At 34.9% G+C, this 518,958-nt stretch overlaps 1 protein-coding gene and 1 non-coding gene across 2 annotated transcripts; one reads left to right on the forward strand and one right to left on the reverse strand.

The window, feature by feature from the left end:
- The first annotated feature begins 33,098 nt into the window (after positions 1–33,098).
- Nf1 (neurofibromin 1) lies at positions 33,099–427,320 on the forward strand. The gene is made up of 26 exons (XM_089597624.1): positions 33,099–33,188; positions 33,918–34,408; positions 55,332–55,650; positions 91,721–91,933; positions 92,017–92,704; positions 144,387–144,630; positions 144,796–145,170; positions 145,247–145,427; positions 161,116–161,189; positions 161,274–161,564; positions 161,632–162,092; positions 220,579–220,880; positions 306,435–306,996; positions 307,337–307,888; positions 312,926–313,117; positions 313,196–313,819; positions 313,886–314,403; positions 314,524–315,058; positions 315,121–315,502; positions 320,901–321,306; positions 321,383–321,498; positions 426,089–426,276; positions 426,354–426,540; positions 426,658–426,830; positions 426,918–427,067; positions 427,151–427,320. The coding sequence occupies exons 2-25, from the start codon at positions 34,319–34,321 to the stop codon at positions 426,979–426,981; spliced, it is 7,737 nt and encodes a 2,578-aa protein (XP_089453750.1). The 5' UTR covers positions 33,099–33,188; positions 33,918–34,318; the 3' UTR covers positions 426,982–427,067; positions 427,151–427,320.
- TRNAT-AGU (transfer RNA threonine (anticodon AGU)) lies at positions 129,160–129,232 on the reverse strand. Its single transcript has one exon. It is a non-coding gene; the product is annotated as a tRNA-Thr (tRNA).
- Positions 427,321–518,958: the final 91,638 nt, after the last annotated feature.

The raw sequence follows: 518,958 nt of genomic DNA on the forward strand, positions 1-518,958 counted from the left end.
AACAATTACAATAATCGAAATAACGAAAACAACAATTACAATAATAGAAATAACAATTATAATGATAGGAATGATTACAATAACAGGTACAATAACTACTATCCTGCAGGCAGTAATTATTACTCCAATTGCGGCTACGGTGACCCGTAAAACAGCAACAACGGGGAAACATTTAACCGTCATGGAAAAAATAATAAGAATCAAGACAGCAGGAACGGCTATAACAGGGACTTAGTTAGGAACAGGCCACCACAGGATGGGGGCCCACAGCAGCGAGAAAACGGCGGATACAATCCTGACAATAGGAGAAACGCACCCGCAGCTTTAAACTCGCAAGATGTTCGGCGTGCTCCTCAAACGTCGAACATGAATTAGAGAAAGAAACGGAGAAAAGCGTGTCCGGCGAGAGAGAAGGTGCGAGAGAGAGGCCGCAAGAGGCGGAGCAAAAAATAGTAGAGTCAGAATCGCACATGAACAGCCCGAGTACTTACGCAGTGCAGGAAAGTATAGAATGCAATACTGCAGAGTGCGAAGACACTCTTACACAACAGGGGGGCAGACGCACGAGAAAAGGCAGGAGGGCCCGCAGAAAGAGTAATCGGATGAAGGCGCCAGACACATATATAGAAAATGACGAACCCAAGCTTTCAGACTGTGACGAAGAAACAGAGCAGCTTCCCAAAATAACTATAAAACTTTCAGGAACAGGGCATATGCCACCATCGGTCCAGTTATGGGGACCACAGTTAAAGAATGGAAAGGCGACTTTTTATGCGGATACAGGCGCAGAGATTTCGATTATAAAAGAAAATTTTCTTAGCACAGACATGCTAATAGACAATAGGTATCGAGTGGCTATTATCGGCGTGACTCACGGAGCACGCAAAACATTGGGCACAGTACAGGCTCAGTTGAGATGAAGAGATAAAATATATGCCTGTTTCGGAAGTAGAGCTGCTAGATTACGAAGAAATTTACCGGGATCACTCAAAAGACGTTGAAGGGGACAATGTTAAAAGCTTGGGGGAAGCAGTGATAAGGTTATTTAGTGGAGAAATAAACGATGATAAAGAAAAAACAAAAAAGTTTACGAAAGATAAAGAGGAGCTAGGGAAACAGGAACGGGTGAACAGAATAATGCAACTCGTAGACACAGCTGGTTGCAATGATGAAGAAATAGAACATCTGAGAAGACTGACCGAGTCAATTCCTTACGTATTTGGCCTCGATGGGGTACCTCTCAAGGCAACACACCTATTAAAACATCGAATTATAACGACGTCGGACAAACTCAATCGTGGCGCAAAGATTTAGATATCCACCGGCGATATAGGATCAGATAAAAATCGAAATAAAGAAAATGCTTTAACAAGTGATGATTGAACCCTCAACCTCACCATATAGTTTAACCTGCTATATTTCAAACACAGACACTTATATTACGTCTATTTCTTTCCTCCATCTGTTTCTCTTCTTGCACCCATCATTTTTGTGACTTTTTCGCTTCCTTTTCTTGAATCTTCTTCCTATTTTCTGTGAATTTACCGCTCCACTGGTTATATCTGAACCATTGCTTATTGATCATTAATTTCATGTAACCCATTTTTGTAATTTTTTTTGCTTCTCTCCTCTTTGGATTTATCCAGTATCAATTTCTGAATTCCCTTTTCTTTTCCAGTCAGATTATTTTCAATATACATTCCCTTCTCTAGTTTCTTCTTGTTCACCCTAACGCTATCCTTTATTACCTTGTTTTCTAGTTCTACTATCACTAATTTCCTCTCTGCTCATCCATTATTAATAACTATCTTATTAGCCTTCTCTACTTTAACCTTTAAATTAATTTTCTGTCCAAAATATTCTTCCACTTTCTTTTCTACATTGACTTTTTCAATAGATGCCCCTTTAATAAAAATATTCTTTCTTCTTTTCTCTCTTTCACTTTTTTTTTTTTTTTACCATTTTAGTCTACTGACTCTCTCTTCTAGATATTTCCTCTGTCCCACCCACCCCTGTATCTCTTTATCCCATTTGGTTCTCTCTTCCCTCCATGCTTCTTTTCTTTTTTCTAATCTAACTAACACTTCCAGTGTGCTTTCTAATCTTTTTTCCATTCTGCTCATCCTGTCATCATTCTCTTTACTTTTGTCATCTTTCTGGAAATTCAGGGTAGTCTGAGCGTTACTCCTCATGTTCATACTTATTCCCACCTTTGTTGACACTTTAGATATTTTCTGCTCTATCGGTAATACATATACATATATATATATATATATATATATATATATATATATATATATATATATATATATATATACATACCGTTCTTTTATGTACTAAAAATACATGTGTATAGATGCAGTCATAAGCCTTATGACTGTACGCTCAGCAGCCTTGACTGAGTCGACTCGACTCATGTACGTGTGTGAACAATGACGTGACGGTCATCATTAAGTCTAAAGATGGTCAACACCTTAGAGAATATATACATGGAGGAAGCATTGTATGCTCCAGCCGCGAGACGAGATGAGAGAGACAAAAGACAAATAGCAGTACAACCTTTCTCTTTCTTACACGCCTCTGATTGGTTTGCCCCCTTCCGTATATATAGGTATAGTCGTATCCACGAGTGGCGGTCGTGGGGGAACAGAGCAGATATATGTAACCTAAGATCTGATGAAAAAGAACTTATACATTACCAGAGAATATATAATATATCCTCTTTAGGTATAGAAGGCCAAAGCGGAATTCCGAGCAATACACACTAAAACAATAATCTTCCATTACAACATAATTAAAACAACAAAATTCAAATGAAAATTTCCAATTTTAATTAAAGCCCTCATACCTGGTTAAACAGTTCATGTATGGCTAATGACTCAGTTAGAATGTTTGTCTTCGATAGCTGAGCGGTCAAGAATGATCGATTAGCTTTTGCGCTCTGGGCTTCGAATCTGACCTATGCTTTTTTTTTTTTTTTTTTTTTTTAGGTATACATTTTCATAATACTTGTTTTATTACGTTTTGTTTGTTTATAATTTTTATAAATTCTTATAAAGAAATTTATTTTATAAGATTTCACACTTTAATAATAAGATTTAAAAAACTACTCTTGGCTAATGCCAGTAAAATACTTATGCAAAAATGTGTAAATACTTTTTGTATATTATTGTTATAAATATTGTTTGTTTAATTATTTACTGCATTGATCGATACGGATTTATTGGGGTTCTAATATCTAATATGCCCTTTATCCTGCATGTATCCTATCCTAATGAAAAATACTGCCACCTTTCCGTCAGTTTCTATTGAGTAATGCCAATAAAAAATAAATTATACGACGTATTGTAATAGTATAATATTGAATTTATGCTCGCATTAGTATTTTGTTGGCATTAGCCAAGAGTAGTTTTTTAAATCTTAATATTAAAGTTTGAAATCTTATAAAATAAATTTATTTATAAAAATGTATAAAAATTATAAACAAACGAAACGTAATAAAACAAGTATTATGAAAATGTATACCTGAAAAAAAAAAAAAAAAAAGCATAGGTCAGATTCGAAGCCCAGAGCGCAAAAGCTAATCGATCATTCTTGACCGCTCAGCTATCGAAGACAAACATTCTAACTGAGTCATTAGCCATACATGAGCTTTTGCGCTCTGGGCAAAAAAAAAAAAAAAAGCGTAGGTCAGATTTGAAGCCCAGAGCGCAAAAGCTAATCGATCATTCTTGACCGCTCAGCTATCGAAGACAAACATTCTAACTGAGTCATTAGCCATACATGAACTGTTTAACCAGGTATGAGGGCTTTAATTAAAATTGGAAATTTTCATTTAAATTTTGTTGTTTTAATTATGTTGTAATGGAAGATTATTGTTTTAGTGTGTATTGCTCGGAATTCCGCTTTGGCCTTCTATACCTAAAGAGGATATATTATATATTCTCTGGTAATGTATAAGTTCTTTTTCATCAGATCTTAGGTTACATATATCTGCTCTGTTCCCCTACGACCGCCACTCGTGGATACGACTATACCTATATATACGGAAGGGGGCCAACCAATCAGAGGCGTGTAAGAAAGAGAAAAATTGTACTGCTATTTGTATTTTGTCTCTCTCATCTCGTCTCGCGGCTGGAGCATACAATGCTTCCTCCATGTATATATTCTCTAAGGTGTTGACCATCTTTAGACTTAATGATGACCGTCACGTCATTGTTCACACACGTACATGAGTCGAGTCGACTCAGTCAAGGCTGCTGAGCGTACAGTCATAAGGCTTATGACTGCATCTGTACACATGTATTTTTAGTACATAAAAGAACGGTATGTATATATATATATATATGTATATGTATTACCGATAGAGCAGAAAATATCTAAAGTGTCAACAAAGGTGGGAATAAGTATGAACATGAGGAGTAACGCTCAGACTACCCTGAATTTCCAGAAAGATGACAAAAGTAAAGAGAATGATGACAGGATGAGCAGAATGGAAAAAAGATTAGAAAGCACACTGGAAGTGTTAGTTAGATTAGAAAAAAGAAAAGAAGCATGGAGGGAAGAGAGAACCAAATGGGATAAAGAGATACAGGGGTGGGTGGGACAGAGGAAATATCTAGAAGAGAGAGTCAGTAGACTAGAATGGTAAAAAAAAAAAAAAGTGAAAGAGAGAAAAGAAGAAAGAATATTTTTATTAAAGGGGCATCTATTGAAAAAGTCAATGTAGAAAAGAAAGTGGAAGAATATATTGCACAGAAAATTAATTTAAAGGTTAAAGTAGAGAAGGCTAATAAGATAGTTATTAATAATGGATGAGCAGAGAGGAAATTAGTGATAGTAGAACTAGAAAACAAGGTAATGAAGGATAGCGTTAGGGTGAACAAGAAGAAACTGGAGAAGGGAATGTATATTGAAAATAATCTGACTGGAAAAGAAAAGGGAATTCAGAAATTGATACTGGATAAATCCAAAGAGGAGAGAAGCAAAAAAAATTACAAAAATGGGTTACATGAAATTAATGATCAATAAGCAATGGTTCAGATATAACCAGTGGAGCGGTAAATTCACAGAAAATAGGAAGAAGATCCAAGAAAAGGAAGCGAAAAAGTCACAAAAATGATGGGTGCAAGAAGAGAAACAGATGAAGGAAAAAAATAGACGTAATATAAGTGTCTGTGTTTGGAATATAGCAGGTGTATTAAATAAGGACAGTGAGGTGTGGAAATATCTAAGTGATTTTGATATGATAGTGTTAGTGGTGGAAAAAAAAACGTGATTGGAAAAGGATCAATGGACGGATCTAGAAAGTAAGATGTGGAGAAAGTTCGAATGGAATTTCGTTTCAGTGGTAAGAGAACATAAGAAAGGGAGAGCAAAAGGAGGAATAATTACAGGACTTAACAAAAAGGTGGAGAGCAAGAAATTCGAAGTATGGAATGAAAACATAATAATGCAAGAGATTAAACATGGAGAACAGAAGTGGAAAATTATTGGAGTATATAGTCAAAAGGTAACAGAAACGATGAAAATTATAAAAAAGAATGTAGAAGAGCGAAAAGCTGGAAGTGTATTTTTATTAGGGGACTGGAAAGCGAAAACAGGAAGAAAAGGAGGCTGGATTATGGAAATAGACTATGAAAGTAAAGAAGTAGAAATAAGGAAATCCAAGGATGAAACAATAAATGAGACGGGAAAAAGGTTGATTTAAGAAATTACAGAAAAAAGGTGAGGAATACTGAATAGACAAAAAAGGGGAAGAAGGAGATTTTACATATGTTGGCAGCAGAGGTGAAACTGTAATTGATTATAATATAGGAAATCCAGAGGCTTTTGATCAAATTAAACTGATGAAAATCGGACAAAGAACGGAGTCAGATTATCTACTGATGGAAGTTTATTTAGAGGGAGAAATAGAAACGACAAAAGAGGAAAAGGATGACGAAAGAGAAGCACCGAGAGAATGATCTCAAGAACTGATTGATCAGTTTCAAGAAAGATGCAAGGGTTGGAAGATAAACGGAAAAGAAGTAAATGAAAGATGGAGTGAAATAAAAGAAATGGTGAAAAGATCAGTGCCTAAGGTTAAAAAACAGATAAAAACATGGAAATTGGGAGAAAGAAGATGGTATGACTAAGAATGGAATGCTAAGAAAAAAAAATTATGGAAGACAATGAAACTATGGAGGAAACAGAAAGTGAAAAGGTTATACTTCATAAGCAAAAAAAAGAATACAGAAATTAGTGCATAGCAAAAAGGATAAGGTTGCAAACAAATGAAGAGGAAAAATTGAGGAAAGCAACATTGGAAGGAGAAGTGTAAAAGTATATAAACAGATTTAGAAAAATGAAAGAAGAAACAAATAAGAAGATAAAAATGCAGGATTGGAGATAATATTTTATAGAAAAGTTGGATGAGAAAAATAAAGGAGTAATGGTACTAGAAGAATCAAGAAAAGAAGAGAGGATTTCAAGTGGAAGCACAGAAGAGTAAGAAAAATTTAGTCAAGAAGATTTTAGAATACAGATCAACAAGCTGAAATTGAGGGAAGCACTAGGAGAAGATAAACTGTAAAATGAGGTCTGGAAAAACATGCCAAAAGAGTTAGAGACAGCCATATGGGAGTTGATGAAAAAAATATGGGAAAAAGGAGAAATGTCGGAACAATGGAGAACTAGAGTAATTTGTCCAATATATAAGAAAGAAGATAAGGATAAGCCGGGAAATTACAGAGCAGTAACACTAACTTGCACGGCATATAAGATATACGCTAGTATGCCAAACGTATTGTTGAGGAAAGAAATTGAAAAGAAGTTACTAGAGAATCAATTCGAATTTAGGGAAGGGAGAGGAATAATAGAAGCAATTAACACGCTAAATTATATAGTAGAGGAAAGGCTGAGCAAACCAAAAAGAAAGGTTTTTGCATGCTTTATAGATCTTAAAAAAGCTTTTGACTAGATGGATAGGGATGTACTAGTAGAGATGGAGGTGAGTGAAAAATTAAGAATAGCATTATGAATATTTATTAAGGAACAAGAAATATAACTAAAGCAGAGGAAGGAATATCAGAGGAATTTTGGACTGAAAAAGGAGTGAGACAGGGATATCCCTTGAGCCCAACCTTGTTCAACGTATACCTGGCAGATCTGGAGAAAGAGCTAAAAAAAGGGCAAGTAGGAGGATGTAGTATAAGAAATGAAAAAGTGTGATCCCTCTCGTATGCAGAAGACATTGTGCTAATAGCTGACATGGAAGAGGAATTAAACGAAATGTTAAAAAGATTTAAAAAAGTATATTGTAAAGAAGAAAATGATCTTAAGTAATACAAAAACAAAAATCTTAGTGTTTAAAAAAAGAAAGAAGAAAAACAGAGAATGGAAGTGGGGAGAAAAAGATGTAGAAGAAGTAGACGAAATACGATATCTTGGATAAATTTTACAGAAAAATGGCACCAGTGAAAGACACATGGAAGAGAGGAAGATAAAAGCAATAATTGCTATGAAGAGTGCATGGAGTATAGGTGAGAGAATATTCAGGAATAGTTATAACAGGAGGAAGAAACTTTTTACAGTACTTTTGGAAAGTGTAGCATCATTTGGAGTAGAGATATGGGAGTGGGAAGAATATGAGAGGCTAAAAAGTGTGCAAACAAGTTACCTGAAGTGGATACTAAGATGAGATAGTAACACTCCAAATTACATAGTGGAAGAAGAGTGCAAAATGGAGAAGTTTAAAATAAAAGCATTCAGAAGAGCACTGAAGTTTGAAGAAAAAATCAGGAACTCAAGTATAAAATTAGTGAAGGAAGGTATAAGATAGAAAGACGAAGACAAAGTAAGAATGAATATAGAAAGAGGATCACAGAAGAGACTAAAAATTCTAATAGAAGAAAATGTAAAAGAAACAAGATACATGAAAGGAGTAAAATTTAAGGAAGAAATAAAAAAAAAATTATGGCCAGCAAAGAACAGAAAGAAAAAGAAAAAAAAATAAAGAACATAGAAAATTTAAGATACAGCAAGATATATAGATACATCAAAACAGAGGAAGAACCAGAGTACCTAAAAAGGAATGTGACAAGTAAAGATAGGAGGCTCATAGCAAGATTTAGATGCGGAAGTGAGCGTAAAAGGAAAGAATACTGGAAAAAAGAGAAAGAAGAGATGTGTAGATTGTGTCAGGAGGAAAAAGAGGACCATAGACATATACTGAGGATATGTGAAAAAACAAGGAGTAGAAAAGAGATAGGAGAAGTTCTTAGCCAAGATGCAAAGGAAATCGAAGTTTTAAGAAGCGTGGTTAGGCTAAGAAAAGAGATCCTAAAGGTGGGTGATTAAAGCTGTCAGTGCGAATACCAAAGATGATTGAGATAAATTATGAAATAAACTGAAAGAAGACGCCAGGAAATTATTGAGACAATGAGAAGAAGAAGCAACAAAGGAAGAGAGAAGAGAGAAGAAAGTGAAAAGTGGTAAAAAGTGATAAGAGGGAAAAGGTGATGAGTAAAGTTGACTGTAACAGACAATATAAATAGTGGTATTAAATATAGTCTTGTTCTTATAAGAAAATTAAAAAAAAATTTATTTTTAGTTTTTTTTATGATAATCTATAAATTTTGATTGCTTGAATTAATTTAATTTTATTTATAAGAATATCGCTCATTGGTTGACCTAATTCAACCAAAGGCCTTTTTTACTCGCTCTGATAATATAAAAACATACTATCAAAACGAAAAACCGCTCTTTTTACGTCTGTCACCTGTCCTCTAAGGTTTTAGCCTACTCTTGATTTCCGTGACTCGCAAGTACCTAATACACGTAAGGCATAACGTGTTGGCTGAGGCAACTCGGGTTCATTTCGAGAACATCAGTAGTATTAGACTACGCTAAGAAGTGAGGTACAAGTGGTACAACGAAGGAGGCCCTCTGAAAGTAGTTCCGGCGATAGTAGAGAAAGAAGAACCCGCAACATCTTTCCAGCCATGAATTTATTCGCGTATTTAAGGAACCACTGAAAATGACTGCACCAAACATAAGGAAACTCCGAAGCAGCAGTAACATCAATTAGTTATAAATGTAAGTTAATTATATTATCAGTAATATAATTAACACGAAACCTTGTTAAAGTGACCCGAGTAAATTGTATTTAAAAGAATAAATTATGTTAAATTGTTTTAATAAAAAAATACAATTATTAAAATTCTTCGTATTATTTTAATAAAGATTTTTAACCAATTAAAAAAAACAAATAAAGCTCACGAGCTGAACCCTAAGAGACCTACAAATGACATTAAAATAAAACAGTTAAGACCATACTCTAAATAAATCCGGTCATAACAATAAAATAAAAAAAATGTACTGCTGATAGGAGATACATGGAAAGAAATCTGTATAGCAGATATTCAGTAAAGTAATGTCCCTATCATGACCACAAATTTCATAATACTTGTTCCTTTGATTTCGTTTTCTAGTTGTGTGCTTTAATGGTGGAAATTCCGATTTTTACTGGTGCGCCATAAATTTACCATTATTATTCTAATTTTTTAATATGGTTTTTAATTGTTGAATTACTTTGTTTATAAAAAGGTTATAAGACAAAAATGTACATAATCATAAAAAATGATACCAACTGTTTCTTAATTATATTAAAAATTTATGAAACTTTTTTAAAGACATGAATTAAGTATAATATTTCAAGAAAATTCAAGTGTTTTGACTTGTTTAACACTATTGTATTTAACAGAAATAATTTCAACGTTTATTTGTTCATTAGAATTGTATACATTACTCGTTGAAGTTTGGCACTAGAATATGTATAGTTCTAAGTATAGGTTATGTTTGACTATGACCGTATTATCTTTAAAATTGGTCATTTATCATATGTACGATGAAATTTTTCTTGTGAATTCATAAAGATAAATAAACCAATACCAAAACTATTTAATAAAAAATTTTGCATAACATATACATTTTTATGTTCCATGAATAAGGGTATTTACCTTATGTGCAGTGAGGAGCAACCGCTGTAGATATATATTGTAGTATAGCTGAGTTGAGCTCTGTCTGCTCCCGCGCGGTCGAGTAGACGCTGTACGGTAACACATACTATTATGGTACTATTGTGTATATACATTTACATGAGATTGTCCGTGCATACACGCGTTTAACAACGCATCAGGATACTTTATTTCAGTATTTCTGCTACGGATTTCTCTCCGTGTAGATATAAGAACGTTTAGCCTCAATCTTTGCCACCTATACAGCGCTGCTGCAGAAGAGACATCTTGGCGTCTTTAACGTGTATATATATATATATATATATATATATATATATATATATATATACATAAGCTAATTGTACAACAAAATTTTTTTTCTCAATAATTTACCTGTGATTCTGCGAGGACGAAATGGTAGACACTCAACAGCGCGAAATTCGCGGCACGCACGGAACGAATTCAGCACTGTTAATGACGACACCGACTGCAGGGTATTGGAGGCACACTTAACGGCGCAAAACTCTCGGCACGCACGTAGCGAACTCTGCAGTATCGGTACGTTTGGGTGTGGGTGTGCGTGACGTCAGTGACAGCAAAATCTGTGGTACACATAATTATTCCTAATTTGCAAAATCTGTGGCATGCGCTCAGCTCCACCCTCCTGACAAATCTCACCCGAGATCTCATCTGATATCTCATGTGATTTCTCACCTGAGATCTCACTAAGTGGTAAGATGCTTGCCTGATAAACTGGGGGCTCGAGTTCGTGTCCCATATTAGCCGAATTTTTTTTTTTTTTTTTCCAGTAAATGTTTATATTTAAGGTAATCATTCTATTGATGTATAAATTATAATCGTTGCACAAAATTTTTTTATTTATTTTTCTTTCAGAAATCTCACCTGAGATCTCAGATGAGAATTTGGCATGAGATCTCGGGTGAGATTTGTCAGGAGGGCAGAGCACGCAGTATTTGCGGCACGCAAAGGACTGATGCGGGAGCAAGGTGTCCGGCACACCCTTTATTCTGCGCTGCGATCATATCTAAGTATATTGGCAGCACACTTAACAGGTGCAATAAAACTCGCGTTACGTACAAAACTCTGCAAACCTTGCGGCATGCATACATCATAATTATAGTAAAAACTTTGTTGTTTGTGATACACACACTATTTAAATAAAATTACTTTACTCTTAACATCACATGAGTATGCTGAAGGAGCTTACATTACCTACAAGCTTTTTCATTAGTTTATTCCCTTAATATTTTGAAATTTAAATTTTCTACCAGATTGGTAGGTAGACTAAGATAGGCTTATACTACACTTTGAATTGTAGGGGCTTACCCCCACTCTTATACAAGTCGTGCGGTGTAACCGCTTACTGACGACTTCAGTCCTTGCTGAGCTCGAGTCCGAGCCACACGTGTAATCACTGTAAATAAAGCACACACTCATGTACGAAGTCTCTCTGCTCATTCCAGCACCTTCTCCCACGACGATATATGTATATATATATGCCTTAAACTTAACATTGGTGACGCCCGACATGATTTTGTTGATCGTCTTCGTCGTCGTCGACTGGGCACTGGCATTGGTCGCCCGATATGCTCATCCTCGTCAACCTGGAGATTTCTTTGCTGGGGCATTTATTGTTGGAGCCTCTCCTTTTGTTGTTACCGCTTTATCAGCTAGGCCAGAGCTTATCATCGCCCCCACGTGGGTCATATTGGCGCTTGATACGATGTCGTCGCCTGATGCGACGCCTCGTTGCCTGACCTGGCTGGTGCTCGTGCTCGTGGTGGTGCTGTTTCTGCCTTTTCTTCATCGCCAGAATCTGCATTCTTGACCATACTATGTGTGTTGCTGTTTTGTGCGCGCCCATTTCGAGCCTGTACATCGGCCACATGCTCCACCTTCATCATCTCCCAGGTGATACTTTACCAGGTGCAATTCCGCTGCGCTCGTCTTTGAGGTTTTTGTCTTCGCCCTTCTGCACATGTTAGGCAGAGTCGTTGACACCTTGGCAGCCGTTTGGCCTCATTTTGTGCTTGGCCTCGTGCTGTGTGCCAAACGGCTGGCCATTTTTTTTGGAGCCACGTGCTGGTCGTCACAACATCGGTCATTTTGGAAGCCACGTGCTGTGTGCTTCATGAAGTAACATCGACCATGTTGCTGCCATGTCTTCTTGCCACCCTTGCATGTTCAAGACCAACTTGTGTATATTGCGTTACGTATGTGCAATTTAATTGTTTTACGTTAAAGTTAGCACGTCTAATTAATTGATTTAATTGAGTGGCGTCACAAGGACCATAGTTTAATAATCAGTATTATTTTGAACATAAATTGTGTCTTGTCTTAAATTTTATTTTTATTGTTCGGAGCGCTGTGTCATTTTAAAATAATTTGTTGACATCTGATAAGTTAGTTTTTGATTTTTGTGCATAATATTTAGCCAAATTAATGTGATAGCTTTATTTCTAGTCCGATTTTTATATTGTATAAAAGACTGATGTCCGTATAACCCAATTATAACAGCTCTTATTGTTATGGCTAAGCGTTGTAATTCCCTTTTATCGTTTTGGTTATACGATAAAATATTGACCCGCGCGTAAACCAATGGCAAGCTTATAATTCGAGCCTAATTGCTTTAATCATTGTTACAAAAGCTCGATATTTTACCCCATAATGGGAGGCGCTGTCGCTCATTATTTTAATTTTTTCTAATGTTCATATATGTATTCTGTTTTAAAGGAAAAAATATAACGGCGGCGCACAATAATTTTTGTATCATTAAATTGACATTGTTTTGTAACTGATGTGTGTGCCGCAGTGCAAGCTGATATTAAAAGTGTTCAGTTAATGTATTAATACTAAACTGTTTGTTTTAAAAATGATCTGAAGAGTTGTAAAACAGATCAGATATCTTATTAAAATCTATTTGTCTGCGACATGCAATGTATTTACCCTCGTAAAAAATTTTTTTGTATACGTTTAAAAAAATTGTAAATATTTTTGGTACAAGACTTTTTGTAAGTTTTAACTACGTTCAAACTCGAGGGGAGTACTGTAGGGGCTTACCCCCACTCTTATACTAGTCGTGCGGTGTAACCGCTTACTGACGACTTCAGTCCTTGCTGAGCTCGAGTCCGAGACACACATGTAATTACTGTAAATAAAGCACACACTCATGTACGAAGTCTCTCTGCTCATTCCAGCACCTTCTCCCACGACGATATATATATAGGCCTTAAACCCTACAGAATTGTGATGTAAAAGCCCTCTTGCGAACACTCAAGCTGTCTGGTTTCTCATGCGAATCTGCCGTAACGCCTGTCTGGCACTTTGACCGGGACTTTTTAATCTTTAAATTTAAATATATTTATTGGCAATAACCTTAGGTTACATAACCATTTATACAAAGTGTCTTACAAATAATGACTAACATGTTCTTCACAAGAGTGTGCATAAATATGGAAAGATATTATTATCGAGTTACATGTTTTAAACTTATGTCTAACAAGGTATCTTTCATGGACAGTATAAAAGTCACAATTAAATTTAATTATTTGACAAATTATGTAGTGAGCTGGCAAAATATATCTATTAGTTTTACTACTTGTGGGTGTTATATGTTTTTCCCTATTTTACATACATGGGGTGATAATATATAAATTATGTTCTTACCTAAGTTTGATAAAAAATTGATAATAGAGTATGGTCCAAGTTTAATTATTTTACGTAGATTTACTAGCATTTTGAGTCTTTGTGTTTCGAAGATTTTACATTGTCAAAATATGTGTTCTATGTCATCATTAGATTCGTTTCATTCACAAATGCTGCTATTTACAATGTTAAATCTAGCAAGATCGCAGTCAAGAGAGGTGTGGCCACTTCTTATTCTGTTAAATATTGCAGTGGATCTTGTGGGAAGTTTAAAATCATAAGACCAAGATTTTTTCTTGTAATTGTGATAAAACTTGTAATAAATTTTACCTTTTGATTCGAATGATTTAGACAGTAAGGTATTGTTTTCACTGAAACAGCTATCACGGAACTGAGGGATGAAATCAGAGAATGGTAACTGTATGTTTAAGAACATTCCAAATTCTGAAGCACTCTTGGCTAGTAGACCAGCTTCATCGTTGCCTCGAATACCTATGTGAGATGGTACCCACTTCAAATTAAAGTTCTTGTACAAAGAAATAGCTCTTAAGATAGCCTGTTTAAGTTGTGTGATGAGAGGAGATACATAATAAAGCCCTTGTACATTTTTCAGAGAGTTAAGTATGCTAAGAGAGACTTTGAAGATTTGAAAATTGTTTTCACTGGAAGATGCAAAAGGTTTGGAAAGAAGATGATTTGGGTTTTCTTCTCAATTATTGAAAAGAGAGATATTAAGTAATGCAGTATCCATTTTGGGAGTGCATAGCGAATCAAGGCAATTAACGGTTTCATTGAGGAATATTTTATTTCCAGAATTATTGGGAGGATGATTGAAGCCATTTTTAAAGTACTTAATTTTATGCCAGATATTAGTAATGTTAATATTACTATTGACAGATTCACAAAAGGATCTGAAGAAGTTCCAGTTTTCTTCTTTTAGAATTCTCATGGTTTCTACCAGAATTTTTTTATGATTGATAAAGGACGGTAGATTGCATGTATATTGAATGGATTTCAAACTAGCCTTTCTAACGCGAATGGCTATATCGCATTTATCATTCCACCAGATGGGTTGTTGTCTATTTTTATATTTTTTTTAAGAGGGAGAAGAATCTAGGTTGAAGTCTGGATTTGTATAATTATAATTGAGTGAGTTGACAATACAGTTGTGGAGGCAGTCAGTAAAAATGTTTTATCTGTAGAGCATATCACTATTAATCTAGTCCATCGAAAAAAAGATTGATTTGTTTAGTTCCAGTAGTGAGTAATATTTATCCCAGTTAATTTTTTTCAAGTTGTACCTATAGTCAAATTTTGGTAAATATTCAGTGATGTTTATCGAAATTTTTATAGGGTAATGGTCACCCCCCCAAGGTTCCTCTAAAACAGCCCATTCAGTTGTAAGTGCGAGGTTCATAGACACGAAAGAGAGATCAATATGAGAAAACGTGATACCGTGTTTGTTTGGAGTGAAATGGGTAGGTTTCCCATCATTGAGTAAGAAAAATTGGTTGTAGTCTCAATTGTCAAAAATCAGATTGCCATTAGAGCAGTTACTGGTACTACTCCATAGGGAGTGGTGAGAATTGAAGTCACCTACTAGGAGGTAAGAATTTACATTATTAAATATATCTAATAGCTGATACCAGGCATCTAAGGATAGGTTGTATTTATGTTCTGGGCGTCTGTAACAGGTAACGATGGTAACAGGACCGGTGTTCGTTTCGTTTGAGATAGTCCCTATTTCAAGGCAACTATGATGACAGTCTATGGCCAAAACCGTGTAAACAAACCTGTCTTTGATGAAAAAGGCGATACCGCCGTGTTCTCCCGATTCTCGATCAAATCTCACTGAGTTCAAACCGTTGATCGATAATTGTCACCGGGTTTAAGCCAGGTTTCTATAAGAATGATTACATCAAATTCCTGGGCATATTTATGAAAGTCAACCTTGTTGGATATACTTCTACAGTTCCACTGTAATATTTTAAGGTTTTTAAGCATTTCTAGCTACAAATTTAAAAGAGAACACTTAGAAAATTACAAAAATAAAAACGAGACAAAGAAAAATTAAAAGTAAGTAAAAGAGGGGTAACAATAAAAATTCTTTGAATAAATTAAGTATTGGAGGGTAATAAGTAACTTATTAATTATAAAAAATCTATCTACTTACTATTTTGTTTTTGGTTTTTAATATCGGGAGCTTTAACGTATATCGTCTTAATAACTGGTTTTGGAGTGTTCTCTTTTAATTTTGTAGATACTTTGTCTGTGAGACTCTCAATATTTAACCTAGTAAATTTTTTATTTCTTATCAAACTTGAAGTGGAAGAGTAAAACTTAACGTTTTCTTCTTGTGGTGCAGGTAGGGGATAGGTTTGGAGAACTTGTTGATTTCTTCGCTGCAGATCCTTTTCTTGGGTATATCGCGGGAGAGAAAGTTGTACTTGTTCATGTGAAGTTTGTACAGGAGGAATTTGGTGTTCAAGATTGTCTTGTTGAGTCAAGTTATCTTGAGAAGATAGCGGAAGCGATGAATGACCTTGGTCTTGAATTTTTTGTAGCGGTCGCATATGTTCTTGAGAGAAGTTTGGGTAAAAAGTAGAACTTCTATTTCCTGGTCTGCTCTTTTGGATTTTTCCGACGTTATTGTGGGAGTTTACTTCATCTTGGTTAGGTTTTTCTTTGTTTTGTTTGACTACATAGCTACATCTTTTCAAAAAATTTTCTTTTCTTTTTTAGAGGTTAGGAAGGTTTTCTTTAGATTTCCTGAGATTCATTTCTATATAGATGACATAGGCCTTCCAGGTTCAATGAAAATTTGTTTTTTTGCTTCGATAAATGGGATATTATCCAAAGCCATGATGACGTTAATTGTTGCATAGCTCTTGTGCAAGTTGCAGCGTGAATCAATACTTTTGTGGTTTTCACCACAGTTAGCACATCTGGGCAAGTAGGGAGAATTAATACTTGAGAATCCTTCGTGTATTTCTTGTCCACAAACCATGAATTTAGGTTTTGATCGACATTTTTTACTGGTGTGGCTGAAGCTAAAGCAAGAATAGCATTGCAAAGGTCTGGATATGTATAGTTCAACTAGAGTTTTGCAAGACTACAGGTATGTGAATTTTGGTAAGTCTTGACCGACGAAGGAAGTCAATACTGATTTACTCGGTATCCACTTGTCGTTGTCATTCTTGGCATCTTTGTTCTTCCTGTTGAGTCGCTGGACTTCTTGCACGTTAACGCTTGATTGGATTCCCTCTAGGATGGAGTCCTCTGATAAGTAAACCAGGACATTTTTAATGATACCTTTCCTCACTTTGCGATGTAGGTATATATGCTTCCAAGTTGCGAGAGGTCAGGTGAGGGTCTAGTAAAAACCTATTGGCTTCGTCTTTGTTTTTAAATAAAACTTCTACCAAGTACCTGCTCTTTTTCTTTATGTCTTCGATGGATTTATAAGTCTTAAAAGTAAAACTGCCAACCATAAAAGGGGTTAAGTTCTTCTTGTTCTTTTTGTTAAATAAATTTGACACATACTCCGTATGGACCAAGATTAGAGCTGTGAAATTGATCTTTTTTCGATGGTGCCAAAGGAGTGTTTACTCCTGAGGCATACTTCATTTGATCGTTTTCTGGTAGTACAACAGAAGAATGGTCATGTGTGTCGTTAACTATTTTTTTGTGTATTTTGCGGTCACATGCTGCCAGTTTTCTTTTGAGAAGTGATGAGTCTCGTGATTCTCGGGTGGAATAGTTATTGGTACCTTTGTATGCGTTGTTATCTATAGCTGACAAATTAGAGATTAAGTCGGCGTTGACGTCTTCCTCCATTTCGATGTTGTCAAGCCACCCGGAGGCGGAGGATCGGCAGGATGCGCCAAGAGACAAAGAGACTAATTTAGACACTGCTGTTGACAAAATTTAAGGGGAGAAAGATGGTCAAAAAGTTTGATTGAAGCTCAAATTCGAATCGACAATTGTCTCAGTCGGCAGAACAAGCTTAATTAAGCTTGTTTAAGCAACCTTCCTCTTCCGAGGCTCACCAGCTAACCTTGACCAGGACTCTGAGAGATGGACTAGGGGCGCCATCTTTGGTGGATTGCAGTTGTATCGTTGTATGATATTTGTGCCATTTGTGGACGCTTGGCTTGGCACTCGAACGCGGTCGCAGGATAGATCTCGTCTGTGCGTCGAAACATGCAATCACCACACAACCCGGGGCGCTTACTGGTCGCTTCATTTATTTAAAATGAATTAAATAGCACAAGCGCCAATCACCAGGCAACCCGGGGCGCTTACTGGTGGCTTTATTTATAAAAAATAAATTAAGTAATAACACAAACGCCAATCCCCACACAACCCGGAGCACTTACTGGTCCCTTTATTCATTTATAATGAATGAAATAATACAAGCGCCAATTACTATGCAACCTAAGGCGCATTCAGGATGCTTTCTAAATCAGTGGAGCTATACACCACGGCTAAAGCATTCGTTGTTTTATGGTAAATATTGCATGTGTTATTAGGTAATGCTTTCTTAATTAATAAAAAAGCAAGTTAGTGCCTTGAGTACCTTAATAATCAGCCCTCATATTATTTCCGAATGCTTACCTAATTTACAAAGCCACCAGTATGCGCACTGGGTTGTGTGGTGATTAGCGCTTGCGTTATTATTTAATTCATTTTAAATAAATAAAGCGACTAGTAAGCGCCCTGAATTGTGTGAAGATTGGCGCTCGTGCTATTAAATTTATTTTAAATAAATAAAGCGACCAGTAAGCACCCTGGGCTGCCTGGTGATTGTCGCTTGCGCTATTTTATTTATTATAAATAAATAAAGGGACCAGTAAACGCCCCGGATTGTGTGGGGAATGGCGCTTGCGTTATTATTAAATTTATTTTAAATAAATAAAGCGACCAGTAAGCGCCCGGGGTTGCCTGGTGATTGCCGCTTATGCTATTCAATTTATTTTAAATAAATAAAGCGACCAGTAAGTGCCCTGGGCTGCCTGGTGATTGGTGCTCGTGCTATTTAATTTATTTTGGATAAATAAAGCGACCAGTAAGCGCCGTGGGTTGTGTGGTGATTGGCGCTTATGCTATTTAATTTATTTTAAATAAATAAAGCGACCAGTAAGCGCCCCGGGTTGCCTGGTGATTGCCGCTTGTGCTATTTAATTTATTTTAAATAAATAATGGGACCGGTAAGCGCCCTGGGTTGCCTGGTGATTGTCGCTTGTGCTATTTTATTTATTACAAATAAATAAAGGGAGCAGTAAGCGCCCCGGGTTGTGTGGGGATTGGCGCTTGCATTATTATTCAATTTATTTTAAAGAAATAAAGCGACCAGTAAGCGCCCGGGGTTGCCTGGTGATTGCCGCTTATGCTATTCAATTTATTTTAAATGAATAAAGCGACCAGTAAGCGCCCTGGGCTGCCTGGTGATTGTCGCTTGTGCTATTTTATTTACGATTTTTGCGTCATGCTCCATACAGTCAATTTGAATGTCACGCTACTTTAGATGCCACAACTGGCTTCACTGGTTGGCTGTAATGTGTATCGTTTTTTTAATTATATTCTTACTTTATTTAATCTTATTAACTGTGAAAAGGAGGGTTTGCTCTTTTTTCGATCCTCGGAATAAATCCTTCAATGTATTGTCAGTAAAAATGGTGAAATTAATGACATTAAACAAAAAATTAAAGTTTAGGCGAAAGCCTACTTTCTCTGGCCCAGTCGCTTTTATCTTGAAGAAGGAGAGTAGTGAATAAGTCGGATTTAAAGTTTATAGTAACGGAGGGTCATAAACGATGGCAGTTTTAATTGCAATAAGTTGAAGGGGTGCGAGAGAGTCGAAAACTGCTAGAAGAGCCTTAGAAAAACTGCTTACTAGACCGTCAACAGAATAGAAAAAGTAATCTGAGCCGTCAGCCTCCCCTATTTTTACTATTGGTGTAGAAAGCAAAAAGTAGAAAAAGTAGAAAAAAGTTTATTCTGTAGCTCTGTAAGATTAATATCATTTATTTTCCGTGATAAGAAACGATATGTGTATAAGTCAGAGGTTAGTAAAGGTTATTTATAAATATCATTTCAATAAAATCATGACCGGCTACGAAGGGTGTAGGTGTTTTGAAGTATTCACTAAGTGCATCCGAACTATTAATAATGAATAAATCCAACCAGTAATCAGAGTGAATAGTATGGTGGGTAGCATCAGAGGGCACGAGGAACAGGACATATGAAGATAAGAGTCATCTAAATGAGCGTGAGTAATCTGAATTGGAAAGCATATCAGTATTAAAATCACCGGTTATTACAATATTGTCATAGGCAGGTAGAAAATTGGATAAAGTAGAGAAGAAAGAACGGGGGAAAATGCTGTTAGGACGTCTGTATACGATAGCAAAAAGCAGCCTTTGTGAATCGATTGAGATTTCAGTGATCAAGAATTCAGGGCTATTGTCGAATAACGAATCGGATGCAGAAAGATTAGTCTTCGAGTGTTTCATGCGCACATACAGACGCACTCCACTCCCCTCTTTATTCGTTCCATCATTACGAAAATTATTGTAGTTGTCAAGGTTAACGGTAGGGTCGTCGACAATTGGTGAAAGGAAGGTTTCAGAAATCGCAAGTATATCATAATCGGCTAGGTTACTATGGACCTAAATTTTGTTAAAATGGGTTCTCAAGCTATTTACGTTTACATCTCCAATTTTGACTGCAAGCTAATTCGCAGGGTTAGTAGTTGGACTATATAGTTTTGAGATCATGGTGCTTGATTGGCGTCATTGCATGGAGGAAAAAGCCGACAAAAGAGCTAGCAGATCAGTATCAGTATGGATAGGAATTAAGTTTGAGTTGATTGCTCTATGCATGCACACTGTTTTATTTTACGTTATTGGAAACGCATAGCCACGATCTACTTATGCATCCTGACCGCCCTCCTCCAAAGCGAATAAACCTTAGGAGGTAGCACCGGGCTCACATAGATCGGAGCTCCCTGTATGAACCAAAGATGTCGATTGATTTTTTTTTAGCAAGCCTCCATGAATGTTCAACTTTTTTGTAGAGAATTTTATTTGAATTATTTTTAACACGCTTTTATTAGCTTCACTTGTAACTATGTATGTAAGAAAATCTTGGAATATTAATTTGACCCACTTTCCAGTCTTCGATTAGGATGAAATTTTGCACACGCTCTGAATTCTGATGACAATATATGACTAGCTAAGAAACGTCATTAAAAATCCAATATGGCGGCCTCCACAAGATGGCGGACAGGCTATTTGAAATGCGACCCGCTGATATGGGTATCAAATAAAAAGGTTTGATGCCAGGAATATGAAGAAATAGTCACGTGGCTTAAATCCACAAATGTTACGTTTGATTATAGTCAACTACAACCCAACACATTATCTTACGATTCGTTACATTTTATTATAATTCTAAAAAGACACTTGAATTTCGTGAAAAAGCAACTGTAGTAAACTGTAATAATCTGTGAGGAAGTGTTGTCATCTGTAAAATTTTACAACAGCTTACAGTTTTTTGCAGTTTATTACACTTTTTTATATTTTATTATCATTAATAACTTTAAGACACATTTCCTTACATTTTCGAATAAAATTTGCCTTGAATGAAAAAAAATTGAGTAACTATTATAAAAAAGTATAAGTCTAACAGCATGTGGTAAATCATATCAAAACGTAAAGAAAATGTAAGAAAATGTAACACAACAAAATAAAGTGTAAGAAACGTCCGAAATCCATGAGACTATTACAGTTCCTTATATTTTCTTACATTTTCTTGCGGGTTACGGCATATTATTACACATGTTCACTTTTTCTAACATTTTGTTACGTTTTTAAATTTCCGCTGGGGCAGTAAGAACTGTACACTAAAGCCTTAATTCCTTCACTTTAACTTATTGAACACTGGTGGTGAAAGGCAGTCCTGCACCGGTAGAAATCAATAGCACTCGATAGTCGATGGATGGTAGACAATCAGCAATAACAACGTCTTTGAAGCCTGTCGAAGATATTAGCGCAATGAGCCCGAAGATACCGGTGAACAGCTTTTAACGGTAGACAAACAGCTTTTAAAAGCAGACAAAACGGGCTCCTAGGCTCAAAAGAAGAGTGACCGTAAATTGTGCTCTCAGAAAACAGGAGCCATCCAGAGCCCGAGTGCCTGCAACAATTAGAGATACCTCGAAGAGGTACACACAGACGTTTGAGTAAATTGAAACATAGTGGAAAAGGTAACGTATTTTAGACATTTAAGTTAACACGTCTAGTCGATCTCTTACGTCTATATTGATACTCTAAGGGTGTGTGGAATCATTAACAAAAAAAGCTTACAAATATTATCAAAAATGGCTCCTTTGCTAGCTTCGCTTGCTCGCTCGTGTTTCAGCAAATAACCAAATCCTACGAAGTACTGACAGTAGAGTAGCCAACTACATATGTATAAAATTAATTTTAAAAAAAGTTTATAAATATTATTGGTAATGGCTCCTTTTCGAGCTTCACTCGCTCGCTCGCGTTGATAGCTTGCATAACAGTTATTATATTTAAGTAATCTTTCTTAATATTTTTTACGATTTAAATCACACTTTCTGCATCCAAATAAAAACCTCGAGTTATCGTACTTTCGAGTTTGATATCTCGAAAACGCGTCAAGATAGAATTTTTTTTTTTCATGATCCTTGAGATGTTTTTTATCGAAAACCACACTTACCTTTTGTTGCTACAGGAATCGTAGAATCCTCGTTTGCCTCTATTATTCGATAATTACCGTACTTACTTTATTTATTTTATCTCTAGAAGGTATTTTTTCTTGTCAGAGCAAGTTTTATTAGAATTTTGGACATTCATCATCTTTCCACTGATCTATGTTTATCAATTATTAAACTTTTACAAGTTCAACAAAATTATTAGGAATGTTGCTTTTGGCATTCTTTTTTTTCTCTTTAGTTTAAGCTAAATAATAAAAAAAAGTGTTTATCAAACAAACAAGAATAAATTTCAAATCTGTTACGTATTTCACTTGTATTATTCATAAATACAATCCTTGTTGTTAATACAGGTGTATCTAGAAAATACACATAAATTAAACTTGAAAAATAATTTAATTATAAAATCACTTACACTACAATGAAGCAATTGATTCTTAGTGTACAGGTTGGTAACCTCTTTTTTAAAAAGTATTACTATTATAAGTTTCAGATATGTAATCACAAAGATTTTTAATGAATACTGTTATTTACATTATCTTACTACCTCATAAAAAACAATGATGATTTGACAAGAAAAAGGCAAACATATCTAATCAAATATTAATCAGTTGTATAAATAAAATATGGATGGCATAAAAATATTTGGCGGACGTGTAGTTTATCCCACCCTTTGAGAAGTTGGCTGAGAGTTGATACAATGCTGCCAACTTGTACGTTTCAACATACTCTTTGTCTAGAGGCGGGAAATTCAAATAAGTATTGCACAGATCACATGTCCCTCGGCCTGTGTTACGCACATATATGCTGTGTATATATATGCATGGCATATATATGTTCGTTTATATCGTGGTGGGTGGGTGGGTCGGTGTAGGCGAAGGGGGGGACAAAGGGGCGAAGCCCCCCTCCTAATGTATTAAGAGTCGTTTTTTTTTTTTTTTATTTGAAATTTGAATAAACCACCTTTTTGCAACCCTCGCGCATATAAATTGTGGTCTTATATTTCAACTTCGAATTTGTTTATTGCTGTATAGTTTTAATAGCGTTAACCTCGTTTCCTTCGTGTCTTTGGTTTTTCAAATAATTTCTCGTGATAATGGTAATTTTACTTGATTTGTTTGTAAAGGAAGTGACGCAAACACCTTAACGAACTATCGTTGATTGTCAGACCCGTGGTTTATTGCCTTTATTCGCGATGTGTTTTAAGTGTGACATCGAAATGTGCTTAGCTGAAAAAAACACCTCAGACAAATACACCTATAGCGATGCCGCAAGTGAAAGTCTACGAAGTCCGTGCGAACTGGTAAGTGGTTTGAAGGCTCCCACCTCTCGATCCATAAAATATTACAACTGATGTAAAAGTGGTGTAATAAGTTCTCTCAACAACACCTAATGAAAGAATATATATGCAATAAACCATCTATTGATTGGTGTAATTTTTGTCGGAAGGTATGCGTTGATATTGTTTTTAAACTGTCTTCGTCAGAACAAATCGGGGGTGAAGGTAAAATCATCGAGATCGATGTGTCTAAGTTTGCATGGTAAACGAAAATATAATCGAGGCAAGCGTGTTAAAGGTCAGTGGGTGTTTGGTGGAGTGGAAAGTGGCAGCAATAAATGCTTTCTCTTGACTGTTGCTAATAGATTTGCTGATATATTGGTACCTTTTATCAAAAAGTGTATTCGACCTGGAACGACAATCAGGAGCGACTATTGGAAGTTGCATGATCAATTGAAAAAAGAGGGGTATCAACATTTATCAGTGAATCATTCGGTAACATTCAAAGATAAAGAGACGAACGCTTGTACGAATACGATCGAAGATTTGTGGACTGCTGTCAAGAGGATATTTCCTGCAGCTGATAGGAGCAAAAATCATTTTGATTCTTACTTAGCGCAATTTATGTATATCTTCGTATAAGAGCAGATGAACCATGTATCTTTGAGGCATAAAAATTCACTTCCATCACACTTTTTCTCAAGGCCAAAATCTGAAGTCGTTGATTTACTCTCACGATTAACACACCTATTCGCTACGTGCACAATTTTGAAGCAGCACCAACCAGGGAAAAACGAGAATTTTTGTCTTTGCATTGCAGAAGGCAATATTCGCGATACGTGCTTCATATACAATGTTTGTTTTCGTTTTTGAAGTCAGAGCTTCTGCATCTTTTCGGGTTACGCCAGCTAACAGCTGTAAAAGATACACAGTATAAGATAGATATATTTCATTGCATTTCAATCAAGATGTTTCAATAAACATGCAAGAGTAAAATGTGTACAAATTACTCATAATTTTAGTAAAAATTTAATCTTTAGAAATATTGTAGATGTATATAAAAACACAAGTTCCTCATGTTAGTCATGCTTGGCAGTCTACTAGCAGAAGGCAAACATATCGTTTAGTTTCACATATTAGCACAGGTATATTGCTGCGATCGCATTTTCTGATTGTGCACGCAGCGAATAGAAGTATAACTTCAATAAATAAAGCGACCATTAAGTACCCCACGTTATGTAGTAGAAGGCGCTTGCGTTATTATTTTATGCCTTATCAATAAATGTAGCGACTAGTAAGCACCTCGAGTTGTGTGATGATTGGAGTTCGCATTATTATTTAATATGTTTTAATAAATATTGAAGCTTGTGAGGCTGCTGATGGGTGCGTTGGGTTATTGGGTTACATAGCTTAGGGTTAATTTATTACATATGTAATGCTGTCAAGTTATTTGGGTTTTGCGTCATGCTCCATATAGCCAGTTTGAATTTCGCGATGGATCATGTGCCACTTTCGAGAGCGCTGGCCCTGCTTGTGCCCATAGCCTCCAGTCCTTTCCGACAAGAATATATATATGATCCAAAGGCTAAGATTAGAGCTTGGCCAGGCAAGCCTTACGTCAATACCACGGCTTGGGCAGGCTTAAATGTAAAGTTTATTACACGGTGTAATGAGTTTGTGTTTGACCGCAGGCTATGATCAGGGCCTGGCCAGGGTATATGTATAATAACGTATATCTACTATACAGTACTACAGTACCCGATCAGAAATCTTAGTGCATGGGGCGCTCATGAGTACCTCGCGAGATTGCTCCATTAACCACTGGAGGGCCTAGTGAGGCTGTATCACGGGGGGGACGTGGGGCCCTCGTGAGGTATCCTTCATAAGAGCTGTATCTCTATGTAAGCATAACGAAAAAAAAACGCTTAAGATTATTTTTAAAACTTGGAAAGTGTTTCAGCCCTAACGTAATATTAATTAGAAAGTAAATAAAGTAAAGAAATCGAGATTTTTTAAATATTTGAAGGTAATAATGAGCATGATCCACATATTTTATAGTACTCCCCCATTACAGTACATCGCTCGCATGAGGAATACCCTGTACGACCTTTGATAGATTTGACAAACGATCGAGCAGGTTGATCGCAAATGAAAGAGTGAGTTTTTACTTGGAATTGAATGTTGTCAATGGTAATACCATTTTTCAATAAATTTTTTTACTCAAGAACAAAGTCTTGCAAAAATTTTAGCGCTGATTTTGGCTTTCCTGTACCAAAATATACAGCGATACTAAGGGGTTTGTAATAACATATTTTTAACATAAATTTTACTTAGAATAGGCCAAAACTCCTTAGAACTAGATTTAAATAATGATAGTCCATCAACATGGAATTGTAAATTGATAACTTTTTCAGAATGCAAAGACACATTAATATTTCTTTTTACCTAATCTGTAATCCCGAAATATACATACTCTGACAAGTCATTTTCATCATCTTTCTTGAATTTTTTTATTTTATCTTTTAATTTATAATTTTTTTTTAATAAGGTAAGTGGCAGCTCCGGATGAAATTTTTTCAGTCGCTTCAACAACGAATCAATATTTGAATGAGTGTAATATTACATTCTACAGCCCAATTCTTCAGCTCTTCTGTTACTGAAGATTCTTGTTTAGGTTCATCAACAATTGTATGAGGATTTTCACTATTTTTTCCGTCACTATCGGCAAATAAATTTTGTTGTTCGCTTCCAAATTGATCAACATTTATAAAATAATTTGGTGGAGGATAAGCTGCTCTGTTGTCATCTTGTATGGAAACATCCATCAAGTCTGAGCTATCTGATGTAATCACACTATTATTATCTACTTGAATACGCTTCGCATCACGATATTTTTTAACTCTTTCATTATTTAATAATGGTGACCGTTTTGTTTTGTCACTCATTTTTAGGATAACTTTTTAGTCACTACTAATTTATATAGAAATAATTCAGTTTCAATATTTTTTCTGTTTGACAGCTCCAAAAAATCTGTTTATATGAGATAAAATTAGGTTATTGGGGTGACCTCACGAGGGCCTCGACCTCGACTGCGCCCTGTGATGCACCTCTTGAGGTTTTACTGAGGCAGCCTCGTGAGGCCCTCATGAACTATTGAGGTAGCCTCTTTAGATTTCTGATCGGGTAGGGTTTATGGTAAATATATGTATATTCAACGCTTTTGGATCAAAACAACACGATAAATAATTTTAGCAAGTATTGAAAGGAAACATCATTGCATGGATTATCGCTGCTTTTAAACTTTTTTTAGTGACATGCAATGCTTAATTTTTTATCATACAAGAAAATGATGATTGAATTTTTACAAATCTAAGTTCTTTGATTTTTACATCATTATCACTGTAGCCACAAACTCAGAAATACTGTCTTGCTCATCGCATTGATCATAATTCACTTGAAAATTGGTCTAACGTTGGTTATTTGTTTCACTCATATTTGTAGCAATCATGCTATATCAAGCTTAATTTTTTTTCTCAAAATTTGCGCTGTCTCAGAATTTTTCTTTTAGTCGTTAAATTTTCTCACTTGTCACGTCTAGTGACGTCTACCCACACACCCACAGTCAATAGCAAATACCACATGATGTTCATCACCCAGCGGCCATACCCACAAATCGATATCAACGCACACTCGGTTGATCGCGTGCTCACTAGCCATTTCTGCTCCCTCACTCCACCCCACCTAATTCAACATCTGGCTTATGCCTGCAGCTGCACCTTTTTTCCAAGAATATGTTAATCAAATTTACCTCCACTTTTTGACTCACCACCGGTCCTACCCCTGATTATCGATCCGATTTAGGGTTTTGCGCCCTGCGAGCTCGTCCTCTTTGCTGGAGAAACCGCCGATCAACAAGCAAGTAGCCGGTATTGACTAAAGCAAATTGTATTATTAGATGTTTATATAATTGTTTAAATTGTTGTTATAATATTTGTGAATCAATAAATCAAGTTTTGTTAACTATTCAATTGAGCTTTTCATTTCTGATCGTGTATTACCGACTTCCCACGCAATGTACTTCACTGGCCAACCCACGAGAGCTGTTAGCTGCTAATTGCCCATTACTCGTTAATGAGGTACTGGTAAATTACTTTTAGTATTTTAACTAACTCTTGAAAACTCTGCTGATAAACACTGCGCGCTGCACGCTGCATTTAAATACTCGCACGTCAAAGTTATGTTGAAGATCCACAACGTAACAACTATATTTTGTTTAATGTAAATTTAAGAAACAAATGAACAAGCATAAGCAAACAGAAGATAAATAGAAGTGTGTGTATATGTACATACACATGTGGATGTACACGTATGTGTTACGTAACACATACGTACGTGACGAAAGTCGAAGGTTATACAGTAAACCTATCTATGTAGTACAACATTAGGGCCTGGCCATACCCTTTCGATAACCTCATTACAATTCTGGCCAGGCCCTGGTATTCAGCTACGGCCGTCTAGGCGTATAGTTGTCATTTTTTAGCAGGGATAGCCATTAGCCAGGTAGAAAAACGGTTGTAGAAAAGCTAAGTTTTCTACGTGTAGAAAACACGTAAGATATTGTAAGGGATTTCAAGGTTTTTCTACATAGTATTCAACATGGAGTTTTCGACACTGACATAACCTTAATTTACCTTCATTTCAAGTAAAAGCACGTAAATTCCGTCTACTCAGTACGTATACATATACAAATAGACTGCACGGCTCAACGAGCTGGCTGACATCAAGACTGAAGAGAGAGCACCTCGTGCGGAGAGAGAGGCATCGGGTGTTCTCCTCCTCTCGTAGTCTCCCCACTACTCTCATGGTTAGAAAGAAAAAGAGGTACGGTATGTGTTGCGCTCTCTCTCTGGTCTTGGTGTCACCCAGCTTGTTGGGCTGCGCAGTCTATTTGTATATGTCTAAGACTCAGTAATGACTACCAAATTTGCGGGAATTTTAAATTAGCCATATGGAACAAGACGCAAAACTCCAGATAACTCGACAAAATTTCACACACCATAACTTAATAAATAATTCCCAAGCGATTCAATCCAGTAACCTAACCCACCTATCAGCAGTCTCACGAGCTTTAATAATTAATAAAATACATTAAATAACGCAAGTGCCAATTACCACAACCCAGGGTGCTTACTGGTCGCTGTAATAATTAATCAATTACAATAAATAATAACGCAAGGGCTAATCACCGCACAACCCGGGGCGCTTCTGGTCACTTTGTTAATTAATAAAATAACACAAGTGCCCATCACTGCATAACCCAGTGCGCCTACTGGTTGCTTTGTTAATTAATAAAATAAATAAAACAACGCAAGAAATCATCAAAACACAATTTAGGGCGCTTTCTGGTTGCCTCATTTATTATTAAAATAAATAAAACAACGCAAGCGCCAATTACCACAAAACTCAGGGTGATTACTGGTTGCTTTATTTATTAATAAAATGAATAAAATAACGCAAGTGCCAATCACCACAAATCTTAGGGCTCTTCCTGGTCACTTTGTTAACTAATAAAATAAATTAAATAACGGAAGTGCCAATTACTGCAAAACCCGGGGGCTTACTGATCATTTTGAAAATTAATAAAATTTATTAGGTAATTACGCGAATACTCATCACCAGATCATCCAGGGCACTCACTGGTCACTAGTGGTTGCGCTTAATTGGTGCTGGGTTTAGTATTTGGTGCTTTTTAATAATGAATAATGCAACCAGTTAGCACTCCGGGTTGTCAAATGATTGACGCTTGCGTTATTTTATTTAATTTATTAATAAATAAAGCGACCAGTAAGCGCTCTGGGTTGTGCGGTGATCATAGCTCCTGCGTTTTTCTGGTAATTAACAAAGCAACCAGTAAGTCCCCCGGGTTGTGTTGTAATTGGCGCTTGCGTTTTCTTATTAATTACCAAAGCGACTAAAAAGCGCCTCGTGTTATGCGGTGATTGGCGCTTGCGTTACTGTGTATTATAATACATCAATTATTATAGCAATCAGAAAGCACGCTGGGTTGTGGTAATTGGCACTTGCGTTATTTAATGTATTTTATTAATTATTAAAGCTCGTGAGACTGCTGATGGGTGGGTTGGGTTATTGGGTTGAATAGTTTGGGATTAATTTATTAAGTTATCGTGTATGAATTTTTCTCGAGTTATCTAAGTTTTTGCGTCTTGCTCCATATAGCCAATTTGTTGGCTTGATAGCCACTTATGGGAGGGCTATACTGTGTATGATACATATTAGGCGTTGAATTAAATCTTGTGAATCCAAAAATTCATTTTGATGTTTGATTGTTCTAATTATAGCAACAACGTTTTTCGTGTTAGCCACAGAGTTTTTCTAATCATCCAGAAGAAGTATACCTTCTCCAGTTTTTTCTTTCTAACAGATTCATGGAATTGACGATATTTTTTATTTAAAATTGACCCAGCTAAAGTTTTCCTGGACAGAGGGTCGTTATTAGGATTGAGACTTCTCACAAAATCTGTAAAATATACTGAATCTACAGTGATTAAAGGTAAAGTGCAACTAAAGAAAAATGCCGCTTATTTACATCGATTTCAATTTTCCTAAAAATAAATAAAATCATTTAAGTACACAAATTTTTTTTTAAGTCATGTCCTTATTATCTGTATTTAGTTTACCTTCCTCGATTCATTTTTTTTTGTATCTTAACAATGCACAGTTGATAAGCTTATAAGCATGTACACAGTTTAAAAGATAAAAGCTTTATATTCATTTCTATACCGTTTTGAGGTTTACAAAAAGTTCAATTCATTTTTTTACGTTCTCTACAGTTTTATATGTTTTTAACAGTTTCTTACGAATCTACAGTAGAATATTGAAAATTTCGTAGAAAACCCATCCCTGCAGGTCAGGACGCGGGCACATTGAGAGCGTAACGCGTACCGCGTAACCGTTTGAGCCGTTAAGAGTGAGAGGGGTGAAATACGCGAGCCTCTCTCTCACTCTCATGGACTTGAACAATTACAGGGTGTGCTTTAATTACGCTCTCCATGTGACCGCAGCCTTTCGACCTACGAGCTACGAGCTACGAGCCTACTCCGTAAGTGTGCAAGAGAGAAAGACTCACTCTTTCTACGCGAGCCCCACTGCCCGACTGCCCCAGCTCCAGGCTCCAGCTGCTAATAAGCGGTCTATTCTTTATATGTCCATGATTATGGATTGAGTGAATTTGGGTCAAGGACTCAAGGTTTGTGCATAGAGATATGAGAATTGGGTGATTGAATAAAATTTTTATTGGCAGTTTGAGTCCATTATTGCCATAACACAAATGAGAATTGGGATTGGCAACATAGTGGTCGCGCCATCTGTTGGTGAGTTTGCAAGCAGCGAGAGGAGGCTTTTTTGTAGGCTCAAAACTCAATTAGTGCTCGCAAGTGTAATTAGTTTATTCTTTATGAATATTTTATGAATATCAATTAATTGTTGTGACAGTGTGTGTAATAGGTAGATTAATTAGAAGTGTATCTGTGATTAGCGCTGTAACATTGTTGACAAAGTAAGTGGCTTGCAATTTTTTATTTATATTAAATTTTGTAATGTTAACATTTGTGCAGTGTACACTCAATAGGGACTATGTAGTTAATTTTAAAAAATACATACATTTTTTAGTGAACAAAAATGTATTTAACAATCTATGTAATATGACAGTCTCGCAATATTAAAAATGAGCCTTTAAAAATTGTTGGAGGAATCAATGAGAGTGGTGATTTTACATGACATGTACATACTTGCAAGGCTGAATTAAGTAAAAAATGCTAGCATACTTTGGCAACTTTGTTATTTGGCAACAGGTAAAAGTAAATTACATTTAATTGTTTTATTTTAAACTATTAATATTATTCCTATGTATAAACACAAAATCTTACTGCTTCCATTAATAGACTTGATAAAACAATGAAATGTAATTTACTTACCTGTTGCAAAATAACAAAGTTGTCAAAATATGCTTGCATTTTTTACTTAATTCAGACTTGCAAGTATGTATATGTCATGTAAAATTGACCACTCTCATTGATTCCTCCAACAATTTTTAAAGGCTCATTTTTAATATTGCGAGACTCTCATATTACATAGATTATTGTTCAATACATTTTTGTTCACTAAAAAATGTATGTATTTTTTAAAATTAACCACACAGTCCCTATTGAGTGTACACTGCACAAATGTTAACATTACAAAATTTAATATAAATAAAAATTTGCAAGCCACTTACTTTGTCAACAATGTTACAGGGCTAATCCCAGATATACTTCTAAGTAATCTACCTATTACACACACTGTCACAACAATTAATTAATATTCATAAAGAATAAACTAATTACACGTGGGAGCACTGATTAAGTTTTGAGCCTGCAAAAAAAGCTTTTTCTCGCTGCTTGCAAATTCACCAACAGATGGCGCGACCGGTATGTTGCCAATCCCAATGGAGTGTCGGTCCAAACCATGGTTTCATGGTCATTGTATTTCGCGTAAAACAATTGTATCGATAAATAGAAGTAGAAGTGATCATACCGCTCTTAACTGTGACTTACATAGATTTAATATTGTAAACTCTGATAGATGCGAATGTGACAAAGATTCCGATAACTTAGAACATATTTTTTGGCAATGTGATATATACAAAAATGAAAGGACCAAAATGTTAAATAAGTTTTATAAAATCGGTAAAAATGGTCCATTTTCCATAAAAAATTTACTAGCCAATTTAGACGAACAAACAATCCCAATACTAGCTAATTTTATCGATAGTATAGATAAAAATATTTAATTTAATACCCTCCTAAATAGCAAATAAGACATTTGGCTAAGCTTTATAAATTATTTTCTATACCAATAATATAATTATTGTAATTCAATCGATATCTTATCTCATATAACTGGATATGTATATATACTAGTGTATAATACCTAAATGGATCTCATTATGTAATATTCTCATGTATACTACCTGCTCCATTTCGATAGAAATGACTATGTAACTATAAGTTCAAAAGCCAATAAAAAACTATTCAATCAATCAATCCCAATGGAGTGCGCTATAAGCTAAGCCCCCAGCCCCCAGCCCCAGCCCTTACAATCCTGAACTAAGCTGTGTCCCACGGTTTGGGAGAACGCTGCAAAATTTTTTTGCGTGTTTCTAACTCTTGTGATTGAAAAGAGACACACAGAGAATCCTTACACCGATCTTTCTCGCCACCAATGCAAACATTGACGGACAGAGTTATGTGGGTCTAGCGCTCTCTATTTTTTTATCTCTGTGGGTTTGCGCTTTGCGCTATGACTGCATAGAGGTATTAGAATATAATATTCTTATGTCTCTATATATTGCAAATGTATGTGTGCGGAAGCGGCGGACTGTCGCCTTTTCGGCTGTCGCGTAATTTTGGATTTTTTAAACACAACAGTTATGTAAGTACTAAATGTAAGTATCGTTATTTCTTATTTTGTGTCTTTCAGTTGCATTTGCAAACTTGGGACGATGAAATGAAGTATTAATAAGAATTTAAGGATTATCTTTGATTATTATTGTAACTGTTAGTACAGTCCGTTGGAAACTCTATTTGCAAGTTGGCAATATGGCAAGGATCAGAGCATCCATGTTAAAAAGTGTGTGCTACTGTGGTGATTAAACAGTGTGTATCTATCTATGATGATACATTTAAATAATCTGATCATGAAACTAGGAATGTTATGTTCCAAGATCTTTAAAGAAATGGTAGTACATACAAACAGTGCTCTTAAATATGGTATTGTAATAGTCCTATATGAAATTTAAACCAATTGACTATTTACATCCCCTATTAAAAATCCACAGATGTGTCAGGAGATAGTTTAGACTGACTTCATAAACTCAAGAGTACAATTCCAAATGCCAAGTTACTATTTTGTATTAAAAAAACATCTGATTCTATGTATAGTTCTTTTCATAAGAACAATTTTCCTAATTCTTAAATTTGTTGTGCTCTTAAAGAGTCAATCATGAATTAAATTGAAATTTGAAGACTTATTCATAAAACAAAGTTAAATTCGATATAATGAGCATAATCATGGGAGTGCCACTAGACAAGTCTGTAGACCTATAGTCGCGTTAAATCTACCGTTCCTTTATAAAAAAAAAAATAAGTGATAATTTCTCTTTTATTCTTTACAGCTGCTGACCATGTACATGAAACAAATTTATCCTTCAAGACAGTATGCCTCTATTTTTTGCAACATCATCTACTATCTGATATTTTCAATCTAATATCGTGTCTCTCATAAGTATACAATTAAGTACATAATTTATAACAAAAATATTGTACCCCCTATCCTCCACAAAGGTGGGGCAGGCACCTACGACTTGGACAATGATGGTTTCATACAGAGAATACCATGACGCATCATAAGTATAAGATCAACTTTGACTTCAACTCCATTGGCAACAAGGAAACAGGGTTTAAAATGATAGAGGAGTCCATGAGCGTAAGAGTACTGTAACAGGAGGTAGCTTATTAGTGTGTATAAGTTTGCAACCCTTTGAAAAGTTCAGTTGGTGCCAGGGGTGGTGGCAGAATGAGTGTGCAGCAGACAGCAAGAGCCGCGGCGGAATCGCATAAGGCTCGTGACTGGGCCACATCACTCATCAATAGATTTGAAGAACAGGTAGGTAACGACCTTTTGGATGCTCTCGTTCATACTTACAAGCATGCTTGATTAATAGTACCTATATCTTACTCCACTGTTTGTCTTACTGCTTTCTGGCTTAAATACACCGTTTACCTGACCGTTTGCTTACCTGCATTTATGTATGAAAAAACGTGTTACTGATTATCGATTGAACATTTATAAAAAAAACCAGGTTTGGGTCTTGGGATTCACGACAGATTTGAAACATTAAAGAACATGTTATTAAACTTGGAAGCATTTGATGATCTATGATGAAAATAGTTGTTTTTGTCGGATAAGTGCCATCGTCTCCAAGGCTATTTTGCGGCTCGAGGAACCTGCGAAACAAGACCCAAGGAACGAGAGGCAGCCACGGAGAAATGGCGCTTATGTGGCGAATCCTATTATTTTTTCTACCGAGCGCACACCAGTCTCTCAAAAACGCGGGAGGCAGGAAAAGTATTTATTTTTTTGACTCTAAATAATGTTGATTTCTTATTTTTATGTTTAAAAAAACAGTTTATTTATGAATATGTATTTTTATCAGTGAATATTACAGATTAGGAAAAAGCAAATTCTGTTTATATTTTTTTGTTTATTAACATAATTCTATACTACCTACCTTCACATAGGTACCCTGCTATAAAAGGTCGTTTCAAGTCGATTCAAAAAATTCCAATCCGTTCCAATAGTGAATCTTAATACCACAAAATCCCATTGGAACCGATTGATTATATGAACGCCAATTCAAGTCGATTGGAATGTGTTGATTCAAGTCGATTCAACCCAATTAGAGTGAATGATAAAAAAAATATTGAAAAAAATTTTTTTTCATCTCCGAATGATTGTACCACTATTTTGGACTCATATAAATTTTTTAAAATCCGGAATTTGTTATTATGAATTTACTATAAAAGTTTAAATGTTACAGTGGCGGGGATTGGAACCCGGATCCTTTGGGTCGGGAGGCTAACACTAAGTCGACTGAGCTAAAAGAGACTTCGACAAATAATGTAATTTTATCGTACATATACTGTACTTAAATTTCAATTGATATTCATGGAATTTAAGTTGATTTCTATTCATCAGAAACATATTTAATTCAATTTTCATTTATATTTTAGAAAAAAAAATTTTTTTTTCAATATGTACCACTATGTGGTTTGTAAAAGAATCGACTTTAATAGTCAAAAGTAGCATTGAAGTCAATCGACTTAAATCGACATTTTGGATCTGGGCAAGTCAATCGGCTTCAATAGGTACTTAAAAGTGGCATTGAAAATCGACTTGAATCGGCATTTTAGACGGGAGCAATTCAATAACCCTAATAGAAAATTTTTCAGTCTATGTTAATCGACTTTATATGTGACTATTAATAATTTTAAGGTAATAATCTATGTTATTGATTTTATTTTTTCTTTTTTTTTTTTATTTTCTGACGAACTAGAATAAAACTCGCTAGTAAATTATATTTAAGTTAACGGTGACATCCTATGTCATATACTTGATATTCATTACTTTGAAATACACAGCTCCGTTAAAAACTTATAAAAAGCGAATGCTCAGCGATTGCTAAACATTGAGCTATATAGCTGCTTTTGCAATCTTGTGACATATAACTTACTTCCTTTGAAAAAAGCTGCCATCTCTAACTACGCGTACAATTTCCAAATAATCTTACATAGCGCTCATCTTACAACAATCAATTTGCACTAAATGTCCGCAAGAATGAAAACAATCAGCAGTTTCAACATTTATTACTGAGAATAATCCACTGCGAATGTCGTGAACAGTTTCAACATCAACTGCACCAAATGCAACAACCGAGAGATCAGCGATTTTTACCATTGTTCGCGGTATAGTTGTTGCACCACGTTTATGCTTGTGTAAATTGAGAGTAATTGGGTTAAGCTCTGATTGGTCGTTCGGATCCCCAACTTGACGTGTCCTCTTTAATTGCAAGAGTATAAAAACTCCTTGCACATACCAATAATCGCCTTTTCTCTTTCATCAAGTGCTCCAAAGTAACTATAAAGGTTGGAGAGTGAGTTCTGTTGCGTCTTTTAAGCGGATGTAAGACTTAGTTCATTGATTAAGTTACGTATTCAAAGCGTGCATTTCAAGTAAATGTAAGACTTAGTTCGGTGACTAAGCTGTGTGAGAAAAGCTCGAGCAAACCAAGCCACTGTAAACTCGCCTAAAGAGTGAATCAAGGAGGAACAAGAAAAAAAGGACCGTCGACTTGGGTTCCGACGTTAAAAGCAGCAGCCTAATTATTTCCATCGCCACGAGTACTCTCGTGTAGGATTAAGATCATCGTTGCGGTCAACTTTGTAAGATCTTGCGACTGCGTGCGCGCAAGCAGCGGTTAACCAACGACCACAGAAGTAAGTTAAGTTAAGAAAAATAAGAACTTGTTAAAATATTGTAAACGCGAATCTGAACCTTCATAATTTATATTATTTGTAAAATTAATTATTTTCGGCATCACTGAATTATTAAATCATCAGATAAGACATAACTTGGTTGTTGATCATATTTCTTTTCTTAAATAAAATACTCCAATTACTAAATTATATAAAATATTCCAAGAATCAAAATTTTGATTGATAGAAATATAAATTTTACTTTGATGAATAAATTATATACCAAGGAAAAATTAAATACATAACGGATGATAAAGACCTTACAAGGACGTAAGATAAAGAGATGGATAAAATACGCTACGACCATATTACATCAGATAAATTCAAACAGTAGGTCAACGCCAGCTCGGCATACGATATACCAACACTTCTCTACACATACCAATCGTTGAAACCTAACACCACAACGCCGAGTCAACGATTTAAAAGAAAAGCATACTGTAAGAGCAAATAAGGCCTTTGGGCCGACGGCTGGTTCCTGCCAAATAAAAATTAAATTTATTTGTTTGTAGAACGAATCTACGAGTTCCGCCCTTCACTTAGAAGTTCGGACGTAACATAACAAACGTTATTAAACTTAATCGAAATACAAACACAATGAATAATCTAATAATAAAATATACAAAGTTACTAAAAATTTAATTTGAAAAAATTGGGTAACAGACTTCAATTAGTGAAAATTTCTACTAAAGCTGATTAAAATAAATAGTGCATTGAAAATTTTTTATTCGTGTCAATGAAATAAAAGAAGGAAAATTGCTCCAAAATGCCGATTCAAGTCAATTGACTTCAATGCCACTTTTGCCTATTGAAGCCGATTGACTTGCCCAGATCCAAAATGCCGATTCAAGTCGATTGACTTTAATGACACTTTTGACCATTAAAGTCGATTGAAAATCAAAATATCCATAAGTCCCATTAAAGTCGATTCATTTCAATCGACTAAATAGTGTGATCCGATTAGACCTATTCAAGTCGATTCAAGCCGATTAATTTTGAATCGACTTGAATCCGTCTTTTATAGCAGGGTACATACATTAGATTAACAAAAACGTTCGTGTGTATTACTTTCTCTGTCTCTTTTTGGATATACGGAAAACGATTTGGCACTACAACAGCTTAGCTGGTGATTAAAGTTCTTATTTGAGTTCAACCACATCTTTGAGGTATAACAGTCCTGAGCTCGACTTTACACAGAAAGAGGATTGCACTGTGTGCGTTCAATATAGCATTGAACGGCGACGTGTCAATCGTTGGCACCACCAAGCTCTTACGGTAGGCTCTTTACAGTTCAGTGGTAGCACTGAACGTTCAGAAGCCAAAGATGGGGAGTGCCCGAGCTCGAGTCATGGGACCATTTCGGCACATTGGAAGGGCTCAGCTTCGTTGTGTACATATAGGTATACTTTGATCATTAAATCTTCCAAAAGTATACCTATATATACAAAGAAGCCGAGCCCTTCCAATGTGCCGATTTGGTCTCATGACTCGAGCTCGGGCGCTCCCCCTCTTTGGCTTCTGAACATTCAGTGCTACCATTGAACTGTAGAGAGCCTACCGTAAGAGTTTGGTGGTGCCAACGATTGACACGTCGCCGTTCGATGCTATATTAAACGCATATAGTGCAATCTTCTGCCTGTATAAAGTCGAGCCCAGGACTGTTATACCTCAAAGATGTGGTTGAACTCAAATATTTCAATCACATGGGCTGTTTCAGTGCCAAATCGTTTTCCGCGTACCTGTGTATTGTGCGTAGTTGAGAACGCGCGCGAATTTCGTTGGCTCTTTACTAAAGATGGGTTAAGATGGAGTTTGAATAAACAGAACTGAAAGAAATTTGAAAATAATCCTGTTCATAGAAGAAATTTTTTAAAAATGATGAAAAAATGGTACTAATTCTGATATAAAGTCATCATTTTCTACATGAGCAAAATATTAAAAAAAGCAATGAAAAAGGCCTACTTATATAAGTACAATAGAGAGAAGGTTTGAAGGTTTTTATTCATGACCTTAGGGTAAAACCCCATCTGGCCTATCAAATATGTATAAATTTTTACAATGAGCTTGCTGAAATACAAAATGGCTCTCTCGCCATGCAATACAGTCACTATATTTGAAATGAATCAAGATCAGTACAAGTTAGGCAAATCAAACAAAGGTGAAATCAAAAATCAAAGAAAGAAAAAGAAGATATAATAGGCCAAACTGTATGAATTCCCTAGATTTCAATCGATTTCACTAAAGCAGCTCACAGGTACCAACCCGGAATCGTCGAGGGAAGACTAGGGAAGGCAGAAGAGGGAGGAAATGGAACAATATAAATAATATCATGTACATTTCAAGTTCGCCACGGGAGAGGATACATAGTGAGGGGAGGGAAAAACAGGATGACTATTGATCAGTAAGCAGGCCCTCCTCCACGACTCTGGACTCCATCAATTTATTAAAGAGCAGGGTCCTGAAGGCGGCAAGCGACAAATCAAAAGAATAGGATGCTAGCGAATTCAGCAGGTAAGATGCCTGAACATGAAATGAATCCCTAAGTGCCTGAGTGCGCTGGTTTGGAATTTGCAAGGGGGGCACAAGTCGACGGGTAGGCGCTCTAGTCAGCGGACGATCAGCCCTTAGCGAAAAAAGTGAGAACAAGTAATCAGGGCAATGATGCTTGATAGTTTTGAACGCGAGTAATCCAGTAAAAAGTTGACGTCTTCTAGCTACCGATAGCCATTGAAGTTTGAGCCTATGAGGGGTGACGTGCGCTCTTCTAGGGAGACCACCAACAACAAAACGTACACAGGCGTTGAGCACTATCTAGAGTTTTAAGTTCCTAGTTGTGTCCAAAACCGTGTACACTGCACAGGCATAATCAAGAAGAGGAAACACCAGATTTTCAACTAACAACTTCCGAACCGGAATGGTCAACGCGAGCTTACAGAATTTAAGGGACCTAAGGGCAAAGTAAACACATTGTACAACTCCATTCACGTGAGCGGTCCAGTTCAGTGTAGGGGAGGAGCATCCAAAGATTCTTAGCACTATCAGAAAACGGGACAAATGAGGAGCCAATTCTCACCTGTGGGAGGTTAGCCAAGTCAAATCGCGACGTCTAAATTTGGCTACCCAGCAGCATCACCTTAGTTTTGCCAGTGTTTAGGGCAAGGCCATTTTCCGCCGCTCAGTTGACAATCGCCGCCACGTCCTCCGACAGCAGCGCCAAAGCCCTCTCCAGGTCAGCCGGGAGACAGTGCAAGTAAATCTGGGTGTCGTCCGCGTAAATCATGTGAGAGCAGTGTGAGAGCACTCTTGGAAGGTCATTAATGAAGAGAGAGAATAGCAGCGGTCCCAACACGCTGCCCTGCGGAACACCAGTCTTCACCGGTCTCAATTCGGAGAGAGCACGACCCTCGGCACCCACCGCCTGAACTCGGCATGACAAATAAGATTTAATAAGCGCAATCGCCAAATCGTCGAAGCCCATCCTATGAAGCTTTTGCAGCAACTTGTCATGCGGTACGAGTTCAAAGGCCTTCAAGAAGTCGAACAGGACTAACAAAGTCACCTTGCGTTAATCAATAGCTATTCTTATGTCATCCGTGACCCTGAGCAAAGCCGTTTGTGTACTGTGATCACTTCTAAACCCAGCTTGTCGGGGGTCCAAAAGCTCATGTCTGTGCAGGTAATGGACAATCTGTTGGTGGAGGATCCGTTCAAAAACTTTTGATAACGCTTGAAGAAGGGCTATCGGCCTGGTATCCGTCGGCGAAAGAGGAGTTTTAACCTTGGCTAACGGTGACAGCAATGCGCATCTCCAGGGCAACGGGAAATGGTCAGAGTCAATGCACGCATTGAAGAATCTAGCAAGAGTAACCGAGAGCACAGGAGCAGCAAGCTTAACCATCCCAGGTGACAAACCATAAAGATCGAGAGCCGAAGATGAAGAGCGCAACAGCACAGTACGCACCTCAAGAGCAGTCGTATGCCTAAATGAAAAAGTATTCCTTGGAAGCTGGGGCACCGGAAGAAGAGACAGCGGTGTGATGAACCTATCTGACTCAGGAGTGATGATCGCTCTGAAGCGAGCAGCGTAGGCATCGTTAAGCTCATCTGGATTAAACAGGTTAAGTGGGGACGGCAGATGCTGAGACGAGAGGCCAAGCCCACGAAATGTACGCCACTTTGCCCTCACGTCTGGCGCCCGATCAATTACCAGCGCAATGTGCTTATTCTTGGCTGTGCAAATTGCATTGGACGCTTGGGCACGCAACCTCCTAAATTTCGCCACATCTTCAAGGTGCCCCATCTGGCGAACTCTTCTGTAAGTTCGGTCCAAGATCATCCACGGAACCAAGATCACCAAGCGAACGTTCGAGAGCACCACACAGCACAGATAGGTCAATGCGACTCAGGTCCCTGATTTTATTTGTCTTTGTAGCCCTTATACCACCAACTTTGAGCACCAGCTTAATCCAATTATGACCGGTAATGACTGGCAAAATGGACTTGTCATACGAGACTATGCTTGAAGAACAAGTAACTGCGAATATGTCAAGCCATGTGTGGGACGGTGGGTCTCTCCAGAGAACATGGTGTGTGGGCGCCGAAGGTACAAGGCACAGTGAGAGCTCAGATAGTCTGTCTCGAAAGAATTTGGACGCGTCAGTAACAGTGCAGAAGTCGATGTTGAAATCTCCGATTATGATCACCTGGTCAAAAAATGGGGCATGCTCCGCAAGAGTATCGAAAAAAAGCAGCGGAAAAGAGGCTGTAGGTCTGCGGTAGACTATAACAAGAAGTAAAGAATAATTCTGTATCTGAAGCGAGAGCAAAATAAATTCTGGTGTATTATCAAAGATGGGATCGGATTGTGCAATCAATGTAAACTTATATTCTTTTTTAATATATGCCCCGACCCCACCCCCGCCACCCCCATCCTTGATGCGGTCCAACCTAATGAAGTTGTATCCTTGTAACGCGATAATAGAGTCGGCATCAGAAGGTAGGAGAAATGTCTCAGTCACTGCTAGCACATCAACATTTGCATCGGCTGCAAGGGCTTCTACCAGATGAAAGTGAGTTTTGAGACGTTCGACGTTAGAGTGTAAAATAACAACGTTGGTGGTGCCAGCAGAGACCAAAGGGGCAAGCGAGGGGGAGGGGCATGTTTGATGACTCGCCAAATGGGGTAAGATTCCCTATAGAGGCAGCGTGACGTTCCGGTTTAAGGTAGATAGCTCCTGAAGAGAGTGCACCGGCACCGGTGCAGCGTCCCAAGTAGGTCTCAGATAAACCGTGTAGTTCTTGATGTATGGTGGCCGCAGTCTGAGAGCGCGCTGTTCAGCTCTTGCACGAGAAAGCAGTTGGAAGATTTCCTTGGGCCAAAAAACACGACAGTACAATTTAGTGGACCCGCCGGTACCGAAAACATTTTGTGCAGTAAGGTCCTTCAGCTTAAATGAATACTGCATAACCATGTCACGATCTGAGGCTGAACTAAGTCTCAAAACTAAGCCCTTGAACACAACAGAAGATGCCGGTTGCTTGGGCCGAGTACCCTCAGGTGAGGTCCATGGGCGCACAAAGAACAAACCTACTTATTTTTTTTTGCACATCAAACCGTTAAAAGATATAAGCAAAACGAACTTTAAAACACTATTTTACACAATTTTGACATTATTAGACCACTCAAAAATAATCATAACCATTTTTTTTGAAATCGGTAGGCTCAATTATATGTAATATGAAAAACGCCCAATTATAGATCAATTTTCTAATTCACAACTTTCACGGTTGCTATCCATGAATTATAAGAACAAAGATTGGATTGGCATGCATCGATCAATAAGGTCCTGGCACAATCGATAAGGACCCGGATTATCAATCCAAAGGGTGTGGTTTGATTCTTGGAGTCAGTAAAATTTAAAAATTTTATTTACTTATGTAATATATATGCGTACGTATGTATATGCTATACATACATTACATATGTTATATTTAATCATTATATACTCTTCTACATAGCTAAATATACGGGTAGTACGCTTTAAAAACGAGAGAGGGGCAGCAGTAAGCGCGCGGAGAACGAGATAGAGAGCCGAGCCAAGTTTAACCGCACGCAAAAAAAAATCAAGCAAGTATGACATGAACACCATTTATACTTTGATTGTATGAGTTGAATCTTGCATAAAATGAATGGGTTCATAGAGTAACACTGTGAATTTCAAACGTTTACAGTATAAGATAAGTCGAAGCGAGTACACTATGTAATGCTAGCTTACATAGTATGAGCATCATAGGCTTAGCGCGTTAAGCCCATGCGTAGAGTATTTCGTGTGTACTCACACTGATTTTTGGTTCAAGCCATGAATGACAGAACAGACTCTTAAGGAATTCTACATGACTCATCACGTTGTTGGAAATTGTAAACAGTTGTATCATAATGAGGAAGTTATTATATACATTTAGAATCTATTCTCAAATTATTTAACGACACCACAACCTCAAAAAAATGAAAAACGCTGTATCTAAAAGGGGAAGCAAGATAGACCAAAAATAACAATTCGTTAATTGATAAGATTTTCTTAAAACAAATATATATATATGTATACAATGTAAATTTTATAAGTATAGTTATTTATTGGACTAATAAATAAAATTAAAAATAAGGGTGGGTAGAGAGAATGAGGGCCTGGTACATTCATGATTAATTATGCCAACCCTGCGTATGAAAGGCGACATTTCTTTTTTTTTTTTTTTTTTTTTTTTTTTTTTTTTTTTTTCTTTTCCTATAGCGCTATAAGTCCGGCTCTTGTAAAAGTACTTATAACGATGAAATATAATTCTTCGTATATAAAAATATGAAAATCATGTAATAAGTACTAATAAATTAAACAATTAATCTCTCTTTTTGCAAATTATTTTATTGTACATAATATTGTGTTGTATTGTTAAGAGTCAGATATACGGAATTTTTTCTTAAGAAATAAGTGAAATCGATAAATAAAGTTGTCGGGCAAAAAGTAAAGGCGGAAATCATTTTTTTTAACCCTTTACAAGCATCTCGCATACCTGATACCCATTCGATAGCTCGTGAAAAGGAGAAGTTTTTGTAATCAAATCGAGTAACTGGAATATCTCAATAAATTTTATAGTCGCGATTAAACTTATTGTGTGAATTCAAACTTTGTCTTTAAGCCCTCACCATTTTGCATGATGACGTCAGAAGTGAAAATCAAAATACCTTAAAAGCTACAAGTTTCACACTTAGTATATTTGACTTTTACAAAAAATCAGCGTGAGTACAGACGAAACACTTTGCGCATGGGCTCCACGCGCTATTTCCGTGTGTGGGAGCTATAGCAGATCATACTATATTCGTCTCGGTGCCTCTCATGCACTGTACACTTGAAATCCAAGCGTTGCACGCGTAACTTGAGAGTCATACTAACGTAGTATAGATTCTCATGCTTGAACTGTTAAATTTTTTTTTGTGTGCGGAGATCGTGCCATCGCATGGGTCGCTTCATAGCGTCGGTCGAACCCCCAAGCGTGCCAATAGATGTTTTACATCAATAATATCAAACTCAAAGGGTAACTCAAGGGAAATTAATCAAAGTTTGTTTTACTGAGGCTAACAACTTGGGGCTCGCTACCGTGCACCGTGTATTCGCTCCGAGCCGACGCAAAGATTGCACCCTCTCTAGTCAAAATTAAGCAAGAATTCTTGTATGTAAAGAAACGGCTTAGAGCATATATACATGCGCATAGCTGCTTGTGATTAGCTGAACAAAACAGCAGGAGGGGATCGTCGTTCTCTTTCTAGCCTACCAATGTGCTAAGTATGCCAATCACAAGTAGCTGTGCGCGTCTATATAATATGCTCTAAGCCTTTTGTTTACATGCAAGAATTTATGCCTGATTTTGGCTAGAGAGGGTACAACCTCTGCATCGGCTTGGAGCGAATAGTATACCGTGCACGGTATACAGTGTGATTTACCCTGTGTCCTTTGGTCGAGTGTACGGTGCACGATGCACGGTACACGTGATTATTACCGTCAAATATAATAAAACGGTCAAACGAACTTATCTGTACGTGAAGTTTGACCGTAATGATAGTTTAGTCGCCTCGTTCTCGATATCACGATGAACACGATGTAGTACCCCTTTTCTACAGTACGTAAGCCATAAATTTTAGTGAGTATGTATGTATCTATAATATTTGAAAAAAAAAACGGGGGGCGGGGCGCCAGCGCTCTCACTGGCCTTTCCTGCTCACTCGCTTTTCTCCTCATTATTTTCTGAGTGTTAGCAGGGGAATAATTTTTTTTGGATTTTAATAGTTAATAGGGGAACATAGGGTCAAATGGACATCCTGGCTCGGATAAGGGTAGGATGGATCTCAGAAACAAAAATATATTTTAAGCTGATTTTTTTTTGCTGATTATTTTTTAATACGCATAAATAGCATCTGTACTTTCATCCTCTATACAAATGTATGAGAGAAATAGCCCTTCTTTTTATTAATAAATCTTTTAATTCTGAGTTAAAAAATCCCCAACAGATTAAATTTTCAAGTTCTTGTCAAATTAACTTAAGTTTGATTAGCACGGTTTTTTATGAAATCATTTGAAAGCTGGGGTGTTAAGCTTTAATTTCTACTTTTTTGCATTGTCTACGATGAATATTAAGAAACATAGTGTTAATTCAAAAGCCTGTCTTTAAAGGGCACGCGTGGACACCCATGTGGGGTACGGATGAGCCCAGGCAGTTTGAGCGACGGTAGCGACGAGTGCGCCACATTTATATATATATATATATATATATATATATATATATATATATATATAAGTATATGTATGTATGTATATATAAACGACACGATGGCTCACTATGGCTCAGCTAAAGAGTTGCAGTACCGTCAATTATAGAAGTTAGGCAGTATTTGTCGCGGTTAGTACTTGGATGGGTGACCGTTCAAGTCTCGCCGTTTCGCCTCTGCTGTTCACTTCGTGGGTTGATTGACTGTTTTTCTGTCCCTTTGACATCGTAAGCGGGAGGTGTGCCCAATTTCTGCCCCGTTGTCTAAGACGGCAGCTCTGCAGGTTACACCAGGTCAGAAATGAGGCAGATACACCGGGCTGTTTCGGATCAAGTTTTTCCTTCGGGAGATTTCCCGGGGTTTTCCTAATCCACACAACGATTGTCATGGGCGAATGTGGAGCAGTTGTTAAGGCCCTCCCCCCGTCCAATCCCACCCCAATTCTTTCCCAATCCCAAGTGCTAGTAAAGTACCTCTACGAGAGAGCCGGACGTAAAGCACTGTAATATATATAGATCATTCTACGAAAACTGGCATATTTAAAGAGCTGGAATAGAAAAATGCTTATAATGGATTTTTTATTTTTGAAAACTCTGCTAGATCTGCATGACAAAAACTTTTACCATGACTTTCTTCTTTTATTAAAAAAAATTGAAGCATTACAGTCTCTCATGAAATCTTATTGAAAACCAAGATAAAGGCTCTCTTAATGAAAATTTGACTTCAGTATTACATGAATACCAATTACTTACCACTAATATTTGTACAAGTTACTTTGTGAGTTGATAGTTTAATTTTAATCGAAGATACACAGCGTTACGAGCTCTGACGAAATCGTTGAAAACTTGTGAGGGACTAGGTATACGGACAGGTGTCTATCGCCAATTTGAATTCAATCTGATACCCCTTAACACCGTCTATCCGGTTTACTAGAATGTAAATACATAAAATAAATGTAATAGCGCCCGTAATATGACGATACGGAATACTTATGTGTATACCGAAACACAATAGTTGTGAATTGCTGCGAAATGCCACCTAATCAAAGCTGTCGATGCCGCTACTTCTGTGAGGGTATAAAAGGCCCATGCAAGACCATGTTGATCACTTTTGCCATCAGCAACGAGTCCGGTGCTTTGACTAGGGAGCTCAGCTCTTCAAAGCGCTGTTGTAATTTCATCCATCGCAATAAATAGCGAATTCATACATATATATTTGTCTACTTCTTCTTACATTACACTATTCACTTTGAATACTTTTCTGGCTACACGGGCAACGAAGAGGCTATTACAGTCTTTAAGTTTTCCCCGTACACGAGTGAATCCTCCCTTGTGTTCCTCGGGTAAGGAGCGGATCTCCGGGGTAGTACGAACCGGAGCTATCCTCTAGGTAAAGGAGTTAATGTACCTGTGAATCTCCAGGGCCATACGAACTCGAGTGATTCCGGGGCATCGGCGACTTATCGCACTCAACAGGATCAAAAGAGAGTCAATAAATTCTTGTTAAGTAGTATCGTAAGACCACGGGGCGTTGTGTATCACGGATCAGGGGCATTACGAACCTGATTACGTTCCTGCACACCCCCTCTGAGGTATCTCGTAATACGTGTTGGGGGCAATACGAATCCAACTTCGTACCTACGGGTCCTCATTGCTTCCTATCCCTCTTAAAGGTGAATCCATAAATACTATCATACATGAATATATGACGTCACGTGCAAGAACTGGAAAGTAATATTTATTCGATTAACACTAAAAATATCTATTTAATCACGACCCTCACAAAATCCAAATTGTGACCGTACCAAATGAAACTTTAACTTCGTCCTTATATGTATATCATGTAAAAAATAGCTATATTTTAACTCATCACCATCCGAGTTGGTAACCAAATGCTTCGCGAAGTAACATGACATTCTTTAGCATTACGGGCTCTTTGCTTTTATTTTGAGGAGATATTGACTGTGAGCACATCTCAGGTGACGCCGCCAATGTTGGAGTTCAGTACCAAATTTTCAAGCATGAAAGCATTGAATCTTATGGGAACGATTCTATTTTAATTAACTGCAATTCTATTTTCATGTGATACTTTATAGAATTAATACTTCTTACATGATATTGGTATACTATATCAAATTCAAATTACTTTAGAGTGATTACTACTCTCTTTTTGTAATATAGTTGAAATTAATTCCATACTATCCAGGCAAGGTGAGTCAGCTTATCAGATGTGCCATCTGAAGAGCCCCGTGACCCTTTTGTTTCTTGTTATTTTGCTAATTTTTGAAGTGAAAACTTCTTATGGCGCGTTGGGCACTTTTGTGGGTGAGCATTTTCAGCCGTTCTCGCGACAGACGATATTTTACACAGATATACTCCGCGTGTATTCTTATAATATATGTATACTGTACGCGCTCTTTGCATGGGCATTCGTTCGTGCTCTCGCGACAGACGAGATTACATACCTATATGTATACTCAGAGTGTATAGGTATGCGAGAGCGCTGCATGCTATACGCAGCAGTGTTGGTCAGAGCATTATTCCACGCTCACAGTTTATGCTTTATACATAGCGCCGCTGCCTGGATCTCACCGCGAACTACTTGGCGCGAGAATTCAAATTCAAAATTGTATGATTTTTTCAGCAGACAGTAGTCGCAGAAATTTAAATTCGAAAGAAATCTTTGTATGTTTTGGCTAATTAATGCCTAAAAATATTGGATAATGTTGTATGATTATAGAGATCAAGAGGTCGTCTATAAAAGAGATAAAAGGTGTTTCGTCCCGAGAGCACGCCAGGACTCATCAGTAAGGCTGATGACGTGCTCCCTGCCTTAGACACAGAAGAGGTGTGGGCTTAGAGTGACTCGATCGCGCTTATATATGAATCGTGTGAGAATTTCGCCGCTTGACGGGAGCGAATATCAGGGGCTTGGCCACCTGGCGAGTAGAGCCTGAAGCGCGAGAGATGTGAAACGCCACATGGTTACATACATAAATAGTATACAAAGAATTCTTTCGAATTTGAATTTCCGCGCCTACTGTCTGTTGAAAAAATCATACGATTTTGAATTCGAATTCTCGCGCGAAGTAGTTCTCGGTGGGATCCAGTCAGCGGCGCTATGCGCGATCAAGCATGTACTGTGAGCGTGGAATAATGCTCAGACCATCGCTGATCCGCAGCCTTTGCATGGGCATTCGTTCGTGCCCTCGCGGCAGACGAGATTGAGAGTTTTTTATATTTATTTTAAAAATGAATATTTAACGGAAAATTTATTTATTTAAATATTTCATTTGACTTGTGTTGCTGTTATGTTATTGTGTTAAAAAAATTGATAAATTTTGTATTTACTATTTACTAATATTTACTCATTTAAATAAAACCACTTCCTTCGAATATAGTTTCTATATTATTATACCTTATGTCCATTCAAAAAGTGCCCACATTGCTTTGATAACCTTGATTTTTTATGTACAATTTCTCATGTGGCGAGCGCACCTAAAAATGCTCACCCAAAAAAGTGCCCAACGCGCCATAAGTTCAAGTTTTCACTTCTGCCTGCACTCCCGGAGTGCTACTTGTACTTGGTTTTTTTCTTGAATAATTTTTTTTCTATAAACTACTCCAATATCTTGTAGTAAGCACTAGTTCCATAAAGTACCTCATGAAAATAGAATCGTAGTTAATTAAAATAGAACCGTACCGTACCCACAAGATCCAATGCTTTCATGCTGAAAATATGGTACTGAACTCTGACATTGGTGCCGCTACCTGAAATGTGCTCGTAGTCAATAATTTATAAATTCACGTGCCTGCAGCACTGGCTTACCGTTATATTATGAAAATGAGAAAAAATTCATGCAACATTCTCAACCTCAATAGAATACAAAACGTCCTAATTAAAAAACTTTAATTGCATGCATTTGCAATAGCATTTTCCGTAGAAAATTTAAATTTTTTAGATTTGAATCCCGCAACTCAAACAGCATCTAAGTCTTGGATACAATTTTTTTTTAGTTTTCTTGAATGCATGAAAATATTGTTAGCGTTAATAACTTTAGGATTCTGTGTCGTAGAAAAATTTAAAAATCCGCATTTTGCTATAAGGAGTCGTCAATATCTACGTTTTGAGTGAGACTCAAGCTGGTAATGCTTATTAAGCCCTTTTTTGCATCGATTACTAAAAGAATTGTTTCTTATGATCTGAATTCTGTTGTACGTTTAGCAGAAGAGATTCCCTAATTATTTAAAAAAGTTTTTTTGACTCAATAACATAATAACCTCCAAAACCGAGGATACCACTTGAATGTGATTTACCGTTGCTAAATTTACTAAAAGTTGCTTAAAACTCATTGTTTTTATACGATGGACTTCACATTTTAAATGTCAACAAGCTTACATACATTCAATAATGATTATAATCAGTTTAAAATGAAATTGTTTATACGTAACTACGATAATTTCATCTGCAATACATGTAGTTCACTGTGATATTTTTTTAGACAAAATATTTAATTATTGACAATTACTATTCGTCATTTTACTTAAAGTGGCAGTAATTGCATCACTGTCCGTATACCTACATTTACATCTTGTCGTTTGACTATTGTACAAAGAGAAAGTATTTGCATGTTCGCAAAAATCTCAACAACAATGTCAATGGTTTTTTAATTTTGACAAATTTATTTACAAGTTCTCGTGTGTCTTAGATTTTAATAATTAGCAATAACAATAACTTTTGTAGAGAATTTTTTATGCTACTCATAAAATTAACTACAAAATGGCTCTGCAGAGTCGGTTAGCCTTTCTACCCCTTAAAGGCGAGTGATTAGGATTTCCAATAATTTTTTTTTAACTGAGTAAACAACTCCCATAATCAATCATTAAGTTTGATTTGTAAATAAAATTTAGTTAACTGACCCTTTGTTATAATCGTTGTGTGAGTGTTCACCGAGTGCGTAGGTATCTTCAGTTAAGCCAGTATGCTGTCTTTTTGGCAACTTGTGGACATGGGCTTAACGTGAGTTCAGAAAGTCACTAATCGTCCCATCTCGCTCATCACCCAATCTTTGACTCCAAAAGGTTTTGCTAAAAAATTATCCAAGACGGGAAATACAAAAGCATCTCCGCTCGTCCAACAGCCCAGCTTAGGATTTCATAATACCACAGCTGCTTAGCAGGAAGCTTTCCCAGTTAACCTTGAAAACCTGGGAAAAACCTCTAACATGAACAAAAGTGAAAAGTTGTATCCCTGATAGTGTCAATCACTAAAAAAAGCTTTAGTGACATGCTGATATAGGAAGCCTATTCAACCTTCGAGTCAACTGGCGTATGCAATTATGAAACTATAAAGCCGTGATTTCTGAATTCATGTCACTACGACAGGTTTTCAAGAGCAACTGTGTCCTTCAAACACCGTAATTTCTGAATTACGTGCAACCACTTTCGTGCAAAACTACATCTTTGTAAAAATCGCAGGAACACACTGCTACTTCTAAACAACTGGACTTGCTGAATCTGACATAAAACAATAACTTCAAATGCAAGACCCTTATTGCTATTCAAATGTCCTACTTATATAGGTCTTTTTGAAGACTTCTTCTGACTCTAAATCTGCCAAAAACATTTTAGATAAAGAATGTGAAACGAACAAAAACTGAACTCCAGTACCTCTTTTGATTTTTGTCTGCGAGTCAAAACTCTAGACTAAAATAAACTTACTGCTAAGGTATGAAGGCATTAAACTCCGCAAGGTAGTTAAATTTTCTAATGGAGTTGAAATCGGTATCATGTTGGTTCACGACTTACGGCTCATAACATTGTATATTGAGATGAGTAGGATCAAATATCCTACTCCATGGCTGACGCAAGACGTAAATTCAAGTTCGTTGTTTGGGGACTCCTCCAAAATCTTACGGAACCCGAAGTTCTTGAATAATTAAATAGTGCAACCTCACGTATAGTTTTAAATGATTTTTTTAACGCTTGATACCTTTTCTTTTTTTTTTATATTGAGTGAAAAATGTGAAACATAATTAAGGACATATTATGTATTTACTGTATTTATAATTAAAAAAACAGTTACAATTGAAAATTAAGTGATTGAAACTTGTACGACACAACCTTAACTTTGTCGTAGACAAAAATTATTGAAAAATGCAAAAATACTTAAAAAAAACTTACCTACCAACAAACTATGGTTTTAAAATTAAATGAATGAAATTTAAAGTTATGTTATAGTACATTTTAAATAGTAGCAACGTTGAATGCAAACAAAATATTAAGATTGTAGGGTGTAAGAAGAAGTATGCAATTAATAGGCCAAGTGGTGCGGTATTTCGTTGAATGACACTCCTAAACCTCCTTCAGCTTGCTAAACTAAACCAAGCAAACCATTGAGACTAAAATAACATTAGCTGAGTCGAGTGAGCTTTGCATGAGGCATTAAAGCCAGGAGAAACTACTATTGCTCAGATAGCGATTAGGCCTGACTAAACCAGCCGCAACTGCGTGTTAGGTGCGATGAAGGTGGATTGACGAATGACACGTTTCTCCCTGCTTAAATCCGTTGACACTGCGAGTAAAGTCTACTCACAAGTAACAGCACAGTGACGCTACGAGATTGGCACGTTCAGTGGCACTAATTTCGAACAGGGGGGTACATTCATTGTATTTCATGCTTTTTATACATATTTAAATTTGACGCTAAGCATGCATCTACTTTAGCAACACTACGTTCTGTCAACTATAAAATTAGAATACATCTGTTGCTAATATCAGCACACTATTGGTAGCACTGTTTCATTTTAATAACACGCTAATTGCAACCATACAGAAAAAATTTTCTCCCACCTAATTTCATAATAGAACCACATTTCGTAAAAGTTAAGCCTGAAAAAATCTTGAGCATTTTGAGATACACATGTCTCACTTTTGTTGTTCTATCGATTTTCTGGCCCATTTTTGTTGGTGAAGCTGCAGAATAAGATGGAAAAGGTTTAGTTACCGGGGCTTCGTATGTTTCTCAAACTTACCTCGTAGCGCTTCTAGGCTGTTCGATATTTTAAAAATCAATGCACAGAGAGATACTTAAAATAAGATTAATTTTTTTTTTTTTTTTTTTCTTTTTAACTCTGAGAAAACGATTACAGTCGATCTAACGTGTGTCCCAGTATACATAATGAAAGTTTTTTGTAGTTTCCATGAAATGATACATATTACAAGTTTAAATGTTCTATCATCTTAATAATGTTATAAAAATTAGGATCCATATTTTAAATTTTTCCATGAAATACTTCTTAAAACAAAACTTAATTTAATAATCTAGTATATTCAACTAGCAATAAAACTTAGTTTAAGTAAATAAAAAGTTTTTATTAAGGAATACGAAACCTTTAACACACTATGCATTTTAAATAGCGTATCCCACTATTAGTCTCATTGTGTTCCAGTGTTAGATTTTTTCTATAAATCTAAGCAAGTGGTGTTGTGCTACTACACAAAATTAATTTATCTTTAAGACTAAATAAATCAACGCTTTAAAAAACTAACGTAATTAATATGTTTTTTAATTGTTACATTTTAAAACAATCTTTTGTTCATTATACGTCAGATTGTTGTAAATTGAAAATAAAGTTTGTCTTGTTTGATTTTGTTATTTTACCTTAAGTAACATAAAGACTTTTTTTTAAACTATTTGATGGACTTGCCCAATGCTTCGAAAAATTTATAATTGTACTCATAAGAACTTGAAAGTAAAACAGAAATTTGTTAGTATTATACGCGTAGCCATTTTAAGGTTCCGAACATTGTTCATATCATTACTTGATTGTAAGGCAACTTCTCCAACTTTATATTTAGAACACAGTGTTATTTTAAATATACAGTCGTAATAGTATGACTATCTTTCATGGAAACATACATGTTATATCATAGTTAATCATACACCACATTAAGATGAAAAATCATTAAAATATTGTGCTAGAATAATAATCTACTGTCACTATTTTTTCTTGCGACTTTTTACTTTGCGCAATTTCCTGGACAGTAATTTTGATAGTACAAACACTAAAAATCACTTACATTACTATAACAATTACTGTTCTGAACTATAAAAATTATTGTTCAAACTAAAACATTTTTAGTAACGGAATTTTCCGATTGTATTGTATTAAAACCTTTTACAAAACCTATACATTTAAAATCATTGTATACACATAGAATTACTTATACGTATTATATTTGACATCATGTGATTGTAGCAGAATAGGCGGCTCAATAAGCAAAGCGAAGCGTCGAGAAGAATTAGCGTAGAGCGGCAGTTCCAGCAAGGAGTCGATAGCGAGTGGTAGGCTCGTACCCTATAGCTCACTGTCCATCTTCTGTAACTCTACCAAAACCAAGCGAATAGATTTACATCGCATAAGACTTGCTTTGTCCATTATCGTAGGAGATAAGCTCCTTTTGTAATATTTTAAGATTGTCAAAATTTATTAAACAACAAATTTAATTCTAATTTTAGAGTAAATTTATCTCATGTTTGCTTTTGGTGTGTGTATATGTATGAATGTAGTAGAAACAACTTTTGGGCTCGTACCCTGACCTTTCTTTTACTTCTTTCTTCCGCGATTATATAGGTTACTATCTTGTGATTAAGATAATCATCGTTGAATCAACGAAAAGACAACAGTGGAAACAACTAGTCCTCGTGAAAAGGAATCGCCTTGAAGAGCATAAGATAAGTACACTTTTCGTGGGCACCCAAAAACCTTTCCGAAATAGTTCACGTTCAAGCACTAGCATTGCTGACACCAAGAGCATTTCTATTCTGTCCTTAGTCCTGCTTAATTACCTCCTGGAAGGTTATAAAATGTATAAATCCATAGTATTATCCATGCTCCAAGTTTGATGGAATCTACATAACGTTCACCTATTCAATCCTATATTGTAATGAAATAATGTAAGCATGTCAGATTTAAATAAATACACACTAAATATAAATTTCTCACCTGCTACGTACATACATATGCATTGATACATATTTCGGAAAGTAGTAAACAAGGCCAAGGCCGTTCAAATTCAAAGGAGTTCATGCGCAAGGAAGGCCATTAAACCGAGTCAATACGATGATAAACATACATTCAAGGTGCGCAAAGAACTTGAAAAAGCTATAGAAGCTTATACTCTTGATGGCAGAACAGCACCATTTTATCATTCTAGCATAGTAATTTTTTTTGGTTTTTTTTCTTTTAGTGACTTAATATGACAAGACAAATCAGGATACGTTTAAAATTACGATATAATCTCTCCCCATTTAGTTGATGATTAAAACATCCATTAATTTTTTTTATCATTTCATCAAAAAGACTTATTAGTAAAGGAAATTTTTTAACTAAATTATTTTCTTAATGTTGAAAAATGCAATTATTTGTCGCTATTCTAATTAATCTTAGAGTTTTTCAATATTCCGATCCATCTGAATCCTCCTCGCATTAACAAAAGATTACTTTAGTCAAAATTATTGATTTTAAAGTGAATTTATTTTATGAATCATAACTCACGCCGATGATATGTGTATTAAACCTATTTTCTTGTGCAAAATAGCTATTACTTCTTTCAATACACTTTAATAAGAACAAATAAGTATCACTATTATTTAATCTTGCTTATTTCTACCGCAGCTGCCATACAAAGCTGGATTGAAACCAGTACACACGCGACTGAACGCTGAAGATCTTAAGCTCAATCTGGTGCAAATATCACGGCACCGCTTTTCGGAAGTTGTGCTGAAGTTGGTCGAATTTTTAAAACGTACTCGTGACGGCTCGACTGACTCGAGCGGCAGAGTAGTGTTTCAACAGCGACAGTACTACGAGTCAGCGATAATGCTACTTGAAGCAATGTGGCGTTGTCTCGACCAGCATGAGCCCGAGAACATAGGCAGGCACGACACAACTGTCGTCAAGGACAAACTACTGCCTGAAATCTGCCAGATTCTTCGTAAGCATAGTTTTTTTTAAAATCGATGAAAGTTATTTTATCTTGTTTGTTGCTTTTACTGTGTAAGAACGTCTTTATACGTATCAGACTGTTGTATATGTGTACACGCACGCACGCACGCACGCACACACATATTCCTATATTATACAGTTGTTGTATTACATAGTAAAAAATATGCTAGCCCCACATTTTTTCCACAGCCTCCACAGGTTTTTTCTGCCCCCCACAGACTCCCCACACTATTCTAACTTTCCAAGCATAAGAATAAAATGTATGCGCCTAATTGTTCTTAACGTATTTACTCTCTCCATAGTCCGGACATTTTTATGATAATTCTCAAATAAACTTATTACATCGATACTAAAGGCTGCGGTTACATGGGTAGATAAAAGTCAGCAGAACGTTACAACGTCAGAGAGAAAAGTTGATTATCCTACTACAGTTTTCACTAGTTGTGTAACCTTATTTAATAATGTAATTTAACTTGTATCACTTAACCAGGATTGCTTGCATGTCAATGCAATCTGCAAGATTTAATTACACTTATACCTTTATTGAGAGAGGTGTACAGTATCAAATGTACCCATCTGTAGGTTAGGTGTAATTGTTTGATCCGTATATATATTTATATATAAAGTATACTTAGTATTATTAAAGGTGTCTATTTATTACCCATTAAAACCAAAGACTTGTTAACACAATAGTATACCTTACAAATTTAATATTATGTAAATAAACTTATAATAGAATTCCTTAAGAGGTTCGAAGAATAACAAATAAATTATCTGTTAAGAACGATGTTTGAACAACTTCACCACTAGATTTTTTATCTAATGAATAAATAATTCTAATCAGAGTCATCGATTGTACTTAAAAAATAAACATAAATCACGATGTGTGTGTATAAATTAATTAATATCATACACGAACCCCCACAGCCCCCCTCAGAAAAAGTTGTTTACAAATACCCCCCACCACAAAATACGATGAAATTTGTTCGTTTTTTTCGTGATTTTGACATAGCGGAAAAATATGGTAGCCCCACATTTTGTCCCTCCATGCCCCCACACTATTATAACGTACCACGCATCGTTATCAGTCTATTTTTCCAGGCCGCCCATGAGGCAAGTAGTCACACTTTACACTTAAAAAATTTTTGTGCAACACATTCTATCAGTTATTAATCAAACGTAGAAGATATCTTAACTTTTCAAATTAAATTCATATACGTCGAATATATACAAATATATTTACGCTTATGAACTGCAAAACTCAACAGTTTGTACTATTTTAGTACTATACGATTTGTATTATTTTAGTACTACGTAATTTTCAATGATCGAAACACACATTATTATAACATAATAGAAACAAATGCATCATCTAAAAACTTACATAATAATATTAATAATCTAAACCATGGAAGTTTTCCAAAAGTTCGACTAAAATTTTTATAAAATGATACATTTTTGAACGTTGAAAGTTTTCATCTGAATTTCTTAAAAATTTAGTTATACTTTTGATTTTTTTTTTTAAACACAAATACTTTATAATTTATAGCAGACTTTCTACATTTTTTACAAAAATTCAAGCAGTGTTCTAATTTAAATATTAAAAATTTTGTTAAAAAAGCTTTCGGCATTAGCCCTATCTAACCATGAAAAGACAGAACTCCCCTCTGTCAACTTTTTCAGAAATTAACAGTAATAAACATCAATAAAAATGTTATTGTTATTTTTCAAAAAATAACCTGTCTTTTACTAATTCCTTGGATTAATATGTAGTAAAAACAATTGAAAAGGATACTGAATGAAAAAAAATATGCCCATATCTTTTACAACACTATAACTAAAGTACTTCGAAATTTTTCTAAATAATATTAGACTAACACATAATTTAAGTAAAAATACATTCGTAAATAATTGTTTTTAATACTTATAATAAAAATGCATATAAAATCGAGATTTTCTTAAAAGTAAACAACTTAATGCACAATTTTTGTCATAAACAAAAATTATAATATTTTTCATTTTCTAACAAGAAAAATTAATTTACGTTTACAAATTAAACTTTTTCAATTCTAAACCATTAGATAAATTATTATTTTTGAAGAAGATGCACTAAATTAATTTACTCAACAAAATGGTGCTATTTTAAAATTATAATATATCATGTCATGTATTAAAATTAAAAAAGATTACATTTGTTTACGTAAAAACTTATTCTTTAAAAACTTGGTATCTACAATATTTGATTTCTTTCAACTGTTCCAATTTATAAATGTTAGAAAATTTATATTAAAAAATTTTGTCCCATACTACATTATTTGATTCTTAACCATTTTCACAGTCTATTTGTATAAAAATACCATTTTTATTTTTACATCTTGATAAAGCTGTATATAATTGACCATGAGAGAACAAAGTCTTCTGTAAGTATTTACAATCATTATCGAAACTTTGACCTTGACATTTATTTATAGTCATAGTAAATGCCAAAAATAAAGGAACATGTTTTCTGTATAAATTAAATAATAAAGGAAATTTGTTTCCTGTGTTTAGTGTCATTTTCGGTATAAATACTTAATGTCCAATTCTTTATCCAGTTATAAGTTCACTCTGAATTAAATTTTCATATTTTTGTTATTTTTAATCTTGTTCCATTACATAAGCTATCTGCTATGCTTAAATTTCTTATCAACATAACTATTGCTTCAACTTTTAAATTTATTTCACGAAGTGGTAACTCTTCACGAATATCATTCAAAATTTCTATTGGAAAATCTATATGAATGTTATTGTCTGATTTATCAACATATTTCTACGTAGCATGATCTACACAATAATAATTTACTAATTTCTCATTCATATTATTCAAAATTTTATTGTTCAATAAAAATGTATACTCATTATGAGAAGTAAGTATTACGCTTTTTGTTAAAAAACTAATATTCTTGCCAAAAATTTTTAAACATATGTCATTAGCTTTCCATTTTTCTGGTACAATAAATGTTTCGATGTTTCCTTCCCGTATGTCTAACAATAATTTAGAAAACTCTTTATCAGTTGAACGAATGTTTATGTTTAGTTTTTCAATTTTAAACGACAACCAAAGGAATGGAGATTTTATTGTTTCAAAAATTACTTTGTTTCTATTACTTTTTCTAATATTGGTAGAATTTGTCGAAAATATCCTCCTAATACTATAAGTTTATCCCCAAAATAAGTTTTTGTATTACATAAATCTTGTAAAGTTCTGTCAACTATTTCGAGTGCTTTTTTGGGAACCATAGATGCTTCATCCCAAATTATTAAATCAACTTGAATTTTTTTTTTTTTTCAGATTCAATTTCTAAAAACGAGCATTCACTGTTGTTTAAATCCAGTGGTAAGTGAAAAGTTCTATGACTGGTCACACCATGAGGAAGTAAAACTGAGCCCATACCAGTCCAAGCCATTGATAAAATTTTTTTTCCTTTTGAAATAAAATAGTAAAATAACGTTTTATATAAAAAATTGCATTTTGTACAAAAATGTTTAAATATATTTACGGTACATTGAATGCAGATCAAATAAGATTTCGAAAATGACATATGAAGGAAAAAGTAGAATAATCTTTCTATGGTCCTTGTGGTTCAGAAAAAAATTCCAATATAAAACCTTAAAATATTGCATTATTTTTCTTGTTATACAAATTTTAACTATGGCATGGACTCGTGTTGCCTCAATATTACTTTTTAAACGAATGACTCGTCACAGATTTTTTTGTTTACCATTAGATTTGAATAATGTTGACCGTTCATACCTCGAATCAAAGTCGAAAAGAAAAAAATTAAAAGAAGATTTGATAATTTAGGATAAGGCTTTAATGGTCCCAAAAAAAGCATTAGAAATAGTCGACAGCACAAGGAACAAACGTGTTCAGAATTTTGAAGCAACAGTTTTCATTCCAATTCCGCGCAATTTTCCACAGTAGATGTGATGGCAGCACTGTACGGCTCACGAATTACAAGCGTGACTAACTTTCAATGTTTTCTAGTTGCGCGCCTTCTTTTCTGACACGCTGGCGTATGTGATTGGTCTGCTTTTCCTGTTCGCGCGTTTTTCCATCACAAACCGTTATATATACTCATAATTTTTAGTTGGCAACTAGTTCTCAGACAGTTAATGCTCAGACTCACTTCAGTTAGTATTTCAAGCTAGTTAATCATCATGCACTGTTAGTTGTAGTTAAACTCAGTATATTAAATTATTAATCATATGTACCATATCAGTATCAATAACATACTGTGCAAGTTGATATGCTCATAGAGTAAATTTTATAGAAAAACCGCTCATGTAACACACGTGTTGTGCGGGTAATATAATCCATCCATCACGGAAGAGCTCAAAATACAGTGGATAAGGCTCAATGCAACCATTTATATTTCATTTGTGCCTTTGTTGTAACAATGTTGTTATCAATTGTTGTATTGTTCATGAAGATTAAATTCAGTGAAACTCTTACTTAGTTCAAACTCTCTCACACAGATACACTCTCTACAGTTACATGCACACCGACAAGTGTACACATACACTTTCACTGTTATATCTGCTCAAGTGAATAAAGATATACTTAGTACTTGTAAAATGAATAGTGTTACTCAGTGACAATTGACTTTTTGTTACTATGTTGTTATTTTTCATAGACTTAGTGTTATCATTCACTTTAAGTTCAGTATATATTATTGTTTTACACAAGTTTAGAGATTATTCAGAATATAATTATTTTCAGTGGAAATATTAATTACAAAATTAAGACTCTTAATATTTGTGATATACCAGTCGTAATTAAAGTTTACTATTATTGTATTCATTTTCTAATTAATGAGTTTTGCATGCTCACACCTACCTGATCTGGCACCTCAGAACTGCATTAACATGAGCACTGAATAATTAAACAATATGAATCTGACGAAAATATACAGTTAATTTTTCAAGTTAAGGTTTTAAAAGCGATTTACGGAGGCTTACCACCTCATGAAATAAAACTAAACATAAATGTAGTATTGTTGATAAGAAATTAAAGTATAATAGACAATTTATGTAATGCGTGGGAAAGTATTTTACAGTAAAATTAAGCTAAAAAAATAGAAGAAAAATATCGTAATTTGTGGGGAAGGGTGAGGCAGCGTGGGGCTGGGTAGGCAAGCGAATATTAAGGTATAGTGAAATTAACTGTGCAACATAGGAAGATATATATAGATGAGTATATATATATCCCTATATCACATAGTAATTTGTGTGGGTCATTCCACAAAAAATGGTCAATTTTCTGAATTCATAGATCTACAAACGCCTATTTTTCACTTTACCCTGCACTATTTAAACACGTTTTTACCTAAGAAATTTTTTTATCTATTTTTTTATACTACCTAGATCGTAAACAATTGAAATTTATGTATACTGGTTCTTTTATATTAACTCATATTTATATAATACTAAGATAATAACATGTACAAAAATATTGCATTTATGCTTAAAAAATTTTAATTTGTCAGTAACTATAAAGTAGTCAATGCATTAAAACTTTCTTTTTTGTTAGTATTATTATATGACAATTTAAAGTTCATAATTAATTACATGTATTTATATGACATGATATAAACACAAATATGAATAAAATCGGTACATACTTATCAATTAATAGAAACTGTAGAAGTGAGAGTTTTTAAAATTTTTTTCTAGGGCTTTTTCGATGAAATGAGTACCCAAGGTGCCAAAACACCACTTATCCAATTTTTAAAAACAAATAGTTGATTTTACTTTTTGAAGGAAAATTAAGACCTGGCCAGCTCATTGGGTAAAGTCACTGTCGGTTATAAAAAGGTCAGTATAGCGAGTTAGATGGCTTGTTCGAGGTGAGCCGTGACCACTAGCGCCGAAGTGCCCGTATAAAAGTGAAACTAAAATCTTAAGCACTTCCCGTGTTTAAAAAAAAAAAACGAAAAAATTAAGCGCCAATAGTAGCAACAACTGGAACTAAAACCTCTAGCCACGGGGCCCACCTCAAATTAGAAAATATCTTTCTAGTGTGCTTAAGACAAACGCTGTGCTCTGTAAATAGTACTTAGTATGATGGATGACTGAGTTGTCTGAGTAGAACTTTGCAAGGAGCCCACATCAAAGACTCGCATACGAGGCGTTTCACGAGAAACGTCCCAGGCCCGCCGCGCGAGCTAAAAGTCACTGTTTTCGGCTCATTTTCTCGGCCTTATTCCTATGCTAAAAACATGTTGCAAATAGCATTTTTGATGTACTTTTCTGTCAGTTTTCCGATGGTGTAGTTAGTTTTCCGAAAAAATTTCATTTTAACTGAAAAACCAACATAAAATATGCTATATCTCGAAAAAGGCATTTTTTTTTTTTTTTTTTGATAAGCTAGATGGAAAGCTGAGGTTTTTTTCATTGAAAACGTCTTTTTGCACAGTGTGCTCTCACAGAAAAATTCGAGTAAAACAATACCAAAGAGTAGACGTTCGGCCATCTAAACGCGCGCCAAAGGCCGGCGCAGCGCCGCGCTCCGCTCAAGTTAAGTAATATTATTAGTTTTGTAACATTTAATTATTTATTTAACAATGAAGTATGCTTACACGTTAATACTTAATATAGTATTGCATAATTAAAAAAGAATCTTTGATTTTTTATGTGATTTTTAGGTAGAATTAAAAGAACCGTCTGAACACAAAGCATATTTTAGTTCTAAATTCATTATAATTGCCTTGCATATTTTAATTTATTCAACTTTGAAAATTTTAAACTATTTCTTGAAGCTATAGATCTGGAACATTTAACGCAGAATACTGAACTGCCTCTTAAAAACTACCACGACTGTATAAAAGCAGTAGTGTGCAGTAACTCTATTGAAAAATGTTTCTTAGGTGCAGAATGTCTAGACTGTCCCAATATGTCAACGTTACGTCCACATCTTCTTGAATGTTTTGAAAAACATAATATTTTTGAAATCAAATATGAATCGTGGTTTCAAACAGACAGTACTATTGCTACACAAACTTTGGATTCTCATGATTTCGTTGACTTACTAGTAGAAAAATTATCAAAACTCAAAACTCATGATTATTTTGCTACAAAACAATCACTTTTTATTAACCAACTGAAAAAAGATCTTAAACGGGGAGAATTTATTGTAGCTTGTAATTTTTCGCAAAATTATGCGTTTGTTATACAGAATTCAACCCAATCTTTTCATTGGATCAATAACCAAGCTTTGATTTTTATAGTTGTTTATTATAAAGAAAAAGATAAGCTTCAACACATGAGTATTGCTGTTATTTCCGATAACCTAAATCATGATACAATTTCTGTACATGAGTATCAAAAAGTTATAATAAATTGACTGAAATCCAAGTTTGTAGTAAAGAAAATTTTTTACATAACTAATGAGTCCAGTCAACATTTCAAAAGTAAGAGCAATTTTAGAAACATACTTTTCCACAAAAAAGACTTTTAAATTGATTGTGAATGACATTTTTTTGCTACTTCTCATGGAAAGAGAGCGTGTGATAGTATTGGAGCCAACTTGAAGAGAGGTGCAAGACGTGCAAGTCTTTGAGTTTCCTCTAATAACCGAATTTTGACAGCAGAAAACTTGTACGACTGGGCAAAGAATTACTGCAAAGAAACAAAAGTCTTTTATTTGAGTAAAAAGTTGTATGAAAAATGTAAAATTAAGCTCAAATTTCGATGTTATGACGCAAAATTAATACCAGGTACTTTGCAATTCCATGCTGTCATTCCAATCGATGATAAAACATTGAAATTCAAAAAAACATCTATGAGCTTTGAGTATCAACTTTTTCCAAAACAAAATAATAAAATCAAAAAGCCTATATCTCGAAATTCATCTAAAACTAAAAAATAATAGAAAATATTTGTTAAGAAAGTATTTCTAAATTAATAATTTTCACAGTTAACTTGAACGCGGTGCGGCGCCGCGCCGGGCCTCGGCGTGCGTTCAGACGGCCGAACGTCTACTCTTTGGTATTGTTTTACTTGAATTTTTTTAGTGAGAGAACACTGTGCAAAAAGACGTTTCCAATGTAAAAAAACCTCAGCTTTCCATCTAGCCTATCAAAAAAAAATTTTAAAATGCCTTTTTCGAGGTATAGCATATTTTGTATTTTTTTTTTCAGTAAAGATGAAATTTTTTTGGAAAACTAACCATACCATCGGAAAGCTGACTGAAAAATACATTGAAAATACTATTTGCAACATGTTTTTAGGATAGAAATAAGGCCGAGAAAATGAGCTGAAAACAGTGTCTTTTAGCGCTCGCGCGGTGGGCCTGTGACGTTTCGCGTGAAACGCCCCATACTTGGGAAAAAGGATGGTAATTATAGAAAAAAAAGAAGGGAGGTAAATATGAAGGACATAGGATACGTAAAAACCCAAGCAAGTACTAGCCCCAGCGAATAGGTCACAGCTCCACCAGGACCAAGAGGGTTGTCACCACTTGCGTCCGTGAGTACCGGTCCCCAGGTGACCATTCTTTTGTGAAGGGCAGCGGCCCTCCGGTAGCCCGCGTAGTCTGCCCGTACCGCGATTTTGCACTGCGAGCTTGTCGAGCATTCGTGCTCGACAAGTGTGTACACACACACAAGCACACATGCGTACATTCACGAGTAATCTTCGGTATTTCATTTCATATTCTTTTTGAATATATAGGTATTATTTTAAAATTACTCGCGAGTGCTCTTTACTTCGTGTGTATTATTTCCTCCTCCCTTGTTTTGTGTTACTACGAGATGGTCGTGAGAAGCAACAATAACTAAGGTCACCGTGGTACTTGGCCACAGCGGTGTCTCGATGGACAAGATCCGTGTATAAACGTTACCGTGAGTGTTACCGAGAGTATCTGAGCAACACAGGCCCGGTCAAGGTCAAAGTTTCCGCTTCGTTATTCCTCCTTGGTTGTATCTCATAACAATATATTTTATAATATTGTATTTAAATTCCAATATCTTAATTGTATTTTACAATTTTAGCATTTTTATGAAAATTGACACTACAAACTTACATTCTGGCATAAACTTTGGCATTAAAAATTCACAAATAAAAAACAATTCTTTTTTATTAACATTTTTATTGACAAGTTAATAACTTTTTACTTACAATTGTGAAAAAAAAAAATTGAAAAAAAAATAGTTGGTCCGAACAATTGTATGCTTTTTTTCGAAATTTATATCAAATTCAGTTTAAGGAGCAACATTATTTGAAAGTTAGAGAAAGCATAACATTATAACTTACAAAACCTTTAAAAAATGCTAAAATGGTTGGTTTTGTAGAAACAATTCTTCAATCTAATATTTTTAGAGAGACTAGTGCAACAATGCTTTGTATTTAGTTTATAACGTTTCTCTTTATTTTTATTTTAAAAAATAATAAAAGTTAATGTATAGAAGATGTTGGTATGAATAAAAAAAAATTGAAAAAAAATTAAAAGAAACAAACCAGGGGGTATAAATGAATCATGGGACCACGGTAAGAACAAAGTTCTTTAAACATGAGATGAGTGCCAAAAAATAATTAAACATGAGATGTGTCTCGAAAAACATCATAAAATGAAGAAACACAATTTCTCAGATAACAAGGAGGTTGCGAGATCTATAGGAAAAATGGAGTTCTGTAAGAATGAGTACTGCATTTATGTAGTTCAGTAAAACAAAAACTTGAAAAATATATAAAAAGTAAAAATAAGAAAATAAAAATTAGTTCAACCATCATGAGTACTGAACTAATTTATTTTTTTTATTTTTACTTTTTATATATTTTTCAAGTTTTTGTTTTACTGAACTACATAAATGCAGTACTCATTCTTACAGAACTCCATTTTTCCTATAGATCTCGCAACCTCCTTGTTATCTGAGAAATTGTGTTTCTTCATTTTATGATGTTTTTCGAGACACATCTCATGTTTAATTATTTTTTGGCACTCATCTCATGTTTAAAGAACTTTGTTCTTACCGTGGTCCCATGATTCATTTATACCCCCTGGTTTGTTTCTTTTAATTTTTGTCATTTTTTAAATTTTCTTCATTTGAATTCTTTTTTTATTTTTATTTAATTCTCTTTTTTTCGTTTTTTTTTATTTCATACAATTTTTTTTTTTTTCATTCCGTGTGTATTTTTTTATGTGTGTTTTGATTTGATTTCATTTTATTTTTTTATTTTTTTTCTTCAATCTTCCTTTTTTGATTTCACATTTTTCATTCCATTATATTTTTTCATGTCTTGTTTGATTTCATTTCATTTTTTTTTTTTCATTTTTCATTTTATTACTTTTTTCTTTAAATTAAAAAAAAATTCATTTCCTTTTTTTCATTTCGTTTCTTTTTTCTCTTTTTTTTTAAATTTTATTTCCTTCATTTTTATTTAAATTCCTTTTTTTTTTTATTTCATTTCATTTTTCAATGTCTTTTTTGATTTCAATCCCTTTTTTTGATTTCATTTTTTAAATTATTTGTCATTATTTTCCATTCCATTTTTGTTATCATTTCATATTTATTTATTTCTTTTTTTTTATTTAATTTTTTTATTTTGATTCCATACCTTGCTTTTTATTTTCATTTTTTAATGTTAACCCTTGCATTTTGTTTAATTCGTCAATTCCTTTGACTTTTTCGATTTTGATTTTTGCCGTTTGCCACAGACTGTTATAGAAGTATAACATCATTCTTGGGTGCCCAAGCACCCACTGTCCCACTGGTTTAGTTTACCCATTACTTACTGTGATACGCGCTTTTACAGTTTCGGCTGTTTTTCATCCCAAAAATTTTGAATTTTTGCTAATGCCATGGCTTTGTAGTCGTCTGTAGAGATGTATACATAGTGGACGGTCTTAATGTTTGTTGTAGTTAAAACGATTTTCTAAAAGTATTTTTTTTCAATTTTCGTTTACTAGGCCCTAGCTAAGCATAATAATTTTTTTTACAATTACAATTACCGTCTAAGCAGTCCACTGTATCACTACCAACGACTTCAAAGCCATAGCATCAATTTAATGTCGAAATATTTAGCTAAGAAAAAAGCCAAAACTTAAAACTGGAAATTGCAACTGAAAGAAGAGTTGTAAATAGAAGTTGCCACTGGAAGAAAGAAGAGTTACAACTTTCAGTTGCAACTTTCAGTTTTAAGTTTTAGCTTTTTTTTTTAGCTAAATATTTCGAAATTAAATTAATGCTATGGCTTTAAAGTCGTTGATGGTGATACAGTGGACTGCCAAAAAGGTAATTTAAGTTGCAAATTAATTCAGTTAAAATGGGTTCAAGTCCTTTAAAATCAAAATCAAAAAAGTCAAAGGAATTGACGAATTAAACAAAATGGAAGGGTTAACATTAAAAAATAAAAAAAAAGGTATTAAATCAAAATAAAAAAATTAAATAAAAAAAAAAAATAATAAATAAATATAAAATGATAAGAAAAATGGAATGGAAAATAATGACAAGTAATTTAAAAAATGAAATCTGATCAGTAATGAGAGGAGAATAGCGCAGCATGGTTGGAAGAGACAGGGTGAGGGGAAGAGTGTAGGGTACTGACGGTGAGGGTGATGGGGTAAAGGGGGAAATTAAATGAATTAGGAGGAAGAGACTTCTAGTACGTGACTTCTGTTTCCTGAAAATCTGTTGTTTTTCAAATTCCAGCCCCCCAAGCACGCGACATAAAGAACTTCGTTCTACAAATAGTAAACTTTTTCATGTAAATAAAATTCTTGAATTAGAAGATAACTTTTATCACTCGTTAAACGTATTAACGCTAACAATGTATGCTTTACAGTAACAAAAAAATACTGAAAAATAACATTCTATAAATACATTATTCATGAATTGCTTACTTAATTGAATAGTAACTTAAAAGATACTTTCAAAGTTATTTGCTAAAAGAATAACAAAATTCTTATCATAGACGATCCTGGATAATCACGAAAAAATCTTTTTGGGTGAAACATAAACTTATTTTATCATTAGGGGAAAAAATATATCCATGGCTTGGACCAGCATTGCCTCAGTCTGTTAGTTCAGTAGGATCTGCTAGGTGGTCTAGACGTAAAATTGAAGCTACCTGTAATAGAACTAAATAAGTGTGGTTGTAATAGGCCCGAGCAACATATCAATTACGCAGTCGTTCACTGACAGTGCATGAAGCTTAGAGCTGGAAATCATGCAGCTAAGTACCCCGGCTACTGATGACACTGTTCTCTAATGGACAAGATACTTATGTCGAACTTCATCCTGAACCACCGTGATGAAGAGTAGCCATCAATACTAAGACGTTATGCACGCTAACGTCTCCGGTGAAATACTAGGAGACGTCTAGCTAGAGCACACTCTACCCTAGTAATTTGCGATTTTATGGCCATTTTTCTAACCGACCTGGTGTTGCTATCAGAGCAGATTATATTATAACAAACAAGCCAGGAAGAATAACCCTGAGTTCAAGCAGCCACAACAGCCACCTCAGTCTTTCGTTGGAACGACATGTCCACAGTAAAGGTATACTCCAGGCCCACTTTCCTGACTAACGAGGAGCAGTTGATTATCCAGGGAACGACTCGAAGACGAGATATTCTTTAGGTCAGTGACGTTCCTTCCTCCAGCATGGTCTCCATTCACAGAGACTCAAAGAATTGACGTCAAGCTACCAACACAGCCAGCTTTTCGTTATGAAGAATAATAATAAGTAGTGGCTAGAAGTATTACTACTGAGCCATTTTAAGGTCATCACAAGTATTTACGATCCCTACTTGACCATTAATCTCATCGGTTCTTTTCAAGGCCACCTAACGTTAAACTACCTTGCAAATAAATAGATGTTTACTAACATTTCAAGCAACGATTCGTCGACTAAAAGATCAAATAAAGCTGGCCACTATTAAACCAAGTCAGTCATTCACTGGCAGATGTCATGAGTAGAGTTGTTCGTCGCAAGGCTGGGAACCCCAGCGATCGATGACCCTACATTACATTACTCTCTTGACTCTACACTCCACCAGGAGCCACCAATGCTCTCTGAGGTCTGCGCTGGGCAAATTTAACAGCTATAAAGGAGAAATAACCTCAAGCAAACGAGACAGTCTCCAACGGGCAAGCATCACGAACCAATCTCCCGATCTTAGATTACCAAAACGACTGAGCTCTGCAAAAAAAAGGTGCTGTAGATACTAACGTCGCCGGTGTAACATCAGAAGACGTTGGTAAAGATCTCAAGAGCTTGACAACTAGCTCTAAAGCTTTAGACGTTGAGTTTTCCTCACGATCAGTCTGATGCCACAACAGTAGGCCAGAGAACATCACCCTGAAGAATCCAAGCAGTTACGTTTGCTTGAAACTTCAGTCGAAAAAAAGATTAGTTTACCAGACAGTAATCAGTTAAATTTTTCAGATTTTTAATTAGGTAGAAAAGTGTGTATTTGTATTCATTGTGGCAATAAAAAATGAAGAGATGAGATTTCAGGACTTGGCTGCTTTTGTAACGAAGTTGTAAGAATAGGAAAAGTAATTTTTCAATAATATATATTTTTTGTCAGTTTTAAATGTTGATGGTTTAAAGAAATAGCCCTTTTCATTTATTATAACGTGAAAAAGTGCAAATCAACAGCCCTGTAGGGCCAGCAATTAATTTATGGCATCAGGAACATACGGTACTTCTCAGCACAATTATATTTTTTCAGTTTTTACAGCTTATTATTTGACAAAATGAACTGCATGGATTCCGAATAAATATGTTTTTCATAAGATGATTCTTATTTTGGGAGGGCTGCAGGGCTGTCTTCCCTGGCTTGCATTTGAAGTAGCAAATTCTCTGACGGCACCAGGTCAAATGGTTAAACGGCCACAAAACAGCCAAAGTGTTGAAGCAGGTTGTGCTCTGGCTATATACGTCTCTTGGTATTACACCGGAGACGTTGACGTTCTGGATGCATACTTTTCTTAGGCCTCGGTTATTTTGGCGATTCGGAGTGTGTGCGCGCCGATGCCACTTTTGATTGTGATTGTTTAGTCGCGGTAGCTAGGGCTGAGCCCGCTGTGGTCCAGGCAGGTGAGATAAGGAAAAGGAGGACGCAAGAGGTCACCTCAATGAACACGAGCTGCTTGTTAGATTTAGGTATGAATATGTTTATTTATTAAAATACTCCCTAACTGCTCTAAAATCAAGAAAAGGGCCACGTTGGCGAGGGGCACGTATAACTCTATATGTGTTGCTGGCTCGCGCGTGACACGTCCGTACTTTTCGGCTTCCGAACTGAGAAGAAACTGAGAAGGGCAGCAGCAGCGGCGTGGCTCTCCTCGCTGAAGAGAGTCGCGCGATAGCTCGACCTTCTATTGGCTCTACTGCGCAGCTAGTAGTCAGCAGAGCAGTAAGACTACTATGGGGCCATAGGCCTTAAACAAAGAACGGCTGCAACATGACGCCCGCTGAACGTGGCTTACAGCGCGTTTACTTAATAAAGTACTACGGTTCCAGTAGAAGCTATTGAAAATTAAAGTAAGAACTGAATGAACATTTTGAATCGTGGCTTACAATCATTGCTAGTAAAGAAAAGAAATGCCTCAACTGGCCTAAACTAAGTTACCATTACAAACGTGGTTAGAAAATGATGAGCTTATGGCCAATAAATGAATAATGTTTAATCTTCAGTGATGGCACTGGGCGTACCGCCCGCCGTGGAAGGACACCCTAGGTTCTCTGGAAGTGAGGTTGTTGACGAAGCGGTGAGTGGTACCAGCTTGCTGACAGGCCGACGAAGTTCAGACTTGGCCGTGCGGACCATTGCCACCCGACATAGGCCATCTTCTCCTGGGAAGGTTCGCACGATGCGGCCCATGAGCCACTTTGTGGCAGGTTGAAGCTCGTTTTTGATTAGGACTACTTCTCCCACTTGAAGGTTGGGCTGAGCACGCGTCCACTTGGTGCGTTGCTGCAGCTGAGTGAGATATTCCTGACTCCATCTAGACCAGAAGTGATCGTGGATTTGCTGCACGTGCCTCCATCTGGAACTGAGACAAGTTTTGGAATCCAGTTCTGTAGGGTCAGGAGGAGAAATAAGGGCGGCTCCTATCAGAAAGTGTCCAGGGGTTAAGACGACTGAGTCTTCATCGTTTGAGCTAAGATACCCAAGAGGCCTTGAATTTAAGCAAGCTTTAATTTGACTCATGAGCGTAGTGAGCTCCTCATAGGTAAGGAGAGCCTTTCCAATCACGCGCTTGAGATGATGTTTGCACGCCTTGACAGTAGACTCCCAGAGTCCGCCGAAGTTTGGTGCGTAAGGTGGCGTGAAGTGCCAACTGACTCCTTCACTGGCCAGGGAGGAAGCAGCTTGCTGACCTACTGCAGAGGTTTCTTTAACTAAGTGGCTAAGTTTGGCGTCAACGCCTTGAAAAGTGGTGCCGTTGTCACTGCACATGTGTAAACAAAGTCCTCGGCAAGACACGAAGCGGCAAAATGCTGCTAAAAACGCCGGTGTGGAATAGTCAGAGACTACTTTAATGTGCGTTGCTTTAGTAGCAAGACACACGAAGACCGCGATGTAGCCTTTCATGACCTTTCGACCACGATCGGGGGAAGCCTTAAACCACAAGGGTCCGGCATAATCAACGCCCGTGTGTGTGAAAGGTCGCGATGGTTGTGTCCGAGGAGCAGGAAGGGCGCCCATCATTTGAGAGATGGTTCGCGCCTTAAACCGAGCACATGTGGTGCACGCTCGTACTATCCCTCTAACGAGATTCCTCGCACGTAGGATCCAAAATTGACGGTTCAAGGTACTATGTGTAAGCAAGGGGCCTCCATGAAGTGTGAGGAGGTGTGTATCTCGAACGAGCAAGTGGACTACATGATGCTTTGCGGGTAGCACGATGGGGTGTTTCTTGGTTTCTGTCAAGGCAGCCTTGTTTAGACGACCACCGACTCTAATCAAATCAAGTATGTCAAGGAAGGGGTTGAGCCTTTTTAAGCAACTTGATGACCTTACCTCTTCAGAATTTGACAGAGATTGAATCTCGTCATGTAAGGTAAGTCCTTAAACTAAACGCCACAAGCAGACCCGGCCAGCACGGATCTCTCGGACTGAAAGCCAAGTTAGCCGTCGTTCTAGGGGTTTGAGGGTGTTGGTTTTAAATCGAAGCACGTATGACAGGATTCGAATTAACTTTTGAATCGAGAAAAATCGGCTGAGCCACTCTTTCCAGTCGATTTCATCCTAAGCGTTAATTATTAGAAACGCTGTGGTGCTTTTTTTTTTCTAATTCCGTGGAAGGATCGAGTGGCATGGTTGGCCAGATATCTGGCGACCCGGTAATCCAGCAAGGCCCGTGCCACCAAAGCGTTGAAGTTTCTGAGGTATCGATTGAAACTCCTCTCGAGGCACAATTGGCCGGGTTTTTCCTAGATGCTACGTGGTGCCAGATTGCCTGAGGTAATAGCGTATGAATTTCGCTAGTGCGATTAACGACATATGTTTTCCAACGTGATGGATGACCGCGTAGCCATGCCAAGACAATTTGCGAATCGGACCAGCAATGTACGGTCGAGGAAGCTCTTGGGGTGCTTTTGTTTACAAAATTGATGAGACGTGCGAGAAGATGAGCCGCACACAGCTCGAGACGCGGTACGCTCAAGGTTTTGAGGGGAGCTACTCGTGACTTTGCAATTATAAGGCTTGAGTGAGAGGAAGACTCGCTGTGCACAACTGCATAAACCGCAGCTGCGTAAGCCTTTTCAGATGCGTCACAAAATCCGTGCAGTTCCCACTGAGACGAAGAGTCAGCTCGGATCCATCGCGAGATGCGAAGTTGGCTGACTCTCGGGAGTTCCGATGAAAATTCTTGCCAGAGCCGTATAATTGATGGGGGTAGAGCCTGGTCCCAGTCTAACCCGTGGAGCCACGGACTCTGTAGTAGAATTTTTGCCCCGATAACAAATGGAGCTAGAAAACCAAGGGGGTCGTAGAGTCTAGCCACGTTTCATAATATCTGACGCTTGGTGACAAGCCCTTGGCTTTCCAAAGCTGTGACCTTAAAGAGCATGGTGTCCGACGCGGGAGCCCAGAGCATGCCTAGAACTGATGCAAGTGAATCCGCATGTATCGGGAGCTCGACAGATAGGAGAGTCTTGGGGCTCAATCTGCTCAACAGCGTGTATAAGTTAGACGCCGATTTGTCTAATTCCATGCCTGCTGATGACAAAATACTCTTGAGCTCTCAAGCCCTTTCGCAAAGCGCGGATTCCGTCTCGGCTCCTACGAAGAAATCGTCTGCGTATGGATTCGTTTGGATAATCGAAGATCCGAGAGGAAAACGGATGGACTCTTGCACAGCAAGCTCAAGCATACACGCGTTTGCGAGAAATAGGGCTGAAACAGTGCCGTAAGTGACAGTGTTTAGCTGAAAAGCGGTTGGTGGACCGTCTGGTGACTCACGCCACAAGATTCGTTGCCAGTCGCAATCGCGACAATCCACTAGAAATTGGCGAAACATCCTTACGATGTCGCATGAAAACGCGAAACAATCAAATCTCCATCTCATCAGGATTGCGCGGATGTCCTCGAGAAGGTTAGGGCCTGGGAGCATGAAGCTATTCAGCGAGCGACCACGGCAATCCTTACTTGATGCATTGAAGACTATGCGTATTCTATTGTAAAAATCGTCCCGAACTACTGGGTGGTGTGGAATGTAGGCTACCTGCTCCGGCTCGGGTTGACCGACGGAGACTGGTGACATGTGGCCAAGACTCTCGTAGTCTTTCATGAAGGTATTATATGCCTGTTGAAGTGCAGGGCATGCCGCCAGCCGGCGTTCCATGCTCCGTAGCAAGCCCAGAGCTGCTTCTCGAGTATCTAAAAGGGAGGGCGCGTCGGAAAACGGAAGGCGGATGACAAAACGACCCGAGAAATCTCGTCGCACGTTCTCCTGGAAATGCCCAAAGCAATTTTTATCGTCTCAAGAACCATGATCGATATTAAATGGCTCTTCAACCTCCCAGAATTTCCGTAATGTGACAGACAAATCTTGGTCGACGGTCAGAGTAAATGATTGAGTGGACTTTACCTCGAGGCCGGGGGATGGCTTAGACCCTCCAAGAAGAACCCAACCAAATACCGTACAGATTGCTGAAGGCGTGTCTGGTGGCCCTGTGATGAGGCCAGGGCGCAAGGCAGCGGCGAAGACTTCAGAACCCAGTAGGCAATCAATATGACTTGGGGTGCCACAGAATGGATCGGCAACGTCCAAGTCCTTGGGGTGGTTCCAACTCCTGAAGTTAACGTTGCTAGATGGAAGCTTTGAGGTGAGCTTGCCTATCGTCAAAGCCTTTATCTGAAAATCAAAACCATCATCAGAGGGGGACTTAACTGATAGAGTAACCCAACCCCTGGCTATCGAGGTTGAATTTCCCAGGCTGTTGACTGCCAAGCAGGTCTCTTTAACCTTGAGGCCCAGTGCTCTGGCCACATGGTCTGACAAGTAAGACTCCTCTGAACAAGAGTCCAAGAGGGATCTGACTTGGTAGACTAAGCCAGAGTCTGAAACCAGCGACACGATCGCTGTGGACAACAGTTTCGTGCTCCTGGTAAATGTAGCGAGCACTGAAGTCTGCTGAGTGGAATCAGATGTCTGATACTTATCTTTCTTTTGTGGAGGTCTTGAACCGATGGTTGGCTGCTCGGCTTGATCCATATGCAGAGCGGTGTGATGATTGCTCTGACAGGTGTAGCATGTGTTTTTGGAGGGGCAGTCGCCCACTTGATGAGAAGGTCCCATGCAGTTGAAACAGAGCTTGCTGCTTCATACGAAGACTCGGCGCTCTGGCACCGACTTCCCTAGGAACTGCTTGCAGGAGTCCATGTAATGCGTCTCTGAACAATAGAGACAGGTGGGCTTGGGGCTCTTGGACGTTAAAGGCTGTTCTGATGTTGATGTGGACAGAAGGGCCGATGTAGACTGCTTCTCTTTTGGCTTGCCTTTATCTTTTGCTTTGTTGCCCTTGGCAGTCGGAGCAGGACCAGCTTCTCGCTTGCTGGAGCCTAGACGATCTAGGGTGCGGATCCTCGTTTCCAGGAAGGTCCGAAGAACTTGATACGTGGTGAAAGTTATCCTTTGGGCCTCACACTCTTTTGCCCAATCAAGCTGTGTATCCGGTGCCAACTTGCTGGTGATACAATATACCAGTAGAGCATCACAGTTGGACAATGTAGGCGCGAGAGCGTTAAAGACGTTCAAGCTCTCGTTCATGGTTGACAACAGCTGATTGAGGTGTGTTACAGATTCTTCGCTTGCCGCCGGAATCTCTAATATGGCCTTTATGTATGTGTTACAGCGCAGCAGCTTATCATCATAGCGCTTGACCAGGGCTTGCCAGACTGTATCGAAGTTGTCGCCTTCTACCTTAATGCCACGTAGAAGGCTCGCCGACTCACCACTCAGTGAATTAATCAGATGCTGAAACTTGATCACTGGCATGACGGACGTGTCATTGATTACCAACGCTGTAAACTTATCGGAAAACCCTTGCCAGTCTCTCTGCTCTCCGTTGAAAGTTGGCAGTTTGACCTTTTCCAGCTGTGAATGAACAGCTGTTCTATTTTCTGATTGGTTTCCTCTAGGTGGTGCAGGGTTTTCAAAGCGCACGAAGCACTCTTGAAGAAGTCCCAGGCTTTGCATGAAGGCTTCGAGAGTTGCGTCATGCACAGCTTCTGTAATATAAGTTTGATTTTGTATGTCGTCTGCCTATGAGCAGAGCTCCATGTCGTTGTTTTCAAACTTATCCCAATAGCCTTGTAAGAGCTTTATCCTCTTTTTCAAATCAAAAGTCGTGCTCTAGCGCTTTGATTTTCCTCGTGTTGACGATAAAGTTTTTGATGTAAGTAGCGAGAGACTTTTGTTGAAGGAGAAACTTCTCGCACTCATCATCGAGTGACTCGACATCGTCATTGTCGTTCGGCATGTTGATGCGCTGAGAAGACTTTGCTATATAGCTGCGCTACGTGAGGGTCCTAGGCAGCTGTATGTATGTAATGAGTACGTGAGCTCGAGCGCTGTATGTCGTGGTGCTTGGCACCGGTGCAGTGGCACGAGAATACTCACGACTCTTTATTTACTTCCAAGCTTAGGGGTTGAAGACGTCCGTACTGCGTGTGTGTTAATGTGCGTGGACTCTACCTGAACGCACCAACGATCAGACTGTACCTCTCCGGGTGTGCTGTCGACAGGCACGTGAGCGTATGTGTAATCTAGAGGCACGGCTTCAAGCACCGCTACACATGAACGCTGTTCGACGGGCAAGAATGATGTAGCAAAATTAGTAATGTATAGACACTCACGTGTGCGTATTAGCAACAGCACAGCAGCGTTAGAATGCGTGCGTTGATTTATGAGCAGCAGTACACAGCACTGTAGCAGCAACAACTCCTAATTGGGTGTGAGCGTGTGTGTACGAATGAGTGACAACACACAGCACTACAGCAGCAGCAACTTCGAATTGGGTGTGAGCGTGTGTGTACGAATGAGCGACAACACACAGCACTACAGCAGCAGCAACTTCGAATTGTGTGTGCGCGTGTATATGTGTCTATACATACGATGGCACAGCAGTACGCGTTCGGGGGCGAATGTGCGAGCGTGTAAGTGTGTATGTATATGAGCGACAGCACTACGTGCAGCTGAGGAGCCAAGATGGCGCACTTGACTCACCGTGGGTCTCGATGCCTTGTTGTGCCCTGTTCTTAAAATGGCCGCCGTATTGATGAGCCTCGTGGCGGCTGCTACGATGAGTACGTAGCCGCTGCAAGCGATGAGCCTCGTGGCCGCTGCAATTTTCCTATGGTGCTGCCCAGATCCGGCTCGAAGGACCAAAAAATATGCGCGCCAATGCCACTTTTGATTGCAATTGTTTAGTCGCGGTAGCTAGGGCTGAGCACGCTAGGTCCAGGCAGGTGAGATAAGGAAAAGGAGGACGCGAGAGGTCACCTCAACATACACGAGCTGCTTGTTAGGTTCAGGTATGAATATGTTTATTCATCAAAATACTCCCTAACTGCTCTAAAATCAAGAAAAAGGCCACGTTGGCGAGGGGCACGTATAACTCTATATGTGTTGCTGGCTCGCGCGCGACACGTCCGTACTTTTCGGCTTCCGAACTGAAAAGAAACCGAGAAGGGCAGCAGCAGCGGCGTGGCTCTCCTCGCTGAAGAGAGTCGCGTGGTGGCTCGACCTTCTATTGGCTCTACTGCGCAGCTACTAGGCAGCAGAGCAGTAAGACTACTATGGGGCCATAGGCCTTAAACAAAGAACGGCTGCAATAGAGTAAGAACCGATTTATGTTGCTTGCCCATAAAGTAAGAGTGTCATTGGTAGCTGGGATGCCCAGCTGCACGAATAACAACTCTGTTCTTGGTGTACTTACAATGAACGAATACGATAATTGTGAACTTGATGGGACATCTTCTAACTATTCTTCACTATCTTCGATTGCGGGTAGATTCAATTTTACTTTGACGCCACCTAATGGATCGTACTAAAGTAAAGCACAAAGCTAGCTCATTTTAGTAAAACCTTAATCTTATTTATGGCTATTGTGATTAACTTTTTCAAGAAAAGAACTAAAACCATCTCCGAATCATCAAGAATCAGTATGCAAAATTTCAGCAAAATCGGTTCAGTAGTTCTCACGGTTAGCGATTATAACGATTTTCGAGACTTTGCTTTATATAGCATGATATGTTACGGTAGCATTTCCCGAGAACCGCGTGTTGAGTGATTTTTTCTAACGCGAAACCCGTTGGAATTAATTTTTTAGGGCAAATAGCTTTTAAATGGGAGCCGATTGAAAATACGTTCCAAACTACCCCTAAATGGGATTGGAAAGCTATAGCGCGCCCGCATGAACTCGCGACGTTGCCGCATTGTTATTGGAGCTTAGTCGGTAAGCAGTGAGAACTATATCCATGTGCGCACGCAAGAGCGTCAGCTACTGCTGGTAACTTGAAGGTTGGATGTAAAAATTTTTACCTTAAGGTAAATATTTTCTGCTCCTTATGTTGTCAGTTGTTTATCCATCACGCGCTTACTGTCTTTCTCACTCTCATGTTGGACAAAAACATCTTTAAGTTTTTATACTTAAGTAATGTTACCTCGAATTAAAGTAAAATACCATATCAGTAGGGATTTTTCCACTCTACACGATAGTATTTTTGCAAAAATAGTCAAGCTCTCGGTCAAAAATATTGTTGTTAGGTATGTCTTACTTACGTTCCCGGGTATGTCGTCTGTACACGATTTAGAACGAGTCCATTCATAAATTGCAACAATCAAGTACCCGGGAAGTACCCGCCAAGTGCCCGGGAAGTACCCGGCAAGTGCCTGGGAAGTACCTGCCAAGTACCCAAGGAAGTGCCCGGGAAGTACCCGGCAAGTGCCCGGGAAGTACCTGCCAAGTGCCCCGGAAGTCCCCGCCTAGTACAATACAGTCGGGTACTTCCCGGGCACTTCCTTGGGTACTCCCCGGGCACTTTCCAGGTACTTGGCGGGTACTTCCCGGGCACTTGGCGGGTACGTCCCGGGCACTTCCTCGGTTACTTCCCGGGTACTTGGCGGGTACTTCCCGGGCACTTGGCGGGCACTTCCCAGGTACTTGGTAGGTACTTCCCGGGCACTTCCTCGGGTACTTCCCGGGTACTTGCCGGGTACTTCCCGGGCACTTCCTTGGGTACTTGGCAGGTACTTCCCAGGCACTTGCCGGGTACTTTCCGGGCACTTGGCGGGTACTTCCCGGGTACTTGATTATTGCAATTTATGAATGGACTCGTTCTAAATCGTGTACAGACGACATACCCGGGAACGTAAGCAAGACATACCTAACAACAATATTTTTGACCGAGAGCTTGACTATTTTTGCAAAAATACTATCGTGTAGAGTGGAAAAATCCCTACTGATATGGTATTTTACTTTAATTCGAGGTAACATTACTTAAGTATAAAAACTTAAAGATGTTTTTGTCCAACATGAGAGTGAGAAAGACAGTAAGCGCGTGATGGATAAACAACTGACAACATAAGGAGCAGAAAATATTTACCTTAAGGTAAAAATTTTTACATCCAACCTTCAAGTTACCAGCAGTAGCTGACGCTCTTGCGTGCGCACATGGATATAGTTCTCACTGCTTACCGACTAAGCTCCAATAACAATGCGGCAACGTCGCAAGTTCATGCGGGCGCGCTATAGCTTTCCAATCCCATTTAGGGGTAGTTTGGAACGTATTTTCAATCGGCTCCCATTTAAAAGCTATTTGCCCTAAAAAATTAATTCCAACGGGTTTCGCGTCAGAAAAAATCGCTCTACACGCGGTTCTTGGGAAATGCCACCGTTACATATCATGCTGTATATTAGTAAGATACCCATATGCTTTGGGATTACGGGGACGATTCCACACATTATGTACACCTTGGACAAGAGGCAACGGTAAAACTTTAATAGCATGCAAAGAAACGGGATCACGGAATTTATTACATAGATAACACACATGAACGATAGCAATAATTTAGTACTCTAGGCTTTTATGTATATAGAACAAATATATGTGTTTTATAACATCTACAAGGACAAAACTAAATATACGTGGGTGTATAATAATGCCAAAATAATTACAAACCCGGAGTGCTTTACTAGACCAAACCGCTGTATCTCTCGCACCTTTATTTCCTACACGACGGGCAGACTTTCTGAATCGCAACAAAAGATACGCTCCACAACGCTCTCGTCGACTTACTTGACTGCACGTAGTTACCAAGGCCTTTGATTGATATAAAAAGCAAAAGCTAAGCGATCTCGAACCATCAAGCAGTATGCCTGCTTCTGCAATCACGTGACATGTAACTTACTTCTTTTGAAACAGTCCACCGTTGCAAAACTTGAACTACGCGTGCAACCTCAAACAATCTTATAAAACGCTCATCTTACAAAATACATTCGCACAAGTACACCAAATAATGTGACTAATCAACAATTTCAACAGTCTTTACTGCGTATGTCCATAAGAAATATCATACACGATTTTGACAGTAACTTGTACTTAATGTAAAATCTGAGAAATTAGCAGTTTTAAATATTAATTACTACGTAATTATTAAACCATTACTGTACTCGTGTCAATCGAGAGTAATTAAGTTAAGCTCTGATTGGTCGTTGGCATCCCCAACCTGACGCATCCTCCGTAAGTGCAAAAGTATAAAAACTTGCGCATAACAATATTTGCCTTATTTCTTTCATGAAGTGCTCTAAAGTAACAATAAAGGTTAGAGAGTGAGTTCCGTTGCGTCTTTAAAGTGCATATAGTATTGAGTTCGGTGATTAAGCTAATTTTAAGACAGGTGCATTTCAAGCAAATGTAAGACTTAGTTCGGTGACTTAGCTGTGTGAGAAAAGCTTGAGCAAATCAGGTCATTGTAAACTCGCCTTAAAAGTGAATCAAGAAGGAACAAGAAAGAAAGGACCGTCGACTTGGGTTTCGACGTTAAAAGCAGTAGCCTAATTATTGTCATCGCCACGAGTACTCTCGTGTAGAATTAGGATCATCGTTGCGGTCAAACTTGTAAGATCTTGCGACTGCGTGATCGCAAGCAGTGGCTAACCAACGATTATAGAAGTAAGTTAAGTTGAAAAAACTATAAATTGTATAAACATTGTAAATGCGAACCTGAAACTTAATAATTTATATTATTTGTAAAATCAACTATTTCCGACTTTTCCAAACTAATTAAACCACTAGATAAGACATAACTTGGTTGTTGATTAAATATAGCTTCTTAATTCAAAAATATTACAATTACTAAATTATATGGAACATTCTAAGATTCAAAATTCCAATTGATTGACACACAATTCTTACTTTGATTAATAAAATATCAAGGAACATTTAAATAGACAACGTATAACAAAGACTTTTACAAGAACGTGAGATAAAAAAACGAATAAGATACGTTACTATTGTATTACAAAAGATATAAATTTAAACAGTAGGTCAACGCCAGCTCGCGTATGACGCACTTACACCACTGCACACATATCAGTCCGTGAAACCTAACATCACAACGCCGAGTTAACGATTTAAAAGAAAAGTATACTGTAAGTAAAAGCAAATAAGGCCTTTGGGCCGATGCCTGGTTCCTGATGAACAAAAATTATATTTATTTGTTTGTAGAACGAATCTATGAGTTCCGTCCTTCACTTATAAAAGTTAGAACGTAACACCTCCTATAACCCCCAGCCCCCTAAAAATGAGGTGAAATTCATTTTACTTCACTGTAAAATTGACCCAATTAAATTTTGAGTAGCATTTCCCTAATCCCTACTCATCGTCCCTTGACCCCCTTACATTTTGAGTGTCATCTTCTTAAAGAAACCTAATTCTGTTCATTCGTTTTGCCCCTCCCCTCATATGTTTCGTGCCCCCTGCCCCCCCCCTCAAAAATACTTTTGATTTGCCACCCTCACATTATTTATTTTAGTGCAGCAAGTCATCACTTTTGCTCGTAAAAAAGAGGCAAAATTTCTTTTATTTCTATGTAAAATTTACGAATCAAACTTTGTGTGTATTTTTATCTATTTTTTCGTGCCCTATTTAGAAAATAGATAGGCACGTTAATCTTTTTTTGTTGTTATTATGATGTTAGTCTATTAAATAATTTAAATGTATTTATATATATGACATGATTTACATGTGTGTGGTAACAAATTTTATATTATGGTCAAGTAATAACTATAAATGTCATCGCTAATCATTCTTTCAATGAAACTATGCAACTGTGAACAAACTAAAATACTTAAATGTTCTTTAGTGAGGGCACATATTGTCATAGTAACGTAAAAATCCAATCAGCCCTAAAAACCACTAACAGAGAGAGTTTAAAAGATATTATAACATTATGCCATGTATTAATATCAAATAACGTAAAATTTGTATAAAATAAATTTTTTCTTATGTTTTGTAAAATGAAACTGTACATGAAGAACAAAGTAAACTTATTTGTAATTAAAGCATTTTTTTCCACACAATATTTTTACTTCTGTATCATTTTTATGATCATTTTTCACGAAAACCTCATCTTTACTTTTGCATCTTGATGAAGCAACATATAATTGTCCATGTGAAAACAATGGTTTTTTGAAATATGGACCTATCATATCAAAAGTTTAACTTTGTAATTTACTTACAATCATTGCAAAAGCTAAAACTGAGGGAAATTGCTTTCTGTATAAAGTAAATCGTAATGACGGTGTATTTCTAGGATACAATGTAATTTTTCGTATAAAAACTCTTTGTCCAATTTTTTGACTAGTTATTACTTCTGCTTCAATGTTGTATTGCCATCAAATATTCAAATCAAATGATAAAAGAAGAAAACTACGGAGTGGGAGTGCAAAGGAGCACTTTTGCAGACGATTGGTCGAGAGCTGGTTTTTTTGAGACGAAAAGTTTTTTTTTACACCAACGAGAAACTGATTCTCATATGATTATCGTCATCATTAGAAAGATTCAATTGTTTTTCTTTTTAAAAAAGATTAATAGGTGAACACACAAGATCGAACGCGTAAGAGTTTGTTGTCATTACAATAAAACAATAAAAAAAACCAAGCGTGAGGGGTCTCGGGACTCCAGACCCCTGACAGAAGCGAAGCTGCCTCATATATGTGGCAGCCAAACATTATTCGTCATTAATTGTACCAATTATGTCTATAGAAACACACATACATATGGGTGAATCTGCCGTAAGTGGTTTAAAATCACTTGAAGAATTGCTAAAAAAAAAGTTGGTTAAAAAATTTTTTTTTCTTAGTAGTTCTACCTCAAATCTCTACCCACAACAAATACCCAAAGCGATTCTACTACAAAGTTTTGAGGTCAAAAGATATACGGTATTTTTTATAAGTCAATTTTAGTCAATTTTCTAAAAAAATAACTCTGCTTCTAATGCGTGTAGTTAAGCTGTTTGCACAATTCAAGTTTTTTTACCCAAATAAAATGAAAGCTAGGATCAAACCCTATCAATTAAAAAACTTTTGTTCATGCCAACATGCTCCAAGACCACCTTTGCATGAACAAACTGCATTTTGAACAATTCTGTCATCCATCAACTAAAATATAGTTAAAGGTTAGGTTTATTTACAAGAAAAATACAGAATACCATTTTTTATCAATACTTCCAATCTAACTTTGTAAAGAACAATATGGATTCTTGTTTGGGGTATACATTTTGCATCTATATGTAGCCCAGAACTTCTTTTCCGTTCTATCACATCGTGTACATGAGTACTCTCACACAAAGCTTTCCCCTTCTTTTTATTGCTCAAACGTAATATATTTTCAGTGATGGGCAAAAACCCAAAAGTTGTAAATCTATCCATTTTTTTGTATTCAGCTTAATATAACAAATAATTCTGACACATTGATGTTAAGATCATTAAAAAAGACTAGTATCAGATGAGAAACAGTTTTGCCGACTTGCAGCTGAGGTGAAAAATGATTTTTTGGGGCTTATAGAAGCATTCTTTTGCGCTGAAAAAAATTTACGTGAAAATAGTACTAAGGTAGATTCGAGGATTAATTATAAACCTTTAAAAATATTACATTAAAATACAAAAAAAATAATTCATTCTGGTCAATCAGCTTTGTTAGTGTAATTTTTTGAATTTTTTTCGAACTGTTAAATGATTACGATTATCATTTAACTCTGCTTTCAATTTAGAAAGGAAGGTTGTGGACTATAGTCTCACGCTCCTTTATAGGCTTAGGAACCAGCAGATAGCCCAACTATTTATTTGTTTACAGGAAAGAAAAGAGAGAAAGTTTTACAAAATAGGCGTCTTAACGAACCTTTTTTTATTCTAGCAGCTTTGGGTGAATTGAGTTACTAGTTTAAATAGCTTTCAGTTTCTTCAACTTGTTTTAAATTGATTTATTTCAAATTACTCGTACAAAAAGACAAAGGAAAAAAAACCAGTGGGCAGTCGTAGAACTGCCTACAGAAGTGAAAACTTAAAACTATGAATCATATTTTTACTTAAGTTTTGAAATGAATTAGTAGCTATCAAAATTATTTACTGTTTTTTAAATAAGTAATCTAAAATTATGGCATTTATACAATTATGTGGGTCGTGATAATACATATGATAACATTCATATCTCTTTATTATATATATATATTTTGAATAATGAATTATAAAGTTTGGTACACAATAATGCAGGTATCCTTTAAGCGGAAAATTCTGAAAATTATGTGATGTCATGAAAATATTCGTTTTAAATTTTACTACAAGAGATACTGAAGAGTGAGAAAAAATTCATTAAAGATCTTAGACAATTTACGTCCGATGTAGGCTTATCATTTTTTAATAAATTCATTTAGAGTCCTCGACATGCAATTGTTAAATAATCGAATTGATTTTCCAGCAGGAACCCTAAATACTTACGTAAAAGAAGGTGTTGTTTCATTTTTTTTTTTTTTTTTTTTTTTTTTTTTTTATATATATATAAATAATTAAGTTTTCTGAAAAGGCTATATTAAATAATTTGTAGAATAATTGTTGATCACTACTAACAAATTTGTTTAAGATAGAGCGGAAAGTAATTAAACTTGCAATTAAATATTAAATTATACCTTTATAAGTTAAAATAATTTTAGTATAATGTAAGATATAAAGCATAATTTAATTAAAAATTGTTAACAGTAGTCTCGTCATCACATTTGTCAGTGTTACAAAGACAAGAAAAAAATTTTGCGTGGACAATGATCCACGCGAATAAATAAGTAGGCACTGTTTACAATATACATGTGTCCAGAAAGTCTGGTAACGAAGAGTGACGACGTGACGACAGTTAATTGCAAATATATATGTGTGTGCGTATGCGTACGGTAATACAACTTATAGGAGCTTAGTAACCACTAGTGACTTACTAGTCACGTATATACATCACAAATCGCCACGCACGTGTACAACTACGCAGTTGAACTTGCATGGGTAATTAGTACTATTGGAAATACACTGTACACTTATACAGTAATACTGTAACTTGGACTGTATACGGTTTACAGTATACACATTGACACAGCTATATACCAATATAGTACGTAGTTACTCTAGTTAAGTTACCTCGGTACCTGAATCGATAGTTACGCAGTACTATACGTACACCATTAACCCACACATATGCGGTCTGATTCGAAATTCAAATGCGCACTTTACGCATTGCGCAGCAGTTGCCGTTTGACAAGGAGAGAGTACTTAGCTTTTATGGGCGCGGTGAAGTGCGGCGGAGTATGGTAGTGTGGCGCCCCAGGCTAACGCGCCAACAACACATCCTCGCCGCAAGCAGAAGCTCAAGCCAAGAGAGCTCTTTTAACTAGGCAGTTCAGAACTTCCGCTCCCCCTTCTGCTCGCGGCCCGAGCCGCAGCAGCTGAGGCGCCAGCAACAGCATCGTTGGATCTCTCTCGCCTTCGTGCAGCTCATCGAGACGCACGTAAATTCCTCTGGCTCACGTCGTGCTCAGGAGCTTGAGAAGCTACACTATACAAGTTACTCTGTATGTGATTTCACTCTTTTTGTACTGAAAGAAATAAAGCTAAGCATCTTGTTCATTCCCTCGCGAGTGTCATCTCAACAGCCTGTGTTCCGCCTCCTGACTCCTCGTCACCGAGGCACCCGTTATTCTCCTCGCCTCCAAGAGAGATCAACATAGTAACCCAAATTGGTGACCCCGACGTGCGCGAAGTGTATTCTTCACGAGTGAACACAAACCATTAATACCAGGAGCAAAACTGAGTCGCGTGGCCGCGGCGTGCGTGCTCGCACAAACTCAAACAGCTCAAGCGGAACGCCATCTTGTACACCGACAGAGGCACCTTCCTCACCGGACTTCCACGGCTTTTCGGACCTGCAGCCTATCCCGGAGACACCCCAGTGTCATCTACAAGCCAGCACAGCAGACAGCGACATCGTCGTCACGCTCTCTTCCCACCGTTGCGCAACCTACACAAAAGCAGCCCAAAAGCCACCAAGTTGGCGCCCACGTTCTCGCAGAGCGGCTCAAGAACATGCATTACTTTTTAACCCTGCGCCGCCCAGCAGACGAGGTTTACCCTAAATTTCACGCAAGACGTGCACTTTTTGCCACGCTTAATAGCCTATCAACGCTCCCGCTCGCCGAAGTCGAGGAGCCTTAAGAAGAGAACATGGCCGTCGCGGCATGGTGCGCTCTGCCGCCATTTTGGCCCCCTTCAGCAAAACTTTGGTTCAATCGTGTCGATAGCATTTTTCGCACAAACTATGTTGTAAGTGATGACGACAAATTCGACCTCGCAGCCAACCATCTCGACATGGCAACGCTTGAATTAGTTTCGGATGTCGTCTTCACGCTGCCTGCCACCAATAAATACACGGCTCTAAAGGAAGACGTAATCTCAAGAACATCCGACTCAGAAGAAAAACAGCTACACCAAGTGCTCATGGGTATGCAGCTAGGTAATGATAAACCCTCTAACCTCTGGAGAAAAATGAAATCCTCAACAGGAAACAAGCTTACGGAAGAAGCCCTCAAAGTCATCTGGCTTGACCGTCTGCCACACCAAGCTGCGATGCTCCTCCGCGTGCTTAACCTACCTGCCATCAACGACTTCATGGCACCAGCAGACCAGCTAGTAGAACAGGGAGGTTCTGTAATGGCTGTCAATCACTCAAGGACATTTTCACCAGCACCACCTACAAGCTACACACCACCACCTGCTTTGTCTATTATGCAACAGGAGATTGATGCTCTCAGAGCCGCAGTGACGCAGTTAACCATAAACTCGCGTCAGATGATGCAGGCATATAACCAACCCAACAAACAGCAGCCGCACGGACGCCCACGATGTAGGTCAGAATCCCGTCAGCGCGGACGCTCACCTTCCGCAGACCCTAACTGGTGCTGGTACCACCGTCGACACGGCGAAAATGCCCTGCGCTGCGTCCAGCCTTGCACTTTCCACCCTGCGGCCAACCAAAGCCAGGGAAACGCCTAGAACAACCTCTGAGTCAGGCGGTGGAGGTAAGCTCCATTACCAACGAAAACCACCTTTTTCTCTACGATCGCCGCACACACTTGCGCTTCCTCGTCGATTCTGGATCAGTGGTCTCCCTTATTCCAAGAGCAGCTCTCCAAAGCAATCTTCAAGCCCAACGGTACGCCCTACACGCGGCCAACCAGTCTCCAATCTCCACCTATGAATCCAAGGAACTAACACTCAACCTAGGACTGCGCAGAGATTTCAGCTGCACTTTCATCATCGTGGACGTCCCGTATGGAATACTGGGAGAAGACTTCCTGATAAAGTACAACCTACTGCTTGACCTCAAGAGCCATCGTCTTGTCGACGATCTCACGGGCCTAACCGCAACGGGCACTGCTTCCAAGGCGCACCTACACTTAATTTCCACCATCGACCCAGCAAAGCAGCCGAACAACATCGCCACAAGGTATGCTGCCCTAGTCAAAGAGTTTGAGGACATCTTCAAGGCAGGTAGCAGTCCAGTCCAACCACCGGGTCTCCCTGTGAAGCACACGATCCTTACAACAGGACCCCCAGTTTTCGAACGTCCTCGCAGGCTTACAGGTGAGCGCTTAGCAGCTGCTGAAAAAGTCTTAACAGACCTACTGGAACAGGGAATCATCAGGCCGTCCAACAGCCGATGGGCCAGTCCTCTGCATATGGTCCCCAAGAGGGACGGCTCTTGGCGCGTCACCGGCGATTACCGCTGCCTGAACGCATGCACTCTACCGGACCGATACCCACTTCCAATTATCGAGGACCTGCTCCAAGAAAGCAAAGGCAGCATTTTTTCCACGGTTAATCTACAAAACGCTTTCTACCAGATCCCGATAGCGGTGGAGGACATCGGTAAGACCGCCGTAACTACGCCTTTTGGCCTTTTAGAGTTCATCGGCACGTCTCTCGGTTTGCGCAACGCAGCATAAACAATGCAGCGCACAATCGACCATGTACTGCGTACGCTGCCTTTTGCCAAGGCATACGTAGATGATATCTTCGTGGCTAGCAAGGATCAAGAGGAACACTTCATCCACCTCCGCCAGCTGTTCGAGACTCTCCGGCAAGCTAAGCTCAAAGCCAACTATGGAAAATGCACCTTCGGCAAACCTCAAGCTCTGTATTTGGGTTATCAAGTCTCAGCAGACGGCTTTCAACCACCTCCAGCAAAGACCGAAGCCATACAAAATTTTCCAAAGCCAACCACTGCAAACGAGCTTCGGAGATTTTTAGGAGTTCTCAACTACTATCGGCGCTGCATTCCGCACGCAGCCGATCTACAGGCTCCACTCCACGAGCTCCTTAAAGGCTAACCGAAGAAAGGCTTAGTTTCCTGGACGGAAGAGGCACTACAGGCATTCCAACTTTGCAAGCAAAGCATCGCTGATGCGGCCTGTACCACCTTCCTCGAACCGGACTCGCAGCTAGCGCTAAAATCAGACGCCTCTGACAAGGTTATCGGAGCGGTTCTGGAGCAACAGCAGCCAGACGGCTCTTGGCGACCCTTGGGATTTTTTTCACACAAGTTAACCGACACGGAAAAGAAATACAGCGCGTATGACCGCGAACTGTTGGCTATTTTCGCTGCCGTAAAGCACTTTGAAAGAATCCTCAAAGGCCGTCAATTTACAACCTAAACGGACCATAAGCCTCTCATACACGCAGTCAGTCAACGGTCTGATAAGGCCTCTCCTCGATGCGCACGACAACTCGAGTACTTGCTACGCTTCAACACTCAGCTTACTCACACCCGAGGCCAGGACAACATCACCGCTGACGTGCTATCGAGAATCGACCCACATGGCTCGTTCGTAACTCCAACTCAACGCCCAGCACCGCCCTGTCCTACCACAGCAGCAGTCTCAGAAGACCCAAGCCACGTAAAGCCAGCCAGCTTGGACACTGCAACCATCACGATGCCTTCATCTTTAAACGCCGAAACAATCGCTGACGCACAAGCTGCAGACGACGAGCTCCAGGAACTCATTTCTGATTTCAGCCTCCAGCTCCAGCTTTTAAACCTCGACGGCCATGCAGTCTACTGCGATGTCGCCAACAACGTTTTAAGGCCTTTCCTGCTCACCCAGCTCCACCGCACAGCTTTCTACATCATCCACGGACTTGCCCACCCAAGCGGAAAATCAACGGCCCGCACGCTGGCACAAAAGTTTGTCTGGCCCAACATCAAGAAGGACGCACTTGCTTGGTCCCGCCACTGCGAAGCATGCCAACGGTCTAAAGTCAGCCGACACAATCGCGCTGCCCTTGGTTGTTTCACCGAGCCCGACAACCGTTTCGAGTACCTGCACATCAACATTATCGAGATGCCCTTAGTGCAGGGCATGCAATACTGCCTAACTATTGTTGACAGGTTCACGCGATGGCCAATGGCAATCCCTCTGCTGAACATCCAAACAAACACCATCGTCAAGGCACTTATGGATCACTGGAAACCTCAGTTCGGCACGCCTCTCTTCATAACTTCTGACAGAGGGGCCCAGTTTGAGTCTGAACTCTTCGCAGAGCTCGCACGAGTGATCGGCGCCAAGCTCCTTCGCACCACAGCCTATCACCCGCAAGCGAATGAGATGGTGAAAAGGTTTCACAGGATCTTAAAAGTGGCGTTACGATGCTGTCCTCAGTCATGGCTTGACGCCCTGCCTACAGTTTTACTGGGTATACGCATGGCCTACAAGGACGACCTCCAAGCATCGCCTACTAAAATGCTGTTTGGCACATCAGTTCGAATTCCAGGCGAATTTTTTATCACAGCATCTCTACAGGCCCACCAAACCGCTTTCGTCCGCAGCCTACGCCAACTTTTCAGAGCCATCCGCCCAGTACCCGTGTCTAGGCACACTGAACATCATCCATTTTTTTTCAAGGACCTTCGCCACTGCTCGCATGTTTTCAGACACATTGACAGCGTGAAAAAGCCTCTTGAACCACCCTACACTGGCCCACTCAGAGTCATACGCCGCATCGACGACCGCACCTATGTGGTTGAAGTCAACGGTGATAAAAGGGTAATTTCAACCGATCAGCTCAAGCCCGCTTATCTGGAAGCAGAGCCCACATCACCAGAGCAGCCAGCTCCTGCAGAGCCCACATCACCAGAGCAGCCAGCTCCTACAGAGCCAACTTCGCCTCAACCTTCTGCCAGCTCACCCACAAACCCTCAGCCGGCCCAACCCAAGAAACAGCCCGCCTCAACAGCTCTCGGCGCTCGACCAGTATCTTGCCCTAAGCGACAAGTCACGTTCCCAGCCGAGCCGAGGCTGGTCTCTGGAGGGAGAGTGGATGTGGCGCCCCAGGCTAACGCGCCAACAACACATCCTCGCCGCAAGCAGAAGCTCAAGCCAAGAGAGCTCTTTTAACTAGGCAGTTCAGAACTTCCGCTCCCCCTTCTGCTTGCGGCCCGAGCTGCTGCAGCTGAGGCGCCAGCAACAGCATCCGTTGGATCTCTCTCGCCTTCGTGCAGTCCATCGAAACGCACGTAAATTCCTCTGGCTCACGTCGTGCTCAGAAGCTTGAGAAGCTACACTATATAAGTTACTCTGTATGTGATTTCACTCTTTTTGTACTGAAAGAAATAAAGCTAAGCATCTTGTTCATTCCCTCGCGAGTGCTATCTCAACAGCCTGTGTTTTGCCTCCTGACTCCTCGTCACCGAGGCACCCGTTATTCTCCTCGCCTCTAAGAGAGATCAACATAGTAACCCAAAGTAGTATGGGTATGCATACGGCCATACCCCGCCGCGCCGCCAAGCTGCTCTCTCCTTCTCTACTGCCAGCCAATATGAAGCAAGCTCCCCCTCTTCTTCCGCCCCCTCGCTACCATTTTATTCTCTCGTGCTTACTCGCGACTCTCTGCAGGGATTGCCCTGATTTTAAATGAAAGCGATCTGACGCGAAACCTAGAGTTTTTACTCATACAAAATCGTCCAACGCGCCTCAAGCAGTTTTAACTTCAAAAAGAGTAATAAGTCACTCTTTAGCAAGTTACTTTAGCAATTAAGTACTGCACTCGATGAGCAGCAGCTTATACTGATTAAAACGCTACGCAAAGAAATTCAACTTGCGCAAAGTTTTAGTATGACATTTTGGCATGATTTAAATAACCTCATATTCACCTGATTTTCTTATAATTATCATCTGATTTTTAGCTGATCATCACTCGATGTGTAATGACTGATAATCAACTGATTATCAGGTAAAAATTAGCTGAATATCAAGTACATATCATGTGAATATTGGATGAAACTTCGTTTAGTAAGATTCAAGCTAATTATTTTCCGACGTTTAGCAACCAGGATAAGACGAAACATAAGTCTTACATGTGAATTGGTTTCTTTATAAAGGGATAAAATAGTACATTACAACACTAGTGCGCGGGAAAGGCGATTGACGCACACGTGGTGTATGAAACTTTTTGACACAACGTGCGCGGGGAATGAGATTTAGAGCCATCTAATGTGGCTCTGCAAAGACCTTGACGTACACACGCACTCGCGCAAGTACGCAGCACGAGCTGTGAGTCGCGTGTGTAAATCGAGGTCTTTAGAGCCACAACAGGTGGCTCATAATTGAGTCTCCGCACATGGCGTGTTGAAAATGAATTGAAACCTAGTTTAGTAGTCAGAGGGTTTTAACAAAAAGGAATAATTGGAGATATTTATGTATTTTCTAAGATATCTAAGATATAAATTAACTATATGATTCTGTTGTGGGGCTCACAATTAGATGTGTTGGCTTAATATACGTATTTGCAAATGTTAACTAGCGAATTCTATAAGGAAGTCGTAGAAACGTATCATTCTAAAAATAGTATAATCGTTGATGACACATACACAAACAACTACAGGCTGGTTTTGAAAGCTTACACATAGTTATGGTTATAATAATTGCCAACGTTATTAATTGAGCAATTATTATATTTTCTAGGAATTACAACTGATTACCCCCCGAATATGGAAGTGAGAAATCTAGCGATAAAGGTCACTTATTCTCTAAGTTCAAATTTTTTCGCCTCTATTTATGGTCGCATCAGCAGTCGACTCACCGATCTGTGCAAAGATGACAATCAGGAATATACTGACATTGAACTTGTTCAATACCTCAATTTAAAAGTTGATTTTCTCATCAAGTTTTTAAAAAGTGAGTATTTAGATCAATGTAATAGTAAAATAATGCTGACATGTTTGCATTCATTAATAAAAATTACTAATATTGATTAACAGTCACGATCGATAAAGTACAGCAAATTGATAAGACCCAAAAAGACGCGTTTTTAAAGAGGTCGGCGCTTTCAGTTTGGCTCAGCTGTCTTGAAAAGGCGATTAACAACTGGATGGAGATGTACCCCCAAGAACTTGCGCAAATTCAGAAGATACCTAACGATGAGCTTGACGTCACGTGTAGCCAACTTTTTGACATCATTGAGCCTTGGACGAATCAGAAGAAAGGCCAGACAGTAAGCTACCTCTCTCTCCTCGCTCTTCTTTTAGGCCTATCTCCGCTGAGCTGCACCCAGCTAACCGAGTCCCAGTGCCGAACTCATCCCGCTCTTGAGCGCAAGTGGAACTTCTTCAGCCGGTTGTTGTGCGATCTCGGTGATTCAAGCCGGATCTACACCATAGCAGGTATAAAGCTATGCAAGGCTATTACGTACATCGAGCCAGGACACCACTCCGCTTTTCACAAGCAGGTTGAAAACAAGCAGCAACTCATCTCGGGTCAGCTTTTTGGGCCCGAAGCGCGCAGCTTTTTCTCCTCCAAGAGCCCAAGCATCCTTGATCTTGACATCATGACTGACTGCTACCTTATCTGTATGCGGCTCAAAGCCAACGTTGATGGGATTTTCCATACTTGCATGAGCGAGCGCTCACCTGTCATCTACCAATTCGTTCTTGTCAGCTCGCTATACAAGTGAGTCCCTTCTCTCTCTCTCTCTCTCTCTCTCTCTCTCTCTCTTTCTCTCTTTCACCATGGACACTACAAAAAATATGTATACAGGAAAAAGATGATTCTAATGACTTAATTTTTTTGGTAGACAAGCTCTATCATTTTTAAGCTCCCTGCTTACTATTGTGGGAACATACTTAGGTAACGTATTATGTACAACTTTGAGCTTCTTTACTTCGAGGTAGAAGACTTTGGGCTGACTCTAAGAAATATTGAGCAAATAGCTTTAGTCCCGAGGTATCACGTCGAATCTTTGAATTGGTAAGCTGAGGTTACCAGTACTGAGTGCTCATACTCTCTCAAGTTAGCAACCTCAAATTTTTGACTAGAAGGTTCGATACCTCAAGACTCGAGTTTTCATTGCTAAAATTTTTTGATGGCCTGAAGTTTTTAGAGCGTCTCGACGATTGTCAAACCATATTACCACATTCGAGTTAGTATGCTGTTGCGTTGATAGCATTCGAGTTAGTTACGTTGGTAGCATTTAAGTTAGTATGTTGAATTCGGAAATATGGAAACTATTTGTCCATCAGAAAGTTGGAGACATCTTGGAACCAATTTTTTTTTATGTACTCGTATACCTTTATAAAAGCTTGAGAAACATAATGCCAGTGTAAGCGTTATAAATTATTATTTTTCTTATTTGATCACGGTTTAAAATGTAGTGAGATGCACAATAATTCTTTGCCAAGTTTTAATATGTTTAAGCTATTGTTTGAATGAATAAAAAATATTAGTTTACTTTGACATACAATTTTTTGAGAATTTGAGCATATTCAAGCTTGACAAATAACTATTGTTGATGAAACCACTTTTTGAGAAAAGAATTATGAAGAAAAAAAATAATTTAAAAGACTCAAAAGGGCATTAAAGTTAAATTTTTTTTTTTAAAGTAGTACTTATTTAGGATTTAACTATTTTATGAAGTAATTTTAATTCAATCTTATCGCTTTTTTTTTCTTTTAACATTACTATTTATAAATTAGATTTTATTGCTTAATATTTCTTCACATTTTGTATCTGACTTCGTCTCACTGGTTCCCACCTAGTTAATTTTTGTTGCTGGTAATTTTTGAAGAATACGTACTTTAAAACTCTCATCGCATACTTAAAATGTGTTTTATCATAACAATTTTAATATCTGCTTAAATAATTTAAACTACAACTTATGTCAGGTCTCGTTCCTTAACTAATATCCAAAAGTTCACCATTTCAATTTCCGTACTACAAATCCTTTTTTACTTCTTTTACTAATTTTAACTTTCAATTAATTTCCTCCAAGCTCCAGGGCTTTCTCTTGAATCTTACAATGCTTTTTACAGTAAGCCCATCTCTCTTACATCAGTACAATCTATACATAGTCTCCAGTATAAATGTATTACATTCTCAATAGTTCCCTCCACTCAATTATATTAACCACTACAAATACCATCTACTACTGATTAAAAAGTAATTTGGTCAATTAGAAAGACTTTCGATATTCAGGGATTTAAACTTCAATCGACTGATTATAAGCTGAACGCTTAGATCACGAAAGCAGATATTGAGAGACAGATTAATGAATTAGTAAAAGTTAATTCATGCCAAAGATAAAATATCTAAATGGTAACTGCTTCATACAATTTCGTAAATTGTAATAAATATAATGGTAAACAATGATAAATACGGCGAAGCTAGATGTCTAGCCCAGTGATTTTCACCTACTACGCAACACAGTGTCGAATTTTGGTTTTTTCCTTCAAAAGTTATTAACTTTTGAAGGATGTAACATATCCCAATAATTTGTTTTTTCTAATTAGAGATAATTGTACGTATAATGTAGTAAAATATAGAAAATTTGATTAAAAAGTATTTCAGGCTGGAAAATTTGTGGAAACTCCGATTTTTTAAAATCTAGTATTTTAGCAGTGCAGTTTTGTAATCCAACAAGTTTTTTCTTTGGAAAAAAATATCTACTGTACATTGACATACACGTTCATCAAAAGCAATATCAAACCCGTCCATTAGCATTCCAATCAACAGGGTTATGTTAACATAAACTTAAAATATAGCCTAAAATCGAGTATTTTCTTAAAAGTTTGACAATTTTATTATTAGAGAAATTATGTAATCGCTAACGATCAAAAGTATATCAAAATTACCCTAATTTTTAATTTTACTGCAGTAGTGCTTTGAGGATATGGTTAAGTTGTATAACTTTTCTTTATACATTTAAGAAACTAAACCCTTACTAATGATCAAAAAGATTAAATTGTTATTTAAATAATAGATGAAATTTTTTATCTTTTAATTACTTGCGTATTATTATAATAACACTGAAATTTAGCGACCCTGAGGTTATTAATGCGTTTTTTTAAGTAGTTAGAATTGAAAATCATCTAGTATGAAGAAAACAAAGTATCAAAAATGTTTTTTTTATCACAATAAATTTTCAAATGCTTCGAGCATGTATTCGATTTTAGGCTATATTTTGAGGTTATGTTAAAACAATCACTTAGCTTGGAATGCTAATGGACGGTTTTAATGTTGCTTTTGATGAACCTGTATTTCAACATTTAGAAATTTTGTTTCAAAAAAAATCTTGTAAGATTACAAAACTGCACTGCTCAAACACTAGATTTTCAAAAAATCAAAGTTTTAACAAATTTTCCAGCCTGGGAAGTTTTTCAATCAGATTTTCTACATTTCCTACTATTGTACAAACAATGATCTTAAAAAAAAAAAAAAAAAAAAAATTATTACGATATGTTATTACCTTCGAAAGTTATTGATTTTTGATGGAAAAAACCTAAAATGCAACACTGTGCAACATAATAAAAGCTTCCGTACAATTTTAATTCCCATCGACGACCAGTCATAACAGCACTTTAAATAATTAAAGGGTTTAGATTCACTTAACTTAGAAATTCGATTGCTCATAACGTAGTTTGGTGGTATCGATTTCAGTGACAAAAATGTAAAATGGCATTAAGGGGTGATTATATCAATGTACACAGGATTATTCGTACGTAAAAAATTCGATACCTATCATCTTATGCTATTTTGTACTAAGAAGGTTCTATCCTACGTAATTCGTCTGGTAGTTGATTTCGAAAATTTACTGCTCTAACTGTGAAATACTTCGAGTACGCTTCCGTTTAGGTGATTAACCTAGAAATTCTTGATGTAACATTTTTCGCTGAGCAACATAATTTACCAATATCCAGAAATATACAAGTCAAATATCTAAAGACACCAGTTTGTAAAATTCAATATAAAAAAAGATCTAGATATTTATTTCTATGCACAGGTACAGTAAGCCAATCCAGTCGATCATAATAAGGTTGAAGAGATACATCGCACTTAAACAAAAAATGTAACGCACAACAAAGCTTATAGGCCTAGTTCATTTTAAATCAAAAAAGCCCAAGAGATTGATGTAAACTAAACAGCAAAACTCAAAGTGGGGCAACACAAAGGCACTAGCCAACAACTTGCGTAATTGAACCGACAGCAGACCACTCCTGTAACAAAAACGATTTAGAACTCCATGCACCTTAAGTATACAGGTAATCTTTTTCAAGACACATTCATATATATCAAATGGCTGGCGCCGCAGTGGTGGTCAGGAATCCTGTTTTTCCGCCTTCTAACCTCACCTTCGGCTCGTGCCGTAAACCTCTCGGTTCGTAAATCGAAGCCTTTGCAAACTCGTACGTATTATACTATTTCATCATACCCTGACGAGAAGTTTGCATTCCCGTCCTGATTTCAGGCTGGAAAGTTGCGCATTCCTGACCAGGATGGGAATTTTTTTGTTGCGCACTAACGTACTGTGCAGCTCTTTCCAAGTTATTTTCTTATGTCAGTCATCAGCGACTTATGTGTATATAGATATAGTCGATGATTATGTTCAGCTGCGAAAACCAAAACACTCGATCAGATCATAAGCTTAATACTTATGCAATGCGGATATGCAGGTTGCAGAGTGTAACAATTATGATTTTAGCCAGTGAGTAGTGATATACTCAACTATTAAAAATACTTAGTCTCTGTACGTCTGAGTACTAAAAGCGATTCTGTAAACATATGTGTGAAGCTAATGTATTTGGTGGCATACCTGTATGTCTGTTTTGTTTCCAAGTATATTTTTCACATCACTGAAATACCATCGCAGGAGTATAACATATTAATATGATTCCCATAGTGCCCTTATAAAAGATTTTAATATAAATTTTGTGTGTAATGGAATTTCATATGTAATTGAACGACTTATACGAGCGTAGCTGCTGCATACAGTACCGGAGTCGCTATATATTGTTTTTTATCTCGCTTGCTCTTTATTTCCCTAGAGTCACTAGATCAACAAACGCATGAGCATTCGCAATGAACGACGGAACGACTTCGTATTGATTTTATATAAAATTAAGCAACAAATAACCTTTTTTGGGTTGCGAATTTCCTGCCAGGTATGGAGGAAAATAAAGCCTAAATTCTATCTGTGAACGCACTAATCCTTAAGGTGGCTTGGGCGATTTTTATTTTCCAAGTATAAATCATTGGTGTATGCGCTTTCAATCTCGACATAAGGAAATAAAATAAACTGTGCGCTTCACTGCTTCCTCGAAAAACTTACAATTAAGTATTACTAAAAAAGAACATTTAAAAATATGTTATATGATGCACTGTAATAATAATAACGACGAAGATATTTAAAAGATATAAATTAAGATAAAATAAATTATATGGATAAGATAAACGTTTGTTATATAACTTGTTGCGTAGGATTCTATGGTCTTGGGGTGCGCACGAAGTAAATAGTCGAGGAACTACCTAGTATCAACGTCTTTATTTATGCAAAAACGAGAGAAGAGCGCGTTGCGTGTGTGCAACCTTCGTCCTTGCCGGTTCCAGCCAGAGAGCTCCCTTCAGCATCCTATCTGCTTATCCCTTTGCTCTCTCCCACTACAATCATCTGTAGTCGGCCCCAAAAAGAGGGGCATCGTACGTGACAGACTTATAAAAAAGAGACGTATGTATAGTTAATTTAGATGACTCGGTAATATAGTTTCGAGGTACACTTAAGCTAAAGGTAGAAAATTAAAAAACTTTGTTTCACCTCAAAGTGTACAAAAAATAACGGTTAACGAGTATTTTCATGCATATTTAAGTTCTATTAATCACTCCAGAAAAGTATGGCTAGCACAAAAAGTTTGCAAACAAGCGAACCCTGCATGTTTATCATAAAGAGAAAAAAATGGAAATCATTACATTTACACTAATAATGTTTCGCAATCTTCACTGCAGTGTACGTTTCATAAATTTTGGTTTTTTTTTAAACCTTTTTATACTTGAATAAAAATATCACAGATGAATTGACTTTCATTATCCATTTCATGATATCCAATAAACTTTAAATATAAAGTGTGCTCCTCCTGCTTCTATGGGGACGGTGGCCTAGCAAGTTTGACTGAGATGGCGCCAGGGAGGCAGGTCCACAGCCAATAAGATTGAAGAACATGAATTGTACATTCTGTATATCTGTATATGTGATATTTACCTTTTGCTGACAGTGCTGACCACTCACTGTCGGCTACGTGCCAAAATAACCTTTGTAAAGTAACGCAACATTAAACAGAAAAATGCCTCGAAATTGTTCAGGGTCTGGATGTTTTTCTAAAGAAGGATTTCAAATTTTAACTGACTCTGTAATTAGAAACAAACGGGTAGTGGCGTTAAATGAAAAAAAAATTAATTTTGGAGTTGAAGGTTTCTTTTTTGTATGCAAAAAATATTTCAAAAACGATGATTTTCATGCCCAAGAGTTTAACACTACTACAGGTAAGTCAAATAAACTGTTTATAAACAATTTATGTCTGCTGCATTAAAGTTTATCTACCAAATTCCAACTAGGGTTACCCGTTGAAAGTGTGAGTTTAACAATAAATGCTGCCCCGTCTCTTTATTTGAACGCAACAAACAATAATGCTTCAACAGTGTGCGTTTCCCCAAGCAAAGGTAGTGCTGGAGGTAAAACACTTTGTAAAACTTGTACAACTATTCTCATACAAATAAGCACCGAAATAACTTTGTACGTAAAAATTTATATTTGATTTACAAATTACTATTTTTTTTTTTTCAATCCCTAAAATCAAGCTAAGGTTTTGAAAATAGCGCTATTTCTTCTTATTGGCTAGAGTCTTGGCTCCCCGTTGCTATCTGAGCCAAGCTTGCTAGGTTACCATCCCCATATTTTGTAAATAAGCGTTCCCACAACCATGGTGGGAATTCCTGCAGCGTGAGGGGCTCGTGCCGTTTGAAAAGAAGCTTTACAAGCAGTAGTAAATATAATTGACGGTGTGGTAAAATCTAATATACTGTTTACAGACACATTCAAAAACCAGATGAACGAATCTGGTAAAAAGTTAAAACATACAGCTACAGAAAAAATTGTGAAGCTAACGGAAAGATCAGAATGTAATGCCTTACTATATAATAGAAGGGCACAGTTTTGTCGTCGGAGTGGTGGTGTAAACAAGTCATTAAACAGTGCAAAAAAAAGTCATTCGATAATGGTCAAGCAAAAAATAGGTACCCGTAAAAAAAAATGAAATATGTAAAAGACAAAAACCAAATAGAAAAGTAAAAAAACGGGTTGCGTCACACGTTACGCACAGCAGAAGTGAAAACTTCGAAAATAATCAAAACATACGTGACTTAATAGAGGGAGCAAAAATTTGTGATTTAAAAAGTGAGGGGTTTGAAGTATCGATGTATTGGTATAATAATAAAAATAAATCGAAACAAAAAATGGAATAATAATTTTATAAACATGTTTATTGATGTGTGTTTTTGAAAGTGTAAAAAACTTTTACTGTGGCCGTAAAGGTCCAGTATTGTAATAAGCTTATTGACATTACAATTGCTTATAAAATTGCAACAGTTAGAAAGGCAGCACTCTTTTGTAATGTACAAGGCTACTACAGCTGGCCTCCTCATGCTGCAGAAATTTCCACCATGTTTGCGGGAACGCTTTGTTACAAAATATAGAAGAGGATCACACTTTATATTTGAAGTTTATTGAAAATCATAAAATAAATAATAAAAGTCGATTTATCTTATTACTTTTATTAAAGTATAAAAAAAGTATATTAAACAAACGCCAAAATTAATGAAACCCACACTGTAGTGAAGATTACGAAATATAGCCCAGGAGCCAGGATACTTTTCGTAGCCGATGGAGGTCCATGGCTGCACCAAAGTTTTTTTTATGTATTTTGATGCGCTGAATCCGATTTTCGAAGGTTTTTGCGTGGTCTCCAGTACATACTTACCGCGTAAGCGCGCAATAGACCTAACGATGAGGCATTGCTAGATAAAAATTCAATTTAAATCATACATTGCTCATTCCATATTATTGTAGTACTATATTATACGAAAGTTTTAAGCCGTGTTGGATTAGAAAATGTGCATTAATGAATGTGCAACGTATGGTCGAAATTCGTGAAAAACCCTGTTTTTCAAAATTTCGTGAATTATTTACTCGTAAACGAAGGGTTCAACGAAAAAATGACAAGCATACTTTTTGTCTCAAAATTGGCCAAAGAATCTAAAAAAAAATTATGTCAAAAAAATAAAAATTTCTTATTTGTTTATAAAAAATATTTATAACAATTAATTGGCCAACTTTACAGCCAAGCACCTTCGAAAATCGGATTCAGCGCATCAAAATACATAAAAAAAACTTTGGTGCAGCCATGGACCTCCATCGGCTACGAAAAGTATCCTGGCTCCTGGGCTATATTTCGTAATCTTCACTACAGTGTGGGTTTCATTAATTTTGGCGTTTGTTTAATATACTTTTTTTATACTTTAATAAAAGTAATAAGATAAATCGACTTTTATTATTTATTTTATGATTTTCAATAAACTTCAAATATAAAGTGTGATCCTCTTCTATATTTTGTAACAAAGCGTTCCCGCAAACATGGTGGAAATTTCTGCAGCATGAGGAGGCCAGCTGTAGTAGCCTTGTACATTACAAAAGAGTGCTGCCTTTCTAACTGTTGCAATTTTATAAGCAATTGTAATGTCAATAAGCTTATTACAATACTGGACCTTTACGGCCACAGTAAAAGTTTTTTACACTTTCAAAAACACACATCAATAAACATGTTTATAAAATTATTATTCCATTTTTTGTTTCGATTTATTTTTATTATTATACCAATACATCGATACTTCAAACCCCTCACTTTTTAAATCACAAATTTTTGCTCCCTCTATTAAGTCACGTATGTTTTGATTATTTTCGAAGTTTTCACTTCTGCTGTGCGTAACGTGTGACGCAACCCGTTTTTTTACTTTTCTATTTGGTTTTTGTCTTTTACATATTTCATTTTTTTTTACGGGTACCTATTTTTTGCTTGACCATTATCGAATGACTTTTTTTTGCACTGTTTAATGACTTGTTTACACCACCACTCCGACGACAAAACTGTGCCCTTCTATTATATAGTAAGGCATTACATTCTGATCTTTCCGTTAGCTTCACAATTTTTTCTGTAGCTGTATGTTTTAACTTTTTACCAGATTCGTTCATCTGGTTTTTGAATGTGTCTGTAAACAGTATATTAGATTTTACCACACCGTCAATTATATTTACTACTGCTTGTAAAGCTTCTTTTCAAACGGCACGAGCCCCTCACGCTGCAGGAATTCCCACCATGGTTGTGGGAACGCTTATTTACAAAATATGGGGATGGTAACCTAGCAAGCTTGGCTCAGATAGCAACGGGGAGCCAAGACTCTAGCCAATAAGAAGAAATAGCGCTATTTTCAAAACCTTAGCTTGATTTTAGGGATTGAAAAAAAAAAAATAGTAATTTGTAAATCAAATATAAATTTTTACGTACAAAGTTATTTCGGTGCTTATTTGTATGAGAATAGTTGTACAAGTTTTACAAAGTGTTTTACCTCCAGCACTACCTTTGCTTGGGGAAACGCACACTGTTGAAGCATTATTGTTTGTTGCGTTCAAATAAAGAGACGGGGCAGCATTTATTGTTAAACTCACACTTTCAACGGGTAACCCTAGTTGGAATTTGGTAGATAAACTTTAATGCAGCAGACATAAATTGTTTATAAACAGTTTATTTGACTTACCTGTAGTAGTGTTAAACTCTTGGGCATGAAAATCATCGTTTTTGAAATATTTTTTGCATACAAAAAAGAAACCTTCAACTCCAAAATTAATTTTTTTTTCATTTAACGCCACTACCCGTTTGTTTCTAATTACAGAGTCAGTTAAAATTTGAAATCCTTCTTTAGAAAAACATCCAGACCCTGAACAATTTCGAGGCATTTTTCTGTTTAATGTTGCGTTACTTTACAAAGGTTATTTTGGCACGTAGCCGACAGTGAGTGGTCAGCACTGTCAGCAAAAGGTAAATATCACATATACAGATATACAGAATGTACAATTCATGTTCTTCAATCTTATTGGCTGTGGACCTGCCTCCCTGGCGCCATCTCAGTCAAACTTGCTAGGCCACCGTCCCCATAGAAGCAGGAGGAGCACACTTTATATTTAAAGTTTATTGGATATCATGAAATGGATAATGAAAGTCAATTCATCTGTGATATTTTTATTCAAGTATAAAAAGGTTTAAAAAAAAACCAAAATTTATGAAACGTACACTGCAGTGAAGATTGCGAAACATTATTAGTGTAAATGTAATGATTTCCATTTTTTTCTCTTTATGATAAACATGCAGGGTTCGCTTGTTTGCAAACTTTTTGTGCTAGCCATACTTTTCTGGAGTGATTAATAGAACTTAAATATGCATGAAAATACTCGTTAACCGTTATTTTTTGTACACTTTGAGGTGAAACAAAGTTTTTTAATTTTCTACCTTTAGCTTAAGTGTACCTCGAAACTATATTACCGAGTCATCTAAATTAACTATACATACGTCTCTTTTTTATAAGTCTGTCACGTACGATGCCCCTCTTTTTGGGGCCGACTACAGATGATTGTAGTGGGAGAGAGCAAAGGGATAAGCAGATAGGATGCTGAACGGAGCTCTCTGGCTGGAACCGGCAAGGACGAAGGTTGCACACACGCAACGCGCTCTTCTCTCGTTTTGTTTTTTTCTATTTAATATGTATGTGTGTATAAATTATATTTTTAATTGTTTTCAATTTAAAAGCCCTACAACCATCTACTCCTCATGATCGTACTTACTAAGCACGGATGCCAATATTTTTTTTTGAAAAATAATTTCAACACCGTGCTTTAGAGTTAACGACAAACTACTTAGATGCATATATATGTATATATGAATTTATGTTTCTTACTACCTCACCCGAAAATCTGAGTTCCGCGGCAGTGTATAGGGATGAAAGCCAATGTACCTTCTCTAACGACGCTGCATCTATATTTCGTAGAGGGGTCGGGAATAGTATATTTCCACCTTCTAACCTCAAAATAGCACCTTCGCCGCTTGATTTTGGATTCTCAGGTGGAAAAATAGTATACAAAACTCGTTCGGAAAGGCTTCTTTACGTACCTCGTTACGGCACGAGCCGAAGGTGAACGCCGCAAATTGAAGCTTTTGCAAACTCGTACGTAATATACTATTACGACACGAGACAGGGAAGTAGTACAATCCCGTCCGCGTGTATATGTATTGCCACCCGAGGCGAAGCCGAGCGGACGTTGATGTGCTATTTCCCTGCCGAGTGGCGTATACAATTTTTATTCATACCCGGTGGGAAGTTTGCGACCCAAAAAAAGTAATTTGTTGCTTAATTTTGTATAAAATTAATACGCAGTCATTCCGTGATTCATTGTGTACGCTCATGCGTTTGTTGATCTAGGGATTCTAGGGAAATGAAGAGCAAGCAAGGTAGAAAACAATAATATGTACATCGACTCCGGTACTGTATTCAGCAGCCATGCTCGTAGAAGTCGTTCTATCACATATAAAATTCAATTTTACACAAAACTTATGTTAAAATCTATTATACCAGCACTGTGAAAATTATATTAGTATGTTATACTCTTGTGACGGTCGTTCACTTACGTAAAAAATCTACTTGGAAAAAAAACGGACATGTAGGTATGCCAGCAAATATATAAGCTTCTTCATATACTTACAGAATCGTTTTTAGTACTCAGACGTACAGAGACTAAATACTTTATTATTTTTTTCGCCTTCTAACCTCAAAATAGCACCTTCGCCGCTTGATTACGTGTTCTCAGGCAGAAAAATAGTATACAAAAATCGTTTGAAAAGGCTACTTTATGAACCTCGTTACGGCACGCGCTTTTGGCTCGTGCCGTAAACCTCTCGGTTCGTTAATCGAAGCATTTGAAAACTCGTACGCAATATACTATAAATTGTTGAGTATGTCACTACTCATTGGCTAAGATCATTAACTTTACGCTCTGCAATCTGCATATCCGCACTGCACAAGTATTGAGGTGATGATCGGAGTGTTTTGGTTTTCGTCAGCTGAGTATAGTACATTGTAGACTATAGTCACATACACTTGAGTAGCTGGCGACTGACATGAGGAAATAACTAGGAGAGAGCTGCGCATTACGTTAGTGTGCAACAAAAAGATTCCCGTCCTAGTCAGGAATACATAACTTCCTAGTCTGAAATGCGAACTTTCCGTCAGGGTATGATGAAAAAGAAATTCCCTGCTCCCCACGTCTTCTTGCTTGAAAAAGAGAGAGAGAGAGAGAGAGAGAGAGAGAAAGAGAAAGCGAGAGCAGCAGTACAAAACTGAATAAGAATAGTGCTGACCCAAGCTGCGTTTATTTATTTGTTTCAATCTGTAAGAAAACCTCTACATGGAACATACGTCCAACTTAAATATGACTATAAATTTGTCGCGTAATACATGTAATATTTTTCGGTAGTATGCAAAATACTTATTAAATAATGAAATTTATAAGATCTCATTGAATATGTAATAAAATTTAAATCATTTTTCATAAAATTAAGTTGTTCTGACTGACTTCTGTTGCTTTTCGGGCCTGTTAACATACGCTAACCAACAACCCTTGCTCGGCTCGGGTCGTAAATGTTAGCGGATGACTCAGTTAAAAATTTATAGCTATAATTATACCTATAAATTATAGCTATAATTATAGCTATAAATACCTATAAAACAACTATAATAATGTATAAAATTCAGCTATAAATATAGCTATAAATTATAGCTGGAATTTTTTCACAAATTTTGAATAAAAATTAGTTTACAATCAGATTTTTTCAACATATATCAATCAGTAGGGACGGTATAATCCGTGTGATAACAGTAAAACTGAGGGCCTAAAGTATTTTTAAACAATTTTTAAAAAACTTGAAATTGTGTATGATTTCTTGTTTTTTTTTCTACTTATTCAAAAATACTTCAGGCCCCCAGTTTTACTGTTATCATACAAATGATACCACCTGTACAGAGCGATATACGTTAAAAAAATCTGATTTTAAACTAATTTTTATTCATTATATGTGAAAAAATTACAGATGTAGTTTATAGCTATATTTATAGCTGAATTTTATACATTATTATGGCTGTTTTATAGGTAGTTATAGCTATAATTATAGCTATAAATTATAGGCATGATAATAGCTATATATTTTTGACTGAGAATACAATCCCTTCACTTTTGCCCTAAACTTAACCTATCAGTGGGCTTCGCCTCGAGGGGCAACTTCACCGCAGGGACAGAATTATCAAGTTTCGTCCTTTGTAATGTAATACACTAGAAATGTCATACGTTTAAAATTTAATAGAATAAATAATACTGTGTGATACTGGAATATTATGTTAGCTGTTTGATTTTGAAATATCATCTGTGTTACAATGTATTTTGATGAAAAATGAACGTCCTTAAACTATTTTTTTAATTTTCAAAATTTTCACACCACATCTAATACATTTGAATATTATTAAGGAGCGTAAGTTAAATACCTCCTCAACTTGCACCAATGCTTGACTTCTAGCTGACACATCTTTTTAATCCATGTAAACTTGTGAATTGTAAAGTGCTTCCTTAAAATTTGTGATTATTTAATCGCTGTTTAGTTTCTCTAGCAATGCTTCCTCTACACCAGAGATTAGTAGAGAGATTGCTGACTGCAATACTACGGCGCGAGTTCACTTTTGGCCACTGTTTCGAGCGCCCCGTCGCGGCCAAGCAGTCGAACCAGGCACACATATTTTTTTTTTTTATTTGAGAAGCATGGAGGGGATATACCGAGTGTGTGCCTACGGATTCGCGTGGAAATGGGCATGTAGGCACATACTTTGGAGACGCGTGGAAGGGGTATACTGAATATGTGCCTACGGAGAGAGGAGTGGTGCATGGAAATGCCGACTACAGCTATATAACTATATACCCGCGTATATCATAGCGAAAGAAAGCGACGAGTCTTTCTCGCTGTATACTAACTTCTTAAATAAGGTCTTAGAAATTAAGGGGAAATAGAGAAAAAAAAGATTTCACATCTCATATTTATAAAATAAAAAACCTATTCTTTCATTTAACAATTCTCTATAACATATGAAAACTTAAGAGAGGCTAGCCATATTATTTTTCGAAAATTAAGTCATACAAATAAATGATTACGTAATTGGAAGCTCAGACTTTCAAGGCATTTATTTTTTAGTTCTTCTTATACTTTGGATTTTCGTTTAGTACTGCGTATCCAAGTACGTTGAAAAAATATTTAGCTTGAAATATTTTTTGAGGTTGATAGTATGGCTATAAGCACCTTAAATGTAAATTATTATTTTTACTTATCATAATCGCTATGAACTTTAGGCCAAGCTCCGGAGGGTATCAATGAACATATGTAACTTTAGGTTGTATGAGGTCCGAAGTTTGAAAAGGCTGAGATGGCTAGAGCTTATGCTTTCGACGGCATATTTTGGCGATTTGGGGTTCAATTCTGATTGCCATTAGATTTTTTTTTTTTTTTAATATAATTCAGTATTCTACTTAAATTTCTTATTGCAACTTAAATTTTAAGTTATGAATATTGTCAACCCTTTTTTTTCGGGCACGTTAAAAAAATTTTATTTTTAATACTGTGTCACGTACATAGAATCCTACGCAACAACTGACTACTAAATAATTTATTACGTTAATAGTTATAGCTGGCAAGGCTAATTCATAATTTTAAAGGTAATAATTTGAATAATAGTAACATTGATAACTAACTAAATACTTGGTAGATCATATAAATCTTAATGTGCGTATTCGTATGCTTGCATGTGTGTGATCTCAGACTTTTTGACCGATGTCAATGATTCAGAACTCAGAAGAATTACTTTTTCATATTGTTACGATGGCTTGGGAAAAACAATCGTCATAGCTTTTTAAGGTTGTCATACCTCTTGACGATTTCATAATTTTTTCAAGCAGATTGTTGTATTATTTAGGTGAAAAAAATATTCTTATACATATTTTAGTTTTACTTAGGGAAAATTCAAACAATTTCATTTTTTTAAATCTCTCCATACGTTATACAGTTTCATTTTTAACAACAAAACAATTTTTTTCTTTTGATTCATGCATTCAAGATTAGTATTTCAATAAGATTGATAGGACAATTCCCTAATTTGTGATTTTAATTAAATTCTTAACAAGATCTTATTTTATACAGTACGAAAAAACCACATTTTCTATTTTCGCACACTCCATAAGAGTTTTTTTTATAGGATAATTTTACTTTAATGTGATAAATATTATGATTTCATTGACAGGTTTTACACATCTGAGCTTGTAATTTATATATGTACATTTTAATACATACTGTAGCTAAAAAAAATAAATGTAGTTTGGATTGTTCTTAAATATCTTATACGATTGTTTCATTACAAAAAAATTTAGATTGCAATAAATAACTAAAACTTTTAATTTGCTACTCAACATAATTTAATATTGTTAAATAAATTTCTATCTGCAAAGAAAATACTGAAACATTTAACGATAGCAAGGCTCATTCATAATTTTACCATACTAAACAAATGATTTTTAAGGTTATGGATAAAATTTAAATAGTTTCAAACTTCCTAAAAATTATAAACATCCAGTTTACAAGAGAAAATAGCCAAAAGCCCAAAAAATTTACTTCCGGTTTAATAATTTCCTCAACAGTTATTACCAGAAAATTTCTACAATAGTATTTTTTTCAATTAAAAAAAATGGGTGCCTAATATTTTTATGCTGTTAGCACATAGATATTAAAATTTTATCAAATCCTACAATCTAAATTGCACCAGTGGCTTTAATAAATCCATGCAAACTTTACATACTATTAAAATTAATGCAACAATTTTGTAATTTGTAATATCAATTTAATTTTCGAAATAATTTTATTTTATAGAGCCCGAATTGCTAAATTTTTATTTTTTTTCTTTCCATAAACTTTTCAGATCTTTTATTTTTTCTTTCATCAAATAGTAATTTTATTTTAATAAAATAAATACTATGCTTTCCTTCACAAATTTGACTAGTCTAACGTTTTAATTAATATGTACTTTTAAACGCTTATTTAAATATTTTTTCAATTTTTTTATTGCTGAGAAAGCAGTAATGTGTTTCTCGGTAGCGATTTAAAGTCTTAGATAGTTGTGATCTACCTAGTATTTAGTTAGTTATCAATGTTACTATTATTCAAATCATTACCTTTAAAATTATGAATTAGCCTTGCCAGCTATAACTATTAACGTAATAAATTATTTAATAATCAGTTGTTGCGTAGGATTCTATGTTCGTGATACAGTATTAAAAATAAAATTTTTTTAACGTGCCCGAAAAAAAAGTGTTGACAATATTCATAACTTAAAATGAAAGTTGCAATAAGAAATTTAAGTAGAATACTGAATTATATTAAAAAAAAAAAAAATCTAATGGCAATCAGAATTGAACCCCAAATCGCCAAAATATGCCGTCGAAGGCATAATCTCTAGCCATCTCAGCCTTTTCAAACTTCGGACCTCATACAACCTAAAGTTACATATGTTCATTGATACCCTCCGGAGCTTGGCCTAAAGTTCATAGCGATTATGATAAGTAAAAATAATAATTTACATTTAAGGTGCTTATAGCCATACTATCAACCTCAAAAAATATTTCAAGCTAAATATTTTTTCAACGTACTTGGATACGCAGTACTAAACGAAAATCCAAAGTATAAGAAGAACTAAAAAATAAATGCCTTGAAAGTCTGAGCTTCCAATTACGTAATCATTTATTTGTATGACTTAATTTTCGAAAAATAATATGGCTAGCCTCTCTTAAGTTTTCATATGTTATAGAGAATTGTTAAATGAAAGAATAGGTTTTTTATTTTATAAATATTAGGTGTGAAATCTTTTTTTTCTCTATTTCCCCTTAATTTCTAAGACCTTATTTAAGAAGTTAGTATATAGCGAGAAAGACTCGTCGCTTTCTTTCGCTATGATATACGCGGGTATATAGTTATATAGCTGTAGTCGGCATTTCCATGCACCACTCCTCTCTCCGTAGGCACATATTCAGTATACCCCTTCCACGCGTCTCCAAAGTATGTGCCTACAAGCCCATTTCCACGCGAATCCGTAGGCACACACTCGGTATATCCCCTCCATGCTTCTCAAATAAAAAAAAAAATATGTGTGCCTGGTTCGACTGCTTGGCCGCGACGGGGCGCTCGAAACAGTGGCCAAAAGTGAACTCGCGCCGTAGCATTGCAGTCAGCAATCTCTCTACTAATCTCTGTCTACACTGAATTTCAGTCCGTTTTTAAAACCACTAGATACTAGTCGGTCAATCATGCAAAAATGTGTTGTGATACATACTTTCTGTTAAAAATCACAATATTTTGCAATTATAAATTAGATAAATATTTTATGTAAATGATTACGATTGACGCCAGAGTATGTGAGATGAAGAGAGAGGATAAAAGCGATGAAATAGTTACGCTGCAAAATAACTCAAGTTTCGGAAATTGTATTTGTGTGAGGTTTTGAATGCTTTGCCTACATCCAGTGCCATAGTGCAACAATTAAAGATATCACTACACGTCATAGTGTCCTTAACATAAGGCGATGAAAAGATAATTACTTGCAGGCTAAGTAATGCCGAAAAAGCAGGATTGTTTAAGAATCTTGAAGGCTGTATTGCAGCATTTCTTTAATTGTTACTGTAAAGGCAGTATTCCTATATGTATAATCCTGACAAAGGACACGCAATGTAGTAAGCTGATTAAAAGTTTTACAGCTGCCACTACTATATCTACAAGACGGAGTCATAAAAGAAATTTATTGTGATTAACATGACTGAGATATTGTGTCATTTGGTCCAAGGATTTCTTACTACAAATGGTGTTAAAGTAATGTATAAAAGAGCGTCGTATTACGTGTGATCTATGACTTTTTTTTCGAGTAAAATTTTTTAAAATGGCTCATGTTAATAAGGAACCCTAAAATTAATAATACTTAATGTTTAAAGTTCCAAAATTTATACTTCTTTAATATTTGTATTTGTGTTAAGTTAAGTATTTACTTCAACTTGTGAAAAAGTTATATGTGTAATAAATAGAAAAAGTTATAAATGTAACATGTGTGAGTATTTTGAAAATATATGTATTAAGTTTTGTCTTCGCCAAGCTCTTGACTGCAGTAGAAAACTGATGATGTGACCGTCATACTACCACCGTCTCAACCATGGTGATGGGGATAACTATAGGTGTGTTTTTTTCGACCACATTTATCAGCAACTCAAGGCATAGAAACAAGTAGTGCACCCTCATGAGCTCTAGAAATAAGCAGCCTGCCACGTGAAATTTTCTACCAATCATCATCAAGCCCGCGAGAAATACAAATAAAAATAATGTATTCAAGAAACTACGAATGTTGAAAAAAATATTTTTACTAAATTCAGAATAACAATCATGAAGAGCACCTTATCTATATTTATAAAAAAATCAACACTGTGTACTTATTTGCGCGAATTTCATAGAAATTTTGAAATAAAAAAAATGAAGTTAAAACTTTTTAAGCTTCTTATGATATTTGAAAATTAGTCCACAGTATTGATTTGCTTATAAATATAGATTACGTGCTGCTTATTATTATTCTTATGATTATGAATCAACTACAAATAGTTTATTTCAACATTTGCAATTTTTTTACTTTTTGTTTTTCTCGTACGCATCATAATAACTAGTAGAAAATTCAATATGACAGGCTGCTTGTTCTAAAGTTGTTATTAACTGATCATTTCGGTCGAGAAGAACATACCTGTAGTTATCCCTTCTACCATGGTTTTAACTGACCCTGTAGTACGAGTTAACGTGCGTTAAGTGGTAAATTCAAACATACTGAAACTAAATAACTTAATTATTAACATTTTCAATTTACGTTCAATTTATAAATAAACAAATTAAAAATAATCATCAGATTGCGGAACCTTTTAAATAAAAATGCGAATTACTTGTATAATAACAAAAGCAACAATAACCTAGCGTCCCAAAAAGCTTCATGGCCAATTTATTTATTGATATAAAAAATTAATTATAAATCACACTAGTGCCTTTTACTACGCAACTAGGGGAAACCGCTACGCTGGCCACTTTATTGATTAATAACACATTGATTAATAACGCGAACCCTTATCACGAGATAACTTTATGTGCTTATCAGCAACTTTATGAATTAAGTGAATGAAAATTGACATCACAATCGCCTATTTATCAGTGACCCAGGGCTCTTACTGGCCACTCAATGAAAAAATTGAATAAGTATTAACAACACAAATGCCTGTCCCTACATGACCCATGGCGCTTACTGTTCACTTTATCAATTGATTAAATAAAAATTAACAACACAAGTGCCTGTCTGCAGATAATCTGAGGTGCTGACTGCCCACATTGTTCATTAATAAATCATTTGGTAATAACACAAGCGCCTATCCCGAGAAAACCCGGGGTGATTAAGGTAAATGACCCAATTATGAAACAACGTCCCAATGTATAAAACACTCGTTAAAATAGTTCATTAAATAAAAAACTATTGATCCTAATGCTAAACAAAAATAATTTCTGAAACTTTAACATTTATGCTAATAGATAAAAGCAAAAAATATAATTTTGCATAATTAATATAAACGAAAATAAAATTTTTCTTTATGCACGTCGCATGGATTTGATGGGATATCCATCAATCACATCCAATGGCCGATGACAATGCTTCTTTAAAGAAATTGACATAACTACAGAAAAATGAGGTTTATTTATGTATGAAATTGATTAACATAGAGCCAAAAGCTCATTAATTTTTATCGATGGAGTTTTTTAAATAATGATACCTTACTTTATTACAAAGATGTATGTTTCACTCATTAGGACATAAGTTTCAAGTATGTCCGTATGTATTAAACGAAAAACTATGTGTTTCATGTTCCATGGACGTGTACATAATACACACAGTCCCTCGCTCATAGAGATATTAGAATAGAGTGCGCAAGATATACTGCTGCCAGTAAGTTAGCCCGTCAGACGGTGCGAGAGAGACAGATGCGAGAATCTCTCTCCGTCTCTCTCTAGCCGATCGCTGTGATTGGCTCTACTCCCTCTCCAAGTGCTGAATGGCTGGAAAACAGAGAGAGACGGAGGGAAATTCTCGCACCCTCTGACGCAGTTTTCAGGCATTAGCGCACTCTATTCTAATATCTCTATGCCCTCGCTATAAGACAGTAACCGAATAGCTTTGTTTATACTTTATAATACTAAGTTTAGAAAATTAACAACATATAAATACTGATAGTAAATTTGCTGTCATAGGAGAATCTAGTGTAAAATTAGATTTTATTTATTGCTAAGAAGGTAAGTGTACTAAAGCGTATCAGTAGTATAAACAAATTACTAACCTATGAGTTTTTCTTATATGGGTATTGACATCATAATTGCTGTTATATTTCTTTTTTAAATAATAGCTTAACTAAATTTTCAAATACATTTTTATAAGTCATGAAAACTGTAGACAAGAAAAAGCAACAATCATGCAAAAAAAAGTCACCAAACAAATCCCCATTCTGTGCAACTAAAAGTTGTAAAATTTTGAAAAAATCACTTAATGTGGAAAAAAGCAATGGAAAAAAGAAAAACAAAGTGAAAAAAGTTCAATACACTGAAGATAGTATTGGTAATGCTCTGAAATTAGTTGATTCTGGTGTCTTTCAGAAACGCAGCTAATGCTTATGGAGTGCCAGCAGCAACTGTATGAAGAAAAAACCAGAATCCTAATGCTGCAAAAAGAAAAAATGGGTCCTAAGACTGTTCTATCACATGCTGAAGAACAGAAAATTATTGACTGGATTATGTACAAGGGTGATCAAGGTTCTCTAGTAACAAAAACAGAGCTTCTTGACTATGTAGAAAAGTATGTGAAATCATTGAAAAAATCAACGCCTTTCATCGACGATCGCCCAAGTCGTCACTAGTATGAGAGTTTTATGAAGCGTCATCCTGAAGTATCACTCAGAAAACCACAACATCTTAGTATGAGCAGAGCAAGTGTTACACAAGAGGACTTAAAATAATGGTTCCAAGAGCAAGAAGGTTACTTGAGGTCCAAGAACTTGATGGGTATTACTCCAGACAGAATATTCAATTGCGATGAAATCAATATTGTACTGTGTCCAGACTCAGATAGAGTTTTAACAAGAAAGGGGTCACGTTCAGTTTATGAACTTGTTGATGGAGAGAAGGAGAGTCTCACTGCTCTATTCATGTATGCTGCAGATGACAGCCGAGCTCCACCTATGCGTATGTTTAAGCATAAAGAGAAAGTTCCAGAAATTATTGTTAAAAATACTCCTCCAGGTTGGAGCATTGGCGTATCAGAGTCTGGATGGATGACAACTGAAACTTTTTTTGAGTATATTACCAACGTCTTTCACCAGTGGCTGCTTAAAATAGAGATAATGTTTCCAGTTGTCATCTATATGGACAATCACTCATCGCATATCTCAATACCCTTAGTAGTTTTTTGTCGTGCTAATAATATTGAATTGATTGGACTCCTTCCAAATGCGACCCACATTCTCCAGCCTCTGGACATCATTTTTCCATCCCTTTAAAGAAGCCTGGAGGAAAATGGTTCCAAAGTAGAGAAATGAGAAACAAACAAAACGATTGAGGAAAGAAGACTTTCCAGTTGTTTTAAAAATCACACTGGAGAGTACGACCGAGGAAAAAAGTATAATTGTTAGTGGATTTAGAGCAAATGAACTCTACCCTTTTCAATTTAAAGCTGTTAATTATAACATTTTCAATAAAAGGAAGAAATCCAATAAAACTATAGAGCAAGTTCAAGACTCATCCAACTTCAATCTACTAGAAGCATTTCAGAAGAGCTTACCTAATAAAACTCTTGTTGAGTTTCAAAATGCAGTTAAAGCTGAATCTTGTACGGGTGACATTGAAAAAAAAGCTATGTTCGAGTACTGGGCAAAGCTAATTGAAAAATCCTTCGGTATATGTAATAATACAAAAATATTGCTCCATTATACTTTTTAGATATCTAAAAATCATGATTTGAAATATTTACAATTTAAAAATATTAAAAATTTTTTAAAAGTTTTAGTAATAGATTTATTTGCTTTAAGTTTTTTTTTTTTAATTATTAATTCTTAATGATTCATTGATTTTTATACTTGGGTGGAATTTATAATGACAACTTTGTTAACAATTATTTGAATCTACCTGACACTAATGAAATACCTCAAGATCCATCTTTAACCATTAGCAGTCCCAATCACTTAACATCTAATACTCATCTAATACCTGTAAATGTTGAACAACAATTTCATCCTTAAAGTTTACTTCTACCGTTAATAAACAATGACTCAAATGTTGTTGTGACACATCTTTTACTAGATAGTAATTATTCGAAATCGCAACAGCTGAATGACGTTCAAATTAATTCAAACGATATTTTAAATGCAGATATTATAAGTTGTGATATGCCAATTTGTAATAGCCAGGAAGAATTGCAAAATATGGGTATGGAAACGATAGACTATCTTACAAAAAAATTTCTTGGATTAATAGGTGTTGTATGTAAAGTTTACACAGAGCGCCATCTATATAATTCTAGTAGTACTTAGGTATATGACCGATGCTGCGCATCGGTCTACAAGTTAGTTGAATACAACCTACCAGCCTGTACAGACGACAGATATAAACGATGGTAAGGGTTTTTGTATGTAGAGGACAGCAAGGCTGTACAACATTAAATTAAGTTTAACTTTATAAATATAACCGACAGTGTGTTTTTCTCCTTTTACCTTATTTCCTGTACCCTAGCACATAATAGTAAAGAAGCAGTCTCGCGCAGCGGACACGGCTATGCTGACAGGTTATGGGCCCAGCACGCTTCCACTGCGCAGGACTGTCTTTTTTTCTCCTTCGCGAGTGGTTTTGTGCCGGGGATCTCGTGCTTCCGTCTTCTTTGTGTGAGCCCTGAAGTGAAAGGCTTTTATTTGTTATAGTGAGCTCCTTTCTTTTTCATTCTTTGCTAAACATGAGTGCAAATGAGCAAAGCAAAAATCTCGAGTCCGAGGCCGAGGTTGTGGTCGACGACCCAACAGACGACGGTGAGGTGGTACCACCAGCGACGGAAGCTGCGGCCAAGGAGGGCCAGGAGGAGCAGGCAGAGCAAAGGCAGGAACGACGGACGACCGAGAGGAAGGAAAGGCCAATGAGAGACGTGGCGTGCCAGGTGAAAAGTAAGTCGTTTTTCCCTCTGTAACTGCGAGTGGTGGCGGATGTGTTTGTGTGGTCGCATGTGGCCTCTGTCGTCCGGGAACTTCCAGATTAGGACTTACCCCGGGAGAGGAGGTGAGCGGGCGTAAGGACGGTTTGGCGGTGTTGTGCCGTGGTTGCTGTCGCGGGCGGCCGGGGCGCCGGTTTGGTGACGGGGACGTCTGGCCTCACCCACGTGCCGGGACGCTATCACTGCGGCGCAATCATGGCGATCGGCCCGCTTCCGCTCTCTAAAGTCTCGGAGTGCGCGCGCATGTGCTGTGTCTGCATGTGTGCGAGCACGCATGGGCAGCCAAGACGCCATCTTATCTCTCCTTAACTTTATCCTGGTGCGCCGGGACGTATGTGTTCTACGTTTTCCTGTGCGTGCCGGGAGGGGGGGTGGAGAGCGGCCTGGCCTGGCGACTGGTTGCGCGCGTAATGGTTACATGCATTGTATGCGCAAAGACGGGGATACACATGTTACGACGGTTTAATTTTAGATGAGGTAGTAATCGACGCATATATGCGACTCTTCCAACTGAGGGCGAACACTTGTGGAGAAGATCTCGTGAGGGACTTATCCGTGAGAATAGACGACGAATTGATTATATATGCAAATAAGAAAGAGTCGATCACAGCAATCTCAAAGAGTAACTTTGAGCCATCAGAGTTTGACAAAATATCACGTGCGATTAAAAATTCTGGCGGTATTATATTTCTGTCTGCGAAAAACACTGAAAGTCTAAGAACTCCAAAAGGCATAGATGCACTTGATTTCTTGCCCGGGAATTTAAAGAGAGCAACATTTAAAACGACAGAATTGAAAAGGACTGATTTTCTGACTGATAAAAAGACAGACGATGAGGTTGACGACGAAATGCATTTCGGTAAATACAACGACAGAGCACCAAAAGAGAAATCAGCGAAATCAGATTTTCTGAGACGGCTGAAGATCATAAAAGACAAAAAGGATGTTTTTTAATACGACAGCATAAAGGACAGACTTGTCACTCAAACACAAGTCATTAATAACTACTCAAGACAGACGACTAATGAAAATGAATTTCTAGTTACAAGGAGAACGGCTGCAGAGAAAAGGGTGATCGTGCGACGCCAAATAGGTTGGCTGGAGGAAAGACAGAGGGTGGAGCATCAGAGTACACTAAGGACCACGACAGAGACAGCAGATCGGCTGAGGGCTGTAGGAAAGGCAGTGTCGGCTATCTCCAGACTGACCGAACGACTGGAAAACTTCATGACAGCACAAAAAGTAGGTCAATTAGATGCCTTAACCTCAACGGTTCTATTCTCGTCAAAACAGAACCACAAGCATAGAATTGATCCTCTTTCGGAAAAGGTCTTTAACTCTACATTGCATGACAGTACGACTGATTTTGATCGGAGTGAAAGGTTTCAACTCAAATTGTTGAACAAAGACTTACCTTCTCGTTACAATTATAAATTAACCCCTAAAACGAAGATAGAATTATTTCTCGATAAATTATTTTCAGAGTTAAAAATTAAAAGACTGCTGCATGTATTAGATGACACTATTCAATTTTCTACCTTTTCGTCACCCATAAAATTAGATGATCACAAAGAAAGAGTACGACATATAATAATTAATTACATTGATGATTTCTATCACTTAAAGACTGCTCATTATTCTAACCCCAAAGAACTGTTGAATAAACTGAAAAAAATTAAAAGAAATGAGACTAACTTGTCGTCGAACGAGATCAGACGAAAACTGTACACCTTTCGGTATTTCCCCAATAAAATGACATGGTCAGACTTTGTTGATAAATTTGAAGAGCTCCTCAGAAGCTACAAAAATTTACGGGGGAAACAATCCTTGTCCGAAGAAAAGATACGTGACGCATTCTATAATGCCGTCGTTAACAACGTATCACAGATTGAAACCCCTTACGCCATGAACGAAGATGTGCAAGGAAAGAGAATGACCTATGACCGCTTAAAATCTTTCTTTCTAAAGACTGAGTCGAGACGACAGAGAGCTAAAGCAACAGGAGCAACTGCCTTAACAACGGCGCTGCGGGTACACCAGCCAAATTCAACACACCCGGTGCTATCGGTGGGACGACTTTGGGCACTACTCCTACAACTGCCCGGTCGACGCATGGTTGAGGAACTGCTACTCCTGCGAAAGGCTCCAAAGGCACCTGATGGAGCACAAAAGAACCTGCAGGGGCGCCTCATCAGGTGAGGAGAATAATGTTAATTGAGATTTTAAAAGACGGGAAAATAAAGACGGTCGGGGATCAAAGAACTCTACACCTGAAAGGGGAAAAAGAGAGCATGACAGTGAACAAAATACCCAAAACAAAAGACAGTAAAGAGACGATGACAAAGGTCATGAGAATGAAAGTAAAGCCAAAGGACAAGGTGGAAACGCAAACGAAAAAAAAGATGAGACTGTACTTAGGCGAAGCAACGTTGCTTCCTCCCTGTTTTCAAGGTCTGTCAGTGACACAAAGACTGATAATTACAACCTAATTAAATTCATAGCTGACTCTGGAGCAACCGATCTCTTAGTCAACTCCAGACTAGTATTTAAGAGCTTAAATTGCAGTAAGACAGGCAAAGTAAAATGTGCAAATAGTAATCCTTTGGCAGACTTGAAAACGGAGGGAGAAGGTACGGTTGTTGGCAAAAACAACAATAACGACTTAACACTGAATAATGTGATCTGCTCTGAATCTTTGTCAGAGAATTTACTCTGTTTGAGAAAATTTGTAGATTTAGGCCTAGCCATATAACTTGACAATAATAAAATCGATACATTTGATCCGACTTCGAACGAGTCTTTTGTCACAGGAGCTTACCAACAGCCATACTGGCTTGTTGAACTGAACAGTAGATAACAAAGATAAAAATAAGACTGACAGAAGGCTAGCATACCTGGTGACGAATGGCTTGGGCGAACATTGGTACAATACACGAAGCCGAGCGATAATAAAAGACAGAAACTGTAGTAAAAATGTCGAGCAAGAGGAACCGACTGAAAATTTATCAATGCCACACTCCATAGACTCTTGCGTCGAAAACTCAATCAAAGACCGTAAGCTTTTGAATCCAGATAAAATAAGAGTGGAAAATGCATCCATTAATGACAGTTATAAGACCCTTGAGAAGACAAACCTTATAAATGAAGCGGTCTTGTGGCACGTTAGATTAGGGCATGCTTTTCTCGCCTACCTTAAAGCTTTTCAGAAAAAATTTCCTAATAACAAGAATTTAAAGAAAGTGACGTTTAATGACAGTATATCCAGTTGTGACGTGTGCTCGATGGCAAAATTCAGCAAACTTTTCGCTAAGACAGTAAGAGTAAGAGCTTCAGCTCCCCTCCAGATCATTCATTCGGACACCATGAGTCCAATAAGTCCGATTTCACATCTCAAACGCTACAGGTATTTGTCGGTGTTTGTGGACGACTACTCGAGGATGGCCATGGCATTTCCAATGAAAGCTAAAAGTGATACAGAATTTGCTTGGAGAACTTTGTTCAAAGTTCCAGAAACATATTAGGGTATGACGCCAAATTCTGCTACCTTAGGTCTGACCAAGGCACAGAGTTCACCGGAGGATACACCCGAGAAGTGTTACAAAGACTGGGGGCTGAACTGCAGCTGGCTAGCCCGGATACACCAGAGCATAATGGAACAGCTGAACGTTTCAACTAAACAATTTCAAAGAAAACGAGAGTCTACATGTTTGACTCCGATCTCCCAGAGAACATGTGGGACTTGGGCCTGAGCGTGGCAGTCTAAGCATACAACCGGACACCTCACAGATCAAATGGAATGGACATCCCGTTGGCGAAATTTGCACCTCATAAAAACCTCAACATCGAGCAGTTGAAACGGTTCGGATGCCTGGGCTACATGAAAATACAAAGGAATACCGGTCCAAAATTCGGCTCGTTAGCTCAGTGAATTGTTCTAGTTGGGTACATTGCCACAGGGTTTGTCCTGATGAAACCTGAAGACGGAAAATTTTATGAGAGTAAAGACGTGAGATTCAATGAACGACTGGTGTACAAGGAGAGATATCTAAAGAACGATATATTGAATTGGGAATTGGTCACAAAAGAAATTAATAATGACAGCTGGCTCCTGAAGTTTGACGAAGAAATGGAAGAGAGTACAAAAACGAAGGGAGAGACCGTTAAACGAAAGAAAGGACGACTGCCGAAGAAATCTTAAACAGGTAAGACTGAAGAGACTGCACCAGCAAAACGACAGAAGCCGATACATGACACTAGCTCCAAAGGACTGCAGATAGCCCATGACCCAAACAACCAAATCAGCTTTGGGCAAGAAAACTTGGACTAAGAAGATTGTTCTGAAAATCAAAATCAGGATGAAGTGTACCATGCGTTATTGGCAGAAATCCACAAAGATCCAACTAACTACCAAGACGCCCTGAGGAGTAAAAGTAGCGCAGAATGGTTGAAAGCAATAGATAAACAGTTAAAAGCAATGAACGACAACAACGTCTGGAAGATTGTGAAGAAACCAATGACTGATGGCAAAGGCAGAAAACCAAATGTAATTGATTCTCGATGGAATTTAAAAAGAAAAGAAGACAACTTCGGAAACATAAAATACAAGGCCAGATTAGTCATCCGTGGATTTAAAGACAAAAATCAGTATGATTTGTTAGAAACCTACGCTCCAGTCTCTCGACTGTCTGTAATCCGAGCCTTGTTGGCGGTTATTAACAAATATGATCTGGAAACACGACAGCTTGATGTAAAGACAGCGTTCCTGAATGGTACATTAAATGACGAGAAATACATGGAAGTACCAGACGGTATTCCTGGTGCTCAAGAGTTAAGAAAGACCAAAGTTTGCAAATTGAAAAGATCTCTGTACGGACTTAAGATTAGTCCCAAACGTTGGTATGATAGATTCTCAGAGACAGCTGCGAAAATAGGACTTCTGGAACACCCAAGTGAGCCTTGCCTATTCATATGGAAATGTGAAGACAAATTCTCGATTTTGATCCTGTATGTGGACGATATGTTAATAGCCAGCAACGATGTTAGAAAACTTACGGAAGTATGTGATAAGCTTAAAGCTGAATTCAAAGAACCGACCTGGGGGAAACGAATAACTTCCTGGGAATACAAATTGACAGAGACATAGCGAATCGAACTATTCGATTAACACAGGAAACCTACACAAATAAAATACTGCAGAGATTTGGCTTAGATAATATACGACAGTGCAAAACACCTATGGTGACTAGACAAGTCGTAAACTTACAGCGAAGAGAAAGAGAAGAATCTGGGAACGAAGAAGACCGAAAAACGGACAAACTGAAAGTTTTTCCATATCGGGAAGTGGTTGGCAGTTTGCTGTATCTGGCAAACACTGTTCGACCTGATATCTCCTATGCAGTGAATGTATTAAGTAGACCAGATTAATCCTACTGAAGAAGACAGACAAATGGTTAAGAGAGTTTACCGTTACCTCAAAGGTACTAGCAAGAAACGACTGACACTTAAAGGAAACACAGAAATCATGACTGCTTATTCTGACGCAAGCTTCGCGGACTGCAAAGATTCGCACACGACAAGCGGATACGTCATAAAACTATTTGGTGACTCTGTGTCTTGGAGAACACACAAACAAACATATGTCTCGTTATCGACTTGCCAGGCTGAGTACATTGCAATGAGCAAGGCATGTCAAGAACTGATGGCTCTAAGAAACACTTCGACAGCGGTGTTAAATACTACATTTTATCCAGTGACTGTATGGTGCGACAATAAAGTGGCCGAAGCAAGCGCTAAGTCTCATGATGGAACTAAACTCAGATACATAGCGTCTGTACGAGAACATTATGTGAAAGAATGCGCTAAATACGGGTTTATGAAAATTAAATGGATCGCCTCTAAAGAACAGATTGCCGACATTTTTACCAAAGCTTTACCGATTGAACTGCATCAGAAATTGACTGAAAAACTGCTGAATGACTGATAACATGATACGACAGTAAATTCAGGTATATCTTTCAAATCTAACCATTATTGTTTAAATCTGTTTTAGGCAACAATCAGTAAAGGATTTCCAGAAGACAGCAAGAAGACCGTCAGCTCACTTGCAGGGGAATGACAAGACAATCAGTCATAGACAACTTGAGATTGGCGTTCTGTGAAACTGAAGGGAGTGTTGTATGTAAATCTTACACAGAGCGCCATCTACATAATTCTAGTAGTACTTAAGTATATGACCGATGCCGCGCATCGGTCTACAAGTTAGTTGAATACAACCTACCAGCCTGTACAGACGACAGATATAAACAATGGTAAGGGTTTTTGTATGTAGAGGACAGCAAGGCTGTACAATAATAAATTCAGTTTAACTTTATAAATATAACCGACAGTGTGTTTTTCTCCTTGTACCTTATTTCCTGTACCCTAGTACATAATAGTAAAGAAGCAGTCTCGCGCAGTGAACACGGCTATGCTGACAATAAGCATAACATTACCTTATTAATAATTTATATTTGGTTTTTAGGGCTATTTAACGAAATCCAAATTAATCACATCTTGCAACTAATCAAAATTTGAAATGCACAAAATCATACAGTAAGTGATAATAATGAAAACGCTCCAGTACTAACTGAAACTCTGGAGAAAAACAATAACAAACAACTCAGTCTGGTGAGTACATCTTGTATCAACAGAGGTGAAATATACTTATAAGTTTAACAACGTGTTCAAATCTTTAAGAGCAAATTTTAGTTTTATACGTATTCTTATTTTCAATTAATGCTACTAATGAAAATATTGATTTTGACTCAGCCTTTACTCTTCCATTGCAATATTTGTCAAAAAAGAAAAGAGGTAAAGTCAGTGCGTCTGGAAAACCCAAGTTGCCAGCTGCAGGGACATTTGATCAGTGGTGGAATCAAAAAATGAAAAAACAGCAAGAAATCAAAATTAAAGAGGAGGAAATGGAATACAAAAAAAAAAGTACAAGAAGAACAGAAGAAAGTACTGCAGGAAAAGAAGAAATTGAACGATAAACTAAAGGAATCGCAAAAAAAGCTAAGCAAGAAACTCTGTAACTAATAAGATAATTTGACTAATTTTCAGTATTATTAATAATACATGTGCATCATTAAATTATTTGTAAATGTAATACGTCTTCAATATGTTTTTAATTTTAAGAGTTTTAATACAATAAACTTATATTTTCATATACGTAGTGGCTTTTTTGAAACTATTTATGTTTTATCCTTTGGGACATTTATTGTCAAACACTGGGACGTGATCTAAAAGTACTGTTTCATAGACTAGATCACTACTTTTATCATGCTCTTTCCATGACTCATAAAAAGAATTAAATATTTATCACCGAAAAAAATTTTCATTTATTTTTGAAAATCGTGGCAAAGGCATTAAAAAAAAAAAAAGAAGCATTTCAAGCATTTGTTTGCTTTAAATAAATTATTATATCAAAAATATATTTATCAAGTGTTTTATAATTGGGTCATTTACCTTACCTGCCACTTCGTTTATTTATTAATAACACAATTCCCTACACCCCGATAATTTAGGGTGCTTACTGGACACAGTATAAATTAAATAAATAAAAACAACCAACACAAGCCCCTATCCCCAGATAATCCGGGGTGATTACTACCTACCTTATATATTAAATAAATAAAAATTAACAACTCAAGCGTCTATCAACGAAGGACCTGGGGCGCTTACTGGCCTCTTAATGAATAACTTGAAGAAAAATTAACAACACAAGTGCCTATCCCCAGATGACCCAGGGTGCTTACTGATTACCTCACAAATTTAATCAATAAAAATTAATAGCACAACTGCCCATCCCTTGATGTCCCAGGGCGCGCACTGTTGAAAAAATCTCCATGAACTTTAATGAAAATGACTGGAAGCACCTTTCCCGATTGGATATTAAACGTATTTTCTCCCTCCCTTATACGAAAGTATGTACCTCCTGGTCAGTCTGCTTGGCAAGAAAGAGTCTCTTTTGTTTACAGTAGAGACACAACTTTTTTCGTTTCGAGCCGAGACCAGCCTAAGCTTAGTGTCACTGCAGTATATAGAGTTGTGTGTTTACGAATTACGAGTCAGTTGAAGATATCGTATAGTGGAAAACTAAAAAAAAGCAAAAAAAAAACAACGGCGATCCTCCGTAATTTCCTTGTATCTTACATGTGCTAGTGCAGGTCAGCATTTTTACAATAGTTTTGCTCTGCCCTCGTTAAGTGTCTTGTATGCGATTTGATCTATTTCTGTGATTTCATATTGTTAACTTGTACATGTGTTTTTGATGCCCGCCCCCGACCTGCAAGGCCTCGCCTTTGGCTCGGCTGTCGCAGGGTTGGCGAGCGTCAGCACACACATGCACGGCAGCATAGCAGACAAGTATACCATACGACGAGCTGTCATGCTCGTCAGTTGACACTGGCTGTACTGTCCTTAATACCTGTACATATCACTGTATGCTGTGTGTATAGTTATTATTAATTAAAAACGTACTTTTGACTGGGGGAGGGAGAAAAGTACTATACAACACTCGGCCGGACAGTTTGAGTCGATGGCGTGCGACTTATGACGACCTCGGCTTCTCCTTGGCTGTCATAACCTCGCAGCCATAAACTCCAACTTTCTGGCCTAGTGTCGTAATCTACTATTTCATTAAAAATTACTGCTACTACTACTATTTATTCTCGTCAAGATTGAAATCACTTGAAAACGATTCTAATGTTTTTTCAAGCTTATATACTTTTGCGTAATACTCATTAGTCACTTTCTTTTCGCGAATCTTTAATTTTGCCCCGTTTAGGGTTTATCTTTATTAGAGCCCTGAAAAATAATATTACTTAATAACTGCAGCCCTTCGGTCATGCAATATTAAGAACTGAAAATGCAGTACACCTTTGGAAGAATTCTAATGTTTTTTCCATTTCTGGATTGTAGACAATGCCGAATATTAAGTAACTTAAGAAGAAAACTTTAATTAGTTGTAAAAAATCATTACAAGTAATGTTCATATCACCATTTATCACGACAAAATACTTAGCATTTTCATTGTAAAGTGTAGAGTCTAGGTAAAGATAATAGTTTTATTCATCAAAGAACAAAAGTGACCAATGATACAACTTAATTTTATTTACCGTTAACGATGATGGTGGGATACATTGAATGTGCGAGACTTGGTACATCGGTCCTCTCTACCATGCCCTGTGATATGAAAAGTGTGATCGATGAGGTCTTTTTCAAAATAATTTATGAATTTATTGAACTAAAATAAATAAAACTTACATCGATGGCTTTGTCGAAATGATTTATTTTCCCATCAAAATAATGTATAATCATCATAAATGTTACATTTTTATAAACTTGCATATTTTTTTAAATATTTTTTAATCAAATCTTCAAGCATAGATTTTTTAAACATTTTTTTCTATCTTAAAATATCTTCTGATAATAGGAACTTTCATCTTGATAGATTCATCCCACATTTTATGTACGTCTTTACCAAGAAGCCGTTTGCTATGATTAATCAAGTGCTGAGGTGAGTTCATATGCGGCCAATCCATAACTATTTGATTTAATATTAATTTTTTTTTATCAATCAAAGATCTAACAGTTGGATAAGTTTTATTTATCAATTGAAGAATTTCAACATGGTCCTTATCGTTTGCAGAGTTGAGTAAAACAACTGACCGCTGTCTTTTATTCTTTAGAGTATCCTGAGATTCGATAGGTGGCCATACTGGAACGTACTCTACACATCCATACTGGTCTTGGATTTGCACTAGTTTATTTGACTTGACGCGCTTAGCATTAAATTCATCATCGCTGTCATTTTCAATAGAGTTATCGACAGTATTTTTTCGACGTTTTACACTCTTAGAACCTTTTTTTCGAGTTTCTGTACGAAGCAGCATGGTAGTTAGAAAGTTGTACGGTACTAACTCCATCACCCTATTTATTAACTCCCATCTTTACAGTAAAGCTAGATTTATTTTTGTTATAAGAATACTTTCCAGTTTCTAATGTCCTAGACCTTTTGGTAGACTTCTGTACTTTAATCAAGTAGTTAGTAATTTTTCCAGTTAATATTTTATGGTCGCTGGAAGATAATTGATCACCTTTATTACAACTCAAATTCAATTCTGGAGGAAGTCGACTCCAAACTCCATTATCCACATTAATGTCAGATGGTTTTTGTGAGTCAGAAATTTGTCTATGAAAATAAGTATTTGCTGAAAAATAAAATCATATTGTACACGAATGTCGAAAGAAAATGAGTAAACAAATAAACATTGTTCAATATTTTAATACTTATGATTATCGTTCGAAATTGACTCACAAATACCTTTTCGAGAGTCAGCTTTCTTGATTTAAAGAACCAATACTTAATTTTTTTGTTTGCAATACTCGGTCAAAACTTCATCATAATCTATGATTGTTTTGTCATCCAAAATTTAAATCTTTTAAAAGATAAAGTTAAGTAAGTATACATCCGATTTAGTACAGGTTTTTTATATTTTACTAGCGGCCCCCCGTCTCAGCTTCGCCCGAGACTCACAAAATGGAACATCGTAGTGTGCTGACATGTAATGTGAAACGATTGCAGTTAAAAATTTTACATCCATTCCTGACACTTCTCAAAACACAAATCTTCTTATTTGAAACATATTTGTTCGGAATCCATACAGTTCATTTGTTCAAAACTGAAAAAAATATAATCATGCTAAAGAGTACCGTGCGTTCTTTCTGCCATAAAATAATCGTTGGCCCGTAAGGGCTGTTGATTTGCAATTTCTGCCGTATAATCTACGAAAAAGGCTATTTTCTAAAGCTGTAAAGATTTAAAACTCACAAAAAATATTGTTATGTAGGAAAGAGATTGGTAAGGAGGTGCGTCGCGAAAATGATCAGTATATATATTTTCTTAAACACTTTTATTAAAAATACCACGTCTATAAGACAAAGTCGCGCGTGTGGTTTCTTTCTAGGCTCGTTGTGTCCTTCCGTAGTTACTGATCGGCTTCTTGATTCGGCAACGCTCGAGCCCCTTGGTAATGCCCGACCCTCTTGATAGCGATCGACTGCCGAAGGCTGAGAGCACGAATCAATTTTCGACTGCGCGAATGCCTGACTGTCGTGATTTGAGGTTCGCTGGGTCTTATATTATCTTGTTCCCCACTTGCCCATACCTTCTTGCTAAAGTAGCCTCGCTGTTACTAGGAAGAGTCAGTATAATATGCCTTGCATATCGTACGTTACAATATATAATTTAAAAAAAAATTTTCCTCTTATCTCAAAACTTTATTACCAGAGCAACAAAGTCCTGGAGCTTAATCTCTACATTTTTTATCGACACAAAAAATGAATACATATTCTAATTATTTTAAAATCTGTAAAATTTAAGAGATGACTGTGAGGGTTAAATGAAAAGCTGATCTATCACGTAATAAATTCTTTATTCATCGATTTTGACGCTGCTGTTTCAATCTCGATAAATTTTCTGCGTCAGTTTCTTGACGTTTAAAATTGTATTCATTAGATGCATTTAAAGTTTTCCTTTAAATTTGGCCTCTTACGACTTTTGGCATGGTTAAGACGTTTGTGAGCCCTAATGGCTGTTTTTATCAACTTCGATAAGTTCTGATACATTTGTTGTCAAGGTAGTTCGATGTCCGAAGGCCCTAAAAAAGACCGGTGAGCTAAACACTTTCTGGACTGAAGTTTCCAGCACACGTAACTGCGTGGATACCTCAGGGTGATCTTCGCTGGCCTGCTGTTGTAGCACCAGACTGATCGGGAGGAAAACTACAAAGTCTGAAGCTTTGGAGCTAGTTAGAGATGCTCTTTCTCAACGTCCCGTGGTATTACGCCGAAGACGTTGGTGTCAAAAGCACCTTCTTTTTTTGCAGACTTAGTTGTTTTGGTGATCTAAGGTGGGGAAATTCGTTCGTGATGCTTGCCCGTTCAAGGCTGTAACGTTTACTCAAGTTTATTTTTCCTTTATAGCTGTTAGGTACTCCCAGTATGGATCTTAAAAAGGATCGGTTATTCCTGGTTGAATGCTTAGAGTTAAGAGGGTAATATAGAGTCGTCAGTCACCGGAGTTCCCAGCCTTGCGACGAACAACTCCGCTCGTGACGTCTACCAGTGAAAAACTGACTTGGTTTAATAGTGGCCGGCTTTATATAGTCTTTTATTTGACGATTCGTTGCCGGAAATGGTAGTAAAAATGTATTCGTTGGCAAGGTAGTCTAAATTTAGGTATCCCTTTTGAAGAACCGATAATATTGATGGTCAGGAAAGGAACGTAAATACTTATAATGGCCCTGAAAAGGACTAGTAGTGATACTCTAGCCATTCCTTATTATTATTATATATGACTGCTAAGTTCTGCTGGCTATGCAGGTAGCTTGACTCTTACCCTCGAAGTCTCTATGTACGGAGACCGTACTGAAGGGAGGTACGCTGCTGACGAAATAATATCTCGTCTTTGGATCGTTCCCCGGATAACCAACCGCTCAACGTTTTCAGTCGGGAAAGTAAGCGTGGAGATTACCTTTTCTGTGGGGATGCCGTTGGGGCGACCACTGAGAAGGAAGTCGTTGTGGCTGCCCGTACTCCTCAGAGCTGTCTTCCCTCGCTTGCATTTGTAGTAAAAAATTTTGACGGCACCAGGCTGAATGGTTGAACAACCACGAAACTCTAAAATGTTGGAGTGGATTGTGCTCTGGCTAGACACGTCTCCTGGTATTCCACCGAAGACGTCATCGTATAGACAATTTTTTTATTGGTGGCACTCGTCATTCCTGGTGGTTCAGGGTGGAATTAAACGTAGGTCGCTTATCCATTGGAGAACAGTGTCGTCGGTAGCCGGGTCTAACAACTGTATTATTGAAGTACTGCCAATAAACGACTATGGAAATATCTGAGAGGCTTTGGCGTATTATAGCCATACTTATTTTATTCTATTGCAGGTACCTTTCTTTTTATGTATACGCCAGCTAGTGGATCCTACGGAATTAACATAAAAAACCAGCTCATTTTTGCAAAACTTTGAGCTTATTTCTTGCTATTGCTATTAATTTTTTAAAGATAAAATCTATACTAAAACCATCTAGGAAGTTTCAATAATCAGTGTGCGAAATTTCAGCCAGATCGGTTGAGTAGTTTTCGCGGTTAGCGATTACAACGGTTTTAGCGACTTTGCTTTACATATTAGTAAGATGGTTTTAAAAAAATGTTGAAACAGCTTGAGTCACTTTATGTAAATTCGAATTTATGAAGTCATTATTTGTATAACCCCTATCGCTAAAGTCCGTAGTTCCAGGGTTAATTAGACTAGAAAAATTACGCACCCTACTGAGTAATAGAACAAAACTACAAACTTTTGCCTAAAAGATGGAAAAATATTGAAAAAAAAAGAATAAAACTATTTAACTAATAATTTGTACAAAAATTCTTTCAAACATTAATACGACCCATAGTATACAAGCGAAAAGTTGATACATCTAAATCATAGTTTCTTTTTCAAGAAAATTTCTGAAGAAATAAATAAGAATGAGAAAAGTATCCTCCCCGGGTGTGAATCGAACACACAACCTCCTGTTTACTAGACAGTTGCTCTACCAAGTGAGCTACCAAGGAGCTGTACCGTAAGTTTCGTAACCAGTAAGTTTAGGTAATACATAACTACTATATCGAGCTTAGGTGAAAGACAGCTCTGAAAATTAAGAATGAGAAACTCATCTAAATAAAACTAATATTTACAAGTTAATAAATATTTCATATTTACAAATTTCAATTCAATTACTTCAAATACAATATAAACTTTCGTATTTAAACACAAAAACAAACAGATTTTGCCAAATACATTTTCATCTGCAAAGTATGAATGGTCTAAAATCATAGCATCTCCTTTTCAATATTTTGTACCTTTGAAAATAATTTTATTGCATTAACATCTTTTATTTTATAATCAGACTGTAATTTAGCATTTCTATCATTAAATGAAGCATCTAAATCTAACATTTTTAATATCTTAGTAGATAATGTGACAGAAATATCCTTTTTTTTAAAATAAAACATTCGATTTTTTTTTAGCATCTTCGACTTCACGGTTAAATGAGTTACTTAATTCAGATACTATATACGTATTGTCGATGCTAGAATAAAATATTTACACTCTTATTTGAGGTAAAATAAAACTAACTTCATAATAAATTCATCCAGTATGTCGTCTCATTTTATTGGTAAATTTAGTGACTCGGTATGGAAAACATCAACATTATCGGGATTCTTTGTTCTTTGACTTCGTTAATTTTTTTGTCTTCTATTGCAAATAAACTTCAGCATAAGGATATACATCCATCTCTTCTGTAGGTTCTAATTCAGGTACATTACTAGTTTTACTGCGTACTTTCGTCCAGTGAATAGTAAATGGTGATACAATATTATATTCATGTCCACAGGAAATAATAGGACACTAAATTGTAATTTTTTGTCTAGTATGGGTTTTTAAATGCTTGATCAAGTTAAACAATTCATAAAACTCATGATTACAATCTAGCACTTAACAAACAAACTTGCGTTGTTCATTGTGGCAGCTTTAAAAGGTGTTTTTTTTTTACTCATGTACCTAAGGTGGATTCCTCAGTACTTGCTCACTTATGCAGACGAAATGTCCCAATAGTCGGTCACTTTTTTTCTTTTATGGGCCTTCGTTATATTTTCAATTGGGTTTACACATTAACTTGTATTGAAAGAGTAATTGCTTAGTGTCTGAATAGCTACCCGATGTATATATGTTTTGAAAATTTATAGTGAAAAAATCAGCCAGATTACCGACTATTGGGACATGACCGAGCACTGGGACATCGACCTTATGTATTTCATTCAAATGGTATGATAGATTATCTCTACTACTAAAAACTGATGTACAATGATTATAACCACAATGTCATGTTCTGATAATATTTCTATGATTTAGTCTTGTATGATTAATATAATTTTTATAATCCTTGTTTAATTTTACCTAAAATTTAACTAATGAAAAATAATTACTGGCAAATAACATTGTAGCAAAAAATTTATTTACTATATATTTTACCGTTATTATGAAATGTCAAAGTTATAATTGAACTTGAAATATGTGGCCAATTATACAGCGTTCACGTACACTCATTTACTGATAAATGAATGAGCACAATTACTTGAAAACTCACATCTCTAAAATACAATAGTTTTAAAGAGTAAGAAATATTTTTAATAATTTATAAAAAAAATTATGATAATATAAAATTCGCTAAATGATTTTTCTTCAAAAAATTATAGACTAAAAAAGCAGTATGATTAATTACAAGATTAATATAATTAATTGATTGGTTTCAAGTATGAAATATTCTATAGAAGTTAAATTCACAAATTTTTTTCTAGTAATTATGTCAATTATAATTTTCTTAAACTTTGTCATATAATATGTGTTTAAAATATTCTGTAAATCAAAGAAAACTCGAGGAATTTATGATTTTAGTTATTGCAACTATATAAAAATATTGATTATTAAATAATTTAAATTCTGTATAGCATGGTTGTGCATGAAAAAATATGATTTTGTGCATAAATCTAATTTTGTATTTTTGTATCGGACCTTACTAAGGCTATGTCAGATAACAAAAATTTGAAGCGTGTATGTACACGTGTAGTAAAATATATATGTGCGTTTAATTTAATTTTTTCATTCCAATTATTATCGTTCATTAAAAATTAACAGAAAACTGTCAAAATTATGCAAAATATAGAAATATATAAAATAGGTTTTAATATTTACATTCGTAAATGCATTATTAACGTTTGGATTGAATATACAATTATAAAAGTAATAGCCTATAATGACGATATCAATAAAATCATATCATACAATTGGAAAGAAATTCACTTTTTTTGAGTTAATGGTATGTAGGATAAACTGAACATCTATGCCAACATACATTTGATACGTATGAAAATAAAACTGAAGGCGCTTAAGACTTCATTCTAAGAAAGGAAACAGATATGAAAATAATTAAATTTAAAGATTTTCCATGAAATTACATTCATGAAGTAACTATTTAATATTTGAAGTGGAATTTAATTTATTTACATTAAAGATATTTTAATAATCAGATGTGTGTTCCGTGTGTACATTACAGGGAAACGTGAGAGTGACTATTAAACTGCAGACTAAGAAAGTAGCGTTTATTGAAGTCACGAACTCTTATTGAAGTTATTAAGCGAGTGAGGGATTCAAGTCGTCTAATGCAATATAAACCTGTTTCAGGCTTTAATAAGTTTTGCACACGTCATCTTACTTTATGTATTTACATTTACAGCCTAATAATGCAAGTGTGGTGCGTGGTGAAATATTTTTTAAATATTTGTGCCTGCAGATCATCAAAAACTTATCTGATAATATGCTCACAAAAATTACGATAGAAGAGCCAAAAAAAAGATAAGCAAGAATTTTCATACAAGAAAACGAAGACTTACAAATAAATATTCATTTCACCTACATAGAAATACAGTTTTAACTAGCAACCGATGCAGTGCGCGATACTTTTGTAGATCCAAATAAGATCTGTTAATTTAATTGTAGTTGAAGTAGAAAAAGCTACTATTTTTTAAAAAGTAAATATTTATTAAATTTTTTGTTTTCTTGGCAAAGCTTAGTATTTAAACACCACGAAATATTAATACCCTCATATCTTGCCATTACTTTTTAAAATTTTATTATAAATATATATTTTTGAAATCACTTACAATTTTTACAGTATTCTGGTAGTTTCTATGATGTCCGATTTGCACTGACCAGTATACGATTGAGAATGTCTATAATCCAGCACGTTGCATGCTTGCTTTTGTGAGCTGTGGCTGTTGTTACGAATTTTCTATTGTTGAAGTTCAAAATATTCACTAATTGCAGGCACACAAATTATAGATGCATATGATAAAACTTCGTTGTAAATAGTACATCGTGTTTATTGCGTGATTTTCTTTGCTGACTGAAATGAATTCTGGCAAAGACTATTTCGCTCAGCACTTAGTCCGCGAGTAACACGTAAAATTTTGGCTTTTTGTCGTTAAGCTGCGAGTCGTTTGAACCAGTTCTCTCACTTTTATAGAGCACTATACAGGAAGTCTCAGACCTATCAAAAAGACAAAGACGCGCAAAAGCAGTGAGCGGGGGGTGGCAAGCTCACCTGCGCACGTAGGCTTGTTTTTGATTGGATAAGCGTCTGCCCACCATTCGTACTCGCGCGCTCGAGTTTCAATGGACTTCCAGCATCCACAACCGATAACCATAACGCAAATGCGGTAAATCGACCGCCTCTTGCAGCTATTGCCAATCGATATTATGCACTTGTATTCATGTATTTTCCCATGTAAACTGTATTAAAATACGTAAATAATAAAGCCATTAGGTGTTGCATGATTTCTACCTCAGCCACTGCTTTTTCATCCACTTTAATATTATATAATTTTAGATCTTGCAATAATCACCCACGTTTTAACTTTAACTGTTTCCAAAAAAAAAAAAATAAATAAAATAACGCATTTATTAAACAAAGTTTGTATACAAAATAACTAGAATACTGAAAAAACGATGGGTTTAAAGTAATGACTGTGAGATGAAAATCTAAAAATTTTAAAAAATCTCGTATTGTCTAGTATATGTGTGTCGACTTCGGTATCGACATCGCATAAGGTGGTCACTAATCACCCATTATAATTCATGAACTTTTTCTAAGTACTGCTTTCTTAGACGTTTAAATTTTCATAAAAAAGTTTATAACTTATATGATAAATTGAGACAGTGCCTCGATTATATATTAAGTCATAATTGAATGCATATTCAATTTATAAAGATTTCGTAAAATTTCAGTAAGTTATCTATGTATTCATGTAAAACTTCATATTTTGTTCATTGTAGTATTTTTATGTATTGAAAAATAAAGTACTTAATATCCAGTCTCACGATCTTATTACATTTTTTGGAACAAGGGCTTGAAATATAAGGTAGTTGAATAAACTGTTAGCAATTTTATAATCCATTTATCAATGCATCATCAGCATTTCTATAAACTATTTTGTATTTAATAAATATATTGTGATATTGATGATGAATTGAAATAAATTGTCAGTTAGAGAAACATAATTTATTTAGTACATTAAGTGAGGAACACCAGCTAAGGTGCATCGTGACATTAAATAATTCAGAGCAATGACGCATAATTTTAGTGTTAAGAAAGAAACCGTTTTTTGTCATTGCACCATAATCTCAAAATGGGAGGGATTGGAGGCAGAGGGGGGGGGTGTTAAAACATTAAAAAAATCGTCAAGTAACTGAATGAAAATACAGCAGCATTTAAGTACACCCACTAACTAATGTTCCAAAAAATCGTCATTCGTAATCTAAGTGTTTTTTTTGTTTTTTATGTGTCGCATACTGAGGGGGGGGGGGCTGGAATTTTAAAACGACAGATCTGATGAAACGGAAGTGGCTTACTGGAAGTCTCTTCCTCCTAAGTTTCCCCCCTTACCCCGTCGCTCTCACCATCAGTCCCCTACACGGAAGATTGTTGTTACCAGAATAAGCTATACCAAAAGTGATGAGCATAGAAAAATAACGTACAGGTTTTGAGATTTCTGCAACCAGTCTCACATTTTTACATACTTATCTGGATTGGTACAGGATTTTTCTGTACCATGAATAGTCTATTAAATTTGTATACTGCGCATGGCTTTCTACTGTACCGTCTACCGCGCATAGTACGTGCGCTTATATATAGTGGATATATGTATGTATATATATGCATACTTGCATACATGTATGGGATTGTCATTGTTATTTTGGATCCATATGTAAATTGTTCTTTGCGAGTAAAAACCAATTATTATACGCAACACTCGCAACAGGAAAGTGACTACAAGTGCCTACTGCACTTATGATTATATCTTGTTAGATTCGTATCAATGTATTGAACTTTATATTGTGTTGTGGTGGATATACTGAAATCCTAACCCCTTTAACTTTTACTACGTATATATATATATACTGACATTCTTAATGCTCCCACTGGCCGACTAACTTTCTGTACTGGTACAGGAAAAACCCGTACCACGTATCGGATTTTGACGTACTAAGCATAAGGTTTAGCTATACTCAATAAGGTACTCTAAAGTATACTACCGTACCAAATATACCTGTACCAGTACACATTTTTCTTGTACAGAGTATCGAAAATACTTGTACTAACATATAGTACCTGTTTTTCTGGTAACAACAATCTTCCGTGTACACACACCCCCTTACCCCACCATATATATATATATATATAGAAGATATATATCTTCCAACCTTGCCACCCTACTCTCCTGCACACCTTTGCCCACCATTCCCCTTCACGCTCCCAAGCAATTAATTTTTAAACGAATTTTAATTTTATTTTTCCACAATAATTCCATTTTCCCACAATAACACTTTCCAACAAAGAGATTTGAACCCTCGACCTCCTACATATGAGTCGAGTACCTTACCCACTCTGCTACGAGCGCTGCCGACTACAGAGATTCGGTTTCTTGTACTTATCGTCTGGTTTGTAACTATAATATTTCATTTTCAAATGCATTCACTGATAATACATTCAATTAATGATAAATTATTTATTTGATTATTTATTAATAACAAGGTTCTTTATGTCGCGTGCTTGGGGGGGCTGGAATTTAAAAAACGACAGATTTTCGTACAACGGAAGTCACTTACTAGAAGTCTCTTCGTCCTAAAAAAAAAATATTTTCTAAATAATAAATTAAAAAAAAAAAAAATTTAATTAGCATAAATAGGGTTATGTAGATTAAATCGAATAAGGCGCATTATTTCGCATGAAATATTAGTATTTTATGCATTTGATGCATAAAATACCAACCGATTTTTTTGAAACCTGATGTTTTTTTGGCATCGAAATAATGCTAATAATTACTGTTATTAATAAATTATTTGATAAATAAATGAATTATTAAAATAAACATATAAAATAGAGTTGCAGAACGTATCAATGGTTTTTAAGGGCGCTTATTTCGAATTCGATAAACAAATCATGTTACAATGTCACATAATTATATAAATATAGTAACTTATTAAATCAATAATAAATAAATTATGTAAGATCATTATATGTGTGTATTTCGAGTTACATATCATTTTAATGGTTTTTAAGGGTGCTTATTTTGAATTTGATGAACAAGTAATGGCAAAATGTCAGTAAATAATTATATGAAAGTAAAACAAAAATTATATTAATTGGCTATACAATTGCAAAAAAATAAGTAAAAAAAAAAATAATTAAAAAAAAATTTGTATACAGAAATTAAATAAAATAAAAAAAAAAGTAATAAAATGAAATATGAAAAAAAATAAAACAAGAAGTGAAAAGAAAAATAAAACAAGAAATGAAAAAAAAAAAAAAATTAAAAGGAACAAACCAGAGGGTATAAATAGGTCATGGGACTCACGGTAAAAACGAAGTTCTTTAAAGATAACATGAGTATAAAGACACTCAATTTTTTAGGTAACAAGAGGGTCGCCAGACCATAGAAAGAATGAAGCTCTATAAAAATAAGTACTGCATTCATATAGTTAACTTAAAAAAAAACTTGAAAAACGAATAAAAAAAAAAAAATTTCGTTCAGTACTCACGATAGTTGAACTAAATTTTTTTTGTTTTGTTCGTTTTCCAAGTTTTTGTTCTAGTGAACTATATGAATGCAGTACTTATTTTTATAGAGCTTCGTTCTTCCTATGGGTCTGGTGACCCCCTTGTTACCTGAGAAATTGTGTGTCTTGATTCTCATGTTATGTTTAAAGAACTTCGTTTTTACTGTGGGCCCCATGACCCATTTATACCCATTTATGACCCTTGTTTGTTTCTTTTAATTTTTTTTTTTTTTTTTTTTTATTTCTTGTTTTTCTTAAGATAACAAAAATAATAATGTCATCCGTTTTTGATGCGCAGTTTCTAAGAAATTTGAGCTTAAAGTTCGATTTTTCACGTCATCATCGTTAAGAATCGTAAAAAAAATTTGTTAACAACGGATGACGTTTTTTATACATGTTCTTGGAAGGACCAGCTGAAAAATGTATCAATGTCATCCGTTTTAATCATGTTCAACCCCATTTTTCAACCCCTATGGGATGTGACATTATTGAACGTCTTTTGCATCCTTACAGAACCGCTTTTTACCTTGTTCTTACGCTTAATATCACACGAAAATAGGTAATTTATAGTAAAATTGTCAGTTTACATGTATTGGTAGATATTTGAGGCCAATTGCAACATTCAGTTTTATGTGCAGTCCTTCATGTACAAGGCTTATATTCAGAATGTTTCAGAATGCTTCACTCTATTACTACCATTCTTGTTCTGCATTACATTATATAAAAACGGATGACATTGATAAATGTTTCAGTTGGACCTTCCAAGAACATGTATAAAAAACGTCATCCGTTGTTAACAATTTTTTTTACGGTTTTTAACGATAATGATGTGAAAATTCGAACTTTAAGCTCAAATTTCTTATAAACTGCCCATCAGAAACGGATGACAGTATTGTTTGTGTTATCTACAAAAAAAAAACTAGAGAATTTTTCATCATGTTCCATAAGGTTTCGTCGCAATTTTTTTTCGATTTTAAAAAAATCGGTAGGTGCAAACCACCCGTAGATTACGAATGACGATTTTTTGGAACATTAGTTAGCAGGTGTAATAAAATGCAACCATGTTTTCATTCAGTTACGTGACAGTTTTCTTACGTTCTAACACCCCTCCCCTCTGTCGCCAATCCCACCCATTTTGAGGTTATGATGCAATGACAAAAAAGTTTTCAAACTCCCTCTAGAACTCAAATACCAAGCGTCATCCGGTTTCTTCCTCGACACTAAAATTACGCGTCATTGCCTTAACTACAATAATAGAATGTAACATGAAGTTTCAGGAACATTGTTAAAAAATTGTTAAAAACGAGTTCAAAAAAATCCGTTATTTGTATTGTAGTAAAAAATAATTGAATTTTACATTTTTTTTTAATGAAAATAAATGAAAATATCGTAAAATTAAAAATTTTGTATTCACATTCATTGATTATAATGAAAATGTTGTTGATATTTATGCTAAAATATCGTAAATTTTACATGAATTAAAATATTAATTTTGCAATTGAATCATAAAATTTTGTATAAAGTTAGAAATTTTTAAATTTTTAATAAAATTTAAGACATTTTAATTGACATTCAGTTAAATGACCAATTAAATAAATCATGAATAATTTAATGCAACATCGCATTAAAATTACATAAGTTTTTATTAATGTTTTAATAGTGATGTTTAAATAACATTTTCATGATGATGAATTAATGAGTCTATTGAATTTGAATTGTTAATATAAAATTTTTTTTGGGTTTTCCAACTAAATGTACTGTATATTTTTGTATTAATTCTATTAGTTTTTATGAAAATTAATGTAAAATCATGTAACATTTTACCTATTAATAAAAAAATTGTTTAGTTTTTTCAATTGAATTTTATACGAAGGATACAAAACTTTATTTAACTTTAACTTTCCTTTGAAATCTTATGATTTTATTGTAGAATTTAAGTTTTTATTGATGAGCTATACTTAAAATTGACAGCATTTTAGCATGAATGTAACTATTATTTAGATTAGAATCAATAAACGTAAATCTACAACTTTAACTTTTAATAAAAAAAAATTTTGTTATCTTACACTACATTCAGTGTAGAGTTACATGATATTTTTATGTATTTTTACTAATGTCAATGTGAAATACAATTACATAATTGCATAAAATATATTTTTGTAGTCATTCATACAATTTTTAACAATTTTCCTGAAATTTCGTGTGAAAGACTGTACTGGCTCCATTAAATTTTATGAAATTTGCATTTAAATACTTTTAATGACCGATAAATTTAATTATTTTGTTAAATATACTTAAGATACACATTAAATTAAAGGTTTTTTTAACAGTACGCTTACTGGCCACTTTATTAACTAAATGTAAAAAAATTCAAAACACAAGGGCCTATCACCAGATTATCTGGGTTGCTTACTAGCCACTTATAAATTAAATTTTACAAAATTGATAACACGTGCGCCTATCTCTAGATGGGATTGGCTGCTTACTGTCTCCTTTATAAATTAAATTAATAAAAATAAGCGTAACTGGCACTAGAGTTATTTAGTGTTTTGAGGTTTAAATTTTCAGTTGACAGTAAAAGCCGCAAGTTACCTAAAAATTTGCACTAGCGTTGAAAATTTACTCTTTATTCATTATAATGAAGCTATAAAGAATCTCGTATTTTTTAGTGATAAGCACTTGAGTATTATTTAACACTTTAGAAATTTAGTAAAAAGTTATTGAGTATACCACATAACCACTCAATTGAAGATTCAGTCTAGTATTATTTTATTTATTAACTAATCAGTTAGCTACAAAGCACGTGGTAATAGGAACTTTTGATAATTATCAATATGTCAATAATTTATAAATTTGTCAGTAAGAGCCCCAAGTCATCTGGTAAAAGATTTTAATGATCAACAGATATTTTATTAATGATCAGAGTATCCAGTTTGTACCCTCGATCATCTAGTTATAGGCACTAGTGTTATTAATAGATGTTTCATTATCAATCAAGGTGGCAAGTCCGCGCCCCGGATTATCTGGTGATAGGCGATTGTGGTATTAATGAATGTTTTGTTAATAAACAAAGTAGCAGGTGAGCATCGCGGGTCATCTGGTAATGGGCGCTTGTGTTGTTAATTCTTTATTTTAGTAATTTATAAAGTGGCCAGTAAGCACCCTAAGACATATGGGGATAAGCGCTTGTATTATTAGTAGATGTTTAAATAACTAACAGAGTGGACAGAGAGCGCCTCAGATCATCTGGTGATGGGCACTTGTGCTGTGAACTTTTATATATTTAATTTATGAAGTAGCCATGTTATAGTAAGCACCCCAAGTCATCTGGGTATAAGCGCTTGCGTCATTAATCAATATATGCGCTTCTGTTATAAATAAATGTTCTATTAATAAGAAAAGTGGTCAGTAAGCGCTTTGGTTTACCTGGTGATATGCACTAGTACGTATTATTAAATTTTGTTAATGAAGAAAGTGCACAGTAAGCGCCTCCAGTTATCCGGGGACAAGTGCTTATGTTGTTAATTTTCATTGATCTAATTTATAAGGTGGTCAGTAAACGTTCTGGGTCATTCGTTGATAGGTGCGTGTGTTAATAATTTTAAAATAATTGTTTTTTAAACTAATAAAGAGGCTAGTAACGGCCTCTGGTCACCTGGCAATATGCGGTTGTGTTATTGAAAAATTGTTTAGTTAACTGACGACCTGGTCTGTAAGTGCCTTGGGTCATCTGGAGATAGGTGCTTGTATTGTTAATTTGTATGTAATTAATTTATAAAGTGGCCAGAAAATAACTGATTGTCTGGTGATATTTGTGCTTGTGTTATTGATAAATTTTAAATTAATGAATAAAAAGTCTAGTTAACGCCCCGAATTTTCTGGTCTTAGGTGCTTTTATTATTAATTTTATATTATCTAATTTATAAAGTGGCCACTTAGTGCCTCAGGTCATTTGTGGATAAGCGAGTACATTGTTAATTTTTATTTATTCAATTTATAAAGTGACCAGGAAGTTTCCAAAGTTACTTGGTGATAGGGGTTTATGTTATTTACTAATATTTTGTTAATTTATTAAGTGGACAGTAATTTTCCTGAGTTGTGCAGTGATAACTACTTATTCTTTAATAAATAAGTTCGTTATTAAATAAGTTGTTTGGTTATTGTTGCTTTCATTATCAACGTTATGCAGGTAATTTGCTTCTTTTTTTTAAGATTTTGCAACTCCGTGATTATTGTTAGTTTGTTTCTGTATAAATTGAACGTTGATTCAAAATATTATTAGGTTAAACATGTTTAGAGGATAGGATTATGTGGTTTTAGTTGTTTAGGGTACAGAGTTATTGAGTTAAATAACTTGGCATGTCAGTTTAGATGGCGATACTATGACGGTCAAGTCATCGATTTTCCGCCACAGTCGAGAGCACTGGTCTGTGCGCTCATACATAAAATCAATTATATAATGCGTGTACTTAAAAAATATATGTATCAATTTTTTTGTGTGCTCATTTATAAAATTGGTTCTATAATTTGTGTTGTTATAAAATATATGTATAAAGTTTTGTTTGCGCGCTTACGTATAAAAATTGTTCTATAATATATGTTTTTAATAATATTGGTATCAAGTTTTGTTTGTGCCCTTACGTAAAGAGTTAATTCTATTATGTGTGTTTGTAAAAAAAAAAAAAAACATGTACAAAAATGCGTGTCCTCTCACACTCGCTGGCGCTCGTGTTAAAAACAATTTTTTTTGTAACTCGAAGGAGAAAAATTTAATTGCAGTCCAATTACTGACTGCTCAGTCAGTAAGCACGCAAAATTTTGAATTATTATAAAGGTGATGGAAGTAAATAGTAGATGGGCTTTTAAACAAAAAACAATTTAAGTAGCACATTACGATACTAGTGCGTGAGGAAGACAATTAACGCACGAGCGCCAGCGAACAAAATTAAAAATTTTGCATACTTACTGACTGAGCAGAGTCGGTGATTGGGGCGCAATTAGATTTTCCTCCACCGAATGGATTAAAAAATTGTTTTTACGGACCAGGCAATGTCTGTAACCGAATTCAAATGACATTCGAAACCTCGTGCCATTATTTACAAATTTTCGGTAAGGGTTATCGGGCAATTTTTTCTGCGTGTCGCTGAGTAAGTTATTGGTTCAAATCCCCTGCCGTGCCGGGTCACTTGACATCTGCCGAAAAACAGGATCTCTGGCCACCCCTTTGGTGTGAATAGCATGGCATACACAATTTATATAAGTATGCCTAGAAAAAAGTACTATTACTACTTTTCTAGAGCAAACGCCGAAAATATATGCGTTTCAGAAGGGGGAAGAAAGAGAAAGATTTGATTTGATTTTAACAGAATTTGTTGATGCTAAAGGTTGCATGTTCTCGTATTGCAGAGGCTTTTAAAATATGAATTCAAATTATATTATCAATCACAAAAGTATAAGAAAATCATATGTAACAATTCCGCAAAATAAGTCAATAACATTCGCAGTACTATATAATATCCATGTGAGCAATATAAGTTCAACAACACATTTATTAATTGATGATACATGACAATGTCTGAGCATAGGAACATACATATAGACAAGACACTATATTTTCCGAATTGTCAAACCCGTTAATAGTTAATATTAGTGGCATGCTGCTTTATAAGACTCTAGTAAATCTTTTAGCCTGATGCGTGTAAGGATTGGGCCCCAAAGACGCATCGCACACTGAGAAAAAAATACAGCATAACAATTTAAAAATGCACGTGGCATGTTAAAATCAAACTGAAGGAGACGCTCTAAAGAGAACAGCTCGCCAGTCGCTGGTGGGAAGAGATCATATAAGGTAAATCCAGATAAATCGGGACACAAAAAATTTGTAAGGTGATTTGGGATAAGGTCAAAAACAGTGTTAAACGAATTATCTTATGAAACAAAAAATTTTTCTTTCTTCTACAAGACATTTTGTATGGAAAACATAAAAAAAAATGTATGAGTTAAAGTAAATAATTAACAAAAACAATATTTCTTTTGTGATGTTCAAATAATGTGTATTCCTCATTACCATAAAAGTTGAATTGCTTGAGCTTTATCGGAATAAAATTAGGTACATACTTTTTTTCAAATAATTAAAAAAAAAAAAAAAACGTTTCTCGTACTTTCTAATGTTGCTGAAGTAAGAGATGTCACAAATAAAGTTAAGCAAGATTGTTCATCTATCTTTAATACAGATAATTTAAATCTTTTAGATATAGAAGTATGGGTGTATGAACGTGCAAATGAAAGGTTCGACAGTCATTCAGATTGTAACATAAAAACACGTTGATTTAAACAATCTTAAGTCCGTACCATCCTAACTATTTGTATCTTCTTGATACAATCAAAGCAAAAATTAAAAGAAAGCAAAATCGAATTATTGGACAGATAGAACGAATACGAGAGTGTATGTTGACTGACTGAATGCATGGGAATAAATCTAACTGTACAATTTCAATGCTGCAGTGCAACGCTGCAGTGACTCAACTCCTTGCTACTGCACATGTACTAAAATTTAGCTACGAGTGCTACATACATATCTCACAAAATCATAACCTCAAATTTCTTGCACGATGTTCGTCTATTCAATGGCAGATAATATTTGGATTTGTAACATAAAAACTATTTAAAAAGTTGAATTTTACATTCTTTGACAGCGTATCACTATAATTTGGATTCAGATCGTGATTATGCTTAATGTACGTATTTGCAACCACCATTACCAGTTTTTAGGCTTAAATAAGCTTCATTTCTTATTGTGATATCTATATGAAGTTACTGTATCTATTAATAGTCACTGTAATAGCAATATAGAATCGATTATATGTAATTAAGATATAAATTGGGCGTTTTTCTAGAATTTGCTTAAGCAATATCACGAATTACCTCAATACAAATTAAGTGTGTCATGTTATGGCTAAATTAGACATATGTTTGAAAATTTGGTTTTTGACACTAACAAAAGAAAAATAAGTAATTTTTTGTTAATTGATAAAAAAACTATGCACCAACTGTTAAAATCAATTGTGCGTACTATTGTGATATAATTTTCGAAAAACCGAGGATAATAATTTCGCACCTTCAAAAGTGTCCCGAATCACCTGAATTTACCTGAAGTACTCTGGCTCTCGCACGCTCAGGGTTTTGTAAATCGTTACCACTAAAAAGTAGTTTCGTCTAACACTTAGGTGCAGCTATCCTAGTCTCGTATAGAATTGGCCCATTGATGTATCTCGTCTGAGATGAAAAATAAATCAAATTAATCCAACGACTGTATTACATAGCCTATTCAATTTGATAGAAAGAGAGAGAGAGAGAGAAAGTCATAATTTCTACTGCACTACATTAATTTAGCAAGTACACATCCATAGTTCAAGTAGCACATTAGCAGTTAACTCTACATTTGATTTGCCTTTCACTCTGTATATGATTAGACTATTTAGACTTACAGAACTAACAATGGGAACTTTCTGGACTCAAAGAAAGACTAAAAATTGAAAAAAAAAATTTAACATAATTCATATATTTATTTTTCAATAGCCTTGTTTCAAGGCCGCTCTTGTCTTGATTCTTGTTGCTAATTATTATAACATTACACATGCTGAGTCACTGCAGAATATCAGTTTTATAGCGATGTTGAGTTTTTTTTTTATAAATTTAGGAATTCGGAATCATAATTAAGATATTATTAAGGAGTAGTGTGCACTTAAAAAAATTTGGCCAGTCTACAGTGCAAACAACTTTTAATGTATTCAGCACAAGCTAAGCTGGCAGAAGCAAGAGTTAAGTCAATCTGGCGCTTTGCGTGAGCTGCTTATATGGAGCGGGATAGCTTCTTAAGGTAAGAGCAAGGAGCAAGCATGTGCCCTGATTAGGTACAACTCTTACTTTGACGGGCTTAGCTACAGTGCTAAAGTTTAAGCCGTGCCAAATTTTTCCAGCGCACAAGCTGTCTGCTACTTAAACTAACATGTGCTGATGCTGCACTACTTGATTTTGTATAATTTACAGAATGGTAAGCAAACCTCAACTGTCCTGGTGGCCAAAGATTAACTCTGTTTATTTGAGGAGCTATCAGCTGCGTAATTTATTTTCTAATATAGTAAGGAAACTTGGCTACACTCTCTTTCCAATGAAAGTTGGTTCAGGTACAAAGAGCAAAGGAAAAGATCGCAGTGAGGAGATGTCGATCTATAACAATATAATGGTACACTTGGTACGACTGATTCGGGAAGAGCCAATGCTTGTGTTATACGTAAGTGTGTTTTTGATTTTCTTAATGCTAAAAAATTTCCCATCCAATACTGCTTGTTGTGATACATTAAATAACATTTTTGCAAGCGCTTAAACGTAATAAATTTTTCACTACAGTTTATTTAATTAATATTTCGATTTTTTTTCATGAAATAATGGTGAACAGAACGACGGTAACGAAAAATGCAAGTCAACAATGAGTTTGTTTAAGAGTTTGACTGCAGTCGCTTTGACCTCACCTGCTATTGATGTATCGCGTGAAGCTCAACAGGCCCTTCTCGTGCTTCACAAAATCGATAAAATACGGGAATGGTATCCGGAGGATTCGATTAACATGTTTTGGGACGTGAGCTACGAAATTCTCATGGCAATATCAAGAAACTTAGCTGTTCGCAGGACTGGTCGAGACAGAGACTTACTTAAATGGCTTCGCAACCTGTTTAGCTGTCGTAATGTCTTTATGGCAAAACATACGAATTACTGCAGTGTACGTCTCCAAAAAGAGCCGAAAAGGTTAATCGAGATGACTACCAAAATCGAGGTTTGTATGACACTATGTTTATTGTACTTTAAGAGTTAAAGAATAAAAAAATTTCATAACATATATAAAATTTTAGGAAGCATTGTTTATACAGTTGTGGAACATTGATATGGAGTCTGTGCTAATGGCGATATCATGTTTCCTGATGCTCTGCGAGGAGGCTGAAATATGCTGTAGTAGCGACGAAGTCACTACAATACTGCCCAATTATTACTTTTACTTGGAACTGTCAAAAACTTTAACATTATTTACCACTGGTAAGATATTACTTTAGAAATTAACATTTTTTCGTGCAATAAAATGTGAATGTTTCATTGTCTTACGGCCAAGAAAAAAAACAAATCGTCTTTGTACGAAAATTCCATAGGTAATTTGTTCCAAATAAGAAATTCGTTTTTACATTTTGTATACATTATTTTGTACGTATTACTTGACAATTAAAAAAAAATCTAATTAGACAGTTTTTGCTAAATAAGGACTAAATCAACATCCTTCATTCTTTTAACTACTAAGAGATCGTACTTTCTGAATACTTAAAGTGTCAACCCCTAGACTTTGATCAAACATTAATTTTCTTATGTTTTTCAAGTGTGACTAGAATAATCAGATTTACATGAAATGATTTTCCTTTGTATTTCACTTGAAAATTCAAATTTTGTTTTTATTATTGCGCTAACCCCACTTTTGTAATTTTTCATTGTTCATTTTTCTTTATTTTGGACTAGCTGAGCATAATCTGAGTGCTTTTATCCATTTGCTGTGTGTAAGTTGGTAGCGGAAGGCTGCCGCCATGCCACTTGTTACTTTTATGTGTAGTCTTATGGACTCGTCCACCGGCAAATCCGCCAGTGGTGGCCGTGTCAACTAACTTTTTCTGAGATATCGAGGATTTTTAGTTAATAAATAAGGGGCTTCCTCATACTTATTACTTTTCAGTTTTTGTTTGAAATGTGTCAAATAATGTGATAGAATTTTTTTCAATCACAAATTTATTTTTTATTTTTTTAAATAAAAATTTTAAATAATCGATTCGTAACAAATTACAAAAAACACTAGTGTGAATTGTTATTAAGATGTTAAAATATATCAAATGAAAAAAGGTGTATGCATGAGCATGAACATCAATCAGCAAAATCATACGAAATTTTAGCTCATGCGGATCATCAGTTATGGTGCGGCAAATTATCTTAATTTTAAAAGGAATATATTATATTAATATATTTATTTCCTTGTGCTTCTTTGCGTCATCTAAGTATCATGTGTAATGTGACTGTGTAAGATTTTTTGTGTTATTAGTGAGTGTCCTAATCGTACAAGTGAAAAGGGGGTCTCAAAATTGGACTTGATTCTTCTTTACATTAACTGTTTAACTGTGTTTAATTTCGTGTAAACAATATTTGTTTTTTTTTGCTTTCTTTTTTAAAATAATGATACATCACAAACAAAATAAAATAAAGTAAGCTGTTACCTCTTAATTATATTTACAAAAAAAAACTTTCTATAAATTGCTAAGTTACGTTATGCACTCTCAACCGATGCTTAAACTCGTATTAGCTGGCGAAATTGCCCTCTGTATTTGCCGTAAAACTATTCGTTATAGTTTTACTGCATCTGATAGTATGTCATTGTTTTCTACAAAATAAGAGTAAACTTACAAAAAAAAAGTCTTATCTCTACTGTCATAATCTCTGACGTGAAGCACATAAATCATGTGACATCATTTGCATATCCAATTTCACCTTAATACTGCCTTTTTCTATTCTATACATTTCCATTTTTGCATATACATGTCTCTACTTACAGTAAATAGTTGTTTGTGTCAGGCTTTCCACACAGTCCCACCAATCATACCCCACCGCTTTCCCACAAATTGAGAGAAAATTCAGTTATTTTCTCCGTTATTTCGATCTATAACATTTGTTGTCTAGATCCCATCACAGCGCTTTTAAGAAAGCTAACAGCAAGGAAAATTATTTTTTGTATGGAATAAATGGTAATAAAGATGAATTACCGGTAATAAAATTAATTTTTGAAATAAATACTCTGTTACTAATTTTTCACTAGTTATAATGTCAGTCTCAATATTGTATTTGTATAACTTCATTATTCTTAGCCTTGTTCCATTACATGATCCTTCTGAAATACATAAATTTTGAGTTACCGTTACGATGGCATTTATTTTTAAATTGAGTTCGTAAGGTGGATGACTCTCCCGAATAGAGTCAAGATATTCCGTTCATAAATAAATGTATATATTTTCATCAAATGTATCGATTCCCTTGTGGCTTGCATAATCTATACTATAATAATCATAATAATAATATTTTTGTTTTTGAAATCTTTTAAGAACCGCAGTAGAGAGAGTGAGGGCCGAGAAAAGAGAGCGGTTGGCCATATGGCTATGCATTGTCATTGTTAACGTTGTATGTTTCTCTTTTTCTATATCTACGCTCATGCACATATATGTACCTGGAAGGTTATTTACTGAAATATGACGCGACACAATGCATTATACCATTCACAAACCATGTGCTTATTTTTAGCTGTGAGTGTGGCACTTTCTTTACAGATGTCTATTTTCCATCTTATGTTGTTGCATACGCTATACAGTACACATATATCTATTCCTCGCTATCCTACTACGGTTACGCTTCCTTGTTGCCACATGCTTAATTTTCTTTTCTTACTTTGTCGTTATTATTTTTTTCAATTCATTGCTTTTTCCCTAATTTGTTTTCTTTTTCTTTTATATTTTTTCATTCTTTTCGGTAATTGAATAATTACATTTTATCAAAATATTTAATTATTTTTATACTTCAACAGAGGCGACTCTGGAAAGATTCTCAATTTTGTGCCAGAGGCTCAATTGTCTTATATTAGTCTAGTCCGATCTTCTGTTCGTAAAATTCTCCCGCTCCCTTCCCTCCGTTCTTGTGTGTCATGCATGGAAAGGGAGTTATGATGGAGCCTTATTGATTTCGATAATCCGATGGTGCTTATGCCCATTCACTGTAATTGTTGTTTTCCACTTTCCTCTCTCCCTTATCACTAGCTTCTATTGCGGCTTTTCGTTGATTCGTACGCTTTATTTTCCGTGCCGTAGCCACTATGTTTGCCTGGGTGGGTGAGTACTTAACCACCTTTCCCATTTTTTTGTTTTTATTAGTTTCTTTGTTCTTGTTTTTGTTTGTTTTTTTTTAATTTAATTTTATTTTTTTATTATTTTTTTTTGCTGCATTACCCTGGTGGTTTGTCGCTACTGTAATATCTCCGGGTCTTTGGTGTGTTCCACGCCCTGAGGTGCTGGGCAAGCTCATTTAACAGAAATTGTTGGTGTTGTTTTCAGAAGCATTACTGGTTATTTCTCTAACGCCACCCTTGCGTCCAGGTAATCCGTTACTTTGATTTTTTTTGTGTATTTTAATGCGTTGCTTGTTTTGTATTCTCACGGATACTAGCGTCATCTAAGGGAGTTCATTGCACAGCCCGTGCATGGAGGGAAAAATCATGGAGCAAACGCATAGTGGCGATGGAAATGCCCCCTCTTTTTTGACCTTATGTGATCGGCTCATGACGTCTACGTTTTCAACGCATGTGAGTCTATAGCTCTTAAGCATAAGTGTTAGCCATGGAGCAAACGCAAGAAGGCTGCTGGCTTTTTTCCATCATGCCTATGCATTTCCGGGACAGAGGGGATACCGTCCTATAGTCAGTTATAGTGTGTAGTAAGCTAGTAGTGTATGAGTATCTATACTGACTGCTATAAGACGGTATCCCCTCTCTCCTGAAAACGCATTGATACGATGGAAAAAAACCAGCGGCCTTCTTGCGTTTGCTCCATGGCTAACGCTTATGCTTAAGGGCTATTGACTCACATGCATTGGAAGCATAGACGTCGTGAACCAATCGCAAAGGATCAAAAATGGGGGCATTTCCATCGCCGCTGTGCGCTTGCTCCATGATTCTTCTCTCTGTGTGGGCTACCGTCAAGTTACAAGAATTTCTTTCGATTGCTCCAGGTCCGTGCTGAAAGGATCTTTGTGGAATTGTTGGGGGGTGGTGGGGTGTTTTTAGGTTATCTTCGAGGAAAGAAGGGGTGGTCCTTAAACGCCGTGGATGTGATTGCTTTAAGGGATCACGGTGTCCAGTGATAACGACAATAAGTTTGTGTTACCTAAAGTCTAATCGATTTTTTTTTCGGACTCCTCTCTGCCTTTCGATTTCTTTTTTTTGTCTATTCGACTCTGCATGTTCCATGCTTTTAGCGTAATTTTTGTCATGTTTATACGTGTTATATAATTTTTTCGTTGATTGCAGCGTCTCGATTTTGTTTTGCTAACGCTACCTGTTTATTATCTGATTGTTATTGTTATCATTATTGTTACATATTCTTATAATTATTATTCTTATTATAAATATTTTTTTATATTTTTCGATAGAGAATGCCACGCGCGCATCTTGTATGCTTTATGTTTTGTTCCGATATCGTTCGTATGTTATTGTTATAATTCTCTACATTTACCAGTGTGCATATAAGTGTTTTCGTTTTTCTTCAGTCCTAACGTTATTTTTTATTTACCTCCTTCCATCAATGTACATTTTTTTTATGGCACGTCTGGAGGCCGCAAAAAATTAAGAAAAAAAATCTTGTATGCATTTTATCAATATTATTTCTTAAGAAGGGGGGGATTAATTGTCTAAATATCTGTTCTTTTCGTACAATTTGTTATTTACTCGCGGCTCGTCTAAAGGCTATGAATTAATAAAAAATAACGCTTTTTCCTATACATTTATGTATGTTTTGTATATCCTATCTTTCTATATAATACTATATTCGTACCCTAGCTTAATTGTTCGTATACTTTGTATTGCTTCTGTTATTATCATTATTAATATTATTATCATTATTAATATTAATATTATTATTACTATTGTTATTATCATTATGATTATTATTATTGTTGTTATTATCATTATTATTATTATTATTGTTATTATTATTATTACAACTATTGTCGTTGCATTGTCATCAGTTAATGGCTTGCAGTCGCTTTAAGGGTCTGGTGGTAGTGGTTGTGGTTAAGATGGGGGCCTTATGCGCTTTTTGTTATATGAATCACTTTTCGATTCGGTGCTAGAATTTTGTATTATGGGCATGTAATCGGCATTTTTGCCGTTACCTTCTAGATGTTAGTGGCCGACTTCTTCTTTGTCTGTTGCAATGTAGTGCATACATAGATAATTTCCCCGGTTTAATTTGAGGTTTACAAACACGTTTTTCTTGAATTCTTGCGATAGTGTATACATATATATATATATATATATATATATATATATATATATATATATATATACATATATGTATATATATACACTCTTACGTCTGCGTAACGTGTAGGGTTTTAGCTAAGCTTTCGCTTATTGCTCAGGATTCCCTTTACTTAAGTCTCCTGCTCGGGAGGTTGGATGAACGAAAATAGGCCGCGATGCGAGGTGGTAAGGTACGTGAGGGATGTGCAGTCCCAAGCGAGCCACTCTCGCGAGACAGTGCAAAGGTGCCGTGAGCAGATCAACTCGCTTGCTCCTTCGCACAAAGACAAGCAGCCTGAGGGGTTCAGGAGGGCTGCTCGTGAGGATGGGTGCGTGGGTAGAAATTAAAAAGATAGCTTTATGTTAAAATTTTGCTTACTGTTTTTCTTTATTGGTTGCAAATACTTGCGGCAACCTGAATCAACCGATAATTTTGACGGCGGGAACTAGGATGAATTGAAAGAGTACCGCCAATTGAGAGCAGCAGTATTTGGAACTTGACCAAGATGAGTCAAGCAGAGGACCTTGACCAAAGAAGAGTCGAGGATAGTAAGACTGATTGAATAGGGCTGCTCAGTGTAGGAGGCTTCGGGCTTTTTATACGATTTCGCATGGGTCAATTCGGGGGTGCCATTTTTGCGTACATGCATAGTTTGGGTATTGGGAAGAAGTCCTGAGTGCGAATTGGGAAAGCGATCATCGAATGAGAAAGCTTGGTTCTTAGGTCACGCCCTTGTATAATTTGGGGCTGCCACTCAGGTTCAAGAACGTGATGGTTTGCAAGTTTAGAAAATCCTCTTCTCAATCCAACACACTAGAGAGAGGGGAGACAATATTCCTCCTTCTACCGTCTCTCCTCACACCTGGAATTTCTTATAACTCATGTTATTACTCAAGTAGCATTAATTATTAAAAGAGTGAGCGGTGAACACAATAATAGTTAGCAGTAGCAGTGATAAAAAAAAAATTAAAAATAATAATAGCAAATATAGTAGTAACAATTCCAACAGTGGCAATAGTAGTAATGATAACAACATTAAACGTAATAGTAATAGTAATCTAAGTATAAATGTTGCCAATAATTATCATATTGTTTCTTAATATTTTTAGCAGTGGCAATATCCTTGAGAGGGGGAAGGAAAGGGGAAAAAGGGCTGTTTGGTTGTACACGGTAGTGGTGGCATGGGGTTGCTTGTTACAGTGCGGGAGTAAGGAGGGTACCAATGGCCAACAAGGTGTGTGGCTTCGTTTTATTTGAGTAAAAATCACATTTGTTGTTTGACACCTCTAGGAATTTTCCACAAATTGGCATGTTTTTAGCGTCTGAGTTTTTACGGAAAATTTTATTTAGAGCAATAAAGGAGCGCTGCATGCGAGTGTGTTTTATTTGAAACGGTTTTTTTTCGAAGGTGATTAGAAGCGTCAAATACCTTTCCCTTTCGATACTGTTTGTGCGGATGGATAGGAGTACTAGAGAGCGAGGACAGTGCAGAGGAGTGGGTGCATCTGGTAATTAAAATTTTTTTAGGATTTAGCTGCAGACGTTACAATACAGCTCCCATTTCCATATTCTGTTTACTCTTTATACTTTTGCAGGTATTCTGAATTTTTTAATATCATTCTCAGCTCGTCAGTCGAGAGGTTAAAATTAAATAAAAATATTGGGCCATGAAATAGTCCTAGCACTTTAAAAAGTATTTTATAGGGTTGAAGGCATTCATTTGTTTCTCTTCGTGTATAATCGTTAAGATAAGCCAGCCACTTGTCTGTCAGCGTTATGCTCCTTTACTGTTTGATCCCCAGGTTCTTTAAACTGGACTCGCTTATCAATTTTACGCAACGTTGGGTCTGTTTTTTCCTTTTTTCCCTGTGATGCTTTTTCCTCAGATATGTTTTCGTTGGGCTCCCACACGTCAATCCTCATTCCCGGCCTTCCCTCTACATTTCACTTCCTTGCGTCGATCGTAACTTGCGCCCGCAGCTCGTCTGATCTTCCCTCAAACAAATCATGTATGTCCGGTTCCTTGTCCGCCTCTGTTGTTAGAGCGAAGTTTGTTTCTGTGCTCCCTGAAGGCTTTGATGAGCTACGTTATTTTTTCTCCTCGTTTTGTGCCCTAGTACTATTTGACGTTTGTGGCTTGCCACAATTAGCTATTACTATTTCCTTCTAAGGGCTCTTTATTAGCGGCGTAATTGAAAAATTCGGCTTTTGTATGTTCAATGTATCGAGCTATCTTTTGCACAACTTTCACTTTCTTTCCTCGATCAATACTGCTGCTGGTGTACTCATCATTTTTACTTCCCTTTGAAATCTTAGTTTTTTCATAATATAACCTAATTTTTCGTATGTCATTCCTCGGAAAAAAAGTTCATCCCTTGCAGTAGCGATCGGACTTGCAATTTTTTCTTGACACTTTTTCGCTTCATCATCTGATGTATCCGAACCTGTGTATTCTATTTTCATTTCACGCTTATTTTCATTCTGTCCGTTAAATCATTGTTTCTTCCCTTGCACCCTTTCATTATATTTATTAGTACCGTCAGTGAGCAGCTTATTCGCTGTATGCTCGTACTGTGTTGACTCTCCTTCACTCTTTTTGTCCTTCGATCTCTGTCGTGCTTGATCCGCTCTCTCCGATATTTCGCCACCTCTGTCTTTAAAATCACCTTTTTAAGAGGTCTTGGTATCTCCCGCTACTTCGTCTGCTTTCGTTTACTCTTGGATATCTTTTGTTTCTTCATTACGTTTCACTTTCTTCGCCTCTTTATCTGCCAAGCTTGCTTGTATCAGCTGCCAGCCCCAGTTATCAAGTCCCGTACCATGATTTCCTGATTTATTATTCATTACTACTGGTGTTCCGCAACTTGCAACAATAATTTCCTTTGACGGGCTCTCGTTGAGTTCTGCAATAGAGAACGGTGCTTGCTTTCTTGTAAGTGTATCTAACTGACGCATACGAGTTTTCCGTCCTTTTGGTACAACCTCATTTTTGTCGATCGCTGGTGTGCTTGTTAATTTTATCCTATGTTGCATTCGGTCCTCCTTTCGTATATAGGCTAATCTATCGTTCACCGGCCCTGTAAAATGATTTCATCCGTTGCTTCCGTGTCTGTCTCCGTTTTTAAATTGCTAACTATAATATTTTTCTTTGGGTGACCTCATTTTCTCACTGTTTTCCTTATTTTTTTGCCTAATTTTTTATTTATTTCTACCTACGACTTCCCTTTCTTTGAGTATAACCCCGGTTAATTTGTGGTGGTAACAATCGGCTAAGAATATTATCTGTACCGAGGAAACTCTAGGATTAGGAACCAACACACAAACAATGATAGTGTTTATATGTCGGAGGGCGGGTTCGTTGCCCTGTGTAAAAGAGCGAAATTGCTTAGATTGCCGATTATAAACAATACTTAAAAATAATTATTATCAAGTTTCAAAATTTATCTGTTGAATAATCAATTAATTTCTGCACCATATACAGCAATTGTTTATTGATTATTACTTTATTGAATTCTCCTGAATATTCCCTTAATTTAATTAATTTAATAATTTAATATCTTTTTTAACTTATTCAATATTTTTCTAATCTAATATCTCTTTTATTTTATTCCTGTCCCTTTTTGGCGTCCAGATAATATTCTCAGTTGATATAAACGACTTCAAATCTTAACAGCTATTTTTCTAGTTTTTATCTTAAACTATAAAAAGGAACTCGCAATCTTACGTGGAGGGGAAGGCTTGCTTAATTAAGTACAATCAATTTATTTTTAATTATCTTACATTTATTCAATCATATGATTCTAAGGAAATTATATCTTCAATTTTTACATGTATTAATTGTATTTAAGTAATCGCAATTATTTACGTTAATAATAAAAAAAAGTATATAATATACTCGATAATTTACTTAAAATTCATCCGCCCTTTTAATAGAGAATGACAATTTAAATTTTCCCTCCTTAATATCTCTGCTTAAACACGTTAGCTTAGACTAATACGAATTTTTATTACAACCGCGGAAAGTTAGCGTTAGGTAACTACCTATTCAACCAAGTCACGTAAGGTTAGGTCGTTCTCAGGGCCCTTGGGTGTCTTGAGCACTGCTCAAGTTGTCGACCCAGGAACTTCGCCTAAGAACGTGATCGCTAACCCCAGTGCCTCGACTACTTGGGGATGCGTCGTCTCCACGCTTAAAGCGGTCGAGCACCGAAAGTCCAAGTAGATACCGGTTAGTGGAAGTGTTACCTGCTGGTGGTGTAAACACTTACTTTTCAGCTATCGAAGTATTTCACTACTTCGTCTCTTTCTCTCCCTTCGTGCTCGTCGCGGTATTGTACCGGTGCACGGGAAAGTTCCAGGTCTGGGTGAGCAACGGATATACCGCGTCCCAGGCTCGCTGGAAGAGGAACTCTCTTTTCATTGCGCACTGGTGCCTTTTATGCTAACGTTATTTCCTTTTGAGTAGCAGGTTTTCCCTTCTTTGAGTGAACGCGCTCTAGCGTTTTCTTAACGTACTAGACGCACATTCCCCGCGCGCGGCGTTCAAATTTGAATTTTCAAATAGGAATTTTTTATAAAATGAAATATATGCATATATAAAAAAATGTGTACTATTGAATTGTCTGTTGGACGGATTTTTTATTACAAGAAAATAAATATAAACGTTAAGCGTATATTATAAATTCTAGGTGATAAAAGTGCCCCCTTGCATACCTTTTTCTCGGATTTGGAGTTTCCTTCACCACCAGTTTGATCATCTATTCTCATATCACGTTTATTTCCTTTCCATCCACCAAAATTTTGTTTTTTCTTCTGTACTTTCTTATCTGAATCCTCTGAATCAGAGTAAATAATTTTTCCTTTTTTTGTATTTCCCTGTATACGCTGTTTACGGGTCGCTCGTACTTTAAAATTGCACGCTGGGGGGCCCATCGCTATTGGCTAGTCCTTCTTTCTCCTCTTCATCCGCTAGCTGATACAGTTCTTGGCGTAGCCGCTCAATGTTTATTTCTCTCTCTCCTATTACTGGATTTCAAGAGAGTGTATCAAGTGCTTTGTTTGAAATGCCTGGGCGATATACTATGTCAAACTCGTAGCCTTGTAGGTTCGCTTTCAGCCTGTTAAATCTTATATTGGGCTTCTTTGACGTATGATAATGTTTTAGTGGTTCATGATCTGTGACCACTGTAAATTTTCGCCATAATAAGTACGGCCAAAACTGTTCTTTTGCGAACACTATGGCCAACAGTTTCTTATCATACGTCGGGTAGCGTAATTCACTCCCTCGGAGGCATCGTGAAGCATATTTACACGATCTATCTTTCCCCAGCTCGCCTTGGCTTAATATTGCCCCTATTGTGTAATCCGACGCATCCATTGTAACTATAAAGGGCTCGTCCACATTAGATGCATTGAGTACCGGCTCACTACATAATGCGTCGACAAGTATCTTAAAGGCGTGCTCCTGCTGCTCTTCCTATTTAAACTCTGAGCTGAAATATTTTTCCGAGCACATATGCGGCCATTATACATTTTAAAAATATCCCAACCAATTATACCTTCCACATACGTCGGGAAGTCGAGTGGGATCACATGCAATGTGCAAACAAGACTATTTAGTGGTATTTCTATTATACTTAACGAGCTTCACTCGCCGTGCGTAACCCTGATAATTTTAACTTGGGTCCCTTTGTCAACGAAAGTATCTGGACAAAGGCTATCTTTTTTTACGATTGATATCTCTGCTGCTGTATCGGCGCTGGTTCCTATATCGGCGTAAAATTTTACTTTACCATTTCGTAGCCGAGAGCTTTCATATATATTAAGGGGGGATCTTACCTGCTCTAATTATATTTATGGTTCTACAAGAGATTTCGTATCTGCTTTCTCCTTGTTCTTTCTCTTCCGTTTGTGGGCTATTTTAAAGCGAACTATTTTTGCTCGTCATCCTATCGACGTACGCGCTCGTAGTCAGTGGTTCTCTTACCTAAACATTGACTTCACACGACTCACTAATAACTTTTCTTAAGGGCTGTGCTAAGCTCGGTGTAATATTATTGAGCTCCTCTGTCTCTACCTACCATGTACATGCACCTTCGAGCGTTTCGTTGTCTGCATGTGTCCCTGCAGTGAGGCATCCCCTTTACCACTGAGCGCGTTTATTACCTTATTGCTTATTGCTGAATGCTCGATGTTTGGGGACCGCATCAATCATTGTTGGAGTTGAAATTCCCCGCGTTTATTCTTGCGTCTTGCGACTCCTTCCTGAAATTCGTGGTGGCCTCGTTTTCTCGTTATTGGCCCTGATTATTATAACCCGTTTAATATTAATAGTGTCCTCTATAACCATTACCTCCATTTCTATAATTGTATCTGTTTCTATCATTACCATTTTGTCTCACTCCATTTGGCCTATTATAATTACCTGCATAACCATTTTGTGGCCGTTGGCTGATGTACGTGTGGTTATTATTGTTGCTATTATAGTTACTATTATAAAAGTTATTGTTATTATTATAGTTATTGTTATTGGGGCCCCGTAATTACCACCCTCAGATTTTTGTTGGTGTTGATAATAATTATTATTACCATTGAAGTTGAGACCATTTTTGCTGCGTAACATAAAATGAGTGTTTATACGCAGTTCCGCTCTTGTTCTCCCCTACGGTAGATTCTTCGCACGGTACGTCGGGTGGTTTATCGATAGTATCCTCTACAATATGAACACCATTTATCATCTTCGTCAAACCCACTCACTACGTACTCTGTATCTGTGCTTTCCATTGGTGCGTTATGGATTTCTAATGCACCTATATTTGAATACCTTTTATCTCTGTGGTAACTTTCCTGTGTTACATAGGAGTTGTACGGTCCTTGTCCCGTGTTAAGCAAGCCCATTTCGTTGTCTACGCTTGTAGCGGCTTCTATAGCTTCCTCTATCGTTGCCGGTTTAAGTCCAGCTACATTTCGACTCCATGGTGCCCTGAGGCCGTACACAAATTGTTGAGCCGCTTCCCTATCTGAATTTTTTTTCAGTATCGTCTTCTCTACTTCCCCCAGGTGTGGATTTTGATCATGGGTCATCATGATTCTATTACATGATTTATTACACCCTTTGTAAGGGGCCTGTGTGAAAGATTCGTATACTTGGTAAAAAGAAGGATCATTACGGGAAAAGAACGAGAGAGGTAGAGATTAGGGAAGCAGGATACGTAAAAACCCTACAGTGGGTAAACGTAGAATCTTAATCGGTGTTTCCTTACACGTGTGTTGCAAGGCACTAGCTCCAGTGCTTGGCATTTGTGTCTGTATATAGTGTTTAGGTTGATACGAAAATGTGGACTGGAAAAGAGAAAAAAAAAAAAGAAATAAAAGGTGCGTCGAGCGCAGCCTTGATGTAACATAATTCTATTTCTTACTGTTATAACTTTAAATTTATAATCTTATTCTTAAAAATAAATAATGAAATGGATTTAGGGTGCATTTAATTATTTTACAACATTATTAAAAAAAAGTAATAATTGACGTAGAAACCTTGTTTTAGCATGATTTAAATATATGCAAAAGTTGTAAATTAAAATATGCGACTTGAAAAAACTTTGTTGACGAGAAAATACACAGAAAGTTTTTGTACACATGTGATATCTGTAAAGTTAATATTTTAAAACCTTAAAATTATAATCAATCTTTAAAAGAACACAAAATTAGCGTTTCGCCTACCAACTTCCTAACATAATATGTGTTCAGTTTAAATTTCGCGCTTTATGGCCCGACTATTGTCACTGTCTTTACGGTTGGTGGCGGCAGCATGCATACACTGTGTAGGTAGTGCTCTTCCAGTGGTCAAGAAAAAAAAGGTACTCTCTAATCTGACGTCAAGAAAGATAGAAACTCTCTGTTCGTGTTTTTCAATCTTATGTATTTTCAGCTCTGTGTGATTTAATAATATATACACTTCATTTAACAATATGAGTGTTTCTTGTTTGCAACAGTTAAACTCGATATAATTAATATCATTCTAACTATATGCATGAGACTTACCTATACATGTGTAACTGAGATGATGATATAACAAACAAAATACTTGTTACATTAAATTACAACAACTTCGATACATAACGATACCTCTGACAAAGAGTAGCGTAACTTATAATTTTAAGCATTATTTTCAATGGAAAAACCTGAGTCATGCTTTTCTTCCATAGTGCCTGTTACCTATAAAATGAATGATTTTTCGAAACTTCAATAGTTGTAAAGATTTTTTTAAAAATTTTATTTTGAAATTTTTTAAATAGCTAAAGTCAATAGTTTATAACTTAGCTGATGTCTCCGAGGTAGCACACACATATCAGTACGCAACGCCCCCGTTTTACCCAGCTACTACAGTCAGACACTCCTGCAAACACCAGTTAACATCATTGCGACAACGCACTTATATTTACCTGCAGCGCTCCCTATATTATCCATCTACTACATTTACTTGGACACCTCTGGACATACCAGTCGTTGTTGTTCGTATCTACCTGCAGCTCCCCCTGTGCTACCTAGCACTGCTCTATGATACTCTTGAATACACCAGTTAATGTCCCCAAGACAGCACACTAATATCTACCCGCAGCTCCCCTTGTGTTGCTCAACGTCTAAACTCGTATATTCCTGGACACGCCAGTCGGTAGTGTACTCATAACCGCTACATAACATTTTATTAAATGACATACGCACTTAAAATAAATCTAATGAAATCTCGAGTTCATAGATTCAATGAAATAATTATTTAATTAATTGTAAGCAATCGCATGTGGTATCTTACACATGCAGTATAGTTACATTCATTGTCAAAGATGATTACCGATATTTAAATAAGCATCAAAAAATTTAGAAAAACTTTGATTGAAATATAAGTGGTGCAACATCACATACTAACAAAAACAAATTATTGTATGCAAAATTATTAAAAGCTGCAAGTTTTTGCAAAGCGAATAAAAAAATAGAGGCTATCTTAGTTCCTTAGGGTAGGTTAGGTACAATGCAAAAAAATATAAGTTGTTGAGAGGGGCTTATCAAAACCTCAAAAATTTTGAAGTCCTTGAGGGGTGCGGTTTGGGGGGGGGCTTGGTTAAACGCAAAAAATACAAGTTGTTAAAGGGGACTGATCAAAACCTGAAAAAACTTTGTCTCTAAGGAAGGTTGAGGGTAGCTGAGGTGGGGTAACAGAAATTAGAAGGGGGGGGCACTGAAATGTTTGAAAAATATCTTTTTACGTAAGATATAGGAGAAATTGATCGAATTTTTAAGGGGTGGTGAAGGAATGCTTGGGGGGGGGGGGATGCGAAGAGGTCTGACAAACAAATGACGATGAGACAAAACACTGAATATTACATTAGAATACTAGTGTGTCAATTGCATTTTCCTGCGCACATGTAGCGTCTATTACTTTAAAAGAAGAATGTCGCGAGGCTCTACCAAATCAATAAATATGAAAATGGAAACTCATTATTATCGTTTGATTATACAATTTGTTAGTTTATTTGAAGTTTCCCCTTTCCATGTTGGCTCAAAAAAAACCAATTTTGTTCACGTTGGGAAGACCTGTGACACGCTCGCTTGCTAATTGTGATACGTATGTCTGCTTCCCTTTACGCTTCTCGACTTGAAACCTCGATCGCTCACGTTAGCTATTAGTAAATTATTCCAGGTAACTACTGTACTCCGCACACTTCAGAAAGTGTTGAAAGCAGAGAGTACTAGAGATTATCAGTCAAGTATAAGACGAGTAAGCGATTCACACGTATACTATGCGGACACATATTTGCGACTGTTTCACAGACCTATACAGACTGTTATACCGATGGTTAAAAATTTCCGCGCGCACCACCAATTTTTCTGTGCACGCTACTAGAAACGTGTGTAAATCGAGGTCTTATAGCCACAACAGATGGCTCGCAATCGAGTCATCCCCGCACACGGTTGTGGTGGGTCGAAAAACTACAATTAATTCATCTCTTGATTGAAGGGGTGAAGGGGAATAAGGGCGGCCAATAGATGTCGTTGCACGTGTGTGTGTGTGTGCATGCGTGTAATATAGGAATATACATGTATGTATGTATGTATGTATGTATACTAGTGGAGCTCCGCCGAGCCACAAGCGCCAACCCCCTGATAACAGGCTATGCTATTACTATAAACTTTTTTAAAAACGTTTTGTATTTTTATTTTCCTAAGCCCTAAAAAATAATGTAATTAATTGTTAGGTAAACAAAAAATACGTACAATTCAAATTATGTTTCGATGAAATAACGTAAATGCTGCCTCATTGTATGTAGTACATGGAAATAAAATTTTGTAAAGCGTATCTGTTTATATATCATTACTTATTTTTACACTGCATTGAACATCTTTGATATTTTAAAATAAGAATGATCTTATAAAGTTTTAATTGTACCATGTTCATTTTTTTATATTATTCATTCATCATAAAGCTTTATCTATGAGGAAGCAACGTGGGCGATAAAAATACTTGTCATTGTAACTTAGTGAACTACATGACACTATGATTTGACAAAGTAAAATATAATAACCCAATACTTTTGGACGACAGGTAACTAATGCTCTCCTCTTAATTTTATTTCCTCTAGGCCAGAAGGACTTACAGGACCGAATATTGTCTTTGCTTGGAAAAATAGAGCACTGTAGCTCTTGTTTACAACAAGTAAGGCTATAATTTTTATGAGTAACCTTTTTTTAAATCAAGTTTTTTAATTTTTAAGTACATTTTTTTGATGACAACCATTAGGCTTGGGAACAGACATTTAAGTACTGGCTAGCAGCCATAGATAAAATTGGAGAGGATGGACAGACCGAAATGACGCGCAGTGCAGCAAAGCGACGCACCTCTCAGCAGAGCTTAGAAAATGAGGTCGAAGACCGTATCAATGAGTGGGCCCATATGACAGGCTTTTTGTGTGCCCTTGGTGGCATTTACCTCTTAAAAAGCAGCCTTGATACGCAACAGTACCAGTATGTCAAAGAATTTATATCCAAATTGCTACAGCAGCTTATGAACACTGAGAAGAGCAACGAGCAGGTAAGTATCTTTTAGCTTCATCCTCTAAGTCCATCACGATCAATTTTCTTATTCGCATCTTTCACAGATAAACAGGCACATACCTGAATTCATAGAATTCCAAATGAGTTGCTCTCTTTATCCAGTTCTCTTCAACTCGATCCAAACGTACGTCAGTAAGTTCTTTGACGATCAGAATCAAGTTCAGTTGTCGGATGCCAATACGCAGTTTATCGAACACGCAATCTTTATTATGAAATGTATCCTTGACAAAAGCGAACAGCAATCCGAGTGCCAGGACATTATTAATATTGAGATCACGACGCTCCTGACGGTACGCTACGTGCGATACATCGAAACTTCTCCGGGCATTATTATCAAGATAAAGCTGTGCCAATTTGTGGAAGTAATGATCAAGCGCCGCGATTATCTGAGGTTTAGGCAGGAGATTAAGTTTCGAAATAAACTGATTGAGTACCTATCTGAATGGGTTATGGGCACGAAAAATATATTAATGCCACTGGCTGACATCGAAGTCTACGATGCCAAGTAATTTATAAATTTTACTTATCTGTTTATCCGTCATGATATTTTAATTCCTTTTTTTTTCATCGAGTATTTGACATCACTAGCATATACATAAATAGTTATGTAAATTCACCTAGTTTTTGATTTTTCGTTCCCAAAATATTATATTAACACCGCATTATCCAGAAACAGCGCTGTTCCAGTGAACTTGAACTTGCGTGTGCTACAGCTGCTTTCGAGCCAATGGTATAGTAGCTGTAGGGTAGTTCACTAAGGGTGCTGAATAATATAGAATTGGTTGTGAATACATATCTTGCTTAGTTTTTGAGATACTGATATCTAAAATAGTTTGGGCTTCTAGTGGCTAAATATACTTCCTAATACTTACGGTCTTTCACGAGTTCCGTTAAAAGTTAGTATAATTATGTTTCTCAAGGTACTCGTTACGTATCTGACTAACAAAATGACCGCAAGTGACCACAAGTGATTTAAAATCAATTAAATCTTATAAGGACTTGAAAATACGTATATTCAATGGTTCTGCTCTCGGGGCACTTATGAGCAATGTAACTTGAATTTGTCAGAAAAAGTGTCATGTGAAATATACAATTAAAAGACTCGTCACTCAATCAGTCACTATAGTTTTACTACCTTGTGCTCAATTTCAGTAAATTTGGCCTACGTTTATAGGAACTGTTATTATTTTTAGTGGGGTTGATGGGAGGCAGCATCTATAGGAGTGGAAGATCAGAGCCATGACCAGAGTATTTAGGAGAGCTAAGTGGCCCCTGGGCCTGTAACATGTCAGCAAAACAGAGATACAAACTATATCTATTAGTATTCCAGTACTCCAAAAAAATATTTAAAATTGTGTGCACTCATTTTTTGGTCAGATTTATAATCATCACCTCAAAAAAAATATATTTTCAACGTTATCAGTGTCAGATCCTATTTAGAAGTTTATCCTGTCTTCTTGAGTCCAACCACTTTGGATATTTATATCCTAAGAAGTAAATAAAATATTTATTTATAACAAAATTCGGCTAATCTATATCACCTTAAAATTACTCTTCAACTACTATAATATTAACTCGAAAGGACCTGTAGTATTCACCATAGACTCGTACTAATAAACTTGTAAGCATTCTGATGAGTCGGCTGTCAACACCACATGAGAGAAAAAGTATGAGTGGTCAAAGTTTTATCTCTTTGTCATATGCTAACAGACGAGAGACACTTTTGTTTCCTGCTATACTTGATCTATAAGTGAGCTTTTCTCCTCTAACTTATAATATATTAAAAAGTGATAGAGATTCAACCGTTCATGATTTCTCACATGTTTTAGACATCTAACACAAAAAGATTCTCAGTATAAGTCTATGGTATTCATATCGCCGTGTACACCGGAACAGCATTTGAGCCTATTATCTGACAATAGAAAATGATAAATTTTTTTCCTAGCCAAAACAATGACTTTGGTCAAAATTTATTGTAATTAGTAGTGCTTTGTAAGAGAACAATCGTAGGTAATTTTCAGTCCTCTAAGGTTACATAAATAGCGTCAGTAATACTAAAAAAACTGTAACTTTTTATTTTAATTTTTAACGTTGTATCTGACTATCTTGGTACACGCGTACAACTATACCGAGCATAACGGTACAAACAGCTATGCAGCTCTGGCCCCTCTGGTACGAGGGCCGTGCACTGGCACCGTAGCGCAAAGTGCCCAGCACAGATCTTAATTTTTCCTCTAGCACTGACTCACTGACGACGAGCCACTATAACTTCCCCAACGAGCCACTACCCACAAACCTTGGAGCTACTAACCGAATTAGCTATGCTAATTTAGTAGTTATGTCACTAGCAGTTGCTACGCTGCCAAAATAGCAGGGCACAAAGCTGTTTTAGCTGTGCTTGTCTGCCTAAATCACACTGCCGTGATATACAGATCACTGCACTGTCAGAAGGATACTGGGAAGCCAAACCAATTGCGATGTGGACACGATGCAAAACTTGGTATTTTTTAGGTCACAAAATATGAGTCCATAAATAATAAATCCTGTGAAAAATGTTTTACTTTAAAAGTATTATGTAGCTGTTGTGCATTAGACACTATTTTAGTTAGTTTTAACTGAGATGAATTAATATTGGTAGTTAAATAACTAAGTTATTAAAAGAGTCTTGTGAAATCCCTGAACTTCTGGCGTGCTGCTAACTATACGTTTCGGCAGTGTGATTTTAGCAGATGAGCCCATTGTGTCCTACTGTTATGGTAGTTTAACAACTGCTACTGGTGATACCACTGAATTATCACAGGTGTGCTCAGTCTTAACGATAGTTTTTTTTTGGTACTTGTGACTCGTGCCACGTCTCCCATAACCCCCTATCAGTCAGCCCCAAGAAACCATTAAGCTGGAGTGAGAGGCACGGAAACGCGTTGCCCTCACTATCTTGCGCACCTAATACACACTATAGCCACTGTATAATCAATGAACCATAATCACTACTTCCTCGGAACCTTCGTGCGCCTTGGAATTCTTGGTCCTGGGTGTCGGCTTAGGCCCCGGTCTTCTCACGATTCACGTAGCCACTATTCTCACATCACACTCAGCCAGCCAAGATCATGCAGCTCTCTTCCTGGTCAACGAGTCCCTCAGAGGAAAACCTGAGCAAAGGGTGAACCACAATAAATCCAATGCTTCCAACGATGGGCAGAATCTCTCAATTGCTTTAGCCATGGAAAATCCAGAGCCACACAAAAAAAGGAACTCAACTCAACTGTTCGAGGCCAACTATTTCTCCTTGCTCGATACCTTAGAAAATCCCTACCAACAACCCTTGATTGATATTGGCATTTTAACTTGACCTGAAAAACGTACCGGTAGTGGTGCCTCCACCAGCCTGGTCTCTACGTTTTAGTCCATTACAGTGTCTCAAGAATGTTCGCACCGTCACGAGTAAGCTACCCAACAACGCCCAATAAACCACACCTTTCATTCTATAGTCATTTCATGTCAGCGTCTCTCAACGAGTGCGCGTGCATGTCTCAGGAATTACACGCAAGATAGTATACATATTGAAATCCGATATCGATAGTGGCGACATCGAGAATCTCGAAGTATCCACTGCATACATCGAGAATCTTGATGTAGCACCACTGTACTTCTTGATTCTAGATGTAAGAAAATTTTACGTCCCAAATCCCGAAGTAAGTATTTTGGATATGCGCTGATCGGGTGCGCAGTTGACCGTATAGCCCATATGCTATCAACTGCGCATCCGATCAGCGCATATCCAAAATATTTACTTCGGGATTTGAAATGTAAAATTTTCTTACATCTAGAATCAAGAAGTACAGTGGTGCTACATCAAGATTTTCGATGTATGCAGTGGATACTTCGAGATTCTCGATGTCTTCATTATCGATATCGGATTTCAGTATGTGTACAATCTTGCGTGTACTCTAGCGCGCCGAGCACACACACAGGCACATACACCTAAAGCTTAGTAATTTACCTCAGATAAGCGCCTGCGTGTGTGTGCTCGACGCTGTGACTCCGTCGCAAATAGTACTTGTACGAATTTTCAACAGATGTGAAAAGAATTATGTTTATTTATGAATTTGCTGTCCTTTTCTCTCCTATAACATCTCCATAAAATGTAGGTAAAGTGTCAGAGCCAGGTGATACGGAAAAAAAAAATTTGTTTCTTAAAGTGAAAATTTTACAGCCTCGTATTTGAAATCTAGTGGTGAGTAAAACCGGCTGCTGAAGCTCAAAAGTGTCTATCCGGTTCTTGGTGGCGAGAGGAGAGCGGGAAGCGGGGCACGGAAGTAGCGCGAGAAAAAAAGAGAGAGAAAGAGCAAGCGCACGCTTCTACAGAAATAGGTATATACTTATTTATAAACCAATAAATTATATAGCAAAAAGCTGGAGCGTGTGTATGTGTGTGTGTATGCACGTACAAACTCTCTATGCATAAGAGACTTGTGAAGCTGGCGCCTGTAAATATTGAATATTAATCTTTTGCAACCATTCGAGGCTTCAACGATTCCTCCTTCCTTGCGGATTTATTCTTTACTTGAATTTTCATTGGCGGATCAATAGTTTGCAAGATATTTGCAGAATAAAAAGTTAAAAAAGAAAGTTGTGGCGCTGAAACATAAAAACCTTAGTTTTAAGTACTAATTAAGATTAAAATTGAATTCTGGCTGTACGATTCGATTCCTCCTCACTTGTAGATTACGGAATTGCATAAGTTAATGTAATTAAATGTCACAAAGTTTGTAAATAATGAATTTAATTATTTAGTAAGAAAATCTAGTGAAGAAGAAAGTAATACATTTACGTTTTTTCCTTTATTCTTTTTTACTTTTTTTATTCGTTACGAAAGCAGTGGCTTAAGAGTTAAGGTATTTCCAAGGTGACTTTTAATTAAATTTTTGGAAATAAAAGTACGAACGTAAAAACATATGAGTTCCAAAATACCGGGTTAAAGCATAGCTCTTGTCATCGTAAATAAAACTACATGTAATAAATGGGAATAAAATCAACAGAAATAATAATTAATAACTATAAGAATAAAAAGTTCGAAGCAGCTCTTGGAAAAATAGATACGTTGAAATCCACGATAGAAAATTATTCCTTGTCTTGTTTGTGACAAATCCAATGGCTTTGGAATTAAGGCATTTTTTAAGTATCATTTAATTTAATTTTTATTAAAAAATATGTATACAAAGCTAAAAATACGTAAATTTGGAAATACCTGAAAAAAGTATAGTTTTTGTCATTAAAAATCCAATTGTATGTAATAAGTATAAATAAAATACGAATCTACGATAAAAAATTATATTAAAAATATTATCATTTAAGAAATACGTAAAGTGTATTTCAGATAACCTTTCGAAATCTTTGTCAATTTTCATTGGCAGAGACTCAGAGCGTGGCACAATCAATCATTCAATATGTTTTTTTTTTTTTTTTTTTTTTTTTTTTCTTATAATGGCAATTCATACTAAAAAGATGTCAAGGTACGCACGCCTTAGCTTCATTTGTGAACCGCAAAATTTAAATTTATGTAATTTTATAACATCAAAATCCAAGTAAAAATTACATAATGATAAAGTAAATTGATGGACCACGGTATGTTTACATTTCGAATTTGAATTTTGCGCCATCATCCCCTAACAACTGTAATTATGATAGCGTGGCTACATATAAAATAAATTAAATGAATGACAGTAATCCACTTTTCAGGCTTTTTTAAAGTATATACTATTTAAATTATAAAATGTATAAAAAGTGTACCTAACACGATATGATTTCCAAAATACCGAGTTCAACAACTCACTAGTTGAAAGTTTCACTTCGGCTAGGGGTTCCGAGACCACACCTGTTTTTTTTTTTTTTTTTTTTTTTTTTTTTTTTTTTTTTTTTTTTTTTTTTTTTTTTTTTTTTCAATAAGTGAATCTTATTTTTAAATAAATTTATTTTACAGTTGCAAAGCTTAAGTTAAGTGCTAGAGTTCATTACCCGAAGGATTAATCAATTTTATGTCGTCCAGTAAAGAAAAAGTTGTTCATTCACTCACAAAATTTCCCCAGAAATACGAATACAGAAGAAAACAGTTCTGTCCAAATCAGAAGTCGGCTTTGTTTATTTATTTAACAATTTATGATAAAATTCCAATTTTTTATTTAGTTTTTTGCTTATATTCCAGCTTCTATTGCTGTTAGAGAAATTTTTCGACCACCAATCACTTCGTTATCAAATTTTCTATTAAAAAGAAACCTTAGCAAGTCCGTTATTTATTGTTAATAAGATGTTAATGGCAAAAAAGTATGGAAACAATTTTTTTTTCTATTGACCAACTTACGATCGACGTAAAAAAAAATATCATGTTAATTTGAAGATAACCGTAAGGAAATATAGATGTTAAGTTGCACAACGAATAACTATTTGTAAAATTGCTAAATGATTGTTGGTTTTTGTTGTTTAATTTTTTAAAGTGTTATTGCAACTTCACGGTCGGTTTGTCGGCATTTTGCTAGAATAAAAACATTGTATTTAATGTTGGTAATGATAATAAATAAAAAAAATTAATTTTTGTACATTTTTACGTGGTGCCAAAAATTTTATTTTGCAACTTAAGCAATTACAAATATCTCAGTCTGTTTAGAATTCAAGTTAATTTTAGTCACATTTAATCATTTTCCGATACACTTTAAAATTCTTATCACTGATCTCCACATTCTTATTTTTGTGTCTTTGTTTCAGTTACGTGTTCTGTGAATAATACTAAGCAAAATGTAAACAAAGACTTTCTTCAACGTTAAAGACAATGGTTGTCTTTTCTTAAGTTCCTTTTGTAATTCTTGTATTAAATTCACACATATATATATTTTCGTCTTCTATATCATATTCATATACATGGCTCGACGCCTTTCATATTCCGCTGCACTTCAACATTTGTATTATAGTCTGTAAATAAATAGTTTGTTACTTTCTTATACAGTTAAAGGTTCGTGTCCTTTTTTATTACCGCTGCTTTGTGTACTTTCGTGTGTACGAAGGGCAGTTATTCACTGACCATATCCAAAATCACTGTCCCAAGCTGTTGAAGCTCAGCCACGCAAACCGCAATACAGTCCACTACAGTCAATTTTCATACTTTCTTTCCCAACAAACTTCATTGCATTTATCATAAGAAAACATGAATGTTAAAAAAAAAGAATGTTCTAGCTCACTCTTAAGCCGAGATACAAGAAACTGTCTTTTTTGCAATAATGGACTAGTGAAATTTTTCATTCCGAAAAAATTTATGTCACATCTTCATCTATTTCTGCATCACACTGCCGGGGCACCTTATCAATTTAATTAAAAAGGAAGGAAAAAAAATCAAGAAATTCGCATTGTAATAATCGGGGCAGCTCAGTGCTCCCTTCTGTACCCCTCTTTTCCGACTAGGTGGCCGACCAGTTGCAGTGCGCATATATCAAAACACTGGCTACGGCTGGCGTTTGAATCCAAATTTTTTTACGTAATCGTACAGTTAGAAACGTATTATTCAACATTAAACATGCTTAATTAACAAATTATATACAAAAAGTAATTGCAATAAGAAATGTACATTTATTCAAATTTTTGTGTACACTAAATTTTAGCTTTTTTGGATACATTATAATTTTTTTTTTTTTTTTTTTTTATGAAATTTTGCAACAACTATCGTCTGTCTACAAACGTTTGCGTTACATCGATATCAGTTGAGTCGTCCATTTTATCGGGTATTTTGTGCGAGGTTACAGGTATTTTCGAGAAATCGTCGTAAATGCAGTCTCCTTCATCAATTGAAACTTTAACGTGTTCGATGTTAGAGCAATTTTTTCTTGAACAGTATTTATACATTTCTGTGCAAGTTAAACTATTTTGGACTCTATTAAATTGTAATAAAATGAATTTTTTTTAAATGTATGAAAAAAATGCCAACTCTACTTTTAAGTGCCCTCTGCGTTAGAAAAATAAAAATCATTATTTTTAGTGTATAAGTTTTTTTTCTGTTATTCAATGAAAATATACTTGGCAAGGATTTGGTAATTAGGCGTGTCCAACTGTATGATTATTTAAAACAATTTATTGAAATTCAAACGCCAGCCACAGCCCCTGTTTTGACCAATGCGGACTGCAGCTGGTCAGCCACCTAGTCGCAAAAGAGGGGTACAGATGGGAACGCTGAGCTGCCCCGGCTGTTACAATGCAGCTTTCTTGATTTTTTTTAAAACTTTTCTTTCAATTAAATTGATAAAATGCTTCGACAGACTGATGCAAAATTATATAAATTTTTGTACACAAATTTTTTTTATACAAAATTGACTGAGATATTTGCAGTTATATAAGTTGCGAAGTAAAATTTTTGGGGGCCAAAAGTAAAAACTCACAAAAATCAATTTTTTTTATTTATTATTATTACTAATAATAAGTATAATGTTTTAATTAAAGCAAAATGTCGATAAACTGACAATAAATTTTCTTATAATACTGTAGGGGAATGACCAATTTTTTCTCTACTGGAAAACATCAGATTAAATCGTTTTTTTTTTTTTTTTAATTTTTTTTTTTCGTGCGATGGACTACTAAGTAACACGAAAATTTGACACTTCTAACTTATTTTTTAAGATTGTAACAGCGGGTTCAGAGCTTATTTAAATTAGATATTCAGTAGTTAAGATTGCCAATAACAAATTCAAAATTGAAATATTAAAATCTAAAATGATTATCGAATGTGGCGACCAGCATTTTAAAATTATTATATCGTGAAATGAAAAAAGTATGATTGCTAATCACTGATAATTTTGAGTTAAAAATGTTTCTTGAATAAATTTTCTGGATAGTGACAGTTCTTAGAAAAAATTCATAAAATTCAGAACCTCATAACTTCTCTACTATTGCTATGTAACATGATATCAAGAATAGTTAGACGTCTTATACTACATTAGTTTTGCTCATTGGTTTATTATCACAAAATGATCTTTAATTATTAGTATTTAGCATCCTATAGATGTATTTTCTAATCACACAGTACGACAATATAAAAGTCACATGATGGCAGTGTAGGTAGCATGTCTGTCATCTGATCTTGCAGTTCAGGATTCAAATCTCACTTCTAACAAAAATTTTTATTGTAAAATATAAAAATTTTTTCTGAGTGAAATTTAGGCTCTTCAGTAACCCAGTGTTAAGTCCTACTGTCCAACCCTGCTGATTTAGTTTCTCACAAATTACTGTACCATTTGATCAAGTATACTATGTGTGTCAAAGTAGCTATGTCTGAGGCTTAAGGTGATGATGAACCATTAAAAAAAAAAGGATGACAATAATTGAACATTCTAAAAAATGGTTCGTTGCATTCAACATATTGTTTACCCTGTTGCTATTAGAATGATACTTCATTTAAGGAAGTTCGGCAGTGTTATCGGGAAGAAATCTTAAAGAGACAAGGGGAGAGAATATCTGAAAACGCTGTAAATTTTTTCTGCTGCCAATACGTCGTCGCCTACAACTTACATAGTAGTTCTTGACTCTGTTAAAATTATTATAACTAATAGAAAACTCAAAGCTAGACTTTAAAAATAATTTATTTGTTAAATGTAAACGAATATATTTGTCAAAATCGTTTGACTAAAATGGTTAAAGTAACAAAAAAAGGAGTAACCTTTAAATTACTACGGATATTGCTAGTAAACAAAGAATTGGTTTTAACGGGAAGTTTTTTTTAAATTAAAAGTATATAGACACTGACAAGGCAAAACGTTATGAAAAAAGAGAAAAAAAAGCTCAGAGTCTTGAAAATCCCTCATTAAGAATAAGAAAAATTGACGTTCCTGCTGATGGTGAAAGTTTTTGATATCAGTTGTATTGCCAAGGACATGTTCTGCAGTAAATGTAATCATAAACCACATTTGACTGATATTGTTGACAAATGTGTTCAGGGATTAGGATCTATTTCTCGTGTGAAATTTGACTTTCAGTAATATATTTTAAATTACAAAAAAGTTCTTTCTACTATTTGTTGAATTTTAAAGAGCCCGGTAAAAACAGTTTTGTGAAGTCGTCTGCTGCAACCACATTTTGAACTACTTTTTTTAAATAAGGCAGAAAGCTCTGTTGCATATGCTTAAAAGTAAATTACTGAGATAGAAGAGGATGGGAATCCTAGTAGGAAGCTCAGTACGCCGATCACGGCACTTTCGTCAAGTAGCCTTTAACGGCTGCTTAATTCAGATCCAAGGCTATTGAGGATAAGCTTAAACCTATAAATCATAAAATTTCTAATTGCGTCCCCCCGACGTTATAATGGATTTGGAGTATTGTATCACAATTGCAGTAATTGTTGTTTAATAGCAACAGATATGCCGTTTTTTTTAATTTGCAACTTAACTGTTTGTCATAATAAAATTTTGTTTCTTTCACATTGTAGATAATTATATTAGCTATAACTTTAACGTTTAATTTTTGACTTTGTTTGTTACTTTTTGTATATGTTATGTAAAACAATATTTCAAAACGATGAAAGAAAAACGAGGAGTTAGGGAGTTTGAACGGTAAATCAGCTTCTGGACGTCATTCTACTTGTGTACAATATTATACTTGATTTATAGTCATTGATCTAAGACAAATGTTAACAAATGATTTTATAACAAATTTATTAATACGTAAATTGAATAGACTTTGAAGATGCTATTAGAGTTGAATTTGTAAATTTTAAAGTAATGTATTTTTTTCTATCGAAACAATCTCCAAAAATTTTACCAAAAATACTTTTAATTTAAAATTCAAAAAAGATAAGGATTATATTTTTATTTGTGAGATACTTTGATTTAAAAAGTGTGTGGAAATTTGTAGCTTTAGTTCAGAGTCGGTTACTGAGAGCCCTACTTTTGCCATATTCAAAAAAAGGACGAGGACGAGGATGAATTCATTGCATCGACAGACGAATTAGTGCTGCCCGGTAGTCCAAGCCAGCTTTTTTTTACCAAGTGTATCACGCACATAGTCTTTAACCAAAGAGCCTCGTAACGGCAGTGTCAGTGTTAGCGTGAAAAAATTTATTAGTTACTACTGTAATGATAACGTAATTAGAAACTTGTGATAAAAATAGCTTAATAGTTACATCTATGTAAAAATAAATATATCCACTTTTTTATAAAATAATTACTTACAGTGCTTTCATAGTAACGTATCTTCAAATAATTAAAAAATAATCTTATGAGCTCAACAAGTCTACAATCTTAAGATGAACAAATATGTAACCATTTACTGTGTTTCATAAAAGTAATCGTTGCAAAAATGATATATTTAAGAAAATTATTCTCTGTTCGTACTGGTGAAATTCATATTACTAATGTACTGAGCCATGAAGTATGTTGATAAAACTAAAGTTTAAATTGGCTCCTCACTATAAACCCACAAGAAAAGTCAATATACTGCAACACAGCTTTTAATTAGCTGTGGAGGTTCTTGACTAAAAATGGACTATCGTTTACCTGTGCAGCAGACGCCCCACACTCACCGTCCATTCTGTGACTTGCACAGATATTTACTATTTTCACAAAATATCATGTAAAAACCCATAGCAATGTCCAAGTACCTGAATATCTTTGGCAAGATTATGATTTCTTCGATCTGCTCCACAGGTCAGTATCTTTGCTGAGATATCATACAACTTACGCCGTCAATTTTCCGATCCTCTACGAGGGGCTAAGTTCCAAAGTCTACTTTTAAGTTTTTTTTTTTCAACAATTTTGGTGGTGACGGGGTCTAAAATTTTGGGAAGAGACTCTTTGCACCTTTATAAATCATCCTTCAAAATATCATTCAATACTTCAGTGTTTTAATTTAGTGAGAAGCCACCTTAAGTGTATTATATGCTAATGTCAGACTCGTTGTATGTTATTACTCCTTCTGGCTTAACGAGTAGCACTGTATACATCATCGTATTACTTTTTCTATTTCTAACTTTTATTTTGCCATGAAAGTAAAATGCATAGATTTTCATAAAAATGAATCAGATTATAGACTTTTTTTGGTGTTCTATCTTGTCATATTGATTTTCAACACACCTAGAGATAACATTCAAGTAGTTGTATAGTTTGACGATTTCAAAGCATTTGCAATAAAATATGATAATATTGTTTAGCAATATATTAAATCTTTCACCTCTGACAAACAATAATCTTCGAGTTATTGGAGCGTTAAGGACATGCGTGTAGAATTTTTGCTATAAAGATATTTTCATTGACAATGTAAGATACGATGAACATCTCTATCAATACTGTTATCCCTTTAATTTAATCGTACTCACGTACGAATGGTAAATTAAAAAGTATACATTGTGGTCAACGGTTTTTTTTTTTTTTTTTTTTTTTTTCTTGATATTTTCTATTTCAATTTAATATATTCATTTGTACTGCAGTACATTCCTTACTAGTTTAGTATCGCTTACATACGCAGATTAAATTTCACTATTCCATTACGTGAAAATCAAATAAATTTTTATACTTCGACTTGTGTAGTTTCCCAAATGTCTCCATCCACTGATAAGTGTAGGCATTTAATGCAATACATACCTTTTAATCCGATACATTATATTAATATAACTACCATGTTTGACACCTTTAGGACTATTCATAAGTATTTTGATACCAGAGACGTTTATTATTGTTCATAAATCTTCTCTCCTTTTGTATCATCATAGTAATCCAAGTTTTATACATGCACTCTATGCTCTCATTTAAGTATAACTTGAAGATTCTCGTTTGGTGGCGCTATTGCCTTTGTTGCCAATTGTGCAACCTATTTTCCAGTAAATCAGCCTGTTACATTAGCTGAAATAATATTGCGTGATATTACATTTATGCACTTATTCACATTGGTGAATCAGAGTAGCATCACTACTTAATAAACGTTGTATCATTATAATTGGCAAGATAAAATGAGTTGGCAAAATGTATCTGGTTCCATCGAGTTGATAAAGTGCTCGCCTGATGTATTGTTACTTTGGGCTCGTGGCACAAAGTTCAGTTTTGTGTGTATGTGTGTTTGAAAAAAAAATTTTTTCCAAGGCCTCTTTAAATACGATTTATACATGGCTTTTCAAGAAATTAATTTTTTTTTTTAAATCTTCGATTATTACACGGACTGCTATAACCGTTAAATCAACCCACACGTAACACATAATCAAAAGGGCTGACAGCAATTGTTTTCAGTTTTCTTATTCCTATACATTCAGTGTATGTTTAGTAATTATTGTGTACTGATTTTTAAATGTATTTAGTTGTAATACGTGCCAAAATATCACTTAATTCATATTTGTAATGTTTGTCTGTCTATATACCAGTGAGGCTTCACCTCGCTGCACGCTTTGCGCACCCACCCCGACAATTGCTTGCAATTTATTATCAATATTGATTGCGTTCAAATAAATTGTATTCGTATCACAATTATATTTGTCAAGACAAGACAATATTTATTAAATCATTCTGCCTAAAGTAAAGATGTCTTCCAGCACGTTATTAGTGACGTCACTAAAGATATTTTTAAAGACGTTTCAGAGATGTCTCAGAGATGTTTTAAAAGATGTATCAGATGACGCCACCAAAGATGTTTTTACTTTTAATAGGATATACTCTTCTTGGAATACGAATAACCACATAAATTACAAAAACATCTTACAAAAATGTATAAATCTAACGTATTAATAAAAATTTATCAAACTAATTTATATAATATAATATTTGCTTCTTATAAAAATTGTTCTTGCATACGCCTACACCTATGTATTATGTATAGAACCGTTGATGAGAGTCCCCTCTCCCTGCTTCTCATATTTTCCGCGATGATACGGTACTGCCAGAACTTTAATCTCCATATATTTACAATGCATCATTTTGTGGATAGCAATAACTTCTTTGATATAGGCTACGTAAAGGAACGAAGTGGCATAACGCCACTATGTTATCTCATTTTTTCCTAAAAATAGTTTAAAGGTACAGTTCTATGGAACAAAATATAGTTACACAATCACAAAGATATAGATACAGGAGGCTATTATCTATACATCACGTTGTAGAGCGCGTGGTGGCTCAGTTGGCTAGGTTGTGGATCGGCACGCGGGAGACCGTGGTTCGATTCCCGGCCAGTGCAACATTTTCGGGCAAGTACCTCTGTGAGTTCTCATATGTGCTTTTTTACCACGCAATGCTCCTCGTGAAGGGATGGGGCGACCTTATCGCAGCAAAATTGCCTATTTCCCCTACCCACCTCCTGTAAAGGGAGGCTTTCCTATCCCTCTTCCCTTCCCTCTCCGAAGTGTCGAGTGCCCAGAGTAGTGCCCTAATTAGGAGCCGGACGAATGACACTATAATATAAAAAGAAAAAAATATTCTATATATCACGTAGCCTGCATACATCAATCTTGCATCTATTTCTAGGCAGGCTACGGGAGCTCGCTTACATGAGAAATGCTCTATGTCCACAATGGACTGTCTGCAATAGAAAGAACCATAGGCTTATAAGATACATAGACTGCTCGTTCGGATCCACGGCACCTAAGCACAAGTCGAAATCGTAGACATATACGAAATATAGACTGCACTATACTTGACGTGTACTACGAGTCGGTGAGTTTCACAGATGTAAACAAATACTGAATCTTTACCGATATCTCGGAGTTCGTGGCATACACCCTATCATCATAATTATGATTGCAAATTAGGTAATAGTAGATCCGTAATATTTTGTGAAATTTTTTATAATTTTATATTTTTGTGTAGAACAGCAGCGGAAATAAGTGCGATAGAGACAATAACGTATTGACACAATATAATTTTTTTAAATCATCAATCAGTTTGTCCACCTTTATTATCGTTTTTATTTTCTTAAGTAGATTAAGTGTGTAGTCTACTGCATAGAGATATTATAGATAGAGTAGGTAAGCCTGTAAGTGGAAGCGTTAACACGTTAAAAAGAGATGCAACATCGAGCCACCTTCCTATGTCTTTCTGTGCTCGCTGCTGGTTGGCTACGGATGTTTTACGTTTATGTAAGCGTAGGCAATCAGTAGCGACCACAGAGAGAGATAGAAAGGTAGCTCGATGTTGCATCTCTTTTCAACGTGTTAACGCTTTTACTTACAGAAGAATAAGTTGCTTGCCTACTCTATCTACAATATCTCTATGGTCTACTGGTGTACGAAACACTTGGAGCTTTATCATATATTGTCTGCAACAGCAACAACCATAAACGTATTAGAAATATATAGACTATTTGTCTCTATGTGTGGTCTGAAGCACGATTAGAAAGCATAAATACATAGAAAATATAGACTACAATACACTTGACCTATACTAGTTGTCGGTGAGTTCCACAGGGATCGTATTCCGTAATTTCCACACCATGCCAGAGGCCGATGGTACGTTATTATTTACGTATGCATTGTATATTGACGATTTCGAAGTTTCTGGCACACACTTTGGTAATATGATTATAGATAAGATAATAGAAAAAAAATAGTTTAACTCACAAAAAACTTTATATTTACAAATACATTGGAATACAGTTGATATAAATTGATTTTTGATTCAACCCTTAGTTGTACGAGTGCCATAATCATTGATTATTCTTATATGTAACATTCATCTATTTGCCTCATACGGATAAATAAACGTTTAACTAAAATTATGCAATGGTATAACATATGATATGATTGATTATATTTATTTTGTTTTTTTATTTTCAAATTTCGTACCTAAATTAAATATAGTGTGTATAAATAAAACCTATACATACGACACGCACATATATGTAAGCACATGTGTGTGTATCGGTGTCCGTAAAGGTCGATAGGGTATCAGTCAAGTTCCCCATGTGTTTGGATGGCGGTGGGAGGTAAGTGGGGGCAGGAGGGCAAGAAAAATTCGTGGGGGATATTGTGGCTTATGGGTTATAGTCCGGGAGCCCACTGCAAAATTACTTATCCTACTTCGGGCACGCTAAAACTTTGTCAGAATGCAGTACTAAGTGAGTCAATAACAATGCACCATGGCAACCCAATGAGACCGGCGCCATATGAGAGGGGGAGGGGGTTTTGCAATGCAAATTTGAGTCACTTGCTTGTCTTACTTCGGGCAGCTTGAAACTTTGCCAACTTATAGTATTGACCATGCTGATTATGGAAAAAAATAGGTTGCCTGGCAAACCAGTGCCAGGGGGTAGACAACTCTCCTTCTTTGAGTGAGTGTCCGGAGCGCTCAGGGTTACGTATTCGTTGAAGTTAGGGTCAGTGAAATGCATATAAATACAATTTATGAAGACTTTTATTTTTTATATATTTATTAATAGAACAAGCAGTAATGATACAATGCAATTTCAAATAGAAAATGTATCTCATAATAATAATAATAATATTTATTTGGTAAATCTCCAGAAGTGGGGCTCCACCTAAAAATGAGTCCAAAAAATTTTTTATGGCTTTGGTCACATTTTTATCAATAAATCTAACAATTGCAAGGTGGGTAAAGACATTTTTCAGCCAATTTTATCATTTTTTACTATCAAAACCACAAAAACTACAAAAAGGTAATTGTACAGAATTGGGTCTTCACCAAAAAAAGCGTCTTACAATTTTTGGATAACTTTGAGCCATTTTATATAATCATAACTAATGATTCTACATTGGAATAAGACATTTTGTACCATAAAAAAATTTTTTTAAATATTTTTTTCATTATTATTAGTAACATATGAATGAGGATGTCGATATAAGTTTTCTATATTAATTTTGTTCACAATTGTTTTATGCTTGTGTACAGGAGAATTTTTTATCAATTTATCTAATTGCCCTGTGTCATTACTGCTTCTTCTATTGATAAATATATAAAATATAAAATTCTTCATAAATTGTATTTATTTACATCGAGGTGTTTTTCTGTACCCTGTTCACCATACTGGAGAAGAGACTTTGTCTTCAAAGACTTTGAAAGTACGATGCATTTAGGACGAATCGTGAACTTCACGTGTCAGGATTGAACTTATGAACTTAGCTTCATCACTTCCGTAAGTATAAATTCTTTTCAGGTTCTTGGCAATAGTTATTAGATGATACTTTAAGTCATTTAAAGTAACATCACCCTCAAACCATTCGATTCCGTGGACTTCTACCGTCTGGTGATTATTATGCTTTTTTATTTCAGACGGTAAATCATTAAAATTGCAAGGTGGCTTGATTATCTAATGGCCAACAACGTTTCCTTGCAAGGAAACCACTGAAAATTCTTTCGGTATGAAGTGTCTGTCAGCATTATAAAAGCCGTGGATACTAATGATGAAATCTCTGATGTGTTTCGAAATTGTGAATACTAAAGTTGAAAATCATTTTTCTAATATATTTTTTATTTGACAAGGCTCTCTTTTTCACTGTTGCTGTTACTACTTGTGTCACATGGGTAAAACTGAGTGAATAATAATATACAACCTGTATTTATAACTTTTCTTTATCAGAGTTAGTGACATCTGTCCACCCACAGCTCTGCGTAAGATTGCGCAATCTCTCTCCATGAGCAAGTATGAGATGTAGCTTTCTTTCTCTCCGAGTGCCTGAGCCGCTCTTGTGATTATAATCGGTCAGTTGAATAGCTTAGAAGCACAACTTTACTTTTAAAAATTATTTTTACATCTTATTCTTGAATTATAATTTACATATTCTAACAGTTCTTTATTGTTATTGGCAAAGAAATTTTTAGTGAGGAAAAACTACTTTATATATTGAACTAAGAACATTTTTTTAATTTAATTTAAAATATATCCAATCCCTCATTGCAGAAGCATTTCTGATAGCACATGAAAAGTTAATGTTAAAGACATGGTATTTGCATGGCAAATATGCTTCGTTAAGTTTAACAAGCGCTGGGCATCCATACTCCTCAATATTAACGACTCTAAAAGTGTAGAAAACATGAATGACTTGCACCTTTATTATATTTTATCATGTGTGCATACATACATACTTACATATAAGTATTTCTTCCACGTAATTTTTTTTTCAAGACCCTTGACAAAAACCGTTTCCGTGTCAACAAGTTCAGTTTTAAATATATTAAGCGCTCTTTCATTGGAAATGTTTCCGACATTCCAGCTTATACCATGAAAATTGGTTATCAACCAACGATTTTGTTTCTTGTCCGCATGTGATAAATTTTTCCACGTGAAAGGCGGCTTAAGCACTATTAAAACTGCCATAGAATCTCTATTTTTTCCAAGTTTGACGTATAAAATTTCTTTAAAAAGAAATTTATTAGTTGTAGTCTTAAAACCCTGAATATCTACAATATGCTCTATCACTAAAAGAGAAATATACCTTATTTAGTCGAGGGTGTATGTTAGCAGTATGGCAGTGAACAGGTGACTTGGCGTATAAAATACACTCGAAATATAGAGTTGAACTTAAACACGTTTATTTACACTATCTCAAGGTTTGACTATCTTGACACTTTACTATCTTAAATACAGTAGTTAAACGAACAGAAAAGGTAGGCTAAACTGTAAAGGAAATGCGAAGACAGAGAATGCGTGTGTGAACAGACTGGCTGACTGCGCGAGAGTGAACGAAACCGTATAGTTACTTGACGCTGAAGTGCAGCGTCACAGCGTCTCGTCTTCTTGCTAATGCGCATGCGTAAAAATTCAGTTACGAGCGCCAACAATACATCTAACACTCCCTCCTGTTCGTATCTGAATTTAATAAAATGAAAGAAAAGGATATATTTGAACAAAAACACTGAATATAAATGAGTTTTAATCAGCCAATGATGTGGAGCACGTGGGCTTCTGGGTCACTCATTGTGGTTGATTCCGACGAGCTAAAACATACACAGAAAATACATTAATCAGCATGTCTACCATCATTATCTATCTATTATTAATTTACTAATTTTACTATCTCAAGTTCAAATTAAATTATCATGCATTTTACGCTAATTAACATTCAAAATTTTTTTCGTTAGTCTTTCATGCAGTTCAAACGGCAGGGGTTTTGTAAAGATATCTGCTAGTTGTTCCTTGGATGGAATCCATTTAACAATTATTTTTCCTCTGGATACACATTCCTTAACGTAGTGAGCCTTTATCTCGGTCATGTGTCTCAGTCTTTTGCCACCATCTATCTTAGCACTTGCTCCGGCAGCTTTGTTATCACACCATAAATCCGCGGGCAATAAAGTGCGAGACAATATAATACTTAAAGAGTGTTCCAGTCCAATCAATTTTTGACTTGCGTCGCACATTGCCACATATTCTGCTTCGCAGGTTGAAATAGCAACATAATTCTGCTTTCTTGTTTTCCAAGCAACTGTATCCCCATACAGCCTTAGGAGATATCCGTCTGTTGTTATTGAGCCTTTACAGTCTGCCAAACTCGCATCTGAATAGGCTTCTAATCCATCTTTACGGCCTCTGTAAGTTAATCCTAGGGTCCTTGTGTATTGTAAATATCGAAATACCCGTTTGACCATTTTCCAATCATCTTCAGTTGGGCCGATTTGATGTCTACTCAGAACATTCAGCGGATATGAAATGTCTGATCTAATTGTGTTGGCTGAATACAGCAGGCTACCGACTGCTTCTCTGTACGGCACATTTACTCTCGTTATCGTTGTGCTTAACTCTCCAGCATCTTCAGAATCTTCTCTATCTTTTCTTTGCCGATTCAAAACTTAATTTGTCACCATTGGTGTTCTTTGGGATTTTGACTCGTTGAATCCAAATTTCTCTTACATTTTATCTATGTATGGTGTTTGTGTCAGTGAAATTGTGTGAAGTTTTCTATCTCTTTCCACTTTGATGCCTATAAATGTGCCAACCTTGCCAAGATCTGACATCTCAAACTCAGATTGCAGACCAGTCTTAATTTTATTCATTTTGCCTGCACAATTGCTGGCTATCATCATATCATCCACGTATAGGATCAGGACTAGAAAGTTATCGGCTTCTCTCCATGTATATAGACTGGGCTCGCTCGTATGTAACCGTAGTCCCAATTTAGATGCAGTCTCGCGAAACCACTTATTCCATCTTTTTGGGCTGATCTTAAGTCCATGAAGGGCTTTTTCCAATTTACAAACCTGAGCTTTCTTGAAACTGTCACCATCAAGCAGGCCTTCAGGAATCTCCATATATATCTCTTCTTTGATAGATCCATTTAAGAAAGCTGTCTTGACATCAAGTTGGCAAGTCTCTAGATTGTATCTATTTATTCTTAATATGACTGATCTTACCAGGGCCAGCCCAGACACCGGGGCATAGGTTTCTTGCAGATCGTACTTGTTCCTATCTTTTAAACCACGAATCACCAACCCCGCTTTGAACTTCGTGTTTCCATCTTTATCTTTTTTTTTCTTCAAAACCCACCTAGAGTTGATGATATTGGGCTTGCCATTTTTAGCGTTCACGGTTGGTCTTTTTACAAGTTTCCACACTTGGTTTTTCCGCATTGATTCCAGTTCTTTATCCATTGCTCTAAGCCATTTATCGCGATCTGGAGATGCGACAGCTTCTTTCTAGTTTGCGGGACCTTTGTTCAGTCCAGCTATCAGAGCATGTGACATTTCATCTTCGACTTCTGCGATTAAACAGTCAACATCGCCCTTCGATTGGAGCAATTTATTCAACTTGTTTGTCTCGATGGCTCCTGCAAAACTCGTATCATTTATTCTAGTGAGTTGCTTAGGGCTTTCTTGACCAAGATCTTTAACTTTTTTGGGCCAACCGCGCTTTCTCTTGACTACTGGTTCTCCCTCCGTTTCCAATGACTCTTTAGGGCTAGTCTTATTAAACTTAATGAACCATTCATTTTGTTTACTATCTGTCTTGTGGTTTTTCCAGTTTGCTATTTTGTTCTATCCCCAGATATCTCTGAACACCAGTCTTTCTTGAAATTTTACGTCTCGACTCTCATAAAGTTTTCCATCTTCAGATCTTAAGAAAGAATAGCCAGTGGGGGTACAACCAACCAGCATGACTCGTATCTCTTGTGGACCGAATTTGGTTCCAGTATTCCTTTGTATCTTGATAAAAGCGTCGCAGCCAAATCTTCTGATTTGGGTTATGTCTATCTTCAGATTGGGCGCAAACTTTCCTAAAGGGGCTATCATATCGTTAGACCGGTGAGGTGTCTGATTGTAGGCATATACTGCACTGCCCAGGGCTAAGTCCCACATGTCCTCCCTGAGCCTGGAATCGTACATGTAGGCTCTCACCTTGTTTTGCAAGGTACGATTAACCCGTTCCGAGACTCCATTGTGCTGAGGGGTGTCTGGACAGGCCAACTGAAGTTATGCCCCCAACCTCTGGAGAACTCCTACCGTTTGGCCTCCTGTAAACTCCGTGCCTTGATCGGTTCGAAGATAGCATGTCTTTGCATCAAAACCTAATAGATTTTGTGCGCTTGTCACAAAATTGTCCAAACAACGTCCTGCTTTACATTTTGTCTTCACTCAGTATGCCATAATCAATCTTGAGTAGTCATCCGTGTAGACGATTATAAATTTATATCCTTTAGGATGAGTAGCTGGGCTAATCGGTCCCATTGTATCAGCGTAAACTATCTCTAGTGGTTTGGTTGCCCTATCTCTTTTAGTACTGAAAGGCAATCTCTTGATTTTAGCAACTTTGCACACCTCGCATGTTGTAATGAAGCTGTCGAAGACGGCCTTATTCAAATCTTTATTGTCCGGATATTTTCTTTGTAGCGCCTTGAGATATTCTGCTGAGGCATGTCAGAATCTTACATGCCAGAATCTTACATGCCAGAGCATGACTTTGTTATTTTTTTCAAATGTTCTGTACTTTTCTGTAAACGGGCTTTGAGCTTCTGGAATCTCACCAATCATGAGGTCATCACAATTATTGGTTTTTCTATCTTTAACTGTTTTCTTAAACTCACTTTGATGAGAGCTGTGTGAACCAGCTCTTCCCAATTCATTATTTAAGATTCCAAGGCAGCTCCTATCATTAGTGCTGACTTGCTGAACCTTCTCAGTCTTTGCTTTCAGTTGATTTTCTACCATTAAGCAGTCTATAATTTTTTTGCACTTCTTATTATTACTTGTGCTCTGGCTATCTTGCAGTAGTTCTACTATCCAGTAAGGGCTCTTGTAGACACCAGAAATTATATTTTCATTAGAACGTGGATCAAATATTTCTAAATTTGTGTTATCAAGGTATATACTCATGCCCCTTTCATTAAAACGGCGAAGCGACAGCAAGTTTCCAGCGAGTGCTTTAGCGCATACAACCTTATCTAGGATTATCTTCTTTTGGTTATTTTTACCCGAAACGCACCCTTCTCCCTCCGCCCTCAAGTCCGCGGAGGAATCTTTGTTCGCGCATTTAATTAATTTATTTTTACATTCATTAAAATTTTTGAAATAGAGTTTAGAATTAGCAAAATGTTCTGCGGTGCCTGAATCTGCTACGAAATAGCATAGAGTGCTGGCAGTGGCTGCGTTAGCAGCAGTTACGGTGGTGGCTGGTCGAGAGCCTGCCTCACCTCAGCTTGGCCCAGCACCGGTCCCGGTCCCACCTCGACTCGGTCCAGCATTCGCCCCACCTCGGCTTGCTCCACCACCCGTTGTTGGTCGTGGAAGTGACCCTTCTGCTTCCTGTTTCAGGATATATTGTCTTAAGTACTTAAAAGATAAGCCATCCTCGCTTTCAAACAGCCTGTTAAAATTGGCTATTTTTACGTCCGGTACTCCATCGATAATCGCATGATAGAAACTGTCTCTTTTCTCATCTTCGGGGAAACTGTTAGTTTTACTAATTGATTTTAAATCTCTTACCAATCCATCAAAAAATTGACAAAATGTAGTAGCACTTTGCTTTTTGGGGTCAAATCTAACGGAATGTATTTTGTTACGTATTTGATGTGCGCTCATTTTTATGTCACCCCTTTTCATATCTTTAATTTTTTGTATCTCTGTTGATGGATCAGTAATGTGATATACTTTGTTTTGGTAATCTAGGGACAACCTTACTAGTATTACGTTCAGGGCCTGTTCTTCATCTTCTTCCATTTTTTCTTGAGTAATATTCATAGTGGCTTTCACTTTTGAATCAATTGTGTGAAACAATTTTTTACTTTTTAGTTCTGACTGCAATTGTTTTAAGAAAAATTCTAGTTTTGTTGCGTTAGTGAGGAAATAATTAAAACACCCTCGGCTATCTTTATTAATGACTTCTATCTTTATACTATCATTAGGCGCAGCGCGTTCAAATGTCAGCGAATTATCAATGGAGTCGGAGTTTAGATTAATCAGTTGTTTACATAATTTAGGTCCTGGAGTAGATGTAGTAAATTTATTTACCTCTTGTATTTGACTTCTGGCCAATTCTCGCTCAAGAGCCTCCATCTTTCTTTATTGAGTGGCTAGACACTGTTCAAACTCAGCTCGAATCATCTCTTGAGCCCTCCTATTTTCTTCTCTTTCCTTTTTCAGGGCCTTCTTATGTTGTGAGGCAACAACCTCAAACCTCATCGACATCCAGGAGCTCTTCTGATGCCTCTCTTGTTGTATCAGCTTTCTGATCTCCTTGAAGTCTTTTTTTAAGGCTTCTGTAATTTCGTTTCGTGAGTTTATAATTTCTTTAGGTTTGATATTTTGACTGGTTCTTTTTATTAGTTCTTTCTTAAGTTCATGATTTGCATGCGCCATTTCTTTATGTAAGCTATGTCTCGCAGTGCTCGCTACCCGACACAGAGCTCCCGGTTGCTTCCGCCATTACGTTTCCACGTAAAAAAGGTAAAAAGAAAGCACACAGGGATCACGCGATGAGCTCAAGCGCGGAGCGGAAAAAGGAAGAAAAAGAGAAACAAAGACGCGATCGAGCAAATTCTACACCCACACTACCATTTAGGGCCCATAACCTGTTAGCAGTATGGGAGTGAGCAGGTTACTTGGCGAACAAAATACATTCGAAATATAGAATTGAACTTAAACACGTTTATTTACACTATCTTAAGGTTTGACTATCTTGACACTTTACTATCTTGAATACGAGAGTGAACAAAACCCTAGTTACTTGACGCTGAAGTGCAGCGTCACAGCGTCTCGTCTTCTGGCTGTTGCGCATGCGCAATAATTCAGTTAGGAGCACCAACAATACATCTAACAGTATACAAACAAATGAATATAGCGTTAAAGTACATTACATTAAATACCCAATAAAGTATCCCGATCCTTTTATGTGAATTGAGCATAACTCTTTACCTCAATACGTCTAAAATAGATTTTCACTGTGTACATTTTATGGACGTGCGCATTATACCTAAAAATAGAGCAAGTTGAAAGCGACCTATTAAAGAAAATTATTAAATAAATAATCAGTGAACTCAAATGGTTACACTGCTAACTTCTGTTTATTATTGAACGACGTTTCGGCCCGTACAGAAACAAGTTTCAAGGCCCTCATGAGGTTCAAATAAAATCTACACAAGAATTACAATTAACTATTAGTATTAATCAAATATACAATAAAATTTCACTTCGGCGCTAAATTAAAACTTACAATTGACCGCTCAAACGGGTCGCGTCAGGCAACGCGCTAGATGTTATTATTGCGAATACAAATATGTAAAATTCGCAAGCGCTTATATAGCTTAAATTGTCTATGTATTAGAATGTAAATATACATTGTGATAGTTAATACAAATGCTGTTCCTATCTATAAGTCAATAAGTGTGGCTACTAAGATATTAAAATACTAAACGCGAGAAGTACAAGCATAAGTCAATAATTTTAAATTATTATCAATGAAAAGTTTATAATAATTTTTTAAATTATTAGTATCGAACATTCTATTAACATTATTATTATTCATCTGTAAGTGTAACATTTCTGAGAATAATCTTTTGAATCTATTATTCTCAACGTCCAAAATTTTAACATTATCAAAATCAAAGGATTGCGATGTTTCTTTCATATATTCTACCAGTGCCGATTTGTCTCATAGGTATTTGCAATCACTTTTATATTCATTAACTCTTAATTTGAGACGTCTGGAAGACTGCCCCACATAACAAGCCTCACCATTACTTGAATTTATTTTATATACAATACTACTTTTCTCGCCTACTACTTAATTGGTATAGAAAACCTACACATTCAGGACGTTATTTGAATTATCATTCCCACCACCCCTTATCTCAAAAAATTGCAATAGTATACACATTAGTTGATTATAGTATAAAACTGTCTGACTCTATATTCCATCAACAAAATCTTGAAATCTCAAAAGTTTCTCCTAATAAATAATTACCCTATCAATTTTATTAACAAATACTTTAATAAAAGATTGGCTAAAATAAAAAATTCTACGAATAAAATAGTTTTAAATCAAGAAAATATTAATAACAACAAGTTAATAGTTCTTCCTTTTTACAATAAATTTACTCCTATACTTAAAAAAATTTTCCATAAAAATAAAACTACAGTAATTTTTAAATGCACCGATAAACTTTCTAAATTCATAAAATTAGGCAACGACCAAGTTGATGTCAGCGAGAAAAGTAGAATTGTATATAAAATAAATTCAAGTAATGGTGAGGCTTGTTATGTGGGGCAGTCTTCCAGACGTCTCAAATTAAGAGTTAATGAACATAGAAGTGATTGCAAATACCTAAGAGACAAATCGGCACTGGTAGAATATATGAAAGAAACATCGCAATCCTTTGATTTTGATAATGTTAAAATTTTGGACGTTGAGAATAATAGATTCAAAAGATTATTCTCAGAAATGTTACACTTACAGATTAATAATAATAATGTTAATAGAATGTTCGATACTAATAATGTAAAAAATTATTATAAACTTTTCATTGATAATAATTTAAAATTATTGACTTATGCTTGTACTTCTCGCGTTTAGTATTTTAATATCTTAGTAGCCACACTTATTGACTTATAGATAGGAACAGCATTTGTATTAACTATCACAATGTATATTTACATTCTAATACATAGACAATTTAAGCTATATAAGCGCTTGCGAATTTTACATATTTGTATTCGCAATAATAACATCTAGCGCGTTGCCTGACGCGACCCGTTTGAGCGGTCAATTGTAAGTTTTAATTTAGCGCCGAAGTGAAATTTTATTGTATATTTGATTAATACTAATAGTTAATTGTAATTCTTGTGTAGATTTTATTTGAACCTCATGAGGGCCTTGAAACTTGTTTCTGTACGGGCCGAAACGTCGTTCAATAATAAACAGAAGTTAGCAGTGTAACCATTTGAGTTCACTGATTATTTATTAATCCATCCACTGCTATTAGAGTACGCCTAATGCTAAATTTACAGAAAATTATGTACATGATTTTTGTGAAAAAAAAAAAAAATAAAAAATAGAAAATAAAAAATAAAATGAATTTATTCTAAAATGTTGTGATGAGTTTTGTATGAACAACTGTATATCCCACCCCCCCTCCATATGCTTACTATTTTCTAAAATTTATTTTATAATAAGATTAGAGCTGCTTCAACAGCTCATTTTCATGTAATCTGTAAGCAAGTAAACTTGCAGTTTCAAGTTAGCTATGGCAACAGTTCAAGATTTTAAAGATGTGGCTTACCAGCTATGAAAAACATATCAGCAAACTATAAATAGATATGATGCTGCTCATATCCAAATTTAATTAGATAGCAGTCTTACAGTTCTAAAGGGTAGTAATTTTTTTTTTTTTAGTTAAAAAAAATGACTTATCAACTTCTGAATTGCAAAAACTTTAATCAGCAATAGCTTTACAAAAACTTTAATACAACTACTTTATGATCGCTTAGAAATAGTGGAAGCAGCAAAAATATTTATTCATGAGTCTGAAGTTTTTGTATCAGACAGTGATCGTGAAGTTGAGGCAGCAGTTGCAGCATTTGAAAATGAACCCGAAGTGTTTGAACCAGAAAATAATATAAAAATCGCGTCAACTGGCAAATTTAAAAATAACTTCACAAAATACGTTCAAAGTAAAGGTGTAGGTGCATGGGCATGTACATCAGCAGTAATATCGTCAACAACAACACTTCCAGTTGCTGAGAACAATAAAACAGTAAGTCTCGAAGATGTTAATAGTGCTTTTGAAAAACGAATCATGACAGCATTGATTGTTAATTTAAAACATTTCGATTTGAGAAATTTTTTTAAAGATGCAAAGAAGCACTTTTTAACCGAATATAACAGTCTCTGAGCAAACATAAAGTACATAAAGTTAACACAGTGTTGTAATCTGAATATTTTATAGTAAAAGATAACATTGAAAGTGCCGATATAAAATTCTTTAACACAAAGTCACAATCTATTTATCAAACAACTGATTTAGACGATTGGTTTAATAAGAATGTGCAACAACCAATTGAGCAAAGTATGGATGACTTTGAAGATGCTGGTTCTGGCTGATTTTTACATTCAATATTAAATTTAGTCATCAACATCAATAAATTAAATCCTATGCGAGGTAGTTCATTTATAGATTTACCAGATTACATTTAAAAAAAAATGCTTGTGTAAATATTGTTAACACGGACAATCAATGCTTTAAATGGGCTATTTTATCAGCATTGCATACAGTAAATAAAAATGCAAATCGTGTCTCAAATTATAAAAGATACGAAAATAAGTTGAATTTTAATGATATTGAGTTCCCGGTTACCCCTAAAAAAATTTATAAATTTGAAAAACAAAATAATGTTTCGGTTAATTTATATTTTTAAAAAAAGGTAATACTTATAAAGTTTTTCCGAGTCATTTATCAGGAAACAAAAAAGAAAATAATGTTAACCTTTTAATTGTTGAAAGTTTTTATATTGATGATGAGGAGGATGATAATACAATCAATATTCAGAACGATTCAAATACCGAGTATAAATATCATTATGTTTGGATTAAAAATTTGTCGCGTCTAATACGCAAACAGTTGTCTGAGCATCAACATGCCGCAAACACATGTGACCGATGCCTTCATTACTTTTGGTCTAAAGACAAATTGAAAGCCCATAAAGAAGATTGCAAAAATATGAATAGTTGCAAAATTATTCTACCTAAAAAAGAGAAGAATGAGCACATACTTAAATTTAAGAATTTTACAAACAAGAACCGACTACCTTTTGTTGTTTATGCGGACTTTGAATGTTTATTGGAATCTGTTGAAAATAAACGTGCGTATCAACATCATGTAGCATATAGTATTGGATGTTATATCAAATGCAGTTATGATGATAGTCAATTAGAGTATAAAAGTTATAGACAAAATTATGTAAATAATAATGAGACACCTGCTAAATGGTTTGTCAATATTCTTCACCTTCTTGCTTTAAAACTGTAAGAATTGTATAAAAATCCTATCAAGATGATTGATTTGACAACAGCAGAAAAGGTCATGTATGATCAAGCTTGTTTATGTCGTATATGTAACCATCCCTGTAGTTTAGTTGATAAAAAAGTACGAGTTCATTGTCATCTGACTGGAAAGTACGCATTTTTATTTTTTTTATTTTACTGTAACAATTATTATTATTTCATGCGCCAAACAAAAAAATTTTTTTTTTCTATTGCAGGTTTCGAGGTTCTGCGCATAGCAAGTGTAATATTAATTTTCATGATTCACGAAATATACCGATAATTTTTCATAACTTAAGCGGTTATGATTCTCATTTGTTTGTAAAAGAACTCGTGATTAACTTCCGAGGAAGAGTTTAACTTTTACCTCAGACAAAAGAAAAGTATATTTCTTTTACAAAATATGTTGAAAGAACTGATATTAATCTACGATTTATAGATACCTTCAAATTTATGCCTTTATCTCTTGACAAACTGTCATCGTGTTTAGATGAAATGAAAATTATCGAAAGTATCTTCTCAAATGATGAGAACTACGATATGAATCAAACAAATTTATTAAAAAGGAAAGGCATATTCCCGTATGATTATATATCCTCATTTGAAAAACTAGAGGTAAAAAAGATACCAACAAAACAAGATTTTTATAGTAGCTTATACGAAGCTCATATTACTGATGAAGAGTATGAGCATGCTAAAAGTATCTGGAATACTTTTAACATTCAAACACTTGGGCAGTATTCAGATTTATACTTGAAGACTGATGTGCTACTATTTGCCGAAGTTTTCAATTTTCGAAAAAATTGTCTCGAAGCATATGAATTAGACCCGGCTCATTATTATACAACACCTGAATTATTAACTGATGTTGACATGCTTAAGTTTATTGAGCGCGGCATACGAGGTGGCATCAGCCAATGTTGTAATCGCTATGCTAAAGCAAATAATGCATACATGAAAGAAGGCAAACGCGATGATATGGATGAAAAATATATAATGTATTATGACGTCAATAACACAGGACCACAAAAAAAAAATAAGTGGAAGGGTCCCTTTCAGCAACAATGCATTTCTTATGTATTTTGAGGCGCTGACTTCATTCCCATTGTCTAAATTACTCTATCACATCACAATTTTTTACACTAGTTAACATGGGGACTACTTTAATTACTGAAATAAAAGCATTGCCGCTTATAGACACGTTTTTCGTTAATGAAAAAGAATTGTGATGTGATAGAGCACTTTAGACAATGGGAATAAAGTCAGCGCCTTAAAATACATAAGAAATGCATTGTTGCTGAAAGGGACCCTTCCATTTATTTTTTTTGTGGTCCTGTGTAATTTTTATGGTTGGGGCCATGACGCAATCATTGCCTTGCGCTGGTTTCAAACGGATTGAAAATATGAACCCAACAGGTATTTTGAATGTAGAAGATGATGCTGAACTCGGATATACACTCGAAGTAGATCTTGCTTACCCCGAAACTCTCCATAACGCACACGAGGATTTGCCATTTTGTGCTGAGCATGTGACACCTCCAGGATTAAAACAAAAAAATTATGAACTACTCTGTATGACAAAAAACGATATGTAATACACTATCGGGCACTCAAGCAAGCTGTGAGTCATGGTCTCCGTATTACAAAAATCTATAGAGCCATACAGTTTAATCAAAGTTCCTGGTTAAAAACATACACTGACATAAACAGTCAAAAACGTAAAAAAAAAAAAAAATGACTTTGAGAAGATGTTGTACAAATTATTGAATAATACAGTATATGGAAAAACAATGGAAAATAAGCGCAAGCGAATTGATGTTAAGCTTATCAACAAGTGAGCAGGAAGATTTGGGGCTGAAGCATATATTTCACGTCCCAATTTTCATAGTTGTGACATATTTGACTAGCAGCTTGTTGCTATACAATTAATGCGCACTGATATTTTTATTAAAAAACCAATAAACATAGGATTAAGTGTCTTGGACCTGTCCAAAATACTTGTGTATCAATTTCATTATGATTTTACGAGAAATAAAATTGGGGATCAGTGCAAACTGTTTTATACCGACACTTATAGTTTTATGTATAAAATAACGAATAAAAATATCTATAATATGATGCACGAGAATATCAGAGAATTTGACACGTGGGACTATCCTATCAACAATGACTTTAATATGCCTCGTGAAAACAAAAAAAATTGTTGGTCTTATGAAAGATGAATGCAATGGTAATATTATGTTGAAATTTGTAGGATTGCGAAGTAAAATTTATAGCGCGGAAATTCAAAATCAAAAACTATTGAAAAAAGCTAAAGGTGTAAAAAGCTTCATTGTAGGAGCTACGATAACCTTTGAAGATTACATCAAGTGTCTGACTGAAAGTTCTAGCATTACTCAAAAGCAGAAAATTATTAGATCGCGTCGTCATCAACTATTCACTGAAAAAAAATCGAAAATTGTTTTGAGTGCACACGATGACAAACGATTTTTGCAACCAGGTTGTACCGATACTCTACCATGGGGTCATTATAGCATAGTGGGAGATAAATCATCCAATAAGAGAAAAGGATCGATAGAAAGGGTAGCCAATCAGGTAGGAGAAGCTGCAAGGACTGGGGTCTGATCGGGGCATTCGATATCTCGCTTAAGTAGTTTTTTCGATAATCCCTACAAAATAACCAAAAAATACCGATAATGCGCATGCGTAGTTTAGAGATTATCGAAAAAACTGCTTACTTGAGCGAGATATCAAATGCCCCGATCAGACCCCTGTTCCTGTATTGGATCCTTCAAAAATAGACTGAACACTAGCAGATGAGCCTACAGTGGGGGTTGGTACCATATAAGTGGTCGTCTCGACCAGGCAAGCTTATTTTATACTCCAGCAGAGGTCCAAGTAAGGTTAAACTCAATTAACAGAAGCTGACATCACCTTTAAGTGAACCACCTTGTAAAAAACCTAAATACAGTCAAGGTAACATATATTTTATTTTTTTATTTTATTTTATTTTTTTATTTTTAAATAGAGAATATTTTTGCATATTCACACAGCATATGTAATGTATAAATAATTTATGCTAACTTTCATGTTTTTTTTTTGTTTTGTTAAAGATGGATCTTGCAACACTCAACAAAATCGCTGACAGTGATTTTCTGCCAACGAAAAAACTTTCCGAATTGATTCCCGACCAAAACTACATGGTGTCAAAACTAAGAAAAGTTTATACTAAATTCGGACCCAAGATAGTTGCAGAACTTGACGATGACTTTCAAATTTTTCTGCAGACTAGAATAAGTGCAGCTCTGTTTAAAAACGAAGAATTCTATAATGAATTATTGGATGCTGTAAATAAATTCAATCTTCTCTAAAATTCGAGTATTTATTTAAAACATTCTTCCTATGTAACATTTTTATTATTACTTGATACATATTACAATCTTATAATTTTTTAACTTAAAGTAATTCAAATATCTTAGTTATTTATTCGCCCAACTATTGTGAGTACTGTCAAAACCCAACCATTTAACAAAAACTCGATTGCCACGCCTATGAAGGATCTTCTCTATGAGGTATATATCAGGATGTTTTGTTTTCTGCAGTTCTTGCTCGTAGAAACCTCCAGAAATAGGTTGATCTTGATAATCTTTTAGATGATACGTCGTTGGATTTGTTGCTGCTACTTGCGTGATTGTAAATATTTCTGTCGACCAATTCGGTGTATAACCTTTTTAGAATGCTTGTTTTGTCTTGCTCACGCGTACTTTATCGCCAATTTTAAAATTTGGCACACTGCTATTTTTACATTTTTTAAAAATTTTTTCAAAACTTGAAATTTATTTTTAGCAGTAACGTCTTTCGGTTTCAAACCAATTGTTCGATGCTTCCTATTGTTATATAATTTACTTTACGTTTGTATTAAATTCAACCACTAATAATTGCCTTGCAAACTAAATTTTTTTCACATCTAATCTTTTAAAGTACGATCGAATCGCTCGCACATTGAAGCTTTAAGATTGCTGTTAGTTGAGTATAAATTTATTTTATATTTTTGCATGAGATTTTGGAAGTTTACATTATAGAATTCTTTGCCACGATCAGTTTGCATGTTTACTGGTACCCGTCCTTTTTTTTAATATCGAATGCATTGCTGCAGTTACTTCTTAACCAGATTTTTTCTTGATGGGTACAGCCCATGCGTACTTGGAGAAAATATCTATTACAGTGAGCACATACCGATATCCTTTGTTTTCGGAAGCGTAAGGCTGCATCTCTACAAGCTCTGCTTGCCAAGTCTCATCTTAACCACAAATGTTAAATTTTCGGCGAGGATAATTACGCCATGCTGCCCTATGCAGTTCCTCAACGATTTGCTCCATGTATTAATTGTCTAGGTTTAAATTTTCCGAATCAGCTTGAATAAATCGGAATTTTTTTTGTAAGTTGAATATAAAAATTCGAAAGCTATCTATTTCTTTTTCAAGCTTTTTAATTACTCCAATTAAGTAAGCATAATTTACTGCATCTTGAGTCTGATTCGATGTTCCAACATTACACAGTCTTTTGTTATTCAAGTCATACTGCCCATCTGTTGTAAGTTTATATCCAATGCCAGGAGGACCTCGGCTACCGCCTTCGGTTTTACGTAGTTTTCGACCGAATACATCGACACTCATTTTGATACTAAAGCAAAAATTGTGCACATCAATATAGATATCCTCCTTCACGAAGCTCTTCGATGATAGATAAAATTTCATTGTCAAGACTTGTATTTCCTGCTGACTTTTCAGCTGTTAATAAGCGTAAACGATCTACTAACTCATTAGGATCATCCCAATGTATATAATCTACTTGTTGCGTTATTTGAGCAGTTTTATAATAAGGTATCAACGAGCCGCCTTTTTGCCGGCCATGATATCGAACATTGGAGCGATAATTTTTTTGAACTTATTACTATTATGGGTTCGTATAGCTCCGGTTTTTTATAACCCTTTCCTATGAACATTTGAAGTTTTTAATATTATTTAGTATTTTTCAAAATCCTTCCGTGTCAACAGAGATTCATTAGGATAATGTTTGATAAGTAGCTCCATTATTACAGGAGTCATTGGAAAATTTAAATCATTCATTTTGATACGATTGTTTTCAAACTCTATTCGCGAATCACCAAGCTTATACATCGCATTTTCTTTTCGTTCTCCATACTTCAAATCTAATCAATCTTTCTGATTTTCATCAAGTATTTGTAAATAAAAATTATTTGATAAATTCTTACTAATTTGCACTAAATCAACTGATTCATTCTGAATACTATTATTTAAATCAGTATCATCATCACTTTCACTAATGGCAGACTCGAATGCTATATCCCTTTCACAAAACTTTTTTCTGTTTTTTTTTTTTTTATGCTTTTCTTTATTAACTTCATTATTTTCTTCATCGTTTATATTATAAAAATAATCATGAGTAACAGAATTATTACTATTATTTTTTTGTTTTTTTGTTTCGGCAACAATTTCCATTAGAGAGTCGTAATTGGTTTAAAAGTTTCACCAATCACTTTTTCAGCCTCATTTTTCCCAAACTTCAATAGTCTGTACTTTTTTCTAACAGCCTCACGTGCCTTCACTAACTGATGTAGAACGTCTTTCTCTTGTTCATACATAATGATAATGATGCTGACGATGATAATGATGATGATGCTTCAATGTCTTACGACTGACTGTAATAATTGCACTAGGTATGTCCTAAATGCACAGCAAAATTATCAAAGCCTTTTCTGTAGCGGCTATTATTCATTTGTTGATCTTTATTTATATCAACAAATCCATGTTTATCGTCATTCCAGCAATTAGAGCATAAATTTTTAAATTGAATGTATGGCATGTCGGGTTTACATGATCATTATACACATGCTTCAAATTAACTTCATCTTGACGTAATAAAACTAAAAAATTAACGTTATCCCTAACAAGATGCTTTGGTACTTGAGCATATATTTTGGTGGTGAAGTCATAACTATAAGATTGCATATAAAACCCTCTTCATAATGGGTATCATTTATAATTGAACAAATCATATAGGTAGCTCAATATGCACTCCAGCACTCAGTCAAGGACGAGCTCTCAAACCGTTAAGACGTCAGAAAAACAGTCCATAAAAGCATCAAGACATCTAAGAAGACAGCCAACATGTCAAAAATTAACTCATCCAAACAGACAGTTTATAAAAAGTCTCGGTTTAAAAATAAGAAACTCTGGTGGAAAATGAGTTGGATACTTTTTTGTTGTATAAAAAATGGACGAGATTCTAAGTATTCAGTTTCCAGTCGCATTTGATAAATTTATTGCGCACTATGAGATTTATGTTTATCAGCCGTATGCATCTTTAACATATGGTAACAGCGATAAAATTCGAATTTCAATTTAACATCAAGATTTGTGTCTTTTACCATCCAGAAGTTCTTAACATGTTTATGGAAAATTGGTTAAAGCAGATGGAAATACAGCAGTAACAAATACTGCTTTGATAAACAACGCAATCTGCCACTTATTTGAAAAAATAAGATATGAGGTAAATGCCATAGAGGTCGACAAGTGCAAAAATGTTGGATTAACAACTCTTATGAAAAATTGGTTATCACTTCGTTCTGATAAAAAATTTATGATAAATGCCGGTTGGCTTGGTGTTGGTGAAGAAACTGATGATCTTACTAATGATAACGGCTACTTTGATATCATGCTTCCATTGAATATGATTTTGGGTTTTGCTGAAGACTATCGTAAGATAGTTGTTAATGTAAAACATGAGCTTATACTTACAAGAGCATGAAACGATATAAATGCCGTGTTGCAAACTCCAGTTAATGCTAATGCTGCTGATCCCGCGACCGTAGCAACTTGAGAAGACTTTAAAATAGTAATATTGAAGCTCGAGTGGCTTATGCCATACGTGGTAATGTCAGATTCTCATAAAATTCGTTTATTAAATTATCTGCAAAAAGACAAGTTTATACCTATGAGTTTTTGAACTTGAGAATTATATGAGTATCCCCTGTTACCTAGCACATCCAAACATATATGGACAGTTAAAACATCAAATCAGGTGGAAAAGCCACGTTAGTATGTTTGATCACTGCAACATAAGAAATGTGAAACTCTACTAAAATTCACAATATTATCCTGATGGTGATCTGAATCCTAATATAACGCGTAATCAGTATGCATTGCTATATCATAAGTATGCTAATTTTCAAAATTCATACTATGGCAAAGATCGTACACCTTCACTGGGCAAACAGCACTTTCTCAATCGAATACCTTCAATCGTTATCGATTGTTCTAAACAAAACGAGTCATTGAAAAATGCTCCAGTAGATGTGAGGCTAGAATTTAAGTCGCATACAAATTTTCCTGCCAATACGTCAGCTTATTGCTTAATTTTGCACAATCGTATAGTTAAATACAGTCCAATGAGTGGTAATGTCAAGAAACTTGTGTAGATATAAGGTTGATTCAGAGCTTTGCTAGCATCAGTTTATTTTTAACCAAAATGGATAAAGGTCGAAGCAACAGCTGGAGTAAAGAAGAAGCAGAAAACAAACGATGACAAGAAGAGTGGGACAAATTTATGAGAAGAAACGAGAAGAAAGACATAAAGGTTGATAAAACAATAGCTGCGAAAAAATCGAAAGATAAAGACTGTAAAATTGTTTGAAAATGAATATGTTTCATAAGCTTCACTTTAATCAATATGTCACATAAACCGTGTACGAGTAATTTTACAACTAATGTTAAGTATCAAAAAATCTCAACTAAAGATGATGATAATAGAAATAAGAAATCTGGTCTAAAAAACTTCGTCGATAAATATTTAACCAACAAAGGATCTTGTCCTAAAAATCAAGGTTACGAAAAAATAAAAAAGCAATAAAATTAATTATTACAATTGCGAAAAATAGAGTTTTTTGTAGACATGCAAGGTTTCAAGAATCCGGGTAATGATTATGTGCTCAAAGAATTGGCTATCCACCCACTCAATACTAACGACGCAGAAGCCCAAGTATTCCTTATCAAAGCACCCTTCAGCTGGCGAAAATTAGCCTAGAAGTATAAACATGAAAATTTATACCTTGAACTTTGCTATCATGGACTAACCTGGGACTCGGAAAAAATTGAGTATACAGAGATAGGAAATATTTTACAGGAGAATCTTAAAAATGCTACAAAGATACATGTCATTGGAGATTTAAAAAAAAAGTGGCTTGAAAGATTAGGCTTTAAAATCACTGATATGACAGACTATCCACCGTTCGAACTCCTAAGATTGGTTACTACTTGCACACATCACAACGGAGCCTACAAATCCATGTGTGCTCTTTATAATGTGAATCGAATAAAAAAATTTTACTTCAATATGGAATGGGTTGATGTTGATGATAATGATGATAAAAATAATATAGAGCTGTGAGAATGTATTGTACTGTATTTTAAGAACAACATGTTTAACAAAATCGTTTTGTAAGTCATGTACAATTTTCATTTAATATAAACTGTTTTAAAAAATAAAACAAAAAATGTTAAACAATTATTTTCCTTCAACTCCACATCCTTCATTATCATGCAACGCACTCGCTAACAGAAAAAAAAGTTTTTGTATGCATATAACTACCACGTGCACAAGCTGCACACGATTTCATACATTCAAACAGCGCGCGCAAATCAGCGCTGCAGACGACTTATGCACATTGCATCGTGCGCAAACTCAAACTGCGTTGCACGTCACCAGCTGGCGCACGCGGCGCTACAGGCACTAATGCACATTGCGCATAAACTCAAAAAGCTTGCAAACTCCAGCTGCGCTGCAGGTGGCGCACACAACCTCAAGCAGCGCACGCACAAGGAATGTGAGGAAGCCACAGCTCCTGCTCGCCCATTGGCTGCAGCAGGGACCACTCCACCCGAAAAGAGGGGCCGCTCGCCGCGGAGAGGGAGTTGGCCGAAATCGCCTGGCGACTCGAGCCCACCTGAGCTGGAATCGCCATAACTTATTTACTCCGAGCTTTATTGCAAAAGATTAAGCAGACCAACTTGCTCTTACTAAATAGTTAAAAGCATTTATAATGGATATTATGTCTGCAAAAGACAATAAAGTAAAAGAATTTCCGCAGTACATCCAACTTTTGATGAAGATTTTTTCAAAATACTTCTACAGTTAGTATATCTATGTACATACAGTCACTTACACATACATGTTTATTAAACAGTACGCAAAACCTTTAACAACAGTCGTGCCAGTTGTGAGACTATATATCGTTTAACATCTTTGCTACACCATGTTTTCAACCACTTCCATGTATTTTAATAAATTATTTAACGACTCAAATATCTACAGCACCCTGAGTAGAAATTCACTTCCTCCCTGACTAAAAATTTAATTCGAATCCGGAATGATGAGATGCGGATGAAAGTTTGCGTAATTTCTAATGCTAATATGGGAGTACAAAAAAAAAGTCACCAGAAGTCAGCATGGCGCTCGAATTGCCTTTGCATCGGTATACTTATTATTATTACCCACTTATTTCTGTAATTGTTTTCAAAATTTCCACAAGGAACAAGTTAAGTGGCACCACGGTCTATCATGCCACTATTATGCCAGAAAGGTCTAATGGGCGTGTTTCTAGCATCCGGTGGCTTTAGTGTGCCCAGGTAAGGTTTTCATAGGAGTACATATTTCATTTAATGTATAAGTATACTCTTATCGAAATCCTACCTGGGCACACTAGTGCCACCTGATGCTAGCAAAAAGCCAATTTTTATCATAAGTTGCAACGAAAAAATATCAACCTATACCCTAACAAATAAAAAAAAAAAAAAAAAAAAAAACATCGTTTCATGAAGACATGAAGTGCCAATGGGGCTCCAGGAACTTCGCGAACGACTTTCGGATTGGGACATGAATAAAATACCTAAAATTGCGGAATCGTTAGCAACGTTAGCAATCAATTTGCAAAAAGTTGTCAAATCTTCTGGTTCTCTATTAAAAAATTAACAACTAAATGATCCTGTGAGAGTCCGAATAAGTACATTATTGTTAAACTAAGATAAAAACAATGTGAAATAATTGTTTTAGTCATTGCGATCGTAAGTACTTCAAGAGCGGAAATCGGCGTGAAGAGCAGCTTTTTCTGAGTCAAAATCCGTTTACAGAATAAATTTTTTGACGATTATTCTTTAAGTTAATGGATTTAAAAAAGTGCTCAATTTCGGCGTGTTTAGAACGTAAATTTGAATGACGCAGGATGCCATGAAGTGCGGTGTCACTGATTGTGACAACATAGTAAACAAAGTCTGAAGAGATACCCTAGTGGGCAAGAGATGGCCCTCAAATATGATTAAATTAGTAGAAACGTGCAGCTATGAAGTTATTAGGAGAAGGAAATCAGGAACGTAAGACAGATAAATAAGAGTAAGCAAAGGTTATTTGGTTTATCCAAGATATTTTTGTTGAATCATTCTAATTATAAGCATCGCATAAAATGAAATTGATAATGATCATGATAATAACGATATTAAACATGATTAAAATAATTAAAGTAATAAAAATACAAGTACAAACAATAATAACAATAATAATAATAACAATAAATTATCATAGTAATAATAGTAACAATGATAAATACTTAGAGTAAAGATAATTAATTAATAAACTTGAGCGGCTATCAGGTGGTACTTGGGCCGCACTTGAGTGACAATTGTTCAGCGGTACATCGGCGGCATTTGGGCGGCATGTAAGCAGCTGTACTTGAAAGGCAGGACTTTAACGGCACTTGGGTAGATCATAGGCAGTACTTAAGGAGCGGTACTTCTGCGATACTTGGCTTGCAATTAGTACTGGTACTTGGGCAGTACTTTAGCGATACTTCAGTAGTACTTTGGTGGGACTTTATAGATACTCGGGCATCACTTACGCATCAGTATTGAGGTGGCACGATTTTGGCGGCACTACGGCGGTATTTAGGCGGCGCTTACGCACCGATACTTCAGTGGCCCTAAGGTAGTACTTAAATATCACTTAAATAGCGATACTTGGGTATTGCTTTGGTAGGACTTTTGGGTAGCACTTAAGCAGCGGTACTTGGGCAACACTTAAGCAGTGGCAGTTCAGCAGTACTCTGGCGGCACTTGGGCAGCACTCAAGCAGTGATACTTGGGCATTACTTTGGCAGCACTGGAGCGGTATTTAGGTGGCGCTTAAACAGCAGTACTTTAGCAGCACTTGGTATGTATTTATGTCTTTCATGAAAAATTGCAGTGGTGCAGTGCTGATGTCGAAACAAACAACACATGAAAGCCACCCAAAAACCACATTAAAGCTCTATCTTGCTTATTTCCGCTGATGTTCTACACAAAAATATGAAATAAAAAAAAATTTCACAAAATAGTACGGATCTACTGTTACCTAATTTGCAATCATAATTATTATGATAGGGTGTATGCCACGAACTCCGAGATATCGGTAAAGATTTAGTATTTGTTTACATCTGTGAAACTCACCGACTCGTAGTACACGTCAAGTATAGTGCAGTCTATATTTCGTATGTGTCTACGATTTCTACTTGTGCTTAGGTGCCGTGGATCCGAACGAGCAGTCTATGTATCTTATAAGCCTATGGTTCTTCCTATTGCGGACAGTCCATTGTGGGCATGAAGCATTTCTCATGTAAGCGAGCTCCCGTAGCCTGCCTAGAAAGAGATGCAAAATTGATGTATGCAGGCTACGTGATATATAGAATTTTTTTTTCTTTTTATATTATAGTATCATACGTCCGGCTCTTAATGAGGGCACTACTCTGGGCACTCGACACTTGGGAGAGGGAAGGGAAGAGGGATAGAGAGGCCTCCATTTACAGGCGGTGGGTAGAGGAAATAGGCAATTTTGCTGCGATAAGGTCGCCCCATCCCTTCACGAGGAGCATTGCGTGGTAAAAAAGCACATATGAGAACTCACAGAGGTACTTGCCCGAAAATGTTGCACTGGCCGGGAATCGAACCACGGTCTCCCGCGTGCCGATCCACAACCTAGCCGACTGAGCCACCGCGCGCTCTACAACGTGATGTATAGATAATAGCCTCCTGTATCTATATCTTTGTGATTGTGTAGCTATATTTTGTTCCATAGAACTGTACCTTTAAACTATTTTTAGAAAAAAATGAGATAACATAGTGGCATTATGTCACTTTGTTCCTTTACGTAGCCTATATCGAAGAAGTTATTGCTATTCACGAAATGATGCATTGTAAATATGTGGAGATTAAAGTTCTGGCAGTACCGTATCATCGCGGAAAATATGAAGGGAGAGGAGACTCTCATCACCGGTTCCATGCATAATACATAGTTGTAGGTGTATGCAAGAACAATTTTTATATGAAGCAAATATTATATTATATAAATTAGTTTGATAAATTTTTATTGTTACGTTAGATTTATACATTTTTGTAAGATGTTTTTGTAATTTATGTGATTATTCGCATTCCAAGGAGAGTATATCCTATTAAAAGTAAAAACATCTTTGGTGGCGTCATCTGATAAATCCTTCAAAACATCTCTGAGACATCTCTGAATCTTCAAGTTATACTTAAATGAGGGCATGGAGTGCATGTATAAAACTTGGATTACTATGATGATACAAAAGGAGAGAAGATTTATGAACAATAATAAATGTCTCTGGTATCGAAATACTTATGAATAGTCATGAAGGTGTCAAACATAGTAGTTATATTAATATAATGCATTGGATTAAAAGGTATGTATTGCATTAAATGCCTACACTTATCAGTGGATGAAAACATTTGGGAAACTACACGAGTCGAAGCATAAAAGTTTATTTGATTTTCACGTAATGAAATAATGAAATTTAATCTGCGTATGTAAGCGATACTAAACTAGAGTAAAATACAAAATGTTATCTTAGTTTATAGGTGGACATTTACCTTCAAATTTATCACGCTACGTTTTTTTACTTATACGAACCCCTAGGTAGCAGGGTTAATTCTTAATCAAATATACTACAGTACCTACATTTACGCAATGAAACACTGTGGAGTACTCATAAGCATTACTTTTAGCACACATTAAATAAAAGCTTCTGAGTACAACTGCTTGATAATACCGAATGTACTGCAGTACAAATGAATTTGTTAAATTGAAATTGAAAATATTAAGAAAAAAAAAAAAAAAAAAAAAAAAAAACACCATTGACCACAATGTATACTTTTAAATTTACCATTCGTACGTGAGTACGATCAAATTAAAGGGATAACAGTGTTGATAGAGATCTTAATCGTATCTTACATTGTCAATGAAAATATCTTTATAGGAAAAGTTTAACACGCATGTCCTTAACGCTCGAATAACTCGAAGATTATTGTTCGTCAGAGGTGAAAGATTTAATATACTGCTAAACAATATCATCATATTTTATTGCAAATGCTTTGAAATCGTCAAACTATATAACCACTTGAATGTTATCTCTAGATATATTGAAAATCAATATGACTAGATAGAACACGAAAAAAAGTCTATAATCTGATTCATTTTTATGCAAATCTATGCATTTTACTTTCATGGCAAAATAAAAGTTAGAAATAGAACAAGTAATACGATGATGTATACAGTGCTACTTGTTAAGCCAGAAGGAGTAATAACATACGACGAGTCTGACTTTAGCATATAATACACTTAAGGTGGCTTCTCACTAAATTAAAACACTGAAGTATTGAATGATATTTTGAAGGATGTTTCATGAAGGTGCAAAGAGTCTCTTTCCAAAATTTTAGACCCCGTCACCACCAGAATTGTTGAAAAAGAAAACTTAAAAATAGACTTTGGAACTTAGCCCCTCGTAGAGGATCGGAAAAATGATGGCGTAAGTTGTATGATATCTCAGCAAAGATACTGAACTGTGGAGCAGATCGAAGAAATTATAATCTTGCCAAAGATATTCAGGTACTTGGACATTGCTATGGGTTTTTGTATGACATTTTGTGAAAACAGTAAATATCTGTGCAAGTCTCGGAATGGACGGTGAGTGTGGGGCGTCTGCTGCACAGGTAAACGATAGTCCATTTTTAGTCAAGAACCTCCACAGCCAATTAAAAGCTGTGTTGCAGTATATTGACTTTTCTTGTGGGTTTATAGTGAGGAGCCAATTTAAACTTTAGTTTCATCAACATACTTCATGGCTCAGTACATTAGTAATACGAATTTCCCCAGTACGAACAGAGAATAATTTTCTTAAATATATCATTCTTGCAACGATTACTTTTATGAAACACAGTAAATGGTTACAAGTTTGTTTATCTTAAGATTGTAGACTTGTTGAGCTACTAAGATTATTTTTTAATTATTTGAAGACACTTCACTATGAAAGCACTATTTTTTATTCTTTAATCTCATTATTGTTATCGTCATATTAAAAGAAACAAGAAATACTGCCAATAATAAGTAATTGCAATGAAGATAATATTATTGCAAGATATCAAAAAATCCATGTGTTATTTCACTAACTTTTAAGTCATATACCTTTTAAAATTACTTGGATAATTTAATGTAGTAATTCATACTTATCGCTATTTTTCCTTCTGCTAAAACGTATAGTAAATAAAGATCAAAGACTTCTCATTTTCTTTTTTATCGAACTCGTATTAGTATCGTATAAAGAAAATATTTCAAGGAATATTAGATTGAATTGAGTGAGCTTTTAATTATAATTTAAAGCCTAATTTTTTAATTACTAGAGTGAACTTATCTTTAAAGCTGGTAAGTTTTTTGCATTTTAAATGTATTATTTAAGAATGTAAATGCGAATTGTAATTTTTAGAGATTATTATCATGAAAAATAGGGACGGGGGTGTAGACGATAATCGTCAAACTTTTGTTGCACGGATTTCTTGATAATACAGATATCGACATAAATGGGAGGAAGACGACAAATCTCGCGATTTGCTTCGATCTGTGTTAGGCGATGTCTTTCATGCGAGATGCACTATATGTGATCGTAAATTTTCTGGAAATATGCATTCGATACGAATTCGCGTAGAAAATATGTTACACGTGAGAGCTATGGTACTGTTTAATAATACAAGAAGAAAAAGTGAAAGCTGAATGACTGAAAAAGTTCAATCTGTCACAATTAAATAATACGCTGTTTTTGCTGAGCATAACTTAGCTTTCCTCTTAGCCTATCACTTAATACCCGTAATAAAAAAAATAAGTAGAGATTAGGACTGCGAGGAAATTTTGGGAAAGGCTTGCATTTAGTTGGTTAACGGTTCCAAATGTAATTAAAAACGTAGTAATACACGCATACAAAAGCGATCTTGCGAATAAAATGTCGAATAGAACATTCGAACTACAATTTGACGAAATTACTGCTGTTTTTCAGATACATAACACATGTGTGGTTGTTTCGTACGTTGATTTTGAATAAAACAAAATTGTAGCGACGCTTTGAGAGATTATGAGTACTCTTGACGAATTTGGTAACGATCACTGGCTAAGTGCAACGCGTCTTCATGAATTAATAAATAATTTAATTTTAGATCAAAATGTTTTGCGTAGTAATATATCATCTTTTGGCTCGGATGGCACGAATACAATGATAGGCGAAAATGATTCCATTCGGTCAAATTTTAAGCAAACTATCACGTGACTGTCAACAGAATACGTCGTGATCTAACTGGTCATAAGTGACGAAAGGTGGAACATTTAAACGTACATATGATATTGAGTAGACAAGCACTGGCTACATCTAGCGCCCTTAAAGTCGTTTTATCGCTTGGATTTATTTTTAAAATTTAATTATTCTATTTAGATAAAACAATCATTAGAAATATGTTTGATTTAAAAATGAAGGGTTTTGGGTGAGGAAAATGAGGAGACGACTTTGTTGATTTATTTTATAAAATGATTTATTTAACTGACTTGACAAAAACTAACTGACGACTGACTATAACTGACTTTTTATATGCACAGACTTATAAAATACAAAGGAGAGCTAAATGTACGTATGCACTTGACTACAATCAAATCAGAACTGGCTCACACCAAACTGGCGCTGTACGTGCCTCTCCTCTAACACAAACACACATACGCTCGCGCAGACGTGCATGCCTACAGCCTATCGATACAGTCGTGCACTTCAACACTCCCTCCTGACTTGAGATAGCTAAAGAGTTATAAAAATACAAAAATAGATAAATATTTAAGTCACACAGTATTAATATTTGAATATCGATTTTCCATGACGCTGGTAACAAGGGTCAAACAGGCCAGGGATCATGGTCGTCTGATGAGCACCTTACTTCTTGTCTGAAACAGAGTGTGTCATATTAATCATTTATTTTAGTTACAGTTTTCATTAAAGATATGATTTCTGAATTTTTCGTGGAGCTCGATTAGCAAGGGTTTTGTAAAAATGTCTGCCGTTTGTTCTTTGGTACTTAACCACCTTACATTTACTCTGCCATAAGTCACACATTCTTTGACATAATGTTCGTGAATTTCTGTCATATGTCTCAATTTTCCGCTTCCACTAATTTTTGAATTTAATTCCGCAGCTTATTGTCGCACCAAAAATCAGCTGGACAATAAGTCTTGTTTAGGATGATTTTGAGGAAATTGTCTACTGCCATCAATTCTCTACATGCTTCACTTAGTGCCACGTATTCAGCCTGACATGTTGACAATGCTATGTAAGTCTGCTTGTGAGTTCTCCAGGCTACAGAATCTCCGAAGAGTTTAATGACGTACCCACTCGTAGTCAGAGAGCCCTTGCAATCACCAAAACTGGCATCCGAAAAGGCTTCTAAGTTGTCCTGCCTTCCTAAGAACTTTAGACCAAGAGACTTAGTACCTGCCAAGTACCGGAATACTCTTTTGACCATGTTCCAATCTTTATCAGTTGGATTTATCTGATGTCAACTGAGTACATGAACAGCATAGCTAATGTCTGGTCGTACAGTGTTGGCTACGTATAATAGACAGCCCACAGCCTCTCGATAAGGAACATTTTCTGTCGATTTTGTCTCATTTAAATCATCCAGCCTTTCAGATTGTTCTCTTTGTTTTCTTTGCTGATTCAACACATGTCCAGTGACCATGGGAGTTTTCACGGGTTTTGAATTTTTGAATCCAAATTTAGCCAAACTTTTATCTATATAATCAGTCTGAGTCAAGGTTAAGACCTGCCTCTCCTTGTCTCTTCTGACTTCGATACCTAGAAAAAATTCTACTTCACTGAGATCCGTCATTTCAAATTCGCTTAGCAGACTTTCTTTAACAGACTTTAACCAATTTGGATCATTACTTGCAATAATCATATCATCAACATATTGAACTAAAATTAGAATTTTGTCTGCCTCGTGCCAAGTAAACAGGCATGGTTCCAAAATGTGTGACTTCGAACCTATTTTAATAGCTGCTTCCAAAAATCTTTCATGCCATTTTTTAGGACTGACCTTTAGCCCATACAAGGCCTTTTGCAGCTTACAGACTTTATTCTGACGTTCTTGGTCTGTGCAGTTTAAACCTTCTGGTATCTCCATATATATTTCATCATCAAGAGTACCATTCAAGAAAGCTGTTTTTACGTCTAGCTGACATGTATTCAGATTTAATTTATTTACCAGAGCGAGAACCTTTCTGATCAAGGTCAATCTCGACACCGGAGCTTAGATTTCTGTCAAATCGTATTCATTTTTGCCTTTGAATCCCCGAATTACCAGCCGTGCCTTGTATTTTTTCTGTCCTCGAGAGTCGACCTTTTTCTTAAGCACCCAGCGAGAGTCAATTATATTTGGGCGTCTGCCGTTTACAAGACCCACAGGTCTGTCTGTAAGAATCCATACATCATTTTTGGCCATTGAATCAAGCTCATCTTGTATCGCTCGAATCCAGCCTTCCTGATCTGCTGCCTTTATTGCTTCTTTGTATGAAGACGGGTCTTCATTTGTTTGAGCCAGAAGCAGGTAGTGAGTCAGATCTTTTGCAGACGTATCTTTATCTGCCATATCTGTATCGTATTTTTTAAAAGTTAGATTTTTTATGAGGTCGTCAGCAATAGCCAAACCCGCAAAACTGACATCTGTAACTGGGATCTTACACTTTAGGTTCATGTCTGCCATGTTTGCTTCTAACGCTGTTGACTTTTTCGGCCTTCCTGGTTTTCTTCGTACGACTGGAGGCTCTCCCTCCGATGTTATCATATCTTCCCTCTCTTTCTCAAAGATCAAAAACCTCTCATCTTGTTTTATATCTACTGTCACGTTCTCCCAGTTTTTAATCGAACTTTTGCCATGTATGTCTCTACATACAAAACGTTCGTTGAATCTGACGTCCCTACTCTCGTAGAATTTTCCTTCGTCAGGGCAAAGCAGCTGATACCCTGTGGGTGTGTAACCCACCTTAATTGCTCTTTCCCCTTTGGCCTGGAATTTGGTGTCTGTATTTCTTTGAACTCTCATATAGGAGACACAACCAAATCTTTTCATCTGACTTATATCTATCCTTTTGTTTGGAACAAGCTTCGCCAAAGGGATTTCCATATTATTTGAACGATGTGGAGTGCGATTATACGCAAAAACTGCCGCGTTCAAGGCGAAGTCCCACATATTCTCCGAAAGTCCCGAATTATACATGAGAGCTCTGACTTTCAGTTGAACAGTTTTATTCAGCCTTTCCGACGTGCCGTTTAACTCGGGGGTATCCGGACAGCTCACCTGGAGTTCCGCTCCAAGACCATCTAACACCTTACGGGTGGATCCTCCCGTGAATTCTGTACCCTGGTCTGACCTTAGATAAAACACTTTAGTATCATATCCTAACAAATTTTTACAGCCTTTGACGAAGTTTTCTAAGCATTCACCCGTATCACTTTTGTTTTTCATCGGTTACGCCATGGCAAATTTCGAGAAGTCATCAATAAATACAGAAATAAATCTGTACCTTTTCGGAAAAGATGACGGACTTATTACTCCCATTGTATCTGAATGGATGATCTGAAGTGGTCTGGCTGCTCTTTCTCGCACGGAGGGGAAAGGCAATTTTTGAGACTTTGTTCTCAGACACACGTTACACGTCCTTATTGTATCACTAAAGACAGCCTCCTTCAGACTTTTAATATCCGGGTATGCTTTCTGCCCATCTCTGAGATATTCTAGTGACGCATATCCCAACCTGACATGCCACAGCATAGCCCCGTTATTGTCTTTAAATATTTTATATTTTTCAAAGAATGGACTCTGCACTTTGTTTATTAACTTAGTCTCGACTGTCCCGACATCATAAAATTTTCTATCTTGTATCAGAAACACGTCGTCAAAGAAACTATCATCTAGATCTACCCTTCCGATCAAGCTCTTCAAGTTATTTGTTTATTTCATGCTTTCCGGAGTTGAATTTTCAGGACTAGTTTGTGCTTCTGACTCCGCCGTCAGTATTTTTATTCTTTTACCACTTTCAATCTGTCTTTGACCCGGCTTTCTAATGTTATCCGACTTTATGAATTCGACTGTCCAGTACGGTTTTTGATATATTCCTGATATCCAGACATTTTCTGTTTCAGGGTCGAAGATGCTAATCTCTTTATTATCTTAATAGATGGACAGACCCATGTCAGCAAATTTACGTAAAGAGAGTAAATTCCCGCTTAAGTCCCGAGCACAAACTACTCCGTTCAACTCAACCTCGTTATAACTATTTTTAAGTACCATCCTTCCCACTCCCTCCGTTTTCAAATCTGCAGATGAGTCTGAATTTGCACATTTAATTTTTCCAATTTTCCTTCTGTCGAGGTTTTTAAAAAAATTTTCCGACTTAGTAAAATGGTCGGTCGCTCCCCAATTGGCGATAAATTTAATTTTATCAGTCTCATCTAATTCTAAATTATTTACTCAATCTGCAGAGTTCGAAAACAGAGTTTTGAGAGGCTCGATCAACGTCAGAGACTCACCTTTATTTGAAACCGACGCGTTTTGTTTTCCCTTAGTATTTCGGTTCTGGTCAGAAAGTTTCTGTCTTTTGGAGTCTCTTTCATCTCTGACGTTGCAAGAGTCTCTTTTCTGCCCAAAAATCCGGGAATTTGAGCGGCCCCGGCCACCGCCACAGGCGGGGCCACCTCAATTTCCTCGGCTTCCTTGCCCCTGCCTTTTAAAATCCCATGAATCTGACCTATATTGCTCACCACATCTTGGGCTGCACTTCTTGTGGGCTGGTATGTCATTCACAAAAGTGCCACAGGTGTAGCACTTTTTGAGCCCGGTTTCAGCCTTCGGGCATTGGTCGGCCATATGATCCCAGTCGTCACAGTTAAAACACCGAAGTCGATCCTGGGGCCAAGATGCTGCCAACGCCGCCCTCGTAGGTCGGCCTCCGGTTGCTTCTGCCAGGCCTTTAGACTCAACCTTTAAGATGTACGACATAAGATTTTCGTACGTTATACTCTTTCCGTTTTTGCTTTACATTTTAAGGGTGAAATCTGTCACCTGCACGATAGTTACCGCTCTAACCACATCGGTATAAAAAGCATCTCTCTTTTCTTCTTCAGAAAAGGGACCAGACGTACTTATAATGTCGTCTTGCAATTGCAATATTTTGACATGATATCTTTCAGCTACTCTGTTTAATAGTAGATATCGGACTTTTACCTTATCATCACGAACCACGTCGTCACTTATTGACTCTAAGTTTTGAATCGAAGGATCAATAACATGCAGTAGTCCCTTTGACTGGAGTTTTGACTTTAATTTATCGTAAAAGACTTCAAATTTTAACTTCTTTAGTTAGACTATAGTTAAAGAAATTTAGAGATTCACGCCCAAGTCTGGTATTTATTGAGTTTGAAATGGTTGTAGCAATAAGTTTCGTGCCACTTTTGGATATGCTATCTGCCTTTGTTTCGTCAAAGAAATTTTTAAGTTTTTCTTTTATGCTTATCTAGTTTCTTTCAGGTCTTGGCGTGGAGTGCGAGGGAGATCCGGGGTTGGCCAGTGCCTCGAGTCTCACCAGCCTTTCATTCTACCTATTCAGCCTTTGATAAAAATTTTGCAGGACCGAGTAGAACTCCTTCGTTGCCCGCTCTGCTTCCTGCCTTTCCTCTTCAGCCTGCCTCCTTTCCTCTACCGCCTCCCTCCTTTCCTCTGCCGCCTTCCTCCTTTCCTCTGCCGTCTTCCTATTTTCTTCCTCTTGCCTTTTCAATATACGGTCGAATTCGGCCATCAGGTTTTTCAGCCTTTGCGTTGGACTGTTTTCTGCAATTTTTGAGAATTTATTTTTATCTGACGTTGACTGCCGTTCAAGTACTGTCTTTGACCATTTTTATTTATTTAGCACCGTTTCTATTTTCTTTATATTTATTCACGGAGTTTCGCCTGTGCTTAGTTTGAAAACGATTTCTGCTCGTTTTTCCGACGTATTCTCAATGCCTGCCTTTCTGTCTAATTTAAATTTCTCATCATGTTTTCTGCCATTACCGATGGCATTTAGAGCATTAGTATCGGACGTTTTATAAACTGACTTAATCTCATCAACTGTCTTATTCACATCGATCGACTTTACAAATAACCCGGGTTAATTCTGAGCAGAATTTCCATTTTCGAAATCTTCCTTAAAAAGATCTCCTGGTAGTCTTAGTTTTCCGCCCTTAAGGTCGAGAAAATTCAGCAAGTACAAAATGTTGTTTTCAATCAGGAATTCTAAAACACAACAAATATCAGGAGTCTTTAGAGAGTTAACCTAGACGGACCGAACGCAAGTCGTTTCTAGTCACTTGGCCCGGTGCACACAAACGTGCTCGAACACAAAGCACTATTGTGTGGTGGGCATCTACACAGTCCTGCGTAGCCGAACACAAGCCTCACGTGACTGTGCAGGTCACAGCGAAAAATTTAAGAATATATATTACACACCTTTGACGTTTATAATATCACTTCCGACACGGGCCCTGATGCAGCTTTCGTTCGCCGATAACACGACTTCCGAATCTCGTACATTTGGCCCTACGCGCAGACAAATGCCGTGACAAGCTCTTGACAGAGAATCGAAAGTCCGCTCATCTAAAAGAAATTTGCTGCCTTTTATACAGAAAATATTACCAGACTATCTCTCATCTTTCATTAATCTGAGGTATCTGCCTTTGTTGTATCAATCCCAGAGTGTTTCTGTATCACCCTTACTGCCTTCGTTTAAGTCAAAAACAAAACACCGACCGAGCACGCACACGGTTACTACGCCGGAAACAGAGAGACAGAATTATTTTTGTTTAGAAATCACGCATCGCTGTTCAATGCGCACCAGGGCATGTGGTCTTCTGTTAGAAAGGCAGAGACCGAACGCTTTCTCTCTGCTCGTTACCTCCCCCTTCCTTTTTCCCGCACATTCAAAAACAACCGAGCACGCGCACGCGGCGCTTTTGTTATCGCGTGTGAGTAGACAGTCTTATTTTTTTCGAGTTCTTCTAGGAACTCGCTGACCTTTTCTTGTTTTTGACTGTCTCTTGCCGTAGCACTGTCTCCGAGATTCGATACAAATCACTTAGTTATATTGCTCTCACTTACCGACATTTTGCACTTCAAACCGAGCTGTGTTTGTCGCCTCAGGAGATCCTGGTGGTAACACCATCGCCGCGGCCTCATCCTCAGTCCCGGTCACCGTGAGCTCCTCCTTGACTGAAGACGCGATCTCCTTGCTCTTCTCCTCTACCAGATCTGGTTTCCTGTTCACCATTTTCCTTCCGGGGACACGAAAAATTAAAACGCACAAAAGAGAAAAACCGTGGTGAAGCGTGCTGGGGCCCGTAACCTGAAGGGTTTTGGGTGAGGAAAATGAGGAGACGACTTTATTGATTTATTTCATAAAATGATTTATTTAACTGACTTGACAAAAACTAACTGACGACTGACTATAACTGACTTTTTATATGCACAGACTTATAAAATACAAAGGAGAGCTAAATGTTACGTGTTCACTTGACTACGGTCAAATCAGAACTGGCTCACACCTGACTGGCGCTGTACGTGCCTCTCCTCTAACACAAACACACATACGCTCGCGCAGACGCGCATGCCTACAGCCTATTGATACAGTCGTGCACTTCAACAAAAAAGTTTGGGAGGTTGGCGCGCGCTCCGCCAGTCATTGATTGCTCTTATGTGGCAAATATGCTATGAAACAACTACTGGGAGATATCGTAACCATGTGCTCTTTAATACATTCCTATCTTAGTCGATCTTCTCTTTGACAGCATACGCTAGCAGAATTTTAAAATTTTTTAGACGTGAATTTAATAAACTTTAAGACTGTTTGTAACGCTTTGGCAGTCTCTCGAAGTCTGTATTATCAGATTGCTTGAATAATAGGATCCTTTAATGTTGTTGTTCATCGATGCTTATCACATTCAAAAGACATCTAGTACCGGTGCTATTTTATTTGTTTTCAATTTAAACCCATGAAAGAAAGTTGATATAGCCCAATATTGCGTAACATTGGCATTAGTAGCTGCCAACGTTGCTTGCCAGTGATAATTCGATAAGATATTGGTACAAAAATGGTTAAATCGGATAAATACTTATTTCATGGTATTGTCACGATACCGTTTACCGTGTAACTCCTAAAATCATCGAGTAACTGCTAAAATCATCAGTAAACTAAGTATCATCCGTCACGCATATGACAATTGTTTGCTCGTCATACGTTTTATAACTGTCTTTAGTGAAATCAGAACCAGTGCTTCCATTATGTTCTGATTGTAATTGTTTCTTTTCTTAAATGAAGTTTATCGATAGGTTCGAACAGTGGGCACTTAGTGTGCTTAACAATGCAAAACGAAAAAACGAGGCAATTGACCACGATAATATTAAGGATGCTCTTTCGTCTATTTCTCGTCCTCGACTTCCCAAAAATCCCGTCTCTCTTGCCTTGACGCCAAAATCCTCTTCAGAGGGCGCGTGCACATGGTGCTGATAGGGACAAGCGGGAGAGATGCAATCTCAACAGTAATAAATACCTACTTTATTTAAATAAATGAACGTAAATAGTAGAGTTAGTAAAAAATTTTCCGTTTCCTTCTCGCATTGTAATTTGTTCGCAACTTTCGACTAATTTAGTGACGATGAAAACGTTGATGATAGTGTCAATGTCGACGATAATGACAAGTATGACCTCAACTGTTTTAATAATCTGTTCTCTTATTGTAAGCGTATAATGATTTTAAATACATTTATTGTGTTGTGTATAAAAACACTACGGGGTTAACTATATGTTTATTATGACGTGTAGGTTATAATTGTGTATAATAATGCTGGAATAAAATTGGCACCGCGACTTCAGCCAATACGAAAAAAATAACTTGTCTTGTAAAATAGGCTAACTGTAATTTGCCAGTATGGTTACAATTATTCGGCCCAATAGTAATCATATCTGTACCGGCGCGTATGACAGCCAATAATTGTTACTCAACTATTAGCTGACCAGTACTCGTCTGTGAGTAGGCCGCATAAGCAGCATCGACAGTACTTTAATGTGAACTCCTATAAATGTTACCTGTTATTTTAAAAGTATATTCTAAACAAAATTAATATCGCGAATAAATTTTTTCAGAAAGAAGGTACAATTTTACACAAAATAAAAATGGTCTTAAACATGTTCTTCAAGCAAACTGCGGTACTTTTTATTGACGAAGCTAACGTAGCCGAAAACTCCTCGATGTTTGGAAATGTCCCAATTAAAGATAATTTTTTTGGCGTTGAAAACGTTATTGTGTATTACTTATAAGCGTTTTATTTTTTTTAATTTAAACGTTAATTTAGATAATACTGCTAATAATTTTATAAGTGGACCCGATATAACGGAATTTGATGCCAGAGCCAAACTGATGTTTCAAAATCTTTAATTTCTTCGAATATTATTTACGCAATTAAAAAATCGTTTTAATAAGTTTGAAAATAATTTTCATGACGTACTAGCATGTATCGATTCGTAAAATACATTATCACTAAATTATCGTCGAACCAATCCTGATTGCATAAGTCATGTTGTATCAATTTCGAAATTTCATAAATAACGAAAATTATAAAAATAGTATCGCCGATAGGTTGAATGAATTAATTATTCTTGAGGATGTAGATAATAACTTAGAGATTCTGTCACCGAAATTATTCGGTTTTATTTTTGAATTTATGAATATGTAAATCCAGAAGGACAGTATTCACTGCGTAATTTATCAATTTTCATTTTTAATGTAGTAAGGCGCATCTCTTGTAGGAAATGTAGTCATCTACTTGAGAGAGAAAAGATTATTTGATGTTTCGTCCCGGGAGCACGCCAGGACTCATCAGTAAGGCTGATGATGTGCTCCCTGCCTTAGACACCTATATCGGTGGAGATACCCTAGCTCAATCTTAAACACCCTTATATATTAACCAACATGAAATCCGGGCACTTGCGAGTAGGTCAACTTCAATGGTTGGACACCTAGCGGATGATTGGAGAAAGACGGAGAGCAGTAGTGAACATGTGGTAGTGAGGGTCACCACACACTCCCCCTCCAGTTACGACGTCGGAATGGCCGGATGAAGGAGTGGTGACGATATGTGAGAAGTGCGCAGTGACGTGTATGACGTGCATGACGTGGTGTATTAACAGAAGGCAAGATAGGGGAGAAAGAAGTCGATAGTTGATAAAGTAGATCTCTGAATCCTCCACGCTCTTGTAGAGTCCTAGAGAGAGGCGAGCAGATGCTCTAGCCACGACCGAGACCAGAGGTCAAATCGGAGAAAGAGAGGGAAGCTAGTTGCTGTACCCGAGGCGTAGAGAATATGGAGATGCTATTAAAAGAAGGTTGCGCAAGTTCAAATTTACGGGATCACCACCAATATGGCTATTGAGTGGTACCATGAAAAGAGAGAAGCGGAGATGCTTTTTGAGAAGAAGGTTGCATGTTCAAATTTTACGGGGTCACCAGTGTAGGAAATGTAGTCATCTACTTGAGAGAGGAAAGATTATTTGATGTTTCGTCCCGGGAGCACGCCAGGACTCATCAGTAAGGCTGATGACGTGCTCCCTGCCTTAGACACCTACATCGGTGGGGATACCCTAGCTCAATCTTAAACGCCCTTATATATTAACCAACATGAAGTCCGGGTACTTGCGAGTAGGTCAACTTCAATGGTTGGACATTTAGCGGATGATTGGAGAAAGACGGAGAGCAGTGGTGAACATGTGGTAGTGAGGGTCCCCATACTCTCGAGAGAGGTACGCCATATAGCGTTAGTTGTATGAAGGTGACTATGTCGGTAAGTGAGTTGGCAAATCATTTAGAGTGCAAGGTTCGCAATCATGTACTTATTTCGTGGAAAAATTATCGCACAAGGAATGCCGTATAATTATTCACGTGAAAAATTCGTTACTTTAGAAAAAATTCTTGTTTGAAGAGTTTGTCAAAGGAGAATGTAGATGTCTAGTACGTATTACACATAATGCTTCATTTGTGCAAAATTTAATTAATCATTTATCTACTTAAAAGTTGTGTAATGTATGTATTTATTACAAGATAACTGTGATTAATAATAGTAAGTTTAAACAAGCATCAATTCAAATATACAAATAGCAATAAAAATCTATTAATTTATAATTTGTTCAATAATCGTTATTATTATTTACTTTATCTAACTCCTTATTATTGGTAAAAAAAATTTGTGCAAGTATTCTGCATACCTATGTACGTAAAATTCAATTTGACTTTAGTGCAGAAGATACATGTTGCCAACTGCGTTTCACTAAATTGTTTCATGACAAAAAACGTCTGTTTTTCGTTGCTTGCTACTTCCAAACTCTAATTACCAATAGATGTAAACGTACGAAGTTTTTCTTCAATTGACTAAAACATTTTTGAAACTTACAACTGTGCGGTGACGGTTTTTAATCCAAGACAAATAATTTATTTTCCGAGTAATCTACAAAACAGAGCAGTGAGTCGACAACCGTTGCCATAAGGTACCGTGTGTTAGAAAAAGAGACGCATGCGAGTTTGTCGAACTTTGAAATTGTTTTACGTAAAAACTAAACGTACATTTTGCTCAAATTTTCAGAAAATGTGTATTAATTTGTCATTTATCAATAAACAAACTGTAAAGAAAAATATAATAGCTATTTTCTTAGGAGAAGTGCCTTAACTATATCTCACAGTAATATTGAAGTACGGTTAACGAATTGGTGCAAGATAAGTAGTCAATGCACCAAGAACACGAGAAATTGCACAAATTTCGAATTCACTCTAACAGTGTTAAATTTACTTGTGCCAAGAAATAATAATAATATCAACTAAATTTATGGATGGATAAATAACTATTTAACAAACATTTTGTTTATTGACTATTACAAGGATATAAATATCTAACGATTTTTATCATACATTCCTAATAACGTTATCACTACTGTTCGAAATCGATCTCACTAAGATAGTGGACTGTATAATTTGTATCGCACGCTGGATTTGGGAAAGCGTGACAAAGGATGTAAATAAAAAGGACACAATAATAAATGCACAACACACTTTTAAACACTTTAGCCGTTTATTATAAAAAAACAATCTCTCTATTTAATTTTACTTTAACAAGTCATAATACTTGCTTACTTGCAAGATAAAAAAAGGAAAAACTAATTTTTGAGTCAGACGGAGAAATTACGTGTCAATCGAAAATGTGAATCGTTTTCGTTACAGAAATCTTACATAAAAACGATACACGTGAAAATTATAAACACAAGCGCAAAGCGACTTACCGAAAAGGGCGTTTGAGGCTGACTAACGATAACCGCAGCAGCAGCAAGCTGCTGGACAAAGGTAAGTACAAACAGAGTCTATTGGTATATTAATAGACGCGTGCACGCTTATGATTGGCCCTTATAGGTAAGAGAATATTCTAAAGCGCGAGATTTCAAATCTCATAAACTAAATTTTCTATTTACAACATCTCAAAACTATACGCAATAGGCTTAAGTATAATGCCAAAAGTTTACATTTTTCATCACTCTGCAAATTTCTGTTAAATAATGATTATAATTGCGGCACTAAAGTAGTCGTAATTTCTTTAATTATTGTACAGCACGTAAAAGTCATTTGAACAAGTATACATTTTTTGCACCAATCTATTTTTTATTCTATAATAAAACACCTATAGGTATAATAGTGTATTTCATTATGATTCTATCTCACTCTCTCACATTGAATTTATACAAATATTCTAACTCTAGAGACTCTTCAAGTTTGGTTAGGTACACAGTTCTTTAGGATACGTAAAGAGGACCAACTGTACGCCGCGTTTCTTTGCCTCAGAAGGTCCTCCATAGGCTATTTAGGTATCCTCTAGAGGGCCTCTCGTTCGCCTCAACAAGATTTATTTTCGGAAAACTTGCTTAGCATGAAGAAAGTTCGTATGCATGTGTAGGTGCAAAATATAGTTTCACCCACACATGCGCGCGCGCGCGTGCACATAAATAATTATGCTTAAATAATCAAGTGAAAGAGTTAAAGTTTTATTAATTTTACAGTCGGTGATTTGCTCAATAAAAAACAACAAAAATGAATGAGTATAAACAATGAAAATTGTAATATTTAAAATTATGTCATAAAAGAGCTCCAAAATTAAAAAAAAAGTTTCGTAACAAAAATAATTTTGTGACAAAAGATCAAAAAAAGATACTAAAACAAAAAATAATAATAGATTGAAAAAAAAATTATCTATGGATTATGGTAACAGTACCAATATTATCAGTCTGAAAAAAGCTGCGATAGATCTTCGTAAGTTAAGATGGCACTTTTAAGAAATTGGGTTGAAAACCCGTTATATTTCAACGAGGCTTCTTTACCCTTAAGTCAAAAGAGAGAATACCATTTTTTATGGATAGAAGTCCGCTTAATCCATGCAGTCCTTACTTGTAACTCTGGTGTATTAGTAACTTGAGAACTTTAAGCTCACTGTTAGCATGTATTTTAATGAAACATTGAGAAAAACGAATTGCTTCCGCTTACAATAAAGCAATTTTAACTTCTACAGCAGAAATCATTTACACGTTTTACAGATGAAGTCTTCTTTTGTAATATGCTCCATTAAAAGAAAAGGGCAATGAGATATAACAGTGAGATATTTGGGATAGAAATCCAGATAAAAATAAATATTAGTAGTGTCTAAAAATTCAGGTCATGTGGTTAGTAAAAATCTTCGTTTACTTAATCACGCCGAATTTTAGACAGTTTGAACTTGAGTGGCTTGAAGTTTACGCTTATTGTTATATTTATTTAATGAGAAATATGAAATGAAACAAATAGTGCTTTAGTTACTTTTGAATCTTTTAGCTTCATACCATCTTGTGCATGTATCAAATAATCTTCAACGTGACGTGTATGCAAACAAGAAGACATACATACCGACACACTCTGGTGTGTCATATCAACAAGTTCGCAAGCATTAGACTGATCAAAACAATGATTCATTTTTCTTACAAAGTACAACATAAAAATTAACATGATTTTTTAACTTTATATTTGAATGAATGCAGCACACTGAATTTTAGACACATATGTTTCTTGGAAAACGAAACTTGATTGTTTGTTTGTCTTTAACCTAAGCAGTACTCGTAAGAGACTTCGTAAAATGTAAAGTTCTATTTTATAAGAGCAAATCATGACAAATATAAACATTAACAGCAAAGTTATAAGGAAAAATTTAGTATATTAGATGTGTTTGACAAAGAAAGTTCTATCCCACAAAATTTGACCTTTCAATAAAGTTTAAGAATGCAATATCAACTTGACTATCAACTTTTTCCAAAAAGAAGTCAAATCTTATCCAAATTTACTTTCACGACGGTTTAAAGATACCAGCTGACGTGCTATAAACCTATTTCTTCCAATTTTTTATTACAAAAGTAGTGAGATCCGAAATAATCCTTTCTCAAGCTTAAAAATGCCCAAATTGTTGTAGAAGCTCATAATAATTTTAGTTTTGTTTTAATAATTATTTTTTCAACGACTATTTGAGTATACTTCAGCTTGGTAAATAATAACTGTGGATCTCACTACTTTTTCAACTTTTCAAAAGCGAATTCTATAGAAAATACTTGACAGCTGTGACATTACATTTTTAATTTTTTTAAAAGGTCAATTCGTGTAAGCCTATTTTGAGTCAAAAAATCAAATCTGTGTACTTTTTTTTATTACATCTATTGGCTGGAAATTTTGTAATAGTACTGTTTAAATAAAAAGTTTAATTTTTGCACTGCTACTGATACTATTACAATTACTCTAGAGGGCTCCAAAATTTATTAAGTTGTATTCGTACAAAGCACTACTACCGATTTCTATAGGTTTGGCAAAAAACATTTTGAACTGAACTACTTAAGGTGAAATGCCATTTATATTTATGTATATAAATTAATTTTCTGCTAACTTTATATAACTTCATTCTTAAAAAATAACTATATCCTCCCACAACATTTTCTCTTACATCTGACTTTAGAAAACTTGACATGGCATGCATGCGAACGATAAGCTTATTGCTCTACAATTTACCGCTACACCTGGAAGACTCAGATGGTGGTGACGTGGTCCAAGCAAAAACACATTTCTACTTGAAGTATTTTACGCTCTTCATAAATCTGTTAACTGACTGCAACGAAGCGCTGTCTGAGCAAAAAGAACAACTGACTAAACAGCACTTCGAGGCTGCTGACGAACTCAACACTTTAAGGGACTATACCATACAGGCCATGAGCAATTTATTAAGCGCGAACATCGACTGTGGTCTCTTGAATTCAATTGGTAAGTTCTTAGAATTTTGATTCGGGTATAGTATACTTCCTAAACTTTAATATGTTTAGCAGAAAATTTAAATATTTAATTCTTAGTAAGTGATTACATATCATAATCTTTGTTATAAGTACAATCAAAGATAAAAAAGTCAATTTGTAATTTTTCGCGTAATTAGTACTTGAATTTGCTTCATCGGGTATCGCACTCCTGTGTGACTTGATTTTTCAGTATAACCGATTAACTTATTGAAGGTACGCATTGAAATAATGAGGGTCAATTGCAAGTACACCTACTTCATCAAGAAATTATTTAATGATTAAAAGTGAATCAGCAGACAGTATACCATGATATAATCGCTCATAATAACAGCACTCAAAATGTTACAATCTTTAAGCTGTTTTTAGACTAAAAACTCAGTGACCTTTATGCTTTTAGCTTTAGAACTCCAAAACACAGTAACTTGGTCTTCTAACCTCTTACTACCATAAAAAACAGTTACCTTCATGTTTCAAACCTTTACAACGATAAAACTTAGTTACTAGTGGCCTGCCTCAAGCTTTTATAAAAGCGTGAAGCATAATTTTTCTGAGGGAAAATCACAAGTCCTCAAAGCATATAATCATAAGTCTTACAAGTTTAATGTGGTACATTTATTGAGTACAAATAATTTACCTACTTCATCAAAGTACGTGCGGTCAAGATTATTTTAGTTAATCTCTTAGGGAACTTGTAATTCTTTCGTTAACGTATGGTGTACCATCTTAATGTACTAGAAAGTAATACGTTTGCAATGCATATTTACATGTTTGTATATAATAGTTTCTAATCATATTTGGAAGGAGAAAAAAACAGTGGTTAGTGGGTGCATGAGTATCCACCCTGTTGATTGTGTCCAATAGAAACCAATAAAAATATACTTTCTTCTGTTCGAATCTAAAAATTTGCGATAAAAATCCGTATTTGTTTTGTAAAAGTAATGTACTGGAGCACGATCCTGCATAATTTTATTGTTTTTATCAAATAAAAAAATTTCAGAAAGAGTTCTATGTAGTTGTATATAGTGGACTCTATATACGCGCTATAATTTGTTGTATAAGCAATGTAATGTGATATATTACATGCTCTTATACTATCGTTTATTAAAGTTATACTTATACATAGGTGGGATCTACACTACAGACTGAATCAACGAATTCAGATTGGTAATCTTGAGAAAATATGTAACGGAAGGAAATTTTCCATTTTATCTTCCCCCTGACCCCGTCATGCATCACCACTGCACCAGTCTCTTTGACACCACCCCGTTTCACCGTATTGCGCCAGTAGTCCTCTCTAGACCTCTCCGCAATGCTCCTTGTCCCGCCATCCTGCGCCAGTCCCCGCTCTTCTACACCACACCACATATTTTAAATTTTATTCATTTTTTTATTATTTTCGTTGTTGAACATGTAGTTCTGCTCTCAGTTGTTTACATTATGACTTGTAGGTCAGTGCATAAGCATACGACCAGTTAAGAGCTAATCAAGGAGCAAGAATAAAAACTCCAAAATGTCAGAAGTTTGTTTGAGCAACGTTTTGATGGTATTAACGCCAACTTCATACGGCTACTTTATTAACAGAAAAACGCTACAATTTTTTAAAGTACATTGTAGGGCTACTGCTTACAAATATTTTTTAACAAGATATATATCTCCCTATATTTTACAATTATTTGTGTAGGGCATTCCACATAAACTTTCCACAGCCCCCCCCCCCTCCCACACATAAGGTAAAATTTGACCGTTTTTAACGTTAATTCGACATTAATATTGTTTTTTTTAAACCCTCACAACCCCTCGACAGCTTCCCCAAGTTATTTTTCTTGTCCCTCCACAACCCCTTCACAAACTCCCTATGTACTAAGTATCAATTATTTGTACTTAATTTAAAAAATAATTTTTTTCATCTATTTTTCCACACTGGTCAAGAGGCAAATAGATAAGCTTTATCGTATGTATATATACATGCTTTTTTGAAACTATTATACTTTATTAAATATATTTGCTTTTTTAGAATTATTGAAGCCTCATCACAAAAATTAAATCGACTCCCCTAAATTTTTTTTATGTGACTTGAGACTCTCTCTTTATTATTGAGACCTTAAGGAAGTCTGAAAGTTCTACGTCTTACCATCCTTTTTGGAAGCTAATTCAATGTTATGCCATAGCAAAAATTATTTTATTTCAAGAAATTAAGTTATAAATTAACGTATTACATAAATAAGGTCTTCTCGAGCTTCCCAGACCATCTATAAAAAAATATTATTCAAATTAATGTACATTATGTTGAACGTTTCTAACTAAAACGTATTCCTTTAACTAGATTATTTTTTTCTCTTTTTTTGTGTAGATATATATAATTACTTACACGATTTATCTTCCGATTTAAAAAATTGGTTCATATACGAAAAAGCGAAATTTATTTTTAACATCACGATATTTTTTTTTTTTCTTTTTTTTCTACCGGGTTACCACGACAGCCTACTGGCCTAGTCGCGGAGGCAACCCACTCACCACCTATGTGTGGGGGTGTATTGCCAACACCCATTTCCAAACCTTTTTCCTCATATTCTACCTGAATTCATAGGCTCAATGCGAGTATCTCCGGTGGAATACCTTGCCAGTTAAGCTGACACTCTCTGCACCAATGGTGCATCGGATCCACTCGCCACTGTGTAGCCTTTCTCCGGAGAAGACTCCATATTCCAGGACGTCCACTCCTCGCCGGTTAAGCTGGCGCTCTCTGCCGAAGCATCGGATCCAGGCTAATTAGCATCCCCATATTTCAGGGACCACTCCTCGCCGGGTAGGGCGGCGCTCCCTACCCGGGGCCTGTGGCATCGGATCCGCTTATCCCTACCTATAGCTCTAATACTGTTTCGCATTCACCCAGGCGCGAAAACCTGTGGGGCAAGGAAAAAACCCTAGAATTACTCTGAAGGAAAATTCCACGGAAAAACCCGCCCCGAAACAGCCGGGGTTACATAGGAACTTTTCCCGATGAAAACAGTTTTTGAAAAAATCTGCATTCACCGGGAGTCGAACCCACGACCCCTAAAACTGCGTTGTATCAGTAACAAGCACGCTTACCACTGAGCCAACGCCACTCCTAACATCAGGATTATTATTAAGTAAACATTTTTAAATAATGACATTATATAAAATTTCACTAATATTTAAAGTAAAGTCCCAAAAACCGTTGTCATCACTGACCGCGAAAACTACTCAACCGATTTTAATGAAATTTCGAATACTAATACTTGACACTTCCTAGAAAGTTTTCGTATAATTTTTTTCATGTAAAAATTGACAACGATAGCAATAAATAATTTTAAAGTTTTGCAAAAATACGCTAGCTTTTCATTTTAGTTCATCAGGATCCGCTAGGTGACGTGGAAGTAAAATCGAAGCTATCTGCAATAGACGTAAGTGGGTCTGGTTATAATATCCCCGAGAAAATTTCCCAATACCATAGTCGTTTACTGGCAGTGCACCAAGAATAGAGTTGTAAGTCGTGCAGCTGGGTATTCTGGTTAACGACGACACTCTTTTTCAATAGAACAGCGACTTCAGTCGGATTCCATCCCAAACTTCCAAGATTGAAGAGTGCCACGACTAAGAGGGGTTTTGAATGCCAATATCTCCAGCGTAATACCAGGATACGTCTAGCTAGAACACAATCTGCTCTAACTATTAAGATTTTTGTGTCTGTTCTTTCAACCGACCTGGTGCCACCCGAGCAGATTTTTCTACAGTAGAAAGACAGGGAAAACAACTCTGAGAAGTTCGGGCAGCCACGTCGTTTGGAAATTTCATCAGTATCCTTCTCAGGTGTTCACGCCAATCGTGAACTTTTAATTTTCTTTCTTACTTTCTAATTTTCCTTGTCATAATTCGTTTAATGTAACAGGTAGATTCCCTAGAACTGATAAAAATCACTTTATATTTGTACATATTTTAATTTCAGAACTTATATCGTCTTATCTTATCTCTGTATTCTACTGTTACCCTTAACGTTTAATCCAGTATAAATATTTGCCAATGTAATGTAAATAATTTTGATACTGATAATGACTACTTGTGTTTATTTGTAAATAGTTAACTTTAGTTATTCTCTCCACTATTAGTGTAATAAATTCAGACACGTCTTAACTAGCAAAGAACTAACATCAATTGGGCTCTGAGCTCCGCTAACCGCTATTACAGCACATACGTACGCTATTAAATAAACGCTATTCAAACGACTAAGAACAATCAAAAGTTTTATTGATACTCGGTAATTCCCGAACAATTAATATTAAAAGATCCCTGCGTTCGTCAAATAATGAAGCTTGACCGTACGACGAGGTATTCTTTAGGCCCACTTTTTCTAGCAAAGGTGAACGGTTAGTTATCTGACGAACGACTAGAAGAAAAAATATTCTTCGACCAGCGGTGTACCTCCCTTCAGCACGGTTTCCGTACGCAGAGAGTGACCAGAAATCACTGATCCTACGAGGTCTGCGAGAAGCTAACCTAACAGTGAAGCTTTAAAGGGAAAATAAACTTAATCAAACCAGGCAGTCTTCAACAGACAAGCGTCATGAACTAATCTTCCCACTTTAAATCACCAAAACGACTGAGCTTTGCAAAAAAGAAGGTGCTTTAGATACCAACGTCTCCGGAGTAACGCCAGAAGACGTTGGGAAAGAACTCTACAACTAGCTCCAACGCTTCTCCTTTCCTCCTGATTAGTCTGGTGCTACAAACGCTGGCCAGAGAAGATAAGATTTTTCTGAGGTATCCAGGCAGTCACGTCTGCTGGAAACTTCAGTCAAGAAAGAGTTAAGCTGACCGGTCCGTTTTAGGGCAATTGAAAATAGTACTGCGTTACTAACAAATATATTACAACTACACAAAGTTGACAAAAACAGCCTTTAGGGCTCACAAAAAATTCAACCATGCATGGTTATAGGCATGCCTATAGTCGCAAGTGGGCAAATTGGAAGAAAAACTTTAAATACTTAAAAAGTATAAGATTTTAGGCGCCAAGAAACTGATGCAGAACATTTAACAAGATTGAAATGGCAGCATCAAAATCGATGAATAAGGAATCCATTAAGTCATACATCAGCTTCCATCATGATCCTGACGGTAATTACTTTAATCTTCCAAATTTTCGCTTTTTTAAGGTAAATTATTATGCAGTTCAAGTATTTTACACGAACTATCCGAAACTTGCTGCTTTAAAGTATGTACTGTAATTTTTTCATAACATTTAATGGTTTGACTTTTGAGCACTGACGAGTTAAACACAGTTAAATTAATCATGATACAGTGGGCGGACGTTTTCATACACGGTTAGTACAACTCACTTCAATTTATTTTTATATTGAGAGAATGAACAAATACTCAGTATTCCGTTATATTTTTTACAATGGATTTACCAGGTAAGTACTCTCAGCGCATATGGTTAAAACGTATTTTTTATGAAAATTATTTGTTCTACTTGAATCATTCCTGATGATTCTTTTATTTGAAATTTTTTAAAGACAATACAAAAGAAAACAATATAGTCATTAAACGAATGAAAGAGTATGCCATTTGAGGTGAATTGATAGTAAACGGAGACACTGGTAAATCATTTCTCAAAAACTTTAAATACAAATGGATAGCAATAAACAAAATATGCAGATCATAGAGACTAAACATGAAGAACTAGCAACCCCCTGTCTCGGCTTCGCCCACGACTCACTGAATGGAATTCCGTAGTGTGTTGACATGTAATCTGAAATGATTTAAATAAAAAATTTTACATTTATTCCTAACACTTCTCAGAATAAAAGTCTTCTTTTAAAAAACATATTTGTTCGGTATCCATACAGTCTATTCAATCGAGTAAGGAGCTGTAAAAAGTGAAAAAAATATAATTATGCTGAAAAGTACCGTGCATTGTTTATCCCATAAAATAATCGTGGGCCAGAAGGGGCCGTTAATTTGCAGTTTCTCCCGTATAATCTATGACCAGAGCTATTTTTTAAAGCTGTAAAGATTTGAAACTCACAAGAAATATGTAATTAAAAAAATTTTGTTTCTCTCATCTCACAACTTGATTACTACAGTAACAAAGTACTGGAGATAAATCTCTACATTTTTTGTCACCACAGAAATATAAATACATATTCTACCTTTTTTAAAATCTGGAAAATTCCACAAATCACTATGAGGGTTACAGTGAAAAGCTGATCTCTCACTTAATAAATTCTTTATTCATTGATTTTGTTGCTGCTTTAATCTCAATAAATGTTTTGCATCAGTTTCTTGACGCTTAAAATTGTACTCATTAGATACATTTGAAGTTTTCCTTCTAATTCACCCTCTTGCGACTTTTGGCATGCTTAAGACTTTTGTGACCCCTAAAGGCTGTTTTCTGTCAACTTTGTCAAGTTCTAATGTATTTTTTGGCAAGGTAGTTTGACGCCCGATGGTCCCAAAAAAGACCGGTGAGCTTCTTAAGTAAACTCTTTCTTGACTGAAGCATACATCAATTGTGACTGCCTCTATACCTCAGGGTGATCTTTTCTGGCTTGTTGTTGTAGCTCCACACTTATCGGGAGAAATACTACAACGTTTTTAGATTTGGAGCTAGTTGCAGAGCTCTTTCCCAACGACTCCTGGTATAACGTCAAACACGTTGGTGTCTAAAACACTTTCGTTTTTTTGCAGACTCCGTTGTTTTGCCGATGTAAGATGGGGAGATCCGTTCATGATGCTTGCCCGTTGGAGACTGCCCCGTTGGCAGCGCAGACCTTAGAGAGGATCGGTGATTCCTGGTTAAATGCTTAGAGCCGAGAGGGTAATGGAGGGTCATCGGTCACCGGGGTTCCCAGCCTTGCGACGAATAACTCTGCTTGTGACGTCTGCCAGTGAATGACTGACTTGGTTTAATAGTGGCTGGCTTCACGTTGTCTTTTAGTCGACGAATCGTTTCCGAAAATGGTAATTAAAATGTATTTGTTGACAAGGTAGTTTAAACTTAGGTGGCCCTTAAAAGAACACATGAGATTGATGGTTAAGTAAGGAACATAAATGCTTATAATGGCCCTGAAAAGGGCCAGTGGAGAAATTTTCAGGTTTTCTTTATTATTTTTCTTAATGATGGAGAGCCAGCTGCGGATAGCTTGACTCTCATCCTTGGAGTCTCTGTATATGTAGACCGTGCTGGAGGGAGGTAGGCTGCTAAACAAAGAATATCTCGTCTTCAGGTCGTTTCCCGGATTACTAACCACTTATCGTTAGTCGGGAAAGTGAGCCTGGAGAATACTTTCTCTGTGGATATGTTGTTGAAGCGACCACTCAGAAGGAGGCCGTTGTGACTGCCCGTACTTTTTAGGGCTGTTTTTTCTGGCTTAGATTTGTAGTAAAAAGTTTCCTTACGGCACCAGGCCGGATGGTTAAACGGCCACAAAACTTTGAAGTATTGGAGCAGATTGTGCTCTGGCTAGACATGTCTCCTGGTATTTCACCAGAGACGTTATTGTTTAGATCATTTTTTTTTTGGTGGCACTCGTCAATTTTGGTGGTTTAGGGTAGGATTAGACGTAGGTCACTTGCCCATTGGAGAAGAGTTTCGTCGGTTGCTGAGATACTTAGCTGCAAGACTAACAGATCTTTTTTTGACGTGCTGCTGGTAAACGACCGAGGAAATCGTAGAGACGCTCGGGCCTTCTATAACCACACTTATTTGATTCCATTTCAGGTAGCTTCGATTTTACGTCCACGCCACCTAGCGCATCTTACTGAAGTAACGTGAAAACGTAGTGTATTTTTGCAAAACTTTGAGCTTATTTATTGCTATTTTTATTTATTTTGTAAAGATAAAAACCATACTAAAACCATTTAGAAAGTGTCAATAATTAGTATGCAAAATTTCTGCGACTTTGCTTTACATGTTAGTAAGAAGGTTGAATACGAATCTTTATGAGAAATGGAAATACCTACTTAGTCTAGTAAATAAGCCGGGAGAAACCGTAAAGTGTGGAAAAATGGTAAATCGCAAGCGATTTAAATGGGACCTTTTGCATTGTGTTCCCAGAACCTTCAGGAACATTCAAGACCCTTCACCTATCTTGGCAAATGAAAAATTAAAAAACTAGTGTAGCTTCAACCCTCTGTAGGCACCCTAAAAAAGTGACGTGATAAAAAATTTCGTTAAATTGACATTTACGTTTAAAAATGGTCTCGTGAGCTTTTTTTGTGGGTCGTTGAACACGAATAAGATTACGGCGATTTTTTTCGAGGTACCTAGTGCTTAGGGAAGGCAACATTAACGTTGATCTGGCTAAAATGATTTATTTTCAATAGTTAGAATTTTAAGCTAAAGCAAGTGCATGCTCAAGAAAGCATACTAAATTATAATCTGCACATCAAATCATATAGATGCTTGAGTGATAAACACATGATGTACTTTAAAAAAATAATCAAACTTATTGTGAATAATAATTTATATGAAGACTTAACTTTTTCATGCACTTTTCGTGAAAAGTGGTATTATTCACTAAACGTAGAACAATATAAGCCCATTACCCATTACCCTTGAATTTGTCAGAACTTTTTTAAATTTAAAAATTTGACGATGTGTGATTGGTTAAAAATCGTTTGATTCATGGGTTTTCTCTAATGACAACTCGCGAAATTAAAAAATTTAAAAACATCTCAACAAATTTAAAGGGCAATGAGTTTACACGATAGGCCTTCAAAATTTTGACCTCACGTCCGTGATCAGTGACCCAACGAATCCTTGAGTAACAAGTTTCAACTGTTTACGTTGAAACTTTTCATAAAAATCTAAGAGATGGCGGTGATACTGTCTACCTGCAGGGACTAAAGCCCCATATATATATATATATATATATATATATATATATATCGTCTTGGGATAAGGTGCTGGAATGAGCAGAGAGACTTCTTATATGTGTGTGTGTGTGTGCTTTATTGATAGTGGTGCAAGTGTGGCTCGGACTCGAGCTCAGAAAGGACTGAAGTCGTCAGTAAGCGGTTACACCGCACGACTACTATAAGAGTGGGGGTAAGCCCCTACAGTACTCCCCTCAAGTTTGAACGTAGTTAAAACTTACAAAAGGTCTTGTACCAAAAACATTTACAATTTTTTAAACGTGTACAATAAAATTTTTTACGAGGGTAAATACATTGCATGTCGCAGACAAATAGATTTTTATAAGATATCTGATCGGTTTTACAACTCTTCCGATCATTTTTAAAACAAACAGTTTCGTATTAATACATAAACTGATCACTTTTAATATCAGCTTGCACTGCAGCACACACATTAGTTATAAAACAATGTCTATTTAATGATACAAACATTTTTGAGCGCATGCCGTTATATTTTTTCCTTTAAAATAGAATACATATATAAACATTAGAAAAAATTAAAATAATAAGCGACAGCGCCTCCCATTTTGAGGTTAAATATCAAGCTTTTGTAACAACGCTTAAAATAATTAGGCTCGAATTATAAGCTTGCCATTGGTTCACGCGCGTGTCAATATTTTATCGTATAACCAAAACCATAAAAAGGAATTACAACGCTTAGCCATAACAATAAGAGCAGTTATAATTGGGTTATACGGCATCAGTTTTTTATACAGTATAAAAATCAGACTAGAAATAGAGCTATCACATTAATTTGGCTAAAAATTATTCACAAACATTAAAAATTTAGTTTATCAGATGTCAACAAATTATCTTAAAATGACACAGCGCTCTGAACAATATAAATAAAATTCCAGACAAAACACAATTTATGTTCATAATAATATTAATTATTAACCTAAGGTCCTTGTGACGCCACTTAATTAAATCAATTAGTTAGACATGTTAAACTTCACCTTCCCAGCACATGGCTTCAAAAAAAAAAAAAAAAATGGCCAGCCCATCAGCACGCAGCACAAAGCCAAGCACAAAATGAGGCTAAACGGCTGCCGAGGTATCAACGACTCTGCCTAACATGTGCAGATGGGCGAAGACAAAAATCTCGAAGACAAGCGCAGCGCAATTGCACCTGGTAAAGTCTCACCTGGGGGATGATGAAGGTGGAGCATGTGGCCGATGTACAGGCTCGAAATGGGCGCACACGTGGTATCAACACATGTGATATGGTCAACAATGCAGATCCTGGCGACGGAGAAAGTACACAAGCAGCACCACGAGCACGAGCACTAGCTGGGTCAGGCAACGAGGCATCGCGTTAGGCGACGACATCGTATCAAGCACCATATGACCCACGTAGCAATGGTGATGAAAAGCTCTGGCTAAGCTGATAAAGCAGTGGCAACAAAATCAAAACGACTCACCGATGTTGACACTCCGTAGAAAACGCCGCAGCACAACAATCTCCAGATCAACAAAGACGAACACGTCGAGCACTGAAGCAGGTTGCAAAGTCAACGACGACGAAGACAATCACGTCGGGGTCACCAATTGTAGGGACTAAAGCCCTATATATATATATATATATATATATATCCTCGTAGGATAAGGTGCTGGAATAAACAGAAAAACTTCTTATATATATATATATATGTGTGTGTGTGTGTGTGTGTGCGTGTGTGTGTGTGTGTGTGTGTGTGTGTGTGTGTGTGTGTGTGTGTGTGTGTGTGCTTTACACGTGTGGCTCGGACTCGAGCTCAGCAAGGACTGAAGTCGTCAGTAAGTGGGTACACCGCTTGACTAGTATAAAAGTGGAGGTAAGCTCCTACACATCCTAGGCACCAGGTACCTTGGAGATTGTTGCCATCACCATATTCGTATTTATCGACCCACAAAATCCTCGAGAGACTATTTTTGAGGCTGAATATTAATATTACGAAATTTTTCAATACGTCACTTTTTTGGGGTGCCTACAGGGGGTTGAAACTACCCTAGTTTTTTAATTTTTCATTTGCCAAGATAGGTGAAGGGTCTTGAATGTTCCTGAAGGTTCTGGGAACACAATGCAAAAGGTCCCATTTAAATCGCTTGTGATTTACCATTTTTCTACATTTTTCGGCTTATTTACTGGACTAACTGATGAATGATAAAAAACCAGGCTGTCCACAAGTTTCTTTCAATACTTTGAGTGAATCGCAAAAACCGAAGCGCACTGCATGTAAGTAATTCGATTTAAATCATCAGAAGCTAGTGTTTTGCAGACTCGCATACAACATTTGTATGCAATTCTTACGTATGAAGATGATTCTCAATAAAGACAGTATTCACGGAGGAGAGAGATAAAGGATGAGAGTTAAGAGTTTAGAGTTTATCTATTGATATGGCTAAGGATTCATAGAGCAGGGCTTAGTGTTCCTGTGTAGCCTTAATAGTAAACAAGTAATATTACAATTTACAGTCAGCATACCTGTAACAGGGTTACACGTTGCGCACCCTCTAGCGATCGAAAATTTAAAATAACATATAATAGAGAAAACAATAGACATAAAAAATATAGAAAGGAGTAAAAAATAATAATCATTATGAATTAAATCATTTGCAGTTGAACTAACAACTACTTACAGCTTCGCAACTTATTTGTATAGTGGACATATAGTGCCCGCCTGAAACAGGCCGCTGTTACATCTTCCGCACATACAAGGGTAAGTTATTCCATAACTTTACACTAGCGTAGTAAAAAGCACTTTACAGGTAGTCGAGTTTGTCAGTCGGTAGCCACAGATCGAGGCCTGAGGCACGCCTGGTACCAGGCTTATCGCAAGGTCTAAATTGAAACCTGGGCCAAGGTAGCCAGGTTCTCCAGATCTCAAAATAGACTTGAGAAAAGAAAGAGTTAGATACTCGATCCTGAGTGAGTAAGGTAACATATTAAGTCTCACGTAGTCAGGAGTAATATGGTTGCGCTTACGTGACGGTGTAGCAATAAATCTTCAAGTCATTTTTTTCGACAGTTACACTCTGCAGCTCACGACACTTCAAGCTGATTTATTCCTCAGTTTTTTATGTGCACATAATTTATTACTTGTATTTATGAGACATCAATTTTTCCTTTTGTTTTAGTTTTCCGATTTGTCCAATGAAAAGTAGTATTAATTAATTTTCAAGTTTTGCAGAACAAAAATCAATGGTTGGAGTATTACCTTTTTTTATGTTACCGCAACGTTAATTATTGTTAAAGTTATTATTTATTTAGTTGGAAAGCGCACTCAGTACTAATAGTATATTTTCTTAGCCGAGAGTATGTGCGTACTTTTTATCTGATGTTGATGTTTGACTAAATTTTATATATATGACTAATGTTCTTTAAGTTCATGTGTGAATCTAAAAATTTTTTATAAAAGTAAGACTGAAATAATATAAGAAAACAAAAATTGTGCTACGAAATAAAGGAACAGTAAAAGAAGTTAATACAATATTTAATCATCGTTTTAAACGACAAAGCATTGTAAATAAACATAGTTGATATTTAAATGCGTGTTTAAATTAGACTTAAGCGAAAATTGGTATATTTTTGACAATATTGAATTAATTGTATTTGACTCTCTCTCCAAATGTAAAAATTTTCAGATATATTTCTTTGTTTTTATAAGTTTTAATCACATTAAAACTTGAGGGGAGTAGTGTAGGGAGTCACCCTCACTGCACATAAGCGAGAACAAGGAGAGAGAAAATGAGCTGAAAGCTATATGTATACCAGTACACCTGTAACCACTGACCAAGTCGGTCAGACTATAGCACAATAAATGAGTTCACACAACTAAGGTATATCTCTCTTGCTCCAGGTCATTCCTGCCTTCCTTCAGGACAATAGTATCCTTCAGGTGCCACATATACATATATATAGTAGGCATCACCCTACATGATTCTATCTTATTCGCTCTTACGACGGCTTGTCTTAACTTTCGTTAGGTACTTATGGAGGTTGCCTACGTAGGGCCTACCGTTTGTGCCCTCACGCTGCCTCCGTAGGCCCTCAATAACTAAGTAGGCAACTTACACAGTACCTACCGTGCGCCACCGTACGATTTCTGCTTGGGTGATACATGTATATTTACCACAACACAAGTAAAATACATGTTTAATATTAGTAAATAAGCACAACACTAGTTGCACAAAAAAACAAAAATTATTAAAAAAAATTTTTTATAAAGTTTTTTTATTATTAGCCAGCCAAACTTTAAAAATGCACCCATTGTTATCATTTCCACATGTTATCTCACATTAAAAAAAACATCGAAATTAAACGGTAAATAATCAAGATATGAAGAATTTTTTTTCTTTGCCTTAATTACAAAGTTGTTTGATCAAAAAATCTCTTTTTACTTGATCCAAACAAATTTGAGTCGTTCATAATTTACTAATCGTTAATAATATTTTAACAAAAAAAAGGAGCTTTTTTAAGCGGTACTCAATGGCATTACAAACTTTAAGTTATCAGAAAGATGCATGCAAAACTTGAGTACAACATGTTTATGAATAAACAATTAAATAAATTTAAAAAATATCTCGGCTTCTTTATGTTCTGGAGCTACATTTTTTTTATTTCGAATTCGAAGAAAATTACCAGCAATCGAAATAACAACATTGTGTGATGATACGTTTGTTTTTTTTAAGGTGTTGTCAAAAAATGCTTACCGAAAAAGTAGTATATTGTTAACGCCATTTTGAACGTTAGTTTTATAATAATTGATACAGCAATTACAGGTTCATAAAATTGAGGTTTTGGCGTAAAAAAATGACTGGGATGTACCATTTTTTTATTACGGTAAGAGGTAAGTTTTTAAAGGCCATTTTAATAAACAAAATATCTTGAAAAGTAATGAATATTTTTAAACCAAAATTTTTTTCTGTAATTTGAAGGTAAAAAGATACATTACACAAAATATTCATTACTCTAGAATTTTTCCTGTCAAAGTAATAAATTATTGAAATTTTCGGAAATTTCTTCGGTTTTTTGCGCTTATTTAAATACATAATTAACGAAACTCAATTCATCATGACTCGAATTAGCCAGTTTGGACTTATCCATCCATATTTTCAATAGCGTTTTCCAAAAAAATTAATTCACTACAGCCTTTCAGTTATTTTTGAAAGACTTCTTTCGTGATTTTTTTGCATAAAAGCGGTTATTTAACAATCTTCTGTTCATTTAAAATTGGAACCAGTTCTAAGACATATTCCTCTGTGGTAAATGCACCTATTTTTATCTTTGGTTATCTGTCTTTAATTTGTTCTCCATATCCAGGTTTCGTGATCTTATTCCACAGACTTACTTGCTGTGTTTAAGTTGAGCCCGATTTCAAGGTTGTGCCTAAAAAAAAATTTTTTATTGAATGAGGGGACACAAATGAAATAATTTTGGTACATTTTCTCATATACGAGAGCCTAATACCACTGCTACAAGAATTTTTCCACACATATTTTGTGCCCATTTACTGGTAGAGACACTAAAGCTGCCTGTTGGGTCAGTCGTGTGGTTCGATCTCTTTTTTCCCCTATACATGCTTATTCACTTTTGGCAGTGTTACCTGCGCCATTAAAGTGCGTACTTGTTTGCTTTTTCTTTCTCCAGTAATTTAATGTTATGTTACGACGTGATATAAATTAGTGTGTTTTATAAGTTATTACCTGACGCAAAATTAAGTTGTGAAGTTTTAAGGTTATTCTTTTTGATTTACAATTTTAATGGTATCTGCTCTCGAAAAATCTAGACCACCCATACCATCACGTTGTAAAGCGTTGGTACAAAAACTGCAACATGATTTATTACCATGTGACAGTTCTTTAATGTCTAAATTACAAGAAATATGGTGATTTTTTTTTTAAATAATCAAAATAAGGCAACTCTACTACTTCTTCTGCTATAAAAAAAGACATGCTTCCAGAAAATTTACAACAACATTATGAACAGTAATGAGTACCGAATGAAACCATAAAAAAAATCTTAAAAAACTGGAGTACTACGAATTGCGGAATACAGAGGATGGCAGAAGTTTAAAAGTGAAATTATGGTCAACCCAGACGTGATTTGTAATGAATAAATCAATAGATTTCTCAGTAGACAACAATTTACTAAACAGTCACATTATTTTCATTGAAATAACACTATCAGTAAACTTTTGTCGAGTCAAGTAACTGCATTAACGACAGCTAAGAAGTTAAAGGTGTAACAAAATAATTTTCGTAAGAAAATAGCTGATAAGGAAGCAACTGTCCAGGTCACAATATGTCCAGGTTTTTTTTTATAAATTTAAAATAATTTTTATTTACATGATTTTTTTTTCTTCTATATTTCAAATTTTTTGAATGACATTTGGTATTCACTCTCTAACTTTCTCTCTCTCTCTCTCTTTTTCTCATTTAAATATAATACCTCGAATCTTTTAGTTGCTCCTGTTAATATCGTGCCAATCCATGCCATGTACATATTTAGTCTAGGTTAGTTTACACTAGTCTTACAGAGAAAAGTCGATTTTTTATTTTTGTTATGTAAATGGTAAGGAAAGGAAATGAAAAATATTCAATTTTAATCAAACGTAATTGTAAGGAATCACTACATCTCAACTATTTTTCACTATCACATTTTTTAGTATTACAAAAAATATGTATTAACTTGAATAACATGGTAGTTTTTGAATCTCCAACATTGGAAAAACATGTTTACAATTGCCAGACAGCTCTTTCATACACCATTTATAATTATATAAATAAAAATATCACAGACATCTTCCACAAGATGATGATGAAGATGATTTACTACCTTTGGATAAAAATTCCATCGATTGAAGAAATACAGTAGTACAGCAATACAACAATTTAATAATAATTTTACTAACAACCCTTTAGGTTTTGCATGTTCAGTTTGTGATCACTTATGGTTTCAACAAAATTTAAAAATTGCTGTAGCTTATCTTACTGAAGTGTTACAAACTATAGTGAAGGTACATTTGATTTTTAAATTATTCATTTTTTCATTTGTTTGTAGTATACAAATTAATAATTTTTCAGGATTTTATTACGGTTAAATACACAAACATATGTTATGCCTGCAAATCTTCTCTTAATAAGAATAAAATATAGCTTTTCAAAAATATTAACACACTTTAACGTGCAACAAAAAAGTCATTTTAAAAGTCATCAGTTAAAAACCCCAAAGACACCATTCATGATTTAAGACACCATTCATGCCTTCTCGACAAACAGTTATATTAATTTCAATAAAAAAAAAAGAATCAAAATTGAAAAAATATGCTACTTGATATTTTTTTAAAAGGATAAATTAACAAAATTTTAACTATGATTGTATGGATAATTTTCATAAAAAAAATTGCATTTTATCTTATAATGATCAAAAAATATTGACCGTAGAAGACCAAAGTTTACAAACGATTGCCATCTGCAAAATTGCATAATACATTTAATCTATTTGCTTTCAATATCATGAGATCTAACATGGATTTTCAAATTATTTTTTAAGAATATTCTTGTGCTGCTTACGTTGTTGAATATGCCAATAAAATAAATAAAGGTTTTCGTCATTCGCAAAGAAAGATTACAGAAATTATGAATGAACAAATAGAGTTCGATATTGTTGAAATTACTCGAAAAATGAGCGTTGACATGTTAAACGGCGTTGAAATGGCAAGTCAAGAACCAGCTTGGTATTTACTAAGAAAGCCTATGTCGCAATGTTCTGTTGCTGTTGTTTACATCAAGACAGTATGACCCATCAATCGTGAAAAAGTTAGAAAAACGCTCAAAAACATTAATGAACTAGACGCTGATTCTACTGACATTTGGAAAAAAGATTGTTTTAATAAAAATGAAAAACGACCTCATGAATTGGATAATGTTACACTTGCACAATTTGTTTCAAAATTCAACAAAAATAAACGAGAACAATACGCTGAGAAAAAAAATCAAAAGTTATCAGATATAGAAATTACGACATGGGTAATGATCTCAATGATTACAAAAGAGAAATGGTCTTCTGCATATACCGTTTAGAAATGAGGAAAATGATATTTTGCATGGACTTTAATTTATTCACATTTATTATAAAAATGAAAACCTTATTCTAAATAGACACAAAGAATTAAAATCAAATTAAGATGTTGCTAAAAACAATACAGATATGTCGCCAGATGTGCCGAGAAAAATGAGCATCGTGACAGACATGGCCGAAAACATTCTGGCACCTGATCTATTTCAAAAATTGTACAATAATCCTAATGCAGAGTTAAGTTTAGATTTGCGTATTGCTGTATTCGATAAATTAGGTAGTATCGGAAAAAAAGAGATAATAGTATGATACTTGATACATTCTATGAATTCATAAGACGTGCTAACAAAAAACAGACAGATGTGTTAATGCACGTTACAAATCATAGTATAACAGCTAATAACTGACCTTAACAAATATTTTTTATTGAATCGGCTGGCTAGGAAAAGACTTTTGTTATTAAATTGATCATGGAAATATATAATCGATTCGATGGCACATATGGCTACTGTAATGCAAATATCACGCGTGCACCAACAGGAAAAGCTGCTGTTGCCATAGATGGTACAACTGTTAATATAATATTAAACATTCCTTTATCAAAACTACTTCCGCAAATAATAGAAGTTGTCCAACAATACGAAACAATTTTAAAATATGTTTAAGTACTTATTACACAGCCACACAAAAAAAAGATTTAGGGTTAGGTAGTCAAACCATGTTAACTATATTTTCTTGAAGTCGCTGAATCCGAATTTGGGGTCAGAATAACTCCATCGAGCTAGGGTTTCCCATAACCTCAAAAAACCGCTTTTTGAACTGTATAACTATAAATCATTCATATAAAACCCCTTAACCCCTTCAAACCATGACACATTAACCCCATATCAACTTGAAACCATAACTCTATAATAATACAACCCCAAAATCATTAAACCCCATAACCCATTAACCCCTTTTACCCCGAATAGAAAATAATTGATTCCAGGCAATTTGTACTGTTGCGAATTTTCACTGACATTTCGAATACGTTTAAATTGTGAAATAAAACTTTATAACCCCAAAACTCTATAACCCTGTTATAATACAAACCCATAACCCCGAGACACCATAACCCTGAAAACTCCATAACCCCATATCAAAGGAAACCTGTTTATTTTTGGCATTTTGTTTCAATCCATTCTGTCACGGTTATTCAGAATATTTATGAGCAGCAGAATAAGGTTTATCAACTCATTACACCATTTAATAATGATATAACCATGGGCATTAGCTTTACTCGATGTACACCGCGGAAAGGTTACATGATCGGATTTTGTACATCATACAGCCCTTTTTATAAGACCTTTTTTTTTTTCTGACATGACTAGAATAAAAAAAGGAATACTAGAATAAAATACGATTGACTAAAATAAAAAGCGAATGATTGGAATGAAAAATAAATGACTAAAATAAAAAGTGAATGACTAGAATGGACAATGAATAACTGGTATAAAAAATAAATGACTAGAATAAAAAAAGAATGACTAGATTAAAAAACGAGTGACTTGAATAAAAAACAAATTGAAATTCATAAATATAAAATATATCACTCTTTTTTGCTACTGTATCGAGTTTTTTCTTCATAAAACGATCTACGTAATCGTTTTCGCTTGCGATCACTGTTTGGTGTATCTCGTTTTATACTCCAACAGAAGTCAGCCATCAAATTAACATCTCACCGTCCCTGATAACGATTTCCCATAACTTTTGTATCTTGATAAAAGCGTTCTTCGTGCTCTTCACTAAAATCTCCAAGATTCTCTGGGAATTCATTAAGATGTGCATCTAAGAGGTGTAATTTTACATTCATCAAGCATCCCAAATTTCTGAAGTCTTCAACCATTTTGGCAACAATTTGTTAATACTTTGGACTCTGGTTATTACCTAAAAAGTTGTAACTCACACCTTTAAAACTCAACCAAGCTGCTGTCTCAAGTTTATTCATTTTTTTAACAAAATCTTTGTCTTTGAACATTTTACGAATCTGTGGTCCATCAAATACTCCTGCTTTCACCTTGGCATCAGAAAGTTTAGGGAATTTCGAAGATAAATATTTAAACGTTCCCCCTGTTTTTTCCAAGGCTTTCATGAATGGTTTCATAAGAACAAGTTTTATATGCAAAGGAGGAATGAGAATCTTTTATGGATTCACGAGAGATTCATTGATAATGTTGTTTGAACCAGGTTTAAAGGATGATCTCTCGGGCCACTGTTTCAATTTGCTATAATGATTTTCTCTGTTTCTGCTATCCCACAAACCCAAGTAGCAAGGATATTTTGTGAAGCCCGAATGCTGTCCAAGAAGCAACGTTATTCTTTTCAAATCACCACAAATCTGCCATAAGTGTTTATGGTACTCAATTTTTTGTAAAAGTATTTCCATACTTTCGTACTTTTTGTCCACAACGGTTGAGTGAGTGATTAATATTGGTGCAAAAACGTTTGTATTATGCAGCAGAACAGTTTTAATACTTAGTTTTGAAGAGTCGATGAAAAGTCACCATTGTGAAGCTTGGTAAGCATTTGGTTGGAACATATTCATCAAACCTTCAATATCCTTACAATACACTAAAGATGACTTTTCATTCTTGACGAAATACTTTCGGAATTTAAAATTACGATTGCTATAAAATGAAACTTTCGTTGTAGGTTCCAAAAGATTCTTTTTTTTTTTTTTTTTAATGAAGCCAAAATTCAGAACCATCTTTCGGTAAGCCCAGATCTCTAACAAGATCGTTCAACTCCGTTTGCGACACTAACGAGGGAATCTTTAATTTCTTCGTATCTACTGCGTACTCTGATTCACTACTGCTGTTGTCGTCGTTAATGCCGCTTAAAGTTTCTAATTCTTCAAATTCCATAGTGTTTTCACTGCATTGGATATCAGAATAATCAGTTTGTTGGTACGGTACGGGTGCTGTAACAAATTCAACAGAATTATATACAATATTACTCTTAGTTTTTATAGTAAAACTTTTAATGTCATTCATGCAAAAGTAGCATTCTTTCGAAGTATGAGGATATCTCCAAATTGTTGGAGTGGAGAATTTAATGACATCTCTAGTTTTCTGCACCTTCCATTTTAAAAACATCTTCTTACAAGCATTGCAAATAACAGATGGAAACCAACCGTTATTCTTATCAATTTGCAAATCAAAAAGTTCTTCATACAATTTACAAATAGACTCGTCAATTGTTTTCCGCAAAGATTTAAATTCAAATTTTAAACAAATATAACAAAATTGATCATGATCTACTTGACAATCATGAGATTGCACGAACTTTTCGGGTTGTTTTCTTGTAGCATCATATTCCGCATTAGCCAAGTCACCAACCAATGTGGAACTACGGTCGCTTGATGACGACGACCGGGGGCCCACTTTCACACTCTTACCAACTGCCGATACTGAGGCTCTAAGATTCCTCTGCATCGTAAGACACTTCCATGTGCCTGCCATGACGGTATCTAAGCCTCAATCCAGGGACTCAGCCAGATAAGGGGCTAACTCCGTTTCCCGCCGTCACCGCAAGGAGGTGCCCTGGATGCAGACACACGGAGTTTTTGGAATCCCCTTTGTAGTCGTATTACGGGGTTATAACCTTTTACTTCAATGTTCAAATGTATATTTAATGTCAGTTAAAATATTAATAAATTCAAATAGCCCTACATATACTGTTATCGTTTGATTAAAAGGCAATGAGGTTATACGGTTCTGGGGTTATAATGTCATGGACTTATGGGGTTATAGAGTTATTACGTTTTATGTTATCGTTCGAACGTATCCTGCGATTATATTGTTATAGAGTTATGGTTTTAAGGTGACATGGGGTTAATGTGTTGTGGTTTTAAGGGGTTAAGGGGTTTTATATGAATGATTTATAGTTGTGTAGTTAAAAAAGCGGTTTTCTTGAGGTTATGGGAAACCCTAGCCCGATGGAATTATTCTGACCCCAAATTCGGATTCAGCGACCTCAAAATCATGTAGTTAACATGATCTGACCACCTAATCCTAAATTGTTTTTTTTGTGTGGCTGTGTTATCAGCGGAATCAGTATAATTTGTGCCGAACTATTAAATCAAATTGAGAATAGATTAAAGCAAATTATAGGTAACTTTCACACTAGTTTTGGTGGACTAGACACTATTTTGATGGATGACTTACATTAGTTACCTCTAGTTCGAGCTACCCCTATATACAAACAGCCAAAGCAACATATGGTCAGCCCTGTTCTATGGCGTGGATTAAAATATTATGAATAAACCTAAGTAATGAGGCAATCAAATGAACGATTTTCTTCGTTACTCACTAAAATTTGCAACGGTGACGTTCTCAGTAATAATAACATTTCACTTATTGAAACAAGATTTTTTACAAAAGAAAATGCTAATAGGCTTTATCCTTATGAAATACGTTGATTTTATAACAATAATTCTGTTTATAGTAATCATGTCTTGCAAATGTGTGAACACAAAATAATATAAACAGCCTGTGACGTACTCACTAGATGTCACAACAGTGAGCAAGAAACTTTTCTTAGGCAGAAACTTAATAAAATGTCTACATATGATACTGGAAGAACGCCATGTGAAATAACGTTCGTATTAAATAAACCTTAGAAATCTCATATGATACAATTACTATATGTTTCACTCTCGCAAGTGATAGATATACAAGGACTTTTCACTGTCAATAAAAAAAGAAGACTTGAAGTTTTACCATGGTCGAAGGCATGATCCGGACACCAGAGACACGGATTGACATTAATGATACTATTGACATTTCGAATTTGAATATTATAGCATAATTCAAGTGACCAAATGTCAGAGCAGCGGGAGTTGCTATTTACCAACACAAAGCAGATAATTATAAGATTCGTGCCTCAAATATGAACATTGTAACGGTGTATTGATGTCTCGGACGAATTCGTCGAGCTGTCATAGCGCAATTGAAAATATTGTGGGAGAACGCCATCGCTGGCCGCTGGTTAGAGAGGGCTAAGGCTGTAAAAGGAAAAGGCAGAGTAGTTAGTTGAGAATAGGTATTTGCCCATGTTGCACAGCTACGCAGGCGAACGACTAAAGAATAACGAAGGCAAGTAGCTCGGCGACGTTGCATAGAAACAGAGAAGGAAGTGGACAAAGTGCCGATACTGATTTCCTGTCCACGGTGAAAGGTGGTCCAAGGTAAACAAAAGCCATAGAGGCTGCAAAACCATCGTATATCGTATAAAACAGATCACCAGCCGATCAAAGGCTCTCGAAGAGAGGAACGGGGGCCGCGAAACACGCGTCGCCAAAACACATAGAGTACGTTATATATATATATATATATATATATATATATATATATATATATATACATGCGCAGCTATGTTGTAAATAAGCGAATAAGGCATATGGGATCCAACGTTAAATAATATTTAATCTTTATTTATCTGTCAATCCTATACATCTGATCGACATTCCCCTTTTATTCATTTGAGCCGGGTTTTTTTCTTTACTTGTAATCTTTTCATTCTTTTCTTGCATAATATCAAGATCGTGACAACATTCAAATAAGGAATGCGAGGTTGACGTAGGAACTATGAGTGTTGGTGATATCTGCTAAGCACACTGTGTTTTAAAACATGCACAAGACATCGTCATTATTGTGGTATATATATATCACCAAATCAAAATATACAGAATATAATAAAATTTTTGCACAGGCAGAGATAGGCAGTATTTGACAGAGTTAAAATACTCTGAAATACTTTATTTCAGCCTTAGTTCAAGCTATCCCAACACTTAATTACTTTATTCAAATTGAATATCTTAACTAAATATTGTGTTTATTATTATATTTAAACTGGTAGTTCAAACAAGGTGCCTAAAGAAATATTTTATTTGAAATAAAATATTTAAATCATTAAAAATTGTTTGAAAGGATTTTTATCATTTTTATTTGAAATACAATAGTTACACTATTCTATTTCATATAAAAACATCATATACGTTTATATTTTAAAAGTATTTGTATTAAAATACGCTAAATATTAAATACAATAACTGAATAGAAAGAAGTTCAAATACTTTATTTCAAATAAATTGTATGGAATACATATTTACTTAAAATACATTGTCTTACTAATATATAAAGCAAAGTCGCTAAAACCGTTGTAATTGCTAACCGCGGAAACTACTGAACCAATTTTGCTGAAATTTTGCGTACTGATTCTTGATACTTCATAAATGGTTTTAGTATAACTTTTTATCTTGAACAATTTAATAACAGTAGCAATAAATAAGCTCAAAGTTTTGCAAAAAACGCCAGCTTTTCACTTTAGTTCAGTAGGATCCGCTAAGTGGCGTTGACATAAAATTGAAGCTACCTACAACATAATTGAATGAGAGTGGTTATAATAGGCTTGAGCGTCTCAAAAATTTATGTAGTCGTCTACCGGCAGTTCATCGAGCTGTATCTAGAATGTAGGTGATAGTAGTGCAGCTGGGTGCCACGGTGAAGGGTGGTCCAAGGTAAACAAAAGCCATAGGGGCTTATTGGGGTATCACGGTTACCGACGACACTCTTCTCCAATGGGCAAGTGACTTAGATCTACTTCCACCCTAAACCTCCAGGATTGACGAGTGCCACCAATAAAATATTATTCTAACCGATAACGTCTCCGGCAGAATACCAGGAGACGTGTCTAGCCAGAGCACAACCTGCTCCAGCATCTCAGAGTTACGTGGCCATTCCATCATACTGCCTGGTGCCGTCAAATAAAGTTTTACTACAAATGTAAGCTAGGGAAGACAGCCCTAAGGAGGACGGGCAGCCACAACGGCTTCCTTCTCAGTGGTCGTCCCAACGGCGCGGCGGCGTACCCACAGAGAAGGTATTCTCTAGGCTCACTTTCCCGACTAACGATGAGAGATTGGTTATCCGGGGAACGACCCAAAGATGAGATGTTCTTTGGTCTGCAGCGTACCTCCCTCCGTCACGGTCTCCCTACACAGAGACTTCGAGGGTAAGAGTCAAGCAAACCGCAGCCAGCTCTTCATCATTAATAATAATAATAAAGAATAGCTGTACGCTCCGCCACTAGCTCTTTTCAGGGCCACTATAAGTATGTACGCTCTTTACTTGACCAGCAATTTCATCGGTTCTTTTCAGGACCACCGAAGTTTAAACTACCTTGCCAATAAATACATTTTTACTGCCATTTCTGGAAGCGATTCGTCGATTAAAAGACTATGTTAACTAAAGACGGCCACTACTAAACCAAGTCAGTCATTCACTGGCAGTTGTCACGAGCGTAGTTGTTCTTCGCAAGGCTTGGAACCTCGGTGACCGTCTCGACTCTAAGCATTCAACCAAAAATCACCGATCCTTTCCAAAGTCTGCGCTGGGAGAACCTAACAGCTATAAAGGGAAAAAAAAACTTGAACCAACGGTACATTCTCCAACGGGCAAGCATCACGAACGGATCTCCCTATCTTAGATCGGCAAAACAATGGAGTCTGCAAAAAAAAGAAGGTGCTTTAGACACCAACGACATTATACCGAGAGTCGTTGGGAAAGAGCTCTCCAACTAGCTCCAAAGCTTCAAACGTTGTAGTATTTCTTCCGATCAGTGTGGTGCTACAACAACAGGCCAGAAAAGATCATCCTGAGGTATAGAGGCAGTCACAATTGATGTATGCTTCAGTCAAGAAAGAGTTTACTTAAGAAGCTCACCGGTCTTTTTTAGGGCCATCGGACGTCGAACTACTTTGCCAACAAATATATCAGAACTTGACAAAGTTGACAGAAAACATCCTTTAGGTGTCACAAAAGTCTTAAGCATGCCAAAAGTCGCAAGAAGGTGAATTGGAAGGAAAACTTCAAATGTATCTAATGAGTACAATTTTAAGCGTCAAGAAACTGATGCAGAAAATTTATTGAGATTGGAACAGCAGCGTCAAAATCCGCAAATGAAGAATCTATTACGTGAGAGATCAGCTGTTCATTGTACTCTCACAGTAATCTCTTAAAACTTTCAGATTGATTTTTAAATAAGTAGAAAATGTATTTGTATTTTTGTGGCGATAAAAAATGTAGAGACTAAGCTTCAGGACTTTGTTGCTCTTGTAATTAAGTTGTGAGATGAGAGAAAAAAAATTTGTTTTTTAATAAACATTTTTTGGAAGTTGTAATTTTGACAGCTTTAAAAAATAGCCCTGTTCGTAAATTATACGGGAGAAACTGCAAGTCAACAGCCCCTTATGGCCAACGATTATTTTATGGCATAAGAAACGCACGGTACTTTTCAGCATAATTATATTTTTTTTAATTTTTACAGCTTATTATTTTACCAAATAAACGGTATGGATTATGAATAAATATGTTTTTAATAAGAAGATTCTTGTTCTGAGAAGTCTCAGGAATAGATGTAAAATTTATAACTGAAAACGTTTTACATTACATGTTAACACACTACGGTGTTCCATTCAATAAGTCTCGGGCGAAGCCGAGATGGGGGGCCGCTAGTTTTAAATATAATTGTATTTGATGAAGTATTTACAGTAATTTGCTTAAATACATTTGTAGTTTACTTAATTATTTGAAATACCCTTGTAAAATACAATTGTACTTTAAAATCCATTTAAATATTGTATTTCAAATACAAATTTATGAAATTAAAGGGTTTTGGGACCACTTAAGTATTTATTGTTCCTGAGTGATTTCAGTTTAAAAGCGTTCTACAACGGTTTCAATACAAAAATTGAATGTAAAAATAAAAAAATCTGAATATTCATCCTCATGACTTTAAGCCTATAATTAATGTAAAGATGTACATGTATGTGTTTTAATATTTTATAAGAGTTAATCTTAGATGCAAAGATTGTGAGTATGACGAGTACAGAAAAACGGAGCCCACATACAACAAATATCTTACAACAGCTGTTTTCTAAGCGAGGAATTCTCCTTTGGTTGCTTCACGAAAATTTCATACAGTAGGATTTGGGTAACACTAATAGACATGATGTGATAGTGCTGATTTTGCTTTAAAATAGTATATATTAAGTTTAGATATTGCCATAGAATAAGACAAAAAATTTAAATTCTGAATTTCATGGGAACGCACTTTGTCGTGAACAATTATAATTTTAATTCAAACACGTTGAAAAATTATACTTGTATTTGACGTCAGTTATTTTAATTACTTTATGAAATACAAATGTATTTGGTCAACTACTTAATTAAAAAATTTGAAAGACAATTAATTGATGAAGTTTGTCAAGTAAAAAATTTTAAATACAATTGTATTGGTAGTGACTTGTTAAAAATACATACGTTTTTAATTAAACAAATTTAAAGTCTTTTATCAAGTACATTTGTATTTCAAATACATTATTTTAAATATAATTGTATTTCACGTTTTTGTATTAAAACATTTTATTTGAAATGTTGTAGTTGAAATAAAGTATTTAGATTTTTTAATTTTGTTTAATGTATTTCAAATATTTTTATTGAAACACTATCAGTATTCCTTAAAATTATTTCAAATAATGCAACTAAAATTTTAAGTGTTACTTTTTTTAAAAAAAATTTTATTTAATTAATAAAATAGTTATTTTATTTCCAAATAAAATATTATCTTTTTTTCAAATAATAAACACGACTTCACCCAAGTCAGTGTACATGCGATTACTTTCTTATAAAAAAGTTGCTTGCAAAGAATTAGGGGAACATTTACATACCTTGCCACTGTAATGAAATAGTGATTTTAACGTTAATTTTGTTTTGGAAAGTTCGCAACCTTTAATAAATTTTCTTGTCGATAAATTTGATGCATACCAAAATAGTGATCCCAAAAAAACAACTACAAGATACGGCACAACAAATAATACAATTTTGTCTAGATTTCTTGATTCGTGTTAGTTTTAGAATATAATCCAAATGTATCTTATAACAAGATTGAAAACTGTGCAGAGTTAACAAAAACCATTTTTGTACATCTCCATTTTTTAATTTACAATTATCAATTATGCATGTAATATCATTACGGTTGTAACTTATTTTATTGACAATGGTTAATCAGCCATTTCATAAAATTTAAAATTGAATTAATATTTATTAATAAAACTGGTTTTTCAACATTTTATAAGCCTTCTTTTAAATTAATATTTTCGGTGTCGTATACGTGACTATCTGTAAAAGTGAGTGTGCCCGTGTAAGTAGATAATGGAAGATGCGTGCGTGATGTTAAGGATGTTATCAGAGTAGGTGGTTGTTTTGAAATAATCGGGAGATTCGATGAAAGCGAGTACTCTCATACGCATACTCATTTCATTCCAACTTCAAACGATATTTGCACCACCTTCGTACACAATATCGTTTTAAAGAAGGTATATTTATATTTGTCTACTGTCCGCCATAAAAAGTCATAGAAGTATAACTTCCTTCTCGGGTGTTTAAGCACCTACTATCCACTAGTTTTTATAAGAATAAATTTGGATTTTCTAATTGCCTACTAAGTGTGGTTTTGTTTGAAAACATCGTGCAATTTTTATTGGAGCAGAAATTATTAGACCGTCTCTAATTTTATAAGATTCTCCTGTCAAACCTTGTATTGGTTTATACCTGCAAAAAAAATTCCTAACATTATTTTTTGCCAACAAACCTGTGCATGATTCTATTAAAAATATTATCTTCTAAAATACAGTTTGAAAAATTTGCCACTTTTTCTGCCATTATCTTCGTAACTAAAAGTTCTTAGCACTGTCGTTATGAGCATATTATAAAGCCAACGCCTCAAAGAGTTAGCTTAACTACACATTCTCTCAAGTATGTACAATAACGTTAAAATAATGAGGGTACATTAAGTACGTATTTTTTCTTAGTGATTTAAAAATTCAAATTTTATAATAAAAACTGTATAATTGCACGGCCGCTGCATTGCGGAGAGTAGGAAACATGCCGTAAAACTTCCGCGCTACCTAATTCGGCCAATCTAATGTAAACAAACATTTTTTATTATTTTATGCGTATAGAACATAATCAAAATCTGACCACGTCAGCATTAACGATTTCGACTATCTTGTGTTCTACTCTCTAACTTGCTCCTATTACGTTTTCATCCTTATCTTCAGTAACAGATATCGATATTTTTTTTAGGCACGACTAATGTGTGGGAGTATCCTATAATTTTGTCAGAAGAAAGAATGTAACAACTTAGAAATCGTCTATTTTAAACATGAAACTGTATTTTATTTGATTATCACAAGTAATACGTAACCTAAAAATTCGTACACATCGTGTTAGTTTATCTTTAAGACAGAATTTTTATAAAAACCATGAGAAGATTTGCTTTCGTTTTATTATTTTAGAAATCTTTTCTAAATTTCAGGTTATTCAATTCATACCTTATAAAAAAAAGTTACGTCTTATATGATAAGAAATCTATACTTGTACTCCTTTAAAACCAGGTGTGAGTCTCGGGACCCCAGCAGAAATGAAACTTCCAACTCAAATTTTATTAAACTCGGTATAATAGAAACTGAGAAAATTAGAGTATACCTAATTTCCATAGATCTTTCAGAATCCCATATTAAAGTAGTGAAAATTTTAATGTTATTACGTATTTGAGCACACGCGTGTATAGAATACATATACCTTAATATACTACTTATTTTATGATTCGTGCATTTTAAGTACTTCCATGTTTGCTATGATATATGTAATGCATGTACGAATTGCTGGTCATGTAATACAGAATAAAACATAAATTTTCACCATACTGCGCCAGAAAAAGGTACTTTCGTCCCATTACGCGGGACAAAAATTCCTGTTATTGATGAGATCATATGTAGAAAATAAATTCTTGTTAGAATCTTTGTATCCGACACATAAAAATTTTTTTTAATTTTGGTTACCATAAAAGTAAAATAATCCGCTACATCTTATTGAGATTAAGGAAAACAAGACGTATAGCTATTTTCCATTGTAAAATTGTAACATTCCATTCGTTTTCCACAATAACTTATAATTCAATATTAAAATTCACGCGTGCTTAACTAATTTCTACTGACCTCATAACTAATGAAAAAGAGTGTAGGTTTTGGTCACGTAACAATTTTTCTTATAACGCATTGTAAAGAACAGAAAATAAATCAATTTATAAGTAGGATATAAAGGTTGTAGCTTTGCTTTTGGGATATGACTTATTATTTTCAGAATTATTACGATTATTTGTATGAATCCGCGTAACATGTTTTTGCACCTCAACAATTATTTTCTTGACGTGGAATTATTTTTAGCCTATCTGGCTTCATTTCCGAGATACGACTGTTTTTCTAATTTTGAGTGATTATTTTGTAACAAAAATTTTTCTAAGATTTTGTCAACGTCCGTATTAATTTTCCAAATATGCCATACTAAATTTAAAAATTTTTTGACTTGTTCTTTTCAAAATACAGTCGAAAAACCATAAAATTGAGGTTATGTTTGTGCACAGTCCAACCCCTCTCTATTTGTGCACGTCGATCGTGTGGTACCCCTTCATAGAACGCGTAAAAATAGTTAGTTTGGGTCTATCTAGCTTCCTTTTCAAACTATGACTGTTTTTTGAGTTTTGAGAGGTTATATTGTGACAAAAATTATTCGAAGATTTTGTAAATGTTACATATTAATTTTTCATACACGGTATACTAAAGAAAATTTTTTTTACTCATTCTTTTCAAGATACTGTCAAAAAAAAGAAATAATTGAGGTTGTGTTTGTGCATAGTCCAACCCCTCTATATTTGTACACTTCGATCATGTAGATCCCTTTTAGGAAGCCCGTAAAAATTGTTTTTTTAAGTCAATTTTGCTTCTCTTTCGAGACACAGCGTTTTTTCTTGTTTTCAAAAGTTAAGTTCGAGTATTATACATATTTAATATTTTACTTACATTTTTTACATACATATATGTATACATATAACAAGGTAAATAGGAAAATAGAACGATTTTTACTATATTTTTCGAAGACTTTAAAGAGATCAAGCGATGTTAAGTGTCAGACATTATTTACCTGACAGTATCTTAGCTGTAAGAGAGGCCCAGTTTAGCCTGTATTACAGCCACGTTATGATTTCCACCATGCATCGTGAGCTTAAAGGAAGTGAGCAGCAGAACCGCCGCTATTTTTTGCAAAATCTACAAGGCGTATGTATCTATACATATACTTTGCAACAAACAACTGGTGAAACCCTGAGTTATTCTTACGGGTCGTGACAGCCGATCAGCTACTATCCCACGTTCTGCTACTCACTCCCTTGCAGCTCACTAATTATACAGCAGTAGTGTAACGAGGCAAATTGAGCCTCCCGGCTCATGTCGCACTCGCTGCCGCAACGCGTATGACATCACCGGCAAAGACTTACCTTCCCGGAATTCTTCTTTTGTTTTGGCTCCCGGAAAAGAAGAAGAAGAGGACGATGCGACGACGGGACACAGTAGCAACAGCGGCGAAAAGAATACACGTGAGCGCGCGCACGACTGTTCGGGTCGCGGCGGTGGCCCTCGGGTATGAGAGAGAGAAAGAAGGAAAGAAAAAGTCGAGAGGTACGCGCTGTAGTTGCAAGGGAACGGAGAGTTAGTCTCGAGTTGAGAGCCTTCGCGCGCGTATTAGCCAGATTTGTGAGCGAGAGAGAGAGAGAGAGAGAGAGAAAGTGCGAGAGAAAGTTGTGGCAGATCAAGAGATAGAGAGAGAGAAGAGGAAGCTGCTGTGTCCCCGTCGTCGGAGATCATCACCGCGAGGAGAAGACCCAGGACAAGAAGCAGAGCGACTGCAGGACGAGAGAGAGAGAGAAGACGAGAAGCAGAGCGGCTACAGGACGAGATAGAGGGAGTAGGACCGCCACCGTTAGCTTCACAGACTCACCAGCAGCCCGAGGCCCAGCCGGACGCCATACGCCGTTGTCGCGAGTCAGAGAGCCGAAAGGTAGCGTGTTTTTCCTCCGTTCTTTTTGTGCGTCGTGCTAGGGCTCGCGAGCGCCGGTAGACCTCCGGGACTAAGTCCCGGAGTGTACAGAGGACTGAGAGAGAGAGAGAGAGAGAGAGCCAGGTTACGGGAAGTCGCGGGTGCATGCTCGGGAGTGCCGAATCTTGGGGGTGTTCGTGCGTTTTCCGCTCTAGGTGTGCAGAAAGGACGAGAGAGAGAGAGAGAGAGAGAGAGAGGACCGGGACTAGGGACTGAGGGGGATAAGGAGCAGGTTAACGAGGGACAGTGATAGTGTGAGAGAGAGAGAGAAAGACAGGGTGAGAAAGGTTGCCAAGGGACGAGAAGAAACGGGCGCGATAGTAGAGAGCAGGTGTGTAGTGGGCGGGAAAAAGGACAGGGACGATAGGTTACGTGTGAGGGTGCGCGTGTGTAGGCGTGCGTGACGTGGCTAGGAGCGTTAGGGCAGCGGCCCCTCCTGGTCTCAGGACCCCAAACGTGCGCTCGCGGTTCGCGCGGCGAGGCGGAACCGCTGTAGCGCCGTCGAGGAGTTGTGTAGAGCCGTGTGGAGAGTGCAATAAACAATTTCCTTACTTGACACGGTAGCATTTCCCAAAATTATTTCCTCTCGGTAGAACGAGAGGAGAAATCCCGTACAAACTCCCCTTTTCAGGAGCAGAATCCAAGAAGACGAGGGACCCGGAGGACGTACGAGACGAGGCAATCCACTTCCTGCGTACCCCCCCCTTTTTATTTCCAGGTACAAAGGCAGTGTGACAGTAGGTATACCTACTATACATATAAAGTATATAGAGTACTATTAATAGAGAAGCTATATCACCTATACTGATAGAGAAACTGCGGCGCACTATTGTGCGCATGCGAGAGGGAGGGAGATAGAGGAAGAGAAACAGACAGACTGATCCCCTGCCTGCGGCGCAGTCAGCTTAGGCTGGTATACATACAGATTATATATATATAGAACTTATGTGCACGGCAGCGTTCGCTCGCTTGTTTCACGGCTTAACTCCCCATATAAGACGCGCCTAAAGAAGTTTCTATTGAAGTTTCTATATTGATTCCATGTTGAATCGATGCTGATACAGCGTTACATTAATGGTAATATATTATAAACTTTTCAGTATTGAAGTTACAATGTTTAAAAGAGTTTATTTAAAAAGGTAGTAAACGAACTGTGTCTGACAGGCTTTCTGAAAGCCAGGTCTTAGATACTTTGAAAAATGCCCAGCTGTTGAGATAAGTTGATTTGTCTGATGGAAGGTTTATTAAGTTCAAGAAGCCTTGCAGGTTCCAGAAAATGAAGGAGACAGTTCCATCTACTTCTGTCCTCGGGCATAAATTCGGGCTTCAAAACACTGATTCGGGCTCTCTTCTTTTTTTAATTACCTACTTCGATATAGCAAGGGAGTGGGTGACTCACGATTAGGTGGAACATCAACAAGGCCTATTCCTTCCTTCCAAGTTTTGATACCATCATCTAGGAATAACTTGAGATGACCCTTTTTTGCTGTGTGGCCATTTTTTTTCTTTTCTATATCTATTTTAGTTAATTGCTGCTAAATGACACGTTCATGTTTGGTTAGATCACTTGAAATTGATAGCTTGCTGCCTGAAAGGGCTCTTTTCTTTGATAATACGAGGTGCTTATCTTCTAATTTATTAAATTTGACGATGAAGAGGTTATCCCTCTTCCGTCTGACGGTGGTGACATCCGCTATGTCCATTTCGACATTTAGCTTGTTCAGTAGGAGATTACGGATTTCTTCTTTTATGGAACTGAAGACTGGCTTAAAACCTTTAAGAATCAGATTATATTTGGTTTGCTGCTTGGTTCTTAAGTCCTGATTTTTTTTCAGCTCCAAAATACAATCTAGCATGCTTGCTCTTTCTATCTGCCACTGATCGTCACACTTGGTGAGTTCTTCTTTTACTGTTTCCGTTACCGTGCCCTTTATGTTAGCTAGGCCTTTTTTTATTTTGTGTACATCGGCCGTCAGATTTTCCAGTTTACTGAGGATTTGTTGTAGTGCCCCTTCTTCTGTGTTTGGCATTGTTGACTGACTGTTTTTGTTGTTTTGGGAGCGAATAAACATGTCTTGGATGGTTTTTGGATTAACTTCGTTATCAGCCGCGCCCGCTTTTTACCTGTATGTGGGTGTTTTTTTTTTCACTGGTGAAACTATAGCGTGGGTGGTGATATTTAGATAACGTTGTAATATGTGTGTTGAGGGATGACTTGTTTACCAATTCTTACTCTCTGTGCTGGCACTTAGACAATTAAAAATAAGGTTTACGTTCCCCTATACCACTGCTTAGAAAACCCGAAGACACAGTTCGCAACCCTCAATGCCGACACCTGGAATGTGTTAGTACAGAAGCTTTTGTCCTAAGATACGTCGCTCAAAAGAGCCGGATACATAAGTTCTTGTTCTTCGATGTCGTTGCTCTCTCGAACTGGAAAATTATAGTCCGTGTCCCACGATGCCGTCGCTCAGTAGAGCCGGGTGCGTAAGTTGTCGTCCCACGATGCCGTCGCTCAAAAGAGCCGGTACAGAAGCTCACGTCCTTCGGTAACGTTAGCCTTTAAGTGGCGAGTTGCCACAGCATGACATATTGAAATAGCCGATCCCGTGACGGACAGAGCTAGTTACTGGGCCGATAAAGTTGAAAGTATAGCCAGTTGGTTAAGTGGTGTTGTGACATCAGTGGCTGCCGATAAGTTTGTGGCTAGCTGTAGTCGGCAAATCCTTGAATTCTAGCTACTCACCACGTCACACCCAGGGGAAGATGTCCCTAGCACTTCGGGACAAGCAAACAGGTCTCGTGTGATGTTAGGAGAGCAGTGAATACGATCGCCCAGATAAATCACGACGATATACCTCAACTCCCAAGTGACGAGGCAGTAGGGCACAGCACTCCACGGCAGTGTGCTCGTGTGCACGATTGAGGTTAGATTCGGGCTTTCTGAATAAATATGACCTTACCGGGTTCCAGGGGTTTCCGACTGTTTGGCTAGCGTGACGTAGGGCTACTTGACTTCTGTGAGAGGCTCTCCGATAACATGGACTCGGCCAAGAGGCTACAGCAGGACTTAGATTCCGAGAAGGACAGGAGCACCAAGAAAACACGTCCGCTCCGCCTAACAGAGGCCCACATACTCCGATACTCCAAAATTTATCTGTGCCAAAAATCCTGTCACTCTCAAGTTATAAAATGCCACACTGAGAGACGATTTTTAGGAATAGATGTGTAATCCTTGTTGGATAGGTTCGTAAGTGAGCGACCAACTAACAAATGCTCAGGAGAATGTGCGACTGAATCATTTGGATCACATGACAATGAAATAAGTGGATTTAGGATCGCCTCAATTTCAGTATTAAGAGTTGTAAACTTCTTGAAAGTAAAAATTATGTTCCCTACTACGCAATTGAGGTGGTGCTTGAACAGCCTTATCGCCGATTCCTAGATACCGCCAAAGTTTGGCAACAGAAGTAGATTTAAGTACCACATGATTTTAGGGGCTGAAGCGTACTCCGTACTCTTTAAAGCGTTACAGAATGGATCGGTTCTGTGTCTTGAATGACTTCATTGTGAGCTCTTTCATGTGTTTCGTGAATGATGAGATCGGTTATACAATAACGTGATGGCATAATTATGGGGTGCCTCTCATTTTCCGTAAAGCTAGCCTTTTTAAGCCACCCACCGACTCTAAGTAACCCATGCTCATCTTGAATAGGACTTAATGCCATTAATTTTTGGTGATTTTAATGTGCCTGTCTCCTTCACCTATCTTATTTTGTTACCACACTGCTCTGCTTTTGTCAATTTCAGCAACGTTTAGCTCAAAGCTTCTCCGTTACATTAGAGACCGTATGGGGATCAACGCATGGGTATTTCACTCTCAAACAGTATGTCAAAACGCAAAGAATTTTTCGATATGACAAGAACCGAGTGTAGATTTGGATATGATTAAGAGGAGACACGTAGATTGGCGCAATTCTAGCAATTCAACGTCAAGTACGAGACGTGAATCAGGCCAAGTTGTCTCTGACTCCCGCAGCCAAGGAGAGCCACGTTCGTTTGCTTACGAGCTCTGAGAGAGTTTGATGCCTTGAAACGAGTCTGCTGAATTACTGAGTGTCTGTACATGACGCCACTCGACCGGTATAGATAAACCTTTACTCAATTCCCTACAAATACTTTAAGTATTTGGAAAGGTTTTTATATCCATCCAAGTACAATTTGCTAGTTGCACCAAAAAAATGTCTTGTTCACCGGAAATTGAAAAACTGGGGTAAGCTCGTTGTACAACCGATTTCGCAGGATCGCCGCACAAACTTCGAGTTTGGGAATTGATAATTGCTACACTAAATCGACATACAATTCAATGGGAGCCACTCGTGACTCAGAATAAACTAACCGGCTGGCAACTTCACCTTAAGTGTCGATTGATGTCAGATACACGCACGCCCTGTAATCTTTACTAGCATCGCAAAACCCGTGGACTTAGGCCTGTGTTAGTTCAGACAATAACTCATAACTAGGGATAGAAAGGTTCGATATTAAATTTAATTTCTAGGCGAACTTGAGCCTTTTTAAATACACGTCTTGTGATACTGATTCGTTCCACCTGAGTTTGTTATTAACTGAAGCTTAATTGATGAAGGAATCTTCCAGTAAGTGCCCCGGATAACTTGGTTTTTCACTAATAATTAAATTGACTATCAAGCGCTCTGGGTTACTTGGTTATTGTTGCTTATGTTATTAACGTTACACAAGTAATTTGCATTTTGTTCTCAAAAGTTTTTTAACTCTATGTTTTATCATTAATTAATTTATTCATAAACTGAATTTACATTTAAAATGTTACTTAAATACATTCTTTTAGAGTAAAGAGTTACACAGTTTAAGATGTTAAGTGTACAGAGTTATTAGGTTAAATATCGTAGGATTTAGTTACTTGATTTAGGTAACTTTGAATTGGCCGCTAGGCGCGCGTTATCTCCGACCGGCATTAGTTCTGATGGTGGTACTGTGACGGTCTCGTCTTTGGTTTTTATTTACCCATTTAAGAGGGAAAATCCGTTGCTACTAACAGATCAAACTTTTCTTGGTTTTAAAATGTGTTACTCATTGAATTTTTTTGTTATCGATAATTTTTTTAAAGTAACGTATCGGTAATAGATTTTAAAAATTCAAGTTTAAAATATGTTTTTTCACATGGGCTGTAATAAGGTAGAGTGAAAGTAGCTTTAGAGATATACTTAAAAAATCAAACTATTTTCATAAAAACAACTGTACAAATCTTCGAAATTCTTACTTTACTTTAGTCCTTTCAAATCATAGTGTGTTGGCACAAAAAAAAATCAGTTTATTAATAAATACCTTTCTTATTACAAATAAATACAGCAGTAACATATGATATTATCATGATGCGGTAAATGACGCTCATCACTCGTTTAAACAACTCTGTTCACGAATTTTCTATCTTTATGGATTTGTTCGAGTTAATTTATGAGGAGACTCGGAAAGACTTTGGGAGTCTCCGAAAATAAAATAAACAATTGTTTTTTCCGAGAATCTTCTGAGATTCCTCACTTAAAAATTTAGACGTCCTAAAAAACATCTTTAAAGGTGCCCTCAATGATGTTATGTAGGACATCCTAAGAAACGTAATTAGTATGTAATTATGGACGTCGTAAATTATTTATTGTTTAATAAAAAGTAATAATTAGATATTAAATTAGAAAAGTTATATATTCCGTGCTTAAAAAAACGCAAAGTTATTAAAAAAATAAAATAAAATAAAATCAGCATAATTAGTTTCACTGCACGAAACTGCTTATTTATAAATTTGTGCTAGGGTACAAGAAGTTACACAAAAGAACACTGACAGTTATATATATAAGATTAAACACAATTTATTACTATACAGCCTTGCTGTCTTTTACATAAAGCCTTACCGTCGTTTGTAACCGTCGTGTGTACAGGCTGGTAGCTCGTATTCAACTAACTAAAACTGTAGAACGATGCGCAGCATCGGTCATGCACTTAAGTACTACTAAAATAACATAGATGGCGCTCTGTGTAAACTTTACATCCAACACTCCCTTCAGTTTCACAGAACGCCAATCTCAAGTTGTCTATGACTGATTGTCTTGTCATTCCCCTGCAAGTGAGCTGACGGTCTTCTTGCTGTCTTCTGGAAATCCTTTACTGATTGTTGCCTAAAACAGATTTAAACAATAATGGTTAGATTTGAAAGATATACCTGAATTTACTGTCGTATCATATTATCAGTCATTCAGCAGTTTTTCAGTCAATTTCTCATGCAGTTTAATCGGTAAAGCTTTGGTAAAAATGTCGGCAATCTGTTCTTTAGAGGCGATCCATTTAATTTTCATAAACCCGTATTTAGCGCATTCTTTCACATAATGTTCTCGTACAGACGCTATGTATCTGAGTTAAGTTCCATCATGAGACTTAGCGCTTGCTTCGGCCACTTTATTGTCGCACCGTACAGTCACTGGATAAAATGTAGTATTTAACACCGCTGTCGAAGTGTTTCTTAGAGCCATCAGTTCTTGACATGCCTCGCTCATTGCAATGTACTCAGCCTGGCAAGTCGATAACGAGACATATGTTTGTTTGTGTTTTCTCCAAGACACAGAGTCGCCAAATAGTTTTATGACGTATCCGCTTGTCGTGTGCGAATCTTTGCAGTCCACGAAGCTTGCGTCAGAATAAGCAGTCATGATTTCTGTGTTTCCTTTAAGTGTCAGTCGTTTCTTGCTAGTACCTTTGAGGTAATGGTAAACTCTCTTAACCATTTGTCTGTCTTCTTCTGTAGGATTAATCTGATGTCTACTTAATAAATTCACTGCATATAAGATATCTGGTCGAACAGTGTTTGCCAGATACAGCAAACTGCCAACTGCTTCCCGATATGAAAAATCCTCTGGTTTGTCCATTTTTCGGTCTTCTTCGTTCCCAGATTCTTCTCTTTCTCTCTTTAGTCGTTTTGCTGGTGGAGTCTCTTCTGTCTTCCCTGTATCAGATTTCTTTGGCGGTCATCCTCTTTTTCGTTTAACGGTCTCTCCCTTCATTTTTGCACTCTCTTTCATTTTTTCATCAAACTTCAGGAGCCAGCTGTCATTATTAATTTTTTTTGTGACTAATTTCCAATTTAATACATCGTTGTTTGGATATCTGTCTTTGTACATCAGTCATTCATTAAATCTCACGTCTTTACTCTCATCAAATTTTCCGTCTTCTGGTTTCATCAGGATAAATCCTGTGGCAGTGTATCCTACTAGAAAAATTCGCTGAGCTAATCAGACGAATTTTGGACCGGAATTTCTTTGTATTTTCATATAGCTCAAGAATCCAAACCGTTGTAACTGCTCGATGTTGAGGTTTTTATGTGGTACAAATTTTTCCAACAGGATTTCCATTTCATTTGATCTGTGAGGTGTCTAGTTGTATGCATAGACTGTTGCGGTCAGGGCCAAGTCCCACATGTTCTCTGGGAGACTATAATCAAACATGTAGACTCTTGTTTGTTTTGCAATTGTTTGGTTGAAACGTTCAGCCGTTCCATTATGCTTTGGTGTATCTAAGCTAGCCAGCTGCAGTTCGGCCCTCAGTCTTTGTAACACTTTTCGGGTGTATGCAAGGTGAACTCTGTGCCTTGGTTAAACCTAAGGTAGCAGAACTTGGCGTCATACCCTAAGATGTTTCTGGAGCTTTGAACAAAGTTTTCTAAGAAAATTCCTGTATCACTTTTAACTTTCATTGGATATGCCATGGGCATCCTGAAGTAGTCGTCCACAAATACCGACACATACCTGTAGCGTTTGGGATGTGAGATCGGACTTATTGGACCTATGTTGTCCGAATAAATGATCTGGAGGGGAGCTGTAGCTCTTACTCTTACTGTCTTAGCGAGGAGTTTGCTGAATTTCGCCATCGAATATACGTCACAACTGGATATACTGTCATTAAACGTCACTTTCTTTAAATCCTTGTTATTAGGAAATTTTTTCTGAAAAGCTTTGAGGTAGGCAAGAGAAGCATGTCCTAATCTAACTTGCCACAGGACCGCTTCGTTTATGGGGTTTGTCTTCTCAAGCGTCTTATAACTGTCATTAATGGATGCATTTTCTACTCTCATTTTATCTGGATTCAAAAGCTTACGGTCTTTGATTGAGTTTTTGACACAAGAGTCTATGGAGTGTGGCATTGATAAATTTTCAGTCGATTCCTCTTGCTCGACATTTTTACTACAGTTTCTGTCTTTTATTATCGCTCGGCTTCGTGTATTGTACCAAGGTTCGCCCGAGCCATTCGTCACCAGGTATGCTAGCCTTCTGTCAGTCTTATTTTTATCTTTGTTATCTACTGTTCAGTTCAACAAGCCAGTATGGCTGTTGGTAAGCTCCTGTGACAAAAGACTCGTTCGAAATCAAATGTATCGATTTTATTATTGTCAAGTTATATGGCTAGGCCTAAATCTACAAATTTTCTCAAACAGAGTAAATTCTCTGACAAAAATTCGGAGCAGATCACATTATTCAGTGATAAGTCGTTATTGTTGTTTTTGCCAACAACCGTACCTTCTCCCTCCGTTTTCAAGTCTGCCAAAGGATTACTATTTGCACATTTTACTTTGCCTGTCTTACTGCAATTTAAGCTCTTAAATACTAGTCTTGAGTTGACTAAGAGATCGGTTGCTCCAGAGTCGGCTATGAATTTAATAAGGTTGTAATTATCAGTCTTTGTGTCACTGACAGACCTTGAAAACAGGGAGGAAGTAACGTTGCTTCGCCTAAGTACAGTCTCACCTTTTTTTTCGTTTACGTTTCCACCTTTTCCTTTGGCTTTACTTTCATTCTTATGACCTTTGTCATCGTCTCTTTACTGTCTTTTGTTTGTGGTATTTTGTTTACTGTCATGCTCTCTTTTTCCCCTTTTAGGTGTAGAGTTCTTTGATCCCCGACCGTCTTTATTTTCCCGTCTTTTAAAATTTGAATTAACATTTTTCTTCTCACCTGATGAGGCGCCCCTGCAGGTTCTTTTGTGCTCCATGAGGTGCCTTTGGAGCCTTCCGCAGGAGAAGCAGTTCCTCAACCCTGCGACGACCGGGCAGTTGTAGGAGTAGTGCCCAAAGTCGTCCCACCGATAGCACCGGGTGTTGTCGTGCGTTGAATTCGGCTGGTGCACCCGCAGCGCCGTTGTTGAGGCAGTTCCTCCTGTTGCTTTAGCTCTCTGTCGTCTTGACTCCGTCTTTGAAAGAAAGATTTTAAGCGGTCATAGGTCATTCTCTTTCCTTGCGCATCTTCGATCATGGCGTAAAGGGTTTCAATCTGTGATACGTTGTTAACGACGGCATTATAGACTGCGTCACGTATCTCTTCTTCGGACAAAGACAGATCGTTGGGGTTGGAATAATGAGCAGTCTTTAAGTGATAGAAATTATCAATGTGATTTATTATTATATGTCGTACTCTTTCTTTGTGATCATCTAATTTTTTGGCTGATAGAAAGGTGGGAAATTTAATGGTGTCATCTAAAACATGCAGCAGTCTTCTAATATTTAACTCTGAAAATAATTTATCGAGAAATAATTCTATCTTTGTTTTAGGGATTAATTTATCATCGTAACGAGAAGGTGAGTCCTTATTTAACAGTTCGAGTTGAAACCTTTCCCTTCGATCAAGATTAGTCGTTCCGTCATGCAGTGTAGGATTAAAAACCCTTTTCTAAAGGGGATCAATTCTATGCTCGCGATTTTGTTTTGACGAAGATAGAGCCGTTCAGTTTAAGGCATCTGATTGACCCACCTCTTGTGATGTCATACATTTTTCCAGTCATTCGGTCAGTCTGGATATGGCCAACACCGCCTCTTCTGAGGCCCTTAGTCGATCAGCTGCCTCTGTCATGGTCCTCAGCGTACTCTGATAATCCGCCTTCTGTCGTTCCTCCAGCCAACCTATTTGGTGTCGCAAGCTCGCCCTTCCCTCTGCAGCCGTTTTCTTTGTAGCTAGAAGTTCATTTTTATCAGTCGTTTGTCTTGAGTAGTTATTAATGACTTGTGTTTGAGTGACAAGTCTGTCTTTTTCTGTGTCGTATTTAAAAACAATATTTTCGTCTTTTATAATTTTAAGCCGTCTCAGAAAATCTGATTTCGCTGATTTCTCTTTTGATGTTCTGTCGTTGTATTTACCGAAATGCATTTCGTCGTCAAGCTTATCGTCTGTCTTTCTATCAGTCAGAAAATTAGTCCTTTTCAATTCCGTCGTTCTAAATGTTGCTCTCTTCAAACACCCGGGCGAGAAATCAAGCGCGTCCAAGCCTTTTGGAGTTATCAGACTTTCAGTATTTTTCGCAGACAGAGATATAACACTGCCAGAATCTCTAATCGCACGTGTTGTTTTGTCAAACTCTGATGGCTCAAAGTTACGCTTTGAGATGGCTGCGATCGACTCTTTCTTATTTGCATATATAATCAATTCGTCGTCTATTCTCACGGATAAGTCCTTCACGAGATCTTCTCCACAAATGCCCGCCCCCAGTTGAAAAATTCGCATATATGCGTCGATTACTTCCTCGTCTAAAATAAAGCCGTCGTTACGTGTGTATCCCTGTCTTCGCGCACACAATGCATATAACCATTACGCGCGCAACCAGCCGCCAGGCCAGGCCACCCCCCCCCCCGGAGCGCACAGTAGAACACATACGTTCCAGCGCGCAGGGATAAAGTTAAGGAGAGATAAGATAGCGTATTAGCTGCCCATGGCTGCACGCACAGATGCGGACGCAGCACTGCCCGCCTACTCTGGGACTGTAAAGAGCAGAAGTGAGCCGATCGCCATGATTATGCCGTGGTGATGGCGTCCTGGCTTGCAGGTGAAGCCAGGCGTACCCGGCATCAAACCTGCGCCCCGGCCGCCCGCGACAGCAACCACGGCGCAACACCGCCAAACCGTCTTCACGCTCGCTCACCTCCTCTCCTGGGGCAAGTCCCAACCCGGAAGTACGCGGTCAACGGAGGTCACATGCAACTACACAAACACATCCGCTGCAACTCGCAACTACAGAGAGAAAACAACTTACTATTCACTTGGCACGCTACGTCTCTCATCAGCCTTTCCTCCCTCTCTCTCGGCAGTCCTTTCTGCCTTGGCTCGGCTTGCGCCTCCTGGCCCTCCTCGGCCGCACTTCCCGTCGCTGGTGGAACCACCTCGCCGTCGTCTGTCGAGCCCTGGACCTCAACCTCGGCCTCGGACTCGGGATGTTCACCTTGCTCACTTGTGCTCATATTTTAGCAAATGGAAGCGAGAAAGAAGCTCACTACAACAGATCAACACCTATCACTTCAGGGCTCACACAAAGAAAACGGAAGCACGAGATCCTCGGCACAAAGTCACTCACGAAGAAAAAAAGACAGTCCCGCGCAGTGGAAGCGTGCTGGGCCCATAACCAATCAGCATAATTAATTCCACTGCGCGAGACTGCTTATTTATAAATTTGTGCTAGGGTACAAGAAGTTACACAAAAGAACACTGACAGTTATATATATAAGATTAAACACAATTTATTATTATACAGCCTAGCTGTTTTTTTCATAAAGCCTTACTGTCGTTTATAACCGTCGTGTGTACAAGCTGGTAGCTCGTATTCAACTAACTGAAACTGTAGAACGATGCGCAGCATCGGTCATGCACTTAAGTACTACTAAAATAACATAGATGGCGCTCTGTGTAAACTTTACATCCAGCATAAATAACACAAAAATAAAGATAAATAAAAAGATGTATACAAATAACAAATAAAACTATAACCGTTGAATAAGACAAAAATACTTCGATTGTGGGAAACAAAATCTGAACCCCAAAATTATGAAGCAAACACCTTGGCGACTAAGCTAAAATGTATAAGGTACCTGACAGGCAATTTATTTGCTTCGTGCAGCAATTTGAAACAATGCTACCTGCAGCAGAAAAGTTGTCGATGCTAACTAACAAGAATACACAGAATCTTATGGACAATTATCTGTTACAAGCGTTTATTCTAACAGTAATATGTATTTAACAACTGACGTAATTTTTTTGAGTGTTAAATATACTTTCAAGCTAAAAAATATCTATTTAATAGTACCTTGATAAAAAAACTTTTTTTTCTCCTCTCACGGTTGTATTTTGTTAGTAATTATCGCAATTTTTCTTGAACATCAGTATATTTCGTGAAGTAATTTTAAATCAGCACATTAAAAAGTAATATCCATTATGCTCACTCATACATTATATTCATGTCATACTAGAAATTTACTTTTTTTCTATGAAATTAAAAAAAAAGTATTATTTGCAATTAACATGCTACTTGGAACTGAAAAAACTTATTTTAGTTGTTAAATATTTATTATTGTTAAAATAAACACTTGTAATCTATCATTGTCTATCAGATGCTGTGTATTCTTGTTAGTTAGCATCGACATCTTTCCCTCTGCAGGTGGCGTTTTTCCAAATTGTTGCACGAATCGAATATTTGAGTCCATATTAAACACACGTACCTAATGCCATAGTACCATGGTAGTAAGTAAGAGAAACGACAGTATTTGCAATGCGTCTGTTATTTGGCGCTACTTGTCACTTTTACATGTCATTTATGAGAACGTAAAGAACTTTTGTCGATAACGGCCGCTTCAACTATTTTGTTCCATAAGATTTAATACAGAAAATTAATGACAATGAGGGCAGCACCGTAGAAAGGCATAGCGAATGTGGCAGTTGTACTTTATCGGCGGTCCCTGCGAAGAAACACACTATTCAAAATTTCCTATGTTAATTCGAATGAGAAATTTTGAATAGCGTGCTTCTTCGTAGGGGCCGTCGTTATATGGTCTTCAATTGCATAGACTATCAATTGCTTAAAAACTCGTTGTCAGTATGTAAATTAAATGAAGTTTAATTTGACTAGTAAGTCTTGATAAACTTTCTAGAAGTTTTAAATCTCATCCAACATTAAGTAAATTATCAAGTATATGCATGTTGATAAACTAATTAGAGTAGTTATACCTTATTACTTTTTAGTAATAAGAATAAGTTATCGAGCTATCAATGAAATATCGCATATGCCGAATGCCACGATTAAACCCCAACCCCAGGTACCTTATTCACGATGGCCAAGTAAGTAAGGTGCTTGTACCGTATTCTTAATGTTAGTACAAGTATGGTAACCCACAACTAAAGTTTTTGAAGGGAAAACTTCTTATGGCGCGTTGGGCACTTTTGTGGGTGAGCATTTTCAGCCGTTCTCGCGATAGATGAGATTTTACACAGATATACTCCGCGTGTATTCTTATAATATATGTATAGTATACGCGCTCTTTGCATGGGCTTGGGCATTCGTTCGTGCTCTCGCGACAGACGAGATTACATACCTATATGTATACTCAGAGTGTATAGGTATGCGAGAGCGCTGCATGCTATACGCAGCAGCGTTGGTCTGAGCATTATTCCACGCTCACAGTTCATGCTTAATCGCACATAGCGCCGCTGCCTGGATCTCACCGCGAACTACTTGGTGCGAGAATTCAAATTCAAAATCGTATGATTTTTTCAGTAGACAGTAGGCGCAGAAATTCAAATTCGAAAGAAATCTTTGTATGTAGTGGCTAATTAAGGCCTAAAAATATTGGATAATGTTGTATGATTACATACATAAATAGTATACCAAGAATTCTTTCGAATTTAAATTTCCGCGCCTACTGTCTGTTGAAAAAATCATATGATTTTGAATTCGAATTCTCGCGCGAAGTAGTTCTCGGTGGGATCCAGTCAGCGGCGCTATGTGCGATCAAGCATGAACTGTGAGCGTGGAATAATGCTCAGACCAACGCTGATATGCAGTCTTTGCATGGGCATTCGTTCGGGCCCTCGCGACAGACGAGATTGAAAGTTTTTTATATTTATTTTTTTATGTACAATTTCTCATGTCGCGAGCGCACCTAAAAATGCTCACCCAAAAAAGTGCCCAACGCGCCATAAGTTCAAGTTTTCACTTCTGCCTGCACTCCCGGAGTGCTTATTTTATTTTTATCTTATTTACTATTATTGCTTTTTTAAAATAAATCTTCTTACTTCTTAACACAAAGTAAGTAATTATTTACAGTTTAATAAATGGTTAATGTTTTTTATCAAAGAAAAAATAGTCAAATTATTTAGGCGGTCTCTGAAGCTGAAACTTCTAGGGCTACTACGCTAAAGTAGCTTCACCGAACGAATCAGGCCTGGAGGGCCCCAAAGCTTAAAACTTTTTTTTGGCTGAATTCCACTAAAAAACAATGTATATGAATTGAATTCAATACTCCAAATACTTGATTATGTTTTTAGGGCAAACAAAGTTTGCGAGACCTGGAAAATACCGAGTTTTCCGTGGATACGTATATTCGCCGTATACTAATAAAGTTGAAAAAAATTTCACAATTTTTTTTGAGTTTCCGTGCCACGTTGAAAATGAATGAAATATACTCTTTCATTACATCCACATAATTTCTATAGTTTTTTCAAGGCTGAAAGGCTGTTAGGCTTGGAAAATAAATAAGTTTCCGTGCATACGTACATACGCATTTATGGAAAAAATAAAAAAAAAAATTGATAACTCTTTTTTCAGCTTTTGTACTACTTTGAAAATGAATAAAATACATTTCCATTACACTTACATACCGTTCTAACGGATTTTTTAAGCTGTGAAAGACCACCAGGCGTGGAAAATCGAAAGTTTTCCACAGATACGCATGTACGTAATAAGCTAGAAAAAAAATTCATAAGTTTGTTTTGAGTTCTGTGCCATGTTGGAAACGAATAGAATACATTTTTGTCATATCAGCATATAATCGGCTTGGAAAAGAAAGAGTTTTCCGCAAATACGTGGCCTTTCACGGCTCAGAAAATTTATAGGAATTGTATCCCGTAAATAATTGTTACGTTTGGCCAAACTTTTGTGCAAGTTCATGTTTGGCCAAACGTTAGTTTAACATGGGCAATGAGAAAATTTCAAAACTTGAATTTTTGCTAAACTGTTTGAATTAGGTTTAGCTAATGTTTGTTCAAACTTTGTGACACAAATAGCAAACGTTTTACTTTAATAATACAATTTTAAAAAATGTTTGAAAACTCCTATTTTCCCAAGCCTGGTGATCATTTACAGAATTGAAAATCCATAGGTATTGTGTGTGGATATAATAGAATTATATGGTATTCATTTTCAACGTGGCACAAGGGCTCAAAAACCAGCGTGTGGGACTCGAGGTCACTTATATGTATTTTTTTTCACGGGTTACGGCGTTATATTCATGTCTTCCCTGTATATTTGTCATGTATAAAAAGCTATAATTTTTCCAAAAATTTTCCACCTTGACTTTATAAAAAAATATTTAAAATACTAAAATTTAAGGTTATGTCTTCACATAATTCAACACCTCTTTTTTTGTGTGCCACGATATTTGTTTCATCTTTTGAAAACCTGGAAAACTTGTTATTTTTGCTATATCTTGCTTCCTTTTAAAGATATAGCGTATTTTGTAACATTTGCAGGTTATACAATATTATAAAAACGCGTTTAATCAATACTGGCTATCTACATCGATCTGCCATTTATGCAAAAATTAGTAATAAATTTTGTCTATACATATAAAAATATTTAAATTATGTTGTTATTATTAGATACAAAATTTCTTTCCAAAATATATTTTCAATATCTAAAATATTTTCTCTATCGATTCAAACAAAAATTCCATTTTTATTTTTGCATCTCGATAAATCCACGTACATATGACCGTAAGAAAATGAAGGTTTTTTTAAGTATAATTCCACATCATCAAAACTTTGACCTTGAGACTTGTTTATAGTCATAGCAAATGCTACACTGATACAAATTGTTTTCTTTATAAAATAAAAGGTAATGATAAAGTACTTCCAGTATTTAATGTAATTCTTGGAATAAAAACTTGATTACAAATTTTTTTTTCCGTAACTATTTCGCCTTCTACGTTATATTTCAACAATTTAGTGATTCGCAATCGTGTACCGTTACATAATTCGTCTGATATACTTAAATTTCGAACTAACATAACTATTGTACCTATGTTTTATTTAAGTTCATTTCAGAATAGTATATGTCATAGATGGTCCTGAAGGATCCGGAAAAACCTACTTATATAACACACCCATTTATTACTTTCTTTCTAGAGGTAAAAATATTTTGTCAATGACTTGGACAGAAATTGCATCTGTATTACTACCAAAAGGTATGACCAGTCATAGAACTTTCCGTTTACCTCTAGACTTAGATAATATTGAGAGTGTATTTTTAGAATTTGGAACTGAAAAAAAAAAAAAATTAAGGGATGTTGATTTAATAGTATGGGGTGAGGCTTCTATGATTCCGAAAAAGGCTCTAGAAATCATTGATAGTACGTTGAGAGACTTGTGTAATACAAAACTTTGCTTTGCTAATAAATTAATAGTATTAAGAGGAGATTTTCGACAAATCCTTTCAGTTATAAAAAAACAGTAATAGAACTATGATAATAGAAGAAACTATTGAGTCATCATTTTTATGGAACTGCTTTAAAATTTTAAAATTAGAAAATGATATTCGTTCTAGTGATAAATAATTTAAAAATTATTATTGATTAGAGAAGGGTACATAGAAACATTTAACATTTCTAAATCCTGGATAACAGATGATGTCTGTACCACAATATATGGTAATTACAGCAACTGTTTTAATAATACCGCGATACTAACGTCACATAATAAATATACTTTTTTTTAAACGATAAGATTTTAAATAAATTAAATGGAGAAACTAAAATTTATTACAGCATCGATACTGCAACCTATAAAGGTGTTGATGAATCAAATGATAAATAATATTCATATAAATTATCCCATCGAAATGTTAAACAATATTCGTGAAGCCTTACCATCTCATGAACCTAAATTAAAAATAGGTACAATAGTGATGTTAATTTGAAATTTGAGTCTATAAGATGGATTAGGTAACTTTATACGATTGCGAATTACTAAATTGTTAAAGTATAACGTAGAAGACAAAAAGTTACGGGAGAAAAAACTGGTAATAATGTTTTTATTCCAAGAATTACATTAAATACTGGAAATACTTCATGATCACCTTTTATTTTATATAGAAAACTATTTTTATTAGTTGTAGCATTTGCTATGACTATGAACAAGTCTCAAGGTCAAAGTTATGATAATGTGTGATTATACTTGAAGAAACCCTCATTTTCTCACGGTCAATTGTACGTGGCTTTATCAAGATACAGAAATAAAAATGGAATTTTTGTTTAAATCGATAGAGAAAACATTTTAGATATTGAAAATATAGTTTGGAAAGAAATTTTTGATTAGAAGTAATAATGTATCTAATAATAACAACGTGATTTAAATATTCTCACATGTATAGACAAAATTTATTACTTAATAATACATCCCATGAATGTATATTGTGTTCATCTATTGCACCAATTTCAATATTAATTTAAAGCAGAATAGGATTAGACCTAAGTCTTCGTGGTTTAATAGGGATTTATAAGTTGACTCATAAAATGAGTCATCTTGATGTAAAACTCCCACGGTTTGTATTAATGATAAACTAAATGTAATTTGAATTCATATATGTATTGGTATTATTAACTCTTATACAAAATAATGTAATACATACACATAAAAATTATACACATAGTTTATCATCAATGCTAACAAAAAAAAAGCTTAGCGCACCAAGAACTTTATGCATACCAATAAATTGAAAAACAATTAATATAAATTAGTTTCTGGTCGTACTTAGTTGTATAAATAAAATGGTTATTAATTATTCGTATATATAAAGTCCATCTATTTGCCTCCTGGGTGGTGTGAAAAAATAGATGAAAAAAAAATTTGTTCGAGTAATTGAATTTCTCGATATTTCCCATCCAGTTTGAGATTGCCAAGACAACTCGATTTTTTCAGTTAAAATTACAGATTTGTAAGTCACAGATTTGTAAACTACAAATCTGTAGTTTTAACTGAAAAAATCGAGTTGCCTTGGCAATCTCGAACTGGATGGGAAATGTCGATCAATTAAATTACTGGCATTTCTACCCATCGATAAAATAAGATTAATTTTTAATATTCTTATATACGAAAAAAATTTGTTGTAAGAAAAAGAACATATTTTTATAACTTAACATTTTTCACGCATGAACATTTTTACAGTACAAAAATATGTATGGCATATTCTCTTTTTGATGTACTAAATTATATTTTCGTTGAAAGACTTTGAGTAAGACATGAATAAATAAATAATCTTTTGACTACCAATATAAATGGTTTTATATGGTGGAACGTTGCTTGGAATCCCCCATACAGTTAACTGTATAATTTAACAGTTAACTTTATAATATAACAGTTAACTTTATAATTTAATATATAATAATATGGACGCTTTGCGCAACGACCTTCTATAAATCTATCATGACTTTAAATTTCTTCTTGACGATGAGATAAATCATGGTGATAAGACAGTTTTGTTTTAAAGTAATTTAATAATGAAGCAGATTAAAAATAATAGATTAATCCATATACGACACGTACACGTCTGTATACACATTAAGGTCCAAGAAAGACGATCAGGTTCCCCAATAGTAGTGTGGGGGTGGTGGGGGAGTAATAAAAAAATTTGTGGGGGGCTGTGACAGGTTTTGGAAAAAACTGCAGTGTGCTTAAATAAGGGAGAGAATGTCGGGTTTTTATCTTATTTTGTGGGGGGGAGGCAGTGGGGAGGGGCGGTGGAAGATGAAAGGGGAAATGTGGTGGAATGTGGGGGGGGGTTGTGTGGAATGCCCCACCGAGATAACTATTTAATATGGGAAGATATATGTATCGGAATCCGAAGGCGAACGATGAGACTCGAGCGCCACCGAGCTGCAGTATATATGTGTATGTACGTACGTACGTTTCTACCGTTTTCGGGTTGTTCAATTACATTGGTATACATTGTTTTTAAGCTGAATTCAGCCAAAAAAAAATTTTACGCTCCGTGGCCTTTGAGGACCGATACATCCCTAGTGGGGCTACTTTGGCGTGGGGCTAGCAGCTCTGTAGGACGTGCAATAGAAAGTTTTAAATGACATTTATAATTTACATTATAATATTCTGGTGGAAAATAGAACGTCTTTTAAAACATCCTAAAGGGCAAACTAGAGGACATCCTTTAGCTTGTACTTCAAAACGTCTAAATTTTCAAGGTGGTCCGACTGTCCTCGAGAACGCAATTGTGCGACCGTTGTACGTTACTTACCCCACAGTCTGAGCACTGTGTAGTATTGCAAAATGGGTTTTGCGTCCATATGGTAGGACTGATATGAGGCTTTTTTAACTTGAAATTGGGTCAGATAGAACGAAATTGCAGTGGAAGTGTGAAAAAAATTATTTTTCCTGTATTACGAAAACTTTTTTTTAAATCTTACATTGGATACGTTACATGCAACTCGTGTATAGGCCTATACAACAAGTTTCCATACCGCATAATGCACAAAAATAACATGGACTCGTAAATTTATATCGTCGAAAACGTAAAGCACACTGCCCGATCAGAAATTGAAGCTAGGCTGTAAATAGGTCCCACGTTGGCACACTAGTCTTAGCTCGCTTACATTGGTCCTAGTCCTAGTGTAGCAAATGCATTGCGTTGGACGGTGTGATGTTACGGGGGAAGGGCCCTACCTAGCCATCCTAGTTTGTCTACTTATATATGTAGTAATTGTATAGACCTGTACAGGTGGTGTTTACCGTGTACAGAATATTTTTTCATAGAATTTTTAGAACTCTATTATTTTCTCCGAAAAGTAATCTCCAGTACACCCATCCCTCACTTAACTTTGACACTTATTTTCCTCAAATTATGAGCGAGTTTTATATGTTTATAAAGAGATAAGACTATATTATAAAAACATGCACTGCTCTGACTCCCTCACTTGTATACGTATATGAATATAAGACAAGAACTCAACGAGTGCATCTAAAATAAGAGAGCGTGATGTATAGAAAATATCTAGTTAGGCACTAACTCAAGACAGATACAAAATCTGCTGAGCCTAAAAATTAATATTCAAGAGGTCCTTTTTCATATTATACATAAGTAAGCGCGTAGATTACAAAAAAATATTTCAAAAATTAAAAGCTCTCTTGAATAGCGTAAAAAAAGTTTTTAAAACTTGTTTTGCTAATATCTCATCAACAATAAAAAAAAATAAGACTAAATGGTAGTTTTCGTACTTGGTAGTGTGTGTAGCCAGGGCAAGCACCAGGCTCCTTGTGATGTCCATGGTTGGATGCGCACCAGGTGCAAACCCTATTTTTCCTACCGAGGGCACACCTGACCCTCAAAAAGGCCAAGGTAGGAAAATAAAATTACCAATTTGTAGAGCAGAAACTTTCCTATTAATTAGGCCCCTTCCTTTTTTTCTGACCTAGCTAAAAATTTCGAAGTAAAAATTAAAACAAGTATTTTTGGTGTTATGATTTTACCATCTATATTATGAAAGATAATATACTCAGAACGTTCTGTCAGAATGATAACAAATAAATAATTGGAATAACAGCTTCTGTAGAACTTTTCTATTCCTCACCAATTAAGATTGCAGTTATCGTACGTTATCGTCATTATTTATTAATTAAGATTACTGATGATTGTAGTGTTTTTACTTGCTTAACAATATGGAATTTATTCCATTGTGTGAGAAGGATAGCAAATAAATATTTATGAAATTTCAGCAGCGATAACTTGCAAAATTATCCAGAATTTCGCCAATGTAGGTCATTTATAGTGCACTTCGACATTATTTATCAACAAATTACTTTCGTGGCTCGATGATCACCAGCCGTTTGCACAATTTACAATGTAGATATTAAAATCGGTATAAGATAGATGTAGTTGTTTCACAAATTTAAAAAAAGAATAGTTTTCAAATCGAAGTTTTTTGAAAGGTATACTAGTTGTTATAGGTGTAATCATCCGTATTATACAACAAAATTTGAGGGCTCTCTACAGTTGGGTATGGTGTCTTTCTATCTTTCTTGCTCTCCTATGTAAACATAAGCTTCTGTAGTTTTTACCACACTTATTAATTAACTTATTCTTTCACAAGGACTCTCGAGGTGTTGAATAAAACTAAATACAATTATTAGAGATTTTTTTTATTATTGATAAAATTGTTATCTTAGATTAATTGTTAATAAGCGAGGTAAATGTAATAGAAGTGCTTCAAAAGACGACAGCCCATAAGCCTACATGTAAAAATAAGGTCAATATGAATATTAATTACTCGGCTCCTAGGAACCCTCGTGCCTTCAAATTTTGACAGCGCCATTTTTATGACTTAATTCATTTGTAAACAAATTTTCATCAATTTCTCATTGTTAATTCTGTAACCAATAGAACTCCCTTAAAGCCTTCAGCTTACTAACAATCAGTATATCTATATTGTGGGAGAGTCGTGAATAAAATTATTATTTCTTCATTCCTTTAATATTTTTTTAACAATGAGTCAACTTCTGCGTTTTATTATAAAATTATTAACATATTTCTTAAAAAATAATAGCGCAAAACATAAATTTATAAAACTACAGTTACTTACGACTAATACATTGCGATACAACCCCCTTTACAGTAATATTTTTACAAATTTATTAACATAATGTTGGTAGATTCCTCAACCCCTCCGCTCATGCCTCGGGACCATTAATCGGACAACTTTAAGTAGTGAACAAGGTGGGAGAAAAGGAGAGATGGTTGGAAAAATCGACGGCTTGTGATCTGAGGTTCAGTCTTTTTTCGCTTCTGGCCCTCGTCCGAACGTGTGTGCGCCATTAAACTCAGCATTGTACTATTTGACAATAAATACCTTGTTACAAAACCTACATTGGTCCTTCGAGCCAGATCTTCAAATTTAACATGTAAGTATACCGCCGACTAAATAATTATAGAGATACAGGGGCTGGTCCTGGACACACAGTAAGGTTAAAACGCCATCGCACCCACGTGGACCGAGGAATATGAGCGCGGTTGTGTGGCTGTGCACTCAACTACTCTTGCTGCGAGCGAGGCTTTCTCCTTGCGTACGTATAGTGACGTGCACGACTATGCCCCAGGGGCATTCCTCTGGTACCCGGGTATGGTCGCCGCCTAGCCCACGCCCTGGGAGGCAGATGCATGACGCGCCCTTGGACAGACGCCGCAGACATGACGCCGCGCAGCGCCAGGTGCACGTGCTTGCACTCCCTGTATTTCCTTTATTTCGCCAGCACATGTAAGGCTACGGATGCGATCAAACCGTACCCGCGCCACTATTAGACGTTGACACAGGTGCCCGAGCTCATGAATTATGATCCCCCGCTGATCAAACATTCAAGTTCCGCTTATAGGTTAGGCTTCAAACTAAGTCCCTGCTCTGTTACAGGACAAAGGGAAATGAAACCACCTCGCTCGGAATCCAGAACGCCCTTGCTGAGGTACTAACCGGCTTCGCAGCCGAGGTAACGGGTATACCGACGAGTCAATGGACACACTGATCAGTGGAGGCGCACCTCGAGCTTTTGAACAGCCACTGGTATCGTTTTCAATTCATCCACGTCAAGCTGATTGAAACTACACCAGAGAACATGATGGCCACTTTGGGTGAACTTTACACTGCAGCTCAGTCCAATTACGTGAAGGCAAAATCGTGCCTTTACGACGCCAGGAACCGCCTCACCCGAGACCCATCTATGGACGGCAGCACGCAAGTATCGATCGGGAGTTATCGTGGGCCACGACTGCCACGAATCAATATCCCAACCTTCTCAGGCAAGTGGGAAGACTGGGAGCCGTTTCGAAATATGTTCAGAGCGCTCATCCATGAGGACAAACAACTGACCGATGTCGAACGCTTGTTCTACCTTAAATCTTTGGTACAGGGCGAGGCAAAGGTGACTCTGGATACCGTGCACACGGTGGGATCCAATTATACCACTGCCTGGAACCTACTCGAGGCTCGTTTTCAACACCGCCGTCTCCTTATTCAAGACCATCTGTCGGCACTCCGTAATCTAAAACAACTCCAGGATGAATCAGATGCTGGATTACAAAGACTGCTAGATACACTCGAACGCCACCGCGACCAGCTACGAGTCTTAAAATGTCCGGTCGACCACTGGGATCACTGGCTTGTGGACTCTGCCACCACTGGTCTGGATCCTACAACGAGGCGCTATTGGGAAGATGAGTTGGAACAGTTGGAGGTAGCTCAATCAGAGCCTGATGCTGAGGTGGCAATGTTCGCTGCTCTCACCAAATTCCTTAGACGCCGATGTCGTGCACTTAGCTCAATTGAGGCGTCACGTCCACCAAGGTTGACAAGTGGGTCGAGTAACCGCACTCCGGCTCCACCATCAGCAGGCCGCAACCATCGTAGCTTTGTAACTCGCACAAGCCCCCCCTGCCCAGCCTGCCGTGACGCCCACTACGTTGGTCACTGCAGCCGGTTTCAGGACTTGGATCTCGCCACACGGAGGGAGCTTGTTTTTAGAGCGAGGCTGTGTTTCAACTGCTTAAAGATAGGGCACTCAGCTCAGACATGCCCTTCCAGGATCTCTTGCCAGCGCTGCCAGGCCACGCACCACACCCTACTGCACGACGGGAGTCGTAAGCGTGACTCGGACTCAACTAATGACGACGCGAATTCACCCAAGAAGACGAAGCTTAACGCTGATGAGCTCCACGAGACTAAGAGCTCATCACAGTGCTGACTATCTGTGCTTCCGACTGCCGTTGTCAGTCTGCGTGGTCGGAAGGGTGAGCTGGTGAAAGTCTGAGCGCTGCTTGACCTATGCTCTGAAATTACGACTGTTTCAATTAATCTTACTCGACGACTGGGGGCTCAGCTAGAGACCACAGATGCGACAATCCTTGGGCTTAGAGGCGACAGCGCGGCTCGGTCTCTCTTCTGGGCATGCCTGTACTTAAAGCCCTCTATTGACCAGGCCTCGCTTCCACTTCATGTCCACTGTCTGCCACGCCTCGGAATCTTTTCTCCCGCCGCCCCGCTGCATCCAGAAGTGGGTCAACAATGGGCAGAACTCAATCACCTTGCTGATCCCAACTTCGACATCCCGGAATAGGTGGATATCCTCATGGGGGCAGACACATACGCGAACTTGCTTCGACCCGGGCACGTTCAGCGTGGTGAGATCGTAGGGCAGCACACCATATTTGGCTGGGTACTCACTGGTCGCGCCCCCCCCCCCTGTGGTTACGGCTTCGTAACCCCCGCTTCATATGCAACCCAGCAGGAAGATCCGAGCCCACCCTGGCACCGGCAACTCGTGTCATTGGTACAGCGCTTCTGGGAGCTGGAAGATATACCCCAAGTACAACGGCGATCTCCAGCGGACGTCGACTGCGAACACATATTCTCTAAACACCAACGTGACGGGGACGATCGCTACATCCTGCGTCTTCCTCTGAAGCAAGATAGCTTGCAGTTTCTGGGAGACAGCTTGCGAGTCGCCCTGGCCTCGCTTTACGCCTTGCAGTGCTGCACAGTGGGGTATTTTTTTTTTTTTTTTTTTTTCAAAATCAAATATCTGAAGAACGAATTAAGATATAATGATAATTTTTGTTGGAGCATACTCGTAAGTTGATGCGGAATACGAGAAAAAGCTTTATAATAGAATTCTTTTTTTCTCACCTCCAAATTTCATAAAAAACACGATTTTTTTCAGAAAAACGTATAAAACTGTTTTAAATTTAACCAACTTCTCATTTCAGTCTGCATAAAGCTGTTTCATATGAAACCATAGGATGTAAGTGGCTATATTATCTAAATACGACTACCTTTAAATGTTCAACATAACCTCAAAACAACAAAGAGCGATGTATTTCGGTTTTTTTTTTAAAATCAAATATCTGAAGAACGGATTAAGATAAAATGATAAGTTTTGTTGGAGTATACTCGTAAGTTGATGTGGAATACGAGAAAAACATTTATAAAACAATTTTTTTTTTTCTAACCACCAAATTTTACAAAAAAACTCGATTTTTTTCAGAAAACGTATAAAACTGTTTCAAATTGAACCTAATTCTCACTTCAGTCTGCATAAAGCTGTTTGATATGAGACCATAGGATGTAAGTGGCTATATTATCTAAAAGATGACTATATTTAAATGTTCAACATAATCTCAAAACAACAAAGAGCGATGTATTTCGGTTTTTTTTTTTTCAAAATCAAATATCTGAAGAACGGATTAAGATAGAATGATAATTTTTGTTGGAGTATACTTGTAAGTTGATGTGAAATACGAGAAAAAAATTTATAAAAGATTTTTTTTCTAACCTCCAAATTTTACAAAAAAACACGATTATAAAAAGTATTATTTTTTATGACAGAGCAAAAAAACTTAATATATTTAAAATCTTGCATAATAACTAATTGCAGATAAATAGGTATTATTTATTCATTATTTAATTAAAAAACTTTTTTTTTCAAGTCCATAAAATACTAACATTATATAGTATTACGTTTATTTAGTACTTTAATAAAACGTGTGTATAAAAATAAAAGTTTAAAAAAAGTTTTGAACCATATACCTAAACTGACACCACGATAATAGCGTTTAATTTAATTTCAAACCTATATGATTATACTTGTATACATAGTTACATGAGTTGAGAAAAATTGTAACTTCGTAAGAATTTAAGCAACTGAGGACAAAAGTTATTGTAAATTAATCAACCGAGTAATGTTAAAACTCACCAATTTATTAAGGTATGTATGTCTCACTGAAATAGTTGTTTATTGTATTTATAATGTATTTTAAAATCTACCATAAAACTCTACTTTTAGTTATACTTTGATCAATTTAATTATGTAGTATCATTTTTATAAAGGTTTATAATTAACTGTTATAATTAACTTTTATTTAATTCATTTAATTGGCAATCGGACTAACGTACACTGAAAAGTTTTATTTTCATTTTAAAATAACGTAAACTTTTGGGATTTCTTATATTGATACGTGTTTGTATTATGATAGATTTTTCAAGTTATTCTAAAATGCCAAATAGTAATAAACATAAGAAAAGACTACAAGGCCGTCCAAAAAAGGTAGTGAGAGGTCTTCATAATTCTGGGAGAAAAAGTATTGATGTTGATAAAGCGTCCTATAGTACAAAATATCGTCGTGCTTTAGATATTTTAAATGATGCAAGTAATGATGCAGAAGTAACAGAAATTGCTGCTCGATTGGCAAAAAAAAAGAATCTTAACAAGGAGATAATCCAAGTAAAATGAAAACTGACGATCAGTCCGAAATACGTCACACAAAAGAATCAGCCTTAGCTTTCTATTTGGATGGAGACTATTCCAAAGATTCTTATAGTAAACTCGTTTCCACAGTTACGCACGAAATTGTCGTATATATCCTAACTACAAGGAGATTTTAACCGCAAAAATGGATTGTAAGCCTATGAATTACATAATATCCGAAATTAACGTAAAAGTCTGTCTTCAAGATCTTCTTGGTAAAACAGCTGAGCGCTTGTGCGAAGCCGTAGCATTGAGTTGGGAAGATATGCACCTTGTCGACTTAGGTATCATTCTCATTTTCAATATGCATCAAAAATATATTCGTTTAGCTCAGTCGTACCCTACGCGGGTATACATTTACGAGACAAATATTGTTATTAGGTGTGTAGGGACATTTTTTTGTTGCGTAATTAGTCCTGATGCTGGAGATGTCTTTGTAGCCATTGAGCACTTAAAAAGGAAACTTAACCTTATTTTATGTAATGTTGTGTGTATGATCTGAAATATTTGGGTTCCAAGCCCAATTATTTGTTTTATGTAATTATTTAAATGAAATAACCAAAAATTATAAATCTAGTGAGAATTTTATGAATGTTTTAATCGAAGCTGGACAGATTTCTTTTTGTTTTGGAAAACCTACAGTTCTTCTGTTATATGTTCACGAAATTTTAAATAGTGCCTTTTAAAAAAAATTCAATCGCTTGTTAAACAATTGTAATACTATTTCTTTCCATCCTGTGATTGCCTAATATTTTTTTTTTATTTTTCACTTTTAAGAGACATTATCATATATCTGATAAACATACAACATATTAATCAAGTTAGAGTCATATATTGATTAAGTAAAGCTTACACATGGATCAAAGACCCCCCTTTAGCGTCAGGGCTACATTACAGTAGGCTAAGTATTAAATTTATTAAACATTTCAATTAAAGTTAGTTTATAAACGTCCACATATTCTATAAACAGGTGAGAATGCTCTCGGTGATGTATTGATTTTATTTCAAATCCACTTTTTTTTTTTCTTGGTTACCACAGTCAGTACTATTATTTTAAAAAATTTTAATGTGCGGTCCTGAAGTCATGAAACTATAATGATGACATACATTAATTATTATCAATTTTCAAAAACATATTCATGGACTAACTTGAAATGTTTATATTTGTTATGAGCTACATAATGGAATAAGTTCCAGCCATTTCCGAAATGTTAATTTAAAGAGTTTTTTAGACATTATTATAATTTGGATGGTAATTGAAAATTTTTTTTTACAACAGAATTATTAGTAATTATTGGTTTTGATAGTTCCTCCGGGCACGTTAATCCACAGCAACATTATGAGAACAAACACAATATTAGCTATGATCCACATCAATCGTTATTTGTTTCTCATTGTACAGTTATAAAGTTGGAAAGTTCAGTTGACAGCAGAGAATATTGGATTAATCTTACTCCTGCAAGCATACGCTTTTGTAGACCTATAAGAATATCGTTTGAGAAAGAAGATTCTACGTCTCTATCAATCAAGAGATTAAGAGCCTTCGGGATCAGATACAAAATCTTACAAAACATAAATTTAGAATGTCTAATGATAAGATGGTTAATGTGAAATTCAGTGTTAAACAGACAATTTTTGACGGAAAAGCCCTTAATTTTATAGTTAATAATAACTCTAGTCAACGTTGTCCAATGTGCTATATGACAACTCACGAATTTAGTAACATGAAAAATAATTTCACTCCAAAGGAAGGAAAACCTTTCATATGGAATGAATTTGCTTCACTGTGAAACAAAATGTTTTGAATATTGCACAAAACTTGCTCACAGAATTCCAGTTAAACAATGGGATGTAACAGCTAATGTTAAAGGTATTTGATGTGAATTGCTATATAGTCTAAGGTAGTAGTGGGGCAATTTATATACTCTCTAAATTGAATCAATAAAATTTTACTGATTCACCAATGAACATAGTCACTGCTGATTAAGTAAAACTACTGACAAGACTTTAATTGGAAATTGATTCCTGATCAGTAAGATGAATTCAAAAATTCAAATACCAGTTATCATTTTTGTAAGCTATAAAACTGAATCACGAAAAAACTGAAGCTCAAGAATCTTATAACCCAATAGACTAAGATACAATACCCCTTAACACGGCAAGTTTGTAGTCGTTTTTGTAATTAACAAATCTAGCGAAATATCAATTCAAAATTCTTTTAACCCTACTTCTACCTTAAAAATTAAACACAATTAAGCATGTAGTAATAAAAGTAAAATAATTTATTTTAAATGTTAAAAATAGAAACTGTTGCAAAGCAAAAAAAGATAGTGCAAAAAAAATTATATGAAGCTTTGCATATACGAACTGATCAAATAATCCAAGGCCACGGAACAACGAATACAGGTAATGTAGCTCGTACGTGTTTTGAAGATCCAAGAATTTTTGCTGAAGCTATAGGGATAGATAGTACCCTCGTATGCAATATTGCTACCATAATTACTGCTTTTAAATGCAAGAAACCTTTAGATCTTAATAAATTAGAAGAGTTTTGCTTGAAATATAAATTAAACTACAAATTGTATAAATAATCAAGACGAAGCCCTTCGGTACACAAATTACTTATGCATGGGTGCCCAATAGCAAGAAAATTCCCAATGCCTATGGTCTACTTCTCAGAAGATGCATGTGCATCATGGCACAAATATTATAGGTAATGTATTTCTAAAGTATCCAAACTTTAAGCTGTAATAGTATGCAGATGACAATTATTATGAGATTTAATATCAAAATTATTTTAGATATTTTTTCTCAAATCGTGCCAGACAAGACAGCAGAAGTCATCGTATCGAAGACATGTTTTTCTTTGGGCCATGTATCCATCCGATCCTCTTATCTCAATGATAAATATTGACAAAAGGAGAAATGAATGCAATGTGAAACCTCTTTCAAAATAGGTCGAAAAATTTGTAGTGTGATAAAATGGAACACAAAAAAAAATAAACCCTTTACATGTTATTGTTATGGTTGATCCAAATTCACGTTTTGAACTTTTATTGGTTGGAAAAATATAGGATTTTTTATCGAAATACATCGCTCTTTGCTGTTTTGAGATTATGTTGAACATTTAAATATAGTCATATTTAGATAATATAGCCACTTACATCCTATGGTCTCATATCAAACAGCTTTATGCAGACTGAAGTGAGAATTTGGTACAATTTGAAACAGTTTTATACGTTTTCTGAAAAAAATCGAGTTTTTTTGTAAAATTTGGTGGTTAGAAAAAAAAAAAAATTCTTTTATAAATGTTTTTCTCGTATTCCACATCAACTTAAGAGTATACTCCAACAAAACTTATCATTCTATCTTAATCCGTTCTTCAGATATTTGATTTTGAAAAAAAAACCGAAATACATCGCTCTTTGTTGTTTTGAGGTTATGTTGAACATTTAAAGGTAGTCGTATTTAGATAATATAGCCACTTACATCCTATGGTCTCATATGAAACAGCTTTATGCAGACTGAAGTGAGAAGTTGGTTAAATTTTAAACAGTTTTATACGTTTTTCTGAAAAAATCGTGTTTTTTGTAAAATTTGGAGGTAAGAAAAAAAAATTCTTTTATAAATGTTTTTCTAGTATTCCACATCAACTTACGAGTATGCTCCAACAAAAATTATCGTTCTATCTTAATTCATTCTTCAGATATTTGATTTTGAAAAAAAAAAAATCCCTTACTGTGCGCCTGTTCGAACGGACCCCAAAGATGGCTATCGAGTACACCCGATTCATGGAGGAATACTTTACCCTTGGCCATATGCGACCATTGACCACCGTCCAACTGGCTGCCCACAAGGGCCCCGTTCACTACATTCAACATCACGGCATTTGGCAGAGTGGAGATCTAAAAGAAAAGCTTCGTGTCGTCTTTAACGCATCACAGCCAACCTCGAGCGGGTATAGTCTGAACGATGTACTTCATGCCGGCCCCCGACTCCAGACAGTGCTACCGATCGTTCTTTTGCGCTGGCGAAGACATCGTGTGGCCTTTTGCAGCGACGTAAAAATAATGTTCCGCCAAATCAGAATCGACGAGAATGAAGTTGACTTGCAGCGCATTGTATGGAGCCCCACACCACATACACCCCCCACGCACTATCAGCTGCTGACCGTCACCTACGGAGCTTGTTGCTCGCCGTATCTGTCGCTACGTACAATAGAGCAGCGGTACAGCGCCGAAGGATCCAACTGGCCTGACGCCTTTCCCATCGTTCGGAACGACCGCTACGTGGACGACATCCTCTCAGGCGCGGATTCCATAGAGACTGCCCGTCATCTCCGTGACCAGGTGATCGGGCTTCTACAAGCCGGCTAAGAAAGTGGGTAGCCAAAGTGCCAGAGCTGTTGGACGACCTTCCTGAAGAAACCCGCTTGAGGCGCTCGTGGCGCCAATTGGGCGAAGATGGATCCGTCAGCGAGCTGGGAGTCAGCTGGGATCCAATCTCGGATAGCTTCACGCTCACGCGTCCAGACGTTCAGCCACAAAGGACGAAACGTGGCATGCTCGCGACTCTCGCTCGCCTATTCGACCCGTGTGGCTGGTTAGCACTTATCACCCTAAATGCCAAGCTCTTGGTATAAGATCTCTGGCGCGCACGACTTGATTGGGATGAAGCTGTCCCTCCATCGATGGTTAAGAGATGGGCCACTTTTATTCGTCAGCTCCGAAGCATATCAGGATTCACCCTGCCACGCTGGATTGGCCACGGTCCCCATCTTGAGCTGCAGCTCCACGCTTTCTCTGATGCCAGTCGACGAGCCATGTCCGCCGTAGTGTACTCCCGAGTCCAGGAATCTGATGGCCGCATACGATGTTGCATTCTTCTCGCTCGAACAAAGCTATCGCCAATTCGTAGCTTCAAGCCAATGTCTTCGACTTCAACTCGCATGACCATCCCATGATTGGAGCTCAGAGCGACACTTCTGGCCACCAAACTACTGCGATCGGCCGCAAATGTACTCGGAGTCACATCCGACTGCTGTCACGCCTGGTGTGACTCTCAAGTAGTCCTCAGCTGGCTTCGCTCAGACGAGCCCACAAAAAACTCTCTCATTGACAATCACGTGGCCCATATTCAAGAGACGCTGCCAACCCGAATCTGGCACTATGTCCCGACCGAATCCAACCCCACGGACGTTGCCACCCGAAGCTCAGACATGAGCGAACTCCATATTTACCCTCTGTGGTGGGAAGGGCCCAGTTGGCTCGCGGAGGAGCAGAATTCCTGGCCCAAAGAAAGTATCAGGCACTCTGCTCCGACGCTGCATGCTTATTGCGTTATACAGAACCTTGAGTTTGACATCTTCAAGCAGTTCTCGACTCTCGATGTCCTCTTACGTTTCCTCGCACGCCTACGTCGAGGACTCAGACGATACCTCGGGCGAGATCCGATCCCACCGCTATCCTCTCGGCTTACGACAATAAAGCTCGATGCCACACTAGAAGCTTGCGTCCGCCGAAGCCAGACCTCAACCTTCAAAGATGAACTCCAGATCCTAAAGCGAGGGGGAACACTGCCCAAGGCTTCGTTATTAACACGTCTCGCAGCCTTCTTCGGCACGGACGGGATCATCCGCGTCGGTGGGCGGCTTCAAAACTCATCGCTACCTTACAATGAGCAGCACCCTCCCATCATCAGTGGATCATGTCACCTGTCCTGGCTGGTGATTTCGTGGGCACACTCTCGGGCACTTCATGGTGGTTACCGCCTTACGAGCGCCTACACAGCTAAACGTGCTGGGATTGTTGGAGGCCCGAGAATAATTAAGACGTTCATCCGCCAGTGCGTGGTATGCACCCGACTTCAAGCGCGCCCCGCTTCCCAGATGATGGCCCCCCTTCCAGCCTCAAGGGTCACTCCCTCCCGCGCTTTCTGTCAGACTGGAGTAGATTATGCAGGACCTTTTCTAGTCCTTTCCGCAAGGGGCCGCGGGATCCGCACTACAAAGGGCTACATCGTCATATTCGTGTGCATGACTACAAAGACTCTTCACTTTGAGCTGGTAGGTGATCTCTCAACAGCGTCTTTTATGGGCGCCCTTGCACGATTCATAGGACGACGAGGACGACCGTCGGAGCTCTGGAGTGAAAACGCCACTTACTTCCACCGTGCCGATGTGGAGATGCGTGACACCTTACGCCAAGCTGAGATTAACTGGAACCTCGTCGCTGGGACCTTGGCAGACCAGGGCATCTCCTGGCAGTTCATCCCACCGGGCGCACCTTACTTCGGCGGACTCTGGGAGGCAGCCGTCAAGTCAGTCAAGGGTCATCTACGCCGTGTTACGGGTTCACGCCACTTTACATACGAAGAATTCTCAACCGTTCTCGTTGGGATCGAGATGGTGCTAAATAGTCGCCCATTGTGCCCTCTAACTGGTGACCGCGATGATCTCGAAGTTCTCACTCTGGGTCATTTTCTCATCGGTGCTCCTCTCCAATCACTCATCGAGGCTTCCCCATCGGCGGACCGATTAGACCAACTAGCTCGTTGGGACCTCGTACGTGGGATCCGTGCTCAATTATGGCTCCGTTAGAGCCGCAAGTACCTTAATACACTTCAGCAGAGGCCGAAGTGGGCAACCCCTCGTCGCAATTTTATCGTTGGAGACGTGGTCGTGCTGCTTGACCCAACCCTGCTTCAATACAACGGTCGCTGGCCCCTGGGACGAGTCATCCGGGTTCATCCCGGCGCTGACGGGCTTGTGCGGGCTGCCACTGTCAAGAAGGCGTTCGGGCAATGCGACCGCCCGGTCACCAAATTAGCGCTACTCCCAGTCACCTCTTTGGTCCCTCCTTCGGCAGAAGCTCCTCCCTAATCGTTAACGAGATCTGGGACGGCGGGCGGGCGTCGATCTTTGTTAAAGGAACAAGGCGGACGGGAATGTTGGTAGATTCCTCAACCCCTCCACTCATGCTTCGGGACCATTAATCGGACAACTGTGAGTAGTCAACAAGGTGGGAGAAGAGGAGTGATGGTTGGACAAATCGACGGCTTGTGATCTGAGGTTCAGTCTTGTTTGGCTTCTGGCCCTCGTGCGAACGTGTGTGCACCATTAAACTTAGCATTGTACTACTCAACAATAAACACCTTGTTACAAAACCTACACATAATATGCATTCTTATATTGATAAGTATGTGGAATAATCCATGAATAAGATACAAGAATACTTTTGAAAATAATGTCAAAATATTATTTCGTTGCAGTACCTTAAACTTTTTTTTAAGGATTATTAAATAATTTTTTTGCGTTGTACTGTTACATCGAGACTGCGCTTAACGTACCCTTTTTTTCCTCTCCTCCTCTTCTTATCCTCCTCGTAAAGCCGCGTTTTTGTATCAAGCTAAATGACATACACTCACACATACACCAAGTACCAAAGCTAATGCTTCGTGACACACATATAAGGAGAGACCGAGTAAGACAAAGAAGAACTAGCCTACATCTCCCTCCCTCCTTATGCGTTGACATCGCCTGATGAAACAATAATTATTTTCTATCCTTTTCCTCTTCTGTGTCTTAACCATTCGTAAATAAGCCGACGCTCGAGCCATTATGTTTATCCACACATCGGCCAGCGTTCATGCAACGAGACTTGACAACAGCATGCTACACTTCTACCACTTTCTTTCTCTAACACTTACAATACCCAGAGACGCCAAGCCGAAAAATAACGTGAACTGTAATACGACCTAATTTTGATAAGCAAGCACTGGAACCAGTATCGTTACTATACTATATTCTTTAGCAAGTAAGCGACACCCCAAAACCAAAACAGCATAAATAAAGGAAGATGAAAAGAATATAGGAAATCTTTCCCTCTCCCTGCCACGAGATGATGCAGACTTATTCTAAGAACCTATGTGCGTCTCGTCGTCTCTGGCCGTAGTGGCAATGGTAAGGAGGCAAGATTTTCGGCTATATAAGCCCATGGCCTCCTGCACGAGCAGCTCAGTCTCAAAAAAATTCGTTCAATGGTCAGGCCAGCTTGGGTGTATACCTAGAGCAGTAGCCAGACTAAAGGCATACGACCTGGAGAACCTGGTCCATGCATTAAATGGTCAGGCCAGCTTCGTAAAACACCGAGAGCAGTAGCCAGACTAGAATACATGATCTGGAGAATCCGGTCGAAGTCTATTCGTGACCTGGAGAATCCGATCCGCAACTTCAATTTGAATTATATCCGGCCACCCGGATCTTGCCTCGAAAGCCACTTGTACCCCCTTTTTTTTCTTTTAATAAAAGTAAGTAATATTATTGTTAAACTTAATTCTTATATATCCCCCACTAGTTTTTCTCTTCGCGTAAAACCCACTACTGCGTGCCGTTCAATCCGGATATTAATGGCCAAGCAGGTGGTGAAAGGAAAATCTTAATTCGCCAAATATTTTGAAGGAAACAACGTTAAGTTGTGTGCTGATTGGTGCAAATGCCGATGGCCAAACAACTAGCCTCTATTTAAAAAAATCAAGTAACGCTAAGTTGTGTGCCAGTTGGTGCAAATGCCGATGGCCAAACAACTAGCCTCTATCAAGCAACGCTAAGTTGAGTGCCGGTTGGTGCAAATGCCGATGACCAAACAACTAGCCTTTATTTAAAGAAAATCAACCAACGCTAAGTTGTGTGCCGGTTGGTGCAAATGCCGATGGCCAAGCAACTAGCCCCTAAGTAAAAATCAAGTTGTGTGCCGGTTGGTGTAAATGCCGACGGCCAAACAGCCAGCTCCTAGTTAGCCAACCCAATTTTCAAAACTATACGTCGTGCGTCGCTAGTAAAATACCGGCAAACAACGACTATAGACCCTTAAAAAGGAACCAACTTACCAATTTCAAATAAATGGCCAGTTACGTGCCGTGGGTACAAATACCGATGGCCAAGTAGCTAGCTAACCCTTCTATAATCATCTACCCTGTTCCTACCCTAGTGCTCCGTCCTCAACCCTTGATGTTGTGTCCCTAGGCTATTGAGCGTAAGCTTAGGCCTAAATACAAAATTACTTCTACGCCGTCTTCGACGTAAAAATACAAACAACTGTACATATACTTACACTACAGACTTTGAGTACTTGTAAATATAATTTTGTTTTAGAATGTGGATTATTATACCTGTTACGGTTGGTTTACCTTATAAATAAGTCAGATTTAAAAACTATTCTTTTTTGAAATTTGTGAAACAATTACATCTGTTTTTAACCGATTCTAATATTTACATTGTAAATCGTGCAAACGGCTGGTGATCATCGATTCACGCAAGTAATTTTTTGATACCTACGAAATCTTTTTGTAATATGCAGGATTTATTTGGGCGCAGTTGATAAAAATAGGTTAGTGCGATAAAAAATAATTTTGAAGAGCACTATAAATGACCTAAATTGGTGAAAACTTGGATAATTTTGTAAGTTATCGCTGTTGAAATTTTATACATTATTATTTACTACCAAGTTTACACAACAGATTAAATTTTTTATTGTTAAGTAAGTAAAAAAACTGACTAAAAATAATGACGATAACGTACGATGAACGTAATCTTAATTGGTGGAGAATAGAAAAGTTCTGCAGAGGCTGTTGTTCCAATCATTTATTTGTTATCATTCTGACAGAACATCTTGAGTTTTAGTGTCTTTCATAACGTAGATATTGAAATGATAACATTGATTTACACAAAATATACTTATTTTGAAGAAAATTTTGGAGTTTTTTTTATTTTCTGCGGTACATTTACGATAAATGACTGTGTACTAGTATTTCAATACTATTGTTAAAAGAGGCCTTTGGGGGTGGGCGACTTCGAACAAGGGGGGTGTAGTTGGAAGAGATTGGGGTCACTCTCAAGGGTCTCAAGCCTTTCCTTTAGGTTAAACAACGATGGTGGTATTACGTCCGATGTTGTTGGTGTAGTGGCTCCGTTTGATTCCTCGGAATCCAACTCTTTGGAGAGATGTGGCGTTTGAGCAGTGATGCGTAGAGGCCTCGATGGGTTGGTTGCCAGGTTGAACGGTGGATGTTTGTTGTTTTTTTTTTTTTTTTTTTTTTTTTTTGAGGGGAAAAAAAAGAGTGTAGACAAGTGTTGTGTATTGGTATAGTGATATTTGTTGAATATGTCCTTTAAGTAATTGAGTGACTTTAGAGGTATGCATTACACATATTTGCATAACTTTGATCGATACCAATCAGTCGTCACACAGTCCTTCTTATATACTTTACGTCGCTTTCTTACTTGCGATTTTCGTTAAAGAATAGTGGTCGCCACCTGGCGAGCGATAGGTGGTACTATCAAGTACTAGTTGGAAGTCGGTGCTGCGCGCGAAGTTTCAAAATTCAAATTTATGTAGAAACGATTCAATTTAAGAAAAACGATTATTTTAATATACAATAATTAATAAAATAATGCCCCGGATGGTAACACTATATTATAGTATTGTGCTAATTGAAAACTATGGTTTCATCTTTTGTAGTTCACTATAACGCGCGATAACGCGTGAGATCCAACTAATCCACAAGATCCTAATAATAGAATAAAATCACCCTTACTTGAGACTATGTCCAATCAATAAAAAATACTGACTTTTTTATTTTTTTATTTTTTTTTGGACTTAAAAAAATTATGAGCGCTGCCCGTAAACTAAAAAAAAATTCGATCCTGTTTGCTTGTCTGCTGTCTCTCCTCTTGCCTCTCACTCCATACCGCTATACATATATTGTGCTCTAACTACATGCTCTGTCTCTCTCACTCTCGTGGGATCTTACGAAAAATGCTTGTTTTAATTTTTATTTCGAAATTTTTAGTGAGGTTAAAAAAAGAAAGGGGCCTAATCGATAAGAAATTTTCTGCTCTGCACGCTGGTAATTTTATTTTTATCATATTTTTTACTGTTTATAAGATATTATCAAAACAAGTTTTGAAAGCTATTTTTGCGCTATTTAAGAGAGTTTTCAATTTTTTAAATATTGTTTTGTAATCTGCGCAGTAAATTACGTGAAAAAATATAAAAAAGGACCCCTTGCATATTAGTTGTTACGTTTAGCGGATATTCTATTCGTCTACTGGCACCAACCTCACGCCCCATAACACGTCTACGTTGGCGCCTGATTCGGTCTCCATCCTGTGGTGTTACGGCAACTTGCTATATAGACCCTGTCATGTTTATGTGAATAGCTCCTTTGTAAGGAAGTTCTGACCAATCAGAGGACTGACTCAGAGCATATACTTCAGAAAGGTGCAAGGCAATGCTTAACGGCGTGACGAGGCAGATCAAGTTTTAGTAGTAACTATCTTTTTTTATTTGGAACGTGATTTACGCGATTAGTTGACGCTTAGTAGCCATCTAAATCTGGTCGAAAAGCAATAAAATTCAACGTCTTAACCGATCGCGTTCCAGTTAGAGAGAGATAGGATGTCAAAATATTGGCATTTTTAGTTTTTTGTTGTAATACAGTCATGATCTATATTCATATTTAAAGTAGTATTTATTTATTTTTCGATAAAGAAGCAAATGTTAGAGAGATTTTCTCTTTAAGACCTATACTTTGTTCTCTAATGACAAGATAAGATACTTTTTTTTGTAATCGGTCGATCGGTCGGTCGTTCCGATTCCTCTGGCTTGTATATCTATATACGTAGTAAATACAAATAAACTTTCTAAGAAAACGACTGATCAACTACAAAAAAAAAACAAATCCATAGTTTTGTATGAAACCATAGTACAAAAAAACAAGGTAGGTCCACAAGCATGTTTACGTAGTTCAACGAATCACAGCAGGAGCCCGTAAAACATGATAAGATGGTGCTGAATTTAAGTTAAAAAAAATTTTTTTTAATCTATGAGATAGTAAAACGGTAAAAATTGCATTATTAATATTTTTGATCGAAATAATAGCAAGAATTTTCATCGTGATAATACTTAAAAAATATTTATCACTTATATAATTGCATTAGCGCCCCCCCCCCTCTTGTCTTCGCCCGAGACTCACTAAATGGAACACCGTAGTGTGTTGACACGTAATGTGAAACGTTTTTAGTTAAAAATTTTACATTTATTTCTGATACCTCTTAGAACAAAAATCTGCAGTCGACAACCACACATGGAGAGACACACACGTACATACACATGTATATGCCCATAACCTTTTTGCGTCATTCGCATTATTGCCCTTCATATTTGTTGGTGATATACACAGCACTGTGATAGGTTAAAAAATTTTTTATGGATAACTCATTACACAAACTTTTACATATCAGAAGTGCAGAGTACCACGAGCTATCAATTAATTGCAATGAATATTTATCACGGTAATGAGTATACATCACGGTATAACAATCTGCTCCCGACACGTTCAGGTCTTGGGAAAAATCCGCTGGAGCATTGCTGGTTTTCATCCTCACAGCGAATTATAGCACCACACTGATCAGGAGGAAAACTACAACGTTTGAAGCGTTGGAGCTAGTTGTAGAGCTCTTTCCCGACGTCTCCTGGTAGAACGTCAAAAACGTTGGTGTCTAAAGCACCTTTTTTTTTGCAGACTCAGTTGTTTTGGTGATCCAAGGTGGAGAGATTGGTTCGTGATGCTTGCTCGTTGGAGACTGCCCCGTTTGCTCAAGTTTATTTTTACTAGCTTCATATAGCTGTTAGATTCTCCCAGCGCAGACCTTAGAGAGGATCGATGATTCCTAGTTAAATACTTAGAGTCGAGAGGGTAATATGGGGTCATCGGTCACCAGGGTTCCCAGCCTTGCGACGAACAACTGCGCTCGTGACGTCTGCCAGGGAATAACTGACTTGGTTTAATAGTGGCCGGCTTTACATATAGTGATCGGCGATACTATTCGATACCGCGATACCATGTTGATACTTTTGTCCAAGTATTGGTACCAATACCGATACTTTTAAGTATCAAAAAATAGCGATACTTTGATAATTGATACCCACAGTATTGAAGTATCGGTATTTTCTGCCAAGTGTGACCGTGCGTCGGTATATTATTACACCTTTTGAGAGCTTTTCTTCTAATCTAAGGCTCCAGTCACATAAAGAGCGTAACGCGTACCGTGTAACCATTTGAGCCCATGAGAGTAAGAGAGAGGTTCGCGTATTTAACCTTGCGAAGTATATATATATATATATATATATATATATATATATATATATATATATACACTTCGATTTGAGGAAAGTATCGGAGTATCGATACCGATACTTTTACAAGTATCAGTCTTCCGATACTTAAAGTATCGATACTTTTTTCCAGTACCGCCGATCACTATTTACATAGCCTTTTAATTGACGAATCGTTTCCAGAAATGGTAGTAAAAATGTATTTGTTGGCAAGGTAGTTTAAACTTAGGTGGTCCTTAAAGGAACAGATGAGATTTATGATTAAGTAAGGAACGTAAATGCTTATAATGGCCCTGAAAAAGGCCAGTGGTAAAATTTTCAGTTATTCTTTATTATTATTTTTGATGATCGAGAGCCAGCTGCGGGTAGCTTGACTCTCATCATTGGAGTCTCTGTATATGTAGACCGTGCTGGAGGGAGGTACGCTGCTGACCAAAGAATATCTCGTCTTCAGGTCGTTTCCCGGATAACTAACCGCTTATCATTAGTCGGGACAGTGGGCCTGGAGAATACTTTCTCTGTAGGTATACCGTTGGGATGACGACTAAGAAGGAGGCTGTTGTGGTTGCCCGTACTCTTCAGGGCTGTTTTCTGTAGCTTGCATTTAAAGTAGAAAATTTTCTGTTGGTACCAGGCTGGATGGTTAAATAGCCACAAAACTCGAAAGTGTTTGAGCAGGTTGTGCTTTGGCTAAACACGTCTCCTGATATTCCCCGGAGATGTTTACGTTCCGAACGCCTATTTTTCCGTGGCACTAGATTATCTTGGCGATACAGAGTAAAAGAAGAGTGTCATCGGTAGTTGGAATGCTTAGCCGCACGACTAACAACTCTGTTCTTGGTGTACTGATGATGAACGACTATGATAATTGACAACTTGATGGGGCATCTTATAACCATTTTTTACTATTTTTGATTGCGGGTGGCTTCAATTTCACTTCGACGCCTTCTAACGGATCCTACTGAACTAAAGCGCAAAGCTACCTTACTTTATCAAAACTTTGAGCTCATTTATCGTTATCGTTATTAACTTTTTTAACAAAAAAACTATGCGAAAATAATCTTGGAATTATCAACAATCAGTATGCAAAATTTTAGGAAATCAAGTTAAGTATTTTTCACGGTTAGCGATTATAACGGTTTTAGCGACTTTGCGTTATATATTAGTAAGATAAGATAAAATGCCGCTGCAAAATTTTCATTAATGAAACGATAGCGTTTAATAATACAAAACGCTTTAAGCAGATTTCAATAATGAATTACAAATATTGACTTTCAAGAAAGATTAAAGAAGGTGGAGATTAAAAAAAAAATAAAATATTGGTGGATGTGTGGTTTAGCCCACCCTTTGAGAAGTGGGCTTCATAACATGCTTGTTACGACAGTGCTATTAACTTTTAATCACGAAGATTATGGCTTAAATAGTGGCAGGTTATTCAAGTTTTCTTCTAAAAAATGTTTTAAAATTAAAAAAAGATAAGTGTTTGCCTACTTTATTGTCGGTACTTCGTAGGATTTTGTTATTGTTTAAAACGCGAGCGAGCGAAGCTCGCGAGGGAGCCATTACTGATCATATTTATAAGCTTTTACTTTAATAATTTCACACATATGTTGTTAGCTACACTACTGTCGATACTTAGGATTTGGTTATCTTCACAACTTGAGCAAGCGAGTGAAACTCGCGAGGGGGCCATTACTGATTATATTTATACAATTTTTTTCTTATTTATTCCGATCAAATTGATAGGATTTGGTTTTTCTTACGACTTTCCGCTCTTAAGTAACTTACACTTATGAATTCGGTGCCTTACGTTGTGATGGTAGCACTGTCTTTTTTAAAGTTAACTTCTCAGAGGGTGAACTAATTTACACTTTCACTAAAATATCTATCTCCGTATATTACAAGCGAGTATTGATCTAGTGACTTGGAAATTTGAAGAATTTTATGTTTGGCAATTTTTTTGTGCTATTTTTACACATCTCTACACCGCACTAAGGCATGCTCTTAAAATAAGTCAGTGCTACTCACTCAAAATAAATATCAATTCAAAATTTGCTAACACAATATCAGTAAAATGTCTTACATCCATCGCAGTCCATCGAAATCTAACTAAACCATTGAATCATTGTATATATGTTGATACAAGCTTGCTCAAAAATCTGTCAAGATTACAGGTTTTTTTTGCGACAAAAATAATTTTTTTATTTTCCAAATAATTTGATCGTTTAAAGAACTCTATTTTAAAAAATCAGCCGTTTAAGTTCAGCGCCCTTTAATGTTGCCATATAAAGTTTCCCGTGCGAACTATACCGAACTTAATATAACTCATGGTTAAACTTACGGTGTAAGATATACAGGTGCTTCTGCTTCCACTGTCTATATTACCTAGAGTTAATTTTTGTGAACATTTTGCATCGTTCCCACTTTCTCGCACCAGGTGTCACAATAGGAAACGAACATCGAGTAGACAAGCACGTGTAAAAGTTGCTTAATATCATTTAGTGCACCAAAAAAGGATGTAAGTCTGTATACATCTTGAAGCGATATTCTTTGTGTGGATTATAATATAAATAAATTAGTTTTAAAGCAAACGATACACTTTTACTTTCGCTATTATTACACTAGTGTTTGCCAACACTAGTAGTATAACTATGTGTTGTTTCGACTCTCATTAGTTATCTGCTGGATCTTGAATGAAACAGTACAAATATTTCTTAAAAACTGTGACTACATGGGAACACCTGTTATTTTACATAGTGGGCACGATATAGACCCTTACACAGATACATTTAGATGTACATACAAATTATTATCTACAATTCTAAAAACAGTCGGGATTAAATTTATATATTTGTTCTTATTAATTCTTTTTCTCAAATTTTACAAATTATGAGTGATGACACAAATAAAAAGCATATAAACCTACATGAGTCTGATTTTCAAGTGGATTATTACGAACAATTCAATACTCAAGGACCCAAGAAATTATTGATGAGTTTTAGCTATTTGAGCTGAGACTCGTAGGATAGGTTTTAGTAGTAGTTATTGTCGCATGATGCTTTTTTCCATTATGAAATGTGGCTAAATTCGAGCTCTTTTCTTTGAACACGTCAAATATGACAGGTTTTAGTTTTAACCCGGCCTCGACAAATCATGTGAAAATCACGAAAAAATCATACGATTATCTTGTGATGATCACGTGAAAATCACGTGATTTTCACGTGATCATCACAAGATAATCGTATGATTTTTTCGTGGTTTTCACATGATTTGTCTAGGCCGGGAACTTTAGCCACTTCATTTATTTTTGTACAGGCTTTTTGGCGTTGGTAGTCGCGTCTTATCTCGAATAGCGATGATGGGTTCGTTTTTTTCTTGTTATTTGTCGATGGGTCCGGTTTCTCTAATATGTGAATCTGTATAAATAGTAAAAACAGGTATATTGGTATAACTAATTAGTAATATAGGTATACTTTCTTGAGGAAGTAACTAACTTACCGACCAAAAAAAAAAAAAATAGGACCATAGTCCATAGTTCGCAGACACGGTCGTTGCAGTATCTCTTTCTTCTTGTGCTTTAGGCTGAAGCCCTCAGCGCTGTACTAGGTAAGATATACAGGTGGACCTATATAGGCATAATTACGGTGTAATTTATCCAGGTGGTTTCATGTAGGCATATTTTTTGTGAACTACTTGTGCTGTTTTATCGAAGATCCAGCAAATGGCGACATGGAAAACAGTGACCGCTTATATAGTTACGCTACTAGTGTTAGCGAACACCACCATATATAGTTTTTTTTTTTTTTTTATATCATAGTGCTCTACGTCCGGCTCCTTTAATAAGGGCACTACTATGGGCACTTAGCACTTGGGAAAAGGACAAGGAAAGGGATGGGAGGCCTCCCATTACTGGGAGGGGGGTAAGGGAAAATTAGGCAATTTTTGCTGCGAGAAGGTCGCCTAAACCCTACTCGAGGAGCATTGCGTGGTGAAAAAGCACATGTGAAAAATCACAGAGGTACTTGCCCGAAAAGTCGCACTGGTCAGGAATCGAACCCATAGAGATATTATAGATAGAGTAGGCAAGCCTGGAAGTGCAAGCGTTGACACGTTAAAAAGAGATGCAACATCGAGCTACCTTTCTATCTCTCTCTGTGGTCGCTACTGATTGCCTATGCCCACATATACGTAAAACATCAGCCAATCAGCAGCGAGCACAGAGAGAGATAGAAAGGTAGCTCAATGTTACATCTCTTTTTATCGTGTTAACGCTGCCACTTACAGAAGAATCGGTGGCTTGCCTACTCTATCTATAATATCTCTATGATCGAACCACGGTCTCCCGCGTGCCAATCCACGACCTAGCCGACTGAGCCACCGCGCGATCACCACCACATATAGTTATACTACTTGTGTTCGCAAGCACCACCATATATAGTTATACTCGTACATCTGCTCGGTGTTTGTTTCCATGCGACACCTGTTACGAGACGTGGCACGCCAGAGTCTATACGTATATATTTACCTACATACATCACGAAAATTATATGGACACCTTATGTATATAGGTATATTGTACATACAGACGGCGTGCCACGATTTTTTTCATTTGGAACGTTCCAAATAAAAAGTTGCTCGCGTAATCGGGTACGCTTGTTTGTACAAAATTTGGAGCAAGTCCAGTGTATCGTTGGTTAAAAAAATATTTATTTACATCACAAGCCTCTTGAATAACCTCGCTCCATGATGTATACAGACATTCGTCATTTTTTGGTGCGAGAACTAATATTAAGCCACTTTTACAGTCTTGTACTCAAAATTTTTTGCTCATTTGAACCAATTTATTTTTAAACAAATTGATACAAATCTTAATATAGTTTTACAATTACATTTATTATTTTTGTTTCTCTCTTTCAGTATTTACTGACTCTACCCGGACGGAAATTGTAAGTAGGCAATCAGTAGGGCCTACTAAGAGTACTAAGGCCTTTTTGTGCCTCTCTTGCCAACTAATGTCCTACGTTGGCAGCATCAGGTGGCGTTGGGTAATGGGTAGGCCCTAAGTAGACTGCCTCCATTGACGTAACATAACCACCTTTCAATCGATAAATATAGATATGTACATATGAGAATACACATTATATTCTAATTAAACAAAAGTCATGCTTCATTTCAAACGAATCATACTTAATTTTAACAAAAATTTTCTATTACGGCATTGTTAATCACGAGTAGATAAAAAAAATAACCCTAAGATAAATAGAAATTTTATATAAATGATGATATGAATGTAACCTTAAATATATCTCATTCACAATTAATATCAAGTTTACAATATATGAACATGTGATTCGTGAGCTTATTCTGGGGAACTATTAAATAATAACCAAGAAATTAATACAAATTAAATGCTTACACTGAAGTTTACTTTTCTTATTTCATACAAAAACATATTGATTCAACATTATGTAATTGACATTGAAATTACATATTCAATCAACACAATAAGTGCAGACTTTTGTTGCATAATTTTCAAAGATATTATAAGTTTTGATATTTACATACGCTAATTAAAAGTTTGGTCTAGAACCAACATTATGTAATTGACATTGAAATTACATATTTAATCAACACAATAAGTATAGCTGCTAGGTATACCTAAAATTTTTTTACAACAAAAGACGGAAAATGAATGTTTAGGGAGTTTTATGTAAGTTTTCTTGTGCCTTCGAAGATTATGATTATTGTGTAGATAGATAAAAATATCGATCAGAACAGCTTAATCATTTCTTGGAAAAAAAAAACTAAAAATTAATGAAAATTATGTATAAGGATTTTTTCTCTCTTACTTTGGATGTTAATAATTTCTTGGAAGATTTAAATGTAAGAATTATACTTATATCCTAAGAAATTATTTTATTATTATGAAATTTCGAAATGGCCATGCTAACGATAAGTATTAGCTTATGAAATTATTTAATATAATTAGTATTAAAAAAATGTATTTCGATGTATAGGGAAAAAAGGGTTTGTTAATATAATTTTTAAATTTCCATAAAACATAAATAAAAAGAAAATAAACTAGAATGATTAATCGCGTTGAAGAAAAAAATTTGCCAACAGTTGGAATCAATCCTCAGATAGCAAAACAAGAATAGTAGTGGCATAAGCCCATACTACCTTAGCTATCGAAACTTCGAGGGAAGGGAACTTAGTCATATATGTTCATCGATAACCTCCGGGGCTTGTCCTACAGTTCATAACAATTATGATGAGGAAAAATAATTAACCAGAGGTTATAGCTGAACTGCCATCCTTAAAAAAATTAGCTGAACATTTTTCAAAATAATACTAGATTTCAAATTAAGTATTAATGTACGGAAAAAAAAAAAAACGTTTTGACATCAAATTCGGTGCATATAATTATGAGCATTTAGTTTCACGATTTAATTAAATGTAAGATTGATAGATAACATTCAAGCAAGAGCGAGAGTCAGTTAAATATATATAGCATATGCTCGGTTGCAGTCAAAAGAGAAAAGCTCATGTCGTCACTTGCTTTGGCTGAGTGCTCAGATATATAGCTATAGTCAACATTTCCACTCCTCTCCTCGTAGGCATACATTCGGTATACCCCTTCTACGTGTCGCCAAAATATGCGCCTATATAATCATTTCCACGCGAATCCACTTCTCTTGTTGTAGGCGCACGCTCTTCGATACGAGTCTCGCACTCTCGAAAAATGTGCGCCTTGGTTCGACGGCTGGCCGCGGCGGGTCGCCCCAATCAGTGGAAAAAAGTTGTCGCACCGTCGCACGCCGTAGCATCAGCGTTGGGTTAGGCGAATTCAATATCGGAACTTTTTCCCTCGATCGTATTAATCGTATATATAGCTATACGATCGAGGGAGAATGTTCCGTCGAGCAGACAGCACAGCAGTGAAGGGGCATTACCAAAGACACGCGGAAATTAAAAATTGTAATATTTATAACACAAGTGCCTATCACCCAATGACCCGGGGCGCTAACTGGCCTCTCTATTAAATAATAAAGTATTAATTATTAACACAAGCGCCTATCACCCGATGACCCGGGCAGCTTACTGGCCACTCTGTGAAATAATAAAATATTAATTAATAGCACAAGCGCCTATCACCCAATGACCGGGGGCGCTAACGGGCCTTTCTATTAAATAATGAAGTGTTATTTATTAACACAAGCGCCTATCACCCGGTGACCTGGGGCGCTTACTGGTCGCTTTATTAAACGATATATATTATTAATTAATAGCACAGCGGTCATCAGGCGATAGGTGCTTGTGCTGTTAATTAATATTTTATTATTTAATAGAGAGGCCAGTAAGCGCCCTGGGTCATCGGATGACAGGCACTTGTGCTATAAATTAATAATGTATATCGTTTAATAAAGCGACCAAAAAGCGGCCCGGGTCACTTGGTGATAGGCCCTTGGGTTATTCATTAACCTTTTATTAATTTATACAGCGGCAAGTAAGCACCCTGGGTCATTGGGTGACAGGCACTTGTGTTATTAATCAATAATACATATCGTTTAATGAAGCGACCAGTGAGCGCCCCAGGTCATCGGGTGATAGGCGCTTGTGTTAATAATTAATATTTCATCATATAATAGTGTAGCCAGTTAGCGCCCCGGGTCATTGGGTAATAGGCGCTTGTGCTATTAATTAATATTTTAATATGTTACAGAGTGGCCAGTAAGCACCCCGGGCCATCGGATGATACGCGCTTGTGTTAATAATTAATACTTTATTATTTGATAGAGCGGCAAGTTAGCGCCCCGGGTCATTGGGTGATAGGCGCTTGTGTTAATAATTAATATTTCATCATATAATAGTGTAGCCAGTTAGCGCCCCGGGTCATTGGGTAATAGGCGCTTGTGCTATTAATTCATATTTTAATATGTTACAGAGTGGCCAGTAAGCACCCCGGGCCATCGGATGATAGGCGCTTGTGTTAATAATTAATACTTTATTATTTGATAGAGCGGCAAGTTAGCGCCCCGGGTCATTGGGTGATAGGCACTTGTGTTATAATATTACAATTCCTAATTTTCACGCGTCTTTGGCAATGCCCTTTTACTGCTGTGCTGTCTGCTCGACAGAATATTCTCCCTAGATCGTATAGCTATATATACGATCTGGGGAAAAAGTTCCGATATTGAATCCGCCTAACTCAACGCTGCGTAGCATTGGCGTTAGCAATCTCTCTACTCATCTCTGGTGCTGTTTCACTACCAAGCTTGGACCCAGTGTTGTGGTCAGGATAATTTGTCCAGCGAGAAATGCCCTCGATGGCTAACTTCAGCTTGTACATGCTTGTACAGCTAGCATGGAGTCAAAACCATAGAGATATTATACATACAGGAAGCGAGCTTTGTATTCGTTTGTAAGTGAAAGCGTATATACTGTCGCTGTAGAGAGAAGAAAGATTGTTTTGGTCTTGCATCTTTCTCTAACCACTTTTCTGATTGGCTGCTATCCTACTGTATATATAGATAACCAATAGAAAACCAACAAGAGAAGAGGTTTGAGAGAGATGCAAGACCAAAACGGGTCATGGACATTTTTCCCCGCACTTTTCCCACCGTTAGATGGCACTTGTAAAGTTGACAATAACTAAGTTGCCTGTCACCCAATAACTTGGCACGCTTACTAGCAACTTTACTTAATAACAAAATGTTAATTAATAACACTAGTGCCTATCTCCAGATGACCCGGGGCACTTACTGGCCGCTTTATTAAATAATAAACTGTATAATTCAATAACACAAGCATTTATCACCCAATGACCCGGGGCGCTAACTGGCCACTTTATTATAATTTGTCTTTAAATTGGCCAATAAGCACTTCAGGTCACCTGGAGATAGGCACTTGTGTTGTTGATCAATTAATTATTATTTAATAGATTTTAGAGTAAGCGCCCTGCGTTATTGGGTTATAGAGGCTCGTGTTATTCTACTGTACAATTTATTTCTTAATAGAGCGGCCAGTAAGCGCCCCGGGTCATCGGAAACCAGGCACTTGTGTTATTGATTAGTTATATATTATTTAATAGATTTTCGTGTAAGCGCCCTGGGTCATTAGGTTATAGGTTCTTGTGTTATTATATTTTACAATTTATTTCTTAATAGAGCGGTAAGTAAGCGCCCTGGGTCATCGGGTAATAGGCACTTATGTTATTGATCAATAATTTGTTATTTAATAGATTTGCGAGTAAGTGCCCCGCATCATCGGGCACTTGCGTTATTAATTAACATTATAGTATTAAATAAAGTGGTTAGTAAGCGTGCTGGGTTTTTGGGTAATAGACAACTTGGTTATAGTCAACTTCACTTGCACCATCCAACAGTGGAAAAAGTGATGGGAAAAATGTCCATGACCCACCCGAACAATCTTTCTTCTCTCTCTAGCGATCGTATGGGATCGTGGCTCGTTCACTTCCTCTATGTATAATATTTCTATGGTCCAAGCGGAGTATGTATACAAGCTGAAGTTAGTCACCGAGGGCATTTCTCGCTGGACAAATCATCCTACCCTCCACCCTCAACAATGCTTGGACCCATGTTGGGATCTTTTACCACTCTCTTATGTAAATTTGCAATTAGGACAGGATCGCTAGGTGTTGTCCCACTGTCTATGATTACGTTCGAATAAACCGTATTCGTATCCCAATTGTATTCTCGACTGTAACGCCATATCTGCAAGTATCAGATATTTAATATCATCTTATTAAATATCGGCACGTATACAGTGTACGTACCTTAATCAAAATTACAAAGAAGAAAACACTCAAGGAGGCTTGGGCGTTTGGTGTCGTATCTATTGAGGGGCCCCTGTGGGGTACTTGTCAAACAAATGATTCTTCGTAATATTTTTTTTATAATCATGTTGAATATACACATGTGTGAACAAAATAGCAATAATACGCGGAAAAGTCATTGGGAAAATCGATATTAAAAAATTTATTAGTTTTCCCGAGGTACCTTGTGTAAAGATGACGGCCCTGCCACGATAATGCTGACAACACTGTACTTTCTTGCCCTCATTTGCTATTATATACCTATACTTGTGTTAGACTTAAATTTTCATGCTTGTATGTTTATCAATGGACAGCGCATGCGCACTTACAGTACCTGAACAAAACAATTCTCATGTTCGATGTTTTCCTTGCTATTTTCTCAAAATTTAACGTGTTGATCCTATTCTTTATTTTAAATAATAGAATCTTTATACTTTCAAGTACATGTAGCAATTTAATGTGTGGGCCCACAGCTTTTTATCTCGGTACGGTAGTCTATTGAATTTTGGGTTCCGTAAGGTTGCGTGTCAAAATGACGAATTTTCACAAGCGATTTTCTCGAAAATAAATGTGTTGATCTACCTATTTTGTTTTCCTAAAAAAATCTAGCAAACTTTATCTATATAATCTATGAATTTCAGACCTAGTCAGCATTTAATTCAAAATCGCCCAAGCCTCCTTAACCTGCAGTGTTTTGATTATAATTTTTTTACATTAAATTAGCTCTTCAGTTCTTTGATTTCTTACACCATTTGTCAAGTGGGAAAGAGTAACGTATTCCTTACGTTATATTATTCAATTATCTACTTAAAAGGGCAAAATTTTATAAGAGAGGAGTTAAAAACATGAATAGTGAATGTTAGTAATTTGTAATTTAGTAAAAAATAACTTAAACAAAACCAATCAATTTGTATTTTAATTTCAATTCAGATTTAGGTACATACCATAGACTTATACGAATAGACTGCATGGCTCAATGAGCTGGCTAACGCCAAAATCAGAGAAAGAGCGCAATGCATACGTATCTCTTTCTCTTTCAAACCATGAAAGTAGTGGGGGGACTGCGGGAGGAGGAGAACACCTGATGCACCTAGCTTTCTCCGAACGGGCGGATCAGGTGTTGTTCTCCTCCCGCAGTCTCCCCACTACTCTCGTGGTTAGAAAGAGAAAGAGATACGGTATGTATTGTAGGATGTAGCCAGCTCGTTGCCCCGTGGGCCGCGCAGTCTACCTACAGGCCTACGTAGTCAAATTGACATAAGGATGGCACAGTGCACAGTGCACAAGAATAACATTCGTTGGTATATCTATATGTGTGAAAACGTAAAGCATAACGCGCTGTGCATTCCCAATCAAAAACTTCAATGCTGAATCAATGCTGAATCAACGTTGATTTTAGCAATAAATCAATACTGAACCAACGTTGAATCAACGTTGATTCCATGAATGACGGAACACTGAAATCAGTCGTTATTTACATTGTTGATTGAACACTGATTCAACGTTGAATGAACACTGATTCAACGTTGAATCAGCGTTGATATAAACGTTAATTTATAAATAGAAAAATATAATATGTATTCAATACAGTTTAACATCAAATAACTGAACCCCCCTGTTTTGGTGTTATCATTCGAATAGTACCTCCATAACCGTCAATATATCTGCTCCAAATGTTATTATACTACTTTGTAATTTTTCAAAATTTAATTTTAACGTTTTGATCAACGATGAATCAATGCTGATTTAACGTTAAATCAGTATTAAATCTACAATGTTAATTACGACTGATTTAAGTGTTCCGTCATTCATGGAATCAACGTTGATTCAACGTTGGTTCAGCGTTGATTCAACGCTAAAATCAACGTTGATTCAGCATTGAAGTTTTTGATAGGGTTATATACATTTAGGTATACCAACCAATGTTATTCTTGGGCACTGTGCACTGTGCACCTTATGTCAATTTGACTGCGTAGGCCTTATTTGTATAAGTCTACGGTACATACACATATTGTATGATATTGTAAACGTGCTGATAGATAACATATTAAACATCTGATACTTGCAGAGATGGCGTTACAGTTGAGAATCCGATTGGGGGTTACAAATATAGTCTTAACCTCGGAGCAGCGTTGGGTTAGGCGGATTCAATATCGGAACTTTTTCCCTAGATCGTATATATAGCTATACGATCTAGGGAGAATGTTCCGTCGAGCAGACAACTCAGCAGTAAAGGGGCATTGCCAAAGACACGCGAAAATTCAAAATTGTAATATTAATAACAAAAGTGCCTATCACCCAATGACCCGGGGCGCTAACTGGCCACTCTGTTAAATAAATAATTTTTAATAACACAAGCGCCTATCACCCAATGACCCGGGGCACTTACTGGCCACTCTTTTAAATAAATAATTATTAAAATAACACAAGCGCCTATCACCTCATGACACGGGGCGCTTACTGGTCACTCTGTTAAATAAATAATTATTAAAATAACACAAGCGCTTATCACTCAGTGACTTCGAGCGCTTACTGGCAACTCTGTTAAATAAATAATTATTAATAACACAAGCGCCTATCACCCAATGACCCGGGGCACTTACTGGCCACTCTTTTAAATAAATAATTATTAAAATAACACAAGCGCCTATCACCTCATGACACGGGGCGCTTACTGGTCACTCTGTTAAATAAATAATTATTAAAATAACACAAGCGCTTATCACTCAGTGACTTTGAGCGCTTAGTGGCAACTCTGTTAAATAAATAATTATTAATAACACAAGCGCCTATCACCCGATGACCCGGGGCGCTTACTGGCCACTCTTTTAAATAAATAATAATTAAAATAACACAAGCGCCTATCACCTCATGACCCGGGGCGCTTACTGACAACTCTGTTAAATAAATAATTATTAATAAATAACACAAGCGCCTATCACCTCATGACCCGGGGCGCTTTCTGGTCACTCTTTTAAATAAATAATAAATAAAATAACACAAGCGCCTATCACCTCATGACCCGAGGCGCTTACTGACAACTCTGTTAAATAAATAATTATTAATAAATTACACAAGCGCCTATCACCTCATGACACGGGGCACTTACTGGCCACTCTTTTAAATAATTAATTATTAAAATAACACAAGCGCCTAGCACCTAATGACACGGGGCGCTTACTGGCCACTCTTTTTAATAAATAATTATTAATAACACAAGCGCCTATCACCTCATGACACGGGGTGCTTACTGGTCACTCTGTTAAATAAATAATCATTAAAATAACACAAGCGCTTATCACTCAGTGACTTCGAGCGCTTACTGGCAACTCTGTTAAATAAATAATTATTAATAACACAAGCGCCTATCACCCAATGACCCGGAGCGCTTACTGGCTACTATTGAATAATAAATTATCAAGAAATTATAAGAGCGGCATTTAAAAAGATCTTTGTCGTACTAGATAGGCAATTAAAATTGTGATATGTTTACATATGTTATCGATCAACTTTTTATTATTTAATAGTGTTGCAAATAAGTGTCCTGGATCATCAGGAAAAAGGTGCTTGACATATTTATTAATAATTATTTATTTATTAGATTTGCAATGAGCGCCCCAGGTTATACGGTGATAGGCGCTTGTGTTATTTATTAATAATTATTTATTTAACAGAGTTGTCAGTAAGCGCCCCGGGTCATGAGGTGATAGGCGCTTGTGTTATTTTAATTATTATTTATTTAAAAGAGTGGCCAGTAAGCGCTCGAAGTCACTGAGCGATAAGCGCTTGTGTTATTGTAATAATTATTTATTTAACAGAGTGACCAGTAAGCGCCCCGTGTCATGAGGTGATAGGCGCTTGTGTTATTTTAGTAATTATTTATTTAAAAGAGTGGCCAGTAAGTGCCCCGGGTCATTGGGTGATAGGCGCTTGTGTTATTTAAAAATTATTTATTTAACAGAGTGGCCAGTTAGCGCCCCGGGTCATTGGGTGATAGGCACTTGTGTTATTAATATTACAATTTTAAATTTTCGCGTGTCTTTGGCAATGCCCCTTCACTGCTGAGTTTTCTGCTCGACGGAACATTCTCCCTAGATCGTATAGCTATATATACGATCTAGGGAAAAAGTTCCGATATTGAATCCGGCTAACCCAACGCTGCCTCGGAGATCGTCGGGACTGCAACTCTACCGTTGCGCCACTGCGACCACTTATGCCCATACTCTATACATGATTGGTCTACCTATTCTATATCTTACACCGCGGCCGTATCTGACTATCGAAACTATAGACATAAAAGAAAAATAGACTGCTCGTTCTTATGTACGGCGCTGAAGCACAAGTAGAAGGAGACACAACATCGAACGTGGATATATGTCTCTCGCACATTGCCAAAGGTGGAGATCTGTCTCTCTCGCACACTGCCAAAGGTGAAAATGTGCAAGAGAGACAGATATCCACGTTCGATGTTGTGTCTCTTTCTACTTGTGCTTTGGCGGCCATAAGAACGAGCAGTCTATTTTTCTCATATATCTATGGTCAAAACATCGAAAGGTCAAGATTCTGTCTGATTCATCCAGTTTAGATGTTGTGTTGAGGTTAGTTAGCTGGGAGCTGTCAAAAATGAAAATTTTAATTATTTATTCTATTCTTAATCAATCTATTAATCTAATTAACTACCAATGTATCATTTATTAAGTATTACAATTTTACTATCTCTTTTCGGAATGCATTGTTTCATGGCACGTTTCGTGCGTCGGAAGTTAAGTTTATGAGTTTATCAAAGTTTTACCGTCTTAGTGATGTTTTCACTTAGATTTATTTAACTAGTTAAGCATGTGCGTAAGTTAACAGTTGGCTCTTAGAGCATCATACGCTGCCAACTAGCAGCAACACCCAGCAGAAATATGTTTATGTTGAATTGTGGATATGAGTACTTTGATGTCGTATTAACGATTGTTTTTGAGTAAACGTTAAAATTTATCACTTTTTACTTATATTTTTTTTGTATTGCCATTACTATGACAGTTAATTGATTCGTAAATACATGCATTAACTTTATTGTGTACCTTTTTTCTTTCATGATTCTTCAGATTTTGGCTACGCCCGTGAGTTGGAGACGCGTGCGGCCTTCCTGGAGGTGTTGACGAAGATCTTGCAGCAGGGCACTGAGTTTGACATGTTGGCCGAGACGTCACGAGCAGAGCTGCACAAGCAGCTAGTTCAGTTGGTGACGATGATCAGTGACAAGGGAGAGTTGCCGATCGCCATGTCACTAGCCACCGTCGTCCGGGCCGACGAGATGGACGAGCTCGCCCGCGTTCTCGTTAATGTCTTTGAGTCAAAGCACCTTCTTTCCTCGCTGCTCTGGAATATCTTCCACCGCGAGGTCTCCAGCTGTGAGAATGTACAGACGCTCTTTCGTGGCAACAGTCTTGGCACCAAAATCATGTCCCTTTGTTGCCAGTTGTTTGGTGCAGAGTATCTGCAAAAGCTCCTTAATCCTTTAATAGCGCCAATGCTCGAGGACAAGTTAACGAGCTACGAGGTCGATCCGGCCAAGCTTGAGTCCGGTTCTGATATCGAGCGCAATCGCAGCAATCTCATCAAGCTTACAAATGAGGTCTTTGACAAGATCGTCAGCTCTGTAGACAGGTTTATTTTTGTAGATAGCTAACAACATCTTCAGATTTATTGCTATGATTAGTAAAAACGTGCAAATTTGTAGCTGGGCTTTACGGCTTTTTATTAACCATATAATTTTAAACTCAAACAAGGTTTTCTTTTTCATTAAAGGTGGTATGTTTTGGCCTGCTGTGCTTTTCGATGTATGTTTACATTAAAAGTAATTGTATAATTACTTAACGTTAAACTGAAATAATTTAAATGTCCTTACCACAAATACGTTCCTGTCAAATAGCTTTGAATTTGTTGATGTATATAATTCTTGAATGTTTTTTTTATAACACTTACACTGATTATCTTTTGTACACAGCTTTCCACCAAATCTTCGAATGATGTGTCACTGCTTGTATCAAGTGTTGTGTAAGAACTATCCTTCTGCACCTCAGAATACAGGTACCGTTGGTACAATACTGTTTTTGCGGTTCATAAACCCGGCAATTGTCTCGCCCCAGAAATTTGGCATTGTCAAAGTGAATGAGTTGCCGCACAACGTACAGCGTGGCCTCATGTTCATGTCAAAAATCCTACAGAACATTGCGAACCGTATCGACTTTAACAAAGAACAACACATGGTGTACTTCAATAATATGCTCCGAAAGCACCAGGACAAAGCCCACTACTTTTTTATACAAATATCCAAGGACGTCGAGACCAACACGCAGGCAGACGAGTCCGAAACATACGTCACTGAGCCTAACCACGCAGCTCTCCACAGGCTACTGTACACACACCAGGAGGGCATTAATAATTATTTAAGTAGTAGTCGCAATTACGGCAAGGATGTTGGCAGGAGGCCTTTTGACAAACTTGCCATTCTACTAGCGCATCTTGGCGAACCACAGCCTAAATCGGCTGATTTAGAGTAAGGAAAGTGCGAATGTGACAAAGGTTCTTTGAACCAAAACTTATGTGCCTTATTGTTTTTTTGTCTGATAATTATTTATTTTGTCCAACGAGATTATTATTAGCCTTTTCTATTTTTATAACTCGAGTATTTTTTTTAATATTTATTTTAAGTTATTTAGTTAAAATAAGTAGCGTCACTTTCTTTGAATCTCAAAATTGCTTATAACCAATGACTATATATGTGTATATTTATATGTATACATATATATATATATATATATATATATATATATATATATATATAATTATATGTATGTATGTAAATATAAACGACACGATGGCTCACTATGGCTCAGCGATAGAGTTGCAGTACCATCAATCATAGAGGTAAGGCAGTATTTGGCGCGGTTAGTACTTGGATGGGTGACCGTTCAAGTCTCGCCGTTTCGCCTCTGCTGTTCGATTCGTGGGTTGATTGACTGTTTTTCTGTCCCTTTGACATCGTAAGCGGGAGGTGTGCCCAATTTCTGCCCCGTTGTCTAAGACGGCAGCCCTGCAGGTGACACCAGTTCAGAAATGAGGCAGATACACCGGGCTGTTTCGGATCAAGTTTTTCCTTCGGGAGATTTCCCGGGGTTTTTCTAATCCACACAACGATTGTCATGGGCGAATGTGGAGCAGTTGTTAAGGCCCTCCCCCCGTCCAATCCCACCCCAATTCTTTCCCAATCCCAAGTGCTAATAAAGTACCTCTACGAGAGAGCCGGACGTAAAGCACTGTAATATATATAGATCATTCTACGAAAACTGGCATATTTAAAGGGCTGGAATAGAAAAACGCTTATAATGGATTTTTTATTTTTGAAAACTCTGCTAGATCTGCATGACAAAAACTTTTACCATGACTTTCTTCTTTTATTAAAAAAAATTGAAGCATTAAAGTCTCTCATGAAATCTTATTGAAAAATAAGATAAAGGCTCTCTTAATGAAAATTTGACTTCAGTATTACATGAATACCATGTACTTACCACCAAAATTTGTACAAGTTACTTTGTGAGTTGATAATTCAATTTCAATCGAAGATACACAGCATTACGGGCTCTTACGAAATCGTTGAAAACTCCAAATTGTGACCGCACCAAATGAAACCTCGTCCTTATACGTATACCATGTAAAAAATAGCTATATTTTAACCCATCACCATCCGAGTTGGTAACCAAATGCTTCGCGAAGTAACATGATATTCTTTAGCATTACGGGCTCTTTGCTTTTATTTTGAGGAGATAATGACTGCGAGCACATCTCAGGTGGCGCCGCCAATGTTGGAGTTCAGTACCAAATTTTCCAGCATGAAAGCATTGAATCTCATGGAAACGATTCCATTTTATTTAACTGCAATTATATTTTTATGTGATAATTTATAGGATTAGTACTTCTTACATGATATTGGTATACTATATCGAATTCAAATTACTTTAGAATGATTACTACTCTCTTTTCGTTACATAGTTGAAATTAATTCCATACTATCCAAGCAAGGTGAGTCAGCTTATCAGATGTGCCATCTAAAGAGCCCCGTGACCCTTTTTTTCTTGTTATTCTGCTGATTTTTTTTTTCTTGAATAATTTTTTTTCCATAAACTACTCTAACATCTTGTAGTAAGTACCAGTTCCTTAAAGTACCTCATGAAAATAGAATTGTAGTTAATTAAAATAGAACCGTACCGGACCCACACGATCCAATGCTTTTATGCTGAAAATATGGTACTGAACTCTGACATTGGTGGCGCTACCTGAAATGTGCTCGTAGTCAATAATTTATAAATTCACGTGCCTGTAGCACTGGCTTATCGTTATATTATGAAAATGAGAAAAAATTTATGCAACATTCTCAACCTCAATAGAATACAAAACGTCCTAACTAAAAAACTTTAATTGCGTGCATTTGCAATAGCATTTTCCGTAGAAATGTTAAATTTTTTAGATTTGAATCCCGCAACTCAAACAGCATCTAAGTCTCGGATACAATTTTTTTTAGTTTTCTTCAATGCATGAAAATATTGTTAGCGTTAATAAGGATTATTAGGATTATTTGTCGTAGAAAAATTTGAAAATCTGTATTTTCCTTTAAGGCGTCGTCAATATCTAAATTTTTTAGTGAGACTCGAGCTGGTAACGCTTAAGGTGGTTCTTCACCTAACCCATTCACTTAAACTTACAGAGAAACTTGAAGGGATTGTTATTAAAGTTATAAGGCATCTTCTCTTAAAATTTCAAGTCCCTTTATCAGCCAAATTTTTGAAAACAACTCAGTCAAAAAATGCACTTTTAACATGTATTCTTATGTAGGTTACTTTTCCATACTACGATATCATGTAATATCTCGTAAAGTAGACTTAAGATCGTAATAGAAAAAGTTTGTAGTGAAAGAAGAACTTTTCAGCTTTGTAATAATATAACAAAAGTATGGGCTAATCAGGGAAATAGTATACGATATTTAATCGTAAACGTAATCAGTTATCGATCATGCAGAAATCGGCGGCAACGTCTGCTTGAGTAGGAGCGTACATGCCATTTTCAGAACCTTGCGTCAAAAAAAAATTTTTTCATAGCTCTTACTCTGACTTTATTAGCACGTTTATTTGTATGTAAATGCAATGATATTATAGTCAAGTGCCAGTACAACATATTTTATGTTGCAAATAATACGCTAATCGAAAATTAGAAAACCACAGGGTCCCGTGTCGCTTTGATACGGCACCATCGTGAAGAACCATCTTAAGCTCTTTTTTTGCATTAATTACTAAAGGAATTGGTTTTATGATCTGAATTCTGTTGTACCTTTAGCAGAAGAGTTTCTCTAATTATTTAAAAAAGTTTTCATATCGATATCTCCGTACATGGCATTGTCATTCATTAGGTCATAAAATAGACTGTTTTCGGTAGAATCACACATATATATGGATCATTTTACAGAACCTGCGATATTTTTATGCCTTTAATGTGGCTTTTTAACCAAATAATAAGAATTTTTTATTTTTTGCAATTTATGTAAGATCTAAACTAGTTGAAAAATTTTTGCCCCAACTTAACGATCTTTTTTAAAAATCTATGTTAGTTTAAATGCAATTTTTATGTTTCATTTCAAAAGAGCGGTCTTTTTTTACAACTGTAAAGCCACAAGTGGAAATTTTTCAATGAAATTTTGTTTGTCACATCTGCTCCACTAATCTTATTATACACAGTAGCCATAAATTCAGTAATTTTCAAATTCATCTGATATTAAGGGTGTTGGGCAGTGGTTCCATGGAGCGGAAAAGCCAGCGGAACATCACAGAGGAAAGAGTCCCTTACCACCATTGTAATGAGTTACGCGTTCTGCTCCCGCTGGGAAAAATGTCCATGGAGCGTAACAAAGCTGAACGTAATGGCGGAAGCTGACTAAATAATGATATAACTTTATTCTTTGATTATTATTACTGGTTTAAAATATCTGAGCATGATCATAGCTGTGATAGTGATGTTTCTATTGTAATGAATCATACGGGAAGTAATGATGAATTACATCAAATGTATAACATCGAATGTTTTCCGCTAAAAAGCTGTACCTTTTTTTGGCTGCTGTTGTGGTAATGTCACCCTGACGCGCTTTTTCTATTCCGCTCCATGTGCACGATGGACATTTTTCCCCAGCGAGTGTGGAACGCGTCACTTACTAAAATGGTGGTGGGGGGAACTCTTTTCTCTTTCCGCTGGCTATTTCCGCCCCACATGTAACCGTGGCCTTACGGTAAAGGCCGCTTATTTTACCGGAAAACACGCTCTGTATTTGTGACCACACTACAAATAGCCACATTAAAATTTGAGTATAGAAAATAGTAACAGTATTTTCGTAAGTAATCTCCGGAATACAAATAAAAACGATTAATTCCTAGTCCCTGGAAATTAATCACTTGGCCAAATTAAATCATTTGTCGCGCGCCATCTAAAAGTGTGAAAACTAGGCTTCATATATAAAACATCTCATACTTGAAAAGAAAATTTTTTGTTGTTTTAAACTATCAAAAAAGGTGCTAAACACCTCAAATTTTTAGATAGCACATGGTAAAAAAAATTTAAAAAATCAATGTGTAGGTATCAGAAGCCGTCCTAAAAAAGTTTCGACTTGAAATAATATAATCCATTGTTTTCAAACATAGTCTTTATAGAATATTGCAGTTTTCGTAACGTGACCCATATAAGTACGACCCATCTAAATACGTTCAACATAATATATATTGATACATTTTATACATGAATTCTGAAATCTATTGCGAATTAACGTTTGTTCTTAAGTATACTTGTCAATAAATTTTAAATTGCATATGTCTATAATAATCTTCATCATGTACAATTTTGGGTGAAGATCTTGTGGCAAAAATCTAGTTTGAACGGGAAAAATCACAGTGTTCCAGTTTAGTTGAGAGTAAAAATGAAAATATTTTTATTAGACGGTAAAAAATAATGAAAGATATTGGACAGTAAAATAAAGAAACACCTTCAAAATTATTTTAAATTTCCTTCATTTTCCTTAAATTAAAATTTTCCTACTGTGATCATCTTAATTCACATTAATTTACGAGCCGTGCGTTGTACTTAAAAAAATTTTTAAAATAAGTTTCTTATTCACGAATTCACGATTGTTACTAGATTAAGGGTGAGATTAAATGGAGTCTGCCATTCTTCAGACTGCCAGACTCCATGTAATCTCACCCTAATCCTAAAAAGCTTTTGATACTTTTATTGTAGCAATATTCTTATTTAAAAGGCTTTTCATAGTACTTGATGGATTGAGCTCATAAATTTTATATTAAGACATAGTAAACAACCAAGAAAAATGAAAACAGAGGAAAATTATTATTATGACAGAGCATTACAAAATTAAAATTTGTTATAAAACTCGAAATTTATTATTAGAAACGTATAATGCCAAAATGTATTTTTGCACTCAATGGCATACCAATAATTTTTAAAGCAATACAAAACATTATCCAATCTCACTGTATGTTTCCAGTTTACTTTTTCCAAACAACATGGCATGGATTAAAAGTGACAAATTTTTCAAAAACATTGAAGAAGCTGTAAAAAAACTTGACCCACGCGAAATGGAGCAATATAAAAGCCTTAAGCAAATAAATATTTTTTACGAAAGTGGAATCAGCAAAAAAAAGTACCCAGTTTTTTACTACATTGCCCGGAGATATAAGTGAGTCGCTGGCATGCCAAATATAAGAACAATAAATAAAAAATTTAATACGCTATGTTAATTTTTCACTCACTTCAGAGCCGCTGATATGAACATCAATCTACTCTACTTGCATGTGATGATAACCCTACAGTCATGTTGGGACTTGCCATTTGAGCTAGTAGTGGATCTCACTCACGTCAGCCCTCAGAACCGCTTTCGTTTCGAATACATGGAAAAGTGGCTGAAAATAGACGTAGGTCTCAAACGCAACCTCGTGGGTGTGTACTTCTACAACTGTAACAGCTTTGCTCGTGACTTTATAAAGTTTCATGGTCTCGGCAAGAATCTCGGAGACAAAGTGCACTTTGTTAACGATACCAAAAAATTTGAGGAGTTTATTGAAAAAGATCAGCAACGACTGCCTGGTGCTACTGTAACTCTCAACAATGATCTCACGATTTTCACGAATGCTTTGAAACTCGCGAATCGAGATACAAAGGTGACGATCAAGGTTGGACCTAGTACCGTACAAGTCACCGAGAAGACGAAGATCTTGGGCCAATTGGTGTACGTCAATGACGTGTATTACGTCTCTGAAATCGATAGAGTCATGGTCGTTGATGACAATCAGTTTACGCTTACAAAGAGCGACGAGTCGCTAAATTTTATACATAATGAATGTGAATCCATTATTCAGGCGGTTATGCACATCCGTAACAGGTAATAATATACATTTATTAGATTATACATCGTAACTTTACCCTGTTGATTATCTTATATTCGGAGGTGGGAGCTTTCGCAGCCCGAAGCAGTGCGAGTGCACCCGAAAATCCGACCAAAAGACGTACCAGGCACCCTGCTTAACATGGCCCTTTTAAATCTGGGCAGCTCGAACCCGAACGTTCGCTCAGCGGCTTACAACCTATTATGTGCTCTTACTGCCACTTTCAATCTAAAAATAAATCAGCAGCTACATATCACATCGGGTCTTTGTATACCCTCAAACAATACAGTCTTTATCAAACGAGTAAGCGAGATTCTCGCTGCCAAAGACTCGCACCTCACCCTCCAGTTCCTGGAGGAGTGCATCCAGGGCTTCCGTGTCTCCTGTACTGAACTGAAACACCTCTGCCTTGAGTATATGACACCCTGGTTAAATAACCTCGCTCGTTTGTACAAGCCCAGTGAAGAGTCGGGAGGACGTCAAAAGCAAGTTAATTTGATACTAGAGAAGCTCATCACTTTGACCATTGAAGAGGTCGACATATTACCCAGCATAGAGACAAAGATCTGGAGCACCATTGGTTGGTTTAAAAAAATTAAATAAATACTTTATATCATTAAATTCTAAAAAATTTCATAGTAGACGTAACAGTTAACTAATATACATGTACATATATGTACCTGAACTTGCACCTTTGTAGGCAAGCTCACGGAGCTGATCGATCCAGTGCTCAAGAACTTGATCCAAAGGAGTTTGCGTTACGGCATCAACTCGCCTATGGTTGAGGTGATGGCTAACACAACAGTAGCCTTAGCATCAAGCAACGTCGAGCACGTGTCCGACCGAGCGATAAAACTTCTCGAGAAAGTCATCAAAAGCACCGCGACGACCCCAACGACGCAGCTTGAGCAAAATGCCAAGTGGCCAGAAATCGCTATTCATGTACGCCACCTCGTCATGCTATCGTTCAATAACTGCCTTAATGTCGGCAAGCATCTGCCTAAACTCTTTCACATAGTCACTCTGCTGGTCTGCTCCGGAAGCCTGACCATGCGAGCTTCGGTCTACGGTCTCGTCATTAACGTTATTCACTCGCTTTGCACCTGCTCTTTGCCGTCCTTCTCCGAGGAAACATATAAGGTGCTCAAGATGAGCTTAGACGGGTTTTCGCTGCCCAAGTTTCTTAAGCTATTTGGAATTAGTAATGTCAAGTCTGCGACAGTAAACGCTTTCAGGTTTGCGGCTATGTTTTTTTACCCATGCGTCATATTTATTCACTTATCGGACGTCGTTACAGATCCAACCACCATAATGTGCAAGAGTCTTGGTTCGATAGCGAACGGATCGAAATTAGTCAAGACTATGATAAGTTTTTGCTGACAAATCTCGAAATAGTCACTGATACCATGCTCGAAGTCACGGAGGCGTGCATTCGCGACATGCGAAGCTTGAGGTGGTTAGACGAATGGACCGATCTTGCTAAGAACTTTGCCTTTTCGCACAATCGGGCGCTCAAACCGCGTGCACTTATCGTCTTTGGTTGCATTAGTAAGATTGCAAAGGACGAAGATGTCAGGCTGCTACTAAATGAGTTTGTTAATGCTCTTGACCGTTTTGATATCATGTTGCTTGAGGCTATCGTCATTTGTTTCACTAGACTTGAGCCTATACTGGACAAGGTGGATTTTGAAATTTTAAATTATGAGATATTATTTATTTATTTATTTATTTATTTCATACTCCGTCCCTTTCGGGTTTGGAGGACTTCCGTTACATTTCTTATCGTTATCTTTGCACATTCCTTTTACATATGTTTTACATTTTCATTCATGATTTTCAAGTTACATAACCTATTCTTATTAGTAAGTAAACAAAAACATATAATAAATTTAAAAAAAAAAAAAAAAACTTTTCAAAGATAATTTAAATCTAATTTGAAATTCATATTAATATTTATATTCAAATTTAACTACAAATGAAATAAAATGAAATCTATTAATAATACTGAAATAATTAGTCACTTTTACTTTTAGATAATATTATGAACCTAAAACTTTTTAAAGATAATTTGCTACTAATTTAAAATTCATATTAATATTTATGTTTAAATTTAACTAGAAATGAAATAAAATGAAATCTATTAATAATACTGAAACAATTAGTCACTTTTTCTTTCATATAAAATTAGAAACTTTAAAAAACAAAAAAAAAATATACTGTCCATATAGCCACTGCAATTAAATAAATTAAATCTTAAATACTACAGTCTTTTTGAAAGTATATTTACACTTCACTTTACACTTAACACTGTTTTTCTTGATCCTTTCTCTTCGCTCTTCTCTCTTCTCATATCCTTCCCTTCTTCCTTCTTGATTTCTTCATCCTATTTCTCTTGACACTCTCAGGAACTCTCCCCTTCTTTTCTTTTCCTAACTACTCTTCTCAATATTTCTATTTCCTTTGCGCTCTTATCAAGTATATCTTCTATTACTTTTTCGCTCCTTGTTTTTTCGCATCTCTTCAGTATGTGTGTATGATTTTCCTCCTCTTCCTTGCATAATCTACATTTCCTTTCTTCTTCTTCCTTCCAATGTTCTCTGCTTTTACATTCATTACCACATCTAAATCTTGCCATTAATTTTCTATCTTTTATTGGTATTTCCATCTTCAGATATTCTGGTTCATCCTCTGTTATTATGTCCTTGTATATCTTATTATATCTTGAGTTTTTTATCTTTTCTAATCTTTTTTCTTTTTCCTTTCTTCTTATACTCTCTATTATCTTAAATCTTACTTGCTCTTTGAATTCTGTCCCTCTCATGTATCTTGTTTCTGTTACTTCTTCTTCCTTTAATATTTCCATTCTCTTTTTTGCTACTCTTCCTATGTTTTCTCTTTCTTTATCTTTATCTTTTTCTCTTATGCCTTCTTTTGCTAATTTAATTTTTGAGTCCCTAATCTTTTCTTCAAATTTTATTGCTCTTCTTAGCGCCTTCATTTTCATGCTTTCCAATTTACATTCTTCTTCAACTAAATAATTTGGTGTATTCCTGTCTAATCCCAATAACCACTTAATATATTTTCTTTGTATACTTTCCAATCTCTCATCTTCTTCCCAGCCCCATACTTCTGCTCCGAATAACGCTATACTCTCCACTAATGCCACAAATAACTTCTTCCTTCTTTGGTAACTATACTTAAATATCCTCTCACCTATACTCCAAGCGCTTTTCATCGCCATTATAGCCTTTCTCTTCCTTTCTTCCAAATGCCTTTCATTACTACCATTTTTTTGTAAAATATATCCCAGATATCTAATTTCTGTCACTTCTTCTAGTTCATTTTCTCCCCATTTCCATACTCTATCTTTCCTTGCTCTTTTTTCGAATACTAAAATTTTTGTTTTTCTTTCGCTCAAAATCATTTTCTTTTTCTCAATGTACTTTTTGAACCTTTTTAACATATCTTTTAGCTCTTCTTCTCTGTCTGCTATTAAAACTATGTCATCAGCGTAGGATAAACTCCATATTTTTTCATTTCCTATTCTGCATCCTCCTACTTGCCCTTTTCTCATTTCCTCTTCTAGATCCGCTAGGTACACATTAAATAATGTTGGGCTCAATGGACACCCTTGCCTTACTCCTCTCTCTGTCCAAAATTCATCTGATATTTTATCTCCTACCTTCACTATATTTATAGTTTCTTTGTATATATCCATAATTCTACTTATCAATATTTTACTCACCTCCATATCTTGCAATCTTTCCTTTAAAACCGTTCTATCTACTCTGTCAAATGCCTCTTTTAGATCAATGAAGCATGCGAATATTTTTCCTTTTGGTTTACTTAATTTGTCTTCCACTATGTGCTTCAGTGTATAAATTGCTTCCATCACTCCTCTTCCTTCTCTGAATCCAAATTGACTTTCTGCTAATTTTTGTTCAATCTCTTTTTTTAATAATTCATTTAACATACTCGCGTATATTTTATATGCCGTGCATGTCAAAGTTACCCCTCTGAAATTATCCAGCTCTTCTTTATCACCTCCTTTATAAATTGTGCATATCACTCCTCTTCTCCATTGTACTGGAATCCTTCCTTCTTCCCATACTTTCTTCATCAATTTCCATAGCGCTGCATCCACCTCTTTTGGCATGTATTTCCATATTTCGTTTTCTAGTTTGTCATCTCCTGGTGCCTTCCTCGGTTTTAACCTATTTATTAACCTCTTGAACTCTTCTTTGCTTAATTCTTCTTGGTCCTGTGTACTTTTTTCTATTCTTGCATTCTCTTCTTCTACCTTTTCTATCATCATAGCTTTTTCATCCTTACCGCCTAGTTTCCTCATAAAATGCCTTCTCCATTCTTCAATTTCTGTCTTATTATTAACGCCTGCTTTCTTCTTTCTATATCTATTTATATAATTCCAAATTTCCCTTTCTGATTTTGCGACCTTTATATTTCTTTCCTCCGTTATTTCATACCTTTTTCTTTTCGCCTCGCACCAATTTCTATACTCTCTCTTTTTGTTAATTAGATAGTTTCTATCCACTTTCTTTTTTCTCCATAGCTTCATTATTTTTCTCAGCTCCTTCTTTTTTGCTTTCCATTCTTTGTCATACCACTTTCTTTCTCCCAACCTCCATACCTTAGACTGTTTTTTAGTTTTTGGTACTGCTGCTTCTATTGCTTCTTTTATTTCTTCCCAACTTCTTTCTACTTGTATCTCTTTCCAATTCCATCCTTCGCACCTCTCCTGGTATTGGTCTATCAATTCTTGCGTCCATTCTCTTCTTGAAATTTCCTTTTCTTCCTTTCCCCTATCTTCTACGATCTCTATTTCATTTTCTAAGTATATTTCTAATGGCATGTGATCTGACTCTGTTCTTTGTCCTATTTTTAATTCTCTTATCTGATCTAACGCTTCTTGATTACTTATAACATAATCTATTACTGACTCACCTCTGCTGCCAATGTACGTGTAGTTTCCTTCTTCTCCTTTTTGTCCGTTAACTATACCCCATCCTTCTTCTGTTATTTCCTTAATTAACCTTCTTCCTTCCTCGTTGATTGTTTCATCTTTTGATTTCCTGTTACTGACTTCCTTGCTTCCAATCTCCATCTCACTGACCCATCCACCTTCCCTGCCAGTCCTCGCATTCCAATCTCCTGCCAGTATAATACCACCTTTTTCCTGCGTTCCTATTTTTTCTTTTATAATTTCCATTGTCTTTGCCACGTCTTGGCAATATACTCCTACAAATGTCCACTCTTGTTCGCCATATTTAATTTCTTGTTTTACTATGTTACCACTCAATTCCTCGTAATTTTTAATTTCTAACTTCTTATTAATTCCTGTAATTATTCCTCCTTTCGCTCTACCTTTTTTATGTTCTCTTTTTGCTGCAACAAATTTCCATTCATACTTTTTCGACATCTTACTTTCTATATCTTCCCATTTATTTTTCTCTAACCATGTTTCTACTAACATTATAATATCAAAATTATTTAAATATTCCCATACTTCCACGTCCTTATTTAACACTCCTGCTATGTTCCAAACGCATATATTTACACTTTTTTTTTTCTCCTCCTCCAGCTCCCTCTCCTCATTCCCTTCTTGTCCTCTTCATTCTTGCGATCTTCCTGTTATCTTCCCCTGTATCCTTCTTCTTTCTTCTAGGAAATTTCCCTTCCATTCGTTGTATCTATACCACTTATCATCAATCATCAATTTCATATAGCCAATTTTTGTGGTTTTTCCTTCGTTTCTTTGTTCCTTTGATTTATCTAATATCAATCTTTGTATTTCTCTTTCTTTTCGTGTCAAATCATTTTCAATATATATTCCTTTTTCAAGCTTCTTCTTGTTCATCATGATACTATCTTTCATTTCCTTGCTTTCCAATTCTACTACTACCATTTTCATATCACTTTTTCCTTTCTTTACCACTATTTCAGTAGCATTTTTCACTTTTACATTGACATTGATTTTCTGTTCCACAAACTCTTCCACCTTCTTTTTTATATTTTCTTTTTCTATAATTGCACCTTTAATGACAATGTTCTGTCTTCTCTTCTCCCTTTCATTTTTTTCTAATTCCCATTCTAATCTGTTGATCCTTTCTTCAATAGCTTTCTTCTCTTCTATCCACTCTAGTCTTTCTTTTAACCACCTGCTTCTTTCCTCTCTCCATTCTTCTTCTCTTTTTTCTAATCTTTCCATCAATTCAAACATACTATCTAATCTCTTTTCTATCCTACTCATCTTATCATTTTGTTCTTTAACATCCTGACTTTCATCCTTTTTTTCTTTTTCTCTCTGGAAATTCAGGGTGGATTGTTCTTTGATTTTTAGAATTGTGTTTGTATTACTCCTCGTGTTAATATTTGCGTTTTTTCCTGTCATTTTCAAAATTTTACCGACTCTACAGATATCTTCCTTACCGACTCTGTCAATTCCGGTAATTCAGGAATTCTTTTTATCTACTGCCAGTAACCAGGTTGTCAAAAACTTCTTTATCTACTGTCTCTACTTTCTCTGTCGGTAACCGATAAAAAGAAATCACCTTTTCCTGCCCGTGCCCTTCCTTCTTACCGGGTTTCCTAACCTCACTTTTTTCTATACCCCTGTTTGCCCACTTTTTCACTATTCACTGATCACTTTTCTTTAATTATTATCACTTCTTTCTTTCTCCCTTTTCCTTCGTATACAACTTTTTCCTTTGTTCACCCGATTGCACTATTCTTTTGCGACTTGCATCGGCGTCTTGTTCGCCTCTCGCGTTCTCTGTCCTACCTGTTTTTCAATCCTTTATAATCCTCCTGTTTCACTTTCTTTTTCACTTTTTGTCACTGTTTATTATGTCCTCATGTATTTCACCACTTTTTAAAGACTTTATTATAGCTATCTACCCTTGCTCTTTCTTTTATTTATTGCTTCATTCAGGAGCTCACTTTTACACGTCCACTCTCCTACGTGTCCACAACGGAAGTCCTTATGAGATATTATATTTTACCTATGTCTCATTAAAAACGAGCTCGATACTTATACCAAAGCATTTTATAATGTTTTAGAAATCATCCATGCACCGGTACTTATTCTGGGTTGCCCTGTCTATGCTTCAAATGGAAAATGCATCACTTTACTCCTCAGGTTTAGCACTACTTGAGCAAAATCTGCAAATATTGGACTCATTCGATCAGTTTCATAAGGATCTAAGCCTTGAACAAGTTATTATGGAGATACGCGAGCCTCTTGAAAACCAGTTTAACTGGCTTGATACCAAGCTTGGCCTTTCCTTCAGATCGAATTTCCATTTCGCATTGGTCGGCTATTTGCTCAAAGGTTACTGGCATCCGAACCCAACTACAGTCACGCGTAATGCGCGCGTTCTTAACATGCTATTACACATCGTTGCTAAATCTAGTAACAAGAGGGACCAGTTTCAAGTTACACCCCAGAATGTGGCATATCTTGCTGGTAAGTATTATAAATTGTTTTTAACTTCAAATTTTGATGAAACGTTTTGAAACAGCATTAAATATTTTACTTTCAGCTCTGATACCAGTATCTGATGAAGTAAGAAAAAAATGTCCCCTTCGGCATTTGCATAGCGTGAGCATCGAAGAATTTGGAAGTATAGGCAGTTCAAATAATCATGGTCCCCCTCTGGTGAGATGATAATTTTTTTAAACTGCTGTAATAAAACAATAATCAATGATACATATCATTTGACATTGGGCACCCTAGTAGCACATTGTAAGTTTTGGGAAGCAGACCCATACACTTATTACGCAAGTGCGTAAAAATTGCGTAAAAAGTGCATGGGTCTGCTTCCCAAAACTTGAACTTACAATGTGCTACTAGGGCAGTGTGTACTAGGTTGAGAAGATTCGAGCTTAAAACGTTTGTGAACAGATTTTTATGAAACTTTTAGAAACTGTTTGTTGTGTTAACTGGGATGGGGGAAATAAGGCATGCTCGTATGAAAGCGTACTTGGCGGAAGACCTGAGTGAACGTAAGTCTGCGCCCCGTAGAACGGAGCGAACTTGGCCAGACTTGACTGACTCTGCTGAGCTCGTATGTCTTTATCTTTATGGTCGGCCTTGTGTCACTTACTGTGACATCGGTACGCCATATTAAATCTATTTATTAGGTGTTTTAAAATCTGTATACTCGAGAACTAATAATTAGAGGCACCGTTGATTCTTACTACTCTGATGGTACGGTATGCATTACACCACAGAGCCAGGCATCGTTTCCCTTACTCTCAGATGGCACGATAGTATTACACCGTACTGACGAGGAGGTCAACAGCGTTTGAGACTTATGAAAAAAACCACAGAGGTATTCGCAAAAAAGTGACAGAGCGCGGTCTTAAACGCGAGCCCTCCAGACGGAAGGCAAGCGCTCTACCATTTAATCCAGTGTGAGCTCTAAGCTCGTATGGTGACTATTGCCGCACGGTGGCGCTACCTCACAAAATCCAGTACAGAGGGTCAAATACCGACATGATTGCTCAGCGGTAGAGTAGCAGTACCGTCGATCATAGAGGTTAGGCAGTGTTTGGCACGGTCAGTACATAGATGGGTGACCGTTCTAGTCTCGCCTTTGCTGTTCGCTTTGTAGATCGATTGACTGTTTCTCTGTCTCATCGACATCGTGAACGGGAGGGGTTTTCCTGATCCACGTGACAATCATCATGGGCGAATGTGGAGCAGTTGTTAGGGCCCTCCCCTCTTCCATTTCCATCCCAATTCCTTCCTTATCACAAGTGCTGAGTGCCCTAAGTAGTGCCTCTACAAAAAAGCCAGACGTAAAGTACTATAATATATAAAAAAATAGAAGAAAAAAAAAAAAAAAAAAAAAACAGAGGGTCAAGGGACAGTGTGGCATATGCGGGAGCTTCTCCTGAATAGCTCTGCCATATTCAGGACAAAATAGCACACAAACCTAATCAATCAAACACGAGCTCGAAATCTCATGTCTATGATTTTCATAAGTATGAGTGACAAAAGGAAAAGTCACTATTTAAATGTTGATTATTGCATGATTAAAGCCTAAAAAAGTTTTAATGCGGATCTCTGATAAGGGCCTAATTGGTAAAAATTGTTTAAAGAACGTAGGATTACAGATTTAAAGACTTAAGTTTTAGAAAAAGGGTTAGCGAATTTTAAGGCGTTTAATTATGATGTTTCGGTAAAAATGGGTTAATGTTGGTTTTTTATAAGGGTCTCATTAGTTAAAAAATTTTGTAACTACCTTGTCATTAGTAGTTTTGAACGTAGAATACGATTATGCAATAAAAAATAGGGGTCCCCATTAAAAAGGTGACTTAACCTCTAAATAACCTAGAAAAAAAGTTTCAAGGTCAAAACTAATAGCAGCATGTAATGACCCCATAAGTATCAAACAATTTTTATACTTATTTTTTTTTGGTATTTCAACGTAAAGAGATATTTGGATCCATAGATTAAATTGGGTCACCCTGTATATAATTTCTGTGTAGAGTTCTAAAAATGGCAGCCCATCTGCCACACTGCCCCTTGACCCCCTGTAGAGTTGCGATCACACGATATCTTCCTCTTTTTATTTAAAGCAAACAACCACGTATTACAGCTAAAGATCATTAAAAAAATATCTTAGATAACGTTAAAAGAATATAATAATTATGTGCATTAGTTGTATGCAAATCAATATGTATTACAAAATTTAAATATTAAATAAAAAGAACAGTATACATTTATTTAAAACGGTGTACATGGATTTTCGTCAAAACCTCTAATTTCACGAGTGGTGGGATTACTAATCTGACATTGTGTTATAGAAGTTCATTGCAAACTGAAAAATTGTCTTCGCCTTCGTAGTACGAAATAACATTGATGGGGAGTCTTGTTCTTCTTTGTTGGCCACGTGGAGACGCAGTATTTTTTTAAGTTTTTAACAAACGGGGTCCTAGTTTTGTTCATTTTTGACTCTGTCTAACAAGAGTGTGGTCGCTCGTAAGTTACTAATGACTTGGTTTCAAGCGTCACGCTTATGTCGCATACGTACTCTTTGAAACGCTCTAGTGCAAATGTTGATGCTAGAAGAGCCTCTTTTTCGATTTGATTGTATCTCTGCTCGCAAGGTGTCAGAGTTTTTTAGGCGTAAACGATTATTTTGCCAACTTTATCCTCTCCCTCTTGCATGAGAGCCGCTCCCAGGTCAAATCCAGATTCGTCTGCTTGAACGATATTATTTTTTGTAGGAGCTCGTCCTTGGCTCAGTTGGTTAGCATGCTAGCCATTGATACAACACAGCCCAAAAGGGTCATGGTTTCGATACCCGGTTGGGGTACTCGGATTTTTTCTGATGGTCTTTTCCGGAATCTAATTTACGACACTGACTTAGGATTAAGAATTAGTTTTAACATCCAACCCACAGTTCTCAACCAATTGTAATTTAATAATGTAATATTATATAGCTATAAAAGCCTTCAAGGACTTCATAAAACTATCAATTAAATACACTACGCATATAAGTATTAATTAAAAAAAAGAAATTTTTTTTTTTGTAGTCGTAATGAGCTAATGTCGGAGCTTTTTAAAGTGAGAACTTTTTTGGGTGCGCCTTGGTTGGGGACTGGAACTATAGAACTGTGTATACATATATATATATATATGTATACTAGTGTAGCTTCGGTCTCCTTCGCGCTTCGCGCGCCAAGCCCTGGCGTAAAAAGTTGAAAATTTATTTTCGTAAATCTTGAAATACTGGAAATTCATTTGTATTACTTTTATTGCATTCTTTTGGAATATTGAAAAACGACAAATGTAAAAATTAATTTATTTCAGTATTCCTTATCAAGATCAAAAATAAATATTTGAAAATTTTACGTACATATTATATTTTTATTGACATACTCAATAAAATATTATGAAATTTGCTCATCATATTATTTTTCTTCAAAAAACACTTTCATCAACATTCTGAAATAAATGAAATAATCGTATCCATAATGAAACAATTATATAGTTTGTATCAAACAGATGGGAATGGATTATTAAACATTTTTTTTTTGTATGATAAGACTATTTTCATTCTAAAACAAAATTGATGATAGTTAAAAATGTCGTGGAACAATGCAACTTATATGTCGATTTCAATGTTGGGAATAAATATTTCAAAAATGTAAAAAATTCTAGAAATTACTTTGAAATAATGATTAACTCAGGAACTTATGGTACGTTAATTGAAATACAAAGTTTTGTGGATATAATAAATCTACACATTACACTTGTTCAAAATTCTATGACCGTGTTATATTTTAGTGATTGTTCAAATGATTTGAAATTGAATATTTAATTCTCAGGAACTGTGAATTCAGACAATGGAATCTTATATACATATATACATACATACATATACATACATATTAAATCTAAAAAAAGAAAAAAACTGAATTTAAAAAAATTTATAATACATTTAATAATGACAATTTAAATCAAATTTTAAATAGTTCTCTAAATGAGAATAATGATTTATTATTTAATCCTGCGTTTATGGTGAAATAAGTTATAAGTGTATGTATTGTTCAGCAATGTTTTGGCCAGATGAAGGAAAAAAGTCAACGTGTTGTCGTAAGGAAAAAGTTCATCTTAGTCTGATGAGCAAATATAATTTAGAATTGAAAGAACTTTCACTTCACATTAAAAGTTTTAGGATACTTATCAGGTACTACAATAATGTGTTCAGTTTTGCATTTTTGATAAGTAGAAAAATAGAACAAAAAGGAAAAGGTATATATAATATTAAAATTCAAGGACAAAATTATGTTGCTCAAAACACATTATATTCTGATCTTAATAAAAAACTTAAAAATAGTCAACTATATAAATATGCAGAAATATTATTAAGATGCAATGTCTATAATGAGAAAATGTGATAGACTAGATTTATTTGTAACAGTAATATGTAATCCTCAATGGAAAGAATTAAAGTTAATTTTATCAAAATTTTCTAAAAATATGACACCAAATAATATTTCAAACATATTCATTAAACTATTTCACTTGAAATTGTCAGTTTCGGATGACATCATTAAAAACAATACATTCGGTAAAGTATCAGAATACGTTTATACCATCGAATCGGAAAAACGTGGTCTATCTCATGCACACATTTTAATAACTTTGCATCCTAATAAAAAAATCATTACGCCTGAACAAATTAATGCAATTATTTCAGCTGAAATTCCTTCTGGTAATACAAAACTTACAAAATTAGTGATTAAACGCATGCTTCATGGACCTCATACAGAACAAAGTCCTCGTATGATTGATAAAAAATGTACGAAAAATTTTCCAAAATCTTGTAGAAACGTAACTTCATTTTAAACGAAGGGTTAGTCTGAATATAGAAGAAAAATAATACTTTTAAACAATATATTTACAAACTTTGGAGAAAAGATGAAAATTTAGTAGATGAATCAATGGTTGTACCGTGGAATAAATTTTTGTTGATAAAATATAAATGTTATATCAACGTCGAATTCTGCAGAATGTGCATCTTTTCAAAGCATAAAATATATTTATGACTGACTACATACATAAAGGTAGTGACAGAGCATACATCAAAATTTAAAAATTAAAAGAACATGACAAAGAAACATTTGATAAAATTAATAGTTACGTAGATGCTAGATACGTAGGTCCAATGGAAGCAGCTTGGAGATTGCAAGAATTTCCAATTTGTGGTAGAAGTCATACAGCTGTAAATTTAGCTGTTCACCTTGACAACAAACAAAAACTTGTATTTAAAAAAAATAATATTGAAACTGTTATAGAAAACTACGAAACACAGTTAACAGCTTAGTTCAAATTAAATAAACATGATAACTTTGCAAAATTCATAAAGTATGTGAATATTCCAGAATACTGCATTTTTAATAATAAATTGAAAATTTGGCAATGAAGAAAAAATGTAATAAAAATACTTTCATAAGTAGATTAAACATTGTATCTCTAAAAAATCGTGAAAGATTTTTTTTTAACTTGTATTAAATAAAGTAACTAGTTTGACATCGTTCAACGATATTAGAACATATAAAAGAAAAACATATGAAACTTTCTAAGATACTGCAATTGCAATGAGTTTAATTGTCAATGATGAAAAAATAGATGAAATTCTTAAATAAGCCTTTGCAGTTATGTTTCCATATGAACTAAGAAAATTTTTTGCTTGGTTTTAAATTTCATAAAACATTTAAGGTGTTAAAATATGGAATAAATACAAAGAATTTTTTCGGAAGATTTGCCTGATGATGAAGATAATTTAGCTCTTTTACATATAGACCAAATTTTAAAATCAGAAGATAAATCATGTAAATGCTTTGATTTACCTACACAAAAAAAAATGGAAACTTTCCTACACATGTGAACAAGTCGAACCTTTATTTTCCATTTTTTTTGTATCCTAAGTATCCTAAAACATTTAATGTGAGGTGAAAGTTCTTTCAATTCTAAATTATATATGCTCAACAGACTAAGATGAACTTCATCCTTACGACAACACGTTGACTTTTTTCCTTCATCTGGCCAAAACATTGCTGAACAATACATACACTTATAACTTATTTCACCATAAAACGCAGGATTAAATAATAAATCATTATTCTCATTTAGAGAACTATTTAAAATTTAATTTAAATTGTCATTATTAAATGTATTACAAATTTTTTTATATTCAGTTTTTTTCTTTTTTTAGATTTAATATGTATGTATGTGTATATATATATATATACTTTAACGGTATTTTGAGGCTTTTTTACGGTATCACAGCCGTATTTTGAGGATTTTTCGGTATTTTGAAGATTATCCTTAAAATTCTTCGGTACTATAACAGTCTTTTAAGGATTCTCCTCAAACATCAATGCAGGATTTTAAAGATTATCTTCAAATTGACTTATGCATTTTAGGGTTTTGTTACAACAAAATTATTTTAGAGATGCGAACTTGTGACAGTTCCTTCTCTCTTTCAATGTTTACTTCAGTAAGAACAGCGAGTGATGTTTAGGTATACGAATTTCTGAATTTAAAGTAAGGTAATGTATTTATTTGTAAATTTTCTTCTGAAGTGCATTACTCTTGATGAGGTTATTGTTAGAAATAACCTTGTATGAATAAAAATCAATTTGTGGACATAATTTTATTACTTTTAAGGTAAGTACGTTTTTAATTTATTAAACGTCTTATTTTTACTATTGCAGATTTTAAATGCACATTAAATTATTTTACCAGTCATCTTATATCAAACACAGCAAGATAATATTTTTACTACTTAATTAATAAGGTAACACCATCTTTAACAATTTTTTGTACTGACCTGAAAATTAAAATCGCAACCATTTGAAAGTATTCCTGTTTTTTTAAAATTGATTTTATATAATAGAATTTTATCATAGAAACGTCTTTTTAAACAAATACGTGTTCAAAAAAAAGTGTCAAATTGCAATCTAGATAAAAAACCAATACGTGACGCATCTTTAAAACACAAGTACATTGAATCTACTTGCATTTTTATTAGTTTAATAAGTTTGCGCGTATTTTTAGCATTAAATCAAAACTGTTTAAATCATACTAAATTTTTTAAGGGAAATAAGTCATTTGCACTTATATACCAATTATTTTTTGATTTGTTGCTTTACTGTCCTTAAAAAAATATTTAATATATAATTATAATTTTAAAGTGACTAATTAGCTAGAAGTCATAATCACAAAAGAAATCATGCATCGAGAATCTAAAATTGAACTACTGTGTTTTTTCGCAAGAAGTACGTTTAACTATGTGCGGACGAATAATTTATAATCAAATTTATTAGAAGTCTATATAAATTCTACATGTCTTTTAGTTAAAAAGCAAAAAAAATTTTAGTGACACTTAAAGTTTTTTTTCTTTTCAAACATTTTTTGTCTAACAATATTTTGTTTAGAATAGTAAATGTCTATTAAAAGTTATCCTCTAGTATATATTTTTTTAAACATTACAATAAAAGTTGACAAGAAAATTATTTTTTAATAGAACTATAAAACACATTAAAATGTAACAAATCTTGTGTAATATCTAATACCTCATTCATTTATGGCAAAACAAAGTGAATTTTTATTTCAATATTATAATGCCAAAAAGTTTTTACGTATTAAGAACATGTGACCACTGGTGCTAATTTAAAAGATAATGGTCAGTAACAACTAAAAAATAAAAAGACCTATCAAATCCACTTGAAAAAAATTTATTGTGTTTGAAATAAATGATAATAATTCTTAAAATTATTTCATTTTTAATGAAAACAAAATTTCGGTTATAAAACGTTACTCCTTAGTGATATACTTTTAATAAAACTAATGCACCAATAATATTACTTTTGTCAACTGTCTATTAAAAAAGTCTAATCAATGTTTTTAACGATATTGGCGACTGACATATTTTTAAAGGTGATAAGAATATTAAATAAAATATTTCCTAACTTTTCACAATAACGAAGTAAAACTAAACCTTACTTAAACTTTATTATTCTACTTTTAAACGTTTGATTGTAAAATCTTTTTTTTGATGCGATATTCGGGATATTTGAGACCACCTGTTATGTTTTTTTGCGGCTTTTTCGAGTAACAGGAACATTAAAACATGACTTCTAATTATTTTTTTAATAATTATTTGTCTTTTAGTACGATATTGTCATCTCTAGTATCATTAACGATAATGGCGACTGACGCGACATATTTTTCAAGATAATAAGTATATTAAATAAAGTAATTCACTACTTTAAACAATAACAGACTTAAACTGAACGTTAATGGTAATTAACTACTACATCTACAGAGCACTGCAACAACTAAGTGGTAAGCATGGCAGCCTCCAAACTGCAGATAATAAAAAGGTATTTAGTGAGATTTCAGTCAAATATTATTGAATTTTTTTTTATGTTTCATCTGATAAGATAAGTACTCAAAATACTAAAGAACAACTTATTAAGAAATAGTCAATTTTTTTTGTTATGTGTTGATCTTGTACAAACGTTAAGTCTGTTTCCTAAAGCGTTATAACAGATATTGGCAACCGGTTATTATGTATTTTGGCCTTTTATTCGGTGTAATGAGAAGTTAACAACATGACTTTTCGTCAATCTTTCTATAAAAAGTCATTCTCTAGTATATATATTTTCAAACATAACAATAAAAATTCACAAAAAAAGAACTTACAAATAGTACTGTAAAACATATCAAAATGTAACAAATCTTGTTTAATGTTTTAAAACCCATTTATTTATGGCTAAACAAAGTGATTTTTTAATTCATTATTCCGATGCCAAGAAGTTCTTACGTATAAAGAACACAGGACCACTGGTGCTTATTTTAAGGATAATAATTAGTATCAACTGAAAAATTAAAAAAACTATCAAATACCATAAAAAAAATTTCATTGTGTTAAAAATAAATAATAGTGATTCTTAAAATTATATTATTTTGATAGAAAACTAGTTTACAGTTATAAAACATTACTATTCAGTGATTTACTTTTAGTACAACTAATGCATCAATAATATTTCTTTCGTCAACTGTCTATTAAAAAAGTCTAATCAATGTCATTAACGATATTGGCAACTGACATATCTTTAAAGGTGACAAGTATATTAAATAAAATAATTTCTAACTTTTGAAAATAACGAAGTCAAACTAAACCTTAGCGAAACTTTATCATTTTTCTTTTAAACGTTTGATTGTTTAAATGTTTTTTCTGATGTAATATTCAGGATATTGGCAACCCTCTATTATGTATTTCTGTGGCTGATTCAAATAAAAGTAACATTAAACTATGACGTTTGTTTATTTTTTTAATAACAAATTGTCTTATCGTACGATATTGTCATCTCTAGTATCATTTACGATAATGGCAACAGACGCGACATATTTTTAAAGATTAAAAGTATATTAAATTAAGTAAATCACTACTTGTAACAATAACGAACTTAAATGAACCTTAATGGTTAATAACTACTACATCTACAGATAACTTGAACAGCTGAGTGGTAAGCGTGGCAGCCCCTAAACCGCAAATATATAATGGGTCGTATTTTTAATACAACTGATGTACCAATGATATTACATTTGTTAACTGTCTATATAAAAAGTCTAATCAATGTTATTAACGATATTGGCGACTGACATACTTATAAAGGTGATAAGAATATTAAATAAAATAATTCCTTACTTGTCACAATAACTCAGTCAAACTAAAACTTAGCTGAACTTTATTAATTTTCTTTTAAACGTTTGATTGTTTAAAACTTTTTTCTGATGTAATATTTAGGATATTGGCAACCCCCTGTTATGTATTTTTGCAGCTTATTCAAGTAAAAGTAACATTAAAACATGACTTTTAATTTTTTATTCAATAAATCATTGTCTTTCAGTACGTAATTGTCATCTCTAGTATCGTTAACGATAATGGCAACCGACGCGACATATTTTTGGAGATAATAAGATCATTCAATAAAACAATTCACTACTTTAAACAACAACGGACTTAAACTAAACCCTAATGGTTATCAACTATCACATCTACAGAGCACTTCAACAGCTGAGTGGTAAGCGTGACAGCCTTTAAACGGCAGATAATTCAAGGGTCATAAGTAAGACTCCAGTCGAAGATTATTCAGATTTTTTTTAGGCTTCATCCAGTAAGATAAGTACTCAAGATGCTGAAAAACAACTTATTTAATTTTTATAAGAAATAGTTAATCTTTCTCGTAATGTGTGGATCTTTTACGACCGTTAAATTTGTTTCCTAATGCGTTATTACCGATATTGGCGACCACCTGTTATGTATTAAAGTGGTTTATTTGGTGTAATAAGAACCTAACATCATAACTCTTGGTCACTTTTCTATGAAAAGATATCCTTTAGTATATATTTTTTTAAACATTACAATAAAAATTTACAAAAAAATTATTTTTTAATAGTACTAGGAAACACACTAAAATGTAACAAATCTTGTTCAATATCTGATAACTCATCTATTTATGGCAAAACAAAGTAATTTTTTATATTAATATTATGATGCCAAGAAGTTCTTACGTATTAAGAACATGTGACCACTGGTACTTATTAGACGGATAATGATCAGTAACAACTAAAAAATTAAGAGCCCTATTAAATACACTTAAAATAATATCATTGTGTTTAAAATGAATAATAGGGATTCCTGAAATTATATTAATTTAATAGAAAACTAGTTTACTGTTATAAAACGTTACTTCTAAGTAATTCACTTTTAGTACAACTAATGCACTAATAATATTTCATTTGTCAACTGTCTATTTAAGAAGTCTTATTAATATCATTAACGATATTGGCGACTGACATAATTTTAAGGTGATAAAAATAGTTAATGAACTAATTCCTAACTTATAACAATAACAAAGTAAAACTAAACTTTAACTAAACTTTTTAATTTTTTTTACAACGCTTGATTTTTAAAACCTCTTTTCTGATGTAATATTTAGGATATTGGCAACCACCTGTTATGTATTTTTGTGGCTTATTCGAGAAAAGGAACATTAGAACATGACTTTTGTTTATTTATTTGATAATCAATTGTGTTTTTGTACGTTATTGTCATCTCTAGTTTCGTTAACGATAATGGCAACCGACGCGACACATTTTTGGAGATAATGAGATCATTCAATAAAGTAATTCACTACTTTAAACAACAACGGACTTAAACTAAACCCTAATGGTTATCAACTATCACATCTATAATTTAAGGGTCGTAATTAAAATTTCAGTCAAAGATTATTCAGATTTTTTTAGGTTCCATCCGATAAGATAAGTACTTAAGATGCTTAAAAACATCTTACTTAATTTTCATAAAAAAAAGTTAATTTTTTTTGAAATGTGTGGATCTTCTACGACCGTTAAATCTGTTTCTTAATGCGTTATCACTGATATTGGCATCCGGCTGGTATGTATTTTAGTGGTTTATTCGGTGTAATAAGAACTTAACAACATGACTTTCAGTCATTTTTTCTATAAAAAGTTATCCTTTAGTATATATTTTTTTAAACATCACAATAAAAGTTTACAAAAAAATTATTTCGAAATAGTACTATAAAACACATTAAAATGTAACAAATCTTGTTAAATGTCAGAAAATTCATCTATTCATGGCAAAACAAAGTGGTTTTTTAATTCATTATCACAATGCCAAAAATTTCTTACGTATTAAGAAAATAGGACCACTGGTGCTTATTTGAAGGATATTGATCAGTAACAACTGAAAAAATTAAGAGACCCATCAAATACACTTAAAAAAAATTTATTGTGTTTAAAATAAATAATTATAATGCTCAAAATTATTTTATTTTAATTGAAAACTATTTTACAGTTATAAAACGTTTCTTCTTAGTGATTTACTTTCAATATAACTATTGCGCCCATGTTATTACTTTCGTTAACTGTCTTTTTTAAAAGTCTAATCAATGTCATCAGCAATATTGTTTGTCTGATATATTTTTAAAGGTAATAAGAATATTAAATAAACTAATTTCTAACTTTCCACAATAACGAAGTAAAACTAAACCTGAGCTAAACTTAATCATTTTTCTTTTCAACGTTTAATTGTTAAAACTTCCTCTCTGATGCCATATTCGAAATATTGGCAACCACCTTTTATGTATTTTTGCGGCTTATTCGAGTAATAGAAACATTAAAACATGACTTTTGTTTATTTTTTTGATAATGAATTGTCTTTAAGTACGATATTGTCATCTCTAGTATCGTTAACGATAATGGCGACCGACGCGACATATTTTTTAAGATAACAAGTATATTAAATAAAGTAATTCACTATTTTAAACAGTAACAGACTCAAACAAAACCTTAATAGTCATTATCTACTACATCTACAGAGCAGTCAAACAGCTAAGTAGTAAGCGTGACAGCCTTTAAACCACAGACAATTTTAGTGTCGTAAGTGAGATTTTTGTCAAAGATTATTGAGATTCCTTTTAGGTTCCATCTGATAAGATAAGTACTCAAGATGCTAAAAATCAACTTATTCAATTTTTATAAAAAATAGTCAATTTTTCTCGTAATGTGTGGATCCTATACGACCGTTAAATCTGTGTCCTAATGCGCTATTCCTGATATTGGCAACCGCCTGTTATGTTTTTTAGCGGATCGTTTGGTGTAATAAAAACTTAACAACATGACTTTTGGTCAGTCTTTCCATGGAACGTCATCCTTTAGTATATATTTTTTTAAACATTACAATAAAAGTTTACGAAAAAATTATTTTTTAATAGTACTATGAAACACATTAAAATGTAACAAATCTTGTTATATATCTGATAACTCTTTCATTTATGGCTAAACAAAGTAACTTTTTATATTTATTTTATGATGCTAAGAAGTTCTTACGTATAAAGAACATGTGATCACTGGTGCTTATTTGACGGATAATGATCTGTATCAACTGAAAAATAAAAAGACCCTTCGAATACACTTAAAAAAAATTCATTGTGTTTAAAATAAATAATAATAATTCTCAAAATTATTTTATTTTGATTGAAAACTAGTTTACAGTTTTAAAACATTTCTCCTTTGTGATTTACTTTTAATACTACTAATGCACCAATAATATTACTTTTGTCAACTGTCGTTTTTAAAAGTCTAATTAATGTCATCAACGATATTGATGACTGACATATTTTCAAAGGTGATAAGTACATTGAATGAAATAATTTCTAACTTTCCACCATAACAAAGTCAAACTTAACCTTAGCTAAACTCTATCATTTTTTTTTAACGTTTGAATGTTAAAACTTTTTTTCTGATGTGATATTCGGGATATTGGCAACCACCTGTTATGTATTTTTGCGGCTTATTCAAGTAATAAAAACATTAAAACATGGCTTTTGTTTATTTTTTTAATATTTAATTGTCTTTTAGTACGATATTCTCATCTCTAGTATCGTTAATGATAATGGCGACCGACGCGACATATTGTTTAGGATAATAAGTATATTAAATATAGTAATTCACTACTTTTAACAATAACAGACTGAAACTAAACGTTAATGGTCATTAACTACTACATCTACAGAGGACTCCAACAACTGAGTGGTAAGCGTGGCAGCCTGCAAACTGCAGATAATAAAAGGGTATTGAGTGAGATTTCAGTCGAAGATTATCAAAATTTTTTTTAGGTTTTATCCAATAAGATAAGTACTCAAAATACTGAAAAACAACTTATTAAAAAATAGTCAATTTTTCTTGTTATGTGTGGATCTCTAACGACCGTTAAATCTGTTTACTAATGCGTTATAACAGATATTGGCGACTGGCAGTTATGTATTTTAGCTATTAATTCGTTGTAATAAGAACTTAACAACATGACTTTGGGTCAGACTTTCTATAAAAAGTTATTCTCTAGTATATATTTTTTTAAACATGACAATGAAACATCACAAAAAAATTACTTCCAAATAGTACTATAAAACACATTAAAATGTAACAAATCTTGTTTTATTTCAGAAAACCCATTTATTTATGGCAAAACAAAGTGGTTTTTTAATTCATTATCACAATGCCGAAAAGTTCTTACGTAGTAAGAACATAGGACCACTGGTGCTTATTTAAAGGATAATGATTAGTAACAACTAAAAAATAATGAGATCTATGGAATAAATTTAAAAAAAATTCATTGTGTTTAAAATGAATAATAATGATTCTTAAAATCATATTATTTCAATAAAAAACTAGTTTACGGTTATAAAACGTTACTCCTAAGTGATTCACTTTTAGTACAACCAATGCACCAATATTATTTCTTTTGTCAACTGACCTTTTAAGGAGTCTAATCTATATTATTAACGATATTCACAACTGACATATTTTTTAAGGTGATGAGAATAGTTAATGAACTAATTCCTAACTTATAACAATAACAAAGTAAAACTAAACTTTAACTAAACTTTATCATTTTTTTTTTCAACGCTTGATTTTTAAAACCTCTTTTCTGATGTAATATTTAGGATATTGGCAACCACCTGTTATGTATTTTTGTGGCTTATTCGAGAAAAGGAACATTAGAACATGACTTTTGTTTATTTATTTAATAATCAATTGTGTTTTAGTACGTTATTGTTATCTCTAGTATCGTTAACGATAATGGCGACCGACGCGACATATTTTTTGTAATAATAAGATAATTGAAAAAAGTAATTCACTCCTTTAAACAATAACGGACTTAAACTAAACCTTAATGGTCATAAACTACTACATCTACAGAGCACTCGAACAGCTAAGATGTGAGCGAGACAGCCTTCAAACAGCACATAATTCGAGGTTCCTAAGTGAGATTTCAGTCGAAGATTATTGTGATTTTTTTTAGGTTCCATCTGATAAGATAAGTTCCTAAGATGCTAAACAACAAATTATTTAATTAGTATAAAAAAAAGTTAATTTCTCTTGTATTGGATTGATCTTTTACGACCGTTAAATCTGTTTCCTAATGCGTTATTACTGGTTTGCGACCACCTGTTATGTATTTTAGTAGTTAATTCGGTATAATAAGAACTTAACAATATGACTATTGGTCATTTTTTCTATAAAAAGTTATCTTTTAGTATAAATTTTTTTAAACATTACAATAAAAGTTTACAAAAAAATTATTTTTCAATAGTACTATAAAACACATAAGAATGTAACAGATCTTGTTTAATATCTGATAACTCATTTATTTACGGCAAAACAAAGTAATTTTTTTTTTAAATATTTTAATGCCAAGAAATTCTTACGTATTAAGAACATCTGACAACTGGTGCTCATTTGAAGGATAATGGTCAGTAACAACTGAAAAATAAAAAGACCTATCGGATACACTTGAAAAAAATTTATTGTATATGAAATAATTGATTATATTTCTTAAAATTATTTCATACTAATTGAAAACAAAATTACGGTTATTAATTGTTACTACTTAGTGATATTCTTTTAATACAACTAAAGCACCAATGATATTACTTTCGTCAACTGTCTATTCGAAAAGTCGAATCAATGTTATTAACGATATTGGCGACTAACATATTTTTAAAAGTGATGAGAATATTGAATAAAAAAATTCCTAACTTTTCACAATAACGAAGTAAAACTAAACCTTACCTAAACTTTATTATTTCACTTTTAAACGTTTGATTGTTGAAATTTTTATTTTTAAGCGATATTCTGGAAATTATGAACCACCTGTTTTGTATTTTTGCGGCTTATTTAAGTAATAGAAACATTAAAACATGACTTTTGCTTATTTTTTCAATAATAAATTGTCTTTTAGTACGATATTGTCATCTCTAGTATCGTTAACGATAATGGCGACCGACGCGACATATTTTTCAAGATAATAAGTATAATAAATAAAGTAATCCACTACTTTCAAAATAACAGACTTAAACTAAACGTTGAAGGTCAGTTACTACTACATCTACAGAGCACTCCAACAACTAAGTGGTAAGCGTGGCAGCCTCTAAACTGCAGATAATAGAAGGGTATTAAGTAAGATTTCAGTCAAATTTTATTGAAATTTTTTCTAGGTTTCATCTGATAAGATGAGTACTCAAATTACTAAAGAACAACTTATTAAAAAATAGTCAACTTTTTTTGTTATGTGTGGATCTTTTACGAACGTTAAATCTTTTTCTAATGCGTCATAACAGATATTGGCGACCGCCTGTTATGTATTTCAGCCATTTAATCGGTGTAAAGAGAACTTAACAACCTATATTTCAGTCAGTCTTTCTATAAAAAGTTATTTTCTAGTATTTATTTTTTCAAACATTACAATAAAAGTTTACAAAAAATTACTATAAAATAGTACTATGAAACACATTAAAATGTAACAAATCTTGTTTAATGTCGAAAAACTCATTTATTTATGGCAAAACAAAGTGGTTTTTTAATTCATTAACACGATGCCAAGGAGTTCTTACGTATTAAAAACATAGAACCACTGGTGCTTATTTGACGGATGATGCTCAGTAACAACTGAAAAATTAAGAGACCTATTAAATACACTTAAAGAAAATTCATTGTTTTTAAAATGCATAATAATGATTCTCAAAATGATATTATTTTAATAGAAAACTAGTTTACGGTTATAAAATGTTTCTCCTTAGTGATTTACTTTTAGTACAACTAATGAACGAATGATATTTCTCTGGACAACCTTCTATTTAAAAAGTCTAATCAATATCATTAACGATATTGGTGACCGACATATTTTTTAAGGTGATAAAAATAATCAAAAAAATAATTCCTAACTTTTTACAATAACGAAGTAAAACTAAGCCTAAGCTAAACTTTATCATTTTTCTTTTCAACGTTTGATTGTTGAAACCTTTTTTCCGATGCGATATCCAGGATATGAGCAACCACCTGTTATGTATTTTTGTGGCTTATTAGAGTAATAAAAACATTAAAACATGACTTTTGTTTATTTTTTTAATAATTAATTATCTTTTAGTACGTTATTGTTATCTCTAGTATCGTTAACGATAATGGTGACCGACGCGACATAATTTTTAAGATAAAAAGTATATTAAATAAAGTAATTCAATACTTTCAACAATAACAAACTTAAACTAAACCTCAATGGTCATTAACTAATACGTCTTTAGAGCACTCCAACCGCTAAATGGTAAGCGTGTTAGCCCCCAAACCGCAGATAATCAAAGGGTCGTATTTTTTATACAACTAATGTACCAATTATATTTTTTTTGTCAACTGTCTATTTAAAAAGTCTAATCAATGTCATTATTGATATGGGTGACTGACCTATTTCCAAAGGTGATAAGAATATTGAATAGAATAATTCCTTTTTTTTCACAATAACGGAGCAAAACTAAACCTTACTTAAAGTTTATCATTATTCTTTTAAACGTTTGATTGTTAAAATCTTTTTTCTGATGTGATATTCGGGATATTAAAAACCACCTGTTAGGTATTTTTGTGGCTTTTTCGAGTAATAGAAACATTAAAACATGACTTTTGTTTATTTTTTCAATAATTCATTGTCTTTCAGTACGTTATTGTCATTTTTAGTATCGTTAACGATAATGGCGACCGACGCGACATATTTTTTAAGATAGTAAGTTAATTCAATAAAGTAATTCACTACTTTAATCAATAACGAACTTTAACTAAACCTTAATGGTTATTAACTATCACATCTACAGAGCACTCCAACAGCTCAGTGGTGAGCGTGACAGCCTTTAAACGGCAGGTAATTCAAGGGTCATAAGTAAGATTCCAGTCGAAGATTATTCAGATTTTTTTTAGGTTATATCCGATAAGATAAGAACTAAAGATGCTGAAAAACAACTAATTTAATTTTTATAAGAAATATTTAATTTTTCTCGTTATGTGTGGATCTTTTACGACCGTTAAATTTGTTTGCTAATGCGTTATGACCGATATTTGTGACCACCTGTTATGTTTTTAAGTGGTTTATTTGGTGTAATAAGAACTTAATAACATAACTTTTGGTCATTTTTCTATAAAAAGATATCCTCTAGTATATATTTTTGTAAACATTACAATAAAAGTTTACAAAAAAATTATTTTTTAATAGTACTATAAAACACATAAGAATGTAACAAATCTTGTTTAATATCTGATAACTTATTTATTTATGGCAAAACAAAGTAATTTTTTTTTTCAATATTTTAATGCCAAGAAGTTCTTACGTATTAAGAACATCTGACCAATGGTGCTCATTTGAAGAATAATGGTCAGTAACAACTAAAAAATAATAAGACCTATCAAATACACTTAAAAAAAATTTATTGTTTATTAAATAATTAATAAAATTTCTTAAAATTATTTTATTCTAATTGAAAACAAGATAACAGGTATTAAACTTTACTCCTTAGTGATATTCTTTTAATACAACTAAAGCACCAATGATATTACTTTCATCAACTGTCTATTTAAAAAGTCGAATCAATGTCTTTTACGATATTGGCGACTGACATATTTTTAAAGTTGATGAGAATATTAAATAAAATAATTCCTAACTTTTTACAATAACGAAGTAAAACTAAACCTTACCTAAACTTTATTATTTTTCTCTTAAACGTTTGATTGTTAAAAACTTTTTTTTGATGCGATATTTGGGATATTGGCAACCCTCTGTTATGTATTTCTGCGGCCGATTCAAGTAATAGTAACATTAAATCATGACGTTTGTTTATTTTTTTTAATAACAAATTGTCTTATCGTACGATATTGTCCTCTCTAGTATCATTTACGATAGTGGCGACTGACGCGACATATTTTTCAAGATTGAAAGTATATTTTATATAGTGATTAACTACTTTTAACAACAACTAAGTTAAACTGAACCTCAATGGTCATTAACTTCTACATCTAATAAGTTAAGTTAATAAAGTAATTCACTACTTTAAACAATAATGAACTTTAACGAAACCTTAATGGTTATTAACTATCACATCTACAGAGCACTCAAACAGCTCAGTGATAAGCGTGACAGCCTTTGAACCGCAGATAATTTAAGGGTCATAAGTGAGATTCCAGTAGAAGATTATTGAGATTTTTTTTAGGTTTTATCCGATAAGATAAGTTCTCAAAATGCTGAAAAATAACTTATTTAATTTTTATAAGAAATAGTTAATTTTTCTCGTAATGGTTGGATCTTTTACGACCGTTAAATTTGTTTTCTAATGCGTTATTACCGATATTAGCAACCACCTGTTATGTATTTTTTCGGCTTATTCGAGTCAAAGAAACATGAGAACATAATTTTTGTTTATTTTTTAAATAATTAATTGTCTTTTAGTACGATATCGTCATCTCTAGTATTATTAACGATAATGCCGAACAACGCAACATATTTTTGAAGATGAAAAGTAGATTAAATAAAGTAATTAACTACTTTTAACAATAACGAACTTCAACTAAATTTTGATGGTCATTAACTTCTACATCTTTAGAGCACTCTAACCTCTAACCGCTAAGTTGTAAGCGTGGCAGCCCCCAAACCGCAGATAATTGAAGGGTCGTATTTTGAATACAACTAATGTACCAATAATACTTCTTCTGTCAACTGTCTATTGAAAAAGTCTAATCAATGTCATTATTGATATTGGCTACTGACATAATTTCAAGGTAATAAGGATATTGAGTAGAATATTTACGATTTTTTTACAATAACAAAGTAAAACTAAACCTTACTTAAACTTTATCATTTTTTTTTTAAATGGTTGATTGTTAAAGTCTTTTTTCTGATGCGATATTCGAGATATTGGAGACCACCTGTTGTTATTTTGCGGCTTCTTCGAGTAAAAGAAATATTAGAACATAACTTTTGTTTATTTTTCAAATAATTATTTGTCTTTCAGTACGATATTGTCATCTCTAGTATCATTAACGATAATGGCGACCGACGCGACGTATTTTTAAAAATAATAAGTATATTAAATAAAGTAGTTTGCGACTTTGAACCATAACGGACTTTAACAAAACCTTAATGGTCATCATCTACAACATCTACAGAGCAGTCCAACAGCTAAGTGGTAAGCGTGACAGCCTTTAAACCACCGATAATTTCAGTGTCATCAGTAAGATTTCTGTCAAAGAGTATTGAGATTCTTTTTAGATTCCATCCGATAAGATAAGTACTCAAGATGCTGAAAAACAACTTATTTAATTTTTATAAAAAATAGTCAATTTTTCTCGTAATGTGTAGATCTTTTACGACTGTTAAATCTGTGTCCTGATGCGTTATTACTAATATTGCTGACCACCTGTTATGTTTTTTAGCGGTTTATTTAGGTCAACTAAAACTTAACAACATGACTTTTTGTCAGTCTTTTTATGAAAAGTTATCCTTTAGTATATATGTTTTAAAACATTGCAATAAAAGTTTACAAAAAAATTACTCTAAAATAATACTATCAAACACATTAAAATGTAACAAATCTTGTTTAATATCTGATAACCTATTTTTTTATAGCAAAACAAAGTGATTTTTTATTTCAATATTATGATGCCAAGAATTTCTAACGTATTAAAAATATGTGTTCACTGGTGCTTATTTAAAGGATAATAATCATTAACAATTGAAGAATAAAAAGACTTATTGAATACATTTAAAAAGAATTCATGGTGTTCGGAATAAATAATAATAATTCTTAAAATTATTTCATTTTAATTGAAAACTAGTTCACGGTTATAAAATGTAACTTCTTAGTGATATATTTTTAATACAACTAATGCACCAATGATATTACTTTTGTCAACTGTCCATTTAGAAAGTCTAATTTATGTTATTAACGATATTGGCGATTGTCCATATTTTTAAAGGTGATAAAAATATTAAATAAAAGAATTCCTAACTTTTCACAATAACGAAGTAAAACTAAACCTTAGCTAAACTTCATCATATTTTCTTTTAAACGCTCGATTATTGAAAACTTTTTTCTGATGTGATATTAGGGATATTGGCAACTACCTGTTAGGTATTTTTGTGGCTTTTTTAAGTAATAGAAACATTAGAACATGACTTTTGTTAATTTTTTTAATAATTCATTGTCTTTAAGTACGTTATTGTCATCTCTAGTATCGTTAACGATAATGGCGACCGACGCGACATATTTTTTCAGATGATAAGTTAATTCAATAAAGTAATTCACTACTTTAAACAATAACGAACTTTATTGAAACCCTAATGGTTATTAACTATCACATCTACAGAGCACTCCAACAGCTCAGTGGTAAGCGTGACAGCCTTTGAACCGCAGATAATTTAAGGGTCATAAGTGAGATTCCAGTCGAAGATTATTGAGATTTTTTTTATGTCTTATCCGATAAGATAAGTACTTAATACGCTAAAAAACAACTTATTTAATTTTTATAAGAAATAGTTAATTTTTCTCGTAATGTGTGGATCTTTTACGACCAAGAAATTTGTTTCCTAATGCGTTATTACCGATATTGGCGACCGCCTGTTATGTATTTAAGTGGTTCATTTAATGTAATAAGAACTAAACAACATAACTCTTGGTCACTTTTCTATAAAAAGATATCCTCTAGTATATATTTTTTTAAACATTACAATAAAAGTTTACGAAAAAATTATTTTTAAATAGTACTATGAAACACATTAAAATGTAACAAATCTTGTTATATATCTGATAACTCTTTCATTTATGGCTAAACAAAGTAACTTTTTATATTTATTTTATGATGCTAAGAAGTTCTTACGTATAAAGAACATGTGATCACTGGTGCTTATTTGACGGATAATGATCTGTATCAACTGAAAAATAAAAAGACCCTTCGAATACACTTAAAAAAAATTCATTGTGTTTGAAATAAATAATCATAATTCTTAAAATTATCTTATTTTGGTTGAAAACTAGTTAACGGTTATAAAATGTTACTTCTTAGTGATATACTTTTAATACAACTAAAGTACCAATGATATTTCTTTTGTCAACTGTCTATTTGAAAAGTCAAATCAATGTCATTTACAATATTGGTGACTGACATATTTTTAAAGGTGATAAGAATCTTGAATAAAATAATTCCTAACTTTCCACAATAACAAAGTAAAACTAAACCTTACTTAAACTTTATCATTTTTCTATTAGACGTTTGATTGTTAAAATCTTTTTTTTCATGCGATATTCGGGATATTGGCAACCCTCTGTTATGTATTTCTGCGGCCGATTCAAGTAATAGTAACATTCAATCATGACGTTTGTTTATTTTTTAAATAATCAATTGTCTTTCAGTACGATATTGTCATCTCTAGTATCATTAACGATAATGGCGACCGATGCGACGTATTTTTAAAAATAATGTGTATATTAAATAAAGTAGTTTGCGACTTTAAACCATAACGGACTTGAACTAAACCTCAATGGTCATTATATACAACATCTACAGAGCAGTCCAACAGCTAAGTGGTAAGCGTGACAGCCTTTGAACCGCCGATAATTTCAGTGTCGTCAGTTAGATTTCTGTCAAAGACTATTGAGATTCCTTTTAGAATCCATCCGTTAAGATAAGTACTCAAGATGCTGAAAAACAACTTATTTAATTTTTATAAAAAATAGTCAATTTTTCTCGTAATGTGTAGATCTTTTACGACTGTTCAATCTGTGTCCTAATGCATTATTACTAATATTGCTGACCACCTGTTATGTATTTAATCGGTTTATTTGGGTCAATAAAAACTTAACAACATGACTTTATGTCGGTCTCTTTATGAAAAGTTATCCTTTAGTATATATATTTTGAAACTTTGCAATAAAAGTTTACAAAAAATTTACTCTAAAATTGTACTATAAAACACATTTTAATGTAACAAATCTTGTTTAATATCTGATAACCTATTTTTTTATGGCAAAACAAAGAGAATTTTATTTCAATATCATGATGCCAAGAATTTCTTACGTATTAAAAATATGTGTTCACTGGTGCTTATTTAAAGGATAATAATCATTAACAACTAAAAAATGAAAAGACTTATCGAATACATTTAAAAAAATTCATGGTGTTCAAAATAAATAATAATAATTCTTTAAATTATTTCATTTTAATTGAAAACTAGTACACGGTTATAAAATGTTACTTCTTAGTGATATATTTTTAATACAACTAGTGCACCAATGATATTACTTTTGTCAACTGTCCATTTAAAAAGTCTAATTGATGTTATTAACGATATTGGCGATTGTTCATATTTTTAAAGGTGATAAAAATATTAAATAAAAGAATTCCTAACTTTTCACAATAACGAAGTTAAACTAAACCTTAGCTAAACTTTATTATATTTTTTTTTAAACACTCGATTATGGAAAACTTTTTTCTGATGTGATATTCGGGATATTGGCGACCACCTGTTAGGTATTTTTGCTGCTTTTTTGAGTAAAAGAAACATTATAACATGACTTTTGTTGATTTTTTTAATAATTCATTGTCTTTAAGTACGTTATTGTCATCTCTAGTATCGTTAACGATAATGGCGACCGACGCGACATATTTTTTCAGATAATAAGTTAATTTAATAAAGTAATTCACTACTTTAATCAATATTGAACTTTAACGAAACCTTAATGGTTATTAACTATCACATCTACAGAGCACTCCAACAGCTCAGTGGTTAGCGTGACAGCCTTAGAACCGCAGATAATTTAAGGGTCATAAGTCAGATTCCAGTAGAAGATTGTTGAGATTTTTTTTAGGTTTTATCCGATCAGATAAGTTCTCAAAATGCTGAAAAACAACTTATTTAATTTTTATGAGATATAGTTAATTTTTCTCGTAATGTGTGGATCTTTTACGACCGTTTAATCTGTTTTCTAATGCGTTACAACAAATATTGGCGACCGCCTGTTATGTATTTCAGCCATTCAATCGTTGTAATGAAAACTTAACAACCTTAATTTCGGTCAGTCCTTCCATAAAAAGTTATTTTCTAAAATGTATTTTTTTAAACATTACAATAAAAGTTTACAAAAAATTACTTTATAATAGTACTATAAAACACATTAAAATGTAACAAATCTTGTTTAATGTCTGAAAACCCATTCATTTATGGCAAAACAAAGTGGTTTTTTAATTCATTAATACGATGCCAAGAAGTGCTTACGTATTAAAAACATAGAACCACTGGTGCTTATTTGACGGATAATGATCAGTTACAACTGAAAAATCAAGAGACCTATCAAATACACTTAAAGAAAATTCATCGTTTTTAAAATGCATAATAATGATTCTCAAAATTATATTATTTTAATAGAAAACTAGTTCACGGTTATAAAATGTTACTTCTTAGTGATATATTTTTAATACAACTAATGCACCAATGATATTACTTTTTTCAACTGTCCATTTGAAAAGTCTTATTGATGTTATTAACGATATTGGCGATTGTCCATATTTTTAAAGGTGATAAAAATATTATATAAAAGAATTTCTAACTTTTCACAATAACGAAGTAAAACTAAACCTTAGCTAAACTTTATTATATTTTTTTTTAAACACTCGATTATGGAAAACTTTTTTCTGATGTGATATTCGGGATATTGGCAACCACCTGTTAGGTATTTTTGTGGCTTTTCTGAGTAATAAAAACATTAGAACATGACTTTTGTTTTTTTTTTTCAATAATTCATTGTGTTTAAGTACGTTATTGTCATCTCTAGTATCGTTAACGATAATAGCGACCGACGCAACATATTTTTTTAGATAATAAGTTAATTTAATAAAGTAATTCACTACTTGAAACAATAATAAACTTTAACGAAACCTTAATGGTTATTAAATATCACATCTACAGAGCACTCCAACAGCTCAGTGGTAAGCGTGACAGCCTTCAAACCGCAGATAATTAAAGGGTTATAAGTGAAATTCCAGTAGAAGATTATTGAGATTTTTTTTAGGTTTTATCCGATAAGATAAGTTCTAAAAATGCTGAAAAACAACTTATTTAATTTTCATAAGAAATAGTTAATTTTTCTCGTAATGTGTGGATCTTTTACGAGCGTTAAATTTGTTTCCTAATGCGTTATTACCGATATTAGCAACCACCTGTTATGTATTTTTGTGGCTTATTCGAGTAAAAGAAACATTAGAACATAACTTTTGTTTATTTTTTAAATAATTTATTGTCTTTTAGTACAATATTGTCATCTTTAGTATCATTAACGATAATGGCGACCGACGTGACGTATTTTTGAAAATAATGTGTATATTAAATAAAGTAGTCTGCGACTTTGAACCATAACGGATTTTAACTAAACCTCAATGGTCATTATATACAACATCTACAGAGCAGTCCAACAGCTAAGTGGTAAGCGTGACAGCCTTTGAACCGCCGATAATTTCAGTGTCGTCAGTAAGATTTCTGTCAAAGACTATTGAGATTCCTTTTAGTTTTCATCCGATAAGATAAGTTTTCAAGATGCTAAAAAACAACTTATTCAATTTCCATAAAAAATAGTCAATTTTTCTCGTAATGTGTAGATCTTTTACGACTGTTTAATCTGTGTCCTAATGCGTTATTACTGATATTGCTGACCACCTGTTATGTATTTAAGCGGTTTATTTGGGTCAATAAAAACTTAACAACATGACTTTTTGTCAGTCTTTTTATGAAAAGTTATCCTTTAGTATATATATTTTGAAACTTTGCAATAAAAGTTTACAAAAAAAAGTACTTTAAAATAGTACTATAAAACACATTAAAATGTAACAAATCTTGTTTAATATCAGATGACCTATTTTTTTTTGGCAAAACAAAGTGATTTTTCATTTCAATATTATGATGCCAAAAATTTCTTACGTATTAAGAACATGTGTCCACTGGTGCTTATTCGAAGGATAATAATCATTAACAACTGAAAAAAGGAAAGACTTATCGAATACATTTAAAAAAAATTCATGGTGTTTGAAATAAATAATAACAATTCTTCAAATTATTTCATTTTAATTGAAAACTAGTTTACGGTAATAAAATGTTACTTCTTAGTGATATATTTTTAATACAACTAATGCACTAATAATATTACTTTTGTTAACTGTCCATTTAAAAAGTCTAATTGATGATGTAAGATATTGGCGATTGTACATATTTTTAAAGGTGATAAAAATATTAAATAAAAGAATTCCTAACTTTTTACAATAACGAAGTAAAACTAAACCTTACCTAAACTTTATTATTTTTCTCTTAAACGTTTGATTGTTAAAATCTTTTTTTTGATGCGATATTCGGGATATTGAGAACCACCTGTTATGTATTTTTGCGGCTTATTCAAGTAAAAGGAACATAAGAACATAATTTTTGTTTATTTTTTAAATAATCAAATGTCTTTTAGTACGATATCGTCATCTCTAGTATCATTAACGATAATGCCTAACAACCCAACATATTTTTGAAGATAAAAAGTAGATTAAATAAAGTAATTAACTACTTTTAACAATAACGAACTTCAACTAAACCTTGATGGTCATTAACTACTACATCTTTAGACCACTCTAACCGCTAAGTGGTAAGCGTGGCAGCCCCCAAACCGCAGATGATGGAAGGGTCGTATTTTGAATACAACTAATGTACCAATAATACTTCTTCTGTCAACTTTCTATTTCAAAAGTCTAATTAATGTTATTATTGATATTAGCTTCTGACATAATTTTAAGGTGATAAGGATATTGAATAGAATAATTACGATTTTTTTACAATAACAAAGTAAAACTAAACCTTAGCTAAACTTAATCATTTTTCTTTTAAACGTTTAATTGTTAGAACTTCCTTTCTGATGCAATTGTCGGGATATTGGTAACCACCTTAAATGTAATTTTGCGGCTTATTCGAGTAATAGGAACATTAAAACATGACTTTTGATTATTTATTTAATCATGAATTGTCTTTAAGTACGATATTGTCATCTCTAGTATCGTTAACAATAATGGCAACCGACGCGATATATTTTTAATATAATAAGTATATTAAATAAAGTAATTCACTATTTTTAACAGTAACAGACTCAAACAAAACCTCAATAGTCATTATCAACTACATCTACAAAGCAGTCCAACAGCTAAGTAGAAAGCGTGACAGCCTTTGAACCGCAGATAATTCCAGTGTCGTAAGTGAGATTTTTGTCAAAAATTATTGAGATTTCTTTTAGGTTCCATCCGATAAGATAATTACTCAAGATGCTGAAAAACAACTTATTTAATTTTAATAAAAAATAGTCAATTTTTCTCGTAATGTCCGGATCTTTTACGACCGTTTAATCTGTTTCCTAATGCGTTACAACTAATATTGGCGACCGCCTGTTATGTATTTCAGCCATTCAATTGTTGTAATGAGAACTTAACAACCTAAATTTCGGTCAGTCCTTCCATAAAAAGTTATTTTCTAGTATTTATTTTTTTAAACATTACAATAAATGTTTACAAAAAATTACTTTATAATAGTACTATAAAACACATTAAAATGTGACAAATCTTGTTTAATGTCTAAAAACCCATTTATTTATGGCAAAACAAAGTGGTTTTTTAATTCATTAATACGATGCCAAGAAGTTTTTACGTATTAAAAACATAGAGCCACTGGTGCTTATTTGACGGATAATGATCAGTTACAACTGATAAAATCAAGAGACCTATCAAATACACTTAAAGAGAATTTATTGTTTTTAAAATGCATAATAATGATTCTCAAAATTATATTATTTTAATAGAAAACTAGTTTACGGTTATAAAACGTTACTTCTTAGTGATTTACTTTTAGTACAACAAATGCACCAATAATATTTCTCTGGACAACCTTCTATTTAAGAAGTCTAATTATTATCAGTAACGATATTGGTGACTGACATATTTTGTAAGGTGATAAGAATAATAAATAAAATAATTTATAACTTTTTACAATAACGAAGTAAATCGAAGCCTAAACTTAACTTTATCATTTTTCTTTTGACCGTTTGATTGTTAAAACCTTTTTTCTGATGCGATATTTAGGATATTGGCAACCACCTGTTTAGTATTTTTGTGGCTTATTAGAGTAATAGAAACATTAAACATGACTTTTGTTCATTTTTTTAATAATTAATTGTCTTTTAGTACGTTATTGTTATCTCTAGTATCGTTAACGATAATGGCGACCGACGCGACATAATTTTGAAGATAAAAAGTATATTAAATGAAGTAATTCACTACTTTCAACAATAACAATTTTAAACTTAACCCTAATGGTCATTATCTACTACATCTACAGAGCAGTCCAACAGCTAAGTAGTAAGCGTGACAGCCTTTAAACCGCAGATAATTCCAGTGTCGTAAGTGAGATTTCTGTCAAAATTTATTAAGATTCCTTTTAGGTTCCATCTGATAAAATAATAACTCAAGATGCTGAAAAACAACTTATTTAATTTTTATAAAAAATAGTCAATTTTTCTTGTAATGTGTGGATCTTGTACGACCGTTAAATCTGTGTCCTAATGCGTTATTACTGATATTGGCAACCGCCTGATATGTATTTTAGCGGATCATTCAGTGTAATAAAAACTTAACAACATGACTTTCAGTCAGTCTTTCCATGGAAAGTTATCTTTTAGTATATATTATTTTAAACGTTACAATGAAAGTTTACAAAAAAATTACTTAAAAATAGTACTATAAAGCACATTTAAACGTATTAAGTCTTGTTTAATATCTGATAACCCATTTTTTTATGGCAAAACAAAGTGTTTTTTTATTTCAATATTATAATGCCAAGAATTTCTTACGTACTAAGAACATGTGACCACTAGAGCTTATTTAAAGGATAATGATCAGTAACCACTGAAGAATGGAGAGACCAAATGAATACAATAAAAAAAAATTCATCGTGTTTGAAATAAATAATAATAATTCTCAAAATTATTTTATTTCGATTGTAAACAAGTTTACAGTTTTAAAACATTTCTCCTTAGTGATTTGCTCTTAATTAAACTAATGCACCAATGTTATTACTTTTGTCAACTGTCGTTTTTCAAAGTCTAATTAATGTCATCAACAATATTAACTGACATATTTTTTAAGGTGATAAGAATAGTTAATTTAATAATTCCCAATTTTCCACAATAACAAAGTAAAACTAAACCTTAGCTAAACTTTATTATTTTTCTTTTAAACGCTCGATTGTTAAGACCTTTTTTCTGATGTGATATTTGAGATATTGGCAACTACCTGTTATGTATTTTTGTGGCTTATTTGAGTAATAGAAAGATTAAAGCATGACTTTTGTTTGTTTTCTTAAAAAATTAATTGTCTTTTAGTACGTTATGGTCATCTCTAGTATCGTTAACGATAATGGCGACCGACGCGACATATTTTTTGTGATAATAAGATAATTGAAAAAAGTAATTCACTACTTGAAACAATAACGAACTTCAACGAAACCTTAATGGTTATTAACTATCACATCTACAGAGCACTCCAACAGCTCAGTGGTAAGCGTGACAGCCTTTGAACCGCAGATAATTTAAGGGTCATAAGTGAGATTCCAGTCGAAGATTATTAAGACTTTTTCTAGGTTTTATCCGATAAGATAAGTACTTAATATGCTGAAAAACAACTTATTTAATTTTTATAAGAAATAGTTAATTTTTCTCGTAATGTGTGGATCTTTTTGACCGTTAAATTTGTTTTCTAATGCGTTATTACCGATATTGGCAATCACCTGTTATGTATTTAAGTGGTTCATTTAATGTAATGAGAACTTAACAACATAACACTTGGTCACTTTTCCATAAAAAGAAATCCTCTAGTATATATTTTTTTAAACATTACAATAAAAGTTTACGAAAAAATTATTTTCTAATAGTACTATAAAAGACATTAAAATGCAACAAATCTTGTTATATATCTGATAACTCTTTTATTTATGGCAAAAACAAGTATCTTTTTATATTAATTTTATGATGCCAAAAAGTTCTTACGTATTATGACCATGTGACCACTGGTGCTTATTTGACGAATAATGATTAGTATCAACTGAAAAATTAAAAGACCTTTCGAATACACTTGAAAAAAATTCATTGTGTTTAAAATAAATAATAATAATCCTTAAAATTATCTCATTTTGATTGAAAACTAGTTAACGGTTCTAAAATGTTACTTCTTAGTGATATACTTTTAATTCAACTTAAGTACCAATGATATTACTTTTGGCAACTGTCTATTTAAAAAGTCAAATCAATGTCATTAACAATATTGGCGACTGACATTCTTCTAAAGGTGATGAGAATATTGAATAGAATAATTTCTAACTTTTCACAATAACGAAGTATAACTAAACCTTACTTAAACTTTATCATTTTTCTATTAGACGTTTGATTGTTAAAATCTTTTTTTTCATGCGATATTCGGGATATTGGCAACCCTCTGTTATGTATTTCTGCGGCCGATTCAAATAATAGTAACATTAAATCATGACCTTTGTTTATTTTTTGTAATAACAAATTGTCTTATCGTACGATATTGTCATCTCTAGTATCATTTACGATAGTGGCGACTGACGCGACATATTTTTTAAGATTAAAAGTATATTAAATAAAGTAATTAACTACTTTTAACAATAACGAACTCAAACTTAACCTCGATGGTCATTAACTACTACATTTTTAGAGCACTCTAACCGCTGAGTGGTAAGCGTGGCAGCCCCCAAACCGCAGATAATTAAAGGGTCGTATTTTGAATACAACTCATGTACCAATAATACTTCTTCTGTCAACTGTCTATTTCAAAAGTCTAATTAATGTCATTATTGATATTGGCTCCTGACATAATTTTAAGGTGATAAGGATATTGAATAGAATAATTACGATTTTTTTACAATAACAAAGTTAAACTAAACTTTAGCTAAAGTTAATCATTTTTCTTTTAAACGTTTAATTGTTAGAACCTTTCTTCTGATGCGATTTTCGGGATATTGGTAACCACCTTATATGTATTTTTGCGGCTTATTCGAGTAATAGGAACATTAAAACATGACTTTTGTTTATTTTTTTTAAACATGAATTGTCTTTAAGTACGATATTGTCATCTCTAGTATCGTTAACAATAATGGCGACCGACGCGACATATTTTTAATATAATAAGTATATTAAATGAAGTAATTCACTATTTTCAACAGTAACAGACTCAAACAAAACCTCAATAGTCATTATCTACTACATCTACAGAGCAGTCCAACAGCTAAGTAGTAAGCGTGACAGCCTTTGAACCGCAGATAATTCCAGTGTCGTAAGTGAGATTTTTGTCAAAAGTTATTGAGATTCCTTTTAGGTTCCATCTGATATGATAATTACTCAAGATGCTGAAAAACAACTTATTTAATATTTATAAAAAATAGTTAATTTTTCTCGTAATGTGTGGATCTTATACGACCGTTAAATCTGTGTCCTAATGCGTTATTACTGATATTGGCGACCGCCTGTTATGTATTTTAGCGGATCATTCAGTGTAATAAAAACATAACAACATGACTTTAAGTCAGTCTTTCCATGGAAAGTTATCTTTTAGTATATTATATTTTATACGTTACAATGAAAGTTTACAAAAAAATTACTTAAAAATAGTACTATAAAACACATTTAAACGTAACAAGTCTTGTTTAATATCTGATAACCCATTTTTTTATGGCAAAACAAAGTGGTTTTTTAATTCATTAATACGATGCCAAGAAGTTCTTATTATTAAAAACATAGAACCACTGGTGCTTATTTGACGGATAATGATCAGTTACAACTGAAAAATCAAGAGACCTATTAAATACACTTAAAGAAAATTCATTGTTTTTAAAATGCATAATAATGATTCTCAAAATTGTATTATTTTAATAGAAAACTAGTTTACGGTTATAAAACGTTACTTCTTAGTAATTCACTTTTAGTACAACTAATGCACCAATAATATTTCTCTGGACAACCTTCTATTTAAGAAGTCTAATTATTATCAGTAACGATATTGGCGACTGACATATTTTGTAAGGTGATAAGAATGATAAAAAAAATAAGTCATAACTTTTTACAATAACGAAGTAAATCTACGCCTAAGCTTAACTTTATCATTTCTTTTTTTAACGTTTGATTGTTAAAACCTTTCTTCTGATGCGATATTCAGGATATTGGCAACCACCTGTTCAGTATTTTTGTGGCTTATTAGAGTAATAGAAACATTAAACATGACTTTTGTTTATTTTTTTAATAATTAATTGTCTTTTAGTACGTTATTGTTATCTCTAGTATCGTTAACGATAATGGCGACCGACGCGACTTAATTTTGAAGATAAAAAGTATATTAAATAAAGTAATTCACTACTTTCAACAATAACAAACTTAAACTAAACCCTAATAATCATTATCTACTACATCTACAGAGCAGTCCAACAGCTAAGTAGTAAGCGTGACAGCCTTTAAACCGCAAATAATTCCAGTGTCGTAAGTGAGATTTCTGTCAAAAATTATTAAGATTCCTTTTAGATTCCATCTGATAAGATTATTACTCAAGATGCTGAAAAACAACTTATTTAATTTTTATAAAAAATAGTCAATTTTTCTCGTTATGTGTGGATCTTGTACGACCGTTAAATCTGTGTCCTATTGCGTTATTACTAATATTGGCGACCACCTGTTATGTATTTTAGCGGATCATTTAGTGTAATTAAAACATAACAACATGACTTTTAGAAAGTCTCTCCATGGAAAGTTATCCTTTAGTATATATTATTTTAAACGTTACAATGAAAGTTTACAAAAAAATTACTTAAAAATAGTACTATAAAACACATTTAAACGTAACAAGTCTTGTTTAATATCTGATAACCCATTTTTTTATGGCAAAACAAAGTAATTTTTTTTTTTAATATTTTAATGCCAAGAAATTCTTACGTATTAAGAACATCTGACAACTGGTGCTCATTTGAAGGATAATGGTCAGTAACAACTGAAAAATAAAAAGACCTATCGGATACACTTGAAAAAAATTTATTGTATATGAAATAATTGATTATATTTCTTAAAATTAGTTCATACTAATTGAAAACAAAATTACGGTTATTAATTTTCACTACTTAGTGATATTCTTTTAATACAACTAAAGCACCAATGATATTACTTTCTTCAACTGTCTATTCGAAAAGTCGAATCAATGTTATTAACATTATTGGCGACTAACATATTTTTAAAAGTGATGAGAATATTGAATAAAAAAATTCCTAACTTTTCACAATAACGAAGTGAAACTTAACCTTACCTAAACTTTATTATTTTACTTTTAAACGTTTGATTGTTGAAATTTTTATTTTTAAGCGATATTCTGGATATTATGAACCACCTGTTTTGTATTTTTGCGGCTTATTTAAGTAATAGAAACATAAAAACATGACTTTTGCTTATTTTTTCAATAATAAATTGTCTTTTAGTACGATATTGTCATCTCTAGTATCATTAACGATAATGGCGACCGACGCGACATATTTTTCAAGATAATAAGTATAATAAATAAAGTAATCCACTACTTTTAAAATAACAGACTTAAACTAAACGTTGAAGGTCAGTAACTACTACATCTACAGAGCACTCCAACAACTAAGTGGTAAGCGTGGCAGCCTCTAAACTGCAGATAATAGAAGGGTATTAAGTAAGATTTCAGTCAAATATTATTAAAATTTTTTCTAGGTTTCATCTGATAAGATGAGTACTCAAAGTACTAAAGAACAACTTATTAAAAAATAGTCACCTTTTTTTGTTATGTGTGGATCTTTTACGAACGTTAAATCTTTTTCTAATGCGTCATAACAGATATTGGCGACCGCCTGTTATGTATTTCAGCCATTTAATCAGTGTAATAAGAACTTAACAACCTAAATTTTAGTCAGTCTTTCTATAAAAAGTTATTTTCTAGTATTTATTTTTTTAAACATTACAATAAAAGTTTACAAAAAATTACTATAAAATAGTACTATGAAACACATTAAAATGTAACAAATCTTGTTTAATGTCGAAAAACTCATTTATTTATGGCAAAACAAAGTGGTTTTTAAATTCATTAACACGATGCCAAGAAGTTCTTACGTACTAAAAACATAGAACCACTGGTGCTTATTTGACGGATAATGCTCAGTAACAACTGAAAAATTAAGAGACCTATCAAATACACTAAAAAAAATTCATTGTTTTTAAAATGCATAATAATGATTCTCAAAATGATATTATTTTAATAGAAAACTAGTTTACGGTTATAAAATGTTCCTCCTTAGTGATTTACTTTTAGTACAACTAATGAACGAATGATATTTCTCTGGACAACCTTCTATTTAAAAAGTCTAATCAATATCATTAACGATATTGGTGACCGACATATTTTTTAAGGTGATAAAAATAATCAATAAAATAATTCCTAACTTTTTACAATAACGAAGTAAAACTAAGCCTAAGCTAAACTTTATCATTTTTTTTTTCAACGTTTGATTGTTGAACCTTTTTTTCCGATGCGATATCCAGAATATGAGCAACCACCTGTTATGTATTTTTGTGGCTTATTAGAGTAATAAAAACATTAAAACATGACTTTTGTTTATTTTTCTAATAATTAATTATCTTTTAGTACGTTATTGTTATCTCTAGTATCGTTAACGATAATGGTGACCGACGCGACATAATTTTTAAGATAAAAAGTATATTAAATAAAGTAATTCAATACTTTCAACAATAACAAACTTAAACTAAACCTTAATGGTCATTAACTAATACGTCTTTAAAGCACTCCAACCGCTAAATGGTAAGCGTGTTAGCCCCCAAACCGCAGATAATCAAAGGGTCGTATTTTTTATACAACTAATGTACCAATTATATTTTTTTTGTCAACTGTCTATTTAAAAAGTCTAATCAATGTCATTATTGATATGGGTGACTGACATATTTCCAAAAGTGATAAGAATATTGAATAGAATAATTCCTTTTTTTTCACAATAACGGAGCAAAACTAAACCTTACTTAAAGTTTATCATTATTCTTTTAAACGTTTGATTGTTAAAATCTTTTTTCTGATGTGATATTCGGGATATTAAAAACCACCTGTTAGGTATTTTTGTGGCTTTTTCGAGTAATACAAACATTAAAACATGACTTTTGTTTATTTTTTTAATAATTCATTGTCTTTTAGTACGTTATTGTCATTTTTAGTATCGTTAACGATAATGGCGACCGACGCGACATATTTTTTAAGATAGTAAGTTAATTCAATAAAGTAATTCACTACTTTAATCAATAACGAACTTAAACTAAACCTTAATGGTTATTAACTATCACATCTACGGAGCACTCCAACAGCTCAGTGGTGAGCGTGACAGCCTTTAAACGGCAGGTAATTCAAGGGTCATAAGTAAGATTCCAGTCGAAGATTATTCAGATTTTTTTTAGGTTATATCCGATAAGATAAGTCCTAAAGATGCTGAAAAACAACTAATTTAATTTTTATAAGAAATAGTTAATTTTTCTCGTTATGTGTGAATCTTTTATGACCGTTAAATTTGTTTGCTAATGCGTTATGACCGATATTTGTGACCACCTGTTATGTATTTAAGTGGTTTATTTGGTGTAATAAGAACTTAATAACATAACTTTTGGTCATTTTTCTATAAAAAGATATCCTCTAGTATATATTTTTGTAAACATTACAATAAAAGTTTACAAAAAAATTATTTTTTAATAGTACTATGAAACACATAAGAATGTAACAAATCTTGTTTAATATCTGATAACTTATTTATTCATGGCAAAACAAAGTAATTTTTTTTTTCAATATTTTAATGCCAAGAAGTTCTAACGTATTAAGAACATCTGACCAATGGTGCTCATTTGAAGGATAATGGTCAGTAACAACTAAAAAATAATAAGACCTATCAAATACACTTAAAAAAAATTTATTGTTTATTAAATAATTGATAAAATTTCTTAAAATTATTTCATTCTAATTGAAAACAAGATAACAGGTATTAAACTTTACTCCTTAGTGATATATTTTTAAAACAACTAAAGCACCAATAATATTACTTTCATCAACTGTCTATTTAAAAAGTCGAATCAATGTCTGTTACGATATTGGCAACTGACATATTTTTAAAGTTGATGAGAATATTAAATAAAATAATTCCTAACTTTTAACATTAATGAAGTAAAACTAAACCTTACCTAAACTTTATTATTTTTCTCTTAAACGTTTGATTGTTAAAAACATTTTTTTGATGCGATATTCGGGATATTGGCAACCCTCTGTTATGGATTTCTGCGGCCGATTCAAGTAATAGTAACATTAAATCATGACGTTTGTTTATTTTTTTTAATAACAAATTGTCTTATCGTACGATATTGTCCTCTCTAGTATCATTTACGATAGTGGCGACTGACGCGACATATTTTTCAAGATTGAAAGTATATTATATGAAGTAATTAACTACTTTTAACAACAACTAAGTTAAACTGAACCTCAATGGTCATTAACTTCTACATCTAATAAGTTAAGTTAATAAAGTAATTCACTACTTTGAACAATAATGAACTTTAACGAAACCTTTATGGTTATTAACTATCACATCTACAGAGCACTCAAACAGCTCAGTGGTAAGCGTGACAGCCTTTGAACCGCAGATAATTTAAGGGTCATAAGTGAGATTTCAGTCGAAGATTATTAAGACTTTTTCTAGGTTTTATCCGATAAGATAAGTACTTAATATGCTGAAAAACAACTTATTTAATTTTTATAAGAAATAGTTAATTTTTCTCGTAATGTGTGGATCTTTTACGACCGTTAAATTTGTTTCCTAATGCGTTATTACCGATATTGGCAATCACCTGTTATGTATTTAAGTGGTTCATTTAATGTAATGAGAACTTAACAACATAACACTTGGTTACTTTTCCATAAAAAGATATCCTCTAGTATATATTTTTTGAAACATTACAATAAAAGTTTAAGAAAAAATTATTTTCTAATAGTACTATAAAAGACATTAAAATGCAACAAATCTTGTTATATATCTCATAACTCTTTTATTTATGGCAAAAACAAGTATCTTTTTATATTAATTTTATGATGCCAAAAAGTTCTTACGTATTATGACCATGTGACCACTGGTGCTTATTTGACGAATAATAATTAGTATCAACTGAAAAATAAAAAGACCTTTCGAATACACTTAAAAAAAATTCATTGTGTTTGAAATAAATAATAATAATTCTTAAAATTATCTCATTCTGATTGAAAACTAGTTAACGGTTCTAAAATGTTACTTCTTAGTGATATACTTTTAATTCAACTTAAGTACCAATGATATTACTTCTGGCAACTGTCTATTTAAAAAGTCAAATCAATGTCATTAACAATATTGGCGACTAACATTCTTTTAAAGGTGATAAGAATATTGAATAGAATAATTTCTAACTTTTCACAATAACGAAGTAAAACTAAACCTTACTTAAACTTTATCATTTTTCTATTAGACGTTTGATTGTTAAAATCTGTTTTTTCATGCGATATTCGGGATATTGGCAACCCTCTGTTATGTATTTCTGCGGCCGATTCAAATAATAGTAACATTAAATCATGACCTTTGTTTATTTTTTGTAATAACAAATTGTCTTATCGTACGATATTGTCATCTCTAGTATCATTAACGATAGTGGCGACTGACGCGACATATTTTTTAAGATTAAAAGTATATTAAATAAAGTAATAAACTACTTTTAACAATAACGAACTTAAACTAAACCTTGATGGTCATTAACTACTACATTTTTAGAGCACTCTAACCGCTGAGTGGTAAGCGTGGCAGCCCCACAACCGCAGATAATTAAAGGGTCGTATTTTGAATACAACTCATGTACCAATAATACTTCTTCTGTCAACTGTCTATTTCAAAAGTCTAATTAATGTCATTATTGATATTGGCTCCTGACATAATTTCAAGGTGATAAGGATATTGAATAGAATAATTACGATTTTTTTACAATAACAAAGTTAAACTAAACTTTAGCTAAAGTTAATCATTTTTCTTTTAAACGTTTAATTGTTAGAACCTTTCTTCTGATGCGATTTTCGGGATATTGGTAACCACCTTATATGTATTTTTGCGGCTTATTCGAGTAATAGGAACATTAAAACATGACTTTTGTTTATTTTTTTTAAACATGAATTGTCTTTAAGTACGATATTGTCATCTCTAGTATCGTTAACAATAATGGCGACCGACGCGATATATTTTTAATATAACAAGTATATTAAATGAAGTAATTCACTATTTTCAACAGTAACAGACTCAAACAAAACCTCAATAGTCATTATCTACTACATCTACAGAGCAGTCCAACAGCTAAGTAGTAAGCGTGACAGCCTTTGAACCGCAGATAATTCCAGTGTCGTAAGTGAGATTTTTGTCAAAAGTTATTGAGATTCCTTTTAGGTTCCATCTGATATGATAATTACTCAAGATGCTGAAAAACAACTTATTTAATATTTATAAAAAATAGTTAATTTTTCTCGTAATGTGTGGATCTCATACGACCGTTAAATCTGTGTCCTAATGCGTTATTACTGATATTGGCGACCGCCTGTTATGTATTTTAGCGGATCATTCAGTGTAATAAAAACTTAACAACATGACTTTTAGTCAGTCTTTCCATGGAAAGTTATCTTTTAGTATATTATATTTTATACGTTACAATGAAAGTTTACAAAAAAATTACTTAAAAATAGTACTATAAAACACATTTAAACGTAACAAGTCTTGTTCAATATCTGATAAACCATTTTTTTATGGCAAAACAAAGTGTTTTTTTATTTCAATATTATAATGCCAAGAAGTTCTTACGTATTAAGAACATGTGACCAATAGTGCTTATTTAAAGGATAATGATCAGTAACCCCTGAAGAATGGAGAGACCTATAGAATACACTTAAAAAAAATTCATCGTGTTTGAAATAAATAATAATAATTTTCAAAATTATTTTACTTCGATTGAAACTAGTTTACAGTTTTAAAACATTTTTCCTTAGTGATTTGCTCTTAATTAAACTAATGCACCAATGTTATTACTTTTGTCAACTGTCGTTTTTAAAAGTCTAATTAATGTCATCAACGATATTGGTGACTGACATTTTCAAAGGTGATAAGTACATTGAATAAAATAATTTCTACCTTTTCACCATAACAAAGTCAAACTAAACCTTAACTAAACTCTATCATTTTTTTTTTAACGTTTGATTGTTAAAACTTTTTTTCTGATGTGATATTCAGGATATTGGCAACCACCTGTTATGTATTTTTGCGGCTTATTTAAGTAATAGAAACATTAAAACATGACTTTTGTTTATTCTTTCAATAATTACTTGTGTTTTAGTACGTTATTGTTATCTCTAGTTTTGTTAACGATAATGGCGACCGACGCGACGAATTTTTTGAGATGATAAGTGAATCAAATAAAGTAATTCACTACTTTAACCAATAACGGACTTAAACTAAACCTTAATGGTTATTAACTATCACATTTACAGAGAACTTCAACAGCTCAGTGGTAAGCGTGACAGCCTTTGAACTGCAGATAATTCAAGGGTCATAAGTGAGATTCCAGTCAAAGATAATTAAGATTTTTTTTAGGTTTCATCCGATAAGATAAGTACTTAATATGCTGAAAAACAACTTATTTAATTTTTATAAGAAATAGTCAATTTTTCTCGTAATGTGTGGATCTTTTACGACCGTTTAATCTGTTTCCTTATGCGTTACAACAAATATTGGCGACCGCCTGTTATGTATTTCAGCCATTCAATCGTTGTAATGAGAACTTAACAACCTAAATTTCGGTCAGTCCTTCTATAAAAAGTTATTTTTTAATATTTATTTTTTTAAACATTACAATAAAAGTTTACAAAAAATAACTTTATAAAAGTACTATAAAACACTTTAAAATGTAAGATATCTTGTTTAATGTCTGAAAACCCATTTATTTATGGCAAAACAAAGTGGTTTTTTAATTCATTAATACAATGCCAAGAAGTTCTTACGTATAAAAAACATAGAACCACTGGTGCTTATTTGACGGATAATGATCAGTTACAACTAAAAAATCAAGAGACCTATTAAATACACTTAAAGAAAATTCATTGTTTTTAAAATGCATAATAATGATTCTCAAAATTGTATTATTTTAATAGAAAACTAGTTTACGGTTATAAAACGTTACTTCTTAGTAATTCACTTTTAGTACAACTAATGCACCAATAATATTTCTCTGGACAACCTTCTATTTAAGAAGTCTAATTATTATCAGTAACGATATTGGCAACTGACATATTTTGTAAGGTGATAAGAATGATAAAAAAAATAAGTCATAACTTTTTACAATAACGAAGTAAATCTAAGCCTAAGCTTAACTTTATCATTTCTCTTTTTAACGTTTGATTGTTAAAACCTTTCTTCTGATGCGATATTCAGGATATTGGCAACCACCTGTTCAGTATTTTTGTGACTTATTAGAGTAATAGAAACATTAAACATGACTTTTGTTTATTTTTTTAATAATTAATTGTCTTTTAGTACGTTATTGTTATCTCTAGTATCGTTAACGATAATGGCGACCGACGCGACATAATTTTGAAGATAAAAAGTATATTAAATAAAGTAATTCACTACTTTCAACAATAACAAACTTAAACTAAACCCTAATAATCATTATCTACTACATCTACAGAGCAGTCCAACAGCTAAGTAGTAAGCGTGACAGCCTTTAAACCGAAAATAATTCCAGTGTCGTAAGTGAGATTTCTGTCAAAAATTATTAAGATTCCTTTTAGATTCCATCTGATAAGATTATTACTCAAGATGCTGAAAAACAACTTATTTAATTTTTATAAAAAATAGTCAATTTTTCTCGTTATGTGTGGATCTTGTACGACCGTTAAATCTGTGTCCTAATGCGTTATTACTAATATTGGCGACCGCCTGTTATGTATTTTAGCGGATCATTCAGTGTAATTAAAACATAACAACATGACTTTTAGAAAGTCTCTCCATGGAAAGTTATCCTTCAGTATATATTATTTTAAACGTTACAATGAAAGTTTACAAAAAAATTACTTAAAAATAGTACTATAAAACACATTTGAACGTAACAAGTCTTGTTTAATATCTGATAACCCATTTTTTTATGGCAAAACAAAGTAATTTTTTTTTTTAATATTTTAATGCCAAGAAATTCTTACGTATTAAGAACATCTGACAACTGGTGCTCATTTAAAGGATAATGGTCAGTAACAACTGAAAAATAAAAAGACCTATCGGATACACTTGAAAAAAATTTATTGTATATAAAATAATTGATTATATTTCTTAAAATTAGTTCATACTAATTGAAAACAAAATTTCGGTTATTAATTTTCACTACTTAGTGATATTCTTTTAATACAACTAAAGCACTAATGATATTACTTTCTTCAACTGTCTATTCGAAAAGTCGAATCAATGTTATTAACAATATTGGCGACTAACATATTTTTAAAAGTGATGAGAATATTGAATAAAAAAATTCCTAACTTTTCACAATAACGAAGTGAAACTAAACCTTACCTAAACTTTATTATTTTACTTTTAAACGTTTGATTGTTGAAATTTTTATTTTTAAGCGATATTCTGGATATTATGAACCACCTGTTTTGTATTTTTGCGGCTTATTTGAGTAATAGAAAAATTAAAACATGACTTTTGCTTATTTTTTCAATAATAAATTGTCTTTTAGTACGATATTGTCATCTCTAGTATCATTAACGATAATGGCGACCGACGCGACATATTTTTCAAGATAATAAGTATAATAAATAAAGTAATCCACTACTTTTAAAATAACAGACTTAAACTAAACGTTGAAGGTCAGTAACTACTACATCTACAGAGCACTCCAACAACTAAGTGGTAAGCGTGGCAGCCTCTAAACTGCAGATAATAGAAGGGTATTAAGTAAGATTTCAGTCAAATATTTTAGAAATTTTTTCTAGGTTTCATCTGATAAGATGAGTACTCAAATTACTAAAGAACAACTTATTAAAAAATAGTCAACTTTTTTTGTTATGTGTGGATCTTTTACGAACGTTAAATCTTTTTCTAATGCGTCAACAGATATTGGCGACCGCCTGTTATGTATTTCAGCCATTTAATCAGTGTAATAAGAACTTAACAACCTAAATTTCAGTCAGTCTTTCTATAAAAAGTTATTTTCTAGTATTTATTTTTTCAAACATTACAATAAAAGTTTACAAAAAATTACTATAAAATAGTACTATGAAACACATTAAAATGTAACAAATCTTGTTTAATGTCGAAAAACTCATTTATTTATGGCAAAACAAAGTGGTTTTTTAATTCATTAACACGATGCCAAAGAGTTCTTACGTATTAAAAACATAGAACCACTGGTGCTTATTTGACGGATAATGCTCAGTAACAACTGAAAAATTAAGAGACCTATCAAATACACTTAAAAAAAATTCATTGTTTTTAAAATGCATAATAATGATTCTCAAAATAATATTATTTTAATAGAAAACTAGTTTACGGTTATAAAATGTTCCTCCTTAGTGATTTACTTTTAGTACAACTAATGAACGAATGATATTTCTCTGGCCAACCTTCTATTTAAAAAGTCTAATCAATATCATTAACGATATTGGTGACCGACATATTTTTTAAGGTGATAAAAATAATCAATAAAATAATTCCTAACTTTTTACAATAACGAAGTAAAACTAAGCCTAAGCTAAACTTTATCATTTTTCTTTTCAACGTTTGATTGTTGAAACCTTTTTTCCGATGCGATATCCAGAATATGAGCAACCACCTGTTATGTATTTTTGTGGCTTATTAGAGTAATAAAAACATTAAAACATGACTTTTGTTTATTTTTTTAATAATTAATTATCTTTTAGTACGTTATTGTTATCTCTAGTATCGTTAACGATAATGGTGACCGACGCGACATAATTTTTAAGATAAAAAGTATATTAAATAAAGTAATTCAATACTTTCAACAATAACAAACTTAAACTAAACCTTAATGGTCATTAACTAATACGTCTTCAGAGCACTCCAACCGCTAAATGGTAAGCGTGTTAGCCCCCAAACCGCAGATAATCAAAGGGTCGTATTTTTTATACAACTAATGTACCAATTATATTTTTTTTGTCAACTGTCTATTTAAAAAGTCTAATCAATGTCATTATTGATATGGGTGACTGACATATTTCCAAAAGTGATAAGAATATTGAATAGAATAATTCCTTTTTTTTCACAATAACGGAGCAAAACTAAACCTTACTTAAAGTTTCTCATTATTCTTTTAAACGTTTGATTGTTAAAATCTTTTTTCTGATGTGATATTCGGGATATTAAAAACCACCTGTTAGGTATTTTTGTGGCTTTTTCGAGTAATACAAACATTAAAACATGACTTTTGTTTATTTTTTTAATAATTAATTGTCTTTTAGTACGTTATTGTTATCTCTAGTATCGTTAACGATAATGGCGACCGACGCGACATAATTTTAAAGATAAAAAGTATAATAAATAAAGTAATTCACTACTTTCAACAATAACAAACTTAAACTAAACCCTAATAATCATTATCTACTACATCTACAGAGCAGTCCAACAGCTAAGTAGTAAGCGTGACAGCCTTTAAACCGCAAATAATTCCAGTGTCGTAAGTGAGATTTCTGTCAAAAATTATTAAGATTCCTTTTAGATTCCATCTGATAAGATTATTACTTAAGATGCTGAAAAACAACTTATTTAATTTTTATAAAAAATAGTCAATTTTTCTCGTAATGTGTGGATCTTGTACGACCGTTAAATCTGTGTCCTAATGCGTTATTACTAATATTGGCGACCGCCTGTTATGTATTTTAGCGGATCATTCAGTGTAATTTAAACATAACAACATGACTTTTAGAAAGTCTCTCCATGGAAAGTTATCCTTTAGTATATATTATTTTAAACGTTACAATGAAAGTTTACAAAAAATTTACTTAAAAATAGTACTATGAATCACATTTAAACGTAACAAGTCTTGTTTAATATGTGATAACCCATTTTTTTATGGCAAAACAAAGTTTTTTTTATTTCAATATTATAATGCCAAGACTTTCTTACGTATTAAGAACATGTGACCACTAGTGCTTATTTGAAGGATAATGATCAGTAACCACTGAAGAATGGAGAGACCTATTGAATACATTAAAAAAAAATTCATCGTGTTTAAAATCAATAATTATAATTCTCAAAATTATTTTATTTCGATTGAAAACTAGTTTACAGTTTTAAAACATTTCTCCTTAGTGATTTGCTCTTAATTAAACTAATGCACCAATGTTATTACTTTTGTCAACTGTCGTTTTTAAAAGTCTAATTGATGTCATTAACGATATTAACAACTGACATATTTTTTAAGGTGATAAGAATAGTTAATTAAATAATTCCCAACTTTCCACAATAACAAAGTAAAACTAAACTTTAGCTTAACTTTATTATTTTCCTTTTAAACGCTCGATTGTTAAGACCTTTTTTCTGATGTGATATTTAAGATATTGGCAACTACCTGTTATGTATTTTTGTGGCTTATTTGAGTAATAGGAACATTAAAGCATGACTTTTGTTTATTTTTTTAAAAAATTAATTGTCTTTTAGTACGTTATGGTCATCTCTAGTATCGTTAACGATAATGGCGACCGACGCGACATATTTTTTCAGATAATAAGTTTATTCAATAAAGTAATTCACTACTTTAAACAATAACGAACTTCAACGAAACCTTAATGGTTATTAACTATCACATTTACAGAGCACTCCAACATCTCAGTGGTAAGCGTGACAGCCTTTAAACCGCAGTTAATTTAAGGGTCATGAGTGAGATTCCAGTCGAAGATTATTAAGATTTTTTCTAGGTTTTATCCGATAAGATAAGTACAAAATATGCTGAAAAACAACTTATTTAATTTTTATAAGAAATAGTTAATTTTTCTCGAAATGTGTGGATCTTTTACGACCGTTAAATTTGTTTCCTAATGCGTTATTACCGATATTGGCAACTAACTGTTATGTATTTAAGTGGTTCATTTAATGTAATGAGAACTTAACAACATAACACTTGGTCACTTTTCCATAAAAAGATATCCTCTAGTATATATTTTTTTAAACATTACAATAAAAGTTTACAAAAAAATTATTTTTTAATAGTACTATAAAACACATTAAAATTCAACAAATCTTGTTATATATCTGATAACTCTTTCATTTATGGCAAAACAAAGTGCTTTTTATTTCAATTTTATGATGCCAAAAATTTCTTACGTATTAAGAACATGTGTCCACTGGTGCTTATTCGAAGGATAATAATCATTAACAACTGAAAAAAGGAAAGACTTATCGAATACATTTAAAAGAAATTCATGGTGTTTGAAATAAATAATAACAATTCTTCAAATTATTTCATTTTAATTGAAAACTAGTTCACGGTTATGAAATGTTACTTCTTAGTGATATATTTATAATACAACTAATGCACCAATGATATTACTTTTGTCAACTGTCCATTTAAAAAGTCTAATTGATGATTTATGATATTGGCGATTGTACATATTTTTGAAGGTGATAAAAATATTAAATAAAAGAATTCCTAACTTTTCACAATAACGAAGTAAAACTAAACCTTACCTAAACTTTATTATTTTTCTCTTAAACGTTTGATTGTTAAAATCTTTTTTTTGAAGCGATATTCGGGATATTGGGAACCACCTGTTATGTATTTTTGCGGCTTATTCGAGTAAAAGAAACATGAGAACATAATTTTTGTTTATTTTTTAAATAATTAATTGTCTTTTAGTACGATATCGTCATCTCTAGTATCATTAACGATGATGCCTAACAACGCAACATATTTTTGAAGATAAAAAGAAGATTAAATAAAGTAATTAACTACTTTTAATAATAACGAACTTCAACTAAACCTTGATGGTCATTAACTTCTACATCTTTAGAGCACTCTAACCGCTAAGTAGTAAGCGTGGCAGCCCCCAAACCGCAGATAATTTAAGGGTCGTATTTTGAATACAACTAATGTACCAATAATACTTCTTCTGTCAACTGTCTATTTAAAAAGTCTAATCAATGTCATTATTAATATTGGCTACTGACATAATTTCAAGGTAATAAGGATATTGAATAGAATAATAACGATTTTTTTACAATAACAAAATAAAACTAAACCTTACTTAAACTTTATCATTTTTTTTTTAAATGGTTGATTGTTAAAATCTTTTTTCTGTTGCGATATTCGAGATATTAGAGACCACCTGTTGTTTTTTTGCGGCTTCTTCGAGTAAAAAAAACATTAGAACATAACTTTTGTTTATTTTTTAAATAATTAATTGTCTTTTAGTACGATATTGTCATCTCTAGTATCATTAACGATAATGGCGATTGACGAGACGTATTTTTAAAAATAATAAGTATATTAAATGAAGTAGTTTGCGACTTTGAACCATAACAGACTTTAACTAAACCTCAATGGTCATCATCCACAACATCTACAGAGCAGTCCAACAGCTAAGTGGTAAGCGTGACAGCCTTTAAACCACTGATAATTTCAGTGTCGTCAGTAAGATTTCTGTCAAAGATTATTGAGATTCTTTTTAGATTCCATCCGATAAGATAAGTACTCAAGATGCTGAAAAACAACTTATTTAATTTTTATTAAAAAAAATCAATTTTTCTCGTAATGTGTAGATCTTTTACGACTGTTAAATCTGTGTCCTTATGCGTTATTACTAATATTGCTGACCACCTGTTATTTTTTCTAGCAGTTTATGTGGGTTAACTAAAACTTAACAACATGACTTTTTGTCAGTCTTTTTATGAAAAGTTTTCCTTTAGTATATATGTTTTAAAACATTGCAATAAAAGTTTACAAAAAAATTACTTTAAAATAGTACTATAAAACACATTAAAATGTAACAAATCATGTTTAATATCTGATAACCTATTTTTTTATGGCAAACCAAAGTGATTTTTTATTTCAATATTATGATGCCAAGAATTTCTTACGTATTAAAAACATGTGTTCACTGGTGCTTATTTAAAGGATAATAATCATTAACAACTGAAAAATGAAAAGACCTATCGAATACATTTAAAAAAAATTCATGGTGTTCGAAATAAATAATAATAATTCTTCAAATTATTTCATTTTTATTAAAAACTAGTTCACGTATATAAAATGTTACTTTTTAGTGATATATTTTTAATACAACTAATGCACCAATGATATTACTTTTGTCAACTGTCCATTTAAAAAGTCTAATTGTTGTTATTAACGATTTTGGCTATTGACCATATTTTTAAAGGTGATAAAAATATTAAATAAAAGAATTCCTAACTTTTCACAATAACGAAGTAAAACTAAACCTTAGCTAAACTTTATCATATTTTTTTTTATACGCTTGATTATTGAAAACTTTTTTCTGATGTGATATTCGGGATATTGGCAACCACCTGTTAGGTATTTTTGAGGCTTTTTTAAATAATAGAAACATTAGAACATGACTTTTGTTTATATTTTTAATAATTTATCGTCTTTAAGTACGTTATTGTCATCTCTTGTATCGTTAACGATAATGGCGACCGACGCGACATATTTTTTCAGATAATAAGTTTATTCAATAAAGTAATTCACTACTTTAAACAATAACGAACTTCAACGAAACCTTAATGGTTATTAACTATCACATCTACAGAGCACTTCAACAGCTCAGTGGTAAGCGTGACAGCCTTTGATCCGCAGATAATTTAAGGGTCATAAGTGAGATTCCAGTCGAAGATTATTGAGATTTTTTTTAGGTCTTATCCGATAAGATAAGTACTCAATATGCTAAAAAACAACTTATTTAATTTTTATAAGAAATAGCTAATTTTTCTCGTAATGTGTGGATCTTTTACGACCGTTAAATTTGTTTCTTAATGCGTTATTACCGATATTGGCGACCACCTGTTATGTATTTAAGTGGTTAATTTAATTTAATGAGAACTTAACAACATAACTCTTGGTCACTTTTCTATAAAAAGATATCCTCTAGTATATATTTTTTTAAACATTACAATAAAAGTTTACGAAAAAATTATTTTTTAATAGTACTATGAAACACATTAAAATGTAACAAATCTTGTTTTTTATCTGATAACTCTTTCATTTATGGCAAAACAAAGTAACTTTTTATATTAATTTTATGATGCCAAGAAGTTCTTACGTATTAAGAACATGTGACCACTGGTGCTTATTTGACGGATAATGATCAGTATTAACTGAAACATGAAAAGACCTTTCGAATACATTAAAAAAACATTCATTGTGTTTGAAATAAATAATGATAATTCTAAAAATTATCTCATTTTGATTGAAAACTAGTTAACGGTTATAAACTGTTACTTCTTAGTGATATACTTTTTATACAACTACCGTACCAATGATATTACTTTTGTCAACTGTCTATTTGAAAAGTCAAATCAATGTCATTAACAATATTGGCGACTGACATATTTTCAAAGGTTATAAGAATATTGAATAAAATAATTCCTAACTTTCCACAATTACGAAGTAAAACTAAACCTTACTTTAACTTTATCATTTTTCTATTAGACGTTTGATTGTTAAAATTTTTTTTTTTCATGCGATATTCGGGATATTGGCAACCCTCTGCTATGTATTTTTGCGGCCGATTCAAGTAATAGTAACATTAAATCATGACGTTTGTGTATTTTTTTTAATAACAAATTGTCTTATCGTACGATATTGTCATCTCTAGTATCATTTACGATAGTGGCGACTGACGCGACATATTTTTCAAGATTGAAAGTATATTAAATAAAGTAGTTAACTACTTTTAACAATAACGAACTTAAACTAAACCTTGATGGTCATTAACTACTACATTTTTAGAGCACTCTAACCGCTGAGTTGTAAGCGTGGCAGCCCCCAAACCGCAGATAATTGAAGGGTCGTATTTTGAATACAACTAATGTACCAATAATACTTCTTTTGTCAACTGTCTATTTAAAAAGTCTCATAAACGTCATTATTGATATTGGCTACTGACATAATTTAAAGGTAATAAAAATATTAAATAGAATAATTACGATTTTTTTACAATAACAAAGTAAAACTAAACCTTACTTAAACTTTAGATTTTTTTTTTAAACGGTTGATTGTTAAAATCATTTTTCTGATGCGATATTCGAGATATTAAAAACCACCTGTTGTTTTTTTGAGGCTTATTTGAGTAATAGGAACATTGAAACATGAGTTCTGATTATTTTTTTAATTTTAAATTGTTTTTTAGTAAAATATTGTCATCTCTAGTATCATGAATGATGTTGGCGACCGACATATTTTTAAAGATAATAAGTATGATAAATAAAATAATTCACTCCTTTTAACAACAACGAAGTTAAACTGAACCTTAATGGTCATTAACTTCTACATCTACAGAACACTCCAACAGCCGAGTGGTAAGCGTGGCAGCCTCCAAACCGCAGATAATTAAAGGCTCGTATTTTTGATACATCAAATGCACCAATAATATTTCTTTTGTCAACTGTCTATTTAAAAAGTCGAATTAATGTCATTAACGATATTAGCGAGTTACATATTTTTAAAGGCGATAAAAATATTAAATAAAAGAATTCCTAACTTTTTACAATAACGAAGTAAAACTAAACCTTAGCTAAACTTTATCATATTTTTTTTTAAACGCTCGATTATGGAAAACTTTTTTCTGATGTGATATTCGGGATATTGGCAACCACCTGTTAGGTATTTCTGTGGCTTTTTTGAGTAATAGAAACATTAGAACATGACTTTTGTTTTTTTTTCTAATAATTCATTGTCTTTAAGTACGTTATTGTCATCTTTAGTATCGTTAACGAAAAAGCTCCCTTTGAAACATGCTCACATGAGTGACACTCACAAAACTGATTATTTTCACCAAAAAAGTCTTTTTCGTAGAAGCAAAATAATTCTTCACCTTCTTTAATGTCTCTTAGTGTTCTGATGCCGACAGACTTTTTGGCAAATGATAAATAATCGCAGTTTGGTTGGCAGTTATGATTTACCATAGCTGCAGTGCCAAGAAAAAGCAGTGGGCAATTACTAATGAAGCTATGCATTATTGAAAAGTTTAGCTGAAGAGCCGCAAATATTATTTCTTCATCTTTTGTGATTTTCCTAATGGTTCCTTGAAGGTTTCGTATAATTGATTTTTTTTTTATATCTATTGAGGCTACAACTTTCAGCCCTTTGTTAAAATCTGCAGAGTATCTCATGCACTCTCTTATTTGCACATATGAATCTGGATTGGTGATATGCAAGTAATGAAACATGTGCTCTTAAAAAAATAGACTTCGTGGAATGCTGAACTTATAGAGAAGCTTATGAGTTTCAACAACTTTCATGATTAGCTTAAAAACTTTACCAGAACTCTTATTCTCTTCATAAAACAGCCTGATTTTTTCTAACCTGCTAGAAACATTGTCACATATTTCGTCCAATACACACCTCCGAGTGTCAAAGCCTACTAAAGGATTAATTAAAATGAGCTTAACTAGATCATCTACTCTAAAAAAAGTTAAGGCATTCATGTCTTTCGATGGAAGACAGCAAAAAAAATGTTTGTAGTAAATTACAAAACCACCGGTTAAATAAAAAATGGGTAACAACGCAAGTGTATTACAAAAATAAATTCCAACGTATATTAAATTGATAACTATCTTAATAAGAAGTTAACTGCTTGGTCTCACATTCCGTACACATAAGTAAGCTAAAGGCTATTGAAGAAAATTACTGCAACGTTTTCATAAAAGCTTAACACAGTATTTTATTTGCGAAAAAATCTTTAAAATAAAATATACGTATATAGTCTTAAGTAAAATCCTTAAAAGATCATTCAAATACTAAAAATCCTTATAAGCGTCAAAAGAGAATAAATATAACAAATCCTTAAAATAATGTTAAGGTACAAAAAATCCTTAAAAATGGAAAAAACGTTTTTGGAGAATATAATAAGATAAAAAGAAATATATACAAATAAATTTTTGCTTATGCATTCAACATGTGGCTCGAATTGCTATATATATGACTATTAAGTATTATTTACTCTGTAGTTTTAATATATTTGTATTAAAATGAAATCCTCAAAAGTCCGTTCTCGTATATATATATATATATATATATATATATATAAGATTCCATTGTCTGAATTCACAGTTCCTGAGAATTGAATATTCAATTTGAAATCATTTGAACAATCACTAAAATATAACACGGTCATAGAATTTTGAACAAGTGTAATGTGTAGATTTATTATACCCACAAAACTTTGTATTTCAATTAACGTACCACAAGTTCCTGAGTAAATCATTATTTCAAAGTAATTTCTAGAATTTTTTACATTTTTGAAATATTTATTCCCAACATTGAAATCAACATATAAGTTGCATTGTTTCACGACATTTTTAACTATCATCAATTTTGTTTTAGAATGAAAATAGTCTTATCATACAAAAAAAAATGTTTAATAATCCATTCCCATCTGTTTGATACAAACTATATAATTGTTTCATTATGGATATAATTATTTCATTTATTTCAGAATGTTGATGAAAGTGTTTTTTGAAGAAAAATAATATGATGAGCAAATTTTATAATATTTTATTGAGTATGTCAATAAAAATATAATATGTACGTAAAATTTTCAAATATTTATTTTTGATCTTGATAAGGAATACTGAAATAAATTAATTTTTACATTTGTGGTTTTTCAATATTCCAAAAAAATGCAATAAAAGTAATACAAATGAATTTCCAGTAATTCAAGATTTACGAAAATAAATTTTCAACTTTTTACGCCAGGGGTTGGCGTGCGAAGCCCGAAGGAGACCGAAGCTACACTAGTATACATATATATATATATATATACACAGTTCTATAGTTCCAGTCCCCAACCAAGGTGCACCCAAAAAAGTTCTCACTTTAAAAAGCTCCGACATTAGCTCATTACGACTACAAAAAAAAAAAAATTTTTTTTTTAAATAAATACCTATATGCGTAGTGTATTTATTTGATATTTTTATGAAGTCCTTGAAGGCTTTTATAGCAACATAATATTACATTATTAAATTACAATTGGTTGAGAACTGTGGGTTGGATCTTAAAACTAATTCTTAATCCTAAGTCAGTGTCGTAAATTAGATTCCGGAAAAGACCATCAGAAAAAATCCGAGTACCCCAACCGGGTATCGAAACCATAACCCTTTTGGGCTGTGTTGTATTAATGGCTAGCATGCTAACCAACTGAGCCAAGGACGAGCTCCTTCAAAAAAAAATATCGTTCAAGCAGACAAATCTGGATTTGACCTGGGAGCGGCTCTCATGCAAGAGGGGGAGGATAAAGTTGGCAAAATAATCGTTTATGCCTAAGAAACTCTGACACCTTGCGAGCAGAGATACAATCAAATCGAAAAAGAGGCTCTTCTAGCATCAACATTTGCACTAGAGCGTTTCAAAGAGTACGTATGCGACATAAGCGTGACGCTTGAAACCGAGTCATTAGTAACTTACGAGCGACCACACTCATGTTAGACAGAGTCAAAAATGAACAAAACGAGGACCCCGTTTGTTAAAAACTTAAAAAAATACTGCGTCTCCACGTGGCCAACAAAGAAGAACAAGACTCCCCATCAATGTTATTTCGTACTACGAAGGCGAGGACAATTTTTCAGTTTGCAATAAACTTCTATAACACAATGTCAGATTAGTAATCCCACCCCTTTTTTCCAAAATAAGTCAGCATTAGCTCTGATCGGTTCTTTCTATTGCGGAGCTCTACTGCTCTCCATGTGACCGCAGCTTAAGTGTATACGTGTACACCTGCGCGCATGTGTGTATAGATATAAAGTAGATGATATCAGTACATTGTATAGTAGTTAATACTCATTATTTTAATAAAGTAATTTACAAAAAAAAATGTTGCATGTGTGGCAGATGGATGCAGACAGTTAGTATTGCTAGATAAGTCCCTGAGACATGTGACACACACACACACACACACACACATATATATATATATCTTCCTACATTATATGGTCGTAAGAGTTAGAGTGAGATTTTTCTCCCCCCCCCGCTTCCCCCGCTCCTCCCCACCTCCCCCTCAGCTCCCCCCTAAATAAGGTAGTTATTCTTTTATTTTCTTGCATTTTTCGAGTAATCCTACTTTTTTGCTAGCTCCCCCCCGCTTCCCCCCAGCTCCCCCCAGCTTTCCTATATATAATGTAAAAATATTCGTAAAGCCTTATATATTAACTGTTACAAGTGGTCTAATTTTCACATACAACTTTATTTGACCATAACAAAAAATTTTGTTACAATTATCTTACTTACGTTGTTTGTTTTGATTACATACTCTAAAATGTCTTTTTAGGTGCTCTGCTCTTACATAACCTTTTCCACAATTTTGACAAATATTTTTTTGAACATTTTTTTCATGACTTTTTAAATGTCTCTGTAAGTGATAATTTCTTTTGAAACTTTTTTCGCATTTAATACACTTAAAATTTTTTTCAATGTTTTGGCATTCCTTTGTGTGATGCAAATAGTTTTTCTTGTCTTATATTATAATGCTACACAGATCACATACAAAAAATTTTTTTGTAAATTTTTTCGTGCGATGATACACTCTTGATTTCAAAATTTTGAGTTACATTTGTCACACTGATAAAATTTTGCATTTATGATGGTGTATCTGAAAACATATTACAAAAAACGGATTGTTTATGATTACATAAATCTGGGTACTAGACGGTATAGTGGAGTAAATAAGCCGGAAAATGTGGAAAACCTAGGAAACAGCACCGATTTAAAAAATTTTTGTTTCTACCTGTTCCTTAGACCTTCAGAAACATTCATCGGCACTGATTCTGGTCCCGCGTGCAAAATCAAGGGAGGGGTGGATGTCGGAACCCCCCCAAGCCACCCGAAATGAAAAAAAATTTATAAAAGCAATATTTTTTCTCAAAAATGTATTCTAGTAGGTATTTTTGGTCGCTGATCATGAATCTGAGGTCCAAATTTACAAATAGAGCACTTTACAGCGGCATTTAAGCCATTTTTGGCCTACAAAGCCATTTTTTCCGCTAAAACATGTCAAATCGATGTTTTGGTGCGAAAATGCCTTCTAGTAGGTATTTTTCGTCGCTAATCACGAATCAGAGGTCCAAATTTACAAATAGTGCACCTTACAGCGGGATTTGTAGAATAGAGTGCCACTAGACAAACTTTGTTCAAGCATTAAAGTAGTACATCATTAACTTTGTTTCAAACTTACTGTATTTAGTGATGTTTTAAAATACTTTGATAGTTGGAGAAAGGAAGCAAATTATAACAATAAATAATTGCAATGCTGCACGTATTCAGACAGTGACATAAGAATGAGACAATCTTTATTGAAAAAAATTAGAAATTAATTACATATAAAATACAAAAGGGCAATTCACTCATAATCCGAATCATTTTCCAAAACTGGCACTGTACTGTCTGTTGCTTCTTCTCCAGCGTCGCTGGTCTCCTCTCCATCTGGTATTTGATTGGAACAAACTATTTCATCATGATTTATGTCAGATATCTCGCGGTTATCGCAGCTTTGTCCACCACAAACTTTACACGCTTGCGAGAAAAATACGCCATTCTTGCAAGCTGCTCCGCATCCACTGCGGCAGCCACACAAAATAGCATCCAAAATTTTTCTTGGCGCTGGCGGTTCCGTCATTCTTACGGGGTACAAGACGCCGTCAATTAACTTTTAACCCCAATCTGTGGGATTTAGGGTTGGGATTGTATTTTCATGATTAGGCATTACGAAACCGATCCACGATCGTACCTGATAGTACACCCGCTTCAGATGTTCCCTGAAACTATTCAGGGCTGGAGGTAACATGCCAATATTGACCGTATTTTTCTTCGTTGATTTAAGATTTTGTTTATTTTTTTTCAAAAACAATGTGTATCTGGCCTTGCACAGTTGTTTTTCCGCCAAAAGAGTAGTATCAGACGCATTTACTTTGCAATTGTATAACTCTAACAAGCATGCTACTCCACCACTTAATACTTGATCGATATCATTTACATATTCTTTAAATGAACCTGCCATATGACGCAAATTAGCAGATGCTGGTGTTTCTCTGTTAAGAATGTCAAAAAAAATTTTTTTGCCACGATTGAAAAAAGCAGACGTAGTGTCAGTTCCGGTGAACGCATGGACAAACAGAATATGTTCCTTTAATTTTTGTAATTCTTATCCAAACTCTTCGTTGAGAATAGTTTCATATCTACTGTCCCGCTACTACTTTGAGGTTTTAGGAAAAATATCTCTTGATCATCTGTCAGTGCAGTCAAAATTACTAAGACATCTATATCTTCAGATACAACAACAACTTTTTCATCAGGGTAGCAATCGGATACGATTTTTGAATACTTATTAGACCTTCGAGTTCGCTCATGGTAGTTTTTATGTGTTCTAAGCAACTGTATAAAGCAATTCCGATGATACTTTGCCTGCTGAAGTTCAAGGTCAACATTCCGAATTAAATTTTTCAAAAGCGATAATCTTGATGTTGGATTGTCGGCATCTTCTTCAAGGGAAATAATGATCTCGTAAACGCTTGACCCACTGACTGAAGACCAGGATTGTACTTTAGATGCATCGAAATCAAGAGGGATTATTGATTTCGAGCATAAAAAGCAATTGTTAATAAAATCAAATTCATCTTGTTCGGGTTCTGCTTCGCTGTCATAAACGCTTTCAGAAGCTGACGTATTGGTTGGTAATTCTGCTGTTCGTTTTGCATAATATTTCGCTCTACAATTTTGATGTACGTATATATCGGTATTATCTGCTGTTAACTTATCAAGGTGCTCTTGTAATTGGTCTTGTTTGACCTGCGAAGCTAATTGTAGTGTTTTCAAACCTTTTAGGCCAACTTTGTTTAGCACAGATCCCTCGAGAGTAGCGACAATGACCCCGACGCCAAAGTAGTCACATATGACGCAAGTTTCAGCAGAGTCGCTCATGGTTATACGTCTACAATAAGAAAATCAATATGATACCTTAAGATGTAAGTAATGAAGAGTCACATATTGTATAGGGCGCGTTCAATAAGAATTGTTAAGAAATTCTTTATAATATAAACAGGGATCACAGAAGTAGCTGCATATCCAAACACGTGGTCAAAATATTGCAACGAATGATTCATACATTATTTCACTCTGTATCTCTCACACTGCGTGTATATTTCAGTGTTACATATATATATATATATATACATGTACATATACATCTGTGTATGTGCGCGTGTACGTATGTATCTATACATGCATGTAATAATATCAGAATCAGACAGTAAATTATTGAGAGAAAATCTTATTGTTTTACGTGAACATAATGCAATTGAACAGAAATGAACATAATATTGAAAACTTAAACATTACGAAGTTTTAGAAATGTTAACGTACCTATGCAGGTTAGTTATAGAGATTTTTTAAACAGATGACTTTTTTACTAACATGTAATGTATTCATATGATCATAACTTTAATATAAACAATAATTATACGAAAAAAATCTTTTTAAAAAATTAATGAACAATGCTTAGCTACATCAACTTAATGGTGAGATTGGTGAGCCATGCGTTCTTGTAGAGGTATAGCGGTTACAAAGCTGTGTCGAGGCAATATCTGAAGCAGTAGAGAAGAGGGGCACCATGGGGTTCATTCTTATGAAAGGTCAAAATAGAAACGTAAAAATAGAGGGAATTTTTAAACGCAGTATCTGATAGATGTTACCAAGATCGCACAAACATACGTATATCGTTGAGCTAATTCTTTCAAAACAATATAATTTAAATATTTCCAACATAGTGCACAACAAGTTATTTTTCAAAAGAAGACCTCAGATTCGTGATCAGCGATCAAAAATACCTACTAGAAGGCATTTCTGACGAAAAATATTGCTTTTATAAATTTTTTTACATTTTGGGGGGTTTGGGGGGGGGTTTCCGACATCCACCCCTCCCTTGATTTTGCACGCGGGACCGGGGTCAGTGCCGATGAATGTTCCTGAAGGTCTAAGGAACACGTAGAAACAAAAAATTTTAAAAATCGGTGCTGTTTCCTAGGTTTTCCACATTTTACAGTATTTTCCGGCTTATTTACTGGGCTAGTACTGAAATTCGCTTTTTTAATGAAAGAAAAAAATTTGCAAGAAAGTATAAAAATAGTAATGAACTATAGAATAGTTTTTTTGTTACTCTAAAATTTCATTCCAAACAATATTTTTAATTTCAAATTTGTTTTCTGATTCAATTTGGATAAAAATTCTTTTTGGGTTTCTACATCTAGACAATGCTTTTCAATAATTTTAATTATTTAACAATAATTTTCTTACACAGATCTATCTCCAACTTTAAATTTAGACTTCAAGTTCACTGTAGATGTAAAAGGAAAAATTTTTTTTTTCGTTGCAATTTGAGAGTCTAATTCGTTGTCAAATTTTCGTTTAGACATTTTGTAACTTTTTAAAACGAATTTACGAAGAAAAAAATACCAATGGGCCAAAATTTTGGTTGTAAAAATTTACCAATGGGCCAAAATTTTGGTTAAAAAAAATTAAAAGAAAAAAAACAATCAACTAACGATACTGTTAAAACAAAATCAATTTGTGATTCTAACAATATCGTAATTTTGTAATTTTTGACGATATTTGAAATCTTTTAATACGTTGTCGTTTTAAATATATAAAAATTAGGCATTAGCCAGGGAAAATAAAAAGTGATTGTTAAAAATTCATGTAATTAATTATGATCAATTTACATTTATTACATATATAAATTATAAGTAACAATTAATACAATTCGGGTTTTTTCCATACTTCGTAAATCTCATTTGCAATGACGGGGGTGGGTGCGCAGAGCGCGCAGGGGGGCATATATAGTTATAAGAGCTTAGAAATATCTATTGACACATACAGGATAGACAGCTCATTTAAAAAAGGGAGCCACTAGAAGAAGTAATAAAGCTCACCATCAAAAAGTCAAGGGCACATCTCTCTGTCTATACATACTTTACCACTTGTATTTGAAATTAGCAGCTTGTTCTTCATATTTCCTTCAAAGCAGACCAGTAATCATTCCCCAGCGTAGAAAATTTATTCCCGAGTATTTTCGAAAAATGCCATAGTCTTCCGAATTCTGTAAAATATACTTCAACGTATTATTTTCATACTAACAATTATCTTTATCATTTTTTAAGGCTTTAAAAAATATTAATACAAACCTTATTTTGAAAAAATTACACTTATACTTATAATTACAATTATACTTATAACACAATAAAAGGGGGGGTTGGCGCGCGGAGCGTGCAGGGATGCGGAGCCCCACTAGTATATATATATACATATGTATACTACTTCGCCCCCCTGCATGCTGACCCCCTAGTGTTCTAACTTAAAAGGAGAGTCTTTAAATTTCATCTGTTAGTGGGGAGAGTTGGTGCCCAGAATTTCGTGAGGAAAAAGAGTTTTTAATCTACATCGTTGAGCATTAGTTATACATTAATCAGTAAATTTCGACACCACCCAGAAGGCACTATTGTGGTACGTTGAGAGTTTTTTTTAGAACTATCCGTTATGTTTAGAGAAAAAATGTACACATAATTTTTTTATAAATTAATTTCTAAACAACAAAAAGTTTCAATTACTTTAATCAGATGTAAATTATTTAAATTTAATATAACATATACTTTACATTATTTTTGTTACTATTATACATTCTACATTTTATCAACTGATATAAGTGGTTAGAAAAAATTTGTCATTTTCAGATTCAATGACAAATATGGAAATAATTTCTTTGCAGTATTCCACACTGTAAATAGGAAAAATCGTTTGTACTTTGTACTATTAAAATTTAATTTAAAATTAAACTAAATATTTTTAAAATTTTTACTAATGAACAATATAAAAAATAGCGTAAAAGGGGACGGAAATTGTTTATTCAGAACTTTTTCTCATTTTGTGTATAGTGACGAAGATTTCTACATGAGAGCTCGTTCTATAGTAATCACTAATGTTGTAAATGAATGGCAAAATTATAATGAATTTATAGTAGGAAACGATTATTATCAAAATGTAAAAAGTAGTGATAAACATATTAACATAATGTCGAAAAATGAGACTTATTGTACAAGTATTGAAATTAAAAGCTTCTCAGATTTATTTAATGTTCACGTTATGGTTAATTTCTTGAACAACGATATTGAAACATATGGAAATTCAAATAGTAATCTTAAACTAAAAATTAATCTCAAAGGGAAAATATAATAAAAATATTGCAATTGGTCGATTAAACATTGTATCTCTAAAAAATCATGAAAGATTTTTTTTTAAACTTGTATTAAATAAAGTAACTGGTTCGACATCATTTAAAGACATTAGAACGTATAAAGGAATAACTTATGAAATTTTTAAAGATACTGCAATTGCAGTAGGTTTAATAGACAATGATGAAAAAATCGATATTTTTAAAGAAGCAATTGCTGTTATGTTTCCATATCAATTGAGACAATTTTTTGCTTGGTTTTTGATTTCAGAAAACGTTCAAAAAGATAAAATATAGAATAAATACAAAGAATTTTTTACGAAGGGTTTGCCTAACAATAAAGATAATTTAGCTTTTTTACATATTAACCAAATTTTAGAATCAGAAGATAGATCATGTGGATGCTATAATTTACCTACATCAACAAAATGGAGTGTAAAAAAGGATATATAGATGATGAAATACGTTTTAGTAAAGAAATGTTTAACTCGAAGTATAAAAGTTTGAATACTTAATGACCAGAAAAATAAATTTCATATTATTTGCAAACAAAAAAAAAGTATGATTTGTTAGTATATATCAGTGCCTTCCGGTAAAATTGGAAATTCAAAGTGATCAGTGATCCGTTGGGGGCGAAATGTGAGAAAATAAATAAATACAAGTAAAGTGTATTTAAATTTTCTTGCGTTGATTTATTGATGCACAACGTTTCGCTGACAATATGCGTCAGCCTCATCAGGCACAGGTACGCGAGAATTCGTAAGTTTGGTTGACTTACTCGTCACCTGTCGTGCTGTCGAAAAAAAAAAAAAAAAAAATTTAAATACACTCTACTTGTATTTATTTATTTTCTAACATTTCGCCCCCAACGGATCACTGATCACTTTGAATTTCCAAAAAAATAGTATTTTCTCTATAGATGGTCCTGGAAGGTCAAGAAAAACATATTTATATAAAACGTTAATTTATTCTTTTATTTCTTTAAATAAAAAAATCATGTCAATGGCATGGACTGGCATAGAATTAATTTTGCTTCCAAAGGGGATGACCAGTCATAGAACTTTTAGACTTTCTTTAGATCTTAATAATATAGAGAGTGCATTTTTAGAATTCGAGTCAGATACAAAAAAATTAAGAGAAGTTGATTTAATTATTTGGGATGAGGCTTTAATGATTCCAAAAAAAGCATTAGAAATTGTAGACAGAACGTTCAGAGATTTATGTTATACTGAAAAATGTTTTGGAAATAAATTAATTATTTTAGGAGGTGATTTTCGTCTGATTCTCCCAGTGATAAAAAATGGTAATAAAAAAATTATACTTGAACAAACTAATAAATCATCATTTTAATGGAACTCATTCCAAATTTTAAAATAAGTAATCAATACTCGTTCTAACAATAAAGAATTTCTAAAATTATTATTAAAAATTGAGGAAGGAGAAATAAAAACTTTTAACATACCTAAAAATTGGATCTTACATGATGTATGTTCTCATATATTTTCTAATATCTACAATTGTTCGATGAATAGTGTTATACTTACATCGTATAACGAGTGCACCTCTTATTTGAATTATAAAATTCTTAAAAAATTAAGTGGAGGAATTAAAACTTACTTATAGTAACGCATAGTAATCAAGTAACGTAATAGTATAGATAACGCAACTTATAAAGGTGTTGATAAATCAGACGATAATATTTAATTAAATTTTCCGGTGGGAATGTTGAACAATATTTGTAAAGGATTACCACCTCATTAACTAAATCTTAAAATTGGTACAATAGTGATGTTACTGAGAAATTTAAGTATATCAGATGTACTCTGTAATGAAACATGCTTACGAATAACAAAATTATTACAGTATAATATAGAAGGAGAAATAATAACTGGAGAAAAAATTGGAAATAGAGCCTTCATTCCAAGAATAACTTCAGACACAGGGAACTTCTCAACATTACCGTTTATTTTGTATCGTAAACTATTTCCAATTGTTGTAGCATTTGGTATGACAATAAACAAATCTCAAGGTCAAAATTTAGATAATGTAGATTTGTACTTAAAAAAACCCTTATTTTCTCATTGTCAATTAAATGTGGCTTTATCAAGATGCAAAGATCAATATAATTTATTTATTCAAGTAGAAAGGCAAAAAAATACAGAAATAGAGAATAATGTTTGGAATGAGATTTTTAAATGACTTATTGGCTTTACTTGATGATTTTTATTGATAAATTGGCAATATTTGTGGTGATAAATTGAAAGTCACTTATTAATATTTCATTATTGAACAAGTATCCATGATATGATGTATGAAAAGTGGTGTGGGGGGCTGTGGGGGGTCTATGGAGGGACAGGCAAAATTGTGTGGGTGGCTGCGGGGAGGCTGTGGAGGGGCTGTGGTGGGTCTGTGGGGGTTTTTGGAAAAAGTTAGAAAATGTCAAATTAGCGATGAAAATGGTCAAATTTCAGCTCATTTGTGGGGGGCCATGTGGGGGTCTGTGGAGGGTCTGTGGGGGGCTGTGGAGGGGCTGTGGGGGGATATGTGAAATGCCCCACACAAATAACTATGTAATATAGGGATATATATACATATATATATATATATATATATATATATATATATATATATATATATATATATTTGTGTTCTCTGGTATTGAATACACGAGTTTTTGCAATATAAAATAACCTCCAAATATTAAAAAATTAGCCATATTTTTAAAAGGAAGCAAGATAGAGCAAAAATAATAAGTCTTACGAGTTTTTTAACTAGGTGATGCTATATTATGGCACACAAACAGAGAGGTGTTGAGTTATGTAAAGATATAACCTTAAATTTTAGTGTTTTTTAATACTTCTCTATAAAATTACGGTGGAAAATTTCAGGAAAAATTGTAATAGCTAGCAAAATTATTGCAAAACTGTAGGTTATATTTTTAGTTTTTTTGCCTCAAAATAACCTAAAGAATTATTTAAAACATGAAAAATCGCTATCGAAAAGATACATTGACCAAACATAACTACTTACATGTGTGCGCGCGTGTGTGCAATTTCAATAAGCAATTTTATTGTTTATTGTGTCAATGTGCTTATTGCAATACTGGACCTTTATAACAACAGTAGAAGTATTATACACTTTCTGGAACACACATTCAGGAACATGTTAGGAAAAGATTATTCCGTTTTGTGTTCAGATTCGTTTTTGTTATTGTACCAATACATTAATAACTTTTAACCCCTTACTTTTTTAGTCACAAACTCTTGCTCTGTCTGTTCAGTAATATATTTATTCTTTGATTATTTTAAAATTCTCACTTCTGCAGTGCGTCACATGTAATGCACCCCATTTTTAATTTTTTTTTTATTTTGTTAATTTTTTTTTTATTTTATTAGATATTTAATCGAATCGAAGGCTTTTTGCTGTGGACCGAGCCATAGAAACGGGGTATTACTTTTTAGTAGAGCGTTAAAATGTTTTAATATAAGATATTTTCACTTCTGACGTCATCATGCAAAATAGTGAGGGCTGGGGGACAAAGTTTGAATTCAGAGAATAAGTTTAATCGCGACTATAAAATTTTTTTGAGATATTCCAGTTACTCGATTTGATCACAAAACATCTCCTTTTCACGAACTATCGAATGTGTATCAGATGTACGGCATTTTTTCTTTATTAATAAGTGAAATCGATGAATAAAGTTGTCGTGGGCAAAAAGTAAAGCCGGAAAACATTTTTTAAACCCCTTACAAGCATCTAATCGCATTTGTTCTGCAATATAGCAACAATCGATATTTGATTATTAATTAAAAATTTTTACTGCATGACCTAACATCACGTCAATAGCCTAAAACTCAGCTCAACTAAAAAGTGTGGATAGTTTGTTTAGAGTGCAAGTTAGTCCTATACCTATATATACAGTCCCAGCTTAAATCAATCGCATTGGCTGCTCACTGAGACTGTAGGATTAAAACATCTGTCTGATCGATAACTAGTATTTTGCATTTCACGTGCCTCTTTCCGTGGCATTGTTACAAAGTAAAAATTATTTTACTTCAAATTTCAATGAGTGAGAATATGTCTTGGTAAGGTGGATGTCCCAGTACTCGCTCACTTAAGCAGACGAAATGTCTCAATAGTCGGTCACTTTTTTTTTTATGGGCCTTCGTTATATTTTAAATTGGGTTTATACAATAACTTGTATTGAAAGAGTGGTTGCTTAGTGTCTGAATAGCTACCCGATTTATTAATGTTTTGAAAATTTATAGTGAAAAAATCAGCCAGATGACCGGCTACTGGGACACGACCGAGTACTGGGACATCGACCTTAGCGGACCAAAATAAATGCACAGCTGATCCAAAAGCCAACAAACTTGTAGTACGGGAAATGTACGTGAGTAGCGTGGGTAACACTTTGAATTATAGATCGTACTGTCGTAGGCAGGCTTTCCCGAAAAATTTTAAAATTCCAAAAAATCAAAGAGATGGAAAATCTATTTTTTATTTAAAAGCAGACAATTAATAAAACAATAAAAAACAAAGTAGCAATAAAAAAATTTTAAGAACAAAAAACAGTTTACGTGTTAATGTTACGTCGAGCATTGTTATTATTATTTTTTTGTCTAGTGGTTAATAATCTTTTTTTTTCTTCAATAAAAATTCGTTTTTCATCATTCAGGAGATGAGAATGGAAAACAAATCACTTATGATTTAATTTTATTGAAAATTTATACTACCTTACATGAATGATAAAATGGTGATTTCTCGCTTTTTTGCATAATATAAAATTTTGAGGTTATACTGACAAATGGTAAATCTAAAAGCTGTAGATCTTTCAATTATCTACAACTTTTAAATTTATTTTTTTTGATACGAGGTACAGATGTAATTTTATATTAAGTTTTTTTTTTTCCCAATTCGTGCTACATAAATTAATATTTTAACAATAACAATTGAAAAGTCTCCATATTTTTAAAATATGATTTTTACGTAAAATTTGACGCAGAATACGATGATCATAATAAAAACTCGATTCATTTTATGGGCAATTGTTAAAAATCGATTAAAACAGTTTAATTGTTAATAATAATATTAATTTGTTAACAATTTTTTTTTTTAATTTTTTTTCTCAAAGTTCAACTCTTTAGCTAAAAAAGGGCCATTGGTGAAAATTTTTTAGCTCTTACGGATTCGGAGCTATACATTGTTTAAAATGAGTCTCCAACCACTATTATGAACTTTGTTATAACTTACAAAATCGAAAATAGGCGATAAAAAAAAATTTCTCGGACACGTATCTCTTAATTTTTAATATAGAAACTGGAAAAAAAATTTTCTGCCGAATCGGAGAGGTGACGATTAATTTTTAGCAAAATCTGTTTGGTTTGTAAAAGAATGACCCAAATGGGTGATTCTGCCGTAACTTGCTCAGATTGTATTCTGTACTCGCACTCGCATGCCGTAATGAAATCCAAAACCTAAAAAACGTTAAATTGTGTTAAATGTTGTCAACTTTACTTGACATATTTTCTAATACTGATGTATTAATTTCTTCATTGTGATAATCGATCATTCAGAGTCGAATTTTCCATTCCGACTTATATCCACAACTCAATTTCACTCGTAAAAACTTTCACTGGTAAAAAATAAGGCTTATCTGCCACTTGGGTGTGTAAGCATTATATACTTTAGCCATTGGGGATATGATTTGTACCTTAGCCCCACCAAAAATTGTCAAAGACGAATGAGTTTTCACTGCATACATTTTGTCCGCATATTTACACCATAATAACGGTTTTAACAAAAATCAATTCAAACTAGTAACTTTTTGGATTAGAAATGCTAACCAATAGTCACTTTTCAAAGTATAGGAGTAAAATTAACAAATCCTTACGACAGTAGTACCAGAAGTTGTTACGTCTCGAATAGCCAAGCTTTTCTATTTGCGTATTTCGTGCGTACAAACATTTTATTCCATTCCCACCCCCCATGGAACAACCAATCGGTGTACGTGTGTAGGTACACAAACTACAGTTTTTTTATTGCATTTGAGGCTAGTAAATTAAGTATGGGTGGACAAGTCATTGTACTACGTCTATGGGTCACACGAGCACTATAAACTTCCATTCCATTTTGGAAAATTCCATACCGAACTTCTCCATTCCGACCGTACCTCACTTCAAAGTGCCGTTTTTTTCGTTTTAGAGAAGATAATCTCAGCCAAACTTTTTTTTATTACTGTTGGGCTAAAAGACGAGACATGTGTCTCGGGGTTTCGTCCAATTGGCCTCTTTTCGCTACATGAATGCAAAAATGGTGGTGCTACTTCCAACGTTGGTAGCCAAGTGGCGCACTCCATTAGGTGGCTTTATCTGGGCTTAAATGAAAGCGAAAACATAGTCGTAATGATTTAATTACAAATCTTTAAATTTTGTGCCCTGAATGAAAAATTTTAGTGATTTTATAAAAAATACTGAATTTTAGCCAAAATCACATCATTAGCGATATTTACGCTCCAATTGAAACAGCTGTAACTTTTGAATGGAGGCAAAAAATCGAACAAAATTTTTTTAAATCGATCGGTCTTGACCCCAGCTTTTATATAAGCCCAGTAAGAACACTCGAACTGTTGAAGGAGCTTAGCTACACGTGTTAGAATGAGATACAATTATTAAAAAATCGATGAAAACTGACTTTTATACAATTTCGTATAACTTTTGACTAGTTAATCTTGTAGTTGCAACCCTTTAGATATTTTTTACTGATGTTGTGTACAGTAGAAATACCATGAAAAAATTTTTTTTAACCAACTTCTTTGTGAACAATTTTTTAAGTCGGTCTGAGAAAGTTAAGACAGAATTATCCATGTATCTTTTCATTTAACGTGACACCTTCTTTTTGCAAGCGTTCAAGTACGGTTCTTCGGGCATTGTCGTGCTCCTTACAATTTAGGGCATATATCAATACGTGGTCTACAAAGACGCTTACATTAAGTAGCCTGACAAACAGTTCTGAGAACATTTGGAGAAAGTAGCCTGGCGCACAGTTCACTCTAAAAGGCAAACAAGTAAATAAAAATTTCTGAATGAGTTTATAAAGCATGTGAACGTCTAACTTTTTTTATCAAGTTGAATCTGGTGATACCCAGAATTTGCTTCAAGTTTTGAAAAAAATGCTCTTCCCCTTGAATGTTGCCAGTAATATGTCGATTTTTGAAAGAAGATAAATTGCACGTTTGACATTTTTATTCAATTTGGTAAAGTCGATACAAAGCCTAATTTCATTGCTGTCTTTTTTAGGCACAATGGGGATGAGGCCACACCAGTCACTTGGAAAATCTACCGGTAAGATCAAGTCGAGACTTCAGGAAGCTTGGGCGTTTGGTATCGTATCTATTGAGGGGCCCCTGTGGTGTACTTTTCGTACAAATGATTCTTTGTAATACTTTTTTTTACAATCATATTGATGTACACATGGGTCAACCAAATAGCAATAATACGCGAAAAAGTCATTGCGGAAATAGGTATTAAAAAATGTATTAGTTTTCCCAAGGTACAGGTACAGTACGAGGTACCATCCTTACCTAGCTAATAGCTATCTTATTGCTAACTCTCATGCTGACCTAAGGCGCTCTTCTCGCCTCCCAACGCAATATCTGCTTTGCCCCACTTTCCGGTCTGAATCGTTTAGACACTCTTTTTTATTCAGTCGTCAAAGCTCATGATTCAAATCCATCAGAATATTTTTGAACCATCACTTATTCATAGTTTTAAGCAGTCATTATTCAACATTCTCCTTATTCTTGATAAGAATGACTGGAGTTTTGAATGTAAGTTATCCCCCAGGCTGTAACTGTTCTTGTGCCCTTTATTCTTCTTGATTAACTTCATCTGATTTTGTTTTATATTATCTACTTTTTTTTTCTTTTTTTGTTTCTATATTATTTGTATTTAATTTTTGTACCTTTATTTTTAATTCAACTTCTATTTTTCATACATTATTATTATTCAGTATTTTTATTATACTCTGTAATATTTAAATTTGAGACCATACGTGGTTATACCACATGGTCTAATAAAGTTACTTACTTACTTACTTACTTACTTACTTACTTACTTACCTACAGAAAAGGTATTCTCCAGGCCCACTTTCCCGACTAACGATGAGCGGTTGGTTATTCGGGAAACGACCTGAAGACGAGATATTCTTCGGTCAGCGGCGTACCTCCCTCCAGTACGGTCTCCGTACACAGAAACTCCAAGGATAAGAGTAAAGCTATCCGCAACTGGCTCTCCATCATCAACAGCAATAATGAGGAATAACTGGAAATCTCACTTCTGGCCCTTTTCAGGGCCACTATAAGTATTTACGTTCCCTACTTAACCATCAATCTCATTGGTTCTTTCAAGGGCCACCAAAGTTTAAACTACCTTGCCAACAAATACATTTTTACTGCCATTTGCGGAAACAATTCGTTGACTAAAAGACTGTATAAGGCCGGCCACTATCAATCCAAGTCAGTCATTCACTGGCAGACGTTACGAGCGGAGTTGTTCGTTGCAAGGCTAGAAACCCCAGTGCCCGACGATCCTATATTATCCTCTCCACTCTAAGCAATTAACCAGGTATCACTGGTCCTCTCCAAGGCTTGTGCTCAGAGAACCTAACAGCTATGAAGAAAAAACAAACTTGAGCAAACGGGTTAGTCTCCAACGGGTAAGCATCGCGAACCAATTTTCCCACCTTAGATAACCAAAACAACTAAGTTTGCAAATAAAGAAGGTGCCTTAGACACCAACATTTTCGGCGTAATACCAGGAGACATTGGAAAAGAGCTCTATAACTAGCTCCAACGCTTCAAACGTTGTAGTTTTCCTTCTGATCAGTGTGGTGCTACAATACCAGGCTAGAGAAGATCACCCTAAGATATAAAGGCAATGACGTTTGCTGGAAACTTCAGTCAAGAAAGAGTTCACTCAAAAAGTCCACTCGTACTTTTCAGGACCATTAGACGTCGATATACTTTTGCCAACAAATATATTAGAACTTAACAAAGTTGAAAAAAAACTTTAAATGCATATAATGAATATAATTTTAGGCGTCAAGAAACTGACGCAGAACATTTGTTGAGATTGAACTAGCAGCGTGAAAACGGATAAAGAAAGAATTTATTGCGTGAGAGATTAGCTTATTATTGTACCCTTACAGTAATCTCTTAAATTTTTCCCATTTTTAAATAGGTAGAATATGTATTTGTATTTTTGTGGCAATAAAAAATGTAGAGAGTAAGCTCCAGGGCTTTGTTGCTCTGATAATAAAGTTGTGAGACAAGAGAAAAAAAATTTGGCGGATGTGAAGTTTACCTGTCTACCCACCTTTCAAGAAGTTATTGGGTTATTAGAATTTTTTAGATTTTTTAGAATCCAACTTCACAGAGGGTGGAGTAAAGTCCGCTTTTACCAAAAAATTTTTTGATCATATATTTTTGTGAGTTTTAAATCTTTCAAGCTTAAAAAAATAGCCTTTTTATAGATAATACGGGAGAAACTGCAAATCAACAGCCCTTAAGGGCCAACGATTATTTTATGGGATAAGGAACGCACAGTACTTTTCAGCATAATTATATTTTTTTAACTTCCAACTACAAGATTTTTGTTCTGAGAAGTTTCATGACTAGATGGTAAATTTTTAACTGGAGAAAGTCAACATTACATGTCAACACACGACGGTGTTCCATTAAGTGAGTCTCGGGTGAAGCCAAAATGGGGGCGCTAGTAGTGTACGTATTGTTTGTTATAAATGTTGTATTTTGCGTTCACATATGCTGTCTATTTAAACGGCGCGCCATCTTATTGATGCACTGTCGCAACTTTTATAGCACATCCGCACTCACAATACCTGAACAAAACAATTCTCACGTTTACGTTTTTCTCGGTTTTTTTTTAAATTTAACATGTTGATCCTATCCTTTTTCTAAAATAAAAGATTCTTTATAATCTAAACTACATGTACCAATTTGATGTGCGGGCCCACAGCTTTTTATTGTGGTATGTTAGTTAATTGAATTCCAGATTTCGTAAGGTTACCTTTTAAAATGACGAATTTTCACAAGCGATTTTCTCGAAAATAAATGTGTTGACCTTCTAATTTTTTTTTTTATAAAATAATCTAGCATAATTTATTTACGTAATCTATAAATTTCGAGCTAGCCAATGTTTTATTAAAAATCGTCCAAGCCTCCTTAAGAATCTATCTAACTCTTGTCATAATTTAAGTATTAGTAATATTGCCATGGAGCGGGGCGTCGACCGTGTGTACGGTTTTAGGTTTTCTTTCAAAAGGATTTTTAATTCTTTTTTGAAACGTCCGAGACCGTTGAAAATATTCTCAAACTCTTTTAATATTTCGTTTTACTTTGTTTGTATATTTTCTATTGAATGCATATTAAAACTTTTTTGCAGGATGTTAAATTCCCATATTTCTGGTCTACCTAGTAAATTATTTTCAAGATTTTGCACGATGTACATTTTTGCATGAACGGTTTTCGAATCATATATAATAATTTCAGTAATAAAATTCTTGATAAGCAGCTTCATGTTACCTGCTGCTAGCAATTTTTTATCGGTTGGATGTATTTTAGTATTTTTTGGAACGTGTTTCGATGAAATACACACAACGTTCGCAAGTTCAGTTAGTTATGTATCTGACTGGATATAACTACTGTGATTTCATTATTTACTCTTCTTTAGATGATTCTATATTTGTATTAAAAGTGGCTTACGATAAAAACACAGTTCAATATGCTTACCTACCAGTAATGCAACGAGTTCATTTTACTTATGTTTTAAATTACTCAGCGTTGACTGAGAAAGAAAATATATGAAAATGTTGTATAATGTCGTCTGTGATCGTAATATACGTTACTAGAAAGATATTATAGTGAGCCATGTGCGAAGAGTTTTGAAAATCTATTATTTAATGTATTATTTACGTGATTGTTTCCAAAAGTACCTTAATAATATATGTTAAGGTTTCATACTAAAGGAGATATTAGACTACAAAATGCAGATCAAAGAAACACAAAATAAGGGTATAGTAAAATAAATAAAATGTGTTTTCACACAAAATTTTTAATTTATTCCATAAGTTAAAATCGAAACCATTAGTATCTCTTATACGACAGAATTGGTGCACTTAAATTGACAATTCCACATATAATGTTTTCAATTTCTCTCATGTAAAGTGCCATCTTTATGGAAATCTTACTTTTCCAAATATAAAAATTCTCCATCCTCTAAATTTCTCGTTCAACTTGAACTTGAGTTCAAGCTATTTCAACAGTAGCAATGACGTTGTCCTTTGCTAATTGTTTATTTTTCCCAGCTTAAAAGGCTTGAACAGCTTAATACGTGCTTGTGCACTCTCTTGCTCAATCGCAAATCCCTTTTTCACTATGATAGCGTCCTCGGTTGGTACAAGCTTTTCAATGATCTTTGATTTATCGAAAATAGTCTTGTCCAATGCCCGGCCCATAAACGGTTCACTGAGATATATAATTAGTCATGATGGAGAAACTCACCATGAATTTGATTGTCTCACAGCCGTTGTAGTGGGAACATAAAGGTAAATGACAGTTTAAATATTGTGGATATTCTACAGGTATTTATGTACAAGTTAGCACTACGTACGTTTACTAATGCTTTTTAAAGCATTTTGGCATACTAAGCAGAATTTCATTTTTTGATGGCCAATATATTGCATCTTTCAAGACATGCAAGTGAATACAAAGTTATTAAAAACGGATCACTACATGTTTGTCGCCTCATTCTAAATAACACTGCTAGGCATTTAAATAAAAGGTTTATTTTCAGTTTACCCAAACACAACTATTCTTGTTTCAATACTACAATTATTATACTGGAATAGCTCATATTCATATTCTTGCATTATACTTCGTTGCCTTGTTCGAGGATATTAATGTGTATAGTACCCTCCCTCATCGCCCAGATGACATCACTATTCAGAGAAAAATTTTGAATTTTAAAGGTAAAGAAATATTTTTTAACAGGACTATGATTGTATCCACGAAATTCTCGTTGTACGTATCTATACTTCATTCCTTTCTCGGCGTCCGGTGGCGTCGCACGTTCATGTATGGATCCTCGCCAGGCGCTCTCAGAGAAGCGTTTGCTGCTGGAAGCGGAAATCCAGAAAAGTAATGGAAGCTAGAAAACATGGGAAATGAAGATTACCTTACTTACGGAGGTACGTGCACAATTCCCTAGCCCTTTCCCTATGACTCTGTGTTCCAAGATCCGCCAGCGCGAAGATTGCCATCTTACTAACCACGTGCTTGCATAACCTCAGTGTTGAGTCCCAACATTAAGTTGAGGCCACACAAAAATTAAGCAAGTCGATTTTCAGAGCTAGCTCAAAATGTACGGACGGGAGAAAGAGTGAAATTATCATTCCCTCCCCCTTTTTCAGGATTCTCAGCAGTCATCTGGAGATAAAGAACAAAGACCATACTACAACTTGCTTGTACCTATAATTCGAAAGCTTCATTACAGAGTTGGATGAGACAGCGTTTTTTCTGGGAGAAGATCCAATGAAGCCCGAGAAACAAATTAATTTGGATAAAGAGATCATAACTAGGATTCAAGCTTGGATAGCAAATAGCCTACCAAAAGATGATAAGTCCGCTTCACTCTCAGCAATTCCCTTGAAAGGAAACGTTATCCTCGAACCTCCTCAACTAAACCTGTAAGTTGAAACAGACATCGGACCAAATGCCCTCTCGAAGGATAATCAACTTCAGAGCATACCAAATTTTAGCGGCAGCTTCTGAATCAGCTTCAGCCAGCGCATTTCAACAAGTACTAGCAGATATTGAAGCATCGGCATGGAAGGAAGGCTTACTGGCTAATATTGCTAACGCAATTGAATTATTTTCCTAACTGGTTTGACAACAACCTAGCCAGAAAACTATTCTTGGTTGGCAGATACGATGATAAGATGCATAAGGTCTTAAAAGAAACTAACTCTACAAGTATGATATTTGGTGACGGTCTTGAATCGACAATAAAGAATTTTAGAACCATGGAAAAGATATCAAAGGATCTACGCTCAAAGCCAATGAAAAACTTAAACTAGAACCAACCGAGATTCAATCAACCTTTACGTCAGTTAAACGGGAGAAGCTCCGCCATCAGAAGGGAGGTGAGACGGGGGAGCCCAAGAAGCTACTATCAACCAACCTTTACCTCTCGAGCGCAACATAACCCCAGCTACAGAAACTAAGCGGCAAAGAGATATTACTCTCAAACACAACCCCAGAGGTAAGTATCGAGACAATAGATCAGGTAAATACAGGGGGCAGGTTAAAATTTTACTCTAAACAATAAGAGCAGATATTATTTCGGACCCATTCGTGCTGGATGTCATAAGAAGTTATAAAATCGATTTAATTCTAGGCCTGGTCCAGATAAAAATTTCGCCCGAAACATTATCTGAAAATACGTCAAAAATAGAAATAGGAAAAGCAATACATGAATTATAATCAAGCCAATACTAACAAAACTTAGAGATAAGGGTATCAGAGTAATAGTTTATCTAGATGACTTTTTAATTTTCGGCAATACCTTCGATGAATGTGAGCGGAATACTGATTATCTTACTCAACTTCTACGTACCTTGAGTTTTATTTCATTTTGGCAAGAGCGATCTTATACTAAAGCAACAGGTTAGATTCCTAGGGATTGTAAGACTCCCAAGAAATAAGACCCTCCCTCCCATCAGAGAGTATAGTAGAAATAAAAACGTGGTTAAAAAATGTGTCAGGAGACAAGTATAGAAGCTTTGAGGACCTTTCTATACTTGTAGGTATTTTAGTAGCAGTATGTCCCCACAGTCGCGTGGGGATGGCTCATGTATGAAGAGTTGGAAAGAATTAAACACCAAACCTTAGCAAGACATGGCTACGACAAAAAACTTCAAGTTTGGATTTCAATCGATGCTTGCGAAGAGTTGTCTTGGTAGTACTCTAATATCGAGCCCAACAACCGCATAAAAGATCATCGCTTTGACCTTGTCATTTTGTCCAATGCCTCTACTACAGGCTGGGGCGCTACCTATGGCACTTTTCGAGCAAGTGATTTTTAGTCAGAAGAAGATAGATCAGAACATATCAATCTCCTTGAAATAAAAGCAGCCTTTCTAGCCTTAAAATTCTTTGCTAAAAATACCTACAACAAGCAACGTATACTTGGGATAGATAATGTTACAACTTTGGCATACATTAACAAGATGGGAGGGATTAAACATAAAAATCTTTTTTACCTAACAAAACAGCTTTGGCGGTGTTGTAAAAAAAAAAAAAAAAACAATTAATCATTTGCATGATAAGTACCCCAGGGGCCCCTTAGTAGATACCACTACAAATGCCTAAGCCTCCTTAAATTATAGATTGGTTGAATTATAGTAAAAAACATTATTTTCAATTTCTGTGATTAAAGGGATCATTGCTTGATGACAGATTTTGAGTTTGTTAAATATTATAAATATTATTCATTTTTTTTTTTTTTTTTTTTTTTTTTTTATTAAAAGCCTAAGTTTTTTACTTACCTTTTCTCTTTAATTCTTCGACTTTTCTTTTTTATAATTATTTATTTCTTAGTAGTTTATTTTGTAAACTTATTAACAATATGCAAAAAAAAAAAAAGAAAAACAGTGATTCTGAAACATTGAAGAAAAATTAATAACATTCCTAACCATACATCAAAGTCTTCTAGTTGTAAAAAATTTAATTAAGACTTTTATTTTGTAAGAGACTATCAAGTACTTAAATATTTAGTATGCATTTCATGTATTACGTTAATCATTGATAAGAAATTTTTATCACTGCTGTTAGATGTTGGAGAAAGAGCAATTCGATCCTTTTAAATATCAGAAAAACGAAAAAAACATGGTGTATTTAAAAATTTTTAAAAATATAGACAATTTTTCGATCAATAATTGTACACTTAAAAAAAAATTGAACAAAAAGACTCCAAAATCTTTGAAACATTAATGTTCAAAAAACTTTAACCTATTGTAACCCACATTTTGTACTGTATTTAGTACAATCCTGACATGTAACTGTTAAAAAATATTCGAGCTGCGTTGTATTTAATTTAGAAGTCCCACAACTCTAACCAGGAAGCATCCGACTTCGAAGCAGCACTGACTATGACATGTCGATCCTTGAAGCGCTATAGCTTGACGGTGGGCGTCCTAGATACCGCACACTCGAGCTGTAGGTAGAGTTGAAAGTTATTTAAAGGCTCTGTTGGGCTCTCTTGATTTTGTACAATTATGCACGATGCTGTGCTATAGAATATACATACGTATTCGAAGGAAGAACCAAAAGAGTCTTCCACTTCTACAGCTCGAGCGTTCAGCGGCTGGGAGGCCCACCGTCGAGCTAGAGCGCTTCAAGCTTTGACATATCCTAATTACCTGAGTAGGTAATATCTCCATCTGTCATAAGGCAATATACAGTCCATGTACCGCTAATGGAATGAAATTGATATGGTAAGTATGTGTATCGCATGAGCTAAGGCAGGTATACTCGCCGTGTACGGTGCCCATATGTCCGTTAACTGTACCCCACCCGCATATGGACCGTGTGAGTAATGCTGTAATGTTATGATTTGTTATACAGTATATAAAGTTAGAGGTTACAGTGCATATTGTATTGCCTAGCTTCAAAAACCGTGTTTTAATAATTGTTAGAATAAGAGTTTGTATAAAGCGCCATCTCTGCTATTATATATGTACTGTGCATACGCGAGCCCCGATGCTGCGCATCAGGCCAGTTCAGTTGATCGCTAGTCTCTAGCCAGTAAAGACTTAATTGTAACAACAGCTTGAAAAGACGGTATTACGACAGTTTATTCTAAATAATAATAATTCTGATTTCTCTACAAAGTGTTTAGTGCTTTTCCCTTCTCGTTATCCTTCCTGGCTTTTTCCCGAATCCTGAAAGCCTCACGCAGTGGATTAAAATCTCAATAGGTTATGGGCCCAGCACGCTTCCACTGCGCGGGGCTTTTCTTTGTGATAAGGGACTTGCGCCGGGATTGACGCGTTTTTCTCTTTTCCATCTAGCAACTACTAAAATGAGTGAAAGTGAAGAAAGCAGCGTGCCAGTAAATGAGATTGGGTTCGAGGCAGAAGTGTCAGTAAATGAGATTGGGCTCGAAGCAGAAGTGCCAGTAAACGAGATCGGGGTCGAGGTAGAGGTGCGAGTGAATGACGGCAAGACGTCGGCCAACGACAGCGAGGTGGCCCCAACTGGGTTGGAAGGCGTAGAGGAGGCACGAGCTGTGTCACCGGAGACGAGGATACAAGGACAGGAGGGAAGAGGAAGGATCATGAAGGACGCAGCATGCCAAGGTATTAATGAATCCTGTGTTGTAATTGTGTTAAGGGGGCAGTCATTTTTCGTGCTTAAAATTCGTTGCCTTTTGGCTAGGCCTAGCCCTGCAAGAGGAGGTGAGCGAGCGCACGGACGGATTGGCGGCGCTGTCCGTGGTTGCAGTCGCGGGCGGCCGAGGCGCCGGGTTGGGGCTGGGGACGCCTGGTCACACCTGTGTGCCAGAACGCCGTCACCGCGGCGCAATCATGGCGGTCGGCTCGTTTCTTTCCTCTTTGTAGTCCCGTAGTGCGCGCGCATGTGTTGTGTTCACATATGTGTGTGCATGTACGAGCAGCTCATGCGCCATCTTTTCTTCCTTTAATTACATCCTGGCGTGCCGGACTGTATGTGTTCTACGGTTTACGTGTGCGTGGGGAAGGGGCGGCCCAACCTGCCTGCTCTTCGCGCGCAAAGTGGTAACGTGTGCAGTGTACATGAACAACTGTGTCTCGTTGTTTACGCACGCTTGTACATTTCCAGTTGTATCCCTTCTTGGAAATAAACAGGTAAACTTACGTAATGACGACTTTATTTTAGATGAAGATGTGATCGACGCGTATATGCGACTTTTCCAACTCGGTGTGGATATTTGCGGAGAAGATCTCGTAAGAGATTTATCTGTGAGATTAGAAGACGGATTAATTCTATTCGCAAATAAGAAAGAATCGATCGCAGCCATCTCAAAGGGTAACTTTAAGCCCTCAGAGTTTGACAAAATATCGCGAACAATTAGAAACTCTGGCGGCGTTGTATCCCTGTCTGCAAAAAGGACTGAAAATTCGCAAGTCCCAAAATTTTTGGACGCGCTTGATTTCTCGCCCGGGTATTCAAAGAAAGCACTGTTTAAAACGACGGAACTGCAAAAGACTGAACTTCTGACTGATAAAAGGACGGACGATGAGAGTTTTGACGAAATGCATTTCGGAAATTATCGTGACAGAGTTCCAAAAGAGAAATCAACGAGTTCAACTATCTCGGGAAAGCCGAAAATAATAAAGAATGAAAACGTTAATTTTAAATACGACAGAGAAAAAGATAAACTGGTCACTCAAAGACAAGTTATCAATAACTACTCAAGACAGGCAATTGATAAAAATGAACTTTTAGTTAGAAGGAGTGTGGCCGCGGAAGAAAGGGATAGCCTGAGACGTCGGATTGGCTGGCTTGAAGAACGGCAGAGGGCGGAGCACCAGAGTGCTGTACAGACCACGACTGAGGCCGTTGCACGTATAAGGGCCTTAGAAGAGGCAGTGGCGACAATGTCCAGGTTGTCCGAACGACTGGAACCCTTTATGACAGCTCAAGAGGTAGGTCAATTAAATTTTGGAGAAGACGCTTTAAACTCTACTGCAATACCTTCACCAAATTAAAATCGTAAACACAAAATTGATCCACTCTCGGAAAGAACCCTAAATCGAGTACTGCATGACAGAACGACTGATCTTGATCGGAGTGAAAGGTTCCAACTCAAACTGTGAAACAAGGACTCACCGTCCCGTTATGATTATAAATTAACCCCTAAAACAAAGATAAAATTGTTTCTCGATAAATTATTTTCAGAATTAAAAATTAAAAAACTACTGTACGTCTTGGATGATACCGTTGAGCTTCCCACATTTCTGTCTGCCAAAGAATTAGATGATCACAAAGAAAGGGTACGACATGTTATAATCAATCACATTGATGACTTTTACCATCTAAAAACTGCTCATTATTCCGATCCCAAAGAACTGCTAAATAAATTGAAAGAAATCAAAAGAAACGAGTCAAACTTATCGTCAAATGAAATCAGACGAAAACTGTATACTTTTCGGTATTTCCCAAATAAAATGACAGGGTCTGATTTCGTTGATAAGTTTGAAGAGCTTCTCAGAAGCTACGAAAATTTACAGGGAAAACAACCCTTGTCAGAAGAAGAAATACGTGACGCATTCTATAATGCCGTCGTTAATAACGTAGCGCAGATTGAAACCCTCGACGCTGTGATTGAAGATGCGCAAGGAAAAAGGATGACTTATGACCGTTTGAAATCTTTCTTTTTAAAGACAGAGTCGAGACGACAGAGGACCGGAGCTGCTGGGGGAACTGCGCCTGCAACAGCGCTACGGGTGCACCAGCCCAACTCAACCCACGATAACGAACGGTGTTATCGGTGGGATGACTACGGGCACCATTCCTATAACTGCCCGGTCGACGCAGGAATGAGAAAGTGCTACTCCTGCGGAAGGCTTCAACGGAACCTCATGGAGCATAAGAAAAATTGCAGGGCTGCCAAATCAGGTGAGAAGAAAAATTCAAATTGGGACTTCAAAAGACGGGAAAACAAAGACGGACAAGGATCTAAAAATTCGACAAATAAAAGGGGAAAAAGGGAGCATGACAGTGAAAATAACAACCAAAACAAAAGACAGAAAAGGGATAGTCATAAAACTAGTAAAAATGAAAGTAAAACAAAAAGACAGAGTGGAAACACAAATGACAAGAAAGGTAAGACTGTTTTTAAGCAAAGCGACATCGCCTCTTCGCTGTTTTCAAGTTCTGCAAATAAATTAAAGACCGACAACTACAATCTAGTTAAATTCATCGCTGACTCAGGAGCGACCGACCACTTGGTAAACTCTCGGCTAGTATTTAAGAGCTTAAATTGTAATAAAACAAGCAAAATTAAGTGCGCGAATAGTAATCCTCTGGCAGACTTGAAAACGGAGGGAGAAGGCACCATCGTCGGTAAAAATAATAACCATGATCTGACATTAAATAATGTGATCTGCGCTGAATCCTTGTCGGAAAACTTACCTTCTTTGAGAAAATTTGTGGATTCAGGCCTGGCCATATATCTCGATAATAACAAAATTGATATATTTGACCCGACTTCGAACGAGTCATTCGTCACAGGAGTCTATCGACAGCCATACTGGCTTGTTGAATTAAATGTTTACAATAAAGATAAAAACAAATTTGACAGGAAATATGCATATCTAGTGACGAATGGCTCGGGTGAACCTCGGTACAATACACGAAGCAAAGCTATAACAAAAGACAGTGAACAAGACAGAGACTTAAGTAAAAATGTCGAGCAAGAGGAAGCTATTGGAAATCCGTTGGCACTACATCCCATAGGATCTTGCTTTGATAACTCAGTCAATGACCGTAAGCTTCTGAATCCTAATAAAATAAGCGTGTACAACACACCCATTAATGACAGCTATAGAACTCTTGAAAAAACAAGCCCCATGAACGAGGCCATCCTATGGCACGTGAGATTAGGGCATGCTTTCCTCGCTTATCTAAAGGCATTTCAGAAGAAATTTCCAAATTGCAAAGATCTAAAGAAAGTTTTATTTGATGACAGTATAGCTAATTGTGATGTATGCTCCAAGGCAAAATTCAACAAACTTCCGGCTAAGACAGTTAGAGTGAGATCCACCGCTCCCCTCCAAATTATTCATTCGGATACCATGGGTCCCATAAGTCCAACTTCATACCCCAAACGCTACAAGTTTGTGTCAGTGTTTGTGGATGATTACTCAAGAATGGCCATGGCATATCCAATGAAAGCTAAAAGTGATACAGGGATTTGCCTGAAAAATTTTGTCCGGAGCGCCAGAAACATCTTGGGGTATGACGCCAAGTTCTGCTATCTTAGGTCTGACCAAGGTACGGAATTCACTGGTGGCCATACCCGAGAGGTCTTAAAGGAACTGGGGGCCGAACTGCAGCTAGCTAGCCCGGATACACCGGAGCACAACGGGACGGCAGAACGATTCAACCAAACAATCGCAAAGAAGACAAGAGTCTACATGTTCGACTCCGGTCTCCCAGAAAACATGTGGGACTTGGCTCTGAGTGCAGCAGTTTATGCTTACAACCGAACACCTCACAGGTCGAATGGAATGGAAATTCCGTTGGTAAAATTTGCGCCGCATAAGAATCTCAATATCGAACAACTGAAACGGTTTGGGTGCTTGGGATACATGAAGATTCAAAGAAATTCCGGCCCGAAGTTCAGTCCGTTAGCTCAACGAATTGTTCTAGTGGGAGACACAATCACAGGATTTATCCTGATGAAACCTGAAGACGGAAAATTTTATGAAAGCAAAGATGTGAGATTCAATGAACGACTGGTATACAAAGACAGATACCTGAAAAACGATATAGTGAATTGGAAATTAGTTACAACGACAGTTGATAACGACTGCTGGCTCCTGAAGTTCGACGAAGAGACGGAAGAAAGCACAAAAACGAAGGGAGAAATCGTCAAACGAAAGAGAGGACGACCGTCGAAAACATCTGGTTCAGGAAATACGGAAGAGCTCTTACCAGCGAAACGACAGAAGCTAATATATGACACTAGTTTCACAGGACTGCAGGTGCCCCATGACTCAAATAATCAAATCAGATTTGGACAGGAAAATTTTAACGAAGAAGACTGCTCTGTGGATCTAAATCAGGATGAAGTATATCATGCATTGTTAGCAGAAATTTACAAAGATTCAACCAACTACCAAGATGCTCTGATGAGCAAAAACAGCACAGAATGGCGGAAAGCAATAGAAGAGGAACTGAAGTCGATGAATGACAACTTTGTTTGGAAAATTGTAAATAAACCAATGAGTGATAGCAAAGGCAGAAAACCAAATATAATTGACTCCCGGTGGGTTCTGAAAAGGAAAGAAGACAACTCTGGAAACATAAAATATAGAGCCAGGTTAGTGATCCGTGGATTTAAAGACAGAAACCAATATGATCTGATGGAAACTTATGCTCCAGTCTCAAGACTAGCAGTGATTCGAGTCTTACTGGGAGTCATAAACAAATATAACTTGGAAACACGACAGCTTGATGTAAAGACTGCCTTCTTGAATGGTACATTGAATGATGATATATACATGGAAATACCTGATGGTGTTCCGTGTGCCCAAGAGTTGAGAAAAACCAAAGTGTGCAAGTTGGAAAGATCCCTGTACGGTCTTAAAATTAGTCCCAAACGCTGGTATGAGAGGTTTTCAGAGACTGCTACAAAAATAGGACTCCAGGAACACCCAAGTGAGCCCTGTCTTTTCATATGGAGATGTGAAAGCAAATTTCTATTTTTGATTTTGTATGTGGATGATATGCTGATGGCAAGCAACGATGTCGATAAACTTACAGAAGTGAGTGATAAGCTTAAAGCCGAATTCGAAATGACAGATCTAGGGGAAGCAAATAATTTCCTGGGAATACAAATCGACAGAGACAGAAGAAATTAAATCATTCGTTTAACACAGGACAAATATACGAACAAAATACTGCAGAGGTGTGGTTTCGACAATGCACGACAGTGCAGGACACCTATGGTGACGAGACAAGTCATAAATCAGCAACGAAGAGACAGAGAAGAATCTGGAAACGAAGAAGAGCAAAGTGTGAATAGGCCAGAAGATTTCCCATATCGAGAAGCAGTCGGCAGTTTGCTGTACTTAGCAAACACTGTTCGACCTGATATATCTTATGCAGTGAACGTATTAAGTAGACATCAGATCAATCCCACAGAAGAAGATAGACAAATGGTCAAGAGAGTTTTCCGTTACCTCAATGGAACTAGAAAGAAAGGACTGACTTTTAAAGGAAGCACAGAAATCATGACGGCTTATTCGGACGCAAGTTTCGCAGACTGCAAAGATTCGCATACGACGAGTGGATACGTCATAAAACTATTTGGCGACTCTGTATCTTGGAGAACGCATAAACAAACTTACGTCTCGTTGTCAACCTGCTAAGCTTAATATATAGCTATGAGTGAGGCATGTCAAGAACTCATGGCTCTAAGAAACACCTTGACAGCAGTGCTAAATATCTCACTCTATCCTATGACTGTGTGGTGTGACAATAAAGCAGCCGAAGCCAGCGCCAAGTCTTATGGAGGAACTAAACTCAGACACATGTCATCAGTGCGAGAACATTATGTGAAAGAATGTGCTAAATATGGGTTCATAGAAATCAAGTGGATTGCCTCTAAAGAACAGATTGCCGACATTTTTACTAAAGCTTTACCGATTGAATTGCATGAGAAAATGACTGCAAAATTACTAAATGACTGTTAGAACTACATGACAGTGAATCTCGTTTAATCAAAAGAATCTAATCCTTATGGTTTGAATTCTGTTTTAGGTAACAACAATCAGTGAGCAGACTTCAAAGACCCGAAAAACAGCGAGATTAAGGCTGACCCATTGATACATTTTATTTATTACTTTTATATTACTTATTTCTTATAACCGTTCAGAGATAGGCGCTCCATTAAACTAAAGGGAGTGTTAGAATAAGAGTTTGTATAAAGCGCCATCTCTGCTATTATATATGTACTGTGCATACGCGAGCCCCGATGCTGCGCATCAGGCCAGTTCAGTTGATCGCTAGTCTCTAGCCAGTAAAGACTTAATTGTAACAACAGCTTGAAAAGACGGTATTACGACAGTTTATCCTAAATAATAATAATTCTGATTTCTCTACAAAGTGTTTAGTGCTTTTCCCTTCTCGTTATCCTTCCTGGCTTGTTCCCGAATCCTGAAAGCCTCACGCAGTGGATTAAAATCTCAATAATAATTGAGAACTATCTACTTCTCGTCATATATAAAGCTTATTTTTTTTTTTACAATAATGGTAGACGAAAAAAGAAAACGCTACTTATATCGAAAAAAACTAAACGCCAAATACACAAGAAGAAATAAAATTGTTAAATATGGTAAAACTATTGCATAGATTAGTAAGTATCAAATTAAAGGAGAGAAAAGATCAACTGAAAATTGAAAAGGAAATCAAAATGATAATGTGAAACATTTTATTTTATTCATGAGGTCATCAATAATTAAGATGAAGTAATTTATTAATCATTATTACTCTGTACATTTTTACATTGTAATAAAGTACACAAAAGTAGAGGTGGTGAAGAGAAAATTTTCTTATTTTATTCGTTTTCAGTAAAAGACCTTTTAATTGCCCTTTTAATCCGTTTCATATATATGAATAATAAAAGACGTTTTAGTGAAATAAACAAAATTTAATTTTTAATTTTTTTACCGTCTCTACTTGCATGTATTTTATTACAATATAAAAATGTAGAGTGTGATCATCATTAATATATATCTTATTTACTCATTATATTATTTAATAGAATTCAATGATAGAAAATATAATTGAAAGTGTCTAAAAAAAATTTATATAAATTTTTTTGTTAGTTTCTAGTTGTTTTTTGCACTTGAAAAACCACATAAAACATCACAATGTTCAAAAAATGACGTTTCTCATTTTTATTTCTCTACCAGTACAAGATTAAACATAAATAAGTCTGCAAGTCCCATCATCTGGATGACAACACAAAAATGTTAAGGTGTAATTATTTTACACGGAATTTAAAGAAATAAGAAATAAACTTTTTATTACAATTTCATGTAAAATACTTGAATCCTCCCGTTTTGGTGCTGCCATCTGGATAATGGGACTCGAATTTTTAAAATTTAGTTATGTTTAATTTTAGGTTGGTAAATAAATAGATATGAGAAAAATTAACTTTTGAATGTTACTGTGTTCTATTTGGTTTTCTAAGTGAAAAAATGGACTAGAAACAGACAAAATAATTTTTATCAGTTCTTATGAGACACTTTCAGTTAGGATAAACAATGACAACACATTATCTGTATATGGTATACAGTCCATATACGGGCAGAATATATCTGCCAAACATACGGGCTTCGTGCACGGCGGGTATACCCGCCTGAGCTCATGCCGTGATTGGTCCGTATATGGTTGTGTAGACGGACCGTACATAGCATCTCTGGCAGCATACACGGACCGTATATCCGTTGAAGACAAATTTTAACTTGGGTAGTACTGTTTTGACGTCGGATGATTTCTAGTTAGAGTTGCGGAATTTCTAAATTAAATACAATGTAGCTTGAATATTTTTGACTGATTTACATCTACATTTGAAGTCTTATGGTATGATTTTAGAATTATTAGAGCTCCATGATGTTGAGCGATTTTTTTACCAAAACATTTGAGTTATTTCAGTTCAATTTCTCCTTTAGTGTATATTGACGTCCCATAATGAATACATATACATCTGAAACAAGAAAATTTTAAACAATATACTAGAAAAAACCTATAATATACTACTAGAAAGTTATTCAAGTACAATAGCAGATTAGAAGTTATTTCTGGTTTAAAATAAAAAAACATACATTTAATCCCCTGAATTACATAAAAAAGTCTTAGGGTTAACGTTTTGATCTGTAGAATTATACTCTAAAAAATCACTATTTTTCCATGGACGATTGTATCGTGTACTATACAGCGGTCAAAATTCTACAAATACGTTTATTTAAATAGAATCTAAAAATACATTGCAAATATAAATGTTGGAGAAAAGTTCAAAAGATTTTTTGAAATTGAAAATTACTATCATAATTTAGATACACTTACTGTTTATGTTTGGATTATGATTTCTACAATTTAAGTTTTCATATTTCAACATTTACCATCCAAATTTCTCATGTTAATTAATACATACTATTTTCAATCACTTAGTCCTTTTTTCTACCTACTCTGTGTTAAAATCATATGCAAGAAATTCTTTATATCGAAGTTACTGAAGGAGTTTTGGAATATTAAGTTTATTATTTGAGTTATGGACATTGATATTGTTAAAATAATGTAAAAAAATAAATAAAGCACAATTATGATACCAAAATTGAGACCTTTTCTGTAAATGATTTCTTGTTTGTTATTCAAAACTTAGGATAAAAAAACTCGATGTACCACAGCACTACCCTACAGATGATATGGAAATACGTAATGTTATATTTTAAAATTAAAATTTTTTTTGGAAAATAAGAGTACATAGCTAAAAATTATCGATTTTTTAAAAATAAGTACTTTTACAACACAATTTGTAGTAAAATTCAAATAAATATATGCAAGAGCTGCAAATTAAGATTTGAAACTCTTTAAAACCTTCGTTTACATTAGAAAATATACAGAAATTTATTGTACACGTTTGATATCTGTATAGTTATTATTTTAGTACATTATATTTGACTTTTAATAGAACATAAAATTAAAAAACAAAACAACTTTTCGTCCGTTCAGACAACGTCCTGGCCCTCATCAGGTTCAAAAATCTATGAGTAATAAATGTTTACTATAATAATAAACTAATTTTATCAATACCGTGTATTCCCCACTTGCACAGTCACATTAAATATTTTTGTAAAAAGCTTCACTTTGGTCTTGTATACAGTTTAAATAATAAGTTGAATTCGATTTTTTCTCTTGGAAAGGATATAACTGAGCCACTCGAAGCGACGACCCCTGTAGCCGCGATCCTTGGCCCCTGTGGTGTCTCGACGGACGAGACCCGCGTATACATATTACAGGGAGTGTCGCTGAGGGTAATCACAAATCCGCATCTTGCCCACGCCGTAACAAGTTATTATTAAATAAAAAGAATTATTAAATAAAAACATCATTTAAAGATACAGAAAGAAATAGCAGCAGTAAACAGAAAACGTTAAAAAATACTGCGATTGCTATTAGTTTAATTAATAATTATACTGCAATCGATAAAACTTTTAATAGAGGTAGCACAATTGTGCTTTCAATTCAATTATGACAGTTTTTTTCGTTGTTTTTATTTATTTATTTTTTTTTTAAATTCAAGATAACATTCACGGTGATAATATAAGAAATTAATTAAACAGTTTTTGTTTATAAAAAAAAAGCTGTGATCTTCTACGCACACATCATATTTTTAAATCTGAAGAAAAATAATGCTTTTTCTTTAAAGTACCCATCCCAAAAAAAAATTAAACTAACATGATGACATTAGAGGCATTACATTCTATGAACACACAATTGATTTGATATGTCTTCAGGTAAATAATGATCAGGAAGACCTGGAAAAATTTTTTTGGACAAAGCATTGAATTTCTTCGTTCCGTAATGTCAAAAAATTATAGCAATGGCTTGGACTGGTATCGCATTAGTATTGCTTGTAAGTGTAATGACTAATCATAGAACCTTTTATTTACCTTTGGACTCGAACAGTATAGAAAGTGTAATTTTGAAGATTAAATTCAAAAGATTACGTGCAATTAATTTTTTTAATTTGAGGGAACGCTTTTTTGATAATAAAAAAAGCTTTGAAAATTATAGACAGTTTGTGTGATCCATAAAGTACAAAAATATATTTAAAAAATAAGTAATTTATTTTAAAAGAAGAATTTTGACGAACTGTCCCTGTCATGAAAAATAGTAATAGAAGTACAGTAATAGCTGAAACTATTGAATCATCGTTTTAATGATAACTTTGTTACGTTTTAGAATTAAATGTAAGTATTAGTTCATTGGATATCAATTTTTGTACATTGTTATAAATTAAAAAAGGGAAAATTGAAACATTTCAAATTATTAGATATTGGAAAACTGATGAGAACATTTTGTTATAAATAAAGCCATACTATCCTTTTGTAAGTCATACCCTGATTTGCTAAATAACGGAATTTCAAATCAACTAAAACCGTATCTATTAACTCACTATAGTATATAAATTGTGCAACTTACAAAGATGATGATGACAGTAACATTTGTATAAATTTTTTCTATTAAAAGTTTGAGATAGGGTTGGTAGAGGTCTCCTACTCTATAAACTTTATTCAAAAGCTGAAGCAATAGTCGTGTTAAAAAAAAAATTTAAGTTTGTGTGATGGTTTTTACAACATCATCAATACAATTTCACACGATTGCAAATAATAAAATTATTTCAGTGCAATATAAAGAAAAAATAATAACTTAATAAAAACTAGGAAATGAAGTTTTTGTGCCAACAAAATTTTTAATATAAGTAATCAATAACCATTACTTTTAATTCTTTCGATTTATGTATTTGCTATAACAATTTATCATTAATAAGGACAAAGTTAAGACAGTCTTGATTATTTATTTGAAATAAATCGTCAGCAACCACAACGTTTATCATTATTCCGTTAGAATATTGAAACTCTTACGTTACATGTAGATATAACATATCATTTAAGGGACAAACTTAAGATATTTATGTAATAATGTTTCATTTAGAAAATATAACATGTCAAAAATCTTATGAGAACAAACAGCGCAAAAAATTATCTCAAAACAATTGAGATAGTTTGTTAACTCTGTACATTTATAGAAAAAGTATTTTTTTAAGTACTGAAAACGATACGTTGATCTTTTTCTCTGATAGACAATGCAGAAATTATAGATGTTATCTTGATGATTGTGGTGGGGAGGGGGGCTGTGAGGAGACAACAAAAAAACGACTGCAGTGACCGTAAGAGGGTATTTCGGGGCTGTAACAAGACTCAACGAAAACTAAAGCTGTAAAAATAAAAAAGGAAATCAGTAAAGTTTCCCTTATTTTGTGTGGAGGCTGTGAAGCAATCGTAGGGGTGTCAAGGGAGCTGTAGGGAGATAAGGAATGTGGTGAGTCCTATCTAAATCACTATATAATATAGTGTTATATATTTGTTGGCTTTTGCCTTTCCCCTGCGCACTTCTCTCACCACCCCTAGAAACAGATTGTGACTTTTGGTTTTTTTTTTATTTTTATTAGAAAATTTGCTATTTAGATTCTGATTGTCATATGTGCTGTATTTTTGTGATAAAAGTCTCAAAGAAGTAAATCGAGCCCTAGATCTTGAAAATAAGCAAAAATTAATAGTTTGAGCAAATGAAATTGAAAACACGAAAAAAGTGGCTGTCACCGTTAACAGCTTTGTTGAAATTACATAAAATGGATGATTTTACAAAATCTTTAGAGTACGTGCATATTTCCGAAAACTATATTCCTAATAACAAACTCAAGGTTTGAGGAAAACAAAGAACGTGAAAAAAATTCAGCAATAGTGATATAATAGTTTAGTATAATATCTTTGAAATATCATAAATTATTTTTGTTAATGTTATTATTGAATAACAAGCATTATTAAATACAAAAAAATAAAATTATAAAATTTTAAAAATACATAACAACATCAAATGTATATCTCTTCAAAATACTGCAATCGCTATGAGTTTTATTAATAACAATACTTTCAATTAATTAAACTTTCAATAATGCTCGCAATACTACGCTTTCCATGCAAATAAGACAATTTTTTGCGTGCTTTTTAATTTTCTTAGCGTTTCGTTTACCCGTTCCCAAAATAAATAAAACTTAAATGATATCACTACAGAATGGGCATTGTATCAAAACATGATTAATTTAATGTGTTTTCAGTTAAATAATGATAAAGAGTACTAAGAAAATATTGTTTGAACAAAACATTTACTAATTTTTTTTTGATATAAAAAAATTTTATCAATGAAATGGACTATCATCGTACCGGTATTACTTTTAAATCGAATAACCAGTCATGAAACGTTCTGTTTGCCTTTAGACTCGGAATACAATATTTTAACAAAATTTTGAATGAACTGAACAGGAATATATCAACTAACTATAGTTAAAATCGTGCAACTTATAAAGACAATGAAATTGTAGAGTAGTATTTACATAAAATTTCTCCACTCAAGTTTCAAATAGTATTTTTAAGGGTCTCCTACACTATTAACTTTATTCAAAATTTGAAACAATAGTTATGTTAATGAGAAATTTAGTATAAATGATGGTTTGTACAATGCTATACAATTGCAAATTACAAAATCATTCCAGTATAATATTAAAGCAGAAACAGTACCTAAACTTTTTATACAAAAAAAAAAATTTAATACAGTTAATTTATAATCCTTTCATACCGTAAAGACATCAACTTCTTTTAGTTCCAGTATTCGCTGTAACAATTAGTAAATTAGAACAAAGTTTTGACAATGTTTGTTTGTATTTTATAAAACTATTATTTGCCAACGGCCAATTCTATGTAGTGTTGATACCATGAAAAACTAAAAATGGTGTGTGTTTGTAAATTGAACGTGATAACAACTATGAAATACAAAATATTGTGTAGAAAAACAGTTTTAATTAAAACGTAAATATGAAATAAATATTGTTGATAGATGTTTAATATAGAAATCGTTAAACACATTAATTAACAAAAAAACATTAATTGAAGTATTTACTTTTATTGTTCGTTTAAAAGTTTGGTACAGAGTAGTCCAATTTCTTTGTGGTTGTATGGGGCTACTACCAACGACTAAAGCTTATGATCATTTTATCAAAATGTAAAAATTTTAACATTATTTGTAATTATAAAATGTCATATAAGACATGTTTTTAGGTTATTGTTAAAAAACTTGGGCAATTACAGAGTCATTTTAATCCTAGACGAAATAAGTCTTATCATCATCTTTTCTCGCTCTATCATGATTTGTAAGGTAAAAACTAAGAGAAAAGATTAGTGGCACCTCCTACACACGTAAGCATCTCTAAAAAGGTACAAATTTCAGGTTTTGGTATTTTCTATGACGTTTTTTTTAAATGTATTCTACCAGTTGATTGTTTCACTTTTTTAAATTTCGATTTTATTTTCTTCATTAACTTCGAAATTCACGATTTTACGGAAATATACTTTTTCTTAAAACTGGGGCCATTCAACATCTTTAAATCTGTAACCTACGTGAAAAAATATATCTGTTTAAATAATTAACAGTAAAATCGATTTTTTGGGGTAACGGTAATGACAAATCGTCTTAAAAAACAGATTTCTACACTAATTAATTATTTTAAAATGTTTTTTGCGCATTTATAACTTATACTTATCATCTCATTTGATATCTCATCAATCAAAATATGTACGGGCACCTTGACGACAAGATACAGCTGGTTACGGTTATGACCGATTTCATTATTTTTTCAAGTGCACGAAAAAAAAAGACTGTTGCAAAAAATTTTTTTTGAACTTTCAACTGCGTTGTAGGTTTGTAAACATAGGCTCCACATCATCAAGAACAATAAGAAGGAATAGCTGGAAGTTTCACCACTGTCCCTTTTCAGGACTACTATAAGTATTTACGTTTCCTACTTAACCATCAATCTTATCTGTTCTCTAAAGGACCTACTAATTTTAAACTACCTTGCCAACAAGTACATTTTTACTACCATTTCCGGAAACGATTCTTCGACTAAAAGACTATATAAAGCCAGCCACTATTAAACCAAATCAGTCATTTACTGTCTGACGTCACGATCGGAGTTGTTCATCGCAAGGCTGGGAATCCTAGTGACCGACCATCCTATATGACCCTCTCAACTCTAAGCATTTAACCAGGAATCACCGATTCTCTCCTTGGTCTGTGCTGGGCAAACCTAACAGCTATGAAGGGAAAACAAACTTTAAAAAAGTAGAAAATGTATTTGTATTTTTGTGGTGATAAAAAATGTAGAGATTAAGCTCCAGGACTTTGTTGCTCTGGTAATAAAGTTGTGAGATGAGAGAAAAAAAATTTTCAACTATACATTTTTTGTGAGTTTTATATCTGTACAGCTTAAAAAAAGCCCTTTTCGCAGATTATACGGGAGAAACAGCAAATCAGTGGCCGTTTATGGCCAACAATTATTTTATGGCATAAGGAACGCACGGTACTTTTCAGCATAATTATATTTTCTTCACTTTTTACAGCTTATTATTAGTCCAAATAAATCGTATGGATTCGAAACAAATATGTTTTTAATAAAAAGATTTTTGTTATGAGAAGTGTGAGAAATAGATGTAAAATTTTTAACTTAAATCTTATTACATATCAACACACTACGGTGTTCCATTTAGCGAGTCTCGGGTGAAGCCGTGATGAAGGGGGGGGGACGCTAGTACCTTATATTATCGAAATAATTTAATACACATTGATTGAAAAAAGATTGTATTATTGTTTTATGTATATACATTTTCAAACTTTATCATCCCAATTCGAGTCATTCTTACGTTGTTCGAATGGTATTTGTTTTGTTTTATTTTTTTTTTGTATAGTAATAGCGTACAAAAATTGAAGCATATACTTTTCTTAAATTATACGGGTTTTTAGGTGTACAAATGTACACAAATAACACTAAGCAAAAATTTCAAAGGAGCACTCTAATTGTCAATAAACATCTCATGATTTAGTTAACAGTTTGAAAATACGTTGAATCACCTAAATTCCAAATTTGAACAATTTATACTGTCATATGATTATATTTTTTTGAACCAGTCTGTGAGAGAGGGCTACATGGAACTGATCATAGTGATGTTGGTCATAATGACTATGATAATACTAATTATGAATATTTTAATGTCGACGATAATAATGATCATGGTAATATTATTAATAATTTTGTTTACTACATTTTTAAATACAGTTACTATGGTTATTACAGGATATGAGATATTGTATGAAATTATAATTCACAAATAGTGTAGGCCTCAATATAAATATTTTTTGGTTTGTTTTGCTTATTTTTCATCATTTTTGGACGTTTGTAGCATTGCGAACATTCTACTAGTTGTTGCAACACTTTGGTCCGTCAAAACAATCCCCCACCACCTGAGTTGAAGCCTGTTTGGGCGAGTGGGGAAGTATGAAAAACCCGATCAGAAACCTATCCTATGGCGAGTATGAGGCCCATATACGGTGCCATAAGCTACGTATACGAACCATGTACGACACCATACACGGACCATATATGTGTTGTTACCAATTGCGTATACGAACCAGCTATGGCAACCATGGGGCCCGGTAATTGTATACGGTCGGTAGACTTCGCGGAGAAGGCAAACGTAGAGGCTGTTTGTATGCGACACACTACACAACAGCGCAACACATTACCATTAGTTTTAAATGGGACTGCATGAAACTGTTGTGCCTATGTGAATAGCCTCTTAAGCGAAGAATGTTGTCCCAAAATAGTTAATAATTTATAACTCATAACCCAGTGAATTATAAAAACATAGTCTTTATTCGTTGCATTAACAGAACTATGGGTGTACTAGTGCATTTAAATAGAAAAGTATATAAGAAAAAAACTATTCTTTTTCTTTCGTTAGTATCCTCAAGTGTTTGCAAGTTCAACTGAAGCTTTTTAAAAATTCTTCGAGATCGCCCATCTGCCCAATCAATGCAGTTATTGATAATAACTCCAAGAGCTTGCCTAATGAGCTGTAGACGCTCTATCTGACCTTTTGTCAATTGAGCATTGAGATGAGATTCAACAAACTGGACCACCAGACAGTCATCAATGTTGACTACTACGGGGGCATCTGTCAATGAGAGATGTTTAGTAAATTTTTTTTGGTATAGAGGAATTATACGACCTTTCCTTAGTAGACACTAAATATAAACTACAAACTGCTGCAATCTGATTATTTTCAACAAGTTGATTTTCATAATGATAACAGTGACTTAGTCCATAAGTCCAAATGAAACCCAAATAAAGATAAAAATTAGAAGTATTTAATGATAATTTACTTTGCATTATTAGAAATCGATGACCAAGCACTACTGTTATTGGAATTTATTTATTTATGTATTTTATCAAACAACTAGTCATGACACTATATTCATATTCTAATTCAAAAGTCGAAACAAAATAAAATATTTATATTTGTTGCGTGCGTATATACTTTCTGGACCATATGCGAAAAGTATGCTATTGCCGTACTCTACATGGGCCGTATTGGGATCCCAACACGTCCCGTGACTTTTGCAATACATATAGCCGAGTTGGGGTAAATTAACGTAGGCCTTATGGGGACAAATCTATTTTTTTTTACGCCTGAAACGACTACAATTCTGTAAAAGCTGGCAAATAACATGTTTTTGTGAAAATAACAGTAGTGTTACTAATTTTTTTCCTAACTCAATCGTTACATAAAGCTGAAAACCATTCTTTAAAAGTGAGAAACGCACATTTAACCTGTACAAATCCCTCCCGCCTCTGCTTATATATAGATGTATAGGCTAAATGTGTGTTTCTTACGTTCAAAGTAAGATTTTGAGCTTCATGTAACAATTGGATTAGGGTTAAAATGAGTTACAATAATGGTATTACCTCAAAAACATGTTATTCGCCAGCTTTTATAGTATAACAATCGTCTTAGGCCTAAAAAATTTAAAACAGATTTGTCCCGATAAGGCCTATGTTAATTCACCCCGACTCGGCTATATATATCGTGAAAGTCACGTGATGTGTTGTGATTCCAACAGTAGTTTACGCCAGCCATATACTATTTCTGATCGGGAAAGTTTGTCTAGGGAAGAGGAGAACATGTGAGATCGAAAAGTCATGGAGAGGAAAGAAGAGAATCGGAGAACACGATCCTAAAGATAGCTATCCAGTATCTTTCTAAGGTATTCCGGTACATTCTGGCGCCTCAAAGCCCTCATTATGTCGGACCATTTAGCCGAGTTGAAAGCGTTTCTGACGTCGAAAGTCACCAGGACACAGGCACTTCTCGTCTTATGTGAGGGTTTCCATGCCTCCTTAACCGACTCAAGAACCTCGGCTACAGCCATAACCGTCGAACGCCCCTTTCGGAACCCGTACTGACTTTCCGAGAGACTGACTTCCCCTCTTAGACGAGTTCGTATCAGCCTCTCGAGCATTTTCCCGGCATTATCCAGCATGCACAAGGGTCGGAGCGACGACGGGACCAAGGAGGGTGGTTTACCCTTGTCCAGAAGGACAAGCCTTTGGATCTTCCACCGCTCGCTGAACAGTCCGTTGCGCAAAGACGCATTAAACATATCGAGCAACACGTGTGATTTTTCCGCGGCTATGACCTTGAGGACTTCGGATGGTACCCCGTCTGACGACACTTTGGACCGCAGCATTAGCCTTGTCCGGGTCAAAATTTGCCTTCATGGATTTGGGAACATTAGCGAAGGTCTGCCCTTCGGCCACCTTTACTAAAACTTTTGTTGTCGCGTCTACTCTGTTTTTTTTATATTTTGTGTTTCTCGGGAGAACCTCTTCTTGTTGGCCTCTACCCGTTCTCTTTTTCTTTGAGAACAGAGCTTGTTGGCGTTTCTCAGGGCTGTCTGACGGGCTTCTGTTTCTTTTAGCTCGTTCTATTTCCTCAAGAGCAGTGTTCAGGGTTCTTTTCTGAACATGCTGTTGGAAATTATCTCTTCAATGTTCCCTGATTTGCAGAGATTTAAAGCATTCCTTCCACCATTGGGTATAGTTCTCTTCTTTCTTGAGAACAACTCTTCTTGTCACCTTGGCTGCTTTCAGGTGTTTTAGCGCTGCCTTTATGCCATTTTTGTCGGTCTTGGCTGTATTTCCATACTTCTCGTTTATAGCTTCGAGCGTTTTTTTGAGCTCACTTGTTGCAAATTGAACTTGTTCAATCTCTTCATTCCGCTTTGCTCTCAGCTCTGCGCCATTGCTTTCCTATTATTTGAGCTCATCTTGCGTCTGATTACTAAAGACAGAAACGTTGCTCTCCTCACTTACGTTACTGCCAATGCTTAAGAGACTTGTTCGTCGTTCTTTTCCTAGAAATAGCCATGGGACATTAAGCAGTCCCTGATAGCCAGAAATAAGATCTTTGTGCCCCCCCCCCTTCAGAATCCGTGGAGCCAGCAGCAGTCACCTGGGCTAGCAATGGATCGGAACTGCCGGCGGATTCTCTCAAAGAGGTTACCGCTTGGGGTACTAGTTTCACATTGACATTCTTCATTTCTAGTTCTTCTTAAAATCGTGTTGACTGGTGGAAGCCAACACTCCCCTTTTTTCCGAAAATAAGAATCTGGAAAGGGTAAAAACCAGCGCAGCAACCCACTTCGTTGCCGAAGATTGGTGCCACTTGCTCAAGCCGGCCGGGATTTGCCACTCTCCCTCAGTCCCACCCGCAGAGACAGCCCTAGAGTTGTGTAGAGAGTGTTAAGGTGGTGATTGTGTATAGTGTATGTATATGTTGGTACACCACAGTGATCCCAGCGAGACGAGCGGCTGACATACAGTCCCACGACCGGCGCAGACAACCCGAAAAAACGAGCTGTCGTATACAAGGCACTAAAAAGTGCCACCATGTGGCCTCTTCAGTGGTAGTAAGCCTAGATAAGTCAGTTCACCACGTTTTTTTTGTTCATGAGGCGTGCAGCCATATTAGATGCGGTTACCCAGACTTACCTGGGCCTCATCGTCAACGCAAGCCCGAGAAAGGCCCCGCCACCCGCAACCCGGGACAATCCGTAAGTATACCTGTGTTTTTTTAGTGGGAGTGTGATGCATGTATCTGAGAAGAATGTTATAACCGCCGCTTACTTCTATACACGACGGGTGCTAGTTTTTGTTGGCCTGCATCAAGCATTCAGGGGCCACCCACGGCGGCAGCAGAAAAAAAAAAGAGTGTCCAGGCCCAGCATGGTGCTTCCTTTGCCCAACGAAGGACAACAAGCACAAAGTAGGCAGTGGAAGCTGCCCTTTATTTAAAAGAGCGCTAGAAGAGGCCAGGAAAAAGGCCCAATCAGGTCAAAAATAAGGCAAAGGGGCCTTGAGTTGGAAGGCAGGCCAATGAGGACCCACGCTGCTCTGGGTATTTTTTACCTATCAGCAAGGAAAGGCGTCAGGCTTGTGGTAGTGCTTGCTGGGTGAGCGGCCAGAGATTAGTGGGGACATTGCTGACTGCTATGCTACGGAGTGTGCCCGCTTTTTTCCACTGTTTTTAGTGCCCCGTCGTGGCCAAGCGGCTGAACCAGGTGCACATTTTTTTTTTTTTATTTGAGAAGCATGGTAGGGGTATGCGCTTACGAGGAGAGGAATGGATTCGCGTGGAAATGGGCATATAGGTGCCCATTTTAGAGACGCGTGGAAGGGGTATAATACCGAATGTGCGCCTTCGAGGAGAGGAGTGGAAATGTCGACTATAGCTATATAGCCGAGCGATAGCCGAAGCAAGCGACGACACGAGTTTTTCTCTTTTGACTGCAACTGAGTATATATATTCTGTACGTTTAACTGACTCTTGCTCTCGCTTTTGCTTCATTAATATGTATCAATCTTATTTAATTTAATCGTGGAATCGTGGAATCATAATTACATGCACAAACTTTTTTTTTTTTTTCTTCCCCGTACTTCTAATACTGATTCTAAAATCCAGTAACATTTTGAGAAAATATTTAGCTTTTTTTCTTTAAGGATGGCAGCTCAGCTATAACCACCAATTTAATACTTTTACTCATCATAACCGCTGTGAACTGCAGGACAAGCTCCGGAGGATATCTATGAACATATGTGACTTCAAAAGCCATATCCTGTGTCCTTTGGATAGCCAAGGTGGTTAAGGCTTATGCCGCTTCGCGTATTGTTTTGCAATCTTAGGTCCGATTCCACATCTTGGCAGATTTTTTTTTTTCTTTTTAATCATGTGATCAATCGTTTTGTTTTCATTTCTTTTACTTAAGTTTCGTTTAAAAATATGTGGGACGTCAATATTTTTTTTTCCGATACATCAAAATAAATATATTTTTAATACTAATTCTATGAACTAACTTGTTACTTTGATACTTCTTGTTAGCAAGGCCATTCCAGATTTTATAATACTAAAATAACTTTTAAAGATAAGAATACAATTAATACATTTTAAAACTTCTATGAAATCATGAAAATCCTATTTACGAAAGAAAAAAGCTGGAGACAGAAGAAAACTTCTACTTTTATTACAATAATATCAAATATGATTATCACCAGCAAAGTACAAAATACATCCAATTATATGCGAATATTTGTCTATAAGAATATATATTATATATTTTTGGCTCATATTTACATTCCTTATTAATACTTTGTGGTTATTACATTGACATCATACGTACTACACACATATACAAACATTAACTTAGATTCTGTAGTCTTTATCAATAGTGTGGATTTTAGATTACAGATTCTTACAGAGACTGAATAAAACATTTTTTATTCAATACACAGTAGTTTCAACCACTTATAACTCGGAGTATAGATTATAAAAAAAGTTGTATTTTGTGTAATTAATAAAACTTTTTGCCTACAATAATATCGTTACTGTAATGTTACAGAAATGGTTACTAAAATCTTTCCACAGCATGTAAATTATACACAGTGGAAAATATAAATTTTTTTTTTTTGTTGTTTTTTTTTCTTCTAGAAACGACTAAGCTGTTCCGAACAAGAATAATATTATTTCATCATACAATTATTATAATCTTCGTGATACCTAGTGATTGATGATAGTTTTATAAATTAATGCTTCAGTAATTGATCTATAAAAGAGTAGCTCTTATTAATGGTAGCATGCTAAAAAAAAAACGCAGCTTCAACTGAGAAATAGAAAATCTATCTCGACGTATTGTTCCTCTTTGCTGTTCAGATTTATATTCCATAATTTTTAAAGCTACTAAATTTTGATTTCTACACCAAAAAAAATTTTTGTTCTAAAATTAAAATTTTTTAATTAAAATTCAAATTGCACATTAAACTATCATAAATTTATATTGCTGCCACATCCAACATTTCTTACATTAAAAGACAGAAAAAAAATGTTCAGGGAGCTTTGTGCTAATTCATTGCGAGTGGTATTTTTCTTAATAAGTATTTAAAACAATTTTTAAGTATAACTCGAGAGTTTTTTTTCAAATTCAAAGATTATAATAATTGTATGATAAAATAATATTATTCTTGTTCGGAACAGCTTAGTCGTTTCTAGAGGAAAAAAAAACAACAAAAAAAAAAAATTTATATTTTCCACTGTGTATAATTTACATGCTGTGGAAAGATTTTAGTAACCATTTCTGTAACATTACAGTAACAATATTACTGTAGGCAAAAAGTTTCATTAATTACACAAAATACAACTTTTTTTAAAATCCATACTCCGAGTTATAAGTGGTTGAAACTACTATGTATTGAATAAAAAATGTTTTATTCAGTCTCTGTAAGAATCTGTAATCTAAAATCCACACTATTGATAAAGACTACAGAATCTACGTTAATGTTTGTATATGTGTGTAGTACGTATGATGTCAATGTAATAACCACAAGGTATTAATAAGGAATGTAAATATGAGCCAAAAAATATATAATATATATTCTTGTAGACAAATATTCGCGTATAATTGAATGTAGGTTGTACTTTGCTGGTGATAATCATATTTGATATTATTGTAATAAAAGTAGAAGTTTTCTTCTGTCTCCAGCTTTTTTCTTTCGTAAATAGGGTTTTTATAATTTCATAGGAGTTTTAAAATGTATTAATTGTATTCATATCCTTAAAAGTTATTTTAGTATTATAAAATCTGGAATGGCCTTGCTAACAAGAAGTATCAAAGTAACAAGTTAGTTCATAGAATTAGTATTAAAAATATATTTATTTTGACGTATCGGAAAAAAAAATATTGACGTCCCACATATTTTTAAACAAAACTTAAGTAAAAGAAATGAAAACAAAATGATTGATTACATAATTAAAAAGAAAAAAAAAAAATCTGCCAAGATGTGGAATCGAACCTAAGATTGCAAAACAATCCGCGAAGCGGCATAAGCCTTAACCACCTTGGCTATCCAAAGGACGCAGCATATGGCTTTTGAAGTCACATATGTTCATAGATACCCTCCGGAGCTTGTCCTGCAGTTTACAGCGGTTATGATGAGTAAAAGTATTAAATTGGTGGTTATAGCTGAACTGCCATCCTTAAAAAAAAAAAGCTAAACATTTTCTCAAAATATTACTGGATTTTAGAATAAGTATTAGAAGTACGGGGAAGAAAAAAAAAAAAAAAAAGTTTGTGCATGTAACTATGATTCCACGATTCCACGATTAAATTAAACAAGATTGATACACATTAATGAAGCAAGAGCGAGAGCAAGAGTCAGTTAAACATACAGCATATTTATACTCGGTTGCAGTCAAAAGAGAAATACTCGTGTCATCGCTTGCTTCGGCTGTCGCTCAGCTATATAGCTATAGTCGACATTTCCACTCCTCTCCTCGAAGGCGCACATTTGGTATTATACCCCTTCCACGCGTCTCTAAAATGTGCGCCTACATGCCCATTTCCACGCGAATCCATTCCTCTCCTCGTTAGCGCATACCCCTACCATGCTTCTCAAATAAAAAAAAATGTGCGCCTGGTTCAGCCGCTTGGCCGCGACGGGGCGCTTAAAACAGTGGAAAAAAGTGGGCACATTCCGTAGCATGGCAGTCAGCAATCTCCCTACTAATCTCTGGAGCGGCCTACTATGAAGCGCTAGGACAAGGTGCTAGTCCTGAGGAACCCCGAGTCCTTTTCAGGACTCGAGAGGATTGGTACCTCTAGCAAATGGTGGCGAGTTAGCTCGTTAATGCTGTGAGACGTGATGGTCTCCCTGTTGGCTCCACCTTGAAGTAATACTAACGTGGTTCCGGGATGGAACAAAAGACACGCGTCATGGGGGGGGGGTTTAGTGGGTATGGGTAGTCTGTTTAAAAAAATCCACCGAGTCCCACACTATTGCTGGCCCTACGGTGTACCTCATTGCATTTTTCCTTCCTCCACGAAAAAAAATAAAAAACTACTACCACTGTCATAGTACAGTCAATAAGCCGGAATACGTGGAAAAGTTGCGGAACAGTACCGATTTTGATAAAACTTTTTGTAATGTGTTCGTAGGACCCTAAGGAACATTCAGCCAACTCAACCTCGTCATGGGGGGGGGGGGGCAAAGGGACCCAGCGGGGGGCATAAGTACCCAAAAAAACTGCCCCAACCACGGAGGTGACTAAACAATTTTTTTAAAACGCTTATTTTGGCCCAAAACTCGCATGTAGTAGGTATTTTCGATCGCTGATTACGAATCTGATGTCAGATTACATGAATTATGCTACCTACCCCCCAAATCGGGCCATTTTTGGCCAAAATTTCAATTGTTCTTACACGAAAATGGCAAACAGAGTATTTATCATCGAAACTATGCTTTATGGGGTATTTGTGATCGCCGATAACAAATCTAATGTCGGATTACTCGAATTATGCTACGTACGCCCCAAATCGGGCCATTTTTGGCCAAAATTTCAATTGTTTTTACACGAAAATGGCAAACGGAGTATTTATCATCGAAACTGTGCTCTTGGGGGTATTTTTTATCGCCAACAACGAATCTGACGCGGATTACTCGAATTATGCTACGTACGCCCCAAATCGGGCCATTTTTGGCCGAAATTTCAATTGTTTTTACACGAAAATGGCAAACGGAGTATTTATCATCGAAACTGTGCTCTTGGGAGTATTTTTCATCGCCAACAACGAATCTGATGTCGGATTACACGAATTATGCTACGTACGCCCCAAATCGGGCCATTTTTGGCCGAAATTTCAATCGTTTTTACACGCAAATGGCAAACGGAGTATTTATCATCGAAACTGTGCTCTAGGGGGTATTTTTGATCGCCAGTAAGGAATCTTATGTCGGATTACGCAAACATATGTTACGTACGCCCCAAATCGGGCCATTTTTGGCCGAAATTTCAATTGTTCTTACACGAAAATGGCAAACAAGGTATTTATCATCATCGAAACTATGCTCTAGGGGGTATTTGTGATCGCCGATAACGAATCTGATGTCGGATTACACGAATTATGCTACGTACGCCCCAAATCGGGCCATTTTTTGGCCGAAATTTCAATTGTTTCTTCACGAAAATGGCAAACAAGGTATTTATTATCATCGAAACTATGCTCTAGGGGGTATTTGTGATCGCCGATAACGAATCTGATGTCGGATTACACGAATTATGCTACGTACGCCCCAAATCGGGCCATTTTTTGGCCGAAATTTCAATTGTTTTTTCACGAAAATGGCAAACGGAGTATATATCACTCAAACTGAGCTCAAGGGAGTATTTTTGATCGCTGATTACGAATCTGATGTTAGATTACATGAATTACGGTACGTACGCAGTGAATCGTGCTATTTTTGGCCGAAATTTCAATAATCATTTATATTATTTATATTCCTGAAAATATTACAAATTAACGCAGAAAATATAATAATCCCTTTGCCAATACTCCCTCTGCCATTGTTGTGTAGAAAAAATTGAAATTTTGGCCAAAAATGGCCCGATTTGGGGCGTACGTAGCATAATTCGTGTAATCCGACATCAGATTCGTTATCGGTGATCAAAAATACCCCCCAGAGCACAGTTTCAATGATAAATACTCCGTTTGCCATTTTTGTGTTGAAAAAATTGAAATTTCGGCCCCAAATGGTCCGATTTGGGGGGTAGGTAGCATAATTCATGTAATCTAACATCAGATTTGTAATCAGCGATCGAAAATACCTACTGGATGAGAATTTTGGGCCAAAATAAGCGTTTTCAAAAAATTGTTTAGTCACCTCCGCGGTTGGGGCAGTTTTTTGGGGTACATATGCCCCCCGCTGGGTCCCTTTGCCCCCCCCCCCATGACGAGGTTGAGTTGGCTGAATGTTCCTTAGGGTCCTACGGACACATTACAAAAAGTTTTATCAAAATCGGTGCTGTTCCGCAACTTTTCCACTATCGACACTAAATCCTGGCTTATTGACTGTACTATCAGTTCCGATCCAGTGATAGCCTGGGTGACTGTCGCAGACCCCACGGATTCTGTGAGGGGGGGGGGCACAAGGATGCTACTCATGATCAACCAAGTATTAGCAGCCACGCCAGTGAGGAAAGTGACGTGACCGTTTTCAGCAATCAGATGCAAGAAGAGCTTGTCTTTATGGAAAGTGATAGCGTAAGGCTAAGAGCAGAGCGAAACTAAGAGATTGAGCAAGTTTAAGCTGCAACAAGAGAGATTAAACATACGCTCGAAGCAATGAACGGGAAGTATAGTAACACGGCCAGTGTTGTCAAGGATGGCCTGAAAGCTGCTCTTAAATATTTGATATCAGCAACTATGACAAAAGAATATGTAAAAATCAAAGAAGAACACTACAGTAGATACTGGAAGGAGTATTTTACATCCCTACAGCAACAAGAGAGGAGATAAGTTCCATCGGCATGTTCAGGAAAAAATTCTGAACTGTGCCTTCAAAGAAATAACAAAGGCTTAAAGAAGTAAGCTTATTAATAAACATTTAAATTTAAACGCAACCGGGTCCGTAGATTTTTGACCATTGACCTGACCTTTCATCGGAGTGTCGTCACTGACGTGATGTTACCTCCTCTTTATTTTGTCTGGTCATCTACTATTTTGGGGAAACATCGATTCCCGTTGCTTACCCTTGCTGATAGCTTGGGTAAGTAGTGCTGCTTGGGTCTGCAATAGTGATCCTAATGTTGTCTTTAAACTCTATCCTTATAGTCACCTTACTCTTGGCCTCTTCTAGTGACTTCCTAAAAGCTGGGTAGCTACCACTCCCTGATCCGCGTTTGGCACCTTCTGTTTCCTAAGCGAAATATTGGGCTTTCACCCTTAAATCTCTTTGAAAATTGATTTTAATACCAGTTTTATGGTATTGCGACATGCAAAAAGAAAAATTGGAAAAATTCTACATACCGGTTTCTAATAACTTCCATTTGTATGTGACTCCTCCATAAGGTTACGTCTTAAATTGAAGTTTTTTCAACATTCAATATGTAAGAAACGTTGTTGTGAAATGGTCTCAAATTTTACATGTGACTTTCTAACATCATTACGAGCATCCTGATAAAATTTCAGGAAAATCGTACCCAAAACGCTGTGTGTGATGAACATCCTTAAAAATTACCTCGGTACCTGACTCGGTAGTTACGTACTATACGTACACCATTAACCCACTCATATGCGGTCTAATTCGAAATTCGAATGTGCACTATGCGCACTGCGCAGCAGTGCACCCGAAAGTGGCATCCAAAGTAGCTCGAAATTCAAATTGGCTATATGGAGCAAAACGCAAAAATCCACATAACTCAATAAAATTTCTTACATAAAAAATAAATAAACCCCAAGCTATTAAAACCAATAACCCAATGCTATTTAACCCAGCAACGCAGAACGCCTACTGGCCACTTTAAAATTTAATGCTTTAAATAATAACAAAAGTATTAATCACCACACAAACTAGCGCGCTTCCTGGCCGATTTGTTTATTAATCATAACGAATAAAAAAACACAAGCGCCAATCACCATTTAACCCGGGGCGCTTACTGGCCGCTTTGTTTATTAATTAAATAAATAAAATAACACAAGCGCCAATCACCACACAACCCGGGGCGTTTACTGGCCGCTTTTTTTTTTAATATAATAAATAAAATTACACAAGCGCCAATCACCACACAACCCAAGGCACTTACTGGCCGCTTTATTTACTCAATTAATAAACAAAGCGAACAGTAAGCGCCCTGGGTTAAATGGTGATGGGCGCTTGTGTTATTTTATTTATTATATTAAAAAAGAAAGTGGCCAGTCAGCGCCCCGGGTTGTGTGGTGATTGGCGCTTGTGTTATTTTATTTATTATATTAAAAAACAAAGTGGCCAGGAAGCGCCCCAGGTTAAATGGTGATTGGCGCTTGTGTTATTTTATTCATTTAATTAATAAACAAAGCGGCCAGTAAGCGCCCCGGGTTGTGTGGTGATTGGTGCTTGTGTTATTTTATTTATTTAATTAATAAACAAAGCGGCCAGTAAGCGCACTAGGATGTGTGGTGATCAACGCTTTTGTTATTATTTAAAGCATTAAATTTTAAACTGGCCAGTAGGCGTTTTGCGTTGCTGGGTTACATAGCGTTGGGTTATTGAGTTTTATAGCTATGGGTTTATTTATTTATTATGTTAGGAATTCTGTTGAGTTATGTGGGTTGTTGCTTTTTGCTTCATATAGCCAATTTGAATTTTGCGTTACTTTGGATGCCACTTTCGCGTGCACTGCTGCGTAGCGGCTGCCGTTAGACAAGGAGGGAGTATTTAGCTTTTGTCGGCGCGGCGGAGTGCGGTAGGGTATGGTAGTATGGGTATGCATACGACCATACTCCGCCGCGCCACCAAGCTACTCTCTCCCTTTCTACCTCCAGCCAATACAGAGTGGGCTCCCCCCCTTCTTCTGCCCTCCCCGCCAACATTTCATTCTCTCACGCTCACACGCTACTCTGCAAGGATCGCCTTGCTTTTAAATGAAAGCGATCTGACGTGAAACCAAGAGTTTCTTCCCATTCAAAATCGCCCAACATGCCTAAAGAAGTTTTCACTTGAAAAGATCTTTTTGGACTGATTTATAAGAAACAGATTTTGCACCAATTTAGTTGAGAATGAATTCTAGGGCTTCTAGTTCGATCCAATTTAGGTATGAATTTTGTTTTAGTGAATAACATCTCTACAATGCTACAAAAATAAACAAAATAAAAAAAAAAAACTACTCTAACTTAACTAACAATGCTGTCCTCATTTTATTCAAAATGCAGCGATCTTTTTCGGTCTTATCATTAAAGGAAATGAAGGACAAGACGGTAATTGATTTTTGTAGTTTTTGTGCTTTGATTTGTAACTTATTTTTTGAATAACTAAACAATCTGTAATAGATAATATAATGATTAGCCAAGTTAATCAATAACCGATCCACAATTAGTTTTTAATACAAATGTGCTGTAATAAATCTCGATCCCACACTCATTTTCTTTTAGCTTAAATACTTTACAAACTGTACAATTGTTACAGCAGTTGTCTTCACAGTCGAACGCCAAAGTACAAAGTGTAAACGATATTTATTTTATTTGCAGAACCGTATTGGCAGTGAGAACAACGTGCTGCTCAATCCGGAAGTGCTCAAGGACTCGCTGACGCAGACTCTCATCCTCGCAGTCTTGGCGACTCTTGTCAAGCATTCCACCAGTGAAGACCAGGCGAGAATCTTGTACGAGTACCTTGCTGAGTCTTCGTTTGTTTTTGAAAACGTTTTTCCGGTCATGTGAGTTCCTTAAACTTCTCTGTAAAATATTACAGTTAACTAAGGTATAAACTGTGCCGATTGAGCACTGATTGCAGTTACAATTTCTTGGACCAAAAAATTTCCAACATTGTGTCGTTAAGTCATGACCAAAGGACGCTTAACGCTGTGCTGACAATCATTCTGAATGGCATCGCTTGCGAGGACACCAGCAACACGCAGCTTTACTCCCTGCAACATTACAATTTAAGCGGTCTCTGGAGATTTTCCGGATCTTACACTAACGTAATAACGTTTCATCAATTCGTCTATATATAAAATATGTCGCACATCACATACCTCGTAATGATATTCTACGTTAAACCACCGTTCGTGTCCTTATGTAAGTACGTTCTATTTCAGAGCAACAGTAGCCCCGAGAATGCCCAGCACTTTTTGGATCTTTTTAAAGCAATGAAGCATCTCATCTGGAAAAACCATTCTAGTAAAACCACATGTATCTCAGATTCAACGAGGATGCAGCAGAGCGATGCTTCCGAAGCGAGCAACTTTAATGTGACCTCCGACCAGAAGGAGTAAGTTATTTTCTTGAAAAAGTTGTTTGATTTTTTTCTTTTTGATTCTTGGTTTCTTGCATCCTAATGATAAGAATTGATTTTCAGTCTGCTGCTAGAAGAACAACTTGGCAAACCTGATAACGTGGCGAGCTTAGACAATGGAAATTAGCAACTCTAAAAATTGGTCAATTGAATTGGTACTGGCCAAAATTTCTCGGCCTGTGGCCATAGTCAACCACCACAAATTCGACTGAGGTGAGTAGTTCTTGATTCCATAATCCACTTCTGTGTTGCAGTGCTTGATTTGTGTTCTTTTAAATGATGAAACTTTTTCATAGATCATTGGGAATGTTACCATCTTGCTCCTGCTGTTACATGTTTAATCAACTGAATCCAGTACCGTCCAATTTGCATAATTAATGGTGCAGCTGTTTCGTTGAAACACAAAAAATTGATTGTAATTGCACATATGCATTATACACCTACACTATTGTTAAATGCGTATCATTGTTTTTAAGATAAATGTTACACATATGTATATAAATACGTCTTGTATTTTCGACTAACTTATGAGTTGAACTGAAAAATTGACACCAAAAGCGTTTTAATATCATCTCATTACGAATAAGAAAAATTTTATAAAAGTATAGCTGATTACTGAAATCAAAACGGACCACAGAAAGGTCACGTGTGTGTTCTATTCTCAACTTAATAGCAAAGTATTAAAAAATTTAAAAAATTATTCGTATGAATAAGCAAACGAGTTTAAATGTGAAGCTCAAGGTCTGAATAAATGTGTTAACAAATGGTCTCTTTTAAGACTTCTGAAACTTGCGCCTTTCTAAGATCTTTTTAGATGACTGATGTGTGAAAATAGTGATTTTTTCTTCTTACTATAAAAGTTATTGATATATCTTACAATAAAAGATAATAAGGAGGTTCGGTCATTTTCCCTGGAGGGTGAGCGCGTGTGCGAAGGCTCCCATAAAACACCGTGTTGAAGTGAGTTGTACTAACCCTGCATAAAAACGTCCACCCACTGCATCATGGTTAATTTAATCGTGTTCAACTCCTCAGTGCTCAAAGGTTAAACCATTAAATGTTATAAACAAATTACGGTACATACCTTAAAGCAGCTTGTTTCCGATAGTTTGAGTAAAAAAACTTGAAAACATGTTGTTTGAATGATAAAAAATAACCTAAAAAAAGTAAGAGGGGACTCAACTTTCGTCAAAAATAGTATGTTATGAATTTTCAAAAACAAACTTTTTTTGTACAGCACGATAGCTTGAAGTCTTAAAAAAGGCTGGGCCAAGTTTCTGATCATGATTTCCAGTCTAAAAAATTCTAGAAGCAATTTATAATGATGTCTCGCTCCGTGTGAAAAGACAAGCTAACAGCAGACGATACTCGGTTCTCTCCCATACGCTTAGCATAAGACCTGCTCGCGACTTTGTTTACGTTTGCACAGACATTTCTTCCAAATGCATGATAAGGTGCATATTTTTTGATACGAGTGCCTTCCTTAGAAGTTAAGCTATCTATTTGAACTTTTTTCTCATCATGAATAAATCTCTAGCCTCGAAATTTGTGTAGCAAAGGCTGAATAATCGCTCTCGCCATAAAAGGAATGTTAAATTATGCAATTTCGGAAATTTTTTTCCTGAAAATTCGCCTGACAAAAAATATATAAAAAATTCATATGTACTTCCAGTATGTAAAAGTACAACATTTATTTTTTTCAGTGAGTGAATAAATCTCTTAAAAAACGACTGAGCCTCTTTAGTCCATGATAATATAGTTCGAGATGTAAATTTTCATGTTTACACTTATGTAGTAATTTACGCCAGGCAAAAGGTGGTTTAAGAAGAAATACTTGTGCTTTTGTGTTGTTAGTATTTAGAGAAAAAATAGCTAATTCTTTTAGCACATAATTATTGCCAGGCTTTTTGAAGCCTTGTATATCTACCGCATACTTCTTTTTTTTCACTTTGTTTGTACAATTATCTTGATCTTTCTTCATTTGAACTGCGGTTCCTTTATTCGTTAAATACTTTTCCGTAAAATTTTTCAACCAACATTTCTCTTTCTATCATTATCATCTTTAGTTAAAAGTTTTTAATTTTTAACATCGGTAGTAAACTTACTAATGGTCGGTTCATGCAACATTTTGATAAGTAAAAACTTTTTAAAGAAAATTATTTTTATAGGATCTTACAAGACTTATTATCTTTTGATTTTTTCTTAGATTCTTTTTCCTTCCATTTCTCAGCGTGTCTTTTCTCAAATTTTTTGCACTTTTCTTGTCGTTGTTTATTATCTTTTTCTTCTCTGACGAATAGACGAATTTCATGTGTATCTGACATTACCATATAGGGCATAACCCATTTAAGCTTTCATATTACGACTTTAACGACTTTAAAATCTTCCCAAATTGCTATTGCATTATTATTGTCAGCATTAACTATAGTTTGTAGAACTGCGTTTAAACCGTTTCTTGATCTTGTTAGTATAAGCTTATGTTTCACATTAATAACTATCTTACGATAATCTTTTAACCGGCATTTACAGTAGATGATTTTTTATTAGGACTTCAGTGATAACCAATTTTTTATGAGGGTTGTTAAGCCAACATTTTTACATTGTCTACTTCTATAGTATTTATCTCGTACCTTATTTATTCGAAAAGGAATTTTCTTTGCCCATTCCGTATTCGTCACTGCTATATTTCCATCTGATTTGACTAATTTTCCACAAACGTGTGACAAACTGCGTGATGATAAAAGACATAAGTCTTGATATTTAATTGGTATACGAATTTTATGGTTATTACCATATTATAATATATGTTGATGATGCATATGGCTGTTGAGCATGAACCCCATAATGCGCGATAGATTCGTCAAACATTACTGGGTGCTGAATGTTTAGAATCTCATCTTTTTTTTATACAACAAACAAATATCCGATTTATTTTCTACCAGGGCTTTTTATTTTTAGACCTAGACTTTTTACAAACTTTATATTAAGATGAATTAGTTTTGGATGTATGAGTTCTTTTTTTATAACGTCTGGATGGTTTGACTTCTCGTTGTTGACTGAGTCCTGGTGTACATGTTAAGCCACTTACATGATTTTTTGGATTGTAAATAATCCCCATTATACTGACAGTTATATATACAACCTTCTGGTAATAACGCCTCCTCAAAAGTTGACCAAATCATCGTCTTGATCCACTATACGTAATTGTATACGATCAATGATACGTTTAACAATAGGTAAATGAATTATTTGTAAAGGAACTTGAATAATTTTATATCCAGGTGGTACAACTGGGAAAAATTCATGAATCGTATGCACTTTGTCGTTATTTATGTAAGCTCCACGAGCAATAATACACGATACTAGAAGTGCGTTTACCTTCAAAATAGCTACAGGTTAGTCTGAAACGTGAGGGATGTTATCTTTTAAAACTCGCTTAGTAAAACCTAAAAGACGACCTATAGAATTTTTCGATGTAAAATCAATGGTATGACTGCACTTGATAACACTTCCAAGCGTATTATTCTTTGGCCTAATATCGAAAGTTATATTGCGAGATTCTAATATACCTTATGCAATCAAAAATGACCTAACGTCTTCGATAACTGCCAGATAGTAGTACAATAACTTCATTGCCGACATAAAATTTATTACAATTTTCATCGATATTTGGAATTGAGTTGAATGACAAAAGTTTTGCTAAGCCAAGAACGTTAGGTTTTGGCGATAATTTGATTGGTGGAAAATACTGTGCTTCTAGGATAGAAGACTTACCAGAAAGACGGAGTGTTAATGTTTCTTCTACGACTGTCATGGTGTAACTAAGTTGTTACTTACTGTGCAATCAAGTCATATTTATTTTGACAGAAACTTTAAGCATAAATGTCCGCAGCTGTAAGAGTTAAATTTTTTTTTATACCGCTTATAATTATATTTTACCTTATCAATTTTCAAATACAGCATTAACTTAATAGGTGGTTGCAGATCTCCAAAAGTCTTGAAGTTTATTAGTCCACTGCCCACGGACAAAAAAAATACGATTTAATCTTATGTTTTCTAGTAGGAAAAAAATTAATCATTTCCCTTCAGAATTTTTCCAGGAATATAGGAAAAATAGCTTTGTCCTAATTAAACGTTGGCTTCATAGTTTAATTAACAATTTATGAAAAAATGCCAATTTTTTATTTAGTTATTTTTGTTTGTGTCTCCACTTCTATTGCTCTTAGAGAAATTTTTTTAGCACCAATCTCTTCGTCATCAAATTTCCTATAAAGCAGACACTTTTGCAAATCCATTATTGATTGTAAGTAACATGTTAGTGGCAAAAAATGCGAAAAAAAATTTTTTATACTAAAAAACTTTAGATCGACGTAAAAAAAATATCATGTTAATTTAAACATAACCAAGAGAAAGTATAGGAGTTAAGTTGCATAATAATAAGCTATTTGTAAAATTGCAAAATAATTGTTAGTTGTTTGTAAATTAATTTTTTTAAGTGAAAATTTGAAGTGACATTATAAAACTTCGCGATCGGTTTAACGACATTTCGCTTCAATAAAAACATTGTATTTAACGTTAGTAATGATAAAAAAAAAATAAGAATTGATTTTTGTTGATTTTGACGTTTTGCAAACAAAAATTGTATTTTACAACTTAAACAATTGAAAATATTCTCCAAAGTAATTGCCAGAGAACTTTTTCAATTTCATTAAAAGGAAAGCTTAAAAAAAATGAAGAAGGTCGCATTGTAACAGCTGGGGCGGCTCAGCGCTCCCATTTGTACCCCTCTTTTGCGACTTGGTGGCCGACCGGGGCGATTGGGCCGACTGGTTGCAGTGCGCATGTGTCTATACATGGGCTACGGCTGGCCGGCTGGCATTTGAATTTCAATAAGTTCTTTTACATAGTAACATGGTTATAAACACAGTATTTAATATTAAATATGCTTAATAAACAAATTAAATACAAAAAAAGATTGTAGTCAGTAATATATATTTATTTAAATTTTCATGTACATTAAATCTTACCTTTTTTTGATTAATTAAAATTTTTTTTTTATAATTCACTTTCGTAAAAACTATCTTCTGTCAGACTTTTGCGATACATCGTTGAAGGTATTTCGATTGTCGTCGTAAATGCAGTCTTCTAGATTATTTAAAACTTCTACGTCTTCGATATTATAGCATTTTTTTCCTGAACAACATTTATTTATTTCCGTGTAAGTTAAATTGTTTATGTCTTTATTTAATTATACTGAAAGATTATTTAAGAAAATGTATGGAAAGAAGAATTTCATTTCTATATTCTAGCGCCCACTGCATAAGAAGAAAAAAAATCTTTATTTTAGTGTATTAATATTTTTTCTGTAGTACAATGAAGATATACTTAGTAAAAATGTATTAATTAACCTTGATCAATGTTTATTACTGTGTTTGTATCCATATAACTATGTAAAACAACTTATTGAAATTCAAATGCCAGCCGTAGCCCATGTAGCCCGTGCACACTGCAACCGGTCGGCCACCTAGTCACAAAAGAGGGGTACAGATGGAGCGCTGTGCCGCCCCAGCTGTTACAATGCGACTTTCTTAATTTTTTTTCAGCTTCCCTTTTAATGAAATTGAGGAAATTCTTTAGTAGTGTAATGCAAAAATACATTAGGATAATATAAAATTTTTTTTGCAATATAATGTTTGATTATTAGTTCGTTATTGCAAAAAAATACAAAATTTTTGTATATCGGCTACAGAGTTAGCTAAAGTATTCATTTTTTTATGTAAATTCGTGTTTTTTTTATGAGAAATCCAATGGCGTTTATTAGAAAAAAAGTATGAAAAATTAAGTCAGATATTTGCAATTGTTTGAGTTGCAAAATACAATTTTTGCTGGCAAAACGTCAAAATCAACTGAAATCAATTTTTTTCCTTTTTTGTTATCATTACTAACATTAAATAAAAAGTTCTTATTGAAGCAACACGTCGTTAAACCGATCGCGAAGTTTTATAATGTCACTTCAAATTTTCACTTAAAAAAATTAATTTACAAACAACTAACAATTATTTTTCAATTTTACATATAGCTTATTGTTATGCAACTTAATACTTATACTTTCTCTTGGTTATGTTTAAATTAACATGATATTTTTTTTACGTCGATCTAAAGTTTTTTAGTATAAAAAATTTTTTTTTCGCATTTTTTTGCCATTAACGTGTTACTTACAATCAATAATGGATTTGCAAAAGTGTCTGCTTGATAAAAAATTTGATGACGAAGAGATTGGTGCTTGGAAAATTTCTCTAAGAGCAATGAAAGCGGAGATGCAAGCAAAAAACTAATTGAAAAATTAGCAATTTTTTCATAAATTGTTAATTAAACTATGAAGCCAACGTTTGATTTGGACAAAGCTATTTTTTCTGTATTCATGGAAAAATAAAATTCTGAGAGGAAATGACTAGTTTTTTCCCTACTGGAAAACATAAGGTTGAAAAATTCTTCGGGGCATGGACCATAAAACATCATTACCGAGTTTCCGCAAAGCCACCCAGTGAGTTCTAGGTCCGTTTACACCATCAAAATTTACTGTAGCCATTTTGCATAAACGAGGACCGTCAACAGGTAAGTTGATTCTCATAAATGCTCCACGGAAATGGGAAATTCCTAAGTTTTTAGCATGTTTTATTAAATCCATATTTGTTAAAGCTTCATCAGGTAGTTTTATTTCTTTAAATTTTTTTATTTATTAATTTTTTTTAAAAACTTTTTCCAGCGTAAGGAGTTAAGTATACTCCTAATCCAGTTTTATGCGGTTTGAGATAAAGACCTTTCCAAGGGCAATAGTTTCCATAGTGTGATTGTGTCTCTGTCTCTCTGCTAGCTGCTTTTTGGCTGAATTAGTGGTAATAATGCTATTCCATTTGCTATAGCACCAGTTGCATTTAAAACAGCAAATAAAGGAATGAAAGGTAAAGCTCCACCAATTTGAGTGGGAAGATATAAGGTGCGTGGAATTGTAACAAACTTTTAACACCAGATTTTTTAACTACACTATGAGCCCCTTTTAAATCACTACTGATGACTTCTTGAGCACTTTCGCTTTAAGTATTTATGTCCTGTGCGGCAGCTTTAATTACTTACTACTACTTTAAAACTGCACTTAAAGAACTACCTTATTTTTTCTTTAAACTGTTCTTTTTTTCTTTTCTTTCTTAGAATATCCTTTTTTTGCTTCTGCTTCAATCCCATACCAAATTTTCTTTTAAGCTTCATAGCGACTGTCACCAGAGCAGCTGTTGCTTTTTCACCAATACTCGAATCTGACGCTTTAACTGTTTTCCAAGCCTTATCAGCTAAAATTTTATCTGTTCTGTATCTGGCTTTTAAATCTTGTCAATTTTTTTAGTATGCTATATCATGATCATTACACGCTGCGTTGAACGGATTAACTCCTGAATCTCCTCTAGCAAGACGCTTAGCGAGCTTAGTACCTGGACCGCAGTACTGATAGCCTGGCAAATGAAGCTCTACTGGTAAAGAATTTATGATTTTCTTAACAAGTCCGTGTCCTCTCTTAGGATGCATGATGATCATTAGTCTTCAGAGGTTGGATCATGACTAAGCATTCGAGATAATGAATTATGTATTTATAGTAGACAAATTCGTTACAATAAAGAGCTCAAACTATAAAAATGTTGTACTATTTAATTCAAAGATTATTTGTAACTGATACTTTACACAGTATAGACATGGAGTTCAAAGAGTAATCCATAATACTGCAAGTTCCTAATTTTGACACTATTGTAAACCAAGAAAAGCAATCGAATCGACATGGCGAACTACTCCCCGACAGTATACGCGCTATATTTTGCGGTCCATCTAATTGTGGTAAGACTAATAGCTTATTAGCTTTAATCGTGCATCTGAACGGAGTTAAGTTCGAAAATGTGTATGTACTTATATTCAAAGTTACTACATCAGCCAAAGTACAAGTTTTTAAAAGAATTATTGTAGCCTGTAAAGGGTGTGAAGTACTTACCCTTTAGCTAACATGAAACAGTAGTCTCATCAGATGATGCTTTACCCAATGTTATAATGATTTTTGATGATATAGCTTGCTAAAAACAAGATAATATAAAAGTCTTTTTCTGCATAAGTAGACACAAAAATGTAGACTGCTTTTATCTTCGTCAGTCATACGCTCAAGTACCACAACATCTTGTAAGGGATAACGTTACTTTTTTAGTTTTATTCCGTCAAGATGAAGTTAATTTAAGGCATGTGTATGATGATCATGTAAACTCAGACATGTACATTCAATTTATAAATTTATACTCTAGCTGCTGAAATGATAATAAACACAGCTTTGTTGTTATCAACGAAGATAAACAGATAAATAATGGTCGATACAGAAAAGGTTTTGATAATTTTGCTATACATTTAGGGCAGACCTAGGGCAATATTTACAGTCTGTCACGAGACATTGGAGCATAATAATGTATCAACAAGAAAAAGACGTTCTACATCAGTTAGTGAAGGCAAGAAAAGCTTCAAAAAGAAAGTACAGACTGTTAAAGTTTGGAAAAAATGAGTCAGAAAAAGTCCTTAGAGAAACTTTTAAACCAATTACAGATTTCCTCAGAGAAATTGCTACCGAAACTACCGAAACAAAAAAAAACAAAAATGCAAAAGTAATAGCTCTGCGACTTAAAATTATTTTTACAGTAAAAATGATAAAGAAAACAAAGTTGATAAAGTGAATCAACAAAAAAGCAGAAAAATATCAAGTGAAGGTGACATCACCTCCGATTCTGCTCTTAGCGAAAGTGACGATGATGACAATGATTTAAATGGCACAATTTGCAATGAATCTGCTGATGATGTTCAAGTCATTAAGAATTTATCAAATAATATTTATTTGCAAATACTTGATCAGAATCAGAGAGATTTATTAGATTTAAAGTATGGAGTACAAAAAGAAAAAGAAATGTACAAGCTTGGTCATTCACGAATAGACTTTGAAAACAATCACTTAAAAATAAACAATTCAAATTATACAATGAGTGTTAGATTAATAGAGCAAGTCGTCATAAAATATCTCAATGAATCTCTCATAACACAGAATGATTTGGAAAAATACTATATAATATTAGAAAGTTTAAATGTTCATAAAAAAGGGTTTCAAAAAAATGGAGCTGTACGAATTCATAGTAGCAATAAATTTAATAAAATTATTGCTCCAATACTTAATCTCGGTGTCAGTAAAAAGGGTAAATGGCTGCTACCTTGTTATAAGACGGCTCGAATACTGCAGCAAGAAGATTATATTTACTGGAACAATCTAAATGAACTAGTAGATCGTTTACGATTACTAACTACTGAAAAGTCAGAGGACAGTCGTAGATGGACAGTATGACTTAGATAACAAAAGACTATGCAATGTTAGAACACTACAACAGCCTTAAGATGCTTACTTGATTAAAACAATTAAAAGTAACGAAAAAGAAATAGATAGCTTTCGAATTTTTCTGTACAATTTACAAACAAAGTGTTCATTTATTTAAGCTGATCCAGCAAACGTAGACATAGACATTTAATACATGGAGCAAATAGTTGAGGAACTCCATAAGGCAGCAAAGCGTAATTATCCTCGCAAAAAAATCAACATATGTGGTTTAGACGAGATTTGGCAAGCAGACCTTGTTGAGATGCAACCTTACGCTCGTAAAACAAAGGGTATTGGTGTATGCTTACTGTAATAGACGTATTCTCCAAGTATGCAGGGGCTTTACCAATAAAAAAAAAAAACTGGTGAAGAAGTGTCAGCATCGATGCAGTCTATATTAAAATAAGGCAGAATATCACTCAATTTGCAAATAGATCGTGTCAAAAACTTCTACAATTTAAATTTCAAAAATTTAATGAAAAAATATAAAATAAATTGTTAGCAATCTTATGTATAAATATATATGTATTTGCGCGTGTGCGTAGATGTCTGTAGGGCAAAATGCCTGGCGCCTGTGTAGCAGAGAGCGAGCGAGAAAATCTGTAGCGCGCAGCCGCGCAGGCTTTTGACTCTCACTCTGTCGGAGAGAGTCGTGGCATGCGGACGTGAACTGTGTGTTCTAGCGCGCTGGTCTCCATTTTTATAGATTGTCGTGAACTGCTGTGTGCGTTCGCGCCCGGACTGCACACCATATTTTAACTATTATACTTATGTTCAAAACTGTGTCAAAGTGACTTTTGAACTTCTCATTACTACTTTTTTTTTCTAAATAAATACTATTTGTGTGTATTCACGTAGTTCATGAGTGTTTTGATTATTTCACAAGACTTTCATTTTATTGGACTGGCCAAGTTAGTGTTGCCTTGTGTAAGACGGTAACAAAATTAATACACAACTTGTAACAATCTCAAAGCATTTGTATGCGAGCGGTAGAATCGTTCTTCAAAAGACTTAATGTGAAGAAAATTCAGCTTACAAGGCAATTGTTTATGGTTTCACCTTTTGAAAACATTAATTAAATGGTATAACAATAGAAAACATCAAACAATTGGTATTAAACCAAAAGATGTGAATTTTGGAAATGAAGCCCAAGTGTTTAGTAAGTTATATAAGTAAAAATTATACACCTAACTAGTCAACAAAAATATTTACTATTACCCATGTGGCAGCAACAAATCCAATGACGTATTATCTCAAGGATTATCATGATCAACCCATCACTGGAGGTTTCTATAAGCAGGAACTGCAAGACACAAATTATCCTGATATTAACCTTGTAGAAAAAATAATTCAAAAACAAAGAAATCAAGTTTTCGTTAAGGGGTTAGAGTTTGATGAAACCCATCACAGTTGGATCTACAAAAATCACTTATGAAGAGAGAAAAAAAAAGATAATATTTATAATCTGCATAATTTTGTTTGTACTAAAAAAATTTATTTCAATATTAACAAAAGTTAAAAAATTTAACATTATAAAGACAGTTTTCTAATATAAAATATAATGTACTTACGATTAAAATAAAGTGTAAGAAAGAAAAAATATACACAAGATGTTCTAAGAAAAAGATTTATTTATTGAATTTATCCTTAAAGTACAAAATTATATGTAAGAAAATGTCAACTTGTAATATCCATTATATGTTACAATAAGCAAAAACTTATTTACTACATCGAACAGTTCATTTAACAATTTATACCATTTTCGTACAAAGCGTTTCATATTTTATTAGGTAGGAAAATTTGAAATTCTTTGTCCAATTCAGCTACAATTCTCGACCCATACTTAGTATTTACTTTCTACGGATTTGTTAGCATATGTTGATGCCTTTTTTTTTTTTTAGAATATCATACAACGTAGTCATCAACTTTTTTTTTTAACCTGGTGGTGCTACACGCTTAGCACAAAATGGTAAATCTTTATGAGCATTGTGAATTTTGTTAAGATATTCCATATCTACTTAAAGGATGTAGCCAATTTCAGCATGATCATTTACAGTAGAAATATCCAACTGATTAATATTTTCCATCCACTGAAAACCATTTTGATTTCTATGGACTTTCAATTAATTATTATTAATAAATGAAAGAAGATACTAAATTTTTATACATGCCATTAAATAGGGCATTCCCTGACGAATCGGTCGGTATAAATAACTCATTTTTGATAAAAATGTCATTTACGGCTTTTTTCCGTGTCACGGCAGTACTTTCGAAGCGAGCAAAAATTAAATGCGCACGAAGTTGATTGTAGAAGTGTCAATAAATGTAAAATAATACTTTCCGATAAAATGAAAAAATGACCATTCACTAGAATTTTAAAACTTTACGTACAAAAACTATGCACCTTTCGTTGTGTGTGCAGTTTTCGAATGTTTACTAGAATCTGTTAAAACTAAGCGTTTTTGAGGTAAAGATTAAGTCATAGCCCAACCGTACAGATTGTTGACGTCGTAAAACATAGTGTGTTTTTTATTTTCACTAGGTTAATAGCCTTCTTTCATGTACGAATTGTTTGATTTTGCATATCGATTGCAACACTGACTTAATCTACCCCGTATACCTCGCTCAACAAATATAAGCATATCGATGTCAGTTAAAAAATTTTAAGTCACCTGTAACATAGATATCGTACAGAAATTTTTATTTTATTTATATTTTTTTTTCTTGAATAATATAAACTACCTTTGTATATTACATTTCAGCATTCCGCCCCAAGTTAGACCAGGTGTTATATACTAATGTGCAGGGTCTAGTCCATACGCTGCAAAACAATTTTTTCTTAAGTTTTCAAATACTTCAACAAAAAGCAATACATCTGTTTTCAAGTATAAATCGGAGCACTGTTCAAGCGTTACGTTATTAAAAGCACTCCAAACTTTTTTTGCATATTCGTACTCATTATCAGATATATGTATGGGCTTGATATAAGCTGATGTAAAAATTGTCTATCGAAGGTATACTGACTTCCTTGAGTTTTTAGAAAGAGGAGACATAATCATATGGGAATACTCCTTTTCTTCCTTTCTTTTTAATAAATTTATCTGTACTACTGTAAATTTACTGTCATCTAAAAACATTTTTTCCAACGTGTCGAATTCTAGATAAGATGACAACTTGTCGAGGGAAGAAGCCATGCACTTAAACGAGTCGACGAAACAAAGATTAATATCAGTTTCTTTGATATATTTTGTCAATGAAATATATTTTTACTTGGTTTGTGGTACTAGCTGTACTCTACGGGGAAAGCATGTTGAGAATTCATTGATTCATAAATGAATTTATAATTAAATTCATTTGAATTTTTGAATTTGAATTTTAATAAATTTATAAATAAATTCATTTAAATTTTTGAATTTGAATTTTAATAAAATTATGAATTAATGAGTTCTCAACATGCTTTCCCCGTAGAGTACAGCTAGTACCACAAACCAAGTAAAAATATATTTCATTGACAAAATATATCAAAGAAACTGATATTAATCTTTGTTTCGTCGACTTGTTTAAGTGCATGGCTTCTTCCCTCGACAAGTTGTCATCTTATCTAGAATTCGACACGTTGGAAAAAATGTTTTTAGATGACAGTAAATTTACAGTAGTACAGATAAATTTATTAAAAAGAAAGGAAGAAAAGGAGTATTCCCATATGATTATGTCTCCTCTTTCTAAAAACTCAAGGAAGTCAGTATACCTTCGATAGACAATTTTTACATCAGCTTATATCAAGCCCATACATATATCTGATAATGAGTACGAATATGCAAAAAAAGTTTGGAGTGCTTTTAATAACGTAACGCTTGAACAGTGCTCCGATTTGTACTTGAAAACAGATGTATTGCTTTTTGTTGAAGTATTTGAAAACTTAAGAAAAAATTGTTTTGCAGCGTATGGACTAGACCCTGCACATTAGTATATAACACCTGGTCTAACTTGGGGCGGAATGCTGAAATATAATATACAAAGGTAGTTTATATTATTCAAGAAAAAAAAATATAAATAAAATAAAAATTTCTGTACGATATCTATGTTACAGGTGACTTAAAATTTTTTAACTGACATCGATATGCTTATATTTGTTGAGCGAGGTATATGGGGTAGATTAAGTCAGTGTTGCAATCGATATGCAAAATCAAACAATTCGTACATGAAAGAAGGCTATTAACCTAGTGAAAATAAAAAACACACTATGTTTTACGACGTCAACAATCTGTACGGTTGGGCTATGACTTAATCTTTACCTCAAAAACGCTTAGTTTTAACAGATTCTAGTAAACATTCGAAAACTGCACACACAACGAAAGGTGCATAGTTTTTGTACGTAAAGTTTTAAAATTCTAGTGAATGGTCATTTTTTCATTTTATCGGAAAGTATTATTTTACATTTATTGACACTTCTACAATCAACTTCGTGCGCATTTAATTTTTGCTCGCTTCGAAAGTACTGCCGTGACACGGAAAAAAGCCGTAAATGACATTTTTATCAAAAATGAGTTATTTATACCGACCGATTCGTCAGGGAATGCCCTATTTAATGGCATGTATAAAAATTTAGTATCTTCTTTCATTTATTAATAATAATTAATTGAAAGTCCATAGAAATCAAAATGGTTTTCAGTGGATGGAAAATATTAATCAGTTGGATATTTCTACTGTAAATGATCATGCTGAAATTGGCTACATCCTTTAAGTAGATATGGAATATCTTAACAAAATTCACAATGCTCATAAAGATTTACCATTTTGTGCTAAGCGTGTAGCACCACCAGGTTAAAAAAAAAAGTTGATGACTACGTTGTATGATATTCTAAAAAAAAAAAAAGGCATCAACATATGCTAACAAATCCGTAGAAAGTAAATACTAAGTATGGGTCGAGAATTGTAGCTGAATTGGACAAAGAATTTCAAATTTTCCTACCTAATAAAATATGAAACGCTTTGTACGAAAATGGTATAAATTGTTAAATGAACTGTTCGATGTAGTAAATAAGTTTTTGCTTATTGTAACATATAATGGATATTACAAGTTGACATTTTCTTACATATAATTTTGTACTTTAAGGATAAATTCAATAAATACATCTTCTTCTTAGAACATCTTGTGTATATTTTTTCTTTCTTACACTTTATTTTAATCGTAAGTACATTATATTTTATATTAGAAAACTGTCTTTATAATGTTAAATTTTTTAACTTTTGATAATATTGAAATAAATTTTTTTAGTACAAACAAAATTATGCAGATTATAAATATTATCCTTTTTTTTCTCTCTTCATAAGTGATTTTTGTAGATCCAACTGTGATGGGTTTCATCAAACTCTAACCCCTTAACGAAAACTTGATTTCTTTGTTTTTGAATTATTTTTTCTACAAGGTTAATATCAGGATAATTTGTGTCTTGCAGTTCCTGCTTATAGAAACCTCCAGTGATGGGTTGATCATGATAATCCTTGAGATAATACGTCATTGGATTTGTTGCTGCCACATGGGTAATAGTAAATATTTTTGTTGACTAGTTAGGTGTATAATTTTTACTTATATAACTTACTAAACACTTGGGCTTCATTTCCAAAATTCACATCTTTTGGTTTCATACCAATTGTTTGATGTTTTCTATTGTTATACCATTTAATTAATGTTTTCAAAAGGTGAAACCATAAACAATTGCCTTGTAAGCTGAATTTTCTTCACATTAAGTCTTTTGAAGAACGATTCTACTGCTTGCATACAAATGCTTTGAGATTGTTACAAGCTGTGTATTAATTTATTTTATATTTTTTGATTGAATTTTTGAAATTTAAATTGTAGAAGTTTTTGCCACGATCTATTTGCAAATTGACTGATATTCTGCCTTCTTTTAATATAGACTGCATCGATGCTGACACTTTTTCACCAGTTTTTTTTTTTTATTGGTAAAGCCCCTGCATACTTGGAAAATACGTCAATTACAGTAAGCATACACCGATACCGTTTGTTTTACGAGCGTAAAAGGTTGCATCTCAACAAGGTCTGCTTGCCAAATCTCATCTAAACCACGTATGTTGATTTTTTTGCGAGGATAATTACGCTTTGCTGCCTTATGGAGTTCCTCAACTATTTGCTCCATGTATTAAATGTCTATGTCTACGTTTGCTGGATCAGCTTAAATAAATGAACACTTTTGGGTGCAAAATTGGGTTGAAAAATTGGGGTGCTTGGATATTGTAACTCGTACGGACATTAATAACGTTCAATCCAGAATCATACTTTACATAATGACATTTATAATTGTTCAACTGAGTGACTCTGAACGAATCCAACCTACAAAACTTTGTAGTCGTGCGTAGTGATTGGTGCGCAGCAATTGGGTCTAGGGCTTTAGCATGAAAACCTTATGGGAGATACCCACGCAGTAATTGAGGGCGCAGCGAATGGTGCTAATTTTATAACCGTACGCAGTAATACCAGCAAGTGATATTAGCACTAAAACAATTATTTAAAAAAAAAAAAAGTCACTTAACAGAAAAATGTTTGTCGTTTTAATCGCACAAGATGCTGCAGATAAAAATTAAGTAAAACTAGTTTAATTTACATTGAAAAACATTGAGAAATGAGAAATTTAGTACAATCAAAAATTTTAGTGCGCAGTAATTGGGTCATTTATAGATAGATATACTAATATACCAATATGTATAAACTATATCATTTTCGTCTACAAGCAGCTAAGCGTACATGCGCACGCACATACACACACATGCTTTGTACGTCTGCTGGCCGAGGCATGCTGTGTACGCAAAAATTATGAAAAAAATTAACACTCGCATGTTAGCATGATGGTATGACAGCTAGGGTATGATCCTTGAAGTGTGTAAAAAAAATACCTGCTGCAACTTTAACAAACGTTGAAAAACGTTATGATTTGAATGCATCCAGCATACTTTTGTGATGTTTACTCTTGATCACACGATATATTTTAATATTAATAGAGCAATTTGGTCCAATCGACATTACTGCCGCAACCTAGTTTAGTAGATGAAAAATTAAAAGTTGTCTTACAGTGCCATTTGTGGTAGGACAGTTTTCTAATTTACAGTTTTCTAAAAATTGTTGAAAAATACTTTAAATTCAGTATAATAGTCAATAATTGTCATCAGACAATTCTGCAGTAAAGTATGCAGGTAAGGCTACAGGATAACTTGGTACACGCCACACTTAAATGAAATGTTATAATTTTTTTGAGCATTGAGATACAACCCTATATGCAGAAGTTTTTAATTTCACAATAATATATGAAAAATAATAATAAGATTGATTTTATTAAGTCAGTAATTTGGTAGAATATTAACTACAGTTTTTCAATGCGTTCATACGTAATGGACTATAATAAATAGCAACAGCATTATCTTAGATGCATGAAGTTGAAGTAAACACTGAACCTACCAGGCTTATACCTGACTATACTCTGCCTAAGCTGTGCTGCTTTACTTACATTAAGTCTTCGTGCTATGTGTGATAATACGTTGATGATGCACATATCATTATTATATAAAACACTTTCTTATTTCCAAAAAATATCATACTCAAACTTTAACGCGTAATTGCTAAATTTTAAGTTAGTTCATAAAACTTCTGTCATTAAAATGTTTTGCATTATCTATTCGTTGTACAATTTTGATTTTTTTTTATATCTTCAATGCACGCTTCAAGTACATCATTGTCTCTTTGATAATGTTTTCTAATGACTTCCAAGGACTTCATATCTACATCTATAACTCGGACAGCAATCAAGTAACATTGACGATTTGGTAATTTAACCACTTCTGTGACATCAACCTTGTTCAAAGACTCCCTGAAAATAATAAAATTTTATTTTTGTAAATATTTGTGCGATGGGCATACTTGCTGAGAGAAGATAATTAAATAACTTCTGAATGGTAATGATATGACGTATAAAATATTCTATTATTAAGTGCCTTAAATAATCACGCGTAATAGTATATTGCGTAAGAGTTTGCAAAAGCTTCAATTTACGAACCGAGAGGTTTACGGCACGAGCCGAAGGTGAGGGCCGTAACGAGATTCGTAAAGAAGCCTTTTCGAACGAGTTTCGTATAATATTTTTCCGCCTGAGAATCCAAAATCAAGTGGCGAAGGTGCTATTTTGAGGTTAGAAGGCGGAAAAATTTTATGCAAACAACGCTTAGCATTAAAATATGCAAGTAAGTATCATGAAGACATGTAAGCATGTAATGAGGTATTTTCAGGATCTGTGGTACCGATGGCGAATAATTACAAAGCTATCTCAATGACTTCTCTCAAAAGAAAGTCTACACTAACAATTATCAGCTCTGCTGACTCTTTATCTGAAATATCGTCTTCAAAGGGGGCTTTTGCTATGGGTTGTTGGTTGGATACCAACGTACGACTAGCAAAGTAAATATCTTAATGCAGAGTACTTAGTTTCGAGTAATACAATTTATTTTACACTTAGAATACAGGAGTATTATCGCTATTTTGTCTCCTTTACATGGATACATATTTTCGCACTTATACTCTCACCCATGCTTTCAGAGGTATGGCTGACTTCAAAAAACTACTCATTATGGTCTCAAGAAGGCTAGAAAATTACTTAGCACCCTCAATAACACATAATCTACGTACGCTTACATCAATAATGAGGAACTGCACATCATATTTTCTCTGATTCAAGGAGGTCCTTCTGCAGCGGACACGTGGCGACGCTGACTCCCAAGAATTGGGCAAATTCCTACGAAATTCTACCATAACAGGTAGCTAACCTTCCGGTGATTACTGAGATTTGGGCATATTACACTCGCACTAAATTTCCACATTCATTTATACGAAACACTTAACACGCTCAGTGTGGCAGAATCCAATTGTTCATTAACCCACTCGTGATCTTCAGGCGTCACGATTACCCGGTACAATGCCTTGATCCAGAGATTTTTCTTAAGAGCAGTCTGGCCTTTACCTAACATGAGCTTCTCTCTCTCTTTCTTTCTCTCTCTTTATCTCTCTTTGGTAGTAGGGTCAGGGCCCCTGTCAAAGAAAATATGCTATTTGGGTGGCAGACCTTTGGTGATAACCAGCGATTCCTGGAATAAATGAGATCAATTCACAGTCTAAGATCTAAAAATATTCTTCATTTTAATATGATTGATGATCGCTTAAACAATATCACCAGCCAGTTATCTAGCTGGGAAAATCGTATCGCTGCCTTAGAATGTGAAAATTCTGCCTTGCGTTCTGAAATTGAGATGCTTAAAGAAGCAACAAGCAATAAGCAACACACCTTTAACCAAGCTCAGGGTGACTGGCTTTTTTTCTTCGTCAGATAAGTCTCTCGATGATATCACTCGTACTCTTTTAACTTTAATCAAAGTTCCCTAACTATATCATGATGTATTAGATCTTTGCATTATAAAGCAAATTGTTAAAAAGGGACAGCAGAGCATTTCTAGCAATGCTGTCTCAACCTACCGTTCATTTATTATTGTTTTTAAATCATCTGCGATGCAAGATTATGTTTTGTGAGCAAAAACTACATTTGGAGAGGTGAACTATAAGTCAATTTACCCAGACTCAAACGTAAATTTGACTATGCAATTTCATGAAATGGTATAATGGGCTGTATATGGACTTCTACTATACTTCTATTGGCCAAAGATAAAGCAAATAAACAAGGCTACAAATATACATGGGTACATAAAGGCAAAGTATATGTGCACAAGGATGATAATTTAGATACAATTCAAATTGTTACGAATTTAGATCTTGCACAACTTACTTGAGTATCACAATCTCCTCGAATCCTCCAAATCCCATCTAAGCTTTTTATTCGTATAGCAAAAATGAATTCTAATAACTAAGAGTAAAGTGATATTTCAGGTTTTGATGCTTTCTAAATTATGATTCTTGTTATGTATTTTTGCTTAGGTTTGTTGGTATTTTAGATACATATTTTGTATTCTTTAATTAAAATAATAAAATTACGTATAGTGCTCATAGATGCCATAATTTTTAGTTATTATGTTATGTATTACTACCTTGTAAATCATCTATATTTCATAAGATGTGAATTAGCTATATGGTCTTTGCAAACCATGACGTAAATAAATTTGGTATCCACCTATCTATCTCTTTTTCTAGAAAAACATATTTTTGCATGATACTTTTGCATAACGCATTCAACAATAAAACCCTGGAATTCTTATATACACGATCAATGTTAATACCACTTCACTCACATTTATTTCCATAACTGCTTACCCCTTCTAACATGGACATCCATCACGTTACTCATTTTGCCCCGTAGCATGAGTACCTCTTCTCTCATCCTTTTAAGAGTGTGGTAAGCATCAGCCTTCAGTTCATTCTTCCTTCCTTCCCTTTTCACTTTCTTTAAAAGGCTTCTGGGAGACAAAATGATATAAGTTGGTCTTATACAAGGAGGTTAATTTTAGTTAGTAGGCGCCAAACTTGTCTGTTAAATAGAATACTGTTCCAGTGTTTCGTGAACCCAATTTGTCTATGAAGATTTCTCCTCTTCATCCCATCTGAAAAACTACAACAAAAATCCGCACATTCTACTACCGACATAAAATTAAACAGTGCTTTATCTTTAATTCTTCCTCTCATATAAAATAACAAGCTAATTAAAAACTTGAATACGAAGTATTAATATGAAGCTATAAGCACAAAAATCATGTTCACTCATATTTTGAATGTATGTGACTGAACAAAGAAAAATGAGTTTATTTAACAATTGCTAATACTAAATTACTGCAACTACATTTTCAAATGGGCTAAATATGTCTTTTGAGAAAAAACAATCGTTGCCTCCGTAAAATTTTATACGTCATTTTGATAGAATCCATAATGTTCATAAATCTGACGTATCATAATGCTACTTGAACCTGAAGTTATCAGTATGGTCTAGATAAAATGTATGCAACTAAAAGGCCTGAAAAATCAACTTGTACATTGTTCACTAGGCCCATACCAGCATACGTCAAATCCAGCACACGTCCTCCTCCCTGCCTACGTACGCAACCGTAAGGTAATATATGTACATTTCTACATGTTCATCCACATACACACACACACACACACACACACACACACACACACACACACATATATATATATATATACATATATATATCTGCATATATTATGTAGTTGTATTAACGAAAGTGAGTCTCACCCCCCCTTCCCCCTCCCCCTCGATTTACGTAGTTATTTGCATGTTTTAACGTCATTTATAATCAAGTTATATTTGAGTGAGCTCCCCCCCGCTCCCACTCCACCTCCCCCAAAAATACTTATTTATAGAATGTTTTACCATCATAAATATTAAAAAATAAACGTAATTTAGTACCCAAGTCATACCTCTTTTTTAGGGTTTTTTCAGTCACTGATCACAGGTCTCCGTCTGTCTGTTCGCTTCCCCTTACTCACTATATGTCTCTGAAGTACCATTATTTGTTTAACTTGATTGAACTTTTACATTTCAAATCTCATTCTGGTCCATGTTTACTTTACCCAAATATAAAATTCTTGATTACCTGAGGACTTTATTAACGAAAAGACAAATTCAGGAGGAGGTATAATTACATAGACAAACACAATTAAGCCTTTGAAACAATAATTAATTCTGTTAGCTTAATGTTGTGACATTTCATGTTTCGTTTTAACCCATCTGTTCTTTTAAAACCCTTTCCAAATTTTTCACAAATTTAATTTTCATGGTTTTTATAAATTAACATACGTCTGTTTAAATGTGACGATCTTTAAAGTTACATATTTTTGAATTACTGAAAAATTTCTTGCTAAACAATATTTTTAATTTCTCAACAATATTTCTCGGATTCAATTTGAATAAAAATTCTTTTTGGATTCTTACATCTTAATAAAGCAACGTATAATTGTCCGTAAGAGAATAAAGGTTTTTTAATATACAATCCTAAGGAATCAAAACTCTGTTTTTCTGATTTGTTGATAAACATAGAACATGCTTATACAAAGGAAAACTGTTTTCTATAGAAGACGAAAGGTAATGACAATAAGATGCCAGTATTCAATGTTATTCTAGGAATATAAACTTTGCTTTCTTTTTTTTCTCCCGTTATTATTTCTGTTTCTATGTTATACTTAAATAATTTTGTTATTTTTAATCTTGTGCCTTTACAGAGACCGTCTGATATACTTAAAGTTCTTATTAACACTAGCATTTATTGTTAATTTTAATTCGTGTGGTGGAAGACCCTCTCTAATATTATTTAAAAATACTATTGGAAAATTAATATTTATGTTATCATATGTTTTATCAACTCCTTTGTGAGTCACGTATTCTGCTGTTGTGAACTAATTATCAGCCTGCATTGATATTTTGTTCACTCAATCTGTTAGTGGGGGGTTGGCGCGCGGAGCGCGCAGGGGGGCGTTAGCCCCACTAGTATATATATATATATATATATATATGTATGTATGTATGTATGTGTGTATGTATGTATGTATGTATGTGTGTATGTATGTAAGTATGTCTGTATGTATATATTTTTACTGAGGATGCACGTATATGTGTGTATATATATATATATATATATATATATATATATATATATATATATATATATATATATATATATATTATTTTTCAAATCAATGATAAAAGAATTTTAGATTAAGGCCCAAACTACACGCTCTTAGTGATTAGGTACAATCTATACAACTTTTTTACATCTCTATAAGATTATATCATATGTTTATCGATTTTCTCTAGAGTTAGTAAAAAATGTAAGGAATGTTTTTTTTTTAAGAAAAATTATAAATTTTAAAAGCTTTTTGTTTTTTATTTTTAAAAAAATTCATGTTGAACTCAAATTTAAAATTCATATTCCCAAATTATGGGTTATATTATTCATAAATTATTTTTATATTATTCATAAGCTATACAATATTTATTAATTACTATGCGTATAGCTCCTTATTATCATCGACATCATCTTCCCATTCCATTTGTAAGTAAAACTTTTTCATGTGCTTAACATTATGAAGAACACATGTGGCACCTCACATCTCTCGCGCTTCGGGCTATACTCGCTAAGTTGCCAAGCTCCTAATAATTATCACCCGTTAAGCGGTAAAATGCATGCTCGATTAACATATATAAGCGTGATCGAGTTTAGACTAAGCCCACCTCAACACACATCAATCACATTTTGTCTGTGGCAGCCGCACGTAGCAGATCATCATTGTTCCTGTCTTTAAATCTGAAAACAATCATCTTGATCGGCCCTTATCAGAGCCTTTACCTCTCTCTCTTCTAGCTGGATAACACAGAAAAGACCCCGCGGCCGGATCCGGATAGCTCTCATCCTGAGTGCCTGAGCGTAAGAGATGAACCTAAGAAAAAGACATCCCTCATTCCGCAGTGTATGCGAGGTCAGAAATACAACCACACAGCAAACTACTGCCACGCACAGTGGGTGTGCGCGTTTTGCTCAGGAAATCACACCTCTTTTGCCTGCACCACCAGAACTGTCAAGGACGCCAAGCCGTCTTGTGCAAATTGTTCCGGAGACCACTGGTCTTCCTATCGAGGCTGCCCTTAAGCACCAGTCAAAACCACTAGGACTGCGTCACAGCCCTCACCCACCAAAGCAGCCAGCCAGGCCAACGACATCCTGAACCAGCGCAAACAAGGATTGAGCTAAACCCAAGCCACCAAGAGTACAGGCAATCAGATGTCAGTCCTTGGCCCTGTTCTGAACCATGCACTACACACAGTCATCCAGTCAACAGTTTCTTAATTTGCCGCCAATCTTACGGCGACTATTCTGTAAACCACATGAACAACCCAAACCTCCAAGTTCTAACGTGGAATGCACGAAGCATTCGCAACAAAGCTCTTGAAATTAAACAACTTCTAGACACCCAGGAAATAAACATCACCGAGACGCACCTTAAGTCAAAGGACTCATTTTTCCTGACAAACTACACTATCTACAGACAAGATCGTCCAAACGAGATATCTTGCGACAGTGCCACCATCTTCGTCCGCAAAGGCATTCGTCACTCAGCCGTCCAAACCGACTTCCCTGCCAGTGAGGCACTTGGAGTAGAAATACACTCGCCGACATCACAATTAAGAGTGTTCTCCCTGTACTCACCACCCCTGGACAGAGACCTAACGTATCTTCCAGGTTTTTTCCAAAGCACCACTCCTGCACTAGTGACAAGCGATCTCAACGCTAAGCACGTTTCCTGGGGCTGTGCCCAAACCAACACTAAAGGCAACGCTCTCCTAAAAATTCGGACAAAGCTGAGGCCTTTGCTGACTCTCTCCAAAACCAGTGCTCACCGTTCCCTAGCCACGAGGACCTGGTTGATACACATCAAGACATATCCGTCGAAGCGCACAGCTTCAACCCTATGTCGGCCGAATTTCATCACTGCACCCTGGCCGAAGTCGTCTCGGTCATCCGGAACCTTAAAAATCAAAAAGCCCCCGGCTACGACGGCATCCAGAACAAGACGATAAAAATCCTTCCCAGGAAGCAGCTTGTCGCGCTCACCAACATCATAAATGCCATCATGCGACTTAATTACTTCCCACGAGCTTGGAAAGAAGCTATAGTCGTCTCCATTCTGAAGCAAGGCAAGCCACTTATAGCGACCGAAAGCTACAGGCCAATCAGCCTTCTTCCAGCACTTGGCAAAGTCGCCGAAGCAGTCCTGTTAACCAGACTTGAGAACTTCACCTATTCAAACAACATTATTCCGAACACACAATTTGGCTTCCGGAAAAAACATGGAACAGGTCACCAGCTACTACGTTTGGCCGAGTTCGTCGCCGACAAACTCAACAAATGGTACCACACTGCCATGGCCTTTCTAGACATCCGCCAGGCCTTTGACCGAGTCTGTCACGACGGTCTCATCTACAAGCTGATCCAGCTAGGGTACCCACACTACCTCATTGGTGTCATACGCTCCTACCTATCTAAAAGGTTATTTCAAGCCAGGATCGGCAGCTCACTCTCTACATCACGAGTTATGACAGCAAGAGCTTCCTATGGGGCCAAGCTATCTCCACTCCTTTTCAATATCTTCTGCCACGACATCCCACACGATGGTCGCATTCTAACAGCCTGATACGTAGACATCGCTGTAATCCGTGCAACTAAAACGATTATAAACTGCACCAACCTGCTCAATAAGCACATAATTCGTTTTACTGGATGGTACAAGTCCTGGCGTCTTTCCATCAATGACAAAAAAATCGAAGCTGTATTTGTTTTCAAACGAAACCAAACTCCTCCTTTAATGGTAGTCAACTCCCGTCCGATAAAGTGGAGCTATTCCTTTAAGTATCTCGGCATCACCTTCGACAGAAGGTTCACCTGGAACAAACACGTTCAATCCACCCAGTACAAGGCAAGGGCTGCCTTTTTGTCGCTATGACCTTTCTTCAGCAACCAAAAGGTCTCACGCCAGACCAAACTACGTGCCTTTTCTGCAATCATCCGCAGCATCAGCACCTGCGAAATACCTATTTGGGACACGTTTAGCGGCCTAAAGCGCCTTCAAGGCACCTTCATGAGGCTACTAAGGTCCTCTCTAGGCATCCCTTGGTTTATCAGGAATAACCAAATTCTAAAGGATATTTCCATCATCTCTCCTGCTCAAGCTGCGCCAATCTTTGCAGCAAAACTCCGGGAGTCTGTAGTTTCACACACAAAATCCCCTGATCTCTTCATTTGGCGGCTACACGACTAAATCTTATGATTTGGTGAGACGCCCCTGCAACTTACTTGTCGCTCAGAACTAGCAACTCATCCGGCACATTCCTCAGTGGCACTAGTTAGTAAGGAAAAATCAGCTCTCATCATTTGGGTTATACCCCGCTCGAGTCTCGCACCTTCTTGCGTCAGTGCCAAACTAGTACTACTCTATGGGTTCAGTTTTGGCCTCAACTCTTCACAGTCCAATCTTGTTTTTCTAATCTTTTTCTCCGCTTCTCTAACTTCCTTCTCTCTTTAGGAATGTATAGCCAACCCAGCTGGTCCTCCATGTGGTGGTAGGTTCTAGCCAGTAAGAATCTGGCACTACCTTTCTATCAGGAAGGTGGCTACAGAAGATTTCCTACACCACAAAAAAAAAAAAAAAAAAAAAAAGAAAAAGACCAAGCCCACACCTCTCTTGTGTCTAAGATAGGGAGCACATCATCAGCCTTACTGATAAGTCCTGGCATGCTCTCAGGACGAAGCACCTTTTACCTCTGATCCTGCCCTCCGAACCTTCCATCGCTACACACCCATGAATTTTTAAGCTCTATTATGATGAGGACAAGTGGTAACTTGTCTTAGGATCTCAAACAAAGGATAATCTGTCATATCAGTGATCGTCTCTTATAGAATAATTCCAATCTCAGTGTACTTTGTATTACCTGAATCCCAGGCTAGTCCATGATATCTAAGTTTAAAGTATAAATTTTGATCTTTATACTTCTGTGATGATTTACACCAAGCAAAGGGTGCTTTGAAAAGATACATTTATACTTCAGCATCGTTCGGATGAAGCGAAAGAATAGCTAATTCTGTAAGGACGTAATCATAGCAAAGCTTTTTAAATTAGGTTTTACAGCGGAAATTTCACTTTATAAACTGCATTCAAATCATTTTTAGATCTTGTGAGTATAATTTCGTGATTTACATTAACAACTATTTTACTACAATCTTTAAGAAAAATCATACCGAGAGGAATCAAGACATCAAGGTAGCCATTATTATTTTTTAGATAAAGTATATTTGCAGTACCAAGCTAACCAGCATTTTTAGTTAATACGTCTTGATTAGAATTAAGCGTTAGTCAGTTTTTATTGAGAGCTGTCGAACCTTTATTTTTACAATTATCTGTGTCCATAACGTTTATCTCATATCTTATTTCTTCAAATGGATGAAGGATAGTATTTTTTACTAACTGAGTATTTGCAACAATTGTAGTACACTCTGCTTTGACTAATCTTCCATAAATATGTAAAGCACTGCGAGATAGTAGCAGGCATAGGTCTTGATGTTGAGTTTATATACGAAGTTAATTACTATTATTGTATGTTAATGATGCATATGGTTTATGAGCATGAATTTCATAGTGCTCGATAGACTCGTCAAACGTGATGCGAGACTAAATGTCATCTATAATAAGGGTAAAAAAATTTTAAGTTTTACTCACGCTTTTCATTTTCAAACCAAGACTTTTAAGAAACTATATGTTTTGATTTATCAATTTTTGACGCTTCAGTTGTTCTTTCTGACGTCTTAATGATTCAAAAACTTGTTGCTGACTAAGCACAGTTTGTCAAGCTGTTTATAGATTTTTTCTGATTATAAATGATACCTATTACTTTGAAGGTTTAATGTGTAATCCTATCATTATGACTTCTCCACGAAAATTGATAAAATCACCATCTTGATAAATTACGCGTAGTTGTAAGTGATGTATGACTTATTCAATGACAAGTGAGTAGATTATTTGTCATGGAACTTCAATAACTTTATATCCTAGTGGTACCACAGTAAAAAATTAATGAATTGTATGAACTTTTTTTTGTGTATATGAGCTCCATTAATGATGCTGCATGTAATGCGTTAATCTTGAGAACATATACAGATAAGTCAGAGTGGTCAGTTAAGTTATCTTGCAGTACTCATTTAGTAAAACCCAGTAGTCGCCCTATAGAATCTTTTGGTTTGAAATCAATAGTATGACTACACCTGAATACACTACGAAGAGTATTATTGTTTGGCTTGATGCAGATACTTATATCTTTCAGTTATGAAACATCAACTAAAAATGACTTAATATCTTGAAATTCATAACTGCCAGTTGGAATAACTACCACTTGATCACCCCCTTAAAATTAATTGTTATTTACGTTAATATAAGGAATTGAATTGAACGTTAGGAGTTTTGCTAAGCCAAAAAATATTTGTGTTTTGGTAATAATTCAATAGGTGAAAAATATTGCGCCTCTAGGGCAGAAAAAGTACCAGACAAACTAAGTGTTAATGTTTCTTTCATAACCATCAATGTAAAACTGAGCTTTTTCCATTAATTAAGGTGCTTATAAATGTTTTTACAAAAATTTTAAGCACAAATGACAGTAGTTGAAAAAGTTAAATTTTTGGTATTAGTTGTGATCATACTTAACTGTTTCAATACCCTAATACAATATAAAGTTAGTAAGTGGCTACATATCTAATAATTTAAGGAAAAAAAATTTTTAACCTTAGTAAATTTTATGCAATCTATTTTTGTAGAAGCTTTTTGAGGCAAGATCACTTTTTCAGACATTTTTCTTCAGACCATATCCATATAGCCATAAATATACTCCCAATCCAGTCTTGTAATGTTTAAGATAGAAGACTTTTCCCTAACGCAATGGCTTTTATAATTTTAGTAGGTCTTTGATGTTCTTCTAGCTAATTTTTTGCAGATTTAGCCACATTAACGGTCTTTAACATTTGTACAATACCATTTGCCTTAGCGCCAGTTACGGCAAGCAAAGGAATTAGAGTAAAGCTCCAGCTATTTTTTCACTAATACTCAAGTCGTAAGCCTTAACTCTTTTCAGTGTATGAAATCAAAAAAGATGTTACTGGACAAGTTGGAAAAAAAATTATGCTAACTTGCTAAAAGTCGAGGCTTTTTACTTGGGGTAACGTTGTGAGAAATGGCTACTCGTGGTAATAGATGATCCTATTGCCTTTTCAGCTCAGTCCTATTTAAACATCTGGCTGAGAGTATAATAAGCTCTGCTGACTGTGAAGCTTTCTTTACATGGAGCTATCCCCTCCACTGCGGCTTGCCCCTCCACTATGGCTTATCCCTTCACTGTAGCTTTTCCCTTTATTTTTAGTGGCTCTAGGTGGATAGTATTCTCTCTTGCCTACGTCAGGTGGCGCCGTCGAGTGAGAGAAGTTGTCCTTCGCTAAAATCGCCAGAATGCATGGAGCCTTATAAGAAAACTTTTTAATATGTTAAAAAAAAGTTTATTAAGAATGGATTGACCAAATGAATCAGTGATTGAAGTGTGTATTATGTTAATGTACAGTAATAAGTTTTGGTTGGTGTTGTCATATGTACTACAAGATTAGGAAAAATTTAAACATGGATTGCGACTGTGCTAACACAACATATATATGTGTATACACATGCTTGCACTTGTATGGAGCTTGAGAAACACAAGTACTGCTTACATTTATCTATTTCTCACAACACAGTGTTCAATAAAAATTAATACTAATGACAGGTTAGGTTAACTTTTACATATTTATACTATGTTTCCATGGATTACTTGTGTTTTTTTAGCTTTACACAAGTGTAAGCATGTATATGCACTCAAATATGCTGTGTTCTCATAGTCGCAATTCATATTTTCATTTCTTCCAATCTTGTAGTACACATGACAACGCCAAACAAAATTTATTACTGTACACTAACATAAGACACACTCAAGTCACTGATTCACTTGGTCCATTCACTCTTAATGACCTTCTTTTTAATTTATTTAAAAATTTTCCTATAAGACTCCATGCATTCTGGCGATCTTAGCGAGGGACAATTTCTCTCACTCAATGGCACCACCTCACATAGGCGCATAGCGAATAACCAGATCGAAAAAAGTGTTTGTCATCATGCGTAGTTAGCGAGACTTTTTTGCATTTTTCGTTAAAGAGCTAATGATGCCATGATCAGATACTTTTTTTCTCTCGAGTCATACTAGTATTTTTGCATAAGCATTTGATCTAATCGTTAAAGATTATCATAACCTTAACTACTAAGCTCTTGATACCCACGGCTTTCTTTAGTAGTTTTTGATAATGAATCTTTACGCTATACATTTTTCTCCTCAATCTTACGAATTCCAACATGACTTTTTTATTGCACTCATCTGTCATAAGGCCAATGATTTTTTTTTATTACTAGAAGGCTTTTGATATAATAGTCCTGTGTGTCTTATTCTATGACACTCTTATTATTTTCATGCATCACATTTTAGATATTATTATTACGTATTTATACAGAAGACTATCGGTTGTACATACAAGTTTGCACTGATCTGGTATTTGACTTTTCAGAAAGTCATAATGAAATCTATAAACAATCGTCTTAGATAGGTCCAAGACACTCAATTTAATGTATATTGGTTTCTTAAGGCAGATTTTTGTACGTTATAGTTGTATAGCCACCAGCTGCTCATCAAATATGTCACAGCTATAGAAATTTGGTTGAGCGATAAGACTCTTAGCACCAAAACGTCTTCTTATTTATTAATAAGCTTAACATTAATGCGTTTGAGCTCTTTTTTCATCGCTTATCAATATATAGCACTGTTAAATAACTTATACAATATCTTGTCTAAGTCATTTTTTGTATTTTTCCAGTTTTTGTTGTTTAAATCTAGAAATTCCTCCAACCACATCTTTATTTATCGTAGAGTGTAGTCATCAATTTTTTTTTGCTTCGACGCTAGAGGTGCGATTTACTCAGCACCAAGAGGCTGTCGTGAAAAGTCTTAGAATAGTAAAGATCCACTTCAAGTATGTAACCTCTGTGTCCATTATCTGCCAGGTTTAAAATATCAATGGGACTAACACTTAGAATCAATTAAAAGCCTACATGAGGCAATGGTTTGGTCATAGCCCATCCATCTAAATTATTATTAACATCAGAATACATTTAATATTTATTACTTTTATTTGCTGTATAGCCTTTTTGTGTGCATGGGTTATTAGCTTTAGAATACCGATTGTTTTGACGTCTCTACTTATCGATTTATTAGTAAGCGAGACGGAGCAACGACAAATAACTTTGGTTGCGTGGGGGGATGAATAAAACAAAGAATCAGAAAGTATAATGAACTGACTGTAACAATTTATTGATAAGTTGAAAGATTAATACTTTCTTTTCTCTTGAATCGGTCAAAAATAACAAAATAACGTGCTTGGCCGCTCACTTTCTAAATTTGCACTCACAATAGATAAGGTTAAAATACCTGTTTTGAATGGGCTTTCTGTTTTCTTTCTCGCCTCTAAGTTATGTACATACGACAGTGACGATTTGCTTTAATGTACTGGCGCGTGGCTCTTGTGTTTTTCGATGTGGCTAACGGCTTGACTCGGCGATGATCAACGTCGTCGAACGATAAGATGCAGCGACTTCAGAATGAAGAGTTCCTCGGCTGGTGTCGAGCTCGTCGAGATGCAGTCCAACTTTGAAGGAAAAGCCTGTCTCGCCAAGACGAAGATGATGCTCCGATGAGCACTGTATAGGCGAATCACCAAGAGCAGCCAGGCCGCAAATCTACTCACATCACTGCCTCACCACGCAATACTATGCCCTGATATCTCTCTTTTTCTTTCTACCGCTGGCGATATTTCAACAAGCCGAAAAACCATACACTCGATACACTGAGCGATACCCATACATCCTCATCTTTCCTCACAAAACAACATGGAGGCAAACTAATCAAGATAAATATCACACATATCCCAACAGATTTTTACATTGGCTAATACCACCACGAATTTCATGCTCGATAAACATAACCATATCTATATCAGTAAATGGTTCTAATTTTATCTGATGATGAATTTCCTGTATGAAAAGTTATTTTTGGTATAAAAACTCTGTTTCCAATTTTTTCTCCAGTTATAATTTTTGCTTCAATATTGTGTTTAAGTAATTTTGTAATTTGTAATTTTGTACCGTCACATAAGCCATCAGCTATACTTGAATTTCGTATCAACATAACAATTGCTCCAATTTTTAAATGAAGCTCTTGCGGTAGTAAACCTTCACGAATATTGTTTAGAAATTCAATTGGAACATTTGTATAAATATCATTATTAAATTAATCAACACCCTTGTAAGTAGCATGATCTATGCTGTAATATGTTCTCATTTTGCCTTTCACGTGGTTTAGAATTTTATTGTTTAAAAAGTAAGTGCATTCGTTATGACAGGTTAGTAAACGCTATTTATTTAAAAGTTAATATCTTTACCAAAAATATTTGAATGAACATGAGTTGTTTTCCGTTTATTTCGTACTTCAAAGGATTTTATTTCTTATTCTCTAATATCTAATAATAATTTTAAAAATGTTTTGTCAATTAAATAAATATTGATATTAGGTTTTACAATGTGAAACAACGACCAAAGATATGATGATTTAACATTTTATGTATATTCATGTGTCTATTACAAATTTTTAAAACTAGAAAAATCTATCTGAAACCGCCTTCTACAACAATTAATGTACTACCAAAACGGATATTTATATCACATGAATCACGTTATATTCTTTCAACTATTTCTAAGGCTTTTTTTTTAATCATAGAAGCCTCAAAAAACCATTACTCTCATGGTACTGTTTTTTTTTAGATAAATTTTTGTTGGTGTAGGTAAATTCAAATTTTCACATTACTTGTCTTCTAACTGTGAAATTTCATTTGTGTGTAAAAGTGCATGATTTTGATTACTGTCCATAAAATCTTCAAAAAATGATTTTTTTATGTTTTCCAAAGTTTATCTCCTTAGATATTTTCTGGAATTAGTAACCAGGCAAAAAATAAGATATAATATCTAGTTAAATGTTTTTAAATCCTTAAATGATGTTGCTCCACTTACATTATTTAGTATCAATTAAAATAAAAACCTTTCATGATATGTAGAAAATACTATGTTTAATACTATTGGTGTATGTAATTTTGTATTTTTAAGTTTCTGCCAAATTTTGAGTTGGTTATTGAAAATATCACACTACTTAATTTTAACATATTTATTGATTACGTGAAATCATCAATTTTGTCTTATTAAAACCATGCTGTTAGTGGGGTTTACCATTTTTCTACTGTGTTTTCAATTTTATTTTCTTTAAAAATAAGTTTTTGTTTATTTTCTGAATGAATTGTCAAATTAAATACTTCGTGACTTCTACTACAAATTGGAAATTCTTGCAATCTCCAGGCAACTTCCATTGGACTGATGTGTCTACTATCAACGTAGTTCTTATTTTATTTAAAACTCCTTTATTTTTATTAGCAACATTCCTTATTTCTAAAAATGCTTTATTATTACCTTTGTAAATATAGTCATAAATTTACTTAATACTTTGTATAGATGCACAATATTTAACATTAATATGGCATTTATATTTCATCAACAAAAATTGATTATATGGCACAACCATCGTATCATCAACTTCAATTTCTTTTTTATTTTTTGTTTTGTAAATATAATTTTTGTAAATATTATTTCTTTGTTTGTATTGAAGATAATCATTTTTTTCAAATGTTGTTGAATCAGTGAAAGGTTTGGAAAAATTTTGTATACATTTTTTGTTTGTTTTATCTAAACAAGGACTTTCATAATTATGTTACTGTGTAGCATGTGTTTAATAACACAGCTATACAAAAAAAAAGCTAAAAGCCACGGGCCGTACCCTATACACCTTATGTTTCTGGGGTCGCTGAATCCGAATCTAGGGTCAATTTAGTCCCATCACCTCAGAGTCAAGGTCATTTCGAGGTCAAATCTAAAAAATGAACTGCAGTCATATTTTAACAGTACATACATGTTTTTGGGGTCACTGAATCTGAATCCAGGTTCGATTTGATCCCATCACCTTAGGATCCAGGTCATTTCAAGGTCAAATCTAAGAAGTTAATGGCAGTCATTCTTCAACAATACAGATATATGTTTTTGGGATCGCTGAATCTGAATCCGGGGTTTATTTGGTCACATCACCCCAGGGTCAAAGTCATTTCAAGTCAAATCTAAAAGATTAATAGCAGTCGTATTTTAACAGTACATACATATATTTTAAGTGTATTGTATGTTTTCTTAATTGTAGTGGAGTGCGCTATAGAAAGTGAGAAATGGCTATTTCAAGATCAAATGTACAAAATTTATGCAAAACAAGCCTAAACCACGGTATCTTGGGGCTTTAATACAATATTTACTAATTTTATTTTAAAACAAGATTACTTTGAAGAATGGAAGATCATATTTAATTTTCTCGTATTTGTAAGATCGGAGATTATACAATTTCAAAACGTATAGAGTTCTCTGTGATGTACGTAAAGAACTTCGTAGAAAGCTAGCATACTTTTTGTAATTGTATAAATGTACAGTTAAATAAATAAGACAAAATTGAACATGTATTTTTTTGTCAAAGTAGCCTTCTCCTGCTTCCTCGACAAAAACTGTGACGGTGACACTGCCCCAAACAGGGATGTGTAAAATAATCTGCTCATAAGTTTGTCGGGGTAACAATGCCAGTAGAAGCGCTCTGCCTTGCAGGGGGACATTAGGGTGTGAGGATGAAGCTGTAGTGTGTCCGACGACGAGTTGGCACTTTCCTCGTCAAAGTCAAAAAGCTCTTATACTTAGTTCGGGAGAGGTATAAGAGTTTTCACCTCCGGGTCAGTAGACTCATCTGCGATTAGACCAGGATCCCCAACGTGTGGGGTTGTACTGAAAATCATGGATTTACCTTCTATATTTCAAGGGTTTATTTGCCCAAAAAATTTTAATCTTTTTTGTTTTGTCTTAGAGTATTTACTCTGCAAAAATCTCGAAGAAATTTCAATGAAAATCTCAGAAACATGTACAAATTTGCTTCAACTTAGAAATTATTAACTCGATTTGGTAATAAAAAAGTGGACTCCAGGTAGTATCTGCAAACAATATCGTAAAATGCTTACAAGTGGAATTAAACAAAAGAAGATGGCAAAGTTAAATTTAATAGCCCAATGAAATGGTACGAACAAGCTGAAAGAGAGAATAGTTACTTCGGTATTTTCGACATTATTGGAATTAATAGTAAACTTAAAAAAACAGTAAATTACGTTGATGTTATTTCTGTAAAAAAATCTATCATAAAATCAACAAGCGATGAAGAGCTTGATCTTAAGAGGTTATCAATTACATCAGATAACGAAGATAACAATGAAGACCATGACGGTACTGATGGGGATGCAATTGATAAAAATGATTGAAAAGATAAATCCTGTGACAGCGGTAGTGATGAAGAAACTGAAAATTTCTGATGATGATGATGACGACGACGACGATGACGACGACGATGACGATGACAATGACGATGACGATGATGACGATATACTCTCTTTATAATAAAATAAATATTATTGATGAGTAAGTACTGTTTGAAACGTACATAAAAAAATGTAAGGCTGAGACACTTTAGTCATAAGTAAAAGATGAATCCGGCTTCTGATGTACCCTACAGGTAAGTGCATCGTTGGATCTCTTAGTTATACATAAAAATGTAATACAAGATAACTCCAACTGCAGATTCTACTGCTGCCGCTGCTGCAGTCATTCTATTGATTATATTTCTACTGTGCATAAACAGTCCACCCATAGAAAACGTATACATAGGCTCATAGCCAAATTTAAACTGAGGACCTCTCGATCTAAAGTTATTGTACAACATCTCTAACTCTAGTCCTCCCTATTTTCATTATACGTTATCCATTTTACATTTTTAAATTAAAAATCATTACAAAACATATGCATTCACGTATGGTACGTATATGTATATATATATATATGATAATGGGGTTTCGCCCCCTTGCGCGCTCCGCGCGTCAACCCCCTACTGTTTTAACTTAAAAGGAGAGTCCTTAAATTTCATTTGTTAGTGGGGAAAAGTTGGTGCCCAGAATTTTGTGAGGAACAAGAGCTTTTGATCTACATCGTTAAGCATTAGTTAAATATTTATCAGGAAATTTCCAAACCACCCAGAAGGTACTATTGTGGTACGTTTTGAGTTTTTTTTGGAACTCTCCGATATGTTTAGAGAAAAAAAATATGTATAAGCTTCACTAGTTCTGACAACTTTCATTTCATTTGAATATGATTAAAAAAAACAGTCCCTTAACTTTTATGTTGAACGTATTAACATTCATAAAATTAACTGTGTAAATTGTATTAACTACCATAAAAGAGAAAGTAATTTTATCAATAAAAATATCATATTTTACAATATTCTTTGATTGTATAAAAAACACTTATAACGCAATAAAGCTTTTGATGAATTAGATCATGTAAACAATAATTTTCTGTTTTTTTTTTTAACAGTCAGAAAATATAATTCTTTCTTTAAAATAGCCACTTAAATATTCATGAAAATTTTAAATTCTTAAGAAACTTATCAAAACTTTGACGAAAATTATGAAAGAAAATTCAATAGTAAGAAAGTACAAATATTTAAATCAAGTTAAATAAAGTAACTGGTTCGACATTGTTAAAAGGTTTAAGAACATATAAGGGAATAACTTATAAAACTTTTAAGGATACTGCAATTTTAATGAGTTTAATAGACAATGATGAAAAAATCGATGATATTTTAAAAGAAGCAATTGCTGTTATGTTTTCATATCAATTCAGACAATTTTTTGCTTGGTTTTTTAATTTCAGAAAACATTTAAGGTGATGAAATATGGGATGAATACAAAGAATTTTTTACGGAGGGTTTGCCTCATAATAAAGATAATTTAGCTCTTTTACATTTTAACCAAATTTTAGAATCAGAAGATAAATCATGTGAATGCTTTAATTTACCTACACCAAAAAAAAATGGACAGTAAAAAAAACAGATACAGATAATGCAATACGTTTCAGTAAAGAAATGTTTAACTCGATGTATAAAAGTTTGAACAATGACAAGAAAAATATTTTTCATATTATTTGCAAAACAAAAAAATAATACTTTCTTTATAGATGGTCCCGGAGGGTCAGGAAAAACTAATTTACATAAAACGTTAATTTATTTTTTTATTTCTCAAAATAAAAAAATCATGTCGATGGCGTGGACTGGCATAGCATCAATTTTGCCTCCAAAGGGGATAATCAGTCATAGAACTTTTAGACTTCCTTTAGATCTTCATAATATAGAGAGTGCGTTTTGAGTATTTAAGTCAGACAAAAAAAAATTAAGAGAATTTGATTCAATTATTTCGGATGAGGCTTCAATGATTCCAAAAAAAGCATTGAAAATAGTAGACAGAATGTTAAGAGATTTATGTAATACGGAAAAATGTAAATTCAAGGTGATCAGTGATCCGTTGGGGGCGAGATGTAAGAAATAAAGAAACACAACTAGAGTGTATTTAAATTTTTTCTCTTACTTTGTTTTATTGATGCGCAACGTTTTGCTGACATATGTGTCAGCTTTATCAGGCTACAAAATTAAAAATCAAAAATTATACAATAAGTGATTTGGTAGACTCACACACAAAAACACAATGAGTTCACAATATAAATCATTACCGCAGGTACGTAAGAATTCATAAGTGCATTGACTTACTCGTCACCTGTTGAACTATCAATAAATTGTACAACACACCAGCGCTTATATAGACGACGGTAAAGGGCGATGAACTTGATCGGGACATTTAAACTTTCTTAGTAAAGGAAGGTACGCTCTATTAATGGAAAGCACGTCTTCCTTTTTATTGATGTTACGTTTGTCCAGTTTAATATAAAGCATTTCAGAAATAGTTTTTTTTTTGTAATTGGCTTCTTTGTCAAGGATTTTGAAGTTATCCCAATCGAATTCATCGACAAAGCATTAGGATGGTACGTTCTAGAAAGGAAGCCGTTAGAGTTTGGATTCTTTAAAATGTTAGAGGCTCGCTTTTGTAGAGAATTCAGTGGGTTTTTAGAAATAATTTTATACGTCGATGTGTCTGACAGCAAATGATCAATATTTACTCAGTGCTTGTAAACACAAACCAGCTATTTCTATAAAAGACCGTCAATATGCAAAGAATTTAAAATCAACAAAAAATTTTCTAAATAAAAATCCTAATATTTTTTTCACCTCTGCTGACAAAGGCAACGTTACGGTTTGTCTCAAAAAAAGTGGTTATGCCAAAAAAATGCATCGTCTATATAAGCGCTGGCGTGTTATACAATTTATTGTCAGTCAATAGTTCGACAGGTGACGAGTAAGTCAATACACTTACGAATTCTCGCGTACCTGCGGTAATGATTTATATTGTGAACTCATTGTGTTTTTTTGTTTGTTGTGTGTGAGTCTACCAAATCGCTTATTGTATAATTTTTGATTTTTAATTTTGTAGCCTGATAAAGCTGACACGTATGTCAGCGAAACGTTGCGAATCAATAAAACAAAGTAAGAGAACAAATTTAAATACACTCTAGTTGTGTTTATTTATTTCTCACATCTCGCCCCCAACGGATCACTGATCACCTTGAATTTCCAATTTCTTCGGAGGGCACTGATGAAATTTAAATAAATTATTAATACGGAAAAAGTTTTGGAAATAAATTAATAATTTTAAGACGTGATTTTCATCAGATTCTCCCAGTGATAAAAAAACGGTAATAGAAAAATTATACTTGAACAAACTATTAAATCTTTATTTTTATGAAACTCATTCCAAATTTTAAAATTAGAAATCAATATTCGTTCTAACGATAAAAAATTTTTTAAATTATCATTAAAAATTGGGAAAGGGAAAATAACAACTTCTAACATTCCTAAACATTGGATCTCAAATGATGTATGTTCTCAAATATTTTCTAATATCTACAGTTGTTCAATTAATAGTGTTATACTTACATCGCATAATGAGTACACCTCTTATTTGAATAATAAAATTCTTAAAAAATTAACTGGAGGAATTAAAACTTACTCTAGTATAGATAACGCAACTTATCATGGTTGATAAATCAGACGACAATATTTAATTAAATTTTCCGGTGCAAATATTGAACAATATTCGTGAAGGATTACCACATCATAAACTAAATCTAAAAATTGGTACAATAGTGATGTTACTGAGAAATTTAAGTATATTAGATGGACTCTGTAATGGAACACATTTACGAATCACAAAACTATTACAGTATAATATAAAAGGAAAAATAACAACTGGAGAAAAAATTGGAAATTGAGTCTTTATTCCAAGAATAACTTTAGACACAGAAAACTCCTTAACACTACCGTTTATTTTGTATTGTAAACAATTTTCAATCGTTGTGGCATTTGCTATGACAATAAACTAGTCCCAAGATCAAAGTTTCGATAATCTAGGTTTGTATTTAAAAAAACCCTTATTTTCTCATGGTTAATGATATACGGCTTTATCAAGATGCAAAGATGAAAATAATTCATTCATTTAAGTAGAAAGGCAAAAAAATACAGAAACAGAAAATATTGTTTGGGAAGAAATTTTTACATAATTTATTGACATTACTTGATGATTTTTATAGATAAATCAGCAATATTTATGGTAATAAATTAAAAGTCTTTTATTAATGTTTTATCATTTAACAAGTAAACATGACATGATGTTTTTTATACGATGATAATTTTTGTTAAAAAAATTTAATGATTTACAGTATTGAAATACAACAGTAATTATTTTATAACACGTCTACGTTGAAGCAATAGGTAAGAGACAGTTGGGCTCTTTAAATTAAGATAATATACATAAATATATATACAAAATATTGATACATCTAAAACATGTATAAATTTGTAGTATCCATAAAACAAGAATACATGTGTATCGTTATAAATATTATCAGAATTTACGATTGGGTGCGGGGAGTTCTATCTCTTCGTGGTTATGATAGAGCTAAATTTAATAGGTTATTCACTTAACCTTTTAAATTATGCAGTACTTCCATGGTTATTGTTATTTAATAATTATATAACGTTTTAATTTATATATGTAGTTGTATCATGTCATATATGTAAGTATAAGAATGAACGAATGTTACATTGTTCTAAAATAATAGTAACACAAAACAAGTTGAATGCACCAAGAAACTTATACTTATCAATGACTTTTAACAATTTGATAATTATCGTATTACGATTTTTAATAAATAATTTATTAACATTATTACATAATTGAACATGAATTAAATATTTCATTTATATGTATAAAGTCCAGCTATTTGCCTCCTTGGCGGTGTGAAAAAACAGATAAAAATGAATTTTTTTAAAACTAAGTAAAATTAAAACTTATTTGTAATAGGGATACTTTATATTTAATAGAAAAAGTTGTAAGGGGACAAGAAAAATGGTGTAGAAAAGCTTTGGGAGACAAGAAAAATGTGATGGGTCAGTGTGGGCTGTGGGGGATCTGTGGAGGGACAGGCAAAATTGTGTGGGGGGTCTGTGGGGAGGCTGTGGAGGGACTGTAGGGGGGCTGTGAAGGATCTAAGAAAAAAGTTAGGAAATGTCAAATTCACGATGAAAAAAGTTGAATTTTAGCTTACTTGTGGGGGGGCTGTGGGGGGGGGGGAGGGAGGGCCATGTGAGGATATGTGGAATGCCCCACACAAACAACTATATAATATAGGGAGATATATACATAACTATAGATATGTTTATTTGTTAGCTTAAAAAAATGACTATTATTCGTCATACCTCACAGATATGAGCGTATGGTTAAGACTCTCATTAAAACATACAACACGACATAACAATACTCTCTCCAACAGGCTAACTGGAAAGCAGACGAGGCGAAATCAGCAATCGACCGGAAAAATTAATTTGCCCACCATTTTTTTGCGCCATCTTGTTTGAAATGTGCTACTGTATGGAGAAGTAGAGTTTGCTTAGCGGAAATGTGGTCAGAAATCGTTAAAACAATTTTTTTTGAAACAAATTATGAAAAATAATTTTTTCGAAAAACCAAAAACTGCTCTTTATTCTTTGGCCCATTCCAAAAAAAAAATTAATTTGGGATTCGTATACCTCAACCCCACAGCTTTCGAGTAAAAAATTCCCAAAGTCTTAAAAAAATATGTTTTTTCTCATTTTCAGGGCTCCACGAAAGTGCTAAGTAAATACATTTTTATATGTTATGACACACGAACGTTAACTATTAACCTTCTTGTACAATCTCCAAAAAAGACAATGTCAAAAAGTTGAGTGGCAAGATTGTTTTTTGCAATAAACGGTCTGGGCGTTTCAGTGCGCGCTCACGTGAGAGTGTACACCTATATATACGTTTCGTAGCTCAGCGTGTAGTAAACAAACATAGGTATACACTGACACGTGTGAGCGCGCTCAGAGGCGGTTCAAGGGTGGGGCAAACTGGGCACATGCTCCGGACGCCAGAAAGGCATGGGTGCCAAGTAAATGACAACACAAAACACTGTGGTCTTGCAAAAACAATTTTTCTTTATTTTCGTTCACAATAAAAAATGTTAGTATAAAACTTTCCCTACCATAATAAAATAATTCACCACTTACATTCTAAATTTTAATTGGTCATATTTTCTTTGGAATCTGTGATACTTAAGTATCAACAATAAACGATTAATAAATAAATATGACTAATATTCTACTGAAGTGTCACGTGGTATAACTCAATTTATCTATTAGTATTTTTCCTAATAAAAATGTGTTTTGCGATAGTCGATAAAGACAAGAACTTTTTACAACAATATATAATTAGATTACTACTTTTTAGAATACTTTATTTCTATGTAATTATATAAACACACACTCACAGACACACTTACATACAAATTTGTACATGGGGTGTTTCACGTGCACCGAGACAAAGAAAAATGTATTTTCCTTTAAATTTTGAAGATTAGTAGTACTCCAAGAGAACGCTATTATGTAATATTGTCAGGTTTTTGACCACCATTTTTGCTGTCAGTAACAGTAACAAATATTAAATTTTTCACTTTGACCTCAACCTTGTGAATTTTAGGGGAAAATTTATGCGGGTCAAAAAAAAAAGAAGTATTTGTTAGCATTTTTTTCATAAAATACGATAAAATTATTTTACAATTTTATAGGTTGGGTTTTTAGCATATCACGGTGGTTTTTGATATTAAAATCAAAGTTTAGGCAAGTATAACAGCATTACAATTTTTTTTTTTCTTTTTTTTCAAACGTAAGCCATCAACTTTTCTTTTAAGCCCTTTTTGTTCCAAAATGGGCAGCTGATCAGTGTAGCCACTAGAGGGCTCTAGAGATGCACTTTTCTTCTACTTGTATTCGTTAGAATCATAAGCATTTTATACAAAAGCTTTATTATAATACGTTTTTGAGGTCACTAATAAATATCGTGGTCTTAAAAATTTAATTTAAAAAAAGGCAAACTCCATATGGCAGACCGATACTCAGAATCTTACCAACTTTGCATTTTCCAAAAATATACCGTAATTTTTATACAGTTTGTAGTACACAGTATGTCCGGTTATTTTTAAAAAAAGTACAAACCCAATTGATAATAATTACATAGTTTAGTTACGTATTTTAGTACGTATCAAAAATATTGATACGTACTATTGTGTCTAATTGAAACCTTTCGTCTCCTAATTGTATTACGTATTTTGTAGTCATGAAGTGTATTTCTGTGTTGAAATAGTTTTACAATATGATTACGACATGTATTAGCATAATCGTCATACTGATACGAAACCAAAAACAAAAAAAGATTTTGAAACGTATTTTTCATTTCTCGTGCAAAATGATTTGCGCCCTAGGGCATACTTTCCGCTTCCTACTTACTTTCTGCCCATAGGCAGGAAGCTTCTGAGCAAGAAATATTCTGGTCCCGCTGGACCGAAAGTTTGTTTTCACCCTAGAGTAGAAAGTAATTGGCGGGCGAAAAGTGTGCCCATGGTCGCAAAGTTGCACTTTCCGCCCTCGATACGAAAGATGTCATTCTCACCTCAGGCACAAACATAAAAATACCGCGCCCTTCGGGCGCGCAAGTTGTACTTTTGGTCCTAGGTGAGAAATATACTATTTCTTAAAAAGCATGTACTTTATCACAAAACAGAAAGACACACCTTCTACTGTTGATATTATGAAAAATACGGTATGATTATTTGAAAAGCAAAATTTGTGAAATTTGGAGTATTGAATTTGCCATATTGACTTTACTATTTCGAAGAATTTTTTCTTACATCATGTTATTAATCAGCAAACTCTTAAACATATAACTAAATCACTTTTTTATAGAATGTTTATGACCATAAAAAGAAAAAATAGAATGATAAGAAGTGTTCATCTTTAGAACCCTCCAATGACAATTTCCAAAACATCAGTAGCCCATTTTAGAAGAAAAAAGATTTAAAAGAAGATGGCTTCAAAATAAAGCAAAAAAAAAAATATTTAAAGTGTCATGATCTCCGATGAGTCAATTTCTATATCTAAAATCGCTGTAATATACTGAAAACTCCACCTCCAAATTTTAAAATAATTTTATGGTATTCTACCGTTTGCGCACTGAGAAAAGTTGTGTTCCAAAAAGTATAACAACTATATTGTATAGGAAAGCTAAGACAGACTCACCATATTATAAAAATAACCACGCTGAACAGTAAAACCAGATTATTTTAAAATTTGTTATTTGACATAGTAATTTTTACTTTGCTCAGCAATATTTTTTATATTAAAGTAAGATAAGAAATACATATATATAGTACGGAAAATGTATATTTAACGAATAGAAAATTAAGATAAATAGTTTTTTTGTGTACAGATGTTTTCTTTCCTTACGAATACAGATATCCACTAAAGTGTTATAAAAATATTTTAATCTCAAAAAGATCTGCAGTGACTGGGAATTGCACCTCCGTCTTTTGTAGATTTTCTATAGACCACACTGTTCACAACGGATAATCAGTCGATTTAAAATTAATTGTCTGCGCGTATAAATTTTTAACCATTAAAAATCAAAAAATATGTTTCTCGTGATGATTACTTTAATATAACTTCTAATGTAGAAATCAATAGTCATGTATACCTATAAATGTTGTATAAAATTACTTTCGAGCATAGTAATTTTTACTGTGCTGAATAGCAATACAGCGGCAAGAGAAATTTCACTACGTCACATAGCAAGTTCCACTTTAGAATGTGGGACATTTAAAAATGATTACAATATAACTTACCATGTTGTATAGCAAAAATTGTACTATCACAATTTTTTCTATGTTAGTCATAGTAATTTTTATTATACTGTATAACTATTTTTGTACGGCTGCTACATAATAATAACTATTTTACATATAATAAACATTATTTTAAACGTAACAATTGGCGTCATTAGGGGAGTATGTCATAGCTTTTCTGAAAAATGTACAAATTTTTAGGAGAGTTCTTATCCTTTTTTTTAACACCACTTTTATCAATGCAGTCAAATTAAAAAATTAAATATTTGTGACCATCACTAATGGTGAAGAAGATTGTCAAAAGATCTAAAAATATTACTATATAGTTTTCTTATGAAGTACTACATATCTCCAAAGTTTGTAGGGCTATGTAGGGTGCCAAACTGGTCAGTTGCCAGAATAATAGAATATCTTAAGCCACCCCTAAGCGTGCTCTGAAACGCCCTGAACGTTTAGTGCAAAAAACAATCTTGCCACTCAACTTTCCAACATTGTCTTTTTTGAAGATTGTAGAGAAAGGTTGATAGTTAATGTTCGTATGTCATAACATATGAAAATATATTTATTTAGCACTTCCGTGGAGCCCTGAAAATGAGAAAAAACATATTTTTTTAAGACTTTGGGAATTTTTTACTCGAAAACTGTGGGGTTAAGGTATACACATCCCGATTGATTGTTTGTTTGGAATGGGCCAAAGAATAAGGAGCAATTTTTTGTTTTTCGAAATAGTTAATTTTTATAATTTGTTTAAAAAAAATTTGTTTTAACGATTTCTAACTACATTTCCGCTTAGCAAACTTAACTTCTCCATACAGTAGCACATTTCAAATAAGATGGCGCAAAAAAATTTCGGGCGAATTAATTTTTCCGGTCGATTGCTGATTTCGCTCTGTCTAAAGAATAGGTGAGTATAGGCCTAGTTTATCTATTAACGTGTTAGTCAAAAGAAAGTTGTTGTATTGAAGAAAAGTTATATCAATGAATAAGTGTGAACCTATCTTTCTTAGTGTATATATTTTTATTGCTACTAATCATACATCTTGAGGGGATAAAACGATATGCATCGCAGCTGGTGCTTGTGCTTTATCATTATAGCCGCTAAACGTTTGATAAATTTAAGCAAGAAAGAGTCATTGTGTCTGTATATATTATGACGGTGAGCTTCCGTCAAGCCATTTTTGGTAGGCTAGGACAGGTAGGAAAAGAGGGAAAGAGGAAAAGTGAAGAGGGAAAAAGGAAAAGTGAAGAGGGAAGATTATCTTAGGCTGTTGAACGCGCATGAAGCGGGGTTTTACGTGAGAAGCGTCTTTGGAGTTTTCTCCTTTTTCTTGTTTTCAGCGGTCCTCGGCGTTTGACCTTGACGCGACGCCTTGGTGTAGTGCTGGTGCTGTAATCCTGTTTTGTGAGCCAGTGGAAGATTGGCGAGATGACGAGCGACGAGCAGCAGCTCTTGGGCTGAGTCAACAGGGATGCCTGGTGACTTGAACTGGTGCTCCTCGACGGCTCCGCATAACACTAAGGGGGCGTCCCAGAGATAGCGAAGTATTAGCATCGCCGTAAGTACCTGCCAGCAGGTAGTTTTTGTAAAGGGCATCGGCCTTCGAGTAGCCCGCGTCTGCCTGGTTCGCGAGTTTATACTGTGAGCTCGTCGAGCATTCGCTCTCGACGGGCGTGTACATACATACACACACACGCATACACCCGCAAGTAATTTTTTTATTTTAAATTTTCTTTACATTGAATATATTTCCTTATTTTAAAATACTACTCGCGAGTGATAATTTCCATGTGTACCCATTTCTCCCGTGTACCGTGTTTAAAGTCGCCGTGAAAAGCGACGACACCTGTAGCTGCGATACTTAGCTCCAGCGGTGTCTCCATGGATGAGACCCGCGTTTTAGATTACAGGGAGTATCGCCGAGGGTATCCGGGTAAAACAGGCCCGGTCGAGGTCGAGTATTCCGCCTCGTAATTCTGCATCGTGTGTGCACCCCGTAACTATGTATATATATATATATATATATATATATATATATACATATCTTTGTAAATGGTGACTTATGCGGACATTATTATGTAAAAAAAAGTTATTGTGAGGACAAAATCGTACTTATGCGGACTGTCCTCATAACTTTTCAATGTTGTTAGTATATATTCTAAAAGCACGTAAGGTCCTCACAAGTCACCTTGTACATATACTAATACCGTTCTCTCTCCCTCTCTCTACTGAGGAGTGCTAAGTTTACGCTGCTGCCAGCCAAAATATATAGATATACTATGTTACATTCCTCTACAAGCAGTCAAGTATGCATATGCATGCGCACGCGCACACATACACATGCTGTGCACGGCTGCTTGTCAATTAGTGGCCAGTGCTGCGTGTTTACGCTGCCGTCTGCTAGAATATTGGTCTGTTTAATTCAGAGGTGAGGCGAGTGGTCTTCAAGTGACAGGGACAGACTGAGAGAGATGACAGTTGCCGTACATCCGTGCGTGTGTATTAGTTTGCGCTCGTCGTTTACAATTGACGCGTATGAGCGTAACCTTACTTTTTTAGCACATTGTTGTTTATATTTCACCAAATACTAACATTACTGAAATCATTTGCTTTTTGCGGTTTAATTTGCTACCATATTCAGATATTGGCTCTACTACACTACAAGAAAATTAAAATTTTTTGCCTATGATTTTATCTGGCGATTTTAGCGTTAATTTCAGTAATGAAAATTCACAGCCTTTAATAGACTTTCTTAACGATTTTTTACATTTACATATTAATAATAATCGACATCAATCTACGACCATAGGTGGTACGGCTATAGACAGAATTTTTTCGAGATTTTTAAATAAAATTGCATCTACAACATTTATTTCTTACTATAGCTACCACAAACCAATTGTTACTATTGTACAGAGCGATGAACAACTCATTTTGCAATGAATAATCATGTAAATAATTTTTAGTTTGATTTTTTTGGTACGCTTTCGACATTATGAAATATTTTTTATTAATAAAAAATATAATCTGCAATGTCACATTTTTTATTAACTAAGGACACAACTACTATTTGCATGGTCGACTTTTTCAAAATTTCAAGAAATTAAATTTTTTCGTGTTGCAAGTTTCAGAACGCAATAAAAAATAGTATTACGTATCCATATCCATGTTTTCACATTTTCCTAGGGTCGAGTGCGACACTACAACTGGCTTTTTATTTGAGAAGCATGGTAGGGGTCTGTGACAACGAGACGAGGAGTGGATTCGCGTGGAAATGAGCGTAAAGGCACACATTTTAAAAAACGCATAGAAGGGGTATACCGATTATTCGCCTACGAGAAGAAGAGTGGAAATGTCGGCTATATAGCTGTATAGCTGATAACATAACAAAAGCAAGCGTCAACGAATGCGACGAGTCTTTTACGCTACTTATACTTTAACTAGATATAATAAGTATGACATGCTATTTGACTGAATCTTATGATTCAACATTTTAGAACTAAAAGGGGCATGAATAGTGAATACGAAGTTTTGGCAGATGTTTATAATAATAATCATATTCTTTACTGACAAAAATTCTATAAAACATATAAAAATTTAAAAGAGATCAGCCACATGATTTTCCAAAAAATAAACCATGAAATTAAATACCTATAATTATATGAACAAGCTTTTGATTTCAAGACATTTCTTTTTAATTTTCTCATACTTTTGAAATTCCCAAATTTAGTAATTTTAAACTAAATGTATTCAGCTCTTACTATTTTTTTAAGTGGTCATTACAGTTATAACCACCAAATTACTCATCTAAACTACTGTGAACTGTTAGACAAGCTTCGGAAGATATCGACAAACATATGTGACTTCGAAAACAGAAACTTATCTCTTTTGGATAGCTAAGATAGTTAAGGCTTATCCACTTCATAGATAATTTGTGCATTCTTGGGGCTCTGTCCCACGTCTTGGCAGACTTTTTTTTTTAGTATTCAATTCATCGCAAATATTTGTTTACATGCATGTATTCTATTTTTTGGTTAATATTTACATTCTTTATTAATACCTTGTGGTTATTACATTGACAACATATGTTCCACATACATGTACAAAAATCAACATAGATTCTGTAGTCTTTATAAATAAAGTATATTTTAGATTGAAGATTCTTTCAGAGACTAAATAAAGCTTTTTTTATTTGAAACATAGTAGTTTCAACATCTTGTTACTCAGAGTATAGATTTAAAAAAAATATGTGTATTATGTACATCAACTATAAATGTTTTTATCTACCATACATTATTACTGTTATTCTACAGAAATGGTTATCGAGATCTTTTTACAGCATGTAAATTAAATACAGTGGAGAATATGTTAAACAAATTATTGGCGAATTCAGACATCATTTTTATTAATTAATAAAGATTTTTTTTTTTCTAGAAATAAGTAAGTTGTTTTTAACAATAATATTATTATTTTATCATACAATTATTATTATTTTCTGATTTAAAAATACATTTTAAAGTTAAACATTGAAACTGTTTAAAATACTTAGTACCACTTTCAATTAATTAGCTGTTACGTACGATGTGGAGAGCATTTTATACCGACTCTCCTGGTGAACGCGAGGCTACCTCAGCAATAGGGCATCAACGGGAGAAGAACAAGGTCATCTAAGGCCCAGCAAGCCTTCAATTGTGGTAGTCAAGAACTGTCAGAGCAGCCGAGCGCTGTCAGGACAGTTGAGCGTTATCAGAGCAAGAGACCGGGCGATAATTACAGAGTACACAACGAGCCTAGGAAATACACGCACAACTCTGCTTTATTGATGTGATATCTTGAATTGAAGATCTTTGAGGTAATAAATGTTGGTAATTCTCGCGATGCACCTCCTTACCAATATCTGTCCTACGTAATAGTTTTGATGCTAAGTATGTGGTCTAGTAACAGTTGGAATTTTTTTCCTTTTATTTGACTCGTTTTAAAAATTCCATCGAAAAGCATACATAGTGCGGTGCGACAAAAATACGACGATTAAAAATAAGGAGGCCAAGGATCTGATCAAAGACGATAGCTCCGGTCATATTCTACAAGCAGCGGTGTTAACAGCCCAGAAGCCAACAGGACTAGGAGACCAATTGCAAATTATTATAGTTTCAAGGAGACAAACGGCAAGCTCTGAAGGGAAATGTTCTCTAAAATCTATTTCTACTGGTGTGTAGATTCACTAGCATGTAAATACATATGCAATAAAATTAATTGTATCCCTTACTCCCGAGGCAAAATAGGAAAAGCAGTTAATAGGCGAAGATGAGGTTGTGGGAAATTTTTATTTTTGATATATATTTAATATTTCATCCCCTTCTCCTTTTGAGTGTTTTTCTCTTAAAACCCGAAACAAAAGTTACGCGAGATAATAGACTTAAATACACGGTGGACTAAGAAAGTTTTTACATTGTAACGGGGTGTCCGTATTCACTTATGGCCTTGATAGCCATAAATTGACACGAGGGATACTCTGACCGGGACTGTGTTTCTCGGGCACCCACGAAGACACACTTGCGTTACAACGCGGACAGCGAGTCTGCTTTTCCTCGTTCACGTCTGCTTGCTGAGGGACCAGCTCAGCTCTGGCTCAGCTCAGGACGCTCGCACGTTGGTGTTTACGCGCGAGCCCGCGGAGGCGGCAGGATAAGGCCGATGCCCGGCTTACAGTTCCCTTCTGGACACCAAGATTGCTATGGATAAAACCTGTAAGGAAAGAGTAGCCGGAAGGGCTTCGTGTAAGGGAAGGCTCACGCAAAGCAAAACAAACATTTACTGATCAAAAGAACGGAAACTATATTGTCTGCACTAGTACAAAAGCATACGCGCGCGCGTGTGTGTGTGTGTGTGTATTTCGCTCGATCGCGTTGACGGCAAAGCCTGTACGGTCGAGGAAGGCTTTCCTCTCGGGGCCGACGGCCAGCGATAATTCGACCGGGCACAGAGAGAGATAACGCGGCTATTATGGTTCTCGCGCACGCACTGCGCTTACCTGGCTTTTCGCAGCCTCTTATTTGCACCTGCTCGCCTATCAGTTGGCCTCTTAGCAGGAATATTCGACCTGGTGTCTAGTCGGTAAGCCTTCTCGTCGACGGTACGTGGCTGCAGGAGCAGGCGAGGCGATGGCGAGGTTGTCTTCTCGTGGTTTGACAAACGTAGCGGGCGAGAGATGCACACGTGTTTTTCCTACCTATACCTAATCTATTCTGGCCTAATGGCCAAGAGCGTCCCTCGCTAATACTCATATCAAGACGCTTGTCTCTCCTTTCTCTCTCTCTTTCGCATGCATTATCGCGCTCCCTTCCCCTCTCGCTCTCTCTCTGGCCTTTCTTCCTCGCGCAGTCTAGATGAGTGTAAACTGATCACTATTCTTATTATTATCATTTTTTTTAACGAAAACATACGACAGATATCCGCAAAATTAAAGAAATTAAGTCAAATACCAACGCCACTATTTTACTTTCTTGTCTCGCCTCTTACTAGAGATTACTACATTATTTAACTGGTTATTAAACGCAGCCCCGCAACAAGGAAAATAAATAAGGTTCATCATAATCAAAAAGGAAGGTACAATATACATATACATATATATATATATATATATATATATATATATATATATATTTATATATAAATGTTTAAAAAAAAGGAAGAAAAAAAAATTATTTATTTCAGTGAGATTACCCACGAGTCAGAAAACAATAACAAAAGCCCGGGTCATACAATAACCAACATGTGCCAAGACCAGACGTTGAAATTAAAGCTTAAGCCAGAAGGGTGTGAGAAACTTGGCACCCTAGATAAAAAAAACTAAGGCGATATTTATGGGGTTGTTCTTAAACATTAAAGCAAAGTTAAAGGAAACAGAGAAAGTGGGTTTATTTACAAGGTGGTCACATAGATCATCCAAAATTCGTCACCAACGAGTAGAGTAGAGATTACAGGGATATATATATCGTGATAAAGTATTAATCATAGGACTTATAAACAAAGAAGCGAGTTTTATTTCTGGCAAACGAGTCAGCGAGTGAAATTTGAGAAGAGTTGAAGAAATACACAGAGCTCAAGCAGACAAAACAAATATGCTATTGGCACTATGAAACATGCCAGAGAAACCAGAGTGGCCAAATTCCATTGCATCCAGTTACAAATATAAAAAGTTAAAAAACCCCAGGACAAGAGACTTACATAATTAAGAGTTATGGGACAAAATAAAATATATGAGCGAGAAATTTGAAAAGTAAAGGGAGCCACGTTTATGGTAACGGTACCACCACTAAATAATAACACAAATTAGGCTGATTTTGATGCGAGTTGGAATAGACTATGGGGTGACATAGCACCTACCATGGCCCAATGTACAGAATATATACTAGCTACACGCAACCATAACCACCTACGTAGTCCACAGAACATGAAACTAAACACTCTGCCCACGCTCTGCCATATGGTGAACAACATCTCGTTCTTTAATGGTGATCCAATCAATCTGCTGCTATTTAAAATGATGGTAAGGATGATGGCTCAAACGGTGGGTCCAGAAAACGAATTATTCTTTCTTGGTACCATTGCAAGCAGACTAATAGGAAATGTAGCTGAGCATTTTACACCCAGATTAGCTCAATTTGGTACAGTTCAAGAATTTCTTTGGAAACTTTCAAACAAATATGGTAGTATAAATTATTCAGATACGTTGATGGCTCAATTAAAGATAATCAGACAAAAAAATCAGGAAAGAATAAAGGACTACGGCAGAGGGTACAACGGCTGTATAACAGGCTAATGATACAGCACGATTCAATCCCAAGACTACTCCCTATTCAAAAACAAGTTCTGAAGGGAGTGTGAAGGTGGAGGCATTTAAAAAATTTACGTGTAACTTGCACCTAACATTCAGGTGCAAAATCACTAGCTTAAGCCCGATAACTCTCTGTGAAACGATTATAGAAGCACTAAAAATTGAGAGTGACCTTAGCTTACAGCACGCAATACCAGTAACAGTACTGCCTACATAAAATAAAGCAACAATCGAGTGGGGCTACTAGTAAACCTGGCGAAAAAAAGAAAAAAAACAACGAAAATCACTAATAGGGTGCAAGGAGCAGTAGCAGCAAACGAAAAACGCTGTATGAACTACTACGGTCGAGCCAGGCACTCAGTTGAGAAATACCTAAAACTACCAGTGGTGATAAACGAAAGAAAGGCTTCAAGAGACAACGGAAGAGAACTAACGAGAAATTGTAATTATTGTCAGGGACAGAGATACTATACGAGAGACTGACATTTTTGCAAGCACAACAGGGAGGAAGAGCCGAGAGAGCAAAGCGAGGGGCATGAGTAACCCGTAAATAATACCCATTCCATCAGGAACGTCTATAACTATGGGGGCAAGAATGATAATTTACGTAACAATAATTACAATAATCATTATAGGGGCTACAAGAATGGTCCAATGAAGCCTTATAACAGAAATCATAATTACAATGACAGGTATAATACGTACAACCCCAGAGGTAATACTTATTACGGCAACTGCGACAATGGAGACTCATACAATAATATTAATAGAAGCACATTCAACTGTTATGAAAACGGCTACAGAAATGAAGACAGCTGGGACGGCTATAACAGCGATTTAGTTGGGAATGGGCCACCACAGGATAGGGGCCCACAGCAGCGAGAAAACCGTGTATACGATCCTGACAGCAGAAGAGACCGATTCGCAGCTTTAAACTAGAAGAGTGGTTGGCATGGTGCCCAAACGTTGAACACAAAGAAAGAGACGGAGAGAAGCGTGTCTGGCAAGGAAGAATATGCGAAAGAGAGCCCACCGAAGGTGGAGCAAGAAATGGTGGAGGCGGAAACGCACAAAAACACTGCAGGAAAGAAGAATGTAATACAGCAGAATGCAAAGGCAATTCTACATAGCAGGGGGGAGGGGGAAACGCACAAAAAAAGGCAGGAGAAGCTGAAAAAACAGTAACCGAATAAAGTCGCTGGACACACATGTAGAGTATGACAAACCCAAGCTTTTAAAGTGAGACGAAGAAATAGAGCAGCTGCCCAAAATAACTATAAAACTCGCGAGAACAGGGCATATACCACCATTGCCATCGGTCCAGTGACAGGGACCACACTTAAAGAATGGAAAGGCGATTTCTTATGCGGATACAGGCACAGAGACTTTAATTGTAAATGAAAATTTTTTTTAGCACAGACATTTTAATAGACAGTAGGTATCGAGTAGCTATTATCGGCATGACTCATGGAGCACGCAAAATGTTGGGCACAGTACAGGCTCAGTTGCACGGATTGGAGTACACATGATATGTCATCTCACATGAATTTCCAACTGACGCAGAAGGGATCATAGTGTGGGATACTTTTAAGCAATACTGGGGCCAGATAAGCGCTGCCGAAAAAATGGGACAATATCGAAAGCTTAGGGAAGGCAGTGATAATGCTGGTTAAGAAAGAAATAGGTGATGACGGAAAACAATGGCAAATTATGCAAAAGACGTAGAGAAGCTAGAGAAAAAAAAATGGGTGAACAAGATAATGCAACTTGTAGAAACAGCCAGTTGCAACCATGAAGAAAAAGAACATGTGAGGAGTCTAATCGAATCCAATCCTTACATATTGGGCTTTGACGGGAAATTTCTTAAGGCAATACACCTGTTAAGCCATAGAAATATAATGCCGTCAAATAAACCAATCGTAGTAAAAAGATACAAATATGTACCGGAAATAAAGGACCAAATAAAAATTAGAATAAAGAAAATGCTCGATCAAGGGACAATTGAACTCTTCAATTTCCCATATAGCTTGAACACCTTGATAGAGGCAAAATAACTGGGGCCGAACTATGAAAAAAAGGTGAGAGTAGTCTCAGATTTTTGTCTACTCAACGAAGTTACAGTAGATTTCTGTTACCCACTACCGTTTCAGAGTGACAGCTTAAAGAACCTAGCATCATCACGTTGCATCATGGTCGTAAACCTCAAATCGGAATTTTTCCAGGTAGAAATATACGAAGATGATGTCTATAAGATGGCATTTTGGGACTCGGACGGGCACTACGAATACAAAAAGATGCCAATGAGATGCAAGGACTAGCTGAACACATTTCTAAGGGCTATCGCACTAGCACTCACAGGATTCCAAAGCCATGAAACAGAAGTTTGTCTTGACGATATTATGGTTTTTGTCTCTGACCGTGAGGAACATGTTCCTAGGATTTGTAGGCTACTACAGGCCATTTATAAAAATTCTGTACAAATTGCCTAACCTCTCTCAAGACTCCTAAAAGCAGGTACTATATTTAAATATGGCGATCAAAGGAAACAGGTGTTCAAGACCCTCGTGAATACGCTGTGCAGCCAACCTGTATTCATCGCCCCAGATTTGGAAAAATTCTTTATCGTCACGACCGACGCATCAGATTATCGATTTTTAGTCAGGGAGAGATCGGAAAAGACAGACCGTGCGAGTACGAGTCAGGGAGGGAATGGGAGCGAACTTTGCTACCCGACATACAACAAGAAATTATTGGCGATTGTATTTGCAAAACAACAATTTAGACCATATCTATATGCACGCAAGTTCACGGTGATTATAGACCATGAGCTGCTTAAGCATTTTTATTTATCTAAAAAACTAGAAATTCGTTCTCACAGGCTCAAAGCGAAACTGAGAGGAAATGAGTTTGAAGTTACATACCTCCTGGGCGTGAACAACAGACAACCCGTCACATTATAATGATACTCGATACTACAAGAGGGGGCAGTGAATACGAAATGGCCACGCCAAGAGTTGTATCATCTAGCGGACAAACAAGAGAATGAAGAACTGGCCGATAGCAACGGACCAGTTACACCGCATACATGTTTAAAATGCGGAAAACTCTTAAGAAGTGAATTCAAGGTAATCCAAAGAAAAAAAAAATTTATTGTATCAATTCAGAAAACTCAAACGTCAGAATACAGAGAAAGAAACGATATTACGGTGAGAGTATTGAAAAAGTTTGGGTATAAGTACACAAGATCAAGAAAACGGCGATGCGGACTCTCAATCAGATGAGCCTAACAAAAAGTATTTGCTGCCACATCAAAGACTACGGAATCAAAGTGAGTCAAGAACACGAGATGTCACAGAGAAAGGAGGAGTTATTTCACAGGGGTCTGCAGACGAAAAATTAGGCTACAGTATGAAAGAACCAGGCTTTCGAAATGAGATCACTGCTACAAGCAGGATGGCAATATAAGAACAAAAAGAAAAAGTACAAAAAGCACTAAACGACATTTTGACACTTTACATAGACAAAAACCGTGTTTTTCAGCTACGCAACCGATCACAGACTCCTTGAAAGAAATAATAATAGCTAATTATGACACACCACTACCTAGCGTCACAAGTAAAAGTTTAAAGTTAATTACAGAATAACAAAAAATAATGGAGTCGAAAAAAAAGGAAGTATGAAACAAACAAAGAAATTTTCAACAGATAAATGAGAAGAGCCAAATATACATGACTTATTAGAGGGAAGGTCCGATGAATTGCGGGCTCTAGTAATGATTGACATTAGAAAACGAAATTTAGAAGGCAGACTGTAAATGAGGATATATATATATATATATATATATGGGAGCTTAGCGAGATAATAACAATAAAAGAAGCAGCGCTACACACAAGAGAAGAAGTAAACAAAAACGCAAATCAGGGGGGGAGTATGTCAGAGGAAAATGAGAACGCTGTACGAAACGAACGCAATGAGCAATTAAAAAAAGCTACACCCCCAGATGAGTAGCTAGAATATTTTGAAAGACAAAACGCGAAGGACAACTTGTGAATGCGCACAACCTGGTAGTACTCTATCAAAATTATCGAAAATACTATCTGACCCACCCGGAAACTGTTTGTTTCACAGCCTTTTATGTTTATACGAACAAGATATCTTAACTAAGAGGTTACGGATAATTCTGCGCAACTCTAATTTATTACAGAAATGCAGAGCCAGAAGAAACAAAAGAAATTTAGGAGTCACAATTAATGTATGGAAACAACGATTAAACTTATCTGTACTCTCAGGAATTCATAAGGAACAGTTGTATACATTTCGCATTAACCACCAGAAATGATATTTACACTTATCGTATTGCAACGACAGAAGGTGAATTTGGCCATGTATATCTAGAAAGTGTAGGTAAAAATGCACATTATGCGCCTCTCATACAAGTCTCTAGCGCGATAAATACAGAATATGAGTCAGGGGTTAAGACCCCACGAAGAGACCGCAGCAGTAGTGAGAGAAGCGGGGAGCGCAATTATGGATCTGAGCTAGTCGAAAGAGGAGACAGAGGAAAACAAAGAAAAAGAGGTAAAAGTCATTTAGAAAAGGAGCAAGACCCTCCCAAAAGAACAGTGGATACAAGTAAGCATACTGAAAAACGGGAAGGAAACGAACAGCAAACGAGCAGCGATGACGACAGAAATGAAAATATAGTAGATAAAGAAAAAGAGCAAGCCAACGAATTAAATAACGCGATATGTGAAACAGAGAGCAAAAATGAGTCCAACATAGCTATATCCAACACACCATCGATGGAAGAATATAGAGTGTGCAGAACTCACCTACTAACGGAAAGGCCACGATGGGCACCAAAAGAGGGGGAAGACCCACCCCTACTACAAAAACTGAACAGGATTGAGGGCCACCCATTTAAGTACTCAGACAATCTAGTGATTATGATAATAATAGAAGCAGTACCTAACACAGAGGTAATAGATTCACTGCACAAGAGAGGATACATTAATCCAACAAGCATGAACAACGAAGCAAGGAGCGAAGGAGAAGCTAAAATAACAAATGCAAGAAGAATGAAAATCATGCACATGTATGTAAAGAAGCATTTCGAAGAAACATTGCTTAAGTCGAACATTAAAAAGTGTATTAAGTCCCTTGAAGATGTAATAGTAGCAAATGAAACAAAAACAATGGGACCGTTAGGGATCTAATGATCCTCAATCTCATCCAGTTAGGATACTTTGTCGTTACCTTTGAGGAAATATTCAAAGATATTAGACTATAAGTGGTACTCTTACCCCCTAGAACACCCTAGTAATCCTACTAACAGATCAAAGATTTCAAACTATCACAGAATACCATGAGGCGGCAATAGATGGACATAGGATGATGAACAAGACAAATAACAGGATTGCCAAAGACTACTACTGGAGGAACATGCCCCAGATGTTAGACAAGTCATTTTTTGATGTGCATCATGCCAAACGAATAAACTCGTTGGAAATAAAACAAAACAAGCCATGCTTATCACCAACACACCGAGTAGACCGTTCAAAAAGATTTCTATAAACTTCAAAGGGTCCATCAGTAACTCCTCAGCAAATTAGTCCATGTACATACTATCTATGCAAGACTGGCTAATGAAATTCATTGTTCTCGCACCTGTGAAAAGAGCCACAGGCAAAGAAACAGTTAGAAAGATAACAGATAAATTTATAATGTACTTTGGGCTGACGTAACATTTAATATCGGACCAAGGCACTTATTTTACGAACAAAGAAGAGACGAATTTGCAAGGTTGTTTAAAAAAAACAAAATGGGCAGCACAGCATTCCACCTGCAAACAAACGGCACCATCAAACGTATGCGTCACACTTTAACGAAGAATATCAAGGCATACGTAGAAAAAAGGATTACTGAAATAAACATTTACCTATGTGCATGTACTCATATAATACCACGGACCATCAGAGTACGGGATACTCACCACACGAACTCGTTTTTGGACAAAGAGCGGGAACACCGTCCAGTATCAAACCACCATCCAAGGGCCAAACTTCTGACGAAGTTTTCAAAGAGTTAGTTGAGACCCTGACAGAAATGAGAACTATCGCAGCAATGAACCAATTTCATGCAAAACACCGATCGAAGTATTACTATGACCACAAACACAATACAAAATATTTCTTGGAGGAAGAAATGGTTTATGTGCTGAAAGAGCTATGAAAGAATAAATATTATTTATAATACGAGGGCCCGTATAAAATAACAGGTATCGATTATATCAACAAAAATTTTAAACTACAGGGAGGCGATGAAATAAGAGTAACCTACATAAATAGACTAAAAAAAGCATGCATGGCTAAGGCACCACCAGAAAATGCAACCAGGATGAAGGATACTGAAGTACAGACTTAAACATTCGACTTCGCTTAAAATTTTCGCAGTTCTCGGACGTAGCGAAAAAATATAACAGATAATAGGGATCAATTAGGTTATGATAAAACTTTTCAAGGCCCCTAGACGCGCCGCTAACCAGATTTTGTTATATGGTAGACTCAGATACGCAAGATAAAAAAAACAACTATAATTGGGAGTAATGCATGATTAAAGTATTAATAACATCAATCAATAGTAGAAGTCGCATAACGTGAATGGAAAAAAAAGCGAATGAGGGGTGCGTGTGGCACTTTCTTGTAAGGATGCATACTCAATAAGCGTAACATTATCTCACAGCCTAAATTTGTATCGTAAAAGGCTAATAAAAAGGAGGAAAAGTTATACATGTACAGGCTAAGATGTCCATGTAGATCAAAATAAATTTACACGAGGGTACACAAAAAAGTTAATGTGAAATTAGCAAACGAAAAGAGTATAAACAAATAACAGTTTTATTATGTAACCCATTAACATCATTATTGTACAAGAATAACTCATTTTAGCAATTATTGTGAGGTAGAGAGTAGCATGGAAGAATAAAATGAAATTAACTCAAGCAATCGCAGAAAAAATGAATTCATTTTTTAGCAGCCCATGAGCCAACGTTGAGAACAAGAGGTTGAACCTCTTTTTCTTTTCTCCTTACGTCATCCTCCATCAGAAACAATCCTACTTCTGCTGTTATGATCTACTGACAACCAGAATGCCTGAGATGACCTACACAGTCGTCATGAGATTTCGAATCAATTGTCACAACCAAGGCAATGAACAGACCATTCGTCAGACGTCCATTTTAAAGAAAGCATGATTTTGCAAAAACTACGTGGATCAGTACTTAATCGTTCATGTTAGGAAAACTAATTATAATGCACTCACGTCACCATTCGACTACCAAGAGAAACAATCAATTCCACCCAGTGTGTGACAGTGTTTCCTCAGGACATAGCCATCAAATGACAACATAACCAGGCCAACCTTGTTTTAACAGGGGCGTTGGTACTGAAAAAAAGGCATACGGAATTGCAACAACCCACATGCTTAACTGGAAAAAATATAGGACTCTTACAATTACATAAGCTATTACTTATATAACAACATTTTACGAGAATGCACACGAGCTACTTCTGCAAAATTGCGTCCATGAGGACCACACACGGAGATTCTCTTAGTGCGAGAAATCGCGTTATCACACGAGTAGTGTCGAAACTTAGCGAGAACTAAGTCAGCTGCGCGAATACATTATAAAGTACACTCTCTCCAGGTATCAAAGAGAAAAAATAGAAGCTTTGTTGTCGTAAGGAAAAAAAAACAGAGAAAAAGCAGTGAACAAAATCAGCAAATACGTCTATGACGTCAAAAGTGTAAGTAAACAAAAAAATACCTATATAATTCCTTTTCTAAATCTGACCACATATAAGAAGAGAAAGGAGAAGTAGCAGGAAAACATAGTATTAGAAAATGTAAGGAATAAAAATACTAGAAAATGTACAACACAGGTCGAAACGTAAATGCGGAATACACCGCCGTAAAATGATTTTTTTTTAATTCATACTTCCAAGCTTGTCTCGACCAAAAAACGAATGAAATGTAAAAAAAACCGATCGTCAAATCATCTGACTCCACAGTGTTCTCAAATATGTTATATGACCCCCCAGGCAAGATAGAGCGCACAATATTACAACTGACTATTCACTAACTCAATAACCGACTTATATGCGCACGTAAAGTCGACGCGAAATAAGAGATAACGTAATGAAACATATTTACAATAGAGAAATATTAATCAAGCAAAAAAAAGCTCACATTGACAAAAATACTAAAGTAAACCATAATAATTATACAAAAAACAAAAGCAAGAGAATTTAGAAATACGTTTAATTTTACAGGTATATACTTTATACGTAAAAAGAGAGCCATACTCGCAGCTCAACGCTGAACTTAAAAGGGGGACAGATGAAATAAACAGTAAAATACGTACGGTAATGCACTTCAAGAGATAGCTATCGATAAATTATAAATCGTGTTATAACAGATATTGAGCACAGGGACTAAAACGCGTTCTACCGTTACTGGTCCCAGAGTCAGGAACCAGGGTTCGCAACAGATAGCTAACAAATTTATATGTTAAGGGTTAATAATTGTGGGGTTTGAATAAGATTTCTTTTTTTTATCTATATAAGTGCCTTCTCTATCAGGGGATAACAATCCTATTTTTATGTTATAGAGTAACTACAAGAAAACAACGAACTCCAGAAGAAACACGGGAATTGGCCGCAGTTAAGACCACGTCAATAGTATAACTCCAAGCAAGGCAGCAACTGCAACTCTTTAGACAAGTAATAGAGTAGCCGTTGGCCGTGAAAAATGATTCAAATTCGAGAGAAAACGAGTATGAGCACTGGGAGCCACTCGACTGTATTGGGGGGTACAGTTCATAGGACGAGACTTAAAAAGAATTCTCTTTTTTCCAAAATACGTGATGATGGTAAAGTTATGTTAAGTTTAATTGTATACAAAAAAAGTACTGTCGTTGATCAGAACACATGAAATGGACCAATAAGAAGATAAGTAGGTATAGCGCCAGGAGTCGCTAGACTGTATCGGGGGTCAACATTCGTAGGACAAAGACAAGAACGAATTTTCTTTTCTCTTCATAACTGACAATAAGAAATTTTTATGAAAATTTTTTTGTAAAATAAATAAATGATGAATAGGTGTATGTGAAATAATAAATAGAAACTCCATATAAAATAATGTAATGTATGATTCCTAATGTATTATTTTGTACGTGAAACAACACTTAATGAAAAGTAGTCTTAAGCAGATGCCCAATTCACGGCAATTTCATATATGATTGTAGTATAAAGTAAGGCGCATACACAATCAATATTGTTATACACTCAACACTCGATGAGAGGAGACTGAATGATTAGAAGAGCAAAAATTTTAATGTAAAGAGAACTGCGGTTCTCTGTATTTAAATGTAAGAATAAGTGTGAAATTCTAAACTACATAAATAACACAAACAATTGAATACGGTGCAACACACACACACGCACAATTGCAAATAAGTCTACAGGCTTAACACTGTATAAATTAAAAAGTAAGCGTCGTCAAGGGCAACGACGTTGTGGCCTTGGACGTGTTACGTACGATATGCAGGGCACATCATACTGACTCCCCCTGGAAATAGCGAGGCTACTTAAGCAAAAGGGCACCAACGGGAGGAAAACAAGCTTTTCTACTTCTGAGTTGAACATATGCCCTTGTCTTGCGGGCCATCAGATAAGAACTCACACAGGATCTTACAAAATAAAAAAAAATTCAATGAATTCCTTCGTTATTAAAATCTATTTGAAAATATAGCAAAATCAGATTACCAACTCCTACCATCACCTTTTATTTTGCAACCGACTCGCCCTTCAATCCTCACATGATTTTTTAGGTCCCCTCAAGTATTCCCAACGATCCTTTACAATGTTAATCAGGGATGGTAAGCTCGATAATCTTCATAATCCTTCATACCTTCATAATCTGCGGAATGTTAACAGCTTTATGATAATCCCCATTCTAATGGATTATACGTTTTTTTTTTTTTTTTAAGAAAGACTACAGTATTTTGAAAAATATTTGACCTCAAATTTGCCAAATAATTGTAATTACGTATTAATCAAACTGATTTATTTATTTTTATTCTTCTGGCAGTCTAAAATTAACAATTAGTAGCGCACTTTATTAAAAATTTTGAAATAACTTAAAATTTCTTCAAACTGTTTTCTATTTTATCAATGAAAGTTACTTTCTGATTGAAATTTTAACATTAAGTTATTTGAAGTATATGGGCGTTAATGATAGAACTATAATTTAGACCAATAAAAATTGTAATTTCTTAATTGTAGCAGAGTAGCTCTTATCTATGATCGCACGCAAAAAAAGCATAACTTTAAGGAATAGAAAATCTATCTCGACTTAATGTTCTTTATTACTGTTCATGTTTTTATTACATATTTTTTAAAGCTACCTAACTTTGATACATACACTAAAAATTTTGTTTTTTCAAATTAACATTTAACAATTAAATATTAAATTGTAAATTAAGCTTTTATAAATATTAAGCTGTCTTATCAAATGTTTTTAACATTAAAAGACGTAAAATAAATAATCAGGAAGGTTTGTGCTGATTAATTGAGAGAGGTCTTTTTAGTTATAAGCATTTTAAAGATTTTAATGTACAACTCGAGAGGGTATTTTTGAATCAGAAGTTTATAATAATTGTTTCATACAATAACAATGTTTTTGTTCGGAACAGCTTATACATTTCAAGAAAAAAAAAGACAATTTGTAAATTATTACATTATGATTATGTCTGAATTTGCCGAAAATAAGATAAACATATTTTCCACTGCATATAATTTACATGCTGTAAAAAGATTTTAAAACCCTTTCTGTAAAACTACAGTAATAATGTGTTGGAGGTTAAAAGATTTTTAAATAATATTCGTAAAACACCTTTTATCTTAAATTCTATACTCTAAATAATAAGATGTTAAAACTTCTATGTTTTGAATAAAAAAAGCTTCATCCAGTCTCTGTAAGAATCTTCAATCTAAAATGCACTTCATTTGTAAAGACTACGGAATCTACGTTGATACTTGTGTATTTATGTAGTACATATGTTGTCAATGTAATAACCACAAGGTATTTATAAGGAATGTAAATATTAACCAAAAAATAGAATACATCCATGTAAACATATATTTGCGTATAATTGGATGTAGGTCATACTTTGCTGGTACTAATCATACTTGATATTATTGTTATAAAAGAATATGTTCTCTTCTGCCTTCATCTTTTTTTTATTTGTAAATAGGATTTTCGTAATTTCTTAGAAGTTTTGAAATATATTAATCATGTAAAAGGCATAAAAACAAAATATGAAATTGCATCCTAAAAAAAAAGGCTGCCAAGACATGGAATAGAGCAGTAAGACTGCAGAATAATTTGCGAAGCGGCACAAGCTTTAACCATCTTAGCTATTCGAAAGACATGAGTTCGTGTTTTTAAAGTCACATATGTCCATGGATATTTTCCGTAGTTTGTTTAACAGTTCACAGCAGATAAGATGAGTAAAAGTAATAAATTAGTGGTTATAACGGTACGACCACCTTAAAAAACAGTTAAAGCTAAATATGTATATTCGTTTCTATTATGGGTATTATTTTCATTATTATTTATTTTTTAAACGAAAATTACTGACTATTACTAACTAATTGATTCCATCGTTTTATATAAATTGGATTCAAATGTCGCACGCAGTCCTAAAGCTCAAGCTTCCCACTTGGGAGTACCGTCTTTGCTTTCTAGGTGGCGACTACTTGCTTCCTGGAAACACTGTAAGTAATAAAGGAATTGCTAGTCTATAATAAGGTCTGCGTGACGACTCAAGAGCATCGACCCAGATCATGGAAATACGTGCATTGCATGATTCTTGTTCTTTCTAACTGCTTAAATACATAGCACTGGTAGAATTTGTACAAATTAAATAAATATCACTATACACTAAATCACAGTCTTACTTTTATACTGACCCCCTTCCTACTCTCACTCTCTCTTACCACTTTATTTGTATTGGGTGCTGCTCATGACCTCTCTGCCTCTTAGTCAAAAGTGGAGACAATTGACCTCTGGGAAACAGATAGACAAGTGTCTCATCTAAAGTTATGCAGTAGTAACTTCTCTAGAATTTTTCCTTTGAAAATCTACCTGGGACGCAGCCATCCAATCAACCCTAGTGTCTTCGCCTCACAAAGACCATCATCCACTACTACCCTCTCTCTGACTGCTAGGCCAGAGCATTCCGAAGGATCAAAGCTCCTTATTTACAGCATCGTTCCATTACTTCCTGAGCTTCCCCTCTCATTCCAGAACCACGATACTACTGCATAACCTTGGGAGAAACAATCGTCTATCCATGCCCAGGGGTCAATTGTCTTCACTTTTGATTAAGAGGCAGAGAGGTCATGAGCAGCACCCAATACAAATAAAGTGGTAAGAGAGAGTGAGAGTAGGAAGGGGGTCAGTATAAAAGTAAGACTGTGATTTAGTGTATAGTGATATTTATTTAATTTGTACAAATTCTACCAGTGCTATGTATTTAAGCATTCAGAAAGAACAAGAATCATGCAATGCACGTATTTCCATGATCTGGGTCGATGCTCTTGAGTCGTCACGCAGACCTTATTATAGACTAGCGATTCCTTTATTACTTACAGTGTTTCCAGGAAGCAAGTAGTCGCCACCTAGAAAGCAATAGACGGTACTCCCAAGTGGGAAGCTTGAGCTTTAGGACTGCGTGCGACATTTGAATCTAATTTATATAAAACGATGGAATCAATTAGTTAGTAATAGTCAGTAATTTTCGTTTAAAAAATGAATAATAATGAAAATAATGCCCATAATATAAACTTATATACGTATTTAGCTTTAACTGTTTCTTAAGGTGGTCGTACGGTTATAACCACTAATTTATTACTTTTACTCATTTTAACTACTGTGAACTGTTGAACAAGCTTCGGAAAATATCCATGGACATATGTGACTTCAAAAAAAGGAACTCATATCTTTTGGATAGTTAAGATGGTGAAGGCGTGTGCCGCTTCGCTAATTATTTTGCAGTCTTAATGTTCAATCCCACGTCTTGGCAGATTTTTTTTTTTTAGTTATGCAATCTATCCTTTTGTTTTGAGTTCTTTTACATAGTTTTTATACTTTAAAACTACTAAAAAATTACGAATATCCTGTTTACAAATAAAAAAAATCTAGAGACAGAAGAAAACTTACACTCTTATTACACCAATATGAAGTATGATTATTACCAGCAAAGTACAGCCTTCATCTTATTATACGAAAATACTTGTCTACATGCATGTATTTTATTTTTTAGCTTATATTCACATTCCTTATTATATGTGATGTTGTGCACAGAGTGACTATCTTAGAGACTTTTGTTTCACATTTCAAGTCCCCGTACAGTGTGGCCTCAATCCTCTCATGTGGATTTTTACGCTCGGACTAGAGGCAGTTGCCAACTCAAACTAAAATGCAGGAATTCAAAATTTCTAATTTTGAAATAATACGCATGAGCCTATGGTAAAACAAGCGAAATGTATTTTTGATATGAATTCACTGGAGACCCTGTCAGGAGAATGTAAAAGAATGGAGAAGAACATAGAAAAATTTAACAAAGTGATAGTGACACGTAATGAAAACGTAGCTTTGTTTTTGTTGAACGATAAAGTATCATATCTAAGAAACATTATTATTCTGCGCTTGTTATGTACATAATTGTGCTCGATCTTGTTGGAGTTGTGCTGCTATTGTGAATGACTTTAGATATGTTGCCTTCGCATGCTTTAGTCATCTGCTGTATCTCGTCTCATCGATGGTTCACATGAATTGCGTTCGTGTGTGCGTGCTTGCTCATGTTTCCCGGTGACACGCTTGTGTTCGACTAGTGACTGAGAAATCATATATATATATATATATATATATATATATATATATATATATATATATATATATAATTTGATCTGAGTTATTATAGGAGATACGAGTGACGATTACGATAGAGGAGATCTATTGAATTTGATGAAAAAATGTGGTGGTATAATTTACATTATCCCTAAACATCAGCAGCACATTTCAGTTAAAGGTTCTTTAGATAGCTAGATAAAAGATTTGTATCAAACAAAGATCTAAAGCTATAAATAAACAAAAGGAATCTTTAACAAGATAGCAAATTAAAGATTTGAAAAATAAAAATATAGGTTTGATTAATACTTTAACAAGATAGAAAATTAAAGATTTGAACAATAAAAAAATACATTCGATTGATACCTCAACTAAAGATAGCAAATTAAAGATTTGCAAACAAAAAGATAGATTGAATTGATACTATAACTAAAGGCAGAAAATTAAAGATTTGAAAAATAGAAAGATAGATTTGATTGATACCTCAACTACAAATAGCAAATTAAAGATTAAAAAATAGAATAGATTTGATTAATATATGAATTATAGATAGTATATTAAAGGATCTGAAAGATAGGAAAAATAGTTTAAAGAAACAGATACATAACTTGCATAAGAAAATGGTGGACACAAACGACGATCTTAAAATACAACTGACTAAAGGAGCCTACAAGAAAGATATTGAGGAGATTCAAAAGTTGATGAAAAATAAAGAGCAGATTTTAAATTACATACTAGGTAGATTATTCCTACATTATTAAAACACAGTGTACCTTCTTGCCCATCCCAGGGTAATGGTGCAAAAATTAATGATATAAAAAGCAGTGATATAAAGATAAACGCTTTACACAACTATTAAATACACAACAAAATTTACACTATTGGATTTAATTCCTAAAAGCAAAGTGCTACTAAATTTTACGAATTCTTTGATGGACTAAGAAATTTTGAACTTGTTAGTAAAACTTAGAGTTATCTTGAAGATGAGAGAAGAGATAACTTTAACCATACGGTTGTCAATTAAGTACCAGATGTAAAAATTGCAGTTTCTCATAGACTGTTTAAAAGCGAGAATGGCTTGTCCTATAAATATTTACGTCAAGGATAAAGAACTTAAAAGTAATATAGAATTGCTTAAATCTAATGCATGCTATTGTATGTTTGTTGTTAAACCCGAAACTGCTCTCTACGTGCATGGAGGAAACTCTAGTCAACGATTGTAGAAATAATAAAATCAGGTCTATAGCAGACTTACGTGCTAAAGAGCATTTTATTAAATCGAAATTATACTTAAAAAATTTTAAAAATTGTGAAAGAATATTAATTAAATGCCTGAATAAAAATTCCTCTACGCACTTCAGAGTTAAGGAAGAAAGGTGAATTTTGGGCAGTAATAACAAAAACAAAATGGTCCTACATGGAGTGATATGCACTAAAATACTTGCTGGAAACTTGCTGTTAAAGATGCTTATAGAGTCTTTATTGAATAGTGGAATTAGTGCAAGATGGTCAGAGTACAAACAACGACAAGAAGTGTAAAGAAATTATAGATTGCTTAATGATAGAAAGTGCCTCTGTGGCAATGACCGAGAAGGTTTAGCAAGTCAGCACCAATTATTGTAAGAGCTGCCCTGTGATCCCAAACAATGGATCTGAAGGCGATTGTTTGGATGTTGCTCAGAAAAATGAGTTTGAGAAAACCATTAAAGATAGAAAAACTAAGTAATGATAGTGAAGAACTAATAATTGGTAAGATTTCGGAGGCTCAAAGGCTCTTTACATAAAGGTATGAAATATTTAAAAGAAATAACAGAGCCATGCTCTGAAACGCAAGATTCAGGCACTCATTGGTAAAATACTTTAAGGTATTGCAAAAAAATTTTCTGGACAATAAAGATTTGAATAAGTCTGTATTCGATAACTTCATTGCAACATGTGAGGTGTGCCAAATTGCTAAAATTTAAAGATTGCCTTTTAACACTAGAAGAAAGAGGGCATCGAAACCACTTGAAATAATTTACGACGACACAATGGGACCGATTAGTCCGGCAACTCATCCTGAAAGATACAAATTTATCATAGTATACACAGACGACTACTTAAGATTGACAATGGCATACCCTGTGAAAGTAAAAATTGTACCAAGAAGTTGTGGGGACAAATTTGCGACCAGCGTACGAAATCTACTGGGTTTTGATGCAAAAATGTGATATTAAAGAACTGACCAAGACACACAGTTTACAGAAGGCCGAACAGTGAAAGTTTTCTAGAGATTAAAAGCTGAGTCTCAACTGGCCTGTCCAGACACTCTTCAACACAATGGCGTTTCAGAACGAATCAATCGCATATTGCAGGACAAAGTGCGAACCTACCTTTATGACTCCAGGTTTGGGGAGAATATATTGGATCTAACTTTTGGTGCTGTAGTTTGTACATATAATCATACACCATACCTGTCCAACAAAGTAACAATTCCCATAGGAAAGCTTACCCCCAATCTAAAGATAGATTTAAATCAAATAAGATTTGGTTATATGGCAAATTTTATGAGATTCTGGATGTAAGATTTCATGAAAGACTTTTATTTAGAAATATCCAGGGAAAAGACAAAATAGCAAACTGAAATAATTATAAGATAGATATTTAACAAGATAAATGGTTCATTAAGTTTGGTGAAGATAGTCTTGAAGTATTATTAGAAACGGAGGGAGAAGAAGGAGTTAAGAGAAAACGAGGACGACCGAAGAAGAATAAAGAGCTTGTTCAAAAAAACTTTAGAGCAATTGACGAAGAATTGGAATCAATACATAAAAGCTAATTATGAAAAATTGTAGATAGACCAACTATGAGTGTTGAAGGAAGTAAGCCGAACATCATAGATTCCAGATGAGTCCTGAAAAAGACGATAGACAAAGATGAAAAATACGAAGTTTAAAACGAGGTTGGTAATTCGTGTATTTAGAGATAGAAATAAATACGACTTGTAAAAGACTTATGCTCCTGTATCTGGGTTAGGTTTTGTGAGATTGGTAATATAAATTATTAATAAATTTAGTCTGGAAACTTGTCAACTGGATATCAAGACATCCCTCTTGAATGGTTCAATCAAGGAAGACATATATATGGAGACTCCTGAAGGTCTGCTTCATGAGCATAAACTTAAGGAAAATAAAGTATGTTATTTAGAAAAAGCTCTTTATGGACTCGAGATCATTTCGAAGAGATGGAACGAGTGTTTTTGTACGGCTGCACTAAAACTAGGGCTACAATCATATACCAGTGAACCTTGACTTTTACGCATGGAGAGAAAAAGATAACTTTTTGATCTTGATTCTATATGTAGATGATATTATGACAGCAAGTAATTGTGTAAATAAATTAAAGAAATTAAGATTGGTCTGCAGTCTGAATTTGAGATGTCAGATCTTAGTGAGATTGGCACTTTCCTAGGTATCACAGTAGAAAGAGATAATAAATGTGGAACAACTGCACCTACACAGACACCATGCATTGACAAAATGCTTGAAAGATTTGGATTTAACGAGTCAAAATTCCAAAGGACACCAATGATGACAAATCAAGTTTTTAATTAACAAAAAAAAATAGAAAAGAGTCTGAAGATGAGGGAGAGTTAGATCAAACAAAAACAAGAGAAAATGTGCCATGCAGAGAGGCACTTGGTAGCTTACTGTATTTGGACAATATAATTGGACCAGACATCTTCTACTCAGAGAATGTGCTGAATAGACATCAAATCTGCCCAACTTAAGATGATTGGAAAATAGTCAAGCGAATATTTCAGTATCTGCAATATACCAGACTCCAGGATTAACTTATAGAGGCTACAAAGATGGATTGGAAGCTTGCTCAGATGCGAATTTGGCAGACTGTAAAGGCTAAATTACAACGGGTGGATATCTCCTCAGGTTCTATGGGGATACGGTTGTTTGGAAAACAAGAAAACAGAATTACGTAGATATCTCAACGTGTGAAGCTAAATATGTGGCAATGTGTGATGAAAGTCAAAAGTTGATTGAACTGGAGGAATTTATAAGTTCTCTCTATAAAGTCACCCTATAAGTTATTAATAATGCCTCGCACTTTATTGCCCATGGATCAGTGGTGCAATAATAAAGCCGCTAGAGTAAAAGCCAAGATAGATGGTGGTAGAAGATTAAGACACATGACTGAAATCATATCTCATTATGTTGAAGAATGTGTAACCAAAGGGAAAATAACTCTTGAATGGATTCCATCCAAGGAGCAACTGGGAAATATTAACAGAAAATCTCTGCCATTTGAATTTCATGAAAAACTAACTAAAGAAATTCTGAATGTAAATAAGTAATGAATTGCATGATAGTAAAATTTGAAAGATAAGATAGTAAAGTTAATAAATTGACATTAGATAGATAATGATAATAGTTATGTAAATTAACGTTTCTCTTTGTATTTTTTAAATCGTAGCAACCAATCGAATGAGTGATCCAGAAGCTAACATGATATCCATCTTCAGCTTTTTAGCGTTTCAGTATTTGGCGCTCGTAACTTAATTTCAGCGCATGCGTAGTAGCAAGGAGTTGAGACGCTGCGACGCTGCAGTGCAGCATTAAAAACTTATAGCTTGATTCATTCCTGTGCTGTGAGTCAGTTGATCCGCACTCTCTGCTTTTATATTTCCTTATTTGATTAGATCTTGCTTTATTAAAGTTCAGCTTACGATTGTATTTTTGATTGTAAAGACTAAAGATAGTGTACACTTAAGATAGTTAGAATAAACGTGTTCGTATTTAACAATAAGAGTGATAGTGTCAAACATTTTATTTTCCGATCACATACCCATAAATCCATACTGCCAAGACTAAGCTGTTTTAAACAAGAGTATTATTATTTTGTTATAAAATCATTATAAACTTTAAATTTAAAAATACCCTTTCGAGTTATACATTAAAATCGTTTAAAATATTTATTAACAAAAAGACCACTCTCAATTGATCAGCACAAACCTCTCTGAACGTTTATTTTTTGTCTTTTGATGTTAAAAATTCTTAGTCAAACAGCTACATATTTATGTAAATTTGATGTACAATTTAAATTTTAGTTGTAACATGTTAATTTCAGAAAAAAATTTTTCTTAGCGTATTGTAAGTACGGAAGTATAGGCGAGACTCTACGCTCCCTCTCCTTAAATCTCGTAACAAGGGCCCCTAGGGCCAAGAGACAGAAAGAGCTAGCAAGGAAAGGGTCTTTTGAGGGAGTACACGACGAGCCTTGAAAGGGAACACACGTGCGACTTTGTCGTATAAGTGCGGTATCGTGAATAAAGGTATTTGAGGTAATAAGTGTTAGTCATTTTTGTGACGCACGTCCTTACCAGTCTCTTTCACACGTAACAGATTCAGTGCTAGGTGTGAGGTACAGTAAGAGTCGAAATTTTTTTCTTTTATTTTAATCGTTCCAAAAAATTTTGCCAAGAAGCACACATACAGTGTGTTACCAATAACCCTTACGTGTTCGGCCTTGACGGGGAACCGCTAAAGGCAACACACCAGTTAAAACAAATTATTACGACGTCAGATAAACCCATCGTAACAAACAGATATAGATATCCACTGGCGATAAAGGATCAAATGAAAACCAAAATAAAGAAAGTGATTGATTAAGGGATAATTAAACTCTTCACCTCCCAATACAGCTTGAACACCTGGATAGTGGTAAAACAACCGGGGCTAAGCAATGTAAAAAGGGTGAGGGTAGTCACAGATTTTCAACTACTAAACAAACTTCCAGTGGGTTCATGTTATCCGTTCCGTTTAAGAGTGACATCTATGACGTGGTAGCTACAGCTATCTATATAGGTGTATTTTGGGGCAAGTCATTGGTGGCTACCGAGTCCTATAATGATATATATTTGCACACACACACACACACACACACACACACACACACACACACACACACACATACATATATATATATATATATATATATATATATATATATATATATATATATATATATATATATATATATATGTACATCGTTTGTTAAACATGTCATTCTGCTCTCAGTTGTATTCATAATGACTTGAGGGTCAGTGCCTAAGCACACGATTAGTAAGAACCCCTCCACAGCCCCTCACAGCTCCTCCATAGCCCTCCACACATTTTTTCTTGTCCCCCCACAGATCCCCACCCCATCCCCTTTCTAAGTTGCGTTATCCATACTATAGTAAGTTTTAATTTCTCCAGTTAATTTTTTAAGAATTTTATTATTTAATTAAGAGGCGTACTCATTATGCGATGTAAGTATAACACTTTTTATCAAACAATTGTAGATATTAGAAAATACTTGAGAACATACATCATTTGAGATCCAATTTTTAGGAATGTTAAAAGTTTTTATTTCCCCTTCCTCAATTTTTAATAATAATTTTGAAAATTCTTTATCGTTAGAACGAATGTTGATTTCTAAGTTTAAGATTTGAAATGAGTTCCATAAGAATGAAGACAGAAATCACCCCCTAAAATAATTAATTTATTTCCAAAACATTTTTCAGTATTACATAAATCTCTTAACGTTCTGTCTCCTATTTCCAATGCTTTTTTTGGAATCATTAAAGCCTCATCCCAAATAATTAAATCAACTTCTCTTAATTTTTTTTAATCTGACTATAATTCTAAAAATGCACTCTCTATATTGTTTAGATCTAAAGGAAGTCTAAAAGTTCTTTAACTGGTCATCTCCTTTGGAAGCAAAATTAATGCTATGCCAGTCCATGCCATTGACATAATTTTTTTATTTTGAGAAATAAAAGAATTAATTAACGTTATACATAAATAAGTTCTTCCCTATCCTTCAAGACCACCTATAAAGAAAATAATTTTTTTTTGTTCGCAAATAATATGAATTTTATTTTTCTGGTCATTATTCAAACTTTTATACATCAAGTTAAACATTTTCTTACTGACACGTATTTCATCATCAATATCTTCTTTTTTACTTTCCATTTTTTTTTGCTGTAGGTAAATCAAAGCGTTTACATGATTTATCTTCTGATTCTAAAATGTGGTTAATATGCAAAAGAGTTTAATTATCTTCATCATTAGGCAAACCCTCCGTAAGAAATTCTTTGTATTGATCCCATATTTTATTACCTTAAACGTTTTCTGAAATTAAAAACCAAGCAAAAAATTGTATTAATTGATATGGAATCATAACAGCTATTGCTTTTTCCTAAATATCATCAATTTTTCATCATTGTCTATTAAACCCATTGCAATTGCAGTATCCATAAAAGTTTCGTAAGTTATTCCTTTATATTTTCTAATATCTTTGAAGAATATTGAACCAGTTTTTTTATTGAATATAAATTTAAAAAAAATATTTCGTGATCTTTTGGAGATACAATGTTCCATCTACCAATTGCAATATTTTTTGTTACATTTTTTCTTCTTCTCCAAATTTGTAATTTATTTTTAAAAATGGAGTATTCTGAAATGTTTACATACTTTATGGATTTTGCAAAGTCATCATGCTTATTTAATTTGAAACAAGCTGTTAACTATGTCTCATAGTTTTCTATAAGAGTTTCAATATTATTTTCTTTAAATACCAGTTTTTGTTTGTTTTCAAGGCGAACAGCTAAATTTACAACTGTATGACTTTTACCGCAGATTGGGAATTCTTGTAATCTCCAAGCTGCTTTCATTGGGCCTACATATCTAGCATCAACGTAACTATTAATTTCATGAAATATTTTTTCATCCTGGTCTTTTAATTTTTGAATTTTAATGTATGCTCTGTCACTACTTTTATGTATACAAACATAAATATATTTCATGCTTTGAATTGATGCACGGAATTCAACGTTAATATGACATTCATATTTTATTAACAAAAATTTATTATACAGCAAGACTATTGAATTATCTACAAAAATTTCATTTTTTTTCAAAATTTTATAAACATGTTATTGGGAGGCATTATTTCTTCTTTTACATTCAGGGTAACCATTAGTTTGAAATAAAGTTACGTATGTAAAAAATTTAGGGAAATTTTTTGTGCATTTTTTATCAATTATACAAGGACGTTGTTCTGTATGACGTTCATGAAGCATGTGTTTAATCACTAATTTTGTTAGCTTCGTATTACCAAAAGGAATTTTAGCTAAAATAATTGCATTAATTTGTTCAGGTGTAACAATTTTTTTATCACGATGCAAAGTTATATATATATATATGTGCATGAGGTAGACCACGTTTTTGAAATTCGATGGTATGGACATATGCTAATACTTTACCGAATATACTGTTTTTAATAATGTCATCTAAAACTGACAATAATTTCAAGTGAAATAGTCTTACAGTTAGGTTTGGAGTATCATTTGGTATTGTATTTTTAGAAAATTATGATAAAATTAACCTTAATTTCTTTCTCTTAGGATTGCATGTTAATGTTATAAATAAATCTGGTCTACCACATTTTCTCATTATAGACATTGCATCTTGATAACGTTTCTGCATATATCTTGGACTTCCAATGTATGTAGATAGGAGTATAAAAAGATTACCAATTTTTAGAAATGTTGGATGCACTGTTAACAATTGCGTCTAAAAATCTTGATAACATTCTGTCCTTAAATTTTTAGTTATTGTATCTTTACTAATTCAAACGGTTATTAAACGGTTACATTTAATCATAATGTAAGAATGTATAATAATGGACTAAAATTTATTTCATTTGGTCTGTAAGACAGTCTGTAAGAATAATGTTGTAACATAGTTAGTTTTTTATTCTTATTTAAGTAACTTTTAAAATAACCATTACTCCATCCTAAATCTTCTAAGGGAAAAAATAATGGAACTACCATAAGATCGATCAAATGAGACAGTTTGTTTAAAAATGTTTCTTTAAGATAATTATCGGGTAATTCTTTCTGATACACACAAAGATCGAAACTTTCTGGTAGTCCAGAGTCTAAAGCTATAATAGCACTGCACTCTGCTGTCAATGGTTTATTGTATGTATGTTTTTGTTGGCCAATATTTATTAAAAAAATCATTTTGTAATTTGGTAGTTCTTCTACATTCGTGACTTCATGTAAATATTTGTACTTTTTGCTACTGGATTTTCTTTCATAATTTTTTTCAAAGTTTCGATATGTTTTTTCAGAATCTTACTATCAGTTAAAGATTTCAACCTTAGATCAATAACAATTTCATCATAATTATACATTTATAGCTGACTATTTTTTGGTTTTTCATTAAGATCAGAATTCAATGTGATTTGCGAAACATAAAAAAGTAGTCCTCGAATGTTAGTATTATATATACCTTTTCCTTTTTGTTCTATTTCTCTAGTTATCAAAGATGCAAAACCAAACACAATATTGTACCACCTGATAAATATTCTAAAATTATTATCATGAAGTAAGAGTTTTTTAATTCTAAGTTATATTGACTCAACGGACTGAAACGAACTTTTTCCGTATGACAACACGTTAATTTTCTTTTTCTTCTAGCTAAAATATTGCTGAACAATACATGCACTTATAACTCATTTCACCATAAATTTTAGGGCTTACTAATAAATTATTATTTTTATTAAGAGTACTACTCAAAAATTGATTTAAATTTTCATTATTTAAAGTATTATTACTTTTTTATAGTCAGATTTCTTTTTATTTTTTTATTCAACAAATGTCAGATTTCGTAGTTTTCTTTTCATACCAGTATTTTCATGACAAAATAACTTAAATGTACCTGAATCCACACTTCCTGACAAATGAATGGTCAGTTTTAAATCATTTGAACAATCACTAAAATATAACATGTTCATACAGTTCTGAATAACAATTGTAATGTGTAAATTTATTATATCCTTAAAACTTTGTATTTTAATTGACGTACCATAAGTCTCTGAGTTATTCATTACATCAAAATAATTTTCTAATTTCTTTACAATTTAAAATAATCATTTCCAACAATAAAATCGTCATAAAAAATCCATTTTTTCATGACATTTTTAACTATCATTAATCTTGTTCTCGAATGAAAATAGTCTTTATTATACAAAAAAAAAAAAAATTTTAATAATCCATTCCCATTTGTTTGATATAAGCTATTATCTAGTGAGTTTTTGAACTGTTTTGGCTCAGTATAATTAACTATTAGGTTATCATAAAACGTTTTTGATTGTTTTATGTTTAACATATAACTTATTGAATTGTTAACTTTGGTTTGAATATTTTTTTTATTCTTTGAGGATTTGAATTTCTTATTTTTAGAAAAATTTTTTTCTGAATAATAATCATTGATTATATTGCATGATCTATCAGTAGTTTTTCCATTAAATTCGTTTTTTAGAGATGTATTATCGTTCAGAAATCGGTTTCAAATCCTTTTTTTATCAATACTTTTATAATTATTATGCCAGATTTCTTTTTGTTTTCCGAATGACTCTCGTAAGCTAATATGTGCATAAAAATTTCAAATATTTATTTCTGTACATGGTAAGAAATACTGAAATAAATTAATTTTTATTTTTGCGGTTTTTCAGTATTCTTAAAAAAATGAGATAAAAGTAATACAGATTAATTTCAAGTAATTAAAGATTTACGGAAAAAACTTTCAAACTTTTACGCCAGGAGTTGGCGTGTGAAGCGCGCAAGGGGGAGGATCCCCACTAGTATATATATATATATATATATATATATATATATATATATATATATTAATTGACACATTATCTAATGTGTGTTCTCGGTACCGTGGACCATGAGCCAAGAGGAGAGAGAAGGACTGAAGGCAAGGAGAAAAGTTGAGGGTGTGTGAGGTGTGGTTAAGAGTATGTGTATGCAATATATGTATGGAATACATAGGAATAGTGATAGGCGAGAGGTGAGAGGAATATTATCAGGGATTATAGAAGTAAATTATTAGAGGTAAACCTTGTACCATAGGAGTACAAGTGGTTGTGTTGCTGAGGCTCGATGCATCACTGAGCTCCTACAGTATGATCGATGCCTGTTGCCTAACCCAAACTTTGAACGCATATAGTACAGCGCAGCATTGAACTGTAGAAGTTCGAAGAAGGGGGCTGTCTGAGCTCTGGCGTTTGGACTCTCCGAACAGTAGCAGTAGCAGTGCAGTAGGGTTCTGAACTGTGATGGTACAAAATTTATCTCTGTGTGGAGTGAAATTAGGGATCGAAAGAGAGAGACTAGAAACAGAAGATTGGACCTTGGAGAAAAAGCTGTAGAATAGATGAAAGGAGGGTAGCCACAGAATGATCTGTCGATAGCCAACCGTACAGCCAGATCACCGTGACGATAAGGACGAGCTCCAGGTGACACCAGGTGGCAGCGAGGATAGTGAGAAGGTAGGTGTATTGTATACTAGGTGATACACTGAGACAGTGTGTTGGGGACGATCCGAACGTGTGGGAGTGAATGTGTGGGGTTATTAAGGGATAAGGAAATTGAGTCGAGTACGAAGTGTGTTTGAGGTTGCGTGTGTAAGTGTGCGTATAACTCAGGTACCAGCTGCCAACAGCCAAGCCAAGGAGGAGTTCAGCAGAGAGAACGACTGGGAGGTATTCACACGAAGACGTTGACCTTGATATTAGTGTGCCAGTATATATATATAGAGAGAATGTGTAGAATTTTAAGAGTAAGTGGAGGTCATATATAGTGCTGGCGTGCTGTAAAGGTTATAAAAGTAAATGTGTTCATTCGTAATTAATGCCCCCATTTTCCCCTTTCTGATTTCTGTTTAGGAGTGTTTCGCGTTCCAGAGCCGAAAAACTGTGGCAGACCTCCTGGAGGAAAAGAATCCAGTGGTAGGGACTAGGTAAGTGACGTGCGTAAAAGAATTTTTGTGACAGGACCCAGATGGCTGTTTATCGGCTGAAAAATCTTCGTCACACATCTTAGAGAATATAGTGTCAGCACGTTACATCACGGCCGTAGACCTTAAATTGGGATGTTTCCAGGCACACGCAGAGGAAAAAAATGGCATTATCACATGAGAGCGTCAATGCGATGAGCCTGTGTGGCACGCCATGTGTTTTTACTTTAGCTGCTACAAGCTAAGCGCAGGCTGAATGTAGCTATGGTGTCGCCAGTGTCTATGCCGTAATGTCATCATGAGACATGAGCCTAGCGCCGAAAATTGATGGTTTTAAAGCAGAGAGTCGACACCTTTAACGCATTGACTATAGCTATGGGCAAAATGCAAAGCAGCAATGGAGCTTTGTCCGTTGCTGTCTTGCGTTTGCTTCTCTTACTTTCTGTTTTTACACTATATCAAGACTATCAACTGTAGTGTATACATACATACAAATTTGAACATACATGTATATAGGTATTTATAAGCCGCGCAGGCAATGAGTGCGTTTATGCTGCAGAGAGGATATGTTGTGTAAAAACAAAAAGGGGGAGAAGCAAACGCAAGACGGCAACAGATGAAACTCCATCGCCACTTTACTTTTTTCCCATGGTTATAGTCAATGCGTTAAAGATGTCCTCTCTCTGCTTTAAAACGATAAATTTTGGGCGCTAGGCTCATGTCTCATGATGACACTACGGCATAGACACTGGTGACACCATAGCTACATAGCAGCCTGGGCTTAGCTTGTAGCAGCTACCGTCAAAACACATGGCGTGCCGCACAGGCTCATCGCATTGACGCTCTCATGCGATAATGCCATTTTTTTTCTCTGCGTGTAGAAATATATGAAGGCAATGCACATAAGACAGCATTTTCGGGCCTATATGGGCATTACCAATACAAAAGGATGCCAATGGGATGCAAGGATTCGCCAAACTCATTTCTAAGGGCTATCGCACCAACACTCACAGGGTTACAAGGCCATAAAATAGAAGTGTATCTTGATGACATAAAGGTCTTTGCCCCCGACCTTGAGAAACATGGAAGTCGATTCATGAAACTGTTAAAACAGCTATCAGCTGTGAATCTTACGATTGAACCCAAAAATTGTTCGTTCAAATGCCTCATGGTTGCACTGTGCAGTGGACCTGTGCTCGTCGCTCCATATTTGGAGAAACCCTTCATCGTGACGGCAGATGTATTGGACTATGCGCTGGGCGCAATCCTTTGTCAAGGTGAAATAGGAAAAGACAGACCATGTGAATACGAGACACGTTGTCTAAAAGAGAGCGAGCTTCGTTATGCTACGTATGATAAGGAGCTGATAGCAATTGTATTTGCTAAGGAACAATTCAGATACTATTTATATGGACCCAAGTTTACAGTGATCACGGATCACGAATCTCTGAAACATTTCCACTCATTAATTTCCAGACATCTGCTTCAATAGGCTTAAAGCAGAACTTTAAGGCTATGAATTTGAGGTTATACATCGCTCGGGCATAACAAAAAGGCCACCTGACGCTCTTTCATGGAATCCAATAATACATAAGGGCAAAATAAAGCATCCTAGAGCATCCTAGACAAGAGCTGTACGAACTAGACAATCAACAAGAAAACTTGAGAGAAGAAAACAGCGAGGGATCCATGGCTAGAGTTTTCAAAGCTGGAGCAACAAAAACAGAAAGAATTCAAGGAAAACCAAAAAAAGTGTGATTTGAATGTAGAAACCCAAAAGCATCTAAGAACGACGAGAGAAGAGAAAAAAAAACGACCAAGAGACAACCGAGGAAGTATGAATGATTACGAAGTCTCGGAGGGGGATGCTGATTCAGAACCAGAGGAGCCAGATAGGAAAGACTCACAGTGTTGGCAAATATCAAGAGACGAGAATGACATAGTGGCACCAAACGTCATAAGGAGAGAAAAGCCCATTTTACAACACATTACAATTTTACAAAGGCCATTAGATGGAAAGTTGGGCTACATAAAAAAGATTTAGAATTTAAAAAGGGGATAAAGGCTACTAGTACACTCACAATACTAGAGAGATGAGTCAAATTATGGAAAGCACGTAAACGACAGCTTGATACCCTACGCAGAACGAGATCTAATTTTTTAGTCACACCACAAATAACTGTATGGTCAAAGAAGTAATAATAGCGAAATGTGACACACAACAGAAGGCAAACACAGGGACATATTCAGAAATTATCCACGAAAAACAAAAAACCGGTAGGGAAAGAAAAGGATACACTGAACAAAATACTGACCCTTCAATAGAAATATGAACATAAAAGAGACCAGATACATATGATCTATTGGGAAGCAAATCCAATGAGCTTCAGGCCCAAGTGACGATTGATATTAAAAGACGTGACGTAGTAGGCAGGCCAGGAATGAGGATTGACGTATGGGAGCCTAACGAAACCAAGCCCGTAAAAGATGTGTCACCACAAATGAAAAAATTAACGGATGACATCATACACAGCCAAAACAAAGTTAACAAGTCGGATGATTGTGAAAATCATGCAAAAAATGAACCCAGTGCACCATCAAAGCCTACCATGTTACTAGATAGATGGTTCGAGTGTCTAAGAGACAAAAAACGAAGGAAAACTTGTGAATTCACACAACCTGGTAGTATCCTGGTGAATATATCAGAAGTATCGTCCGACCCACCCAGAAACTGTTTGTTCAAGAGCCTAAAATTTTTATTTTGTCTGGATTTATCGACCAGTGAGCTGCAAGCAATGCTGAGCAATTTAAATTATTTATTAAAATGTAGAGAGCCAAATACGACAACAGCAATATTAGAATCTTAAACAGCATACGTAAATGATAATTGCATCTATCTATTTTCTCAAGAATTCAAGGAAAATATTTGTGTTCACCTGGCACTGACTAATGGGAAGTGTATTTATGCACATTACACCACAACAAATGGTAGTGAGTTTTATCACTTACATCTAGAGGGCATTGGAGAAAACTCACACTATACTCCTCTTATCTAAGTCCCTGACACAGTGAACTCTAATCATAAGCCAGGTAAAGGGCCGGTAGAAAACTACCAAAGGAACAGTGAGGAAGACCAGGAAAGTGAAAAAGAAAATAAAAGGATAGATCGGGGAAAGTGGGGCAAAAATGTCGAGAAGCAAATAGAAGTAGACTGAGAACCAAGTAAACAAGAAGCAATCCCAGACGAGCACATTCAAGAAACAACGGAGAAAAATATACGACTGACGGCGGAAGAAGAAGACGGCTTTGACGACGTCGAAGTACAGGATGAGGAGGAGGCAAATGATTTAAAGGAATCGGGCTGACGTAACATTTAATATCAGACCAAGGCACTCATTTTACGAACAAAGAAGGGACAAATTCGCAAGGTTGTTTAAAAAGACAAAATGGGCAGCACAGCATTCCACCCACAAACAAACGGCGCCATCAAAGGTATACATCACACCTTAACGAAGAACATCAAGGCATACGTATTTTATAAGAAGCCATCGAGCCCACTTAAAGGACAAGAGGTTGAACCTTCTTTTCTTCTCTTCTCTCGTTGTCCTCCATCAGAAACAACCCTATTCCTGCCGTCATAATTCGTTAATAACCACAACGCTTTAGACGATACACAGTTGTCATGAGATATCCATGGACTGCCACGTACAGGGCAATAAACAGACCGTTCATTAGACCGTCCTCCTCAAAGAAAGCATAATTTCGCAAAAACTACATGGACCAGTACTTAATCGTTCATATAAGGGAAACTAACAATATTGCACCCGGTTTAGTGTTTGATTATCAAGATAGATAATCGACCCAATCCAGTGTGCAGCAGTGTGTCCTTAGGGCTTGGCCATTGAAGGACAACCAAGGAACCCTCTTGTGATTCTGGAACATTAACAGGATAACGATACCACGTTATCAGGAGTTTAAATAGGGGCGTCGGTACTGGAAAAAAGGCATATGGATCTGCAACAACTCGCATGCTTAACTAGAAAAAATTATAGGGCGCTTGCAATCACATAAGCTATTACTTACATAACGATACAGCGCAACAGTACACACAAACTACTTCTGCAGGATTGCGTCCACAAGACCACACACAAAAATCCCTCTGGCTCGAGGAATTGCGTTGTTTACATAGCTACGTCAATGGTCAGCTTAGAAAACTGAGACAGCAGTGCAAACACCTTACAAAGCCCATTTCTTCCTAAAATCGTAAAGAAAAATAGAAATTTTATGTTTTAGGGAAAAAACATCGAAATAGCAGCGAACGAAATCATTAAATGCATCTATGGCGTTGAGAGTGGAAGCAAACAAAAAATACCCATATGATCTTTATTCTAAACCTCACCAAATGAAAGAAGAAAGAAAAGTAGGAGAGAAACAAAATATTAGAAAATGTAAGGATGAAGACCACTAGAAAAGTGTAACGATACAAGTCATTTGTAAATTCGAAATACACAGCCTTAAAATGATTTTTTTTATCAAAACATGCAAGCTTGTCTCAACCAAAACACAAGTAAAATGTAAAACGACCGATCGTCAGACTATTTGACTCCTCAGTGTTCTCGAATATGTTATATGACTCCGCAGGTAAGATGGGGTACACTATATTATAACCAACTATGTACAAACTCAATAACCGACTCATATGTGTACGCAACGCCGATGCGAAACAAGAGATAGTGTCATGAAACATATTTCCGATAGAGGATATTTAAACAAGCAAAAATATGCACGTTGGCGACAATACTAAATAAACTATAATAACTATAGAAAAAGAGAATGCAAGATAATTAAAGATACGTTGATTATGAAATACTGTATATGTAAAGAGAAAGCCACACTCGCAGCTTAACGCTGAAATGGAAAAAAACAAAAAAAAAAAAAAAAACAGGTAAGAGTCCCGGTACCCCCGGCAGAAGTTAAACTTTTAATTTAAATGTTATTAAACTTTGTATAATAAGAGCGGAGGAAATTAGAGTACAGCTAATTTCAATAGTGAAAATTTTAATATTCTTACGTAGCCCAGCACGCACGGGCATATAATACATGTACCTTAATTTATTACTTATGTTATGATTCACGCATTCTAAGTACTTCTATGTTTGCTATGATTTATGCAATACATGTACGAATTGTTGGTCATGTAATTCAGAATGAAACAAAAATTTTCACTATACTGCACCAAAAGAAGGTTTTTTTGTTCTATTATGTGGGACAAAAATTCCTTTTATTTAAAATTAATATTTGAGCATTTGATATGACATCAAATGTGTACAATAAGATCTTGTTGGATTCTTTGTATCCGACAAATACAAATTTTTTTAAATTTTGGCTACCATTAAAGTAAAATAATTCACTATAGCTTATTAAGATTACAGAAAACAATAGGCATGTGGCTATTTTCCATTGTAAAATTGTAATTTTTCATTTTACTTGTTTTTTATAACAACTTATAACTCAAAATTTCTTGTGCCTAACTAATTTCTACTGATCTCAAAATTAATAAAAAAAAAAAAGGTTTTGGTCATGTGACAATTTTTCTTATAATAAATTATAGAGGTCAGAAAATAAATCAATTTATAGATAGGATATAAAGGCTGTAGCTTTGCCTTTGAGATGACTTATAATTTTCAGGATTATTACGATTATTTGTATGAATCCGTGCAACATGTTTTTGCACCTTAATAATTATTTTCTATACGTAGAATTATTTTTGGCCTATCTGGCTTCCTTTTCCAGATGTGACTGTTTTCATAATTTTGGAAGGTTATGTTGTAACAAAAAGTTTCCAAAATTGTTCCAACATCATTATTAATTTTTCGAACATGTCATACTAAATGAAAAATTTTTTGTGACTTTTTTCTTTTCAAGATACAGTCGAAAAATCAAAAAATTAAAGTTATGTTTATTCGTAGTCTGATCCATTGCCCCTTCAGAAAATCCGTGAAAATAGTTATTCTGGATCTATCTAGCTTCCTTGCTGCTTTTTTGAGATATGACTGTTTTTCAAACTTTTAGAGGTTATATTGTGACAAAAATTTTTCGAAGATTTTATAAATATCAATATTAATTTTCCATACAGGTATGCAAAAAAAAAACTTTTTTTACTCGTTATTTTCAAGATACTGTCAGAAAAAAAAATAATAGAGGTTATGTTTGTGCATTATCCAAACCTTCTATATTTGGGCACCTTGATCATGTAGATCACCTTTAGAAAATCCTTAGAAATTGTTATTTTTAGCCAATTTTGCTTCCCTTTCGAGATGCAGCGTTTTTTCTTGATTTCAAAAGTTAAGTTGTCGTATTATTCACATGTAATATTTGACGTACGTTTTTTTACATAAATATATATATATATATATATACTTATGAAAAGATAAATAAAAAAAAGAATGATTTTTCCTATGTTTTTCGAAGACATGAAGGAGATCAAGCGATGTTTTGTGTCAGACATTAGGTACCTGACAGTACTTTAGCTGTAACAGAGGCCTAGCTTAGCCCGTATTACAGCCACGTTACGATTTCCACCATGGAGCAGTAGGTTTACCCACTACCGACACGGTGGCGCAGCGGTAGAGTTGCAGTCTCGTCGATATGGAAAGTTAATCAGAGTTGGCCGCGGGCAGCGCTCGGAGACAAAATATTTTTTCCGAGGATGCAAGGTTTAAGTTGGTAGCACCTTGCATCCAGCGCTCTCAAAAGTAACTGCCAAACTTGCGGGAAATTCAAATTGGCTATATGGAGCAAAACGCAAAACCCCAGATAACTCGACAACATTTCATACACCATAACTTGATAAATTAATCCTAAGCTATTTAACCCAATAACCCAACGCGCCTCAAAGCAGTACCACAAGCTTTAATAATTAAAAAAATACAATAAACAATAACGCAAGCGCTAATCCCCACACAACCCTGGGCGCTTACTGGCCGCTTTGTTTATTCATTAAAAAAAATAAAATAACACAAGCACCGATCACCACACAACCCGGAGCACTTACTGGTTGCTTTGTTAATTAAAATAATAAATGAAATAACACAAGCGCCAATCCCCACACAACCCGGGGCGCTTACTGGCCGCTTTGTTTTTTAATGTATTAAAAAAAATAACACAACGCCAATCACCACACAACCCGGGGCACTTACTGGCTGCTTTATTTATTAATTGAATAAATAAAATAACACAAGCACCGATCACCACACAACCCGGGGCACTTACTGGCCGCTTTGTTTATTAATTAAAAAAATAAAATAACACAAGCACCGATCACCACACAACCCGGAGCGCTTACTGGTTGCTTTGTTAATTAAAATAATAAATAAAATAACACAAGAGCCAATCCCCACACAACCCGGGGCGCTTACTGGCCGCTTTGTTTTTTAATGTTATAAATAAAATAACACAAGCGCCAATCACCACACAACCCGGGGCACTTACTGGCTGCTTTGTTTATTAATTGAATAAATAAAATAACACAAGCGTCAATCCCCACACAACCCGGGGCGCTTACTGGCCGCTTTGTTTTTTAATTGAATAAATAAAATAACACAAGCACCAATCACCACACAACCCAGGGCACTTACTGGCTGCTTTGTTTATTAATTAAATAAATAAAATAAAACAAGCACCGATCACCACACAACCCGGAGCGCTTACTGGTTCCTTTGTTTATTAATTGAATAAATAAAATAACATTCCGGAATGTTATTTTTTTTTTTAAATTAAAACACAAAGCAACCAGTAAGCGCTCCGGGTTGTGTGGTGATCAGTGCTTGTGTTATTTTATTTTTTTTAATTAATAAACAAAGCGGCCAGTAAGCGCCCTGGGTTGTCTGGTGATTGGCGCTTGTGTTATTTTATTTATCATTTTAATTAACAAAGCAACTAGTAAGCGCTCCGGGTTGTGTGGTTATCGGTGCTTGTATTATTTTATTTTTTTTAATTAATAAACAAAGCGGCCAGTAAGCGCCCCAGGTTGTGTGGGGATTGGCGTTTGCGTTATTATTTATTGTATTTTATCAATCATTACAGCTTGTGATACTTCTTTTAGGCGCGTTAGGTTATTGGGTTAAATAGCTTAGGATTAATTTATCAAGTTATGGTGTATGAAATGTTGTCGAGTTATCTGGGGTTTTGCGTCTTGCTCCATATAGCCAATTTGAATTTCCCGCAAGTTTGGCAGTCACTTTTGAGAGCGCTGGATGCAAGATGCTACCAACTTAAACCTTGTATCCTTGGAAAAAATATTCTGTCTTCGAGCGCTGGCCGCGGGTGATAGTCAGATGGGTGACCACTCGACTATTATTCCGTTTGCTTGCGCTAGTGATTTTTTGGATTGATTGACTATCTCTTTATCGTTACGACAACTTGAGCGGAAGGTGTGCAAAAGTTGAGGCCTAGACTATATGGACATTTGTTTGGAACTTAGGCAATGCACCTGCCGTTCTGGGATGGGTTTTCCTCGAGTGGTTTTCCCACCCACAGGACTGGTTATCCTGGTGAATGCGAAACGGATTCCCCTTACACCTTTCCTACCTACATCCATCCTCAGTCCCCAAAGTGCTGAGTGCCCAGAGAAGGCCGTAGTGCACTATAATATACATATATATATATATATAAAGGTATATCTACCTTAAATATAGAGATAGACAGAAGTTATATCAGTCATATAGATAGAGGAATTGCGGTGCACTGTTGTGCGCATGCGAGAAGGAGGGAGAGAGAGAGGAAGGGAGACAGACAAACATATCCCCTACCTGCGGCGCAGTTAGCTCTGGTATACGTACAGATACTATCTATATAGATACATATGTGCACCGCAGCGTTCACTTGCTTGCTCGCTCGCTCGTTTTACGGGTTAACTCCCCATATAAGCTGCGTCTTGAAAAGATTCACTTCAAAAAAAAGGGGGCAAAGAGGAGGAAAGGGGTAAGGAACATACAGTAATCAATGCGATTGATAGCTATCAATGAAGTAAAAATAGTGTTAGGACGAGTATTTAGTACAGAGCCTAAAGTGTGGGTCCGTAGGCAGAAATGAGGGTACGCAATGTATAGCTAACAGTTTTATGTATGGCAGGGCTAATTATCACGGGAATAAGACTTCTTTTTCTTTTATATACGTACCTTTTCTTCATCGGGGGCCCTACTATAAATATGTTATAGAATGATTACAGAAAAACAACGAGCTCTAGAAGAAACATGAGAATTGGCAGCAGTTCAGACCACGCTGATAGTACAACTCTAAGCAGAGCAGCAACTGCAACCCTCGAGACGATTTCTAGTTTCTGTTGACCGTGACACATGATTGAAGTTCGCGAAATACCAATATGAGCACCAGGAGTCGCTCGACTGTATCAAGGGGCGCAATTCGTAGGATGGAGACTAAGAAAGAACTTTCTTTTTTACAAAATTTATAATATCAAAAAGTTCTTTGAAGTTTGAACTTAAAAAAAAAGTAATCGTAGCTATAAAAATAACAATAATTATAAAAATGAAAAGAACAATAATAACAATATTGACGAGAATGAGCGCCAGAAGTTGCTTGACTGTATTGGAGGGTGCCGTCCGTAGGATGAAAACAAGAAACAATTTTTTTTCTCTTTAATACTGATGATATGAAAATTGTTTCGAAGTTTTTTTTGGATAAATAAACAAATGACAAATAAGCGTATGTAAAATTGTAAAATAGAAACTCCATGTAAAATAACGTTATGCATAATTTCAATATATTATGTTGTACATGAAACAACACTTAATGTAAAGTAGTATTAAGCAGATGCCTAACTTGCAGCAACTCTATATGTAATTGTAGTATAACGCAAAGCGCATACCAAAACAATAATGTTATACACTCCGCACACAATGAGAGGAAACTGAATGATTAAGAGCAAAAATAACCATGTGAAGAGAACAGCGATTCTCTATGGATAAATGTAAGAACGAGTGTGGAATACTAAACTATATAAGCAACACAGACAACAAAATATAGTACAGCACACACACACATAAAATTTCAAATAAGTATACAGACTCAACACTATATGAATTAAAAAGTCAGCGTCGTCAAGGGCGACCACGTCGTGGCCTTGGGCATATAACGTATGGAAGTATAGGCGAGACTTTACGCTTTCTCGTCTTAAATCTCGTATCAAGGGGCCCTAGGGCCAAGAGAAGGGAAGAGCGAGCAAGGAAAGAGTTTTTCGGGGGAGTACACGACGAGCCTTGAAAGGGAACACACGTGCGACTTGGCCTGAAAAATGTGGTGTCTTGAATAAAGGTCTTTGAGGTAATCATAGTTAATCATTCTCGCAACACACCTCCCTTCCAATCTCTTTTCCACGTAACAGATCATATCAAAATTAGGTACCTTTAAAAATTATGAAATTAAAATCCAAACATTAATAAAGAACAATAATTCGAGATAGATTTTCTATTTCTGAGTTAAAGCTATGCTTTTTTCCTGCATGCGATCATAGATTAGAGCTACTCAGCTGCACTTAAGAGATTTTCCACATTTTTTATTGGTCTAAATTAGAGTGCTTGCGTTAGTATCCATATACTATAAATTACCAAATGCTAAAATTTTAATGAGCAAGTGAATTGAATTGATAAAATAGTAAGCAGTTCTTAAAAAATTCTAAAATTTCTTTTCAAATTTCTCATGAGGTATGCTACTTTTTAGTTTTAAACGGACAGAAAAATAATAAGAAACAAAACAGTTCGATCAATAAGTAATTTAAATTATTCGGAAAATTTGAGGTTAAATATTTTTTGAAATACTCTAGTACTTTAAAAAAAAAAAAAAAAAAAAAAAAAAAAAAAAAAAAAAAAAAATGAAAAAACTAATAACCTATTAGGATGAGGATTATAACGAAATTATTACTATGCAGCAGATTTTAAAGGAAGTTTAAGAATTTATATTAAATGTGGGAAAAGCATGTTGATACTTTTAACAATGATGCTATTGATTTTACCACTCTCGATTAATATGGTAAAGGATCGTTGGGAATACTTGAGGAGACATGAAAAATCGTGTGAGAGTAGAAGGGTGAGTCGGTTGAGGAATAAAAGGGGATGGTAGGACTCATTGGTCCAATTTTGCAATATTTTTTATTGGATTGTCATAACTAAAGGAATTTGCCCTTATTTTGTGAGGTATTGTGTGGGTTCTTATTAGTTAGCACGCAAAAAAAACATAGCTTCAACTCAGAAATAAACAATCTATCTCAATTTGTTGTTCTTTATTACTCTTAAGATTTTCATTCCATAATTTTCAAAGCTACCTAATTTTAATATCTAGACTAAAAAAGTTTTTTTTTAAATTAAAATTTTACAACTAATAGTTAAATTGTACATTAAACATCAATTTGTAGCTGTTTTATTGAAAATTTTTAACATCAAAAGACAAAAAATAAATGTTTAGGGAGGTTTGTGCTGAATAATTGAGAGTGATTTTGTTGTTAATAAGTATTATAAGCGATTTTGACGTATAACTGAAGAGGATTTTGTTGCATTAGAAGATAAGAATTATTGTATGATGAAACAATATTATTTTTTTCGGAATAGCTTAGTCTTTTTTAGAGAAAAAAAACATTTTACAAATCAATAAAAATTATGCCTGAATTTCCGAAAAATTTGTTAAACATATTTTTCACTGTATTTAATTCACAGGCTGTATATATACATAATACACTCTTTTTTAAATTTATACTCTGAGTTACAAGAGGTTGAAACTATTATGCATTGAATGAAAACAGCTTCATTCAGTCTCTGTAAGAATCGTCAATCTAAAATACACTCTATTTATAAAGACTACAGAATCTACGTTGATATTTGTACATGTATGTAGTACGTATGTTGTCTATGTAATAACCACGAGGTCAAAATAAGGAATGTAAATGAAGTCGAAAATTAAAAAGTATGCATGTAGACAAATATTTGCGTTTAATTGGACGTATATTGTATTTTGCTGGTAATAGTCATGTTTGATATAACTGTCCTAAAAGTATAAGTTTTCATCTGCCTTCAGCTTTTTTCCTCTGTAAATAGGATGTTCATAATTTCTTAGAAGTTTTGAAATGTATGAATTACGTAAAAGAAATGAAAACAAAACGACAGATTGCATACTTTAAAAGAAAATGAATTTGCCAAGACGTGGGATCGAACCCCATGAATGCAAAATGATCTGTGAAGCGTCATAAACATTGACCATTTTAGATATTTGAAAGACATGAGTTTCTGTTTTCAAAGTCACATATGTTCATAGATATCTTCCGGAGCTTGTTCAACAGTTCACAGTTGTTAAGCTGAGTCAAAGTCTTAAATTGTGGGTTATAACCTTACTGACCAACTTAAAAAACAGTTGAAGCTGAGTATTTTTCAAAAAATATTACTGGATTTCGGAATGTTACAATTATGAGAGAATTAAAAAAAAATGTCTTATAACCAAAAGCCTGTGCTTGTAATTATAAGTATTTAATTTCACGACCTAATTTTCGGAAAATCATGTGGCTAATCTTTTCTAAATTAATATATGTTGTATAGAATTTTGTAAAAGAATATGGTTTTCTTATGAACATCTGCCAAAACTTTTTATTTACTATTTAGACGGGTCAAAATTGGTGGCGTCGTGCTAGATCAATGGCAAAGGAATTTTTTTGCATAAATATGTTCATTAGATCCCACAGATTAGGAAACTTTATGTTGCTACCGCAAAACCTCGTCACAATTTGTTTAAACTAACTTTTTTCTAAACAAATTAGTAAAAGTGATTTCTTCGATCTAAAAAAAATACATTCAGTTTCTTTGAATCATTCTAAACAAAAAACCAATTGGGATATATATACGTAAACCCCACAGTTTTCGAGCAAAAAATTCCCAAAGATCTGAAAAATGCGAATTTTTCAATTTTCAGAGCGTTGGTGAGGAATAAAAATGAAACATTTTTCTCGTTGACTCTTACGTTTGTCAATGAAAACGCTCCAAATTGTGGAATTTGACATATCTCATGGGGATCTTCAACCGTTCGCAACAATTTTTTGCAAACATTAAAAATGACGTCACACAACGAAAAGCAGTTTTTAGATGTCTTTTGATATCCTGATCCTTACAGACCAGCTTCATCAAAATTTTAAAAAGCATTTTATAAGGAACAAATTTAAACTTTGTTACTATGAAAAAAAATATTTTTTTTTTGCATTTTTAACCCCAATTTTTCAAAAATTTTAATTTTGCACTATAAAAAAATTGATGTTACTTCGTTATTTTCATTTTTACAATATTGCAACCAATTGTATTTGATGAGAGGTATTTTTACACGAATTTAAAAAAAAAAATTATTGCGATAGCATTTTTTTAGCAATACTATAATCAATTTAGTGTTAATCGCAATTGTTTAATAATTGAAGGTTTTTTTGATTGAAAAAAAATTTTTTCTACTTGTTTAGGATATCTCTTATCACTTTGTTAGGGTTACTGATTTTTACACGGATAAGCAATGTTTAAAAAAAAATAGTATACTTGAACATTTTTTCGTGCAATTTGGTGATTGTATGGTGGGTTGCATGCATTCGGGCTTGAGCAGACAACTGAAAAAACTCATATTCTTTGATAATACACTTTTATTATTATTTCATTCTTTTCTAAATAATACTTGTCACATTGTACATAAATAATTGTATCATATCCCGTAAAATACACGTCATAATACAAACTATTTTTAAATTTTCCGTTTTTTTGGTGTCGGCATGTGCTCACTCTCGCTATCTGTAATATCATCGATATCTGCATAAAGGATATCGTCAGAATCATCTTCTAACACGTTGCCACTGACGATGTCAACTGCCATCGACACAGCAGGCACACTCGGGCTCGATGATATATATAGTCATACACTAGTACTGGGAGTCAGCTCGGGCGCGCGCGGAAATATCTTAAATGTTTATTGTAAATAAACAATGTTGCCATTATTTTTTTCAATTTTCGTTTTATGGAAGTTGTAGAGGAAGGTTAACACTTCATGTTTACGTGGTGTACCTTCCAAAAATGTTTTATTTTTATTCGTCACCAACGCTCTGAAAATTGAAAAATTCGCATTTTTCAGATCTTAGGGAATTTTTTGCTCGAAAACTGTGGGGTTTACGTATATACATCCTATTAGTTTTTTTTTTTGAATGATTCAAAGAAACTGAATGTATTTTTTTTAAATCGAAGAAATCACTGTTACTAATTTGTTTAAAAAAAGTTAGTTTAAACAAATTGTGACCAGGTTGCGTGGTAGCAACATGAAGTTTCCTAATCTGTGGGATCCAATGAACACATTTATGCAAAAAAATTCCTTTCCCATTGATCTAGCACGACGCCACCAATTTTGACATGTCTAATTTATGCTCCCGTCATTTTAAAAATGTTGAATCATAAGATTAAAGCAAGTCAGTCAAATAGCATGTTATACTTATCATATATAAAAGTGTAAGTAGAGAGAAAACTTCATCACAGTTATTACCTCTGGTTTTTATTATGTGCTTAGCTATACAGCTGTATATCTGAAATTTCTACTTCTCTCCTCGTAGGCGCACAATCAGTACACCCCTTTTACGCGTCTTTAAAACGTGTGCCTATATTATTACTTTCACGCTAATCCACTACTCTACTCATAGGTGCATATCTCTACCATGCTTTTTAAATAAAATAAAAAATGTGCCCACTGTTTAGCCACTTGGCCGCGACAAAGTGCTTGAACCAGTGGAAAAGAGTGGGAACACTCCGTAGCATTGAAGTCAGCAATTTCCCTACTAATCTCTGGTACTTGGGTCGAATTTTCATGTATTAGGCTACTTAAACAGCGCCGTAAAAAGTATACCTATACTAAATGGAGACCCTACACGTTTTCCGTT

This window comes from Copidosoma floridanum, unplaced genomic scaffold (genome assembly GCF_036245765.1).
Source record: "Copidosoma floridanum isolate Cflo_tuat_1 unplaced genomic scaffold, Cflo_Japanese_pri ptg000034l, whole genome shotgun sequence".
In the NCBI taxonomy this organism is placed as follows: domain Eukaryota; kingdom Metazoa; phylum Arthropoda; class Insecta; order Hymenoptera; family Encyrtidae; genus Copidosoma; species Copidosoma floridanum.

Bases quoted from the DNA above. Each gene is read 5' to 3' on its own strand.
- Nf1 (XM_089597624.1), top strand. From the start codon at position 34,319: ATGAGTGTGCAGCAGACAGCAAGAGCCGCGGCGGAATCGCATAAGGCT. The intron at 55,651-91,720 runs GTAAGCATAGTT...TATATTTTCTAG, and splicing joins TGAAATCTGCCAGATTCTTC to GAATTACAACTGATTACCCC. The intron at 321,499-426,088 runs GTGAGATGATAA...TTTTATTTGCAG, and splicing joins ATAATCATGGTCCCCCTCTG to AACCGTATTGGCAGTGAGAA.